The following is a 426,557-nucleotide window of genomic DNA, read 5'->3' as shown; positions in this document are numbered from 1 at the left end:
TTAAAATTAGGCAAAGAGAAAAAAGGTGGTACCAGGAATGAGCACAAAATAACCATAATGCAAGAAAAAAAAATGTCAAAGTGTCATAAGTACAAAACGAAGCACTCCTGAGTATTTCAGAAGAGAGTTTCCTTTGGACTGGGAAGATCAGGGAGGGCTGTACTGAGGCCAGGAGTCTTAGCGAATGATGCGGGCTGTCCAAGGAAACCAGCTTTGGTAGTTCTACCACATTCTTCACTTCTGCTTCAGTGCGTGATTTGCATAGCACTGGTGTTGGCTGATTGCTCCATGGTCAGGACACAGTTCCCGGTTTCAAGTGGGTTCACATGAGCACTCAGGTCGCTCTGGCCTTTGTCCACATGTCGTAACTGTGACTCTGGTCGACTCTGTTACATGGTCTACATGTGTGCTGGGAGGAGGCAGGGCAGAAGAGGATGTGAGCACAGTTAAAACAGACCTAAAACACCTGATCAAGTCACCCTCTCGCTCAGGTTGTAAGATTCCGGCCAGGAGAGCTGCCAGGCCCAGCGCATTCTTCTAGCCGCCTGCCAGCCAATCCCTGCCAAGAACCATCCACTGAAGCCACACCAGCCCACCCTCTGTTTCTGTGTTGCTGCTGAATTCCTTTAGCTTAGAATCCCTTTTGTTGTTTTCCTGGTGAAATTCCTCTTCTCTTTTCAGGGGGCAGTTCAAATGTCCCCAGAACAGTTCAAGTCAGAAGATTCCAGGGTAGAGACCTACAGATCAGAAGAGGGATTTCTCCTGCATCAGAATTCTCACAACACTGTACCCACATCCACCTACAGTTTTGCCAAATAGTATTCTAGTAAATTGCTAGAATGTTTGATTGTTTTCCTTAAGACTTTAAACATCTGGAGATTAGAGAATGTGTTTTCAACTCATCTAAATTAACTAGGTATTTATGGATCATCTGCTATGTGATAAAGACAGGGTGTGAGGGTGGAGTCACTGGAAACCAATTCCCGAACAATGAGGTAAGTGGGCAGACGTGTGCATCGGGTGTGCATCGGGACTGCATGAGGATACAAAGAAGGGGATGTTCGTGGAGCACTTTCTGTGTATCAGGGTCTATGTTTTTGCTGGAACTACAGCATTCAGTAAGGTGCACGTGTTTCCTGCTCTCATGGCACTTTTCCTAGATGGGGGGAGTCAAGAAGGCAACATGGAAGTTAGATGGGCCAAAGGGCCAAGTAGAGAACGGAGGAGGGAATATTCCGGAAGGAGCGGGAGCAAAGCTGCAGGATGTGTTTGCACAATACTTAGCCACTTATGGTTGTGAGGGATGTGTGGCCAGTGCTTTGTGATACAGGGAGGTGGTGTGGAAAGAGATGAAGATAGAAAGGTAACTTAAGTCCAGGTTGAAAAAAAAGTATTTTATGCTATGTTAGCTATGATATGGCATTTTCTAGGGTGCCAGGCACTGTGAAAGCTCCTTCAGACAGCGTTAGTGTTATTCCAGATACAGATGTTTTGCCAAAGTCTCCATGTGAGGACAAAAATACATCAAAGTGTTATATAGAATGTACTTGATTTTAAACTTTCCCTTTCAACCTTTCTTGTCTTTGATGTTAATGCTTGTTTCCTAGAAAACAGTAGTAAGCAATAAAATAACAAATGGCACTTTAATATTAAAGGCAAACATTAGAAACTGTTGATTACTGTAGCTCAACCACTTGCTTCTTTTAAAATAGTTGTAGTGAATTTTAATCTTGTAAATAAACTGGTGTAGATCGTAGTCTTATTTTCTGCTAGAAAAATTGCTTTGGGGCCAACATTTCAGGATATTATACGTGGCACACCATGACTTCCAGGTGCTTTGACTCCTCTGTAACTTTCCCTAAATAGCAGCTTCACTGAGACATAACTTACATGCCATACAATGAACCCGTTTAAAGCGTACAGTTCGATGGCTTTAGTATATTCACAGAGTCGTGCAGTCTTCTGCTGCATGAGTCAAAACCACCGACCCGGCAGCGGAGCCGCCGACGGCCCACTGCAGGGGAGCGACATAAATAGGCCGGGATGAAAAGAAGATTTCTCTCGTTACAGCAGGAAGGACAAGCTAGAAGCAGAAGTCAGTTACGTGTTTGTAGCGTCTTGGTTTCGTATTGGAAATATTAGGAATGTTGGTTCAGTCAGCTGAATAAGGCGAATAAAATTGTGTGTCTACAATGGGGAAGAAAATTTTAGTTGGGGGGCTACTTTAGTCGACAAAAATTAGAAAGAATCAGATAAGATCCCCAAAGAGCTCTGTATTTCCTCTCAGTTCTCAAAGGCCCTGGGTTAGTGATGAAGTCATTTGGTCACTGTGACGACAGTCTGGGTTCCCGCGGCACTGATCTGAGAGCGCACATTGGGTCTCAGGCACGTTAGCGCAGCAGTGATGCTGTGCGCGCATGTTTGCCACTACCACACAGGATTAAAAAGGTGTAATGAGAGGGCAGAACAGTGCAGTACCTAAGCTCGCGGCAGTGGAGCGAGGCTGCCTGCGTTTCTGTCCTGGCTTGGGGAAGATCTTTCACTTCTCAGTTTTCTTATTTTATGACGGATGTTTTTGAGAGGATCAAATGAATTAATACAGTGTCCATAGAAAATTCCTGGCACGTAGTAAATTCTCAATGAATGTTAGCTACTATCATTTTTAAACACCACTCAAAATATACAGAGCATTTATATATGCAACTATGCTGAAAGAAAACAAATCCTCTAGTTGACTAAAAAGGTGCTACAAGAACAGGATTTACTTACTAATAAAGCCAAACATTTTTTCTTATACTTCTATATAAAGAGATGTGTGTTTTTCTCATTTCAAATGAAAAAGATCTATTCAACTCTCTTCTGTGTAACAATTGTTAGCTATTATGATATGTCATTGAACAGAATGACATCTAATTGAAGTCACATAATATAAAAAATAAGCATCTCTGGTGTGGCCTGGAGCTGAAACCCAGGAAGAGGTCTGAAGGGCTGAAGCTGATGGGGAGGGGTGTGTGTGTGTGTATGTGTGTGTGTGAAGCAACCATCACTTAAGAAGTTGAACTATCTATATTTATTTAAATCTTTTTTAAAAGATTTTATTTATTTATTTTTAGAGAGAAGGAAGGGAGGAAGAAAAAGAGAGAGACATGAATGCGTGGTTGCCTCTCACGTGGCCCCCACTGGGGAACTGGCCTGCAACCCAGGCATGTGCCCTGACTGGGAATCGAATCGCAGTTGTTTGGTTCGCAGGCCTGCGCTCAATCCACTGAGCTACACCAACCAGGGCTAAATTAAAAAGTATTGATCTATTAAACTATTCTTTCTCCTTGGTGTGAAAATAGTACTTCTTGATTTCTAGTTCCCAAATTTGACTTCTCTTTTCTGCTTTTAAGACTTGGGTTTTTAAAAGGGAGCATAGCTTTATGTAAATCATACCTCAAAACAAGAAAGTGACAAGACAAATAGGAGAAAGATATTTGTCAAATTGCCTGTTGGGGCTAAAGCCAGGACTCTGTTTTGAGAGGGTCTGATTCTTCCATGCATCTGATTTCTCTTTTTGGGTAGAGTGAACATTTCCAAATCTAACAGCTATTACCAGGTATTTCTCTATAATTACGGTTTCTGAAACCATAATTGATAATCTTATAGAACTTGAAGCTTTTGTTATTATTATATTTATGTCCCTAAATAGAATTAGCTTTCCAGTGAACTCCTATCTGTTGGTGTCAATCAGGGCAGTGACATGAATGCGGTGAACAAAGTGACTTGTCACATCCCATAATGGGTCTCACTGCATAAGAGATGGGACTGGCTAAGGTAGGGCTGAGGCAAGGAGGACCTGGGCCAGAAATAGTCCCATTCCTCTAGTGGCTTGAGGAAGTCAGCTTGCCAAATCATACAAGGGTGTCTAGATCAGAGGACTTGGAGCTTCTAATTAAAACAAAATTTTAAAGTGAGCAAAATGAATATTCATCCAGCAGATGACCATAACCTTGCCTGAACTGAGGGTCCAGGGAGAACCATACTGATTTTCCTTTCTGCAAAGAGCTAGAACATATCCACTGCAACAAAAATAGCCATGCCCTTACAGTGTTTGAATGATGGCCAAGGGTTCTCCTCAGTTTCCCGCCCGGTTTGACCCTAACTGGTTATATGCTGAGTATGAAATCTCTGTGAGCCCTGATCCTGTGAGGAAAGGAGAAGCGAGGAAGGGGAAAACATACCAACAGCATTAAATTGGCCTCAGGTCATCAGGACGGACTGTGCTAAAATGTGCAATATTACCATGGAGAACAGCAAACTGGGAAAATAAGAGCAGAAGGCTGATTTTGCTTTACACTGAACCTGAATGTTTCCACAATAGAAATTTTAACTTGATTCCCAAGGAGCATCTAAACTAAGCCCTGGTTCACAGTAACATAGTGACTACCCATGGGGCCATCTTTCTATGCACTGAAGAGAGATCACAAAAGCATTGCCCTGGATTTTGGGGGCAAGATTGTTAATACTTGTCGGGAAGTCTCGGGTAAACTTTTTAAACCTGGGGGATGCTGTATACCTTTCTTTCAGGAGCAGTGAACTAAAAGTGCATCGTCTTCACAGACATTTTCCTTCTGATCTTTGTTCTTGGCCAACTATGGCCAGTCAATCAGGAAAAGATAGGGGTCAGAATTCAAGACTATGGCTACTTGTCTAGACCTTTAAATTACTTGACATTTTCAATTATCAGTGTTATTAAGATTCTATGCCCTCCCCATATAGTTCTATTAGGACAGTGGGGGGATTAAGTTAGTTGTATCTGTATTTTTATACCACAAAATATCTTGTATTTGTCTCTCAGATTCTTAGTGAAGGAAGGCATCTACATAAGGAAGCTGACTCCTAAAATATCTAATTCTGTGAACAGCCTGGGATTCTCTGAGACAAGGATTAATTCCAGGGCAAAGACAAATGTCTGTAGGCCGGAGTTCCACTAGGTACCACCTGACCATAACCCTGTGTCTCTTAGGTGTGTGTCACCTTACACTTTCTTGTGGTCTCTTGGATCCAGGTGTTTTTCTGCTAAGAGCTTTACAAGGCCACCCAGAAAAGTAGAGTGACAGAACAGTGGACAATATCACCTGGCGATCTGTACATTGTGGGCACAGGACGGCTCTTATTCTGCCATAGTTAATGCTTTTTCTCTATTGTGGTATATGGCTGACTCATATTCCATTTTAGAGGTCTTTGTGTGGTATTTTCTCGGATTCGAAACCTCTTATTCCTTTAGTCATTTTCTCTGAATTGAGAGAAGAAAATCACTATCCCTTATAAACCGAAAGCCATAGCATCTAGATACCAGCTTGGTGTCTGGTGAAGACCAAGATATGGTGGAGAATGGCTTTGAAGAAACTGAAAGTTGGTGTCCCTGTAAGGAAGCAGAGCATTTCCATGAGGAGAGGTGAAGCAGTGTTCTGTGTTGTGGGAAGGTACCATAACAAACACTCCCACTACCTGGTAGGTTTGGAAAACAAATTGCTTTGATTAGCAAATTATTCTAGTGAATAGGGATTTCTCACATATACTTTACATAATTAACAGTTGTAGCAAATTGAACTACAAATAATTATGCTAAACACAAAGTAATTTGTTTCAAAAAACCACACAAGACCCTGAGTGTTTTTTGACCTTATCATTGTGAATATCAATTATCTTTGCACTTTAGATGCACAGAAGTAAATTCAGTTGATGAAAGGTTAGGTTTTATAAATTTTACGTCTATTTTTATATTTTAAAGAATTAAAAAATATACAAATAACACATACTTATTGTAGAAAATCAGATAATAGATGAAGAAAAACAAGAAAAGCCCTAATTTCTCAACCTTAGGTAATCCCAGGTAAGATTTTGGTGTGTGTCCTTCCAGAATTTATAACAAAAATGAAACCACACTACATAATCTTTTCTAACCTATTATATTGTTTAATGTATTTATTTTTCCATTTGAATTGGGTATCATATATTGAGTTCAAGATCAAGAAAAGTTTAGGTTAGCAAGTTCAGTCTTCAGAAGACTGAAAGTGGGAGAGTTCAAGAATTTATTTGTGGGCCAGACTTTTTCTTAAATGTCACTTCCATTCTCTGCAGTCTAAGGGTTATATTCTAAATGTATTATTTTAGTTGTTTAAAAATCATTCTTTGCATTCCTTTGACTTGAAGCAATGATGTTCTTTTGTTTTTAACTAGCTTCTTTGCCTATTTTCTGGGTGCCGGCCTTTTCAGGCAGGAGCCCCTTCCTCCCGGAAACTGACTGCTTGCACCCATTCAGGGCAGAAAGACTAAAGGGAATGGCTAGTTGTGACCATCCGTCTCACATCTGTAGCTTTTCTATGTGTTTGTCAGGCAGTGGAGACATGAGACAGGTGTGAGCCAGATACGATTGCAGGCTATTTTCTATGTTTGATCACAAACTTAAAATGGGCTAGATCTATCAGTATCACTGATCTCTTTTTTATCTTTATTTTTGTGATAGCTAGGTAAAATATTTTAAAACTACTTAATCACGTAACATAAGGATGAGAAAAGAAAACTAGGAATTTAAATATTTTCTCTGATGATATAGATCCTTTACTTAAAGCATATCCTGAAGATGAAAATTGCTGTTAGTTTTATTTAAAAATATAGTAAAACTTAAGAATTAATAAATTCTAATTATTTCTATTCTATAAATTCCTTTTTAACTTTTGATTGCCTAAGTATAAACAGCATAAATGTTTTATTTTACTTTCTTTTTTATTTTTTAAAATATATTTTATTGATTATGCTATTACAGTTGTTCTATTCCCCCCTTCATTCCCCTCCACCCTGCACACCCCTCCCCCACCATCCCCCCTTTAGTTTATGACCATATGTCTCAAGTTCTTTAGATTCTATATTTCCCATACTATTCTTGCCCTCCCCCTATCTATTTTCTATCTACTGTCTATGCTACTTATTTTCTGTACTTTCTCCCCTCTTCTCCATTTCCCACTCCCCTGTTGCTAACCCTCCATGTGATCTTCATTTCTATGGTTCACTCCTGATCTAGCTGTCCTCTTAGTTTGCTTTTGTTTTAGGTGTGGTTGTTAATAACTGTGAGTTTGCAGTCCTCTCACTGTTCATCTTTTTTATCTTCTTTTTCTTAGGTAAGTTCCTTTAACATTTCATATAATAAGGGCTTGGTGACGATGAACTCCTTGAATTTGATCTTATCTGAGAAGCACTTTATCTGCCCTTCCATTCTAAATGAAAGCTTTGCTGGATAGAGCAATCTTGGATGTAGGTCTTTGCCTTTCATGACTTGGAATACTTCTTTCCAGCCCCTTCTTGTCTGTAAGGTCTGTAAGGTCTCAAACTCTCAAAAGAGTTTGAGAAATCAGCTGACGGTCTGATGGGAACTCCTTTGTAGGTGACTGTCCCCTTATCTCTTGCTGCTTCTAGGATTCTCTCCTTCATTTTAATCTTGGCTAATGTAATTATGATGTGCCTTGGTGTGTTCCTCCCTGGGTCCGACTTCTTTGGGACCCTCTGAGCTTCCTGGCTTTCCTGGAAGTCTATTGCCTTTGCCAGATTGGGGAAGTTCTCCTTTATTATTTGTTCAAATAAGGTTTCCACTTGTGGCTGTTCCTCTTCCCCTTCTGGTACCCCTATAATTTGGATGTTGGAACGTTTAAAGATGTCCTGGAGGTTCCTAAGCCTCTCCTCCTTTTTTTTTGAATTCTTGTTTCTTCATCCTTTTCTGTTTGGTCATTCTTTTCTTCCTTCTGGTCCACTCCTTTGATTTGAGTCCCAGTTTCCTTTCCATTACTATTGGTTTCCTGTGTATTTCCCTTCATTTCAATTAGTTTAGCCTTCATATGTTCCTCTAATTTGTGACTATAATCAACCAGTTCTGTAAGCATCCTGATCACCAGTGTTTTGAACTGTGTATCGAAAGTTTGACTATTTCATCGTTACTTACATTTATCGGCGCTGGGGCTCTGAGTTGTTCTTGAGCCATGTTTTGGTCTGTTCCTGCCTGTTAGGTATGAGGAGCAGAGTCTTAGTTGTTCACCAGGGCGGGGCCACCTAGGTCGCTTGGTTGTGACGCTGTAGGTGGGGGCGGGGTCAGAGAGGGACAATGGTGGTTCCCTCTGCCACTTCCTGCCGCTCGGGCCTGCGAGGTTCGTCTCACTGTTTGCTCCTTCACCAGTTTATGGTTTATCTGTGCGCAAATGTGTGACTGAGGTCAGCCCTCAGTGGGTCCGCCCACTACTCCACACCTGGGGGCCACCCACGGCTGCTGGTGCGCCTGGGTTGAGCGCCCGGGAGGGTCCGGTGGTCTTTCCTGCCCAACCCTGCTCTGCTGCTGGCTCTGCCCCTCTTACCAGTTTGGCTGAAGGGTTCATTGTTGTCAGACTTCCGTGTAGTTCAATTTTCTGTGGTTTGGCTGCATTTTTGTTGCTAAAACTTTGTTGTTTTTAAACTTGGTTGTGCGAGAAGGTAAAGTGTTTTCACCTACACCTCCATCTTGGCGGAAGTCCCTTATTTTACTTTTTACTATTTTTATTAACAGCACACTCCATATATTAAAGCACTTTTCCTCGTTTACAATTTTAATAGCTAAAAGTTATACTACTCTTTTAATATATGATAGTTTGCTTAGCTATTTCCCTACTCTTTGACATTTGGGTCCTTCCTCACCATTACAACTAGTACTAATATAAATATTTTTGTAATAGTAATCACAAGATTCTTTTATTTCTCAACTATTTTCTCAGGTGTGGTTTTATACCTTTTATTATATTCACTAGCTTGTACTTGCAAAAGATTAAGTCAAATCAAAGTGATGCCAGCAAGGATGCAAAAACTAAGAAATCTGAACAAGCTATAGGCATTAGTTAATAACAATGTATCAATGCTAGTATATTAACTGTAACAATACTATACCTATGTAAGATGTTTCTAATACAGTTGCGATTTTCCACTGGTGTGATGCAAGAATTTTTAAAGCATGCATCCCAACTATTTTAGTCAGGAACTCTGACCTCTTAGATTGTCAAATAAAAAAATGACAATAGCCAACACAGCAATAGTGATTCAATGTGAAAGAATTAAAATTACACCTATTTTTTTGTCAGAATGGCAAAAATATATTTTTGGAGTGCTTCAGATTTGTAGTAATTAGTTTATGTGTGCGATGTGATCAAAAAAGTTGAAAATCTCTGTAGTAGGGGAATCTGAGTGCAGCTGGAGTGGGAGAAGCAATATCTGACCTCTATGTATTATTTGCTCAATTTGTTTTAATAAATCTAAAGCTGTATTTAAAAAGTCTCAAGCTAGAAAGTTAAAAAATATATAACACATCATCCCTTTCTTGAACTACATCTAAGTGCCCACCAATATTTAGTATTAAAAAAAAATTAGTCTGGGCCAATGGGAGCCTTGAATGTTCTGTTACTAGGCAGAGTTCGGATTCCCTGCAACCAGGAAGGGGACTGGGCTTTTAAGGATAGCTGTGGGCTGGTTGATTCCTGGCCAGGTAAATAGAGGGGCAAGTGCCATGCAAGAAGTATATCCCAGTAGGCACTTGAGTTTTAAAAGGGTGTCTCGAACTCTGCCCCTTCTGCCAGCTGTTTTCCAAAAATCTCACCTCCCCTGTAGTCTTACCCATGGCCTACTACCCTAATCCCTCTCCCACCCACCTATTTCATACAGAAGCTATTAGGGGCTGAGAACAGGTGGAAGTGCACGCAAGCACCAACCCCTTAGGCTGAGTAAGAAAAAAGAATGAGGTAAGGAAGGGAGGTAGGAAGGAAGGAAGGAGGGAGGAAGGGAGGGAGGGAGGGAGGGAGGAAGGAAGGAAGGAAGGAAGGAAGGAAGGAAGGAAGGAAGGAAGGAAGGAAGGAAAGTTCCACAGTGTAAGGACCATGACAAGGCACCAGTCAACAAGTCTGTTGAAGCAATTTTTTCCCCTCTGTGGCTTTACTTTGTGGTTCTGACTCTTGAGGAATCATTGCCTCTTGATTACACAACTGATGGAGAAGAACTCAGGGCTGGTGACGAATGAAATTAGATTTGCTTAGAGTTAGGTAAAAGCTTCCAGCATAGATTCCCTTTTGTTCCAGCACAGACTCCAAGCAGTTGGATATGTAATATTTGGCAAGTACGGAGATTGTGATCACACGCAGTGTGTGACTGTCCCACTTTCTCCACTCTGGAATAACAACCCCCGCCAGACAGGGACACTCTCACTGCACTCTCCAAGTTTTAAGGTGATAAAATTTCATTGCTGTGCCCATGAGATATTATCATTGTTTATCCAAAGATCATGTCCAGTGACTGAATAGCAAAGGTTCTGGAAGTTAGAAGAGGACATTTAGTTTTTTAGCTTATATTCTATATCAACAGACCCATCAAAGGAGCCATTTTACAAGTGATACAGGTAACTTCTCATCTATTGTATTATTGTCCCAAGGTGACAAAGACACTCCTTCGAATTGGAAGCTGAGGCATTTTCTATTTTTCTATTTTCTGTTTTTTCCTAAGGGCAAACAAACTAATGTGAGGTACTCCGAAAGCGTCCAACTTGATCTTGCTGGGGTCAGCTGTGCTGTAGGTTGGTGTATTTTGTAGAATTTATCTTCCAGAGCAGAGCTCATTAAAACTGGCCACTTCTGAATTAGAAGTAGGTCAAGACCTTGGAAGATGATGGAAAGCATGTTTTCTCCCGCGTGGTCTATGACTCATCTATATCATTACTCTGCTTGTTAGATAAAAATGGCAGATGCCTGAACTCCTTCCCAAATTTAGTGAATCTGAGTTTCCGTGGCCAGGACTGGGGAGTCTTATTTAATCCAGAGGCTTTGGTAATTATTCTGCTCACTGAAATCTGAGGACAAACTTCTGCTCTCCCTTCTTCAGGCATTGTGTAATAAAATGGAATGCAGAAATTTTTAGATAAGAGTACCAATATTTTTGTCTTAAAAAGAGAGTTCATTTTCTCACTTTCTAAGTAAATTCTGAATTGCCAGTTGCTCTACAGCATTTCATAAAGCAGTTATAAATCTTTGTTTCTATACAACTCTCAAAGTAAAAGTTCTAAACAAAAACTCCTTCAGAGACATCCATTTCCATCGTATCAGCTTTAAAAAAAGTTCTCATGTTATTTGCTTCAATGTTTATTGTACTTTAAAAAATTATAATAGTAATAAAGTTACATTTAAAATTTAGAAAATGAAATAAGAGAAAACCCATACATGGCCCTACCATGTAAACCATACCATTGTTAGCATTTTGGTGTATTTCTTAGCATAATTTGGGGATTTCCCCTCTTTTAAGTTGTAGTCATAGTATAATACTATTTCCACTACATTATTCAGATTTTTCTTGAACATTATTTTTAATATCTGTAGGATTTATGTAGCTATTCCTCTATTACCTATTGAGGGAGCTTATAACTACTTTTAATTTTTTATAAATAAGTCTTTAGTCAATGCCTTGATGCACAAAACATTTTCTGCACTTTGAATTATTTCTTTAAAATTTTTATAAGTGAAATTGCTTGGTCCAAAAAAGTAGCAGTTATTTTTAAAACATTTGTACAAATGAATACTGTTTCCATCTAGTCATAAGAGGTGGTCCTTAAACTTTATTATTATTTTTACAGACATATTATAATTAGAACTTTCAATTTTTGTCAAACATTTAATTTATTTTTTACTGTTTTAATTTTATTTTTTAAATTGAATTTATTAGAGGGACATTACTTAATAAAAGTAATGGGTTTCAGGTGTACCCTTCTATAATACATCATCTGTTTATTGTACTGTGTGTTCACCACCCCCAGTCTCCTGTCGTCATTTACTGCCTTCACCCTTTCCTACCTCCTCTCTGCCCCAAACTTTATTCTTGAACATTTAAAAAATCAGTCACTAAAATAATTATTTATACAGATGATGTATTTTATAGAATGGTACACCTGAAACCTATATAGTTTTATTATATATACAAGATCCCGGAGAAGTAATGCCTGCTTGAGTGTGGTTAGTAGGGTAATGATATGGGTATAATAATTTATAGTTTCAATTTGAACATTTCACCTAAGATGTCATATGTATGCTTGAGTGTGATATTGTTATGTTACATAATTACATGCTTATGATTTTGTAATAAAAGGGGCATTATTTGTGCCAGAACCTATATATACATGCATATGAATAACTCACTAATTATCATTCTTCAGTGACGTGGACTTTTGTTAGTGGAAGAACCATGCCCAGTTTGAAAATCTGTGCAAGTGTTTCAAAGCCTTTGTTGCTTTAAATAGAATAAATTATGTGAGTATTCAATCCAATAGTTTCTCATTGCATGCCTCCCAGATGCCAGGCACTGTGCTAGAGAATACAATGTACATGAACATATTCCATCTTAACAGAACTCACAGGATAAGGATGCGCTGCTGGAAAGAGAGAAACAGGAAGCACAAAAGAATATGGTGAGTGCTTGGGTGATAGTTCTTTCCTACCTCAGATTTAGGGACATCAATTTCAAGTTAAATTGTCAGAGAAGGCTTCTGGCAGAAGTCATGTCTGAGTTGGGACCTAAAAGGATGAACGCATCAGGCTAAGGAATGATGCATTCAAAATATCCCAGGGGCGACTTCCGCCAAGATGGAGGCATAGGTGGATGTGCCGTGCCTTCTCACACAACCAAGATTAGAGAAAACTAAATATTAGCAACAGAAAACACAGCCAGAACACAGAAAATTAAACTTTTCGGAAGTCCGTTAACAACAAATTCTTCAGCCTGACCGGTAAGGGGCGAAACCAGCGGCTGGCGGAGCAGGGTTGCACAGGAAAACTCGGTCAGACGGGCTCAGGTGCGGAATCCAGGGGCAGGGTTGGACCCAGTGAGCAACCGCGCGAGCAACCAGGCGAGCGACCGCGGGGGAGACAGCCCGGCGGGGCTGCGAGTTGACTGAGGTCGCGCATTTGTGCGCGGGTGGACAGGCGAGGGAGTGGGCGATTGGACCGGGCCGGCAGGTCCCCACGGCAAGCGGCAGTGGAGGGCGCCGCCATTTCCCTGCTCTGACCCCACCTCCACATACAGCGTCATAACCCAGCGACTCTGAGCGGCCTGGCCCAGGTGAACCACCTAAGGCACTGCTCCTCCGCACCCAGCTGTGAGAAGCGGCAGAGGGGGTCGCCATTTCCCCGCTCGGGCCACGCCCCCACATACAGCGTCACAACCCAGCGACCCGGGAATCCAAGGCACCACTTCTTAAAGGGCCCGAACAGACCAAGAATGGCGCAGGAGGATCTCAGAGCCCCAGAAATAAATCTAAGCGATGAAGAAATAGCAAATCTCACAAACGCACAGTTTAAAACATTGGTTATCAAGATCCTCACAGAACTGGTTGATTATACGGACAAATTAGACAAATATATGAAGGCGAAACTAATTGAAATGAATGGAATTGCACAGGACACCAATAGCAATGAAAAGGAAACTGGGACTCAAATCAATGGAGTGGACCAGAAGAAAGCAAATAATGGCCAAACAGAAAAGAGTCAAGAAGCAAGAATTCAAAGAAATGAGGAGAGTCTTAGGAACCTCCAGGACATCTTTAAACGCTCCAACATCCGAATTATAGGGGTACCAGAAGGGGGAAAGGCACAGCCACCAGTGGAAAACTTATTTGAACAAATAATAAAGGAGAATTTCCCCAATCTGGCAAAGGGAAATAGACTTCCAGGAAATCCAGGAAGCTCAGAGAGTACCAAAGAAGTTGGACCCAAGAAGGAACACACCAAGGCACATCGTAATTACATTAGCCAAGATAAAAATGAAGGAGAGAATCCTAGAAGCAGCAAGAGCTAAGGGGACAGTCACCTACAAAGGAGTCCCCATCAGACTGTCAGCTGATTTCTCAAAAGAGACCTTACAGGCAAGAAGGGGCTGGAAAGAGGTATTCCAAGTCATGAAATCTAAAGACCTACAACCAAGATTGCTCTATCCAGTAAAACTTTCATTTAAAATGGAAGGACAGATAAGGTGCTTCTCAGATAAGATCAAATTCAAGGAGTTCATCATCACCAAGCCCTTATTATATGAAATGTTAAAGGGACTTATCTAAGAAAAAGAAGTTAAAGAAACATGAACAGTGAAAGGACAACAAACTCACAGTTATTAACAACCACACCTAAAACGAAAGCAAACTAAAAGGACAGCTAGATCAGGAGTGGAAACATAGAAATGAAGATCTCAAGGAGGGTTAGCAACAGGGGAGTGGGAGGAGGAGAAGGGGGGAGAAGGTACAGAAAATAAGTAGCATAGACAGTAGATAGAAAATAGATGGGGGGGGGGCAAGAATAGCATGGGGAAATATAGAATCTAAAGGACTTGAGACACATGGTCATAAACTAAAGGGGGGGTGATGGTGGGGATGGGGGTAGGGTGGAGGGGAATAAAGGGGGAATAGAACAACTGTAACAGCATAATCAATAAAAAAATTAAAAAAAAACAAAAAAAACTTTAAAAAAAGCTAAAATTCCTTTATAATACAAAAAACAAGTATCTATATATAAATAAATAAAAATCAAATTAAAAAATTAAAATGAAAGATTTTTTCCTGAAAATTTGGGCCAAAAACATGGGTTCGCATTATACATGGCAAAATATGGTAAATAATATAAAAGGTGGAATTTAGAAAGTGTGTGGAAATACAGTGTCACTAAGAATAAGGAAAAATGAACTTGGAGATGCTGAGTGAGTTCTTAGAGTCAAAGTTCTGCCTGAGGTATAAGTTGACACAATACTTTTTAAGTTTAATGCTTATCACCACAGTTACCGGTCATGGGTGACTTGTGTTCATTCTGTGAAGTGCTTCTGGATCATTGTAACTCCAGAGGACGTTTTTCTCACCTTTTGTTCTTTGTTTCTTCATCCATGCTTAGGTAATCAACTAATAGAAAGTATTTTTTATATCCTGCTCTGAATCTTGAAAATGAGAAGTATGATATTAGATAGGTATCATTTTGAAAGAGTAGATTGCATTCAGTGTCCTCATGGCAAAGTTATCAGAGGCATACCACGTTTAGTAAAAATAAAGATGGGCAAGATTATTATAAAAAATTTTAGAGGAGAAAGTTGAGGCTCAAGGGGGTACAGTTGTTGCTCCTTGGTCATGTAGAAAAAGAGAAACAGAAAAACATATATACCAAAAATGAAGACAACTGCAGAATATTGAAAAATAGAAAGAAAATAAAAAAAAATATCCCAGGGGCATAGAGAGAGAGAGAGAGAGAGAGAGGAAGAGAGAAAGGGGAAAGAAAGAGAAAGGAAGGAAGGAAAGAAAAGAAAAGAAAAGAAAAGAAAAAAGAAAGAGAGAGAAAGAAACAAAAGTAAAGAAAACATTTTGGAGAGAAAATAGTTTGGCAGTTTCTCAAAAAGTTAAATACAGAGTTACCATATGACTTAGCATTCCACTCCTAGGTATATATTTAAAAGAATTGAAAACATATGTTCACACAAAAGCCTACACACAAATATTCATAGCAGTATTATTCATGGGATAATATTATATTGACAATTTTATATATACATGCATCACAGCCACCACTCTGGACAGTGGAAGTGAAGTGGTGAACAGGACACACAACAGTGCCTGTCCTGCTGGGGCTTCTATTCTGTTGGGAGGGAGGGGGCAATAGCCAAAAAAGATAAAAAGATAGAATACACAGCGTAGTAGATTTTTCTCAGAGAAAAAGAAAGCATGGACTAGGTAGAGAGTTTAAACGACCACTAGGTGTGGTCATTTAAATTTTTCAGTAGGATGATCAGGGAAGGCCTCACTAAGAAGACTATATGTCTTTGATGCTAGGGTCACATATGTATTATATATATAGTATATTATATATATAATATATTTTTTTGTACCTCAGACTTTAGGGACATCTAATTTCAAGTTATATATATATATATATATATATATATATAGAGAGAGAGAGAGAGAGAGAGAGAGAGATGCTTTTTAAACAAGATTTTATTCATTCATCTTTAGAGGGGAAGGGAAGGAGAGAGAGAGAGACAAACATCAATGTATGGCTGCCTCTTGTGTGTCCCCTGCTGGGAACTGGCCTGCAACCCAGGCATGTGCCCTGACTAGGAATCGAACCTCGATCCCTTAGTTCGCAGGCCTGCGCTCAATCAACTGAGCTATACCAGCGAGGGCTGTCATATATAACAGTTCTTTGAACACAGAAAACATTTGACACATATAAAATTAATATTTTCATATATTGAAACCCCTTTTCTTCACACATGAATGCAAAGAATGATGGAATTTCCATAAGGGTAGAGAGATCCTTAATTGTGGAATAAACTTTGATCGTTAGTTATTGTTTTCCTCATTTTTATTTTTAAGAGTTTCATTTTAACAAATATGGTATATTTGATGTATATATTATTTGCCCAAAAGTAACTTTAGAAAGAAGCATATTTTATTTTATTTTATTTTTTAAAATATATTTTATTAATTATGCCACTACAGTTGTTCTACTCCCCCTTCATTCCCCTCCACCCTGCACACCCCTCCCCCACCATTCCCCCCCTTTAGTTTATGACCACGTGTCTCAAGTTCTTTAGATTCTATATTTCCCATATTATTCTTGCCCTCCCCCTATCTATTTTCTACCTACCGTCTATGCTACTTATTTTCTGTACTTTCTCCTCTCTTCTCCATTTCCCACTCCCCTGTTGCTAACCCTCCATGTGATCTTCATTTCTATGGTTCACTCCTGATCTAGCTGTCCTCTTAGTTTGCTTTTGTTTTAGGTGTGGTTGTTAATAACTGTGAGTTTGCAGTCCTCTCACTGTTCACCTTTTTAATCTTCTTTCTTAAGTAAGTCCCTTTAACATTTCATATAATAAGGGCTTGGTGATGATGAACTCCTTGAATTTGATCTTATCTGAGAAGCACTTTATCTGCCCTTCCATTCTAAATGAAAGCTTTGCTGGATAGAGCAATCTTGGATGTAGGTCTTTGCCTTTCATGACTTGGAATACTTCTTTCCAGCCCCTTCTTGCCTGTAAGGTCTCTTTTGAGAAATCAGCTGACAGTCTGATGGGGACTCCTTTGTAGGTGACTGTCCCCTTATCTCTTGCTGCTTCTAGGATTCTCTCCTTCATTTTAATCTTGGCTAATGTAATTATGATGTGCCTTGGTGTGTTCCTCCTTGGGTCCAACTTCTTTGGGACCCTCTGAGCTTCCTGGCTTTCCTGGAAGTCTATTGCCTTTGCCAGATTGGGGAAGTTCTCCTTTATTATTTGTTCAAATAAGGTTTCCACTTGTGGCTGTTCCTCTTCCCCTTCTGGTACCCCTATAATTTGGATGTTGGAACGTTTAAAGATGTCCTGGAGGTTCCTAAGCCTCTCCTCCTTTTTTTGAATTCTCGTTTCTTCATCCTTTTCTGTTTGGTCATTCTTTTCTTCCTTCTGGTCCACTCCCTTGATTTGAGTCCCAGTTTCCTTTCCATTACTATTGGTTTCCTGTGTATTTCCCTTCATTTCAAATAGTTTAGCTTCCATATGTTCCTCTAATTTGTGACTATAATCAACCAGTTCTGTGAGCATCCTGATCACCAGTGTTTTAAACTGTGTATCGAAAGTTTGACTATTTCATCGTCACTTACATTTATCGGCGCTGGGGCTCTGAGTTGTTCTTGAGCCATGTTTTGGTCTGTTCCTGCCTGTTAGGTATGAGGAACAGAGCCTTAGTTGTTCACCAGGGCGGGGCCACCCAGGTCGCTTGGTTGTGACGCTGTAGGTGGGGGCGGGGTCTGAGAGAGACAATGGCGGTTCTCCCTGCCGCTTCTTGCTGCTGGGGTCTGCGTGGTCTGTCTCACCGCTCGCTCCTTCACCGGTTTATCTGCGCTCGAATGTGTGACCACGGTCCGCCGTCAGTGGGTCTGCCGACTACTCCACACCTGGGGTCCGCCCACAGCTGCTGGCACACTTGGGTCTTGCGCCCAGGTAGGTCCGGTGGATCTTTCCTGCCCAACCCTGCTCTGCTGCTGGCTCTGCCCCTCTTACCAGTTTGGCTGAAGGGTTCGTTGTTGTCAGACTTCTGTGTAGTTCAATTTTCTGTGGTTTGGCTGTGTTTTTGTTGCTAAAACTTTGTTGCTTTTAAACTTGGTTGTGTGAGAAGGCGCAGTGCTTCTACCTACGCCTCCATCTTGGCGGAAGTCAGAAAGAAGCATATTTTAAAAATTAGCAGAGCAGCTCATCACACAGGTGGCTCATGTTGTTTCTCTTCTGAAACTCCATGGGGCAGTTGACGTGTCATGCCTGGAAATAAGGGAGGAACTTTTCTCAGAGATTAGTTTAGAATAAACCAGGTAAGCCACAGAAATGGGAAGATTTCCAACTCAATTTTTTCCAGTGCAAGACCCTCTAATATACTCTAATTTCTCTATGCTGTTCTTATTCTTACCTAAGCTTTCCAAGGAGAGGAGGACAATTATCAAAGAAGAGTTTGTAAAACATATCTTGCCAACATGATTTTTATCTTAGAGAACCAAAGATCTAGCTCATTTATACAATTAACAGATCATTATTAAGAGTTTCTTATGTGTGGGTCCCAACAGGGGCCAGGAGAATACAAAAGAACCACATAAAAACTATCAGCTGTCTCACTAACACTCACCCCTATCATCCAGGAGAAAGAGCAGTCCCCTCTCTTTTCATGTATCTTCACAAACAACAGTTGGCCATGGCTGCTGCCTCTCGTCTGGTGTCGTGTGGTGAGGGCCCCTGATCTCACAGTTCAAATACCTGCTTCTTGCCTTCACCTCTTTTTATTTTAATTAGAATGTTTTTGTTGAGACATAATTCACATATAGTACAATTCTTCTTTTAAAAGCATACATTCCAGTGGCTTTTAAGTACTGACAGAGTGGTGCAGCCATCACCACTCTCTAATTTCAGAACACTCTCATCATTCCCAAAAGAACCCCCTCCCCATTAGCGGTCCCTCTCCTTCCATCCCAACCTCCTCTAACCCGAGGCAGTCACCAATCTAATACTGTCAGTCTGTATGGATTTTCCTCTTCTGGAAATTCAGTATCAGTGAAATCATACAGTCTGTGGCCTTTTGAGTCTCAATTCTTACATCCATGTTGTAGCGGGTATCAGTACTTCGCTCCTTTTTATGGCTGAATAATATTCCATTGTTTGGGTGTATCAACAATTTATCCATTCATCAGTTGATAGACATTTGGGCTGTTTTTATTTTTAGCTATAATAAGAGCTGCTATGAACATCTGTGTACAAGTTTTTGTGTGAACATATGTTTTCATTCTTTTGGTTGATCCCTAGGAGTACAATGCTAGGTCATATGGTAACTCTATGTTTAACATTTTTAGGAACTCCAAATTGTTTTCCGAAGTGACTGGGCCATTTTGCATTTCCACCAGCAGCAGAGGAGAGTTGCAGTTTTTTCACATTCTTCCTCATCAACACATGTTACTATCAATCTTTTTTACTACAGCTACCCTAGTGGGTATGAAGTGTTATCTCATCATGGTTTGAATTAGCATTTCTCTAATGATTAATGATGTTGAACATTGTTTCATGTAATTTGCATATATTTTATGAAAAATACCTCTTCAAATACTTTGCCCATTTTAAAATTGGGTTATTGGGTTTTTTATTATTGTGTTGTATAAGTTCTTTATGTATTCTGAAGGCTAGTGTTCTATCAGATATATCATTTACAAATATTGTCCTCTATCCTGCGAGTTCTTTTCACTTTCTTGATAGTGTCATTTGAAGCACAAAAATTTTAAATTTTAATGAAGCACAGTTGATTTTATCTTTTGTTGCTCTGCTTTTGGTGTTGTATTTAAGAAACCATTGCACGTGAAGTTTTCCTCCTATATTTTCTTCTAAAAGTTTTATAGTTTTAGATCTTACATTTAGGTCTTTGATCAATTTTGAGTTCATTTTTGTGGATGATGTAATAGTGAATTTTGTGTGTCAATTTGACTTCATTCGTTTGCATGTGGATATCTAGTTGTCCCAGGACAGCATTTGTTGAAATGACAATTTCTTCCCCCATTGAATTGTTTTGGCATCCTTGAAGAAATCAAGTGACTCTAAATGTAATAATTTATTTCTGGACTCTCAGTTCAATTCAACTGATCTATCTATCCTTATGTTAATCCCTCACTGAATGGATTACTATAGATTTGTAGTAAGTTTTGAAATTGAAAATTATGATTCTATTCTTGCTTTTTTCCCCAAATGTTTGGGCTGCTCTGGATCTCTTACATTTCCACATGATTTTTAGGATTAGCCTACCAATTTCTGCAAAAAAGGCAGATACAATTTTCATTGAATCTATTATTGATTTGGAGAGTATTACCAAATATTAAATCTTGTCTTAATATTTAACAGTATTAAATATTAACAATATTAAACCTTTATCCATGAGCAAAAGATGTCTTTTCATTTATTTAGGTCTTCCCTGGGCATTGCACAGCCCTACCAATTTCTGTACTTCTAAGTGGCTGGGAGTATGTTGGACCTTTTTAAAGCGCCCTGTGAATGTCTGATTCCCTAGGTTTTCCCTTAAGCTTTTTGGTCTACTTCTTATTCGTCTCCATTGTTCTCATGGCCTCAGAAAGTTGTGATGTTAAACAATTGCTTTTGATTGTTTTTGACAAATGTCCCTGAGAAAAAGGCCATTCTGAGTCAGGTCAACTAAAGACAAGGCCTTAGACCAGGGTTTTGCAGGGAGCCACCAGGCATGTCAGATGATGGCAGTTCTCTGAGAATGGTGTTTGGGGAGTTCACAACTCATTCTGTCCCCTCCATTGGCTGCTCTGCTGCTGGCTGTGACTGTGAGTGCTGTTTGTTTTCTAGGCTACTGTGCTGCTGGGGAAGTGGGGTAGAAACAGGGCAAGTCAATGCCAGAAAGCTTGCTGTGCTGAGATTTAAGGGGGGGTGTTGTTTGTTTGTTTATTTTTATAAACAAAAGTTTTCATTTGGTTAATGTCCTGAGTCCTGAAAAAGTTTTGACCATTTTTGCCAGGGTTCTCATGTTTTTATGGAAGACCGGCTTTTCAGAGTTCCTTTCTCCACCGTTTTTCAGCTGTTACTGCCTCCCACCTCTGTCTTGCCATTTATTTTTGAGCAAATCACTGAATTTCTCTGAGCTTCTGTTTCTCCATTTGAAGGAAAACTGGAGATGATAATTCATTCCATTAAGACAGAATTGTAAAGATCACATTACACACAAGCACACACATACCATACATAGGCTCCCTGCGAAAGTTATGCAGGTAGGAGTGTGATGGCTCTGCCCATTTCCAGGGAGGATATAAACTCTCTACATTCTGTAGCATGCCAATCCTAGTTCTTAAACTTGCCTGGGCATATGAATTCCTCTTACTACTTTTGATTGAGGAAACCGCGTATCACCTTAGATAATATTGATTACTGATAATCTCTCTTTTACCGTAGAGTCCAGACTAGAGTGAATTGGGGAAGCTCCTTTGTCTGCCTTTTCTGTAGAAAGAGGGATAGATCAGAAATTTGAGGCAAAATGCAGTGAAGTGATTTGTCTAAGGTTACACACTGGTCCAACTGGATTGCCATTTCCATTATGTCATTTGGTCTCCCAGAAGGCTAGGAAATGGGAAAGACAGAGTTCTTTGGGTACAACTTGTTCTTTACCACATGTACTATTTTTAGAAACAGTAGGAAAAGATGTATAATCTGCCTTAAAGCCATAAAATAAGATAAATTTTTACTTTATTTAGAATTGAGGCATTATTGGCTTAGCTTAGTACATGTAAGTAAATAACTTATTTGACCTTTTAAAAATCCTGTTTAACTAGTTTATTGTAGGATGCAGGCAGGATTGTACAACCTTTACAAAGTAGAGCAGGAAATTTTTCCAGCAATCTGTAGCTACTAAGCTGAATTTCCAAGGATCATTACTACTTGGTTCCTTTCAACCTATGAAGGACAAATTATTGCCCAAGTAGCTCAGCTAATTAATGCACAGCTACCTTCTGAGCTAATGACACTTGTTTAGCCTAATGCACTAGTCTCATTGCTCATCACTACTGCTTTTCATGCCACAACTTATCCATTATTAAGTTTGCCATTTCCAGTTTGGAATAATTTTTCAGAAATTCCCTGAAGGTACACCCTTGAATAACTGAGAATGCATTTCTGTTACGTTTAGGCTTAAACAACACCTCGGATGGGCACATTTCGGACCAGAAACATTTCCCCTTCTCGGGTATAGATTTCCCACTTACCAGCGTGGCGTCCCAGCATTCCATATGTTCCAGAGCAAGGACCTGCAGAGGTCACAGAAGGGACTGCACAGAAAGCCTCAGGCCCCAGTTTAGATGCTCGAACATGTCTGAGAATATCCACTGGAGTCTTTAAAAAGTCTTCAGTGGAGTAGTGACTCTGCCCTGGAGAGTGTGGACAGATGGTTGGGAAGGAGATCAAGTTCCACAGCAACATGAATAAAGACTCACCAAATAAAATGACCCCATTTCTTGCAATTCCAGGTTCAAATGTTCCCAAAAGTACAAAGATTGGGGGCCCAGCCTCCTGCCAACAATGGAAAGGCAGGGAGGCTGGGGCCCCCTTCAGATGCACTGGCAGGTTGAGCACCAAACTCATCCCTTGCAGCAGACACTCCCAGGCCAATAAGTGCCAGAGCAATTTAACAATCCATGTTCCCTCTTATGACATAACCAGTGCATAGAGCTTAGCATGTCACACTGTAACAATAATACCAGTTAACATGTTGTAAATGCTTATATTTATTAATTCATTTAATTCTCACAATAACTGTAGGAGGTAGTAACTTATATCACTCCTATTTTACAGATGATGACACTACAGCAAAGAAAGGAGGTTACAGCCTCAGCAAGTGGCAGAGCCACAGTAAAATTGGTGAGGTCAACATCCAAGAATTTGCTTCTCTTAAAAAAAGGAAAAAAGGAATTTGCATTTTCCTGCCACACTATATTGGTAAAGCAACACTTTATTAATGCAAAATTTTAAACAGGTTTTACTATCATTTTATCTTAAAAAAGAGATTTACTGATTTTGACTATAGTGATATTGGAAATGCTTCCTGAACACATTAATGAGTACATACTTTGACTTTTGCTTTGAGATAACTGAAATACCTTTACCTGGGCCCACCTGCTTCTGCTACGTGCTATGACATCACTCTTTCCCCTTTTGTGACTAATTCTGTTACTTCTAAACACATTTCTTAAAATTACATCTGCTGTGAAGGAGTTTAGATGAGATAATCACTCAGGCTTCTTCTCTCGTGTTCTGAGACCCTGTGAGAATTGTTGTGAAAGAAAGGTGCTGTGTCTATTAAAGTCAGCAAAATAAATTGAAGTGAAAAAAACATATTGAATATGTGGAGGGGAAACAGGTGCACTCATGTATTGCATCGTGCACACGCCAAATTTGTTCTTGAGGGCAATTTGAACATGCGTGTGCATGTGCATGCATGTGTGGGCATGAAAATCTGATATTATGTTAGTCAGGAATGCTTTGGGGCATAAACTACAACAACAGCAGCAGCAACAACAACACACCGCATTAACTTACAGTGGCTTAAGGGCATAGGGATTTATGTTTCTGGCTTAGCAAGAAGTCCAAAGATAGGTGGTGAGTGGCAGGGGTTTAACAGTCCAACCCTAATCAGGATGGACCTCTGGGGTGCTCTGGGCTTTCTGGTTGGGCTACAAAAAGACTACCCGGGGCAGCCATGGAATTCCACCGCCGTGATCCCTAGCTGTGGGAGCGTGCTCTGACAGCCCCAGCTGCCTGCATCTGCCTGCATCTGCCTGCATCTGCCTGCATCTGCCCGCATCTGCCCGCATCTGCCTGCATCTGCCAGCCGCCTTCGTGCTCCCAGCCAGTGACGGACGTGACGGCTAGCCCTGGTGACAGTGCAGGTTAATTCCTTCAAGGGGCTGTCAAGGGCATTAATACAGCAAGTGGCAACATTTGAATAAAATTTGTAGATTGGACTATAGCGGTAAAACAAAGTTAATTTCTTGATTTTGATCATTGTACTATAGTTATGTCAAAAAGTGTCTTTATTTTTAGGAAGTACGCACAGAATGTTTAGGGACAAAGGAATATTATATTTACAACTTACTCTCAAATAGTTCCTCAATAGTATATCTATGGGGAGAGAATGGTAAGGTAAACATGGTAAAAATTAACATTTGGGGAATCTCGTATACAGAAATTCTTTTTTTTTTTTGGTAACTTTTATAAGTCTGAAATTGTTTCAAAATATAAAGTGAAACATGTATAAAATACTCTGAGATTTAAACTGCGTCTCACAATGGTTACTAACCTGTCGGATTTTATGATATAATAAACGGGAGGTGGGGTGGGAGATGGTACGTTGTTACTGGTTTACCCCACCTTGCACTGGATTATTTCCTTATCGCTTGAGAGTTTTTGAGCTAATTTACCTAAAGCAATAATAACTTGCTACTTTCAACATGAATTGGAAACAAAAACCAAAACCAGTTTTAAAGCCCTGCTTTTACAAGGGGAAAGCCGTAGGAAGCAGGTCATTTCGTGCACCTCTGCTGGGCGTGGGGGCTCCAAGGTGTGTGTGCCACGCCCTTTCCCTCCTCATGTCCAATCAGTGGGCTCCCCAGCCCAGCCTTAGTCCCCGTCCACTGGCCCCTTTAGTCTCAGGGCTATGTGTTCGCCCCAGGAGTAGGGCCTTGTAGCTCCTCTGCATTACACCTTAACTCAGATTGTCTCTTGGCCTGCAGTAGTAGTTCTTATTTCCTTAAGTAATGTTCCTTTGTCTAACTCTGGATCTTAGAACCCACCACTCTCTCCTGTCCCCTTGGCTCAGCAAGCTTCAGCCATTCTCCCCTTCCCTAACTAGCCAGAGATGAAAACAAAACCCATTTATTTATCACCTCAACAAATATTTACTCAGAGCCTACTAAGAACCAGGTACAGTTTAGGCCCATGGAAGAAAAACAGACCAAAACTATGCCCCAAACTATTCTAGTAGAGAGAGGCAGAAAACAAAATGTGTAGGCTGGTATATAGTTTGATAGGTGGAGATAGATTGTGATAAAGAAAACTAAAATTTGTTATGGTGTCTGTGGGTCCAAATCCAAGACACAGTATCTGGGAATAAGAGAAACCAGGAGATAGAGGTTCGCTGTGAATTCTGAGAGGTGACCAAAGAACACTTTTCTAGTAAAAGAAACAAATACCTCTTATACCAAATCAAGCTGGCACATGTGATTAAGTTCTTTCCAGGAAGGAGAATAAGCAACATGTGATTGGACCTTCTTGGAAAATAGTGTGTGATCTGATAGTAAAGATAAGTATCTCACTGAAAACGGACATCCTCATTTTCTGGTGTGTGGCCTGTGCATTGAAATGACATAAATAAGGGGATTCCAGGGACTGGCAAATTCTAGGCATAATGTTCTCTCTTCACCAAGATTGGGTCCAGCTGCAGTTTACAGAGGCATTTACAATGTCACATGGCTGTTCCAACCAGTTCTACTCAGTTAGCTACACACTCCCTGTTGGAGTTGGGACGGTAGGATTTGGGGGCATTTGGAACAAAGAGCTACCACTCAGGAGGGAGGAACAGAGCTTCTCTGTCTGTGCCCCTGCTGCCTCAGCCCGAGCCCAGCCTCACACCCTAGATATCCCAGCGCTGTCCTCATGTCCCCTCAGCCCCTCGTGGTGCTCCACCTTCTCTGTAGTAAGGACAGCAGTGCCTGCTCCAAAACTGTCTTCACTCTGTTACTTACATTTAAAAAAAAATCATTCTCTCATAGCAGGGAATCTCAGAAGCAAAACAGTCTGGTGAAACCGTCGCACTCCCGGCTGTTCTCAAAGTTAAGGATATACCTCAGTCCTCTGGGGGAGTGAAACGGTGATCCTGGACCCCAGGCCAGACCTACTTAGTCAGAATGTAAGCGGTAGGTCCTGGTAACTGATATCGTCACTGAAGTTTGAAAATCTTTGCCCTCTGCCATAGCTGGTACCTCCCAATGCCTTATAAATCAATTATCTGTGTTCTCAACTTCCCTGATGATAGACACACCTGGGACCTTGTTAAATAAACTCTTTCACAGGCCCCATCCAAACTCCTGAACCAAACTCTCTAAGACAGAGGTTTGGGAATCTGTACTTTTAATCAGCCACCCACCCACCTACCACCCATCCTTTAAAAAAAAATTATCAGAGAATTCTGAGCATGCTGCACTGGAGACCTACCTAAAGTAGGTGATTTCCATAAACAGGACAGGGAGGCCACCATGTGACTAGCAGGGGACACATGTCATAGATCAGCTATGGACGGCTACCTTCCCCCTTGGATTGAGTGTCCAGTTCCAGCTCAGTGTGCTGTGGACAGTTAGGATGGGGTCATGTGGTATAAAATATGATCACTTATACTATGGAAAGAAATGTCAGAAAGTTCTGAAATCATAACAATGACAACAAAAAGCAAAGAAGTGTCTTAACTTCTGATTAAAGGCTTGAGTGGTTTTCAATTTATTGCAAATGAAATTGGCAATTCCAATATGAGTGAAGCAAAAAAGAATGAAATACGGGGAGTTTAAGCTGGAAACTTACAGCACAAATGCACGTCACAGCCCGAGTTTTCAGCGGCAAGCCGCGGGTTCCTGTTTGCTTGCATGGATCACTGGTCTTCGCAACCAGTGGAGCTCTGCGCTTACTGGGACCATTCCCAGAAGAAAAGGAAATAGATATCTTATAGGAACTCTAATTCCATATTGCTTTCCCCATAAACTTCCTAAAGGTCTTTCTGATGAGGCAATAACCTCTGAATATGAACTTAGAGCCCACTCCCACTTCCACCCAGGGATCGTCTGGCACGTGGCAAGGTGGATTGGCCCCGAGGCACGTCCTGGGCTCCTCTAGACCACAGATTCTCCTACTTTTTGGTTTCAGAGCCTTTTATACTGTAAGAATTATTGAGAATTCCAAAAACCTGTTACTTATGAAGGTTATATTTATTCATATTTACTCTATCTGAAATTAAAACAGAAATCTTTAACATTTTAATATCATTATTAACTTTAAAATAATAATAAATGCACCTTTAACATAAATATTTTTCAAAAAATTTAGTGGTAGAGGTGTCGCTGTTTGATATTTTTGGAAGTATCTTTAATGTCTGGCTTCATAAAAGAGCTGGACTCTCACACCTGCCTCTGCGTTCAGTCAGGTTCGACATCACATACTCTGAAGGCTCTGGACAACTTGCAGCATCCTCATGAGCAAAGGAGACCGAACAAACCCTCCCTCAGAGGGTTTCAGGGCTCCCAGATGTCCCCAAATGCACTTTGAGAACCAATATTAGATATTGCAGTTAGTAGGAATACAGCCTAGTCCTGGGAAACCATAAATTATTTTTTCTTCTTGCATGTAAACAATCTCTTGCTTGGCTCTCACAATATCCTATAGTCTCCAGTTCCTTAACCCTCTCTGTCCCAGCATCGGATGCATTCTCCACTGCTGTCAGCATCTTAGACTAAAGAGGTAACATTTATTGAGCAGTTTCTATATGCCAGGTCCCAGACTAAGCGTCTTACACACATTATCTCCCATCATCTTTCTACCAACCTTTGAAATAATAGAAAAAAAATCTTTTAGTCTCTGCCCCTGTCCATGGCACAGTGCTCGTAAAAGGCCTATAAGTAACGAGAACACTAAGAGTATCTTCTGTTCTCATACTTGGTCTTTGACCCTGGTTTCTAAGTTCCTTGGAATTTCCTGGGCAATAGGAGTGCCTTTTATTCTGGAGGTGACTCTTTTTTTTTAAAGATTTCATTTATTTATCTTTAGAGAGGAAGGGAAGGAGAGAGGGAAAGAAATATTAATGTATGGTTGCCTCTCGTGCATCCCTGCTGAGAACTGGCCTGCAATCCAGGCATGTGCCCTGACTGGGAATTGAACTGTGATCCTTTGGTTTGTAGGCCTGAGCTCCATCCACTGAGCTATACCAGCCAGGCCTGGAGGTGACTCTTGATGGGGTCCTGGGTGGGATTGGTCACAAGAAAGACCAAACCATGATTAGAAGCTTGGAACTTTCTGCACCACCCTTCAGTCTCCAGGGAGGGGTGAACAACTGGTCACACCTACGTGAGGAAGCCTACACATACATCCTAAAAGCACAGGGTTAAGGGAGCTTCCGGGCTGGTGAATCATGAAGGTACTGGGAGGGTGCCATGCCCAGGCAGGGCGTGGAAGCTCTGGGCCTCTCGCCATGAACCTTGCTCCATGTATCTCTTCCACTTGCGTGTTTGTCTATATCTTTTCTTATATCCTTTTATAGTAAACTGGTAAGCAGTAGGTAAACTCTTTTCCTGAGTGCTGTGGACTACTCTAGCAATTAACTGAACCCACGAAGAGGTTCATGGGAACCTCCTGTGTGTAGCTGAGGTGTCAGAAGCACAGACTGGACCTGTGATTGGCGCTGATGTGGAGGAGCTGTCTTGTGGAACTGAACTCTTAGCCTGTGGGATCTGACGCTGTCTCTAGGTGGACAGTGCCAGAACTGAGTTAAATTGTAGGGTACACAGCTGGGGTCACAAGAATTGTTTGTTGTGGGGGAGCTCCTCTCCATTCACGTCTGGTGTCAGAAGTGCTGTGAGTGTGCTAGTGGTGTGGGAGGAGAGGAAAAACACAGGAAGAGAACTGAGGTTCTGTTTACACAACTTCAGGAGACAGGCAGTTTTATTATTACTATTTCACTGGTAAGAAAAAGGAGGCACGGTGGAGGCCAGGAATATCACAGAGCAAGTAAGTTAGGAAGCCAGGAATCTAATCCAGATGTTATGTTTTTAATGGTTTGATCTTTCTAAAGAGGAAGTAGCCCATTTCAAACTTAAACACAATTTTGAAATAAAATTTCTCATCTTGTGCATTCCATGTGGTTTTTAAATTGTTCTGTTTTTGGAAATTCAGTTCAGAAGATTACATGTCTATTGAGAACCTTACAATTGACATTTTCTATTTTCCTGTGTATTCATCCTGTTGTTCTGTATTTGGGCTTCAGAAAGCTTTGAGTCTTCGGTTGAGCATTGGTTTGGGGGGAATCTGGATAAATGAATACCCTTTGAGGCTGTTATTTCCTTTTTTCATCACTGGTGTTCTACCCATTTGTAGTGAGTTGAGTAGTCTCACCTAAAAATTTATGTCATGGAACCTCAGGATGTGACCTTGTTTGGAAATAGTCTTTGCAGATATAATTATGATTAGGCTTATAATGTGATCATATTGATTAAGGTAGGCCCCCAAACCAACAAGTGTATCATTATAAGAGACAGGGTGACATTAGAAGAAGGTCATGTGAAGACAGGGGCAGAGGTTAGAGTTGTGTTGGCACAAGACAAGGAAAACCAGGAGCCACTGGAAGCTGGATGAGACGAGGAAAGGGTACTCTCCTTTCCTTGGAGATTTTGGATTTTGGGGGGAGCTGGCACCTGGACTGCAGACTCCTGGACTCCAGAACTGTGTAGGAAATAATTTTCTGCTGTTTCAAACCATCTAGTTTGTGGCAATTTGCTACAGCAGCCCTAGGAAACCAATGTGCCATCCATCAACATGTGGCCTGAAATCTGCCTCCTCGCCATGGCCTTCCCTCACCTTAGGTAAAGCTTTCCTCCGTCCTCTGAACTCCAAGAGTACTTGCTGTTTGCACCATTACTGAGGACTCAGGTTTCGACTGTGTGTACGTCAGCTTCTCCAAGGTGACAGTTTGTTTTTGAATGCTTCCTTGAGTATTGCTCAGCTCCTAATTCAGTGGCATACATGTATTAATTGTTTAATACACGTATGGTTTCTCCAATTCTATGCTTCCTTTAATGAGTCCATTCACCAAATATTTATCGAGTGCCAATGAGGTGTCAGGCATTTTTTTTTCTTACCCATGAAGTAAATGCACAAACAAAAAAGATAAAAGTCTACTGTCATGAAGCTTACTTTCTAGTGAGAATATAAGTTCGTGTATTAAAATTCAGATGCCCCAGCCGTATGTTTTAAATTCATTATGTAGATTTCCCTGTCCCTTTATTGTCCAGAGCCCAGATTCCAGGGCTGGGACTGCTCTGGCATCTGTTCAGATCTTCCTCTTGCCTGCCAAGGCCATAGATGGGGGAGTGAAGTGCTTTGAGGGGCATCTCAGTTCACTCAGGATGGTTCTCTCTCATAAGCCATCCTGTGTCCTGAGCCCCCCTCCTCATTTAAACATGTTTGTAAGCTGTGTTGGAGTCAATTTCTAGAGATGATATTTGTAAGTCTGGATGCAGGCCGAGAAAACAGGAAGGCACATGCAAATCTGGGCACAGGGCTAGCTAGGCCCCAGTGCTTCGGTCTAGTCCCAGACAGGTGGCGGGTGCCACTGTTGCCAGGATCTGTAGCTCATTAGCTGCCAAGATAAAGGATTCTTGCTTTTTCAAGTGGGGACAAATGCCAGGCATCAAGATCCCATGTAGGGAATAGGTATGGTGTATATTTTGATAAGGAAAATGTGTGGTACAAAGAATGGTATTGTCTAGTCTCATTTTGATTTTTAGTATCTCTGTAGGTAGTTTGAGGGGGTAGGTGGTGATGGAGAAAGAATACCAGTGTGTCAATCAACCTATCCAATAGGCAAATGTGTGGTTAGAGAATGATACTTGGTTATTTTAGAGTGTTGTAAAATAGCACTCTCATGAAATGTTAGTGGGAGATAGTAAGGCAAATTAGAACAAACTTCTAGTGAGCATTTTGGCAACATGTTTCAAAAGCCTTAAAATGTTCATCCTCTTTAGCCAACTAATATTATTTCCAGGAATTCTTCCTGAGCAGATACTCTTATATTTGCACAAAAAGCTTATTCAGAAAGATCCTCTTTTAAGTGTTATTTACAATAATGAAAGACAATACAAATGTTCAACAGTACAAAATTGGTTAAATTAACAATACTACAGCTATGCATTAGAGTATAAAGTGACCATTAAAAGTTCTACTTAAAGATTGGAAAATGTCAATAATTTTAAAGTTAAGTGGGGTGTACTTGAGGGATAATCATGGTATCTTTTATACCTTGGAGAATGGTTGAAATGTGTGATAATCAAAACTAAAACTCTTGCCCTGGCTGGTTAGAGGAGGGGGGGGGAAGGCAAATACATGATGTTTCTCTCCCTCTCTCCTTCCAAGATAAATATAGTATTAAAATTTGTGTCTTAAATTTTTCTCAGAGAATGTTTACAGCTAATGGAAAGTGCTTAAAAGGTATTATCAAGTGGAAATCAGCAGACCATCAAACATTCTATGTAGATGTGTGATAAGATTCCAGGTTTGTATAACAGACAAACCTGTCTGTTCATTTTGTATATCAGAAATATATGCCTGTACACAAAATAATGTTAACTGTGGCTGTCCCAGGGTGGTACAAACATAGGAACTGTAGTTTTCTTTTTATACTTCTTCATACTTTCAAACATTTACTTTAAAAACATACATTGGTCTTATAACAGAGAAAAATAATAACTGAATATTAAAAGGAAGGAGAGTCTTTTAAAAGAAGGTGAGAGAGTCAGACAGGTCTGAGCCCTGGCACACGACGTACCAGCTGCAGCACCTGGGGCAAGTTCCTTAATCTTCCTCAGCGTCAGTTTTGTGTCTGTAAGCAGAAAAAAATTACCTACTTTATAGGGTTTATATGAAAATTAAATAAAAACAATTCAGAGAAGGGTTTATAAATGATATCTAATTGAGAGTAAGGGCTCAGTCAATGTTATTTTAATAAAAGCCAAGTCTAGCTTCTGCTTCTGCTGAGGTTGCAATAGCATAACCGATAGTTGATTAGTCTTCCTGCAACAAATACCTAGAGAGCTGGACAAAATCTATGCAACAACTGTGCTCAGACATTGAACGACAGATGTGCAGAACATTGACTCCTGGGAGATGAAGAACACATTGCGGGGGGGGGGTCTGTGTGTCCTCTGGCTTTCTGGACAATAGCATAGGGAGGGGGTTTGTACGGGGAGCATGGCAGCCTGTTGGAAATGGGGAGAACGACTTAGATCACAGTTTGGGGCTGTTGAGTCAGCTGGAATTTGTGATACAAATGATTCATGACACAGGAAGTAGGCAGGAAAAGGACTATAGGAGTTCACAGGGTCCCCTTGAACCTTTGGCCAAATACTAGACTGTACATGTGTAAGGTGAGACGCCATGGCTGGGCACATAAAACAATTTACCAGTGGAAGAAAAACTAGAAGGAACCTGCAAACTGAACAATAACTGGAGCTTGCAGAGGGTTTAGAGATGTTCTAATTCCAACCAGCCAGATGTTCAGTGGACTCCAGAAAGGGCCACACCTTAGGAGTAAGGCAAAAGTAGTCCTGAAATGAAGGTTGCTTTAGACCGTCCCAGGAAAAACTTGAAGTCTCAAAAAGACCAAGCTGATCCCCAACTAAATTACCTCCCTACAAGAACAAAGCTCAACACTTTAAAAAAGAAAACAGTAACAATCCAGACACTCAACGACATTATACAATGCCGAGAATCCAATTAAAAGATTCCCAGTTGTGTGAAAAAAACATGAAAATAAGATTCTTAACCAGGAGAAAAACCAGTCAACAGAAACAAATCCAGATACCACGAAACTAGCGACCAGGACTGTAAGAGAGCTATTGTGAATATGTTTAGGGATTTAAAGAAAACCTTAGTGAACGCAGTAGGAAACATGAAAAATTATAATAACAGAGCCAAATGTAATTTCTAGATCTAAACATCTGAAATGCATAATTCAATGGACGAGCTTAGCAGCACACTTGGAAAGACAAGATCCGTGAACTTGGAAATGTAGCACCCCCCAACCCCTGCAAAGAAAAAGGAAAAAAAAAAGAAAGAAAAAGAAAAAGATCCAGACTGAAGCACAGAAAGAAAAAAAGCTGGAAAAATAAATAGAGAAATTCCAGGGCCATGTGGGACAATATCAAGTAATCTATAGTAACATATGTAATTTGAGTCTCAAAAGGAGAGAATGTGGAAAAGATATTTGAAGAAATAATGGCTGACATTTCAAATTTGACTTTAAAAAATATTTTTACCAAGAGATGCAATAAACTCAAGAACCCCAAAACAGGATAAATACAAAGAACCCAATCAAGATACATGTTAATCAAATGGTTGAAAACCAATGATAAAGAAAATATGTTAAAAGCAGCCAAAAAAATGAAGACACATTACTTTCAAGGGAACAAAGACAAGAATGTCCACCGACTTTACATCAGAAATAATGTGAACCAGGAGGTACAGAGTAACTTAGAAAGAAAATGTTATTTTTTTTTTAGAAATTTACATGCAATAAACAGAATGTTTAAAAGCAGAGGAAAGATATTTTTAGATAAATAATAGTTGATTACTAAAAAGTAATTATTGCTTGCATAGCCAATTATTAGAAAATAATTATTGCCTATGCTGAAAGAAGTGGAAAAGGAAGTACTTTAGTCTATGAGGAAAAAAGTACTAGCTCCACACAAAGAAATGTCTTCACTGAAATTAGTAAATATGTGGGTAAAATGTTCTGATTATTGAAATTTACTTCAAAGATAGTGGAGTATTTAAAGCAAAAATAATGTCAATATATTTAGGATCGATGGCATGTGTGAGTAAAAGGCATGACAATGGAAGGGGGAGTGGAAATAAACTGTTATAAAATCTAACATTATCTATACAGCAGTACAATTTTATTTGAAAGTAAATTGTGATAAGGTAAAGATACATACTGTATACCTCAAAACAACAATTATAAAATTAAAATTAAGATGTAGAAAGCAGTGGAAGAGATTAAATGACATATTAAAAGTATTTGATCTTTAAAAAGCAGGAAATATGGAAAAATGAACAAAGAAGAGATGGGACTGCCCTGATTATTGAGGCTCAGTTCGTTGGGCATTGTCCCGCACATCAAAAGGTCGTGGGTTTGATTCCGGGTCAGGGCACGTGCCTTGGTTGTCGGTTTGATCCCAGTCAGCACGCGTATGAGAGGCAACTGATCCATGTTTCCCTCTAAAGTCAATGTTTCTCTTCCTCTCTTTCGCCCTCTCTTCCCCTCTTTCTAAAAAGAGGTAAATAAAATCTTTTTTTAAAAAAGAAGAGTTTGAGTCAAAATTTAAAAAAAATAGAAATGGGACAAATAGAAAACAAATAGCAAGATAACTGATGTAAAAACAGCAATATTAATAATTACGTTAAATACAGATGTATTAAACACTTCAATTAAAAGCAGAGATTGTCAGACTGGAAGAAAACACGATCCATATAAGTTGTCTGAAAGAAACATACTTTAATTATAAAGAGAGTTTTAAAAATGAAACTATGAAATAAAATATACTATACAAGTATTAATCGAAATAAAGTTATATTAAAGCAGACTTCAGGAAAAGGGCCATTATCAGTGGCAGAGGGACGTTTCATCATGACAAAACAGCCAGTTCATTGTGAGGACATCACAGTCCCGAGAGTGTGTGCCCTTAGTAACAGAGCTTCTGAAACATGAAAAATGGACAGAATTAAAGGGAGAAACAGACAAATCCACTGCTGTAGTTAGAAATTTGAGTACTCCTTTCTCAACCAGTGAGGACACAGACGTGAAAACCATCAACATGACCCAATTGGCACAGATAAACGCTGTGCCCAGTGGTGGCAGACTGCACATTCTTTTCAAGTACACACAGAATAGTCACAAAGAGAAACCATAAATTAAGTTATAAATCAAGTCCCAGTAAATTTAAAATGAGTATTTTTTATTATAAAGTAATTAAATGAGAAAAAATATATTTGTTAAATCTCTAAATATTTGGTAGTTAAATAAGACCTTTCTAAGTAATCCATGGGTCGGGGGAAAATTATAAGAGAAGTAATAAAATATCTCAAATAAACGATAATATATAAAATATTTTATATTTATAAAAATGTTAAATATCAAAATTTGTGGGATTCAGTTAAAGCAGTGCTTAGAGCAAAATTCATAACGTTAAATGCTTATATTAGACACAAAGAAAATTCTGAAATCAACATTTAAAAATTCTACTTTAAGAAGATAAAAAAGATCAAAATAAGCTCAAAGTAAGTAGAAGGTAGGAAATCATAAAGATAACGTCAGAAATCAATAAGATTAAAAATGGGCAAAAATAGAAAAATAGAGGGCATATCACTACAGACTTAGACCATTTGTGACAACACATTTGACAACTTACAGGAAATTCTTTAAAAATGCCAATAACAGCAACGTGGCAAGAAACGGAGCGAATATCGCAGAGCCTGAATTCTGGGGCTTGGTCGCTAGAGTTCAGATCTGTGCTCTTTTATTTATTAGTTGTGTGAATCTGGGCAAATCCCTTCACTTCTTTGTGCCTCAGTTTCCTCTTCTGTGAAATCAAGATAATAGGGATTTTGTGAAGATTAAGTGAGTTATTTTGTAAAGCTCTGTGCCTGGCACTCTATGCGTTGGCTTACATTGAGACTTATAAAGGGGTTCTGGTGGCTCAAATGATTGTTGGAGATTTTGGGGTAATGCCAGAGGGTTATTTTTTGGTTTTTTTGTGGGGGCGGTTTGGTCAGTAAGATGGACTGTTAGTGGATACAGTTACAAAGTTCATAGATACAGTTCAAAAGTCTATTGGTAGTTTGTTTAAATTCAACATGGAAAATCAATCATTCCCCTCCTTCCAAAACAAAGAAGCAAACCCTGATGAAACATCCCCTTTTGCCATGACCTTCCTAGCCCTAGTGGTATTATTAACTTGGCCACTTAATTCTGCAAAAGGGTTAAAAGGTTGGCCTCGTGGTTGGTTGGGAGTGTTATGCGTGTTCAGCACTGAAAGTGCAGCTAAAAGACGCTGTTGGAAACAGGAGGGCTCCGTGGGTCAGCTGGCAGATGCAAGGAAATGCAGCTTGTCTTCTCGTTTCCAATCAATTAGGAACAGACTTTTTAAGCCTAGTTCTGAAACACTAGAAGTTTCTTGCCCTTCCATTTTCCTTCTTTCTCTGGGCCCCCAGAGCCTTGCACTCTCGTCAGCCTGCTTGCCATCCATCCTGCTGAAAGCCCTGGTGTGAGGCTCAGGGTTCTCAGCCAGCAAGACTGGCAGGCCGTGACCGCCCTCCCCCTCCCATTCCCCGCCTGGCCAAGGCTGGCTTCTCCGGAGGGCCTCTGCCTGCTGTCTGGTGAAGCCAGGGATTGTCTCTTCACAGTGCCCTACACAGAAGGCTGTTGCTCTGGTTTAGTTTGTCAGGACTCAATTCCCACCAAACATCCGTTGGGTGGTAGTGCCTTGGGCCAAGAGGTGAGCCAAGAAATTACCCACCACAAAAGAACATGAACCCAAGCTGAATTTGAACATCTGTTTCCTATGTAACGCCCTTCAGAAAGCATGGCATTGTTTGCGTTCCAAGTCCGTTCCCAGCAATTCAGGAAATACAAAAAAAGCCATCAGAGTTTGAAGTAAGACCGAGTCTTCTCTAAGAGGGCAATAGTCCTTCCCTCTGAACCTTGGGGTCCTGAGGGATCCCCGAATTGTCAACAGTTAAAGATCACGCAGACAGGTGTCCTGGCAGAGTCTGTGACTGTTCTTTATGAGAAATCTGGAGCTTTCCAAGGAAGGGAGAGAAGTGGGTATGTGCATTAAGTCCTGGAAGAATTTGGGAAGAGGTCGAATAGCTCCTAAAGACAGAGGATAGCAGTTGGTCCAGAGTCAGATCTGCTGTTCTGGTGAACATTCTATGTCAGAGAGTCCACAACCATAAGGACCAGGGCGTGGGCTTGGCGTTACACAGACTCTGGAATTTATGAGCCATGTGACCTTTGGCAAGTAACTTCTTGGAATTTTCAATGGTCCAATGAAAATAATAATGCTTCCTTTATGGGATATTGTGTGGATTCAATGACCTAGCGCTTATGAAGCACTTGAATAGTGCTTGGCACTGAGTAGATGTTTAACGTTATTACTATTAGGCTGAAATCATCATCATCAGTCAGTTATCTGAAACACATCCTGTCTGGCACACAGAATAGAGACATTCTAGGATATATTCTATTACAGAAATGTTCAATAATATTCTGTAATATCCAGGATATAAAAATGGCACATTGTGTTTTTACAGAATTTATATCCCAGGAGATTTAATAAAATCTTACCCAAAGGATGCTGTTGTTGGTCTGTGGTGGTGAGTAGCAGATTAGGAAGGGAAAGCTTTGTAGAGGAAGCTTAAGAGTTAGGGCCTCCGTAACTACAATGATCACTACTACTTTCCAACTCCGTTCATTAATTCACTTAAATCATTTATTCATTTATTTACTCTCCAAATGTATTAACCAAATATCAGCTGAGGGCCTTTTTTATGCACCAGCCATTAACTTCCTCTATGGAAGCCCTAAGGTGTTTTGTGGTTATGGTATGGAGTACGAATGGTAGCTTCGTGTGAAATCCGAAGTAAGTCACTTTGGTCAAATAAACTTTTAGGTTCCTGTTGGTAGATAAAGGTAATCCCCAAAGAAGTTCAGAGAGAGGTAAGGATTGGCTACTTCCCCACACCTCCTTGCCAGGCTGTGGTGAAAGCAAGTGTCAGCCCAGATCCTGCCACATGTATAGACATTATTAGATGAGTGTTTCACCAGCCAGCAGCATGGTACAGTTCACACAGCTGTCCTGGGAGCTCAAGTCCTCCATCTCAGCCCTCATAGGTGCTTCCACCATACCCCACGTGGGAGGATCTTTCCAGATAGGTTTCTTTGACTTACAGTGGGCCTCCAGCCATCCCAAATCCTCAGATCAGAGGTTGTCATGAACCCGGTTTGCTGTCAAGCCTTAGGCACCATTACTGAAGATTCAGGCTCAGGCCTCGCAGGACTGTTACACCTTGTTCATGGTGTAAAAATTTCCCCTGGCCATTCTACTTGTCTGGTTCCTTTCATTTTACCACTGAAAGCCCATTTTTAATATCAGTCGTGTGTATTAAAATGTCCGGAGCTCTCTAATTAAAACCCGTCTCTGACGTTGCATGTCCTTATTGGACGCCCAGTGGTGGTTGGCTGAGGTGTGGTCATGCAGAGACCGGCTCTAAAGCAGGTGCTCGACGGTGTGATGCTGGCTGCCAGCCCTCCAGGGCACCCCCTTGATCAGTTCCAGGGTTTTGGCTTAACTTGAGAAACAAGCATGTAATGTCACATTGTAAATGCTGACATGTTTCACAATAAATTACGGACACTAGAACAAAGAGGACTTGCAGGATGAACTCAACTTCATCTGGGATTTGGCCCTCCGTTTTCTAGGAGAGAAATTTGATTTTGCCCTCACACCACAAGAGGAAAACTCAAATGCATCAAACTTAAGGTGCCTGGTGTAAAAAACCAGACAGTCAAATTATCTGTGTACAATGAGACCTCAGACTGTTATGCAGCTTGGCCGTTGATGGGATAAATGTATTTTTTCTCTGGACTCAGTGTTAAGGGGAAGTTATCACCAAGTTGCTTGTACTGAACTTTGAAATCTGAACAGGAGGCTGTGGTGGGCTGATCCGCAGTGGGCGTAGACCTGCCAGAGGTACCTGAGTCCTTCAGCCAAGGCACCTTGCCTTCCTGTCTGAGCCTAAATGCCAGGTGGGTGTTTTCCGATTTGGTGGGTTCCATGCTCCCTCTTTCTTCTGTTCACAATAGGCCGCAGTTCAGGCCACTGTATAATCCACTGTGTTTCTACTCATTAAATGATCACAATATTCTTTTCCCAACTCCCTGAAGTACCCATATTTTTCCTTTACTAAAGTTAGACCGTAATCAGATTAGTCCATCACACTTTGACAGGAAGCTTGCCGATCATCTTCACTTTGAGTGTGTAGATTATACTCATTGAAATTTTAGAGGGTTGATTAAGCAGTGTTTTTTTATTACGAAGGATGGGCACCCTAACTCAGAATTCATTGATTTATGTAATTTCAAAGTTTTTGAGAGAGAGGCTCCATCTGAGGGTCCCAACGGCGTCACTGCCCAGTCCTTTGGGTCCCTGTACTTCACGTCTGCATCATCTCCAGGTGGTCTCCTGTCAGGTGGTGGCTGCTAACAGTTCCGAGCACACGCCCTCCCAGTTTCAAGTGCAGTCAGAAAAAAAAAAAGTTTTTCTTTTTCTCAATAGTTCAGTAAAACTGCTACAGTGAAATCTCATTGGCCTGGCTGGGGTGATGTGCCCATTGCCGTGCCCACCATGGTGTCCAGGGGGTGGAATGCACGGGTTGTCTAGACCTGGGCTACCTGACCACTCTGGAGGTCTGGTTGTTGTGCATGAACTGAGAGTGAGTGTAAGATAGTGATGCTGTTACCAGAAGGTGGATGAGTTCCAGGCAGGCAAAACCAGCAGGTATCCACTGAAGAAGTAACTTGATTTTTCTAGCTCTGAGTTCTAGGGGCATTGTTTTCCTTTGTGCCATGTATGTAAAAAAAAAATAGGTAGTATGGACAACACAACACATGGCCTCTGCCATGTGGGACCTGAGTCTAGGAGGGAGAATAGGTATGTGTAGAAATGACCACAAAGAATAAACAAACAAGATGAGTATCATATAGATAGCAGAGAGAATAAATAGGAATTCTATAAGTGTGGAAGGAAGAGGAATTACTGTGGTTTGAGAAGATCAAGGAATCTTCCTTTGAGCCTTGAGGATCTAGGAATAGCTTTGACAGGTGCAGACAGAGGGGCTGGTGCTCTAGGGGGAGGGAACTGCACACTGGAAAGGGATGGAAGCTACATCTTTCCGTGTCTACCAGAATGACTTCTGACTGCGTGTGAGAGGTGCAGGAAAGATTCGTGCAGAGGTTTGAACAGAGGTTCGGGCAGCTTATGTAGGAGCAGTGCCCTCTGCAGAGGATAAAGGGGCAAGTCTCAGGAGGTGGTGGCGTTCCATAGCTTCTGTTTTAGTATTTCTGGAAGGATGGTCTGGGTTGCTTTTTCTGTCCCAAACCTGACAGAATCAGAAGATCTGAGGGAGTAGGTCCTTATGCTTTTCGCCTGGAGCTGAGCTCAACTAGATTTCACAACATCCTCCAAGCCCACATTCAGCCCTGCCTGCTATTCTTATGACAGGAACACTGGTATTCACATTGCTTAAAAAGCCCCATAGCCCTTCTAGAGCAAGATTCCTTGGCCCCACCCTGCCTTACCTTACAGCTTCAGCTGGAACCAGAGCCCAGGTATCATAGCCCCCCAGGCTGAGAAAAGCAGAGCTGAGCTCGGATCCAGTAAGGAGGCAGAGAACAGACCTCTCTTGACCTTAAGGTAGAAAGCAAGAGGCTTATCAGATCTGCAGGCTTGGCCAAGTGGTTCTTCCTGTTACTGCTCTTGATGGGTACACGGGTACAGCTCAAGAAGAGAGGGTTTCAGATTTTGTTTGGAAAAACCCAGACTGCATGACGTCTGTCAGCACTTAATCTCCAAGGGCAGTGAGTACTAACAGGCACAGGCTGCAATTCAGTGGCTTCCAGCCCTTTGTAGTGGCGGATGGGTTTACACTGCAGGTAAATAAATGCTTTCATTTAGCACACATTGCCGGTAGCTTCCATTTTCTGCCTGCCACTGGGCTCTGCACCGAAGGGCTGAACACTGTTATTCTAAAAGAAAGGCCGTTTCCTCTGAGGAAGAAGGTCAGAGCAAGCTCATGAGGTCACGGCCCTCCACTATGGCTTTTCTGAGGTCACGGTCCTTTGTACATCTTAGGAACTGTGTCAGCATTTTGGGGAATGATGAGAATGCAGGACTGTCCTGTTTATATTATTTAAGTTGAATAATTGGCTCACTTAAAACTTACAAAAGGTTTCCCGGAAATGGGAGAAATGAGCTGAAGGGCAGACAGACCCATGTGGTCCTCATCATTTTCTTCTGTGTATTAGTGTGGCTGTCTCCTGCAAAAGATCTGGCACACTGGCCTGGGGATTCCTGGCTGCTGTGCACTCTATGGTGCTCCTACCTCTCCACACCCCTCCACCTCCCTCCTCAGATGGAGTCCACTGAATTAGCAGTGCCGCCTGGATCCCCTTCCTGAACAGGGTCAGGAAGAGGGCACTAGGGCTGCAGGGCTCAGGGGAGCGGTGGCAAGTGTGCCTTCTGAACCCTGGTCTGCGCCTGCTTTGTACCCTGACCAAAGGGCACATGCCTCTTCTTAGCTCAGGGCAGGCAAATTCAGGCTCTGGCTCACAAACGACAGTGAGGGGCTCCTTCTTTAATTTGTTGGCTCCCTTCAGCCTTGGCGGCCAACTATGTTCCTTCCTGTTACTCTGCACACTTCCTTCTCCCCACTTCATTCATTTCTCCGTTTTCATCCCCTTTGGAGGAGAAATACAATTCTCATTCCTCCTGTGTGACTCCTAGCACAGTGATGACTTCTTGCTTTCAGCTTCCTGGCTCTGCTGATGTGACCTTTGGAATTTCAGGGCTCCCTGCCAGAAACCCTGGTTCTTCCCAGCATCTGTTTAAACACCGTACTTCCGGTGGCAATGCCCTTTGCCTTTCTAATCTTTTTGTCATTTGGCTCCAAGTTCCAAAGGGGATTTTACTGCCTGCCAGGTCAGTAACAGTGCTCTGTGGCTGGAAGGAAAGCCTTACTAATACATTGTTTTGGTGCACGGAGTTGCCAGTTTTGAAGATTGGGGAAAATTTCAGGGCTTCTCTTTACACATTGAAAGGGGCACAGCCTGTAGCCTGGCCTTTGATGCCCGCCTCCATGTGTGCCGGCTGCCTTCGGGCCTGTCCTCCAACTGCTGCTCCTTTCCGAAGTTTTTGCCTGTACTTTATCCAGCATCCTGGCCTCCCAGACTTTGCTTAAGCTCTACTGCCTGGATCACCTTCCCCCACCCCACTTTCTCTTTCTGTGTGGCACAATTCCTACAATATTTTAGTGCCTGTGCCCACTTCGAAAAGCTTCCCTAGATCCTTCCTCACCTCACCTAATCTCCCCCCAGCCCCTGCCCTCCCATTGAGCTTTTATTGTATTTTCTCAATTCTAACGGACACATTTTTCTTGATAACAGCTATATTGAGATATAATTCACGTACCATACAACTCACCCATTTATTTTTATTTTTAAAGCATCTTATTTATTTATTTTTAAAGAGAGGAGAGGCAGAAAGAGAGGAAGCGAAACATCCAAGTGCGAGAGAAACATCTACCAGATGCCTCTTGCACACTCCAACCCAGGCATGTGCCCTGACTAGGAATCAAACTGGCAACTTTTTGTTCCACAGGCCAGCGCTCAATCCACTGAGCCACACCATCCAGTGCCAATTCACACATCTGAAGTGTACAGTTCAGTGGCTTTTAGCATACTCAGAATTTTGCAACCATCCCTGTAATCAATTCTAGAATATTTTCATCACCCCCGACAAAAAATTCCCATACTCTTTAGCCATCACCCAGTCTCTGAACCCGAACCCCCAGCCTTCTCCAGCTCTATGCAAGCACTAATCTATTTTCTGTCTCTAAAGATTTGCCTATTCAGGATATTTCATAGAAATTGAATCATACTATTTGTGGTCTTTTGTGACTGGCTGCTTTCATTTAGCAGAATGTTTCCAAGGTCCATCCATGTTATAGCATGTATCAGAACTTCATTCAAGGGCATATTTTATAAAACCATTTTTAACATATCTGAAATAAGGATATATCTTCAAGTCAATGATGTGTATAGTTTAATTAATGATAATTTTATTTCTTAGTAATAACTTAAAATAATGATGTATCTTCTAATCAGTGGTGTCAAATTCAATGAAATATTATATTTATGTCTCCAGCTTATTTCCTGTTGCAATTTGCTTTGTGGCCAACTCATTTGTTTATGTATCTATCTCATCTCATAGACTGTAAGCTCCAGAATAATAATAGCTATGTTTTCATTGTTTTTCTGTCTTTTAAAGGACCTAGCACAGTACCTGGTTTTTAGGTGGTGCTCAGTAAATACAAAGAAAGAACTATGCTACATTCGAAGACATATTCTCCAATAATAACATGGCAGAGTAATAGAAAGGTGCAAAATCTTCATGTGCACTTGGTGAGTATGCAGTGTGCTTCTGATTGTTTGTGGTAACTGATATAGTTCATTAACTAAACATTTGAGTACCTACTGTGTGCCAGGTTTGTGTTCTAGGCAGAGGGTGTTATGAAAATGGTAAAAATATTGTCTCTTTCCAAAGGAACTCATATTTTGGAAAGACATTTATATAAATGGTTACAAGACAAGGAAAATGGATTAGAGAATGTGGCATTTGTACTTAACACATATGCATTAAGAACACGGGCTTTACAGTCTGACGGTCCTGGGTTCTGCTACTCTTCTGTGAACTTGAGCATGCTCTCAATGAATTCTCCATGTCCGTGTTTTCTCATCTGTGAAATGGACACGATAAGAATATGCATCTTTTTCAGGTGTTATTACAATCACATGAGACTATGAGCCTAAAATATCTGGCACATTATTAAGTGCTCAAATAAACAATAGTTACTCTTGAGAATTTGAGATCATTAACCCTTTGGGGGTTTTAGAAATTATTTCATTAGCCCTCCTCCCCACAGACCTAACTTTATGCTTCAGGCTCTGAAGCACCAAGTAGCTTACCCTATGGTTGGAGGAGACAGCAGTGGGCTTTCCCAGAGGGGAGATGTTTAGGGAATGAGAGATTGTTAAAATGGTCGAGAACTTTCAGCAGGTAGAATGGGCATGTTGGAGGTGAGTTTGAGGAGGCCTGTTCCTCTCGCCCAACCCAGTTACCCCTTTCCCCTGTCCCCTGGGCAACAACTTAAAAAAAACACTTAATAGAGCCTTCTTATTCACGTAGGTAAAGTATGTGCTGTATCTGAGCAGATTTTAGCAGGAAAGTCCCAGCCCAGTCTGGGTCATAAGCTCTAGTTCCTTCCTGGGTATTAGTTTTCTCTTTTCAATAAACATGTGCATTTTGTGCACTGTCAGGGGCTGAGGTTTCTGCATTTTTATTCCTCAAGTATCTAAAATGATGGGCAAAGGTGTTCTACTTCAGTGCTTTTTAAAAAACTTCTCAGTTCAAAATACTAACTAATGTGTCAAATGAATGAATGAAACAAATAAAGGAAAAAACAAATGGTTACAGATTTGGTTATAAGAGTTGGCTTCTCAAATAAATTATATTTATTTTCCAAGGAAAAATAGGATATAGGTCAAAGCTAAAAGAATTGTACTCATTTAGCAGAGAGGGGGAAAAGGTACAGAAAACAAGTAGCATAGATGGTAGGTAGAAAATAGACAGGGGAAGGGTAAGAATAGTATGGGAAATGTGGAAGCCAAGAACTTATAGGTATGACACATGGACATGAACTAAAGGGAGGGAATGTGAGTGGGAGAAGGTGTGCAGGGCAGATGGGACTAAAGGGGGGAAAATGGGACAACTGTAATAGCATAATCGATAAAATATATTTAAAAAAGAATTGTACTTATTTATTAACATTTTTTCAGTTTTATGAATAACATTTATTCATGTCATTCTTCAGTCATCGGAGTTAGAATGGTTGGCTTCATATAGTCAGCATCTTTTCCGAGAGTCACTGCACCAGGAAAACAGTGTTTTATTTTTCTGCTAAGTAAACAGACTGATAGAGTCACCGGTCCCGTGGCTATCAACCTTTGTCCAAAAGAAGAGGCTGAAAGATAACTGAGGTTAAGGAACATTTTTTGAAACTAGTCTATCTTCTCGTCTCCTTCTGGAAGGTAGAGCAAAATCCCTCCAACTGGATCGGAGCATGGGACAATGCAATCATGCAAATACCAGAAGTGGGTTCTATTCAATAGATGGCACGTGGAGACTCAGTTAACAGACAATATGACAGAAAATCCAAAGAGTGGCTTCAGCAAGGTAAAGCTTCTCTCTCCCACATAAAAGCGCTCCAGGTGAAGGTGCTCCAGGCAAGACTAGGTCCCCAGTGCAGGCTTTTCTCAGCTTACTGTACCACTGTTCCTAGGGTGTGGTCCCCCATGTCCAAGAGTTCCAGCTTTGTATCTGAGGGGACGTAAAAGGAGGCAAAAAGGTCAACTGCTTCCTTTTGAGGTTTCTGATATTGACAAACAACTCTTTAACTAAAAACCCCATTGAGCAGAATACAATCATGGCAACACCCGGCTGCAAAGGAGTCTGGGAAATGTAGACTTTATTCTAGGCGATCAGGTGCCCAGATACATTCAGTTCAGTGACGAAAGGAAGGGCATAGAGGGGAGCAAGTGGCCATCTCTGCGACAGGGTGTATGGTCCCAATTCCTGCCCCTGTGTGTTACAGGAGGTGTGTATGGGGGCTGTCAGGGCCCCCCTAGAAAGCTCTGCTGGGTCACAGGCCCATGTAAAGTGCTGTCCTGGGAGTCAGCAGCTCCCTTCCCCCATAAGAATGGTTCACGGGGCTTTTCCTCTCCTCCTGAAAGCAGCCACACTCGCCCAGCACGGCTCTGCACGCAACTGGGATGTTTTCTCCCTGTATTTCACTCCTTGACCCATTTTCCTCGGAGATTAGATTTGAAACTAGTCTTGGGTACTTGGTAAACATGTATCTTGGGCAAGTTATTGAACATCTCTGCACCTCATTTTTTATACCGCTGAAATGTGAATACTCTATACTAATAATAACACCTAATAATAACAATCAGGCCTGGCACTAAGTAGGTGCTAAATAACACTGACTTTCCCCACCAAATGGGCCACGTGAAAGTGGGCTGCTTGGCACAATTGGTGCTTTCTGGAGATTCCAGACTTAACCCACACTCTAAGTCTGGTCTTTATTCAATTCTGATTTTGTTAATAATGCTAGCATTTGTTGAGTGCACACTACGTGCCAGGCACTATTTTAAGTGTTTTGTGTGTTAACTCACTTAAACATCACAACAGCCCTATGAGCTAATCATTATTATTCCCATTTTACAGAGAAAAGTTCAATAATGTGCTGAAGGTCTCTCTCAAAACTGGGCAGTGGCAGAGCCGGGCTGTGGATCTGGAGGGCCCGGCTCCAGAGCCTGTGAGACCAACCACGGCGACAGAGCCCCCTGGATGTCCTCCGCCTGCCTTCTCATCCCGTGAAGATCTTAATCAAAGCTTTGTAAATTTAGTCGGGATCAGAACATTTTGAAGGCTCCAAACCCCTACTGGCCTCCCCATCCTTACCTTCTTAACTTTCAGCCTCTTACAAAATCCTTTTTACTAGGGTTAATGATCAATCATTCAAATATTTGTGTCAAGACTCAGTCTTTGTCTCCTAAGAGTTCATAGTCTGGTTAGTGAGATAAGAAGTTATAAGACAATTACACTGCATGATTCAGCAATTGCACTTCTGTGCGTATACCTCAAAGAATTGAAAAGATATTTGCATACCCATGTTTGCAGCAGTGTTATTCGCAGTGGAAAAAAAATGTCAGCGACAAAAAGGTCCATCAGTGGATGAATGGATAAACAAAATGTGGTCTATATATACAATAGAATATTACTCAGCCTTTCAAAAGAATGAAATTCCGATGCCTACTACAATTTGAATGAACCTTGAAGACATAATGCTACATGAAATATGCCAGACACAAAAGGATAATACTCGATGGTTCTACCTGTGAAGTACCTAGAGCAGCTAAATCCGTAAGAGACGAAGAGTAGAATGGTGGCCGCCAGGGGCTGTGGGGGAGGGGAGAATGGGGAACTAGTGTTTAATGCACACAAAGTTTGAGTTTGGGAAGATGAAAAGTTCTTCAGGTGAATGGTTGTGGTGGCTGCACAAGTATGCGAATGTATTCATCACAGAACTGCACACTTAAAAATGGCTGTCATTGCTAGGAGGCTGCGGAGAAGTGGCACATGACCATGACATTGTTGCCCCCTCACCTACTGAGTCGCTGATAGGACCTTTGCCCTTTGCCTGTCTCCTCAGCTCCGTTTCCTCATTCCTCTGTGCTAGTCTGGGGGTGGGGGAGGCGAGGTGGCTGGGGACAGCTGGGCAGAGCAGGCTGCTGCTGCGGGTGCTGTGGGATCCCGCAGGCCTTCATGGCCACCACGCAGGCCTTCATGGCCACCACGAAGCACTCCAGGGGAACGAGAAGAAGTAGAGAGAAGTGTAGGGATTTGAGAAAGGTGAACAGTGCGTAGTGACCTTCAGAAAGAGCAGTGTCAGGAAAAAGGGCACCCGAGGGAGACACCCAGGTTTCTGGTTTGGGTGATGGGGTGAATCAGAGTGCTGCTCCCGAGATGTGGAGGGACGGCGTGTTTGTTGGGCAAACAGGGGGTCCTATTTTCTATTTTTGGACATGTTGAGTTTAAGGTGATTGCAATATAGCCTAAAAGAAATATCGGTTTTAATTTTATACAAAGATGACTCAGAAGTTAAGGTTGATTTTTTTTTAAAGAAAAAAGTAGTGCTCAGAAAACTTCAGTAAGAATGTAGGACCAGATGTGCAGCTTGCTTAATTCTGGCATCTTCCTGCGCAAGTCTGATTACTGATTTATATTTTTTTTCAGCAAGTAACCCACATTCGGTTTGCCTCCTTTGGTTCTTATTAGCAAAATCACTGACTGGGATTCAGACCCAGTTATGTGGTCTTCCTGGTCGAAATCCAAGCCATCATTTTCAGTGCTTGAAAGGGTGGATTAAGACCCTTTAGTTTTGGGGGATTATAAAATGCAACCCCCTAATTTTATGTCATTGGGAATGGTTTCTTTGTTTCTAGGCTTGATTTGCCTTCCAAAGGATTTCCACTGGGGAAATATTTCCATTATTTAGTTTGCGGTGTTCACAGATTCTTTATGTTTATCTCCCATTTTACATCTATTGTCATGATGGCTACAATGTTCAGATAGTATTGGATTGGTCTTATTTTTTCTAGCCTGTCCCCTCCTTCTCATGGCCCTGCAGTGGTTGTGTCCAGTGCTTGAGGATACAACCATATAAATCATCAAGCTCATACCTGAGGCCTTCTTCCACCTGCCAACACTTGGGACATTCTCTTCACACGTTAGTCTAGTTTTGAGATCCAGTGCAGAAAACACTGAAGGAAGACTCAAGACGCTTGGGTTTTGGGCACTGTCAGTTTGTATGACAATAAAACCCCCAAAACAATGTGTTCAGGGTTTTTTTTGGTACTATGTTGCAATATACCAAGTACTTTTACATTTATCATCTTGTTATTACCTCCTGGGCCTGAGTTTCACCTGTGAAATGGAATAAATGCACCTATTCATCTTTCATACTTCACCCACTTATAAAGCTCATGGCCGATAAGAGAGAGGAGAGCCTCTGGGAATGGCCAAATCCGAGATTTAAACATGCAGGGTCCAGCACAAATAATGCCCGCTTTTTATTACAAAATCATAAACATGTAATTCTGAAATGTAACAATATCACACTCAAGCACACCATATGATATTTTAGGTGGAATGTTTGAAACTATGAATTATTTCACCCATATTATTACCCTACCAACCACACTCAAGCACGTGTTACTTCTGCCGAACCCTGAGTATACAGTGTTAAACTTACAGCCTGTGTTTCTCAAGTTCCTCAATAGTTTCTCTTCTGTTTTCTTTCTTCCAAAGCCCTGCTGGCTATTCTTTTTACATGAACACTACTGACCTATTATAATTAATATTATTTATCAAGCACTTACTAGAGTAGATAATAATTGTACAAAGAATTCCACTAGTTACCAGCCTGGAAAGCAGCTACAAATAAGCCTATTTTGTGGGTAAGAAGACAGAGGCTCGGAGAGGTTAGAATTCCCAACCCTGATTCACACAGTGAGTATATGGCAGGGACAGGATTGGATACGGGTTTGATGTGAATCTGGAGCCCAGGGTCACCGCAATTTATTGACTTGCTAGCTATCTACTTTTCAAAATCACCTCTTCTTTCCCTCCTTCTCCTCTCCCTCCTCTTTCCCTTCCCTAAAAGCATCTTTACTTCAGGCCCTGAAAAACATCTATTTTGGTAACCACAAGTAAATAAAAGAGATCTGGTTGGGTGTTCTCCACAGGTGCGGGCAAGTCATGAGTGTGGGATGGGGACCCAGGGGACGGAGCGAGGTGAGGACACTAAGTGGCCGAGGGAAATTTGACTGCGTTTGCTGCACCCCCTCGCCTTTCCCCAGACGAGAGTTCACAGATCCAGGGAGCAGCCCTCAAGCGGAGGAGACATTCCTCTTTGCGTTTCAGCTTTCCAGTCCCTGGATTCCTCCCTTTTCACAGTGATATTTTCCACCCAAAATCTTGTATGGCTTGGGGACAGGCCAGAAGAGGGAGGGACTGGGGGCCCAACTGGAGAGTGGAGTGGGAGAGGAGGAAGATTAAAAAAGGAAAAGCAGCTGGAACTCATCTCCTGGGGACTGGCCGAGGAGGAGGCCCAGCCCTGGGAAATCTGCTCGTCTCCTCTTACGCAGCCCCTCCCGGCTTCCTTTCAGACTGTGTGACTCCGGGACTGAGACCGACGGGGGCAGCTCCCAGCGGCAGGCGCTGCCGCTGTCCCAGCAGACAGGGAGACCCCCACTGGGAGAAAAGATGGACTCTCGAGCTGCAAGGAGCCAGTTGCCGAAATTTCGAGATGTCCTTCCAGGTGTCCACTTGCAACTCAGACTAAAAACGTCTGGGTGTGCATGACTCTTGTCAGCAAGGCAGTGTGGCGGGCAAATACAGCAAATCTGTGGTTTTAGTGACTGAGGGACAGTACGTGTAGGTTCTGAACTTGACAGGAGAATTTCAAACTTCCGTATTTCTGCCAGACTGTGTCCTGCAAGGAGCTCAGCAGGGATAGGAGTGCACATGGTGGGAAAGGAATCCGGAAATGAGTGTAATTGAATGAATGGGGGGGCGGGGGGGGGGGATGAGAGAATCCTCTATGGCAGGCCTTAAAGTCATTCCAGACTTCTTTTAAATTTAGAGAAAATTAGGTTATTTTGGAATCATCTTTAGGCTTTTCATGAGGTGAGGAGAAACTATTTTAGCAAACAGATCATAGTATGTCACTTTTCTGCTGAAACCAGGGGGAGCTGCTATTAGAATGAAAATAAATTCCAAACTTCTTGCTGCAGAGGGAAGACTCCATGACAGGCCCCTGCTTACACATTTCCCACCTCATGTCCCACCCAGTAGGCTCCAGCCGCACCAGCCTTCTTTAGGTGCCAGGGGCTCCAAACTCAGGGTTTTTGCACCTATTCTTTCCTTCACCTGGAAAAATGTTGTTACTGGCCTCTGCGCATGATAGTGCTTTTCAAACCTACAGGCCACGACCCATTAGTGGGTGGTGAAACCAAAGTAGTGGGTCATAACTAACTTTTTAGAAATGAGTTAAATATAATAGAAAATATTATAATGTACCATATAATAAGAATAGGTATTATTTTATGAACATTTTTATTTGTGTGTGTATTCTGGATTATCATATAACACAAAATTCTTACTAATTAGTATCAGTCCATAAACTTTGACAGTCACTGGCTTAGGAGTTGATGATGGATAATTCAGGTTTTTTCTTTTTTTCCTAACAAGGAGCTACTTTTGATTTATGAGAAGTTCTCTGATCTCTTTGTAGTGGCACTAATTTGAATGTTCAATAGAAATGAGTAGAGCCTGGCATTAAATATCATTAATCAGCTTTAAAAAGTTTTCAAATATCATGTTTTAAATTTGATTAGTAACTTACAGTCTCCATGTTGTATGCCTTTGCAGTATTAATAGGAAAATGGCTGCATGTAAAATCCACAGTTGAAAGTTCTATAGCAGATATTGCTATTTAGCCAACCCAACAGCCTTTCCCAAACTCCTAATTCCTTGCCGCATTTTGCTACAGAGGTTGGGAAAGCTAAATTGGTCATCTTCCAGACTCCCTTGCAGCTAACAATGGCCATGTGATACAGGTCTATTTAGTGAGATAGAAATGAAAGTCTGTTTGAAAGTTGCTGGGAAATTTTTTTGCTTTGCTTTTTAAAAAAAGATTTTATTTTTGTTTATTTTTGGAGAGAGAAGAGAGGGTTAGAGGGAGAGGAACAATGATGTGCAAGAGAAACATCAATTGGTTTCCTCTCACATGCCCCAGCTGAGGACATGGCCCACAACCCAGGCATGTACCCTGACCAGGAATCAAACCAGTGGTCTTTTGGTTTGCTGGATGATGTCCAATCCACTGGGCCACACCAGTCAGAGCAATTTTTTTTCTAATAAAAGAATCTCTGGTTGGCATTGCCTATACCTCTTCTTTTCTTCCTGCTTTAAATGTAAGTGTGATGCCTGTTACTGTTTTGTATCAGTGGAAGTCATATTTTGATGATGAGGGAAAGTCCTATAGAATCACACAGATGTGCCCTGACTAGTGTGGCTCAGTGGATTGAGTGCCAGCTTGCAAAGCAAGGGATTCCCAGTTCAATTTCCAGTCAGGGCACATGCCTGGGTTGCAGGCACAGTTGGGGGCACATGAGAGGCAAACACACATTGATGTTTCCCTCCCTCTCTTTCCCTCTCTCTAAAAGTAAATAATAAAATCTTTAAAAAATATTAAAAAATAAAAATCATCTTTAAGAAAGAAAATCACAGAGATGTTGGTGCTGATAACTGAGAGTTCTGTAAGCTCTGCTTGTATCATCACGTTTGCTGAGATCCCAATGGCTAAAGCCAAGCTCAGGGTCAATGTGGCAGAAGACTGCAGGGTGTGGATATCAGGAAACATGATTCACTGGAGTCATTAATGTAACAATCTATCATTCCTTTCTCTAAGAGACTTTATCTCTATCTGGTAGAAAATTATAGTATACCCATTTTATTAGCATAAGACACTTGACTGTCCCTTAGAGTTATTGCAGTAAATATGCAAATCTCTGATGTCTAGACTGTGAATGGTACCCTCTTAGAGGTGGCACTGTGGCTGTGGTGCACAGTCTGCACAACTGTACCCGGTGGCCTTCATGAGTCTCATCAACCCACTTTGATTGAGTGTAAGGGTTAGGTTCAAGCTTTATGTGTCTTTGGTGCTTCACACCTTACACCACGCCTGACATTTTATAAATACGTGTCTTCTGTCACTATCTCCCAATTCCATTTACATACCAGCAAGCTGCCAAGATTAACTTTTTAAGCAAAATAACAATAGCAACTAATATATTTGGAGCCTTTCTAATATTCCAAGTACTGTGCTAAATATCTCATTGAATCCTCACTGCAACCTTAGGAATCAAATATCCTTGTTATTCCCATTTTATAGGTAAGGAAATTGAGACTAGGGTGTATTATGTTGCCTTCCCCAAACCACACAGTACAAGGCAGAATGATACTAGAATTTAGGTCTGTTTGTCTCCAAAGTGCATGTAGGACATCCTCTGAGTAGAATTTCTTATAGGGAGATGTGCAGAGTCCTGAACCCCACCCCAGACTTACTGGACCAAGGAGAAAAGCTTGAACTTCTTAGCAAAGTTGCTCATAATTTGCCCTTTGCCTTTCCATTTAGCTTCATTTTGCCTTGGTCCCCCCTGCCCCCCGCTTCTGCCATTGTCCCTACACAAATACACACACTGCAGCCACACACACCGCAGCCACACACAGAAGTACTCCGTGTACCTGAATATGCTGGTTCTTACCCTGGATCGCACAATCCCTTCTTGCGGACTAACTCCCTTTCTCCTTCTTCCTATTTGCCTAATCTGGTGAAATTTCTTTCAAGGCTCAGTTTAAAAGCCAGCTTCTCTGAGCAGCCTTTCCTTATTGCCCTTCCCACCAGCTGCACGCTGCTGCTTCTGAGCTCTCCTTGGAACTGCACGGTTAGCACTACTCCACGCATATCAGTTAAGGCGTTCTTTGCACATCTCACTTGCTGAGAACTCAGGGGCATTTAGTAAGTCTTATTAAATGTTTTTCAATAATGTCAAATGCTTTAGAGCAATATTTCTAATGTAAAGACCATAACAATAATCTAGATCTTACATCTTATACTAAAGAAACAAGACATACAGAACCACAAAACAGGACAAAAATTTTAAAAATAAAACAGGAGAAAGGAGTAAAACATTGTTTTTTAACTCATAAAGTTCAGAATGTTTTATTCTAAATGCTCGCATTTAGAATAAATATAGATGCAAGAATATCTACTTGTTTTAATTTTATTTTTATTACAGAAAAGTCAAATATGCACAAAAGTAGAGACACTGGCACATCGATTCCTTGAGTCCTCATCCCCCAGCTCCAACAGTTACTGATATCCTGCTGTTCTTCCAAATGATGCACTTCTAAAACACTTTTATTAATTCAAAAGCAGGGAGCTAAAAATGAATGAGTTGAGTTAAAAATACCCTTGTGTGAGATGTTGCAAAACCAGCTATGAGTTAAAAAGAATGACATCAGCAGCTACCACGTAGTCACGAGTACTGAGCATCTCACTGGGGAGCAGGGTGAGGGGGCTGTCTCACAGGGCCCGGACCGAGGGGTGGGGCTGACAGCCCCTGGGAATCAAACACCCTTTGTCTTCCCAGCTCAAATCCTTCAGAAGCTTGTTAAGAGCTAGATAAGAAGAGTGATAATTGGGCCAGAAGTTTCTTCAAGGGGAAATGGATATCAGAGTTTTCAGCTGGGGCCCCAAATTCACAATGAACCTTTTATTTAGAACTTAGATAATGTCTTTGGAAACAGTTCAGTTATATTGCTTTGTGAATGTGTTAAGAATTGACTCGTTTAATGTAAACTTTTAAAATCATCTACAATTTTTATGACTTACAGCATTTATCAGTTTCTTTTTTTTTTTTTTTTTTTTTTAAGTATCTTGGGAGTGCCCTGGCTGGTGTGGCTCAGTTGGTTGGAGTGTAGTCCTGCAAACTGAAAGGTTTCGGGTTTGATTCCCAGTCAAGGCACATGCCTAGGTTGTGCTTTGATCCCTGTCAGAGAGTAGGAGAGGCAACTGATCCATGTTTCTCTCTCAAATTGATGTTTCTCTCCCTCTCTCTCCTTCCCTTCCCACTTCTCCAAAATCAATAAGCATGTCCTCTGGTGAGAATTTTAAAAAGTATCTTGGGAGCTTCAGCTACTCGGAGTGGCCTGGGGATGCCCTTGGCCTTTGAAAGACTCTAGTGGAGAGCCCTCTCTTCAGTGTTGTCCCAGGTTTTCTTCACTAGCGGCTCCTGTCTGAAGCTGACAGACATAGTGCCAAGGTTAGAATTGGGTCCAGGAGTGCTAAAAAAGGAAAAACAACTGAGAAGCTATTGAGTAAGGTAACAGGAGGTGTTTTGTTGGAGAGGCAGCAAGAAGGGAGAAATAAAAGAGATGGGGCGGACATCCTGAGATTAGACGTGTGAGAAGGGTGGGGTACGCCAGGTTCTCAGGGGTTCTCGAAAGGAAATCTGGACTTAGGGTTTTTTTGTTTGTTTTGGTTTTTAATATATTTTATTTACTATGCCATTATAGTTGTCCCATTTTCCCCCTTCATTCCCCTCCACCCTGTATCTTCCCCCCACATTCTCCCCTTTAGTTCATGTCCATGTGTCATAAGTTCTTTAGCTTCTACATTTCCCATATTATTCTTGCCCTCCCCCTGTCTATGTTCTCCCCACCATTTACGCTACTTATTCTTTGTATCTTCTCCCCCCTTCTCCTTCTCCCACTCTCCTGTTGCTAACCCTCCATATGATCTCCATTTCTATGGTTCTGCTCCTGTTTTAGTTGTTTGCGTGGTTTGCTTTTGTTTTAGATGTGGTTGTTAATAACTGTGAGTTTGCTGTCCTTTCACTGTTCATATTTTTTATCTTCTTTTTATTAGGTAAGGCCCTTTAACATTTCATATAATAAGGACTTGGTGATGATGAACTCCTTGAACTTGAACTGAGAAGTGCTTTATCTGCCCTTCCACTCTAAATGAAAGCTTTGCTGGATAGAGCAATCTTGGATGTAGGTCCTTGCCTTTCATGACTTGGAATACTTCTTTCCAGCCCCTTCTTGCCTGTAAGGTCTCTTTTGAGAAATCAGCTGACAGTCTGATGGGAACTCCTTTGTAGGTGACTGTCACCTTATCTCTTGCTGCTTCTAGGATTCTCTCCTTCATTTTCATCTTGGCTAAGATAATTATGATGTGCCTTGGTGTGTTCCTCCTGGGGTCCACCTTCTTTGGGACTCTCTGAGCTTCCTGGACTTCCTGAAAGCTTATTTCCTTTGCCAGATTGGGGAAGTTCTCCTTCATTATTTTTCAAATAAGTTTTCTACTTGTTGCTCTTCCTCTTCCCCTTCTGGTACCCCTATAATTTGGATGTTGGAATGTTTAAAGATGTCCTGGAGGTTCCTAAGCCTCTCCTCATTATTTTGAATTCTTGTTTCTTCATCCTTTTCTGTTTGGTTGTTTCTTTCTTCCTTCTGGTCCACTCCATTGATTTGAGTCCCAGTTTTCTTTTCCTTACTATTGGTTCCCTGTGCATTTCTCTTCTTTTCACTTAGCATAGCCTTCATTTCTTTCATCTAATTTGTGACTAAAATCAACCAGTTCTGTGAGCATCCTGATCACCAGTGTTTTGAACTGTCCATCTGCTAGGTAGGCTATCTCTTTATTGCTCAGTTGTATTTTTTCTGGAGCTTTGATCTGTTCTTTCATTTGGGCCATTTTCTTTGTCTTGTGCCTGTTACATTTGAGGTGCGAAGCCTAAGGTGTTCACCAGGGTGGGGCAACCATGTCACTGAGTTGTGGTACTATATGTGGGTCAGAGGGAATAATGGCGCTTGTTCAGCTCTCTCAGATTTCTGTCCCCTCTGCCACTTTCCACAAGCAAATTGGGCCCTTCTGGTGCTGGTTCCTGGGTAGGTGAGCTTGTGTACATTCTAGGACCCTGTGGGTTTCTCCAATGAACTCTCCTGTGAGGCTGGGAGTCTTTCCTGGCACCTCAATCCCTGAAAGTTTTTCAATCAGTGCTTTTAGGCTTAATATCCCAGAGCTGGGGCCCTGGGTTGCACGGTTTGTCTCACTGTCCCTTTTTTTTTGCCTGGTTTACCTGCCCACGAATGTGTGTCCGCGGTCAGCCAACTGCCTTGTGTGCCTCACTGGGTTTGCTGGTTTCCTCCCCACACTTGGGTTGCCAACCACCACCTTTTTTTGCTGGGATCCCTCTCCACTGGCCACCAACTCTGCCCTTCTTACTGGTCTGGAATAATGGTTGGTTGTTGTCGAACTTTCGTACAGTTAAATTTTCTGTCTGTTTTGGTTGTGTTTTTGTTTCTAAATCTTTGTTGTCCTTAAATTTGGTTTTGCAGAGAGGTATGCCTCCATCTTGGCCTGTGGACTTAGCTTTTATTTAACCCAAATGTTTTTGCCTTTTTTAGAAAGGGGAAACTAAGGCACCAAAGTCAGGGTCCTAATTTTTAAAAACTTGAAAGCAAATCCCAGATGTCTGCCTGCTCTAGAGACTTAGAGAATGACACTCACCACATATGGACAAGTAGGGCCTGAATTCCTGTGTCTTAAAGGAAAACAAAACCCTTGGGCTTTTCACCTCCCCCCACCCTCAGCAGCCAGCTCTGACACAGCCCTCTCAGATCCCACTATCTGCAGCTGCTCAGCTTCTGGGCTGGAGGGAACAATGAGAAGAATGAATGCAGGGTGTCCTAGTAGGCATGCGCTGACTCAGGAGGGGAATGCAGCCCTTAGCAAGCAGTAAGGATTGCTGACTGGGGTCACTCTCCCTCCCTGGGGACCCAGGGGAGGGCTTGGTCAAAGTTGTCGGAATCCTGGAGAAAGGGTGCCTTTTGTGAAAAGTGCAGGATGGGCTGGATGCTAGGAATGACTGCTCCCGACCTTTCTAAGCTCTCCTCCAGGAAGGGGACCCGCACACAACGAGAGGGTGTGAGGGCTTGCTTCCCCAGGCAGGGCAGACCTATTGACAAGTGACCACTCTGGGCAGAGAAAGAGCACTAGGGTCTAAGAGAACAGCCAATAGAGAAGGCCCCTGGGGCGGCTCCTTAAGAAATTCATCCATCCAGGCTGGTTGAATGACAGGCAACTGTGTTGCCCCAGAAGCAGTGCACACAGCTCAAGGTTGGAGAGCTAAACAATTCGCAATCTTGATGGTTTCCTCTGGGTGTGATTCACTGTGGAGGGTGTGAGGCAGAGGCGGGAGCATAGGCCGAGAGAATGCTTTTTTTTCTTTCTAGTACCAGGTGTGGAGAACATGAGCAATGACAAGATATCAGAAAGGCATTTTTCAGAACTCTAAAAATGAAGTGATTTTGTTAGATATAATTAACATTTCAAAACTGTTTTTTGACTTGCATTGTCTAATTAATTTGCTTGTTAAGCTGTGCAGGGCTCCTTGTAATGAATAGACACATTAGGCTTTTGCAGTTTATGTAACAAGCCACAACTTTTTTGATGTTTATGCATAAAGAGAAACCACAAGGAAATGTGGATGAGGCATGGAATCCCAAGATTTTAATAAATCCCCAAGACAGGAAAAAACTAAACTCCTTTTTTGGAATGAATGATGTTCCTAGCCAACTGCTTGTTAAAGCATTTTGATTCCAATACAGAGAGGAGGGAGGGAGGGAGGAAGGAAACATTTTTAGGGTGTATTCAGTAATGCATTCCTGCTTGCCACCCATGGCATCTTTTTTAGATCTGTTTCCATCTTTGTCCTCCTTATTGCCTCTTCCAACATTATTCAGCTTACAGATGGGCAAAGAGGCGTGAAGAAGGTGATGTATCCACACTGAGACAGAAAACGATCCTGGTTCTCGGATGGACTTCTGTTTACACCTCACTTACCTTTGGTACAGGCTGAACTCCCAGCGCCCGACCCCCTCCAGCCTGCTTGCTCTCCATTCCTGCACATTCGTGGCCGCAGAGTTCATCTCAGGGTGGGGGAGGAGCAGAAGGGCCATTTGGTTCTGGCCTCAAGTTCATCAGAGGCCTCACAGGTGGCCTTTTGGTGTTATCTCCAGATGAGCTTATACACATTCGCATCAGTGCATGCCTGCCAACAGCGCTGATTTATAAAAGGATCTTCAAATTAGACCACAATGAAAATTTCTGTAACTGTGTTGGCACACCTTCCTTTTAAAAGTATGTTCAGAGCTTTAAAAGGAAGTGGCCCAGAGCTCTTCCACCTTCTGAGAAGACGTGCCTGCTCTGTTATTGATCGCACACAAAGCGGAATCTTTCTGTACAGCGTCATTCCTGGTGAATTGAGGGAAGTTCTCTGCCAGAAGTGGTCAAGGAGAAGCCAACGGGAAGATGACAGAGTCTATCTTGTAGGGGCACCCTTGGTCTCCAGTAAAAAAAAAAAAAAAAAAAAAATTCTGATTTTACAGCTACCTCCTGAACTATCAGTGGAATTTGGGGGGCCGTGCGTGGTGGGAGGGGAGCAGACCCAGAAAGTCGCGCGTCCTTTTGGCCCTTGGCCTCAGCAATGTGCAGTCCTCCCAGAGCGCCCGGAACGGCGCCCAGGCGCCCTCCCCGTGCTCCTCCTGCTCCTCCTGCTCCTCCTACTCCCACAACTGATGCCTGGCAGCTGCTTATTGTTAAAAGGAGACGTAATTAACCACGAGTGTTCCCCCTTTGCGATAATTCGGGCGCCCTGGGGAGCTGGCCAATCTGGTGGGAGAATTCACTCTGGGGGCTGGGGGACGCAGGCGTGAGCAGCCGGACCTCTCAGTCCTGAGACTTTATGTAAATATAGCCAGGGGAAGAAATCTAAGCAATTAAACAGAAAACCAAGGTTCGGGACCTCGATTCATCTTTCGGATTTCTGAGAGGAAGTCGAGAGGAGAGGGGAAGGGGTCGAGCTGGGAGCCGACCATCGGCTGCTGGCTGTGGAGGGGCGCGCGGGGGAGACTGAGGCCACGCGGAGGCGAGGGAGCCTGGCGGCTCTGCGCGGCTCCGGACAGACGACCCTCTGCCCTTGGCAGCGCCGACCAGCACAGAGCTCCCTCCTGTGGTCCTCGAGGACAGTCCCCAAAAGCTGGGGCTGGAACGCCAAGGTAAGGAGCTCACAGCTGGTCTCCGCGTCAGCGGCCCGCCGGCCTGGGGGCGGAGATGGGCTTTGGGGAGAGGATGACCCAACGGAGTGGTGTCGCTAATGCAGACATTCCAGACACAGTCACAACGGGCAGTCAGACCGCAGGGACTTTAAGTCAACGTGGTGACAATTATTCGTGTTCATTATAATTTGGGGAAAGGAGTGGGGGAGGCTGTAAGCACCTGGGGGGCAGGGGCCACCTGCCTCTTTGTTCACTGCTCTATCCCTCCCACGAGAACACCTCGTGGAAGGTGTATACGGGGGTGGTCAAAAGTAGGTTTACAATGGAAATAGATACATACATAATACAACAGTTAATGCATAGTCATCCAAGATTAACTCTGTTCTGCATGCTCACAACGGTAAACCCACTTTTGCCCACCCCTGTATGAGAGCAGCAACATTGACCGAGTGTTTGTGAAATGTATATTATGTGTATCTATGATGATGCATATGTGAAGCGTATATATGCACCCCGTTTTACAAACGATGAAACTGAGGGTGGGATAATCACACAGCTTGTTCAAGGTGATGCAGTGAATCTGGGTCTGCATACAGGTGGTCTGGCGACAAACCCTATGCTATGTTTTTAATCACAGTCTTATGAGTAGATAGATAAGAAAGATTTTGGTACTGATTTATTGAGGAAAGTCTAAAGCCTTCAGAGATTGGGGAGCAGTTGATTCAGGACTTGAAGAATTGCTAGGAGCCCCCTGGGGCTTTAGAGGCGATGGGAGCATTTTTGCTTTTATTTTCACATCTGTGCGCTTCAGGCAGTTGGGAGTGGGCACCTGGAAGTCTTGCTCATGTTTTATATTCATGGAAGTTCAACAGGAGGTGGGCCCCTGCCTGAGTGCTGGGGCGAGCGGCACAGGTGCCACTGCTTACGGCGCAGCGAGGTGGTGCGTGAGCACGCAGGGGAAAACGAAATCCTGGTGTGTTTGTGCAGAACTACCGTGAACGCACGGGAATGAAAAGGGATGCGGCCGCATTCAGTGGCACAAATGTGGACAAAGTGAAGTTTATTTTGCTGCCCGGAGGTGTCTAAGTTTCACACCTAGACCGTTCTTGCCTCGTGGATACCTGGCTGTTTTCTTCTTCTCCGTCTAGATGTGTACTCAGGAAAAAGAACTGTAACGCATTCACACTCAGGTGCAAATGGCTAATAACATTTGCATCTTCGAGCTTTAATAAGCCTACCCTGCAGAAATAGGTAGATAAATAGATTGGATAGATTAGTAATTAAAACAAGAATAGTAAAATGTTAGTAGTATCAATAGAATTTAGGCAGTGAGTATATGTTTTTACTGTAAACCTCTTTTATTTTTGATTTGTAAATTTTCAAGGCCTTGATTCCTATGTGAAAAACTGAAGGAAGGAGTATGGGTTTTAAAAAAAGGACAAGACAAATCTTTGTCTTTAAAGAGCATTTAGTCATTAGAAGAGATAATGCACATATGCAGATACCAGGGTTCTAAATCTGGGATACAATTCTGAGGTCACAAAGTCAGGTCTTTTTCCTCTTTCCGTGTTTTGTTTTGTTTTTCTCTCTTGCCATTGAAGGCAAGGGACACAGCTGACTGTGGAAACTAGGAGGCTGCAACACTTTCTAGCTTTTATGCCCAGAAGTTCAAATACTTGGGAAAAAGAGATGCCCCCGGACGAACAACCCCTCTTAGCAGAGCAGAGGACGCGGGCTGCTGCTGACTCCCCGGGTCAGAAAGGGATTCTGGGAACTGAGGGGCTCTGCTGGCTCCCGTTAAGAGGAACAGGCACATCTCAGGGATATTGCGGTTTGGGTTCCAGACCAGTGTAATAAGGCCATTGTCTCAGTAAAGTGAGGCATAATCTTTTTGCTGGAGGAGGGTCTTGCCTTTTGTTTGTTAAGAATGCAACACTGGTGAAGCTCAGTAAAGCGCGGCATGCCTGCAGATTAGAAACAGCTGTGTGTGGGTTGGAGCAGGCTAACCACCCTCTTCTAATGTGTTGACCAAAGCAAGACACACATGACAGTGGCAGGGGGCACCACTGGTGATTACGCTGGGGCAGTGAGCACAAATCAGGGCTGTCCCAGGTGAACTGGGAGAAGAGGCTGCCTCAGGAAAGACTTGAATGCCCTACGCAGGGCACAGAAGCATGAAGCCACTGGGCCTGAAGGGGCCATGCAAATAGGAGAGATAGATGGGTATGTCCAATGGTAACCTGGGTGACAATTGATGGTACCTCCCTCCCCATCCCCTTATTCCAGGCCCTGGAACCCTGGCACGGCTCCAGGTGCTGCTGGGGAAGAAAGGTGGGCCTGGAAGGAATCAAGATAAAATGAGTATTACTTCTCTGTCCATTAAACCTGCAAAGGGAAAAGGAGGGATTAAACAACTAGATGGTAATAAACCTGTAAGCCTCACAAGAACAGGGATCTGTTTTGTTCAACACCTTCTAGCAGAAGCATTTCAAAGTCAAACTTAATTATCCGTTGAATAAATGAAATGCATGAGTGAATGAAATTGGTGTCCTAGGAAGACTGACAGCAATAATAACAGAAATGGAGATAGGAAGTGAAATGGGTTTAGGAGCAAAGACAGTTTTGGTTTTGAAGCCTGAGGTCGGTCAGTGCTGGGTGTGGGAGCCAGGTGCATGCTGGTCGTGAGCATCCCGGGATGAATGTGATCACTTAGGGAGAGAACAGAATAATGCCCAGGCCTGGGGTTCTTGGAAAAGAAGCCAAAGGAGAAGGAATGATCGGGCTGTCTCAATTACATTAAGGATCCAAGGTATGACTTTCTAAGGACAGAATTTCACTCAGAGAAGGTGCAGTGGGGAAAAATGGACCACCTCGGTGGGCAAGTAAACATTACCCACTGAGGCAGGCTGCGAATTGTTACCAATATCTATTTTTCTTGTTAGTAATAGAGGATCTTTGTCCGCACTGAGTTTTCCCCCCAATAATTTATTTTGAAAAATTTCAAACATGCATAAAAAATAAGAGTTTTGCAGCAAAAACACTTTTGCAGCAAGAACACCAGATGTTCTACCACTAACATTTTACTATTCCCGTATTATCACTAATCCATCACTTCCTGTCTATCCTTCTACCCACTCATTAATCCATTTTAATTTTTTTACACATTTCAAAGACAACTGCATACAACCTAATTTTTCAGCATGTTTGTTATTAACCAGAGTTAAATTTGTTTAGTTTTTTCTTTTGATGTAAAATTTAAATACAATAAAATACACAAATTTTAAAAATATATGCACTGAACTTTTTTAGACATTACATAAAAGTTTTCCAAATATAAAGCAAAGTTGGAAGAATTTTATAATAATCCCTGTATACTTACCACCTAGATTTCACCATTAACATTTTCTTTTCTTTTTGATTTTTAGAGAGACGGGAAGGGAGGGAGAAGGAGAGGGTGGGAAACATCAATCAGTTGCCTTCTGTACACATCCTAGGGGACCGAACCTGCAACCCGGGCCTGTGCCCTGACCGGGCATTGAACCAGTAACCTTTGGGTTCACGGGACGATGCGCAACCAACTGAGCCACACCAGCTGGGTCAACATTTTTTTTATTTGCTTTATCACAATTTATCCATTCATGTGTTTCTCTATTTGTTAAGCCACCTAATTTTTGAGGCATTTCAAATACTTTCCTTCTCCCCACTAGTTCAGCAAGCATATCATAAATCAGAGATAGATTTGTGTTTAGAGTTTTCTTCCTTTTGGTGGAAAATTTACATTTAGTAAAAATCTTAAGTGTACAGTCGTTGACCTTTAACAAATGTGCACCCTGGGGGGACTCAAACCCCTACTGTGATATAAAACATTACTGTCACCCCAGAAAGTTCCCTCACACTTCTTCCCACTCAATCCCTGCCCCCACTTGCCCCTAGAAATCACAGTTTTAATTTGTTCCTCTGTATATTTGATTTGCAAATAGAGTCATAGAGTAGTATTCCTTTGTGAAGGATTCTGTCGCACAGCATGGGATTTTTAAGATTCATGTATGTTGTTGTTCGTATCAGTAGCTCATGTCTATAGTCCTGAGTAGTATTCCCCTGTTTGAATATACCACATGGCTCCTGTTGGTAGATAGCCCAACTGTTTCCAGTTTGGGGATGTAATGAGTAAAGCTGGTAGGAACATTCTCATACAGGTGGTTTTTTGTCGGCATATGCTTTTATTTCTCACGGGTAAATACCTAGGTTTGGAGTTGCTGGGTCATAAGAGCAGGTAGGTTTAGTTTAGTCTGTTTAGTTTTTGGCTAGTTACTGGCCAGATGGTTTTCCTAAAACGATTGTGCTATTTCATACTTGCATCAGCAGTGTGTTAGAGGTCTAACATACTTACCAGCATTTGGAATTGTTAGTCCTAGTTTTTTAAAAAATCATTTAAAAATTTTTTAATTGAGTCGACATACAGTATTATATTAGTTTCAGGTATACAACCCAGTGATGAGACATTCTATAACTTAACTAAGTGATCATCCCGATAAATCTCATATCCACCTGGCCTCATACATTTTTATTTCTAATTCGATTTCTTCTTTGACTCATTGGTAGTTCAGGAGCATGTTGGTTAATAATCATCATAGTTGTGAATTTTCCATAGTTGTGAATTTTCCAGTTTTTTTTCCCTTGTGATTGATTTTTTGTTTCATATCATTGTGGTCAGAAAAGATGTTAATATGATTTCAGTCTTCTTCAATTTGTTAAGACTTGTTTGTGGGCTAACATCTATCCTGGAGAATGTTCCAGGTACACTTGAGAAGCATTTGTATTGTTGCTTTTAGATAGAATATTCTGTGTATTTCTGCTAAATCCAGCCAGTCTACTGCATCTTTTAAGACCAGTGTTTCCTTATTGATTTTCTCTCTGGATGATCTATCTATTGATGAAGGTGAGATATCAGATCCGTTAGTATTTGCTTTCTGCATTTAGGTGCTCCAAGTGCTGGCTGCTTAAATGTTTGATCCCCTTATCACTATGCACTGACTTCCTTTGTCTCTTATCACAGTCTTTGTCTTCAATTTTATTTTGTCTGATTTAAGTATAGTCACACTGGCTTTCCTTTCAGCTTCTATTTGCATGGAATATTTTGTATTTTATTTTTAAAAATATATTTTATTGATTATGCTATTACAGTTGTCCTATTTTTTTCCTCTTATTTCTTCCATCTCTTTGCTTTCAATCTGTATGTGTCCTTAAAGCTGAAGTGTTTCCCTTGTGGGCAGCGTATAGCTGGGTCTTGGTTTTTTCAACCCGTTCAGCTAGTCTAGGCCTTTGGATGGAGCATTTAGTCCATTTACATCTGAAGTAATTACTGACAGGTATGGACTTATTATTGGCATTTTGTTGTAATTCTGTTCCTTTCTTCTCTTGCTGTCTTCGTTAGTGATTTGATGCTCTCTGGCAGTGGTATGCTGAGATTCCTCTCTCTTTACTCACTACTGTGCTCCAGACCTCAGGAGCACATTTGTGAGCACTAGTTTGAACTCTTTGTTGGGCAAATCACTTCTCTCCATTTTATTAAGGTCTTTTTCTGGGTTTTTTTTTTTAATTTTTTAAAAGATTTTATTTATTATTTATCTTTAGAGGGAAAGGGAAGGAGAGAGGGAGAGAAATATCAATGTATGGTTGCCTCTTGTGGGTCCCCTGCTGGGAACTGGCCTGCAACCCAGGCATGTGCCCTGACTGGGAATCGAACTGCGATATTCTGGTTCACAGGTCTGCGCTCAGTCCACTGAGCTACACCAGCCAGGGCATTTTTTTCTGGGGTTTTATTATTTTTCTTTGGAACATACTGGGTGGGGCAAAGGTAGGTTTATAGTTGTGAGTCTGTGAAACACAGTTTATTCTTGTATTAGTATTTATTAATTCTTGTATTATTTTCTACACAGACAACTGTAAACGTACTTTTGCTCCGCCCTGTATTCCTTTGTTCCTTTGTTTTCTTAACTCTCTGTGTTGGTTTCCGTGCATTAAATAAAACCAGCACTTCTCCCAGTCTTGAAGGAGTGGCCTCCTGTAGGAGACCAAACTCGTGATTCAACCCTGCCCTTGCTCTTGGTTTACTCTGAAATCTTTGTGATTGTTTGAGCAACTTCCTTTGTTCTTGGTTGGCTCCCAGTAGCTGAGGGTGTGCCAAGACCCGCCAGGGTCCCAAAGGGGAGGATCTTGGTCAGCACCTGGATGCAGGCGGATTGGAAGTCGGACCCTCAGGCAGTGGCTTTTAAAGTCTAAAAATATCTCTTTGGGGGAACACAGGGAGATGGGCTTTTCTGTCTGGTTCCTCAGCACTGATCCCTGGGGTGACAGCCAGTTAAGAACTGGTTCTTGTGTGAACAGTCTCCCACGGAAACTGTGAACACAAGCCCTGCTGCCCACCAGAGCCAGGCTAGGAGGGATGTGCCCTCTGGGCAGCAGTCAGAAGAGCCAAGGTGCCCGGTGTGTGCACAGGCTCCCATCATGGAGCCCCTGGTCACCTGTGGTGGGGCGGAGGGAGACCACAAAGATGGCACCTGTTAGCCTCCTGTCTTCTGGAGAGCATTGCACTCAGCCCCCACATGTGTGTTAAGTTGGACACCTGATCCTCAGGCCACAGCTTTAAGATCTTTGAATAGAGCTCTTTCACAGAAGGGCTGGGCTTTTCTGTCTGCTGCCCGGGCCCTGGGCCCTGGTGGGGGATGGGGAATCCACAATGAGTCTTTGCAAGCCCATTAGGAAATAGTTCTTATGGGTCTTATGGATGGGTCCATTGGTTTTTAGACCTGGATGTTCTTGGGGGACCACCTCTCAGGTGGAAGTCTTAAAAGCCAGGGCACCGGATGTGTATTTCAAACCCTTCACTTCTCAGGGAGAGGTTGGGAGCTGCACATTTCCGCCCACTGGTGTGTCGCCACACCCAGGGTGGAGTTGGGTGGGGCTGTGTCCTGGCCTCTCCTACCATTCTGATGTGCTTTTTCTCTTGTTCACCTGATAATATAGGAGTAGCTCAGCTAGTTTCTCATTATTTTTCAGAGAGAATTGTTCTCTGAATTGTGTGTCCATGGGAGGAGGTAAGTGTAGAAGCCTCCTAGGTCACCCTCTTTACCTGGACTCTATTTTTTAAAAAGAATCTATTTGTTACAGCAACTTAGGCCACACCCCAACTATGATAACAACCCGTGGGAGTTGCTGTCTTCAGAAGCTCCATTAACTGGACAAAGGGTAAAAACTAGTGACTTAATGTGTCAATATCAAGTGATTGGTTTGCCCTGTTTTTCACTTTTCCTTCCCATATTTTTTTATATTGAGGTATAATTAATGATTAGTATAATGCACAGATCTTAAATGTTTGTGTTGATGAATTGTGACAATTTTGTACACCCACATAATCCCCACTGAAAGCAAGACCGAATACTTCCATCACCTCAGGAAGTTCTCTTCTGTTGCACTTCAAGCAACCAGCTTCCCTCCAACCCTAGGCCACCGCCTTCTCACTTCGACCACCGCCGATTCGTTCTGCCCGGTCTAGAACTGGATATAAACGAAATCACACAGGGTGCGCTTTTGTAACTTCTGCTTAACACACTGGTTTTCGTCCATAGTGTCACACATCAACAGTTTGTTCTTTTTTACTGATGGATAGTATCCCATTGTATTAATGTAAGGAGATTTGTTTATCTGTTAACCTGTTGATTGAGATTTGGACTATTTGCAGTTTTTTGACTATTTTGACTGAAGCTGCTGTGAACATTCTTGTGCAAGTTTGTGTGTGTGTGTGAAGATAATATTTTCCTTTCTCTAGAGTAACTACCTAAAAATGGAATTGCTAGATCATAGGGTAAATATAGGTGCAATTTTGTAAAAATCTACTAAACGCTTCTCCACGGTGAGTCATAGGCCCCCGGCAGCGCTGCAGAGCCCCGCGCCCCACGCGCTCACCACACCTGATTGTAGTTTGTCCCAGTGAGTGGGCCGTGGGGTCTAGTGTGGTTTAAATTGGCATTTTCCTGATGGTTTAAATATGTCCATCACCTTTTCATGTACTTATCAGCCATTCATCTCTCTTCCTTTGTCAAATGTCTGTTTAATTCATCTGCCAGGCTTTAAAAAACTGAGTTGCATTTTTATTGCTGATTTGTATTCATGTGTCATTTACATTTGTGTTTATGCATTATGGACGGAAATCTTCTCTCCGTTACCTCCCCACTGATTTCCGACCCACTTGCTCTGAGAACTGTGGTTCTACTTCTGTTAGCAGGCATGTCGTGTCCCTTCTCAATTAGCCGTGCCGATGCCCATATTTAAGTCCCCAGAATGATGATAACCAGGCACATTCCTGCTGTCCCTCCCAAAGACGCTGCTCTCTCATCTACCTGCGGGGCGCACTATTTAACCACACCTGGAAATTATTTTCTTAGTTCCTCATTCCTACGCAAATTATTCCTTAGCTTTTAACTGACACTTGCAAGAAGGCCTTACAATTTGTTCTTAAACCTTGTTCTATCATCTTCAAAATTTATTGTTCAAAAACAAGCCTTCAGGGAGATTTGTAGAAAAGGTCAGGGAATATTTTTTTTGAAGAAGGGAAAAATGTGGAGGAAGAAAAGGATTTGCCTTTTCAGTGTGAAAATATGTCTATTCAGAGTTTTTAATTAGATCAAAGCAATTGTTCCCTGATTTGGGGAAACTTTCATCAGTTTTAAATAATAACATCAAAACATATCTAGTGATACATTATTAAGTGGAGTGTATTATTAAACTTATTATTAAGCCTTTTGAGTAAACTAGGAACATGTCTATTTATATCACAAACTGAAGTTCATGTTCTGCTTCTCCACTTGACAGAACTGTAGTCCTAGAAGGGACATCTTCCCGCCTTTTAATAAATTTGCTTCCAAACCATTTTGTATTAGGTGGATCTGTATTGTTTTTTCTTTTAGTTACAAGGAAGAAAGATCAGTGTTTTTAAGTTCTTATTCCAAAGTCTGTGAGTCCTTTTCTGGGTTATTCTTACCAGCTCAATTCCTATCACCACAAAATTAACTCAATTCCTGTATTCTGTTCTAATTACAGAAGGGAAATACATAGCTCTCTTTTTTCCTTATGTATATTTAAACATGTTGCAAAGTCTTCCTTTAGATATTCCTCCTATTTTAGGGGTGAAATTGAATGAGGTGAAATTCTTATTTTTCCCTAAATTAAAAAAACAACAACAAAGTCTGGATGTTACAGATCTTCCCTTCTGGTCTTTATTCATTCCCAATTAATCCTTTGTGAGCCACGGCCCCCACCCCAAGAATATAAAGACTGTAATTGGAATCATCTGGGTAAGGAAGGCGCACGAAGAGGCCGCTGTAAAGGCTGAGAATGGGGAAGGCACACACGTGGAGACGCGGCAGGAGACAGAGGCCTCCGGAGGCAGAGCTAGGCGGACGGATAGATGGGCGGATGGAAAACCTACACACGCTCTTACATACGCCTCATTCTAAATCTATTGCTCTAGTTACTCTGAGGAACACGGGTGTATGAAGCACATTAAAAAACTGCTTTCCCTTTGACACCTTCTCTGAGAGATGTAAGTTGTGAGTTTGATGGGCTCTTTTTTCTTTATTGTCAGAGAAATCATTTTTACAGAATCAACAACTACAATTATTGATAACGAGAAAATAATGCTAGGGTAATAATCGAGTAGAATAAATCTGTGCCGGTTATCAATTTATTGCCTCTTACCCCCACATTCGTCCTTCATTACTTCTCCTTTATATAGTGAACATGCTAAATTTCCTCAGTAGAGGGCGCTGGAGGGGCAGGAGGAAGGAAAGGACAGTGTTGCTGTTTTGTCTGAATGGGATGGGGTAGGAGGAATCTGATGGAGTTCTGCCCTAGCACAGGTTTCCACGGTGACCTTGCAGCCTCAGCAGGAGGTAATTTTCTCCCAGGCCTGCGAAGTATTGAATAGAAACCCACACCCTGATGGACTCCTGCTTGCATCAATGCCCGGAAGGCATTCTGCCAACACCCGCTCCCCCATGCAGACCCCTGAAACTCCCAGGGTTTCCACTCAGCAGCCAGCCCCTCTCCAGGCCCCCAATACCTGTGCAGGCCCATGCCCTTGATTGCTGGCTTGCACTCTGGAGGGCTGCTTCCTGCTTGCCCAGGGACTGCGGACCAGCTCTGGCCTGGGCAAACCAGTAGACTTCTCTGCTGTCAGTCAGTGGGTTAAGTTCTCTGAGAAGGTCTGAACCCCAGCTGTGGGGAAGGGGCCCTTTCCAAGTTGGTTTTTTGTAGGGTATTCTCCTTGGACTCCAGGGTATCCTATAGAATTCCTTAGATCCTGTAGTCACTGATTTATCAGAATTTTATTCTTTATATATATTAAACTTCCCTTGTTCAACCCTCTATGTAAAGCAATGGCGAAATTGATGTTTTAGCAAGAAATGCAGCTGTTTTTCCCCTTATAGATGAGTGGAGAGAATTTAAAGAATGAAGTAGGAATAAATGAGCCAGTTTCTTTATTTGCAACTTTTTCCTTGCCTAATTTTGATTTTTGTGTTTGCAAATGGGTGATACCTCCTTTCACTTCTAGAAGTGAAATAAACACATTTTTGTTTCATGAGTGAGGCCATCAAATCCACACCAAGAGAAATCCAAGCGCATATGTAGCATGAGGCTTGTGATGAAGCAGCAAATATCTGAGTAGGGTCCCCACTGAAAAGTCAGTCGTGATTTCAGGTTAGCACAAGTATCATGGCAGAACTTCAAATCACTGACATTGTGTTGGCTCTTTTTGAGGAAAACAATTAGAGTAGGTGTAGGGTGAGCTTGAATAAGTGCTTAGCTCATTTAAATTTAAAACAGATCTGGAGAGAAGGGGAAAAAACCCATATCACATCCTTGGGGATTATATAAAAGTAGTGGGGACAGTATTAACTCATAATGATGTAGTTAATGAGAGCAAACGCAACAGGGCTTTGACGTCTGGGATTATTATTACGTGGACTCATGCTAGTCTCATTGTGACCCTAACAACAGAAACTGTACACAGGATTGGTGTCAGTGGCTCCCAACTGTTAAGATGGAGACTCCCAGCCTACTTGGTTGTGTCCAAGCAACTGGCATTGCTGTGATTCTGATACAGAGAATCTTTTCTTTTTTTTTTTTTTAAGATTTTATTTATTTTCAGAGAGGGAGGGAGGGAGAAAGAGAAGGAAACATCTATGGGCTGCCTCTCACACACCCCCAGCCGGGACTTGTCCTGAAACAGGCATGTGCCCTGACCAGGAATCTAACTGGTGACCTTTCAGTTTGCGGGACAACGCCCAAACCACTGAACCACACCAGTCAGGGCCAGAGTGTCTTCTTGCAGGCGTTTACGGAAACCATGAGTTAGTGTCTGAATGAGCTCCCATAAAAGTGAGGTTTATCTAGAATAAATAGGAAGACTTCGTATGGCCCTTTCTCATGTTAAAAATGGTCTTTATCCTTTTACCCCATGCTTTGTCTCCGAGTTGAGGCAGCAATGAGTGCCCTGTCTCCAGTAAACTTTCTGTATAAAGCGGCTGTCGTGTCCTCCTGGCCTCTTATGCATTGCTGGAGACGGAGAAGTTATTTCTGGCTGAAGTTTTTACTTTTTCTTGCCCACAGTAAGGTGAATAAAACACATGCTGTTCTCAAAAAGAAAATATAAATAATTCCAACCTAACAGAATAAAGCAAATAACATTATGGAAAATTAAAGAGAAGTAAATTTGGAACCACATAGAATAAAAAGCCAATACTTCCCTTAGTATCCAGAAAAAAAAACAAACCCCAACATCTTAGCAAAAGATGTTTGAATAAAACATAAACTTACAGGCAGAGCTCATGTGAGGAACAACCGTGATCTAACTTTTGAAATCAGACGTGATTTTAAGATCAGACATTGCTAATGGAACACCAGGAGAAGTGGGACGTCCCAGGCTGGTTTCTCCTGGTGTACGCCCCAAAGGCCCTCGGTGAGGGCCTCGCTCCTAACGGCAGAAAGCCACTGGTTCTTAAGGGTCAATCCAAACTCGCTAATCTTCACGTGAAAACTAGTTGTGCAAAATGAATCCTAAAATATTCCCCTGGAGGAAAGGAAAAGTGTTTGGTTTCAACAGCGTCTCTCGGAGGAAGTCCCACTTTGGATCCTCCCTGCATTCTTTGGGGATAAGTGGCCACAAGGAACAAAAAACAGTCTGAGGAAAGGCTGAGTCAACCAACACGTGGCAACACGCTGAGGAGCTTCCCAAGTGGCCCGGGGAGGTAGAATGCCTCCTAATTTTGTCGCAGGACATTGTCCTCTCGAGACCCCACAGGTTTCTTAATCTCAGAACTTGGGTTATTGCAAGGCCATCCTAGTCCCACCTGACTTCTGATGGGATGTGGTGTTTCTGAAACGATCACCGTCACAGGGACAAGTTACTGTGGACAAACATTCTCAATTTCATGTGTGTCTTGAAATCTTGACCAGTAACCTGCTCTGCTCCTGATCTCTCTTGATTGAGAGGGTATTATTGGGAGGAAAAAGGATGGCTTCCACTGTAGATGGCTTTTTTTTTTTTTTAAACACTGGGGAAAAAAATGCAAAATAGTAAAAGGATAAAGAATAGGCTTAATTCTTTAAGCCTGGCTGGTGTGGCTCAGTTGGCTGGAGTATTGTCCCGTTTACCAAAAGGCTGCTGGTTCCACTCCCCGTCAGGGCACATGCCTGGGTTGCAGGTTTGGTCCCTGGAAGGTGTGTGTATGAGGCTGTTTCTCTTCCTCCCTTCCCCTCTCTCTAAAAAGAAATAAAATCTTAAAAGAATTAGATTTAAAAGTTTACACTTGGTACCTCACTCTATCCACGTAACAACAGAATGCCGTCTCAGTGCAGCAAAAGGAGAGGCCACCAGGGAGGGACATAAGCTTTCAGGTGCTTGCGGGGTGCCACACAGCATCACCTGCTACACCACTACAGGGGTCACTAAGTGTGACGCATACAAAGTAGAAAAGTGATTGAAAAAGACTGCAAAATAGTCCCAATCAAATCCTTGAGAAGAATAATTTTGGAGTGTTGGGAATCAGGACCCTTAGACCCCTTTCAGCCACTGCACGAGGAGCAGCTGGAGACATTTAGTCGCTGGCTTCAGCCTGGTCTGACTGACGTAAAGAGCTGCTCGGTGTCAGCCAGACACGGCAATTATCAAGTGGGGTTGATTCAGGCTCCCATGTTGGCCTAAGTCTAATGAAATGTGTTAGATGGGTCTTCTCCACTTCAAAAGGATCATGCGGAGTGGCCCTTGAAAGCTGTCGCTGGTCCCGATTCCCTGGGAAATGGGGCCTCTGGCTGTAAGAGAGGCTTTAGAAAACATTCCTGGAAAACCAAGGTGCTGTCTTACTGGATGAGTGGAGTCGGTGTATGATCTCCAAAGATGAAAGCAAAGGCTTTGGCTGATTGCTCATAAGAAATTTCTGGGCAGCTTACTGGTTCTAGGTTCATCAAAAGACACCTGTATTGGGGACCAAAACTAGTTTTGAAATTTTAAACCAGGAGATAAATTTACTAAGGAGTAAATTTACTAAATTTAAACCAGGAGATAAAACATACTAAGGAAAATTTTACTCTCGTACAAATTTTACTCTCTAGGGCTGGCTGCTGTAGTACCTGCAGCCCAGATTAGCAGAGGTGGTCACCGCCACGGTTCAAGCACCCGTAAAACCAGCAACGACGGCACTCCAGCACAGCCTAGGATGCACCCCCTGCTCAAGGTGGGAGGGAGGCTGCTGCCGTCTTCAGCAGCTGTGGACAGGGCCTGCCTCTGGCCCGCGCCTCCTCCCACGGTTCCGTCTGTTTTCACGGGCTCCCAGCTCGGTCTCTGGAGCACCCTCCAAGACGTTATTAGAGCACGATGGTGCAAAGTCAACGTTCAGATGCTGAGGACACTGTTAAAGGTGATGGGTAGGTTTGACATTTGAAAAACCAAAATTTTAAAAAACAGCATCATTAAAAACCACCTGATAATCTCTCTCACTAAATAGGCTGTGTTTAGCCCAGATCCTCTACGGGACAGCGTGAATTTGGTTTTGAATTGTCTGGAATTCTGACCTTCCTCTTGTCCTATAGGCTGGTGAGTTGCCGTCCCTTTTTGTAAAACAGCTTCACCTCCCCAGCAGTGATGACAGGAAGCCTTAGGAAGTGATGTGGCACCCTTGTTGCCCCGGAGCCTTCTTCCTCGTGGTGCATGTGGCCCTGCGGGCTGCAGGAGTGGCGTGGGGCGGACCCGCAGCAGTGGGGAGAGGGGTCCCCCCAGGACTTGGTTTCATACAGGTGTAGGAGATCTGCTCGGATTTATAAAGATAAGTCAGACGAGAGTTTAAGAAAAAAGAAATCTCCATGCTCAATGTGACTATCTTTGGAATTCTTCATTTCATTAAGATTTTTCACAAAATACAAAGCTCAAACATAATTGTCTACATCCCCCACAAAACAGAATCAAATGAGTGGTTAGCACACAAACATAATGATCCTTTTCACTTTTAAAAATATAAATAACAACAATGTTCAGGGCTTTACAGTTTTCTTCTGTGTGTGTGTGTGTGTGTGTCTTTAAGGTTTTATGTTGCAGACCCTTCGTTAATGAGTCCTTGTACCTGTCGTCAGGACACACTGCCCACAGCAGGAAGGCCACCGTGGGCCCATTCCCGAGGGTGACACACACTGATCTCTGTTGCCTCAGCCTGCAGAAAACTAATCAAACGCCCTCCTGTCAGTTCTGTTTCGTCAATTTCCTTCCTATTACAAAGTAATAATAGAAAGGGGTAGGTTCCCAGCAGCAGTCCAGCTCTCAGGAGATCAATCATGAAGGGTGAGAAGGAAAAAAACAGGTTCTCTCCTGGATGGAATCTTTTCCTTTTATCCAGGAACCCCCGCCCCCAAACCCATAGAGTTTAAACAGTGGTTTGTGCTGAAACATTTTTCAGATTAAATAGAGTGGAAAGAAAGGGCGATCTTTTTGTTGGGTGTTTGAGAAGAGATTAAAGCGGAGAGGTTAATGCTGGGGGAATACCACGGAAAGCGCGCCCCCCCACAGGAGCAGTTTCGCTCGTGAGGTCCGGGGGCAGAGCCAGGGCCCCGGCCTTGGGAATGAAATCCGAGGGGAGACTCTCCAGCAGGCACTTGACTTGCTCCTGGCCCAGTTTGATCTTGTCGTCTAGCATCCGCTGCTCAATGAGGAGAGTTGACTTCATTTTCACAAAATGCTGGTAATCCTGGAGCTGTTCCTCTGAAAGGTAGTTGGCCAGGATGTCCAGCACCACACGTTCCCTCCGGTCCAGGTTCTCCTTGAGCTCCCGGGCGTCCTCGTGCTGCCCTGCCAGGACCTTCCTCTTCTCGTTGAGCGAGCTCTGCAGGGGCAAAACAAGCAGATCAGCCAAGGACACGGAAGGGAGGAGCCACGCTGCCTGCAAAGACACCTTTCACAGGGCTGCAAAATAGCCAAGTTTTTATTTCAGTTGTTACTGTAAAGAGAGTCAATGTTTTTGAAAAACAGTTTATTACCCTTCAGTTGCACACGTATGGTTCTCCAACTTGTAAAGGCATGTGGCAGCTTTAATTTGAGAGATTACCCTGAATTGGCTGGGGTAATGACTCAACTTTAGGCTTCTACACTTAAAAGCACAATTAATGATTCCTCTTATATCAGATTTGTAGACTAGTCAAAATCATGGAGATACAAGGTAGGAGGGTGGTGGCCAGGGCTTAGGAGATGTAGAAATAAGGAGTTATTGTTTAATGAATATAAAATTTGTTTTGCAGGATGAAAGAATTCTGAAAATGGATGCACAATAATATGAATTAAATACTACTGAATTAGGTACTTTTAAATAATTAAGAGGGCCAATTTTATGTTATGTGTAGCTTACAACAATAAGAAACCTAAAGAAAAAAGACAATCATCAAGAATTTATATTTATGTGGTTTTCCAAGTCCTGGCCAGCAGCCCCTAACTTGGGAATTAGAAATGCAAATTTTCAGGTTGTTTCACCTACTGAATCAAAAGCTGTGGGGCAAGGCCCGGAAACCTGGTGTAGCAAGCTTTCCAGGTGATTCTACCACAGCTGGAGTTTGAGGTCCTCTGTCCCGATCCACAGTCAATGACAGGAACACTGTATTTACCATTTCTAGAGAAACCAGTTTCCATTTTCCAGTTCTCTTTCACTTCTCTGAGTCTAACATGATTGGAATTCTATTTAATAACAATGGCAATCTCCTATCTGAGGGTTTCTTATATAAACCCAAAGGTAAGGTAGCGTGTTCTCTTTAGGGCTGATGTACTTTATAGAAATTTTTAATGTGTGGCGTTTCCCTACCCCCCAACATGCTGACATGTAATGAATGTCATTTTAAAAATTGTATATTTAACCATTCGGCCTTTTCAGGCCAATGTGATTGAGAAACATTAAAATGGAAATTAATCAAGAAATAGATTATTTAAATATACATCTCAATACAAATTAGCTTATGTAGAGTCATAAAGGCTCACGCGTCTTTGCCCTAACTTTCTTTGAACTGCCCCATCCTAATGTAACAATGTCTATGGGAAAAGTGCAGTGATAGGTTTATCTCACAAATCTCTCCATTTTCATAGGCTTCCTTGCCCAATCAGAAAAATATACCTAAAAAAACCAACAACCCTGATTTTGAATGAAGACACCTTTCAAGATACTGTAGAGATAGATGTAAATTAAGAAGTGAGGACCTCTTTTTCACTTTTACAAAAATTATGTGGTGATGAAGTGAGACTCGACTTGGGGTGGTGAACACACAACACGATGACTGGCTACAGAAGTGCACACCTGAAACCTACATACTTTAATTAACTAACGCCACCCCAGTAAATTCAATATTTTAAACACCAGAAATCTCTAGAGAATGATGTAATACCTGTGTACTTGTCTTTAACTGTGCTGAGTCTCAACATGAACGTTCTTTATATTTGCTTGAGATTAAAAATAAAGAAGTAGATTCAGTGGAAGCCTTCCACATACTTACCTCAGTCCCCGTCTTCCCTCTCCCTCTTCTCTTTGGTAACTGTTATCCTGAATTTGGCATTTGTTGAACCACATGTTCTTCCTTCTCTCATTCCTATTGGTACTTTTAGTTTCTTAGCAATGACTAATTATAAAAACTAATACCGATAGAGTATTTTGCAGGTGGGAAAGCACTTACTTGTGTTTGAGAGTGTATGCAAGCGTTGTGCTGAGCTGAACATGACTGTGGAGCAACTTCTCCCCCTAACTGAAAACTGCTCCCATGTTCCTGCCTCAGAAACCTGCAGCATCCAGCCGAGTGGCCAAATTCAGAATCACCTTTTGCTCCACCCTTCTTCTCCTGCAACACACTTGCTAATTCAGACTCATTTTCTGTTCTGTCCCCATGACAATTGCCCAAATTAACAGCCTGAAGCCCTTGTGCTTGTATATAGTTGTATATTCCGTGTATGCTTGTATATTCTGTTGTATAAATGTAGCACAACTGCCTGATGCAATCCCCTACTGACGGACACTTAGGTAGCTTCCATATCTTGACTATTGTAAATAATGCTGCAATGAAGACAGAGGTGCATATATCTTTTGAATTGTGTTTTGGATTTTTTTGATAAATACCCCGAAGTGGAATGTCTGGGTCATATGGTAGTTCTATTTTTTAATTTTTTGAGGAACCTCCAGATTGTTTTCCACAGCAGCTGCACCAGGTTACAATCCCACCACAGTGCACAAGCGTCCCCATTTCTCCTCATCCTTGATAACACTTGTTGTTTGTTGATTTAGTGATGACAGGCATTCTGACAGGTGAGGTGATAGCTCATTGTGGCTTTAATTTGCATTTCTCTGATGATTAGTGATGATGTCCATCTTTTTTTAATAAGCCTATTGGCCATCTGTATGTCCTCTTTGGAGAAATGTCTATGCAAGTCCTCTGGTCTGATTTTATTGGTGTTCTGAATACCCCTTTTGATTGAGCTATCAAGTAAAAAAAAAAATCAGGGGTCTACTTCCTGTCCTATCCCTACTTTTCTAATTTTTGTCTATGTCTATAATTTGCCATTTTAAAAAACAAACCAAGTAATCACTCTATGTTCTAGCCATACCAACCATATGAAAATCTGTTTCTGAAAATGTCAGGGTCTGTCTTTACTTTGCCCATGATATTTCTTCTAAACTGTGAAGCCCTTCCACTCTTCGTCCACCAACAATTGTTACATTCTTCTAGGCTCTATTAAGCGCCACTTGCATCAAGTCCCCCTCCCCTGCGAGGTGCTGCTGGGCTCTGACTTTATTGCTGTGCTGCTGCCTTTCAGATACATTTGCTGCTTCGGCACTGGATTTAGGTGGTGAGTTCCTGGAGGGCAGGGCCTGGGTTTTAGCCGGCGCTCATCCCTAGCACACACAGCACCCGCCGTGTTACAGCTTCTCACTCCTTGTTTGCTGAGTGGAAGGAGGAGGAAAGAACAACCCTGTTGAGGCAGCACGACTGGGCAGTTTCCAGAAGAGGAAGCTAAGGCTCTGCACATTCGCATGAGGAGGGCACTCACTGGGCGCAGAGCTGCAGAAAGTTTCTGGATGTACAGTCACCTTCACAAATGCTCGCCACCTGGGCTTTTCCTAATCCTTTAACAAATTTTTTGAAAGACATCTTTCCTTTTAATGCACTACTCAGGAGAAATAATTGGGGGATCCCTGAGAGCACTGAGAGAGCTGGAGTTAGGAGGAGCCAGAACAAAGGAGTGTCTTGATGGCTGGAGCACTTGTCACCTGCAGACGCATGTGTGGGTGGTGTGTGTGCGTTACGATGGCCTGTGCCGTCTGACTTCCTTGCTAAGGTAGTTCCATGGGAGCAGGGATCTGTCTGCTTTGTTCTCAGATACAGCTCGAGCGCCGGGACGAGTACGTGGCACACACTGGACACCCAGTGGAGCTGTGTCGTACAGATGAGTAGATGAAGGATGCCCTGTAGCTGTGCAGTTACGTTCATCGAGGCGAATGACACTGGGGCCTGGGGCAGGACTCCTCATACACTGGCCCTGTCACTTCCTGGTCTGTTGTGCACATTCCAAGTGTGTGAGCCTAGGGTGCCGCACACAGAGCAAGGACCTGAACTCTACCCAGTATGACCATCCTGTTACCACCTGTCCTCTTCTGTCCAGTGAGTGGCGTGGTGCAGACACTGGGTGCATCCTGACTGAGTGCCTGCGGCCCTCCAGGTGAACTGCACATTCTGGGACTTGAGCTCACACTCCTGTGCCCCCTTCTCATCCCCCCACATTCTGTTGTCCTCTCTTGTTTAAGGTCAACACCCATGAGGAAGGAAGGAAAGACACTCTGGCACCTGTGTGCTTGCTTCCCTAAGTGTCCCCGAGCCTGCAGTGTCAGCATTACATCTTGGCAGGGGACATGCCGCCTTCTCTGTTTCCCAGTTATCTACACTTTGGCCCCTCTCCCTGCCCCAAATAGATTGTGATCTTTCTGAGAGAAGGGATCTTGTCTAATCGTACTTCTCTGTGTATGTGGGCTCAGAGGGAAGACCTGAATGGAGGCGCTAGGCCACCTACCCTTTCTTCCTTACTGGCATCTTCACTGAGGCCACTAAGGACGTTCTCCACACGGGCCAGGCGCCCTGACAGGGACAGCAGCAGGTTTACCACCTTGTCCAAGTCCCCGATGAACATCTTGTATTTGTCAAACTCATTGGGCTTGCACAGCTCACTGATCAAAGCCTCCACCTCTTCTCCCAAGGCGTTGTTGAGCTTGATGTCCATTAGCAGACTCCCCTTCGCTTCTTGGAGAGTCTCAAGCTTGTGGGTGAGGCTTCCAATCAGCTCGGCCTGTAACCGAGACACATAGCAGAGGTTAGTCAACTGGAGAGGGCCCTGGAAGGAGGATTCAATTCTCCCAACCGCATCCTGTCTTTTCTTCAAGGCTCAGCTGAAGCCCCCCCATTCTATACAGACTGCCCCCCAACATTAGGCCACAGTACTCCTTCCTTTCCCCAAATGCCTACAGCTGTCTTCCTCCAAACCTATTCAGTTCTCACAGGCCAATGCTTGATTATAAATTGCCTCCTAATGTTTTCCAATTGTTTTATGCTGTGTACAGCTCTGACTCGACTGGTTTTTAAATTTTTTAAAGACACACTCTCATTTGATCCTCACAACAAAACCATGTCATAGGCAGATAGGATAAATATTATTGTTTTACAAATAATGAAGCCAAGAGCCAAAGAATTGTGGGACTTGCCCGAGATCACCAAGCTGGGTTGGATATTAATCACAGATGCCGTTTGTAGAGCAATCACACGCACTGTCAGAGAAATGACTGCATTCTGTCTTCCCAACACTTTTGAAGTAGATACTATTTTATCCACATACAACAGGTGAGAAACCAAGACTCGCTGAGGTGAAGTGAGGTCTAAGACACACGTACCAGGAAGTGGGACTGCCCTGAATGCAAACCAGCCTGACTTTAGGGGCTGCTCTGGGACAATTGTTATAGTCACACAAGACCTCATAGGAATTCAGCTCCTTGTTCTCTCCACTGCACCCACTCTTTCCACTTACCAGGGCTATGTAACTGGTCACTTTAACTTCTACACATGTAAAACAGTCACACAAATAGCCAACATATTTTAATTGAAGGAATAAAGTGAAGGTCTTAGTAGCTTTGAGCTTGACTTCATTTATATGAAGTGTCTACTACTACTTTGAGGCATGAAAAATTAAACTCCATGGCTTTTGAATCTTTTATTTTTCTCTTAGCCTAAGGTGGCTATGAAAAAAGGACATAATCATTGGGGTTAAAACCTATTGCCTTATCATTAAAAAGGTTCCAGCTCAAGTGTGTGTGGGTGCGCATGCATGTGTAACAAAGCTGTGTGGCTTTTGTTGGAAACTTGGTACAAAAGGGTCACAATTTCTATGTCAGTAAATCTTCATTTTAAAGGAAGGGAAAAAATAGAAAATCTTGACTAACAGAATTAAAGGGTACTGATGACTTTTTTGTGTTATTTCTTCAATATCAGCACCATAGAATGATAATCACAATGATGCAGGGAGATATTTATTTCTCCATGATCTGCCCATCTTGGAGCTGGGCCACCTGATGTACTTCAATCTCACGTTCTTGAAATGTCTGAGTTCTGGGTGATACCTTATTGTCTTCCCAACTTGCCTAATCCCAGAGGCTGAAAGATGATGAAAAGAATTCCTATCTGCTACACCCTCTCATCCATGGGGTATAATCTTAGATTTCCGCAAGCTGTTTGTTAAGGCGAAGTCAATGTAAAAAAAATTTTAGTAGTGGAGATACGCATGCAGATATATACGTGTGTGTGTGTGTGTGTGTGTATGTTACATTACTCAACTGAAGAGACTGAGCCCAGAATAATTCAGGTGGGAGAGAATATTGCTTAGTATTAATTGTTTAATATTCCTTATAGTTTCCTAGAAAGCTCATTGTTTCCCCCAAAATAATTCTGGCTGCCAGCACTGGTATTTGCCTACAAAGTAACCTGCTAGGTCTCTCCAGCAAAACCGGCAGCAGGATGTGGTGATTGTGCTTGGTGGTATCAGGCCCCATGATGAGAACAGCAAGGGCACTGCAGTGGGAGAATAAGCACTGTCGGCTGCCACGTCTCCCCACATTCCTGGGAGACAGGGTTGCCACGAGTCAAATGTTGTCATTCCTGTTTTTCAGAGAGACGAGAGACACTAACATGTACATAAAGTCAGGTCAGGACTTTTTAACCTGTTAGCTTGCATTTCCTAGGCTTGACACTGTAAGTGTCCCTGAATGCTACTTTGCTATAGAAAACCAGGTAACACCAAAATCCCAAGAGGCAGTTTACTGAGCAGCCATGTTTCTCTCATTCCAACCGAAGGAAAAGGTCTTCTGCTTATTCAAGGCTTTGTGATCCATCTCAACCTCACATCTTGTGCAGTAGTTTCATAAAAGCCCTTTAAAGAACTAAACAGAAGATAGCTAGCAGCTTTGTGTTTTCCTTATTCCTGCAAATACGACTCCCTCTGAAACTAACATTGTGTGTCACTTCTGGAAGGAAAACAAAACACTTAATTAATAATTCAATTAAGCCCTGACTGGGTGCCTCAGTTTGTTAAATCGTGGTTCCGTGCACCAAAAGGTTGCAGGTTCGATCCCCAGTCAGGGAGCCTATGGGAGGCAACCGATTGATGTTTCCCTCTCACATTAGTGTCTTCTTCTTTCTCTCCCTAAAATCAGTAAAAACATAGCCTTGGGTGAGCACTGAAAGAATTTAATATCATTAAGAAAACATCTCCTTATGGCTCTCAGTTACTATTATTGTAAGGGATAGTATGATGATTTTTTAAAATTCCAAATGAGCAGAAACCGGTAAGAATAAATCTGTCTTCACATGTCGGGGTGAGCAGTGAAATGAGAAAAGAACTCTTTCTCTGAGCTTCTGCTGAACTTGGCTCCTCAACTTTCTCAGGCTCTTCCAATTTGAGTAAGGTTATGATGTCCTAGAAATGTCCTAGTTCTGGCTTTAATGGTGACAGGTCAGCAGGGCCGAAAGGGCAGCCACCAAGTAAGCACAGTTCAGTGGGTGAGGAGGGGCTAAAGAAATTACTGACATAGCTGAACAGCCATCTGTGACCAGGCTTAGCAGTTCAATCTACTCAGGCCTTCCTCTGTTTCGGTCTTCCAAGACACCCCTGTCGGGCAGAACCATAAGGCATCAGTACAGGAGCTGATGTGCACTCCAGGCTCCGTGGAATGAGGAAGAACAGAATGAGATGAAAATGCCTAGGAGTGACCTCGAGGCTTCTGTGGGAAGGACCAACACACATTTTGTGGCATTTTGGTTTCTGAAAGCTATTTGCTGGGATGCAATGTGATATATCAACAGCTTGGCCGTATGTGCTAATGCAAGCATACAATAGCAGTCACTTCTGGCCCAAATATTGCATATTTGGATGGCATTTGAATTTTTTATATTACCAAGCCTTTAAAATTAAAATGCATTTGAAAGGGACTGAGTAACTGAAGGCAACAAGGGAAAGTTGGTTGTACTAAATGGCCATTTCTTTGCCAGGTAGATCTCTTCCCCCCAAAAAACTACCAACTTCTACCTGCACAATTTACTGGGGAGAGAGGAGATATTTTGGGTGGGCACTGAAAAAAAGACATATTAGTCTCTTGGGAGCTGCTTAATTTGCAAAGTTACTGACATTTATCTACTTCTCATCTGGGATAAGCTGAACTCGACCTGTGTGAGATGCTATTTATAAGGGCTGTTTCTCTACACAGTCTCGCAGCCCCTTGCTCCCACCTCACCACGTGTATGCAGTGGTCCTGCCGGGTCCTATCCCATCTCACCGGTCCAGGCCAAACACGGACCGGAGTCAGGAGGCAGGCTCTGCCAGAAAACTCACCATCAGGCAAGCCAGTTGACCTTTTGTGTCTGAGATTTCTTACCACAGCAAGGGGATAATAATACCTGCCAAAACTAATAATAATGTTTAAATACTGAGCTCCTTCTCTGTGCCAGGTGTTATTTAAGTGCATTACTATTCAATCACCACTTACAACAACCTGATCAGATAGATCCTATTATTATCCTGGTTTTACTGATGAGGAAAGTGAGGTTATTTAACTTGCCCAAGCTCATGTGGCTAGAAAGTCAGGCTTAAACCCAGATCAGCTGGCTCCCGCATTCAGGTTTCTAATCACTACATTAGAACATTATGAAGCTTGCACTGGCTGTATGGCTCAGTGGATTGGGTGCTGACCTGCGAACACTGGTTCGATTCCCAGTCAGGGCACATGCCTGGGCTGTGGGCCAGGTCCCTGTTGGGGTCATGAGAACAGCAGCTGACTGATGTTCTCTCCTTCTCTTTCTCCCTCCCTTCCTTTCCCTCTAAAAATAAAGATTATGAAGCTTAAGCAAAAAAAAAAAAAAAAAAAGCTCATACAAGTACTTTGGAAAACATAAAAGTATCATGTCTGGTTCCAGTTATTATTTTTGTGTGTGCTATCATTAAGATTAGGCAACAGTCTGAAGACCACACATTATTCCTTTTAGGTAGATGCCTCTAGGGGAATATTCGACTTCTCCCCACCCTCTAGCTTCAATTTCCCTTCTGAGAACTTGTGCCCACAGTGTTGCCGACAATGTCACTAGGAACACAGGTGGCCTCTGCCGATGGACTGTGTGCATCTCGAAAGAGTGATTCAGGACTCCTAGCCCCGTGGCCGGGTGCAGGGGCAGCGTGCAATTCTGGCCCCTGCCACGAGACACTAGGGCGGATACCGGCAGCAGCCACGGCTGTTTTCTTGGCCGACTTTTGCCCACAGGAGTCAGGGGCCATTTCTGTCCTGATGGCAGAAACTGAGCCAAACCTCTGTCTCCGGTGTCTTGACCTGATCAAAGCAGAAGGTCACGGGGCACTCGACTGCCATGTCACATATCTTCCAGCACATCCTCTGTCAAGAGTGGTTCGCGACCATTTTCTCTTGGGCAGGCTTGCAACCAGAAGTTGTCACATTTACTTAGTATGGTCTCTTGGTATCAGGAATTTTTGATACACAAGAAACAGTATTTCTTTAAATTCCACTGAGCTCACCCTACTCCCTCCCGAAATGATCTTCCTGATTTTCCTGTTTCTGTCCTGACAGGCACCCCTGGCTCTCCTCTCTCCCATGTTGCACATCCAATCTGTTACCAGTTCCATTCATTTCACCTTTTTTTAATCCACCTGTTTCTCACTGCTTCCACTACATTGCCCTTAGACTCCCGTGGTCATTCTCCTGGATGGTGTCACACCCTCCCCTCGACCTTCCCCTCCTCTTGTCTTACTCCACACGCAGCTGTTGGAGAGACTTTTCTACAAGACAGATCCACCCCTCCCCTGCTGATAAACCCAGGGAGGGACTGAGAGAGGGGGCGACCGGTGATGCTGGCCGAGATGGGTTAACCCAGCACAGCCTCTCTCTCCAGCTACCACCCTGGGTTCTGAAGGGGGCTCTGTAAGGTGAAGTGTGGCAGTGCTGCAGGGAGGGGAGCCAGACTCGAAGTGAACCCAGAGTGGGGGGTGGGTTTCTGGTTTCCCCCACCTTTTACATTCTAGCTCCTACCTGAGACTAGCCTCAAGGCAGAACCACAGACAGTATGGCGGCAAAAACTCCGAGAAAAGCTCTGCCTTCAAAAGCAGAGAACGAGAGAAAGGGGCCTCTGTGAGCCCAGGAGAGTGGGGGATTCCTGGTGTAACCCTCCCTTCTCTCTCTTCCACCCTGACACCCCATAGGTGACTCCACTTACACAGCACTGCACTGCACAGGGGTGGCTCTGACATTTCAGACCCCAAGAGAAAACTCTTCTGATCAGAGGAACTGGGGAAAGGACCCGTGGTCCAAAGGGTACGAGGGGAATCCTCAGTATCTTTTCTCTTTCGTTGAGGGCAGTCCCAGCCGTGCAGAACTGCACAGGATGCTGTAACCACAAGAACTCGTCTTTCTAGCCAGATGCTCAGGAAAAGGGGCTGCTGGGAACCAGAGAGAATGGGGAAAAGATCCCCTAATTCTGTGTATGAACTGACATAAGTCCTAGGCCCACCCTCAAGCTGTGCGTGTGTGGGACGGACTCAAAGTGGCAGAGTCTGGCTAGCAAAGGCTGAGACCCGACCGTGAAGGAAGCAATTCCCCGAGTCCCCAGACAGGAAACCCTGAACGGCTCGAGCGTGGGACACAGTGATGGACACAGTGATGCCTCTGAAAAGTGAACCGCCCCCCAGAGGGGGGGATGCAACTGGTAGTCAACATTTTCTGGCAGACTTTAAGAGAACCCAGAGTCTCAGAACATAATACTGAAAATGTATCAGAATATAATACCAAATCACCCACGATCAAAAGAACCAACGTTGAAGTTATTACCAAAACCTTTCAAGTAGTCTTTATACTTCATGATAAAAGTAAACTCTTGAAAAGACAGATGTTCTATGCAAAAAAAATAGATTCTACAAAAAAACTAACTACATAGAAATTTTGGTATAGAAAACTATAATAATTCGAAATTTAAAAAAAAAAACCTGACAGAATGGAGAGAGGCATCAGTGAACTTGAAGATAGATCAATCAGAGAAACTGACAGAAAACACTGAAAAAAAAAAAAAAAAAAACCCCTCAGAGCTTCAGGAACGTGTGGGGCAATATTAAAAGGTCTAACATTTGCATCACTGGAGACCCCAAAAGAGAAGAGACAGATCAGTGCACAAAAAACATTTGAAGACATAATGACCGAAAATTTCCTAAATTTGGCAAAAGACATACATTTACATCATCAAAAAGCTCAGCAAACCCCAAACAGGATAAACCAGAGAAAATCAGGCCCATCCATAGCATAATCAAACTGCTGAAAATTACGGAAAAACATTTTGAAAGCAGCCAAAGGAAAACAACCCACTGCTCGTAGGAGGAACTAGTATTTAAATGTGCATTTCTCACAGAGACCAAGGAAGCAAGAAGAGAGAGGAGCAACAATGATAAAGTATGGAAAGGTACAGGCAACCGAGAATTCCAGTGAAAATATCCTTAAGGAATGACAGAATTCTTAGTTGAAGAAAAACTATTGGGTTGGCCAAAAAGTCCATTTAGATTTTTTCATAACATAAAAGACACATTTTTTTATTTTCACCAGTAACTTTATTGATTTGGATATTTTGAGTATGTTGGCTATCTCCTGCTATTGGCTTCTAGTGGGTGGAGGCCAGGGGTGCTGCTAAATATCTTCCCATGCATAAGACAGACTCGTAATAAAGAATTATTTGGCCAAAATGTCAGTAGTATCAAGAAACTTCACAAACCAATTTTGACATGTTTGATCAGTCACAGCATTTCTCCATACCCTACACAAATCATTTTTTTGCATTTCAGTTGTGTTTTTACCTTTTTTGAAATAATAAAGCACAATATGCTGAAAATGTTGCATATTTCCTTCCACCTTCAGTATTAAAATGGCTGCACAAAAATTCACCACTTTCGATAAGTTTAAAAAAAATCCACACTGATAGAACAGCTGTCACAGTACAATCTAATAAAATTATGTTTAAGTCAAAGACAACTAAGCTCCACTACAGCCCTTGTAGAGAAAAAAACTAAATGAACTCTTTGGCCAACCCAATAAAAGAAATGTGTCACCATCAGAACTACTGTAAAAGAAATGCTAAAGGAAGTTTTGCAGCTGAAAGGCAGCCAGAACAGAGGGAGACCCGGGACTTCAAGGATGAAGGACAGAAAGGGGCAGCTGAGCACCATCTGAGTCACTAGTGGTCTCTCGGGGAAAGGCGGTTCTGAGGAACAACGGCCGTTCGGCCTTCTGAAATTTTCCACTGGGTCTCTAAGCCAAAGCCCTTTGCCTTCAGAACTGAGACTCATGGGCTCTGTTCACACACATTTTTGCCAGTAGATATGGCGGCGTTTAGCCAAGGAAGTGACAGGGCTGATGTTAAACTGTCTTCAGTTTTTATGTGTGTCAGAAGTTCAGACAATGAAAGTGCTTTGTATCTTAAGTAACATTTATATTTACTCGGAATATTATAATGCATCATCTAGGATACATAAATAGAAAATACGTTAAAGTGGAATTGACATAAAATGCTAGTTTCAATTTAACAGATATTAATAAGTCAGGCCTTGTTCCCAACGACCCTTAGTGTGTTTCATGCCTAGATGTGCACATTAGGGTATTAATAACTTTAAGTATTAGGCAACAAATTATTACTTTGCAAAAGCTGGTTGAGAGGCTACACTCTGCCTCAGAACAATCTCAGGGAATGAATATTGACCAAGCATTTGTTTTGAAAATCACGGTCAGAAAAGCTTGTATATCAGGAACAGAATTGCACTTTCAACTTTATACTGAACATATTAATAGATGCCTTCAACGTCATTTAAAACTCCCATATTTTTTCAAGTCAGATATGCAAATGTGAGTGACACTAACAAAAATTCCACTACACATTCATAAACGCGTAGTTCATTAAAACAAAACAAAATCGCAAAGGTTTCTCCATTGCCGCAGGAGAAAATCGGATCCCCTCAGCCTTTCACATAAAGCCCCTGTGACCTCCACGACCTCCTGGCTCCCGTGGACCCGTCCGGCCTGGTCTCTAGTGCTATGTGGCCCTTCTTGATTTCCTAAATTTGGTCATTTCTAATGTAACCATTTTGCTGTACATTCTGAAATGTCAAACTACAACGTTTTTTACACCTCTAGGTCTTTCCCACCCTGCTCCCTTTGTCCTGCCCGCCCCCACCTCCCTTGTCCTCACTTGTTCTGATCACTGCAGTACGAAGCGTGACAACGCAGGCGTCAGAGCAGAGTGTAAAATGAAGACAGTGCAGCGCTGTGAGAAAAAATGGCCATGCCAGAGCACAAGCGTGCTCAATAAATGGTACCTGAGGTTATTTCCCATAAGGATTAATCCTCTCTTCCTTCATGTTTTGTCTACAAATACTTTGTGCCACAAAATCCTCAAACAGAGAGGGTGATGAAAAAGAGGTTAAAAAAATCAAATTCAGGTGGGGAGGGCAAAACAAGTAATTTGCCACGCTGCTACTGTAAAACAGGGTGTGTCCACATAAAGAAAGTAACAACGAACACCCTGTAAAATGTTCAGTTACAGACGTCATGGCAGCTTGGTACCTGTACCGGGGTTTCTATAGCTCCCTCTTTTGTGTAAATAGAGATAGACGAGAGCAAGGTGGGTTTTCCCCTCTCCAGAGGACCCGTCAAGCTGGGGCGCTGAGCAGAACTGAGGCAAGGGTGTGGCCGGCAGTGTCTATGGAGCAGGTGTTTCAACGGGAAAACCCTGGGCTGGGAGAGTGTGTGTTACTGCAGGGGCTGCATCAGCATGTCAGCTGTGGTGCTGTGAGCCGGCGGAGCAGTAGGAGGGAGAACATCACTAATGGAAATGTTTCTAAATTTCCCCGGACTTCCTGCCCCATAATTTCCTGTGCCCAGGGTCTATATCCTGTGGCCTCATTCAAACACATAAACAAAAGGGCTCAGGACACATTCTAGGATAAATGGAATAGCATCACATAAGCAAGTTTCTCTTAGAATTGGTACCACTGAGAACCACCTACATTCCGGACTCAGCAAGAGGCCAGCCTTAACAAAGGGTCCTTTTCAGAATGCAGGCCTGAGGCAGCAGGGCTGTAAGCACAGAGGCAGGCAGCCCCTTTGGGGTGCAGGGCAAGTGGAGTGGCAAGAACTTTCTCCCCTGCGGGCACAGGCGAGCTTAGAGCTTCGTGGCATATGGGAAGACAGCAGCAGCATGATCATTTAATAAAATGCTTAGCAATTAAAATTCCTGTAAGGGTATCGAATGTGAACAACTAAATTCCAATACTGTGCTTTGAAGCTACTTACTCACTAGGGCATTGCAAAGGGAGCTGGGGAATTTCAAGATTAACATTACCTTTTCTGTAGTGTCTTGTGACCATTGGTCTCTTTCCTTACTTCCTAGATTTTCTAGTTTTCCTTTTGAACATGAAACATGAGATGACACACAGGTCACCAGCTGGTCAGCCCTGAGGACAGTGCTGGGGCCCCTGCGTTGGACTGGGAGGCAGGGGACCTCGGTTCCAGTCCCAGCTCTGAGACTCCTAGGATACAACTTATCCCCACTAACATTCCCTTTTGTCATTGATAGAAATGAAAAAGACCGGTGAGCTGTGAGAAAAGTTCAAAGTGCCACGCAAATCCAGAGCCCACTGATGGTCTGGGCGAGGTGGGTGATGCAGCAGAGCCCTGCCCTCCTGCCCCACGGGGCCCGTGACTCTGCAAGGCCCTCAGCTGTCTTTCTGTGCAGAGAACACAGGCCCCGATTCTTTACCTTCTTTTCGTTGACATCCACCTGCTCCTCTTCGTCATTCACCTCTTCCGCCATATCTTTGATTTTGTTCAGCAGTTCCGCCTTGGGAGCAGACACGCTGTAGTAGGCAGGGCAGTTGATCAGTACGCCCACTGCTTCCTTATCCTCACTCCTGGGCCACAAAGAACAAAAAGTATAGCCACACATCGCACATACCAGAAGCTTCATTTCACCATGACTCCATTCAGAGATGGGTAAAGAATCCTATTCAATTACTTCCCAGAAATGAGGATGAACTAACTAATAAATACTTACTAATGAGGGGTAACCGTATGTAGGGCTCCCAAAACCAGGCAAACTTGGGATGAAAACCACCAAAGGCAGGATGATAAATGCGGTAAATTTAAGAATGATACTGACTCCCTATTTCACAGAAAGATAATGGGGAGCCAAGTCTCAATCGGTGGGAATGTATTTTAAAGCTGTTTCACAAATCTCAGATTTTAGGTTATTTCTACCTCTTCCAGGGTTACCCATGATCCTTCTGATCCACACTATAACTGTTATTTGGACATTTATCGGTTTTTCTTCTCACATAGGCCTGCTATCCCACATATGCCTGGGAAACTGGGACTAGCTGGTTAACGAATGTAAGAAGTGAAATCCACTCATTGATTGCATAGCAGAGTTTTCAAGGCGGGAGAACACATTAGGAGTTGCTAAACCTGCTATCTACCTAGTATTCTCTGTTTTATTATGATCAAGCTGCCTTTCAAACTATACACAAAGTAAGTGACTCTAGAGAAGTGGGCTAGATTTTCTTGGAGAGGTCTTTCAACTAGTCAGTCCCGTGACATTATTTAACATCTAGACCATTGTTTTACTGTGGAATAAAAAACAACACTAAAGTCTTTTTTTTTTTTACTAGTCCCCTGCTTGATGGGACTGTTCCTTTAAGCAATATTAATTATATTTAATCCAGTTAAATATGACTATAAAAAAATAGGAAAAAGATTTTTTGATGTGTTCCCCCCAGATATATTCATTACAAGTGGGCTTCTCATACATTTATTTGATAACTAAACCTCACAATAGATATTTGCAGTCTCACGCACAACAGAACAATGTTCATTTTCACCAGAAGATGGCGCGTGCTATCCTGTGAAATTCCTCCTGCAAAAGCTACATGACCCTTTCACTTCTAAACTGACTGAGACCGTATGTTCTCAGTGATAATGCTGGGACATGCTGAGGATGTACTTGCAAATTACCTCGGTCTCTCTGCAGCGAGGGCTCAGAGAAGGGAATGAAGTGAACAGAAGCCCCGCACTTGGACCTACCACAACCACTCGTGGCGAGCTAACAGGCACACCCACAGAAATTCGTCGTTGGGCCCCTCCTGGGCCCGGCAGTTTGCCTCGCATATTGTGGGTGCTCAGTAAATGTTTGCTAACACACGACCCTGGATAAGTCAACTTCATCTCAACTCGTTTCTGACAAACATGAAACGGGATAGACAAGGTGACTGTTCAGGCCTCGTGCCAGAGGTGCGACCTCTGGCACCGATGCCGCATCAAAGAGCTTCTAAGGACAGCTCTCTACTTCCCCCACTTCCCCAATCAAACACAGTATTCTTTTTTGTTATCATCATCCTCACCCAAGGAAATTTTTATTGCTTTTAGGAGAGAGGAAGGGAAAGAGAAATATTGATGTGACAGAGAGGTATCGACTGGTTGCCTCCCATATGCACCTGGACCGGATATTGAACCCACAACCTACGCGTGTGCCCTGACCAGGAATTGAACCCAAAGCCCTTGAGTTATGGGGTGATGCCCCAACCAACTGGGTCATACTGACCAGGGCAAAACACGGTGTTCTTGTTAGTAATTTAGTTAGAATCACTTGGAAATTTCTAAAATGCAAGTCCAAGTTTAGATGGAATGCTGTTTTTATTTAGTCTGGAAGCCGCTCACTGTGGAATTCTAGTCTATCAATTCGGTTTTCAGTGGAAATGAAAAAGAAAGTAAAAGCACTCTAAATCTTTCCCATAGTAGTACTTCAAGGAAATCAAACGTGATAAAATATTGCCATAACCAGGAGAAATCAAAAGAATGCAAAGCAGACCACTCTTGGCTCCTTCACCCCCTGTGGCTGGGCATGGGGACACATGTTTCGGGACAGTAACCGTGTGGGCTCTGGGAATGTCGGGGGCGGAGGCTCACGGCTGCACAAAAACCATCAGAGTGTGGCCCCCATTCTGACCTCTCTTGACTCTCAGATATGAGCAAACCTTCACCCTAACTCTGAAAGGTGTGGGCCAGTGTAGTAAATCTGTCTCTAGGCTCTCACCCCTTTCACAAAGGAGGCCTCTGTCGTGCTCACCACTCCCGCCTGCTCCTTCCACTCTCAGCGCCGACCCCTGCGGGCTCCCTGTAAAGGTACTGTCAACTGCCGGGGAACGGGAGGTCGCGTGTTTACTGAGTTGGGGGCACTGTGTATCCTTAAGAGAACAGGCACGGTCACAGTGCCGAGTTCAGATGGAGATGCCATCACTCACGTGTTCTAGGACCTGAGGCGGGCACAGTCTTAATTTCTCTGTGCTTGTTTCCTCACGTGTAAAGTGGAGGTAAAGTTGGTAGCTAGCTCAGAAGGCTCTTGTGAAGATTAAACAAGATAATGTTTATATAAAGAAATCAATACAATCAAAAAGAACATGAACAATAGATATTAACGACAATTATCACTGTTGCTGGGCAAGTGCCTGGTAAGTCAAGGTCAGTTGGTCCCACATCGAGCATTCCACTACAGCTGACAAGGACTGTCACTCTTGAACTTTTTAAAGAACATTAAAAAAATCCTCATCCAAGGATATGTTTATTAATTTTAGAGAGGAAGGCAGAGGGGCAGGGGGCAGGTGGAGAGAGAGAGAAACATAGATCAGTTGCTTTCTATGTATGCACCCCAACCGGGGGTTGAAACAGCAACATTTTGGTGCGTGGGACAACGCTCCAACCAATGAGTCACCTGGCCAGGGCATGGGTAACGATCTTTGGAAGCAGAGAAGTTCAGGTGAGTAGCCCCAAAGTTATCACTCTGTAGGTGGGTTCATTTCTAAGTCTGTCTGGGGACAATTATCAGGGACTTACCTCTTGCCTTCCTGTCCTGGGCAGCTGACAGCTCTCTGCAAGGCCCTCCTCTTCACACTGTTTTCCTGCAGCGAGCTCACATCTCGATGAAACAAGCCTTCCATCAGGTCCATAGTTGTCTTCATTCTGGAGTCTGGATCCAAAATGTCTGCCAGAGACTTGTCTTGATGGACAATTTCCTTGGCCAGAGCCTGTGTTCTGATGTCTTCTGAGGTCTCCTGAGGACCAGAAGTGACACTCTTTTCTAAATCCTGAGCCCCATTGATTGGGTCATGGGTGGGGCCTTGGGTCAAGATGGGAGGTGGTTTCCCTGGGCTTGGCTGCCAGGCACGGGGCCCGGCATGGTGGGGCAGAGCCCCCGTGGGAGGCGGCAGGCTGGTCTCATTGGCCTCTGAACCCTGGATAGAAGTTTGGCACCTGGAAGCTAGTATTTGACTACCAACCAAATGGGCTGTACCAGACATGCGTCTTTCCTTGGCAACTGTCACATTGGCAGATTTGCTGGAGCTATTAACAGAGAGAGAGAGAAGAAAAGAGTCAATAGAAGGGTGAGACGGTGAAGACTGAGGGGCAAGTTTCCACCACCAGGGCTGTAGCTTCCCACATCAGGAGTCGAGTGACACAGTCACACTTCTGAGGTTGTTATTCCCTGCAAACTGCAGCATCCTGCCCTGACTGGTGAGGCTCATGGGTTGGGTGTTGCCCCGTAGATGGCAAGGTCACCACTTTGATTTTGAGGGCACATGCCTGGGTTGCAGGCCAGGTCCCGGGTTGGGGGAGTTCAAGAGGCAAACAATTGATGTTTCTTTCCCTCTTTCTCCCTCCCTTCCCTTTTCTCTAAAAATAAATTGCAGCATCCTAAATGGCCTTCAGCGGGGCCCGCTACAGGGTCACGGGGAGGTTGTGTGACTTTTTAAGGGGGGGTGAATCAAGTAGGAATTCAATTTTGGTGAACAGAAGGTAATGGTGAATCACTCGGATATTAGAGGGAGTTACCACAAAGGTGACGGCAGGCCACGTGGTTGGTTCTTTCTATTTGGTGGTGTGGAAGACCACTCGTCTGAGGGAGTATGTGTTGGGAAGTGCTTCCTCCCCATTTTTCTGGCTTCCAAGAAGAGGTTTTCCCTAAACATTGCTGACCTTTAACCCTCCTCTTTATTCCTTGCTATGGACGGGGGTGCCTTTGGACAGAGAAGCCAACCACAGCACACTGATGGTCCAGCTCGTCTCAGAGTAAGGCCACCTCTAGGCACACTCCCATGTTCCCTCTCTCCACGTGTACATAAAATGTACACATATATGTGCATGTGGATGTCTAGCCTGTGAATGGGCAGGTAAACCTATTTAATTTGGGGGCTCAGTGTCAGGAGGCCCACCGAACACTCAGATGGAAGCCTTATTCTCCAGTACCAGCTCTGTCAGTGATACACGTGGTATTTTTGTCTTCTGTATGCCTTCCTCTTTTCTCTCATTCCTTAACTGATTCAGAACTCGAGCAGGAATGAGGGATGCTATTTATTTGGACCCTTTGTACTTACCATGTCCTTGGAAGTTACCTTGGCCTCCTGGGTGTTGGCTGTCCCTTTCGCCACTCTCCCTCCCTGCTGCCCAGTGACTTCTAGTGTGACCACCCCCCAAGTGAAACAATGAAACAATCTGCCAGTTTCACCAGCTGAGATTGTATAAAACATGTCCACACCAGGGCTCTCCTGCAGCCAACAGGAGGAGGGCCTGGGAAGTCTGGAGCATGAAAATCTCTTATTAGCGAGAAACCCACTCCTCCTACCCAACCTGTCCACTCACCTGGTATGGAGCTCCTTGTAATCCTCGCTGTCCAGCTGTGCCTCACACAGAGCTTGGGGAGGAGGTGGAGGAAAGTCGTCTGAGCTATTCACCAGGGTTTCCTGGCTTGGTGGAGGGGGTGGGGGTGGAGGAAGAGCTTCAAATGTGGGGCTGGAAGTGGCGTGGGGATGCAAGTCCTTCACAAATACTTCGTTGTCATAGTCCTCCCGAGGCGGTGGGGAGGCCTGCAGGGCTGACTCAGATATTCGAAGGGAGATCCTCCCCGGAGTGCTTGGGACCCCAAGAGGTGTTTCTGGGTCAGAAGTGCTGCTTGAACTTGGAAGATTCTGCTGTTTCTTGTAGTGCTTCAGGTTTGCAACTTCAAGAGAGGGGGATTCCTCAGGGAGGCTGTTCTCTCTGACAGTGTGGGCCCACTTCACCCGGGGCGGGGAAGGCCGCTTCCTCATCCCGTCGTCAACCCCATGCTCCGGGCTGTGGGGCTCATGGCCTCTGGGACTGGGAGTCTGGGCCAGGCTGTGGCCATTGCTCCTGGGAGTCACTGCTGGGGCGTAGGGCCGATCGCTGGCAGCCTGTGCACAGGAGCTGGAGGGGACAGCGGAAGGGAAAGCTGAGTTGACTGGGGTCAGTAGGGATAGCCCTGGTGTCTGTGGGATGCCCTTGCAGTCCTGTGGGCAGTGGCCTGGGGCAGGACACTCTGCTGGCTTGCCTTGGATGGTCCAGCAGTCTAGAACATTCACTGGGAACTGAGGCACCCACTGCTTTGCCACCTGAACCACCCTGATGGGGGCTGGGGTGGTGTTTCAACAATAGCATCTCTTCTCCACCTCTTTCTGAACAACCGAATGATCTGGAGCAGGACGCAAGCACAAGCATTACAGCTCCAATGAAAGGGGCAAACACAGAGCCGCTGAGCCCAAGGTTCATTACACAGATGGGAAAAGCATTTGATATGGAGAAGGACCCCCAGAGAAGCTGCGCACTCTCTCTCTCCCCCACCAGCTACTCATGCAAAGCACCGAGTTTAAGTAAAATAGCAGACAGGCATAACGTCCTACAGGAAGATGTCACATGGCATTTGCTTTTATTAGCCTTCTCTCACTGCCCCTACCTCCCACCCCCACCACCTGCATAAGGTGGCTTTTCAGGTTATAAAAGGAAAGAAACAAGTAGGTACATTTCTTCAGCTTCCTTTAGGACGACTTTGGAACGAGCCCTGACTCTGGGGAAAGAGAATGAATGCTGCCTCATTCTCTCCCAGTGCAATCCTGACGCCTGCGGTGGTAGTAGTGGGGGGGGGGGGGAGGGAGGTTCTGGAGGGTCAGGGTCTGTTTGGAGAGCATCTGTGCTGGTGGCTGATTGGAAGGTTTCATTTACAACTTTTCTCTTAGCCTCCTAGGGTTATCATTTCTTACAATGGAATGTAAAAAGGAGGGTGAGAGTCTCACTCAAGGAGCTAATTAGCAGTTACCTTTGGAGAAAGAGATCGACAATAATGAACCAATAGGTAATTTAAATGAATATTCTCTATCTAGGCTCCAAGGAAAGCCTCAACAATTTCCAGTACTGTTGCTATTGTGTTCTATAGGGGAGAAAAAGAGAACAAAACAAAGAAAATAGGAGTCTATAGCATTGCCTGCCAGCCAGCCACACAAGGCTTGTACCCTGAGGAGTAAAGAGATCTCCAGCAAACCACCATCATTTAAGTTCCTGACTAGTATGCACGTGAATCTGGAGAGCAGATGGCCCTTTTTAAAAAAAAATATATTTATTTTTTTAGAGAGAGAGGAAGGGAGGGAGAAAGAAAGGGAGAGAAACATCAATGAGTGGTTGCCTTTCATGTGGCCCCCACTGGGGACCTGGCCTGCAACCCAGGCATGTGCCCTGACTGGGAATCCAACCGGAGACCTTTTGGTTCGCAGCCCACACTCAATCCACTGAGCTACACCAGCCAGGGCAGCAGATGGCACTTTTCATTTCGCAGATCCAAGTCTATGGGGAGAGTGGCTCAGTCCCAAGTCAGAGGCCCAGCACAGGCCTGCCATGAAATTGTCTAAGCAGGGACAATGTGGCACACTGAAGGGACAGGCAGCAGAGACCAAATTAGCTTTTCTTGTACAATTATTTTCCTTTATTATAAAGGCAGGCAGTTGAATCAGGGGCTCGCTCTCTCTCAGATGCAATCTCTCCTCTTCCATCACAGATCCTCTTCATCTAGAGGTGGTTCTGTTTTTTTTTTTTTTTAATTTTTTGTTTTTACCAGGACCCTCTCGATTTCTAGGACTGGCTTTGCTATTGTACTTCTGTAGGGTTCCTGATGGGTACACGAGAAGCCCAGAGGCAGGAAGTTCACTGGGGGTGCTCTGCACTCACCTAACTTGACATTGGGCACCCCGGGAACAGGGCACCCTCTTAGTAAATGTTTGTTGAACAAGGTCTCTTCTGCCCAACTGCTCTTTAATCTGTACAATATAAACTATTTCTAAACTTAGCACCCTCTAACAGGACACAGACTAAACTGGAATCTGATGTTCTAATGACTAATTCAGTTACCTTCCTCTCCTTACTCTTAAATCTTGGGGCTTGTTATGGACATCACTAAAGCATACAATAAAAGAGTATTAGCCCTTGTCCTTTCAAATCCAGCCTAGTAAACCTTCACGTTTTTAGTTTGTTTAATCTTCTTAGTTTACAGGAACAAGACTTAAATTACATACCTATGTTTAAAGGTGATATTTGAGTTAAATGCTTGCTTAGCTTGGTTGAGAATGCTTCTCCTTGGTGATTGTTTTGTATTTTTTCAAGAACAAAGAATAAGATAAAAAAGATTTTCATTGAGTCTCTTATAATAATAGATTGTGAGAGGAAAGCATCTATTGATATGTATCCAGGACCCGAATATTCCAGAATGGTGTTTGAGAGCAAGGAGTCTCATTTTTTTCCTTCGTAGCATTCTTTTTATGTGGTGAAACCCACATAACATAAAATTCACCACTTGAACCATTTTAGAGTGTTCGGTTCAGGAGCGTTAAGTATATTCACGTCATCATGAAGCAGAGCTCTGGATCTTGTTCATCTTGCAAATCCGAAACTGTGCATGTTGGGCGACTCCTCCTCTTTCCCCTCAGCCCGCGGACCACTGCTCTGCCCCGTTTCTGTAAATTTGCCTACTGTGGATACCGCGTGTAAGTGGAATCATTGAATATGTCTTTCTATGGCTGGCTTATTTCTTTTAGCCTCATATCTCCCATGTTCATCCACGTTGTAGCATGTGTCAGCATTTTCCTTCTTTTAAGGCCTAATACCGCTGATGTACATACCACATTTTATTTAGCTATTCTACCACTGATGGACATTTGGGTTGGTTGCTTCCACATCTTTGCTATTGTGAATAATGCTGCTATACACACGGGCGTGAAGACAGCGCCTCAAAATACTGCTTCCAGTTCTTTTGGATATAGAGTCAGAAGTGGTTCTGCTGGGTCATATGGCATATCTGTTTTTAATTTTTTGAGGAATCTTCATCCTGTTTTCCATAGCAGTTGTAGCATTTTACAATCCCAACAGAGCACAAATTGTCCAGTTTGTCTACCTCCTCACCAACACTTGTTTTATGTATGTGTGTGTGTGTGTATGTATGTATTTAAAATAGTAGTTATCTTAATGATCCTCGTGGGTATGAGGTGGTATCTCACTGTGGTTTTGATTTGTATTTCTCTGAAGACTAGTGACCTGGAGCATCTTTTCACATGCCTGTTGGCCATCTGACTACCATCTCTGGAGAAGGTCTATTCACGTCCTTTCTGTAATCCAGCTGTTTGACTTTTTGTGGTTGAGTTTAGTTCCCCCTTGGACTTCAGACCAGTTCTCTTTTGGCAGTGCCCTCGTTCACTCACGGTTTTCCTTGGTCTCTAGCTTTTAATTAATGCACCCAAACTAACCAAAGTCCTCAGCCTCACCCTGAATCCTTTCTCCACGTTAGGCCCAGCTACAGACGCAAGGGCATAGAACCGTGGGAGGCTGCTCTCCCGGCAGTGAGGCAGGTAACCTGACACTCACTTCCTGACCACAAGGGCTGCTTCTAAGCCACGGTGTTAGGTTGAAGTACTGAGAAGGTGGATAAAGAAAAAGAGGGAAACGATGATTGAATGAAATATAAGAAAAACAAGGGAACTGGCTTTAAAACGTGGAGGGTAGCAGGGAGGGTTTGAATGTACTTCCGTGAGTCAGCAGATTAGAGCAGACAGCCCTGTGACGCTGTGCGACAACCACACGGCGGCGGCCTGTGCTTCAGAGGAAACTCTCCTTGGAATTTCCTACTTATTCAGCTCCAAGTGAATAGTTCAAAAATGCAAATTCTAAAAAATGGCCCATTATATATTTTTCTATCTAGGAGATATGATTCTGATGCTAATTTTAAAAATTACTTCCTTATTATTTTCCATCCCTAAGTGTCTAGAAATTATGATTTTGGAGCTTATTTTTATACTTCAGGTGCTTCCTATGGGTTTGCTTCCCCATGTGAAGCTGTTCCTGAAATGTCCATTCTCCTCCGAGCACTTTGCTCAGCAGACCTGAACCTCTGCGCACAGAACTGGAAGACCAGCTACACGAGAGAGGCCCCATGTGTGAGAGCGATAAGCTTGAGAAGAGCATGCCTATGAACTATTCTGATGCTGAACTTACTAGAAGTCAAACACTGCCCTGACAGCACACATTCAAAACCTATTTTGAATATAAGTGTCATTCCTAAAGAAAGTCACCTGTAAATAAAACTGTTCCCCACAGCCTAGTGAAACACTGTCATATCACATTTCGATTTCTTGTACAGAGGCACAGAAACACTGAACTCCAGCAGCATCCTTAAGGCAGAGCGCATCAGACACACGTGCACTTACCTGGATCCAGGGCCAGCCAAGTGACATAGATCCTTCACAAGGCCAAAGCCATTGTCTTCTCCCAAAAGCATATCCTAAAACACAAGGTAAAAGCACAACATTATTACCAACAAATTTACCAAGGGAGTGGAGGCGGGAACAAGAGCAGTTACTGGGAGCCCGCTGTTCATTGCCAGGCACCACAGCGGCACTCTTCCACATTCCCCATCTCATCCCCAGCGCCCCAGGAAGTGCATCAACTGCATCGCGTGGGTGAGGAAGCAGGCCCGAGGAGGTCGGCTTCCCCCGCATCTTGGTGGCAGGGCTGGGATTTCAACCCCAGTCTGTCTCACCGGGCTCCTCTCCAAACAAGGAAATTTTATAAGCAAGAGAAATCTGATAATTATCTCCAGGGTTCAAAACAAATGCTATCCATGAAATGTAATGATGAAAATTAATTCAAAGGGCCAACCATCTGAAAGAGCAATAGGGAAATACGGGAGATGACAGGATAGTGTATGGAATTTAGCAAAAATCTCAAATGTTTTAGTTGTAATCCCAGAAGATATGAGTCTGGTGTGTAAACAAGCTGAAATATGTTCTCTCTGGGGAAGACATTTCAACCACATGTAACATCAGTATTTCTGGGCCTTTTCTGGTAGTTATAACTTGTTCCTTTTTGTTTTTAATGAGGGTAATTTTGGTTTCCTGAATGGGTCCTAGGCCAGCTTTTAACAGTATAAGTCATAAGATTTGGCCCATGTGAATAATGAATAAGTCCATGATGAAGACGATGTTGCTGCTGATGGTAAACCACTTAATTCTCTATTATTATTTATGATACTAGGAGACAGGTAGGAAACAAATTAAATACATACAGCATCTCTAAACCTCATTTCAGTGATTATTTAACCACTTCATCCTTCTAAACCTTTCTACCCTCTTTTTCTACCCTTCTTCCTCCAATCAGTGCTACAAGTACTAATAAGCAAGAGAAGAATGAACGTAGTTCACCCCTGAATATTATTAGGAGTTTCAGCAACCCCTTACTGGGAATTCACTGTGTGCCAGGCACTCTGCTAAATTCCTCACAATCCTCAAACTATGTATCTAGAGTTGAGTCAGTGGTGTTCTCACCATCACAAGGTGGAGGTTCCATATCAGACATGAAGGTCTCTGAAAACACAGTGAGAACCAGAGGAGCCTCTGACTCAGCATCTGGGGAAAAAATTCCCCACCAGGAACCTTATTTCTTCACAGGTTTATTTTTGTAGCCCATGTAATGAAGAGGTGCAAATTTCTACCTCAGAGGCAGAAATGTTTGAATACTTTTCTGCAGGAACCAGCTACTTTAAAAAGTCTCTAAAAAATAAAAAACAAAAAACAAAGTAGGAAAGAATGTGCCGTGCCCCTTGGCTCCACCATTAATACCCATTTGTTCTGCCCTGGCTGGTGTAGCTCAGCAGACTGAGCACGGGCCTGCGAACCAGAGGATTGTGGTTCAATTACCAATCAGGGCACATGCCTGGGTTGCAGGCCAGTTCCCAGCAGGAGACGCACGAAAGGCAACCATACATTGATATTTCTCTCCCTCTCTCCTTCCCTTCCCCTCTAAAGATAAATAAGTAAAATATTAAAAAAAAAACCCGTTTGTTCTACACTTACAGCATTGAAATGAACAGAAGTTAAAGGACAGGTGGTAGGAGGCTGTGTGTTTCAGAGGGGACCACCGCTGGCTGCTCAGAGGCCCAGGTCTGCTCAGTGTCAGGCCTAAGGTCACAAGGGGTGACAGCCCTGCACCGTCACAGTCTCAGGCCCAGTAATCAATGCTCATAAACAGAGCAGCTGATTTCCATGCTGACATTGTTTTGGAGGCAAAAACTGTCCTCACTTCAGAACTTTTGCAAAGGAGCTGAATCTTTGGCCAAAGCTTGTAAAATCCTGCTCTGTTGGCATCCTGGAGCCAGTAGCATTTGCTCAGGATGTCCCGGACTGAGCCAGCACCAGAAACAGACACCAGTTTTGGGCTTCACTCAGGTAGACGGTCACTACTGGCTCAGTTTCACTGAGTCCTCTAAAGCTGAGATAAGAAAATTCTTTATTTGATGCCCACTCCAAAGCTTTAGGGTAATGGTCAAGTTCCTGGATTTTTTCCAAAGAAAAAACATGGTATTTTGAAATAACCATAGTAATTCTGTGGTGAGACTAGTTGTGTTTTGCTTTTACTAGCTCTACAAATAAGGTGGATGATGGTTGTGTGAAGAAAGCGGCCTCGGTCCCAGGGCGGGCAAGGCTGCTGGGAGGAGGCGGCTCAGGAACAGCCTGGGTGCGGGTTCCAATGCGGGGGATGGGAGCCTATTCTCAGAATTCGTAGGAGCAGAGCAGCACAGAAAAAGTATTTCATTTTGAAATTTTTTCCTCCTCTGGTGTCATAGTCCCCAAATTAAATACTATCTAAATATGGTACTCTCTTTATTAACAAGGGTGTCTAAATAATGTTCTATATTGATTTGCCTTTCTAAAAAGTTTTTCAAATAATATAAAGTATGTGATTGGGTTTGGAGGAATGTATAGCATCTACATTTTAGCTCTATGTCCCAGTTTACCAGGTTTGAGAAATATTTTGTAGAGGGAAGGCAAAATCACATTTGTGTCCAGCTGATTCCCTAGGAGAATAATGACATTCAATGAGAGATATAAAACAGAAAAGGACCCATTTTTTTGCCTTAATATTTCTGCTTTCTTTATAACATGGGGAGCAAAATGAAGAACATGTTTGTTACACTATGCAGTACATAACTGAAGCCCATCAAACTAGCTGCAACTGCATATTATATATATGGATTTAAAAGTATTTTAGAGTCCTGGCCCAGTAACTTAGTTGGTTAGAGCATCGTCCTGATAATGTCAAGGTTGCAGGTTTGATTCCCACCCGTCAGGGAACGTGCAAGAAACAACCAATGAATGCATAGATAAGTGGAACAGCAAATTCTCTCTCTCTCTCTCCTCTCCTCCCTTCTCTCTCAGATCAATAAAATATAAACACACATACGTGTTTTAGTGGATAAGGAGTGGAACTGAGTTCTGTTCATTGTGAGGGGGAGGAAAATGGCTCCTGCAGTCTTATGGAGGATTGTCTCTAGATTTTTGTGTGTGCCAGAGTTTATATGGGGGAGAAAGTATTTCTGAATATTCCTGAACAGGAAATGCCTGGGAGGGCACAATATTTTCTCTCTGAAGGCTGTGGGTATGTGTATTTCAGAAGTAGTGTCACAGACAGACTGCTCAGGCAATAATGACTGAATCTTTGTCTGAAGCTGTCTCCTCCAAATAATGCCTCTCACATACAACCTCCAATCCTTTGTCAATGTCCTGCCCATTCTTTGCAGCGCAGGTCAAACCCCACTTCCCTCAAGAGAAGCTGAGATCCCCTCAGTAAGAAGTCATTGCTTTCCTCCCATAGCACATTCCTTGCTCAGCTGTGAACCCCAGAAAGGCATGAATTTACTCTCCTTTACCCCTGTAATACAGTGCTTTTCAGACTAATGTGCTCTACAAATGCTTGCTGAATGACTGACTTTGCTGCCAGGAAAAGCAGAATTTGAGAAGGGGTGAAGAGTGGGTAGTCTCTCCTGTGCTAACAGATGTGGATCCTCAGGTGGGAAGGGAACCGCGAGGGATGCCCCTGCTCTGCGGTCCACTGTGGAACATGAGGATGGACCAAGAATTAGGGAAGTTAATGGACTCCTGGGAGTCAGAGTACTCAGGTTCTGTCCTAGCTCCGCCTGGAATTTCCAGTGGAAAGCACTTCACAGCCTTTGCATACTTTGGAATCTTTATTAGAAAACCCTTTAATGTGAGAATTGAAATGTCCGTGATTCTCCTTTCTCAGGAGGACAGTGCACAGAAAGAGCTCAGACGAGAGTCGGGGAGACATGTGCTTCCTGGGGACAACACACCACTGCAGAGGGCTGCTGTGAGGGTTACCGACATCACAAATGTAATGCACACTTAGCTCCATGTCCTTTCAAAGGCAGTAATTCTGTTTTATAAATGCAAAAGTCCAACAGAAACATAGAGGGTACAAAGCTAAGACATTTAAAACTCCAAGATAGCCCCATTCCTTCAGGTAAGAAGAGAGAAAACAGCAAAGGAGAAACAAAAATAATCCCTAACTTTTCCTATCCATGCACTCCTGCACTGAGAGGTGACTTCCTAAAACGAGTAACATATAATAACATGCGTGTTATACACACACAAATATACCCACATACATACACACGGACATATATAAAGATATCTATGTAGGCTATATATATATATATCTATTTAAGACATCTATACAATGAACTACATTAATCTATATCTTTATCTCTGAAAGGCTATCAGATAGGGGCACTGAGAATGAAATATTCTCTGGAAAACAAATACTACTCTTTTGCATGTAAAAGGAAATGGAGTGGGAAGAGGGGTTAGGGGAGCAGCAACACAGCTTCCAGGGCCCAAAGGACAGGCCTAGGATCTGCCAGCAGCACTTACCTGGAGCTTCTTGTGTGTGGTGGGCGATGACCGTGACCTCACGTGGACAGGGACCGCCAGGAAATCCGAGCGCTCCAGCAGGTCCTCGGCAGACATGGACTTCCCAGCCCTCCTGGCCGCAGCCCCCCACGAGGAGGGCTCCCCGGGGGTCCTGTCCACCTTCTGGATGCCCTTTGGTCCACCGCTGTTAGCTCCACAAAGCAGCTCCCTCGGGGCTTGGTCCCCACGTCGCCTTTCTGAGAGCAGGCGGCCACCAGCGAAGGAGCTACTGCGATCTCGGGACCCACGTGGAGGGGACCCACTGCTTCCTGAAGGCAGCTGGAGGGGGGCTTCCCTGCGGGGCTGCAGGCTTGGCTCCCGCAGCGAGCAGAGGCTGGAGGCGGAGGTGAGCCCAGGGCCTTCGGGTGTGGCGGGGCCCGACTGGAGGTAGGTGCCCTGCATGCGCTCCCATGGCGGCCCCGGCTCCTGGAGGCCGCCCCCTGTGGCAGAGGCAGGCCGCTGGCCTGTCTTGCGCTGGATGTAGTCGGCCAGTGCGCTCTGCTGGAACTGCTTCAGCTCAGGGCCGGACAGGCTGAGCGTGGAGCAGGCCTTGCTTTCCCGCTCAAAGATGCGGCGCCGGTCAGCCACCGTGCTCTCCGGGAAACGCGGCCCCTTGCGCTGCGGACCCAGGGGCGCTGGCTCAGCTTCTTCTGAGACCCCCACCTCGTTCATTTTCTCAGGCTCTGAGTAGGAGCGTTTCTTCTGTTCGGGGGTCAGGCGTCGGCGGGGTCCCCTTCGGGCAACAGGGGGTGCAGGCCGGGCCAGGTCGCTCTCAGCAGGGGTCACGCTGTGCCGCTCCCGTGGTGTGTGCGGGGAGGCTGATGCTGGGGCCTCTGGGCTCCGCAGTCCCATGTGGGCCGAGGCTGGTCGTGGGCGCCAGGGCTTGGAAGCCCCAGCAACCCCGGGCTCGAGGTCTCGGCGACGGAAGGAGGTGGCCCGCAGCACGCGGGACTGTGCGTCCTTAATGTAGTTCCGGTAGGCGCGGCAGAAGGGGGCGTCCAGCACTGGCGATTCGGGGGTGTTCGGCCTGCTGTCCCTCCACTTGGCATCCTCCTCCGCCTCGCTGAAGAGCTGAAAGGTGCTCTGGCTGCGGAGCAGGCGAGTGTCCCGGCTTGGGGGCTCGCCACCTCGGAGCGGGGAGCCTCGGCTGCCCTCGGCGCTCCTCTTCAGCTGTTGACCACACGGCTGCCAGGAAAGCTCTTCCGATTTTGTCTCCCCGTTTTTGAAGTGGTGTTCCCCATTGCCTAGGGGTTCAGTGGACTCAGAAAAATGGATATTGGCTTTTGTCTCCTCAAAGTCATTCCTAGAAGTACTAGAAGTTGGGACTATCTTGCTGGGCCTGTAGTTATAGCCATGAATGGAGCTCCCCACACTTGGGGGTCTCTGGCGCCCTTGCTCTCTCTGCTCAATCTTGGAAACCTTCTCCAGCACAGAGCAGTGAGGCTTTCCGTACTGAACACCCTGCAGAGCTGAGGTGCTGCTGGAGCTGAGCCTCCTCCGGCCTAGACTGGATGTCTGCTGGTGGGGTGGGGAGGGCGGCTCTTCGTACCTTGGGTCTGGAAGGTGGAAAGAGGCCAGAGCACCGACTCTGCTCTCAGGCCTTGGATAGGAAACCGGCCTCTCCAGATGGCTCCTGTGATCTGGAACAGCTTTCCGTCCAGGGTTCTCTGTCTTGGTGCTGACTGCACAGGTGGGGCAGCCTTCCAGGTAGCCCTCCTGGATTCTCCCTCCTGGCTGCAGGCTGCTTTGCCTTCGTAGACTCTCAGGAATGTTCTGAAGAGAGGAGAAGGCTGCCTTGGTCTTGCCAAAGCAGCTCGACGGGCTCTGGGTTAGGCCTTCTCGCTCCAGCCCCCACCGGAGGTTGGCATTGTGGTCTTCTTGGAAACCACCCTCCCACGGCTCTGAGGGCCTGGAAAATCTCTTGTCTTCTCCCACTTGCCAGGCCTGAGCCTGAGGGGATTGGCGGCTGTGGTAATTGGAAGATGGTTTGTTGCTGTGGGTGTTCTTTCTCTCATCAGGATATGGGCTGTTGCCTTGGAGAGGTGTGATGTGCTTCTTCAGGGGGGTGTCCTCCTCATGTTCAGGCACAGAAGGGAAATGGACTTTGTAGGGGACACATTTGGCTGAAATTTCAGGTGTTCTCTCCACTGGGGACAAAGAGTCATGTTCTAGGGGTTGGTAGTAGGCAAACCCAGGTCTGCTAGATCCATTTTGGTTTCCATTCTCATCCAGGGTAGCCGCCTTGTCACAGGCTTCCCGAGGAGTCACATAACCACTCTCCTTGGCCAGGGCAGGGTAAAGCGTGCCGTTACTACTTGCAGAGGGCTGGGGCACCTGGGCAAAGTGTGGCTCCAAGGAAGGTACAGGGTAGATGCCCGTCGGCAGCAGAGGTTGGCCAGGCTGGGCCTTCTGGGTGTAATTATGCTTGGGCTTCACTGGGGGGCTGCTCTCTGGACTCTTCTCTAGCACAGTGTGCAGCGGTTCCTCCATGAAGGGAGATTTCAGGCAGCCAGAAGAGTTAGCCTGAGGCCGGCAGAGCCGTTTCTGGTCAAGGCTAGACCAAGAGCTGGGCCGCTCTCTGTGCCGAAAGGCTGCATAACTGTCACTCCGAGTGGGGGGCAGAGGTGCACTCACTTTAGGAGGCAAGTTGTCAGTGGCAGTCTCCAGGGAACTGGGGCACTGCTGGCTCCAGGATGGGGGTGGCACTCCCTTGCCCCGAGGAACATCATGCCCTTTATCACAGCCCTGACCGCCAGCTGAGGCCCGGGCCTCCCTCCCTTGGAGAAGCAGGGCGGAAGAGTTCACCTCATACTCTGCTGAGACTCCCCTCTGGGGATCATAGACTGTCTTGACATAGCGAATGTCCGCCTGCCTCATCCCTTCTGGGAGGCCACCTCGAGCAGAAGTGGTGTCCACGGAGCCTGAACGCTCCCGGCCCGATGTGCCAGGGGGTGGGTACTCTAGGATGCTAGAACTGGTGGAGAAGGAGCTGTACGCCGAGTCTCTCTTGTTATGGAGGTGGCCGAGCTGGTCGATGCTGCTGGTGGACTTGGCGGGGGAAAGGAGGTGGCAGGGTGGGTATCCCCCGCTGGGCTCCAGGCTCTCCATGCTCCCCTGGGAGCTGCACTGGTCAGGGCTCCGCCTCAGGTAAGCATGGTCATAGTTGGAGAGGTCACTTGTAGAGGAGCTGGAAGAAAGGAAGGCGAAGCAGTCAGCACCGCTGAGCTGTTATCATTTAGCAGGCTCAGGCACAGGGCTCAGCTTATAAATGTACTCTGGTACAAGACGTTCGGTCTTTGGAAGGGTGGGTGAAAAGAGCCATATTTGGACCTTGCTCTGCCTCCCTGTGTGCTGTCACTAGGAGTGATTGCCTAACACTGTAACCTCTGTGTGCCTCCAATTAATCACCTCGGCTTGCAAGGGGAGGAACAGAGAGTGCAGAGGAAGCCACGTGGCCTTCGGGCATAGGCAGCACACTGATGGGATTTGCTATGTGCTGGAAATGACCGTGTGTGCCAAGAAATGAAGGCGGGGAGTAAAGAAGAGACGAAGAGGAGGAAGAGTGATTGGCACTGAAATTTTGTGTCTCTTGGAGCTATTTGTGGGACAGGGAACAGCTTAGTGTCTAGGCATGTGAATGGTGAGGGAGACTGTACACGTGTATACATTTTTAGTTAATATCTTTCCTTTTTATGGAACTGAAGGCTTTACACGCTGGCAGTCTTCCTGGAACATCAACTGCACTGGAGACAACTTGTTTGTAGGGAAAAGGCTAAACAGAAAGCTGAGTGAGAGAAATCAGTCAGAAAAAGCTGATGAGAGAAGGAAGGAGGGGAAGCTTCATGAGAAGTCTAATCACAGGAGTCCGTCACCTATGGCACCTCCCCAGCCCGAGCACAGCCTCGCACACATGCGGGAGGCAGGACCTGCAGGTGGTCCTCAGAGCCTGGCTGGGGAAGGGGAATGGCGCTCAACCTGGCATTGCCTCGAAACAAAATTACTTATAATTGGCTTTAATTATAAACTCAAAATATACTTCATCCAGCATGTTGGGGGAGGATGGGCATACAGGAAGGACTAAGTGGTCCAAAACTCAAACAGCAGTCTCCATAATTCAAATGTTTGTGGCGCACTGTTCTCTAAAGAAGGGCAAATCACGAGGAGTTCTTGCCTAAGACTTTCCATTTTTCCATGAATAGGCACGTACGCACTAATTCACGGAGCTATGATTATATTTCTACATCTTGTGTAAGTAAATATGGTGTCTTGGTGGCTGAGTATGTTATGATGCTTTATGGCTGGATTGTCTCCAGAGTACATGGCAAGGGACTAGAAGAACCACATTCTGAGTCAGAATGGGCATTGGAATTCAAGGAAAAGAAGACTACATTTTTAGCAACTAACCTGAAGAATGTAACTTTTCTATATCAGAAAAAGTCAACTGAATGGAGCATCCTGCTTTGAGAGAGACAGGTATAAAGTCAAGGGAGCAAGGAAGGGAGTACCTACTGAGCCAGCCAGGTTAGTGAAATCAGCCCAGCACTCACAGCACGGTTTATGTTGATGGCGGATAAAAATGCACATGATGTGGTTCAGTAGAGGATAATCCCATTTGGACCATTTATCTCCCTTTATAGCTCCTCCAACAGAGGATTCAGAGCATCGCACTGAGGGGAAATGGAAGCAGTAGATCCCATTAGGGCTGTTTCACTCACCAATTCCATGTAGGTGGCAGACACTATTTAACTGCTGAGAATCTTAGCAGTCTTTTACTGGGAAGCTAATTCAGATGTAACTTAGGAACATGCTTAAAATTAAAAATTTAAGTGAATAAATGGATGGGTTAACTGAAACACTCACTACTGAGTGGAAAGAAATGTAGTTGCTAACACTGCTAAAAATATAGATGGCGTCTAGAAAGAATGCAATCACTGGTATACATGTCTCTAGCTAGGCAGAGCAAGGTCAGAACGGGATCCCTCCTGTAGCTAAAGGAAACTTCGGCCCCTACACACAGGTGGAAATGAGGACTAGACATGCTCTTTCCTTCTGCTCACAGAGGGCTCTGCCCTTTCAGAATTCCCATTCCCAAGCTGACTGGAGAAGTCGACCGGTGACATATGCCATGCCATCGAGTGCCCAGACACCCCCCGTAGGAGCAAGTTCTCCCACCACTTTCTGGGAGCAGCCACTTGGATTCCCAGTGTCATTCTGTTTCCAAGATGGCACTCTTGATGGTGGGTAAGAAGTTGGCAGGAAGGTCTTCAGTCCTATGGTGATACAGCCTTACGCTCCGGATGAATGCATCCAAGTCCTTACTGGGGTCTGGCTACTTTTCCGACCCCAGATTCTATTGCTTTCCGTCTTGCTCAAGGCACTCCAGCATGACAGCCTACTTACTAATGCGAATCTGTGAACTATATTCCCATCTGAGTCTCAGGGCCTTTGTGCTCGCTGTTCCCACCACACACACTGCTCTTGAACTGGCTCACTCTCTCCTTTATTTAAGTCTCTGCATCAGACAACACCTGGAACTCACTATCTAAGGAGCACCTCTCCTCTCCTTACACCTGTCGCTCTGCTTTATTTTCTTCATAGCACTCACCATACTTGACATGACATATTCCTTTGATTATATGAAAGAGGCTTCGACTGAAGCAAAAATGACAAAGTGGGAATTCTGTGGTAGATACATGCATTCTTGTAATGTTACTCTGTTTTGTGTGCTTAGAAGTTTTTTTCTAAATACTGAAAACAGCAAATTGCACCAAACAAGTGCATGAAAATATCTCCTAAAGTGTGCTTACAGAAGATTAATTCTTTAGATGGTCAACTATGCTTTGAAAATCCTGGGCTAAATAAGTTAAACAATTTTATTTACTGCAAGACTTCTGAGTCTTCAATAAACTATTGCGCATGGGACGTTCTGAAAGGAAAGTACAGAAAGAACATATTCGTATAACCCGTGGACACAGCACAACGTGGTGATGGCCAGGAGGCAGGGGGAGTGGAGGCTCGGGGGAGGCGGGCAAGGAGGGGAAAACGGGGACATTTACAGTAGTGTCAACAACAGAAGTACAGGGAAGAAAACCTATCGGACCCTACAAACTTTTTCCAGGGGGCATCTAGGGGATTAGTATTCCATGGAACGCGCCTTGGGGGACAAATGTTATAGGGTAGGGGCCTTTTATGCCTTGTTCATCTGAAACACAGTGGGTTGTCAGTACATACTTGATTGAATAAATCAATGAACAAGTACAGGTACTTGAGTATTTTGATATTGTTATTTCGTCCTCTTATGAGCGGACTGGACTACAAGACTTTTCAAGGTCTCTTGTCAACACCTGAGGCCCACTGTGTGAGATTTCTGCAGGGCAGCAGACAGACAGGGGCAGGTTTCACAGAAAGCAGCAGTTACACAATTTTGGTGAAATCCAGGCCCAGACCAGCTTGCAGACAGTTAAGTCTTCAGTTCTCTTTGTGTATCTCTCCCTTCTTTTCTCCTCGCTTCTGCTCCTCCCCCTCCCTTGAGCTCCCTCATGCTCCTGCTTCTTAATGAGAAACAGATGCATAAACTCAGGACTGAGGTTGGGTTTCCAGAACTGAAGGAAGGCTGTCGGAGGGATGCCGACAGGCCAGTTCTGCACGCCAGACCACTAGGTGCCACTGCGCTCCTCAGAAGCACACCCACAGCTCTTCTCCACCTACTGCTGCCAATGCCAGACACTCTGAGCAGCACTTCGAGTTGGGGGTGAAGCCCTCTGCCAGAGCTCGGAGCCCAAGGCATGAAGTGAACATGGAATAAACACAAAGCGTGGATGATTTTGCGTTGGGGCAGAAGAGAATCCACACATCTCTCACATTCTGGGTCGTCTGCACTTTCCTTTCTCCCTTGCACCCTACACAGTCCTTGAGTGCTGAGAGCCATTGTGTCAGGGGAAGCTATTCTGAAGCTTGGATTAGAGGGGCAGAGCTAGAGGTAAAGGCAGATCCACCTGCCTAAACCCCTCTGGAGGCCAGGATAGGGATGGGGAGGAGACAGGAGGTGGAGAAGTGCAGCCTTAAGAATATTGCACTTCTGAGGCCAAGCCCATCATTCTCCTGAGACCTCTTGGAGCGCACCAGCTTCCATAAGCAGGTATTCTGAGCGCTGATTGCAGTGGCCTTATTTCTGCCTTTGGGTCAGCATGTTTTCAGGTTGCAGTACGATTTCAAATTTAGGGCCTCCTAAGGTTAAGAGGCTCCAAAGGGCCCACTGGCATTTTATGTGTGCTGGTTTATAACATTAACCTTGAAGTTTATTACCAGGTTTCACTGTGCCTCTGATAAGCCTTTGGCCTAATTTTGATAAACTGTCATAATTTTTTAGTGCTTATTGTGTTTGAGGAACTACACTAAATGTTTTACATGTTGCTTTGTTTGCCTTCCACTATGATCCTTTGACACACATACTATTAATTTCATTTTATAGGTGAGGAAACAAAGATCCAAGAGGTGGAACGATTTACCCAGGCTCATGCAACAGGAGGTGAAGTTGAGATTTAAACCTGCATCTGACTTAAAAACCCAGGTACCTTCCCGTTACACTGTCCTTCCTTCACGCTGTTCATTCCCCGCATCTAACCTCCTCAAGGCCTTCGACACCTCCATACCCACCAAGCGGAATCACTATGTCTGCACGGGGGTGTGGGAATAGGGCCCTGCAGGGGACCTGTTCTCTGAGCACAGGTGCCTCAGTCAGAATGAATTCTTTCCGGGTTACTGCAAGGGACATGGGCAATGGAGGGGAGTTCTGTAATGAGGAGGGTGACCAGGAAATTCTCGCTTCCTACGGCCTGAAGCCTACCCTAATATGCTGGGGGCCGCGTGCCCCGGTGAGAGGTCTGAGTCTGACTCTTCAGTTGACCAGGCGTGAGTGTTCTGAGTCCTGGCCTGGCCAAACGCATCCATGGTCAGTCAGTGAAGTAACCCTCTCAGCAGCTGTCCTCGCCCCCCCCCCCACATCAGCACTTGCATCCTGTTTCTGTGCAGGACCCATATTCTCTTGACCCCCCAACCCCTGTACCATTATCCTTATTGAGTCCTTCCAAAAAGTGAAAAAGCAACAGAGCCCAACTGTCTGGGATCAGAAGCTAAATTCCAGTCTGTGTGGGTTCCGAGTCCGTAACAAACGTAGGGGAATCCTGACTTGGTTTGGCTCCCTCCCCCAGTCCCCATCACAGTTGACTAAAGCAGAAAGGACCTTAAGTACTGAGGAAAGAAGTTTGTCAATTTTTGTAGTATAGTGTTATGTATAATTGAGAAATGTCCGAGAATCAAGAGACCCAATACGTAATATCTCAAACAGCCAGCACTCAGAATAGTTCTGTCCTTGCTCCGCAGCCATCGAGCTGAGGGTCTGAAGATGAGTTGTACACACATTAAGAATTTTAAGAGGATAGGAAGGTCGTGGGTAGAAAGATTTAATACTCAGGGTGAATGGAAAAAATGTTCTCAAAATAGAAGAAAATGTTCTTTCAGGAAACAAGGACATTTGGAGGAAAGAAACCCCCGGGTGTCAGCTTTGGCCACTTACCTGGAATGGTAGCTTTGGGGCCAAGGAGTGCCAATCGTGCCCTGAGATATTTGCATCATGCTGGCATTGGGTTGGTTCTCCCCAAGTTTGGTCGAATGCCAAGAGTGAGGTCGGCCTGCAGGTTCGCTGCGCCTGGGGAGACACAACCCCCCCCCCAACATCAGCATTCTCAGCTGTCTTTTTACCAGTACGTGTATGCATTTGGAAAACGACTGCTGTATCCTTTCCCTTGGGGATTAGAAAAAAAAAAATCAAGTAAATAGTGGAAAGTAGTGCTTATTTCGCTACCTAGCCACTGATATTCTCTGCTTTATTAATGTTTTTATTTTTACAATTTCAAACTAATACAAAAATGTAGCAAACTCGATGTGCAGCATCCTGCATACACCCTTATGCACGGTTGATAAGAATGAAAATCGATGTAGCACTAGGGAAAACAGTACAGAGGTTCCTCAAAACGCTAAAATCAGAACTCGCACGTGACCCAGCAGCTCCCAATTTCTGGTTCTATGTCCAAAGAAGTTTCAGTCAGGACCTCGCAGAGATTGCCTCACTCCCGTGTTCACTGAGGCATTACTCACAGCAACCGGGATATGGAAACAACCTAAGTGTCCATCAACAGATGGATGGAACGAGGATAGTATGCTAAGTGAAATAAGCCAGAGAAAGACATATACCATAGGATATCACTTACCTGTGGAATCTTAAAAAAGGCAAACTCAGAAAACCAGGAGTTGGGTGGTAGGAGAAACAGGAAATTTTGGTCAAAGGGTACGCATTTCAAGTTAAAAGATTAACAAGTTCTGGGACCTAATGTACAGCATGGTGATTATAGCTAATAATACTGTGTCATGTCCTTGAAAGTTGCTGAGAGAATAGATCCTCAGTGTTCTCACCACAAAAAAGAAATGGTAACTACATGATGGAATGGAGGTGGCAGCTAACCCTAGGGTGGTAATCGTTTTTGCAGTTTATAAATGTATTGAATCAACACGTTGTACACCTTAAACTTTGCAACGTATCTACTGTGTCTCCATAAAGCTGGGGGAAAGAGAATTCACACACAACCTTCACCTAAATTTCCTACATGTTAACCTTTTATTATGCCTTATTAATTTAAAGCACACCAAGTTGCTTTGGTCTTTTTTTGGCCTCAGCTTAACACTATGTAAAGACAGGAACATGGAAGGAGACTGGGTGTAGGGTGGTGAACACACAAGCCAATGTATAGACGATGGATTATACAATTGTATACCTGAGACCTATATAATTTTATTAACCAAAGTCACCCCCAATCAGTTCAGTTTCAAAAACACAGGAGCAATGACTCTTTTCCACCTCCTAAGATATGGCTGGCTTCCTGGGGATTGTGAAGTCCTCCATCATAGCCTGATGCTGGATACATACTGTTATTTTAATTTCTTGGTAAGAACTACATAAAAATGAGCAGCTACCTAGTGGCAACACTGCTTGAAATTACATAAGCAGTTAAACAAGATGCTCTCCAAAGCAGTCTCTCATTTTGCAAGTCAAAGACTTCAACTTTAAAACCTCCTGCCCTTATAACACAAAGAATGGACAAAACCATCGGAAAAAAGTGGGTGTGCCTCAGACTGCAAGCCCGGAGAATGGATTTGGGAGGGGGACTGCACCTCTCTACAAGGCCAGAGTCCAGAGAAAGTGGCTGTGCTTTATTTTGGGCAGAAAGGCGAGGTGAGCTGTCAGACATTTCACGCTGCAAACTCTGGAACTACATAGGCTGCAGGGAAATTCCTCTGCAATTTCCAAACACTTGGGAGACCCGGGAATCCACTTTGCTGAGAAGATAAAGTCATTTGTATGTCCACCTATATGTTTCTGTGAAAAAATAAATTGGCTTTTGTAATGTAACTGAGAAGTCATTCCCCTGATGCCAATGCAAGTCCAAGTCCTAAGTGTATTTGAATAACAGCAGCCCCACTGTCAGGAGACTTGGGTGCTCACCTTGAATGTTACTAGCCCGCTGCGTGGCCCTGTGTAGGTCACTTCGCCACCATAAGCCTTTGTCCATCTAAAAATGAAGATATTAATCAAAGAGGCTGGATTAACCTCATTTTAATCTGAAATAATTTTTAAGATGTATTAAGAAAAACACTGAGGACTTGCCAAGAATGATAATGATTTGAAGAAAATACATATATTTCAACTCTCTGGAGAGAGGTTATGGTCATAGGAAAATTGTTTCGTGTAACACAAGGGATACAGACGCATGAGGTTTTCCAGCAGTTGGTCAATAAATATTTATTTCATTGAGGGAGCCTATACTGTTAACCACTGGAGTTTCCTCATCAGTAAAAGGCAGATTATAACAAACTATTTATGGTGTCTTTTGTGAGATTAACAGTGAGATTAACAATGAGATACTGTGCTTGGCCTATAGTAAGAGTACAGTAAATGAGTACAGTTGTCCTTAGTCATTGTGAGCTGATGAAGACGAGAGAGGCCTGGGAGACACACAGCCAGAGAGCCAAGATGTAGGACAGAAAGGGGAGAAAGCTGACTGAGAGGTGGAAGAGAGGGCACCGGGCAGGGACTGTCCATGGCGGTGAGTCACCCAGAGCTCCCCAGTGAGAAATGGAGAGGATATGATTATGTCAGAGGCTGGGCTAAGCCTGTGGTCACAGCCTGCGGGACCCTGGGCATGCCTGTGAGGCAACGGCTGTGACATCCAGTCAGGGAGGTACACACAGGCTAAGCAGGACCAGGCCTCACTTGGAAACGAGGAAAGAACTGAAGGAAGCAGGAGCACGGCCGAGCTGAAGAGAGGAAGTAGGGTGCAAAACCACGAGACTGACATCGAAAGCCAATATGTTACAATTCACCTGCCTCCTTGCCCCCATAACTCTCTAATCCTCATAGCAGGTCGCAGGTAACCCATACTTACCTCAGGTTTGGCACTGCCCCCAGGTTGAGTCCGTCCTTTTCTTGAAGGAAGAATCAGGGAGCTCTAGGTGAACCGCTTGGTGTCTTAGTGGTTTGGCGTTCTCGCTGTGAGCCTGCTCTGACCGTGGGCACCTACCTCCCCAGAAACCAGGTTCTTCAACCAGTTCCTCAAAGCCGGCCACTGCCCTCGAGCCCGGTTTCTTACTGACTTAGACTCCTGCTTTATTTCCCAGTGACTTGAAATCCTTCCTGCTGCCCCAGGCCCCGCTGGCACTGGCCCAGATCGCACAGCCCTAGTCCCAGAGTCAGGGTTCAAGCCCAACTACAATGACTTCAGGCACTCAATTAATGTTACTTATTAATTATACAGGGGGAAAAAATACCAGAATTTAATGAAAAAAGTAGTAAGTCTCTTTTTCATGAGGCAGTTGGCAACATTTCCAAATGCTCCAAATGGGTCCAAGAGGCAGAGAAAAGATGTAGGAGAAAGAACAAAGCGTCACCTTCCCGCCCCATGTTCGGCAGGACCCCTCTCTGTGGAGGATCCTCGTCCTAAGACTGGACGCTGGCCTTGAGCAGTGATGGACACAGCTGAAGAGCGAACTCCGCCTCGCACCTGCGTGGGGTGACACGGAGGTTGCCTCTTCAGAAGCTTCCTCTCCCGGGTGGGATCTGTCCACGCTGAGCTAGAAAGACTCCAAGGGAAATGAACAGGCCCTGACAGATTCCACAGGCTCCAAGAATGAAGATCCCCCCCTTTCTGTCATGGAGATGAAGGGTGAGATAATGTTACCAAACTTCGGCAGTTCTGGAGCAGCCCTCTCCTCGGAAATCTCGAAGAGATGAGGTGTCCAGAGTACAATACAGCAGCCCAGACTTCCTACTGGACTTCCTTCATGAAGGATCAGACACTTTGCTGAAAGCCCTAGTCAGTTTTTTTTTTTTTTTGAAGTGTCAAAAGAGACTGTGCACAGCACAAGGGAAGCAAATGGAGCTGTTTGGCCTAGGTTAAGTGAAGGAGATTTCTCTTTGTGCTTTGAAGAGCAAGGCTTTCTTTTACATGTAAGCTCTCCAGACCTTTCCTTCCCATTCATTCAGGGGACATCCAGACACTTTCTATAATGTCAGCCACTATGCTGGCACTGGGGATACAAAGTACCATCAGACCCCAGCAATTCACAGGGCAGTGAAAGAGACAGCCATGTAAACCACTAAAATACAAGGTGATTGGTTCCATAGTCAGGAGACTGGTTTCGTACAGAGGAGAGTAGTAGCACTGTGCAGTTAGGTCAAGAAGCCCGCGCTTTTAACTAAACGACCCACATAAGATTTCTCCAGGTGGAAGGAAGGGGGAAAAGACAGGGAAGGACATCCAGGTAGAAGAAATGGCATGACAAATGCATAGAAACCTGCAAGCACGCAGCGCATGCAACTCAAAGTAGTAAAGGGGAAGAGCAGCAGAAGGTAAAGAGGTAGGAGGGGCCAGATCTTAATGTGCCTCCAAGGGTCTGGACAGTATTCCGTGGAATTGGAAGTCACCAATAACATTAGCCAGGATGGGAATGTTCAAATTTGAGATTCGGGAAGATATTGTCAATAACAAGGAGAATAAACTTGAGAGAAAGGATTGGCAGCTATTATAGTGGCCAGGGTAAGATAATGAGGGATGGGCATGAGGGCAGTGGCAGTGAACTTGAAGAGATGATAGATCTTAAAGCTGCTGAGAAGGCAGAATGCCCACCCAGCCTAGTGACTGCATGGATGTAGGTGGTGTGGGAGAGAGTACAGTCAAGGAGGAAGGATGATCTTTGTTTCTAGGATGGCAGTGTTATTAATCCATACGAAGAACTCTTAGATGGGGCGGGTGGAGAGAGGGAGGAGGAGATGAGTGGGCGTGCAGATGTCAGGCCCTCGCGCCACGCTCGGCGGTGTGCAGTTCATAGTGAGGTCTGAAGGCTGAAGTCCGGCTGCTCATAGGAATGTAGGAGTCACAAAATGTGTGGCCTTTGAGAAAAGATGTTACTTGGGGAGAATGCATAGGGAGATGGAGGAAGTGGTTTAAGGCTGCGCCTCTGAGAGCTATCCCAATGCGGGGCAAGGGGAGTTGGGGAAGAAGCCCAAACAGGAGTGTCCAGGGAAGCACGAGGGAAACCAGAGGAGTATGGGAGTTGCACAGATTCCCAGTGGGAAGAACGAGGAGGAGGAACTGTCAACTGCTCCAACTGCTGTGGGGAGGCGAGCCCATGAGGGTAAACGCATGTCCACGGGGTCCGACAACTAGTGAGCCTCTGCATCAGAATGATGGGGCAGGAGCCTGACTATGTGTGGTAGGAAGTGAATGAAAGAGAAAGCGGGGACAGCAAGGCCATTTCCCCCACCCTCCAAAAACCTGGCTCTGAAGGAAAGAACCCGGGTAGTAGTTAGAAGACTAGAGGGGCCCGGGGAGAGAAAAGGTTTCGTTCTAGCTGTTTCGTTTTACACGGTGAGAAGTATGAGCAAGTTTATGAGGCAGAGAACGAACACACCGGTAGTTGAAGGTACAGGACAAAGAGAGGACGACACTCCGTAAGGCTCATGAGGAAGCAGGAGGCGATGGCATTCAGGAGCGCAGGTGGAGGGCACAACCTCATGTGGGGTACAGCCAGTCCCACCAAGATGAGAAGAAGGGAGCAGGGAAGCTACTGATGCTCATGGTAGGAAAGGGAGGCAAGTCCAAGGGACTTCACACCCAGGGCCCTCTGTTCTCATGACGAAGCCTAGGAGAGAGAAAAGTGAGGTGAATGACCTGGGGGGTTGGGGCTCACGAGAGCCAATGTGAATGAGGGCTAGAAGAGTAGAACTGATTAGAGACGTATAAAAGAATAATGACTAAGATACGGTCTCTGCCCTTAAGGAGCAAAGCAAAGACAGGGAACCCACCTTGAGAAGTTGGTAGCTATTTGCCCTGGGGTGGGGTGGGGTAGAGTTTAGCAGGTTTCTTCACAGGTCTAATACATTAAGAGCAGTGATTTTGAAACAAATAAAAAAGTCCTAACCACCCCCAAACCCCAACAACACCCTTTCTTTTGGCCACAGAACATGAGAAAAAGCTTCAGTGAAATCTGTTTTATAAAAGTCTTCCCAATGTACAGTTAAGTGATGAAATGACAAAAAAAACAATGAAAAAGATGACCTAGGTGTGGCCCACCAACTCTCAGACCTTGCTAGGGGGAGTATAGATGGGCACGGCCTAAATAAAGAGCAACTTTGTAGCATCTAACAAAAACTTCAAAACCAACAAAAAAGGTTGCTTCACCCTCGCCTGAGGACATTTCCCCCCATTGCTTTTCACAGGAAGAGAAGGGAGAAGGAGACGCACTGATCCGGATGCGTCCCACACATGACCAGACTGGGCGTGGCACGTGCCGGGACCAGGGAATCAAAGCCACAGCCTCTGCACGTGGTGGCACGTGGTGGACGGCTGGGTCACAGGGTGACGCTCTGACCAACTGAGCCACGCTGGCCAGGGCCCAGGAGAAAAATTTTACAGTAACACACCTATCAGTGAAAAACAACCTAAATGCTCATCAGTAGGAGATAGGTGAGTGTGGTGCATGCATACAATGGAGTATTTATGTGGCTATTCAATGTGGAATAACTCTATACAAACTGATATGGAAATATCTCCAAAACATGTGGTTGAATGACAATAATAAGGTACAGAACTGTGCGTACAGTACCCTGCAGTTCGTAGGGGGAAACATACATAATCACCCACATATTTGTTAATGTAAAGAATGTTTCTGGCCCTGGCTGGTGTGGCTCAGTGGATTGAGCATCAGCCTGTGAACCAAAAGGCTGCCAGTTCGATTCCCGGTCAGGGCACATGTGTGGGTTGTGTGCCAGGCCCCTGGTTGGGAGCGTGGGAGAGGCAACCAACCAATGTCTCTCCCACACCGATGTTTCTCGCCCCCTCCCATCCCCTTTCTCTAAAAGAAAAACACATTTCTAGAAGAATCCTTGAGAAACTAGGAACAGTGATTGGCTGTGGGGAATAAAAGTTAATTTTCCCTGTATTTCCTTTTGTAACTTTCAAAGTATGTACCATGTACGCGTATTACGCTATTAAAAAGCAAAGTATTTTTAAAATAGCCTCTCATTTTAAAAATATATTTCATGTATCTTGAGACACCCCACAAAAGGCAAGCAGCTGTTCACTGACTTTTTCAATGATGCAAATAATTTAATAAGCATTCCTGAAGAGCACAGCATGCTTTTACATTTGGGGATCACTTTGATCTTTAAGAAGATAAGGAAATATTTTCCTAAAGTGTCTTACATCATGAGCCTATCAATGAGTCAGAAGACGACTTAATTTTTAAATTGAGCAAACCACGTTTGGCCTGTGGGTGTGATTGAAACAAAGCCCTTTTGTCGCATTCCTGACCACACAGACAAGGAAGCTTTCCTGCGTGGGATGGGGAGGCGGGCGAAACTGGAACCGGCAAGTGACACAGTGTCCTTTTGCAGAGATTTTGCCCTAACACAGAGAGATTCAGGAATGCAAAGCCTATGTCTGAGAAATCGACAGTAAAACAGTTCAGGTATTTCAAGCAGTATTCACGGATCACCTACAATGTTCCTCCCACCTTGCTGAGTTACAGTTGGAGCTTTGGGAGGTCACACAGGGCCTTGAGGAGTTCATAGTCTTGTTGGGGAGTCTTGGGTGCAAGAAAAAATACCAAACAGAATTGGAATGTTATTCATGCAAAAATTATTTGAGTGCCTACTAAATACCAAGTACCATGCTAGGCACTTGACCTTTAAGCATTCATGTGATACAAGACAATTAATGAGACTATGAGGTAAGGGAGAGAGATGAAGCAACTTGTCCACAGTCACTAGAGTAGTGAGGACCTATTCAATGCAGGCATCTGTGGTCAGAGCCTGTGCTCTTCTAAGCGATGAGCAGTAGAAATAAGGTAGGGTGGGCAGAGCAGGCAATAAGCAAGGAAGCAACTAAACAGAATATTTTCACAGTTATAAGGGCTCTGAAGGAAATAAAACTGGGTAATGTGAGGGTGATTGATGTTACTACTTTGGGTCAGGGACCGCTTCTTTGAGAGTGCCTCTGAACCCCAGTGATAAGAAATGGTCAACCATGCAAAGAGCTGGGGGCCGAGAATTTAACACAGACAGGACAATGAATGCAAAAGCCTTGAGGTGGGAATGAATTTGGGGTTTTTAAGAAGCAGGACAGTGTGGCCAAAGGCTTGGGAGTAAAGGGAGGATGGCAGGACAAGCCCTCAGATGACAGTGGGCCACGCAGGCTACAGAGGCATTTCAGAGCCAGGTGTCGCGAAGCTCAGGTGCTGCTGGGGGCCGACAGTGGGGTCTGGAGCCAGCCAAAAGGCTGGGCAGTAGTGGGATTTTAGTGACCATGAAGGATTCATATGCTGTGGGTAAATGGAGAAAGGGACAACGACTCAGAGAATAAAACATTCTAAGAATTCGAGTTAATTTTTTTGTCGATGCTATTCTTTGATGAGTTGTTATGCCTGAGACTTTAGGCTGTTCTGCAAGCACTAACATTATTAAGCCATGCCGGTTATTACCTGGGCATGAGTCAAATGTGTAGGAATACATAATATACTCAACTATCAGCATTACAAAATAGAACATCATATTTCTTGATGCCCTCACAAACCCACCACCTACCTACCCATCCACTGTTGACTCAGTGCACAGTGCTGTAACAGAAGGCAAAGTCCACCCCAACAAGATCTTGGTCTAGCCCCTCCCCCCAAAGAAAGAATATACAGTGGTCAATATATTCTGTCAATTCTGTTCCTTAAGGATCATTTTGAGTGTTGCTACTATTTCCCCCTATGTTTCCTCATCCACTTTTAAAATTAGATGAATATAAAGACCATCTGTGTGATCACCAAAATGTCTCAAATCTTAATATTTTTTCCATATTTACTTCTAGTATAATTTTGATTGGTTTAATACACATACTTAAAAAAAAAGGATCAAAGCCATTGAGCATTTCCTAGCCCTTCCACCAATTTCCCCAGCTCCCTAGAGCTAATAACCACTGTGGCTAATTTCCTATGTATCTTCTTCAGTTTTTTCCTTATGCAAATGCGAGCAAATATGAACATAAAATCCACTTCACCCCTTTCACAAAAAGAACTAAGTGTGGTGTTCTACCCTTGTTTTTCCAATGTAACGATACAGACTAGAGATCATTTGTGTCGGTCCTTACAGAGCTTCCTCATGCCCGTCTTTCCTGTCAGCCGCCCCCCGGCCTTCTACTGTGTGTGTACATCATGTTCACTCAAGCAGACCCCTCTTGCAGATGCCTTCTGGTTTCCAGTCTTTTGCTATTACAAATAATGATTCAGTGAATAACCATGTCCATACCCTGTCTTCTATTCATGCTGACATATCTGCAGGCACTCCTAGGAGTGGAATTGCTGGCTCCAAGTAAAATGAACTCGCAATTTTGATAATTATTGCTAAATTGCCCCTTTCACACTTTAAAGAGGAAACAAACTCAATATTCACAATTAAAGGTCATTATAGAAGTAATTTGGGTGGGATTATAATTATATCTCCGTTAGTATAGAAGAGTAGATGATTCATATTTGAGCAAGAATGCATTTTTGGCATTTCCTGTTGACAGGAAAATAATAGGCCCTAACTAATGATAATAATATACACAACAATTTGAAAACTATGACCAAGTCAAGTTACACTGAGCTGCACTCATGAGACTGTTTCACTTACAGATCCAGAAGGAACTCTGAAATAAAAGCTGTCCTGTACTGATATATGTTTTCTATAGGTCCAGGGGAATGGAAAAGCTCTAAAGAATTTTTAAAGTTGAAAAAGCCTATCATCTTCCAAAATGAAAATAAAAAGGCAGTAATTGTCCCTTAACACACAGCTGGCAGAGGCATTGTTCTGACAAATCCTTTAGCTGTTTAGGGCATCCCTACCCTCTTGTTTCTAAGACTTCTGAGACTATACCTCAGACTTTTGGGATTCAAAGAAAAACCTAACAGGCAAACTTTTTCAAGGCTTTTATAATTGCCTCAATAACAGCTGTGTCTTTAAAAAGTGGCTCAGTGGGTAGAAAAGTATGCATTAGGTAATATAACCCCATAGCAACACCCGGTCCTTTCTGGAAAGAGCTCTTTTTAAATGTCACATCCGGATAATATGCCCTGGGGACTTTGGACTCTGACAATGGAATCAGAAGTAAGAGTGAAGTCTGCTAACAGACCTAAGACTCTAACATCTAAAATTTGCATAAAAGGTTAAAAGAAAACCCCACCTTTTCTACTCAGATACTTTACCCCATTCCTCCATACCTGTCCCAGTATTCTTTCACTATTTATCTCCTTACCATCCTCCATTCTGAAACATTTCTTAAAGATTAAATCTTATTGATAACCACACAAAACTATTACTATAAAAGAGAAGGACCAGCAACGGGAGTGGCTGTCTTGCACTAGTCACCAGAGGTTGATGATGTCAAAATGTTCTTTTTTCTCAATATTCCCCTTTCAACCCTCCTCCCCTCAACTCGGACACACACAGAGGAACATTCTCGCCCCCTTCCCACACTTCGACATTTGCATACAACTCATGGCACAAGTTGATACAAACACTGTAACATCTTCGATCTATAACAGCATTCAGCTTTGTCTTTCACTGACTTTCAAACTCAATTACAGCAGAATAGCATAGCATACACAAATAGCATAGGCTCTGTCAACAAATAACTTTGTCTTCTTAACTCTCAATGTGGAACCAGGCATTTTATTTGTTGGAGGAAAGAGGGACTGGCTTTTACTGATTTCTTCAGATATCGGATACTCTGATTTTAGAATTTTCTTCTCCCCTGTTTCTCTGTGCTGTCAAATATGCTGCTAGAGCTTTGACAGGGGAAATCACTTCCAGGCAGGCTGGTTGTCTTTCACACACAGACACATGCAGGTGCCCACAAATCTCACAGATCTCAAAAAGGTCAGATATTGCAGAGCACTAGAAATATCGTGTGTGCCCCTGAATCTCTGCCTTTTATTTTCTTAAGGAAAAGTCACTTGGGACCCTCCCAGAGGACCCCTGTCGGACACACTGGGAGCAGCTCGGCAGAGCACGGCAGGGCTCAGTGCTGTGTGCCTCTTCCCTTCTACTCAGCGAGCGGCAGGGCCGAGGGGCAGGGTACCCAGCACTGTAGCTGGAAACACGCCTCCTCAATACATAAATCCACAGCATATTGTCCGTTGAGGGTTTAAAAAAGTCCACATACCAGCCAAGATATTTTGAAATCAAGCTAATTAATTTTTATAAAACACCAAAGTATAAATTACTCACTAAGACAAAAGGGTTGTTTTTTTCCTTTGTGAGACAGCAGGCTAACCTTTATTGTAGTGATTTTCCCCCCTAAACATCACTCCATTAAACAAAACAAATAAATGCCCCAAACCTCCAAATCAGAGAAACTCAACTCTCTTTTTGAGTCACTTTGATGCATTATGTTGTTTTTCCTCTTCTCTATTTTACTTTTTCTTCATTTAGAAAGAGGCCACAAATAAAAAAAACAAAAGCAACAACAAAGGAAAGGACAGAAAGCATTACTTTCAGAAAAAATTCTTAAACAATGATCTAAAAAAATTATATTTTAAAATCACATTGGAAAAGAGCTATTCATTAAAAATAAAGCTTTCAAGTAATATCGGAACCTGAAAGAACAGTGAAGAGAAGAAGTGGAAAACTCTCAGAACACTTGCTCTAACTCATTGGTTCCTGCATACGGATATGTCCAGATTGAATTTACAGTAAGAAGTTTAACCTCCACCAATACTCACTCATAACCTGACACTGTTGGGCAGAAAATAATAAAATTCAGAAGAATGTGCTCTCTTACTTTCAAATGAAAGAATGCCAAATAAAACTTGAAAAACCAGCCCTGTGATCCCTCTTTCTATATATGTTTTATAATATAAGCAGTTCATGTTTTCTTTTTTACCCTTTATAAGGTATAATAATAAAATGAGTGCCCATAATAATAAATATTCAAGTCATCTTCAGATCAAGAACATTAATTACTATGACTGTTTTATCTACCTGTTTTTTCCATATTATATTTTCTTTTAGGTAAAAGTATCCTTAGAACCCAGCATTGGCCTTAAGCAATAACTCCAAACCAAAATTTTGAATCAATATAAGGATAAGAGCTGAACTCAAATTACTGTGAATAATGGAAAAGATAACCAAATATTTAATACTTTACTTGTAATGGAATTAAATGATGTAAAACGTGCAATCTCAATCAACACATTTCATGCAAACACCAAGTTACGTTAGAAGACAGGACCTTGCCTTTGTAACTGAGAATATATTCACAGGTTCCAATCCTTTATACAGATGTTGTCAGTGAGAACAAACAGACAACTTGGCTACCACCACGCAGGGTAAGGAGGCTTCCCCAGTGAGAAACAGGAAGAAATGCTCCGAAACTCCCCAGGGAGCAGGGGAAGCAAAACCCTGGAGTACACAACACAAAGCGACTGCTTATCTGCAGGAGCTAAAAAGCCACTCTAAATACACACATCACGGAAAATACTGCGACAGTGACGGCACCTAGCAGAGAGGATGACTGAAAATTCTCTCAGAGATACTACTAGTGCACTGACTTACACGAGGTACGCAAATAACGATTTTCATGACAATTTAGAGAAATGGGCTTAAACTTAAACACGTGGTTGGTTTTTTCTTTGTGAACAGACATAGCACAACATCAAACAGATGCCTGTGAAAGGCTTGTCAGTTGAGAATCTTGCCGTGAAAGATTCTAAACCTCATTCCGACATAACAGTGGACTTACCTTGTGGTAAACAGAAACATCCTAGACAACAACCCCCTGGCCAACTGAATGTCACAGCCAGGAGTGCGGTAAAAAGCCATTACTCCTGCTACTGCTCTTTGTGTTCCTCCCAGGGTTGCAAAGCCTTCCGGACAATTCCATGTGCCTCCAGTCAGGCAGCCTGAACCGCCCTGAACTTGCTGAGCTTAGTGCAGGTGGGAGGGACTCTGATTCCCACTCACCTCTGTAAACTGGCCAATTAAAGTTCAATTCCTGCTCTAGAAAAGGGAAGAGAGAAGGTGACTCTCTTCCCAGTAATTTTTCCTGAGAAGCACCAGCATCCAAGGAATAATAGCATGCAGCTTAGAAATGCCAGAATGCTATTCTGTGGGCAGGAAGAGGAGGGAAGCAAGGAAAATCACCTGCTGATAAAAATGCATCAAACTGAAATCAGGAAGTTTCCTTGAATGATCTTCCCTGCTAAACCCACGCCCTCCTTCACATGCAAAAATGCCACTATCTGCAAGTGTGTTCATTGCTTTAAGCTGCCCACAGTTTGGGAGGCTGTGAAGCAGGGGTCGGTTCTCTAGCAACATCCACCAAAGCCTCCTAAAGCACACTGTCCTGAGAACACTATGTCAGCATCACAGGGACAGAACTCATTGCCAAGGGAAGTGCAAAGTGCCAGCTGAACTAACCTTGCTGCTCAATTGCAAATGAATTAGGAGTCAAACCCTGAGCTTTCCACTACCCATCTTTATTTACTTTACCAAGCACAAAACACATCACCATATATGGGTAAATGCTTAATAATTAGATGAGATCATTGTTAGAATGATGGTGGTGACTGGTGGTGGAAGGTGGGGAAGGAATGAGATGTTCATGGAGGAAAGCACTGGCTCGGAAAGTCTGGAGTTTTAAGCAAGAACATTTTGTTTCCTTTACCAACTCATTGAACTACCCTAGCCTAAGGCTTCATAGATTTTTTTAGGGAGACATCTCTGCCAAGATAAGTTAAATGTAAGAGAATTCAGGAACCAAGCAGGAAAGGATGAATGAGTCTAGATGTGTGAGAATAGTAAGCCCTGGGCTACTAAGAGTCTCTCTTGAACTCAGTTGTTGGGCTGGTCCCTGTTTACACCTGGGAGAAGGGAGGCTGTTCCGTTTGCTCTTTTAAGAGAGAAATCCTTCCTCGATATCTTTTCATGAAATGGGAGCTATGTACACCTGTGGCCCATTGGATGAGAAATTGGCTCATGAGGTGACCCAAGCACTTTTAAATCCGAGACCACTGTACAGGTTTCCATGACGAGTCAGACTTGCTCAATGCCCACTGACCTCCCACCTAAACACTCATTAAACTCCTAAGAAAATAAGCCCAGCATGTCTGCTCTCTGTATGTGGAAGAACTAGACATCAGCATCTTGCCCCTTTCCAAATTTCGGATCAGGACTTAGACCAAAGCCAGCTTGAAACAGCTCCCAGTGACCAAATCTGGAGCAATGTGAGCAATAAAGTAAGAAACGGTAGTACTGGATTATAATCCACAAAATATGACTGATATATGAAGGAATCCTTACTGATCTAAATAGTTGAATAAGTAAATGAGCGGGGAAGAGAGACAGCTCTTCCTTAGAGTAGAATTCCAGAGAATAAATGTAGCAGGAAATACAGAATCATGTTTACAGCATTACAGTAATAATTGCTGCAGACAATATCTGCTGGTGAATGCTAAGTGTGGGAGAAAGTGCGAGAGGAGAAACAGGATATTTGCATAGCTTCAAAGTTATATCTCCAAAGACATTTATTAATTATAAAGAGACAAATAATAACTTTATAATGGAGAAACCTGGCAGACTTCACCTTAACCAAGTAGTCAAGGTTAATATCACCAGTAACAAAACATCGACATTGGGTAATCCCTGCAAGGACATACCACTTCTGTGGTATTCTTGCCAAAAATGCATAACCTCAATCTAATCTTTGGGCATTATCAGCCAAACCCAAACAGAAGGCATCCTACAAGAAAACTGGCCCGCACCCTTCATAATTGTCAAGGTCATAAAAGGCAAGGAAAGACTAAGGAGGTAACAGGTTAGAGGAGACTAAGAAAACATGACAAGTAAATACAACATTTATAATGTTTATAATGCAAATTCACATGTCCGCATGAAGGAATCCCCCAACTGCAGTCAGGGAAACTGGTATCAACAGCAACATTTGTTGAGTGCTTATGACGTGCTGGGCACCACCACGAGTGCTTTGCATGTGCTAGCACCAATCCTGTCAGGAACCCAGTGTCTGGGTAACAAACTCATTTTTACAGACAGGAAGCCACAAGAGCTGTGAATTCTAGGTTGTCTGATGCCACGGGCCACATCTAACTCACTATATCACACTGACCTTCATGCTGGGCACAGACTTCCATGAGAGTGATGAGACAATAACCACAGCATTACACCACCACCAAACGTATTTTACTGGGCTGGCCAAAAGGTTGGTTTGCTTTTTTCAGTACAATGGCTCTAGTAGCACTTTGTTGTCTTTAACCTGATTTGAAACAATTTTGTTAGATTGTATTGTGACAGCTATCACATCGGCATGCCATAAATTTAAAAAGAACTTACCAAATTGGGGAATTTTGGTATAGCCATTTTAATATTGAAGATGGAAGAAAACATGCAATATTTTGGGCATGTTATGCTTTATTATTTCAAGAAGGGTAAAAGCACAGCCGAAACACAAAAGAGATGTGTGCAGTATGGAGAAGGTGCTGTGACCGACTGAACCTGTCAAAAATGCTTTACAAAGTTTCATGCTGGAGATTTCTCACTGGATGATGCTCCACAGTTAGGTGAACCAGTTGAAGTTGATAGCGATCAAATCCAGACATTAATTGAGAACAATCAATGTTCTACCATGTGGAGAATAATCAACATACTCAAAATATCCAAATCAACAAAGTTATTGGTGAAAATGAAAAACATGTCTTGTATTTAACAGAAAAAAACTAAGCAGACTTTCTGGCCAACCCAATACCTACCATTAAGTTCTCATTTCCTGTGAGTGGGCTCTGTTGTAAGTGCCTTGAGTACCTTATCTCATTGAATCTCCATGGATTTCCTTTGAAGTAGGTTCTGTTATGCTGACTGTTGAGGCCATAGAGTATAGTGGCTACCAGCTTGGTCAAACTGGCTGAGTTTGAATCCACCACCTGCTAGTAGATTCCTAGTGCAAATCTCCCAGGGGTGGTGTGACAATTTGATTGACAGGCAAAGTCCTGGCATACCATCCAGCACAGAGAAGTGGCTGTAAATTTTTATTAGGCTAACTTAGTAATCTCAGGACATTCTTCAATTAGAAACAAGAAAAGTTTTAAATGAGTATCAGCTCAAAGATGAATTAATCTTGCTGCACAATTTGACACATTTGTCACTTCCAAAGTATATGACACTGGTATATTACTCTGGGTGTTTTAAATTACAGTTTTAGAAACAGTTATGGATATAATTTTTTAAGATATTTGGCTCAAATAATTTGAGGGACCCCTGGATTATCTCCCAGGAACTTTTGAGTTCTTCAGAACTTAAATTTAAAAGCTGTCATTAAGATGTTATCCTGCAGAACTCTTAAGCTTCTGGCCCCCTTGTTGGGCCCCTCCTTACTGCTCTCACTAGCCCCATCTTCACCAGCCTCGCCCCCAGTTCCCTCTTCCAGCAGCCAAGTCCCTTCCCTAAACCCCTTGGTACCGACCCCCAGGCCTCCTACCTGTGCTTCAGCCGAAGCTTAGCTCCTCCTGACCATGTCGTCTTTCTGTGCTGGGGGTCAGACGTGCGGTACTCTGAGCTGAAGGAGTCAGAGGTGTCAGTATCTGCAGGGCCTGGGTCCACACAGGCATCTCTGGCAAAGAAAAAAAAAAAGAAAACAGGAAGTTGAGCATGATGGTGTTCACGGGCAGGGGAACAAATGAATCTAACAAGAATCATGCCTGAAAATTAACCCTGGAGTTAGAGCAGTGTTCTAAGCCTGCACCCACTTAAGTTCTCTGCCCAAAAGAAAGCAAATCCGCTACTGAGGGTCCTCACCCTTTCCTATCTATGTTTCTGCAAAGTAATGAAGTGTACTTTCAATTTTAGAATATCAGATTTTCCAAACAAGGGAGAAGAAAGACACACTGTTAATGAGGCTGAAATCCCTTGTGATTCAACATCTTTGGGTAAGTGAAAAACGGGACTCGCTGAAGCAAACTGTCTGGCGAGGTGGCTCCCTGAGACCGAGTGCCTCACTTTTGAGGAAAGCGCTCAGCAAGTGGAGCAGCCCTTGCTCTGGTCAGTGGGTGGCAGCTCAGAGCACATGCCAGCTCCTGAGCCGCAGCTATTTCAGATTGTTTGGATTCCACCACGCTGCAGGCAAGCCTTCCGTGGGTCCATTTAAATCCACCCTCCCACCCCGGTCCCTTCCTCCATCCCCATAACTCGTTTCCTCCACACTCCCAGGGAGTCAGAAGAAAATGTTAAGCCCCATGTGGCCAACGCATCCTGCCATGGAAACAGGCATATTTCTTCTCCTTGGGAGAGTCTCGGCTGTGGAATTTCCAAATGCCCTGACTGCCCCCTGCACTGGACTCTGAGGTAGGTTTGCCACATTCCACTTTGCCGGGTACCAGCAGTGCTTTCAATGTGCAGATCTCTCTAAGCCTCTAAGAGCTGACTGGTTTGCCCCTCACAGGTAGGAATCTGAGAAGGTGCAAACACATGCTGTTTCTCCTCTGCATAGGCCTTGCTAAGGGAGGGGGGATTACTGAATGGTATTGATTTCTTGTCATTTCAGGATATGGAAGATGACCAGGGAGTTTCCATTTCTAGGCTAAAGTTTCATTTTTACCTTGATTATATTTAAGCACCATCACCTCCTCCTGTGCATTACTTTTCTCACCAAATTCCTGGCTTTGTATAGTTTCATTATATACCTAAACTTGGAGTCTGAAGACTTGGTTGAGGTTCTTTCACTTATGAACTGAGTAACATTGGGCAAATGCACTCTGAGCCTCAGACTCCTAGTGTGCAACGTGCAGTTAAGAGGTAGAGTGCACTATGGTTAGGAGGCTGGCTCTGGAGTCGGTCAGCCTGTCTGAGCTGTAGTCCTGGTTCTACCCACTGATCAGGTCTGTGACTTTGTCCTCTTCGTGCCTCAGTTGTCTCATCTCTGAAATGGGTGTAAAAGATTGTTGGGAAGCCGCCAATGATCCAGGTAAAACCCTTAGAATAGAGCCTGGCACATATTCAGCACTTAGCAAATTAGCCACTCCTATACCTATCTTGCAGAGTTGCTATAAAGTTTCCAGACAGTGTCAATGAATTGTCTAGCATACTGCCCACACATGGTTTGTACACTGTCTTACTACAGTACCTTCATTTTAGAGCTCCTGTCAACTAAGATGTTATGAAAAACAGACACAACTAAAAAGGCTTTAATTTATGCTGGAAATAATAGTGAGAAGAGCCTTGGCTGAAGAGTTAACTTGACAAAGACTGCAGAATTCATCTTGTGGTCTCCACTTAGGATTCCTCATAGAACCCTCAGAGCACCAACCCCAATGGCTGTCTGGCTCAAGCTGTGGCAGAAAGTAGGTTCAGAGGCATCTCACCATCAACTGCATGAACGTAAAGATTACATGAATGCAAAGAGTACACCCAAGACCTCCCACTGCTATTGTCCTTCTGACAGCAAGCGTTCCCTTCCAGCTCTCCTCTAGACCCTAATGTCTGCTGGAGGAAAACAAAGACCAGGCCTGAGCACTCAAAAAACCTTTGTGGCATTTAATAACTTCCTCATTTTTGCCTTAAACCACAACTGTTGGCTCTGTCCTTTTCACACAGTGGCTGAGCCCTTTCTCTTTCTTTGCCCACACTGTACACAGTCACAGTGAAGGGCTGGCATGAAGAGTGGACAAATGGGAGAGAGATGGAAGCATGAGGAACACAAAATCGTCTTATCTTTTTACAGACTTTCAATGCATGACTCATTTCACTCTGAGGGAAGTGGAGACCAGCACCCAAGTACTGCTCCCCATGGCCACCTGTTGTCCTGTCACCTTGCTCCTCCAGGGGACCAGCTGAGGTCAGCAGAGGGTTTGTGAAAGCCCTAGTGCTTGTTGCCGACTGCAGTCCCCGGGCTGAGTCACATGCAGCCTCCCTGCTAACCTTCCCCTCCCTCCACTCCTGCTGGGCCAGCCTACTTCTGAGCAGGCTGCCTAAATGCACCACACCTACCAGAACAGCCTGGAGCAGCGATTTTCAGTGGTGTGCCGCAAGAAGTTTTAAAATATGCAATACGGGGGAGAGGGGTGCAGGGTGGAGGGGAATGAAGGGGGGGAATAGAACAACTGTAATGGCATAATCAATAAAATAAAAAAAATAGTCAAAAAAAATGCAATACCTGTTTACTCAGGGGCACTGACCTCTTTTCCCTTAGGTTGTCAAATATAAAAATGACCAGCCAGCACAACAGCCATCTGGTGTGAATGAATCAAAATTATACCTACTTTTTTTTTTGTCAGATGGGCAGAAATTATATTTTTTGGTTGGCCACAGAATTTTAGTAATTAGTTTATGTGAGCCGTGAGATGAAAGTGGTTAAAAATCGTGGGGCTAGAGAGTGTGTGGGAAGAATCTGCAGCACCCAGAGGGTACTTTTTCTGGAATAATCTGAAAAATAAACATTTTAAAATCCATATGTTCCCATGAAAATAAATTCCACAGTGAATCTAGGTGGAAAATAGTCCCAGACTAAGTGGTGGGAAGCTTACTGTCCCAGAGACCCCCAACCAGAACCCTCACTTTTTTGTATATGCAGATACAATAATTGTCTCCCCTTGCCAACTATTGTATCTGCCTATTGAACTTGGGCAGTCTCCAAAATCACGTGATCCTACCCATCTGAAGTTACTGTTCTACCTGCTTCACAACAGACTCGAATCAACCAAGGCTGCCATGTGCTTTAATCTCATCGGAAATGGTGCTGAAGTGACTACAGCAGATCATTCCAGGTCTTTCCCATAAAAGGATATGTCTGCTTTCCCATGTGTCAGGAGTTATTCTCGTAACTTTTCTGGAAAAACTAAATTCTTTAGCCCCATTTTCCAGGTGAACAAACTGACACACGGAGAGTTTGTATATTATGGCTCAAACTACACGTGGATGCTCATTTGGGATGATTACCACTGAGAACCACCCACTCTTCTTCCTTCCAGTTTAGTCTTTTCAATTTTTTTCAGTTTATGTCACAAATTCTGTAGTTCTTGAAATTACTACCCCAGATTTGGGCATAATGGGTAAAGAATGGTGATGATGGAGCTGTTAATTTAACACGATGAGTTTATTTTTACTTCAAAGATACTCAAAGGCTACAGACAGGGTTTTACTTAAAGATACCAAAAGATACATTGTAGAAACCCTGGGATCAGTGAAACAGCTTCAAAGTGAAATGTACAGAAACAAACCTCCACCTTATGGGACTACTTCCAGATTCCCGAAAGGTACCCCTGTCTCCTGGCTTATCCACATTGTCCTTCAGGTTTCAGTTTGGACGTCGTTTTCTCTGGGTGCAGGTCAGGATGAGGCTCCCCGCTCCACGCTAGGAGAGTGGCACGTGGGCAATCAACGTGCAGTTCACACCGGCCTCCGACAGCCTGTTTGCTGGGCTCCACCACAAACTCAGAACGGCAGGGCAGGCTGGCCCGGTGCCTGGCACAGAGAGTTGCCCAATAAATGACATACTGGTAAATGTTCAACAGATTTGTAACCTTTCTTCCCTACCATCTCCTTTTAATCCATAAATTAACTCACTGACAAAACTAATGAGACATTTTGAGGGGCTCTTTTGATATGGTTTCTTGATGTTCTGCAGTTTTGATATCTTGAACTAGGAAGGATGAAATAGGAATCACAGCGGACCTGAGAAGGGTGAGCAGGGGTTTAAAAAAATATTGTGACCCACAGTCTGAGTATTGTCTTACTACCCCCAAATAGTTAAGAAACTAGAAATCTAGATCAACCACCTACATGTTTCTGCCTCCTATGATGAGTGCATTCATATTTTCTCCTCTTCCTGGCCCCTAATATTCATAAGTTGTGCTTTCCTATTTGGTATTTTAACAGTATTGTTAACTGTTTTCTGAATCAAGTTTCAGCCACCACAAGGAGAGAAAGTTCTAGATCATTCTATTCCTGTTGTTCTCTTGAACACCATGACACTGAAGGAATAGGGTAGTGAAAGACTCAAGGAGCTGGGCTTCCTGATTTCTACCGAATTTAAATAGTTTTAGTTTGTCCTTGGGTGGTGAGAAGGGGCAGGAATCCTGCCTACTTGGCACAGACAGTTACAACCTTAGGTGAGTGCTTGGTTTACCTATTAAAACCAGTGATTTCTTCCTTTCTATTGTGTTTTGTCCCACAGGGAACCGCTTCCTAAGTGGCCACTTCCACTCCTGTCCTCTAACTCAGCACATACACAGGAGACAGCATAAGCCTGTAAAAATCTAAATGGATTGTGTCCTTCTCTAATAAAGCCCAAGCATCGCTCCTGCCTGCATGGTGGGTAAGATCCAAGTTCTTTAACTTGGCCCGAGACACTCAAGTGACCTGACGCCTGCACACCCACTGGTAAATATTGCCCCTCTCACTCCACCCTGAGCTTCCCACCCCCTCCAAGCTCTTCACTTTTACACATGCTGTTCCCTCTGCCTGGAATAGTCTTCCTCCCAATTCTTCACTGGGTTGGGTCGTCCTCGGCCTTGGTCCAGGTCAAACGTCACATTGGAGAATGCCTCATCTACTGGGAATAGTCTTCTTCCCGACATCTGGTCTTTTCCCTCAATGCACTTACAGTTATGTGCAACTGGGCACTTGACCATGGTCTGCTTCCTCTGCCAGACAGAGGAAGCTCAGTGAGGTCAGGGCCCATGGCTGGCTTTTCTTCAGTTCTGTTTTTTCAAACCGTTCCACACCCAGGACCCAGCACAATGAGTGGCTTATGGTAGGTACACAATACAGATTTGTTGATTGAATTGCAGGAGATTGTCGAGGGAATAGCTGTGCAATGCATCCAAAACGTAGCTCTGTGCCTTTAAACTGTTAAAAGCATTAAATTGTTTGCGTACATGTTTTGGGGAAGGTAGAAATCAGTCTTCTTTTAGTCACTTTCTGTACAGCTTGTGAGTCAACTTCTTTGTGAAAAAAGAATTTGGCCACAACTGTTGGCCCATTTCTTTAGCAGCTGGCTTTCATGGAGTACAGAGGACCAGGGTTGGGGGACTTGGCCAAACCCTTGGACCAACAGCTGGCACTACTTGGCAGTCTTGCTGCCTTCTGTTTCAAAGCAGCCAGAATGCTTTCTGAGATTAAGCAGACAGAAGTGCATTCACAGGGGGCTACATTTGCCCTCAAACGTAGAACCTTTTGGAGAAATTCCTTTGGATTTATCTGGGTGTATGTTTGTACTTGTTTTCATAATTTGCCTTATTAAAAGATGTGTTCTTGGTTTCCTGTGTTCCCTTTTTTCTTTTTATCCTGCTCCAAGCCCATCATGCATGAAGCTGGACTTACTGTCATCTCTCCGTTCTGTTAGCAGATCTCTGGTGTCATCACCAGAGGGTCCCAGGACTTGTCCCTTCAGTCTCCCACAAGTGCAGAGGGCCTGCATCCCCAGCTTGTCCGGTGTCTGGGAGAAGACTTTAAGAGCTGACGCTGCAGGTTACAGATCTTTGTTCTGAGCCTAACATAGCTGTTCTTCATCTTCTGGTGGTTGAGCATTTATCAAAGGTTTCATATTCTTAATAAATTGCCCTTTCTTTAAAAACCCCTTGTTTCTGACATTGACCTTTTGGTACCTGTATATTAAGATTTGACCTCCGAGTCATTGTCCCTTTATTACTCGTTTTTTTTTCTTTTCAAATTATTACTGACCATCTAGAAAACTTATTTTGTATTCCCTCAGGCCTGTGTCTTATCTGGCACTCTCCATCTCGGGTGTAAAGAAACCTCTCCTGACTTTTCGCCCACCCTGGTCTGGCCTGTGTCTGGTCTCTGCTCTGTGTCTCAGGCTCACATCAACCTGCGCCGCCTGCTCCTCTCGCTGCTGCTTTGTCTCACGTAATTTCCCTTGAAATGACCCCGACGAATCCACATGTAATATTTACACCACTGGCATCCAGCATACTACTGATTCTTTCTGAAACCATAAGCTTAACCATCGCCAGATCTTAGCCAGTGACCTCTGTGTCAACCTTACACAAAGGCTGGAAAAGGGTGGGTAGAGCAAAAGCCAAATCCTTGTTTTTTATGCTCACCCAAGAATATGCGTATTGATTTTAAGAGAGGGAAGGGTGAGGGCGGTGGGGGCAGATAGAGGAAGAGAGAGAGAGAGAGAGAGTTGCCTCCTCTATGTACTCAGACCAGGGACTGAACCCACAACCTAGGTACGTGCCCTGACCAGCAATCGAACCCACTATCTTTTGATGTACAGGATGATGCTCCAACCAACTGAGCCATGTGGCCAGGGTAAAAAGTCACATCTCTCATTAATCTGCTTTATATATACTTTTGACTTCAGTCCCTCCACCCACTGAGTCTGTATCAGTGAGCCCCAGGCGAATGCACAGAAAACCAAGGGCCCTCAGGCAAGGGCTTGTAGTTAAAGTGATAACTCTAGCACACCTGGAGCCTGGCTTTAAATCAACTCTAATCAGTGGCAGGCTCCTATTCAGGCTCTCTCACCTCGTAGGTGTTTGGCCTTGGGCATGTCGCTTAACCTCTGGTGCCTCAGTTTCTTTTTCTATAAGACAGGACAACAGCACCTGCATCAAAGGGTAGTTGTGAGGCTTAAATGAATTGATATGTGTGGAGCACTCAGAACAGTGCCTGGCAGTAAATGGTAACTTCTTACCAATAGAATAGAAACTTACATTTATTAGCTACTCGGTATGTACCAGATACTGTGCTTTACAAGGTATTCAGTTGATTTTCTTATCATCTGAGACAGTGATGATCCTCATTTTACAGATAAAGTAAAATGGAAACAAGTTAAAACATATGGCCAAAGGCCGCCCTGTTCCACTTCTCCCTCATTAAATGCCTCCGAGGAGAACAGGATACTTTCTTCTTAGCCACCAGCCACATGCCAAGCCATGCATGCCTGTCATTTCTTCCACATCACCCTTTTGCTACTCGTATGGGACAAAAGGTATACATGAAAACAGAAGACCAGCAAATATACCAAAATGTTACTACTGGGTAGTAAGATTATGGATGATACTTTTCTTCTCTTTTTTTACATCTTCCAAATTGTTTACAATTAATACTTACTGTTTTGATCATCAGAAAAAGTAAATTAGCCCTATTTTTCCTAACTAGAATGACTAGAAGAGTCTAATTTCTTCATATTTTTAAAGGAAAATCTGGGTGGGAAGTGGAAGTAGAGGCACCTATCCTGGGGGCCAACGGGGGCAGTGAAAAGGCTTCACACTGTGGCAGGATTTACTCTGGAAGCTTCTGCAACCACTGAACATACTCACTGGAAAGGAAGCAGGATTTGGGGGGAATTGGCATCAGTAGAGGGACACAAAGGCTTCCTGAGAAAACTCAGGCTCTGCCTTTCTTCCCTCACCTACTCACTCTCTCTAGTGTTCCCGAAGAACCATACAAACCTCTGCCGTGAACCACTGCAGTTCCTTACTTTACTATCACACCTTTGAAAGCACTTTTTGTCCATCGTTGCATTTGGCCCTCATAATAATCCTAAAGGGCAAGTGGAACAGGTATTATTTATTCCCTGTTAGCAGATGTAGACAGCCTCACAGAGGGTCAGTTACTTGTTCAAGGTCAGGAAGTATAGGTTACATAGCTGGCACGTGAGACCAGGGTCCCTAATTTTCACTTCCATACTCTATTATACTGCCTTTGGATTCTATAATCTTGAAGGTCCACTGATACAGGTAGCAAACATTTAATACTAAAAGCTTCTTTAAAGGGAAAGCTTATTCCAAAGAAAGAGGAGTTACTGAAATTCAGACGGGACCCCTCTCTGTCCCAAACCCAACTTTCGGTCACCCCTAGATCTAGAGAAATGATGAGGCTAGCTTTTGAAGGGCTCCCCAACCTTATCCCTGCAACCCAGACTGCTTTCCTGTTCTTGATTCACAACTTCTTAACACTGGTCACACTGCTGGAATGATACAGGACATGTTTCACGCTCGAACTCAATGCCCACTTCTATACCCAGCCCAACCATCCACTCACTCAATCCACGATTATTAATGGTCAACCATGGACCATTCAATGGATTAGATATTGGGCTTGTAATACTGGCAAAATAGACACAATCCCTCCATCTAATTACAAATTAATGGGGAGCACATGCAAAACCACAGTACAAATATAAAATTACAAATCCTGATAAATGCTAGGGAGATAAAGTATATGAGACAAGAGTAGTCCACTCAGCACACCTCCCTCTCCTTTCCATCAACTTTCTTACATTGTATATACAGTGGTACCTCAGTATTCACCATTCATTTGTTCTGGTGAGTAGCAAGCAAGCCACAATCAATGAAGCATTTTCTGTTGCGGGGCAGCGTCAGGACTCATACAAGTTCTAGCAAGTGTGATGAGTGGCAAGCAAGCGCCAAGTGCTGAAACATTTTTTCCTATCAAAATGTGATGAATACCAAGTTTGATGAGTTCTGAAGCCAATGAGTCCTGAGGTACCACCAGGCATTCATTTTCCTTCAAGCATGTGCCTCACAGGCAGCAGGCATCAAAGCAGCAGGCCCAGAAGTTGTAATTACCTTACGGAGTGCTCTGAGTCAGGGGTTAAATTCTTACCTCCACAGTTTATTGTGATCTTTACAACCAATCTCTAAGGTAGGTACTTTTATGCTATTACACCCCTACTTTACAAATGAAGAAGCCGAGACTCAGAAGCAGAGGTAATTGTTCCAACTCTAGTGGAACAAGAATTTGACTCCAGATCTGGCTGGTGACAAAGCCTGTGCTCCTAACAACCGTTCAATAAAGTTGACCCTTGAACAACACAGGTTCGAATTGTACTTACATGTCTATTTTTTCAATAAATGTTTTTTCTCTTTCTTATAATTATCTTAATTACATTTTCTTTCCTCTAGCTTACTTTATTATAAGAATACAGAATATAATAAATATAACATAAAAATATGTTAATCGATTGTTATTGGTAAGGTTTCTAGGCAACAGTAGGCTATTGGTAGTCAAGTTCTGGGAGAGTCAGTGGAGGTGGGAGTGCACAGTGTGGTCTGTGGGAGCCAGTGTCTCTCTCTCCCATCTACTTGCAAATAAGTTGCTCCTGTCCTAGACCTGTCTAGAGAAGAGGGGTGGACATTAAAAATGTAAATGGAGACTGTCATTCATTGGAAGAAAATAGGTCTCTTGCTAAATCTGGCATCAGCTAAGGAATCTTAGCAAAAATGAAGTCACCCCCTCCCCTTGTTGTGAGGGAGGCCTAATCCTTACTTTGCCCAAGAGGATTATTGGGTTTTAGAAGGAAGCTCACACGCATTTTTTTAAACAGCTCGTGCCAACTGCATTTGTGTCCACAATATGAAAGATTCGTTCTGCTTTTTAGGGTGGATAATAGATAGTCCATGCTATTTAAATGCCTCCGAATCTCATACCTAAATGTTTCCAACCTTTGCTATGACCCAAAGCAGGACTCTTTCTGTCTCCCAAGCTTTCCTCCAGCTTTGCTTTATTCTTTGGAAGCAGTTTAAATGGAGAGCAAGGTACCAAAATGCAGCCCATTGGTGGAAAAGTAATTGTTTAAGGTTACAAAATACTTTTCATGGTACTTGTAATTATGGTTCCATGGACTAAATTTTCACTTATCCACATCACTTTTCCTTTCCTTTGTTACTTCAGGATTAGTGTAATATAGTCTAGAGGGGTTTATTTTGTTTGTTTTTTTAATCCTGTATGTCCCTACTCACCCCAACACAACTTTATCCTTCCAGGAGAATTCTGGACTTTCGGCCACATATAATACCAAAGTGGGACTGACAAAATCTATGTCTGAACATGGCGTTCTCAAAACACCATTTAAAATTACTACAAATTTGTCGGTCTTTACAATGTACAAAGCATTTTCACCTACCAAATTTAATCCTTGTAACAAGCCCATGCAGTACTGTCTCCCTTTCACAGAAATGGAAACTGAGGCCCAGGCAATTTAAATAAGTTGCTCAAGCTCACAAGAAAGTGGAAAAGCCAGGACCTGACACCATTATAAGGTTCCAAATGCATTTAACCCCGTCTCCAACAGTCACATCACCCAAGGCCTTAGGGACACATTTGTAGGGCTAAAAGATATTTAGAAAACAGCTTGTTGCCTTATCTCAGGAAGAACATAATTCTTTAGTATTTTCTTGCTCAGGAGTGATGATTTTTGGTGGTTTCCATTGGTAACTACTTCTTACCCTCACTACCAGGACTGCTTAATTTCCATCTGTAGTTAGAATTCCTGTGTTAACTCTGGGGCCAATTGAACTGCAGATGAGAAGGAATTTAAGCCTCCAAACAGTATTGCAGGAGACAGCTTCAAGACAAACTCTTAGCTAGTTGTGTTCACATCTTCAGCTTCAAGTCCCCATGCAATTGCCCAGCTCCCAGGACCTGCCTGGTCTTCCAGGCTGGGATGAAAACCTGCCCCTGACACCAAACTCCTTCCAGGCTGCAGCCTTTGCTTGTTAATGTCCACTAACCCATAAACACATGGTATTGGGAACAAGAGCCGAGGGGAAGGCAAGTAGAGAAGTTTTATCTATTGGGCTTCCTCCTGCACCCAACACTAACACACAGAAGGGGCGGGCACCAGGCAGGAATGTGGCAGGCGCTAGGACAGCCAGGCCAGGCCAGGCCAGGCCAGCGTAGGCAGGAAATACCGAGTTGTACATCATCCCTCGTCTCCCCTCCCACTGCAGCCTCAACACACCAGGCCTGGGAAAGGTACAGAACCCATGAGAAAGAGAAGGTGGTGGACTGTGACCTCATGTCACGAATCCAGCTGCAGATCCAGCTGCAGATCAGTGGCCTCCAGCCCCGGCTCAGTAGGGGAGGCAGCCTCCTCTCACTACGGCATTCCAGCTGCTGGTGGTAAAGAGGTAACCATGGGAACCCTCACAAAGGGCTTTAAGTTGAGGGAAAGAGGCTGGAGGCGATGGTGAAGAGGCAGAGAAGGACTTCAAGGGACAGTCCTGCAATTCTCCTGACTTTAGCCATGCACATCACTTGTGAGTCAGAGTAAGAGACTAGTGGAACTTGCACACAGCGAAGCAGCCTCAAGAGTTCGGGGACGACCACAGCTAAGATCCTGGTAGGTTTTCCCTCCAGGTTTCTTCTCTCCCCTTCAGAGAGCAGAGTCCTATAAGAATTTTGTCTGCTGGTTAATTTTGCCCTGAGATAATGGGGCTCACTTGGATGGACAGAAGTTCAAATACACACAGTAACATTCCTTCTAATACGGGGCTGCAAGAGCATTTTGCAAAGGGGGGCCTGGCTTCATTCAGCCCATTGCCTCCAGCGGCACCTCCATTGCCTTGCAGGGGGTGGGGGGGAAGGGGGTCTCTGATGTGTCTGTAAATAGACCTGGCACCACTTGGGTGGTTGAGGAAGCGTCCTGAGATTCTGGCTGTCTAGCCACAGCCGCATTGCAAAGGAGAGGCTTGGGTATCCAGAATTTAAATAAAGAGAGTCTTACTGGGATTAAGTAAAAAGGCTCAGACCTAAATAGGAAACTCACATCTGTATATTTGTTTAACTACATTTTCCCTCTGGACTCCTACACATTATTTTAATAAATTGGCCAATGTGACTTATGTCTTCATCAAATCAATAGAGTTTTCTCTACCACCTGGGATTTGTTTTTTACTTAATGTTTTTCTAGCCCAGCATTCTCCAGGATCTGGGGGTTGAGGAAATGCCAACATAAATAGGGAGTACAAACTATTCTGGGTCAATAGCTTACGCTGCCTCTATGACAAGGCTCCAGAACACATTTCTCACATATTCCTTGGCTTCCTTGTGGACACCAAGATAACATCACATCTATGTCAATCCCTAAATGGGCTTCGCCAAGTCTCGGCCAAATCCTAACAGGTGGCCTAGTTCTCCACATTTTTTTGTTCACAAATTGACTTTTTAATTGGAGTCCCTGGGTTAGAGGGTAAAGGGCAATGTCAGAGAAAGCCACTAACTGGCAGACTTTTGAGGGCTGGGGAAAGAATGTGACAAGTTCATTAACACCTCTCCTGCAATCCCCTTCTCTGCCTCCACTACCCCTCCCACCCAGCAATATGGTAGTAAGTAGACCCACAACCATTTACGAACACACTCAGGAGTCGATCAGTTCCTCCACCACCTCTGCTCACTTGCAGGCAGCCCATAAAGGAGGGGAAGGCGCTTAATGGATGTTCCTTTCTCCTTACAGTAATGAAATAATAAATAATTTTACCTAAAAGGGAAAAGTAACTGACATCTATTATGAACCTCATGAGTTCAGAGACAAGATCTTGGTAGGTTACGATCTTCACACCTCCGTGCCTGACCTGTCTGTGTCAGTTTCCTCACCCTTAAAAGGAGATAATAACAGTGCCAACCTCGCAGGGGGTGAGGAAGATACAAGAGTTTCAGACAGTTCTCCACACTTAGCAAATAATAAATATTAGAAATTAACATCCACCCGGTGCTAAGCTACTTATTTTTACGTGTATTTGGTCATTTAATCCTTATAACAAACTTAATCTGATAAGTATTAATACCTCTTTTAAGGTATTATCATCACCTTTTTTGCATATGAGGAAACTCAGGCTTAAAGAATTTAAGAATTTGACCTACATTACTAGCAGAGGAATTCAGACTCTCGCCTCAGTCATCCTGGCTCCTTATTCTAAGATCTGTACGTTACGCTAAATTGTCTTCATATATAAGATCATTTTTGTAGTCATTGTTATTTTTAGTGATAAATAACAAGAGAAAACATCAGCAAGAAACTATGAAAGAAATCGTTTTCTTCACTGGTTTAAGAAAATAATACCAGTGAAAAAGAACCAGGATTTAAAACTCTAGCATAAATAGTCTTTAAAAAGGAAAAAAAGAAAAAGAGAAAGACTAGCCTAAGACAGAGCCCTCCACTCTGGCAAATATTCCAAGAAAACTAGATATGCATTTATACTCAGTCAGGGTGTCTATGGACTCTTGAGTGTAAAATATCCTATTATTCATTATTGAATTTCAGAGGCTAATACAAAGTTCTCAGTAAATGGTGATATTTACTGAATGAATTACTTCAACCCAACAGTAAAATGACTGCTGGAGCTGGCAAAGTATATAAAAGGTCTTTTGCCAAACACTTTGTTGAACTTAAAAATAATTGAAGCTTAACAGATTAAGTAAACTCCTGTATTTTATTTACCACTCTGTCCAAGGTATTTTGCTGAAAATTCAAGTGATATAATTTGCCCCTTTAAAAAGTCAAAATATTAATTTGATACAGAGATCAAGACTTGTTTTTCAACTATGCCTTTGGAAACAGGATATAATACATAACCCTTTTACCTACATTCCCAGAGGATGCTGTGAGTCTAGGCTGGGAGTTCAGCTTCGAATAGTATCACTACATCAGTTGTCAAAAGCAGAGGGGTTTGCCGAGTGGGTATTTCCACTTTGGGGTTTACTTGTGCTGGCAAAGCAAAACCCCAGTGGTATTTTGATCAGGTAGGCTAGAACTTACTTAAATTCCCTGCAACCTCAAAAAATGACCCATTAAAAAGAAGATACATATAATGCTAAGGATATTGGTTAATATAAGATTCTTGATAATATTAAATAAGATGGATTTCATAAAAAATGCAATTAAGCCCTGGCTGGTGTAGCTCAGCAGACTGAGCATGGGTCTGCAAACCAGAGGACTGTGGTTCAATTACCAATCAGGGTACATGCCTGGGTTGCAGGCCAGTTCCCAGCAGGGGACACACACGAGAGGCAACCATACACTGATATTTCTCTCCCTCTCTCCTTCCCTTCCCCTGTAAAAATAAAATCTTTTAAAAAATGCAATTAATTTTGTACTAATACCATAACCACATGTTAAACTTATCATAGTGCAAGGAATTATTAGCTGACGTTTACTGACTTCTCTGACGAAGCTGAACACTTTTATCATCTATAATAACTTAATCCACACAATAACTCCATGAAGGAGATATTTTATTATTGTGCAATGCTTTCAGGCTCAGTAGCATTTAATAACTTGCCCAAGGTAATATACGCCTAGAGTAAGAGATGGTATTCGTACCCTTGTCTATCTCTAGAACCTAAGCTGTTGTTCTAATTGAACCAATGATTTGCATACAATAAAATGCATAGGTCTTAAGTGTTTGGCTCAATGGATTTTGATAATTGTGGACAACCATGTAATTATCACTGAAAAAAAGACACAGAACATTTTCATTGCTCCAGAAAATCTCTGCTTACATCTTTTCAGTCAATCCCCCCACACCCAGAGGCAAGCAGTAACTTCTGCTATCATATTTTTGCCCATTCTAGTCCTTCATAACCAGAATTGCTTCTGTATTCTTTTATGCCCAGCTTCTTTCAGTTTAACATGAGAGCCCCCCAGGTGGTTGTATGTATCAGGAGCTCATTCCTTTTGATTACTGAGTAGTATTCCATTGTATGGATATACCACAGTTTATCTATTCTCCTGCTGATGAACTTAGGGTTGGGTCCAGTTGTACACAGTTATGAATAAAGTTGTTATAAACATTTTTTACAAGTCACTTTGTGGACATTTGTTTTCATCTACCTTAAATGAATAGCTATTGGGTCTAGGGTTGGTGTATATTTAACTACAACAAACCTAAGTTCTTAACTCTGTACTAGATTTTTAACTCCCTCAGAAATGCCCCAATATATTAACGGGTGATTTCTTCTCTTATATGACAAGTTCCCTGAGGGCAAAGAACCTGTTTCCAATTCCTGGGCTGCCTCCCACACAGTAAATGTTTGCTGCACAAATGAATGACCATTGTTAATACTGTATTCCTCTCCCTTCTATAGCGTTACTATAGCAGAGGAAAACATTCTTGACATGTGTGGAAAAATAAGACAAACTGGAGGCTGTGAAGCGGAGGTGCTGCTCATTCATTCAAGCAAGTGAAAAACTGTCCAGCCAGGAGACTCCTGACTTCCTCATTTTCTTTTTGACATGACCTTTCCTAGAAAGTGAACCCCTCCCAGTGATCCTGCAGGAAGAAAGAGGGGTGGCTGCTCCTGATCAAGTGACACCATGGAAAGGGAGGAAGGTGTCACTGCAATTGAGGTCACACAGTGGTTAGAATTACAGGATCCTTCTGTCAACCAGGAGGGTGGAGGAAGCAGCAACCCATGAAATCCTGACCTTCTAAAAGAAGCAAGCAAAACAGCAGCACCGCTGGAGCCCAGGCAGGTGGCCTGCAACACAAGTTACAGACGTACTTGGGTTTGGCGGATGTGCCACATGGTTTCTACATTGAAAATGAAAGGTCAAGAATACATTTTGAGGAGAAAGTAAAATGTTAATGTAAAAATATAACCGGGTTTAACACATAAGATAGCATAATGAAAAGAATATTGGGTCCAAAGTGGAGAGAGGTCTCAGGGATACCATCTTCATCTCAGGGGTTAATCTCAATACACCCCTTCCTGCCTTTCAGGCAGAGCCTTTAATTCCCATTAATCTTTTCATTAACTTACTTTAAATCGCAGAATTTACACTGTCCTAGAGGTAATTTTAAATCTTTTTTTTACCAAAGAAAGAATGTTATCAAAGCAGAGCTTTGTCTCATACTAGACTCAGGTGCTTTGGGGCAATCATTATTTTCCCTTGCCCCAAGTTACTGAGGACTGAAATAAATTTAGAATTCCTCAGTTTCGGCTCTGAGAGGTGACCAAGTCTTCCTAGACCCAGGCAGTATTGCACTGAAGCCATCCTAGGCAGATGGATGTTTATCCTATTCTTAACATCTCCAGGGAAGTAGATTCTCTACAACATCCCTTGGTAACCTTCTCCAGGGTTTTATCAAGCATACGGTGAGGAAGTTCTGATGTAGAAACCAATAAAAATATTAACTCTATGAGCCTAGCTACAAGCACTGGAAAGGGGTATGTGCTTGGGCCCTTTGCCTTAAATGGTGGAGAGACGTGTTTACCAAACAGCCTATGCAAACAGAAACCATTTGTCAGAAACAGATGTGGGAAGCTGATTCAAGAGACATTGCCACAATAAATTCTCTTCCGTGAAACCATGTGAATTAAGTTATTGTAGGTTATAACATTTTTTAAAGTACCAGTTTATTTCCTTGCCAATCACTAGTTTTAGTGCCTAATAGGGTTGTTAGCAATTTTTAAAAATATCCATAGCTCAAAGTTTTCAAATGACGAGGCTTCTACAAAAAACTGGGCCTCAGCAAACAGCTCATAAACATCGTCGTTAAGGGTAACTTCACTTTTTTCTCACTCCTGTATTTCACACCTTTTCCACAATGGTCGTGTAACAGTTTTATAATCAGAAAAAAAGTTATTTTAGAAAACAAAAATAACAATCAGAATTAGTTAAATGCGAAACAACATCTGGTGAAATTATTTGGGGGAAGATTTAGCCATATACCTGACCATGCTTTTAATTGGAAATGATCATTGAACTAGCCTTTCAATATTAACAATTAGCAATACAAAAAAAACCACATACCTATCTTTAGAAGCCTCTGTGCTAAGATTTCCTGCAGTACTCTGACATCTCACAGCAATCTCTCCATGGAGATTATGTGCCTTTGGGCGATCTTTTGCTCCCAGTCCAAAAGCCTGGGTGCACAGAAGTGCACCACCACAACACTACGATTCAAAAACGAACGAACGAACGAACACAAACACCCAGTAATGCTAAAATACTTGAGGGAAAGAGACAGACACACCCCAGCCCACCCCCACAGGATGCTTGATGTCCTGAAATTTTATAAGCTACCCCCCATCCTTCAGCAAAGCACTCTTATCCTTCTGGCCAACTCAGAGTAGAGCATGTGTCAGATACACGTTCAGTTTCGTGATTTCATTGTCCCTACATGACCGTGGAACACACCTTTTAAACATTTGCCTTAAGATCTGGAACAAGTGCGGAGGGGTGGGGGGGCGACGGGCAGGCGCGCCGGCGCGCCTTTCAAACTCCATTTGGGACCTTTCCTACAGAAACGAATCCAGTCAAATGAAGAAAGTCAAGCCCTTCTAAACTCAGTAGGAGCTCTCGTAAGAAGCAATTTATCAAAATTAAAATATTTTACAGGTCATTTCTTCTGAAAAGTTTCCATGCTGTCAATGATCTACAATTATTTTCTTCTTGGAGTGGCTGTTTCTGCCAATCCAAGAAAAAAGAAAAACAAGACCCAGGAGTGTCAGGAGACCCTCGGAGCGCGCCACCTACCCTCCCCCCCCCCGCCCCCGCATCAGGCCGGCGCGGTGCTAGCCGACCCTGGGACTCACCCCCACAGACCCGGTGTCCAGTCGCCGCAGGGAGCGAAATAGACACCCTTTAGAAAGTAGGTAGCCGGGCACCCTCTCACCCTCCTTCAGGGGCAGCAGTGTGCCCCGACCGCGCCCGCCGCCGGCCAGGGGAAGCAGACCCGAGCCCCGCACTCACCGTCGGCGGACACAGGCTTCCCACCCCCCAGGGCCGCGCGCGAGACTCCGGGCAGACGCCAAGTTCAAACCTCTCTGGCGCTCGGAGGCAGCAGCGCGGGTCTTCGGCGGCGGGGTTCGGCGGAGCTCAACAATGGGAGGCTCGGGCGCGCCGGCGCCTCCGCGCCCGGGCTACGGCGGCTGCGGCGCGGCGGACTGAGGCCGCGCAGCTCCAGGGGCCCGAATCCGGGCGCCGGGACCGGGAGGGCGCTGGGGCGCCCAGGACCACGCCTCCCCGCCGTGGGGGCCGCGCCGCTCCGGAGGGGCCGGGCTCGCACGGTGCCGCCACCAGGTAATCCCACAGGAAGCCTCCGGGATTGGCCCGGGCGCTCAGGACGAGATTTGCATGTCAATGGCAGAGCAAGCTCACTGAGGTTTGAAAGCGGATTCCGGACTGCAGGAGTCGGGCTCCACTCGGGTCCTCTTGGTAATGAGGGCACCAAAGTGCACCCTGTGTCTCTCCTTCAGCAGTTCACGGTCCTAAAGGTGCCTAACTCTTCCCCCGCCCCCCATTTTGAAATAAAGACTCCAAAAGTAAAATATCAACTTTAAGAAGCGCGCGCTCGTTTTTCCGGGGGTATACGGTTAGTAATTGATCAAATGAAGCATGAATGAAGCAAGGTAAAAAGTTCACAGCTTCCAAAAAAAAAAAAGCTCACATTACAAGGAAAATAACCATCCTTTTCCCTTGACGTCCTCTTTCCAGTAGAAGTCAACAGGAGAGACTCAGGTTATTGCTAAACCTGGCAAACCTGGCGGGTTTCCCCTAAAGCTGGCGAAACCTTCCTCCCATCCCCTTTTGTTTGTTTCCATGAGCACCACCTCTAATGAGAGATAGGTGATTGTTTCAGTGGTTAGGATTGTGACCTTCTGGAAGATACTGGATTCAGCCTCGGAAACTTTTGGGTCTCAGACACATTTACATTTGTTTTGCATTTATGTATGGTCAGGGTGCCAGTTACTCTTAAGGAAGGTAGGGTGCTGTTTTCAGATTCATCTTTCTTCAAAGGCTCTTCCAGCCTGAAGTTAGGACCCGCCTCTCCCTTCAGTACCATTCTTAATTGCTTTCACATGTCAGTCCCAGACATTAAGAAGACAAACAATTTGTAAGTGGCCTTATTTTGTCTTACTCATGCAGAATCCCTGTTTTAAAAAATCTCAGGTTCTGTCTTTGATCATGGTATCTCCCGTGCCAGGTAAGTATCAGGTTCTATTTTTAAGGCAATACATGTACAAATTGACACAAAAGAAGAGAATGCCTAAATAGGTAGGAATTAGAAAACGTAGTTCTCCTACAGTTGCTACCACTTGTCTTTACTTGGCTGTGCTCCTTGTTATAACCTGGCCAAATGCAACGACAACAACTAAACAAATCTCTTTACCGATATCTTCATGCGCAGGCCCTCCCCCACCCTGTACAGTATTACCCCTGCTAAAATTACATTTTCTTTTCAATGGTATCACAAGGGTGTCGGAACACATACACACACCTGTGACACAGTCAGCGGGGTCCTGGCACACAGGGAGGCTAATGTTGATTGTCCTGTGTCCTACAGGGAACCTGGTTTTGAGAGATTGCGTTCATGGCTCCAATCTCTCAGTATTTCACTCTACCAACCCAAAATTCAGTTGAGTAAATATGATAACCCACATATGTTTAAAATCACATCAAATTAGACTATGCTGAGGATCAAGGTGATGTTCAGCACTGAAACTTTAATGAAGTGGTCAGCCCTAACAGTCTAAAGGCACATTGCACTCACTCCCTTACACGATTGTTGAGGAAATAAGCACTAGCTTGAGGACACAGGCAGGAGCTCTGGAAGCACAGCAGGTAAGGCCTCTATCCTGCTGCTCCTTTATCTTGTTTTCTAAGTGCTCAGGGGCAGGTGAAATCTCATAGGGGTGGAACAGGTCCCTCTACTCCTGTGTGGAACATCACTTTAGATCAGTTATTAAAAACACACTTGGGGTTCAGATCTAACCTCCCACGCAGCCTGTATTGTGCCAGTGAAGTCTATCACGGGGCTTGCATTGCACCACAGATTCTGAAAATTACTTTTTACTTTATCTGTAATTTAGAAGCATCATCAGACTTTTGTAGATGAAAGGAAAACAACCTTTCTCATGGGATCAAAGGTGAGACGGGAAATGAAGAAATCTCCACAGCAATACAAAATTATGCTAACATCTCTCTCCATGAGACAGGGGGACGTTCCCTCATCTGGTGCCTCAGTCCTCCTCCTGCAAAATGGTCCACTCTCCTCACAAAGCATAACTGGAAAATGGCCATGAGATAGTTACACATAGCAAACATATGTATGAATAAACTCCAAGCCAAATATGAAGACAGCCTCTGTCAGGCAGCACCGACCTTGAGTTCCTATATTAAGACGGCTCTCAGAAATGGTGCCTCATACTAGAATCCAAAAAGATCTATCTTTTAAAAATGGACATAGGCCCTGGCTGGCGTGGCTCAGTGGATTGAGCACCAGCCTACAAACCAAAGGGTCACTGGTTCGATTCCCAGTCAGGACACATGCCTGGGTTGCGGGCCAGGTCCCCGGGAGGGAGCGTGTGAGGGGCAACCACACATTGACGTTTCTCTCCCTCTCTTTCTCTCTCCCTTACCCTCTCTCTAAAGATAAGTAAATAAAATCTTTTTTAAAAAATTAAAAAAAAAATGGCCACAGATATCAAGAAGTAAAGCTTTAAACATGCTCAAACCCTTTATGAGGGTGTAACAAACAGGAAAAATGTACACGATGTGCTCTTAGAGACAAGAGCTTACATGACCAGTCTGGAACCTACCATTTGGATACTTTTTCTTTTGTTTAAAGTCATGATTATTTTAAAACACTTTTATTGAGATAATTCACACACCATGAAATTTATACTTTGAAATAGGCATATTTGCCCCCCACCCCACCCCGCGGCAGTCTTCTCTGACACTGGCGTGGGTGGTGGGAGAAAAAGACCAAAGAGACTGGACTAAGTCCCCGAAAGAGTGGGGGGCCTCAGCACCGGCCCGCACAGAGCCACGGGAGAGCAAAGTGCGGGAGGCCCACGGGGTGGCGATGGGAGAAGGGTCATGAGTCAAACACAGCAGCGGCGGCAGGACGGCCGAGGCGGCCGCTACAGGAACGTGCGCGTTCACGTCTCCAATCTCAGTATTTCACTCTACAAACCCCAAATTCAGTTGAGTAAATATGATAACCCAAATATGTTTAAAATTACATCAAATTAGACTATGCTAATTGAGAACCAAAATGGTCTGATTCATTCTATACACATATTTGGAAGCTCACTTTTCCACTACAATTGTCAGGGCTAGTTAATAAGGAGACACAAGAATGAATATATTTTTCAAACAAAAAGCTGAAGAAATTTAGGATTATTCCATATACATGAAAATTCCAGATTCAGCAATTATTCTTTGAATTGTTTTGTTTCAATTAGCCTAAAACTTTAAATTAGTTGTATCTTTAAAGAAACTATATACAGAAACCATATAATGATTTAGATTTTGAATTTATTCTCATAAATTTAGCTTCTTTTCAATATTAGGGTAGTATAGTTTTTTAATAGATATTGTACTTATAATTATTAGACTAAATTTCACTTAAAAATAGTCGACAACTGTGGTGACTGGTGTAGCTCAGTAGGTTGGTGTCCTCCTGCAAACCGAAAGTTTGTCAGTTCAATTCCTGGTCAGGGCGCATGCCTGGCTGGTAGTCAGTGTTCCAGCTGGGGGCGAACAAGAGGCAGCTGATTGATTGATGCTTCTCGTGCATAAGTGTTTTTCTCTTTCTTTCTCCAACCTTTCTCCTCTCTCTAAAAATAAATAAAATCTTTAAAAATATAGTCTACCATTATTTTTATACCAATTCAGTTTGACATTCCTTTTATTATTTTGAAGTTTTAATGTGAAAATTATAACTTTGAAACATGAGGGTCTTTGCTAAATGATAATACCAATACCAACAACAACACAATAAAAATAACAACTCTTGCCACAGCTGCACAATCAATTCCCTGGTTCATCTGTACTCTCCTTTTGGATGTGGACACGTTAGAAAAACAATGTTAGTATCTGTTGCATATCAGCAGTCTGGTCTAGGGACTGTTTAACGTTCCATATGAACAACCCACAACCAAGAAGGGATCCACTTGAAAAAAGGATCGTTGCTTTAGAGAGAAAATATTAGGCAAAACATATAGTGTACTTCCTTTTTAAATGGGTGTTTGAGTTTAATGTGAACATTATATAATTTCTTTTTTTAAAGGATTTTGTTTATTTATTTTTAGAGAGAGGGAGAAAGAGAGGGAGAGAAACATCAATGCGTGGTTGCCTCTCACATGCCCCCTACTGAGACCTGGCCTGCAACCCAGGCATGTGCCCTGATTGGGAATTGAACTGGTGACCCTTTGGTTCGCAGACCAGCACTCAATCCACTGAGCCATACCAGCCAGGGCTATAACTTCTAATATAACATGCACTTTAAATAATGTTTTAACTTTTTAAATGAATAACAGCAAAATGTAAAAAACAAGTGAATAAGCATCCTAGTGAATAATATAATAAAATGAAAATTTAAAGGAAGGAGCACATTTAAGACCATGCTAAACCGTAGTAATAATTCATTTCGTGAAGGGGTGAGTATAACAGGAATGAGAAAACACTTCTCATTTTCTTGGAGTAACACTAAGTCTTGTCTTTACATCATCAGTAGGTTCTGTGACTTTAAGCAAAATGACATATAACAAAACCAATTTTATGATAATCTCATTGATATAAACATGAGTTAAGTTCCTGTAGTGTGTCATCAACATTATGACAAAATGATGCTATTTGAGGACCTGTGGTATATAGTCTCTCATCCTCTGACACAGTCTTTTCCTGTAAATGGCTTAGCGAGCCCCTTGTCCTTTGAGCTAACACCTTCCTCACCTCTGTCTTTAAGGCATTTTCTGCAGCCCGCAACTGACTCTTATTGATAAGAGCACCTCTGTTGTCTGTTGTTCTTTTTAGCCCCAGGACTAAGGTCCCAAGCAATGGCCTTTAGGCTGCCTGGCTGTTATCCAGAATCTTACAGAGGTCAGAACCCGAGGATGAGAGAGAGCAGGACGAGGTTGGGAAATTCACTCATTCTGGGTGTCACTATAAACACACGTCAGTACAGCACTCAATTGCAATGTGCATGGCTTAGTGGATCAGGTGTAGCCTCCTGTGTCAAAACTTTATAGGACTAACAGAAGCAAAAAGGAAAAACAAAAAACAACAAAACTAGCAGAAGAAAATTCGAAGGGATAGCTTCAGAGGGTGTTGGCAAGCTTTCGTTCTCATGGAAACGTGGGAGACAATGGCCATTTTCAGCATTATGAAATGATGAAGTAACAGTCAATGACTAAGTAACAGTCACTTAGGTCGGCAGCCTCAAGTCATTAAGAAGACAAGGACTGACACATTCTGTTAGGAAGGTCTTGGCTGAAGATTAGAAATGCGTACTGGAAACTGGAAGCAACCTAAACGTTCACATAGAAAATGGTTAAATTCATTGAGAAGCAGCATTTAAAAGGAAAGATGAAGATCCATTTGCAGTGACCTGAAGAGATGTCCACATTGTTAACTGAAAAAAACCACATACACATGATTTATGATATTTATTACATGTGTTATAAAAGTCCAGAAAAGCCCTGGCTGGTGTGGCTCAGTGGATTGAGCACCAGACTGTGAAGCAAAGGGTTGCTGGTTCACCTACTAGTCAGGGCACATGCCTGGGTTGTAGGCCAGGTCCCCAGTAAGGGGCATGTGAGAGGCAACCACACACTGATGTTTCTCTCCCTTTCTTTCTCCCTCCCTTCTCCTCTCTCAAAAAATAAATAAATAAAATCTTGTTTAAAAAAGTGCAGAAAAAACATCTGGAAGGAAATACTAAACTATTCCTGGGGAATAAGACCTCAGGAAGAGAAAATCTGGGGGATAAATATAAGGTTACCTTTTGTTTTTAAATACTTCCATAGCATCTGGGCACTTTTAAAAACAGTGTTTTACTCTTTGAATTACCAGTAAAGACTTTAATAATTACAAAAGCACCCTGAGTTCTGAATTATTTCAACCAAATAAGTTAATTCTGATTAAGTGAATATTTTACGTTCTGCCCACCCTTCCCTCTCACTTGCTCATGCTGAGGCTTTGAAACACAGCAACCCAAGAAATAAGCTCCCCCCCAAAAAAAACTTAGACTAAGTTGCAACATCTCGAGGATGAATTCAGGGTCCTGAGAGCCATTGTGCTCCAAGGCTAATAATATGGAAAGGGGAAAAGGTGGAAAATGGAAAATAGAGAAGGGGAAGAAAGAGGAAAAAGAGAGGAAGAAGGATGGAGAAAAGGGGAAGAGTGAGGGAGGGTGGCTAGCAGACACAAGACAAAGAGGACGGCAGGAGAGCACATTTTTTAAGAATTGAACGTGAAGATGTAATTGAACACACATGTTAAAAGCACCAGGAAAAACATACGCTGGGTTGTTAGCAGAAGTTACCTGGAAGAGGCGGGATGGGGAAATGTTACCTTTATTGTTTGACTTTTATCGTGTGATAGTATTCGTTACAACATCCAATAATGAAAACTTAAAAAATAAAGTGCATTGCACGTAAACAATTATGAAGAAGAAAGAATATCTATTCAGCAGGCCTTCCTTTGTAACTGAGGCATGTCACAGCCTAAGACTTTTACCCTTCACCTAGATGTATATATTATCTAATAAATATGATACTTGTTATCAGAGGGACTTATATAATGTGAAAGAGCAAGAGCTTTCAGAGAAAAATTTAAGTGAAAGGTATGAAATTCCAGAAGTTAGATTAATAAGCTGCCAGCATTTTGGAGGACAATGTCTAGAAAGTAAACAAAAATCACCGAGGGCTGCGTTGGCCAATGACAACCGTCAGTGGGTCTGGTTGCCACTTTCCTGTGTGTGTGGCCCCCACTTGTAATTGCTGGCTCACCAATGATGGTGCATCTTCTTTCTTTCCTGGACACAAGTTACTAATTTCTATGCCTCCACTAATCTGACAATATAATGTAAAGAGGGTTCAGTTCTGGACATGATTTAGCTAATACTGTCAAACATATCATTCAGGATGTTTCAGGATAGCTTAAGAACATTTTCCCATTGGCCTTTTTTTCTCCTCCTCCTTCTTTTCTTTCTCCTTGCTTAACCCATTTCAATTCAGATACCCCCTACTGGGCACCTGCTAGGCTTTGGGGATGTAAAGATGGAGGAGGACCTAGCCCTAACTTCAAGGTGCTCATGATTTTACTCACAAACTTGGATATCTAAAGAAATTATTTCTATACCGAGTGATAGGGGAAGGAGAGTGTGGTTGGTGGTCAAGAGTAAGGACTGGATTCAAGATCTTGCCACCTGCGTGCAAAGTTAATTGATCTCACTATGCCTCAGTTTTTCCTCTGTAAAATAAGAATACTACTACTTTCCATAGTTTTTTGCAAAGATGATATGAGATATTCATTGAGTGTGTCTGCAGGGCAAGAGTACTAGTGAGATAGTAGCTGTTCTTACTCCCTCCATAGAATGTCCTCGAGTCCTGTTTTTCCTCCCAGGCAGTAACATTCATTCATTGACCAAGGAAGGGATGACTCAGCAGAACTCATACAATAAAAAAATCTAGGCATAAGAAATAAGATCTGGAAGAAAACTAAATTATTCAGAGCCCGTTTTTCTTCCCAACAGACATAACAGCTTTCTAGGACTAAGAAAGAAGGACAAAGGAGGGCAAAGGAGGGAAGTGAAGGGGAGTTAGAAGCTGGAGCAATTCTGAGTCCTACATGGGGCAAAATAGAAGCTCCAGATAGGCTTAGGGATTTCAGAGCAGAAAGTATGTGGGCCCTGACCCCACGCAAGAGTCTGGAGAGCTGGCTCAGGCCCAGAGTTACTGGGAGGCCAGCACAGAGTAGGAGTCAAAGAAACGTCTGTGTGTTCATCAAGGCAGGACAGAGCCTCATGCTTGCCTCCAGTCCTCCCAGCCCAGAGTGGTCCAGAACAGGCAGAAGTATCTGGTAAAGCCAAATGGTCACAGATGCCTGATGGATCTGAGGAGCCTGCAGACACAACTGTCCCTGCTCAGAAGTCACCAGACAGCAGCATGGGGAGATGGGGCGATGGGACATGGAGACCTGAGGTGCAACTTCACCTGGCCTCCCCACAACACATACACACATTAACACACATGCAACCCTGGACTCTGCCTAACCCCTTACAACTCAGCGGCAACCTCAGGAGCTGCAAGAGATGCCGAACTGGCTGGTATTAAATTTCTGTTTCCTGGCTGAATGAGGTCTTAAAACAGGAATTGTCAGATTTTTTTTTAAAGAAACAGTTACATGTCTTTCATAATTTTGTTTGTGGCTCAAGATTTGTGCCCACCAATCATGAAAAATCCTCAGTGCTTTGCCAAACACATGGTAGTTAAAAAATAGTAGCTATTTTTACTTTTACATTTGTTCTATGTCCTGATAGGGAAGGATATCAGTACAGAAGAGAGGACATCAGTACTGAAGGGTACCAAACAGAAGAGAGGATATTTATGTCAGGGAAGGGTGTAGAGAAGATGTTTGAGAGAGGTCATGAAGGACATACATGAGCTTACTGAGGTTAAGAGGACGGGAAAAGGGAAGAAAGTCTGAAGGTCCTGAAGCACCAGACATCTCCGGCCGGTTGGGGAGCCATCAGTACCATGACCAGCGAATGGATGGGCAGGTGAAAAGGAAGCAGATGGAGAGGCAGACGATGGTAGAGAGCCTTTTGAGCCATCTTTAGGATTTAGGTTTAATCTTGTAGGCAGTGAGAAATCATTAAAAGTTTACACCAGCATCACGATCAGATCTACACCTTCAAGAAGTAACCCTGAGGGCATGTGGAAGATGGATCGAGTGGGAGGGACTCATTGGTTTTGATCATAATTCCTAATGTGGAATCCCCCTCCCATGGGGCTAGCACTGCACCACAGTTAATAGTGCAGTCTCTGAGAGCGCTGTTCTTACATCCTGGCCACAGAACCTATGATGTGGCCTTGGGCTGGTCACAAACCTTATAGCTTACTCATCTGTAAAGCGAGAGCTAAAAATTGAACCTGAGTTTCAGATGTAACACTTCAAATGAAGCACTTAAAATGGAACCTGGTGTAAAGTAAGTTCTTATTGAATGTTAGCTCTTATTAATTAGGGCCCACTTAAAATCATGATTAACTTTGTATGGGAGAGAATGATGATGTCAGAATTATGGTAAATTCTGCAACTCATAGCATTCATTTAAATTTTGGCCACTGAGCGAAATTTCAGGTAAGGAAATCTACTTTATAAAGTCACTTGAACAAAAGGTACAGGTCAGTCTGAAATTCAAATAGCTAAACCACCCCAGCTTAAAAGTGATTGTAGCTGTTTGTGCTGGAAAAAGTGCTTTTCCTTTTTAGCCCTGAAGCTTAGAACAGGGTTGGTGTGCACTATGAACAGCTGCCACCTCCTGTTAGGGGCAGCAATCTTCTGGAAGAAGGTGGAGTGTGCTTGGTATGTGAAGGTCATTTGGCTCTTTGAAAAACACATGTGCTCTAGGTGACAATGAGTCCTGACAGCCAAAATCCTGAAAGGCAAAACTCTACAAGTGACAGGTCCTTAACAGCCTGGGTTCAACCGGAGTGCATTCCAACACTGGCATGTCCTTGTCACTGGGGAGAATGTGCCCAGGGAAAGTAGGGGGATGACATGGGCAAGGGCAGACAGGGCTGAGCCAGCCAACATCCTCAAACTAACCTGTGCCTGAGCGGAAGTGTGAACATTATTTTCTACCATTGGAAGTATTTTGCCTAATGGTGTCCAAGAAGTATAAGAACTAGGGATGGAAATCTTTTTTGGGACATAATCCAATATGTTCTGATGGAAGCAGTAACTGCTTTTTCCTCTTTTTAGAATAATATTCATGTTTCTGAAGATACAGATGAAGATGAATAAGAATTTGCGGGAGGCGCGAGGAAGGGGAAGCACAGAGAGGGAATTCGGTGCAATTCCTGTCACTGACCTGCAACTGGTAGTTTAACAAAAACTGCTTCTCTGAAAGCCGAGTGGAAAATGGGTGGGAAGAAAGCCATTGAGACAGTGACAGAGATAAAACATAAAAATGGAGAAAGACTGGACAGAGTAGAACTGGGATGGAAAATTCCCGGATGCCTGAAGGGCAGTTGGTGGAGGGTTTTAAAACCAAACTGAGGTAGGTGAATCAGAGAGAGTAGGACTGGAAGTGGACAGGGCTTATAAATGGGCACACAGACTGAATGAACAATCCACCTATGGAAATGTCTTAATGACTAGCAGTATCATGTTACTCCACTGCTTGCAAACCTACGACCTATTTATTACCAAGAGCTGCTTCCCTTGCTAAGAGAATTCATCAAACACACCAATAATTTCTTCATGGCAATGCACAATGTCAATAAAAACAGAATTACTTCTTGTTTTAGTGGTCATTGATTTGGCACTTCTGGTTTTTGCATTGTATCAGAATTTTAAGCCTTTCAAAAAGGACATCTAGCTAATTTTATTTATGACATGAAGGCACTTATTCTACTGGCTAGGCTTCTTCCTTAAACTGTGCATGATATCTTTACTTCATATAAATATTTAAAATATTTAAATAGCATCCACATTGCCCCACACTGCTTTCAGAACAGCCCAAGATGCTGCAGAAGTATTAACTTCCAGAGATAAAACCAAGCAAACTTGCTAGGGTAAAAATGAATTGGTATTTTTGAAATGTAAATGACTTACTTTGATGATTAACTGCTACTGAGGCTTAGATAATAGGGTATTTAATGTCTACATATTTTTCAAAAAGGGTTAAATCCTATTGGGTGCTTTAGGCTTAAAAAAAAAACCCCAACAAACCAACAACCTTATCTTCATTTGTAAACCTAATTTTGAAAATAAATTTTCCACCAGCAAGTTGGCAGTGTCATTGGTCTTGAAGTGCTAACTTCTTTGGCTCTCAAAAGAAAAACAGAGAAATTAAACGTGGCTTCTGTTTACTTTTTTGGCAGTGTCACTTTAACTATTGACTTAAAGAAGCCAGTTCACCTCCCCTTATTTTTAAAAAGCACACAAACAGTTTGCTTTAAAGAAAGATTCTGGCCACCAAGCATCATGCTAATAGTTCCTTTTCTATGATCTCTTTCATTTGCCTGAAGTGACACAGTTCTATTTTACACTTTAACATTAACATTTTTTTCTTTACTTTTCAGCTTATTTGCTTTGAAGCACAACTTTCCTTCAGCAGGTGTTCAGGAAACTTCTACTCTGAGGTGGATGTCAGTGTTATTCCACATTCTTTAGTCCTCCTGCCTAGGAACCAGCAGATAAGATGGGAGAGAAAAGTTATTTGGAAAGTTCTTATAGTGCACACCTTTGGGAGATGTCCAAAGTGCGCCTGTATCGGGCAAAGGCAAGACGATCCCAGGGTCCTGGGCAGATGCCGCAGGCTGTGGGCTGCTGTGTCTGGGGGGCAGCCCCGGAAGAGCCGGGCCACAGCCCACCAGCAATAGTAGCAGCCCCCGTTTATTTTGTGACTAGTGTTAGTCCCACACCAAGCCTTGGGCTTTGTAGACTTTATTTCTAGTTTTAACAATAACACTTCAAGGTACCTATTAGCAGTTCTACTTTATTTGGAAAGAAAATGAAGCTCAGATTTTAAGGAACTTGCTAAGTCCCAAAGGCAAAGAAAGGGCAGAATGAGGAATGAGAGGTCTGCCCGCCTCCAAAGCCCGTGCCCGGTCCTCCTTCCTACCCTGGAGGACCGAGCTGACGCTGCAGCTCGCACTACTTTCCTAAGAAGACCCGCGTTTGTGGTCTCTTAGAGGGCAGAGGAGGGCGGGCGCCCCCACTCTCCGCAGGCCACGACGTCACTGCCACTCAGAGCACCGAGAAAGAGAAAGCTCCTCGCAACCCTTTTGCCTCCTCAATCTTCTGGCGGAGGAGCGAAGCCCCAGATCTCCCCCAGAATGATTTTTCCCCCCAGTAAATGGAAGCTTGCTATCTTCTTTACTTTAAAAATTGTGTCTTTTCCCAAATGAAGGGCACTTTACCCGACGCCATCTTTATTGATTCAGCTATATGGGACAGTTTTCTAACTACATTTCAGGAGTCCAGTAGTTACGATTTTGCAAAGCATCCCCTGGTTTCCCTTCTCGGCGCTTCACTCACATGTCCCTTCGTCTGGGCTGAGATTCCTTCCTCAACCCCAGTCTCTACTAAGGAAATTCTAGCTCATCTCCTAGGACCTGAAGAATGTATTCTTTTCTTAGCACCTGTGATACACATTTTGTTCTCAAGGAAACTTCTCTGATCCTTAACCAAAAGCAGTTTTTCTCTCTTTTGAGTGCTCAGAAATATATTATTCAATCATCCAATGTAGCCCTTATCAAATTTTACCTTAAACAGAGCTATTGGCACCATTAAAACAAAAACCTCTGCTCCTAGATGGAAAGTGTTTCAGGAATAGGGACGGTGCCCCGTTCATCTCCGAGGCCCAGGTGCAGAGCCCATGTCAGTATCGAGTCAGCTACTGTTCTCAGACCATTATACACACACCCACCATCTCCCTGTTTGGGTGCCGGCTGTTCTTGTTTTTCTTTATATAAGGCCCAGTCTTTCAAGACCATTTTCCAAATGCTTTAGCCATTCCCCACCCCCAAAATTTATGAACCAAATTTTGGTGCTTATCATATATGACTGTGAAGCACTATTTCTTCTATGTCTTCCCAGTCAGGGCTACTCCTGGGTGACTGTCTGGATGATACTATCATCATTCTTGTTATTAACAACAACTTTTATTTATTGAATGCTGTGGCTCAGGCACTCTGCTGAGTGCTTCATTTACTTCGTCCTGTCCCTTAGAGGACTTTAGGCTCCCTTGACTTTGATCTTCAGCCTGTCATCAGCCCCTGGCCTTCTCTGCTGTGATATGCTCCACCTGGACGGTGAGATTCCGGAGGACAGGGAGCACATCTTTAGTGCTCACCTGGGACTCTACAGTGTCTGGTGCCATCATGCTAAAGAACAGATCCCCAGTAAACGATCCACCAGAGTTTTGGAACTTTCAACCTCACAAAACAAAAAAATGCATTAAAACCTGCTTTTAGAAATACCAGTGTAATCACATATTACTAATTATCCAGTGAGAACGCTCCCCTAATCAATATTAGAACTACCAGATTAAGGATTCTGCTAATTTTCTTTTAAAACTAGCATAAGATTCCCACTCTTCATTAAATGAATGTGTTTCAGGCAAAAGAATGAAAGCCTGTGCTAAGCATCTTTACTTTGAGCTTCCCTCCCACTCCCTGTCTGTACCCGACTTCGTGTATCTCTGGTCTATATTTCTGTTTGTGTCTGAAGGCAGCATTGGCCTCCTCTTCATGTGCTGGAATAAAAAGACCTGGTGGGAACTTAAAGTTTCCCCCAGAGGAAACTGTCTGAGCCCGTGATTTACATCCCTGGTTTTCTTATTAACCAACTGCCAGGCTTCAGAAAACTGGAGCCAACCCAAGTGGGGACCCTGGCAGCTGGTGTGAAATGTGAGACAAGAGACCAGTGTGTCCCAGTTGCTGGAGTGGGGAGAATGGGGAGGCTGGGTAGATAGGAGGAAATAGCTTCTGGAAATTTGACTTGAAAGGAGGATGGTTTTTGTGGTTAGAGAACAACTCACCTTCGATCCCCTCGTTAGGAGGTCAGTTAAGAGAGTCTGCTAAAGGTTGAAGGGACAGGATTTGTTCCGTCCTTCGCTTATCTTAGAATGTATAGAAGAGAGGAAGAGACAAGTAACATAGAGAAATGTAAACAGTGATCACTGCTCTCCGAAGACAGGTATCTTTTACCTTATATAAGAGACAGAATGTTTTCGCTTTCCTAACATGGGGTAATGAAGACATACAGAATCAGAAAAATCCACTTTTTTTTCATTCTAATTTAAAAACAACAGTAAAATAGTCATTGACTGGGAAGCTGTTCAATGGGTTTACAATTTCAGTTTTGCAAGAAGAAAAAGTTCTGGAGCTCTCTTGCATGACAATGTGATATACTTAACACAAGTAAAGGTTAAGCTGGTAAATTTTATGCTATGTGTTTTTTTTTTTTACCGCAATTGAAAATTTAAAAAAAAACCCAAAACTTAAAACATTAAAAAACAAGTGAGAACGAGAAAAAAATGGCCGAACACCTTCTGAAGAGGAAAATGCATTATTGCTCCTTTGGCTATTATCTCACTCCCTCTCTTCCCTTTTTTTTTTCCTCTTAGCAAGCTGCCTCACAATTATACATAAATATGTTTTCTATTTATGTGGACAAAAGGAAGAAAAAGAGAAAAAGGATGTAAGAGTTTGCAGAAGTAGAGAGGAAAAGTGTGAGTCTTTCTCTTTCTGAACCACTGGCCAATTGAGTATTTTAACAATTACATATATAATGGATAGGGCAAGTTCAAACAACAGGTTACAGTAAGTCCTTACTACTTGATTCTAAGTCAAAGTCTGAAAGTCATAGAACTAACAGTTGAGGACAGTCATGGCAACAGGCAAAATAAAGAACTTAACAACCCCAACCCAATTTCCTTGCTAATTCTTCTGCCTAATCCCCATCCTCATGCCATTTTTTCCTTTCTTACCCAGTTTGCAGGCTGAGCTATTTATATGGATTGATTGATTTGGGGGAAACAACTGTTTTCCATGTGGCCTAGTTTAGAGTGTTTTCTTTTGGAGATGGGTGTTTGTTGACCAAAGCAACAAATAACAAATGTTATTTTAATTTATGCTTCCTTTAGTTCCACAAAGTTAAGAGGAAGGCTTTTTTATTAGAGGTAATGAGGCAGAATCCTCTTAATGGCAAGGATATTTTCTCACCAAATTAAAACCCATGTGTGCTTAAAAAAATAATGAAATAAAGGTAGCTTTTCTCTGGGGAGTAAATAAATTTTAAAGCAGAGAACTTTTCACACAGTTTGCGCTTACTGCTCCTATCAATACAGGCTGGAGAGGGAGGTAAATCGTATTTTCTTTTCTTTGTTCCTAACTTGAAGTTTGGGGCACATGCCTAGAAGCCAGAAGTAGGTCTGCCTGGTAGGCAGGAGGACACGTGGGTATGGAAATTAGCTTCCCCAAAATGTCATCAGAGGTCCAATTTTTGAGCAGCCTGTTTCGTGTTTGATTTATTTCTCTTTAACTTTGGCTCATCACGACAGAAATCTGACCAAAGAAGAAATTCATAAAACATCACATCAAATACTCACTTTGGTTTGCATACTAATTATAATGACATCTCTTTGCTCACCTTTTGCTTTTTTAAAATTGTGATAAAATATACAAAATTTACTATCTCAATCATTTTTAAGGATACAGATCAGTGGCATTAAGCACATTCACAGTGTTGTGCAGCCATCACCACGGTCTACCTCCCGAACTCTTCCCTTGTCTCACACTGAAACGCTGTACTCACTAAACAATAACTCCTCGTTCCTCTGTTCCCCCAGCCCCTGCCAACCACTGTCCTACTTCCTGTTTCTATGGGTTTGACTACTCTAGGTGCATCATGTGGGTGGAGTCATACAGTATTTGTTCTTTTGTGACAAGCTTACTTCACTTAGCATAATGTCAAAGTTCATCCATATTGCAGTACGTGACAGAATTTCCTTTTTGAAGGCTGAACAATATTCCGTTATGTGCGTATATTACATAAGCTTATCAACACCTCTGCTGATGGATACTTGCTTGGGTGCTTTTGCTTTTGGGTGCATCGTCTGCTATGAATATGGGTGGAGAAATCTCTCTTCACATCCCTACTTTCTCAGCATTTCCTTTCAAACAATTAAAAGATATAAGAGGGGGTATATGTTTGCCATACTTTAATTCATACAAGCTGTAATACATAATCACTTGCATAGTAAGGTATCGCACAACCAGTTTAAGATCATAATTACAAATATTCATTTGTACCAAGAGAGACCAGAACTTTCTCCAGCTTTAAGAGACATTGGGTATCACTAGACTTTTCTTACATCCTAGATGTACAATGCAGCAAATTACTTTCCCCTCTTCCCCATTTTAGGGTTTTAGCAATACCAGCTTATATTAACCAACACTTCAGTCTCAAAGTCCCTAAAAACATTCATTTTTCCCCCCTGATAATCTCTAGGGTCCTAAAAGTGACCCCGCTGTGTTTGGTTTTGTGATCAAAGTGTCCAGTGGGAATTTCCTAATGCATTTAGAGGTGTCTGTAGTATGTCAGGTTGGGCGGGTTCTGCACTGATACAGCTGAATTGACCAGGGCAGCACTTATCAGAAAGAAGTTATGACATGGGGTCAGGATGTCACACCTGACAGCGGAGAGAAGAGATTAGATAGACACCAGCAAACATAAGGGAGAGGATCTGAAGGAAGGGGCGAGCAGCGTCCTCGCTGTTAACTTGCATCTGTCTCAGAAACATCGCCACTCCCCACTGAAGAACAGAGTAGGCAGCTCATGCAAAATACCAGCACAGGGATGTTTTCACTCTATCAGGATCATGAGCGACTGATAACAATTGCCAGGATTTAAATTAATAAAATCAGCAAGTTTAAATAGTTGTAAACATCAGATAACATCATGTTAATCATAAAAGATGTGGCAAAAAGCAGCCAAATCCACAGAAAAGTCCTGCATTCCTGGCAAGTCCCTGGGTCTCACCGTGGCTGGGGAAGGAAGGCCATGCCGGCCTGACCCTTAAAAGCGCCCTCCTGCTCTGAATGGCAAATTCTTCTGGAACTCTTCCAAGTTCCAGGCCCGGGGCACTAGGGGAATGCCACAACTTCCTGGAATGCCCTCCCAGGTGCCCCACCCTCAACTGTTATGGAGGGTGGGACAAAAATTAAATACAGGATATCAACTGCAGAAAGATAGGAGATCAAAAAAAAAAAAAAAAAAAAAGCAAACTGTGAATCTGAGCCAGGCTACAGCTCAGAGGCAAAGCTGCTGCACTTGTGGACTTGAGATGATTCCACTAATATGAGGCCCACGGGCAGAAGCTCATTTTTACTCAGGCCCTTGAGATCCTGTTCTACAGAATATAAGGCTACCCCACCTGTTTCTGGATAGCCCTGGCAGCTGTGGGATGCCAGCTGAGAACTGTAGAAGCCCTGGCCCCTCTTTAAGGGAGAAGATCCTTCTCTCTGAGTCAACAGTTCTCATTCCTGGCTGTATGTCTGAACCACCCGGAAATCTTTGAAAAGTGGAGGCCCAGGACAAATCCCCCCAAATTGAGTCAGAATATTGGGAAATGATCCCAGGCATTGTTATTTTTAAGGACTCTCACGGGAAGCTAAGGTTAAGAATCACAGCCAGTCTATGTGCATAAACTCAAGAAGAATGATTAATTTACAACTTACTGTATACATTTCATAAGGCTATACCAAGGTTCCTCCAAAGAAATACAATTTAAGAGGCTGTATTAGTTAGCTAGGGCTGCCATAGCCAAATACCACAAACTGGGTGACTTAAACAACAGAAATTTATTTTCTCAAAGTTTGGGAAGCTGGAGGTTCAAGATCAAGATGTGCAGTTTTGGTTTCTCCTGAGCCCTCTCCTCTTAGCTGCAGGTGGCCAACTGTTCACTGTGTCCTCATGTGCTCTTTCCTCGGTGGGTGTCCTTAGTGACTCTGTGTGTCCATTTTTTCCTCTTATAAGAACATTATTCATATTGAAGTGGTCCCACCCAAAGGCCTCCTTTGAACTTCAACGCCTCTTGAAAGGACCTATCTCCAAATACAGTCACATTCTGAGTTACCTGAGGTTAGGACTTTAACCTATGAGTTTTGGGGGGCATAATTTAGCTCATAATGTAAGTTTCCTAGATGAAAAGGTACCTTTCCTAATAAACTCTTGGACACCACAAATACCAATGTTTTATTTACCCAAAGTCCAAAGTTCCTGATTAGTAAGCTGGCCTATTAGGAAAAGAGTATTTTTTGAAATTATGCTGGGTACCTCACATGGTAATGACTGTGGGCCTATGGAGAAAATGCTCTTTTAAATGGCCAGAATTAATACCAGAAAGTAGCTCCCCTACTTTAAAAATCTGGCTCATTATCTCCAATTGCTAGGAAACGAGAGCCTGGTATGTATAGCCCAGATAAGAAAGTTTGAACAGTCAGAAAAAGCGTCTCAATACGGCAGCTTGGGTAAGGCAGGAGGAGTCGTGGCTCAAATTCCTATAGAAACCAAGAAGTTAAACGGATGAAGTGAGCCCGGGGATTGCGGCACCTGGAGTACTCATGCCCTGTCCTTGGGGCTTGTGGAAGGTGGGTACACTTTACCTGAGCTCCCAACTTCTCAGACAAATCTGGGGTTCTATGTCGAAAATTCTAGATTTTTAAATTACAATCCAGTTTTATTTGGATTGTAATTCAAATAAAAAAGTCCAGCACCATTCTGTGGGCCAAATAAAATACAGTACCATTCTGTGGGCCAAATAAAACACAGCTTCGGGAGAGATTGGGCTGGTTTGCTGCTGGCTCTTGCCTCTGGGTTCTAGTCTTGACTTGGCAAGTCATTGGACTTCACAACCACCTTCTCTGGCATTCATCTAGCAAATAAGGGGGCTTTTCAAGGGTTCCTTGAAAGTCAGGTTTACAACTCTTTTATTGTTTACTAGAGGACACGCAGAGTCCCCAAGTCCAATGATTTCAAGCACAGAATCAAGGACTCCTATGACTGTAGCAACTAAGCATGTCAACTCCACCAGCTCCTTCCCTCCCTTGGCTAGTTTTAAGCCAGCAAAAATTACTTGGAAGGAATTATCTATAGGATTTTGATTTGGCAGTAAGGAAAACACTATAATCCATGTGTGTTTTTTAGATAGCCAGAGATTTGTCACTTAAAACAACAAATCTCAAAGGCCCTTACTTGATCAGACAACTCTCTAGAAGCAAGGAAGCACTGGAGTATAGTGGAGAATTTGAGTGTATTCTAGCCCCAGAATCCAGAGACATGATGCTGGGCTCATTTCTGACTCACCAACTCTATGAATCAATTTCTTTGACCTTCAGTTGTACTACAAAGATCTTGAGACTTTTCACCCTTAAATTCTATTATTCTAGTTACCAAATGAAAATATTAGTTTTAGCCCTGGCTGGTATGGCTCAGTCAATTGAGCACCAGCCTTTGAAACAAAGGTTGGCCAGTTGGATTCCTAGTCAGGGCACATGCCTGGGATGTGGGCCAGGTCCCCAGTAGGGTGTGCATGAGAAGCAACCACACATTGATGTTTCTCTCTCTCTCTCTCTTTCTGCCTCACTTCTCCTCTGTCTAAAAATAAATAAAAAAAATATTTTTTAAAGAAAACATTGGTTTTAGATTCTGCAACCAGTTATAAGAGGCATCATGAAATGACAAAAATCAACTTGATTTTTAACCCATGTCTCAGTCTTCTAGTCTACATTGCTAGCTAGTTAACTCAGTCACGTGGGGGTGGGGCTGTCAAACTCAACGTTGGTGAAGCACTTGGATGTTTTCAAACATAAAGAGTTTTATAAATGCATAGAACACAATGGTGAGAGATAATTATTGAAACCACAGTTGGTATGATTCTTTGGAAGGAAAAAATATTTGAAATCTCAAGCTTTGTAAGCAGCTGAATGGTGAAAAGCAATGCTGGTTTTAAGGCTTCACCATGGATTGCTGTGGCAGGCAGAATTCTAAAGATGGCTCCAAGATTCCTGTCTGCTGGTTATTCAATCAAGCATTAACTTAAGAACTACTCTGAAGGAAGGCTGCAGATGCAATTGAAGTCCCAAGTCAATTGACCACAAGATAGAGAGATTATCTGGATAAGTCTGACTCAACCAGGTGAGCTTTTTTAAAAGCAGGATTTTTTTCTTTTTCTGGCTGATAGAAGAGATGGTCAGAGAATTCAGAGCATGAAGGGAATTCTATGTTTTGCAGGCTTGAAGATGGAGGAGGCCACATGGGAAGGAATGCCGGCTGCCACCAGGAGCAGAGAGCTGTCCCAGTGACAGTAAGAAAATCACAGAAACGAAATTCAGCCAAATACCTGAATAAACTTGGAAGTGGATTCTTCTCAGATCTTTAGAATATCTCCCCAGAGTTCTCACCTCTTCTCCAGAGTAATGGCCTGGTTAATTCTGCCTATGGCACTGAACCTAAGGAACCAAGACTTGAGATGTGAAGACCTATAATTTGGTGCTCATCCTCACAGTCTGGTGGAAGCTGGGCAGGTGTGATTTGTGCTTTCCTAATTTTCACAGTTGTCATGGGATTGTGGGAATTTCTTATCAATGGTATGGAAAAGCCTTTGGTAACTGCAAAACAGGTATGGTTATCAGCTTCACTTCGTGGAAAAGGCTCAGAGGTGAAGTGGTTTGCCCTGGTGTATGCACTCAATAGCATATCTGAACTCAAAACCAATGGGTTCCCCACAGCCCTATAAAATCACTGAACTGCAGAAAGAGAGAACTAGTTCCGGGGACTGCCCCACGTGGCTGCCAGGAAAGGCCCCGGGTGGGACCGATCTTAGAATATGCATCCTTGGGAGGGGTCTTGAAACCAGCCCACTCTGAAGGGAACCAGGTGCTCACCACTAGCTTTGACTTATTTGTTGAGACCAGAGACAGTGTGTTGTCTTTGCATTTCTGTATCAGGACACCCAATAGTCACAGAGCCAAGGAGTCGGTTTCCTCTATAATTAGCACAACAGGCCAATGGATGTCACTGTTGCACCATGGAAACAGAATCACAACCCCTAGGGGACCCTGAACAGTAGCACTCACTCTGGTTACTTGAACAGAACAGAGCACACCTAAAACAAAAAGGAAACTATTTTCAGTAGGTTGGTAATTAATATTCCATTTCCAATTTTTAGAGTTAGTAATTGAGCAGGCACGTTCAGGGTAAGTTAGGGCAAATCATTCAAGTTAAGACAAATAGCTTTGAACAGAGTGGGTAGCTGCAAATGAATGCGTGTCACTTATCAGGGGAAGAGATGACAAAAAATACACATTCTGATACTTAGAGTGAGACCTCTCACCCTGTCAGTGGTCCAGCATAAACATTTTGCAGTCAAATTCTTTACCCTGAGCTATACCCCTGCCATGCAGCATAAATATTTTGGTAGGAACTTCTAATCCTCAATCTAGTATAAAGATCAAAGGAATAAATGTATTTATTAAGCACCCACTATGTGCCAGGAACCATGTTAGACTCTCCACACTCTTTAAGATAAGTGTTATTTTCATTTTTGTATGGGAAATTGGGGATCAGCAACAATAAATGAGGTTTCCCATTATACAGCTGGGAAGTAACGACATGGACGCAAGTCCATGTCCACTGGCCTGCAAAGCCCCTGAACTTTCCAAAGTGCTCCAGGTTGGTTCAAGCATTCACTGTCAGCCCACTCTGTGCCCCTCACTGGAGACCCTGCAATGAATATGGTTCAATTTTCCCCAAAGAAACTCTAAGGTCTTTGACATTTACGTGACAACACAGAGTGAGGAGGGCTCTTGCCATGTGCTCCGCAACTAAGTGAGAGGTGAGAAAGAACCTCTGGAATGAGAGGTGAGAAATGAATGCAGCGTGGCAGGCAGAGGGGACCATGGAGCAGGGGTGTGTTATCTGGAGCGACCTCCAGTGCCTGGGCATGAAGTGGAGAAATGTTGCGGTTACCTGTCATTTAAACTTAAAGGAGAGTTTTTTTTTAAAGGAATACTCTGTTTCTTTTAAATTGGACTGAGTATGAACTATAATACTAATAACCTAGTACCCAGTAGTACTTCCCAAAGAGAACCATAGTACTGGGTGGGCCAAAAAGTTTGTTCTGTTTTGAAGTAAAAATAAAAGACACATTTTTCACATTCACCGGTAACTTTATTGCTTATAGCAAAATCAGGCCATGCTTTAGGAATGGTGAGATGGCTCTGGTGCCACAAATGTACAAGAAATACCTCCTAGGACTCCATTGTTGTTGGAACCCAAGTGGGAGCAAGAGGAATGAAGAATGAGGGGTGCCCCACAGGCTTTCTTGGTACTCACGCTCTGTCTGAGGCCCTGACCCTGCTCAAGACATCCTGGATTCACAGGGAAAGTACTGGCCATTGCTGAGGGCCCTGGTCTGAGTTGCAATATTGTAATTTCCCAAGTACAAAACTGTGAATGCCTCACCCTTTTCCGTTCTGGTACAAACCCTGTCGCACACAGCTCACAGACATAAGCAGACACTGGTAAGGGCAGCGCTGTGAATCTTCGGGCCTGCAGGCCCAGCCTTCTCTCGGAGCAGGGAGGAAGAAGGTGACACTGGGGGGAAATACCAGGGGCATTTCCTGCTGGTTTTTATGGGCCTTTGGAGCTGTCACAGGTCACAGGCTACAATCAGTCTTGGATTTTCTGACAATGCGAACTGTCACTGTTGTCTGACAGGCTTAGGGGGCCTTTTGGGAGACTTCCTTAAAATATAAATAAATTGGGCACCTAATCCTACACTTTATGTCTTGGTTTTTCCAAGAGCTTTGAAGTCTACATTTGGAGAAGGAAAGGCTAAGGGAGCAATCCTGGAGAGAAGTGACAGGAATTTCTTCGTGCCGACCTTAATGGCACCCGTAAGATTCGGCCTTTAGCCCAGTGACTATCTTCCCCTTTTTCTGCCCAACAGTCACCCCTGGGTCTTGGTTACATTTAACGTTCTCAGAAATCACAACAGGACAGGGGCCAGAGGTCCTCTTACTGGCCCAAAACTTAATGGGGAGGTTAAAAGATAATATAAATTACTGAGTCATTTAACAAGTATTTGTTATACCTATGTCCTGGGCTATTGTGTCCGAAGAGACAAATTGAACGTTTAAACAAAGAGGCAGAACAATGGAGTGTGGGGCCCTAAGATTTTAGTCGTAGGTGCCAGGAACCTGAACAGAGACTAACACAGCTCAGGTGGGTGATATTTACAAGTCCTACTATTTGTAAACTACTATGTTAGCTACTTCCTTTCCACTCAATATGAAAATGATATGTAAATTCTGGTATAATTTCCATTAAAATCAATCATTCCTCCATTTTGTAAATACTGAGCACCTACCAGGCATGAAAGCCAGTGGTAACCAAGTTCACTCCACTGAGTGAACTCATATTCACCAGCTGAATCCACACTTAGCTAAAGCCGTGCGGTGGGACAGGGTAGAAGTTACACAAACAGCAATCAAGCCCTGGCCTCCTACTCACCGTGTGACTTTGGGCTAACCACTTTTCACCCTCTGAGCTTCAATTTTCTCATTTGCAAAATGGGCATAAGAAGTTGATGTGGAACTATAATACAATGGTTATCTTCACTGAGAATTTCCTGCATGCTAGATACCAAGAGTGGTACCTTATAACAAGTGTGACAGGCAGTCATCCTTGAATGTGCCCCTTCTTCATCTCCCATACCCAAGAGTCACCAAGTTATGACATTTTATCCTTGAAAATGTTTCTCGCATCTCTTCCCTCCTTCCAGTGCCCTTGTTCAGGCCCTCGCTATCTCTTGGCCTCCTAAGTGGGTCTCTCTGCTTTCACCCTTAAGTCCCTTAAATCCATTCTCTACATACTAACCAAAGCAATCAGTTTAAACAAAAACATATCACATCCTCACTTAAAGCCCTTTAATGGCTCCCACCTCCTCGAATGAAGGACCAGCCAACAAGGCCAGCAAGGCCATCCTGTCTGCCTGTCCAGACTTTACCCATTTCCTGCCCAACACCCAACACACTAGGCTTGTTTTCACCTGAGTCTTGTTTCACGCGTCAGGTTGTCCATACAACCTGGAGTGTGCCTCCAACATTGAACAACATCGAATCATGCCTCCGTTCGGTGTTTCACCTCCACTTGGCTGTCTTTTAAAAGACTCAGGCCAGACTAGGCAAGTTGAAAAAACCTGCCTTGAGGCTTCCTCCTTGCAACCTGGGCTGGAAGAGGAGCTCTGTCTGCTTTTGGCCATTGTCATGTGGTCCCCAGCTCCTGGGCATATCTATGTCCCTGCTCTTGCCAAATTGGTCGGTAATATATTTATTGATGATTTCTTCTGCCTTATTGGACTCCTCCTTGAGGCAAAACCCTTATCTTATTCATCCTCACATCCCCATCACCTGGCACAGTTTCTGGCCCACAGCAAGGGCTTGGTAAATAGGGCAAGGGAAAGAATGAAGACAGCAACGTGACTCCCCAGCTCATGCTCCAGGCATACACCACACCCCTTCTCCACAATGGCATGTGTCTAGGACAGTGGTTCTCAACCACGACAATTTTGCTCGCAGCAACATTTTGCAATGTCTGGAGACATTTGCGTTGCCACATTTGGAGGCGAAGGAAGCATGCCTCTGGCATATAGTGGGTAGAGGCCGGGATGCTGCTAAGCATCCTACAGGGCTCAGAAAAGCCCCCCCCATAGCAAAGAATTATGCAGCCCAAAACATAAAAGCCAAAGTAAAAAAATCCTGATCTTGAACAGGGTCAATATAGGACTCCTAACCCTGGCAACTTAGAATCTGGTGGCAGAAGTGACCATCGTGCTTGATACAAACCACATAATTATACAGTTTACTGTTTTAAATTTACTGAGCATCTCTGCATGATATTAACTCATCTGATAGCATCAGACCTGAGGGTGTTCAGTTCTACTTTTATAGCTATATTTTGAAGAAAGCAAAAGTCCTCTTTATGATGCATGGCCCTCTCCTCTCACTTCTCTCTGAGCACATACACATATACATCGGCTCCAGGCCTGTGGCCCAGAACAACCAGCTAGAATAACCAGACAGGATGTGTAAACCTGAATTAGCTCACCAGCTCTGATAGTGAAATGTGTGTCTATGTACATATATACACACATATGTGTATAATCAAATGTATTTCTTATCCTGCTTGAACTCTTAACCCAGAATACCCTCCCTAGGAAGGCCTGGCCTACCTGGAATCATAAGAGAAATATAAAGATTAAAACTTTCAAGCTGTCAGGTGAGTTTTAATTAGCCATTTGACATAGCACAGCTGAGGCATTAGTCTCTGACATGACACTGGCTGACCCACTTCTCAGGGACCTTTGAGTCCCATCAACTATGCACAAGCTCATACCAGGCAATTCTTCCCATCTGTACATATCCAGCCACCTAACGTTTGGACATGGGGTGCATGGTGAAGGAGCCTGCTTTGAGTTATCAAAACCAGGACCTAAGTTCTAAATTCACCACCGTGACCCTCGCCTATAACTCAGCTACATGACCCCCTGTCTGAACCCTGAGGCAAATTTATGATCGGTTTCTCCTGGTTATCTTCAGCTCTTCTTTTGGTTGCCCTTCTTATCAGTCCAGATGTCTTTTGCTTTTGAGAAGAGCCATCTTTCTTGTCTTAGCAACTCCTCTTTTTCTTTATCTAGTTGGAATTATTCAACTACAAAGACTGACTGCCAATACTGGATACATTGGCCTCTGCTTAATACACACGGGGACAGAAGTGGCTATGTACTTCTTTTTGTAAGTTTAATTCATCCTGGAATATTTAACTTGTCCTAGAATTTCCAAGCTGAAGCATCCTGAGCCCTTGAGTACCAGTATAGGTAGGAATGACCCACTTTAATACAGAAAAATGTTTTCATTATTCTAAAATAATGGTTTTAGCCACCATTAAAACCACAGCCAGATTGAAGTTTATAGGTAGTGAAATTGGAGCCTGTGAAGCGTCCTTCTCCAGTGCCCTGATTTGCTAGGTAGATAACCAAAGTTAAAGAGTGATGATTTATCACAGGGGATTTCCCATGGGCTACACTGCCATTAAACATATCTTAAGGGAGTTCAAGCAAATTTGTAATGAAGAGACTTCTGCTGGTTGTGCCAAGGGTGTGGTGCTCCTTGCCTTGAGCAATTAATCCATTTACAATAGAAACAGAAAGAAAAGGCAGCACTATCCTGCTCGTAGGTTTCTGGATGCCTTGCCAGCCACCCACCCAACTATCCTCTAAATCAGAGGTCCCCAAACTTGTTGGCACCAGGGACCAGTTTCATGGAAGACAATTTTTCCATGGATGGGGTGGTAGTTTGGGAGGGAGCAAGAGGTGGAGCTCAGGTGGTAATGCCAGTGAAGCTTTGCTCACTCACCTGCCAGCAGCTCACCTCCTGCGGTGCAGTTCCTAACAAGCCATTGACCTGTGAAGTCTGAGGTCCCAGGGGGTGGGAACCTCTGCTGTAAGTGACAAAGGCATTGCCCATTGATGTGTAGCCCAAAGGAGTGAGGAAGTCTCACTCCTTTTCAAGCCCAGGAGTTCCCTGAATTCTACCTCATTACTGGATGGTATTATAGACTAAATGTTTTTGCTGTCCCCAAATGTATATGTTGCAGCCCCAACCCCCAGTGTGGCTATATTTGGAAATGGAGGCCTGTAAGAAATTAATTAAAGATAAATGAGTCATAAGTGTGGGACCCTAATCCAAAAGGATTTGTGTCCTTTTTATTAAAACCAGAAAGCTCACGTTCCCCCACTACCTTCTTTCTCTCTCCACATTTTTGCATGCACCCACAAACTGCCGCATGAGGACATAATGGGAAGATGGACACTGTAAGGCAGGCGGAGAGCTCCTACCAGAAAGTGAACCTTGATGGAACCTTGATCTTGGACTTTCTAGCCTCCAGAACTGGAAAAAAACAGGTTTCTGTTGCTTAAGCCACCAGTCCGTGGTCTACTGTGGTTATAGCAGACTGAGCAGACTAATATAAATGGTTATTATAAATTGTATTAAGAAGTGAGCAACCTAACAAGGTTATAATAATAACCATTGCAGCAATCTCCTAACAGTTGTCACTGTGTGCATCACAGATCACAAAAATGCTAGATTTTAGAAATTAGAAAAACAGTTCTGTTTACAATTGATCAAAAGAATAAAATACCTACAAATAAATTTAACAAGAGAGGTGAAAGAACTCTATACTGAAAACTGTAACACATTGATGAAAGACACTGAGGACAACACAAATAAATGTACAAATATTGGTGCTCATGGATTGGAAGGATTAAGTGTTAAAATTTTCCCCCTACCCAAAGCAATCTAGAAAATCAATGCAATCCCTATCACAATCCCAATTCCATTTTTTATGGAATTAAACTGAACAGTTCTAAAATTTGTATGGAACCACAAAATACGCTGAACAGCCAAAACAATCTTGAAAAGAACAGAGCTTAAGGTATCACAAGGCCAGATTTCAAACTATATTACAAAGCTATAGTAATCAAAACAGTATGGTATTAGCATAAAAAGACACATAAATCAATGGAACAGAATAGAGAGTCCAGAAACAAACTGAACTATATACAATCAATTAATTTCTGACAAAGGAGCACAAAATATACAATGAGAAAAGAATAGTCTCACCCTAGCTGGTGTTGCTCAGTGGATTGAGTGCGGGCCTGCGAACCAAAGGATCGCAGTTCGATTCCCAGTCAGGGCACATGCCTGGGTTGCAGGCCAATTCCCAGTAGGGGACCCACAAGAGGCAACCATACATTGATATTTCTCTCCTTCTCTCTTTCCCTTCCCCTCTAAAGATAAATAAATAAAATCTTTAAAAAAAAAAACGAAAGAAAAGGATAGTCTCTTTAATAAATGGTTTGGGGAAAACTGGGCAGCCACATGCAAAAGAATGACACTGAACCCCTATCTCACACCATACACAAAAATCAACTCAAATGAATGCAAACTTGAACATGACCCGAAACCATAAAGCTCCTAGAAGAAAACATACAGGGTAAATTTCTTGACATCAGTCTTTACAATGATTTTTTTTTTCAATTTGACTCCAAAAGTAAAGGGAAAAAAGCAAAAATAAATAAGTTGGGCTACATTAAACTAAAAGCTTCTGTGTAGCACAGCAAACCATCAGAAAAATGAAAAGCAGACCTATGGAATTAGAGAAAATATTTGCAAATCATATATCTGACAAGGGACTTATATCTAACATATAGAAAGTACTTACATAACTCAATAGCAAAAAACCTAACAATCTGGTTTTCAAATGCATGGAGGACCTAGATAGACACTTTTTCCCAGAGAAGACACAAATGACCAAGAGGCACATGAAAAAGTGCTCAGCACCACCAGTCATCAGGGAAATGCAAAGAAAGCACTGGAATATCACTTCATATCTGTTAGAATGGCTATTACCAAAAAGAGGAGAAATAACAAGTGTGGGAGAAGATGTGGAGAAAAGAGAACACTTGTGCACTGTTAATGGGGTTGTAAGTTGGTCAGTCACTATGGAAAACAATATGGAGGTTCATCAAAAATTAAAAATAGAACTATCACATAATCCAACGATTCCACTTCTGGGTGTTTATTCAAAGGAAATGAGATAACTATCTTGAAAAGATGCCTACACTCCCATGTTCACTGTGGCACCAGTTACAACAACCAATACATGGAAATAACCCGTGCCCGTCAGCAGACAAATGGGTAACGAAGATTCCACACAAACACGCCGCACTCTGGAGTACTACTTGGGCATAAAAGAGAAGAAAATCCTGCTATTTGTGACAATGCGGATGGACCACCTGAGGGCATTAGGTCAATGAAAATCCAGACATAGAAAGACAAATACTGCAGGATCTCACTTCTATGTGGATTCTAAATAACAAACAAACAAACAACAGAATGAAACGAAGCTCATAGTTACGAGAATAGACTAGTGATTGCCAGAGGCTGAGGGTGGGGAAGGGGTGGTGGCCACAGAGGTGAAGGTGACAAAAGGTACAAATGTCCAGTTATGAGACAACTGAGTTCTGGGACGCAGAGCAATGCACAGCGTGACTGTAGTTAACCACACTGTACAGTATATTTCAAAGTTGCTAAGAGAGCAAATCTTAAAAGATTTCATCGCAAAGAATTTTTTTAAGTATGGATGGTGATAGATGTTAACTAAACTTATTGTGATAATCATTTCATCATATAAACATATATCAAATCACTATGTTGTACACCTAAAACCAATACAATGCTATATGCCAAGTATATCTCAATATTTTCTTAAAGATTTATTTATTTACTTTTTAGAGAAAGGGGCAGGTAGGGAGAAAGAGAGGGAGAGAAACATTAATGTGTGGTTGCCTCTCGCGTGCCCCCTACTGGAGACCTGGCCCACACCCCAGGCCTGTGCCCTGCGGAGGAAAGGAACTGGAGACCTTTTGATTCGCTGGCTGGTGCTCAATCCACTGAGCCACACCAGCTGGGGCATGTATCTCAGTATTTTAAAATGCTAGATTTTAAGCCAGGAATTATTTTATGTCCAATGAGGAACTAATTATAAATCTGTCCTATATATACACTACTTTCCTTGTTATCCTTTCAATATCTCTGAATCATTTTATCTAATTTTCCAGAAAAACTCATTTTTTTTATCACACGATCTCAAATTTATGGAACACATTTTTTCCCCAAAAGTTCAAAGGATTTTGCTCAAAACTTCTCACTGGTTTTGATTGAAGCCCCAGGATCTAGGCTAAAGGCTGATTTCATTGCCCCATTTTTCATTAAAAATCATTTTGCTTTCTCTTAGTATTTGATGAGAGAAGCAGCTCTTTGATTTGGGGATCTTTTTAAAATTGACTTTGTTCTTTTTTAATCCCAACTGCTGCAGGCATCATTAGCTCCTTTTAATAGAAGTTTCAATTTCCTTTTATCCCTTTGAGCATGGGTTCCAATATCCTCAAAGCAGCACCTTTTAATTGGCCTGGAAAAGGTCACTTTTCTAAGAAGCAGAAACCATATCACACATTGTACCAAGTCCATGAGGGTCCTTGAGATCAGAAGGAGCCGATCGCAGGGGGTGGATTCACCCCACAGCAAAGGTTTAGGTGGCACGTGATTACATTTTCAACATAATTACTTTATAATTACATGTACTCACCCTTATCCAACACATTCTCTGCTGTAATTAGTTGGCCTTTATTTAAAATACGCTTTTAAGATTTTCACCTCCTTTTTTTATTTAGTGAGTAGCTGAGGGGCAGTATTATTTTTGACAGTAGTTTCCTTAGGTCATAATGTTCAGTGATACTCTCCTGTAGAGACTCCCCAGTTGCATGCTATTTGGGAAATGAGACAAGGACATCTAATGTATTCTCCCATCTTCATGGACCTCCACCATACACTGTGCTGCATATGCTAGCAGTAATTTCTCCAGAGAGGTCTAAGTGTAATCAAATCTTACATGTACAAGGACACAGTTTTTAATCAAAGAAATCTTTTAAAGACAAACCTACTCTATTATTCTACTACTTTACTTTCTTCTAGTGTTACAAAAACTAATCTGGATCTGGAATGGGCACCTTCATCCTTCAGTGGAGGAGGGAGGTAGTAAACCTTTCAAGGCAATCTGCAAGAATTCACAGAAACTTGACTCCATGAAGTCAGCAGTAAGGAGGAGGGTGAGGTGGGGGAGAGCTGCTGGAAAATAAAAAAGAAACCCTAGTCTTTCAGAGCTAATTATCCACTTCAAAGAATCACTTGTAAAAAGAAATCTCAATATTTTCTCTTTTATTTTTAAGACACTTTAAAGAAGCCCCAATATTTGGTACCTTGGGAGTGATTACTCAGATACTTAGGAAAAGCCAAGCGCTGCTATCTCTACACAATTCCTGCCTGACAGATAGACCATGGAGAAACATTAATATTCAAAACAGCCTATCAGAAAGAGACCGCAGGGCACCGAATGAAACATCCAGGTCTGCAGTCTCCTCTTTCCTGCAGTATTGCTTGAAGAAAAATAAGTGGTGAGCTGATTTCTTTAGGAAGTTCCCCAAATCAAGTTCCTGGTTTCCCACTTTTTTTTTTTTTTGAAGAATTGGGTACAATTCTAAGTTTAGCACACCTAATAGAAGGACAACCTCCAGAGCAAGATAAGCAACTGCCCTCATCTAGTCCTCCCTGAAGCACCGTGTTCTGCGTTGGATGTGGCCTGTTTGAGAGTGATGTGGACAATTTAGAGCACAATCAAGGAAGAAGAACCTTAGCAGCCCATGACTCTGCATTATGACATGGAAATGACAGGTGAAAGTATCAAAGACTAATCTGGAATAAAGTACGGCAGGGCAACACTAGCTGTCCTCGAAAGTTTAGAAGGTAGTAAGGTGGGAAAACCATTCTTTGTTTTCTGTTTGGTCCAAGGAAGATGAATGGATGAAATTGTGAGACAGCAGATGACAGAGTGAATATGAAGAATTATACTATGCAATTTGAAAAGCTCTCAAAATGAGATGGTCTGCTTTTGTACGAGGGAGTTCCCTTTCCTTGGCGGGGCTCGAGTGGAGGCTGGCTGGCCACTTCAGGGGACTGTGCTAATAACACATAAGATGAGAACGAAAATATTCAATTCCCTTCTAACCCTGAAGTGTTCTGAAAGTGCCTACCCTGGGGAGAAATAATTTCAAGCAACAAAATTAGATACAACCAAATAATTCAAATACCAATGGTTTTAAGGATCTTGGGCTGTAGGGGTTAACTTGTATGTCTTTGTGTAGGTTCTCCCAGAACAAAACTAAGGAAAGAGTTACTTTATTCTATTAAAAGAGGCTGTATGTTAAACTAGTCTAGTTCACTTAGACCAAAAACAAAACAAAAAGCCAAAATCCTTTAAAGGATGCTCCACTAAGACTGTTTATCTATACTCTTCAACTTCCAAAGGCTCTTCTGAACTTTCTGTGCGTGTTGTACTGAGTGCGTAGATACAGCCCTTCCGCAGCCACCGCGTTGCCCAGCTGGGATGTGAAGCACTTCACTTCACTTCACTTCTGGCCACTCTCCTTCAGGGCCTCCATCAGCAGGAGAGATACTAAATGAAGTCTGAGCCCTCACAGGCATCTTCCTGGGCCGTTGAGAGGCAGTGCGTCAAACTCCAGGCTCACTAGTAGCCTGTGGCGAGGATGTAGAGAGATACAGCAGCAAGGAAGGTACTTCATAGAAGCCTCTCCTCTTTGGCTGCTAGTGTTTGGGAGGTACGCCATAAAGAGAAGTAGCGGAGATCATTTTACTTAGTTGACTTTTGGTCTATGGTTGATGTCAATATGATCTATGGAAATCATTCACATTATCCATTCTAGGTAAAAGGCTTGTAAAAGAGATAGAGATGGGGTGGTGCTTATTATACAGGCTTTGGAGACAAAGAGCCAGGGTTCAAGTGCTGACTTTCTAGTTTCTAATGATATCCATTTGAACATGTAAGTTACTTAACTCTCTAGACCTCAGTTTTCTCATCTGTGAAATGGGGCTAGGAATAGTTGCTGGCTCATAGTGAGTACTAGGAAAATGCTTTTATTATTTTCACAGAAACAGAAAACTGATTCCCACTTGAGCTTGCTTCTCCTTGAGTGCTGTCCAAGACACAAAAAGAACAAAAGTGGCATTGAGGTAGGAATCTAGGTCACATCAAACCTGTCCCTGCAGATTGAGAAAGAACACATCCAGACTCAGCCATGCCGAAAGCAAAAGTGAACCCCATACAACTTTTAAAGGAAATAGAACTGTATGTCCCAACATGGAAAGATATCCAAAATATACTAAATGAAAAAGAATGTTATAAAACAGCATGATCACCTTAGGGAAAAAGGGTTATTAATACAAATGATGATAATATGTCAGCATATGTAAGAGAGCTGGAAAAGTTTCCACCCACCATTGGATAATGATTTGGAGGCGATTAAAATCTCATGCAACATTCACTCTATATGGGTTACTTCTGTAATATTTTTATTTTCTAATGAATATTATCAATTTTTGTGTGAGGAAAGTCAATGCTTAGAAAGAAAAAGCATATTATCCCATTACTGATTTTAAACTGGAGTAGGGCATTAACAGTGATGATGGATAAGTTAATGCAGGAAGTGTTTCCCCTGTTCTCCCCTAGAAATGATGATAACACATATCACATTTGAGAATCTCTTTCATCATACTGATGATAACACATATCACATTTGAAAATCTCTCATCACACCGTAAATCCTCCCATGAACCCACCAAGGCGGGTGTTTGTGGCTAAGACTTTGAGCTGTGCAGCCTTACCTCCTGCTTTGAATCCTGGCTCCATGTCTTACTGATAGTACGACTTTAGGCGTGTTTCTTAATCTCTGTGCCTCAATTTATTTTTCAAAGGGGCTGAATATAAGCACTTCAAAGGGGTTCGATGAGGATGAATTGAGATCCTTTTCTGTATTATGCTTAGCACAGTGACTACTCAATGGACACTAAATAAAAAGTTTAGCCATCAGTTCTAATTTTCACTTAGAGAAAACCATGGATACAAATGATACATTTATCATAAAACACAACAAAAAACCCAGAATCTAGACACTCATTCCCATTATCACCATTCTAGGACCAGAATTTCATCACTTAACTGATAGATTTTTGCTGTACGTTCCTATGAAGGCCCCCTGGTTCTGGCGCCTCATGCTCTAACCTGTCTTGCCTGCACTGTGGGACTCAGCTCTTTTGAGCCTTTCCTTTATCTCTTACAGCTTGGCTTAAATGGATTCAGTGGTTTCCCATTGTTGGAGGTTTAAATGTCAAACATTTTCATTTGTGCCTTTATACACTGGCCTCATCTTACCTTTCTTATACATGACATGATGTTTCAAACATGAACCCTCTGCTTCAGCCACACTGGTCCCCTCACAGTTCTCAATTCTGAGCACCCCCCCACCCCTCTTATGAGCCTTTTTCTCAGGTGACTGCTCACTCCCCTCTGCTAACCCCAGTGAGTAGCACTGTGTTAAAGAAAGCTGCCTGGTCACTCGAGTCCACACTCCCTGTATTTTGAATTCCTAGAGCATCTAACATCCTCACCCAAACTCTCCTTTGAGACTCGATTTCAATCACTGAGGCAGGTATCGTGTGTAAATTCAACAAGCATTCATTGACCAGGTTTCGGAGCAGCAGAAGACGAAGTCCCTGCCCTCACTGAGCTCATGTTCTGGTAGAAGAGATAGACAGCAAATGAACAGTTGCTTGGTCACGGCTGGCCGCGTGCTTTGTGACAGGCACATAGCAGGCCTCTGACACTGGTCTTTGGACCAATGATCCAAAGACAGAACCACAAAGGAAGAAAGCAGTGTTAGGGGCATTAGACGTGTGGCTTATCTTTCCCTCACCCAACCAAATTCTCTCTTCTTCTCCCTGATTAACCTATGGAGGTGGATCTGAGATATTTTAAGATCCTGTCCTACTTAAGCTCTCAAATTGACAGGCTCTGACCAGTTTCCCCTCTCCAGCATGAGCCTCTCCCCTGGTGTATATTTCCACCTTCCCTTCTACTTGGTTCTCCTCTATCTGCCTATTTATTTGTTTAAAATGTGAACCAACTGGTCAGGTACGGTAATCTAATTCTGCATTTGGTTTGAGGCCAATGCATTGAGGGCATTCAATAAATAATGGTGCCTGGCGTGCCTCTCCTAGATCCTGGCTGCATTTGTCTGGTGTGAAGCTGGGATCCTAGGAGTAAGAGACAGGGGCTGCAGAACGGTGGAGCTCTGGAGACCTCGCAGGCAAATTTGCTCTGCTTGCCTGACTCAGAAATCATCCCCCTGTGCTGGACTTGCTACAGTGAAGCCGACGACATGCAAATGTTACTCTCCTGAGTCAGTTTGGGTGTGTCCTTCTTCCTGACACGGTTTCCCCAGATTGAATCTGGGTAAAAGTATATAAGGGCTTCCTTCCTCCCTGTGGGCACGCAGGCCTGTGTTTACTTGTCTTCATTAAAGAATTCTCCTTCTTGTGAGTGGGTGGTTCTGAAAGTGGTGAGGCAAGAGTAGTCTGGGATTATATGAGGTTTTCCAGGGGAGGAATAGCAGAGAGAAGACAGGGAGTTCTTAACATGGAATTTCACGGACAAGGTGTGTCCACCTATCCATCAATCCACCCATTCATCTTAACTACCCACCATGTGATAAGCAGTGAGGGTACAAAGGTGAATATTGCAGGCTCGGGCTCATGGGAAAGTCAGTAAATATTTACTGAATTAATGATTCAAGTTGTGCATTGGCTCTACTTTGATGATCGTTTCCTACTGGAGCACATCCTGCACTTTTCACACAACGCATGTTATCTAGCACACGTCAGCCCAGTTTACAGAGGCATCATGGGCTGCACAAAAAGCATACTCCAGCATAGGCCCTATATCCTGGGACTCAGATCCCAAATTTCTTTATTTTCAACCTTTTTTCTGGCTGTCTTCTCCCAGTCTCCATTTATGTATCCACTGTTTGGCCCACTGTTCGGTCTCTCCTGCCTGCTGAGTAATAATTCAAATAGAGATTGCTCTTGGGCAACACTGGCAGCTCCAATTTAGCCTCTAGCTCTTTCTTCCACACTGCTGCGCTGGCGGACAGCAAGGTGCTGGAGAGAAGTCAAGGGAGCTGGCTCCCGGTGCTAGCTAGATCACCTGGCTTTGGGGCAATCTGGCTTGCCCAGCTGCATCTCCCATTCTCGGTCCACGGAGTGGCAATGATGCCAACTGGCCCAGAGATACAGCAAGGGATGGTGAGCTCATAGCTGGAAAGGATGAGGTATCCAAGAACAAAGCAATATTATGAGGCGAAATTCTGATTTGATGGCCCATCAGTACGAACCCTCATACTGTTCCTGGCTTTTCTGCTTCTGTGATTTTGGTGCTTCTGAGGAAGAGGCCTAAATAATCAGCATGACTTGTCCTCTCAAGCAGGGACTCCCGTATACAGAGTGGATTTGGCACAGATAAGAACACACGGTTTTAACTGGCTGCTAATCAAATACTGCCAGCAGGTGAGCAGGGCGAACACCTGGTTTGGAGAGGCGCTTCTGAGGCAGGCACTTTAAAGTGTTACTCAAAGTTGAATTCAATTAAACTACAAGTTTGCAGATAAATCATGTTACAAAAGGAGAAACTGATCTTTATGCTTAAGGATGCAGAAACTTTGCAGACTACAGCTACCAGAAAGAAAAAAAAAAAGGAGAAGAAAAAGAAAAGACATATACACATACACCTCTATAGAGAATACAAAACAAATCCTTTGAGCATGAACTGTGAAGGTCTCTCAGCAGAAAAATCACCCTTTATATCCACTGTAATAATCTGAGAGCTGACAAATACATTAGTAAAGTACACAAAACAACAGCTAAAACCCCAAACGAACATGACTCTCAGAGGCAGAACAGAAAATGGCAAATCAGTATCAAGTATGGATAACCATAACTGAACTTATATTGTAATTTTCAAACATAAGAATAAACAGATATTGTACATATTTAAAAACAAAGACAGTTGTCAGAAATAGGATTCTCTTAGAGCAAATGCTGTCTAACCCTAACAATCAGCTGCAATGCTACCAGAAGAGGCTCACCATCCATTTGGCACTTGTGTACCAGGCAAGCACTTTCTACCTACATAATGGAGGAAGTAAGAGTAATGGACACTGTTGCCTTCAATTTGCCACTTCACCCTGGAAGCCCTCCTGCAGGAACATTGGCTAATAGGAAATACAGACCAGTGCCGCCCCTACTTACGGACTCTGTTGCCTTCTTGAGCTCTGAGTCCCAAGCCTAGTCAGAATCAAGGCCAGGCAGTTGCCCTTGCTGAGCACCATATCTGAGCTGGGCCAGCAACAAGAGTGGTGTGAGAGGAGGGCAGCCCAGAGGGAAGAGGAAGAGGCTCTTACTCACCATCCACTCAGGGCTGGCACTGATTACAAAAACAACAGAACTCCCCCGTGCAGGAGCACCTCCCAGCCACCTTGCCTCATCACCAATTTGCAGTAATAGGCTCTGGCTGTAGGCAGGAAAGGGAAGGGAGCTGGACATGGGGAGAAGATCCACAGGCAGAAGACAAACGAGAGCCCCCAAGCACTCCTCAGAGAAGCATCGTTTCAGGGGGCATTTTACTGAGAAGTGTCTCAGTAAAATGCATCTCTCACGAGAGCAGGGACTGTGCAGCTAGTTACGCATGGACTTGTCAGGTACTCAGAAAATGGTGACGGCTTCTGTTCGGAGCTTTTCCGACGGTTCCTTAAACCCCCAGTACACTGCTGGTGGGAATGTAAATCGGTGCAGTAGCTATGGAAAACAGTATAGATGTTGCTCAAAAAAATGAGAATAAAGTAACCTACGGTTGACCCAGCAGTCCCTCTTCTTGGTAACTACCTGAAAAACGTGAAAACACTTATTCGTAAAAATATATGCACCCCTATGTTCATTACAGCATTATTTGCAAGAGCCAAAACATGGAAACAACCTAAACGGCCTTCAGTGGATGACTATGTAAAGAAAATGTGATAGATACACACAGTAGAATACTACTCAGCCATAAAAAGATAAAATATTGCCATTTGCAACAGTACGGATTGATCCTGAGAATATTATGTCCAGTGAAATAAGGCAGATGGAAAGGATGAAAACTATATGATTTCACTCATGTGGGATATAAACAAAAAGTAACGAACTAACAAAACAAACTCACAGATTGTTGGGAACCGCTCTGCCTGGTTTCAGGAGTTGTAACTGTCCCCCATGGTTAAGACTAAGTGAGCGACCTCCAGAATGGAGGTCTAAATTCACTAAGCAACTAAATTCACTAAGAAGACAAAGCTTGTCCCCTGCCCCCAATGCTTGGTCGGTTAGTCTATGAGGGGTATGACCTCTCAGAGGAGGGGAAACCTAAGCCAGACATGATCACTTGGGAGGCCATTATGGAAGGACTCAGTGGGGGGCTGCAACAAAGAGGGAGTGATGGACCCTTGCCCCTCGGCTATTCTGACATAGCCCGAGTCCCCATTTCCATCTGGGAGAAGTGCTTCCTGGCTCTAATCCACTTAAGCCTGAAAACCTATGATGGGGCAGGTGGTGAAGCCCTGTGCTGGAAAGGGCAGTTCCCCAGGTGATCAGGCCTAAGAAAGAATATGTAAAATCCTGTGAAACCTGCTTTGTTTAAAATGCTCTCATTTAAATGATGAGGGTCGAAGCAAGAAGTTTGTTCCTCAAAGTTTTATGGCTCTTTAGCTATCTGACCCTGACTGAGAATAAGCCCTCCCAGTTCTTTGAATGCTTTCTATTGTTTGATCCTTACCTGTGTTCTTGTGCAAAACAAACCCAATAAAAGCCCTTTGAGGAAGGGACTCTTCAAAGCCCTTCCCCTTTGAAGGACTGGCCACCTTTCCTCCCCAAGAAGATCATGTCTTGGTAGTTTTACTTTCATCTGTGGCAGATGGGGGGTACTTTGCAGGCAAAGTCGCCCCCACAGCAGATAACAAAAAAACAGAATGGTGGTTAACTGAGGGGAAGGGGGGTTGTTGGAGAATGAAGAGGGTAAGGGGGTCACCCGTATGGTGATGGAAAATTAGACTTTGGATGGTGAGCATACAATAGTGTATACAGATGTTATACTGTTGTACATCTGAAATGTATGTGTTATTAACCAACATTACCCCAATGAATTCAATTGATAAAATGTGTCCTACAACTAGAAGTAGCTGCCTGCTTAGGGTTGCCAACCAAGGGTGTCAGCAATTCTTTGGGACCCAAGTTACGGTAATTTCTGAGACCCCTCAGAGATCTTGCTTCTGGCTTCTTCAAGACTATTGCCTTACAAATATGTATGTGTGTTGATAATTCTCTCTCTCTCTCTCTCTCTCTCTCTCTCTCTCTCTCTCCACTTCCCCCACTCCAAGCCCACTTCAGTTTCTACGGAGGCAGGGCTCATAGGTCCATGAGAGTTCTGGGTTGGTCTGTGTCACTTACAACCTAATAACCCTTCCCCTTCCCAGGAAGCTAGATCATTTTTAGGGCTAGCAAAAGCTTTATGGTCTTCAGAAGTAGTAAACACACCATTTTTCTTGATCTGCTCTATGGAGGACTGATTCCCTAGGGTCAGACTGTAGGGGAAGCACAAATTTGAAGGGATCATTTCATTTGTCTTTGTGAATCTGCTTTTTTTAAAAAATCAGCTATGTGGCCCTAGCTCTGAAGGTAATTTTAAAGCTTTGCAGATGAAGACTCAGAAGAAAATTAGGGAGAGTCTTCAGGGATGACATATGTTATTTAAAGTGTTGAGCCCATTTGGCCTGGTCCCATTGCATGCTAGACAATTAACATTTAACGAGGTCTTTTCAAAGAAGATTTTGCCTAAAAATATGTTTGATTTGTTTAACATTTATACCCAGAGCATAAAGGCAACCCATGAATTGAAAATAACTAATGACCATCAACCAACCATTGTAACATATCTTTTTAGGGGTAAATATACATATACAATATCAGATAATTCATTTCTGAAGTTTCTGTATATTAGTGCTATTAAAAAATAGAATGGACAAGAGTAGTGATTGAAGTCTCCTGTTGACTCACCTAACAGGCTTGGCAAAAGCTTTCCTTGACCTCCCCAAGAGGACAGCATTTTAGGTGTTCAGCTCCCAGTCACTCCACCCAAACTCTAATCCCAGTGTGGGTTGGGTGGTGTTGCCTAGTTTCCCTCAACTATCCAGATGCCAGTCATTGCAGAGATTCAGAGTCATTAAATCCTGCCACACCTGACCCGGACACCTGGGAGGGGAAAGGCATTCTAGAAGAGGTGCTAACCCAGAATCTTGTGTACTCCCTTTCGAGGTCCAACACACACGGACTTAGCAAGGCTCTAGTCCTTTGCTTTGACTCATGATCCTAGACCTAGAGACGAGGGTTTTTTTCTAAATGCAAGTAATTGAATGAATTTTGTCTCTCTTCTCACTGAGGACAGTCCCACAACTTCTAAAGCTTGGATTCATCCTTTGAACACATAGATTGCTCATTCAGGGTAGAATTTTCTTTTCTGGTTTGTTTCTCCTTTAGCAAGTCTCTCATTGCCCAGAGGAGCCAGTGACTGAGAGGCTGCCATCGGCTTCTAAAGCTTCTGTACACTGAGCACATCCTTCTCAAAATAATATCCCATCTATTGAGGCTAAAAGGAGAAAGGAAACACTGAATTTCACACAAGAAAAAGAGAAAAGAAGCCTGAGTTACTGATAGCAGTCCCTCTTTTCTGAGGTCTGTCCTTCTCTTAAACATAACGACTCTTCTGCTGCCCTCAGTTTTCCTACTAGTTTCTGATTCCATCGTCAGGCCAAGCCCTCAAGACTTAAGTTTTCATTAAACCCACAAAAACAAATGCAAAAACAGACAGGCTTTGTCTAGTGCATCTATAAGTATCAGTATTTTGGTTTGACCCCTCCAGGTCTATCTTTCCATGACTTAGTATGCCCACTCCACACTGTGATCTTTTCACTTTTCTGAAAACTCCTGGTTACTTAAATAAAAGTGTAAGGAAAAAACTGCAATAAAGATTAAATCAAAGAAAGTTTATATATATTATAGAACTGTCTTTTCTCCCATTCAGGAATGAATTCAAAGGCTATAATTCTTGGGAAATTATAGGCAAATGGGATTGCTAGTTACACTAGGAAAAGTGACTTAAAATTAGTAGTGATTTCGGAGATGAAGAAAAAGGCTGCTTTGAGTCCCTACCTATACTTCATATGAAAGCAGACATACAGGATGTCCATGAAGTAATTACCAACTTGTTGCCCCAGGGTTCCCAATGATTGGGGTATTTTTTTAAATGGGTAGGAATGTGTGTATGTTTTTGTACTGTGAAGTCTGCCAAATTACTTTAAAATAGCTGGGTGTTCCTTCAAATATTTATCACATGGCACTTCAAACAAAGTAATGAAGAACATCTTGAAATTCCAGAATTTCTACAGAAGAAAACAAGATTATAATAAAATAAAGGGGACATCAATTATACATTCTTCCCACTTATGAAATATATTCAGGGCAAGAAGAGGTCCCAGAAATCATTTTGAAGAATTAGACTTAGAAGCATGAGAAGTGGGTAGTCCCAGCTCTTAGTTGTGAATAGTCTAGAACCAACAGACCCAGTTGAGATACCAGAAGGATATCTTCTATGTGAGACACCAGGGCCAATGCACCAGATCCTACTCAGGACACGGGACGCTATCACTGATGCTAAAACCCAGGATTGACGTGATAGTAGAAACCAACTGTCAGAAGCCTCCTTGAGGTTCTGCTTTGCATTTTTGACAACCCTGAAGATCCAGAGGCCCTCACATCTTGAGTTGCTCTTGTGGTGGAGGATCCATGGAGCTTCTCTGAGCACTTAAGGGCACTCTGCTCCCTGCTGCCCCCCCCCCCAAAAAAAAATCAGGCGTCTATGGAGGGGAAATGTTTTTGAGGAATTCCCAGTAGTAACTGATAAGTTCTAAGGCAGTGGGGGGGTACCCTTAGAAAAATAATGTTCCATATCTGCAGAGGTCTTTTATACCTGGTCTAGGATGGAAGTCTTTGGAAGAGTTCCTGGATTATAGGTCTGACTATCCCTGTATCAAGCTATAGAAATGTTTTCAAGGAATTAGATGCCACCGTTTCCTTTGTGACTAGCTCATGTCAGGTCCCCAAAAGAAGAGAAAAGCAGTAGCTCCCCTTGGTGAAGAGACTGCACTTTCTCTTATTAAAGGGAAGAGTGCAATTTCAGAAATATGGGTAATTAGTGAGTGATCCTTGAATTAGCAGAAGCTGCAGTGACTACACAGTGACCATACTGATGAGACAGTCACGGACAGGTTGGCCAAGATGGTCCTGTGAAGACCCTCTCCCACCTTTAGCTAGGCCACTTTGAAGACATTTAACTTGTAGTCTTCCAGGTTTCCTGACAGGTAATCTTGAAGACAGAAATTACTATGATAATTATCATGATTAGACTATCAACTCAGTAGGGAAGAGAATTTTATTTCTCTCGCAACGATCTGCACCCCCCCAATTTCTGCCTGCATCCTCAACAGTTACGACAGTGCCTAACACGTAGGTTCTCCATCAGTGTTTGTGGAGTGAACGTAAGGATGCTATTGCTGGAATTAATGAAGAGTGAGACTGTTCTCAGGAAGGGGTGTGGAATTGTCACAAAAAGATTTAAAGGAGATGTGGCCTATCAATTCTACCTTTATTTCAGTGTGTGCATGTATATGTGTTAACATAGTTCGATACATCTCTATCGAAGTCGCATAAACATTATTCTTGATCATATAATACACAGTTTATGTTTAAAAACTTAGAAATTAACAAAGTCAGCCTTTGAAGAACAAGTTAATGCTCACACATATAAAACATGGTTGGAGATTACCTTTAATCATTTTGGGGTTTGAGGGTGGTTCCTCTCTATGCCATACTGCAGATGAAGAGCCCAGAATTTGATATATTATCAACCTAATGAGGCTTCTAACTCCTCTAGCCAGTCATTAGCTGTCAGGAAATGATCATTGTTACTTAATTATAAGATGAAACTAAACATTGAGAAATGCTGAAAGTGATCTGATTGGCCAATATTCCATGGACTAATTCCACAGGCATGTCTTCTTACATACCAATTAAAGCTGCATCACCCCTAATAAAATGCTGCGTGCCCTTGGCTGTGTTCTGTGCTGTCATTTTCAGATCAGAAGAATAAAAACAATTCCCATCTGAGTGCTAGGCTTTTCTAACTTATAGGCTAGAGATCTGCCTTTGAGCTTATTATGCCTCAGGAAATGCCCTTATTTTCACTTTGACTACACCCAAAAATAAGAGTCACTTTTCTTTCTCCTTTTCTAAAAAATCGAATTTATGGGGGTGACATAATTAATAAAACCACACAGGTTTCAAGTGTACACAATGCGGTAACACATCATCTGCACCCTGCATTGTGCGCTCAGCATCCAGGTCAAGTCTCTTTCTTTGTCACTGTTTACGGCCCGGCTGCCCTCCCTCACCCCCTTTCCCTCTGGAAACCACCATAGTGTTGTCTGTGTCTGTTTTTTTCTTAATTCCTTCACCCTTTTCACCTAGCACCCTAACCTCCCTCCCTCTGACAGCTGTCAGTCTATTTGATGTATTTATGAGTCCATTTCTATTTTGTTTGCTAGTTTATTTTGTTCATTAGATTCCACAGACAAGTGAAATCATATGTATCTGGCTTATTGTACTGAGTGTAATACTCCCCAGGTCCACCCATACTGTCCCAAAAGGTAAAAATAAAAAAAGCAACCAACTATCTGTTTTACTAGCTGTCAGGAAGGAGAGTACCAAAAAGCTTTCCAAAAGGCAAATGCATGTGCATGGCACATTATTTTGATTTTGAGGGCAATTTGTTAGCAGGGCAAAAGTGGGTATTGGTGGGAGAATGATGAGTGACACATGGGACTGGTATTCTCTAAGTGCAGGCACTATTAGTATGCAGATTAAAAAAGACGTAAAACACCAGCAAGAAGTTTTCAGTGTATATTTTTCATTTCTAGCTCAATGCATTATCACTTTATGGAATTTTTGTACCAACACTGGTTTTAGCAACTATCATCTGCTTTTCTTTTCTGGAGTCTCCTTTGCAGGTGCCTTGAGAGAAAAGATGCTGGTTAAGCAGCAGGAGCCTGGAGCTCCCAGACTGTCTGAATTCCAATCCCTGACTGCCAGGTAAGCATGGGCTTTGGTATTTGGTGAGAAGAAAAAAAATAGAAATAAAAATTAAAATTTTGCTGTAATACAAGCATTTCCCATGTTAAGTGTAAGCTGTGTTGCAAGATTTTAATGATAAATTACCTGGATTGTAGGGAAGGCTGTGTGACCTTATGAAAAAATGAATTGTAATCATCCCTATCACCGGAGGTAAGAATTAAACGAGCAAATCACCTCTAAACAGCACACTAAGTGCTCCCACGCATGCTGGTTTTATTTATTATCTGTGCCTTTTGTGCCACCTGGGTATTGCCACAGGAAAGAAATTCCAGAAACTTGTGTCAAAGACTGATTAGGAGTAGCATGTTCTAAACATCAAGGTGACTGGACCAAAGTTTAATTCCCCCCAAGTAAACGGTAGATCGAACTTCCTAGGAATAAATATTAGTTTTAATTCACCATTCTAAAATCTAACATTGAGAGTCTTTATAGCAATACTGGTTATAGTCTTACCTTATTACTAAATCCCTAACTAAAATGGTGACAGAAACCACAAGTAGGAGTAAATTGTCAGCCCTGGCCTCCATTTGATCATCACCTGCTCTCTCTGCAACCCATGCAGCTGACTTCCATCCCCATCATTCCTTTGCAATTGCTCCTATCAAAGTCATCGTTGTTCTCTATCTTGCTAAGGCCTAGATAGTGTGTGATCATCTCTCGAAAATCCCTCAGCAGCAGCATTCATCACATCTGACTATTCTCTCCTCTAAGGAATATTTTCTTTTCTTGACTTCCACAATGCTACACCCTCCTGGGGCTTGCCTCTTTCTTTCAACTAATTACCAATTTTTTTCAGGTGCCTTTGCTGGATATATCTCCTCTCAAGATTGATGTGCCCCCAGCTTGATCTTCATATCTTTCTCTAACCACACTCTCTCTACTGAGTGATTCGTGTCCTGTGACCTTAAATACCATTTATATATTGGTGACTCTCAACTTTCTCTAGTTCTGATCTCTCCTCTGGATTCCAAATTCCTATATACAACCACCCGCCTAGATATGGGACTGGTATATCAAACATAATATGTTTGAAATAGAATTCTTGCTTCTGCTATTCCCTAGCACCCTCCACACCTACCCCTACCCTCCAGACCAGCTGGTCTCCAGTTTTCCCCATTGTAACTAATGGCTCCATTATCATCCAAACCATATGGTTCAAAGCCCAGCAGTCACCTTCATTATTCTTTCCCTTAACTCTTTTATTTAATCCATCAGCAAGTCAATTGTTGCTATCTCAGAAATCTGTCTCAAATCTCATTACTCATCTCCACACAAACCATACTAGAGCAACCTACCATCACCTCCTTGGGTTAGGACAATATTTTCCTATCTGGTTTCCCTGCTTCTATTCTTGGCCTAACACACTCTATTCCTCATGAAGGAATCTCAGTGTTATTCCAAAGAGATACATTTGATAATATTGTTCTGTTGCTTAAAATCCTTCAATGGCCTCATGCTACATGTAGATGGCAATTCGGTTCCTTACTATGGCCGAGGAGGCACTACATGACGTGGCCCTAGCCTGCCTTGCTCATTATGCTTCAGCCATACTGGCTTCCTTTCACTTCCATCAACACCCCAAAACTGTTCCCACTTCAAAGACCTTGCTCTTGATTTTCCCCTCTGCCTGGAATGCCCATACCTGCGTGTGGTAGGTATTTTATTATTTAGGTTTTCATTGAAAAGTCACCTGACCTTCTCTGCCCTTCCTACCTAAAGTAGTTTACCTAATCTCTATCTCATGACCCTGTTTTGTTTCCTCAATAGCACTTATTACTGGCTGGCATTATCTTCTTTACTTATTCGTTTACTTATTTACAGTTTGTGTGCCCCCATGAAAATGTAAGTTCTGTGAAAACAAATGCATCATCTAGTTCATTCACCACTGCATTTTCTATGTCTGCCTCATAGGGGGCGCTCCAAAAATGTCTGCTGAGTGAATGAATTATCTCTAAGTATAATAGCAGTTTGCAAATTATGTATAATGACCCCCTGAAACTCAATAGCCAGTCCAAATAATTTACCAATAGCTAAGAAAGGGCTAAAACCAGGGGCGAATTGAAGTGGAGTATGTATGTCTGACTGCAATCCAGGGTCAAATTAAAATTCTGTTCAGTTCTATGTTCCATTAGCCCTTTCTAGTCTTCTCTAACTCATCATCAAGAATCATCAAAGGCTGATGGCAGAGCTGCCCACATTCTCTTTCTTCTCCTTTCTCCTCTAATTTCAAAATCTTTCCTTCTTAAAGGAAAAGAATAGTTTATTGTGACTTGAATGGATGAAAGAAATTATTCCTTCTGCACCCCAGTTTTCTATAATCCAAAAATCATGCCCTGATTTATTTAAAACCTGGCCTGAACAACCCAGACGGTGTTGTCCAACTCTATCTTTGAGAGCAGGTCAGCTGAACTTCACTCTGTGGCTTTTCACAATAAGGGAGGCAAGTGCTGTCAAAAGTAACACATAAGAGCTCCGCTACCTAGATTTCAGCTCTGAAGGCAACAGCCAGTGGCAGAAATGGCCTTTGACTTTACCTCTTTGTTATCACCTTTCCTATTGCATCTAATAAAACTGTAAGTGCTCTAGATGGGGTAAAGGAGAGTACTGAGCTAGGTTTATGCTTAGTTTTGCTATAATGTAAATTTACTCCTAAATTTACTATATTTTTAGACAAATCACTTAACTTCTGTGAACCTTTCTTACTTAGCTGTAAAATGAGAAAATTTTAGGTGACTTCTAGCTCTAACTGTGCATGGTGTGGAAATATTTTGTGTCCAGTAAATACAAAACAATTAAACTAATTGGTGTAGCTGGTTATGATTCATGATTTCCAACTATGGTCAAAAGACAATAGAAAGCAGGGTCCGAGGACTGGAGTGAGCCCTGTGTCTCCGGTTGCAGCTTCCAACTTCCAGAGATTAATAGCTTTTCTGTGGGATATTTCACGATTTAAGTACGATATATGTCCTAAAATTTTTTAAATTCCAGATTCATGTACCCAAGAGCCTAGTCAACATCACCTGATGTCCATAGCTATCTCCAGTTTAAAATGTTTAAATCCTCTCTCCAAAGACTGTTCACCTTGTCGTCTTCTCCATCTCAGTAGATGGCAATTTTATCCATCTGGTGCTGAAACCTAAAACCTGAGTCCTTTCTTTCTCTTGTTTCACATTTAATCTTCCAGCAGCTCCTGTTGTTTCAACCTGCAAAACTGCCCCAGAACCCAGCAGCATCGCGCTGTTCCCTCTGTTATTATCCAAGTCCAATTACCATCATCTCTCTCCTGGATTAGTGCCACAGCCTTCTTTCTCCCTCTAACTGCTGCTTTCGCCCTTACCTCCCACCTCTAGTCTTTTCACAGCCAGAGTGGTTCTTTTAAAACACTAGTCAAATCATGCCAATTATCTGCCCTGAACCCAGCAATGTTTCCTCATTTCACTCAGAGTAAAATGAGTAACGGCTAAGTCCTTATGATGGTCTGCAAATTCTCCCACGATCTACTCCTTCCAACCCACCTATCGTTTCTTTGACCTGCTCTGCTACTGTTCTTTGCCTCTCAAACAGTGGCCTCCTCGCTGTTTCTCAAACACACCATGCATGCTCCTGCCTTAGGGCCTTTGCACAGGAAATTTCCCTTGCTCTGCATCTGCACAGCTGCTGCCTTCACCTCCTTCTAATGTAACTTTTGTAGTGAGGCCTGCCCTGATCTCCCTATTTAAACTGGCACCCTGCCTCCTCCTTAACCCAGAATTTCAGATCCTCTGCTTCATTTTCTTCCCAGTTATGTGTTATGTTTAATGTCTATTGCCTGTACCCCTGCCCTGAATACAATCTCAGGAAAGACAGGGATTTGGGTATGTTTTGTGTTCAGCACAGATAGACACTCAGTAAATATTTGTTGTGTAAATGAGTTTCACTATGGGCTAGAAACATCCCAATGTCTGTGCACCCACTGCATCCCCTTCCTAGAAACGCCTGTCCAAGATTCGCTGAGCACCGTCCAAATCCCTCGCTGGCTGACACAGGCCACGATCACAAATCTCGTGAGAGCTAACCTGCTCACTGAACCGTAATGGCACATAATGAAAATGATTGCTTTCTTTGATATTAAGACTATGTTCTCCATTGCACCATGGATTTCCAAAACGGGAAAACCCAGTGATCTGCAATCAATTAAATTACTAATTTTGAAAGAAGTTGCCAAATGGCATTCTAACATAAGGTCTAGGCTCACTTTTGGGGCTGCTTTTCTAAAACCAACTTTAACTCTACATTTTTTATATCTAATCTTCTAAAAATTTTAAAAGCTGTTTCTACATTTCTTTAGGGAAATTATAACTATATTTTCAGTGCTTCTTAATACAGACCTGTCAGTCTGTCCAACTACCCATAAAGCAGAATTTCTAATTCCAAATGGTGTGTCTGGTGATCCAACACAAAGAAAGTGGAATCATTTGAAAGGAGATTCCCGCCAAAGGGGAGGCTGTCGGTGTCAGATTACTTGCTCCTAATATTTACAGCTTCCACAGGTTGGAATCAACACCCCATCATCCAAATTACCATTGTTCATGGAAGGCAGTAGAGGACTTTTGCAGAACAAAAGAATATATATGCCCTTAAACTTCTGAGTCACAGGCTTTGTGAATAACCTTAGAAAGTTTGCTGATGGCAGCTGACTTTCAGAAAGCTTAAAACAGGCATTTTTCCTAAACCCTTGTCACCTTCATTACCATGAGTGGAATACAGACAGTAGAGGAAAATATTTTAAAAAACCAAAAAAGCAAAAAGAGAGCCCAACACTGGATAGACTCTCTACGCAGCAGACATGTCACTGGCACAACTTACGTGACTAAGATGGGAAACCTAGGTTTCCTACAGCCTTAGCATTAAGTCAGCCAGAAGTCTCTGGTTGTTGGCTTGTACCTTATTTTGAGAAATAAAACTGCAGCTTTGCATAAAGGGGCTATTTCACTTGTAATAATAATGTAATATGTAATATCACTGCACATAAGTTAAAGATGAACAATAGGTCATAAAGGTGAAAAATATATCATATGCTGTTATTCCCTTTAACTCAAAAAAAATTAAATCCATTACACACTACCTCAAATACTTTAGCAAATTTGTCATTTCATTGAGCTTTAATTCCAACAATGTTTTCAATATTCAGCATTATTAAATCCAAAAAAGATGAGGCATCTTTGAAATATGTAAAATTCATATTCTATATTAGCCAGATGTGCTTTTAACAAACTAATTCATCTCAGACATTTCATTCTAATTTCTGCATGGCTTTTGCAAGCATGGCTCAACTTTAAAAATAGCACAATGACCACCCTTTACCCCCCGCCAAAAAAAAAGTAACAAAGGAAGGGCTAACGGAGCTCGTTTTGACTTGTAGTGGTAACCGTCCAGGCTCAGGATTCTCATGCCCCACACCCACTCCTGGAAACCTGAATAACAAAGCAGGACTCCAGGCCTGGAGCAAATGCTGCTCATGCCTCATCTCCTGGGAAACTCACAAACTTCCCAAGAATGAAGTTACAGCAGCAAAGTAGGAGCTGAGTGAACCCTGGAGCTCTAATACACTGTCTTTTGCAGACAACAGTGCTTCAGTGTCAAAGCCACAAGGCCAAGGGCAGGCGCAGCATCCAGAAGAAAACCTCCATCAGCAAGCTCAAAACAATGATCACAGAGAGGTGGCCCCCAACAAGCCAAGGACTGAAGTGTCTGAACACAGAGCACTCTGGGAATCATTTTTCCCCTCTGGCATTTTAATGAGAAACAAAGAGGAAACGCAAAGGTTTTATGATCATTTTATTTTTGTGTTAAAAATACCAGGTTACTCTGTTAGAACACCTGTTTCTCTCCAGCATTAATAGACATTTTAAAAATATTTGGCTAGAAAAATGGAAATAAGCTAAATTTAAAATCCATGTACGTGAATCATAAATATTAACATGCTAGGATCAAAAACAAAACTAAACAGGAGTTTTGGAACCGGACTAAACTCTCTCCACTGAGTGCTTTAGAAAGAAAATGCAGGGTTCTCCATTACCCACAACAGAGTGTGCAGCCCATTTATTTGCTTTATTTCGCCCCTAAGGTCCTTATTTCACATTCCAGGAGTGTTCTTTCAGTTCCCCACTCTCAGCTCACACCACCGAAAAACACGCTTCAGTGTTTCCTGCAAATTTGAAGCTAAACAGGAAAGAGGCAAAAGATTGTGAAACATAATTAATCTTGAAAGAAAGTAGTTCTGCATCATGTTTGTCAGATATCTGGGAAAATAGGACTTCACTTACAAATTATTCAGCTGAATAATAATTTTTAAAATATCTTTCCTAAAAGAAATATTTTTACAAATTGGATGAGGAAAATACAGAATGCTCTTGCTAACTCCTTGAAAAGGTCCAGATCACCGGTTAGGCCACAGCGTAAGTGAAGGCTTCTGAGCCAGCCCAGTGCTTTCCTTGGGCCCCCCGGCAATTAGCTTTCCTGCTAGGAGTCAAGTTTTATAAACTGCTAATTGACCAGGCAGACCTGGCTCTGCGAGGTAGTTTCCAATTTGCCTCATGCTTGTGGTCTTGGAGCTGAACAGTTATTTTTAAGTGCCATAAGACATTCTGAAAGACGGTATTCTTGTTACCGAACAAGAGGCCCCAAGAAGGGGGGGGGCAGTATTTGGCCCACCTAGGGATGCCAAAAACTGCTACAGAACAACAGGAGCCCCTCCCAAGGACGGAATACTAATATCTACTGGGCTCTTCTGTCCACCGCCAATGGGAAAGACATCTCTCAATGCTAGAGATTTGTGAAAAGGAAAGGTTTATTTAGAGCTTTACAGACTTAAAAGTAGTGACCCAGTGTCCCCATTAAAGTATCAAAGTCCTTTAGGGTATACACCTACAAGCACACAGCGCTCCCTTCTCCCACTGTCCCAACTCCGGGTACCGTAAATCAGGAAAAGAGCACACATCCCTTTTTCAGGCCACTGGTACCGTCAACCATGTCAGGCAGGATCTCTAGTTAATCCAAAGTACTGTGGTACCCTCTCATGGTCCACTGGCAAGAGTTCTTTGTACCAAGTTCCAGTCAAAGTCTCTCCTGCTTTCCAGGCCACGTGGCCAAGGGGGCACCCCAAAGCCGTGTGGGCCTCTTTTACCAAAGCTGCAGGGATCTACACTCCACCAAGAGCATGTGGCTTTCTTCTTCACCTGGCTGCAGGGATCTCCATTCTGGCAAAGCCCCAAACCGCGTGGCTCTCTCCTCACCTGGGCAGTTCTCCCCTCATGTCCTGGAGCCAGTCTTTTCCAAGTTCTCACACGGGCACTCTCACTCAGGGGTGCAGCCCCTAGTTACATTCTGGGTATAAGCCACTCCCTTCTTCCTGGCTCAAAACTTGGCCACAGCTATTTAACATATCTATGAAACCAGTTAAAGGTTATAGATATGTTAAATGACCATTCTAAAGGTTAGCTGCAAAACTGTTGCTATGCAAAACAGCTCTCAATGGCCCTGCTCCATTCATCTCTTCCCCCTGGGGTGGGGCTGGGGGGTGAGGACATCTTACATGTCTCTCCAATATTCCTATACAGTTTGAATTCTGGACACCATTCCAAATCTTTTTTTGCCTCCCCGCCCCCCCCCCGGCTGCACCCTGTATCATTCTGAGTGATAAGCTTAGACATTCAGACTTTGGTGGACTTCTTGCCTTTCTGTCCACAGACTTGAGATGACAGGAGATATATGTTAAGGAAGGGAGGAAAGTAGGAAGGAAGGAAAAAAAGGTGAAAGGAAGGACAAGAAAAAAAATCACAATACATTTAAGTGCGGCAAAATAGCCACACTCAAGAGAAGAGTCATGCCCTGGCTGGCGCAGCTCAGCGGACTGAGTGCGGGCTGCAAACCAAAGTGTCACCAGTTTGATTCCCAGTCAGGGCACATGCCTGGGTTGCAGGCCAGGTCACCAGTGGGGGCCACATAAGAGGCAACCACATTTGGATGTTTCTCTCCCTCTCCTTCTCCCTCCCTTCCCCTCTCTCTAAAAGTAAATAAATAAATTAATTTAAAAAAGAGAAAAGTCATAAAAGAAGTCAAAAGTATAAAATCCATCCTATAAGATCTGTCCCCCAAATAAACAAATATATCGCTAAGAGTAAACAGAGGTGAGCTGCAAATCAAAATCTTCTGCCTAGTGCACTCCTCAAGTTTCTTTCTGAGAGCAGATGTCAGTGAGACATGAATGTTCAAGAAGCCAGACAACTCAGAGGTTAGAGAAAAGCTGACTTGAGTTATTTTCATTACTGGGATAAGACCCCCCGGCCCTCTTCAGTAGCCTTAATAGGTAATGTCCCTCTGTTGGATTCTCAAAACCATAAACTGAGAGAAAGGAAAAACCTTTGCTTTTAGCCATCACCACCCACAATTAGCAAAGATGGCACAGGAAACAATAAAAATATTCAGGACCAACAGTAAGATTTCCCATTACATCCATTATGCTTTGCTGACTTAGTTCCCCGTGGCCTCCTCGCCTCAACCAAGGGAAGAACATACCTTCTAGAGCCCATTTGCCCATTATTTTCCCATAATTTGTTCCTTCTCAAACCAAACTCCCCAGAACGTGGCCTATATCTGCTTAAAGAGGGTTCAGGAAAGTGAGAGATCCTTTCTGCCTGCAGGAAATGGTGTTAGCCGAAAACCTAGTGGAAACTTTGGTAGGAATACTATGAGGAATAGTTAAATATTTACAGCATAAGAACCAGTTCATTTGAAAACAAATGTACAAGTGCCTGGCTTCGTTCCCTGTCTCAAGAATGCTCCCTTGCTGAGAGCTGCCATTTTATCGCCACGGGAGCCGAGGGCACACAGTGCCAGCAGTTCTGCAGACAGACGGCACCCGATGAGGTAGGTTCGTTCTGAGGCAGCCGTCCTCCAGATGGCAAATTCACAAAGAAGAGATGTTTAGGGGAAAAAGCATAGAATCTGACATCAAATACAGGTGTGCCCTACGAAAACGCATCAGTCTACTCATTCCATTGCCCCAAACTAAACAGAATATTAAAAAAAAAGAAGTAAGGGAATCCAAATGATATCAGCCTTAAACAAAACACTGGACTATATTGTTTAGGCAACTGAAGCCCGCATCCCACCTAAGGAGGAAGGAAAAGGAAAGAATGAAGGATAGAAAAGAAAGCTTCACTCGGGCTGTTGGATAAATAACTCTCAAGGCTCAATGTCTCAAGTTTGCTTTAATGCCAAGGTGGTGGCTTGCAGATTAGGAAAGTGTACAAAGCAATTTTTATCAGAAACGCTCCTGTGTATCGTTGGCGTTTGCTGTATTTGGGGTAAGCCAGTTCAGCTCGTCTGAAGTGAGACTTCGGGAGCGTCAGTCTCAAGTCCTCCTGTAATTTTGCCTCTAACACTCAGGTCATCTGCATGGCACTGGTGGTTCACAACTTCCTGGTGACGGTGTTGGCCAACTGCGAGGCCCTCAGCAGTGCTGAGACTCTGCTCTTTATGGGTAGGAGGATTAAATAAAATATTTGGCAGCAAGAGGCTCTTGGAGATGGAAACAGAAAAACAAAGGAGAAAACCACAAAAATCCCACTGAAGTCGGCTTCGTTTTTCTGCGCTCCTTCTGTCTGAGGTCCTGCTTTGTGTTTCTGCACTCCCTCGTGAGGGCTGAATGCTTGAGGGTTTTGATCTGAGTCGCCCTTCAGATCACACAGTGGTGCAGATGAGGTTCTCTGGCAGAACCTCCGCCATGAGGCTAGAGGTCTGACCCAGGGAAAAGTGCCCCTTCATCCTTTCACCGGCTCCTGGGATACAAGTGACTGTTGAATGATTTAAAAGATTCATGAAAGAGACTGGAAAGGCCTCCACGCTAGGATGAAAGAGCGAGGGTTATATAGGAGGACAGATGTGGGGTCCCCCAGCCTGGTGACCCTGCACCCCATCTTCTCATTGCCTCTACAGCTGGCCCTCTCCAGTGACCCCTCTGCTCTCTCCGGTGACCCCTCTGCCCTCTCGGCCTCTTCCTCCCCCTTCACTTACATTGACTAACCCCCTCCGTCAGTTTTTGGAGTTCATGGTTATCCAAACTGCTGCCCCTCAATGGCCAGATCTGGCCGCCCCTTCTCAGGCCCCCCCCCCCCCCCCCCCGTTCAACGTTGGTATTGTTAACCATTTCTTTCCCATAAAACATTTTCTCTTGCCAGCATGCTGTTATTCTTTCATACGTTACTTGTGTTCTATTTTTTTTTCTCTAACTATTGAGGTACAAGGCCCTCCTCTCTTTGCCGCTTCTGCTCTCTTCTCAGGGATATCAGCATTGTCATCTTTAATCATCATCTCCGTGTTGGTATCTCCCAAATAATAACATTGCTTCAGATACTTTCCCCGGCTCTGTCCTGCGTTTCAACCGACTGTTGGACACCTTTGCAGCAGAGCCTGAGACCAGTTTAAGACTGAAGTTGTCCTCATTCTCCAAACAAAAAAGTCGCCTGTAAAGTATTTATTCACGTTCAAATTACTAGAGCTGGTAATTGGAGTATAGTTATGAAATAGAATATTCTCATTCTTAGGAAATACCCACTGAAGTGTTTAGAAGTAAAAGAGCCCCATGGTGACTTACCCACACGTAGTTAAAAAAAATACTACAGAGAGAAAGCACCTACGATAAAGTGGGGTAAAGAGACATCTGGCTACAGGTACATGAGTGTCTTCTCACTGTTTTTATCCTTACAACTTTTCTCTAATTTTGAAATAACTTTCAAATAAAAAGTGGACAGAATTGAAAGAGTTAAGTTCTTGACTTTGTATTCCTGATAAGCAGAGAGCCACCCTGCAGGCGGCAGAGGCCCAGAGGTACGTGAGGAGCCGGAGTGGTGGCCTGAGCCTTCTGCACCAGAGTCGCTCCTTCTGCAACGGTTATGCTCACGGTTCAACTTGCCGTGTGTTCCGACATCTGGTTCCCAAATTCAGCTGAAACCATACTAACGTGAAGATAACTGTGAGGGTAGCATAATAAAATATATATGTATACACATACATATATACTACATTCAAAATGCAATATGTGTATATACACACATGTATTTATTAGCTTTCATAGTATCGTCCTAACAATTCATATTTTGGTGCTAAAAATTTAGAGTTCTACAGGACTACCCAGGTATCCTAAATTTAGCTTATATAAATTAGGATACTATGTGTTAATTCTTGGTTAAAAAAATAGAATAAATGTGGACCAATTCCTATATCTCATAATACAGCATGAGGTAAGACTACATCTAAGAAAACTGAGTTATTTGATAATTAACAAACAAAAGACATGCAAAAGGATAAATAATTACATTCCTATAATGCAGTAAAGTAGTCAAACATATAACAAAAACTTCCTTTAATCCTTTTGTAAAATGTATTACTACTCTGAATGCCACCAGCAGGGACAGGAAAACATTCAGTTAAATTATTTATACCCCATTGTACATCAACATGACTATTATTTGAACTAAATACATTCTCAAGGGGAAAAATGTAAAGCCGAGTCTATCTGGTCCGCTCCGAAACAGAGCCTATCATTCTGCCAAATAACAACACCACCATCGGTGGCAGCAGCCAGCGCAGCTGATCTCAGACTCCAGGTCACACTCAGTTCTAAGTGCTTTCTGTGCTCTCGACCCTCTTACTCTCCCACCGATCCTATGAGGTAGGTACTACCAGTAACTCCACTGCACAGACAGTGGAACCGAGCCCCTGAAAGGTTGGGGGATTTGCTGAAGGTCTTGTTTGAGACAGAGCCAGGACTTGAACACAGGGCACCTGGCGCCAGCGTCCGTGCTCTCAACCACCGGTTGTGTTTATTTAGATAAAATCTGAACCAGCCTGACTCAGCTTTCACCTAGGAAGTAACATGATTTTTAAATACGCAGTCACTTAACTTTGACTTCTGAGATTTCCTCACATTTCCTATTGCTTATATTACCTATTTAACTTCACTATCAGTTGTATGTTAATTTCTGCAGTAGGGGAATCCAATTGGTAGACAAAACCCCCCAGATTATTGTTGGTAAAACATGATTTATAATCCAGAAAGCAGAAATGCAGGAGGGTTGAACCTTTCAGGATCCCATACCATGTTATTAGAATCACAGAATCTCAAGGTTAGATAAGAACAGAGAGAGAGAGAGAAAGAGACATCATCTTACCTCGGCCCCACGGGAGCCTGAATTTCTTGTAGAACATTGCTGCCGAGCATTGTTCAACCCTGACTCAAGGCCTCTTCTATTTTTAAACAACTCTGTTAGAAAGTTCTTCCTAATGTCATACCTGATCTCTGCCTTTACCCATTGGTCCTAATTCTGTCCTTTGGAATCTTATCCTGCTTTTACATCATGACCTTTGATATATTTAAAGGGAGACACAACTTTGAGCCTTCACTAAGATAAAATGCCTAGATGTGATGACCATGAACCTTGAGAGATAGATTAACACAAAGTTCCGTGAGGTGAAGGCCTTATCTTCCTCACTTCAGGTAGTGCTCATATTTTTTCTATTTTCTCTCATATTTGAGAGACCGGATTGTTCTTTGATCCCATCACCGGATCAAAACTCCAAATCCCAGTTAATTCTGCATTTTGTGTAGCAGTGACATTCAACTGGAACAATTATTGAAAGAAGTTCTTCCCCTCTTTCAGGACCTGGCCACGGGCACCTTTCCTGGGTCAAGTGACCTCCTGTGGACCCCTCCCCCTCACTCCTTCACCTGATGCCGACGGGCTCCTGCTACATCAACTCTAAAACTCTTAACTGTTAAACAGCCAGGAGCAGCAGGATGATGATTTACTTTCAGCCTCAAGCAGGATATGTAAACACCATGACAGGTGAGGAGCGGCCCAAAAGCTGCATTCCTCTAGCAGGTCGTTTTAAATGGAAACATGCTGCATTTCAGCATCGGCTGGCATCAATCATTCATTTCCAATCAGGACTGAACTTACCCAGCCTTCCCATCAGGCACTTTCCCATCTAATCCCCTGAAGAACACGTCAGTCAAAATTACAGGTAATTCATGAGTCACCGTGTCCCAGAGAACAAAAGAGCACTGATTGCACATTCATTAACTATGCTTTTCATTGAAGGTGGTACTTGCAAGACATGGTAAGGGACTTTTTTTAGAGAAAAGAATTTTAACACTGAAAGTCAGACATGTCTTCAAACGTGCTTGACCTTGCTGTGGTCTCCTGTGTTCCTGCTCTTTTTCTGTTTATTACGTGTTCATTTCCTCATGCTCCCATTCCCAGCTAGCTTCCTCCTTTGCACCCTGGTGAGGTCGATTGGTCTCAGGGAACAGCCAGGCGTTTGTCTAGGGGTGACACGGAGCTTAACTCAATTGGTTCTGGAGAAGGGGGAGGGATGGGTAAAGGCCAACTGCAGAAAACCATCTGGATTCACTCGCAGCCCACTCTGAAATGCCCTTACTCAGGACACAACTCATCCATGATCTTCTCAAACCTTAGACAAGCATCTGCGAACAGAATTTGGCTCACAGGCTTGTTTTGGTTGGCCTGAACTGGTGCTTTCAATTTGAACACTTAATCATTTAGGATTATTCATATAAAAAAATCCAGATTTCTGGCAACACTGGGTCTGCATTCCATCATAATAATAACCCATTAGATTTGAGAATCAGCCGCGCTCTTTAAATGGAGCGTGAGTCCACCGGTTTTCCCCAGTCCTCACCATTCCCCATTGGTGCTTGGAAAAAGGCTACGTACATTTTGTACTTTGCCCACCTCATTCATTTGAGTTTCTTCCTTGGCTCTATAGCCATTCAGTTTGCAAGTCTGGTAGGTATTCTGTCAGAGACTATTAGAACCGTTTTCCTGTTTGTAAAATCCTGGGGCTGGTCTTCCTTCATGATTATATGATTATATTCATGATTATATGATTTAGTGGGTTGCTAAGCAAAGGTGACATTGCGCTACTCTTATTCCATTTCCTCAGTAGAGAGGAGGAAGACATGCACAGGAGTGATCACCTACTCGCCCAGCCCTCCCCTTAGCTGTGCCCTTACTTGAACCAAGGTATGGCTTCCTCCTCCTTGCTATCAATAAGAGGAGCCAAATGGAAGTTGAAGGTGAAGTTTGAACAGGTAATGTCCATCAAAGTACTATGTCATTTTTCTAACTTCCATGCCAACTTGCCCATCTGTAGTATGTTCCTAGGACCATATGAAGGCATTTTATCAAAACAAGGTAACAAAATATTAATAAACCAGGTAAGATATTTCTCATGTGATGTTATTACATGACTCCTTGCTATATCACAACTCTGCTAAAACCCTAATTGTCTATGGTAAATGTGAGCTGTGTACACATGTCCATAAAACTTGACAGCATGAAGTAACAGCTTGCCTTGGCAAGGAATACAGTCAGTGGTTACGTAAGATAGAGAGCTGAGGACTCCTAGTTTCCACTTTCTAACAATTGGAGCCATGCACATAAGGAATGAGCTGGCTTGTCAGGGACGGAGCTCCTTGGCCCTGAAACAGTGCAAGGAGAGGCTGGATGAGCCTCTGTCCTCAGTTACAGAGGAGTCTCCTGCATTGGACACGGTGCCAGGGCGGAGGCCAGGGGAGTGTGGGGGGAATGTTGGATGACCTATCCCATAACACCGCCTCTCACTCCACATGATGGGAACCCTTCCTTCTCACTGTTACTGTCTTTTTTCCCTATAACTGGGAAGCCCACTGATTTACATATCAAAAGACAGCTTCACGATTGCTAGTAGTACATGGATTAGGCTCTTACTTAATTTGTATCCAAATTAAGTGTTTGTTTTAAGAACATAAATTTATAACTTTATATTTCCCATACTATTTGTGACATGTTGACTAAGTCTTTCCTGAAATAAATATTGCTTTATGCTAAATTATTCTTCAGCACAGAAAATTTAATAATAATAACAACTGGTATAAAGTCTGAAGGCTTCTAGCGCTCTGGCAAAAAGCAAACATTTTAAAGCCTGACTGTAATCCTTTTAGAGGCTACTCAGCACGTCACAAGCTGTCCGCTGCGATTCATGAGCAATTATAGGGGAAAGTGAAACTCACAGCTAATGCATTAGGTTTTCAGTTTGTCCCCACAAAGCTTTCCTCTGCCGTGAGCAGTGCTTCCATTCAGACTTTTCTTGTTTGGCTAAACAAACTAACTCTATCCAATATTATTATCTTATTTAGCCAGAGATTTAACTAGAACATCCTGCCTTAGGAGACACAAGATGTGGGAGTGGCTGCACATAGGTTAAGATTTTGCTGCTTGTTTTTGATGTGATATCCATGGACATTGTCATATCTGGAAGAAAAAAATGTCTCCAAAGCAAAATGCATATTTCCCCAGAAGGGGTTTAGAGCAGAGGAGTAAAAACGAGTGCAGTTTACAATGAACGAGGGTGGGGGTGGGGTGGCAGAGGTGAGCAGGGTGCTTGGATCAAAAAGAAATGTGTTTGAGCAAGTTTCTCTTTAGGAAAAATGCAATGAAATTGGTCCAAGATTATTTCAAGAAGCAAAGTGCATCTTATTCAACACGTGACTGATTCAGCCTGTATTGTAAAAACACACCTGCATGGCCAATCATGTAGACACGGGGTGAAGAAGGTTGTCACCCCTTTCTGTAACCCCCAGAAACTCCACAAGCTGGAATCAACGGAAGGTGAACTTGTAGGGAAGTCTTCCCAAGTCAGGCCCAGCTAGAGGCCAGGCACGCTCCGTGCATTCGTTGTGAAGTTCCTGGTATGCTGTGCACACTCAGTAAACATTGAAGAACTCCCTGTCACTGGGCTTAATGGGAACCCAAGGACACCATGACCTTAAGAAGTTCTTATTGACGGAGAGCAAATATAACAGCACTAAGGCCGTTGCTCCAAGGTACAGCCAGAAGGTTCACTAAGTAAAAACTGCGTCACAGTTCTTTGAGGGCAGCAGATGCCCCTTTAGCACCCAGAACGTATTACCAGGAATGAGTTAGTGTCACCTCAGTATGTCCTCTCTCTTGCTGTGTTGACTCATTCAAGAGGTACCTCCCTTTTGACCCTTCACCCCTGACATTACTCTTAGAAAAAAATGCAGCATTCCTGATAAGAAATAACCGAAAAAGACCATTTGAATTCCACTGAAACCAATTCATCATGTAGTGTTAAAAAAATCCTTCCCACTCTTTAAGTTAAATTATCAGGACAAGGACATAGACATTTAGAGAAAGAAAGCACAAAGTTAATGGGAATTTGCAAGCTGAGGCAAAAAGTGGCTTTTAAAAAGTTTCCCAAAGTTGTGGACATGGGTAGTGGTGGTGGTTGCACAACAATGTGAATGTACATGATGACACTTAATTGTACCCTTAAACATGATTAAAATGGACCTGGTTGGTGTAGCTCAGTGGATTGAGTGCCAGCCTGTGAACCAAAGGGTCGCTGGTTCAATTCCCAGTCAGGGCACATGCCTAGATTGTGGGCCAGGTCCCCAGTGTGGGCCACATGAGGGACAACCACACAGTGCTGTTCTCTCCCTCTCTTTGTCTCTCCCTTTCCCTCTCTCTAAAAATAAACAAAAAAACCTTTTTAAAAAGATTAAAATGGTCAATTTTATGTAGTTGTTGTAGTCTGTTCAGGTTGCTATAACAAAATACCATAGACAGGGTGGTTCATAAATAGGAATGTAATCCTCATAGCTCTGGAGGCTGGGAAGTTCAAGATCAAGGCACTGGTAGATTTGGTGCCTGGTGACAGCCCACTTTCTGGTTCGAAGATGACTCTGTGTTTGCTGTAATCTCACACAGAAGGTGTGAGGGGTCTCTCTGGAGTCTCTTTTATAAGGGCACTAATCCCATTCATGAAGGTCTCACCTCCAAATGCCAGTAGGGATTAGATTTCAACCTATGGATTTTGGGGGAAGGGGACACATATTCAGTCTACATCAGTATATTTCACCACAACTTTTTTAAAATGGGAGAAAAATTATCTTTTAGCTCCTCAAGCAATTCTTTCTGCTGTCCCCGCCCACAGTAAAAGTTTGAGGGTGCGAAACGTCACGTCACCAATCCTCAGAATCCTAGCCCAGCCTTAGCTGGATCTGGAGGGAGCTCCTCCATTAGTGAGAAGTTGCACGCGATCTCTGGCCCCCCTTTAACCCTGGGTCTCTCAGTCAACAAGGTGGAGGGTAATCTTGATGTCTGGCTTGGAGAGGAATAACACAGGGATCTTTCTGCAGGGATGTCACCAGCATTTTAAAATAAAATGTCAGAATACAGGGGGAAGGTAGAAAAGCTAGGGACAGTTCTGTGGGGATATGAGGGCATCTCACAGCGAGAAATACACATGCAAACAAGAATCACTGCAAAAGTGTATCAAGATATGTGGCTATTTGAAAAATGTATAAAGTCAACAATGGCATACAATAAGGAGTGCAGTTATTTCTGCAAAAGGGGACATTTAATCTCCAAATTTCCCATTAATACATACAATGCTAACCACTCTGCTCTTTTTTTCTTGGTGCTTCCATTTCCTCATTTTCAAAGCAGAAAAACCCTCAGAATCTACTGTCGCCTTTCCAGAAAGCCGAAGTACCAACAAGGAAAACCTGTGGTCTTGCTAAACAAAAATTTTCCACAACTGCTATAACTTAACTCATACCTTGATGGCACATCATTCAATGAGAGCAAATGGGTAAACATTTTCTGAAATGAAGGTGGTTTTCTTTGGCTAGACAACCACCACACAGCTATTTTCTGTCCTGGTTTTATAATAAAGACTGGCACTGGCTTGTTTGCTTTGGTTTGACAGTTGATGATCATGTGTAGCACTGAGATTATATCCTCATTGCCCTTTGTGAAGGAAAACAATGCACCGTCAATTTTCCTTGCAGAAAATGCTATTTCTTACTTGCCTGGGGAATTCTCAAAGTTCTTTACCCTTTGCCCTCCAAAAGATAACTAAAAATAAAGCAAAATGGGTACCAGGTGACAAGAGCTGCCTAGAACAAGTTTGAGAATCTAAACTCAAGGCTAATACTGAAAAAGTAAATCCATGCTACCTCTTCGGTTAACCTCAGGCGGAATCTAGAATGAGGTGGGTATATGATCATTCTACACACACTGTCACTGAGTGTTAGAAAGTCATGGATAGGCCCACAGGCTTACTGCTAACAGCACTCTTAACACCTATTCTCCTTCAGATGAAAAGGAAGTTTACATTATTTGGATTTTTATACATAAAAAAAGTAGAACTATGATCCTGAGGGCAATAATGTTCAGAAAAAATGTTCTAGAAATGTTCAGTATGAACTATGAGCTCCTGAGGGCGCAGAAAAATCATTACGTGGCTTCACAAGGCTGAATGTATACTCCAGAAATGAAATGACTGCCCTTCTTCATTCAACTATCAGAAAATCAGAAATATATACAAACTTTTCTAAATGTCAGATGGTCACGGAAGAGGAGTGTTCTTGTCCATTGAATATCCCAATTCACTTAGTAAGATTTTCTAAATATGACTAATTAAAAAAAATTAGAATATCAAGAAGTATACTTTAAATCAAACTATACTGAATATCAGTTATAGTTTGCTGATATGTATATAATAATGATAATTATTACTATTGTAGGGGCCACCACTTATTAAATGCTTGCTTGGCATCAGTGGTTCTCAAACTTCAGCAAGCATCAGAACTGCCTGGAGGGCTTATTAAAACTCAAATTGCTGGGCTCCACCTTTAAATAGTTTTTTAGGACTGTGGTAAAATACACATAAGATTTATCCTCTTTAACCATTTTAAGTGTACAGTTCAATAATGTTAAGTTCATTGACATTGTTGTCAACCAATCTTTAGAAGTGTTTTCATCTTGCAAAACTAAAAGTCCATACTATCAAACAACTCTGCATTCTCCCCTCCCCAAACTACGTACCTTCCATCTCTATAAGGTAAACTACTCCAGGTACCTCATATTAGTGCAAGTATTCAGTATTTATCTTTTTGTGACTGGCTCGCTTAGCAAAATGTCCTCAAGGTTCATCTATTTTGTAACATATGTCACAATTCCTTCCTTTTCAAACCTGAATAATATTCCATCACATATACAGGATAGGGCAAAAGTAGGCGTACAGTTGTTTATATGAAAAATAACGCAGTCATTAATAAATAATAATATAAGAATAAAGTCTGTTTTGTGTATTCACAACTGTAAACTTACTTTTGTCTGATCCTGTATGTTATTTATACATAGAAATAACCACATTTCTTTATTCATCATCTGTTAAAAGACACTAGATTATTTCTATACCTTGGCTATTGTGAATAGTGCTACCACAAACATGGGTGTACAAATGTTTCTTAGAGACCCTGCTTTCAATGCTTTTGGGCATGTACCCAGCAGAAAAACCACTAAATCAGATGGTAACCCCGTGTTTAATTTTTCTGAGGAACCCCCACACTGTTTCTGTAGCAGCTGTATCATTTCACATTCCCACCAACGGTGTGTAATGGTTCTAATTCCTTCACATCTTCTCTATGACCAATTTTCTGCTTTTTTTTATAGTAGCCATTCAATGGGTAAGAGACTATTACATTGTAGTTCTTATTTGCATTTCCCTAATTAAAAGTGATGTTGAACATCTTTGCATGTGTTTTTTGGACATTTGTATATCATCTTTGAAGAAATGTCTATTCAAGTCATTCTTTTAAAAGTCAAGTTGTTTTGTTGTTGTCGTTGAGTTCTAATTATTCTGGATATTACTCCCCTATTGGACATATGATTTGCCAACTTTACTCCCACATCCCTTAGTTTTTCATTTGAGACCTAAGAATGTTCATTTCTAACAAGTTCCCAGGTTACCCTGAGGGTTCAGGGCTCACTCTTTGAGAAACTGCTCCACACGGCAATACTGTTAAGCACTTTACATAAAAAATCTGTCCAGAAGATATCCAGTCATGTAATGTGAAAAACAGAGACATATATTGAAGAAGATACAAAATAGAGAAAACATTGTGCATAGGACAATGATGCCTCAGTCTCCTTCAAAGTAGGCACCTTGGGACCTCACACAGTTCTCCCAGTTGCCATCAGCTGCCCCATCATATTTTCCTGAATGCATTGATGGTCTGAAATTTCTTCCATTTCAAAAGTGATTTCAGTTTTTGGAAAAGCCAGAAGTCACAAGGCACAAAATTTGGGCTACAGGGATGCTGAGTTACGTGGGTGATTTGATGTTTTACAAAAAAATCTCTGCATGAGACGTGATACAAGTGTGGGAGTGTTGTTATGATGAAGCTGCCAATCACAGTTGCCCACGGCTGTTGGCCTTCTCAATCATCTGAACAGTTTCCATGGAGGAATGTTCAAGCTTAATGGAAAATTTTAGGCAGATTAGTTGCTCTACTCAGTCATTTTGAATGCGACAGCCACACAATACACATGCTCACTCAACAGGGTCTACTGCCCAAACTAACTAGTACAGTGAAGGCATCATTGTTCACACATGCGCATTCCAGTCCACCGTCCTTGGCTGCCAGGTTACTTTCAATGTCGCACAACTGTTCTCTTTGTATTAACAATGTTTGGACTTTTTCTAGACAGACCTATATTATCTCACCTAAGCCTCACATTGTTGTTCTTGTTTTACAGAGGAAGCAGAAGCTCAAAGAGCTAAGACTTGCACAAGGTTATTTCACTAATAAGGAGTAAAGCAGAAACTTTCACCCAGTCATTCTGACCTGGCCGTGTGCTGCACCATTTCTGCCACAATGAGTCAAATAATGATGAAGTCGACGAACCTGAGAGAACAGGCGATGCATTGTAAGCTCTCTCTCTCTCTTTCTTTAAATCAGGACTAAAATTCAGGACCCCTTTCTTTGCATGTTATGTTCTGGCTTCATTAAGATGAGCTGATAAAGCAAAGGAATCTGCTTTAAGTCAATGGGAAAAATGGTGGTGGTGGGGAGGCAGGGGCAGGAAACTCCATCAAGAACTGCTAGACAAGACCAACCTGATAAATGACCAACTCACTCAAAAGTAAAATATTTAGACTTGATAGATTAGGCAAGCATTGGGCCTTCCTCCCAAGGCTGTCTGTGTTTAGACATTCCCTGTTAGCAACAGACAGGACCTCAGCTAGACCACAGGGGCCTTTCTTCAAGTGTGTGGGGAAAGGCCCCCAGCAGGAGCTACGCAGCCAGCACCACAGTGCCTGGCCAGGCCCTCGAGGGTAGGTGGGTTTCAGCCCGTGTGCCCTTTAAATGGACACAGTGCATGGCCACCTAGAGACAGTATATTAATGTGGAAAGGGTCATTACCACTCTTGCTATAATTTAATAACCCTGATAAAGGTTACTGTTTCTGGTGGTTAAAGGGATATATATGGATACAGATAGACATGTGGATACATACATACCTACACACATACATACTTACACAGATGGATGGAAAGATAACTATCAGCTTCCTGATTACTTACTTCCATGGATAACCAAAGGCTAGTGGTAACTTAATACCCATGATGGTTTTAAGTATTGAGGATAAAAATATTTCATAGTTAGTGAATTTATCAACTTCAGATGTACTTCACCTCATCATGCCCAAATCAGTGACTTATTCTCAGTGGCTATAGAAGGCCAGCCTGTCCCATATTAGACATGAGGAGAAAAACCCGCCCCTCACAGAAAGCAAACCCAGCTGAATTCTTGCAGCAACTGGTGCTTTGTGTTGGACTCCACAGCTGCAAAGCAAAAGCATGGCGGTCCATAGCCACTTGTCCGTAGATGATGTGGAGGTCTCTGGATGCAGATGTGGGCTTTCCTCATCTCCAGATGTTGACATTTCCCAGAGCCACCACAACAAAAACAGAATTAAGGAGCAAAAGGAATTCAGAACCTTCCTTTGCTATCCCAAGCCTGGGAATCTTTCCCAATTTAAAAGACTATCTGTCAGACTGATTACAAGAAGATGCAAGGCTCCCTTTCTGTGCTCATTAGAGAACGACTTACCAGCCATAAATTCCTCAGGCAGTGGGAGTGAATAGGTCTCTACACTCTTGCCTAAGATTCCTAGCTTTGTTTATTTCCAGTTGGGCCTGTTGGTCTCCTCGACTCAGAAAGACCACAAAACACTCCTTAAATCAGTTTTAATTCCATGAGACAGACATGGATAAGATTAGGATGAGCTGTCGTAACTGATGTTCTATAGTCAACAAAACTGGGGGAAATGACAAGTAATCATTTATATCTGAGTGACATCATTTTTACCCCGGAGATGTTTTATGTTTATTAGCAGGTTACAGATCTCAGATGTTTCATACACACACAAAGATATGTATAAATATCACATGCACACACTTGACAGTTTCCCAGCATTTCTGCTGATTTTTAAATTGATGTTTAGTAAACTGACTGTGTAAAATGTACACAAACTGTGTCAGAGTCTGCGTACAATTTAACATACCCAGCCCACTACGTGCAGGCCCTACAGCGTTTATCGGACTCCTGCCAGCTACCCAGCACAATACTGTGTGTGTAGATCAGTGGGTATGACTATAACTCATAATCTGGGTAATTCTGCAGGCAGAGATTTTTACCCCCATTTTACAGAAAAGAAAACTGAAGTTTTAGAGCAGTTATCTTGCACCATACTGTTAAGCAGCAAAGTTAGGAGCAAACATGATACTTAAAAATATTTTCTCGTTTAAATATATGGTATTATTGCCAGCCCTGGCTAGTGTGGCTCAGTGGATTGAGTGTCAGCCTGTGAACCAAATGATTGTTGGTTCAGTTCCCCATCAGGGCACATGCTTGGGTTGCTGACCAGGTCCCCAGGAGGGGCCACGAGAGAGGCAACCACACATTGACGTTTCTCTCCCTTTCTCCTTCCTTCCCCTCTCTCTAAAAATAAGTAAATAGAATCTTTTTTTTTACAAATCCATGGTATTATTGTCTTTAACAAATTTTGGAAAATCTGAAATGATAAAGAATAAGTCTGTATTTCAAATTTTATTATTACAAAGAAATTTAACGGTATTTGAATTTCCACCAAATATCTATAAAGATACATTTTTGAAATAAAAAATTTTTCTGTCTATTTAAAAGCAGACGTTTGTTCTGTATTTTATTCATCTTTCCCTTCTTCGGCAATCCCAGTAGGTTCCCCACATTGGTGCCACTGGGCAGATTTTCACAGTTCTATCACTTGGACAGTTCTATTCAACCATTTCTTTATTATTTCTTCCTTTCGCTATTTTCATCTTAAACAGGATTATTAAATTTCTGCTTACTCAAGTTGGAGGGATGAGTTATACTTACTGTCTCCCGGACAGCAGACTTACAGTTTAAAGAGGTACAGAACAGCTAACAGGGCACAGAATTTGAGGCTGCAGTGCCACTGAAATCCAAGTCTAATTTATGCTGTTCATTATTTTTCCAACTTTTCTTAGGATTTTACATGGAGAACCATTCTTTCCTACTAACATGCAATCGAATGGTGTTTTAAAATCTCTCACTGGGCTGAAAGTCTCTGACACCTTGTCATTTCCTGGGTAAATCTTGGCCGTTGATCCTCTCTGCTCCTGCATTCATTCAAATTCCCTCTGACGCTGCTGTGGAGGCCATCATCGCCACTGCTGTGCCCACACCATTGGAGTCAGTGTGAACTAGGACCGGCCTATCTTCCTACAGCAACCTTTCCACACATGGCCTCACACTGATGCTCTTATCACCAGGGGGACATGACTTTCACAGTTCACGTTTGAATCGTAGGAGAGGGTATGTAATTCCCAAGCAGTTGAATGTTTGCTAGTAAGGCTGTTTTCAGCACTGAATCAAATGTGTACCTACTTTTCCCCTTGAGGAATTCAAAGCCAAAGCCACACTCAGTTGATTTTGACATGTGTTAGGGACAAAGTGTAACTTAAGTATCAAGTAGTCCACATTTTTGGTTTTAGAGATGAGTAAATCCTTAGCTTTATAGATTCAGAAAATTATTTGACTCTAACTGAATATATGCAGTTATTTATTTGAAATTCAATCTAGAATGAATAGAACATAATTCCCAGATCTCTTATTTTGAATGCAAAATCTCATCTTGTAAATGTTATACTTTTAATTTTTCTATATTCTTATTCTTCTCCTTCCCCCATACTGCTGTAGGTGGTTATGATTTTAAAAGTTTTCAGACACTATCAATTATTAACACTGATCCTTGAAAAACAATGACTTCTAATGTTTTAAAGGCATTTCTTAGATGGATGGTTCTCATTTTAACAAGAAAATTCAGACTCTTAAGAGATCATTTTGATCAAGCACCTCTATTTACTGGAATAACACAGAGGCAACTTAGATACTGTGCTACATAGAAGGTACATACTTAGATGAGTAGTTAACCTCAAAAGCAATCATGTGTCTTTACTTAGAAGAGCAAGTGAGATGTGTTTCTAGAAAAATAAACTGAAAAAAAAAAAAAAAACAAAGCTAGAAAATCATCTCTACCTATTTGTCTGCAGATTTTGATCCTATCCTACTTTAGGGACAATAACTTGGACATGTCAGCAGCGTGACATCAATACAGCCAGAAGATACTTGACACCAACATTCTTCAGAGCAGTCACCCCGCACCCCCTGGCATTACACAGGTTAGAAGAGTTGACAGCGTCCTCTTCCAAGGCAACCAGAGGCTCAAATTCTGATATATAGCTCCGGTTGCCTGAAGACTAGAATGCGGTCGACGTTTGGGAATCCAAAGTGCTGATCCCAGTATTTTATGTAGTTATGGAAGAGCATAGGAAGCCAGAAGATTTGCTTATAAATCAATAAATCTCTGTCCTGTTAGCTCCAAAGTATGTGGTTTTTTTTTTTTTTTTTTTCAAAAAGGCAACTACTTCAAGAAACACTATCAGGGGTGTCAAACTCATTTTCACCAGGGGCCACGTCAGCCTCTCGATTGTCTTCAAAGGGCTGAATGTAATGTTAGGACTGTGTAAATGTAACTTAACAGTTACATTTACTCCTTCACAGTTAAGCGAGAGTTTGGCACTGATGCCGCTGGGTAGAGACAAGCTGCTGGGCCGGAGAAAACAAGGTGGCAGACTGGACTCGGCCTGCAGTTCCTGTGTTTGCCAGCTGTGCACTAGATGATCCACACTGGCGCCTTCACACCAGTGCATTTGGGCACACGAAAGCGGCGCCATCCACCAATCTCCTGCTTTGTACAAATACAGAACAAAATACACTGCAACAATGATAATAATGACGATAAAATAATGCACACTGAGCACAGACATTAGCTCATTTAGCCCTTCCTATTCCCCTCTGAGGAAAATACTATTATTCTCACTTTGAAGATAAGAAAACTGAGACACTGAAGAAGTGACCTGTCCAAACTTGCATAGTCACAGCCAGCCAGTGACAGAGCCGTGATCTGCATCCGCGCTGTCTGGCTCTGGAGTCTCTCCTCCTGACTCCAGGTCGGATGAGCACAGTGAGTTCCACTGAAGTGTCCGGAGATGCACTGACATTCGTCATAATGAAAATCCGATTTCTTATAGGCTGGCCAGAAGAGATTCAGCTGAAAAGCCATCTCCTATCATTGATTATGTCCATTTATTGTAATTAAATTTACTTTTGTCTACTATTTACCAATATTCCTCCACTAGTAAGTTCCAGACATGGGGAACCTTTTAAAGATAAAACAAAAGCTTTCTACAGAGAACAAAATCAAGAAAATTGGTATATGGCTGCAGTAGTCATTTATCATGTGATTATATATTTTTATAGTTTTCAATAAAGACACAATTAAATGCATAGCAAAATGGAGATGAATTTTATACATTGTAAGATATAAATACATAAAATCTGGAAGAGAAGCCCCTTGTTTAACTTTTTCTTTTTGAGAGAACATGATTACCTACAGGACTTTGTGGTTTTCTTTTGCTTGTTTTTAAAATCATTTGAGATGTTTGCATGTTGAGCAGCACTTACCACAGGAGATGGATGGGTTGGAAAGTCCTCAAGTGATAGTTTGTGAAATAAAGAGACTCAAGGAAAACAGAGGAAAAAAAAACAAAAGGAAGGCTCTGTGATTGCTCCTGGGTGGCTTCACACTTGGCAAGTATTTGCAAAGCCAACTTTCCCTTTCCTTGAAGGAGAGTGTTGAAATGCGAAGGCATTTCCTCACCCAACCTTCCCCTCCACTCCTTCCTCTGTCGCCACGAACAGCTGTGTGTCCACAGAATGCTACACCAACCAGGTGAAAAGTGAACGCTTTAGTCAATCTGGTTGACATTTTTCCCACCCACGATCTCGCAAGAAAGTGGCCTGATGATGTTTTTTTTGGACAGAATTGTCTGATACTTTGAGTCTTATGTAGAAAGAAGACAGGTCAGACTAAATCTGCAAGAGGGTATACCAGCATTTTTTCCCTGTATGGACAGAGAAGAATAATTTCAATTCTCAAAGCAATGGGAAGGCTAATTCACATTGCTTAGTGAAAGAGGCAGTCCACTATTGGATAATAACCAGTTGTTGCTCTCAACAGCCTTTATTACCTCGGGATTTCTTAACCTTGACACCACTTGGGCCAGATACTTCTTTGTGGAGGGTACATCCTGTGCAGTGCAGGATATTTAGCAGCTCCCCTGACCTTTATCCACCAGATGCCAGTGACACACCCTCCATTCTGTCCCCTGTTGTGACAACAAAAAAGTGTCTTCTAGAGGACAAAATCACCTTGGTTGAGAATTACTGATTAAAAAAATTTTAATATATTTTATTGATTATGTTATTATGGTTGTCCCCTTTTTCTCCCTTCACTTCCCTCCACCCTGCACACACCCTCCCACCCACATTCCCCCCCTTTAGTTCATGTCCATGGGTCATACATATAAGTTCTTTAGCTTCTCCATTTCCCATACTATTCTTACCTTCCCCCTGTCTATTTTCTACCTACCATCTATGCTACCTATTCTCTGTATCTTTTCCCCTTCTCCTCCTTCCACTCCTCTGTTGACAATGCTCCATGTGATCTCCATTTCTGTGGTTCTGTTCCTGTTCTAGTTGCTTGCTTGGTTCGTTTTTGCTTTTGTTTTAGGTGTGGTTGTTAATAATTGTGAGTTTGCTATCATTTTATGATACATGTTTTTTATCTTCTTTTTCTTAGATAAGTCCCATATAATAAGGGCTTGGTGATGATGAACTCCTTTAACTTGGCCTTATCTCAAAAGCACTTTATCTGCCTTTCCATTCTAAATGAAAGCTTTGCTGGATAGAGCTATCTTGGATATAGGTACTTGCTTTTCATGACTCAGAATACTTTTTCCAGCCCCTTCTTGCCTGTAAGGTCTCTTTTGAGAAATCAGCTGACAGTCTGATGGGAACTCCTTTGTAGGTAACTGTCTCCTTTTGCTGCTTTTAAGATTCTCTCCTTATCTTTCATCTTGGGTAATGTAGTTATGATGTACCTTGGTGTGTTGCTCCTTGGGTCCACCTTCTTTGGGACTCTGAGCTTCCTGGAATTCCTGGAAATCTATTTCCTTTGCCGTACCGGGGAAGTTTTCCTTTATTATTTGTTCAAATAACTTTTCCACTTGTTGCTCTTCCTCTTCTCCTTCTGGTATCCCTCTAATTCAGATGTTGGAACATTTAAAGATGTCCTGGAGGTTTCTAAGCCTCTCCTCATTTTTAAAAATTATTATTTCTTCATTCTTTTCCAGATAATTATTTCTTCTTTCTGTTCCACTCCATTGATTTGAGTCCTAGTTTTCTTCCTATCACTATTGGTTGCCTATACATTTTCCTTTATTTCACTTAGCGTAGCCTTCATTTTTTCATCTAATTGTAACCAAATTTAGCTAATTCTGCGAGCATCCTGATTACCAGTGTTTTGAACTGTGCATCTGATAGGTTGGCTGTCTCTTCATTGCTTAGTTGTATTTGTTCTGGAGCTTTGATTTGTTCTTTCATTTGGGCCATTTTTTTTTGGGGGGGGGTCTGGTCATGCCTGTTACATAGTAAGGGGTGGAGCCTTAGGTGTTCACCAGGGCGGAACAAGCCAGTCACTGTGTTGTGATGCTGTATGTGGGGCAGGGGTTCGAGAGGGAACAATGGCGATTGCTCCACTTTCTGCCAGATTTCAGTTACTTGCCCTGCTTCCCCCAAGCAAACTGGGCCCTTCCAGAGCTGGTTCCCAGGTAGGTGGGCTTGTGTACCTTCTAGGACCCTGTGAGTCTCTCCAATGAACCATCCTGTGAGGCTGGGAGTCTCTCCTGGCACCTCAACCCCCACAGATGTTTTCAATTGGTGTTTTGAGACTTTATTTTCCCACGCTGGGAGACTGGGTTTCATGGTCTGTCTCGCTCCCCAGTTTCGCCTGGTTTATCTGTGCGCGAATGTGTGACCACCCAGTCCACCAGCTGCCTTGCGTGCCACCGCCTTGTTGGGTCTGCCCACTGCTGCCTTGCACGCCTGGGGTCCACCAACCACTGTTTTGCCAAAACCCCTCTCTGCCTGGCTGCCCGACTCCACCCCTCCTACTGGTCTGCATGAATGTGTCTACTTTAACTCCTTGGTTGTCAGATTTCCATACAGTTCAATTTTCTGTCAGTACTGGTTGTTTTTTGTTTCTGAATTGTTGTTGCCCTTATTTTGGTTGAGCAAGGAGGTACAGTGTATCTACCTACACCTCCATCTTGGCCAGAAGTCCCCTGATTTACATTTTTTTAAAGATTTTATTTATTTACTTTTAGAGAGTGGGGAAAGGGGAGAAAGAGAGGGAGAAAAACATCAATGTGTGGCCGCCTCCTCTACACCCCATACTGGGGGCCTAGCTCACAACCCAGGCATGTGCCCCGACCAGGAACCAAACTGGCAAACTTTGGTTCACAGGCCAGTGCTCAATCCACCGAGCTACACCAGCCAGGGCCCCTGATTTAAATTTTTAACTCACATTGAATTTTCTTCTTCTTTTTCATGGCAAAAAATTATAAATAGCTAATTTTAAATATTTTGAAATCTTATTCTTTTCTCAAAGGCATAACATATTTCAAAATAGTATAAAAAACACACTTCCACTTTTCCCAGCCTCTGACTGTCTGATTCTCATGTTGTGTGAGGAGCATTTAATATCAAAGACAATAATACTTTATGCTTAGAATGTATTTCTTATCCCAGACACTTTAACAATAATGACTTTGGAATTCTCACCGCTCCCCTTTTTACAGGTGAGAGAAAGGCACACAAGTTGTTTGCTTGCAGTTACAATACACCATAAAAACATTTTTAATTTGTGAAAGCACAATATGAGGACATTTACAAAAACATGACACTTCTGGGCAATGAAACTGGCAGGACCACCTGGGACATTCCAGGTCAGTGACCAAAGTTAGCAGTCACCTGGTGTCTTATCAAGACTGTTTCTTGATAAGAAAGTTAAGTACAGTACATTTTCTTTGGGTGTAACTGGCTACTGAAGCCTTGTGCTAGTATTTAACCATACGTATTCTGTGCTGAATTATTAAAGGTAATACCAAGGGCCACTTCAGTGGCCTATTATATCCTAGGACAATGTCTTGGTCATGTGAAAACCAAGAGTACCATACATCTCTGCCTTCTTTCCAGTGGTTTCCGTAGTCTAATGGTTTGCTTCCCTACCCCAAACATTATCAGTCCAGTATCTGAAGGCACGTCAGGAAGGAGCCGGTGTACATAGAACCTGCCCTCTGACTGGTGGCGTGCACACCTTTTCCCTGTGGCTAATCCATAAAGAAGTCAACGTGACATGTTGTCACAATCTAATGGATGCAGGCCCAAGGAATAATGACAGTGAGCAAAAGCAAACTGCATCCCTTATCAGTGTCTGAGAACCACCATTAATAACAAGAACAACAGCAATGACAAGAGCCACCTCCACCACCACCACCACTTTGTAACTAGTGTGCTGCCTGCCAGGCCCTGTGACAAACACTTGACGTTCATTGTCCCCAACAGTTCTGGGAGGTAGGTGGTGTTCCCCACATTTTACAGATGAGGGTCAGAGAGAAAAGTATCCTGCGCAATGTGCTAGAAAGTGTCTTGGAATTCAAACTCAGGACGATTCATCTCAAAAGCCTGAGCTGCTAGACCGTCATGACAAGCACTGAGAGACAGAAAGAACACTGCTGGCATGTTCTCTTTCAAAAGTAAAACAGACAAACTGCTTTCTCTAAAAGAAGGGGAAACGGGTTTGGGATACTCCAGCTTTTTATCATTTTACTCCTGAACAAAAGAATGAAGGTGACAAGCTAGCTGTTTGCAGCTGGGCATTATTATGGCTTATCTTGAAAAGACTTATTATCCACTGCAGGAGGTTTTGCTGTACTTGAAAGGGGTAGTAACAGTTTCCTTTAATACCAACTGGTCATTCTCTGAAGGGGTGCAGCTGAAGATCAGGGTGATCTCTCTGTCTCAAAAGCTACTATTGAAACCTTCCTTTTAATCTTTAACCACAATGCTTATATAAGGAATCTTTTCTGTTATTCAACAGTTAACATCTTACCACACACCATGTCAAAGTTCTTGGGTTTATCAGTCTTTGCTGGGAAGCAATAATCTTCCACTGAGTTGTTGACATTAAAAGCCTGGGAGCTCTCCTAATCACCTCCCTCCCCCTCTCCCAAAGAACCAGCCTTTCACTGAGTCTACCTAGTCTACCTTCTGGATGTCAAAGCCACCACTTCCTCAGGCCCTCCTTATTTCTCCCCTGGACCAGACCTGTCTCACTAGTTTCTTTTCCTCCAGACTTCCCATCTTTAAAATCACCTTCCCAAATGCAGCCAGAACGGTCTTTCTCAAACACAGAACTGCTTTGGTCACAGCTCTGCCTTTAAAATTCTTCATTAGCTCCTCACTAGCTACCTTTGGGGTCCTGTTAAAACCCATGAGCATCCTCACATATGCTCTCCAATCAAAGAATCCCTAGTATGTTCAGCCTACAAGACACCTTGTGCAAATTAGACCAAAGCACCTCCTTCCCCAGGTGGATGCAACTGCTCCAGGGACCAAAGCCTGGGCTGGATGTCAGCCCTGCTCCCACCCCATCTCTGCAGGTCTTTTAGTGGGTGACTCATGTGCAATCTGCACCGCAGTCCTGACTTAAGGTTCTCACCCAGCATCTCTTAGTTTTCTTTGTTTAGAATGCCTTTACCTACACACCAAATCTATCTAGCCCCTATTCATCTTTGTAAAAATCAAATCAATCATCTTCCTATAAAAAGCTTTCAACTCTTCTATGCTACCAGAAAAACTTCATCATGCCTTTTACAGATTTTCTCGTTGGTGTATTTCCCCCACCAGACGCTGCATTCTGGGAAAGCAAAGAACCTGTCTTTCAGACATGCATGCCTGTAAAGCCCAGTACAGTGCCTGGTAGAGTACAGATCAATAGTTGCTAAATGTCAAATGAATGGGAGGCTTTCTTGGTCTCGTCACCATGTAAAACCCCCAGCAATTTGGAAATTAGGCCAAGGAGGTCTGCTTTGTCAAATTACATAATCCCGATTCAGATACCAAGAATCTAGATTGCATTTGGCAGTTATTTCATTAACAACTAACTAAGAAGAACAAACACTTTGGAGTTCAACTGCCTGTCCTCTCCTGACAAGTTCGCTAATACGTCTTGTCATGAGCTATTTTGCCCTTCACTGGTCCTGAACCCTTCTTTCACCTTCCCCTTCCAGACTTGTTCCTCTTCACAAGAGCCATCCAGCTGGACGGTGAGTGTGTGGGACTTTGTGGTACTCTCTACTTTCATGAATGTTTGGATATTTCATAATAAAGAAAAATAGATACTAAAAAATAAAGAGTTATTTATCCTACTTAACCACAGACTCCACTTCTTATACGTTCACCTTCCGTGGGATTTTCCTCATTAGTCCTTCTTGGCTATCCCATTGGCCTGCCCCTGATGCCCGCACTGATTTTATTTATGACTTCACTCAGCTCTTGCAGTTACTCCCTCCTAAATCCCTCACTAATTCCCTGATACAAATCCAGAATTCTCTTCTATGTAAACCAGGCCAAAGGGAGTAGAGCTGCCAGATTTTAATTTCCTGTAAAGGCACTTGGACATCTGAAACCTAGCCATTTTACTTATGAAAAATGTACTTTTCAATGGGGCACACAGTCATTTTAGGAAGGACTGGGCAAATATCACACACTTTTAATCTGAAATAGATGTTATTATCTCCCTGCTCGCAATTATTCTAGGAGAACATGGCCCCCACCAAGCCCCTGCTGAAGGAGTGAGGCTGGACCAGCTCTTCTTTGGCTACAAGCAGAGCCTTTCAGGTTGTTGCCTGTGGCACTTGGAACTGGGGCCCAGAGACTGAGTTAATCAGGTGATGAAAACTCAGAGCTGTGAGAACCCACTGGAGTTCAAAGATGGCTTGTGGAGAGCCAGGGCTACACATGAGCGGATGTGGAAGGGTAGAAACCCAGACGTTTGGGGAAATGCATCAAACAGGATGTTGTTATTGTTGCAAATGATACAGAGATACTGAATTCACAAAGAAATTTAAGTGAAAATGGGAATTTCTTGGAAAGGCCAAGAATGGAAATGGCCTCAGGGATTGAAAAATAGTGTCAGGTGATCACTCGCCCTCTCAGGCACCATCTTTGTGTTGTGTGTGTGTGTCTGTCTGTCTGTCTGTCTCGGCCTCTGTGTCTCACTCTGCCCCAACTTTCCCCCTCTCCCCATCTTTCCTACAGCAAATAGGATTTTCCTTCAGGGTATGGGTAGAGGGGGAGTAAAACAGAAAACAGACACAGAACAGAGAACTTTATGTTTAATCTTCCCCTATCAGCCATGTCAAAAGAAAGAAAGCTCTGCCTTCTCTTAGTCTGTTTATAAAATCTCAGGGGAGGACATTGATATGCCTGGCTCAGACACATGTAAATCTGATACAGGCCCGTGTGGTTGTTTACTCAATGGTCACTTTTCCCTTCTTCCTCACAAACTTAATTCTGATCCCATTACAGTACCAGATGACTACATGCTCAGGAAGGTGGATTCTTCCTTAGCCCCAAGAGATAAGTCATTCTTGATTTACATCAGTGATGATACTCTGATACCCGTGTCAGTTACTATTCTAGGTATGAGTATAAGATACTACCCTATCTAGTGAGATCTGGCACAAAGGTAAGTTTGAAGGAGGGCTTTTGGAAAAGTGCTCCTCCTTGAAAAAATAAAACACAAAACTGGACTCCTTCCTGCCTTGGACAAAATTGTGAGGGTGTGATGGCTGGAGCTGCAGCAGCCATCTTGTAATTATGAGGAGCAAATCTGGAGATGAAAATCATCATGCTAAGAATGGTAGAATGGAAATAGATAAACCTAGACCTTGGTGACATCTCTATACTATTCAATTAACCCTAGAACCATGTTTTCTGGAGAGTCAGTCTGCAAAAAATAAAATGGAATTGAAGCCCTGGCTGGTGCAGCTCAGTGGATTGAGCACGGGCCTGCGAAGCAGACAATCGCGGTTCGATTCCCAGTCAGGGCACATTCCTGGGTTGCAGGCCAGTTCCCTGCAGGCCAATTCCCAGCAGGGGACGCACGAAAAGCAACCATACATTGATGTTTCTCTTCCTCTCTCCTTCCCTTTCCCTCTAAAAGATAAATAAATAAAATCTTTAAAAAAAAAATAAAATAAAATAAAATGGAATTGATGTTTAAAGTCAACTGAAATGAGGAACTACGTAATCTATGAGAAAGTTAATAGCTGTCTACTTGTTAAGTCATAATAAAGGCTAATGACCTCCTACCATGTGTCAGGCGGTGTTCCAAGTGCTTCATAAATATTACATCATTTAATCTACACAACAACCCAACAAGGTAGACCCTTTCATTATTCTCTACTTTTCAGATGGAAACAATGTCTGGAAACATTCATCCAGCATCACAAACTCAACAATGCCAAGGTGGGAACTCACACTCAGGCTATTGACTTCTTCTGACTTAATCATTAGGTTAAACTTCGAAGTCATTCTGGCTTCCCACAATCGGACATCACAGTGTCCCTCATCTTTTCAAAAAACCCTCTTTCATTTGAGCCGATCTGAGTGCATTTACGTGCACTGCACCCAGGTGTTGGCCCGGGCTCAGGCTTTCCTCTGCCACCCGTAGTAAATCTGTGAGTCTCAATTTCATTCAATGTGAAATGCACTGAGTCCAAACCTCACCTTAAAACCTGCATTTAGTGGAATTCATGGCACCCCAGATTGTTCTTTCCCCAATTGTCATATCGGCAGATGTTAGTTTGAGTTCTTTGGAGCCATTTTTCTAGTATGATGTGACTTATTAATTGAAATATCAATGAGCACCCAAAAGGGATGAAATTGTTGACACTGGTTCAGATAATTGCCCCTTATATCCTCAGCTCTAATTTTATCTGTTTGATAACTTTTTAGTTTTTGCATCCAGTGACACCCTGCGATCACATATGTGTCTCTGTGTCTCTGTGAGATAAGAAAGGCATTTCTATGGCCTTACTACTGTTTACTCATGTCACACCCTAACTCCCTCTCTCATTCAACAAATATTTGAGTATCTGCCATGCCCCAGGCGCCATGCTAGGCCCTGGGTATCAACAGGTTACATTCCCTGCCCTCACAGAGGGCAATAAAGTATAATGATATGCCAGGTCGCTTTCTTCCCTAAATCAACAAGAGTGCTAAACAAATGAACTAGACAAAGCATTCTGTGGGCACACCAGCGTAGGAGTTCAGAGTGCAGACCCTGCTGGCCAACTGCCTAGGTTTAAATCCCAGCTGTGACTGTGTACCTTGGGTTAGTTACTGAACCAGTACACAATTGTTTAACCTATTAAATGGGGATTAAAATTGTAGTTTTGTCATGGGGTTGTTATGAGAGCATTTCATAAGTCATGTAGAACATAGTAAGTACAATACAAGTGTTTATTCAAAAAGAAAAGTGAGTTATAGTCTACTCTACCCATTGATCATCATTAAGCAACTTTGCAGCAAGCCCTGCGATATGACCACATGCTAACTTCGGAATCTGCAGAGGGCAGGAGAGCTTTGTCAGTGTTGAGGAGGACTGGGGCTCCCGGCTCAGGACCAGGGTCACCACCACTGGAGGGTGATGCCCCTGGCTCCAAGTAACATGGAGCCTCCACAATCAGAAATGTTTTTTCTTGTTCTCAGAATCCCCATGCCAAGTGTCAGCTAAAAAGAATTTAAGGTGACTTTTCGTGTGGAATTTACCTTTCGAAAAGCACATCTGGGAAGAAACTAGAAGCACCAATTTAAAGGACATCTTAGAAGTCAAGCTGTTAAGTTAGACTGAAATGATCAATAACCTCTCTGGTGATCAGTCACCCAGCCTGTAATGGAAGTTTTCCATTGATGAGAATGAACATTGTTAGAGAGCCTATTCCTCTATTGGGTATCTCTAGCTATCATCAGGCACTTCCTTTTTTTGTTCTCAAATCACTCAAGCTGGTTCTGGAGCAAGGATAACCTCAATGCCAAATGATAGTCTTCAAACACTTAGAGAAAAGGATTTTCTCTCTTCTAGTTTCTGAGCTAGTCATCACTTGACATGAATTATGACCAAAACCCTTCCAGTTGAGAGGAGAAAATCAACAGAATCTAGACCCTCAGAGGGGTGTCCAGGACAATCATTGTGAGAGAGGGTTCTTGAAGTGCCCTGGAAAACCAGTCTTGCTTCTGGGCTCTGCAGAGATGGAAAAGGCATTGACTCCTTGTTTTTATTTTATCTGCAGTAGGCTCCTACCCAACCTGGAATCCTGTGGCTAGAGAAGGGTATCAGTATCAAAACTCAAACACGAGTACATCACGGTATCATGTGAATTCAACAGAACTTTTGTAGCTGAAATTTAAACCAAATGTATCAAATACACCTGTCTCTAGAGAGTATGGACTTAGTTATAGAAACAATGGTTTAGTTTAAACAAGGCCAGTTTTAAAAAACTAAGTTTTCCCCTCTCTATGTGAGAAGTTATAGAATGGGAACCTTCTAAGGTGATACAACTGAATAATTAAGAGGCCAAGATTGGGAGTTTAATTCTCATGAGAAGAATCAGCTTTGATCAAACCTCTCTTCCATGTGCTCTCATTGTTCCATCTTTAAATCCCATTTAGTGGTAAGAGTAAACAAATGGACAATCCCTAACAATTATGAAAGATTTTCTATATGGTAGTTCACTGAGCAAAAGACTTTACACACATTGTTTTATTTTTAACTTTATAACAGTTCCATGAATTAAGTACTTGTAGTGGTCATCAGAGTAAAAGCCAGACGCCTTCCATTGATCCAGAAGGCGCTCACCTTGGCCTCTGGCCACTGCCTCTTGGCTCTTCCACGCCACACAGTGTCATCTGCGCCCCCCGCCCAGGGCCTTTGCACTTGCTGTTCTCTCTGCTTGGAGTGCTCTTTCCCAGCTCATGTCCAGGCTCAGGCTGTCACTCCGTTCAAGCCCTCCTTCAAATATCACTGTCTTACTGGGGCCTGCTCCAGCCACCTTGGAGGAAAATCGCAATGCCCCCTTGGCCATTATATACCATATCTCCCTGTGTTGTATTTTTCAATAGCAGGTACCATTTTATAGCCTTCAACACAATTAACTTACTTGGGAGTGTTTTTTGGAGGAGGGCTCTCTTGACCAGAATATGTTCAAGGATTTTTGTCTATTTTTGTCCATGACCTAGAAACACAGCTGGCACATGATAGGCAGCCCATAAATATTTATTGGGTACATTTTATACATGAGGCAGTAGGTTCAGAGAGGATAAGTGGTCATGCCTTTTATAGAAAGAAAGACTCCATTAGGAACCCACATACCAGAAACCAAACTTAGACTATATACCCTTCTCCCAAGGGTTTAGTGGCATCACCTTTGACCATCAGGGGCAAGTGTGATCAGAGTCACACCTCATGAATAGAAATACATGCTGACGACCAAGACTACAGAGACATAGTCCTTGCATATATATCTTTAGTAACTATATATGTGTGTGCAAAATCAACTTAAGTGTTCTGCGACTCTACTGGGAAATTTTATTAGATAAGACTTGAGGGAAACTAAGAAATGTCAAACTGAAAAATGAAGAGAATATAAAAGTTCTCATGAACATATTTTCCCAGGATTGGACAATGGCAAGAATGACCGTATATAACTCTCCTTTAGAGATGTCATTCAGATTCAAGGGGCATTTCCCAGAGTTCCTCTTGTGTGTTTATATGTAACCTTCCTAACAATGCAGAAATCCAATTTGCAGAGGAGGAACTGTGCTCTAAGAGCTGTGTACCTTCGTAAAATAGCCCAGTAAGGGGTAGACATTGGAACAGAATATATTTCCTTTGTCTCTGGCTAGCATGCCTGCCCCGTACACACAGGTGCTAGTTAGGCTTCAGGTGTTGATTATTTTACAGGGTCTTGTATCTTGAGGACATAACACAATTTTTGTTCATGGCTAATTTAATACCTCACCAATTAAAAAGTTTAACACTACCAATATCACTTCCCCTCCCTCTTTTTCTAAGATCAGCTGTTACACAGATTCGAGAGATTCCTATTGGAGCCCATACGTCATCACAGTAAAATTAGTGTCTTTGTCTGAAGTTCATTTCATTAACTAAACAGCCAGGCTCAAAGCTCACATTATTACAGAGGAAAAATGCAGCTGCTGACAGGATTGCTAAGAACAACAAATACCAAGAAAATCTCAATACTCTGATTGCTTTTCCTTAACCGTATTTTTGCCAGTTATTTCTCCATAGCTTCAGAAACTTGTTTTCACCTCCGCCCTTTTCCAAAAAGTGAATTCTACCCTTTGGTGGGGTGAGGGGTGGGGCACAGAATTAAGACCTCAAAAGCAAGTACAAATTGCTCATTTAAAGAATGGGAATGAAAGATACAGGGGTGCTTTCTTCCTTAAAACCTTATCACTCTGCAGAAAGAATCCGAATCCTGTCCTAATTCTCTTTGAGCGCTGGAGCAGTTTTGGGGTTTTTTTTTGTTAGTTAATTTTAATTTAAAAAAAGCACCATTCTTGAAAAGCTGTTGCTATGAGACTTCCTGGGCCTCAACAGATGGTCACAGAACAGTCCTCAGCCCCAGCGTGGGGCTCTGAAGGCCTCCACTCAGGCATCCCATTAACATTCCTGGAATACCATGGGGACAGTTTGGGCCTGCCGCCTTCTGACTGGCTCACCCTCAGTTCCTGGGCTGGCCTCCCTTGTCAAGGGGCCCTGGCTGAAATTTGTTATAAATGAATGATCAGGCCTCTCTAGGAAAAGGCCATAGCAGAGAGGATGCTGTCTCTTTCAGTTTAGGCTTCAGGCAAACTTGACCCAGAAACCCCTGGGGTTTTGAGTTGTTCTGGAGAGCTGGCAGGCAAACGTGTGTATGCAGTCATAAAGGCCCGGCATTTGAGATTCTACTTTCTCACCAATTTCTTGGTGCTGCTGGACAAATCATTCCATTTTGTCCCTTTCACCTGTCTTCCACGCTGGGAGGACATTGTCATCATAACACTGGGGTGATGACGCTGACCTATGTGCATTCGGTAGAGGAGTGAATGAGCCGTGATTAATAAATAACTGGGAAACGACTGCTTAAATATCGGATCGGTGAGCCCGGCTTCCACTGCTCTGACCAGGGCAAAGGTCAGAGAGGAGCTTGGAGACCCACACCTCTGACTCTAATTGCTGGGACCTCAGGCCCTGAAGGGCTGGTCCAGGATGCTAAACACTGGTTTTGGTGGGAAGGGTACACTGGTAGCTTTATTTGGTCACTAAAGAGCTTTGGTAATTGGAAAAAAACAAGTAATTCTAAACAGCCATAGTGTTTCAGGGTGGGGCTCATTTAAATTCCATCCGTAGAGTTGTGGCTTCTAACCCGGGCCTGGAGTGTACAAGCAAAGTCCTACTTAAGTGTCTGATGCCAGTGCTCGCTTGGTCACTTGACAGGGCATCAGAGCAGTCCTCCCAGTCTCAGTTCACAGAGGTTCATTAAGAGCTTTTCTCCCAGTGATATCAGATGATATGCCACCATCATTTGACGTTCATTTTTTAATCTTATCTGTCCAACTAAGAAGCAAAATGAGTTGAGCCTGCTCAGGTTCCTCCTTTCCAAAATCATCCATTTGTCCTGAGATGTGAACTTTAGGATTGTTGGAGGTTTTTTGTTTAAAAAAAACAAAACAAAACAAAACAAAACAAAACCATGCCCTTGAGAAATTTAGCAGAACAAAGAATGACAACTTTTCCATATTAACCAGTGACCTTTTAGTGAAGCCATTTATAGAGTGGAGATGAGGAAACTCTTTTCCCGTGTGTCTAGGGCTAAGGGTCCCCAGCTGGCTTATCCAGTCCTTATGGCCATAGCACTTTGAGCAAATGGGAGGTTCCCCCCTCGCTGTTCGCCTCTGAGCTCACAGGGCTCTCCAGCTCAGAAAAGTCAAAGCAAAGGCTGAGATCCAGCGCTGTTTTTGAGGGAGGGAATCAGGGAGAAGGACAGTTGCCGGGAGGGAAGTGTCTGACGTGTGCAGCTTTCATTTGCATAGCTGAACCTTTCAAGCAGAGCCAATGGGACACAGTGTGTGTCTGGGAGGGGGAGGCCCAGTGCTTTCTATTGTGCCTTATTGTGCGCTACCCACAGCATCAGAGGGGACACGCACTGGTGGAGGAGCCTGGCAGACATTCCACAGCTCCAGAAGGGGGAAGAATGAATTTAAGATACTTCATCCCTCACCTCAGTCTAATTCTCTAATGATACTGTTCTTGGGGTGAACTATATTTTATTTATTAACAGTTGAGTTAAAGTACATATTTGGGGGTCCCCGCGACTCTGCAGATACGTGCAAGGGCTTTCTATACTCAATATAAAAAATGTGGTGTTTCTTCTGACTTTATTTTCTTTTTAACTAGCTATAAAGAGGTTTTACAACTAGTTTTCTCTTCCTTTCTGTACTTTTTCAAGAAATGGGGTTTTTGTTTCTTTTTTTAAATGAGTAGTGTGTTTTTTTTTTAAGATAGTGGTTAAGACTATTTATCCTTATCCATACAAAAATGACTTATGCTTAATCCAGGAAATTACCTTTGATTTATACATCTTTTGACTTATATACTCTCTAGGTGTAATTCATAAGCAAAGGTAGAATTTTGAAATTTAAATCAATGCTAAATATATATTTATTAGTTTTCCAATGTTCATTTCTCCTTTAAGTCCTTCAACATTTACACATTCACTTAGTATCTGCCTGCCAACCAATGTAATTTTTCAATTATCACCAACCATCTGTCCTATTTGCACACACATTACATTAAAAAGATTGCTGGAGATTTGTGTGATGATCACATTTCACCCCATGGGTACTGTCATTAATGATGCTTTTAATCATCAAAGTAGTCATTTTTGGTATTTATATTTAGCATTATTAACATGTTGATCTCATTATAGAAAAATATTTTCATAAAGATGAGTTAACTAACAGCTAAGAAAGATGAAAATTTCCTAATGACTACAAACATTGGAAGAAAAAGGCGTATTTCAGGATGATTAACACAGATTTTGAGTGAATGGTTTATGAATGCTCATCCCCTTTCCTGCACCTCTATCTCATCTCTCTATCACTATTTACCACTTCAATAGAGTTGTTCAGAATTGGAGAACACCTTTGTTTCGTGAAGGTGTTTATATCTTTGGAATTAATTAGGTAGGAAAAGTAGCTTCAGAACCTCTTTGGATTTACAAACGGACCTTTATTCATTTACAGAAAGTTTACATTAAAAAAATGAAAGAGAAAATCACTCCCTTCCTATCAGGACCAAACAGGCAGGACTGTGAGGAACTAGTTCTGAACCACTGGTCTTTTTACCAGCCTTGGGTTACTAAGTCCTAGAGTGACCAGGATGCTGACAGCTGTCCAAGAGGGACAGCAGGATGGTCCCTGATATATTTGTCAATCAACTTACAAGTGAAATGAAATCAGAGTAGAGCTTAAGTTTGATCCGAAATATGGCTTAATAGTCCTAAGCAGCTGCTGCTCAAATTCAAGTACTTGTATTCATCATCTGACTTTCTCTGAAACATAAGGATGAGTAAGGACCAAAGTAAGACAATCACCCCCCAGACTGAAGTGAAACTCATTCCCTGATGTTGAACAAATCTGAAAAAGAAAAACTGCTTTTCCTATCACAAGAGAAAAAGTTGAAAGTAGCTTTAAAAATGAGTGGCAATTAGAACGAGACTAGAAACCCTGGGGTTGCATGATTGGAGGGAGCCAGGATCTCCAGCCCGACTTTGTGTTACTGTACAAGCTGGCGCACAGATATTTGCTGGCCCTACTTAACAGTCACTTTTCCTATCTTCACTTGAGCTCCACATCAAATAGGGTGGTGCACGTAATGTAGCGTCAATTGCCTGCAAGGGTTACAGTAATTTGACAAGTGCCCCCTTTCAAATTCACATCCTTACTTACGCACTGGTGTCATTTTTACGAGCACACCTGACAGCAAATGACTTAGAAATTATGTAGATGGCAAAGTCGAAGGAAGAGACCTTCCTTCATGATTTCAATAAAGGCCTAAACTAAACTTCCCTGCCTCTCATCATTTACCTTTTCCACACTGGCCCTTCTGTCAAGATAAATGTAGAATATAATTTTGAGAAATATCTGGTTTAAAATGGACTTACCTTAAGGAAGTCTAAGCTAGTGTTTCCATTGTCCTCAGTTGTCTGTTGGACATCTCTGTCCAGCGTGACACTGGGCCAAGCTGGCCCAGGGAAGGGGCTCAGTGGTTTGGGAAAAGAGGCAGAGAAGCACAATTCCAGCCCGGAAAGAATCCACAGGAGCCAGGGCCAGGAAGGCGAAAGCTAAGACACAGGTGTCTGACACCAAGCAGGCACCTCTGCTCGGAACCTGCAATCAAACGGCTGCCCTGATTAGCCAAATACAAAAGGCAGTTCGGATTACTGCCCTCCTCCCAGCCAATCACGGGCCAGCCTGCCTGACAGCAGCAGGCCCCCCCGATGCAAGAGGAAGCACGCAGGGCCAGAACCTGAGAACTGGTTTCTACAGTAGCCACTGGAAGCCTGGTCCTGCGCGCACTCCCGCCCCACTGGCACTCCCGTCCCACGTGCACTCCTGCCCCACACTCGGAAGCAGCTGTTTGTCAGGCTGTTGCAAGGACAGCTGTGGTAACGGGTAAGCCACGTTCTGCCCTCTCCAAAGACTGTCGCTCTAGGTCCTTTGACTCATAAACAGCATGGTGCTCTGTGATGACAATTAAGTGAAGGTAAGAGAGAAGGAGTAGCCTTGGCAGCTTTAACCGTTGAGTGCCCCTGTCTGCTCTTCCACCCGTCCCTGGCCAGTCTCCACTCCGACTGCTTTGCAGCTGAATAACTTCAATTTTCAGTTTTCTATGGTTTTTGCAAGCAATAGTTTTTCACAGAAACTAGAAGAGAGGGAGAATCACATAAAAAGAAAAATCTTTCTGCTGTCATTGTCTCCAGCAATAAAATACAAACTTGTAAAAAATCACCTCGGACACAGAAATTTATCAAGATACTGCTTGCAAAAAAAACCCAAAAAAAACCAAACCGACAAAACACTGCATTTTAAAATTCACCGCACTGGAGCACCTGGCAGCTCACCTTTGTGGGTGGAATCATAACAGGTCCCTAAACTGCCCCCAGTTACAGGAATTTTCCTTAATTCTATCATCTGAGACCCTGAAACTGCAGCCCTTTGCAGCTGTATGGATAAGTAGAGCTTGATTTGAGTTTTGGTATTTGCCCCAGACCAAAAGCACAGGCATCAGCTGAACAGCAACCACAGACACAAAGAGAGAGGAAAGGACTAGTGCACACAGAAAGAACGCGGGACTCCGAGTCTGAGTTCATGGGTAGGAAATGCATTTTCATTACTTCACAGCTGCCTCTGTGGGGGACTGGGATCCCATCTTGCTAAACCTCCTTGTAAACCTCCTTGCTAAAAAGTCTTTAAAAGACGTGCACATTACGTTTTAGATGAAGAAAGAAAGGACAGGGAAAAGGAATGCTCATACACACTCAGGGCTGAATTCTGAACTCACAGGGGCCGATATCCTCTAAATACAGTAGTAATTTCTACAGACAACAAGGAAGGCTAAATGCCAGCCTCAAAAATGGCATTATATTCTGTGTTAATTTTGAAACAACTGTTTTATTTAAAGATTGTTCCCATATTAACTAGAGAGACTGTCTCTCCAGGATGTTATGTTCTACTTTAATTCCAGAGCTATTTATATTCCTATAGTGTGGAATCTAAGAAAACAGAATTGTGGCCAGAGTCAGATGGGAACAGCCGTTGGGGTGGGGCAGAGAGTCATCTTTCAGAAGAGAAGCCTCCCACCAGATCCTGCACCATAGATACATTCTTTCAAAAGTAGCCTTCTTTCCTTTTAGGAAGGCAAAATTCCTATCCCAGTTTTGTGTTCTCCTCCCCCTGCCCTTGCAACCTCCCCAAACACAACCGAGTTGCTTCTCCTTTCATCATAGGCTACTCCCACCAAGCCAGAGTTCAAGAGCAGCCAGGCCATGACATTAATTTTGACCGTGTCAAATTTAACCCTCTGTCACTGACCAGAAGCTCATCTCCACAGCGCAGAATGACAGCCGGTGACGCTCGCCACCTGTTTATCGCAATTAGCTGTCTAGTCTGGGAGGGCCGTCCCCTCACACACCAGAGCATTCACAGTGGTTTAAAGGAGCCAGGGCTACTCCCTCCTCATTTCACCAGAAATTTCCTCATAGTCCAGCTCTGTCCAATCGAAGCTCGCTCCAAATCTTCTTTCTACCAAGTTCCCTGTGACCGCAGCCTCAACCAATTGGAGGCTCTGGGAACTGTCCTCACGGATGCTATGTCAAATTGGAAGAGAGGACATTTCTATGTGATATTTCTATATCTCTAGAAAAGCTAAAGCAAGCAAGTTAAGGAAAAAAATTATACTGAAGCAATGAAATCATCTGTCCTTTCACAGATTAGGAGATAACTAAGGGAACCATTGTTATATTTACAAAGAACAGATGCCTATGTAGTATTAGATGGAACCTAATATTTGATAACTTTTGGTCTATTACAATAGCAATTTCATGTGATTCAACCTGTAGCTGAAGTGTAGTTAACCACCACACAACTAGTAATTAACTATGTGTCAGTAGTTACTATGTTACATTCTCTAATCATTACTACAATTCTGTAAGATAAATACTATAATTATTGTTACAACTTTACAGAGAAGAAAGGGAGACGTGGGGGGAGTGTTAAGTAAGCTGCTGAACACTTTACCTCTAGCAGGCTCCAGAGCTAGGGGTCCACACTCTGGCAATCAGACTCCAGAGCCCAGACTTTGAACTGCCACCCTGTAAGGAAGGAGAATCTGAATTCTGACTTTGGCATTCACTAGCTTTGTAACCCTGTGCCAATGACTAACTTCTGTAAGCCTCAGTTTTACTTCCTCCTGAAATGGGACTGATGATAGGACCTATCTGCTGTGGGGACGCAGGGGGTGGTGGAGGTTAAGCACTTGGCCCCGGGCCTGGCTCCTGCAGCGAGCTCCAACATGGCCCAACAGCAGGGGTGTGGGCAGGGTGACCACTCTCCCACTTTCCCCCGATCTGAAGTGAGAAAGTGAGATGGCACACTATGTGTCTCCTCTACCCTTTGGTGGTCTGGCAGCCCCTCATGGACTGAAGGACATTGGAGTCTGGGGTCTTCAAGTCTGGAAGTGACACCCTTCATGTCCTTGCATGTGACTTTGGCCTATGGGAAGCTCTCACACTGGAGAGGTACACCAGTTACCTCTCATCCACACCACACCGCCTCCCCACCCCATAAACCCTGCCCTCACCCATCTTCTCTTTCCTGCTTGCTCCACTTGGGACTTCTGCGAGAACCTGGAATGCTTGCAAAAACATCTTAGACTTCACATATATCACCTGCCTGGCTGGCTTCTTTGGCAGCCAGCTGTAGAGGGTTACAGAATCCATGCTTGAAGAAGCATTGACGATTTAATCTGGAAGCAGTGCTGCAGAACCCAGAATGCACTGGTTCTGCCACTGACCTGCTTGGTGACCTTGAGCAAGTCACTATTGTCTCTGGGCTCTAGTCCTCACTCTAATTCAGAACATCACCAAGTTTCTCCCCACTACTGGTTTCAGTGGTGAAAAGAAATAAAAGAATAGACTAGATGGGTTTTTGAAGAAATACGCTTTTAAAAAATGTTTCCTTTTTTCTAAATGTTTCCTGTTTCCTTTTTTCTAAAAGCTGGTAGTTTATTCATTCAGGCACTGCCTGTTTTCTTCTGATAACCTTTTGAAAAAACAAACTCACAGGTGGAAGAGGTTTATGGTGCTCTGTTGACAAACTGCAGGCCGAGATAGATGGCCTTGACTTCAGAACACCAGATTTCCACTGGGATTTCCCTGAGTGATTTGCACATGTCCCTGTATGGCACCGGTTTGTGATTTGAGTTGGGGGCAGGGTCTATGGAGAGAAAGCCTCCCCCCAAAATGAAGAGGATTTTTAATTTCTTTGTGCCTGTGCCTGACGCTCACACTGTTCTCTCGAGGCTCCGGGTAGGTTTGTTCATTATGGAGGGTAGATGTGGAGACCTGCATGGTGCTTCCTCACCTTGCATTTTAATGGTATGCTCCAGGAGCCCAAAGTACTTCCACAGGGAATATTTTGAAAAAGTAAAAGTTTGTCCTCAGTACTCCCAGGAGACATTGAACTTTATGAGTGGAAGAGATAAAAACAGCCTGTTGGCCTCTGGTCTCCTTTCTTGCCATGGAGTGCTCACCACCTTCTAACACACTGTATAATTTACATATCTATTGTGTTTATTTTTCATTCCTCTGCTCAGAAGAATGTCAACATGAGGACAGATGCATTTGTTTTGATCCTGGCTGAGTTCTAAGCATCTAGAACAATGACTGACTTATATTAGATTCTCAATAAATAAATTAAGTGTTGTAAAATCATGTTCATAAACGACCCAGGTAGCACTGGTGCCCTGCACATCTCACTGGTCAAAATCACAGTGTGTCCTTAGGAGGAAGACACAATGTAGAACAGATCGCACTGGTGAGCACAGTCACAATAACCCAGGTGACGATGATGTGTAAGGCAAAAAAAGTAAAAAAAAAAAAAAATTGGGAGGGGGGAGTGGTTCACAACTGCAAATTTTCATGTAGAAGTTCCACGAACTGCGTAGTGATCCTACAGAAAATCTTAATAAACTCAGTTTCCCTTTTCAAGTTCCCTTTTGATTAATTTCATGGGAAAGTGTATGTGTGGGAGAATGCCGGGTGGGCCTGCAGGGTCAGGCCCTGGAACACACTCCAAGGCAAGCGGACACACAGCACTTGAGCTGGGTTCCCTTTGCGCTCAGGTGAACATTTTTATCCCAATCTGACCACATGCTGACATCAAGATTGATGAGCGAATGCCTACAGCACTGTGAAAGGTGTCGGTTAAGTCCAGAGTATTATTGTGTAATACCTTGCCCGTATAATAACTGTAGGACTTTCAGTTCAGAATCAGATACATAATAACTGCACCACTTATGGTACAGAAACCAGAAGGCATGACATTTTTTCACTGATGGTGGTGCTGATACAAGTCACTGGCCAGAAGGTAGCAAATGAGGGCACTGAGCTCAGCCAGCCCTTCAAAGTGCCGACATCCCCAGTAGGGACCCCCAACTTACTGCTGAGCACTAAGAAGAGCAGATAGAGAGAAATTACATTTGGGTTCACATTTTACCCATAGGGGTGAAAAGAAAACTGGAGAAAGAACAATGAGGAACACAGCATTACTAATGATTCATTTCATCTCTAGGAAAATTACACAGCTAATATAAAAAATAAATAGGGTATAAAGGTGACAACAGCCAATGTCAGTTACACTCAGGAGCATACGTGTTACTTAGTAGGGTGTTTAGTACATATCAGGCAGGATACTGAGTGCTCTTTATGTATGTTTTGTTTTAACTCTTCCAACAACCCTGCTAGGGAGCTGCAGTTATTATACCCACCGTACTGCTGAACAATCTCAGGCACAGACAGATTAAAAATTTGCCCAGGATCATGAAACTAGCAGGTGGCAGCAACAGGGCTGGAATCCAGGCTGTCTGATTTCGACGTGTCTGCTTTTAAACACTACTGTCTGCGTTAGATTTGTTGTGGCTTACAAATGGGAGGTACATGGCATGTACAATATTGTGGAGCTTGGGGATTTTTCTGACTAGCAGATTCTTCTTAGGGAGAATATGCTAGCCACCCCCAGCCAGATATCAGCAGAGCTGATCAGCTGAATGGCGCCAGCCGGCAGGAACGAGAGAGGCTGTCAAAGCAATTAGCCTGATGATAATTCGGGATGATAAAACCAGCTTCAAATCATAGTTCAAACGGACAACATAAAGAACATTCTTCCCGAGCCTCTACCTTGTCCTATGGTACAAAGAAGCCGTTTGGATGAGAGGGGGACTGGCAACCTCACGGGCACTGAAGCGTGACAGGAGAGGTCCCGAGCAGGCAGTCCCTATGCTCCGTGGGGATTTTCATTCGTTCAGGAAACAGTTCAGGAGGGCGGGGCTGCGGTGGGCACTGGAGAGATCAAAGAGAAGACACACCGATTCCCAGCCCTGGCTCTGTGTCCGAAACTGTCAAACATCCTTCTACTGGAAAAGATTCAGTCTGGGCAATTAGCCGGAGATGAAAAAAGTGGCAGGCGAAAGATCACAGGAAGCGGCGGGGCCCCGAAGCCGGCCAGAGAAAGGACACGTCACCTGAGGTGGGGCCACACCACTCGAAGCCGGTGCTGCCAGGTTGTCTGATTTTCCAGAAGCCAGAAAGCCAGAGTCTTATGTAAAACTTCCAGATTTTTAACAGGGATTAAACAAATGGTTGCAGGCCAACTTATTTCTAGATCAAACAAATATCTTCAGGTCAAACATGTATGTAAGATGTAGTTTTCAAAGTCTGCAAATCAAAGAACTTGATTAAATTCATTGACAGATTTTTTTTGAGATTTTATTCATTTATTTTTAGAGAGGGGGAAAGGAAGGAGAAAGAGAGGGAGAGAAACATCAGTGTGTGGTTGCCTTTTGCACACCCCTCAACTAGGGACCTGGCCCACAACCCAGCATGTGCCCTGACTGGGAATTGAACCTGTAACCCTTTGGTTTGCAGGCTGGTGCTCAATCCACCGAGCCACACCAGCCAGGGCCATGACTGAGATTTTAAAAATAAAATTGTCTAGGTTTAATAGTAAATTTTCCTTTGAAAAAGTTTTAATCATGGTTGACAATAAATATTATCTTATATTATTATAGTTTTAGGTGTACAGCATAGTGATTAGACATTCATATAATTTACAAAGTGTTCCTCCTGATAAGTCTAGTACCCACCTGGCACCACCCATAGTTACTATAATATTACTAACTATATTCTCTATGCTGTACTTTATATTCCCATGACTATTTTGTAACTACCAATTTGTACTTCTTTTTTTTTTTTAAAGATTTTATTTTTTATTTCTTTAGAGGGGAAGGGAAGGAGAGAGGGAGAGAAACATTAATGTTTGGTTGCGTTTCGTGTGTCCCCTGCTGGGAACTGGCCTGCAGGGGACCCGCCTGCAACCCAGACATGTGCCCTGACTGGGAATCAAGCCGCGATCATGTGGTTCGCAGGCCCGCAATTTGTACTTCTTAATCCCTTCACCTAATAGTGAATTTGGTATGTGGAGACTTCTGATCCTTATGTACACACAACTCAAGTAATTTTTAATTTTTTCCTCTTTTTGTAGTTGGTTTTTTTGGTATTAGGGTTTAACACACACAGAGTATGTAAGGTGCACTAATCCTATGTAAACATTAACAAATGATCTAGACCATTTTCAGCATCCATGCAAGGTTCCTTCCAGATGTTTCCAGCGTACTTCACACTCTGCACGCCCACTTTTGACCTCCACATCCATTAGCTTTGCCCATTGTTGCCTCATTCAACTCTTAATCATGATAAATTGATGACAGGTTTAGTTGCTTCAGGTCTCAAAGAAATGAGACTGGGCTTAAATAAATAAAGGCACAAGGGAAGAGAGTCATGGCAGACCCAACAGCACGACGGAGCCCGCAAACTCAGCCAGCTGCTTCTCCACGCTCTGTTCTTGTCCCTCTCGCACACCTTTCTGATGACTGTCATTTCCAGGGTGAACACTGTATGCCAAGTATGTACTTGCCACTCTGCATAGAGTGTCTCATTTAAGCATTAAAAAAGCCTCAGAGATACACATTTGGATAAAATTTATTCCAACTGTACAGCTAAAGACAACTGGGTCTGTCGCAGGTTATGCAGCTACATCCACACAGCCAGTACATGAAAAGTGAAGGCTATTAGAAAGCCCAGGGATTTTCCACTGGACAGCATGGCCTCCCCATAGATTTTAGTGAATGGTATGTTTTTCTAACTCTTCCACAAGAATATAATAAACTTTATTTCGTAACCAGGAACATAAAGAACCCTATTCAATGTAGAGTATGATTAGAAGTTAACACTTCATGTTATAAGGATCAGTGGTGGTGTTGAAAAGTATTGAAAGCTGATGTTTATTATCTAGGTACTTTTGTTTTTAAAACAACTTAACGCACACAGTTAAAATAAATATCTCACTATTTTTTCCCTGGGACTTATGAGAACATTGTCTTATAGAGTTTTGAGACAAGAGTCAGATTTGGGTGTCCAAAGACTTTTGTCTGGAGCTACAAAGTGCAATAGAAGGAGTAAAGTTAATAATATGAGGTGGGGGCCGAAAAACTGCAATTATCTTCTGGAGGGCGGGCCCCTTGTAGTACCGGCTTCCTCTGCTACGTGAGTGTTCAAGGAGCCCATCTGTATCAGTGTACCAGCTGGTGGTGTTGTGAGAGGTTATGTTCAGCTTCAGGGAATTTTTTAAAAGACTCTTTCAACGCATTTGCCCATTTCTTGCTGGGCGATTTCCAAGTCCACCTGCCTACACTATGCTGAGTGTTCAGCAGTTTCTGACCAAAAATGGCATGATCCTTATGTCCCATCCGCTCTATTCACCTGATCTCACCCCAGGAGACTTTTTTTGTTTCCCCAGATGAAAAATGTCTGTAAAGGAAAATGTTTTGCCAATGTGGAGAAGGTGGAATGAAAAATGGCAGAAGCACTAAAAGGCATCAAAATTGATGAGTTCAAAAACTGTTTTGAGCAGTGAAAAAAATGTCTCGATAAATGTATTGCATCAAATGGAAAGTACTTTTAAGGTGACTAAAGTTTAAACAGGTAAGAATAAAAACACAATTTCTTATAAATAAATTGTTTTGGGGGGGTCCCCCGTTGAATTATAATAAATATGTATTGTCAGATGAGCATTAGATTTACCACAGGATCACTTCATAAGTTATGTAAATGCCTACACACTGTGACACACTTGAAACTAATACATTACTGTGTGTCAGCTGTAACTGAAAAATAAAAAATAAACAACAAAAAGAAGGAAAATGTTTCTATCACCTACCTGACAACATATGGCTTTGCCAAAAAAGTCAGCATTTCAAACATGCAGTCCTCAAAAATTTCCATGCCGATTATATCATAATTATAGGATTAAACACTGCAAAATGAAAAGTTGTGTAATAAAAAATCTTCTCTCTCCCCCAGGAAATGTGTGCAGCACGGAAATGGGATTGGAACAGTAGCGCAGAGGTTCCTGTAAGAGGTGCGTCCCGGTGGGTTGTGAAGGGCCGTGGGGACGTGTCCCGAAGCTGTGCTCTGAGTAGTGAGTTTTCTGGTTCTGATTAGCCTGGAGCAGTTTTCTACAGATGCTTTTATTCATTCCTTAACAAGATTGAGAGCACATGAATTGTTTGCATTAAGAATATTATTTTATTGGGTGGGCAACCAGTGCATATCACTTGGAGGTAGAGGGAGTTGTAAAGCTCCGCCACCTGACAATACTGAGACACCCAATGACTGGCAGAGTGGACCAGTGCAGGGACCTAGAAGACCTCCTATTTGGGCCCATGGACAGAGTACAATGTTGGGCCTGCCCCTGTGGCTCATCCTCCCAGCAGATGAGGAGCAGCTGATGGTGTGCCAATACTTTGATGTAAAGGATACACACCACTAGGAGTTCACTGGTGCCCAAGGCCTTTTAGCCTGAGATAGGCAAAAATTCGAGTATATTATCTTTTATCTCAATAGCCATACTGAGACCAGCTATCCTATTTAAATTCTAGAGCCAGATCTATTTGATCATCTTCTTCTTGCAATTCAGGCAATTCAGAAACTCAAGTGAGATCTAGTGAGACACCCACAGTTACTAGAAGACTTTAACTAACATCCAGAATTATACTCCGTAGATAACCAGCTGAGTTAGCCGTGTGACCTTCCCTCAAATCAATACCTGTTGCTTAAGAACTTAAGCCATTTTTTAAGGCTTAGGGAATTAATTAATTTATTTTTTATTGATTATGCCATTGCAGTTGTTCTATTCCCCCCTTTCATTCCCCTCCACCCTCACCATTACCCTCCTTTAGTTTATAACCATGTGTCTCAAGTTCTTTAGATTCTATATTTCCCATACTATTCTTGCCCCCCCCCATCTATTTTCTATCTACTGTCTATGCTACTTATTTTCTGTACCTTCTCCCCCCTTCTCCTCCTCCCACTCCCCTGTTGCTAACCCTCCTTGAGATCTTTATTTCTATGTTTCCACTCCTGATCTAGCTGTCCTTTTAGTTTGCTTTTGTTTTAGGTGTGGTTGTTAATAACTGTGAGTTTGCTGTCCTTTCACTGTTCATGTTTTTTTAACTTCTTTTTCTTAGATAAGTCCCTTTAATATTTCATATAATAAGGGCTTGGTGATGATGAACTTAAGCCATTTTTAAATTACAACTTTAATCTTTTCTTATTTTATTTTTAATTTAAAAAAATTTTAATGTGGTAAAGTACACGTAACACAATGTACTGCTCAGCCACTCTTAATTGGCAGTTCAGTGGCATTCAGCACATTCACACTCTTGTGCAAACATCACCACCATCCGTCTCAGAACTCCTCTCATCTTCCCAAACTGAAACTCTGTCCCCATACAACAGTAACTCCCGGTCACTGGCTCCCACCCCTGGCTTTGGCAGCCACCGTTCTCCTTTCTGTGCCTGTGATTTGACCACTGCAGGTACCTCACACACATGGATTTATACGGTATTTCTTTTTTTGAACACGTGTCAGAATTTCCTTCCCTTTTTGAAAAGCTGAAATTTTCTTACTTTTCTTTTTTTTTTTTTACCAAAAAATGTTTCAAGTTTATCTACCAATGTTAATCAACCAGATTGATTGGGGTGTATTTGCTTTGTTTAATAAGACATTTTCAGCTTGGAACCCATATGAGGGAGCAAGAGAAGTTGCTGAAATCTGTAAAGCCCCACATTGTGCGTCAGGATCACTTGGAGAGCCTGGTCAGCTGCCTGCGGCTGGTCCAAAGCCCCAGAGTTTCTGAGTCCTTAGTTCTAGGGCGGGGGCCTGAGAATTTGCATTTCATTCACATTCCTGGTCAGTGACCACTTTTGAGAACCATTGCAACCTACCCAGTGTTAAGCCTCTAGGATTTCAATCACCGAATTTTTCCCACAGTGCAAAGAAGATACATACCCTTCCCACCTAAGACAGGAAGCTTGCAGTTATAGAATAAGGGAAGCACAGAGCAGAGTAAGAAATAGCAAGAAAGTTCAGCCCTTACCATTCCTAGTGTTGGGGGAATGAGGGTAAAAATGGTGACAAGTCATGTGGTCAGAACCAAGTTCTGCTTTCACTTCTCTGGCCCCAGGCAGAAGAGCACAAGCTTGCAAGGTAAGTGAGGGGAAGGTCCAGGGCACTGGGGAATCTTGGTGCTGTTGCTCCATTGAGACTCTGGGAAGAAGCTCACTGTAGGGAGGGCCTGGCCCGGATCAATGTAGACAGATGTCAGATGCCAGTCAGTAGACTTTGGAATAAGGCAGCTATGATGGGGTGAGATGATCCTGAGGTGAACCCCTCGGCCAGGGGTTGCTGGGATAGAAAACTTGGCAGACACTAAGGGCCCTGAAGCCAACAGGAGCTAAGCAGAGGTGTGTCTGCCAGCGGGAGGGTGCCAGGGATCCCCAAGGGCATCACCCAGGCCAGAGCTGACCAGGAATTTAACAGCTGCAGAATTCGGTGGTGGCGGTCAGCAGTGACAGGGGAGATCACAGGCAGAGCCTAGAGACCAAGGGACACCATGCCCTAAGACCTGCACTCACTCTTACCCCAAAACCCCAGATGCTATTTTGGCGAAGCAGCTGGGCAGTTGAGATGGTGTGAAAAAGCCAATATAAGAAGGAAGCATTTAATGCTAAAGACTAATCATCACCTCCAGGGACTGTTCAAACAATCAGGCCAGGCCAGCTTCTAACTCAGCTGTGGCTACCCGTTTGTTTCCTTGCTAACCTGCAAGTACGGGTTTATGTGGAAGACAGATGTAAAGAGTTCACTTTTTTTTCCTGTACTTCTAAGTTGTTATGTGACTAGGATTTTCAGATAAAATCAGGGACATACCTTTACTAAAAAAATTAGTTGTTGTTTGTCTGAAATTCAAATATAAACTGGGCATCCTCTATGTTGATTTGCTAGACCTGGCAACACCACGCATGACCTCCCATGGCCCGCTTACATGTGGTGATAAGCTTATCAGAACGTGCCTTCATCACGCATCTGCTGCAGCCCGCAAGTCTCAGTCGCTATCGTCCCAGTTGAGAGTGGTTCATAGAGCTAAACTCCGATCGTACATCCTGGGTTTCAAACTTGTGGTAATGTTCCAGAAACAGCTGGGTGGCAGAGGAAAACCAGCCTGGGAGAAAACCCTCCCTGCAGACAGTCTAGGAAAGGGCAAGTCCAAACCTGAAACATACCAATCTGTTTCTTTTAACTATATTCAAGACGTGAATATATTCACAGTTGAATTATCATAATATGCCTGTAAGGTAATTTCCAAAAGTGTGGAATGAGCATTTCCACTTTACTTTCAGGACACCTCACAGACCCCCTAACCCCATCTCTGGGGCCTCTGTCACTGGCCACTGAGACTCCCCGCTGCCTGTGCTGGGAGGAGTCTTCACGGGAGCTGTGCAAGCCACGTGGACTGATGAGGCCAAGGTCAGCCTCATGAGCTTGAGGTCATCTTCTGCCCATGGCTCGAAGGCTCCTAATGACAAGACCCACTAACCTATCCACAGAGAGCACCACCAATCTGTCACAGAGGCAGCACCTTTGGGAAGACACTCCTTTATGTTAAGATACTGATAACCTGCAAAACTGCATTTAAAAATATGAATTATAGCTTTACTACTGCCATTTTTATCAACGTAAGACTGTATTGTTCTCAAAGGACTTCAGCTATTCTTAGCCATGTCTTTGGAGCTTAGCAAGCCATCGCCCAATGAGGCTTAAAGGGAGCGAGAAATCAAAAGGCAAGTTTGAGGAACCAGAAAAGAGACAGGTGTGGAGGAATGATTCCTAGAAGAGGAGAGATTTGAGAATGAGCAGGTGGGGTGCGCAGAGAGCCGTGAGTTCTAAAATGGAACAAAGCCAAGGGGCTTCATTAGGATGCCGGCAAAAACAGCACAAAGACACATTTCATCTCCTAAGTGGCATTGGGCTTCAGACAAGCCCATCCTGCTATGGATGAAGAATCTTCCCAGGCTATGGGTTAGTACTCACAGGTCCAACACCGAAACTCAACATCACTGTCAAGTATCTATTTGGGAAAGAAGCGATAAAATCTGTAGTGTTCTCTTGCAAAAACAATGAATGTTCCCCCATATCTGTATTAATCAGGTATATCAACCATTTAAAAATTACAGAGAAAACTGTGATTAGAATCAAGCTGTGGGGCTGTTTTTGTTTTGTTTTGTTTTGAGGGAGAGTAGAGATGATGAGCCTGTACTCATATCTTCACACCCGTACCAGCCTCTGCCTCTTCTCCCTTCTTGTCGTGTGATCCCATTTCTATTTTTATTGGCATGTGAACCTGCTCCCATCAAATGAGACAGACGAGATGGGAAGGTTAATTTATTTAAAGGAATGTGAATCAACGCTTCTGGGGAAACAAAAGGCACCAGTGTGCACTGTTTTGAAAGTAAAACAAATAAAAGCATTGGCAGAACCCAAACTGTGGTAGCCCACAGGGAAGAGCCCACGCTGGTCCGGGGGTTTGAGCAACCACAGAACACCCCTAAGTTGGAATACCTACTGACTTTAAAGTTTGGCCTTTTGTGTCAGAGAGACGGGAGTTCAAATTTGTATTTCAAAGAGGTGTCCCTTGGCCCTATTGAAGGCCTGTTTTCTCTTCTGTAAAATAGAAAAATAACCATACTCATTTTATGGGCTTGTTGTGGAAACTGAATGAGAGAAAGAAATGTCTAGAATACCCAAAGCTAACAAGTGAGAGCTTACTAGAATTATTTATTAAAGGTGACAGGCTAACTCATAAATCAAAATTGATTCCTAAATATTCTACATTTGATCCAAAATAATCTACTTCTTCAGAACCTACTATGAATCTTTTGAAAGTGAAAGCTTAGTGGTCCAGTTCGTTCACCTCCTGTATATTCAGTGCCAACTGCCTCCATTCTTTTATCCCCTTTCCTTAGTTTTAGAATGTTAATCCCGAGACATTTCAATTCTAATACCACCCACATCATCTGCATTTAGGACCATCACAGGGATACCCATGAATTATTCACACAACAAGAAAATAACTCTCACTATTGTAGGGCTATTCCAAAAAAAATCAAAGAGAAGTACGCCTGTCCTGGACATTTTATTGGAAGGTGTCAAAATTACATTTGCAATTATAGGGGGCCTTGTAAATGCACAAGTGTGCAGAGGGGAAAATGCGAGATACAAGGGTTTAAACCAAGCAAAACACAGTGGGTCTTAAATTCCTGAATAGGAGCTTATTTTTCTGTTCACTACTATCTTGTGGAGCAACTCTGAGTTTTTGACCTCTGGCCCTGACTTTGAGACAGTGATGGAAAAGGGGACCAGGAATCATGAGGCAAAGGTTGAAAGGGCCCTTAATCCAAACAGCACAGGTCTCGGCCAGGATGCCGCTAAACGTCACCTTCGAGGGCGGCAGCCCAGGTTGCGTTTTCCCAGGAATTCCCCCGGACTAACGTCAGCCAGCCCCGGGCCTCATCAAGTCAGCATTGTTGTTATGAAGGTGTCAGACGTGAAGCTGTGTAAACACAGTGAGACAGAGGCCATTCCTGCTTAGTGACCTGTACCCAAAAGGTCTATTTTTAGAAACTGCTTCGAGCAGCTATGCCCTTGGAAAGCAGGCTGCCACACACTATTGCTATTTTTGAACATTTCTGTGCATTTGGATTGTGTTCTTACATGTTTGTAAAGGAGTTCAGAGGCAATGAGAACCAATTCTGATCTCTATTTAAAGTTAAAAATCCGAATTCTGCATTTTATGTAGACATCGTGGCCAAGAAGCAGGAAGCTTGTCCTTCATTTTGAAGAATAAGCATGGAGCTGCTCTAATAGACATGTATCCCATGCTTTGGGGTCTCGTTTGGGCCACGAAGACAGGGAAAGGCCCAGAGGAAGGACCTCATGCAGCCAGAGGCAGGTAGACCTCTCAGTGCTGTAGGCTGCCTGCCTCAGGCGGCCTTGGAACCACTTGTCAAGTGTGTTAAAAAGCAGGCTTCCCCCAGAGTCTGATTTAGATTTGGCAAAGAGTACAAAGATTTGCATGTAAAACAGGCACCATAGCTGATTTTGATGCAGGTTGTCCAGAGTCACACTTTGAGGAAAAACTGTTACAGGAAAAAGATGTAAAAATCTGAAAGATGCTAAAGAATGAGAAGGGAGAATTGTCAAATAAATATATATACACACCAAATTATCAGTCCCTGCCATCAATGGCAGGGGGAAAGTCGTAAGATTAAAGCAAAGAAAAGCTCCGGCCTTAGAGCCAATCTGGATGCCCTGACATACTGACTCGCTGTTAGAAAGCCTGGCTCCTCTTTCTGATTCTGTGTTTCTCGTCCTGTGACCTAAGGCTAAGTCCTTTCATTTCTGGGGGCTTCAACTTTAACAAAGCAGACAGCAGTTCCTTCGAATGACCCCTCTGGGGGTCACAAGAGAGGCTTTGCCCATGATCTCTGACCCCCTACCCACCCCCATACAAAAATTCTTTGACATCTATAGTCACTGGCGAGTCACCTTTTCCCAATGCCTTTCTGCCCCCTTGACAAATTTGATCTCTGTCCAGTTTGGGTGTGACTTTCACTAGCAGGAAACATCGGCCCTCATCCACCTTGAATCTTGTTGTCTTGGCCACATCTTTTAGGCTTTGCTGCAGGAAAACTGGGCTACAAATAGGGATCAACACACCTTCTCTTAGTAAAGGTGGAAATGCCTCCACTTAGTGTCTGCTGAGTTCTGGTACCAGCAGCTGGCTACTAACTATTCACTGATTGAATGAAAGTGCACCAAACCCAGGGCCGAGGTTTCTTTTCTTTTCAAAGACACACATTGTCTTTATTGTTAAAACCTTCATACAAAGTAAAGATGACTGTCTTCAGCTTCCAGAGAGGGGGGGAAAAAGAAAATTGAGAGGTGAAGCCAGTTGGCCCAGACCTCGCAGTAAGGGTCAATGCTGCAAACTAATTTCTGCCAGATTCAAAGCCAGTGGTCCTACCCACAGCACAGCACTGCCCCTGGACGGGGGTGGGGGAGTGGTACCGGAAATGAAAGGCACCGGGCAGAAAGGCACCGGCAGAAAGGCACGGGAGTGAGATCAGGCAGATCTCACTCACGGGAGGGAAGAACTCTTTCAAATGAGATTTTTCTCCGGTGAAGGCTACAGGTGAATGTGGTCAGCTTAGTGATGACCGTAAGGGAACAGAAAGGGCAATGGGATGGGCCTACCCTGTTCGTCCCAATGAAATCTCAATGCAGGAAAATGTTTCTAACAGCCGCTTACTACACCAGTGAGGGAGAGATTCTTATTATACCTGCTTTTTGGATGATGACACTGTTGCAGAGGTTAAGGCACTTCACTAGCAAATGATAAAGCTGGGATTCAAAGTCAGGCAACCTGGTCAGAGCCCATGCTTCTAACCACCAGGCCACACAACTGCTACCTGGTATAGTTGTGTTTCCATTACACGAACATTCATTGAGCACCTATTAGGTGCTCATTCCATTCCAGACACTGGAGACACCACACTGAACAAAACCTAGGAGTTTGTGTTCTAATGAGAAGGAAACAATGAATGACTTTGTGAGTGTGTGTCTAACAGGCGAATAAAAAAGGGGTGTTGGGAGTATGACGGGAACGAGCTGCAATTTTCAACTGACTGTACAGGAAAGGCTGACATTCGAGCAGATGCCCAAGGGAAGTGAGGGTGCAAGTCTAAGTAATTAAGACATAAAAACACGTAGTCCAGAAGGAAAGCGAAACAATGGAATGATCCAGAACAGGACAAAACTGACAGGACCTTCAAAGCTCTGATTGCCCACTAAGGATTCTGGAGACCATTTCTCTACCTCCCACTCCCAGGAAATGAGAGGCTGGTGCTAAGCCTATCCATACACAGTGTACTTTCTAAAACTGGGGACGGACCAAGTAAATGAATATCCCATAAGGACACATAGATGTTGAGACGCTCATTCTGCTCCAGTATCTCTTGACATTGTCTTCCTGTAGTTTGTCCCATTAGATTGAATTAGTCCAATGGCATCAAGCCATGCTCTTTTTTTAATTTTTATTTTTTGTAGTTTTTTAAATATAAAGGTTTTTTTCATTTTTTAAAAGATTTTATTTACTTATTTTTAGAGATAGGGGAAGGGAGAGAGAAAGAGAGGTAGAGAAATTTCTATTTGTGGTTGCTTCTCTCGTGCCCCCCAGGGACCCGTCCTGCAACCCCAGCATGTGCCCTGACTGGGAATCAAACCAGCCACCGTTTGGTTCATAGGCCTGTGCTCAGTCCACTGAGCTGCACCAGCCAGGGCAAGCCATCTTTCTTTCATGGGGGCACCATCCACAAATAACATGTAAAGTGAACACAGCAACTGTCATATGGTGGGTGTGGTTTTAGCCCCTCAAAATGGCTGGATGGCCCCCAAACCTACTGGTGAACATGAACAACCCGATCACGGCTTAAGTCAAAGGCGGCCGTGCTGCCCACCCACAACCCCTCCCAGCCCACTCCTGTTCACTGGCAGTAACTTCACTTAATCAGCTTTTAAAAAATTACAACTCCATATAGCAGGAATGGGAAACAGAACTCACAGAAATGCAAGGGCTACGCCCCGCCCTTTGTGGACAGCCCTCTCTGGAAACTCAGCAGCTAGGGTTTGTTTTTGCACTTGGTTCCCCACTTAACAAGGCTTTGTGGCACTCCCCACCTCTCCGTTGGCTTTCTTGTTTCTCCTGCTACTTTCCTTAAATCGCCTTCTAGTCTGTGTGCATTTCGTCTACTTTTTAGCTACCTACTCCCTGTTTCTCTTTGTCACTTCAACTTACAGCTTGAACCAGTGGTTCTCACTTTGCTGCACTTTAGAATCACTGGGAAGCTTTGAAAATGTCCAATGCCAGGGTATACTTTATACCAATTAAATTAGAATGGGGGGGGCTGGGACCTGGGCATATGTTTATGTTTTTATTCATTCCCTATGTAATTCCAGTGTCTAGCCAAGTTTGAGAAGGAGCAGCTTTAAGCCATTTTGATTCAAGATACAGAATTACAAATGTTTGGTTCACATTCCAAATCAGAATCATCCAAACGTACTTGTTTTAGCTGATGCCCCACATTTAGAATCGGGGGAAAGGATTCCACCATAATTCTTGTGTGATCCCAGAGCTCAGATTTCAACCCTAAAGTCTCAGACAGATACCTGAATGCCCTTCTTTCATGGTGGGGCATGGAGGGGTGAGTCCTACTTGGAAGACATTTGTCTGCAGTAGAACCATGTTATCCCAGGAATGAAACCAGGTCTTTTACCATCAAACCTCCTTTGCTGGGAAACAATACAGCATTCCTTTGTATGTGGCTAGTGTTCAGTGCATAGCTGGTGAGCATATGTAACCCAGTGAGTAAAAATAGCAGTTATTGTTATATACTACAGCAAAAAATGTCCCTTTTCCCATTACAGCAAGGGAGTCTTATTGCATACCTCTCAGGAAACCCAATAATGTGTTACATGAATTTTCCATGGGAAGGAACAACTGGTTAGGAAATCAAATACTATACTTCTAGACGGTGATATTCAAACCTAGGACTCCAGGGAAGCCAAAAACTGCTCTTGTATGGTCCCAGCAGGATAGAAATACCTCCTCAAAGCATACTGAGCAAATTCCCATGATGCCAGGCCTCTTGGAAAAGTTTCTGGGGGTCGAAGGCCACTGCAGCTGCCTCCTTCCCCTCCTCTCAACCACTTGCTCAAGTGGAAAAAAATGTTTAAAGGGTAAGTTACCACAGTTCTCAGTTTTACCGATTTTCCCTCTGGGGAAGTCTGATCCTGGGTCCCCAGATGCAGTGTAAACTGTGCTGCAATTTGGGATCTGTATTCACATCCTGAGTACTGGCCAGTCCTTGGCTCAAATTAAGAAATGCAAAGAGTAGAAGACCTTAAGGACACATAAAGAAATGGTGGGGGCCACAAAGGGATGAGAGGGAGGCATGTGAGGTGGGAAGTATCGTGCAAGACACGGAAAGCTCCCCAAAGAATCACAAGAGTTACACGAACACCATGAGAGAGAAGATGCATGTGTGACATACCTGCCTCCTGCCCATTCACAGAGGACCAGGCCACCAGTGACACAGCAAGGCCCTTTTCAATGGCCTGACACAGGCAATTCTTGTAACTTACGCTGGGCAAGGGTCTTTCTCATTTGGTTTCTGTGCGCAGGCGAGAGGGAGGAGACCATGTGTGCCATATGCATAGGGGAGTACCTGGAGCTTCAAATGCAGTTTTCCCACTGCCAGTATGTAAACTGTGGTTGCTCCTTTTCTACTTGTCCTCAGCTCCTACTGCCTGCCCACTTGTGAGTTATCTTTCAACGTCATCATTTTCTCAAAGGCCACCTATAGTGTTGTCTAAAGAACGTTACATTTTCAAATTGCTCAGCCTGTGCCACATGTGCCTATATAACCCAACCCTTTCATTTAGTGAAGGTGCCCCAGGAAATGAAAGACAGTTGCCTAGAAAGCCTATTGCATGGATGGAGGGTCCTTTTCTGTCACTTAGTCTCTTACCAATGAACTCTGACTTGTTTCAGAATCAGAAATTTCTGCTCAAGTTGTCCAAAGAACATGGTCTTCTTTTTATAATCCTGTTTTGATCTTGAGCCTAGTTGGTACTGTCTTTTAAAACTACATTTCCTGCACTGGCTGCTGTGGCTCAATAGACTGAGTGCTGGCCTGCAAAGCAAAGGGTCACTGGTTCAATTCCTAGTCCGGGTGCATGCCTGGTTTGCATGCGAGAGGCAACCACACACTGATGTTTCTCTCCCTCTCTTTCTCCATCCCTTCCCTCTAAAAATAAAGAAATAAAATCTTGAAAAAAACACAAAAACTACATTTCCCCTTAGCAAAAAGTTTACAGCCAGAAACTTTACAACCTGTATGTTCTCCTTTGCACAAGCCAGTCAAATCATAAGAGAATACAATCAGGTAAATTTGGATGAACGATTTAATAGTTTATTACAATAAATCATTTTCATATACGCTTCCTTCTTTCATCCTTAGAGATATGCAGTAGGGAAGACATTTATTGCTGTTCTTCAAGACAGAAAACTGTACTTGAACAACAATTAAAATTTTTTTAAAAAGAATAATAATAAGAAGAAACTTAGCCTCAAGGAGAATGAATTGTGCCCAAAACGCAATGGCCAGAACACAGCAGAGCTGAGGGCGGAATCCAAATGATGTGGACTTCTCTTCCACATGCTGTTTACTGTTTCATATCTGAGCACTGGCAGCTTGGAGCAGGAACAATCTGACACAGAGATTGTTAATTTATAAGGAAAAACAGATGTTTTGTTCTAGAAAAGTTCAAGTCCCTCTTCAAACTTTGTGGTCTTAAAAATAGGGAGTTCTGTTCAATATTCTTTTTAAAGTTCTTAATGAATTAAACTGATTTAAAATAGTTAAAAGGAGACACCATGTGGTTAATCGGACTAAGTTGCTTTAAGACTAGAGGTTTTTCTAAGGGAGTTGAGTCAGTTACCGGGGGCCAGGGGAAGAGGGATGGTGAAATAGTGGGAAGAATGTAGGGAGGGGATAGTAATAATATTTCAAGAAATTCTTTTCTGTTATAAAGTGTAACCATGGGTTAGAAAAGGAAGTGATTTGCACAACCCCCCTTTTTTTATTACCAGTTGAGTTAATTTTGTATTCTTTAAGAGGGCCTTAAAAAGCATTCCATTCATTACCAGATACTTCTTTCAAGATCACTGACTTGCAAATCCTGGGTGAGTTACAGTCTCATAACTCAATCAAGATGTAAAAAAAAAGTCATAGAAATCTGACACAGAGGTAGCAAGTGTGTGAGCCACCCATTCCATTCCATTCCAATAATGTCACCTCACCCATTTATAAAAGGAACTATTCTGCCAACCCTCAAAAATGTGGGTTGGTTTTTTCCAGAGAGTGTAGGCCTGAGGGTTGTGGTGAACTTAATATCATCACCATTTTTGTTAGGGGAGAGGAAGCAGCTATAATGTAACAAATAGTTTTATTTCCAGAGGTCGATGGAGAACACCAAGTCAGCCTGGTGCACAAAGCATTGAAGTGCATTGCCTTTGAACTCCTGCAGGAAGGTGAGTGTCACTGTGAATCACCTTTTCATGGAACAGTGTTTCCTAAATGAACTAAAAGTCAATTTATTGGGGGGTTTTGGTTTTGTTTTGTGTTTGCCTTTTGTCTGTTTTTTTAAACATCACAAACATTTCTGGATGGAGAAGGCAGGGGAGTGGAAAGTGTTAATTCATTCACTGCTTGAGGTGCCAAGAGGCCCCGAGACCCATGTTCTCAGGGACCAAAGTCTTATTTTGGTACTAGCATGAGGCCTTGGCCAAGTCACCAGGGCACGTCTTTGGATACAGTTCTCTCATTTTTTACCCCTGGGCAGACCATGGGCTGAAAGTGACAAGACCTAGGTTGTCCCTCTGGCCCCACGCACAGGACGAGTCACGTGTTTTAGACAGGTGCTTATTGTTTTTTACTACTGCAGCCCCTCTTCTCCCCAATCTCTTTTTGGCCAGTAAAATGTGATCTATTCCTACTCCTCTTGCACACAAACACACACACACACTCATATTCAGTAAAAAAAAAAAGTTTCCTCCCAACATGTAAACTCATAGTATAAATGAATGGGAAGGGGAAAAGCTATGTCAAATTTGCAGATTTGATGGGAAGGTATAAGAGTAAGATTCCATTTTGAAAAGGGGGTCCCATTTGCCCACCCTCTGCCTACGGTTCGGCATCAGGCACACTGCCTCCTGCACCGGAAAACCACTTCCTCACTGCAGTCATCCCATCAACAGGGTCCCTCACTCCCATGAAGTGTTCTAGAGACTAGACCTTTCCAAGGGAACTTTCTTAGCAAATATCCATTTTATTTCTAGGACTGTTCATGCTTTAATCACCGTGTTCTATACTGTGCATATATATTTCTCATTTAATCCTCATGACCCTGTGAGGCAAGAATCAGAGATATTAAATGACTCGCTCATGGACACAGAGCTAGTATCTAATGCCATCAGAGTTCAAATCCCGGCAATGCCAAAACTGCTTCAACATCTCATAGGTCCTCTCTCTTAGAAAGAATGAACCTGACTTTCACATGGCTTACCTGAGCCATCCAAAACACGTACAAAACAGTTACCATGAAATATACCCCAAACCTTGGCTTTGCCACACAAACCAACAAACCATGAATTTAAAAAAATGAAACAAAACAAACACACACGCACATTAAAAAAACCTTTAGGAGTAGGATAGTATTTGGCGAAAATAGCACCCTGGTACAGAAGGTTGGGAGGCTGGCTTTGCCAAGAAAAGTGGGGGTTGCACTGGGTGTCAGCATCGGGACTGCAGATCCATTGGCTACAACGGCTTTCTGATTACTCCATTCAAGACGGGAATCTGAGTCTCAACTCTGGGTCAAAACATGAGTTTACATGAACATACAGCAATTAATCCCAGCAATCTGTCTGAAGGGAAATTATGGCCTCCTATTTTTTAAATTTAAATTTTGGGTTATCAGCAAACAGCAGTGAGTGTTTCCTATACTGAAAGCATCTTGTATCACCATCAGGAATATTAAATTAAACCCAAAGACCCTTCCTTTTATTAGTTTGCATTTAAGTGCTACCTGGTTCTAAGGCGTGTATTTTACACACATCTGACAAATAAAGTCTCTGTTGATTTAGAGATGGTTTGGATTATTGGCTCTTCCTGGTATGCATGTCTGTTTTCCTAACTTACTCGTTTGTCCTTTATACTGCCCTTGCATTCCATGAAGGTTTTCCTTCTTTAATTTTCCTTTAGCTGAGAGGTGTTTGTTTTCCTTCAGCAAGGTCTTTTCTTCGGCCCACTTCTTATTTTTCTCATTTCTCCTCCATTGAGTCCCCCACTCGCTGCAGACCTGCCCTCTGTGTGCCGGACAGCAGCATCCTCCCCACCCTTCACTCCCTCCCCCGAGAGGACTAAACTCTGCCTTCTTTCTGGGTCAGCGGATCTTCAAAGTCTCTGACCCACAACTCACTCGAGACTTTGCATTTCTCTTGTCATTGTAGCCTTGTAAGGCGTTTCTACTTCTGATTGTTTTTGGTCTCTGGGTAAAACACCCTCAAAACTTATATAAACACCAGGACTGTGCTCTGCATTCTTGGTGTTTTTATGATGGCTGTGGAAGCTGACCGAAAACTCACTTTAAGAGAAAATGAAGCAGGTACAGACGGAGCTGCTGATATATAATTTTCATCTCATGAAAAAAAATATTTCTCTAGGGAATAGGACCTCCAATTATGTTTCCTGGAAGCCACTTCAATCTTTTCTTTAAAGTATAGAGATCACTTTGGAAAAGAAGGAAAACTAATAGGTGAAATATCACAAGTCACCCTGTCACAAATAACTAGAAGGAAATGAAAATCTCAGGGCATGACATGTACCAAGGTATAAATAAAGGCAAGATTTTTTCAGGAAAGTGACAGCTGTACTAAACACAAAGCCAGATTAACCCAGAGCAAAGGGCCTTCTCCCCAGTTCTTTCAAAGGTCGGGGAGGAATGTCCATCCACGGCTACCAAGGCACATTCCTAATCCCCATCTCTAAGTATGTGTGAGAAGTAAAGCCAGCCTTCTTTCGTAAACTCTGAGCACTCAACTATAAAAATCAACACAGAATAGATGAGATAAGACTGATTCAAAAGGCAACTTAGACACAAAATGTTTCCCACCCGAGAAGCAGAGAGTGAAAAGACTCTTCAGTACCCTTATTGATCATATTAGCATCTCTAAAGAAAGAATGTGTCAATCAGAAAGGGGATTTGGTGTGGGTAGAAGAGATTGAGAGGAGCACTAGGCAGCGTGATCCCAATCCCCAGTAGTCCCGCGGGAACCGGTCTTGGCTCACCAGTGCACGCATCTGGGCCACCTGGCGGAGGTATCCCTGGTGGGGAGACAGGCCATCTGGCCAGCAGAACAGACGCCAGCACACTGGTGCCTCAGACCCCCTCTTTTCTGAGTCTGCAAACACTGCACACTGATGGTCAGACTTCCTAGTTAGCTCTCCTGGGAGGTAAAGTAGACTGATACTTGTTCCACTTAGAGTTGTCTTTTTCCAAAATGAGTTAATGCATTGATATTCTGGTGTATATCCTTCAATTTTCTGTGAGTTTGGAAAATGTGAATTAACATTCCTAAATTCCATGAGCTCCTGGGTACTGTCATGACAAGTTCTGTACCTTTTAGGCTGGGGACCAGCCCCCTAATGGTATTAAATCAGCAAGGGAATAAACAGGGTTGGGGGAGGAGGTGCTTCTCAGTAAGATGGAAATACTCCATTTTACCACACGCCTCTCTAACCCAGTCCAGAATGAATAGTAATGATCAAACACTGCATATCTGCTATGTACTTATACTTTATTCACTTAATTCTCATAATGTGCTTTCAGGCAGACAGTATTATTTCTGTTTTATAAGTTAGAAAATTAAGGCGTAGGGAGGCCCAAGGTCACACAATTTGTAAATGACAAGGGCAGACTTCAACCCCAGGACTGTCTCCTGTTCTGCTAAAAGAAGTACTACAGAATCTCAGATCACTATCCCCTAGGAGATGTGATCAGAAGCCAGCATGGCTGCTTTTCATGACGGAAACAGGGTGGCCCTCTTCAGAGGTTCATCTGTCACCAAGGTCCCAGCAAAACACATCAGGAGTATGGATTCCTCTGTCTGTCCTCAACAGATAAATGCCATTTGAGCTTTGGGTTCCAATGCCAAAATGAGTTCCAAACCTTCAACACTCTTCCAGACCCATGGATTGGGACTCACAGCTCTGAGCCTTCCCACCCACCCGTCTGAGAAGTCAGCTGTCCTTATGGGATGACTGCATGCTTTACTCAAACCTTGAGCCACAAGGAACAGGCATATGCCGGAAGTTGGCCAATAATAACATAAATAACACCAGCAGCATCTGTGGTTACCATAAGTATCTAATTTAATCTTTTCAATCACCTGTAAAGTGGGTTGTTAAATCCTCATTTAAAGATGAGGAAACCGAACCTTTGGTTTGGGGGTACATTTCATGTAATTTGCCCAAGGTCACACTGCTGGAGTATGACAGCCCTGGAATCTGAACCTGGACCTGATCTGACTCTGATATCTATGCTTTGAGCCACTCTGCATTGATGGCCTCCAGAGAAGCATCTGGTTAGATGGCCCTGCAGAGAAACTAGACATAGCTCAGCACACTGAGGGCAGTCAGTACAAGCTGGGGACATGGTGAGACTGTAGCCGCCACTGTGTTTTTGTGGCTGGGAGGAGCTGATGTTCCTGTAGCATCTACTGTAATATTTTGGTATGAATACAAGAGCCCACCCAGTCAACTTTGAGAAATAAATGCGTGCAAGACTGAAGGGTCCCAGAAGAGACTGTCTGTGGTGGGATGAGAAGACCAGGTAACTGTTCACACTTGAAAATGGTGTGGCTTGATTCAATGACCCCTAAAGTTCCAGGCAACTTGAACATTCTCAAATATTACAACGTTTAGTTGCCAAGCAAGGCAGCCCAAAGCTGTTTAATGAAGAAATATAAAAAAAAAAAAAGCGCAAAATGTATAGACCTAGGGCTTAATAGGTAATGCCACTCATGTGGTGTGGTGAAGTGGAATCAGGGCACCGAAACTCTTTTCTGACTCTTTCACTTATCAGCTCTTCACCTTCAGTAACCCACGTCACCTCTTGCCTTAATAACATGGGGATAGTGATAGCTCATGCTGGTTAAAGGAGCTAACATACGTAAAACACTTGGTTTGTAATGGTGATTTAAAAAAAATGACTCTCTTCCTTTTTCTGTAACAAATTCCCTTCATCAAAAGGGAATCGGTTTTCTAGGAATAGGAAACTGCCTACTTTAAGGCATTACAACCAATCACAACCCAAACTTTAGCAACAAAAGAAGCACCACTATCACAACCACAGAAACAAAACAAACAAAAGAAGTAACTTGCTTGTTTTAACGACTGCTGTGGTGTAGGGGAGTCACAGGGAATGTCACCTAAAGCTCCAGGCCGATTGCTTTCCCTAGTCCCACAGTGAGACAATGCATTGGAGTGTTCATGCCACATCTGGTATCAGGGTCTCTTTTCATCAAGCCCGGAGATGCACAAGTACGGTGAAGAAGGACTCTATCGAGCCAACACCTGCTGGGAAGCCAGTGTGTTGAAAGAGGAAGTGTCTGAAATGTCTTCACCTAGTTGCTTCTCAGATGCCACAAAATGGACAAGAAGAAAGAAGAAAGGGGGGCATAATGATCCCCATAGTGAGGTTTAAAGAGCCAGCTACCAGCCACGGGCCAGGGGTGGGGAGAGTACCGTGAACACCAGCCCCGCCTACCTGCGCACCACCAGCCGGAGCGTCTTGTAGGATCCCTTCACCAGGGAAACGGCCTCCCGTCTGGAGCTGCTCAGCACGACCTCGTTGATGTGCAGCACCTCGTCCCCCGCCTGCAGTCTGGAGCTCACGGAGTCCGCTTTGCCCCCTTCTTCAATCTGCTTGGAGAGAGGAACAAGCCACGAGTTAGCTGCCCTGGGCACTGCCCAGACTGCAGAAGCCAGCGAGCCTGCTGAGACCAGGGCCCACCTCCAGCAAGCAGGGCCTGGCTCCTGTTTCCACACCCTGCCAGCCCGCAGAGGATGCGCAGTCCAGCGTCATAGGCCAGTGGCTGCTTGTGGGATGGCAGTAATGATGAAAGGGAATAAAAAGTGAAAAAAAAAGAAATACATAAAACCTGAAAAAATATTTTCTATGTTTTCAACAATTACTCTCTGGAATTTCCCACATGTTCAAAAACCTTCCATAGATCTTAATATGTATAAAATGGATCAAATTCCCATAATGAATTTGTACATTTGGCCCTTGGTAGCTTTCAATTATTAAAATAATATATGCTAAACTCAATTGCTTTTCGGCCTTTTGGCTAAGATCAAGGGCTTATCAGTTTAAAATAATATATGCTAAACTCAGTAATTAATTTTTCTATTAATACTTTCAATTTTCTAATAAATCATTATGTAGTAATTAATTTATTATAAAGAATGAAAATAATACAGGAAGTGTGTAAGGGAAAGGCGAGAGTGAGCCTTCCTCTTGCTCTCTCATGTTACTCTCTAAAGTATTCTCTCTCACTGTTTACAGTTTCACTTATGACCTACATATATAGGCTTTTTTTTCCTTTTACAAAAATGATACCACACTATACATACCTCCTCAACCATCCTTTGGCATTTAACAGAGAGGCATTAAAGTGAGGTGGTGAAGAGCTTGGGGAAACAAACAGATAATCTGCTTAAGAGGAACTCACTTTCTCTCTGTGTTGCAGACTCATTCACAAAAATTGCTCCCACCTCACAGAGAGGCGGTGAGGAGTACTGAGGCCGGTCTATGAATGAGTAAACAATTCCTGGCTAATAGTAAGATTTAAAAGTGGTAGCTCTTGTTTTCATTTAATCACATTTTGTAAAGATATTTCTATTCATAAGCTATTCTACTGTAACATCTTGGTATGACCATAGCATGATGTATTTACCCATTCTCCACTGGTGGTCGTTTTCTCCTGCCTCATTATCCTTTTTTTCCTACCAGACTTCCCAACCAACCTTCTGTAAATTGACTCTTTTCCACACACACTGGGCACACTCTAACCTCAAGGCTACTCAGCTTTGCCTTCTGCCTGGGTTGCTACCCACCACCTGCAACACCCTTAAGCCACCTATGAAAACTGGAACCAGACTACATGGCTCTGTTGCTTACTAGCTGGGTGGTTTTGAACTTTATTGTGCCTCAGTGAACTCTTCTGTAAGATGATAGTATTTACTACAGAGATTGTTGGGAGGACTACGTGAGTTCGTGCAAGTAAAATGTTTAAACAGTGCCTGGCATATCATAGTATTCAATCTAATTACTATTCATTCTTTGAGGCCAAATTCAAATCCCTGTTCTCTAAGCCTTTCCAGGCCTCTCATTAATAGCCGCCCCACCCCCTCACCCAATCTGGCCTTTAAGAAGCAACTCCCCTTTTCCACATTTTCAGAGAATCTAATGAATAAAATAATACATAAATTGGGAAATGACATCTAAATAATTTATTATTGTCATACTACTTTAACACACTGCCTGTGGCTATCACACTCTCTTTTTTTTTTTAATCCTCACCCAAGAACATCTTTTCATAGCTTTTTGAGAGAAAAGAAGGGAGAGAGAGAAACATCGAGGTGAGAGGGAAACATGGACTGGGTGCCTCTGGTATGCGCTGGGAGTGGGGATCAAACCTGCAACCTGAGTATGTGCCCTGGCCGGGAATCGGACCTGCAGCCTGGCCTTTCAGTTACAGGGCAACGCTTCCAACAACTGAGCCACACCAGCAGGCCTGTGCCCTGTCTTTCAGGAGAGCTACTTATGCCTGCTCCCTGCCCACAGTCCCACCCCAGCCCCAGCTTGGGCTGTGAATTCTTTGAAGATAGAAGCCATGACTCCTGTTTACTTATTCCAGAATGCCTCCCCAGAGCTTTGCACAAATGGCCTTCTCAGAAAATACTGGTTTATTCATTCAACCAATATTTATTGAACATCTACTCCGTGCCAATAATGGAGCTAAAAGGTGGAGGTACAAGGAGGAACACCACAGAGCAGGTCCTGCTCAAGTCCAGTGTGTGGAATTGAATCCCGTCTGTATCATTTGCCAACATTTTCTATAAAAGGAGAATAAAGTAAGACCTAGAAAATAATAAACTTTTTACATAAAAAGGAAGCCAGGAAAGCTCATTTGTGTATCTATATTATGTCCTTCTCATGACTGATGTGATGTGAAAGCAAACATTGTAAGGAAGATGTTGTAAAGGATTTTATTGTTCACTGTTCTCATAAACCATCTGTATAATCCTTTGTATTTACAGAGTTTCTCATAATCTCTTCACTTTGCACAAAACTTTTTATGTTTAAAATACTTATTTTAAAGTGTCATCAATATAATTATTTATAAAATTTAAAAAATTTGGGGCTGGGGTGATTTTTGAAATGCTATTTGCTTATCAAACATTGGGTACCTACTACATGAGGTCTGTCTGGAAAAAGTCCAGCCATTGTTAATATAATGAGAATAGCATTGACATGACCTGGCAGTCAAGGCAAGTGGACTGGAATGTGCATGTGTGAACAATGACACCTTCACTGTACTAGTCAGTGGGGGAGGTAGACACTGTTGAGCGAGCATATGTACTGTGTGGTCATCACACTCAAAATGACTGAGGGAGTAGAGCAACAAATCTGCATCAAATTTTGCATTAAGTTTGAACATTCCTCTACAGAAACTATTCAGATGATTCAGAAGGCCACAGCTACGGGCAACTGCTGACTGGCAGCTTCATCATGGCATGCACACATGCATCACATCTCGTACAGAACTTTTTGGTGAAACATCAAATCACCCAGGTGACTCAACTCCCCCACAGGCCAGATTTGGCACTCTGAAACTTCTGGCTTTTCCCAAAACTAAAATCACCTTTGAAAGGGAAAGATTTCAGACCATTGATGGAATTCAGGAAAATACAACAGGGCGGCTGATGGAGATTGGGAGAACTGTGAGACATCTCAAGGTGCTACTTTGAAGGGGACTGCAGAGTCATTGTCCTGTGTACAGTGTTTCTTGTATCTTGTATCTTCTTCTATAAGTGTGTCTATTTTTCATATTACCTGGCTGGATACCTTCTGGACAGACCTCATATATTTTGATTCCCAAATCTCTCCATACTCTCTCAGTGGTTCATTCTGTCTTCAGGTTTTAATTATTACCTGAGGCAAATTTTAGATCTTTTCTCTAATACTGATCTTTTGCATAAGCCTCTATCCTATATTTCAGGGGTTTTTTTCCTCTTTCTCCTTTCCCCCCTAAATATCCATCCTTCATCATGAAACTTTATCAGCAGAGACTGTTTCTCTTTCTCTTCTAAATGATTTCCACCTGTCTTGAGACAAACTACAATCACTACCTTTGTCATGGGTATTTTAAAAGCTAAATTAAATTTTTTATTTTTTCAATTGACATACGGTATATTAGTTCTAGCTGTATAACATAGTGATTAGACAGTTATGTAACTTACAGAGTAACCATCCCGACAAGTCTAGTGCCTGTTGTGGATATTTCTGATCATGCTCTATCCTCACTTCTAGATTTTAAACCCACTGAGGTCAGAAGCCTAGTGAACCCGCTCATTCCTTCATCCACAGATAGTTCTGAGCGTCTACCATGCGTCAGGCATTGTTCTAGAACTGGGGAAATGGCAATGAGGGAAACTGTACTCTCTCCTTTTCTGGAGTTGACATTCTAGTAAACTTTTAATATACTCCATATCTTTGTATTAAAAACATGCATATTCACTGAGGCAGGTGAGACACCTCACACTGATAAAAGTAAGACTACATTCTTTCTGTTTGTCAGGTGCTGAAATTTATCCATATAAATAATTTTTAGAGAATCACAGGAGCCTTGGGAAGCTTGCTCTGTGCTAGGATTCACCCAGGGGCTGTACTTCAAAAGGGAGAGTCCCAGGAGCTCTTGAGTTGAGCCAGTTGGTCCTGAAATGTGGACCCCTGGTCTCACTCAGTTTGGCTCACCAGATTAAAGCCCGTGTGTCAGTTTGCGGGTTCTTAGGACCCCACGGTCCCCTCCACCCGCTTGCTGCCGCTGGCCCTGCCACTGCCTTTCTATTTGACAGAATCAGTGTCAGCGGGTAATTCTTTGTTGGCCACTCAGGTAATAAAAGAAAACTGAACCTTGTCGTTGTCTCCATTTATTGTCACCGATGATAAATTGAGATGTTAAGGTGCTTTTGCTGGTGCACTGGTAACAAAATCAATTTCAATATACCAAGGCTGGCTAAATACTTACATCTTTAGTGGATGTCAATTATTCACACAATCTATCTAAAATCATTAGTATGACTTTAAAAATATTTACAAAAGTTTTAACAATCATTCTTTCAAACTATTCATCAAAGAGGATTATACTTCTTCTAACCCCAAGTCCTGCTGATACTGTCTGTCAACAAGACTCAGTGAAAAATGCAGCTTATTATTTTAAACCTTGGGACCAGTACTTCAGCAGCTAAAGAGGTCACTGGCATTGTTTGTCCAATTTCACCTGTATAGAATTTACTTATTCCAAGAATGTGATTGTCAACAGGTTAAATGACTTCAGATAATATACCAGGTACAGCTGGGTGGGAAATCCCTAGGACAACAAACTAGGTGAGTAGACACCTGGAAAATTGGCATGCTTTTTGCCTTGCTCAGATCCTAAATGTATCCACACCTATAGGAGTATGTTGATTTTTGTTTTCGTGAGCATGTGAGGGGTTAGTTTTTGAATCATTTATAGTCATTTACACTGCTGTAAATTTAGCACTTAACATAGTATCTGCACATAATAGATTAGTAAACACCTGTTGAATGAATCTGGGGACGCTGACTTTAAAGAAATAAATACAGCACTGGGTGATATATGCAATAATAGAAATAAATTCAAAATAAGTACAGGAGCATAGGGGGGTGTAGGCCCATGTACACACACGTTCGTGTTAGCAGCTGGATGTGGCGCGCAGAGCGGCAGGAAGCCAGGCCCACCCTCATTTCTTCTTTCTTAATCCTTCTAGAGGAGTGAATCTAGAGGAGTGAAGCTACCATCTGGGGACTGGTCCCATGTTCTGCTTCTCCAGGGTCTGTGCCCTCCAAACCCAAATGCCTTGGCTTTCTGTCTCCCCAGTCCTGTTCTTCATCTTATGCCATCAGCTGCAGCATTGCCATGATCATAAGCACATCACTGGCAGCAGCCTAGTGACCATGTCACAACTTTGATCAGATCAGGCACACCCTCTGCATGACCCTCCTCCTACCCAGAGTAGAACCCAAGGGCTCCCTGTATGCCAGGTGTTCTCTGGTCTCAGCCCCTTGTACCTGATGTTTCCTCGGATTGTCATTTGCCTTTCTCCCTCACCTCCTCATCATGCTTGCTACCAGTTGTTGAGTGGCTTCTGTGCCCCAGTAACTTCACTGCATCTTTGACCCTAAAAGTCACAAAGGTGCTATAAAGTATTATAATCTGCTTTCTATATGAATGCAAATCCCAAGGCTCAGAGGAGGCCAGTGACTTGCTCAAGGTTGCAAATTAGTCAAACAGACCTGGGTCTGGAATTCAAGACTCTGACTTCAGAACCCACACTCTCCACTCTGCTGCCTCAGAGCATCCCTGGAACTCTGTTTCCAAATTAACACTTCTTCACTTGTCTGCCTAATCCTTTTAGTGCCCAAGGAACATGACACCCAAGACTTTTTAAGAATCCTGAAGGTATTCCATGCACCCTCAGTTCCACAGAGTTCCCAGCTTACACACAAGCAGAAGAGTTGGCCTGCACTGCCCCCGAGTCAGGGGAAGGACCGTGCCACCTAACACGGACTGAGCGGTGACTTCCATTGATGTGCGTTTCTATCTGGAGGCTTTTTTCTTTTTTTCTTGAGACAGGAAGAGAGGGAGAGATGGGGTGGGGGAAGACACATCGATTCAAGAGAAACATCAGTTGCCTCCCTTACACCCCTGACTGGGGACCAAACATGTAACCCAGGCACACACATACCCTGACCAGGAATTGAGCCTGTGACCTTTCAGTTTATGGGATGTTGCTCCAACCAACTGAGCCATACTGGCCAGGCCTAACTGGAGTTTTGAGTAAAATGGAACTCATTCCTCGGAAGTCCACCACACTGAATTTTACTTGCATTCTAACATGTAAACTCATGGATGATTTTCCCCCCTCTCCTGACTACTTTCATTCCTGGGTGATAACAAGGTAGGAGTGTGGACAGGAAGGGGCAATTCAATAGCCACAGTCAGTGCCGCATACTGTGTGATTGCGTGCTGCTTTGCACAGTCAGTGATTTGAGGAGAAATGTGTCCTCCCTAAGTGCAAAATCCATATTAAAACAAGAAGCAAAATATGAACGATGAAAAGTAGATAAAGACATGTATTAAGAATCGCTCAAAGTTTTAGTGTGTTGCTTTTTATTTTTTATCCACCAGGGCTTATCATTACTCACAACCTGGGCATTCTTATTTTAAATTGTATGTAAAGTGGGGACAACAAAAGAGAGTAGAATAAATAAAAGTCCCTTCCAGAAACTATATCTCGCTCTCAGGTCCTGTGAAATTAATAAGCGTTTCTGAAGCCCAGGACTAACTGCTGGACTTTAAGCGAACCTTTCTCATGAGCTGCACAGAGTGACATGACGATATGGAAGAAATGTCCCCATTCTGCACCTCCCAGTTCTCATCTAAGTGGGTGTCCACTGTTGAAAATTTATTTTTTAAATAAATGCAAGTGTTTTTTTTAAAGATTTTACTTATTTAATTTTTTAGAGTGGGGAAGGGAGGGAGAAAGAGAATGTGTGGTTGCCTCTCATGCGTCCCCTGCTGGGGGCCTGGCTTGCAACCCAGGCATGTGCCCTAGACTGGGAATCGAACCAGTGACCCTTTGATTCACAGGCCAGCACTCAACCACTGAGCCACTCCAGCCAAGGCTGAACATTTCTTTTTTAAGTCAGAAAATGATGTGTATTAGTAGATGAAAGAGCACCGGGCTGAGTCAGGAACCTTGTGCTCTAATCCTGATTTGGCCCTTATCTGCAGGGCCCCTGATGAGGTTTTTATTTTTCAAGTACAGGTAATATTGTTTGCTGTGCATTGTGATGAGTCAGTGCCTTAGAGATGGACATGCGTGTTTCTCACACTTAAAGTAACCAACAGGGAAAATTCCTTAGTTTTTTTAAAAACTGGAATACATATATGACAGTGACTATTAAAATGATATAACCAATTTATTTCATTATTTTCTAAATAGGACATATATTAATTTATTTCCAAGATTCACAGCCCGGATGGAAAGCACGGGCGCAGAGGCGTGAAGCCCGGGCGCTCTGGAGTCAGACCGGCGTGGGTCAGAGCCTCGCTGCCAGTACCGGGTGGTCCTGCGTGAAATACACATCCTCTGTGAACACCTATTTCTTTCACCTAAATCCGGGAACAAGAGGGCTGACCACAAAGAGCTGGAGTGAGGATTATATGAATTAATACACGGAAGTTTCCTTACACATAGCACAGGCTCCATAAAGGTGTGTTTTATGAATTGTGGGGTTTAGAGGTTTTATTGAATAAATTTAAACTTTTCTGACTGCTTCCATCACAAGAGTACATGTGTTAGCTACCGCAGAGACCAAGGGAAAAAATGTATTGGAAAGAGACAAGAGGTCATTTTCTTAAAGTCAAAACAGGAGTTAACTTGATTTATAAGTGAAATAGGAGATAGTCTCTCTGGTGGGGGGAGGCTTTTATTTCAGAGAGTGGTCCCAGGGCAGGAAGTTACCCGGTGACACTCCATGGACCGTCCAAATAAGCTGCAGCCCCAGAAAACAGAGGCGTGCACCTGGCTCTGGGTTTACTGCACACTGGGCAGAAGGAACCAATCTCACATGTCAGATAAAAGTCAAGCTTCATTGCAGCCACCTCGGCCTCTCAACTTCCTCACTGCCAGAAGGAACATTCACAGGCCCCAGCTTCCCCAAGATGATAGAGTAAAAGAAAAAAACAAGTTCAGGGTAATTAAAAAGTTATTCATTTCCATTTTATGTGTGTATATGTGTATGTGTATATGTGTATGCATATATATGTATATGTGTATACACACACACAATCTGTCCAGGAAAAGTCCTGCCATTGTTAATACAATAAGAACAGTTTGCATGACATTGATGTAACCTGGCAGCCAAAAAACAGTGGACTGGAATGCACATGTGTGAACAATGAAGACTTCTCTGTACTAGTCAGTGGGGGTGGTAGACACCATTGAGAAAGTATGTGCACTGTGTGACCATAACATATAAAATGACTGAGCAAGCAGAGCAATGAATTTGCATCAAATTTTGCATTAAGCTTGAACGTTCCTCTGTGGAAACTATTTGGATGATGCACAAAGCAATGAGTGCAGCACAAATACAAGTGTGGCACAAACTCTTCAAAGATGGTGCAGCAAAGTCACAGCAAGATCAAGCCTGCATTAATGTGTTTTTTGATTGAGAAGGTGTTGTGCATCATGGGTATACTACTCCAGGTAAAACAATTAATAATGAGTACCACTTCAGTGTTATTCACTGGATGAGAGATGCAATATGATGAAAATGGCCAAAAACTGCCACAGCTATGGCTTACTGGTGACTGGCAGCTTCATCATGACAATATGCCCACTCATGCATCATATCTCATACAGAGATTTTTGGTGAAATATCAAATCACCCAGGTGACTCAGCCTCCCTATATCCCAGATTTGGTGCTTTGCAACTTCTGGCTTTATCCCAAAACTAAAATCACGATTGAAAGAGAAGAGATTTCAGACTGTCGATGAGATTCAGGAAAATACAACAGCACAGCTAATGATGATTGGCAGAACTGTGTGAGGTCCCAAGGTGCCTGACTTTGAAGGGGACTAAGGCATGATTATCCTGTGTACAGTGTTTCTTGTATCTTGTATCTTATTCAATAAATGTCTTTTTTTCATAGCGCGTGGCTGAATACTTTCTGGACACACCAGAAAGTAGCATTATAGATATATACATATACCTATATATCTAGAAATATACATTATACATATGTATCTATACAGATACATTATAGATATACACATATATCTCTCTATATAAATATGTGTGTATATGTGTGTATACATATATACATACATATATGTATATATCCTGTTTCATTTTACAAAAGATTTGAGGCGGATCCTTGTAAATACACAAGAATAAAGGAAGAGCCCTGGCTAGTGTAGCTCAGTGGATTGAGCGTGGGCCTGCAAACCAGAGGATCGTGGTTTGATTCCCAGTCAGGGCACATGCCTGGGTTGCAGGCCAGTTCCCAGCAGGGGACGCATGAGAGGCAACCATACATTGATAGTTCTCTCCCTCTCTCCTTCGCTTCCTCTCTAAAGATAATAAATAAATAAATAAACAAATAAACAAACAAATAAATAAATAAAATTTAAAAAAGAATAAAGGAAGAGTTGGAGAAATCTGAACAAAAGAAAAAAGTAATAAAATAAAAAATGAGGATAAGATTAACTGCAAGAAATGCTTTCCGTACATGGGGATTTTTATGGCCTGGGTGTTCATTACCCAGGTTTCCACAGTAACAAGGCTTCATAGGGAGGCGTAGTCTACATAATTCAAAACTGCTCTCTAGGGAAGAGACCAGAAGTAAGTGAGGCTTCACTCAAACAGCCCCTGCACCGAAGTCTTTGTCAGTTCGCTTGGATGTCGGGTTGCAAATAACCAACGCAACAAGCAAACCTGATGCAAATCAGGTGCAAAGTTAACTTAGCTATCTTTCAAAAGAGGCAGGATATAAAACAAAATGCAAATCAATTGTACAGGTGCTTGGGATAGCTTTAAAAAGAAGCAGGATAGAAAACAATAAAATACTAAACTATGTTAAAATTGTGCAAGAAAATTAAGACCAAAAAAGCCAACATAATTGATTCTTCATTCTGAGGATTAGCACATGGTCGCAATTGTCACTTGCATTTGTTATAAAAGTAAGGTTGAATGAACTTATTTTCATAGTCATTTTTTTCCCAATTCTATGTTATCTAAAATCTTACATTGGTTCTTGTATTAAAATTGATTCTGTTAGGCTGACTTTTTCTAGTGCAGTTGTTTGCAGATGATAAGAACTATCTGGAGTGGAGTGGAGAGCGGTTTTGGATCTCAGCTTCTTGGTGGCAAAAGCCAAAAGAAAATATGCTTAGTTAGAAAAGTCAAAGGGGCAAAATATCAAAACAGAAAATCGTCCTGGAGCATTGGGTTAGTGTTGAAATCTATTACTGGAGAAGATGTAAGACCACTGGTGGCTAGTAAAAAGTCTAAGAAAGTGAGAGCAGACTTTCCAAATTGTTTTGTGTTTGGCTTAACAGTGACAGGTCCTAAATGCCCAATGAACACAGCAGTGGTCCTTAACACTGTTCTTAAGTATTCCTGGCTTCCCACCTTGGCTGTAGGAGAAATACTCCTCTTTCTCTAAGACCTCAGCTAGGACCTTTGCAGTTGAATGGAGCTGTGTAATTATTTCTGATCACTGTGTTTTGAGAAGAAACCTGTGTCGCCTTCAAGGAGAGGCCCTGCAGAGCTTCCTTTCCCTTTTGCCACGGTGACTACCAGTGTTCGAGGGGGTAACTGCTGTCAGCCAGGGTCCCTGAGTAACTAAAATGACTGCCACCCTTCAAACACACTGTGTGGATGTAGACTGAGCAAGAAGCAAACCTATGGTTTAAGCCACTGAAATTTGGGGGTGGGGTGTTTATTACTGCAGCTTGATAGAGTCTCTTCTGACTGATACAAGCATCATCTTGCCAGTGACAGAAAACATAAAATAAACGAGTTATGCAGAAACAAGTTGCCCATGCTTCTCAGATCTCTAAATAAAGATCCCGGCTAGCAGTGATGGGCGGTTTTGGCAAAGATAAGCCCAGGAACAAGCCTGGGTCTCTGATGCATGCTCCAGTCTTTTTTTCCTCCCTTTGTCTTGTGGCCCAAAGATATGCCCAAATACAGGGTCAGGCACAAATAATGCCCCCTTTTTTAATTACAAAATCATAAGCATGTAACTCCATAACAACATCACACTCAAGGACAACATATGAGACTTTAAGTGAAATGTTCAAATTAAAACAATATATTATTACACCCATATTATGACCCTACTGACCACACTCAAACAGGCATTACTTCTGCCGGACCCTGTATATGTGGACCTGAAAGTCCCTACTTCTTACACATGTAGTGAATAATTTTGATGCAGAGTAAGCTTTGTGAATTGGAATATCACACTGGGATGGGCTGAAAGATTATTATGAACAAGTGGATAAACAACATTGGTAAAAGTTTAGTAATCACAAAAAAGAATACAGAAGTATAGGCAAAAGAAAGAGGGCCTCTTCTGGAGAAGCTACAGCTAATAAAAGCAAGGATGGCTGCAACGAACGGATACCAGAACAAAAAGCAAAGCAAAAGAGTCGGGGAACTACGTGCAGGAAGAAGAAAGTATGTGCTGACTACCAAAGACTGGGGCCTCGGCAGAGAAATTCTGAGGTTTGAATCCATGGGTAAACTTCATTTCAGGTCCAGGATTGAAAAAGCAACATGAGAGTTCACTCTGTTTGAAACTGAGGGGTGAACCTGGGACCAGAACCCTACGCAGGAGGGTTCCCCAAGGGAACAGAGGGGAATGAGTTCTGGCCAGGCCCAGGGGAGGCGCTATTATGTGGATTAGGGCTAGGATGGGAAGCTAACCCTGGAAAATACTAAGAATTCCAGGCTTTTAAAGAGTCTTATTACTTACACTTCCTTAGCTTCATTTAAGTACAGAGATTCTGGGTCAATACCAGTGAGGCTATTTTTGTAGTATTTGCAGCTGCCTGTTGGGGAAACAAGGAGGATATCTTGAGGTGTCACAGCAACTTCCTGGCTGCTCTTTCTGATGGTCTCCTAGTCCTCGCCCCACCACTGGTCCCACTGTTGGTCCTCCACTGGCCGCTGGAGAGGCCCACCTGCAGCAAGTCTGGGTGTAGCATCTGCAGATGTAAATCCCTTCCATGGCTCTACATTTCTCATAGGATCGTCCAACTTTCTGAGCTTCACATCTAAATGCCTCACTTTCCTGCCCCTGCCTGCCTCTCCTGTCCCATTGTTGCCCACTCTCTCCCCTTTAGCCATATTGAATCTGTGTGCAGATTTGGGGTAAGCCATATTTTCATATGCCTCCAGTACTTTCCACTGCCTTCCCTCCTACCCTCAGCACTCACACAACCCTCTAACTCATCTTCTAAGATTCAGTTCAATGATTACCTTCCCTAGCGAGCTGCCCCTGAACCCCTGAGACTGGTCACGTGCCTGTGCTATGCTTTCCCACATACTAGGTCTACTTCCCGCTACCCCACTGAAAGGTTTATATGACTGTGTCTTCACTAGACTGTTCCCTGAAGGACCAGACAAAACTTACTCGCCTTGGTATCCTCTGCACCAGACATAGTGCCTGACTCAGAGCACATGTTCAACATTGGAGAATAAATGTGGTAAATGAGGAAACATCCTGGTTCCCAGGGCTCAGTGTCTGGGGAACTAGCTCACCCTGCCCCTATACCACTCCTATATTTGATGGGGAAAGAAGGTCTGCCATTCCTGGGGTGTCGGTAGTCTGTTTGGTGTTTCCCTAGGTTGTTTAGGCCCAGACCCTTTCTGGTGGAGCTGCTAAGCAGAGTGGCCTGTTCTCTGCTTCCAAGGTCAATGTTACTCTGTTCCTAGGGCTCACAGCAGCTCTGTACTGTAGGGCTAGGGCTAAGGGCTTTGGCTCCAGAGGCAAACTTGGGACCCCAGCTTTATCACCATATTAGTTTCCTATTGTTACTGTAACAAATTATTGCAAATGTAGTGGCTTAAAGAAACACAAATTATTATCTAGCAGTTTTCGAGGTAAGAAATCCAAAACGGGTCTCATGGGGCTGACACCAAGGTGTTATCAGGGCTGTGTTCTTTCTGGAGACTCTAGGGAAGAATTTTTTTTTTCCTTTTCTAGCTTCTAGAGGTTGCCAGCATTTCTTGGTTCATGAGCCTCTCCCATATTCAAAGCCAGCAGTGGCCAGTGAAGTCTCGCTCACACTGTGTCATTCTGACTCTCTGACTCTCCTGCCTCCTTCTTTCATTTATGAGGACCTGTGCTTACTTGCACCCATCAGATAATCCAGGAGAGTCTCCCCAAACTCAAGGTCAGACAATTAGTAAGCTTACTTTCATCTGAAACCTTAATTCCCCTTTGCCATGTAATATATGTACATTCACGGGTTCCGGGGATTAGGATGTAGACATCTTTGGAGAGAGTCACTATATTATCTACCGTAACCCTTTACTGGCTGTGTGACTTCGGCAAGTTATTCCTTTTCTCTAACCTCAGTTTACTTTCCTAAAAAACCAGGATGGCGATAATAACAGCACCTGCTCCTGGGGATTATTGAATGAATGAAAGGAAATTATGATAATGAATGGAAAGCTTAGCACAATACCTGCACAGTGTAAGGAACCAACAAATATCATCCTCGTGTATCATCATCATCATTTATAGAGATGCAGGAAAGGGGTTATACACATTCAGTCTTCCACCCCTCCTTGCACGCAGTAGAATCACCACCATCATAGAGGCCTCCTGCCTTTCCCCCATTTCAGGACACTGAGAGGAGAAAGCCCAGCAAACCCGCTAGACAGACAAGAGACCCCACTGTCCTCCAAGCTGAGTCCTTTGTCCTTCTGGTATTTGAACTCTCTAAGCCCATCACTGGGCACTCATGTCTTAGAAAGAGGCTTGTGAGGTAGCTCTAACTCAGACCAGTTTCTTAGAGTCTCCAGTGCCTGGAGGAGCCCTGGGCGCCCCTAGGCTGTGGCAAGGGCAAACCTCTCCAGGTCCTGGGGTGTGGGTCATATGCCTGGGCCAACATGTGCTGGACCCAGTGAAGGGGTCCAGCTGCTGAACTTCAAAGAGGGGGCAGGCTGTGCCAGTGCAGAGGCCACAGGTCGGCCTCGAGTCCCTCTTCCTGCTCCATTCAGATCAAAACTCAGGTGAGCACGTTCTTTAAAATTTAAAGGCATTTATTTATATTTTCTCTGTTCCCCAAACAATTTTAAGCATTTTCGTATGGTTTTATTCCATGTTACTAAGAAAGACCCTTTTATTTGCGCCATTCATTTATGACTAAGTCACATGTTTTCATTCATTAGACTGGTTCTACCATATTTATTTGTGGAAAAACAGTGTAGTATGTATAATATACATATATAGAGAGATCAATCAAAATGTGTACATGTATAGAGAATGAATATATAAACCACTTTACAAATAAGAGAAAGAGACTTGTTCTCAAGAACACTTCAGTGGAGAGCTTAGATCTTTGGAAAATAAATAACATCTACAAATTACATATGTATTGTATAAATATACAGAATAAGTCTACTTAATATTACTAACCAATAGGAAGAGGATCATAGGACAATAGTTAAATGTACATACATGCACACACACATAAAACATACATAACTCATCTTCTTCTAGATAACAATTTCCAATCTTTAACAAATTTATATCAAGTTTTCTGATATACTAAAATGATGAGGATTTGGTTTCAGCTTCTTTTATTTTCCCTACTCCAGGTCTTGGTATAATTCTAGTGATCAAACACTGAAGCCAATGGCTGCAAGGAGGAAAGTGATAAACCTCTAGATGTTTTGAATGCTTGCTCATCCACTCCTTAGCAAAATGCCTTAGCTGTCAGATTTCTTGCACTTGGCAAAGACACTGTAGTTCTGTTGTTCTAAGATGAGTTTCCTGAGCATCCAATGGTTCAACCTTAGGCCAGATATTCTTCTGCTTCCTAAGGAAAAGTCCACTTGAGCCAGAGAATCATTATGAAATTTATTTGAACCTCATGAACTATAGGTGACCCTGTAGTTCAAACATGGGTTTGAACTGTGCAGATTTGCTTATATACAAATTTTTTCTATAAATACCTGTGCTGGTTTTGATCCGCATTTGGGAGTACGAGGATGCAAAAGGCCAGAATGAATGCCATTCAATCTATGCCATTTTATATAGAGGATCTGAGAATCTGCAGATTTTGGTATCCTCAGGGGTCCTGAACCAATCACCTGTGGGTACTGGGGGACAACTTAAGTTTTGGGGAAGTCAAATATTATATGTAGATTTTCCACTGTGCAGGGGTCAGCATCCTTAATGCCCACACTGTTCAAGGGTCAATTGTGTTTTTTTCCTAACATTCTCCAAAGTTTTCCCTAGGTTTTAGATTTATGATATGAGACAGCTCTGGCTTGCAACAAGCAGAACTGTAATGTGACAAGGGTGGCTGTTCTCACTGCTATTGTTTTAGAGGGCCTGCCTTTTTTTTTTGTCTTTGCAACAGAATCGCAGTGGTGGCTGAGCTAGAGGGAAATCAGGTGAACAAACCAGGCTCCCCTCCAGTGAGAGATAAAACAGTGTTCTGTTAGTCCAGTGTGAACTACCAACAGTTTCAGCTGCACAATATTCCGCAGGCCAGCAATCTACCGGAGCAGCAACGGCCAAAAGGATTTCTTCACTCAGGAGTTCTGAACAACGATTTGTTTCCTTTCATTCCATCAGAATCATAAGGTAGTTAGGCTTTGGAATGAAACTGCCTGGATTCAAATCCTGCCCCCACGCTTAGAAGATACGTGACCTTCAACAAGTTATTTGACCTCTCTATGCCCAATTCCCTTACTTCGAGATAAGGATAATAACTGTGAAGATTATTGTGAGGATTAGGTTAATACCTGCCCAGTGTTTAGAAAAATGCCATTTAGTAGATATTCAGTAAACGTTAATTACTCTCAGTACCTTATTCTCCTCTGTATATTAGGAATACTAATACCTCTTTTATATGCCTTACAGGTTATTTTAAAGGTCAAATTAGAAAAATGACATACAACACTTTGAAAAGGCTAACATGGCACCCTAAAGTAAACTATTCAGTGATTCTATGGCAGCCTGGACTCAGCTTGATCATTTCAACCATCCCTAGAGGAAGGCTTCCAAGAAGACAGATGCTGACCTGCTGAAAGCTGGAAATAAAACAGTAAAAGCAATCTTAGCATAAAAGCAAAGGAATAAAAAATAGAGAGAAAAGAACATATCTGGTATGCCTACTATCTGTTAAAAGCTTGATATCCATGTCATGTAATTCTCACCAACACTTATGAGGTAGGTATTTTGTCAACAACAAGACTCACATTCAATTAAGTTGCTCAAAGTCACAAAATTATACAAAACCCAGATCTGTCCAATGCCAAAGTACAACACACGTCCTCCTACCCAACTATAAAGCAGGCACCACCCCATCCCTTCAGAAACATAAAGTTATTCACTGTGCAGTGTGACCTAAACAACAGAGGTAGACAGTATGACAAGAGCAATCAAGAAAAGGTTACACTCCAACCAGGAGAGCCCTTTGCTGGTGGGGAAGCTCACTAAACAAGGCTCATCACACAGCAGCTGGGACATGACAGCCATCCCAAGTCAGCTCTACCAAAGTTGGCTGCATCTACAGAGATGGCCAAATGAAAAGATAGTGGTGCCAGAAAATGAATAAGTATGTGTTGTATGAACGAATAAATGAATGAAGGGAAAGTATAGCAGGCCCCTAATTCTTAAGGACATTTTAAGTCCTTCACAAACACCCAAATTCCAGAACAGTCTCTCTAATCTCACCCAGCTTTGTACCCCCTGCTCCCAGAATCCCACCTGCTGGGACACTTCCTTGTTGCAGTGACCTGCAAACCTTCAGATCGCTCCTCATTCCCTGAAGATTTTTACGTCCAGGTCACTGTCAGACCTCTCACCATTACTCCTGCCCACACACTTGATGCCCATAACCTCACTGATGATCCATCAGTATTTGGGCCCCCGTCTTTCTTGACTCCCTCCCCCATGCTGTCTCAGATACTTGCTTCCACGGTCAGACCCTAGTTCCTGGCATTACCAATATACAAAGCCTCCATGATCCCAATTTCAAGCAATCCACTCTCTGACCATTTGTTTTGTTTTTAGTAACAGCTTTGTTGAGATGTAATTTATATACCTTAACTTTCATCATTTTAAAGTGTACAATTCAATGGTTTTAGTGTATTCACAGAGTTGTGCAACTATTACCATAACTAACATTAAAATATTTTAATCACATCTCCCACCCCAAACCGTATATATTAGCCTTCACTGCCCTTCCCAATCCTCCCATTGCTCCCAGTCCTAGGCAACTGTCAATCTACTTTCTGTCTCTCTGTATTGGTCTATTCTTTATATTTCAGATCATATAATACATGGCCTTTTGGGACTGGTTTCTTTCACTTATCATGATGTTTTCAAGGTTGATCTAAATTGTAGCATGTATCAAAACTCCCCTTTTATTGCCAAATAATATTCAATTGTGTAGATATCTTTCATTTATCCATTCATCAGTTGGACATTTGGGTTGTTTTCATTTTTTTGGTATTATAAATAATGCTGCAATAAACATTTGTGTACAGTTTTTAAGTGATGTGTGTTTTCATTTCTTTTGGTTCCATACATAGGAGCGGAATTGCTGGGTCATATGTTTAACTTTTTGAAACATTCCCAGTTTATTTTCCATAGTCACTGTATCATTATAACTTTATCATCTGTGAATGAAGGTTCCAATTTCTCAGCATCTTCAACACTTGTTATTATCTGACTCTCATTATAGACATTCTGGTGGGAAGAAGTGATATCCCGTTGTGGTTGTGATTTGCATTTCCCCCTCCTCTCTTTTCAATCCATGTGTTCTAATACTCTGACTCCAATAAAACATTAAGACCTACCAGTCATTGGTCCTCTACCTCTTTCACTGCTTCTCGCCCTTTTTGCGTGCACACTTTCTGCCTAACCCATCTTAATGTCCACCGACTATCATTACAATCAGCGATTTGCATAAACCCTAAGTTCCTTTGCTCTTTTCCTCTTTCTCATATTCAGTTGGCAAAACCACAGTCTTGGTTCAACCAAGCTCTCCCCCTACTCTACACAGATGAAAGTGGCTTGTCTCACTTTAAATCCATGACCTTCAACCTCGAATCAGACATTAATGCTACCTGGCAATTGTAAATTCATTCACTTGGCAATCCAAAATCCACTCATTCTTTTATTTCCCTGGTCAGTTTCATAGCTTTGTCACTCTCTTGAGGCCTTCAGTGCTTCATCACCATTTTCACTCTGACTGCTTCCTATTTTCAGCAAGAAAACAGATATAATCAAAAGACGACTCCTCAAACTCATACCACCAGGTGGACCACTATAGCTACAAATACTTTATCATCTTTTCTGTTACTAAGGATGAATCAACTATAGGATGTTCCTACTTGTGCACAAGATCCCATCCTCAATCACCTACTCAAATCCACTATCCCACAGATTGTCTCCTCTCAGGCATTACTACATTTTCCCATTCCATTGGATTATTCTTATCACTAAAAAAATTCTATTATTTCTCCCACCTTAAAAAAAGACTTCCAATCCTACATATTCATCTAGCTGTATTCCCTTTTCTCTCTATAGCTTATACTTCAGGCTCATATATTCAATTGCTTGCTGTTAAATGTTTATTTGGCATCTCGAATTTTATAAGACTAAAATTAAATTTCTGGTGTTCTACTGAACTTTCTCTTTTATGACGAACAAAATCACTCCAATTTCTCAGACCAAAAACTTTAAAGAAGTCTCTCCCACATTACACATTGAATCCATCAGCAAAGCCTAAATTGCTGTCTCCGAAACATGTTCACGATCTGACTACTTCTCACCACTGACACTGCTGACTGGCACTGACACTGCTGACTGGCACTGACACTGCTGACTGGCTCTGACACGGCGTCACCTCTCCTACCTGGATTTCCTGGTGGGGGCCCGACTGGTGTTCCCACTTCTGCCTGTGTGCTCACTCCACATCCCTACCCCATAATGTATTTTCTTTCCTTCGTTCTTCTTATTTTTTCCAGCTTTACTGAGATATTGACATGTAACATATATCAGTTTAAGGTGCCCAACAGGTGATTTAATACCTATCCTGTAATATGTTTCAGTACAGCAGCCTTTTAAAACTAAAACTAAGTCAAACACATTACTCCTCAGTGTAAGACCATCAAATGGCTTCCCAACCCACTTAGAGTAAAAGCTCAAGTCCTCCTAATGGCCTTCAGGGCCCTACACAATCACACAATTTCCCCTTTGTATCTCCTTGACCTTTGCTTCTGTCACTCTTTCTTGGGTTTACTCTGCATTAGACACCCTGGCTTCCCCGAGACTCCCTGAGCTGTTCAAGTACACGTCTACTGTGTGATCTTTACACTTGATGGGGTTTTCTGTTTGGAACACCTTTGCCCGGGTAACCACAGGGCCCACTCCCTCTCCTCCTGCAGGTCTCCTCCACTGTTCATACATTTAGCAAAAGCTGTTTCAAATTAAAAAATTGCTGGAGCAGGATTGGAAGGAAGTTGAAATAAAAGAGAAAAGAAAAATAATATTTAAACTCTGAAGTTCTCCTAAGACCAAAGTCTAATTGCTTCATTATCTGGTATAACCTGTGGGATGTGGATGGTTACACATCCATTTTACAGATGAGATTACCCAGGCATGGAGGGATTAAGTCGTAATCTCTAATAAATCTCTAGTAAATAGTGAAGCTCTGTGTCCAGTCAAAAATCTAACTCCAAAACCTATCTTTGGCCCATGGTATCACTGATTTCTAGCTTCCAATACTCTTGAGAGCAAGCTGGGAATGGATGCCTATTACAAAGCTCAAATATTTATAGAAGCAAAGGAATCAGTTCAGCTTACTTTAATAAGTTCCTCACCTTGACTCTACCCTAAATGAAACTTCTGTGTGCTCAACTGAGGGTTAATGAGATTCCAGACATTCCTGGCAATCTTTCACCTAGTCATCTGGGATCATTTTTGCCTGATAAAAATTCCATCAGGTTGCCCACTCCACACAGATGCTTGTCGGCAAATTTACTCCTTCCAGTTGCTGCTAAGGAGACATAAACAGAAGGTCCTGCCAGTGAAGGAAATGGAAGGAAAGCAATTTGTTAATGGCTTTACTCAACAGTGTCATTTCCCAAAATTCCATGCTGGGTGGCCCAAATATTTAGAAACCCATGCTCCATAGACCTTCTTTTAAGATGGGTTGTAACCCTGGGCCTTGAGCAGATGCCTGAAAAACCTCATGGTGTCTGGCTCCCTGCTTTTGTGCTGTTGAAACCCACCCCTACATCTATTATCTTTCAATTATCGGCTCGGCATTTCTTCCCCTCCTCTGGTTTATTCTTCTCCCCTGACCTCTGACTTATGTATTTGCTTTTCCCTGTCTGGAATCCTTGCCCAACCTAAGTTCAATCAGTCAAAACCTCTGTGCTGTAAGGAGGGAGATGAATGTGGGGGGAAGCGATAACCAAGTGACTCACATGGAATTGTTTGCAGCCTGCCTCCTGGCCAGCCTCTCCCCACTTGTTTTATGGTGATCGGTTATTCATTAAATGAGAAGCTGGTTTCTACTGAGGACTGGCTTTCTATAAATATTAAGTCAGCTTAATAAAATATCTAGTTTAAAATGTCTTACCAAATCTGGTTTCTACTTCCTACAGTTGAAGTTTGGAAATCAAATGGTGGTCAGGGTATTATAGTGCAGTGCTTTAAGTCCTATTAGTTGCCATCCGCACAACTATAACTTCCTGTTGGGAATGTTTCTCAGGTGCCAAGTAGTCTAAAGTCAATCGATTTATCAGAATAACCACCCTGAGACATCAATTAGTATTAGACATATTTTACAAAAGAGTGATGTGAGGAAATGTGCCCCTGAGTCCAATATAAATTCAGGGGAAGAATTGGGGATACTCAAATCCCAGAGATGCCCAAGTCCCTTAGATAAAATGGCAAGGAACAGTGTGTACAGTCAGCCTCCGCATCTGTGGACTCCAAACCATGAAATGAAATTAGTACTAAAAAATTAGACCAGAGGGGGGAGGAGAGGGAATTTCAGGGGAAAGGGGGAAGGGTTTACAGGAACAAGTATAAAGGACACATGGACAAAAAGTAAGGGGGGTGGAAATGGGAGGGAGGTGGGGAGGGCTGGGGTGTGGGCTGGGATGGGAGTAAAAGAGAGAAAACTGTACTTGAACAACAATTTAAAAAATAAAAAAAATAATAAAATAAAATGTAAAAAAAATTAGAAGTCACTGTTTCAGAATAAGTTAATGTAACCCAGCACACTGTGGGAAGGCAAGTATAATCCTTGGCAGTTTTTCCATCTGAGACTCCTGAGAAACTGGGTAGGAGGATGTCCCTCTGAGGACCAGCTGTTCAGTGACCAGCCTCCCGCCTGTGGCCACCCTTGTCTGCAGGAGGCACATGCAGACAGGGAGAAGGGCTTTTCATCTGAGTGTCACTTGTTACTCCATCCTCTCTGCTCAACGTTCCGTTTGTTTGAAGCCTGCACGGGTGTGAGAGTTAAAGATCTCGTGTCTCTGTCCTCCCCCTGAAGACAAAATCTTTCTCTAGGTTTTTCCTCATCCAAGAAATTTTTTTGATCTGGTGGTGACTGCTCCCTCACTCAGAATGTTAGATTCAATGTCTAGTGAGAAAAGTGAAAAGGCAACTAAATATACTAAAGATAACAGAACTACACACAAGTTTTGACCCTAAGAAAACCCCACCCATTGCAGTGACACTTACTCTCAGTTAAGCATCCAAGGAACCAAGACCCGGGGGGATGAAGAGTCAAGCAGAGGCTGTGAGCTGGTCATCACAGTGGCTCCTCTGAGCCTTGTTCTAGGAGAACCTCGACTTTGTAGATGCCTCTTCACCAAGGAGCCTCCCCACAGGCAAAAAATGGACATGAGGTCGCAATACCACAAACTAAACGTATTCCGCCAGACTTTACCCCATGTTCATCTAACACTCTGTTAATACGTGCCTTATATGAATAGCCCACCACTGACAGCAGAAACAGCTGTCCTTTGCTCCTAAATGCTTTCCCATTTGTCTGGGAAGCAACGGCTTTTTCAGATCAGACCCCATTTTAAATGTTAAAAATGAGAATCTCAGAAGAAAAACAGTGAATATCAGCTTTCCAAATACCACAGTTCACCTCAAGAGAATAGGACCAGGGGCCCCAGCAAAGGAGATACTGTGCCAGATGTGATCTCAGGAACAAAATCAGTAGGAAACAAAGCTTGAGCATGCCATACTATTCAGTTTGTGAGAAAGTTCTACTGGGTTGCTAAAGCTGAGGAAAATATACCCAATCACATGGTTGCAGTGGATGTGCAGGCCTAGAGCAAAACTACTAAGTTAGAGGGGGTTATGCCATAACCAAGAGATTCAAAAGAATGAAAATTATGTGGCGCTTACCCATGCCCTTCAAGTTAAACAGAAAAAATGATTTAAATAAAAGCCTTTGCTGGTAAGGAGGGAAAGCAAAAGAGAGCAAGAGAATAAGCAATTGATTAGGATGGCTAATGGAAAGTCCACACCCTGGGGGCAAAGGAGATTGGATCCTTCACTAGGGTTTGAGAGCCTTGGGGCAGGAGGATTGTATCTCCACCCACCTCAAAATCCTACAAAAAGATATTCTCACTGGGAGCCCTCTGCCAATGGGAGGGGCAATGGCCACAGGGCAGGTCCAGCTGAAAAGACCACCTGAGGTAGACCCACCACCTCCACCTCAGTGTCCTGCAGCACCAGAGAAGCACAGAAGAGCTGAGACCAGGAGAGGGTTTGACTGCGAGAAAGCCAACAGACTGGTAACGCCCTGCCCTGAAGGTGTAAGAGCCTGGAAGACAAAGGACAAGGTGAGCCACGGACCTCAGCAGTGGATGGCAGTGAGGAGAGATGCCCAAAGCTGAAGCCAGCTCAGGAGAAGCCTCCTCACAAGAGGAGCTCACAGTTGCCTACTCCTTCAATGTCAAGACTGTACATAAGAATACCAAAACCGAGATCATCCTTAGAGAGGTGGTTCAAAAACAAAGTTGGGATGGGGGGAGTGGGAAGAGGAGAAAAATCTTAAATGGGCTAAGAATTTACTCCAGAAAGACTGGGTTCCAGAGACTAGAGTCACATCCTGACACAGCTCTTGTCCTGGGGTGCTCGAGTCTTCAGAGAGAATCTGCTGGTCTTGATTCCCCAGCGGGGAATCCAGCAGTGCCCAGTCAGAAACGTGCCCTTGCTGGCTTCCAGATGGACAGGGCTGGCAGACATCTTTCCTCATACCCACCAGCCAGGTGTACAAACCCTGTCCTCTGTGCCTCTAGGGCTACACCAGCACTCTGGGAAGGAAAAGCTCTCAGGGCAGACTGTTGTGGTGAAGACCGAAGTCTTTAGCAGAAGAGCAGAGAAGATTACGAGTGTGTAGAGGGGCTTGGGGGTTATGTCCTGGTGGCCTGAAGTTACACGGAAAAAGGTATATTGAATAATAATAACAAGTGATTAACAAAAAACAAAACCAAAAAACCCCCCCCAAACCTGGGTTTTAAAACAGAAGTAATTAAATTTATCTCAAATTTAAAAGATTTGAGATAAATCTCAATCTTTGAATTTTTTATTATCAAGCAGAAATGGGGGACGGGGGTGGGTCATAAGTTAATTCAATTATAAAGAAATAAAATGACATCTCAGCTCACCTGACATTTACAACAGTAAAAAAATTACTCCCTCAACACATTTTAGTGTTAATTCACTGTTGCTATTTCAATTTTATCTCAGATTTCTGAATGAGAGGTTTAAAGCCCTCTTAAGGTTTCAGTCCTCAGTGCAGGAACTTGAAGGAACCTGTTAGGAGATGCAGCAGCGGCACTGTGGTCCATGCCCCAGTCTCTGCCCCACCCTCCCTTCACTGTCCACCCGGTGGCTACATCTCCGGGGTGAGCCCATCTCTGCTGCGGCAGGGGCTGGTTCAGGAAAGTTGGGCCTCAGCCAGTCCAGCACGTGGCATGTCCCAGACCAGAGGGGCTGGTCATGGGTGATCCAGCCAGCACTAAGGACAGGCCTCCTCTCTCTGGAGATGAAACAGGGAGCCAGCCTTAGTGTGAAATTGACACCGTAGAAAGTAAAGACATCTGGCCAGTGAATAAATCAGATGGACACAGAAACCACCGCTCCTGAACTCCCCAGTGATGAGTTCATCGGTCTCTTTTATTGTTTAACCCACTTTGAGTTGGGCTTTGTGTTACATGCAACCAAAACACCCTTAAATGTTGCGGTTGGAGAAGAGGACGTTCTCAGCGCCGACATCTCACTGTAGGAGTAATGTAGGGCCTCACAGTGGCCCTACTTGAGTACCTCGTATGTGAGTACCTCATACTTAAGTACCTTTTTTCTAGAAGAGTATTCAAAGAAATAGAAACATGTTCTATGAAGTAAAAACCTGTAAGTATTCTTATTTCCCAGATTTCATATTTATCTTCCCTCCTACCCATGATGTCATTCTCCTGGTGACTTCTGCACAATGGATCTACCTTTCTGTTCTTTCCCTCCCTCTGTTCCTGTTTTTTTCTTCCTTAAAAAGAGGAGAGGACAAGGAGGAGGAGGAGGGGGGGGAGGAGGGGGAGGAGGAGAAAGAGAGAGAAGGCAGGCAGGCATCAGCCATGGCTCTTGCCTCTGATCAGATGGATGGAACATTCCTTCTTAGCTCTTATATAAAACTAAGACTGTGTGCTCCCATTGTCCAGAGATATGGGGCGACTCCACGAGAACAATCCATTCCACAAATTCCACCGACAACTTGTGACCAGGTGATGCAAGCAGCGGAACACAATGCGTATGGATTGTTTGATCTGTCACGGATATCAAGGCTGGCGGCTACAGGATTATTGTATTTCACTCACCCAGCTTCTCTCTCACATACCACTCCTGGGCTCTTACAGTAGCCTCCCTCCCAGGTTAGAGTTCAGAACCAGCCATTGGATAGGACAATTATCAAAGTACAAACATTGACTTTACAAGTGGCATTTAAAAATAACCTACCACAGACCAACAGTGAGTCAGGGAAGGCCATTGTCCAGCGTGGTGTAAAGTGTACCCAAGGCTTCCTCTCAGAGGCCCTCTTTCCCACTTTCTTTTATTTCCTTCCTGTGGCTGCAGATTGATGATGTTCAAAGGGGGCCCCTGTCTTTAAGATATCAGATTTTCAAATTCCTGCCCTCTTTGTCCAATTCTCCTTGGTCTCCTTTGTTGGGCCTTTTTCTTTTGGCCTGCTTTTCAGGGTTTCATATCCAGCCTTCTATTTGTAACTACGTTCTTCTTTTCTATACACTCTAGCTGGGAAATCTCATTATCCATGATTTCACTCAACACCAACATATGCAAGAGTTGCCAGGCCAGGTCTGTTTCCTGGGCTTCAGGTCTCACCGAGGCCCACCACCTGGCCCTTCCAGTTCAGCGCTTCCTAACTGAGCACTGCCTGAATCCTTCTTCACCACCCTCTGTCTACAGCCCTGTCTTCTCTCCCTCCTGTATCCCTGCAGGGAAGGCAGTACCAGCTGCCCAGGCACCCGAACCACCCTCTTCCTCCCTCCTCCACACCCCTCTAACTATTCAGCAGCCATGCCCTTTCGGTTCTAGCCCCTCCATGGCTCTCACACACTCCTCTGCTCTGATGCCTCATGTTTCCTATCTGGCTTGTCCCTCCAGTCTCCCAGCTGGTTATCTCCAGGCTTCTCCACACTCAAGGTCCCCAAACAAAAAGTTGCTCAAGCTATACCCTGTCTAAAGTCCCTCCTTGTCTCCTCCTGGCCTTCATGGTGAAAGTCAGTTCTCTCAATTCCTGGTAAAGTGAGTGGTGTCCTTATAAGAAGGACATTTGGACAAAGACCCAGAGGGAGAAGAATATCATGTGAATATAGATGCAAAGATTGGAGTGAGGTAGTTACAAGTTAAAGAATGCCAAGGATTGCTGGCAACCACCCAAAGCTGGAAGAGGCAAGGAAGGGCCCTTCCTTACAGGCTTCAGAGGGTGCCTGGCCCTGCACCCCCCAATTTCACACTCTTGCCTCCAAACTGATGAGAAAATAAATTTTTTTGGTTTAAGCCAACTAGTTTGTGGTAATTTGCTAGCAGCCCTAGGAAACTAATAAAATAATCATAAATATATATGTGTGTATCTATATATCTATATAGATATACACATATCTAAACAGTATAGCTATTAAGATGTTTATTAATATAGATGATAAAATCAACTTAATATAAAATAGATTAATCGATCTATTGGTATAGATATAAAAATTTATACTGAACAATTGATTGTTCATTGAATGAATGAGAAACTATGAAGTATAGTGGTCTACACTGAAACTAATAAATTTGAAATTTTGGCAATATGTGCAACTTCTTTAAAAATTTTTTTTAAGATTTTATTTATTTATCTTTAGAGGGGAAGGGAAGGAGAGAGGGAGAGAAATATCAATGTATGGTTGCCTTTCGTGCGTTCCCTGCTGGGAACTGGCCTGCAACCCAGGCATGTGCCCTGACTCGGAATTGAACTGTGATCCTTTGGTTCACTGGCTGATGCTCAATCCACTGAGCCACACCAGCCAGGACTGCAATATGTGCAACTTCTTATTAACCACGGACATCACTGGGCACATCAGCTGTGCCATTCCCACTTCTACATGCCAATGCTCTGCACAAACGTGAAATCTATGCAGACGGGGTGCTACTGGCTTACACAGAGTTCAGCTGAAAGCTCAGAAGCTTCGGAACCTAGCTATAAGGATGGCTACACGAAACACTCAAAAGGAAAGCCAATTATGTCTTACTGACATGAACAGCATTATTTTCTTCCAAGATATTGAATTTAGGTCCCAGCAAGTAAGATGATTTTTCAGAGTTAGCTAATATGTTTGTAATAGCATCAGTATAAAATATGAATTCTGAAAACTGTCTGTTTACCTATCTTTCAACATACACAGCCTTCATATAGCTCAAAATCCCAGGGCTTATTGCCTGTTAATCAGTTTCTCTCCACCATATTTAATCACCATGAGTCAGTAGTTTTACAAAGATACTCAGCTTAATCAAACCCTTAAAGGAAACATTAGAGATTATATCATAAATGATATAACAAATAGAAGGCTTTTGTTATAAAATCAATTACTAATGAAGCTATATGACTCAGCCAGCTCTCCAAAGTGTAACAGAAACTACCAAAAGCTGCCCAAGATGCAAAGATGGAAACAATGGCCCTGATTACTGTATCAGAAGTTGTCAATTGTCACACACATGGAGAATTCTTCTATGATATGTGGTCCTTAGCTTTAGCTACCCAAATACTGGGAAAAAGCTGTGGTGATTTTCAAATTGGGCTGGTCTGAGTTAGCACCACACACTGAATGAGGCACAGGCCTGAGGACACTGGTGAAAAAAAAAAGGTGTGGCGCTCCCCTTGGCTTCAGCGTTTATGAGGCACAGCACGCAGCTAATGGAAACTTGAGTGCTGGTGACAGAAATCTACTAAGTAAAAAAATGCAGTCCGCACACAGCACCTACAGCACTGTACCCATTTCTGGATGCCATTCTAACAGAGAGGGCGACAACCCGAATCTCATCAGAGGAATGTCACCTAGGAATGGTGTTAAGGGGGAAGGAAGTCTTAGGGGCCAAACCACCTGGATCTGAAGTTAGGCTCCGTTACATACTAGCTGTATAACTTTGGGCACATTATTTAGCCTGTCTATGCCTCAGTTTCCTCATCTATAACATGGGGTTATTATGAGATTTATATGAATTAATATATATTGCTTAAAAACATAATATTTAACCAATAAATGATAGTCATTCTTACCAGTGTCATCATCACCATCATTATTAGGAACAACTAGTGAAAATAAAGCAGGGGAAAAGAAGAAAAAGACTTGTAGGGACATATGTGGTCTCTTCAAAGGCTTGAAATGCTGCCCAGAGGAAGAGAGATTAGATGATTTCCTTGTAACCCTGGGACCACATGGGTATCAAAGGGTATAAATTACAGGAATTCAGAATTGGACTCACTAGATAGGGCCCATTGTTTTAATGATCAGAGTTGTATGGAGATCAAAGGCTTGCTCTAAATAGGAGGTGCCCTATGTTACTGGGGTACTCAGTCACATCCTGGATGATTTTTGGGGATTTAAGAATTAGATGGAAGACTGAACTAAATAATCCAAAAGAATCTATACTTGTGGACTACAATCAGTTACACCCACTAAAGCATGAAGCAGAATTTGAGAGGAATGATTGAAATGTAAGAAGCTCTACACAAATAAAAACTCCTTTGTTACAATACCGTCGCACCTCACACCTCCCAAATCGGCTCATTTGCCACCCATTCATACCTGCTACCCACAAACACAGGAAAGAGGTGGAGGAAAGAGATGACATTTGAATAATATACTTAGTATAAAGGACACATGGACAAAGACTAACAGGGGTGGAAATGAGGAGGTGGGGAGCACGGGGGGGGGGCTGGGATGGGAGTAAAAGACAGAAAACTACTTGAACAATAATTAAATTTAAAAAAAGTCATGTGTACCTATCTAAAAATAAATAAATAAAAAATTTAAAAAATCATATATTTAGATGCACATACAAAAGCATAAGAAGCACCTTATCTCAGGAGTTCAATGTCTAAAGTCAGTCAGTTTATATGATAAAAATCGTATCAGGTTAAAACTGCCCCGAGGAACCTAGGAAGGGGCCGACTCTGCAATTGCCTCTTTGTAAGCCCCGCCCAGTCAGTTTCCCTCCAGCACTGGAACAAATTTCTGCCTTTTCTGGTACAACGCTAAGTAAAGGAATTGGCTTGAATTTCGATGACAAGTTCTATGAAAAATACATATATTTAAATAGCACACTCAGTCACAGGAAGTGACATTTGTGCTGTGGGAGAGGAGACCAAACGGACCGATGAGATTGATGTCACCCACTCATTCTCACTTTGGGACGTATACTCAGTGGGTGGAACGTCAAGCTAAATAGAGTGCACCATTTAATTTGCTTTTTTTCTATTTTGTCTATTTTATTTTTTCTCTCTATGCAAGTGCACAAAGTTGAAATCAGTGATGTTAATTGCATTCCACCGAACACTTAGAAGTGAACCAGGCCTTCTGGGTCAGCATCACTCTATGTTTGCTCACAGTTTCTATTACTAACTCCCTGGCCCCTGGAGGTACACTGGATTATTTATCTAAAACCTTCCCTTCTTCTGGGAATAGCACCCCTTCTTTGGGGGAACTGCCCCTCTCCCACTGCAGTCAGTGATTCTACAGTATCACCAACCATCGTGCCTCACTGGCCACATGGCTGGGCATGTGATCTAAGTAGAGCCAATCAGAAGCCTCCCCTGGGATTTCTGCACTTGCAACCAGAAAGTAGTCCTCAGCCTGTGGGTTGCAGGAAGACAACAATAGAGAAAAGCAGGATTGAGAGCTTGCTTGTCCCAGTTCTAATAATCTCTAGGGCCCAGCATGCCCCAGCCTTTCCTGTGGTGATTCAATAAATACCTTCTTTTTCCTTAATTGGGTTTTTGTCCCTTCAAATGAAAGGAATTTTAGCACAGCCCTCAAGAGTTTGATTCTCCAACCTATACCAATCTCCATATTCTCTAGGCAAATGAAAGAGTACACAGAAATAGGCTTGGATGCCTGGACTCACATTTGTAACAGCACAAGTCTGGAAATATATTCATTTTCAGGCAGACTCCATAGAGCCCTACCACCTATGAAGACTAAATCCTCTCAAATCATTCAGATTATGTAATAAGAAAGACAGAGAGAGACAGTGAGAACTGGAAAGGAAAAAAGGAAGAGAGGGCAGGAGGGAGGGAGAGAGGGAGCAAGAGAGAAGGAAAAATAAAACCCTGTCTTAATGAGAACTCACTCTGCCTTTATCCCTGTGTTTCAAAGCCCTCAGCAAAAGCTCTCCTTTAACCACAACAGTTACTGAGTGTCTGTTATGTGCCAGATGCTGATGGGGGATGGAGGAGACTGTACGAATGAATGCATGTAGTCCCTGTCTTGAGGTTTGAGCCTCCCCAAAATACCTCTGATAGGTTCAGTGTTTCTTTCTTTTGTTTGATATTTGATTTTATTCTTAAGAGTCTAGCTCTTACTCTTCACTAGGAACACACACGGACATACATAATCAAAATGATCATCTTGTAATTTCTGAAAATTATTTGTGTAGACACTTTCTTGTAACAAATAAATCATTCACTTTAAAAGCTGTCCTTCTGGATTTTAAAAAATTAACTGAATTAAGGAAACTTGCCATAAACAATTTCCAGCACTTCAAAGGAAAAAGTCTTTGCGTCCCACTCCTGTGGGGACTGTGCTCTGTTTCAGCCGCAGTGTCCCGGTGAGGCAGTTAGCAGATCATCCAGCCCTCGTCCTTTTCCAGCTGGCGCAGCTGGGGGACCTTGGTTCAGTGGGTTTCCGCAGTCACGTGGTGAGGAGTGCTGGCCCAGGTCCTACTCAGCAGACACCTGTCTTTTTCTCTCTCTGCTAGTATGCATAGGCCCTCACGGATGTGGGGATTAGCAGAACACATCCGTGGCAACTCATAATTTTTAAGAGTTTCCAAGATCACCTCAGACACTGAATGAAACCTTAATGCCCACCCCACCCCCAAAAACCACTAAGAATTCTTTAATAAATCAGAAACCCAACCAAAAGAAATGCTTAAATTTCAATTGTATGGACAAGAATCCTAAATTGTATCTCTCTACCTAGCACATTATCTGAAAAAAAAAACGACAAGTTAGCTAGACAGGAATTCTGAGAAATGACCCAGGCAGAGCTTAGACTGGCAGAGTTGAGAACAGTCCCCGGGCCTGCAGGGTTAGAAATGCTCTGTACTTGGGATGCAGATGTACTGCTGGGGATGGGGAGAGAAAGGAGTGGGCCTCTCTGGACATTGTGTCTTTCACAGTGCAGGTAACTTGCCTACACCCATTCAGTGCCCACTTTGAGTAAACTGGGGTGACTCGTCAGTTCCTGGATAGTAAAGGGTGTGGGCCCGGATGGGCAAATACACAGACTCTTTCCCACCAGTGCCCGGAGCAGGCGTTTTCCACTTATCAAAACTCAGACTCCCTTTATAACAGAGCAGACCAGGCAGTTGTCACGTAAAGGAAACCTGCTACCCCTGGAATGGACCTTTGGGCACTAAGTATCTAATTCCTTTGTAAGACTGGGGATGAGAAAGTCACCAAGCCTGTTATGTAGCACGAGTGAACCTACTGGAAGTTTTAATGGTAATGAAATGAGCAGACATTTCACAGGGTAGAAAAGCATTTTCTCAAGTGAGAACATTAAAAAGAAAAAAGAAAAAACTCATCATTGAACTCTGGATGTGATGAAAGTTTGGCTAGAAACAAAACTGTCTGTGTTGGCAAGCTCAGAAGAGGTTCAGAAGCCTCCTATAAAACTTTTTCACAGATTTCCCTCATGCTCATGGGACTGGGGCGGGGACTGGGGCAGGACCTGGAGGTGGCAGCTATAAGGCACTAAGGAACTCATGGCCAGAAACTTAGAGAAGCAGAACTGGAGACCAGACTCACGCGCACTTATTGACTAGATTTTCCCCAGGGACTGGCACTGAGAATGTTTAGTGGAATTTTGTATTTCTGTGATGTGCTTCTTGTAAAATATCTATTACTGATAGTTTTGGTTTCCTTTTTTTTTAAAAAAAATAATATTCCCTTTTTCTAATATCATGCCCAAATATCATGCTGTTGTTGGATAGTGTCGACGGACAGCCCATTCAGAGCAGGGTTATGTCCAGGTTCCCAGGTTGGGGCTCAGGTAAGGCAAAGTCTGCTAGGGAACCCCATCCTCATGCCATAAGTATCTCTGCTTATAGCATCATATGCTCTCAACACAGTTATCTAATGGGACAAAAACATGATATGGTTTGGACTTTAGAAATATTACTTACAAAATATGAAGGATGAATTGTAGGATGTGAGGGTAAGATTAGAAACTAGAGGATTTGTTGCAAAGCTATTGGCATGGACCAGGCTAGAGATTAAAAGAGACTGAGAGAAAAGATAAAGAAAAGGAAATAAATTGGAGTAATAGTAGGAGGTAAATCATCAGCCTTGGTGATTGACAGATCCTAGAAATGGAAGAGGAGGGAAGACTCTGGTGACTTCTGAGTCACAGCAGACCCCACAGCCCCGTTTAGTCTATTGCTAGTTTCTGTCATTTCTGCCAACCTCTTTCCTACCTTCTCTCATTGTCTTTCCTTCATTATGAAGTAACATTTCTGATTACTGGAAATGAGTTACATCTGATCAAATTTCACACTGGGCCCCTGTCAATAAGCTGAGGTTTCTACCCATCTGGTATTTGATAATATGTCAAGACCAATTCATGTCCAAGGCCTCAAATTTTTCACCTCAGAAAAATTTAACAGTTGGGGGGAATTGATGAGTCTATCCTAGGTCAGAAGAAAGACCAGATACTGGGCATCTCAGTATAACAGCAAAAAATAGAATTAAATGTAGCAATAGGGAACCTTTATCCAGACAAGTCTCAGCTTGAGTTTGCATCTTTTTTAGATGTCATATCTAACTCTGGTCACTTGACTGATATTGCAAACAAAGACAAATGTCATAACCTCAGTTCATTAATTCCAGGAATAAGAACCAAGCCACTGAGGAGTCTAAGGGCAAAGAGCAATCAGAAGATCTGAAAACAATGGTAAATTTGTTAATCAGAAGTTCAAAAGACAATAAGAAATGAATAATAGCAATCTGAAGACCACAGCCCAAAGGACTCTCAGAGAACAAGGAAAGAAATTTTCTATTCTATCAAAAATCATGGAATCTGCCTCCCTTTTTCTTTTTTTTTTTGGTTTTCATTTTCTTTCTTGTGCTAAGTGTCTTCTCTTTCCCCATGCTTCACTTTTTAAATAAATTTTTATTAATTATATTTTATTTATTATTCTATCATAATTGTCCTGATATTCCCCCTTTGCCTCCTTTAGGCAACCCCCGACCATTGTTCATGTCAATGGGTCACGTATACAAGTTCTTTGGCTACTCCCTTTTCTATAGTGTACTTTACATCCCCATGGCTATTCTGTAACTACCTACTTGTATTTCTTAATCCTTTTACCTCTTCACCCAACCACCTGCCCCCCAGCACCTGCCAACCATCTTGTAACTAACTTCTTTTCTCTTGCTGCTTTTAATAGTCTCTCTTTATCTTTGACTTTTGGCCTTTTAATTACAATCTGTCTTGGAGTGGGACTCTTTGCATCCATCATAATTGAGACTCTTTGTGCTTCCTGGTCTACTTCCTTTACCAGATTAGGCAAGTATACTTTCACTATTTTTTCAGATAGATTTCCAATTTCTTGCTCTTTCTCTTTTCCTTCTGGCAGCCCTATGATCCAAATGGTGGACCTCTAAGTCATCCCAGAGTTTGTTTATACTATCCTCATTTTTTTGGATTCTTTTTCCCTTTTGTTGTTCCGCATGATTCTTTTTTGCTTCCTTATGTTCCAAATCATTGATTTGATTTTTGGCTTTATCCACTCTACTATTATTTCCCCTGTAAATTGTTCTTTATTTCATTTAGCATATCCTTCGTTTCTGACTGGGTCTTTTTTATGCTACTTAGTGAGAACTGCGGTCCTCACTAAGTTCCTTAAGCATCTGTAGGGTAAATGGAATCAGTCTGGCTCCCTCCCCCAGATGTCTAGGTAACTGAGATAAGCAGTGTTCCCATAGCCTTGAGTCTGGGTCCAATAAACTGTATTCCTGTGACCTTGAGTGGGCCCGCATGGGCAGAATCACGCCGTGTTTTACAATATTTTGGCACCCTGTCAGTTTTGTGTACATCTAGTGTATAAGGGACTTGGGGCTTCCCACCGTACAACATTTGGGTTGGCTTTATTCATGTGGATCACCCACCCATGAATAAAGGCATGTCTGCCATCCCAATGGCTCCATATAGTTTCTTTCATCTGCCCAAATCCTGGGTGAACTTCCCTGGCCTTGACAGGATGCAAGATAGCATCATTATAACTAACGTTTTGAACTCTACATCTGATAGATTGCTTACATACATTTCATTTAGCTCTTTTTCTGGAGTTTTGGTCTTTTCTTTCATTTGGGCCATGTTTCTTTGTCTCCTCATTTCAGCAGCCTCCCTGTTTGTTTCTATGAATTGGGTAGAGCTGCTTTGACTTCACGTCTTGGTAGTGAGGCCTAAGGTGGTAGGTGCCTTGTAGGGTCCAGTGGCACAGCCTCCTCTATCACCCAAGCTGGATACTCAAGGTGCACACTTCGTGTGGGCTGAGTACACACTTCTCTTGTAGTTGAGCCTTGGTTGGTGTTGGCAGATCAATGGGAGGAATTTACCCAGGCCAGTCAGCTGCAAGGACTGGCTGTGACCACTGATCACCAACCTCTGCTGTCCGTGGAGAATCAGCTATGCAGGGGCAGGGTGGTGGTGCTCCAACATGGTCTGTAGTTGTCCACCGGGTGCACTGGCCCTGGGGTTTCCCTGGTGCTGCAGGCCAAGGTGAGCCCCATCTGTGTTTTGCCCAGGTCACCCTACCTGAGCTGTAAAGCAATCTGAGATGGCTGCTACTTGTGCTGGGCTTGGAGAGTCCCAGGCAAAGCCAGGCTGTGAATCTAATCTGGCTGCTGCTAGGGCTCACTGAAGCCAGGGATTGCTTGTTTGAGTTTGATAGTATTTAGGAGCTGAAACCAGCCATTCTTATGGAAAAGCAGCTTGGGCACATCCATAAATTGGGTGAGGACCTCTGGCGACCTCTAAGGCAGGTCAAACAGTATTAGCCAGGTTGTTGGAGTCTCAGATATGGTACCCACTCATTGGTTCTGTGAGAGGAGGGTTTAGCAAAGGGCCAATGACCTCTTCTCACCTTGCTGACAGATACTTCAGTTTCTCCTTATATACCACTGGTGCCTTTCAATCTGCTACCCCAGTACTGGAGCTCAGAGAGAGAGAGAGTCTGAATAGATGCCTATGTGTGGTTTCTTTAAGAGGAACTGCTTGGGGCTCTGGTATTTTCTTCCCTCAACTCAACCCTTGCTGGTATTTGTAGCCAGAAGTTCTGGGGACTTATCTTCCTGGCACTGGGATCTAGGGGGCTTTGTGTGGGTCTGGGACTCCTCGCTCCTGAGATATCCCTCCTGAATTTTTATCCACGTGAGTGTGGGGCCAGCCTGTCTAGCGTCTGCACCCCTCCTACCAGTCTGGATGGATGTGTTTTTTTTTAAAATTCCATAGTTGTCAGAATTCCATTCAGCTTGATTTCTGGTGTTTCTGAGTGATGGTTGTTCTATATTTTAGTTTTACTGTTGATCTGGTTGCACAGAGGTGAGCCATGTCTGCCTACACTCCTATCTTGCCCACAAGTGCTCCCTACTTCACTTTTAATTATAATTGGGTTATAGTTTAAATGTTTAATATAGCTATAACAAAGTTTCATGCTTCATATTCATTATAATATAATTCAATACCGTAAGTCACCCTTTTTAATTGTACAATTCAGTGGTTTTTAATATATCTACATTGCTATGCAATCCTCACCACCGTCTAATTTCAGAACATTTTTGTTACCCCAAAATAGACCCCCATCTACACTAGCAGTCATCCCTCATTCCCTATACCCAGACCCTAGCAACTACTGATCCATAGTGCTTTTCACCTCTATGAATTTGTCTATTCTGGACATTTTATATAAATGGAATCATACAACATGTGGCTTTTTGTGTCTGGCTTTTTTTCATTTAGAATATTTTTTTAAAGTTTTCTCTATGTCGTGCCATGTATCATTTCTTTTTATAGCTGAATAATATTCCATTGTATTGATATACCACATGTAGTTCATCCATCATCAGTTAATAGAAATCTGGGTTTGCCCACTTTTTAAATATTATGAATAATCTATGATTTTTCACACAGCATTTGTGTGTCTTCATTTCCCTTGGGTACACGTCTCTGAGTAGGATTCCTGGTTGTACGGTAATTCCATGTTGTACTTTTTGAGGAACTTCCCACCTGTTTTCCAAAGTGAATGCAAATGCTACTATGGTTCATATTTTTCATTTAAATATTTAATAATAAATGGTTTTTAAGAATTTTTTTAAAAAGTTAATCAAGTTGCTTCTTGCTTCCTGTTAACCTTTGGTTGATTTTTAATGTGGATTTGGTCCTCAGTAAACTCAAGGTTTCTACCCCTACCAGGAACTATAGCAGTAGAACATTTAAAGTAAGTTAATAAATGACTATATACTAGTGTATCTCTTTTTTTTAAGATGAGTGTCTGCCCAGTAAGAAAAAGCAAAGTCCCAAGTCCTCCAAATTTCCCCCTTAGCCTCAGCATTTTCTTTGTGCCTACCAGGTAAGAACAAAGATTTGCCGCTGTGGGTGTTACCTAATAGCAATGAAGTAATTTTCTTTTAAAGGCTTTACATCAGCAATTACCTAGTTTTCCTTTCTCTCCTAGAAAGCAACTACTTGTACATGTGACTAATGAGATAGAGGTATTGCTTCTCCCATAGGCAGCTTGAACAGCTTTTACTTGTGTTTACCAGGGATTTTCTCTCTTTCAGAGGCTAACACATACCTGCAAATGGCAACTAGGGAATCATGAAAAGCCCAACAGTGCAACACTTCTATGGAAGGTCCTCTGAAGTCAAGGGAGGTCCAGGATGAGTCTCTGACACTGAGTCAGCTGCTTCAGCTCCCCATGTGGGAGCTGGGAGTCCAGCATCAGCTAAGGCAAGTCAGCTCCGGGCTGGCCTGAGGGGGTGGCACACTGTCAAGCACCCAAGCATTTTACAGGACTTGTTCACACAGGTGTGGGCATGCTCAGTGGTTTGGGGGACTTTTATGAAATTGCCAAGGAAGTCAATTATGATCCAATCCACCTTCTTCCTGAATTTTAGCAAAAATATTAACCATTTTCCAGTCTAGCACTTCCATAAAGCTCTCCCCAGTTAGTCATAATTCATGTCTTCATAAGGCCCTCATGAAATTTTCTGCTAACTCTCCCTCCCTGGACACCCCTCATCAAGATGTCAGAGTGATGTGTGATTCTGTGTTCACTGGCACTCCTCCCACCCCCAGCTCCTTAGGACCACATTGGGTTTGCCATCCCCTCCCCTCCCCCACTCATCTTGGAGGCAATTTGGGTAGTGGCTTCCAAAATGGTCACCAAATTCACAGGTTAAGCCTTTTCCCTCTTCGTCCTTCAATCCTCAAGCATCTTGCAAAGGGTATGACCTCTAAATCAGGCACAAGAAGATGAAGAGTAAGGGAATTTTGAGAAAATGGCCCACATTCCAAATTTACCAGTTTCCTGATGCTGCTTTCCTTGATTATTCTGTTCTGACCACTAAGCAGGAAGAAAAGGAAAGAAGGAAGAGTATTTTCTCTGAAAGCCAAGACTCAGTTCCTGGCCTGCTCTCCTTTCTCTCCACTAGAGATGCCCTCCCTCCCGGTCAGGTCTGGAGCATCCCAAAAATGTGTATAAGTTCACAGTCAAGCATTCTTTACCATCAGGGGAGCGAATCCCAGAAAATGAGCTGAATGCCCTGAAGGGGATTATAAGCAGTCTCAAGTTTCTCAAGTCCGATGGCATGTGTTTAAACCACTAAATAACTTCTTCCTTGTATTTATTTATGTGTCAAGTTCTTTCTAGTCTACATGAACACTTTAACTAGACACATGACCCTATCTTTTTGGCTCTTTCATTCTACTTCTACCTGCATACTTCTGTCTTGAAGTCCTCAAAGTCCCTAGAGAAAGGTGACCTTTCTATTTTGGCCTCACGCCCACCACCTGTGGCCTTAGGCCCCTGGCCTCAGCTCGTAGGAATCCTCAGAAGCTCCTTCTCCAGAGTCTGAAAACAGGACTCTGACCCTGTTTCTGCCACAGCATTGCCCATCTTACTTCATGGTCTGCCTCCTGCCCAGCCACTCCCAGCCCTCCTGGCCAGGGGCCATCATCCAACCAAGGATCACAATGTCCCAACCTACAGCTCTGCCCCTCCTACTGCCATTTGTAACCAGGAGACATTTGAATAGCACAACACAAGGGTGTTTTATTTGAAATCTATTTACCAGGATGACAACTACCAGCCACACCTCAAATCTTTCTAGATCCTGGAATAAAGAAGTTGTTGTCACTAGGTAAAGCACACAGCTGCCACCTACTATGCAGCTTCCAACTTACCACAGGTGAGAACCTGGCAGATATTTCTTTGAGAAGCAGTAGCTTGGATGGAAAAGGCCTTGAGGAAGGGTGAGGTGTGTGGGGGTGGGTGGGTAGTGGGTGCTGAGTGGTGGCTCCAAACCTTCTGTGGAAATATTCGAAGAGCTGGAAAATCCTGATTATAGTGATATAAGCATTATTCTAGGGTCATTAAACCAAAGCTTCATAGAAACCACCAAGAGCAGGCTGTAATCTTATGCTATCTGCTTCCTTCATGTTAGAACATGGTATAAATTGGGGAATATCCCTGTTTACTACCGGTTGCAGCAAATGGCAGCCAGAGTCTTGTCTTCTGCTGCCACCTTGTGTTTGAGAGAAGCAAGCCTAAATTCAGAGTTGCTCTGGCCATGAGAAACCAGCATTTTAGAGCTGGAAGAGGTCTTAGAAATTCTCTAATTCAGACTTCTGCCAAGATGGAGGCATAGGTGGATGTGCCGTGCCTTCTCACACAACCAAGATTAGAGAAAACTAAATATTAGCAACAGAAAACACAGCCAGAACACAGAAAATTGAACTTTTTGGAAGTCCATTAACAACAAATTCTTCAGCCTGACCGGTAAGGGGCGAAACCAGCGGCTGGCGGAGCGGGATTGCACAGGAGGACTTGGCCAGACACACTCAGGCCGGCGGAATCCAGGCGCAGGGTCAGACCTAGTGAGCGACCCAGCGAGCAACCAGGCGAGCGACCGCGGGGGAGACAGCCGGGCCCAGGGCTGCGTGTTGACTGAGGTCGCGCATTTGTGCGAGGGTGGACAGGCGAGGGAGTGGGCGGTTGGACCGGGCCGGCAGGTCCCCACGGCAAGCGGCAGTGGAGGGCTCCGCCATTTCCCTGCTCTGACCCCACCTCCACATACAGCGTCATAACCCAGCGACTCTGCGTGGCCCGGCCCAGGTGAACCACCTAAGGCACTGCTCCTCCGCACCCAGCTGTGAGAAGCGGCAGAGGGGGTCGCCATTTCCCCGCTCAGGCCACGCCCCCACATAGAGCGTCACAACCCAGTGACCTGGGAATCCAAGGCGCCGCTTCTTAAAGGGCCCAAACAGACCAAGAATGGCGCAGGAGGATCTCAGAGCCCCAGAGCCAATAAATCTAAGCAATGAAGAAATAGCAAAACTCACAGACGCACAGTTTAAAACATTGGTGATCAGGATCCTCATAGAACTGGTTGATTATACCGACAAATTAGACAAACATATGAAGGCGAAACTAATTGAAATGAATGGAATTGCACAGGACACCAATAGCAATGAAAAGGAAACTGGGACTCAAATCAATGTAGTGGACCAGAAGAAAGCAAATAATGGCCAAACAGAAAAGAGTCAGGAAACAAGAATTCAAAGAAATGAGGAGAGTCTCTGGAACCTCCAGGACATCTTTAAACGCTCCAACATCCGAATTATAGGGGTACCAGAAGGGGGAAAGGCACAGCCACCAGTGGAAAACTTATTTGAACAAATAATAAAGGAGAATTTCCCCAATCTGGCAAAGGAAATAGACTTCCAGGAAATCCAGGAAGCTCAGAGAGTACCAAAGAAGTTGGACCCAAGAAGGAACACACCAAGGCACATCGTAATTACATTAGCCAAGATTAAAATGAAGGAGAGAATCCTAGAAGCAGCAAGAGCTAAGGGGACAGTCACCTACAAAGGAGTCCCCATCAGACTGTCAGCGGATTTCTCAAAAGAGACCTTACAGGCAAGAAGGGGCTGGAAAGAGGTATTCCAAGTCATGAAATCTAAAGACCTACAACCAAGATTGCTCTATCCAGCAAAACTTTCATTTAAAATGGAAGGACAGATAAGGTGCTTCTCAGATAAGATCAAATTCAAGGAGTTCATCATCACCAAGCCCTTATTATATGAAATGTTAAAGGGACTTATCTAAGAAAAAGAAGTTAAAGAAACATGAACAGTGAAAGGACAACAAACTCACAGTTGTTAACAACCACACCTAAAACGAAAGCAAACTAAAAGGACAGCTAGATCAGGAGTGGAAACATAGAAATGAAGATCTCAAGGAGGGTTAGCAACAGGGGAGTGGGAGGAGAAGAAGGGGGGAGAAGGTCCAGAAAATAAGTAGCATAGACAGTAGATAGGAAATAGAAGGGGGGGCAAGAATAGCATGGGAAATATAGAATCTAAAGGACTTGAGACACATGGTCATAAACTAAAGGGGGGGTGATGGTGGGGATGGGGGGTAGGGTGGAGGGGAATAAAGGGGGAATAGAACAACTGTAACAGCATAGTCAATAAAAAAAATTTAAAAAAAAAAAAAAAGAAATTCTCTAATTCAACTCCCTCCAAATCACGGACAAGGAAACCGGAACCCAAACTGGAACCAGGAGCCGTACACCCTCTCCTGTGCCACACCACTGCTTTACATTCCCAGAGTGTGCGCTTGGGTCGAGTCCTTAACACTCGGACCTCGATGTCCACGGAAGCAATTGATCCCCAATCCAAATCTAAACACGTCTCATCCTGTGCAGACATTGCCAGAGGAGTCATGTGTGATAAGGCCCCGTAAGCACCAATAAGAGCTAACGCTCACAGAGCACTCACTGCAGAGCAGGCACCGTGTTAAGCATTGAGCCTATCATCTCACTTAATTCTTCCAGTTACCCTACGAAACAACAACTATTATTATCCCCAACTTACAGTGAAGGAAACTGAGGCTTACCAGTGGTGAAGGAACTTGCCCAAAGTCACACAGCCACTCGGGCAGAGTGAAAATTCTAACTCGGATCTCTGCAATACAAAGTCTGTGCTCCTAACTTTATCATCACTCCTTACACTGACTGTACTCCATCTAACTCACATCACGTTCAAACCAGGAGAGATCACTTAAGGGTCTGTTCACTTCCTACCTTTCTTTGTCTGTATCCTGTGATGTCTCCATCAGAGACCCTGGACTGTGCTCCTCAGACCGGAAGCTTGACCCACAAACTTGTTAGAAATACACATTCTCATTGGCTTCCTAGGCACCTATAATCTAGTGTTGGGCCTGACAATCAGAGCTTTCACACGCCCTCAGGATATTTTGACAACATTCAGTTTGTGGTCCTTTGCTAGACAACATCTGAATATTTCAACAATAATTTGAAGTTAAAGAAAAAATAGATACAGTAATTTAGGTATCTGTCGAAAACAGAGAATTAGGGGAGGTCAAACACCACTCTAACTTAGCTAGTGGAAAAAAGTCTCCTGGAATTTTTGCAATTTCTTTCAAATTCCCCTTGACCTCACATCTTTTGGCTTTGAGAGAGAAAGGTCAGCCACCCACCAAGATGAGCAGAAAAGGAAGTACTCCCTCTGGGCAGAGAATGGAACCAGCAGAAGAGGAGCCAGCTGCCCCGGGGACTGCGTTCCACACCCCCATCCTAACGCCCCACCTGGGGGAGGAACGCTGGCTGCTCGCCGTATCCGTAATGCTCCCAGGACTTTCGGACAGGATTCTAAAATTCTCAAACCACCTTTTCATGACATATTTTTTTCTGGGGATAAAAGTAATCCATGGTGATAACTCTAAAAATTTAGAAAAACAAGGAAACCATCAAGTAAGTTAAAATCACCCATTCTCCTATTCCAGCCCATGTTCATGGATTGGAACTAATGCTGTTAAGATGGCAAAACCTTGCAATCCCTATCAAAATCCCATTTGGCTTCTTTGAAGAAACTGACAAACTAATTCTACAATTCATATGTAAATTTAAGGAACCCAGAATATTCAAAATAATCTTTAAAAGATCAAAATCGGAGGACTACTACTTTCTAATTCAAAACTTGCCAGAGAGTCATCAAGACAGTGTGGTGTTGACAGAAGGATAAACGTAAAGAGAACTGAACAGAACAGAGAGTTGGGAAATAAACCCTCACATTCATGGTCAATTGATTGACCTCAAGAGCCTTCAGATAATAAATGGGGAAAAAAAGAATAATCATTTCAACAAACAGTGATGGGACGACCAGATGCACACCAGCAAAAAAAGACGTTAGACATTTACCTCACACCACACACAAAGCTTGACTCAGCTGATCACAGACACGAATGCAAAAGCTGAAACCATAAAGCTTTTTAGAAAAAAATGTAGATATGAATATTTATGACCCTGAGTTAGACAATGGTTTCTTGGGTATGATAGCAAAAGCTAAAGTAAGAAAAGAAAAAAATGAATAAGTTGGGTATTGTCAATATTTAAAACTTTTGCGTTTCAAAAGTGACACCATCAAGAAAGTTCAAAGACAACCCTGAGAAGGGAAAAGGAGTTTTGTAAGTCAGTTTTCTGGTAAGGGACTTGTATCTAGAATACAGGGTGGGGAAAAGAAGGTTTACAGGTGTTCTTATGGGAAATATTACAATAAAAATACAAGAATAAACTTTGCGTTTTGTGTATTCACAGCTGTAAACTTTTGCCCCACCCTGTATAGAAGAACTCTTAGAACTTAACGATAAAAAGACACCCTATTTTTAAATGGACAAAGACTTCATACAAAGATTTCTTTGAAGAGTTATAAAAATGGCCAAGAAGCACATAAAAGGATGCATGACGTGATTAACAATCAGGAAAATGCAGATGGAAACTACAATGATGTGTGGTCTCGTACCCACTGGGATTGCTGTAATCAAAGGACGAGCGTTGGTGAGACTGTGCAGAAATTGGAGCCCACTTACCCGCCTGGCGGCGATGTGAAATGGTACAACAGCTTTAGAAAAGTCTCAGTAACCTAATGCAAGGTCAGTTTTGGCGTGTGCTGCTCACACGTGGTCACATGAGTCTATCTGGAGGCACATTTGAATTTTTCTCCATGACATTATTCAACTCTTTCACATCCTTCTTAGTTTTCCTGTTGCATCAAAGATAAACTAAACAGAGAAAACGAAAATCTCCTTTTACTTTTTCTGACCACCATTGCATAAAGCTATATGAAAGCTACTGTCATTGTAAATTGTAACCCTTTTCATTATAAATTTATCTCTTTGGCTAGCTGAGACTTAAGTTCAGTCTTGTCCAACATTAATAATGTGAACCTAGGTTTCTCTTGCTAGCATTCACCTTCTTATGCTTTTGTTCATCCTTTCAGTTATTGTGGAGAAGGAAAAAATATACAAACATATAATTGGATTGTTTTGACATAAATAGGTTTACAAATGGGAAAAAGTTATGGGAGGAGGGATTATAGAAGGAATACTAGGATAGAACTCACTTTTCATCTTCCATAGAGAAAGTCAATAGATGGTAACTATACCTGAAAAAAATCACAAAAAAGCCATAGAGGCATGTTACTAAAAATATGATTGGAAATATTTTTTTAAATAGTTAAGAGTTGAGTGGTTGCTTCAGGGAATCAGGAATGAAATAGAATGGGATGCGGAGGAGAAGGTGCCATACCATCGCTGTAGCCAAGTTGCTTTAAGATACTATATTCTTCCTACCTTTCCCTGACCTCTGAATTAACTGTTAAGATTATTAATAATATTTACTGATGCTACTGATCAAGAATCTGCTATGTGCAAGGCTAAACATTGTATGTACCTCAAGTTGGGGTGAAGCTAAGCCCTGTGAAAGGGCCGTAGTAGCATCAGGCCCTAGAGACAAAACAGAAGTGGACATCTTATAAGGTCCAGATAAAGCATTTCATACAAATCAGCATCCATTTATACTTTTAAATAAAATCTTAGAAAATTAGAAATAGAAGGGAAAAATTTTAAAGCTCCTTTAATAGTTTTGAGAACCTTATTATGGTGGGTACTACTATTATTACCATTTATCAGGTAAGGAGTATTAAGTTCACAGGGCTACTCCATGGCAATGCTCTGCCCGGCCCCATGACTTGGGGTCTCTTGACTACCAGGTTCACCTTAAATCAAAGGGACCCAGGTACACAAAGTAGTCCTTAGAATGAAAACTCAGTTATACTCTTCGTACATTCTCTCAGGCTTGCAAGAGGGCATTAGGGCTCATTTAAATTGAAATAAAATATGAATAAGACCTCTACAATGATTACTATAAATATTACTAGGCAAAATTTAAGAAGACCTAAATAAATGGAGATATCTACCACATTCTTGGATTGAAAGACTAAATAATATTAAGGGGTTAATTTTTCATGAATTAATATACAGATTCATCACAATGTTAATCAGAGTTTAAGCATTTTGGGGGAAATTAACAAGGCGATTCTAAAATATATATGAAAATGCAAAGGACCAAGAATAAGTGAGGCAATCTTGAAAAAGAACAAAGTTGGAATACTTCCACTTCCAGATGTCAAGGCTCATTCTTAAGTTATGATAATCAAGATTGTGCAGTATTGGCACAAGGAAGCTGACCAATGGAATAAAGTAGTCCAAAAATAAAACCACACATTTACAGTCACTTAGTCTATGAAAAGAGTAACATTGCGGTGAATGAAGGGAAAAGGTTCTGGGTGCACTGGATAGCCATGTGAGAAAAGGTATCAGGTTTCTACTCTCACATCACATACAAAAATCAATTCCAGATAAATTGCAGATGCAAATGTAAAAGCAATTAGAAAAAAACATAGGGAAATATCCTATGATACTGGAGCAACAAACATAGCTTTTAAAAACTATAAAAAGTAGTAAGTGTAAAAAAATGAAAATGTATAAATTAGGATAAATTAAAATTAAGAACATCTGTTTATTAAAATATATTGTAAAGAGATTGAAAAAGTGAGACTCATGGTGAGAGAAAATATTTGCAGTACATATCTTTAACAAAAGACTCATGCTCATAATATATAAATAATTTTCACAAATCAATAAGAAAAAAACAGGTAACCTAAATTATAAATGGACAAAAGACTTGGCTACTTCACCAAAGAAAATATCCATATAGTCAATGAAAACATGAAATGATGTGCAACTCCTACAGCGATCAGAGAAATGCCAAATTAAAACCAAAATGAGATACCATTATATACCCACTTGAATGGCTAAAATAAAAAAGGCAGCAGAGAATACCAAAAGTTGACGAGGATGTAGAACAACTGGAACTCTCATACACTGCTACTGGGAATATATGATAAATGAGTATAATCACTTTAGAAAACTATTTGGCAGTTATCTATTAAAGTTGAGCACATATGATTATCCTATGACCCGAAAATTCCTTTCTTCACAAAGATGAGGACAGAGTTAAAGGAGCCAGTAAGAAACAGTAAAGCACCTTGGGGTCAGCACTAGCTGGAGAAGGACTGGTTCGAAAACACAGTGGGGCCTGTAGCTGCAGGCAAGGCTGCCTACAGGAGCTATGCCCTTCTATATAGGAACGTGACCGGGCAAACCGGGCCCACTCTCCAATTTTTTTTTTGTTACTTCAACTAGAAACCAGATGGCAAGGGAGCCCGTTGATAGAATCCGTACAGCTCAGCCTCCTGGGGCCCAAAGCAGCATGAAGGGCAGAGCGTGGATCTGGGTTAGCAAAAAGAGAAAATCGAGCACGCTAATGTCAGACCCGGAGCATGCGCTCTGGAGTCAGATGACCCGGGTCTACATTCGGCTCTGCCGCACACCAGCTGTGAGGCCTTTAGGCAATACATGTAACCTCTTTATGACTCAGTTCCTTCATCTGTGCAATGGAAATGATAATAATCTACCTCATAGAGCTGTATAATATGCAAAAGAATAAATACATGAGAAGTATTTAGCATGTAACAATTATTCCATCTGTGGTAACTACTATTATTATTTTACCCATTCTCTTTTATATACTCTGTGCTCATTTAAACAGAGTTTATTAATTCTAAATATATCTTGTATTGTGCCTATGCTTAAAACAGGAATGTTTCCTGATCTCTCTTCTAGAAGCTTCAGAGAAGCCTCTCAAGCGTGACTTTCTCTACAAAGACTTCCCTGAGCCCCTCTTCTCTTCATCTAAAGAGCTGCATCCACCCATCCCTAATGCTACTTAACTACAGTCCTCACCGTGTGTACGTGTCTATTCCCATTCTTTAAAAGCAGGAACCATATAGTGCCTAACACTATACTTTATATACAAATGTTTGTTTAACTACCCTGAATTATGTACGAACTTTAGTTTATTGAATATCGTTGAAGACAAGTACACCACTGGCTGACACTTTAAAATCCTGTAGCTTTAGTGAGCATTGGTTGAGGTGGTTTTTCTGTATCATCACTGGCAGCAAAGGGGAGCTCATCGTAATTACCAGCCACAGAGCATCTACTCTGTGCCAGGACTTGACACGTTATGTTGTGAAATTCCCACAACTAGCCCACAAGGTGGGGCAGATGAAGGAAGTAAGGCTCAAAGAGAAGAATATAGTTTGCAGCTAGTAGGTGGCTGAATTATGATTCCCGCTCAGACCTCTCTGAAGCTTATGCTGTTTCTGTGATGCCACATGCTTCCCACAATCGCATAGACTGATGTCAGGTGTAAACAGGTACTTCTGGGCTTCATTTATTTTCCTCATTTGTACAATGAAGGAGGATTGGACGCTTTCTTAGATTGTTTCCAGTGTAGCTTTGTCTGTTCATATCACGTGGCTGTGGTGATCCCTGCCGGGACACTTCCTTCACAAAAATCGGTTAGAAAACACAGGTGTTCTCAGTTTCTGTCCCACAAATGCATGAGGAGGTTTGGTGAAACTGCTTCTGTCGGGCTCAAATTTCCCCTTCTTCAGTTTCATGGGTTACAGTGAAGTCAACAAGGGTGTAATTTGTGTTTGCATAAAACCAGAACACAAAAGAGAAGATCTAGGCACTACTGAGTATTCTCGTACTGAAAGGGCAAAGTTCAATTTTGTTTGCTGCTCTCATTATTCAGCACCTACGCCTCTCACTCACTGCTAATATCCCAGTGCTGGATCTCCGTGGTGTTTCTACTGCCTTTGGGAGATAAGCAGAAGCCCACTTACTATTCTGTTAAACTAGAATATATTTGATGATTAAGGGGTGGAATTAATTCAACCATACAACTTATAAACTCCATGTAATTCACAAAGAAAGAAAAAGTAAATCAGTCCTCCTTATATACTGCCCAAAAGAGAAAGATTTCTTCCTTATCTTCTTCTCTATTGTCTATCAGTCAATCAATCTCTCTTCCTTGAGCTATCCATCTATCTAAGCCTCAGTCTAGCTCAAATAAGGGAGGTATACAGCAGGTAAGTTGAAATTAGGACAAAGTGGTCACCCCTGAGTGAACTCCCTGGTGACCAAAAGTACAAACTCTCAATCTACAAACATGTAGTAATAACTTGCCCAAAGTAGTAGCCTATCTCTGACCACATAAATGTAGATTGTTCTATCTTGGAATACAGGAAAATACAAACCTGCATGACTACAGTCAAAACAAACTAGAATCACACTAAAGGAAAGGACCGAGGACTTCAAATCATGACATTTTGCTCAAAACCATTTCAAAGTTCCCATTTCATTCAGAGGAAATGGCCAAGTCCTTGAGTCGGCCAAGGGTCCCAACATGAGGTGGTTGCCCACTACCGTCCTCCTTGCCTGCTCTGCTCATGCCACTCAGGGGTCTTTCTCGATCTTCTAATACACTAGGCATACCCTGCCTTAGGGCCCTTGGACCAGCAGTACCCTCTGACTTCAATATTCTTTCTTCAAACAGCCCCATCGCCCACTGCCTTAGCTCCCTGTTTTCCTATTTCATTGGTTTTCACTCTTTATTATACTTTTTTCTGCTTACTTTGAGATATTCATTTTTAAGCCACTAAATTTGGAATTTATTTGTTACTTAGCAATAGATTACTAAAACAAAAAGGAAAATAGTTTCTCTGCAAATAATCTACTTTAAAAAGTTCCAAGAGAAGTTTTAATTAGACATGCTGTTGGGGTTAAGAGTTGTGAAGGTGCTGGGCTGATTTGCTGCACAATCAGAATCCATACAATGTTCAAATGAATAAAAATGTTTCTTCCTCACAGAGCCAAAGTGACTTGGCCAAGACCTAGAGATAGAACTGGAGTTTTCCTAACTCTCAGGTCACTGTACATTCATTGCTTTGCTCCGCAAATAGTTTCGAGCTCTATGTTTATTTGTGCCAGGAGCCAGGGATACAGAGGAGGCCTTTTCCTTGAGAGTTATTCTATCAGGTGAGACACATCCTAAGCAGTGACTTACTCGTGTTTCATTTGTAAAATTACAACTGTGATAAGTTTCAAAAGAGAATAGAGTGCTTTGAGAATATATGATGAAAGGAAAGCGTTCTGAAATAATCTGGGGAGAATGGACAGACAGTTAAACTAAACCCAAAAGAAAGATAAGAATTAACCGAATGAAGAAGAAAATAAGGAACATTCCAGATGCAAGTAAAGGCACACCTTCTTTCCACTACATTGACTGCCTCTTATAAAATGTCATGGTGTTCCTTACTCTTCAGTGCCTGCGTCAGCAAATATTATAATTAGGAGATAAGAATAGCATGTGGGAATACATAGAAGAGAGAGAGGGAGAGAGAGATCAAATTAGTGTGGAGTTCTCCTGACTGAGAGATTTCGTAGAAAGACTAGTCCAAGAGAACCTATGAAAACTGAAAGATGGGCATTATGTAAGCTGTTAACAAATGGTTTGGGTTGTACACCACCAAGAAAAAGGGTCTCACTGGGAAATCCTGTACCTCCGATTATTTGTCTGTGCTCAGTGGTTTCTTTAGGGACACCAACTGCACAAAGTCTAAGGAGCAAGTGATGGCATCTGGGGTTTGGAACAAACGAGAGCGCCATGTTCAGGGTGAACTCAGGTCAACCCCACTCCTCAGTGCTGACGAGTCCAAGGGGATGGCCCACCCAACTCCCTAATGCTGCAGTGCGGCCTTCTCAGCCCAGAAGCTTCCCCTCCACTTGACTCAGACACCTGTGTCATGGCACATCCTAGACCTGTCACTAGGCAGAAGTGCTCCGACCCTCATTCCTAAATTCTGACCTTCCAAACTCTGAACACCCCCTTGTAGCCTCCTAATCTTGCCATGTGTTCTGTGCTGTGCTCATTACACAGATTCTCTGATATTAATGATAACTCTGGTCCACTGACACCTCCATTATCTCCCAAACTACTTGTCCCTTCCTGTCTTCAGGTCCTCTCTTATCATGTTTGGTGCCTATCTTCCCATGGCATCCATCTGTCAGCACTTGCGCCATCTACTTCTGATCTTATACCCAGGCTGCAGGGTGCTGAAGAAAATGATAACCCCGTACACAATGCTGCCACAAAAGTAGGGTCAAGGGTGGGAAGCGGGGGTGGCTGGGGTGGGGGGAAAGAGGGAGGGAAAATGGGTACAACTGTACTTGAACAACAATAAAAAAAGTTAAAAAAACCCAAAAAGCAAAACTAGAGTCTCTCATCTAAGTTGACAACCAGCGCTGGCCCTATGCCCCACGTTAGCCACACACTCCTCATATCGCCCAGTTGCCAATCTTCTCAACCACCTGTGTACTGTCTTACACATCAGAGAAAATAAGAGCCCGTAGCACCAGAACCACATCAGCTTCCTGCTCCTCCACCACCACATGAGATTTCCTAGAAGTACAGCCTGTGACACGGCTTCATGTGCAAGGGATCTGATGAGAGGTGTTCTCAGGAGAAACTGTAAGGAAGTGAGGGAGGCAGGGAGGCCAAGAAGATGTGGTTCCTGCTGAAGTCAGTTCTCAGTCTGATCCCACAGGATCTCCAGAGCATGAATAGCACCGGAGTCGTCTGCTTTGGGGCAAGCAGGCCAGAATTTTAGGCTCTCTTATCAATTATTCATTGACGACAGGCCATCCCTGGGGAAGGGTTCATCATAGCAGAGGGCAACTGTCCATGGAATAGTGCAGTGGAGAGCCTTACAGCCAATACTCACAGCAGCCCAGGGTGGGGGACACCAGTCCAGTCAAGGGGACCCGAGTGTGGCACCAATAGCAGCCCTTACAACTCCCAAGCCCACAACCTTACCTACATCTCTAGTCTTCTTCTCACTGCTGAACTTCTTAGTATTGCTCCCCCACACCCTCCTAACCTAAGGTGAACTCTCACCTCACCGCTCATTACACTGTAGTTTAATTATCAGCTTAATTTATTTTAGCAGCTCCCAGATAATGGGGGGGGGCCGGCATTCATTCTTCTCGGTATGCCTGGTGCCTTTCTCTCTGTAGAAAATTTGTTCTGAATAAATGTTTGGGGCTCATTAGTGGCTTATTAGCAGGAATTTCAAGTCAGGTAGGAAGGAGTGTTTTTGTTTATCTTTTGTTTTTTTTTAAAGAGCCTTCCCCTTTGAATCAGATTGAATAGGTGACAGACTTAGGCAGCACCTTTAGAACTGGCCTTGACCAATGAACTCCATTTGCCAAATTCTGCACCTGGTATGCTGGGCACCAAAGACTACAAGATGAGGTCACAGAGAGTAACACATAGAAAGCACCACAGACAGCCCCTCCTGCTACTCAATCTCAGGATAAATAACTAAAAGCCATGGTCGCCCTGGCCAGGTGGCTCAGTTGATTGTAGTGTCGTCCCATACGCCAAAAGGTTGCAGGTGCGATACCAGTCAGGGCACATACCTAGGTTACAGATTTGCTCCCCTCATAGGGGCACATGTGGGAGACAACCGATTGATGCTTCTCTTTCACACTGATGGTCCTCTCTCTCTCTCTCACCAATACAAAAACATATCCTCAGGCGAGGATTAGAAAAATAAATTAATTTAAAAAATAGGATAAAACAAAAAGCCAGGACTTGTGCCTGCTCTCGAGCTGCCAATATTTGGGGGTTGGGGGTGAGAACATCCGCTTATCATTAGGCACCTACCTCAGCCACATCTTGCATCACGTGTGTGTTGGTATCAGCACGCTCTGTCTTTTTCTTGTTTGTTTCCTTGCTACTTCTAACATAAGGGTGTCGTGCCCTGAAATGCTTACCCTCTGGGAGAGGTCTCCTCCATTCCTCCAGCTTGGCAGTCCTCTTACACAATGGGGAAGCTCAGTTGCCCAACTCAGAGGTGTTAAGTGATCTTGTTTGGCAAACTGGAACAAACCTAGTGGTACACAATGTTGATTCTGCCTCTGAAGTGCTGCGGGCAGCTAGCCACACACCAGGCGAAAACCCACAAGCAATTTTGTCCCTCTCTTTGCTGTAAAGACTCATGCTGTCTGCTTCCTTAAAGACATGTTATGTGGGTAAAGAGTTTACAAACAACTGAATGATGAGCATAAATGAAATCTGAAGAGGCCTAGAAATTTAGAAAAGAATTTGAGAGATTTGGCAATCATTTTCCTATTAAGAAATAACTAACCCAGGGAGGGGCAGAAATCAATCTAGTTCACACACCAGCAGAAATCGATTTAATTTGAGAGGGGACAGTGAGCATGGAGAAAGAAAAATAAACAAGGGCCAAATCAGTCATTTCAAAATTCAAAATGAGAACCATAAATAATGGCAACCTATAGTAAAAACTTAATACTTTCATTTCACATTCAAGGGCAGAAAGGAAAAGGGGGGAGAAGAAACGTTCGAGGGTAAGTGAAGAATAAGAAAGGTGAGCGAGGGCTCTCTTCAGATCCAGTTTCTCATCTAGACCTCAGTTTTCTCACCCCCCTCACCTCTGGCGGAACCCCCTCAGCCCCTGCTGGGACATCAGATCCATCAAACCTACGGAAAACTCCAGCCGCTCTTGCTCTTCCCTCACTGTTCCACAAGTGACGCAGGCAGATGCCATCATCACCACTTGCTGCCCTAGAATTAGGATTGTTAGATTTAGCAAATGCATAGGATTCCCCGTTAAATTTGAATTTCACATAGATAATGAATCGTTGTTCGTATAATTATACCTCATGCAGCATTTGGGACATACTTACGCTGACAGATAAAATTCACATTTACCTAAAATTCAAATTGACTTAGGTGTCCTGTATTTTACTTGGCATCTGCACCCAGAATCCCATGATCAGAATCAGATTTTATTGAGACTGTACTCTTAGCACAATTCTTAACTGTCTCCAGGTGCGTTCTCTCAGACACGAGTGTCTGGGGGACCCACACTGTCCCCACTCTCCCTCAGAACGCTGGAATCTAGGCCACGGTAGCCAAAACTCTAAGCTCAGGGAGACAGGATCTTACACATAATTTAAGCAAACATATTCATTGACAAATATGGAATCTCCAAAAGATGAAATGATTTTCCCTGAGGGGCACTTCTTCATTAATGCAGAATCAGGTACAGAGTCTATGTATCATGGTGTTATTTTTGTTTATTTGTTTTTTCCTTTCTCTCTCACAACAGTTTTCTTACCATAAACTGGATGTGTAACAGACCAAACTTCACCAGCCAAGGTGGGTACTACATTCTAAATTAATTCTGTAAACTTAAAAAGTATAAAATGAAGACTTCAAAGAGTGAAAGTGTTGGCTTTTGTAAAATCCCATTTTGAAATTCTGCGATTACTTTTCAATCAATCAGTCATTGAGACCATCAGAAGGCCAACTTGCTGCAAGTCCAGAGCTCCACAAAGCAGGCTAATTCTTGTCAGAGCACATCCACCACTGGGCTAAACGCCTCCCTGCCAGCAGACACCAGCCAATGGAAGGAAGGTGCGAGGCAGCAAATGCAAAGAGCAGCAGTTCCAAAAGAAGAAAATGCTTCCTGTGCCTAGTCTGCATCTGGGAGCGATGGGAATGCTGGGATTCGCTAAGGAAACCTGCTGTTATTTGAAAAGCACGTTGCAGCACTGCAACCTGCCAGGGACTCTCACCAGGCAGCAAAGTGGGCCTAAGATCTGGGCCAGGCTCTTTGGCCTTTAGAGACTTTTGTTAAAGAGTCCTCTGTTTCTAGAAACAGTATCCACATTACACTCTCCTTTTTAGGAACACTGACTGTTTTGGAGGTTTCAGGGGACAGTTCTGGGGTTCACTCCCCATGTGGGGGTTTTCCAAAATTAATCTTTAAAAAATATATATATAGCCAGGCTTGGATTCCAAGATAACCTGGGGCATTCCTGAAGTCCATCAATTTGGATGTATCGAGTTGACCAAAACGGCTGTACAGTTTTTTTCCATAAAATAAAAGACATTTTCCATTTTCACCAATAATTTTATTGCTTTGGATACTTTGAGAATGTTAGCTATCTCCTGTGTGGCATAACACTGATCGTTCTCAGTTAATGTTTGGATTTGATCACTATCAACTTCAACTGGTCTACCTGACCATGGAGCTTGCTCCAGCGAGAAGTCTCCAGCATGAAACTTTGCAAACCACTTTTGACACATTTGATCAGTCACAGCACCTTCTGTATACACTGCACAATTTTTTTGTGTGTTCAGTTGTGTTTTTACCTGTTTTGAAATAATAAAGCACAATATGCAGGAAATGTTGCATCTTTTCTTCCATCTTCAATATTAAGTTGGCTGCACAAAAATTCACCAATTTTGAAATTTTTTTTAAATGCATGCTGATATGACAATTGTTACAGTACAATCTAACAAAATTGTTTCAAATGAAATTAAAGTCAGCAAAGCACTATTAGAGCCATCTTAACAGGAAAAAAACAAAGGAACACTTTTTTGCCGACCCAGTATTTATAGCTCTGACCATAAATAACAGGATATCCATCTAAAAATGACATGAGCAATGGGAGTTTGGAGTTCGTTTTTTTTCCAAGTGAGACATCAGGAGATGCACCACCGCAGGGTGGTTTCAGGAGCTCCCCAGGGTCAGGGATCTACATGAACATCCCACCTGTTTATTTGGCCTGAGCCTTAAGACTACAAGATGGCTGCAGCGGCTCCCTGTTTGATACACTTGACTTGGAAATCAAAGCAGAAAGCATTTTTCTTAGTAGATTTCTTATCACTAAAGAAAAAAATCTTTCCTAGAAACCCCCAGCAGGTATCCACTGTGTCTCGTCACCAGAGAGAAATGCAAGGGAGTCTAGGAAAGCAAGGAGCCAGAATTATTAGCTTCTATGTAGTGAGACGCTGGCTCTAACAGCAGGGAAAGAACTACCACACTTCCCCTTCTGTGGTGTATACAGTACATCCACGCCCAGCCCACATCTTGTGCTGAAAGTCTGTAAACTGCCTTTAGCTCCTGATTCCCCTGTTTCTACTTATGATGCCAGAAATCCTTCTGTCAGGACTCTGGAGACCTCAGATTCATCTCGGACTCCTTCCTTTCCTTAATGCCTATAACCAATCAGTGCCCCTGGCTCCAAATTATCTGTCCCTCCTCAGGAAGTCTTGGATCTCTCTTCTCCTTTTGGTTCTAACTCAAAATATTGATTCGGACTTTCATCACTTCACAGCCAGACTAAGGTACAAAAACCAAACCATTCTGCCTTTATCCTAGATACCGCTTTTTCATGTTTGTAATTCAGACAACTGTCAAGGATTCCCCTCGTGAACCACAGAAGATAGTTCAAAACCTTTAGCCAAATCCTTAAGGTGAGCCACAGTGGGCTGCAGTGGGTGAGAAAGAAGACTTTGTAGTTGACTTATTTGTGTGATATTTGGCTACTAACTAAACTCTCTAAGACTTAGTGCATTCTTTTACGAAATGGAGGAGGTGGTAATAGATAGTACACATGGTGTCAATAAATGGCAGTTATTATTTTTTTCTGTCATTCTTGTTATTAGGTAACAGGCACTCTACTATGTGTTAGGATATTTGGTGCCTGCTCTCAATGAGCTGATTTCAATTGGTAAATAAAATTCTACTATTCCATTGGCCGAATTCACCTCTAATCCACCACCCAATACCCATTTTATGAACAGTTTATTCGTCTTTCTCTACTTAAGAAGAGACCTAAGGGTAGAAACATTTTGGGCTATGCTCTTTTCTTCAAGGAAGCATGCGCCAAAATTCTAAAACCTCATTTTGTCCTCAAGAAGACCCTCGCTTGCTTTGAGGCCATAAGCCCTGGTTCATGTCTTGACTCACTCTCTCAAAGTGCACTATGCTTCCAGAAGCTGTTAACAGTATTTATTTATCTTCATCTGACATCTGTTCAACTTCCAAAGGCAGAAATGAAAAGCCACGTGGTAGCTGTTTGTTTTCTTGTGCTAAAGTTAGTGGTTTTCTCTACATTTTAAGTACTGGAGATGAAAGGCCACATAAGGGATTAAATGGACATAAAAATTCCATTCTTCTCACTTTGCTATGGTCTTGTGACTTTGCTTTTTCATCTTCAGTATTTGATTCCTCTTAATTTGACTCTTCTAGTTTCCACAAACCAGCTATCAGAAGACCATATTGTATTATAGAGCACTCATTCTCTGTTTTTTAAAAAATAAAAGGTATATGTTAAAGATAAGCAAGATCTATACCCTGCTGATCCATATAACTAATGCTTCCACATAACTAACGCTTCCTTTGCTCTCTGAAACTATCCAAGTAGTGAAAGGCTGAGACAATGCCTCAGTTCACCAGTTCATTTTGGCAAAGTGCCGGCAGGGAGCTGAGCCCTGTGCCCTCCCTCCTTCCTCCAGAGCTCTGGCCGGAGGCAGGCATGAGAGTTTTCCACATTTCCAATCTGCCCAGGAACACTTAGTGGTTAGGCATACTGACTCTGGAACCAGACCACCTATGTTCAAAGCATGGCTGTGTGACCTTTTACAAGTTTCTTAACTTATTTGTGTCTGAGTTCCCTCAGCTAAATTAAGGATAAAAACTGACTGACCTCATAGGATTGCCATGATAATCACACAAATCGATACATGTAACATGTGGACGGCATTACCTGACATATGACTGAGAATTATGTAAATGTAAGCTGCTGTTAGTACTAACACTCTTTCCCTTGGCTTGGCCACCTGTCAACAGTCTTGATGGCTTGCTGGAACACATCCTGAACATTCTCCCAAAGCTCCCTATTCAAAGCCTCCAGCCAGCCTGTGAATCAACCAATTTCATTCTGTGGAAGAGAGTCCATGAAGAATAAATGGGGAATGCTGGATACGGTAGGGCTAATACTTTATTGGGGTCTTAAGAAATCTGGACAATAAAAATGAAAACTCTTTTGCTTACAAGGGAGTCCATATTTTATTCTTTTCTGATGAAACAATGTTCTCCTTAAAAGTTAAGCAGCACCCCCTCACTGCCTACTCTTTATAACTTCCTTCTCAAATATACATGCCATTGAGAAAATTGGTAGAGTCGGCACAATTCAAATGGCTTTGGCTTATTAAAAATCAGACTTTTGACAAATTTATGAATCCTAGGATTTCAAATTTAAGGTAACATTCACTTTGCCAAATAATAACCACAGCATCTATGTAGAAAGTTACTCTTACGATTAAAATATGGTCAATTTACTAAAATCTTTCTGGTGGTTTTTATTCTCACTAAGTGGCCTCACTTTAAAAACATGAAACGATATAATTTATACACTTAAAACAATTTTCCTCCAATACTGCATGTTCTTTTTACCATCCTTGATAATACCTCTAATAACGCAATGCAGAAGCTAAGAATAAATGTGAAAAAGCATACTGTGACTTTTCACAGCTCCAGGAAAAACAACACAATTTACAAGGCACATAAAAACCATGACACACATATCGAAAGTCCATTTCACCCAGTGACTATAAAAATACTTTGGCTGAATGATCTGCGCTTCAGGTCTCTTAGCTCACTAAGTGGCACTAATGAAAAGCAAAAGGGCCGAAAGGAAGAAGGATGGCAAGAAACTAAGAGAGCAAAGGCCTTTGAGTAACCCGAAGTTGGCTCCATCCTTGCTCTGAGAGCCGACGAAGGGAAACAGGGAACCTCTGTTTCCACTCCACGGTTCCAGCTTGCAGTGAATGCTGTCTGTGTTCCAAGTGCAGTAGCGAAATAGTAAATCAGAGTGAATTCAATGTAAGTATGACCCCATTTGAAGAGACTGAACATTTAGTACAATTCGATTTTCTGTGGTTCACCTGCTGGTTCACAACATAGCTGGGAGTGGGGGCTGGAAGGTTGGGGTAGGACCCAGAAGTACCAGCCATGCCAGACATACACCATTAATAAGATGACTTTTAACATAATAGTTACTAATGGAGACATTTCTAAATTAAAAATTGCCTTTCTCCACAGCAATTCTACTCCTAGGTATATAATCAAGAGAACTGAAAATATATGTTCACATGGAGAATCTATACGTGAATGTTCATAAGAGTATCATTCATGATAGTCAAAAATAGATATAAGTCAGATATCCACTAACAAATGAACAGGTAAGTAAAATGTGGTATGCCCATATAATGGAATATAATTTAGTGATAAGAAGAAATGAAATACTGATTCATGCTAAACCATGGATGAAACTTGAAAACATTAGGCCAAGTAAAAAAAGCCAATCACAAAAGGCCACATAATGTATGATTCCATTTCTATAAAAGTCCAGAGTAGACAAATCTATAGGAACAGAGTGTAGATTAGTGGTTGCCAGGGGTTGGGGGAAGGGGAGAACAGGGAGTGACTGCTAATAGTTTTTCAGGAAGTATGACGAAATGTTTTACAATTGCAGTGACAGTTGCACTACTCTGCAAATATGCTAAAAATCACTGAACTATACACTTTAAATGAGTGGACTTTATATGTGAATTATAATTAAATAAACTAGTCTTTTAAAGTTGCTTTTCTCTCTTTGCTGAATAGATTATTTATTCAGTGCTCAGTACAAATGAGAGGGTTAATGGTGAAGTATATAAGATACACAGTAGACCTTTGTCCTGCACAAGGGATACTTCTGGAAACATTTCCAAATCACCACATAAATGATTACCACTAGAGCTGAGACACTGCACAACCACAGGCAGTGTCATTCACTCTGGAGTCCATGCGAATGGTGTTCCCAGGAGACACACAGAGCAAGATCTCATGGCTGTCCAGGGTGGTCCTGGCACCACTAAAATACTAGCATGTGGCTTTCTTTCCTGGAGTTTTCCCTCCCCATCACCACCACCGAAGAAGCAGTTCTTTTTTAATTGTTTTCTGTGAGAATTATTGAATATGTGTCAATGAATTGGGATACAGATAGTGGTCGGTCAGCCAGGCTACATGGGTTACCCCAGTAGGTGAGGCTCCACAAGAGAAAGTTTCATGGTCCACCCTACTGCCTTGACCCCATCTCATTCAAAGAGTTAGGGTAGAGGTCCTAATCCATCAGGTGATTATAAACAGCCAGTCTTATTTACAGGCAAATAATCTTTTCCTGTATATTTTAAATATCCTTTTCAAAGTATACTAATTGCCATCCACTGTCTGCTCCGGCTTCTTTTAACTGCCAATTAAATATACAACTTTCTGTGCTTCTGAAGTAAGTACAGTTAGCTATGCAAACACTTATGTTTACTGATCAAACTCTCTCGTGTTCACTTCCGCCCCAACCAGCTGAGATAGAAGCTGCTGATCCTTAAACAAGTGACGGCGCACACAGATGTTCTTCTCTATGTTAGAGCCACTGGGAAGCAACTAGTCACATCTGGAAACTCCTATGTGTGTTTGCTTAAGGGGAAAGAAAGCAGATGATAATTAAAATAACCAGACTGAGACCATATATAGTATCTATGCAAGTGAATCTTATGACTGTAGGACTAAGTCCCTAAAACCATGTCTTCTCTTCAGGTTTTTACTTAATTATTATGATACATTTGAGACGCATAAGGCACAAAGAATAATGAAACCTCCCTACGTCTACTACTACTGTACCTAAGCAGTGAATACTGTGGAAGCGCCTGGAAGCCCCAAATACTGTGGAAGCCACTTCATTCTGTCTTCTCTATATTTTCAAATGACTTGGGAAAGACAAAAGGTGATGCAGTTCCTGAAACTGCAGGGCAAAGCATGGGTCACAGCCAGGCCCACATTCTGCAAAGGTAGTACCGCCTTTTATAGTCTGATCTGAAGGCATTTCCTAACCAAAGCTAACTGCACTCCCCCAATCCACTCTGCCTGGATGTCTCAAATACTCACTACCGGTTCCTCTTTGATGCTAAAGCATCAAAGCCTCAGTGCCGAGATGAACAAACATAGTTAAGCCATTTATACCAGGCCGATAGATTCATGAAAACACCCTAAGTGGCTACATCCCTGGATATTTATTCCTGAAACAAAGTGCCCCCCCCCAAATTAAACATATAATTGTTTTCTCATAAGTGTTCTGTCAATTTTTCTGTTTATATTTGGAAAAATAGTTAATTAAGACTTTATCTACTTTCTATTCCTTCTTACCAACTCTAGCCAAAGAGCTTTAGGTCGTCTGTTTTACCTGGAATGAAAAAGACAGCCAGGGCCCAGGCCATTTGCAGGTGGCTGGTATCAGTGAGAGGCAGGGAGGTGAGGACATCAGGCAAGGAGAGCAAGAGATGGTTGACTGCTAATCTGACATCTCAACGGTTGAGTCCCAAGAACACACAGGACATTGACAGGAAAACAGAAAGCTGACTACTGCGGGCTTCCCATGTGATCTGAGGCGGAAATGATTTCTTCTGGTATTTAATATTTACTGTGAACTTTTTGTTTACGACATTGGGTTCCGTCTGCTAACAGAAACCTGAAGGAACAGACACGGGGAAGTTCTATTTTGGTCTGCAGAGTAGGGAGGAATGGGAGGAAGGCTGCAGTGCCTTCTCACCGTGACAGGCCTGGCGGGCAGCACGAGAACTTGGTTCCCCAGAAGGAAGTGGGGGGTGATGAAAAGGCTGGCCTGTTTGCTTTCTCAAATGTCGGGCCCACCAGCCAGGCTCCGAAGCTCAGATTGCAATCACAACCCTCATACCTTCTGCTAACAGATGTTGGGTCTCCGAGTCACCACATCCCGACCACATTTTTGCAATCTGAGTAAAATCCCTGCTATTAAAAAGAAAGTTGAAAGGCTGCTCCTGCTGAACCGAAATCAATGCTCTCAAGACCTATTTCTTGATTTGCCTTTTGTGTCATCTTTCTATATTCCCTCTAATAATGAGCTTTAGTGTTCCCTTGAAATAAAAGAAAATGCTTATTACAGGTTTTGGACAGAAAAAGAACCACCTGGCACACTTTACCGTGTATTTCTATCTTGCTTCTTTCCAAAAACAATTATAAATGAATTTAGAAGAAATATATATATGTGTGTGTGTATACTCACATATATACCAATCATACAAACCACATATGCACATATATAATAAAGTAGAAGGAAAAATTACAATGATTTAAAAAAATTTTTTTAATTAATACAGTCACTGTAACTGAGTATTATGCATGGTTTTCTGCCTCCACACAGCTCAGGCAAAAACAGAAAAAGAACAAGTTAGGCAAAGTCTTGCAGCAAGAGCAATGGTGTATTTCCCTAAGGAAGGGGTGCTGTCCTTCTCTTTTGCTAGACATCACATTAAACCAAATCTTTTTATTTTTTAAATTTTTAAAATTTTAATTGTTGTTCAAGTACAGTTTTTTGTCCTTTACTCCCATCCCAGCCCCCCCCCACAGTCCTTCCTGCTCCCTCCCATTTCCATCCCCCCCTTACTTTTTGTCCATGTGTCCTTTATACTTGTTCCTATAAACCCTTCTTCCCCTTTTCCCCTGAAATTCCCTCCCCTCTCCCTTCTGGACACTATCAGCCTGTTCTCTATTTCACTGTCTTTGGTTATATTTTGCTTGCTTGTTTGTTTTGTTGTTTAGGTTCCTGTTAAAGGTGAAATCTATGGTATTTGTCTTTCACTGCCTAGCTTATTTCACTCAGCATAATACTTTCCAGTTCCATCCATGCTGTTGCAAAGGGTAGGAGCTCCTTCTTTCTTTCTGCTGCATAGAATTTCATTGTGTAAATGTACTATAGTTTTGGGATCCATTCATTTACTGATGGGCACCTAGGTTGCTTCCAGCACTTGGCTATTGTAAATAGTGCTGCTATGAACATTGGGGCACATAAATTCTTTTGGATTGGTACATCAAACCAACTCTTATTTAGAAATGTTGCTTCCCGTCTGTCTTATTTCAGCCATATGAACTAGCGAAGATATATTTCATGAACATTCTCTTCTATCTTTAATCTTTACTCATTTCTGCAAACTCATAGATACTGCAGCCGAGCCTGTCCCATTTCACCAGCAGTCACACTCGCAGTAAAAACCTGTACCATGTTCTCAGAAGCATTATCTTAATGCACTAGGTTACACATGGGGGATTAGAAATGAAAGGAGAGATGACATGCCCTAATTCTTAATCTTCTGCTATTTCTGTTTAAGGGGAAAAAAAGGCACTCCAGTAGGGAAAAAGAAAAAAAAGCCTTATACACAGCAAATATTTAAGACAGGACAAAAGGTTATAAGGTCAGATCTTTTTAAAGCAAAGTTGATAACCACATAGGCCCCTGGATTTATTTGCAGCTCTCTTTTAACCAAGCAACAGAAATAGAAGGGCTCAGCTAAAAAAATCCAATATCTGGAGATGAATTCAATTTTGTTGCCTCTAAGCTGGTTTACAAGAAATGCAGTAATCTGATGCTAAAGGCCAAGTCTCTTTAATAATGAATGGATCAGCATTTAGAAAACTATAGAAAACAGATCCTAGGCTAGACCTTCAGTCTTCAGCAGAGGCCAGATAATTGAAGCAAATGGCTTTGGGAGCCTAGATAGAGTAGAAAGATCATCTTTCCTTGTATATGAAACACACATGCTTCTCTAACCTAACTGGTAACTGACCCTTTCAAAATAAAGAGTTTTCAAATTACTCTAAAAAATTGCTGCCTGCAGATTCAAATCCCAGAGTCCCCACCAAAGTCCCCCTCCCCATGTGCTAGTATTCAGCATATGCCTGATTTTAGAAATATTCTGCTGGCACAGCTGCCCTAGCATTTTTTCACATGACTAGGCAGTTCATCAGATTTACATCAGATAAAATACAGTTGTCCTACAGACAAGATGGTGTCATGTGACTTCTAAAATAAGCGATTTCTTTAGAACAGCACTGTTCTGTGTTGATTAAACCACACGGATACCAGGGAATATTGTAGAAAACACTAGGAGAAGTCGCTACTAAATGCTTTCTCATTCACTATAATTTTTCCCTACCATGGAATATTAAAGAAGGCTGGTGTAAACAATGAATTTGCAGTTAAAACATTTTACTGAGTGTGCCCTTCTGAAAAACTGCACTGAGAAAGTTGAGTGTTAAATACGAGTTGAAGTGATTTGCTTTGGATTCCTTAACATTCTATTTCAGCTTGTAGTTTTCAGCCCAAAGAGCCAACATCTGCTTTATAAGCTGTCAAAATGTTGGGTAGCATATACTCAAAAAGCAATGTGGGAAGGAGGTATTATACATCTTATTCAATAATATCTTATTTCACAGTACATTTATTAGAGCTTACATTTCTAAGAATGCTGTAAATAGCTAGCTTTTTCACTAAAGGGGAAATAAACTATGGTAAAATACAGACTAAAGATGTTCTCTGTCTCTGACCCAGGAGTCTTGTGTCTTCTGCCTGCGGTCCTGAGACTGGCAGGCCCACTTGCTAGCTTGTTAGTAAGGTGAACTCTCTGATCTGTCCCAGTTTTTGAGAAGTCTCATCAAATTATTACAATGTAATTGTCCTGTTGAGACCTGGACTGATACACTAATATATTTTCCCTTTTCTATATTCAAAATCAAGTATGTGTATTAGTGAACATGACAAAAACCTTGCTTCCATCTTCCATTACTTCTTTCTTATGAAAGCAAGTTATGCCTACTTCTGTAGCATTTTATATTATTATGAAGGTTTATATAATGTAATTTACCAGGCTAATATGATCAAGTGCATTGGAGGAAACTTTCTAAAATCATGTATCTCCCCTAACACAAAACTAAACTGCTAAATACAAAATACTCTCTGGTACAAAGCCCATGAAAGACGTAGAGACGGTGATGAAATGATGCTGGACTAACTTTCCTGAACCACACTCTACTCACATCTCTTACTTTCTCAATGACCTTCGATGGTTCTCCACTGCCAGCTGCCCCGCAGTGGAAGCCCCTTATAATTTGATCACAATTCATACTTTCAAATTTGTTTCCTATTCTTTTTTCATATACTCTATAATTTAATCAAATATAACATTAGAATCATGAAACCATCCCATACTTTACATTTTATTTATCTTATTGAGGTGTAATTCAAATACCATGATACTCACTGTATGAGAGCATACATGTGAGTGTTTTTTAATGCATTCACTGCGTTCTGCAACCATTACCATTATCTAATCCCACGTACTCCATTCTTTTCTGTGATTAACAATCAACTGTACAGATATGCCATGTTTGATTTAACCATCAGTTGATGAACATGGGGAGTTTTTCCCCTTTTTTTGATGATCCCAAATGGTGCAGCTGTAAACATTCATGTACAATATTTGTGTGGACATACACTCTCATTTCTCTTGGGTATATACTCAGGAGTGAAATTTCTGGATCATGTAACTCTGTGTTTAACTTATTAAGGAACTACCCAATTGTTTTCCAAGGTGGCTATGTACATCCCACCAACAATGTATGAAGGTTCCAGTTTCTCCACATCCTTGCCTCCTTATTGTCTGTCTTTTCCATTACAGCCATCTTAGTGGGTGTGGTACCTCACTATGGTTTTGCTTTGCATTTGTCTGATGACTAATGATGATGATGAGCATCTTTTCACATGCTGGTTGGCCACTTGTTAGAGAAATGTCTAGTCAAATCTTTTGCTCACTGTTAATGGGGTTATATGTCTCTTGAGTTGTTGAGATTTTTTAAATCCCTACCTGAGGACATGTCCACTGACTTGAGAGAGAGGGGAAGGGAGGGAAAGAGAGAGGGAGAGGAGCATTGATGAGAGAGAGAAGCATTTATCAGTTGCCTCTCATAGGCACCCCAGCTGGGCACTGCACCCACAACCCAGGATGCATCCCAACCGGGAATCGAACTAATCGAACTTATGCCTGTTCAGTCCATAGGACGGTGCTCCAACCCACTGAGCCACTCTGGCCAGGGCTTCATTGTTGCGTTTTAATAGTTCTTTTTCCTTGTTCTATTATTTTCAGCTTTATTGAGCTATAATTGACTAATATAATAGTTCTTTACATATTCTAAATATTACACCCTTGTCACATGTGTGATTTACAAATATTTCTCGCATTTAGTGGGTTATCTTTTCACTTTCTTGACAGTGTCCTTTGAAGCAAAAGTTTTTCACTTTAATAAAGCCAATTTGTCTATTTTCTTCCTTTGGTTTCTTGTGCTTTGGGTGCCCTAACTAAAAAATTATTCCCAATCCAAGGTCACAAATGTCCCATATTTTTTAGATATAATTCACATACCATTCTTAAAGACTTCTTAAAATAAGTATAACACATATGCCAAAAAATACAGAGAACATAAGTGCATAACTTAATAAATTTTTATAAAACCATTGCCCGGGTCAAGAAACAGAGCATTGCCACACCAAGTCTCCCTCTGTGAGTCCCAAGTATAACACCCTCTGGTCTCCATGGCAAGACTGTGGTTCTTGAAGGCAAGTCCCAAATTAGATCCATCTTTGTGGATGGATTTATTACAGTACTCTAGGGCAAATATTGAATGAATTAATAAAGAACAAAAAGTTAGTTAATTTTACTATTCAATAGTATCTCCTGTAAATTTTTAATTGGTGAAGGGGTTTAAATTATTGCACAAAGCTGTGTTTCTTAATCTCTTTTTGGTTTTTTGTTTGTCTTGCCCTAATTCACCTTAGAAATGAGACATATTTTGATCAGTTAATGGCTCGTTTTAGGTGGGAAAAGGAAAATAATAATATTAGTAGTAATAATAATATTAATAATAAAATAGCTAGTAGTTATTTATCACATGCTTTCAATAGGTCTGAAACCATGCCAAGCATTATATCGATCTTCGCAACACCTTTAATGAGCTATCTATTTTTATTTCTCTCCTCCTCCACTCCCTGCCACTCCCCATTCCTGTATTTTTACCAACACAAGCACCAAGGCTTAGCAAGCATAAGTAATGTGCCCTGGCCCACACAACTAACAAACAGCAGAGACCTGATGAAGACCAGACCACCTGACTCCAGAGCATGAAACAGCCCTCAACTCTTCCCAGGCACTTCTGGTGCCCAAAGTACCTGAGAGCTGCCCTTAGAAAAGATGTTCACTGGATTCTTTGTCTCTCTCATAGATGTTCTTTCCCCTGTACAGAGCTTTAGAACAGGAAGTGTTCAATAAATGGTGTTTATTGTAACACATTTTCTTATTTTTGGATGTTGGGCCCTGATGCATTCGTATGCCACTTTCTGACTGGGACAGCAGGCTCCATGGGCGTTGGGACTGAGTAAGGCCCCTCCCACACTGGGCAACATTCCACCATCCCTGCTGTTGGGTTTTTGACATAGGCAAAGCATGTGGCCATAAAAAAAAAAAAGAAGAAGAAACTAATACATATAAGAGATAAGTATCTTCGGGTAACCTCAGAACTCTGATTCCATAAAAAGGTTCAGTGTCACTTGGTCAAGATATAGACTGTGCCTTTTTGTTACGCAGTCAAATGCTCTACCACTGAGCTATAGGCCTGTGCCCTTTTGTTACGAAGATAAACAATGATTCATTACAAAAGTGGAGATGGGTATCACACATAGCACACACACCACCACCACCATCTACCTCTTCTTAAAAAGACACAGACCCAGCACAAGATAGGAACTTACTATCCTCGGCAAATATGTAGACCAGCACTTAATGCGAGTGTAACTAACACTCGACTGTAGAACTCTCCATTAACTCCAGCGCTTTCTGTTTGTGGCGTTACAGTGTTACTGACAAGCCATCACCTGATCATGGGCTGTTTGTCTCATTTATGGCACACAAAAGTGAATGTAGTAGATGAATTAAATTCTGCCTGAAATGTGGCATGCTAAATTGTCCGTGATTGGCTTGGTGGCAGTATGCTAACAAAATAATGAATTCATTCGGAGCCTAAAGAACACATCCTTGGCAAAAGGCGTTTTGGCATTTCCAGCCTCATTCGTTAAGTGAGGATACGTTTTCCAAGAGCTTCATTAGCTGTGGAAGGTGGGGGCAGCCTAGTAGGCTGCACAATTACCCTTTCAGAGCCAGGTCAGTCCAGTTCCAGAGGCTGTTCTGTACAAGGTGGCAATGCAATGGCAGTTTTCACTCCGTGAAAACCTCTCACACCAACAAAACAGGCCATTTTTTATTACTACTTACATTGACTGTATGCCATTTTTTCTTGTTGTCCTTGTGTTTTTCTTAATACTTATTTTGCTATCCAAAAGTGTACCTCTAATCCATGACTAATTTTTATTTAAGCCTCAACAGTAACTTGTTTTCCAAGTTCTGTATTAAAAGGACTGTTCCACAGAGTGGAGTGAATAACATTTCCTATCTTTTGAAACTGGCTTTCAAGTATCTAGTGTTTTGTGGTTTTCGAAGTACTTTCACGCACAAAATCTCACTTGATTCTCACAGAAAACCTATGAGGTAAATGGAGGGACACAGTGGAGTGAGTAACTCTGAGTCTAGGGTCAAATCACTTAGTCACTAAGTCTCTTTCTACAAATGCAAAATGGGATTTATAACAGGACCTACCTCATAGATGTGTAAGGAAAATTAAAAGGTTCATGAATATAGAACAGTATGTTGTGTATATATTGAGTTCTAGTTAACAGTTGGCTATTACTTTTGTTTTAAAAAAATGTTTTTAAATCTCTGTATCAATGAAGAGTGAAGCTTTAAATAAGATCTTTTCAGAATTTTACCAGATAGAACTTAATGGACCCATTCTTGACATTTTTCATCTTAAATCTCTTCTTTTTAATAAAGCTTCATATCTTCAACTGTCCATTGTCTTATCTCTTCAAATTAAAGCTGGCTTTATTCTTTGCCCCATTGGACTCTTTTCTGACCCCAATCTTCTGACCCAGCTAAAGTAGTGAGTTAAGAGATTAGAGAAAAGAGGGAAAGGAGATGATTAAGAATTTAAATGAGTGCCCTTGCCCTAAAGCTTATTATACACCCTCCAATCAGCAGCCTTTTACTCTCTCCCCACCTCTAATGCCCACCTTACTCTATAAAGGTTGACACTGTAAGTTCTGGAAAAAGTGAACTGTGACCTATAGTCACAACCAAAATTTCCTTTATTAAATATTAAAACACTTCTTATGGCCATATCTCTACAATGAATCAATGTAACAAAACACTGTACCACCTTAAATTAGAAATAGCTTTAATGACATAATCTTGTTTAATATAATGTGTGACTTTTTATACACATACATACATATATAGATCTGAATGAATATATATATATATAAATTATACAAACTGTACAAAAAATCCTAGTCAAGAGACAAAAAATTCTACTTTTTGTTTGTTCTTTCCAAGAATGCTACAGTGAATGTCCTACTATGCACACTGCTGTGTACATGAGTGAGTATTTCTATCAGTTCAAACCCCGGAAGTAGTGTTGCTGTGGCTTAAACAGAATGTAGAGGCTGCCAAAATGATCTCTGTGGATGTTGTATCAATTTACATTTCCAGTAGCAATGCATAGGAATATCCCATACATGTAGAATGTTTCACCCCACTCTTTTCAAATCTTGCAATAGGAGAGGTAAAAATTAATCCCAGCCTTATTACTCTGCCTGGTAGTTGAGAGCACACTCTTAGAGGAGGCTGGATATTGTCCTATAAGCTCTTAAAGTGGTCTTTTTGTTCTCCTATAAGTTAATTCAAATATTGTCTGTTGTCTGTATTTCCTCTTGTCCTACCTTCTAGAAAAAATGGATTCAACCCAAATCAAGCCCAAGCTCCTCACTTTCATTTTTTAAATTATGTGTTGGAAAGTAGGGGCACTCCTTGGAAGTCGGCCTTACAACCAAGTCATTTCTCTAAGTTCTGGATGTAACTTCCTCAAACCAGTACAAATGACAGTTCAGAATGTCTCAAGGCTAATCCAAATAAATCGAATGATGACTAGGTTTATGAAAGACTCATTTTTAGTCTTTCTGTGCTTCCCCTTTCTCTTCACTTAGTTGCTTGAAGATCACCAATTGGTAAGGTCTCTCAGACCCTGGATAGAATTAGCAAAGTCCATAGGGACAATCACCAAGTACCTTACCCTTTGCTTGCTCTAGACTGGAGCTCATTACTGGGCTGCCCCAGGTGTTCATCCCTCTTACCAGCATTTGCTCTGTCCTTTATAGTTCCATGACCATTATCTTTCATCCATAGTTTAAAGTCAGACAGACAGCCTGGGCTTCACTCCTGGAGAGGCCATGAATAGGGTATGTGAGCTTGGGTTAATTTAACTCCTCTAATCCTCACATTACTTATAAATAAAATGGAGATGACACGCTTCTCTTTCTGAGTTCTGGGGAGGATATATGTCATCCGGCACAATGGTTGGCACCAAGCACAGAGGCAACAAAGAATAATTTTCTTGTATTACTCTCTTAGCAGAGAAGGAAAATACTACTTTAGAATTTTACTTTACCTTAAGCCTCTATTGCCATTGCATCTTCAGCCCCAAACCCAGACATATTTCTTCCTTGTCTCTTATGACTGGTAAAGTGTAAAACTAAACAAACAAAAAACAGATTCTTGTATTGCTCTTAGTACTTGGTTTCTGCTGTAATTAGTTTTATTTAGTTTATTTCTTGCAAGGCCCCTGCTGATTCTGGACTTATTGTTACGAGTAGAAGCTGAATGTTTTAGAATCTCCCATGATTAAATTCACTATTAGTATTGACTGAAAGCCCAACGCATCCAGGAAACAGCAGGGCCCCTTCTTCAGCATTGGGCAAGAAATATTATGGAGTTGGCTGTGCCTCGGTGCCCACAGCTTTCAAACACTGCTCTTAGTTCCTGAGAAAGGCTGTCTGCAAGGCAGAAGACACTTGATTCATACAACTGTTTCTGCAACCCGGATCTCTCTCACTAATAACAGTAAATTGCAATGTCTTAAAAATTCACAAGGCAAGTTAGAAGAGAAGACAAAAGAGGAAGAACATGAAGAAGCAGACACCGTGGGAGAAGAGGAAAATAATTTTGCTTTTGGTTGATCTGATTAGGCGGTGATAATGCCCTCTACAGAACTGTCCATCACTGCCTCACTCAGGTCAGACAAGAGTCTGACCCGCACGCCTAGGCGACAAAGGGCAAACAATGCCAAATTCAATTTTAGCTGATCCTCAAGGGAAGGAAGAAATGCTCTTGAAGGAGCCTGTTGAGAGCACCACGCAAACCCCACGTTTTTCACTTTTGACATGTTAGATATTGTGTTAACGCTTTATGATATAAAGCAAAGTGAAGAGTAAGATAAAGAGACCACAGACATACAAATGTGTAAATGCTGCCCAGTTTCCCAGTTTCTGCTCCCAATCCCTAGAATTTAATCTCATCTCTGTTTCTACTCTAAAATTTAATTTCCAAAAAGATATTTTCCCACTTAGGGCATAGGTGTTTTTCTAGGGGAAAAATACCAACGCTATTCAGGCCTTTTATTATGATACATTTAATTAATTTAAAGAAAACCTCCAGTTATCAGGAAAATGTAAAATATGCTCCCCAAGGCCTAGGAATTTTATAATTGTCAACAATCTAATATTCAATGGACTCTGGGCTTTTTTGTATGACTAGCTGGTTTCTGGGTTAGCATAGGTCCTCTGAGAAACAAATGCCAAAGTGGAACTAGAGATACAAGACACATATTCAGGAAGGCACTTGTGCAAGACAAAGGGGTAAGGGGACAGGAACAAGAGGAGAGAGCCTTCTGACCCCAGCGCAGGTCTGACTCCAGTGAAAGGAGGGAAAAAAGGAAAGTGGACTGAATAGGCAGAGCTACGGCCTGCAGCGCAATTCTCAGAAAGTCTTGGCCAGGCTGAGGGGGAGCCCCAGAGCGAAGACTGGCTATTGTAGCGGGCACCAGGCATCAGTTGGTATATACACATATCATAGCTTAGATAAACAAGCAATGTGGATCAACTTTGCTAACAAGATTCAAGTGAAGTCCTGACCTTTTTTATCAAGGGAAATTAAAGAGCCTATAGATCTTTGAAAATTTCTAGATCTTGGTCCTGAACAGATGTTAATTTCTGGGCACCCAAAACACCACTGGAGATGAGTAGTTGAAGAGAAGACTTACAGTGTTCAGGTGACAAATGAGGTTTGGGTTCAAGTCTGTCTTCCAGGTCTCACCCTATGGTTATTTTCTTAGTTCTTGAGTGTATGAAGTGATGTAGACATGCTGGGAAACTAGTCTAATCTCCACACAGAAATGTGACAGAAGAGCTAATACTGTAGGAGAGCCAAGTGGAAGGTCATGGAGCTCCCTCTGCCCCACTCAGTCAGTAAACTAAGAACAGTACCACATCCCTAGGAGAATTGCCAAAACTGATGGAACCACCAAAGACTTAAAAGATGCAGTCGTGGCAATTTCTAACATTCTCATTTAATTTACCTGTTTGGCTCGTGCAGAAGATGTATTCATCTTGGGTAATGATTATGAATTATTGTAAACTTAATCAAGCAATGAGAATTGAGGCTTGAGAAAATTAACACACATATCTCACATCTAGTACACAACTATTGATCTAATTTTTCCCCTTCAAATGCTTCTCAAGGATTACAAGCCTTTTGCTTTCTGCTACCAGAAACAACAGTACACCCTGGGCTAAGTCAACTCTTCTGCACATCATAGTCCCCAGGGATCCTGACCATCTTGACACCCTACAGAACATCACATGTGTCTACCTCATTGATGACTTCATGCTAAATTGCTCTTCCTGAGCAGTTAGTAGTAAATATCTGCATGCTTATTCCCTGTATTAAATTTCCTCTGCCAAAATGACTAGAGTAGATTCTATTTTTCTATATGACACAATTTCAAACTTCACTTTCCAAGCCTAAAATTATAGACCAAGTATCTAAACCAAACCAAAACTTATTGCTAAATGTCTACTATTTTTCTGCAAGTCTGAGTTTCTGCATAAAAGTCAGATTATCTTTCACATGATTGATGTAAGTACCACCCACATGAGACATTCAAACAAATTTTACTGCTAGACTCAGAAATGCCTTTGACTCCTTTACACGATACTAGAGTAAATTTGGGTCCTTTGATTAATTTCTCATTGTCTATAGAGCAAAAAACATGTTATGGGCTAAATCGTATCCTCCCACCAATTTATATGTCAAACCCTAGCCCCTAGTTTCTCAGAGTATAACTTTAGAGCGGTACCCCAGTACTCGTCATTAATTCATTCCAGAACTGGAGACAAGTGCCGAAACTGATGAGTTACAAATGATGAAGCATTTTCGCTTGCAGGGCAGCATCATGACTCGCTCAAGTTCTAGCAAAGTGTAAATGAGTCCCAAGCAAGTGCCAAGTGCTGAAACACTCCTTTTTTGTCAAAATTCGAGGAGTTCAGAAGCCAACGAATACTAAGGTATGATTGTATTTGGAAATAGCATCTTTAAGGAAGTGATTGAGTTAAAATGAAGCTGTCAGAGTGGGCCCTAATCCAGACTGGTGTCATGTGGGAGGAGGACACAGGAACACACAGAGACATCAGAGATGTGCGCGCACAGAGCGAAAACCATGTGAGAATACAATGGATGTTGCCATCTGCAAACCAAGGAGAAAGTCCTCAGAACAAACCAAACTAGTCGTTGCCTTGATCTCAGACTTGTAGCCTCCAGAACTGTAAGAAAAATTTCTGTTGTTTAAGCCATCCAGAAAAATATTCAATGGTATTGCCTTATGCAGTCCTAGCAAAATAATACATAGTCTAGGATGTATAAATGCAATACCGCTTTTAAAACCTTCAGTGGTAAGAGACATCAAGGTCACAAGGGTGAAAGTGTCTGTCCTTGTGTCTGTGTTGGTGTGTTTGTGCGTCTGTGTCTCTGCCTAGATCCCTACCTCCCCTACTATCTTTTCCTCTCTTGACAACTTTCCTGTTTTGTTTTATTCGGGGAGAAGAGGTCATTTATTTGATCTCCTATTTCTCCTTCTGCCCCCAAACTCTCCTCCAATTAACTACGTAACACCAATAACACTACTAGTCAGCCACTGCTCTCAGAGATTTCTTTCTACAGCACTTACAGGGATGTCGAACCCATGGCCTGTGGGCTGCATGCAGCTCAAAACAAATCATAAATTTACTTAAAACTCTTGGCTCATTGGTTTTCATTAGTGTTTGTGTATTTAATGTGTGGCCCAAGACAACTCTTCTCCCAGTGTGGCTCAGAGATGCCAAAAATTTGGATACCCCTGCAAAACCTCACAATGATCTCATGAAGTAATTGCCACCTTTTAGCCCACTTTGGGAAATAGAGGGACAGATTGGTTAAATAAATTGTCCAAGGCACACTGTTAGCCAGTGACAGAGCTGAGGTTTGAGCCCCCAAATTCTGGTCCTAGCATTGGTGCTCTTAACCACTGTTCATGCCAGATTGTACATAAAAGAGAAGAATGTCTATGGGTATGGCCCGTCACATATAGGCTATTTTTTATTTAATTGAAGTCCAAGGGAGGGAGCCTTTTATGTCTTATACCTAAGTTAAAGTCACTTCTATATAGCTCTCAACCCTTTTCCTTGGGTAAGTAGTATTAAAATTTGTCTGTCTTGGTAATGGCTAAATCCATACACACATAATCCAGAAGAATTGTATACACACAACATCTAAATTAGAATATAAAAATTCTAACATAATAATTAGTATGCCTTGATAGTGTAACAAACAGGAGTAAACCCTATTTAATTCTCATAAGAAATTTGTGATTAGGAGCAGGTACCTTATCCATACTTTACAGGTGAGGAAATTGAGATTAGGAGAGATTGATGACAAGTGAGACGGTGAGATCATCAGAAGGACCCTCTGATGTCAACTGCAGGGCCCCCATCTTTCACACCACTGACGGCTTCTCATAGTAGAAGTCAAGTGAGCTGCATGCAATACCAACGCCAGCATTCGCTCAACTGCCGTGGCATTACTGTAGCCAAAGCACCAAGAATATGCCCTCAGAACAAGGATTTTACAATTTCCTGTGCCCTAGCCTAGACTGCATCATGACTCAGCATCATGAAAGGAAAAGTCAGTCTGTGGCACCTTGTCTGCCTGTGTCAGATTTTTCCTCCATTGATTTTTTTTCCATATACTGCTCCAAATTGATCCTGTGTAGTGAATGAGGCCCGATGGCAAACTGAAGCCTGAATAAAAAGCTCCCTGCTGAAGTGCTGTCGCAGCCGCTCAACCTAGGCTCCGGGGAACTTTGGCAAGCGGAAGAATCCTTTGTCTTCAGACTATGACAAGACTGGAAAAAAATCCCAACTATTCGGCTGTGTAGCATCATTCAAGCATGTCTTAATGGGAAAGGTCTAATGAGGAATGTAGTCTTTGAAAAATCTAGCTTTAAAAACTCCCCAAGCATTCTCACTGTACAACTCTACACAATTATAACTAATAGGATTCAAACTACAAACCAGAGATTATGTTACTATTTTACCTAGTTTGATGGCCACGGATGCTTTTTTTTTTCTTTATCGGTTATGTTCAAAGAGATCTTGGCCTGTTATTATAATCAAATGTGTAGGAGAAAACATCCCTATTCTTCCCGAATTCTATGGGGGTAGCAGGAATAAGAGAATAAAAGAAAAGCCAATTTTAAACTACCAACTGAACCGCAGCTGCTCTAAGCCCCCTTCCAATCCCCACCCCCACCCTCCACTCTTCTCCCGCTGTTGATCTGTTAATGGATTCCTGCTCTTGAGCTTAACACAATTTTTAGAGGGGAGCTGTACCTAACTAACACTTCTGTTTAACATAATACTGAAAGTGCTAACCAGAGCAATAGACAAGAAAAAGAGATAAAATTCTTCCAAACTGAAAAGAAAGAAGTAAAATTATCTCTGTTTGCAGACCATTTAGTCTTATATGCAGAAAACCCCAAGATCCCCCCCTTAAAACTATTAGAACTAATAAGTGGATTCATCAAAACTGCAGGATACAAAATCAATGCACAAAAATACTTGTGTTTCTGTATACTAACCATGAACAATCTGAAAGGATTGCAAAACATCAAAAAGAAAAAAATACTTAGGAATAAACTTAACCAAGGAGATGCAAGACATGTACATTGAAAATTACAAAATGTTGCCAAAAGATTAAGGAAGATGCAAATAAATGGTAAAAAACCCACATTCTTGGATTAGAAGACTTAATGTTGTTAAAATGTCAATACTACCCAAAGTAATCTAGAGACTCAGTGCAATTCCTATCAAAGTCCCAAGGACGTGTATCTCAGAGATAGAAAACTCCACCCTAAAATTCATATCGAGTCTCAAGGGATCCTAAATAGCCACACCAAAAAGTACCTTAACAGGAAGAACAAAGCTGTAGGTCTTACACTTCTTGATTTCAAAACTTACTACCAAGCTTTATTATCAAAAACAGTATTGTACGGGCATACAGACAAACATATAGACCAATGGAATAAAACAGAACACAGAAATGAACTCTCTCATAAAAGGTCAAGTGATTTTTCTATGAGGGTGCCAAAACCACTCAATATTGAAAAGACAGTCTTCAATACGGGGGGTGGGAAAAATGGGTTATTAATAATAATAAATAATGTAGTGATTAGTAACTGATAATACAAGAATAAACTCTGTTTTGCATACTCACAACTTTAAACCTACTTTTGCCCACCCCTATATACAGTATTGAGAAAACTGGGTATCATATGCAAAAGAATGAAGTTGAACCCTTACTTTAAATTATATACATAAATCAACTCAAAATGGATGAAAGACATAATATAAGAGCTGAAAAGTATAAAACTCCTAAAAGAAGATACAAAGGAAAAGCTTTATTACATTAACTTTAGTAATAATTTTTGCCTATGATGGCAAGCACAAGCAGCAAAGAAAAAACAATGTGCTTTATCAAAAATAAAAATTTTGTGAACCCAAGATCACTATCAGTGAAAGATCACTATGAGTGAAAAGGCAACCTACAAAACTGAAAAAAAAAAAAAAGACTTGCAAGTCATGTATCTGATCAGGAATTAATATCCAGAATGTATGAAGAACTGCAATACAACAGCAACAAATGAACAATCCAATTTTAAAATGGCATTTCTCCATTGGAAATAATACAGATGACCAAAAAGGACATGCAAAACTACTCATTATTAGGGACCTGAAATCTAAACCACATTGAGATGCTACTTTACATCAGTCAGGAGGGTTACTATTTTAAAAGGAGGCGGAGAGGAGGAGGCGAAATAGTGAGTCTTGGCAAGGATGTGGAGACACTAGAACCCTTTGCATGGTACTATATAATAGAATCTAGGTAAGGGTGGAAAATGGTGCAGCCGCTGTGGAAAACACTACGGCCGTTCCTCAAAAGTCAAACAAAAAATTATTGTCTTGGCCACAAATTCCGTGTGATTGTTTCCATAAAATAAAAGACACATTTTTCATTTTCACCAATAACTTGATTGATTTGCGTATTTGGAGGATTTTGGCTATCTCTGACCTGGTATAACATTGATTGTTCTCAACTAATGTGTCTACTTGATCACTATAAATTCAACTGGTCTACCTGACCATGGAGCATCATCCAGCAAGAAATTTCCAGCACAAAACTCTACAAATCACGTTTGACATATTTGAGCAGTCACAGCACCTTCTCCATATGCTGCACAAATCTTGTTTTTCTTTTTTTGCATTTCAATGGTGTTTTTACCTTTCTTGAAATAATAAAGCATAACATGCTGAAAGTGTTGTGTATTTTCTTCCATCTTCACAGAAGATGGCTACACAGAAATTTACCAATTTTGATAATTTTAAATACACATTGACACGACAGCTGTCACAATACAATCCAACAAAATTGTTTCAAATGAAGTTAAAGACAAGTAAGTGCTACTAGAGCCATCTTACAGGAAAAACCAAATGAACTTTTTGGCCAACACAAAACCATATGATCCAGCAACTCCACTTCTAGGCATATACAAAAAAAAACTGGAAGACAGTGTAATGGACTGGATGTTTGATTCCACCACCACCACCCCACCCTGCCCAAAATTTGTATATATGGTTATATTTGGAGTAAAGATGTAAATCAGGTTAAATGAGGTCATAATGGTGGGGGCCAGTCTAACAGGATTAGTGCCCTTATAAGAAGAGACGCCAGGGAGCACCCTCCCCAACCTCATACTACCCCGTCCTTGTCCGTGAACTAGGAACAGAGCTTTCACCAGAAATTAAATCAGCCAGAAACTTGATCTTGAACTTCTAGTCTCCAAAAACTGTAAGAAAATAAATTTAAGCTGTTTAAGCCACCTAGTATTTATCTTACGGCAGTCCAAGCAGACCAAGACAGAAGATACTTGAATAATATTTGTATATTTATGTTCATAGTAGCATTATTCACACTAGCCGAAAGGCGGAAACAACCCACATGTTCACTGATGAACAAAATACAATGGAACATTATTCTGCCTTAAAAGGGAAGGAAATTCTGACATGATACAACGTGGTGAGACCTTGAGGACATTATGCTATGTGAAATAAGTGAGTCACAGGACAAATACTGTATGATTTCACTTATATGAAGTACTTAGAGTAGTCAAAGTTGTAGAGACAGATGTAGAATTGGGGGTAGAGGTTGCCAGAGACTCGGGGGAGAGGAATGGGGAGGCCTTCAGTGGGTACAGAGTTTCAGTGTGAGGAGGTAAAAAATGCTGGACATGGTGGTGAAGGTGGTTGCAGAACTACGCAAATGTATTTAATGCCACAAAAATGTACACTTAAAAATCGTTAAAATGGTATATTGTGTTATGTCTGTATTACCATAATCAAAAAAATTGAAAAATGGGCTTGCTAAAAGAATTCATACAATACAGAAATATAGGAAGTAAATTTATTTCACTTTTTATATGTAACTCTTTAATTTATCGGCTTTATTTTGCTGTTAGGGATGATGTGGATCTAGCTTTTTTTAAAGATTTTATTTATTTACTTTTAAGGAGAGGGGAAGAGAAGGAGAAAGAGAGGGAGAGACACATCAATGTGTAAGAGAAATATCAATCAGCTGCCTCTCATAAGCCCCCAATCAGGGACCTGGCCACAACCCAGGTGTGTGACCTGACCAGGAATCAAACCAGTGACCTTTCAGTTTGCAGGGCAGAGCTCAATCCACTGAGCCACCCCAGTCGGGGCAAAGTGGATCCAGTTTTTATCTTTCCTGGTCCCGATATTATTATTAAATAATAATATCCCCAACCCTCAGTTTAAAATTCCTCTTTTATTATGTGCTAAATTCTTATCTATATAGTAGATCCATTTTTGAATGTTATATTTTATTCCAAAATGCCATTGGCTAGTCCATTTGTTCCTGCCTCACACTCTGAGATATCACACTTTAAGGTATAATTTACTTGAATTAAAATGCACAGATCCTAAAGGTGCGATTCAATGAGTTTTGACAGATGCATACGTCCAGATACCCCACACCACTATTACAGCATAAAGCACTTCCAGCATCCAGAAAGACGCTTGTGCCTCAGTCTGTCCCCAACCACCCCAGCACGGAGGCAACTGCTATACCTACTTCTTTCACAAATGATTAGTTTTGCCTGTTCTAAAAATTTATATAAGTGGGATAGTTCAGTAAGTGCTGCATTGTGTCCTGCCCTCTTCACTTAGCACAGTGTCTTTGCAGTTTATCTATGTGTTTATATGCACTAGCGACTGATTCCTTTGTTCAGGTGAGCAGTATTGCCTCCTGTGAACATGGCACAATTTCTTTACCATTTCCTACTGTCAAGGAAATGGTGAGGAAAGTTTGGAGCTATTATGAACACAATTGCAAAAACGCTCTTTTACAAGTCTTTTCGTGAACATGTGTCTCCATTTCCCTTGGAGATTCATACTTTTGAATTTCTACAGCTTTATAGGAAGTACTGTATTAATACTTACTAAAGAAATTCTTTACTTATTATTTTTATATTTTCTCAAAAGCTGACTTTCTTTTTTACATTATTCTGTCCAAACATTCCTTTGGGAAATTTTGAGATTTGATAGGTTAATCTAAGAAGAACTAGCATCTTGATATCACTTAGTCTTCCCATCCCAAAAAATATGTTTTCCGTTTTCGGTCAAGTCTTCTGGTATACCCCTCAATAAAGTTTTTCATTCTTGCCAAAAAGTTCTGCATGTTTCTATCTAAGTCTGGTGCATGTGAAAGCTACAGACTATAACAGGGGGAAAAAAAGGATTGCTATTGAATAGCTCATTGTACGACAGGTATCCATCACTTCTTTCCATTACACATTAGCAATCAAACTTGGGAACATTCACTACAGGTCCCTTGGAGCTCAGAAAGTTCTGATAGGTAAGTACTAGAATGGAAGATGACGAGGAATTCAGTAGACAGGATAGGCTCTTGTGCCCCCATCACCACCTCTTCTCCCCATGTTAAGGGACCCCATCAGAGGTCAGAGTGGACAGCCAAGGCAGACACTACGTGGTAGGCCAGCAACAGGGCAGCGTCATCAGTGGTCAAGAGGCTCCTGCCCTCTGGTAGCCTACGCTCCCCACGTGGCTTCATGACGTGGAAGATGGCCCTTGTGAAATGCTTGCTCAGCCCTCCCTCTGAAAGACTTCTTTGTCTTTGGTATAACCTGACCAGTTTAACAGCTCATTCACCTTTATAACCCCCACAGTGGTGAGAACTCCCTGCCCGAACCTCTGCAATTTCAATGAATAAAAATTCCTCTGACTTCATTAGGCAGCACACCTCCTCTTCAGCAGTGCTACCATTTTTTCCTGTTACAATGTTAAATGCCTTTGTGTCCTCAAACTCCACTGAAGAATGAAACTCTATCCTCAGTCATTTAGCAAATCTTTTGTATTCCATACAACTTGTCTTTCCCAGGACACTGCACCTTACTTTAATTTTCCAAAGACACATGGTGCAAAACACACGAGCACCATTAAACACTGAGACTGAAGATCCTGATAATGAAATCGAAGGCCTGAAGTGGGGAAGGCACTCTGCCTGTGGAGAAAACCCTGGGATTCCACTGGCCGGGTCTTCCGAATGTGGCACATTCTGTCTCACTCTCTAAGATGCTTTACATACAACTTTTTAGAGTGTCTTAAATTCCTAAATAATTAGGACTCTGCAATGTTTAGAGCTTCACTGTGGCCACCTTCCTCTACTGCTTTAAATTTCAGTTAATTAAATCAAGATTGAATGCTTAACATGATGAGTAATCGTCTTCGTGATTCTTACTTGTTTTCTCTCTTTTTTGTTGTTGTTTCTTCCACTTTTTATTACCAGAATAAAAGCGGTCTTTCTTCTTTACAATTCAATGTTTTTTAATGTAGTTGAATGTGCCCGTCCTTGCAGTCTACTCTCCGAACACTTCTGTCACCTGAGAAAGAAACTTTGGACCGGCCTGCAGTCAGCCACCCCCCCTCCCAGCCTTGGACTGTGGTTAATCAGCTCTATAGATCTGTCCCTTCTGCACAAGCCTTGTAAATGGCATTACCTGATATGTGGTGGTCTTCTGTGTCTGACTTGTTAAAGTGAGCATAACATTTTTGAGGTTAATTCATGTTTTACCATGAATGAGTACTGAGTTCCCTTTAATTGCGAAATAGTATTCTTCTATCCGGCAATATCATATTTTGTTTATCCAGCTGATGGACATTTGGGTTTTTTCAACTTTGTGGCTGTTGTGAATAATGTGGCTGTGAACACATGAGTATGTCTTTGCATAGACCTGTTTTCTCCTGGGCATATACTTAGAATTGTCAGGTGATGTGGTAATGCCATGTTTAATATTTTAAGAAACTGCCACCTATTTTTCTAAAGTGGCTACATTGTTTTACATTCCCACGAGAAATGTGTGGAAAGGTCTATTTTTAATCTCCATGAAATGATAAAATACGACAAATCAAGGAGTTCTGACTAAGAAGAATGCATCTTTCCCCCGTGTGAGAGGTGGGAAATGGGAGACCATTTGTTCTGCACTATTTTGTGAGTCTACATTCCATGCCACGGGCTCCCTGGAGCTGGCGTGGGCATAAATGTGGTCAGCAGTCATGAGGCCAAAGTGAACACTGACTTGCCAAGACCACCCTCACGATGATGAAATGCTTCTCCTGGTGCTCACACACACAGACACGATTTTGAAAATGCTTGTCAATTCCCACTAATACAAAGAAGCAAATACTTATCTTCCTTCCTTCTCTTTTTAAATAGAGTATATGTTTATTGTTCCATTATTCAGAGTTCAGACTGTTGTAAGAGTGCTTTAACTGAAAGAGGGATCATTGCCCTTTACACTGTTATAATCAAATATGTATTTAGAAAAGGGGGAGCTAGAAGCCTAGTTTCTCTTGAACTAACAAATTCATATAGCTGACAACATCAATTAAATTACATAAGATCTATTCATTACTCTATCTATTCAAGATCAAGTTGAAGTTTAAGGCAGACTAATGGCTGTCACACAAGGCTACTGTTTGTCAGTCTTCTGTGAATTCAAGCAAAAAACAAGGAAATTGGAAAAGGACAACATAGTGAGTCAAAGAATATTCACATTGTGCAGAAACAGCTCCAAAAGAAAAGAAGCCTCTTGTATTGAACTTGGCAGTGGTACAGGTTATACAAGGAAACCACATTTTAGTGTTGAAAAGTTTTTCTGTTATTTTGAGGTTGGAATGGGTTGGAAATTATGTTACATTTTATTGCTTGCTTAAGTGCCAAACTTCATACCACTGCCATGCTACACCATCAAATATTCTGGACTGGAAAACAGTATATTGTTTACTTTCTCCTTGTGCTCTATTTACAGAATGAATTGAGAAAGCAAAGAAGCAACATAAATAAAATTCTAGAAAAGAAACTATGCTCAGAGGGCCCCAAAGGGTCAGATATAATTTTCTCTATCCTGTCAGGGGTGGGGGGCACATTTTCCTTAACCACTAACCTACAGAGCAGACAGAATAAAAGAAACTATGGAACAAGAGAGAGACTGGATCCTCCTCCCAGTTCAGAGAGGAAACTCTCTGGGTACTTGACTGAGACAGAAGAAAGAAGTGATGATGAAAAGAATGTGGCTCATCAACCCATTCTTTTTCTGGAGAAAAAGAGAGAGGCAAGCTCTTCTGTGAGGGAGGAGAAGGTGAAAGGGAATTGCAAAACTTCATATCTAGGGACGAATTTCTCCTTTTCTTAGCACCTAAAAAAAATGAGGTCTGAGATACTGGGGGGTTCCCTCCGCTTGAATTCCACAGTAGAGTAGAAAGACCATACACTTTTAAAATTGATCTGCATTAGACTTTAGGTTCTGGCTTTCACTTTGCAAGTATTCCCCTAAACGGTGATTATCCTGGTTTGCCTTTCCCCAGAAGGGGACTCAGAGACAAGGATTCAAATGCAAGCAGTTTATCTGGGAACTAAAGAACACAGAGGGAAGTAGGCAAAGGAGGCAGTGAATGGAAGATAGTCCATGCAGATGCGTTACCAAGCCAACTGCAACCCTGGGCACGTGCAGCTCACTTCTGCCCAGGCTACTACTCTAGGAGCTAATGGGAAACACGCACCTCAGAGTTACCCCAACCAAAGGCTGAGTGTGCCAAGCTGTTTATCTACCAACTCCGCTTGGTCGTGGGGTGAGGGTTGCTCCCAGAGTCATTAACCAGGTGGCAAAGAGAAGGCAAAATACAGTTCGTACGTGAGGACAGAAACGCAGATGATTCCATTGGAACTCAAGCCAATGAGCGCAGAAGTGAACCGTGGGGGAATGTGGGTACAACAGCAACTGGATCGGCTTCGAGCTCTATAAAGAGAAACAGAGTGGGTGCACCCTCTTTGGGTGCAGGACCTCATTTGCCGTGTTTCCCCCATGCTGTCATACTTTAGGTATTCGAGAGATGATGGGTTGACAAATGTGTTAGTGATGCATTAAATAACTTAGCTTTAAATCCTGGCTCCATCAGTTAAGAAAAACCTCTTTTCTCATATGTAAAAACAAATCACATTCTATAAAATAATAAATAAAAGAAGCTAATATAGTGCCTGGACCACAGAAGGAAATAACTAAATGTAAATATTGGTGTTACATATCCATCTCATTCTTTCTACCACACAGTCCTCTTTTCTTTATTTTGCCTTCTCTTATTTAGAGGAAAGGTTACTGTAGCACTTTATAGGCCTGAGTTCAGAAATCTGTACCACTCCTTGGCTCACCGGAAAGGCACACATCAACCGTTTCTTCTGAAAGGTCAAATTCATTGACTTACATATAGAGGGGAAACTGTGATAGTAATTCTTTCAAGAGAGCACCAACAACTTAAATATTTAATTATAAACATTGAGCCAAGAGCACTACTATGCAGCTATGAAGAACAAGATTAATTCTTTTAACCTTCCTACTGCTTATACTTAGGTCAATGGCTGCATTGTTTTTGACTTGCTGTTCACAAGTAACTACTCAAAAGTAAGAATATGAAAAAAATCAAGGAGTAACAAGAAAGTGTCAACTATTTTTTGCCTTCTTATTTCCGAAAGTTGACTCACTCTCCTATTCTTTTAGTGTTCTATCTCAATACCTACATGCGTATTTATTTTTTGGAACCCAGCCAGATCCTGAGTCTTAATTCCAACAGCTAATTTCCCAGTTTCCATGAGACCAGGCCTCCGAAACGTGAACTTCTCAGAGAACTACACGCAAGATGACAGAAGTTTAAATTATATGTATATATGCCTTCCTCCATTAAAAATTTTAACTTTTCAAAGGAAATGAGTAAGGCGATTAGTTCTAGAAGTCTAATCTTTCTTTCTACCTGCTAGCAAATGTGTGCTCAGGATACTAGTTAACACCCAAAATGCTAGGCACTTTGTCTGACTAATCTGAAGAATGTTTATTACACTTAAAATGCCGGTATTTTGATTTCAAATTCTTGTCAGAGTTATTTTTAGATTTTGAGACATTTAGAGTTCTAGGATCTGTCGGAACCAGCCAAGAATGGCCGAGCGATGTTACCAAGCAGCAGTGGCTTTGAGGGTAACAAGTCCATGTGGATATCCCAGGACTGTGCGAAGTGAATGTGCTGCTAGGAGAGCCGGAAAGTACACCTTCCAGGGAAGGTGAGTGCCAGTGAGAGTCGTGGACCAGAGCAGACTGGTGAGCTTGGAGACAGTTAGCTGAGCAGTAGACACGTTGGACGAGCAGAGCAGATGTACTATACTATGAAGTTAGAGCTAGAAAGGGACAAACAAAATGGAACAAAATTTGGTACAATGGACACTCCTCCACAAAAGAACATCGGTTGTGGTGCTAATCTTACAACCGGGTCTCTTCACCACGTTGGGAGCATGAACTTGTGGTACCCCATAAAATCAGCACTCTGTTTGAAGCCCAAATCTGATTTCCTGTATTAACTGGATCCAGCCCCTGTTAGGTTGAAAGCATTTAATGCTCATTTAGTCAGTCAGTGTTTCTTCTCGGTAACAAGTGCAATCTGAGGGTTAAGGTTTTATCATGGCTTCACCATGAAATGCCATGTGCCCAGGTCAGGAGGTGAGCCCCAGAGTGTAGGCTTGTAGGGAGGGGAGAGTGTAAGTCAATTGAGAAGACAAGGGCATGATAGAAAAACAAAAGCAAAATTGATGACTGTGAATAAAGATGAAAACACAACAAGATGCCAGTTGAAAAACAACAAGCAGAGAGGGGGCCTGAGACCAAGGTCAGAACCTTGCAGAAGCAGAGGTAGCAGGAAGCAGGACCTGGGAAGGGAGGGAGCCCAGTTTATTTCCCCAGGTTGATGCCTCAGGCACCCCCCTCATTTCACCATGCCAGCTGCCTTCAAGTTTATCATGACATGGGGCAGAGGAGATGGAAGGATTCTTTGGAACTATAAAATGACAATGCAGTTTTTTCTTTAGAAGGCTTTTTTGGGCTTCAAATTTAAAACATCTTAGGTTAGCTCCTACCAACTTTTATGACCTTAAGCAAACTTCCAGTTTCTTCATCTATAAAATGGAAATAACAATAGGACCTATAGCTCAAGAGTTTTAGGAAGCTTACGTGAGATAGCAAGCCAGTTCCGGAGCTGGACCTCAGCAGAGTTAGTCATATTATGACAAAAGCAACCCCAGGAAATCTTGTTGGCTCAGACGCCCAGGAGAGAGTATTCTGCACAGAGGCCTGCCAAGTTAGAAAAGCCCCCTGTGCAGGCAAGAAAGAATTGTCACTTATATTCTACAGATGAAGAGTTCAAGAGTTACAGGGTACTGCAAAAGAACCTTCCCCCAACTAATGAAAAAAAGAATATTGTTTCTTTATACATCATTCCATGAATCACAACAAATTTTGACAGTTGTCTTTTTGAAGGCCCTGTTGTGTTGTAGACCCAGGAAGTGCCTGAGAAATGTATGAGGGAGAGAAGAGAAGGTGGCTTTAAGAGCCAGCCAAAAAATCCTCCAAAAACAAAACAAAACAAAAACTTCCCAGAGTTTAAATCATGCAGTTGGCTCATCCACTATAAGTAGAGGAAGACTCATGGTGTGATATGTATTCACATCCTACATTGACATCAAGTTCAAGGTCTTTCTACTACCTGCAAGGTCCCCTGTGATCTGACCCTACCAAACTTTCCATTTTTATATAATCTACCTCCCTCTTCTGCTATATGCTGAAAATGTATTCCGCCCAAATTTGTATGCTGAAACCTATTCCCCCAGTGAAATGGTATTTGGAGGTGGGGCTTTTGGGAGGTAATGAGGTCATGGGGGTAGTGCTTTCATGAATGGAAATCATGACCTTATAGAAGAGACTCCGGAGAGCTCCCTTGTCCCTTCTGCCATGTGTGGACCCAATAAGAAGACACCATCTACAGACCAGGAAGCCAGCCCTCACCAGATGCTGAATCTGCCTGCATTTTGACCTCAGACTTCCCAGCCTCCAGAACTCTGAGAAATAACTGTCTGTTGTTTATAAGCCTCCAAGTCTATGGTATTCTGTCATAGTGGTTTGAACAGATTAAGACACTTACTATATACTACAATAACACTGGCTTTCTTCTTATTTCTGAAACATTCCAAGACTTTCGTGCCTCAGCCAAAATTACAAAGCTCTTTGTAGGTCTGATTTCTCATTTCTCATCCATCAGGTCTTAGTTCAGATGTCAGCTTATGAGAAAACTCTTCTTTAATCACTCCATTTAAAGTAAATCCTTCTCTTCATACCTCCACCTCATGGACACTATCATGCTAGAACCCACCATTTTTGTTTTTATTTCTTAATAACACTGCCAACCCTAAAATTATCACGTACAAACATATTTATTGCCAGTCTCCTTCTAGTGGAATATAAGCTCCATCAGTGTTTCAGTGTGAGGGAGCAAGTCTTGGCCATGACACAGAATATCAGTCAAGTATTAGCTTTGTTATGTGAGTTGCTAACTTCTGTTTGGTACCTGCTATTTTCCCACCGACCCGTATCATCATATTATAGCTAAACTCTGGACTGCGTTTTATCATTCCAAAGCACTGTGTATAACTTAATCAATTGGATACTTATAACCACTTCATTAGGTGAGAATGTTTCATTTTTAAAAATGAGGAAACTGAAGTTCAGGAAAGCTAAGTTACTTGCCCATGGTCACGTAATCCATAAAGAATACATTTGACATGAAACTTATGTATTTTCACTCCAAGTCCTATAGTGTCTGGGATGTGTATTTGGCCATACTAGCCAGCCTTGAATAAAATGAAAAGAAAAAAAGATGACAGAGAAATTATAACCCTAGCCCTGATTGGTATGTCTCCGTTTATTGGGTGTCATCCCACAAAGCGAAAGGTCGCTGGTTTGAGTCCTGGTCCGGGCACGTGCCTGGGTTGTAGGTTCAGTCCCTGGTCAGGGCGCATGAGAAGCAACCAATTGATGTATCTCTCACACATTGATGTTTTTCTCCCTCTTTCTCCCTCTCTTCCCATCTCTCTAAAGATAAATAAAATCTTTAAAAAAAGAATTTACAACTCTAAATCAATAGAAACATAGCAAAGAACAGTTAAAAACAAGACTTGGGACAAATTACATAAATCTCTAAGATGAAATGCAGTTCAAAATGGAAGAGGATATAATGACTAGATGCCCGAGTGGCTGAGGAATGACAACGTGCAGTTGACGTAGGAGCAAATTTAGGCGCAGACACCCAGGAGAGAGGGTTCTGCACAGAGGCCTGCCGAGTTAGAACAGTCTCCTGTGAAGGCAGGAGAGCACTGTGATCCTACCACTGAAAGCACACAAGGTCTCTTGTGTGGGAAAAGTGACGAGAAGAGGGGGAGAAACAGCGCATAGATTTAGCAGAGAGTCTGCCTCCATTGGTGTCATTGAGAAGGGCCTAGAGATCAGAGTGTGAGAGTTGGATGGACTCCTGGGGCGAATCAAGCAGGAGAACAAGACTTTACAGCTCTTTGGATCAAATGTTTGCTGTTTGGAAGTACCTCAAAGGGAGAGATGTGTAAGAATCTGCCTTGAAGGTTAGTTAGTTCAGAACCAGAAAGTTTGGGGAGGTTTTGTTTTTCAAAGATTGACAGAAAGTGTCTCATTTTGTATCTCCAATCATACTGTGGCTTCGGTAAAAGGAGACAATTTTTTTTTTTAATTGTATCCCCTACATAGGGGGCAGTGCCTTGGGGAAAATTGTTAGCCTTAAGAGAAAGCAGAGTTCTTACCAATGTTAAGATCCATTTCGCATTCAGTCTCAGAATACTACTTGAGTAAAAGCTATTTCCAACAGCTTTGATAAGATCATAAGCTTAGTTTGCGTCTAAAACACTTAACACTTGAAACAATTTAAAAAGTAACTTCTAAAGGTTAATTTAAAAGATGAATTTCCTTTTCCCCCAATCTAATTCAACAGTCATTTACCAAATATTAAATGTGTACAGACATTAAACTGAAAGTCAAACTCCATCTATGTGCCTTATTTTTTTGTCTATTGAGGCATTTTAAGACTTTATTTATTTATCTTTAGAGGGGAAGGGAAGGAGGGAGGGAGAGAAATATCAATTTATGGTTGCCTTCTCATGTATCTCCTGCCGGGAACTGGCCTGCAACCCAGGCATGTGCTCTGACTGGGAATCAAACCTTGATACTCTGGATCACAGGTCCGCGCTCAATCCACTGAGCTACACCAGCCAGGCCCATTGAGGCATTTTATTTGCACATATTTATTACATCCTTAGAACAAGAATCCCAGGATCTTTCCTCCTGTGTGTTTTCATCTATCTTACTTCTTCATGGTCCATGATGCCCGTTGAGGTTGTCAGTACGATGAAACCAAAATGACGGGACAGAAGCAGGCTCTTCTGCCATTTTTCTAGGTCTTTCAGTTGTACGTCAAATCTTGGGCTGATTACTCCATGCCTGTTTAACCTGCCTGTGAGGTTCACAACAATTTTTCCAGCTTTGTGGTCATCAATCAGTTCAAAGTCGCCAACGTAATCATGCTTCATCATCACAATTAGAAATGGGGTGATGACTTTGGAGCATGGCCTAATAAGAACCTGGTGTTTGCCCTGACTGGTGTGGCTCATTGGGTTGAGCATCTTCCCACAAACTGAACAGTCACTGGTCAGGGCACATGCCTGGGTTGCAGGACCCTGGTTGGAGGCATGCAAGAGTCAACCATCAATGTTTCTCTCACACATTAATGTTTCTTTTCCTCTCTTCCTCCCCCCATTCTCCCCTCTCTAAAAGTATATAAATAAAATCTCTTTTAAAAAAGAAGCTGGTGTTTTCCTCTCTTTTTGGCATTGTTGATACTCTTGAGAGCGTCATTCAGGACATTCATGCACGCATTATGGAGGCACAGAAAGATGGCAGAAAGAGCTCGTGTTATTTTTTTAAACAGGTTTTACCAGTATCATGTTTGTACACTGTCCTCAATGTCTTTCTCACAAAGATTCTAAAGAAGATCCTTTATAATAGTTATTTATCTTCTTCATTCATTAACATATTTTTATTTTCATCATTGCTATGCATAGTTTAAGCACTGTGGATAACAGGGAAAAAAGAAGGAAGGGAGGAAGGGAAGCAAGAGGAAAGGTCCCTGGCTTCTAGAAGTTAACAGCCTAACAGGGAAGCTAGCAACCCTACAAAACTATGAATGGTGTAACTGGAGAGCAATTGTTTCCTCACTAGCTGAGCTTCTCTCTCTCTCTTTCTCTTTCTGATATACACACACACACACACACAATTTGTTTGGTGAGGCAGAAATCATCCTGGCCAATAAATGAACTTCCCTGGGTCTCAGTTTTCTCTCTGTGTAATGAGGAAGCTGGATTAGATGTTTGCTGAGATCCTTTACAGCTCTAAAATCCTGTAAGGCATTTAACATTTATCGAGCAGTTGTTGTATACAAGATGAGAAGTATTGTTCTAGGAGTTGCAGAATATACAGCTTGAATAAAACTCATTTGGCTTTAAAGAGATTATAATTTATTGGCAGGCTACCAAATGCTAACAACTACCTGTGTGAGAAGAGGGCATGAATAAAGGTGCTGGGGCAATGAGAGGAAGGGGGAATTGATGCAGATGCAGGACAGAGAGGGATGGAACAATGAAAGCACAAACAAATTAGTTTAGAGACAGTAGAGACATGAAGTTACTGGGTGTGAAGGACAAGAAACATTAAAGGAAAGAACAAGAAAGGTAAGGTGAGAACCTCAGAAAGGACTAGCTCTTGTGAAAGCCCAATACGAAGCGGATCTAGCTTGTACTTGGAAAAGATGACCTGAGGTGAATTAAATCAACCAGCCCAAGGTCTTGGGGAACTACCTAAAAATCAGTTTCACTGAACTCAAGGACCGTGCTAAAGAGTTGGTAAAATAAGCCTTGGTTTTAGTGCAGAAGAAATGGGCCAAGACAGACTGTAGAGCTGGTGCTGCTGTGTGGGAATGGAGGAGCAACAAGAGAGCGAGAAGGTTGTAAAAGTGCAGAAGCTGGACAGATGAGCAAGAATATTCAGAATTGAGGAAATCTTCACTTGTCATCCAGGCAATTTAAGGACATTTCAAATGAGGGGTTTCCTAACCAATGGAATGGTTATATTTCCAGGGCTTCTCATAGTGCAGTAAAGCCGTTCATTTCACTTTAAAATGGCAGATTGATTGGGATGTTTTGGATGATTCTGTCCAGAGGAGGAATTATGAAGGGGACTCGGGGATTAGAGCATATCAAAGAGGCTAGAAAACCCCATGAAAGAATCCGTTTTAAAATCTAAGTAGTGTCAACCAACAGGAAGCCAGGGAACATATGTTTGAGGGTGCCTCTGACTTCACACAGTAGACCTGCCAGGCACTCCCCCCATAGGTAAAGCATGGAGAGATGGAGAGGCGGTAGGTCAGAGCGCCGAGCCTTGGTAGACAAGGCTGTGATTTGGACTGATGGAAAGAGGACAATGGTGTTATAGGTGGGGAAGACATTTCCTTGAAGGAGGGGTGATGATATGGAAGATGGAACCAGCAGGATTTATACAGGAGATGGCACAGAAGAAAGTCCAGCCATAAAAAGATACTTCCCAGGGGGCAGGAATCAGGAATATGAGCTTAAGTGTCCACAATGTAAGAGGTGGGGGCAAAGGCTTACCCCAAAATCTGAAGCCTAGAAAATTTGTTTTAAACACATGCAAGAGAAAGTGTCATTTTTTCCTACAAATTACAGCAGGGACCAAGACCACAGGACCCAGGGTCCAGGAGTGGACAACCAAGACTCCCACTGCAACAGGTACTTCTGAGATGCCTTGTCATCCAACCCAGTCCTCTAACGTAACCAATTTTTTTTCTTTTACAAATGCAGTCATTTCAACAGCAGGGCCATTCAGAATCACTTTATCTGTTCAAAAGCTCTTCCAGGGGATCTGTGACTGTTTCAAGGCCCTCGCTGCTGGTGACGGCTCCTCTGTGGTTGTAGGACAGTCTGACTTCCTCCAGGTATACCAGTTCCAGTCACCAATCCTCCAGACAGGCCAGTGCATCCAAGACCGGGGGCATCGCCTGAACCTGAGTGAGTTTGCTTAGGGTTTCTCCCATGTGACTAAAAGATGCCACCTTCTTGGCAAAGGTTCAGTTGGCCACTCAGACTTCTTTTTGGTTGGGATACAAATTTTGGTCGTTTTCTTAAGGAATCTTAGGTCATGAAAGCAAATGAAGTACACGTGGAAGTTTTTTTTAAAAAATATTTTATTTATTTATTTTTGGAGAGAGGGGAAGGGAAGGGAAGGAGAAAGATCGGGAGAGAAACATCAATGTGTGGTTGCCTCTCATGTGCCCCCTACCAGGGACCTGGCCTGCAACCCAGGCATGTGCCCTGACTGGGAATCCAACCAGCAACCCTGTGCTTCACAGGCCCAAGCTCAATCCACTGAGCTACACCAGCCAGGGCCACATGGAAGTTTTAATCCATTAAAGTGCACAAAAGGTGCCTCTCCAGGTGAATACAAAACGTGAAGATACTTAACAAAAAAATGTTAAGTGGCCCTTCACTGCTATGGGTCTTGAACGACTTGAAGGGGTTCTTGAGCAGTAGCAGTACCTATTTTAGGGGACCTTGTAGAGCTAAGGTATTTTTCATTGTTTTCTTCTAATAAATTTTATAACATATATAACAAAAGACTAATCCCATACTTTATTCAGATAATAGCTCTAGAATCTAGTCAGAGGCAAAAACTTGGTAGGGAAGAGTGACTAAAAGGCACACTGTGTCAAGTGCATGGACGCTGGGGAACCGGAATGCTTGGATTCAAATTCCTACTCCATCACTTACTACTTGTGTGAGCTTCAGAATACCACTCAAATTCCATGTCTTATGTACAAGACTGGCATAATATTACCTTCCTCATGAACTTGTGGATATGAAGGCACTAACACATGTGGTCTCTTGAAATAGAGCTTGGCACATAGTCAGTTCTCAGTAAGTGCCAGCTGCAGTCGTTGTTGTTTATTGTCATACTTGCTACTTGAGTTAGGAACCCTGGGGGCAGGTGTGTCCCCACTGCAGGTGGAACCTCTTTTCTCAGCCACAATGTAGAGCAAGTCATAGTGAAATTATGCTGCCAACTTCCTGAACTATTAAATTACTTGAGGTTTTCCACATACAATCACTATTTTTTTTTAAGTTACCTTTTCTTTTTGAAGTTGGCAGGTTACACAGGCTCTTTCCCCAACCCCACCTTTCCTTTTCAGGGACACGAAATCCCAAAGAAAGTGATTTGAAAATGATTTCTTTCATTGCCACCCTTTTGTAGTCCCTTTTCCCCATTCATTCTCCTGCTTCATTTGTACCTACAGAAAAATGATACTTCATTTATTACATTGTCATCCATACCTGGCAGCTTATAACTACTTTGTATACATATACATGCCTCTCATATGTATGACGCAATGCATACTGTCCCTTCCCTCCCCTTACAATGGGGGTCACCCCAGAGTGGGGGAATAGCACACATTTGGTGAGCAGTGTATGAGGTAATGTGCGTTTTTTCACTGTCCTGGAAAGATCTGGGATGTGCGTGATCGGCCCTACATTTCACTTCAGTCTCATCCTGGTACTGTCTTAATTAGATGGACTTTCATCAGTGTTCAAACACCCTGTTGGTTGGCAAAATAATGCTGTCTCTTCCCTGAGACATCCACATTCTAAGCCCTAGAATCTGTGAACATATTAGGTTATACAGCAAAGGGGAATTAAGGCTGCAGATGGAATTGAAGTTTTCATGCAACTGATCTTAAAATAGATTATCCTGGTGGGCCCAGTCTCAAGGGTCCTTAAAATCAGAGAGGGAATCAGAAGTTAGAGATCAGAATGACGCAATGTGAGAGGGATTCAACTTGCTATTGCTAAGTTTACAGATGGACACAGTGGACCATGAGCTGGAGAACATGAACAGTGCCTGGAAGCTGGAAAGGGCAAGGAAATGAACCGTCTCCTGCAGCCTCCACAAAGGCATTCAGCCTTGCTACCACCTTGATTTTAGCCCACTGAGACCCATAGTAAGTAGCCTTATGGAACTGTGCAATAATAAATTTGTACTGCTTTAAGCAGCTAACTTCGTGGCAATTGTTATAGCAGCCAAAGGAAATGAACACACTGTGACTGGAGATTTGGCTGGCATCTCATCTCACAGGCCCTGCCTCGCTGCTTACACTGCCCACAGCTCGTTTGGTCTTTGCATATAAAAATTAGCGAGCACCTCCTCTGTGCCAGCCACGCTGCTAGATCCTGGAAATGCAACCTGAATAACACATAGCCCTCTCATTTACTCAGCAAACATTTGTGTGCCCAGGCTCTGAGTTAGACGTGGTACAAAAGAGAAAAAATGTTCCTGCCCTGAAGAGGTTCACAGACTTTTGAGAAGATAAGCAACATAAATATATCTGTATCTATACCTATATCTATATATCTATACACACACACATGAAACAATGTAAAACTGCATGTTATAGGAGCATAGAAGAGAGACTACATATCTCAGCTTGATAAAATCAGGAGAACTTCAGGGAGAGGGAGAAATGGAACTTGGATGAATATAAATTTGCCAGACAGACAGGATGAGGAGATATTCAGGAGCTTGGATGCAATGGGCACTTCAAATCAGACTACTGCATATTATGAAGAGTGTTTTAAATTGTGTTTCACTTTAGTTACTTTTAATTGAAATGGAAATAGCCACATGTGGCTGGTGGCTACCATATTGGACAGAGCAGATTATACCCTTGAAAGGAAGGAAATCGCCTTATTTTCTCTTTTTCCACTTCTTACTGAAAAGCAGGTGTTGTGGCAAATCACCTTGGACCATGAAGACGGGGCATCACCAGGGAGTGGAAGGGAGTTGGGCCCCTGACACCATGTGGCCGCGTTGCAGTTGGGCTTTGGTTCAGATTGTTTTGTGAGAAAGATATAAGTGCTTATACTGCTTAAGCTGTTATTTTGGAACTCTGTACAGCAGCCAAATATGTATACTAATAGAAATGTCTCCTAGAATAATGAAAAGCAACAATCACAATCTTCACTAAGACTTGGAGTTCCTTTCCTTTCCTTCTGTGTACCAGGCCCTGTGCCAAATGAGACATGGTCTCATTTAATCCTCACACATTCTGGTAAGGGAGATAATAGTATACCCCCATTCTTCAGATAAAATGGAGAATTAGGTCTGTCTGGTAGCGAACTGTGTTCTACCATACAGAAACATAAAATCTTACTATTAAAGGCCAGGCAAACTGAGTGTACGACCAGAGTTTTTAAATGCAGAGATGACGTTTATGTTTGTGGCAGACATTCTCTGTTGTCTACCCAGCACCCATTTATTCTTTCTGCTTGAAAACAGAACCCCAGTTTGTTCAGAAGTGGGCAGATATTCCTTGACATCAGGATGGGTAAGTTCCTGCTGCAGAATCCAGGAGAGAAATCCTAACTGGTGTGAACTAGTCATGAGCATCTCATTCCCCTTGACCAGTAAGTGCTCTGAGGATAGGTAGGTGGCACAGTTCTGATTAATGAGATGTAAGCAAAAGTCTGATGTGAAGGGTGTCCCTCTCCACACAGAAAGCCAAACTCCTGCCCTGAATGAAGATGCAATGCTGGAGGTGTGGCATCCATCATGCAACCAAAAAGACAAAAGCCAACCTTATAAGAATGGCAGAGTGGAGAGATAAGCGAAGTCTTTGTTGACATTATCGAGCTGCTGCTCCCTGCCTGCACAGCCTGCCTCCAGACTTTTTGTACTGTGAGAAAATCAAACCCCAATTTGTTTAGGTCACTTAAATTAGGTTTTCAGTTACTTAGAGCTGGAAGGCTTTGTGATACACACACACATATCTTTTGTTTTCTTTCGAAAAATAAAGAAAGGTCACACAGCTTACAGTGGTGTGGTATCCCATACACTCTTAGCTAGCTGCTAGAAATCAATTTCCACTTGCTCATCCCCAGTAAGAATCATTTCAGTTTCTCCAAAAAACCACATTTTGGAGAATATGAAAACTAACCTTAAATAGGTGACAGAGCTCAGACAAAATGTATATTTACCCCCTTTCAACCCTCAAACTAAAAATATTTTTCCCTCAACTACAAATATTTCTTGAATATTGCACATGTATGAAAAGCACTTATACTCTCCTGTTTCAGACTGTTGATATTCTGATATTTTAAAAGAAATCTGTGTGATCTTTCTTAATTGCTGTAGTTTAAGAAAAAAGCAGAAATTCTAAGCCTAAAATTTGTATACTCAATTATCCAGGATAACAAACAAGTTCTAAAATATTTTTGAATGCTAGACATTTTTCAATTGAACAAAGAAAGATCAGATTTTTTCTAGCCATATGTTAGAGGCACACATACAAAAACATTCACTGTGCCACCACCTTAACTATGTTAATCTTTAATCTGATTTATAACAGAAAAGATCATGTGGTAGCTGGTTTTATACTATTTCATTCACAAAAAGAGATTATTCATGAAGGGAGCACATTTTCCTCCGGGATTTCACAGAATAAATGAGCTAGACACATTTGCTTCCAAATACCAAGCTAGACAAACTATTTCTAGATAAAATCAGCAAGGTATGAAACAGCAAATTAAGCAATAGTCAGGCAATCTTCAGCATTTTTTTTTTGCATTTTGACAGATTCAATAGAAATTGAAAAAGCAATATGAATAAAGACAATATTGGTAAAAGAAACATACCTTAGAGATGATTAGTGGTTCTCCGTGCTCCAGGCCACCTTTCAAAGTAAAGCCCCAAGGAGCCCCTCCTTGCAAGAACGCTTCCAGATAAATGTACCTTCCCGTGGGAGTCGTGGTGGGGTTTCCGGTGCCACGAGTCTCCTCGAAGTTCTCTGTGGTTCTCATCATGCCAAGCACATGATCCTCCGAGTTAAATTGTAAATGCCTGAAGCAGAGTCAAGAAAGTAGTGCTTCTATTATCCCATCTTTCAGGGTACTCTGACCCAAAGAGCGGTTTTGAGAAATGAAGCCTTTCAGACATGAAATGTTCTTCTCAGTTTGACTCCAAGATGCTGACCCAGGAAGACTTTTCACTCCTGCAATTCTGTAAAGTCTCCTCCTGGAGCTCAGGGTTCTCCCTGAAGCTGCCACTGAGGGGTATATATCTCTTCACTCCGTTGGAGAAAACTTCTTTTAGTGTCACTCTCGAGATTGCTATTTCATGCACATACACAATAATAAAACATCCTCTGTATATCCTCCAGAGAAAACTAAGATAGTTTTACGATATAGTAAGAAAATTGCAAAACCTCAAATGAATACCTCGTGTTTGATTGATTATCAACCCTTTCTTTTCTTCGGAGTGAAATTTACCATTACAATAGCCTCCCTTCACCCCAGAAGTAGCTTTAAAAGAAAGAAAGCACTTACTATGCTTCAGCTCGCTTCGGAATTTTCAAACTTGTCCCAATGAGACACACAAGCTGTGCTAAAACTTTATGCTTATGTTTTTCAGCAATAAGTTCGCAGTGTATTTCTTGCAAAACAAACAAACAAAAAAGTTTTGCAGGATGTAGAGAACAGTGAAAAATGCCTGGTAAATTAATCCTCAGTGGACAAAATACCCCGGAGGCAGCCCAGTTCTTTCTTTGGTATTTTCAGTGGTGATCAGCCAGGGCTGCTGCTGCTGCTGCTGCTGCTGCTGCTGCTGCTGCTGCTGCTGCCACTTGTCTGCTCTGAGAGGGAGTAAGAAAGTGAGGGGGAAGCAGATGAAGGTAAATAGAGGCACTGCAACCTTTCTGCACAGTAAGCACTGCTATGCCGCATTCAGTTCAGCACAAAGGCCTGACCAATCAAAACGGGCTCACAGTTGATAAAATAACATACAGATGGCTAATTACCAGGGAGTAGAAAGTAGTTGATAGAATAGCTCCACCTTGTACCAATTAAAGCAGAATCCCTGGGGGTGAGACACAGGCCTTGGCATTCTTCAAATGCTGGGCAGTTCTGCCGTGCAGCCCGGTGTGACAAGCAGTGACCTAAGCAGTTTAAATAAGTGTCAAGGGCTCTATATTTTTCATTAGAAGAAACTTATACCAAGTATAATATATGAGCAGCCTCTCATCTTGAAATAAGATTCTCCAAATTTCTGCTTGTTTGACTCAATACAAACAGGAGGCAGCTGTTCTTCACTATTTTAATTACCTACTCCAAGACTGTTATCCATTCTTTAAATGAAAAGAAATACTTAATGCCTGGCGAGTCATAGGCACTCCAGGCTGAATATTGTCATGATTTCAGGTTATTGGAATTTTGTAATAATGTTCTATAAAATTTAACATTACTACTTTTTATTAAAAGTTTGAACAATACAAAGTAACTACATCTTTCACCCAGAAGCCTCAGTTTTAAGTTAATGGGAACAAATTAGAATTATTTCCAAAGAATATGTTTGCTAAAATTTTTCTGTTCAAAAGTATGAGATAATGTAAATTATGTTGGGAGCTGGTTAAAAATTACCATTTGATACCAGTTTAATTTTGGTTTTTGTTCTTATAATTAAGGAAAAATCAATATAATAAGAAGCAGACATAATACGCAATAAGTCTAGACAAGTGTTATTTGATTTTCAGTAGTAACTTCACCTGAGGGGCTCAAAGACAAAAAACATGTAAAATCCCATTTTGATGTAATGGGATTGTAAAATGGGATTTGATGTAACAACTACCCAGTGTGGTAGCCAGTTAGATGTGAGCGTCGCAAGGATGCCTGGCCAGGTACAGAAGGTCGCCAGGATGGAAAGCCCCAGGTGCCTACCAACTGGAAAAACAAGGACCTCGCCCCCAGGGTAGCCTTTTCTCCCGCAGCATATTGCTGGTCATACAGTTTAGATTTCTTGGCCTTTCCTATCTCTCGATGGTCGTGTGGGATGAAAGGGCCTTCCCCTGATGTTTTCTCCCCCAGCATGTCGCTAAACCCTTGGAGGAGGAACGAGAGGTCAAAGAGTGGCCTTGTGCAACTCCCATGTGGGCCCTTGCTGACACTCCCCTAAGCATTAACTTTTAGGGAAAACATCTAGGCCCCAGCTGTGTTTCAGCTGTAGACACAGGAAAGCAGCAGAACCAGGCAGGGCATGCTATAGCCAACCTCAAGACCTGTTGCTTGACCGAAGACCCCCTTCCCTGGTGCCAACAATCAGTGGAGACTGATTGTTGAATGAACACACCTGGAAATCTGGTGAATAGTCTATTAAGATTCTCACCTGGAGCCGCACCTAAAACTTCCATCCTTAAAAGCCCTTAAGATGAAGGACCCCTTCCCCCCCCTCCAAGAGCAGGCCAGCACCTTTCCTGGCTTCTTCTCTTCCCCCAGGCACATTACCTTTATTTACCCTTCTCTCTCCTCAGCTCCAGGGCCCCTTCTTTTGCCTCTATAACATGTTTCCTGAGACCATTTCTTCTACTGCTTACTTTTTCTACCTCTGTGACTTTCTAAATAAATGTTTTCTTACATTAAAGTCTTGTCTCTGAATTCTGTCCTAGCCAGAACTCAAGTGCTGATGTTGCTAAACCGAGGCCCGGCCTGACCTGCCGGTCCAATACGTAGTGCAGTTCTCACCGCCACCGACAGCAGTGTCTCAGGAAACATAAAGTGTACCAGGTGAAGGTACATTATATTTTTCAATAAATTCATAAGTAAATAAAAATATTTTCTGGAAGTTATTTTTTTGTGGCACTTATGATCTTACTCCTGGTTCACTTTGTAAAAAAATGGGATTTTACAGAATCAATATTTATCATTAAAGGTAATAAAGCTGAAAAAAGGCAAAGGAAATTAAAAAAGTTAAGCAATGAAAAAAGAACTCAGTGCTTATAGACTGATGAAACTTCTATTTTATATTATCATCGGAAATATTTGACATATAATGAAAGTTGATATGTAACCTAAAAAGAAATATGTAAAACTTCATCTGGTGGATATTCAGAGTGACCACTGACAGATCAAGGTTAGAATAACTTTTTTCCATCTTCCATTGCTCAGATTTAAAGAATATTAAAACTTTAAGGGATAAACCACTCCAACCCCATCCCTCTCCTGTGTTTGTTTTTAGATGTTAGGACGCAAAAGCCAAAAAATGTTAAATGATCTGACCAGTCATTCTACATGCAGAGTAATGGGCATAAAATTAAAATCTTATACAGTTAGAAAAGGAATCTCACTTACGACAGGTTTTCTGCATGATGTATAGCACAAAGATGACTTTCTGTGTAGACAGCATCTGTAATTCATAAAGGGAATTTTCAGTTAGGGCATGTGATTTGGATCCAAATTCTAATTAGGGAAGGCAATTGGACCCTCTCTCCTCCTCAGGGAGCGCAAACAACCCTGTTGTCACAACACACAACACACCTGTGAGAGAAAAATGAAAAAAAGCAAACTCGGTCTTACTATGATGAAAATGGTTTTGACCTTGCAGACCCAAAAGGGTCTCAGGGACTCCCCAAGTTCCCCAGACCATACTTTGAGAATTGCTGCCTAACCAGATACAGCTTCCTCTCTCGTAGCCATTCTGTGAGTCCGTAAATACCTGATTATTTTTTCCTTAAACAGTTGGAGTTGGGTATTTGCTCCTTGCAACTGAAAGAGTTCTGATTAATACACAATGAAACCCTTCATGGTTCAAGAGAACATTTAGGAAAGCTTAGTGCTCTCTCCCTGATAGTTTTGAAGCTTTCTCTCTACGGGTTTCCTCCTTCCTTTTGCCTCTAACTTAGAATGAGTACCACTTTCTTAATCTAGTTCTTTTCTTCACGACAAATTGATTGAACACAGCTCACAACTTTACTTGCTCTGTATGAAAAAAATCCCCGCTGGTGGTGATTGAGTTGTGTTGCTCTGTTACCGTGAGGATGATGCCAGGGCAGAAAGGTTTTTCCACCATATTGACACTCTCATCCGTCTGGTGTGCCTACACTACTCTTTTAAATGTTATTTGCCCAAACACTGCTTTGACTTCTTAGAAACTGTGCATCGCTTCCATTTGTCAAATGGAATCACTTAAGAAAAAGTTAATTTGCTCTTTCCAAAATTCTCACTTCTTGATTTTAATTTTTTCATAGTAAGCTGTAACAATTTTCTCTTTATCTTTACTAATGCTTTAAATAGCACTTTTAACTTACGGGATTTTTTAAATGCCTCTGAATTTAATATTTCAAAGATTGAAAATGTCACCAGATTACATCTGAAAATAAAGTCAGAGTGACATCTAGTGGATGTTTTAACTAAATAATTATTAAAGTAACTGGACAATAAATGATTAGATTAAAGGTTTGGAAGGTTATTTACAAGTAGACAGTCTCAGAACAATCCTAAATAAACAAAAATCAACTATATTTTAATTTTAAATTTTTAATTGACTTTTAGAGAAAAAGAAACAAACATCAATTTGTTATTCCACTTACTGAGGCATTCATCGGTTGATTCTTATATGTGCCCTGACTTCAACCTTGGCTCTCAGGACAATGGTCTAATCAAGTAGTTACTTGACCAGGGCTAAAAATGGAAAGAAATTTAAAGTTTGCACAGTCTCTCTAGGCAACCTTTCAGATTCAGAAAGAATAATCTTTTTATGTGTCTCTTTCTTAAGACTGAGAAAAACTTTCCCAGGAGTCCTTCACTTACCTCTAAATGCCAAGAAGCTTCCCTGAAAACAGTCTGTTGGAAGAGGGATGAAAGCACACAGATTAGTTTAAAATAATCAGGTTCAGCAGCTAAAACGTCCCCTGTGGCAATGTCATGATTCTGTGGAATGTGATGTTGAATCCTCAGACAAAACTGGAATTCTTTGAGAAAGCCAGGAGGGAACATGGGTGTTGGTATGTAATTTACAACACCTGCTTCACCAACTACCGTAAGAGTTGTCCCAAAACTATCAAACCATAGATAATTCAAATCTTTTGGGAATGATCAAAGTGTTCTGTGTCTTGAGGTGGCAGTTTCACAGGTGTTATATGTGTCAAAACTCATCAAATGGTAGTTTATTGAGTGGAAATTATAACTCAATAAAGTTAGTTTAAAAAATCAAGGACTCCATTGATGGATCAATGGATAAACAAAATGTGATCTGTACATACATCAGAATGTTATTCAACCTTAAAAAGGAAGGCAATTCTGACACATGCTTCAACACGGATGAACCTCGAGGGCATTATGCTAAGCAAAATAAGCCAGTCCCAGAAGGACAAATGATTCCACTTATATGAGGCACCTAGAGTAACCACATTCATAGAAACAAAGTAGAATGGTGTTTGTGAGGGGCTGGGGCAAGGGTTGTTGAATTCGGTCTAAGTGTTTAATGGGTGCAGAGTCTCAGTTTGGAAAAATGAACAAGTTCTGGAGATGGATGGTGGCAATGGTTGTAAAACAATGTAAGTCCACTTAATGCCATTGAACTATACACTTAAAAAATGTCAAAATGATAAATTTTATGTAATGTGTATTTAACCACAATAAAAAAGATTTTAAAAGTGTTTGTAAGAGGTAAAGAAACACTTAAAATATGACATTATAATAAATTGGCTTATTATTCATCACTTCACCATGAGGAGTGTGGTGGAGGGCAGATGTCACAAAACTGGCGGATACACAAAGAACCACATAATAGTACCTGGTAGCACGGACTAAATACTAGGTACCTTGCAGCAGTGACAACTGTTGCAGGAATAAAGTTATTTCAAGGCTGGTAGAAATATATCTGTAAACTCATTTTGCTTATTTCCTGGATGAGAAGTAAAAGATCTAATAAGAATATAGCTCATCAGAAGCCATAGCATTAACCTTAAACGACAGATGGTTACCATAACAGGCATAAGTTTTTCTTTCTGTTTGAAGGAACGGAATTGGCTTCAAAGATACTGGTGACAATGCTGTTTGGCCTCAATAGCAGAAAGAGAGTGGATGAGACAGGGCAATTTGTCTTTATTTTATTAGCTATTTGGCTTTAGGGGTGACGTCAGTCGACAGCATCGTACAGGTTTCCAGTGCACGTTTCTGTGACACTAGCTCTGTATATACCGCCCTGTGTGACGGAAGACACTCAGACTGTCTTCCGTCACCATGTATCAGGCCTCCCTCCACCCCCCGACCCCACGCCAGGTTTTTGGCTTTTCTCTCCTATTTCTATCCCTTTTGCATTCTCTGTAAAGTGTTTATCCTCAAAACACCTCAAACTTAAAAAGTCGTATGTTTAAAACCTCAACTCATGAATTTTATAATAAGTACAGTACAATGTATATCAATAAAGCATTTTTAAAACTTCAATCATCTCTAAAGAGAAGAAACATTCCTGCACTTCGGGTGTTATATGAAATTCTTGTAAATCTAGTTTCGAGAGTAACCTCAACTTAGAAGTTGCTCATGTTCTTAGCCCACCGTATCGGTAAGTCTTCCGAGAAATCTAATCACAACTGCTTGCGGAAAGCAGGCAGGCCCTTCCCCGCTCTGTTTAAATTTCTGTGTATCCCACACTCCCTCCACTTCTCCACTTCATTTGGCTCCACAGCACGTACCACCTTCTCATATGGTAACTAAGCCACAGTGATTATTTATGATCTGTCTCCCACAAATAGAATGTAAGTTCTATGAGGGCAGGGTTTGTTTTGTCTTGTTCACTGGTGTTACTGGTATATAATCAGTGTTAAGTGAATATTTGTTCAGTGAATTCTAACTCTCTTATTAAATCTATTTATTTTCTTGTGTCCTTAGTAGAGAGAAGAATGTCTGAACATGAACTATTTCCTACCCTATCCACTTGCAGAAATTATTGGAGATGGTTTATCATTTGTTTCCTCGACAACATATATTGAGTCACTTTTATGTGTCTCTTGTACCAGGAACTGGGAAAATATGGCTGTCAATTAAGATTTAAAGTAAAAAATTTTAATCCTCATAATCGGAAAGGAAAAAATGTCTATACCAAAATCCAGGATACTCTGTAACTCTGGTTTAGATTTGAAGATCTTTCAGGTCAAAGTCATGAAGAAAACACAATGGTCAAAAACCTTTTACATTATCTACTATATATAATATAATGTTTTTTCTAACTATCACTGATACAAAACTGATTGCATCAGGTGAAAAACTCTTTTAAACTAAGCAAATCATGAATTAAATGATAAGTAACTGTAGATATACATCTTGTATATGATGTCTGCAGAGATTTTTCTGATACAGATTTAATACATGTTTTGTACTAAGATTAAGCTCTATTCTTTGATTTTATAGAATCATAGTTTTTTTAATTAGAAAAAAACCTTGAGATAATTCATACACCAACCATTTTAAGATGAAAATGCTAACACTCAAGACTGTATAGATAGTGTCAAAGCTCCTACCAGACCTGGGTTCCATATTCCTGAACCATCCATGAATCAACTGATTGTTCTTAAGTCTACCTCCATACAGGCCAGCCACTTGGATTGACAACACTAAGAAAGACACTGGTTCCTTGAGTGTAGAAATGAGCTTCTTTGTATCTCCCCCAATGCCCAGCGCAAGGCCTGGTCCAGAGTAGGAATGGGATGAAGACAAATAACCACCCTGGATCCAGGCATGGACTCTTATCGAAAAGCTCTTGGTGACTTGGGCCCCCAACCTCCTCTTGTTGGTCCACTCCCCTCTGGTCTCACTGGTCGAGAGGTTCCCCAACACTTAGGAAACTCTACCCCAAACATCCTTACTACTCCTTCCCTTCAGTCCTGTAGGTTTCTGTAGATATCACTTTACCAATGAGGCTGTCTCAGACCACATTATGAAATAGAACCCTACACTCCCTAAGCTCCTTACACCGTCTCTGTAATACTCAACCCCATCTGACCAATTTGAACTCATCTCTTCATGCACTGCTCATCTTCCTCCACAGGAATGTCAGCTCCACAAGGGTAGGGACTTTATTTGGTTCATGTCTATATTTTCAACACCTATGGGTGGCATGTGGCAGATGTTCTATGACTATTTGTGAAATGACTAAATCAATGGTACTGGAACTCTGGGCCCCTTCCATTATCTCTCAATTTTTTATTTTAAAAGCTAAAAAGCTCTTTTTATTTCCACATTAAAAAATACCATGGAGTATTTTCTTGCCATTGCAAGACACTCAAAATGCAAAGAATGTTATAATAAAATTAGGCCACATAACTTGCATACATATACGTGGGTTTATATAGTATTATACTATTGTAAGTAACACAATATTTTAATTAAAGACTTCGAAAAGAAAAATAAAAAGAACTTTCTTAGTTCCTAGGGCCCAGGGTACAAACACAAACATGAGACACCAATGAAAATGTGTTTGGAAATTAAAATATTACCTTGCCGTAGGACCACATTCATGCTTTGATAGAATAAAAGATTAAAACAACATAGAGATTGTTTTCTGTCTAACCACAAAACTTAAACCATTCATCTTTCCTTTTGATACTTACGGTTTCATTCCCTGTTAAAATGCTTAAATCCATAGGCAATCTTAGATCTCTCCGTCAGTAAATATCAACAGAATAATTTAAATTATAGATATAATAACAAAAGCAATATTTAGTGGCACTTAATGCTACTTTTATTAAAGTCATAACTACATTAAGAATGTAGAATTTATTCATAATTGCAATCAATTCAATACATAAAAAGTTATTCACTGTAGGTGTCTCTATAGTGAGCCTGCTAATAGTATTGACGCCACGGGTGTCATCTATGGCACCCTCTCCATATTCCTTCCATTTGAGCACTAATTCGAGCAGCACCGAGAAGGCTGAGTGTGTAATCACATAGTCTGATAAATCTGTATCAGAGAGCAACTGAAGCACAGCAGAGGAAAGAACTCTCTGGAGGTCAGCTATCTTGACAAGAGCCCATTTGAACCTTGAAAAACATTCCAGACAGAGTCAGCATAATCAAAGGAAAAGCCGCAGAATGTGATTTTGGTTAACTTGAAACGGTCAAAGGGGAATTTAAGGGATGGGGGTGGATGAAGTGTCCGCAGGTGAGGCAGGGTGAAGCCCTGACGGGCAACGCCAAGATTGGACTTGACTCTTGGGGAACAGAGAGACAGGATCGGTGCTGGTGGGTAAGAATTTGGGTACATGCTTCGGGTAACAACCTCCAGAGGGGCCTGGGGCGTTCGGATGGAGAGCTAGAGTAGGGCAAGCAGGTGAGCAGGCTGTAGAAGTGAGAGGCCTTGAATGGCACCGAGTACAAGTGTAGGCTCGTCGGTTCCAGGGTAGGGGGTGCCAGGACTTGGGGCCAGGCTCCAGGCCTGCAGCCCGTTACTGCTCCGGGGGAAGGGGGCGGAACTGCGTTCGGTTGCCCCGGCGACGCCGTCGGAGGGCGGAATCCGGGCGGAAGCGGCTCCGGCAGGGCGACGCCGCCACCCTGCTACGTCTCTCCTACGTACCCAACGGTCGCCCGCGCGGCTGGCGCGTGGCAGGCAGCGGCTCGAACCCCTGGTCGAGCCGGAGCGGGGGTGGGCGGGGCAGCGTCCCGCGCCACCGCCCGCCGAGGAGGAGGAGCCGCCCCCGCTGCCCCACCTGCCGCCGCCGCAGCCCCGTCGACGCGGGTGCGGGGGACGCGCCCGCCGGCGACCCGCGGGGATGCGGCTGGCCCCTTAGGATGAGGTGTTAGTTGCAGGTACAGAGGCGGGGCTTGGCCCGGGGACCGGGTGAGGGCGGGTCCTCCGAAGGACCAGGAGCAGCGCTTCTTTGACCCTGGAACCTCCCAGACCTTTGCCTTTGTTTCTTTATTGGAATGAACTAATGTTGTTTTCGGGGATCGCAAGACTTTAGGGACACTGCCTGTAACTGGGACCACAGGGCCCTGTGCAAAAACATTCGATTGGGGGGTAATAACCGCGGATCGCGTCCCAGCGTTGCTGCCAACTCCTGTCACTACCCGGCTTCCGGCGGACAGGGGTAAAGGGTAGGGAAGACGTGGAGATGTAGAGGAATGTCTAGCCTTGGACAGTCACCAACCTCTGGTCCAAAATGAGGTTGTATTAAATGCTGTGCAAGGGCGCTTTCTGCTGAAGCGCTTCCCGTAAGTGGCATTAAGAGGCTGGCTCTGCCCTATTATCAGCATCAGTCAGAAATGAGTTCTCAAATGAACCCATCCCTTTCAACAGAACTCTGCTCCAAAGTCCTCCCTCAGGCTGTTCCAGGTTTTGTTGGTGTACCTTAGGTCAGGGGAAAGTAGAAGAGGAGTGAGATGGGCTATTTCTCACTTGACTTGGAAGAGAGGAGGGTTTTTTCTTAGTGGCAACAACATCTTGCTTTCTGTCTCAGCAGCTGAGTCCGGAAAGAGCCAGCACCTTCCACGTGTCCCAGAGACCAGTTAGGCATGACTCTTCCTGTGTAAAGGCATGGTGTGGGAGTGGAGAGTGGTGAGGTGGGGGCATGGTCCTCACATCTGTGTACCACACTGTTTTTAATCTTATACAATTATCTGTGTTGTGGATGAAATGATTTTAATGCCCTGGTAATATTATTATACTCCCAACATAAAATGAGGGCAGAAATTGACAATTTATTCTGTATGCACAAAGCCGTTACTGTTTCACAAGAGTCAATGTCGTCCAGTATGTTAGGGTCACTCACTTTAAAACTCCACAATTTATTAAATAGGGCCTCCTATGAACTACTGTTCCCAGATGAGATGGCCTCAAGCTATATGGTATAGTAGGCTGAATAAGGGCCAAAAACATCAGGTCCTAAATCCTGGAACCTATAAATGTTGTAAGGGAAAGAGGTCTTTGCCTATATGATTAACTCAAAGCTCTTGAAGTGGATGAGATTATCCTGGATTATCTGGATGGGCTCAAAATGCAAACACAAGTTTTCTTATAAGAGAGGGCAGAGGGAATTTTGATAGACAGAAGAGGAAAATACACTGTGACCACAGAGGCAGAGATTGGAGTGATGAGGCCACAAGTCAAGCAATGCCAGCAGCCAACAGAAGCTGGAAGAGACAAGAAGTGCATTTCCTGCTCCTCTAGAGGGATTGCAGCCCTGCCAACACCTTGATTTCAGCCCTGTGAGACTGACTTTGGACTTCTGGCCTTAAGCCACCAAGTACACATGGTCATGCTAATCTATAGAACCAGTCCTGTTTTGATGAGTATTTTAAAGCTCTCCTGCTGAGACAGTGGCAGGTTCAGTAGTGAAGAGCACTAAATATTTTCCTAACCCTGTAAATACTAAGGGAAAAAAACTTGAACAAGGTTGGTAAGAGAAAATAAGTGTTTAGAAAAGAGGTGGTCTAGTACTTTTTTTAAAAAAGTAAATTTTTAAACGTGTAAATGTATTTATTAATATATCACTGTATTTGCTCTGGTTTAGAGAATAAAGGTAAAGAGTGACTTAGGCTTGGTCCTTAGCTAAGACATTGGAAGCTATCACATCAAGAGTTGCAGATACCTCGGAATTGAGTTTAGGTCTGGAGAAAAGTCAAAGCTGAAGTGCTTCCCATTTAGGGGATGTTAAAATATGGCTAAAAGCAAGCTCTAGTCATCTTGAAATGAAGACACTTTGGAGCTTTCAGGGTGCAGGATAAAAAACAGTTTTAATTTAATTGTTGGTATCTGGGACCCAGGCAGCTAATGTGCAGCTCCACTCTGGCCCCACAGAACACGAACAGTGGCCAGTTCACTTCCTTTTAGACCTGCTTTTTTGAGGTATACTTACATACCATAAAATTCACCAATTTTAAGTATAAAATTCAATAATTTTTAGTAAATTTACAGTTGTACAATCATCACAACAATGTAGTTTTAGGACATTTCATCATCCAGAAGAGTCCCTCATACGTACCCTTTTGCAGTCGATCCCTGTCTCCAACCCCCAGCTCCAACACACTTCTGATCACTGACTTCCTTTAGGGTTAGGTTTCAATCTCTGCTGGGCCGCTCTAGTGGCCTCATAACTGGTCTCCTCTACTCAGTTTATTGTCCACCCTGCTGCTGGAGGATTATATGCCCCTGATTAAAATCCTAAACTCCAAAGTCCTTAGTATGGATTTTTTTAATGCCCCACAAACTCTACTTCTATTAATCTCACCATCAACTTCCCAGAATGATTTAGGAAAGGAAGTGAAATACACATAGCGCTGCTTTGCGCCTGGCACACAGTTGGTCATCTGTAAGCAAGCCTCTCATTCTCCCTGGACTACTTGTAGCCTCACTGGCCTCCTTCCTCATTAGCCAGTGAGCAATGAGCCCTTTTCATCTCAGGGCCTTTGCAATGCTCTTTCCTTTTAGGATCTTTCCCAGTCCATGTGAGGCTGACTCCATTTGGTCGTTCTGTTCAAATGTCACCTCTTCATAAAGTCCTTCCCTGACCTACCCTGATAACTAAGTAGCTTTGACTTCGTCTCTCTGTATACTGTTACCCTGTGTTATTCTTACCATTGCACTTAGCCATTCCCCCAAATTATATTTTGATTTGTTTCTTTTATGTCTCTTTCCTCATTAGACTGTAAGATTCATGAGGGTAGGAACTTGATTGGTCTTCATTTCAGACAGCTCTGTCTCCAGTATTCACAGAAGCATTAGTCATAGCAGTGAAGCACTATAAACCATCAAAATGCCAACAACAGTAATTAATAATTATTGAATGCTTACTCTGTGCCAGGCCCTGTGCCAAATAGCGTATATAATGAAAGATTTAATTGAAGTTTACTACTTTTGATGTGGGAAGAGTAAGGGGAGCATGTCCTCCAAATGTAAATTACTATATTATTTTTTTCAGAAGCATTGGACAGTTTGCATTATACTATTATTAGAATGTTGATTTTAAAAACTGGATCAGTGTACATTGCCACCTGTGATATAGTATTGAACCTCTTTTTCCACATTCCTAAGAACTGAACTGTAGAGGTTTTTGCTAGGAAGGAAATGAGGAATGAAAAGAGTATCAATAAAAGCAGAATCCTAAAGGAGCAGGACAGGCTCAGGCACAGCAAGTACATCTGGACTGGGGCACAGAATGTGTTGGGAGTGGAAGTGAAGCTGGGAAGTTGGTTAAGCCTTGATCATAAAGGGTTTTGAGTGCTGGTCTTCGCTCAAATCTTATCTTTGACCTGGATAGGACAGCATGGCTCTGATTTCAAAGGAAACTCTTAAAGATTGTGAGAAAGATCATTTTGAGGTGTTTTGTAGTAGGCCTGGCAAGAGTTGGTTAAAGCATGAAAGACTACAACAGGACCAAAATTAACTAAATTACACATTCAAGGATTATTCTTTATGACTTATGATCACAATGAAGTCTTCTTTGCTGAGTTAAATGCTATTATGGAGCTAGATCAGCAGAAAGTGGCTACTAATTGCATGTGGAGTTTGGGGAGAGATCAATAGATGGAGACACGGAAATGACTGGCTGGGGAAGTTGGGTCAATGGCATCACCTGAGAAGGCCCCGAAAAGCAGTTTCGTTGAGAACGTGAAGAGACCAGATTTGGTATCTGCTGAATTTAAGATGACTGTAAACATATGTGCAGAGGTGTTAAAGGAACATACATTCATTAAAATATTTTAGAACCAGTTTATTTTTAACAAAAAAGCATGAAACTTAATGGGATTGTCCCTATCTGGCTTTTCTGTTCACTGAAATCTCCTGTGAGAAGTCATCGTATTTTCTGGTCATCTTTTTCTAAATGCTTTTCTCAGTACATTACAGAATGTCCAAGTTAAGGCAGATTTAGAGTTCTTGTAGTCCAACGTTCTGCCCAAGAGAGGACAGCCAGCCACAGCTGTCATCTCAACAAATGCTCATCCACCCTCAGCTCGAACACCTCACAAGGAAGCCCACCATGTATATATTCAAGTGCACTAGTTTGCAGAAAGTCCATCTTTATCCTGAACTAGACTCTGCCTTCCTTTACTTATAATCATTTGTCCTAATTCTGCATATTATCCCTCATTTTTCTAATGTGGCAACTGCTCGTTTAAATTCCCCTGAGATATTCCAACAATCATCATTGTTTATCGTCTCGGTCCCACTGCTTAAAATGTATAGACCTATTCCTAACCCATTCACAGAAGTCCCTCTACCTAACAACCTTTCTAACAGGAGCTGTTGCCTGGTCAAAGCATCTCCACGCAATGGGAAGCAGTGTAAAGGGTCAGGAGACATTCAGGTGGTCTATTTAAGTCGGTTTGGACTGTACCCAGAGAAGGTCAGATCTGGGAATGTAGACTGGGGAAGGGGGCCATGTACCTGTAGATTACTTGCTGCATTATCTTGATAATGCCAGTAAGATCTGTACTAACAAAATTAACATTGGACCAACAGGAACCATATAATTGAACATGTTCTGTTGCAAAAACATAGCCTAGATAATCCCATACAAATAAACTTTCATGTACAAGATAAGTCCAAAGGAAAAAAATGTGAAAGTTTTTGTCTTTGTTGTATACATGTGCTTTAGGTGTTGTCAAGATCGTAAGCGATGAAAATGAACTTGTGAATTGAAATTTTTGAAATAATAAATTTCAGATAATGAAGTATTATATAGTAATAAGAAGATTTTAAAATATTTTATTTTTCAGGTGTTAATAGAAGTGAAAATAAGAATATCCAGATATTAAGGTATCTCATTTTATATTTATATGTAAGAATTCTGAACATACGGAACTGATACACTAATTTATTATATCTATATCTAATCTATTTTAGAAACTGCTGCCTTGAACTTGATGAATGCCTAGGCTGCAGTATCTAAGATAAAGCTATTAGGGCTTTCTCTGTGGTTTTCGAATTCTGCTGAGTGGAGCCTTCTGTATTCCAACTCAGGGACTGTGCAGCAGAGAGGAGGGTGTGTAGTTGGAGCTCTGAGGGCTTAAAGAAAGGTGTTCCACTGTTTCAAAACAGTTTGGAAAACACAAGTGTAATCTCAGTTAGTAATGGTGAAAACTGAGGCTCAGTTATGTGAAGAGATTTGCCCATACTCTTGCAAGTAACCAATGTCAGAATTAAGGTTTCCTGATTCGAAGTTCTGGGCTTCTTCCATTCTGCCTCCCTATGAGATGCTATTTTGTACTGGTGAAAAGTATGGTCTTAAATAGCTTAATTCTATATTACATCATAATAGTCCCCATGTTTACTCAATGCCGTCTAAATCCAGTTTCTTTCCTGTTAGCAGACCTCTACAGACTTGTATCTTTCTAAATAAATAGATAGCCATTTATTATGGAAATGAATTAGTATACATGCTTATTATAAAAAGTATTGTTATTCATGTTTTACTGTCGTATTAGATTGAAGCAAGGATCATATATTAAGGCTGTTCCTGAGTTACCTGAGTTAACTCATTCTTTTGAGTTACACACTCTGTATCGCCATCTTATAGTCTTAATAGAGGTTAAATATTGTTTTCAAGGTCACGTAGCTAATGAATCACAGAGCTAGGATTTGAATTCTAGTAGTCAGTGACAACATCTAGAAAGAATGTGATTGAGAAAGCAGACCCTTAAAACGATGTGAGGTTAACAAGCAGTTAAGAGTAACGCAAGCAGTGAAGTGCTGTTCATTAACTCTTCCTGTGTTTCTGAGACTACACTAGCCCACATACATTGTACTGGGATAGTCTTGGGGGGGCCTTAGAATTTCCTAAGGAAAAGACACCTGTGGACTGGTTCTATGAGAGTATGGATCCATTCTATAAAATCCCCAGTCTCAGGCTTCTGTGGAAGATAGAAGTGTTCGGCATCCTAGGGGCTTGAGTCATTAATTGATTAATATAACATACGTTACAAGTAATCTGTGGCAATCAAAATAGAGCATAGGTTCTATTTTGCTACGGGGGCGGTCCTATTCTATCACAGTCCTGGGAGAGGTCCACCCTATGCAGCCATAAGAAAAGAAACCAGGGTGAGGACTGTGCACATCAGGGAAGGTACAGTGTATCCGCACAGCCACCTTGTCTTTTGGAAACTGAGGAAAAGGGGTAAGAACCTAGAAAATCTCTAGGTTCAAGAACTTGAAATCTCTTTAGCTCCCCTGTATAACAGAAACTAAGGCCTCCATACCATTTTCCTTTGAAAGTCCTCTCTTTGTGGTCTGTGGTTTCTAAGACCTTTTCTGCAACATTCCAATCAAATAACCAGGGTAGAATCTTTACCTGCCTATTGTAAAAAATGTAAGGCTTCTTTCCATGTGAGTCTGTTCATATTTTGAATCAGTCAAAATTGTTCATAATATATCTTGGGCATACCAGAAAAGGCCAAGATCTCACCTTTATACTTTACTTAGAGATTTAAATCAAACACATGTAAATTTACATTATGATTCCCATATCAACAAAGTGCAGCATTTTAAAATTTATGACTTACTGAGGCAAAACTTCCTCTTACCAAAAATTCTTAATTATTTAATAAGCTTTATGTCTGCAAATGGGAATAATGTTCCAATTCTTAAAGTATCGTGAAAGTAGAGGAACAGTGAATGATTTGACCAAGTTGAAGATATGGTCAACTAAAATAGTGACATTTTTAATTCAAGTACTTTTTAAAAGGCAGATTGTGTTATTGTAAAGTTCATAAAATAAGGAGCAGCATTGGCGAGTAGAAGTACTAAGCATCTTCTTTCAAATAAATGGTGGTTTTAAAATTCTTGTTGAAGTCACTAACCCTATGCTGTCATCTTTAAATTATTAATTTTCTAAGAAAAAATTTCCCTCTCAAGGCCTTCTACTCTTCAGTAGCCTGCTACCTATCAGCAGATACTGAATTAATGAGTTTATTATATTCATCATTTTATGCCAAAGTAAAAAAATGCGGCTTCTTTCTTTTTTTTAATATTTTATTTATTTATTTTTAGAGAGAGGGGAAGGGAAGGAGAGAGAGAGAGAAACATCAATGTGTGGTTGTCTCTTACGTATTCCCCACTGGGGACCTGGCCTGAAACCCAGGCATGTGCCCTGACTGGGAATCAAACTAGCGACCTTTTGATTCACAGGCCCGCGCTCAATTCACTGAGCTACACCAGCCAGGGCAATGCCAAAAAAAAAGTGGTTTCTGTATAAGGATATTCTAAAGTCAAACCTTCTTTCTTCTTTTCTCTCTTTTCCAACTTATAGTTCAAGTTCTGCTTATCTTGCTCGTAGGTTCTGTTTCATGCCTGGTACCAAAAACTTTGGTATTAAGCAGAGTGGATTAGTATATGATTAGTAAATGATTGCCCAACACTGGGGCTGTATGATTCTGCCCGTCCTGCTCATTGCTTCATGTAATTTGTGACAATAACATTGCTCAGTAATTTGGATTGTTTTAGTGTCTTTCATCATCCTGAAGAATCCCCAAATATATCATGATAGTGTATAAGTTAAATTATACAACGTGCATTCATCGTAAAACTTCTTTAAATTAGGGTTTTTTCCCTAAATAGCAATCTCTTCTCTTTAGAACATTTAAATTGCTTAGCAATCTTGACTAACATTCCATTTCTTATAATTCTTTATGGAATGTCTCCATACCTATCACTGGCACTTATTTTCCAAAATATTTGTGCTTTATTATAGCACAAAACTTATTGAGGTAGAATTTATCTGATTGTAGTTTTGACAGATGGCACCTCAGTGATCAAAAGGGAGAAACTGTAAATGAAATAAAAACCAATTCTGTTAACCAGCTAACCAGTTTTTAAAAAAAACCAACACTATGCTTATAATCATGAATTAATGTGAAAATGATAAGCAGTGTGTTATATATAATGTTCCTCCTTCTGTCACTTTGATGGTTCATGCATATATATACACACATTTATATATAGTTTTTTAAAGAGTCAGGATTTTGATTCATTAATTTGATCTGTTTTTCCGTTTTCTGCTTCACTAAATTCTGCCTTATCTTCATTATTTCCTACCAGGTGCTTTCTTTTGTTTTACTTTTTAGCTATCTATTTGTGTTAGAAATTTAAATCACTTATTTTCATTGTTTTATTTTTATTGAAATACAAGTTTAAGGCTAGGAACTTATTTCTTTTCACTGCTTTAATGTATCTCAGCTTCTGATGTGTAGTGTTTTCATTGGCATTATTTTTCAGAAATTCTTTAATTTCTGTTATTATCACACAATATTATGTTTTAGCTAAGTGGTTGTGTTATATGATACAGAGAATTGGAAGTAATATTTGTAGGGCACAATGTGGCTTCTGACTTTAAGTGCCCTTTGTCTTATGCAATACTTTTTGGCTTGAGGACTTGTTGGTTTGGTACCAGGATTTGAATCCATGCTTTCTTATTGTTTTCATTTGTCTGTAAATCTCTACCTATCACTCTATTTGTATTAGTGCCTTTTAAGTTTCCTCTTGTGTACTATATAGAGTTACATTTTTTAAAAAGCCAATTTGAAAATTATTTTCTTGAATTGGCAGCTTAAGTCTCTTCACGTTTATTGACATGACTGTTATGTTTGGTCTAAATTCTGTCCCATTATTATTACATTATTATCCTGTGGTGTAATTACTATATGTGTTATTTGGGGGGTTTATTTTGTGTTTCTTCTTTACTTTTTCTTTAAAAAAATTTTTAATTCACATTTTCTTACATTTTGTAGCAGTTTTATGTGGATGTGGTCTGCTTTTGTCTCTTCCAGTTCCTTTAGTGAAAAGGATTCCGAGTGTGAGAGCGCCCCCTTCCGGGCAGTTTCTTTCATGGACAGTGGCGGTGTTGGAGTGGAAAGCGTAGGAGAATTGGCCCATCTTCTTTGTGTTTCTGCTGGTTCCTGAATTTTCCCTCCATTTCCTGCTTTCCCTTTCTATCTCCAGCGGAGATCACTACTTCTCTTCATACCTGATTCTCCCCAAGAAACACTGCTTCTTTGAGGCTACTACCTCCAGTCCCTGCACACTTTTGAGTCCTTAAGACATAGCCAGGGCTGTGGGCTCTCAAGTTGCAGCTTGTGCTCAGCAGCTCAGCTTTCACTGTTCACTTCTGGGGTGAGTTTGTCTGTGCTTCCCCAGACCCCTGCTCCCCTCTGCTCCTTTTGCTCCTCTCCTCTCCCATTCCATATGTCTTCAGGCATACAGTGCTAGTAGGTAGTCTGAGGGAGAGTTTTGAAAAAAATGTTGGCTCTGCTTACAGATAACTTGAAGGTTGTGGTATTCTCTGTCTTCTAGAGATGCCAGAGGTGGAAGGTGGTGAGTCCATGTGGTTTTATTCATTTGTTCCCTTTGTTGATTTTATGGTTGATTTCAGAAGGTAAGAGGGCGATTGGAATCAGACCACCCCCATTGCTTTCCAAACCCACATGTTCCCTCTCGGGCTAATCTGAAATCATGAGCACCATTTGATATGAAAGAAGTTTTTCAACTTCCGCCAAGATGGAGGCATAGGTGGAAGCACTTCGCCTTCTCACACAACCAAGTTTAAAAACAACAAAGTTTTAGCAACTAAAACACAGCCAAACCACAGAAAATTTCGCTACACAGAAGTCTGACAACAACGAACCCTTCAGCCAAACCGGTAAGAGGGGCAGAGCCAGCAGCAGAGCGGGGTCGGGCAGGAAAGATCCACTGGACCAACTGGGGCTCGTGACCCAGGTGTGCCAGCAGTTGTGGGCGGATCCCAGGTGTGGAGAAGCAGGCAGACCCACTGAGGGCAGACTGTGGTCACACATTCACGTGCAAATAAATTGGTGAAGGAGCTAGTGGTGGTGAGACGGACCATGCAGGCCCCAGCAGTGGAAAGTGGCAGAGAGAATCGCCATTGTCCCTCTCTGACCCCGCCCCCACATACAGCGTCACAAACCAGCGACCCGGGTGGCCCCGCCCAGGTGAACACCTCCTCATACGTAACAGGCACAAACAGATCAAAACATGGCTCAAGAACAACTCAGAGCCCCAGAGCCGATAAATCTAAGCGAGGAAGAAATAGTCAAACTTTCAGATGCACAGTTCAAAACACTGGTGATCAGGATGCTCACAGAACTGGCTGATTTTAGTCACAAATTAGAGGAGCATATGGAAGCTAAACTAATTGAAATGAATGGTAATGCACAGGAAACCAATAGTAATGGAAAGGAAACTGGGACTCAAATCAAAGGAGTGGACCAGAAAGAGGAAAAAAATGACCAAACAGAAAAGGATGAAGAAACAAGAATTCAAAAAAATGAGGAGAGGCTTAGGAACCTCCAGGACATCTTTAAACACTCCAACATCCAAATTATAGGGGTACCAGAGGGGAAGAGGATCAGCCACAAGTGGAAAACTTATTTGAACAAATAAAGGAAAACTTTCTCAATCTGGCAAAGGAAATAGACTTTTGGGAAATCCAGGAAGCTCAGAAAGTCCCAAAGAAGTTGGACCCAAGAAGGAACACACCAAGGCACATCATCATTATATTGGCCAAGATTAAAATGAAGGAGAGAATCCTAGAAGCAGCAAGAGATAAGGGGACAGTCACCTACAAAGGAGTTCTCATCAGACTGTCAGCGGATTTCTCAAAAGAGACCTTAAAGGCAAGAAGGGGCTGGAAAGAAGTATTCCAAGTCATGAAAGGCAAGGACCTACAACCAAGATTGCTCTATCCAGCAAAGCTTTCATTTAGAATGGAAGGGCAGATAAAGTGCTTCTCAGATAAGATCAAATTCAAGGAGTTCATCATCACCAAGCCCTTATTACATGAAATGTTAAAGGGACTTACCTAAGAAAAAGAAGATTAAAAAGATGAATAGTGAGAGGACAGCAAACTCACAGTTATTAAGAACCACCCCTAAAACAAAAGCAAACTAAGAGGACAGCTAGATCAGGAGCAGAACCATAGAAATGAAGATCACATGGAGGATTAGCAACAGGGGAGTGGGAGAAGAAGGGGGGAGAAGGTACAGAAAATAGGTAGCATAGATGGTAGGTAGAAAATACATAGGGGGGAGGGCAAGAATAGTATGGGAAATATAGAATCTAAAGAACTTGAGACACGTGGTCATAAACTAAAGGGGGGAATGGTGGGGGAGGGATGTGCAGGGTGGAGGGGAATGAAGGGGGGAAACAGAACAACTATAATGGCATAATTAATAAAATGTATTTTTTAAAAAAGTTTTTCAGTCCCTGTTAGTGGTTTCTAATTTTCTGATTTGCGATTTACTTTTTTTTACTAATTTGTGATTTTTTTACTAAAGATATATTTTCTTCCATCATTTGACAATGTAACTATGAAAGAGACTTAAGGAAAGAAAAAACTATTTCCAATTAGACTGTTAACTATAACAAAAATTAAAGTATTAGGCTTTTATTTTCAGGTTGTCTTTAATAAAAGAGTTGGCCATCAAAATCAACAATTTTTACAATGATATTCTTTTCACTTATTAATTTTATATAATACATTTTTGTATAAATATTTTCCTGGTGAAAAATTATTACTAAATTTCAAACAAGAGCAGTCAGTTTCTCTTCAATGAATTTTTTCTCATAAGATCCTGTTAATAAATATTGGATTCCTGTCTTTTATAGATAAGAACTAAAAGAACCAAACAGGGAAGCATTCATATTTCAAGATCTCTAAGAAGAGTTAGCAATATTTAATATGGAACAAAAACCTTGTGAATCAAATAATGAAGATCTTTTACCAAGTAGTAGTATGACATCCAATGGAGGTATGTGTTCTTTATAAAACAAAATGGGGAGAAGAGTTAAGCAGTCTTCCTAATATTCATTCAAACTGTTGTTTTTTAGTATGTTTTGTTTTTAACTGTTCAGGGGGCAGACCTTGGCCACGAATGCTTACTATATTGTTTATAAGCCTACTTTTTGAGAAATAAATTGTTTAGTCTTTTAAAAATAGCATATTTGTTTTCTTTAGCATATATTGACATTACTCTTGTGGCTTCAAAATTGTTTCCATGTGGAGGCACTTCAACACCTTCCATGTTTCTCTAAACACCCTCTCGTTCACCTACTTTAAGCCAGAATTCTGTATCATCTTGACATCTTTTCTCTTAGCCCCCTCACATCCAGTGAGGCATCTGTCCTATTCTCAGAAATGCCTTTAGAATCCATTTTTCCCTCTCCATCCCCATTACTATAGGGTTGGTCAAAAAGTTTGTATTTTTCTGTAAAATAGCTCTAGTAGAGCTTAATTGTCTTTAACTTCATTAGAAACAATTATGTTGATTGTATTGTGAAGCTGTCATGTCAGCATGCATTAAAAAAAGACTTATCCAAATTGGTGAATTTTTGTGTAGCCTTTTAATATTGAAGATGGAAGAAAATATGCAACATTTTCAGCATATTATGCTTTATTAAAGAAAGATAAAAATGCCACTGAAACGCAAAAAAGAGATTTTTGCAGTGTATGGGGAAGGTTCTGTGACTGATCGAATGTGGCAAAAGTGGTTTGTGAAGTTGAATGCTGGAGATCTCTCACTGGATGATGCTCCTCGGTCAGATAGACCACTGAAGTTGATAGCAATCAAATTGAGCTATTAATTGAGAACAATCACTGTCCTACCATGCAGGAATAGCTGACATACTCAAAATTTCCAAATCAGTAAAGTTATTGGTGAAAATGAAAAATGTGTCTTTTACTTTATGGAAAAAAACATATGGACTTTTTGGCCAACCCAATACTGTCCTAGTTCAAGCCCCCATCACCTCTGACTGAAATTATCTGAATCAAAAGATAGAAGTCTGGAAAATAGCAATGGGTGGAGTAAACAGGTGAAACTTAATACAGGGAATTGGTAACAAGGGTAATGAAAGAGCTGAGAAGCCTATCATGATGGGATAATCCAGAGATTAGTAACTGCAGGAAGCTATTACCAGTCTTTGGGCTAGAAGGACCCGAGACAAGGAAGTCTTGTCAGTGCAGGGAAGCAGGAGCTAGATGCTCAGAGAGGGCTCCTGCAGGGAGCTGAAGCCACCACTAACTGCCAGAAGCCCATTGTAAGCTGGGGAGGGGGAAGCAATACTTCAGCTTGTCTCCTCCTCCTCCCACCTGATGTATGGTCTTTCTGCCAGCACCTCTCATTGTGAACCTAACCAGGAAAGGAGCTGGGAATGGACCCTGGGAGAAGCAGTTTCCACAACACACAGCAAAATAGAGAAAGGACCCAGGCCGTCTGGCAAATGGCTTGCACAGTCCCAACTGCTTTCTCTGTCTTGTCTCTCTCGTCTAAAAGAAAGCATCCAGAGTTCATTCTCAATTACAAGCATATCTCATTTTGTGCTTTGTAGATGTTGCGTTTTTAATTTTTTTTACAAATGAAAGATTATGGCAATCCTGAGTTGAGTAAGTCTACCAGTGCCATTTTTCCAACAGGTTCAGGTGATGGTTAGCATTTTTAGCAATAAGGTATTTTTAAATTAAGATATGTACATTTCTTAGACATACTGTGACTGCACACATAATAGACTACAGTATAGTGTAAGTATAATCTTTATATTCCCTGGGAAACCAAAAACCTCGTGCGACTCTATTGCAATATTTACTTTATTGTGGCGGTCTGGAACCAAACCTGCAAATATCTCTGAGGTATGCCTGTACAGGTCTGTTGTTTCACTGACCTGTGTAAAAACCATTATTTTAGCACCCTATTTTGTAAAAGCTTCTGCTTCTTAGTATGCTCATGCCATGTAAGGCACCATTGTCACCTCTACTGTACTATACCCATCAAGCCTGTCCGCTGTCCCACCTCTTCACTGACACAATACCTGTCATACCAGGCATGAGCACTGGCACTTGGCTCGCAGATTGTCTCTTCCTCTTTAGGCACATCATCCTGCCATCACACAATTGTCCTCATGGATGACCCATCTAAGATCTTAGACTCACATCTTCTTGACCTTTCTTGTTCAAGAGGTTTTGACCTTTATTCTAGCCACCCACTTCCCTATCTTGCTCTTGGATCTTATTACCAAGAACTGTTGGATTTCTGATACCCAGCCTCCTATCCTGTGGCTCTGTCTGTCACTCCTTATTCCTGCAACACCTGTCTTTCTGCCTCATGAAGAGAGTGGTTCTCAACTATGGCCCCATGTCAAAATCACCATTTGAAAATTTTAAACATTTAAATGGCTTAGATCCAGTCGGTCCGGAATGGGGCTTGGGCACCACGCTTTGTTGTTGTTTTAAAGCTCCCCAGGTGATCCTGATTTACAACTGCTCTAGATTCTGCCATTTTCTACTAAATTACTAACCTCTTCTACCCTGATTTTTCTGATATCATTCAACATTCCAGCCAATCACTTGCCAATATCCTCAACTTTTTTCTCTGTTGCACTCTTTTTATAGGGAAACCCCAATCTTTAACAGGCAGACTTTCTCCTCCAATTTCATACTGGGCTGCTGGAAGGTTCTGCTAGAGAAAATACGCAGATGTGGATTCCCCACCAATTTGCCACTTCAGAGTAATAGTCTCCCATTTAATATGGGTCCTTGATGCTACTGGGTTTTTTTTTCCCATGATCTTGGCCAGTTCTCTCTTCATTTTCCTCCAATACTTATTTCAAATGATACCATTCTCAGGTTCCCTACCCTACCACCTTCTTTTTCACTTTCAGATAACATTATTTCCTAACTGCTGGAGAAAAATAAAGCCATTAGGCTGGTACATTCTTAGCTTCTCATATCCCGCCTCTGAGATACACTGTGTTTCACAATCCATGCCTCTTCCTTTCATAGCTCAGTGGAGGCAACAGCTTCTTAATTTGCTACTTATGCTTTAATTCCATCTCCACTATCACCACCTCATCCTCAGAGATGTGGCTGCAAAATCTTTGGCCTCAGTCACTCTGATACTCTCAGTCTCTCAGTATAGACATGCTAAATCTCTGCCAATCTAAGGATACTAACAAGTAAATAAATAAAATAAAGTAAAATAAAACCTTTTGCTCAACTTATATCTTCTTTTCCCCATAGCTATGCCTTCTGAAAGAGAAGTGTGTATTTACTGTCTTCATCATCCATTCACTCTGTAAGCTACTGACTTACGTCTTTTGAACCCAGTATTCAATGAAATCACCCTGTCCAGCTTGACTAGATTTTCCCTTCTTGCTAAATCCAGTGAACTCTTTTCCCCCAACATTTTATTTTTTTAGGATGGTAGAAAAATTGAAAAAATAGTGCAACAAATATCTTACATAACCTTTACCTGGATGCACCAGTTGTCAACATTTTGTTATATTTGTTTATCTCTATACCTACAATTTATATTTCATTTTGGTGTTATTGAAGGCATCATGATTTTGCCTCGACACTTGAACATGTATCTCCTTAGAATAAGGATGATTTCCTGCATCATTACTTTATGGTGTCTAAGTCACAAATTATTTGCATTTCTCTCACATGCAGAATACATTTTCTCTCTTCCAAGAAGGCTCCTAACAGTCTGATCCCATGATAGTACCTGCTCAAAGGCCAGAGTCTCTTTATCTAAATGGGATTCAAGTATGGATGAAGCTCCTCAATTTTCATTCATCAAATATAGCTCCTTGAATGGAGTTCCTCTTAATCTGAAGACCCGGATACCCAACATTCAGTGGTGGGCAGGCACAGGATACCCACTACCCACAATCCTATTCCAAGAGGGGAAAACATGACGCACTTGTCTATTGCAATTCTGAAATCCAGCTCCTTGATGAGAACAGAGGCCTAGGAATAATTCTCTGTGGTTCTCAACTCCATCTTCTGGACTCTTGAGTGACTCTGAATCCTTTCTTTTGCATTAAAAGTACCACATATTTTCATTTAAGCACTTTTGTCAGCCTGCTTAGGGAAAGGTCTCTTTGTCTCACACTGCCTCTGTTTCAGTGCAACCCAGTGATGTGTCTTGAATATAATTCTCTAAACCCTTTGTGGGTCTTTCGTAAATCTTCCTGGGTTTTACTTTTTTGTCTTCCATTTAAATGTTGGTATTTCCTCAGAGTACTCTTCTGGATCCTCTTCTCTTTTCCTGGCATAGACTGCCCCCAGACGATCCCATTGACTCCAAGGATTCACTAGAACTCTTCTGATAATTCCCAAATCCTGTTCTCTTAAAGCAAAGATGCTCTCCTGAACTTCAGGTCCATGTACAGTATTTGCAAATCAAAGAGCCTTACTTGGGTGTTGCTGAAGCCCAAACCCAAGAGAAATATTTGCCACCTCCCTCTCTTTTACTTTCCACATGGATTTCTCAAATCCATGCCTATGTGTCTGTCACCACTGACTCTGCTTCTGGGCACACCCTTGCTGTTTCTTGTCTGCATCAATGAAAGCCTTCTCCTACCTTCAGTTTTATCCCTATCAATGCATTCTCCATACCAAAGCCAGAGAGCTTTTTCAAAACACAGACCTACTTATAGCAATCCCCTACATTCAGAGCTTTCAAAACGAAATCCAAACTCTTTGGCATGACCACAAGGAACTTCATGATCCATCCTACATTTTCATTCTCATATCTGGTCACTACTTTCCTTTCACCCAGAATAAGCCATGCCATTTTAAGTCTCCTCATCAATAATTACGCTGCTCCCACTGCCCAGAATGCCCATCTTCTCTTGTCCTCCGGACTCATTAAGTCTTAGATTCTTCAACTTTTATTCAACTCATGTATCATTTGATTACTGTCAGGTGAAGCTCCCTCCTTCATGCTAATCTGCTCCTCCTTTTTAGGGTGTGCTCTTCTTTCTCAGAGATACTTTTCCTCAACTCTTTGCCTCCTGAGACCTTGAGCTCCTTCATGATTCAATAAGAGAATCACCTAGGATAATGTTTGCCACAGAGTTATTTTAGCGGTAAGTTAATTAATTAATTCTTTAATATTTAGGTTCTACAAGTCCCTTTTTTGTGTCATCTATTCGTGGTACAATAATTGAAAACACATCTTCATCTGGGATGTTGACACAAATTCCTTTTCCCCCTAAACATGAAGTAGAACTTGATTCTCACAAGAAAGTCATCCCTTACCCTGGAAAAGAACACATCGAGCGTGTTTTGGAAGAATATTCACATCAAGTCAAAGATTTGCAGAAAAGACTAAATGAAGTGAGTTGCATTCTATTCTCTCTGTACCTTAAGCCCTTTTGGGAAGACAGTGAGCCACCATGCCTTGGAATAGAACCTAAAACTTTCTAGAAGAAAACCGTAACAATGGATTTATCGGTTAGTCTTGTTAATTAGGCCAGTGCCTTCTATTTCAGTATTAAAAATTGGGCTGATGAAAAGTGTACATATCTATTTTCTTTTGGTAATAATTAGTCACAATGTCTTACTTAAATGGTATATTTTTCCAGTTTTATTCTGATATAATTGACATTACAGTATTGTATAAGGTGTGTAGCATAATGATTTGATTAGATAGACCATGAAATGATTACCACAGTAACTTTAGTTAACATCCATCATCTCATATAGATACAAAAGAAAAAGAACAAAATATTTTCCTTGTGATGAGAACTCTTAGGATTTATTCTCTTAATAAGTTCCGTATGTATAACAGCAGTGTTAACTGTAGTTTTTATTGTCTTATAACCTGAAGTTTGTACCTTTTGACCACCTTCATCTAATTCTTTCTCCCTGTCCCCTGCCTCTGGTAACCACAAAGCCGACGTTGGGTTTGTTGTTGTGGTTTCTTTTTTTGCATTCCACATATAAGTGAGGTCATACAGTGTTTGTTTCTCTGACTTATCTTATTTAGCATAATGCCCTCAGGGTTCTTCCATGTAGTCACAAATGCCAGGGTTCCCTCCTTTTCAGAGCTGAATGATATGCCATTGTTTGTGTGTGCACCACAGCCTGATTATTTATTATCTGTCGTGCACACTTAGGTTGTTTCCATGTTTGGGCTCTTGTAAATAATGCTGCTGTGAACATGCAAATGCAGGGATCTCTTCGATTTTGTATTTTTATTTCTTTGGTACATATTGCCGGAAGTGGGATTGCTGGATTGAATGGCAGCTCTATTTTTAATTTTTTGAGGAATCTCCACACTGTCTTCCATACTGGCTGTACCAATTTACATTCTCACCAACAGTGTGCAAAGGTTTCCTTCTCTTCACACCCTGGAAAGGGTTCCTGCAGGCTCCTAGATGTGTGTTGAATTAGATGCCTATATCTCAGGCTGACACTTTAATATAAGCAGGTGAGTCTCCTTCATTCTAAGTCTGGGCACGATTGGCTGCCTCTGAGCTGGGCCCTGGGGTGCATGTGTTTGAGCACAGTACCCCTTTAGAGATTTCTCAGATGCTACAGTCTTGAGGTCTCAGGACTCAAGCCTTATTGTTTTTCCAAGTCAGATGTTTTAGGGACTTACCTCTCAAATGTATGTCTTAAAAGTTGGGCTGCCTGATGTGGAGGCTGAACCTTTCATTCCTCAGGGAGAAGCTCTGGGTTCTGAGTTCCCTTCCAATGTGGGACACTGTGCTGAGAGTGAGGTTTATGACGAGGCTGTACCCCAGCCTCTTCTACCCACTTCAGTGTCGTTTTCTTCTTGTTTGCCCAATTTGTAGTCTTCACTCAGCAAGCCTTTAAGTTTTCCTAGAGAGGAAATTGTTTTATATGTAGCTGTAAACTCAGTGTGTTTGTGGGAGGGAGTGAGGTCAGGATCTTTCTGCATCACAGTATTGACCTGGAACCTGTACTCGCCTGTCTTTTTGATGATACAGCATTTAACAGGTCGGAGGTGATATCTCATTGGGGTTTCCATTTGCTTTTCCCTAATGGTTAGTAATGAGCATCTTTTTATGCATCTACCATCTGTATGTATTCTTTGAAAAAAATGTACTTTGCCCATTTTTAAATTGGACTATTTATTTTCTGCTAGTGAGTTATACGTGTTGTTTGTATATTTTGTATATTAACCCTTCAATACATGATGTACAAATATTTTTCTCATTCCATATATTGTCTTCTCCTTTTGTCTTTTGATGTGCTAATGGTTTAATTTTAATGAAACTTGAATTGCACAAAATATTATAATTAATGATATTCATTGATGATTATAATTAATAATTGGTTCAGGCCTGCTGCTCTGCTATCATGACACCTGCTTTTTCTTTACAAAGCAGTGGGAGGGGGTAAGTTTTTGATGTATGTGTACACATGATAGCTGAACATTCTCTACACATGTAGAGAACATTTTTTGTAAAATCTTCAAGTGGACCTGAGAAGAATCAAGCTGATTTTGGTTAGCTTTACAATTGCACATTGGGTCCCGGTAGTCTATAGCCTGAAAGTCAAACTTACCAGTTTATATGAAAGCCTTTGTGGTCTAACCTCTCCCTGTCCATTTTAGTCTCCTCTGTGCCTGCTCATCATATGTAGCCTCTATTCCAGCAATGTCAAAGTACTTTCTCTTCCCAGGATGTACTGTACTGTTGTAGCCCTCATGCTTTTCCCCAGGTGATTTCCTCTCCTCTACCTTGTCTACCTGGCAAATTTTTATTATCTATTAATACTTAGCTTAGGCATTTCCTTCTCTGAAGCCTTTCGTCTAGACAGCAGTAGAGGAGAAGAGCCTTCTGTATTGAGCCAGAAGTCAGATTTGTTTTAGAAACAGTGTTTTGGTGTAGAGAATGGATTGAAAGGGGGCAAGCTTGAGACAATGAGATTAGTAAAGGTGTTACAGTAGTCTAGGTGAAAAATGATTAATTAGGCCTGAACAGTGGTGAAAGGAGAAGGAAGTACACATGAAAGTAAATTAATAATATAGAGTTTTCAGAAATTATAGCTATAAAGAAATGTGTTCCTTTAATGGAGATTAATTTGCATGGCATTTCATTTTTCAGAGCAATGAATTGCATGAGAAACAGAAGTTTTACTTACGGCAGTCAGTCATCGATTTGCAAACAAAGCTGCAAGAGATGCAAATGGAGAGAGATGCTATGGCGGACATCAGGTTGGGATCTGTGACCAAGGTTATTTTAGAGCTTTACTCTTCATAGCATAAAACTACTTGTATGATTATGAGTTTTATTAATGTTGGTTTTTTTCTTTTGCTTATTTCATAGGCGAAGGGAGAGTCAGTCCCAGGAGGACTTAAGAAATCAGCTTCAAAATACAGTTCATGAACTTGAAGCTGCCAGATGCCTGAAGGAAAACATGCTGAAAGATAGCAATACGCAGATAGAGCAGCTGAGGAAGATAATGCTTAGTCATGAGGGAGTGCTTCAGGAAATTCGATCAATCCTAGTTGACTTTGAACAAACCTCAGGCAAGAAAATACATGAACACGACAGTGTGTCTACTATCCACTTCCGCAACATGGGCTCAGCTGTTAGTAAAACCCTAAGAGAATTAGACACAGAGATTTCATATCTGAAAGGGAGGATATTTCCAGTAAGTGGTGAGAACACAACTTCAATTTTATATTACATTTTATTAAGACAATAGTATTAGGTATATAATGTTTTTAAACTCTTAAAAATAAGTTCTCATTTTTTTACTCTAAAATAACAGAAGTTGCTTCCACAATGTTCTCTCTTAATAAAGGGAATTTGCTTGATTGACTTGTACAGCTTCATGAGAATATGTAACCAGAAAAGACACCGGTGTTCGGGCTGCTTATCACTACCAAATCCAATAAGCAATGACAGCGATTGAATCTTTTATGGGCGCTTTATTCAGATGGCCGGCGATACGAGAAGATGGCGGGTTCATACCATAACAAACCATCTTCTCTTCTCTTTTCTGGCCAGACCTTTTATAAGGGAGGTGGGGGAGGACAAACAAGGTGCGGTGAGGGCTTTGAGATTCAGAAGCTGCAATACTCCTGTCCTCAGCAGTCAGCTGTTCCCAAGGTGGGTAGTCGTCTGCTCCCCTGGAACACAAAAGGCCCGGATGCCTCCAACTTGTCCCCATGTGGTAATCTCTAGCCAGTTCCCCAGGAGATCAGCCGTTTTTCCCAGGAGCCAGGATGGGCCTTTTCTGTACTTTCTAAAACAAAAGCTTTAACATACACATTACTTGCTAGACATATAACTTTTTACTTTAAGCTAAAATTTTCTAAGTCTTGAGTCCCCCATCAAATATAGCCAAAGTAAAAGATCTAATAAAATACAGTATTAGAATGTATCCAATTGAAGCATTACTTCTGTTTGCATCTTTCTAAAGCATTCTTTGAGTTGGAAAATCTCTAAATTTTATGAGCTTTGATTAACTAGTTTCTAAATCAACAAGTTTCTAAATCTTTTTAATAACCAGGTTGAGAGTCAGCTTGAAGCACTGAAATCTGAATCACAGAACAAAATAGAACTACTTCTTCAACAGCATCAAGACAGGTAGGTGCCTGCCTGAGGTCGAAAATCACAGTGATGCTGTCCAGCAAGTCTCCAGTCCCTCCCCAGCAATTCCAAAATCTAAAAAGCTCTGAAACACAGAAGTTTTTTGTTTCATAGGTTTGTGGCAAACTCTTAAAAGAAAAAAAATTAGTCTGGTACTTGTGAAACAGTAGCGAAGATTTTATTCAAAATTACTGACACAGGAGTTTGCATTAGAGCAGGGGTGTCAAACTCATTTTCACCAGGGGCCACATCAGCCTCACGGTTGCCTTCAAAGGGCCGAATGTAATTTTAGGACTATATTAATGTAACTACTTCTTGACAGTTTAGCGAGAGCTCAGCACTGCTGCTGGGTAGAAACAAGGTGCTGGGCCATATAAAACAAGGTGGAGGCCTACGGGTTTGTGTTTGCCACCTGTGCATTAGAGAGCTCAGGCTCAACTCCTAGTACACAGACAAGCCAGGATTCATAGCCAGATGCAGGGTGAGGGGATCATTGGATGGAAAATTACCAAGAGGATACATGAAGGGTAAGAGGATTCTCACTAAACTGACTTAGCAAGATTCTTACTAAGCGCAGACTTATTAAGGGGATGGAGGAATGGGAGGGGTGAGGCACCAAGGGCAAGGCCTCGCTGAGAAGGCAACTCAGAGGAGCCTGACTGAAGTTTGGTCAGGGAGAAAGCCTTTGTCACTCATTTGTTGGCAAAACCTGACCTGTACTGATTCAAAGCTTTTTATAGTCTTTGTGATTTAGTGAATACTTTAAAACCTTTTGTTGCCTTATTAATATGTTTGGCTTTTGGACACTTCCCTAAATCTCCCTGGGGATGTCATATAATATATAGTACCTATAACTTATTAGCATTGTAAATTTTTTTAAAACCATGAATTCCAAAACCTAGCTGGTCCCCAAAGGATTTAGACAGAGAACTCTGTACCTAACTTTGACACTTGTCATTTAAAAAAGCAGCATATTCAAAGCTAAAACTAAATTTTAATATTGAAAATCATTAATTTTTAAAATAATGTATAGGCTAAATCTTTAGTCAAATAACAATCACCACATTTTTTTAAATAGGATTGAGCAGTTGATAAATGAACATGAAGTTGAAGTAGCAGGACTTACGGAGAAAGCTAGCAGTGCTCGAAGCCAAGCCAACAGCGTCCAGAGTCAGCTGGACATCATTCAGTACGTGTGTCCGGTGGTTGGCATTGGTAGTCTTTCACCTTCATTTGGTTTTTATCTTCTGTTTTAAGATCTTTTTAAAATTGCTTAATAATTGATTTCACAAGAGAGTAAAACTTTCCTAACATTCAAATGAATAGAAAGATTACTTAACATGCAGATACTATTATATGACCATATCAGAAGTGTTATTGTAAGTATTCGGACCTTTTCAGATTGAATGTTTTAAATATTGTTCAACTGACAGGATAAAACAAACACATATACATTGTCTAAATATGTATATAAATCATGTATATATGTATATAAATAATTTTATAGTGTGATTTTTGTGTGTTGAAACCTCTTTATGGATGTTTTCAAACATACATAAAAGTAAATAGTGTAAGGAACTCCCACATACACATTGCATAGCTTTAACAGTTCACATTTTTGAACTTTTAAGAAGCAGTTTTGGAAAATAAAAGATGATTGGCCTAATAGTGCCATATAAAACAACTAGTGGGAGTATCTAAAAGCTAGAGCACACTAGGAGTCACACTTATTCTTAGTTTGCTGTTTTATTTTATTCCCCCTTTAAACCCTTCCTAGAGAGCAAGCAAGAAACCAAAATTCAATGTACATGCGCCAACTCAGTGAACTGGAATCTACTGTTTCTCAGCTACGTTCTGAATTAAGGGAAGCCAAAAGGATGTATGAAGACAAGGTGAGTTTAGATTTTGTTGCTATGCTTCCAGAGACTGTTATACACGGACTCAATCATGAGGTTTTTATTAGTTTATTTGAAAATGAGGAATCAAAGTAATCATTTCAAGGTAAAAGTAATGTATAAGATGGATGCCAAATAATTTTTATTTAAATTGTTTGCTCACATTAATTCATTCTTAGGAAAAAAAAAGTTCCTGCCTACTTTTAAGTAAGTTTCTAAAAAATAAAGAATAAGGTCCTTTTAATAACTTTGACAAGCTTTAGCAAATACCGCAGCACCGGCCGCTGTCCTCCCACCACTCAGTACCTTAGGGGCTGCCTGCTCTCTTACTTCAACCCCTGCTTATTCACCACTGTGCTGCTGGAAAACTGAATTAGGAAGCTGAATCTTCGTGTCTCATCACACAATTGCTTTTAAAACCGGATGCTCATTAATAGTTTATATTCTGTTTTCTCTCACATTACTTAGCTCAGAAGAAATATTCATTATCATTACCAACCATTTTTCCAGATCTTAGGCTTTTGTTAGTTTCAAGCATTTGTAAAACTGTAGAGACCCTACAAAACAAGCAAAGGGCTACCATTCAGAGGAGCTTGTATTCTTTTTGCCTGTGGGAATTTACACTTGCTATCCCAGTCCCCTGTGAATTCCACCTTTATCTGCAAAGTGTCCCAGATCGGAAGATAAATTTCATACATAATCATCCTACTTAGGAGAACCTACAGTTCTAACCATCACTTTTAGCCAATTTCTCACACCCTAGCTTATTGGCGGGGAGGAATAGAATATAAGGAAAATGCCAGCTTTCCTTTATAAAATTACCCAATTCCACAGGATAACAGTACAAGAAAAAAAGCTCCTTATGGGAAAAGGCAACTTAGTATTGTAGCACTGACTGAATATTCCACCGTCTGACCTCTTTTGAGCGCATTTAATTATCGCTGGCCACAGGGAGGCGCTGTTTCTCCTAGGTTCTCTGGTTCAAGTGTGTAATATGAGATCTTGACCTTAAGTCCCTCTGGTACAGCTAAAATAAGAATGGAAAATTTGGCCATGCCTTTATTAAAGTCTCAACAATAAAGAGTAACATGAAACTATATAATTTCGGTTATGAGATGTGGATCCTCTACAGCCGTGGCTTTCACATATTTTGATCACTACCCACAGTAAGAAATGTAGTTGAACTTACGATCTAGTACACTCAGCTGAAGCAATTTCACAAAACAACATCTGCCTCCTTACATATGCTGCTGGCTCTCTTCCATTCTCTTCAGATGCTGATTTGATGCTCCCTAAATTAATTTACTGATTCACCGGTGGGTTCCACTGAGAATAACACTGCTCTACGGAATCGCTTCGTTTTGCTCTTCACCTAAATTCTTGTGTCAAAGTCATTTCAGCCCCTGCCACCTACCAGCAGCCTTAAGGATACTTAGACTGCTTAAGGTTAAACCCAAGAAACAAAAGCCCCGAGAGAAACCCTTGTTCTTTTCTGCCTCTCTTATGCCTGCTTTTTGTGTTCTAGTTTCTTCTCTCAGGATGAGCTTTTCCCTTGAAGATTGATAGCAGGAATGTCTACCCCATTCTGAGCAGACCAAACCTACATAAAAGGTCTTAATCTCAGCCAGCAGGATGGTCCTGATTTCAGCACAGCGTGGGGTGGAAGCATGCTTTATTGCTCAGATCTCGAGGAGGTTGGCAGGGTGGCAGAATGAAGTGCTGACAGTCTGACAGCCAGACAGGAAGTAGGATAGTTGTGTTATTATCCAGTACAGTGACTGGTATTCATCACAATAAAATCATCTTGAAAAAGATTAAATATTCATTGTTTATTGGCAAATGGAACTCTCTGAAAAGTCATGAAGTATAAAAAACTAATCTGTTTCTCTTATATGATTTGAGGTTGCTATAGCTTTCCATTGTAATGTTTCTTGGAGAAATTATCCCTTCATAAGCTATCACCCATTGTTTGCTAATTTGCATATGGTCTGATATTATAGCATTGTGCTGATGAACTCCAAATTGGCCATGGTGCTCCAAATTTGAGCAAAAACTGAAATATACACCTAAATAATACAGAAATAGTTTTTGAGTTTTTACAAGCATCTCTGGCATTACAGAAGCATAAGCATCCAGACGAATGACTGCAAACTTTCTGAATGAGTTGTTTGAGGTCACCTAGATACAAATATAATATTAGAATTATTATCTTGTTTTGCTCTAATGTAAACAGTGCACCTTAAACAGTCAACATTTAATAGAAATAAGGGGGGCATATCTAATTAATTTTAATTCAGATCACTGAGATTTATAATATAGCCTATTGAACCTAATTGAGTTGGCACCTAACTGATGGGTAGTTAGGATCTCACAATACAGTAACTCCCTTTAGTCAGGAAGCACTGAGAGATGATCATGCTGCTGTGTTCACTGAGGTTGGAATGTATTCTGGCCTGAAAGGCATTAATACATGGCATAACTGAGCGAGGCAGATCGAGCAATTTAGCAATAGAAAGGCATCTGGATTCATGAAAAATTCTATTGCTATAAACTGTTTTTGTTGTAGTGACTTGAATATAGAATCTTTAAAAATGCAGATTCTTCTATTTTCATGGACCTTGACTTCACATTCCAAAACCTATTAAAACTTTAAAATTAATTTTGTTTTCCACTGCTTCGGTGCACATGTTGGTATATACTGTATTAGTAACAATAAAGAAAAAAGCATCAAAGAAAATAACACATAAAATCTGTGATTGAAAGATTTGTCAGAAAAGAAACTTAGGGGTGTCGATATTACTTACCAACATGCTTTATGAGAGGCAGTATTAGTACTTTTCCCTGAGGCCATATTTGTTCAGGAAAAAAGTGTTTATTATTTAAAAAAATTGATGACATGACAGGTCTGAACAAAACTTTTCTAACTAGCATGGATTAATTATGAGAAAACATTTAGGAGGGCAGTGTTTCTTTCAGATTCACAAAAGTGTTTAATAAAAGTTGAAGTTGTGTTTTGAAGAAAATTTTAGGTACAGCTTTTGTAGCTCACACAAATGTCTTACTGTAATGCTTCTTTCTATTCTTCTCTTTCCATTTTAGGAGAACCTCCAGAATTCCCCTTTACGAATTTGGACCAGTAGAAGCTGTCACTATTGGCTCTGTAGATTTGGCTTTACTCTTAACTTTCGCTTTTTGACAACAAAAATATCTCATGATCCTTATTATTAGTTGATTTTACCTACCTTGAGACAATTTGGGGCTGAATTTCATATTCAAACAGCGAAGATTTAGTAGCACTGGCTGGAGCTACATACTGTGCAGGAAGAATCTGTGCGAACCTCTGTGCACAGCTCTGCCAACGCACCTGGTGCTGGTCTGCAGCGTCCCTTACTATCCCGTTTCTGTGTCTTTTTGAGCACAGAAAACAAAAGATCCAATTTGGTGTGATTGGTAATGTCTCTAAAATTACTATAAGATCAGAATGAGATCTCAGTACTTATTTGTCTGGTGATCCAAAACAAAAAGATTCATAGGTGGTGAAAGGGAAAACCCATGCTGCTATTTAAAGAAAAGAAAAGAAATAAGAAAACCTTTGGTACATCTTGGATGTCAGTATCTATTATGGACATTTTAAAAGGCTTTTCTTTATAGTGTTTTTTACAGCTGCTTGTATCAGCTCAGCTGCTACTTCAATGGTTTTCCCTTTCACTCTCCATTTATCTTTCTGATTGATTGATTGATTGATTGATTGATACAAATACTTTTACTCTAAAAGTGAAAGGTAAAAGCAGAGCTATAGCAGCTGAGTCAGTACTGACAACTACCAAACGAATGTTCCTGCAGGGTCTGGAGGGACCCCTGCCACTCACACTTAGATGGGAGGATGGGGCTGGACTCTTTGCATTTTGCCTTTTTAAACATTTGGTCTCAGAGATCTTACCATCAAGTTTGATTTTATCAAATGGTCATCTAGAATGTTTTTAAAAATGAAAACATAAATAGCAAGTCTTAATTTAAGTTTTTAAGGCATTTATACAAATATTTGCTCAGTGATAGAAATGGTTTGATGCCAGGCTAGCTAAGAGAGGATAATGTTTTAGTCATATGAGTACCTTTTCAAATTGCAAGTGTTCTTATAAAATTTATAGCTCAAAATATGGTTTCTTTGATTATATTTTATTTCCAAAGACAGGTAGAAAATACAGAATTTCAGCTTTATCAATACTGCTCTTCTCCTGTTTAAAAAAGTACTTAGAAGTATAATTGAAAGGCATTTGAACAATCATCGAGTATCTTTTCACATTATAGATGAAAAAATCAAGACTCAACAAGGTTGTATGATACAACCTAGATCAGAACTTAAGATGTTTGCCTCGGCCCTGACTGGTGTAGCTCAGCGGATTGAGCGTGGGCCTGTGAATCAAAGGATCGTGGTTCGATTCCCAGTCAGTGCACATGCCTGGGTTGCAGGCCAGTTCCCATCAGGGATCCCACACATGAGAGGCAACCATACACTGATATTTCTCTCCCTCTCTCCTTCTCTTCCCCTCTAAAGATAAATAAATGAAAATTTTTAAAAAAGATGTTTGCCTCTTAGCCTGATCAGATTGGCTTTCCAATCACCTTTCTCTACCCAAAGTAAAAGTCGGTGGTTTTCCCCTAAGTGTTCTTGATGTCATTACTAAGTGCTGGCTTAGTCTTTCCCAGTAATAACAGAACCAAAGAGATTATATTAAAATGGTATGCTTCATGCATTTTCCTTAGGAAGCCATTTGTACTTCAGAAGTTGAGCTGTGGGGCTTTTTTCTCTCTGTGCCCCGAAGGAGCACATGGACGACAGTACTGTGTGGGACTGTTAGAGCCTGTGGACACATTGCTGTCAGTAACCTGATGTTTTATGTGTAGCTAGTTCTTGTGAAATGCATTTTTATATGTAGCAAGCAATCAAAGTCAAAACAAAGTCAGTTTTAAAATATATCTAATGGAAATGTTAAAATTTATATTCCAACCCCTGAAGGCTATGATACTACTCTCTAGGTAAATGTGAAACTATTTGATGGTCCTGTATTAGTATTTTTTAAATATTAGGTGTATATATAGATAGAGATATATACAACTTTTTTCTATTCATACTTATTTATCAAAGACATAGTTGCATTATGTGTGTATATAATATGATTAATAAGCATTTGTGGAATTAATAAATGAAGATCTTAAATAAGCCTAGACTCAGTAAAAAGAGTCATTAAGAAAAAGTTAGTCTTGTTCATGCATTCTATAAGAAGATTTAAACATAGCTCATCATCCAAACCAATCAGTAAGTTTTATTTTTGACAGAAATTTTGGAAGCCAGTTGGGTAGATTTAGAAGTAAGAAGGAATATGTAGTATTAGTGCACACATGAAAGATGTCATATTATTGGAAAGCAGATGATGAAATAGTATAGGTATCACATTAAAGATTGGGTAACAATACATAACACTAAGTAGCAACATGTTCTCATAGTTTGATATCTCAGTACCTAGATAGTGAATTTCTGTGGCTCAGCTGAAATCTAAACCAAATCTCCCTCCTCTGAGATCTTAACCTCTGAGCCTACACTGCACCTACCGCGATGGGCCTTCTGGCAGGTCAGAAAGGTGCAGAGAAATGCATGGCTCAGACTGCCCTGTCTGCGAGGGAAAAATGCATCTATAACAACCCTTTAAAGCTGATGCTTGTCCCATTTTATAAAGAAAATGAGGAATGGAATATGTGTATGTAAATATGTTAATATATGTATATAATATACAAAGTCACCTGTTCAACATAAAGTCACTATAAAATAATGATAGTAACTAAAAATGTGTTGCCATTCATTCTTTTATATTCAAAACCTTTTATTATGGAACTCCTGTTATTCTGAATCGAAATAGTTCTAGGTATAATGCATTTCATTTGTGCAGGCTCTGCAGAATGCATTTATGCCGCTTCAGGCTTCCGTAAATTCCAAACTATAGAACACATACTCACAGAAGCTAAATCTTGAATATTTCGTTTGGCTAAGTTCTCCATAGATCGATCTTAAGTTTAGAAAACTTTGCAAAACATATCACAATAAAGTTTTATTTTTGCCCCCAAATAATATTTGTTTTCAAAGACTATTTATTTTACATTACCCACGACATAGACTGTTTGACTTGTGCCTCCCTTTTAGATAGAAGAGCTGGAGAAGCAGTTAGTTCTCGCCAACTCGGAGCTCACGGAAGCACGGACAGAGCGTGACCAGTTCAGTCAGGAATCTGGAAATTTGGACGATCAACTGCAAAAGCTGTTGGTAAGATTGTATTTTAAAATATGAATGACATTAATTCTGGGCAGTTTTTTACGAAAACATTTCACAAAACTGGTTTCATTTGTATTTTGTACATATATACATAGTAGAATGTCCTAGACATTATTCAGGTTTTGGATATAAAATATAATAGTCTATACTTTACCTGCTTTTTTCTCTTAATTAGAACTGATACTGCTTAAAAGTGAGGTGAAGCTAATCTTCAAAAAGCCATAGCCTTTGAACTAGGTACTATATTCCCATAATTTGAAGTAAGGTTGAGTGTTCATTTCAAATCAAAATGACATTTAAAACATATACAAGTTATGTATATAGAAAATTTAAGAAATAAAGAACACAGAAGAAAAAAGAAAAATCAGAGTAAAGGTTAAAAAAATTTTAGGTTCAATTTTTTTAAAGAAAGAAAATACAATTCTGACCATCATGAGCCAGCCTCTGCCCTCTAACCTCTGTTAGAGGTTGAGACATTTAGAAAAGGAACTTTTTGGTGCCCCTTTGTGTGATACCTCAGTGGTAGAGTAGAATAAATTCCTCTCCCCCTGACAAGCCCATTCTAGGGCACAGTGCTTTTTGCCGGTAGCATCATTCTTTATAGGCTGACAAGGGGCTTGAGGAGCATCACCAAAAAGGATGAGCTGGCTTCCATGTGTGCGAAGCTCTAGACTTGGTGATAATTTTTCACTTCTTTCCCTCCTACTGTGTGTTTCCTGGTGTCCTCATATCTAATTTCAAAATCTTGGAGATTAAATGTCTAAATTTCCTGAAATCCATCCCCTCCTTTTCATTTGTACCACCCCTCTCCCCTTCATCCCAAAGCCTCTCATCACATCTGGAACTTGCCAATGAATGTCTCCTTACTGGGGTTCCTCACTCCAGTTTCTCCCCTCTTAGGCCAGCCTAGAAATGCTACCATAGTCGTCCGTCTGAAACACGGCTGTAATTGGGTCGCTCTTTGACTCAAAAATTACTTTCCCTGTAAAGTCCGACTCCCTGCATGTCAAGGCTGTTCATGATCCAATCTCATGCCTACATATACCCAGAGCTCTAAACAGGCCACACATGCCCCTTTCCAGTCCCTTCTTCCTAACCTCTGCATCTCAGACTGTTCCAAGGTCTTCTTGAAACATTGTGATCTCCTTAGTGATTTCTCTCTGCTAGTTCTTAGGACTGTCTTTAATGAAAAACCATTTCCAGTTTTTGGGTTTCTCTTATCTTTCTCTTTGGGTGATAAGTCCTTTAGGATCTTTGAGTCTTTCTTTCTTCCACTCTGTTGAGTTTCTGCTAACAGTAGATATGCACTACAGGATGTATTTTTTTAGTGACTGAAGAGGGAGGTAATTCAATTCACAGTCCATCTGCTACTCTAATCTCAGTACCAGACACTACTGTGCATTTCTGAATCAGTAAACCAAACTACTGCTGCGATTCCTTCATCCTTTTGAGCATTTCTTTAATAGGAGCACACCTGATGTGAAACATAGCATCTTTGTTAGAAAATTCAAAACTAAAAATAGATGACTTTAAAAATCTACTGTATTTTCATTTTCATTATGTATTATTTGGGGTAAGGTCCATTGAGATTTACTTGAAATGCTAAAAGTTACAAGCAAGTAAGATGTTAACTTACTTTTCTAGGAGGTGTTCGTAAGCCATTAAAAAGGAACCAAATCACATAAAAACTCCAAAGATGACATAAGGAGCATAGTTTTAATAATTTAATACTAAGGGGAGGACATCCCTCACTTGTTGCAGGCTGACCTACACAAGAGAGAGAAGGAGCTGAGTCTGGAGAAGGAGCAGAATAAGCGTCTGTGGGACCGGGACACGGGCAACAGCATCACCATTGACCACCTGCGGCGAGAGCTGGACGACAGGAACATGGAGGTGCAGCGCCTGGAGGCCCTCCTCAAGGCCATGAAGAGCGAGTGTCAGGGCCAGATGGAGCGGCAGGTCAGGCGGGCACGTTCGGCTTCCCCAAGTGGCCTCTTGCTGGTGGGGAAGGGGAATGTATTTTATGTCTTGTTGGTAAAGCTGTTTAAAAAAAGTAAAATAAAAAACATCTATGGGCCTAAAATAGTTCTTTTATTCTATGAGCAAGTTATAAAAACCTATACTTCAATATTTTTGACCACTTACTAAATTGCAGATGTTATGCTTTTTCTCATTTTTGTACATTGTTAACTAATGAAACCCGCCCGATTGCCTTTGCATTTTCACCCAGAAATTGACACCCTAATAACTGCTTATTTCAGAAAAGCATCACACCCCAGGGAGATCTTAAGAACAGCCAGTCGAAGGTTTTTAAGCATTGTTTCTTTGCTTCGTTTTTACTTCACTTGCACAGAGTGAGACCGATCCTACACGGGGTGGGTGCCCTTGGCTTCAGTGCTCCAGCAGGGAAACGTGCGGTTCGCTGTTCACAGCAGTGTCCCTTCAGCACTGGAAGGACATGGTTCCATTGCCACTCACTGCCACACAGAGACATAAAAAGCATCCCGCAAAAGAGAAAGCTTCCCAAATTGGAAAGCAAACCAGAGGGAGCCGTTTGGAGGAGCACTATTATTTAAATAAGGCCTCCTCACCTTGGTCACCATGGCAGCCTGTTGTCTACATGGAGTTCTGACAGCAAAAACTATTTGAGTTGGTCTAAGTAGATGTTATCTGATGAGCACTTTTATGTTTTTGAGCTAATTTGTTATATCTCTTGAGGTTGCCTCTACCTGTCTGCCCAAATCCATGAAATTCTTTTTTTCTTTAACAATCAGATGGCAGCAATTCAGGGAAAGAATGAAAGCCTAGAAAAAGTGTCCTCTTTGACGGCTCAGCTCGAATCCACCAAAGAGATGCTCCGCAAGGTAGTAGAAGAGTTGACAGCCAAGAAAATGACCCTGGAGAGCTCGGAGAGGACTGTATCGGACTTGACAGCTTCCCTCCAGGAAAAAGAGAGAGCCATCGAGGCCACCAATGCAGAGATCACGAAGCTGCGCTCCCGAGTGGACTTGAAATTGCAGGAGCTGCAGCACCTCAAAAATGAAGGGGATCACCTGAGAAATGTTCAGACAGAATGTGATGCCCTCAAGCTACAGATGGCCGAAAAGGACAAGGTGATCGAGATTTTGCGACAGCAGATTGAGAACATGACACAGCTGGTAGGCCAGCATGGACGGACGGCTGGTGCTATGCAAGTAGAAAAAGCTCAGCTTGAGAAGGAGATTAATGACAGGAGACTGGAACTACAGGAATTTAAGGTCTGTAGAGTTTTGTTTTGGGGTGTGTGTGTGTGTGTGTTTCAGCTTCTGAAATATATTTTCCTCATAAATCAGAACAGCCTAATTTACTGACGGGGTTTTGTAAAGATGATCTTTGGACACCCTGAAATTATTTGAGAGTATTTGTGTCTGCGAAAAGATCCATACTTTCATTAGGTTCCGGAAGGAGTGGACCAACAATGGTTCAGAACAACCCTTATAAAAGGTAAAAAAAAAAAACCCAGAAAATCCACTGGTCCTTCACGAAGCCTTTCCTGATCCCACAGTTTGAAGTATTTTCTCCCTCCTCAGACAGACCTACATTTGAACCACGTCTCTCACCACTCAGTAACTGAAAAACACTGGACTGTTCGCTGAATCTCAGTCCTTTAACTGTAAAACAGACCAGAAACAAAGACAGAAACTCATAACAATCTTACTGGGTTTTTCAAGGCTTAACTTAGAAATTTTATATCAAACACTAAGTTTAGTTCCTGGCCTGTAGAAGATATTTAGAAAATATTAGCTCCCTTCCTCCATTCTATTATCCATCTAAATTGTACCTCACTTTATTTGTACCCATTACAACCTGGATCACATTCCATATTGCATTGTGTGTGTGTGTGTGTGTGTGTGTGTGTGTGTGTGTGTAAGTAGCCAGGTCTCCTCTTCCCTGTAAGACTGCAGACTTCTTCAATCAGTGTATGCATCCTCTTCATCTCGGTACCCCTGCCCCATTTCTTCGTGTCTTTCACCTAGCACATGCTCAGTACATAGCTATCAATTTTTTTAAAGAATTTATTTATTTGTTTATAGAGAGAGGGCAACGGAGGGAGAAAGAGAAGGAGAGAAACATCAATGTGTGGTTGCCTCTCGAATGTCCTCCACTGGGGACCTGGCCTGCAACCCAGTCACGTGCCCTAAGTGAGAATCAAACTGGTAACCCCTTGGCTCTCAGGCCGGCGCTCAATCCACTGAGCCCCACCAACCAGGGCTAGTTATCAAAATTTAAAACTATTGAATGAATTTTTTTAAAGCTTTGATTTCCTAAGCTCTATGTCACCTGTATCTCTGCCTTGATAACTAAAAGGAGACAAATCACATACAATTGTTTTTTCTTTCAGTGTTATCATGATGTAATTGACATATAACACTATATAAATTTAAGGTCTACAACATAATGACTTGACTTACATATATTGCAATGATTATTAAAATCAATTCAGTTAACATTTATCATTTCATATAGATACACAAAAAAGAAACAATGTTTTTCTTTTTGTGCTGAGAATTTTTAGGACCTACTCTCTTAGCAACTTTCAGATACACTGTACAGCAGCATTAACTATAGTTATCATGGTGTCCATTATATCCCCAGTACTTGTTTCTCTTCTAACTGGAAGTGTATACTTTGGGGCCACTTTTACTCAATTCTGCCCCCCATCCCTTGCCTCTGATAACCACAAAGCTCTCATAAACTTTAGATGCTTGTGTTTCCTCACTCTAAAAATAGGGCCAACTGTAGATTATTACTTCTCCTATAGAGATATACAAGTTTATTGAATTAAAAGCTAAAATTATCTAGTGTTACATTTTTATTTAATTATAAGAATTTTTAATGGCCAAATTCACCATGAAAAAGACTTTTAAAGGCATTGTAATGGCCAGCCCTTACAATGAATACCTTAGAATAGATTTGTGAAACATATTAGAGGAGAAAGATGATTGTTCCACTTTCTTATTAAAAAAAGGGATGGATTTCTGATATTGTTAATAGTGCAAACAAATGGAAGAATCCTATTGAGTATTACATTCTAAAAACTAAATCAGTTTAATCTTCACAGAAATTTTATGATGTGGGTACAATATTATCCCATTATAAAACTGAGACATGGAGACTTTTTTAAATTTTATTTTTAATTGTTTATGCTGTTTGTTACAGTTGTTCTCACTTTCTCCCCTTTTTTCCCCTCTACCCAGCCCAATCCACTCCCCTACCTGGGCCAGTCCCCATAATGTTGTCCATGTCCATGGGTTGTGCGTAAATGTTCTCTGGTTAATCCCTTCCCCATTCTTCATCCGGTCCCCACCACCTCCTTTCCAGTAGCTGTCAGTTTGTTTTATGTATCTAAACTTCTGTTACTATTTCGTTCATTAGTTTGTTGTGTTAATTAGATTCCACTCATTGAGATCACATAGTATTTTTCTTTTACTGGCTGGCTTAATTCACTCAGCATAATTTTCTCCAGGTCCATCCATGCTGTTGCAAAATGTTAAGAGGTTCTTATTTTTTACTGCTATACAATATTCCATTTAGTAAATGTGCCACAGCTTTTTATCCACTCATCTGTTAATGGACATTTAGGCTGTTTCCAAATCTTTATTGTAAATAGTGCTGCTATAAACATAGGGGTACATGGATTTTTTGTTTGGTGTTTTGAAATTCTTGGGGTGTATCCCAGAAGTAGACTTACTGGGTCAGAAGGAAGTTCCATTTTAATTTTTAAAGATCCTCCAAATTGTTTTTCACAGTGACTGCACCAGTCTGCATTCCCACTGACAGTGCACTGGGGTTTCCTTTTCTCCACATTCTTGTCAGCATTTATTTGTTGATTTATTGATGGTAACCATTCTGACAAGTGTAAGGTGATATCTGAGCTTTTAATTTGCATTTCTCTGATAATTAGTGATGTTGAGCATTTTTTCATATGTTTACAGGCCCTCTGTATGTCCTCTTTGGAGAACTATTTATTCAGACCTTATGCCCATTTCTTAAGTGGGTTACTTGTCTTCCTGGCATTGAGTTGCATTAGTTCTTTGTGTATTTTTTTTGGAGAATGAATCCTTGTCAAATGCATCATTGGGAAAATGTTCTCCCATACAGTGGGCTCCCTAGTTGTCTTGCTGATGGTTTCTTAAGCTGTACAGAAGCTTTTCAATTAGATGTAGTCCCATTTATTTTCTCCTTTGTTTCCATGCCCTGGGGGATGTAACAGCAAACATATTTTCATGTTGAATATCTGAGAATTTACTACCTATGTTTTCTTCTACGATTTTTATGGTTTCACAACTTACATTTAAGCCTTTTATCCATCTTTTTTTTTGGTATGGTGTAAATTGGTGGTCTAGTTTCATTTTTTTTTTTGCATGTACCTGTCCAGTTTTCCTACCATTTATTGAAGAGACTCTTTGATCTGTTGTGTATGCTCTTGCCACCTTTGTCAAATATCATAGACATTTGATATTTGACATTGCTCATAGAGATAGAGGTATGAGACATGGAGACTTTAAATAACTTGCTGATGAACAGCATTGCCTTGGGATTGGATTGTGGGCAGGACATGAGTGAATGTTACAGGCACACCACAGAGATATCATGGGTTTGGTTCTAGACCACCACAGTGAAAAAGCACAATGAAGCAAGTTGTAATCTTTTTGCTGATGGAGGGTCTTGTCTTCAATTTGTAAAAAACACAATGTCTATGAAGCACAATAAAGCAAAGTGCAGTAAAGATGAGGTATGCCTGATTATATTTAAGGCCAGTAGGCCTTAATTTATGGGGAACAATCCGATGACCAAAACATAAGTTAAAAAAATTTAAGTATAAGCACAGAAAAAAATACACCTATGCTTTTATGTCTATACCTATGTCAGTATTTAGAGAAACACACACCAAACAGTAGAAATTCTTTTGGAAAAATAAAGCTTTTTTCAAATGTCATTTGTTTGGAAGCATCTAGTCTGCCTTTGTCCACTCGAAGTATAATGTGAACCATGTGTACAATTTTAAAATTTCTTGTAGAAACATGAGAAGAAACTGGTGAAATTCATAACACGTTTTGTTTGATTCATATCTAAAATATAAAATCAATACAACAAATTGAGATATTTTGCATTTTTTGAATGGAAAACTTTTGAAATCAGGTGTATTCTACGCTTACAGTATGTCTCCACTTAGATCAGCCACACGCCAAGTACACAGAAACCGCATGTGGCTGACGCCACTACATGTGCTGAATGGACGTTTACATGTAAGATTTTAAAAAAGGTAAAATATTGCTTTTAGTCTCCCACTTACTTTGCTGATGCTTTATCATAAAATACAAATTTAATATCCTGGGAGATAGTGAACAGACCTTTATATAGATATAGATAAAATATTAAGACAACGTGGTATAAATATATATACATATGTATTTTTTATGTCTTTATCCATGATATTTATCACTATATTTAGATTTTAAAAGATAAAAAAGATGCAAAGATACGAGAGCTCGAGGCCAGAGTGAGTGACCTGGAGCTGGAAAAGGTGAAGCTGGTGAACGCAGGCTCGGAGCGGCTCCGGGCCGTGAAGGACATCAAACAGGAGAGGGACCAGTTGTTAAGTGAGGTGAAAACTAGTAGGAATGAGTTAAACAGTCTTACAGGTATGTCACTTCAGTTCGGATTCTGCTAAAAAAATAGCTCTATCAGCGAAGTCCAGTGTAGATACTTGTGAAAGAATACTTCTTCGTCCATGTGACAAGTGTGGATTAACTGCTGCCCGGTGGAGCTGTTCCATTGCCCAACAATGCTTCTTTCTGAGGAGCTCTCAGATCTTGCACTTATTTAGTGTTTGTTGACTCAGTTCTCAGGGTCCAGGAAGTTCTTTCCTGAGTTTCCAAGGAAAGGGTGAGGGAAGTGGAAAACTTGAGTCCTTTAAGTCAAATATCTCGATTAGAGCGCTAATGATGAAGTAACATGTGTCAACAGACTTACGCAAATTTCTTGGAAGGACAAATTCAGAGCCATAAATTTAAAAACGAAACAATTACTGTTTACAATTAGTACGGCACAGGCTTCAGCTGTGTCTCAGATGCAGACACAGTCACCGGGTCCTGAGCACTGACTCAGCCAGGTGCTGAGCTGGGCCCCAGAAACACAGCCACAAAGTTCCAGGCGGGTGGTAGCCAGACTGCACAGGACGGGTTACAGCCCAGGGGTGAGGCACAGTGGGTGTGTGCCAGGCGCAGAAGAAGGAGAGGGTGGAGAATCAGCCTCCTACAGCAGGCGTCCTCTGTACTCAGTTTGAAGGGGAAAAGGAATTTGGCAGGTGAAAAAATAGGTGGAAGGGCTATCTAGACAGAGAGAACACTGTAGGCAAAACCAGGAAGGCATGAAATAATGTAACGTGACCTCAGGAGTATTTGTTGGAGTAACAGTGTGAAGGAATGAGGACTAAGAAATGAGGCAGAATAGATCGGCAGAACCAGACAACCTGGAGCCAGCAAAAGACACTAAGTAAGAGATTGTTGTCATCAAACTTACATTTTAGGAGAACAGTGTCAGCAAGTAAAGAGAGAAAGGCAAGACTAAAGGGACAGAGACCAACCCATTAAAGAGGATTTTTCAGGGTCTGGGGAAATGTGATGAGAACTTGAACTAAGGCAGTGGCAGTAAGAATGAGAGAAGGAAGAATTCAGAATGTTTTTGGAAATTGAATTGACAGTACTTAGTGATTGGAGGGCTGTGTCTGGGTTTTGGGTTGTAAGTTTGAATTGTTGGGAAAACAAGGATACCAAAAACAGAGAGGGAAATGGCAAGGAGGGGCAGTTTGAGGGCAAGAGGGTGAGATGCAGTCAGTATGAGGTAGTTGGTCTGGGAAGCAGCAGGGCATCCACGTGGAAATGTCTGGATAGACAGAGACCTTAGCAAAGAGGTCTTGGCCCTGTCTGCTTCCTGTATGTGTAAATCTGTCATAGATAAGGATGGATAAATAGATAGATGGTGGTTAAATCTATGGTAGTGGATATGATAACCCAAGAAAAAGATTTAAGATGAAATAGATGTAAGTCAGTTACACAGGCTGGAAAAAAGCAATATTGGAGGACCCACCCGAGCAGATTTTTTTAGAGTCAGATCCCTGATAATGTATATGTACACACATCTACGTTCTGTAACAAATGACAGTGTAACTAAATGCACTCTCTTCTCGCTCTAAAATTCTGTGATCATTAATTACTAATAAAATACATTTCATAACAATGGGATGGAAAAAGTAACTCTTATTAATTATCATGTTGTACAGAAGACTATGAAGTCTTAAAAAGGAATTTCCGAAACAAAAGCGAAGAAATGGAAACTACTACAAATAAGCTAAAAATGCAATTAAAATCTGCACAGTCTGAACTAGAACAAACAAAAAATACATTAAAGTCGATGGAAGGATCTGATGGTCATGGTATGCTGTATTAGATTTTTTTCTTTTGTTTTTAATTCCATTGATCTAGTTTTATTAAAGCACAGACCTGGATACATTGCCTCCATCTCTCCACAGTGCCATATGATGTGAAAGAGATACAGCAATAGGTCATCAGTGATGGGTGTTGTGTAGCAGTAGTTCTGCTTGGGTTTTGGGGGGGATGGTGGGAAGGGCCATGTGCTTAATCCCTCAAGTATCTAAATTTTCTTTCCCTATGGTTATTTCAACAATTTCTAACAGACTTTCATGTCTGTAAATGTCAGTTGATTATTTGTAAGGATATGTTGATATAAATACAAGTCATTGCTAATTTTTATTCAAACCCTTATTTTTCACATGTTCATTATCTATATGAACCATATATCTGTGGCTAATTGGCAGTTCCTGGGGAGGGGACCTGGAAACTAAACTTCTAGAATCAGGGGTCTCTTCCTGCCTCTTTCACCTGTTCCCTTTTTGCCTTGCTGCCTATATTAATTTGGAGAGAGAAGGTTACTGACATTTTCATATTCATGCTTTTGGTATGGCTGTATTAGCTGCCTATAGGAATAAATATCTGAGTAAATATTTTTCCATTTCTCAATATTTTGTAATATCAAAAGATTTATTTTTGTGCTTGCTTCAGCAGTACATATACTAAAATCAGAACTATACGGAGATTATCATGGCACCGGCACAAAGATGACACACAAATTTTTGAATTGTTCCATATTTTGTGTGGTTCTCCGGGGGTTCCACTCTTTCCTTGCTGGGTCGCACTAAGACAGTGGTAGGAGGTCACTCACTCAGGGGGCCCAGTTGGGGCCTGTCCCCTCCCCACAGACAGAGTCCCTTTCTCATTGCCCTCCTGGCATCTCCCCAACTACCATTACAATTCCCAAACCAACTAGGTGATCTCGTATTGGCATTCAGATGCTTATTTTTCACCAGTTAAATTATTTCAATATATAAAAGATTACATAAGAAAATTACCTTTGAAGGCCAACCATGATCTACTTAATCAGACTAGAATTCTTCAGAATGACAAACAAGTGATGTCAGACTTTGTATCTACCAATATATCATGTACTGTGCTTCCCTTAGCCCTGTTTTTGACAGTTTAGCTATAGGAACTATGTCTGGTTAGCAAGTTAGTTTTTAAAGAATGGTACTTTTCTTTTTAACCTCTAAGCTATAATTGGACCTGACTCAAGCAGTAGCATTTCAAAACTCTTTCCTCAGCTGATTATAAGCAACAACATAGGTTCTTTGACTTTGAATTTCCAAGCAAGGAGGAACTGGTATATATTTTCAATGGCCTGCCATGTCTTAAGTATGTAGTGTCTGCTGCCTGTACAGAACATTCTCATCCTGTCAGGAGTTATACTAAAATGATCACATATATGCTTATGATGCTAATTTAACTATTGAAAGAGTAGTGAATTGTAAGCACATGGCAATAACCATAAAAACAAAAATGGAATGGTTTGTGATATCACTGGACTCTTTTAAGAAATCACTAATAGTAATGTCTTACATGGTATTTTAAAAATCAGTTTCCAGAAAAGTAATTTTATTAAAAATACTATATGTGGCACATTTATTATGACTGTTTTTATGTATATATTTCCTACATGTGTGAGTATTCATTTGGTCATCATTATTTATTACCATTGGAGACATGGTAAATTGCAGTAGTCAATGAAAATAATCCCAGTAACAAGCAAATCACAAAACATTATCATATGTATAGTTTAAAACCTCCAATTACTTGCTGAAAATTGTTATATCCCAATATTGTGAAATCCAAAGACCTTTTATCGTGCTCATTCACTTGAAACTGTTCAGGTGCCTTGAAGAATCTTACTTGTCACGTCATAATGTTTAACCATCACATCATAGTAGCCTTTCAAAATTCAGGAACTCATAAATTAAGGAGCAGTTTACTTTATTTTTTTTTCAGCTATGAAAGTGGCAATGGGGATGCAAAAACAAATCACAGCCAAAAGAGGTCAGATAGATGCCCTTCAAAGCAAGATACAATTTTTGGAAGAGGCAATGACTAATGCGAATAAGGTAAGTCCCTGTCCCCAGGCTGAGGGAAGGCGATGTGTCCCTGTATTAATATGCTACAAAACAGAGTAAGGCAGAGCAGAGATTAAAAAGTACAGCAGAGAAAAGATAAGTTATTTCTGACTGAGACAATGAGGGTAAAGTTCCTGAGAGAACATTTGAGCAGGATCTCAAAAGAACTAGTTAAATGCAGGATGGGCAAAAAAATGTTCTTCGTAGAATCAGGGAGTGATTATATGCAAAACACAATTTAACTATAATGCGTTCTTAAGATTACTGTGCAATACAAAAGTGTAAAATAAAAACCACAGGGCTCACAGAAACAATGGGATGAGTAGCACCACACTAACACATTTTGTCAGCAACACACACAAAAATAGAAACAATAAAAATGGTAGCACAGTTTATACATGTTCAGTGGTTCAGTAATACATAAATACTAAAGCCAATATGAATATGGCCCCTTACCTTAAAAAAAATACCAGAAGTTTCCTTGTGGAAGTGTGCATCAAAGGGCTGCAGCTTGTGAGTCACTACGAAGGGGTGGAAGGTAGGTTTAACACTGCACATGCTTGGATGTGGCTCATAACACGAGGTAAACTGAGGTGGCTGACAGTTAGTTGTTTGAACAGTGTGTATATGCTTTTTCTATATTCCTTTGCAGCTTCATTTAGCTGGATGTGGTTTCTCATAAGTGAAACTTTGCATAAATAAATGTGACATTTGTGTTATGCTTAAATGTTTCCTTATAATAATTTTGGAACAAATTTGCATTTTTAACAGAAGAGTTAGAACTTACTGTAGTGGAGATGAGAACATAAAGAGCATAAGTAGAAAGTAATAAGTATAACTCAAGTGATTGCTTTTTCCCCACCCAAAATGAACTGCTAAAGTACTTTTTTAGAATGAGGCTAAATATTAACAAATATGTATATATTTCTTTGTTCTTTACCAATTTTTCTTTTCCTCCTGTTTTCTTACCCTAAATCTTTTCTTTCTTCATCTGTTATTTGCCTGTTTGGAGCCTAAAACAGTGCTTACGCTCACCCTCCCTGAGGGTGTGTAGGGAATTGAGGTGCTGCCTGTCCCACTACAGGAAAGTATTCATCAAAGCTGAATGACATTCCCGTCAAAGGCAAGGAGGCAGTTTGGAAAATAAATCCCCCTCTCCTTCTGAAACCTCTTCTGCCTAACTAATGAGAAAAGGAAAAATTATTTGCATCCAAAATGTATATTGCAGTGGTGATACCATCTACCTTGTTTACATTAAACATTTTCTCTATGAAAAACATATTTAAAGAAATATAGATTCAATAAGTTGAGGTGTGTGTGTTAATAACTTGGCTACTATGTATTTTTTGTCTATTCCATGATGTCTTTTTAAAGGTTTGAACTAATTTTAATGAAATTTTGTTGAATACCAAAGACTCTCCATAAGTGTATCAGCAAGCTCATTCTCAGCACTGGACCACAAATGACTTGAGGGCAGACACTGTGTGTTCCATTTCTTTTTATGTGATTTGTGAAATGAATATTTATCCTTGAAACAAAATAAAAACCCATAAGCTTTCAAATAAATGCATCTTCTTTATACCTCTGTCATTTTAAACAAGTTTCAGTAAAATTTGATGTGATTACTCAATCACAAGTCACCACCGTACACTGTTTCTTTTTATGACAGCATAATTATTACATATTTTGCACATTTTATCAAGGACTTATTAAGCATAGAAAAAAATAATAATACTAGTATTGATAAAATGAGAGAATACGTGGTAACATAATTCTAGCAGCTTTCAACTCCAACTCAGAAGCAGTTAAATATCATATGAATTAAACTCTAGCTCAGGTCTTTATATAACAGTTTTATATTTTCATCATAATTTTTGGTGTTTTTCTGCTGTATAATTGTAGGAAAAGCATTTTCTAAATGAAGAAAAGAATAAATTAAGCCAGGAGTTGAGTACGGTTGTAACAGAGAAAAGCAAGATGGCTGGAGAACTAGAAGTCCTGAGATCTCAGGAACGTCGTTTGAAAGAAAAGGTTGCAAATATGGAAATTGCTCTTGATAAGGTAGTTATTAACAAAACTTATAAAGTGGTCATCTACTAAATAGCTATTAACTAAGTAGAATTGTTCTAGATGAAAGCTCCATGTTGACAAGAACCAAGTCTGTGTTATAGCCCAATCACCCAGCACACTGAAAAAACACATCCTGTAGAGAAGACTCTTCTGACCTTTAAGAATACAGTCATAGAGTGACTAGGTGATCCCCCCTGAAGACACACTTATTGTGGGGCCAGTGCACCAACCACTAGTTACTACATTTCATGGACAAGCTAAATTGGCATTCAAGAGCAATGCTCCTTGCCTTCAAATTCAGGGTGGTGGAATGGGAAGATCCTGAGCTTACCTTTTCTTGTTGACACCGAAACTACAACTACATATAGAACAGCCATCTCCGAGAATGACCTGAAGACTGATAGAATGGATTTTCTACACTTACGGATATAAAGAAAAAGCAACGTTGAAATGGGTAGAAGAAGGGGTGGAGACTAAGTCTAGCCAGGACCTATCTTACCCTCCACTCCCCGTGTACTGACTCACAAGTGGGAGAGATATCACGACCGTGGAGGTCATCCCCGAAGAGCAGGGGTCCAAGCGCTAGCCTGGGGCTCTTGCACTAGGAACAGGAGCCCTGTAACATCTGGCTTTGAAAACAAGCAAGACTTACATCTTGGAGAGCCAGAGGGCTTTAGGAAATCCAACTTGCAGTCTGAGTCCCAGCACAGAGGCAGCAGTTTTAAAAGCACCTACATCATATGAAGATGATACATTGTCTAATTTTTGGGTGTGTGCTGGAGGGACAGATCTGTAGGAACCTTCTCCTGAGTCAGAGGGACTAGCAGGAGCCATTTCCCCCCCTTTCTTCAACCTAGCTGGTCTGACACAGGAAGGCTTCAGTTCTTATACTCTCCATTGGCCCTGCTAACACTGTTCACCCCACCCTGGTGTTTCCTTAAGGACCCACCCAGGCCAGCACCTCTCTAAAATGACTCCTGCTCTGCCACACCCAGTAGGAGGCCTCAGTCAGCATTAGCACACATTAGTGTGTCTGCAACAGCATGGCTGAACCTCACAGCCAGCACACCAAAGGCTTGCCCTGCATACCAGTGAGCCCACAACAGTTGTGGCCAAGCTGCACAGCCAGTGGGCTGGGGACCAGCTTCACCTGCCAGTGTGTCCATAGAAGTTGTGGCCCAGCCACAATAGGAGGCCACACTAGTCCACTCCCTGGAGCACCTGGCTCTAGTGACAAGGTTGATTCTACCACTGGCCCCACGGGACACATTCTAAATAAAGCTGTTTTTTCAAGACCAGGAGATGTAGGTGACCTACCCAATACACAGAAACAAAAAGGCAAAATGAGGAGAAAAAGAATATGTTCCCAACAACAAAAACAGGACAAAAAATCAGAAAAAGAACTAAATGAAACTGAGGTAAGCTGTCTACTAAATAAAGAGTTCAAAGTAATAGTCATAAAGTTGCTCATCAAACTCTGCAGACAAGTGGATAAATGCAGTAAGAACTTCAATGAAGAGATAAAAAGTATTTAAAAAGTACTCATCAGAACTAAAACATAAAACAACTGAAATGAAAAAAATACACTGGAGCAAATCAGTAGCAGATCAGATGATGCATAGGAATGGATCAGTGATCAGGAAGGTAGGATAGTGAAAATCACCCAGTCCAAATATCAAAAAGAAAAAAAAAATGAGGATAGTATAAGGGGCCCTTGGGACAACATCAGATGTACTAACATTTGAGTCATTGAGGTTCCAGAAGGAGGCCAGAGAGAAAGGAACAGAAAACCTATTTGAAGAAATAAGGGCTGAACTTCCCTAACCTGGCAAAGGAAACATACATCCAAGTCCAGGAAGCACAGAGTCCCAAACAAGATGAACCCAAAGAGACCCACACCAAGACACATTATTAAATTGTTAGAAGTTAAAGATAAAGAGACAACCTTAAAAGCAGCAAGAGTAAAACAACTAGTTACATACAATGGAATGCCCATAAGATTATCAGTTGACTTTTCAACAGAAACTCTGCATGCCAGAAGGGAGTGACATGGTATATTCAACATGATGAAAGGGAAAACCTACAACTAAGAATACTCTACCCAGCAAGGTTTCACTTAGAATTGAACACAAGATCAAAATCTTCCCAGACAAGCAAAAACCAAAGGAGTTCATCACTACTAAACTGGCATTACAAGAAATGTTAATGGAAATTCTTCAAGTAGAAAAAAGGGCCAAAACTAGACATAAGTAAATATATTAAAGAAAAAATATCACTGGTAAAACAAAAAAAATATATAGTAAAGATGGGAGACCACTTATTCTTCTAATATGAAAAAATGCCGATAAGTAAAACCCATCAATAATTACTTTAAATGTAAAATGACTAAGTGCTCCATTGAAGAACATGGTAACTGAATTGATTTTTAAAAATGACCCTTACATATGCTACCTACATGTGACTTCAGACTGAAAGATGCATACAGACTGAAAGTAAAAAGGGTAGAAAAAGCTATTTCATGAAAATTGAAACAAACAAGAAAAAAGAAGCCAGACTAGCCATTCTTACATGAAACAAAACAGACTTCAAAACAAAGACTATAATAAGAAACAAAGAAGGACCCAGAAGTTCCACTTCTGGGTACTTATCTGAAGAAAACAAAACACTAATTCAAAAGATATATGCACCCCTGTGTTCACTGCAGCATTATTTACAATAGCCAAGATATGGAAGCAACCTAGGTGCGTATCACTAGGTGAATGGATAAAAAAGAAGTAGATATATACATAATATTCCACACATACTAGAATATTACTCATCCATGAAAAAGAATGAAATTTTGCCATTATGACAACATGGGTAGGCATAGAGGGTATTATGCTAGGTGAAATAAGTCAGAGAAAGACAAATACTGTATCATTCCACTTATGTGTGGAATCTAAAAAACTAAACAAATGAACAAACAAAACAGACTCATGGATAAAAAAACTGATAAGGCCAGAGGGTTGGGCAGTGGGGGAATGGGCAAAAAGGTGAAGGGGATTAAAAGGTACAAACTTACAACATAAATAAGTCATGAGAATGTGAAGTCCAGCATAGGCGATGCAGGCAATAATATCACAATAACTCTGTATGGTGACCGATTGGTAGTAAACTTTTTGTGGTGATCACCTTGTAAGGTACATAGATGTGACATCTATGTTGTATACCTGAAACTAATATAATATTGTATGTCAACTATACATGAATTTAAAAGAGCTTTACCTTTCAGGAAAGGAGAGAATACAGTTGTAACATGTACTCTTTACAAAATTATCTTTTTCAGACTAATACAGGCTCAGGAGAAGTAAGATATAAGATATAAGATGCTCCTGGTGTCCTTAGTGGACTGAATAAATAAAAAATCCCAATCTAACCACCAAAGAATGACTTGAACACTAGGTAGATAGTCTGTTAATAATACTAATGAAATTATAAAGAAATGCTAATATCTGGCACTTTATGGGGTCTGGAAGATGAGGATAGAAAACACAGCTTAAATAATGAGAAGGACCAATGACACTATATTTGTCACTGCCATTTATTATAGAGGAATATAGTAACTTTCCAGTCACCTGAAAACTCTGGAAGACTAAAAATTGACCCAAACCAGTCTTTGATTCTTAAGAAGTCAGAGTCTTCATGGCTAGATAAAATGATGTGCAATCTTTTTTTATCTATTCCAACTTTGATCCTAAAACATGATTCAGTGAATTTTTGTTGTGGCTATTTTTATGAAAAATTTAAATATTTTAAATTTATTTTTAGAGAAGGGAGGGGAAGGAGAAAGAGAGAGAGAGAGAAACATCAATGTGTGGTTGCCTCTCATATGTCCCCTGCTGAGGACCTGGCCTGTAACCCAGGCATGTGCCCTGACTGGGAATCGAACTGGCGACCCTTTGCTTCACAGGCCCATGCTCAATCCACTGAGCTACACCAGCCAGGGCTCTATGAAATTTTTTACATTGCTAAAGTTGTTTGCTCATTTTATCCTTAGCACATTCATTCTCTGAGTGCCCTCCACATACTAAATGTTGTAACGTGCTGAGGAGACAGAGGGTAAAGACGTGGCCCCTAGTCGTTCTCCGTTAACTGTATAAAACATATAAATACAGTGTGCTGGCAGTGCGGAAGTTTCCTTGAAGAGATGGTAACTCTCTGTTTATAGGTGAATACATGAAATTGTATGAAATGGAGGGTAAACCATATGTGGTTGCTTGATTGTAGGCGTCTTTGCAGTTTGCAGAATGTCAAGATATAATACAACGTCAGGAACAAGAATCTGTGCGCCTGAAACTTCAACACACTTTGGATGTAAAAGTAAGCTTTTTTTTTTTTCATTGTAAATAGTGTAGGCAAAATAGTGCCTTCACTTGATATCCTTATATCTTGTTTATTACCTTAGTAATAAACAAGTATACAAGTGTACTTTCAGCATTATCCAATACCAACAATTATAAAATCTGCAAATCTGTTACATGCATGCTATACCTACCCTTTTCATGTACAGTAACAAATTGAAGCACCATGCTTGATGTTAAGTTCTTAGTAAGTGGGAGAGACACGAAAGTGCCTGCCTTGGGGATACCTGAGGGAAGAGGTTGCATACAGAAGGGCCACACAAGTGTGAAAGCCCAAAGTGCAGGTGGTTTTGGCCTCTTTGGAGAATAGCAAAATGATGTACTCTGCATGCCAAGCACATGTGTTCTTTAAAAGCTGTACATTTTCCACTGAAAGGTATGCCTGTTTTCCAAGTGTACTGAAAGTTGCAGACGTACTTTAAAGTCTCAGCAGTGGATCCTTTCATAGCCAGAGCACCACTGTTGTAGATCTTTCTCAGTAGGATGCCAGCACCAGTGTGGAGTCTCTGCCGAAGGTTAGGAGCCAGTGTAGTGCTGTGCCATGCTGCGTGTGGTTGCCTGTCTAGCATGCTTTGACCAATCAGAAGTGTGAGGCATCGTCCCTTAGAAGCACATGCTTAGTCTTCAAAGGGTAACTTAAAAGAATCATCTTGCTTAAGACAGTACTTTGGTTTATAACTTCGTAGAAATTCATCATGGGAGACTGAAATTATGTTTGCAAAAATGCATTTTGATTTCACAATACAAATTGTAGGTTGACAGTTACTTTGCTCACATCCATGTTGTTTTCCAGGAACTTCAGGGCCCTGGTTACACCTCAAATGCTTCTGTGAAACCGCGCCTTCTGCAGTCGTCATCCGCTGCCCGTTCCCACTCCAACCTGCCGTCTTCCCAGTCCACGGGCAGCTTCCTGTCTCATGTAAGGAGCTGGTCCTACAATCCCTGACACAAATGACATAATATATAAAGAATTTTAAATTGAGAAGAATTTTATTTAAAAATGTATCTATAGTTATGACAGTTTTAATTACTAGATTTAGATTTATGTAGACCAGATGAACAAAATATTGAGTGTGATTAATGTTAGCAATGATTGTTAAAGTAAATTATTTAATAGGCTTATGTTTAATTCTTTCCATCACAAGCATTTCCAGACTACAAAGCAAATGCTGAGATAGCTAAAATAAGCATCACTTCAAATGCCAGTGGCAAGTTAGTGTTCTGTTTAATACTCTACCAAGATGAAAATGATTTGCTGTGTATTGTTTCTTCATGAACTATATGTGAACTTACTTATAATCATAAAATGTTTTATTCCTTTTAGTTAAAATATTAGAAGATTTGGAAATATTTTAGTATAACTTTGTATAATTTTAAAGCTCAGGAAAAAATCTGTCCAATGTGAAACTTAGGTATATTTTTTCTTACAAATATATTTATGGCCCTGATCATGTGGCTCAGTTGGTTGGAGCACTGTCCCACACACCAAAAGATTGCAGGTTCAACTCCTGGTCAGGGCACACACCTAGACTGCGGGTTTGATCCCCTGTCAGGTTGCATTTAGAAGTCAAATAACCAATGTTTCTCTCTGATGTTCATGTTTCTATCTATTGATCTATCTCCCCCTTCCTCGCTAAAATCAATAAGCACATCCTCAGGTGAGGATTAAAATGTAAATAAATAAATCTATCTATCTATCTATCTATCTATCTATCTATCTATCTATCTATCTATCTATTTATTTATCCCCAGCTGGTGTGGCTCAATTGGTTGGAGTACCATCTGTAGCAAAAAAGGTCACAGATTCAGTTCCCCGTCAGGACACATACTCAGGTTGTGGGTTCAATCCTGTTGGGAGTGTACAAGGAGGCAACCAATCAATGTTTCTCACTTCACTGTCAATGTTTCTCTCCCTCCTCTCTCTAAAAGCAATGAAAAAATGTCCTTGAGTGAAGAAAAAATTATAATTTATATATATTTATGGAACAACTAACCCCTACAACCAGTATTCTGCTCCATTGTAAAGCAATGAGACTTACTTCATAAGTCACACATGAAAATCAGTTTCACTGATGCACAGTCTTATTGTAAGTATAGCAGCAGGGTGGCCAGTGACCTGCCAGTTAGTCTACCTGTGCCGTTTAAATGCGCACACAGACTGTGAAATGGCTGGAAGTTGCAGTGGATTCCTCTTCTTACAGTACACTTAAGTGTACTGAAAAATAAGCAGTCACACAACAAATAATAGAACAGTCTATCAAACAATAGAATAATAATATTAATATTAGATTTAAGCATGTTATTTTATCTGGAGACTAAACTTGGGGATGGTAGAGCCAGGACTACTGCCTTATGTTTTAAGTGTTATAAAATTATTTTACCTTTAAAACTCTGTTCATATAGTACTGATAAAAATTAACTACTAAGTTAATTAACTACTTAGTTAATTTTTATCAGTATTTCAAAACCCCACAAATGAAACAACAGCAACAAAGAACATTTGACTAGGAGTCGTTGGCACTCAACATGTGTGTCTACAGTTTTGCTCATAGTGTAAACATTTGATTTTCTGAGATTTAATTGGAGCCAGTAGAAAATTTTGATCACTGCTGAATCCCATTTTATCCTGTTTCTAATATGTCCTCACATGGCTCACTTACACTTACCTTACTGAAATAACTACAGATAGAAAGAATTACCTTGTAGGCTCATGGTAGGTTAACTTCTAGAGTCATCATCTAACCCTTATCGGAATGTCAGTGTTGAAGGCATTGTGCAAAAACATGCAGGTAAATGCTTCCCTCCTAGCAGACTTCCAGAGAAAAGGGTAAGATGTTGAACGTACAAGAAGCTGTTCAAAAACTATTTGGAAACAAGAAGGAAATAAGTTTCTGACTGTGTTAATGCATTTTTCCCCTGAAGCTTAAAAAAAAAAAGGTAAAAGAAAGATAATATTTGTACTTATATCCAAAGGAGCAGAATAGCTAGAATACACAATTAACTCTGTAACTCCTTCTTGGCGGCTCTACCCTGGCACTAACACAGTATGCTTCAAGTCATAGTACCTCTGGCAAGTCCAGATCTGTAAGTATGAACCATGTAAAATACTTCATATATTTTTGTACTAAGGAAAAATAAGGTAGAAAACGGTCTTTCTTGAATACTTACTATGCACATGTCAAGTACTTCTCACTTCTTATATGATCCTAACAAAGTAAGAGTTATCTTCCTCTTTTTAGATGAAGAAATGGAGATAAAAATAAGCATTTCACTTGTATAGTGAAATTATCTGTTTTTGCAGAACGGACACAAACGTATTGATAAGGAAAACAAACGGATGGTTGCTAGGTGGGAGGCGGATTGGGATGCACAGTGAAAAAGGCGAAGGGATGGAGCAGCTCAGACTGGCAGTCACAGAAGAGTCAATTTACCAGTTGAAATAATTTTATAGTAAGAAACAATAGCATACAAATCTGAAGAAAATGTATGTCTTTGTTTTGTAAATTGTTTCATTTCAGCACTCTATGAAACCTAACACACCGAAGGAAGACCCAACCAGAGATCTGAAACAGCTTCTGCAGGAGCTGAGAAGTGTGATCAACGAGGAGCCAGCTATGCCCCTGGGCAAGGCCGAGGAGGACGGGAGGACGCCGGCTCTGGGGGTCCCCTACGTGGCTGTGTAAGGCTGTGTGTGCTGCGGAGGGGAGAGCTGCTCCCGTCAGTGCTTCGCCGTCACAGGGTCTGCGTGGTACCCTCTAGGACAGCGATTTTCACCCGCTGTGCCGCAAGAATTTTTAAAACATGCAGTACCTGTTTAGTGAGGGGCGCTGACCTCTTTCCCCTTAGACTGTCACATAAAAAATTACCATGTCCAATGCAATAATAGCCATTCATCTTGAATGAATCAAAATTATACCTGTTTTTTGTCAGGTTGACAAAAAATATAATGCATATTTTTGGTGTGCTGCAGAATTTTAGTAATTAGTTATGTGTGTCATGAGATTTAAAAATGATTGAAAATCGCTGCTGTAGGAGGTCGAGGTGTAAGAAAGTTTGAAGTGTCTGATGCTACCAGGGCAGCAATATGAAAATGAAGGAGTTACGCAGAAGTAAACTAACTTGGCGTCAAGAGAAAATATATTCTATTTAGAAAGTAATCGCGCAAGTTGTTACCCAAAGTTATAGTTCTGTATAAATGTATAGTTTCTAACAGATTTTTCATCCATAATCTTATTTGATTATCACAACAATTTGAGACAAGACAAGGCAGGACTTATATACACCATTTTACACATGAGAAAAACACGAGTTTCCAGAGTTGACTTACCTGCAGCCGCATAGGTGAAGCTAAAATCAGGACCTTGAGAACTACATCACTCTGCAGGGGTCAGCCAACAGGAAAGGCCTTGGTTCCTTAGGCATCCATGCCAATGACTTCTAATCAGATTAATACATGTTCGGATCCAAAAAGGATTCAACCAGTTTATGAGCTCCTCCTTATCCATACTTACAGAAATCAGTGAGATTTTCACATTCTTTTCAAATAGTGTTTTAAAATTTTATTGAGTATTATTATTAGATTAACTTGAAAGATTTAAGATGGTATATGCTATATTTTTAGTATAATAGTAATTGTATACTAGCTGTATACAATTACTGTAACAACACTGCTGTAATATCACTTTCTGGTTATATGGCAAATACACTAATATGTTCAATTAGTATATATTGACCTGAGGTAGCAAATTATTATCTGGATTTGCGTGATTTTTATTAATACTATTATTGGTAGTAATAGTAAAATGGTAGTAGTAGCAGCCCAGTTACCTAGGATACCATTGTGTCCTCTGAATCACGTGTCAGAAATATTCTGTCGGCCACTCCGTCAAAGAATACTGACATGTGCGGGGCACTTGTACTTTTTTATAACTCTTCGATGTGCTTCTAAGCCAGGGCAGTGTTATGACACTTGTTTAACAGGTGACTACTTTCAGGCACAGACTGAGTTGCTTCCTCCCGGGAAGCAAAGGGCAAAGCTAGAAGTAAAAGTAAGAGTCCCTGGCGCAGGAATGACCAGTCTTAGTGGTATTGAGCATGAATGTATTTGGTCTTTGCCTTTAAAGAATTTATGTTACTTTGCTGTAATCCTACAAATGACCTTTTCACCAAAGCTTTTGCTGTATCTAAAGCTTTGAAGAGTCCATGGAACAGAAAGGCATTTCTGAGTTGAAGAGGCCTGAAATCTACTCCTGTGCCTTAGAGAAGAGTTAAATACATATAAGAGTTGTTTATTCTAAAAATGCATGGAATCTGGAAATTATTCTTTGTGTAATTAACTGAGAGTTACATTTATCTCTGCAGAGATGACAGAGCAAGAGACTGCACTACGGAGTCAAGCTTGAGATTGGAGACATGCTATAGGTAAAAAGGATCTGAGGTCCTTGAATCTAAATAATTGTCCACGAATTTTGTATGTGACTAGGTAATTTGGAAAGTCTGTTTGGATAGTTTGCATGGGAATTTGGGGCTCACTGAAAGAAAGCTGTTACATCCTGGTTGTTGTAGCTCAGTGGATTGAGTGCCAGCCTGGGAACCAAAGAGTCAGTGGTTTGATTCCCAGTCAGGGCACATGCCTGGGTTGCAGGCCAGGTCCCCAGTTGGGAGCGCACAAGAGGCAAGCACATATTGATGTCTCTCTTCCTCTCTTTCTCCCTCCCTTCCATTTTCTCTAAAAATAAATTTGAAAATCTTTTTAAAAAGAAAGAAAGCTGTTACATTTTAAAAACTGAAACTAAAATAAGAATTTCAATGAAATATATTGAAGATATTTACTTTCTAGAAATCATTTAATAAGCATTTTTTGCTTATTTTAAGTTTGCTGCTATATACCCACATGATTGTGTCCATGCTGTGTGCCGTGCCAAACACAGAAGACTTTTCTTACAGTTACACAGATTTACAGTGGCTACATCACATTGGAAAGGAAGGTAGTCTAGAAGGAAATGATAACCTCTAACAATCCTATTTGCATCAGTAATTGAAGCACTGAATCTTTTCATGAAATCATGAAAAGAACATAAAGAAATGAAATCCATAACCCCCAAAGACAGCTTCTGAGAAATGACTTTAGCCATAGAAGAAAAAAGGCAAAAATTAATTTGCCATTCACTTTAGACACAGAGGCCGTCGCTCACAGATGTTCAGGAGCTCCTCACTGTCTGCTGCATCAAGTACATGTCCCCGCAGGCCAGCCCTCAGAATCGCCCGGACTTGTCGCCAGCCCGCCTCTCTCCCACGTTCTGCTCTGACCTACACAGACTCGCCCTGATTCCCGTGTCTTCTTGTCGTCAAGCTTTTCTCTGTACTGTTTCTTCCGCCTGGAAGAGCCGGTGCCCCAGTCTCACTCCTTTGAATCTGTGTTTGTCTAAAAGCAACATTCAGAGGAACAATTTTGTTTTGTCACTAAGTTAAAATAACATTGTGTAGTCTTTAATTTCCTGCATCCCTCTACCAACAGAAGCAGCAACTCATTAAGGGACTCCACCGAAGGCAGTAAATCAAGTGAAACTTTCAGCAGGTAAGAAAGATCTTACCAGCCCGGACTTTCAGACTGTCCCCTTCACTACTGTTCGTTCATTAATTCAACAGACCGTGTCCTCCCCGCCCCCCGCCACATTGTGCCAGGCCCTTAGGATGTTACATGGTGAGCGAGGTGGACTTGGGCCCTGTTGCATACAGTCGAAGATCTGCTTATTGACTGACTGCTGGAAAAAATGCTTATTTTTTTCTTTTCTATTTTCACCACACAAAAAATAGAGATATCAGAGCCCTTTTTAAATCATAAAATATGAAAATGAATTATACTGTTTAAATCCCAGTTAGGCAGAGGCTTATTCATTGTCATATCCTCTCAAATTCATTGTGGCATAACACTCCTGCCACAGAGTAGCAATTCAGTAAATCTTTGTTTAGTGAATGAATTAAGCCAGTATTGTAAATATTTTCTTACTGTCCTTGCTACTCAATTAATATGCAACAAGCTTGAATCTTTCTTAATATATCTTTCTCTCAACCTAAAGGAAATGAGATCTGATTTTCTCCCCTGGGTGTGTAACACTGCATTGTTCCTATTAATAATAACTGTAACAATCTACTGTACATTTTTGTTTTTCTATTTTCTGGGTGTTTTAGACTGACAACCTTCAGTCTACCTAATCTGTAATGCAGGCATTATTACTCTCATGCGTAGGTTGGTAATGAAGACCCAGGTTGCATAAGACCCAAGGTATGACCTTGGCAAGTTTCTTGCCAAAGGGGGTTGGATTTGAACTCGGGACTCCACTGCACTCCCGAACAGCAGTGAGGACTCCGAAGAGCTTTTGCTTATCTGGGTCATTTCTATTGCCACTTTAAATATTAGAAAATAAATTTTAATATTAAGCATTTAAAAATTTTAGGACACTGGTATTTATTTTAAAATAACAGTATATTAGATGTGACTATAATCTATTTTATTATGAAAATAGCTATATTTTCAAACAAACAATTATTAAGAAGGCATTGTTTTATAATTTAGTGCATGGCTTGATAAAAGCTGGATTCTCTTATGTGCACCTGCACGTAATCTGTTGTCAGATATCACGCAGCCTCTGGAAACTCCACTGTACACATGTAAGCCACTAAGAGTTAAAAAGCAGATGATATTTTAGTATCCTGGTAAAAGTAGTGTTGACCTCACAACCCCCCTGCACGGGAACCACCTGGAGAACGGCTGCTGTAATATTCTCATCCCAGAACCCAATGCACAGACCATGTGGTTTCTTTCAAGTCACTGGTTTAAATAAGTCTGATAGTTGTGTGGAGCGATACTACTATTGCTATGAGAGGTTTCCTTCCTTTTTCCTTTGGTTTTTTCATTTTTACAAAAGTCATTAAGATCTTATCTCAGAATTCATGAGAAAAATGGTTGGGTTTTATTGCTACTAGTACACAAAAATGAATTTTCTAAGTACACAGGAATGAATTTTCTAACTAAGATTACATATTATTAAATTTTCATTCTGCAGAATGTTCACAGGCACGGAATACATAAATATAATGCAGCTTTGGATCTCCCTCATTGGATATTTTAGGGTTTCTGCAGTTTAGGGTTAGGATTGCCACCTTGAGTTTATATTTTAAGCCATCACTTTGCCTGCACTAGCTCGCTTCTGTCCATAAAAACTAACACTGTGTTTTTGAAATGCACTGTTCTCATGACCATTCTTGTGCTTCCAGAGAGCCGGTCACGTTGCATGCAGGAGAGCTGGAAGATCCCTCGAGCTGCTTTACATTCACATCTGCAGGTAAGTGTTCAGTGAAAGCACAGAAGTGGGGCCAGCTTGAAACCTTACAGCGGCTTCCTATTTCCGTGAGAATGACAGCTAATGCTGTTACAATAGCCTACGAGTCCCCATTAATTCTGTGGTCTCATTCCTCCTGTTCCCACTGTATTCACTCTGCTTCATCAATCCTTGAATTGTTCTTGAACAGTCCAGGCAGCTTCTGTATCAGGATGTTTCCACCTACTGTGCCCTCCACATTGCTAACGCCATCACCTCCTTTAGAGTGTTTGCTCATTGCTTGTCACAGTGAGACTTCCTCTTACAACCTTATTTAAAATTGTAATCCTTCCACAGCCCTAGTTCCTTTTGCCTCTTTCTCTTTTTTAAATTACACTTATCTTTTGCCATGGCTAGTGTGGCTCAGTGTATTATTGAGCACCAGCCTGCAAACTGAAGGGTCACTTGTTCAATTCCCAGTCAGGGCACATGCCTGGGTTGCAGGCCAGGTCCCCAGTAGGGGGCGTGTGAGACACAAGCACACTTTGAGGTCTCTCCTCCCCTCTTTCTCCCTCCCTTCCCCTCTCTCTAAAAAATAAATAAATAAAATCTTTTTTTAAAAAACATAATATTCTTAAATATTAAGCTCTTAAAAAAAGTTCTTAATTTTTAAATAGTCTTTAACTTGTGAGAAATCTTTTAAAAACTAATATTTGAAGAAAAGAGCATTTATTTGAAATTTAACAATTCCTTCAGGTATACTTCACTTTATGTTTTTTATTGTTGTTTTATTCAAGAGAATACAAGATATATCCTTGCTTTCTTAGATTAATATAAATGAGTGCTTTATCTATTCTCATACATTGTGAGTACCTTAGAATACATTAAATCTATTCACTATCCTTCCAACTTACATACAATTATTGTCATTTATTTTAATTATAAATATAAATACTGCAGGGGATAATTTACATTGTTTTGTACAGTTGATATTCACTTTAATATAAGCACATATTTATGCTTTATCTTCTAACTGATATCATTTACTTATACTTTTAACATTTCCTTTAATGTAAGTCTGCTAGGGACACATTTTCTGTTTCTGTTTTTCTGAACTTGTCATTATTTTATGCCAATTTTTGAAGAATATTTTTTGCTGAGTATAGAATTTTAGAGTTGACATTCTTTCACTTTGAAAATACTCCACTGTTTTCTGGCTTCTGCTGTCTCTACTAAGAAGTCAGCTCTAAGTTTAATTGTTGCTCATTTACCACTAACTCGTCTTTTTTGCCCTTCTGGCCACTTTAGGACTGGTTTTGTTTTTGGCTTGGTTTGGTTGGTGGTTAGCAGGTTTTAACTGCTGTGTCCAGGTGTGACCTCCGTTATAGAAGAAGAACCCATGTGGGTTCGCAGTCGTGCTGTTCGGGTGTGTCATAGTCTGTGCCTCCGTTGTCCAGACCTCGGGGGTCCATAACTGTCACCTATATATTTTCTTGGTTTTCCATCATGCGATTTTGTCTCCTCCTGCATCTGGTTGTTTTGAGTGTATGACAAACATGTATGAAAGTCATCCAAATGGTTCGGTGCTTAGGATGTGGTTACCTTCCTCAGGAGAGCGCATTCGTGCTCTCTCATAGTAGACAACTGAGGACACCAGCACTCACAGATTGATTTAATCCATTGAGGAATTTAAGAAGATTTGAAGCAGGCCCCAGACCCCCAAGGGCGGGTCTTGTTCCTGTAGACCTTTGTTTCTAAGACAGCCCTTTCCCCGAGCAGAGTACCCTGGAGTCCCACCCAGAACCGTGGGTCTTCAATAGAACAGTCCTTTGCTGCCCCGCAGGCATTGGGAACATTGTCTTGTGAGTTTGACTTTTTGAGAGGTGTGGTGTGCTATTTTTAATTAAATCTCTTCTTTTACTTTTGTTCTTGCAAAATTTTAGTTAGTCCATCTCTGAAAATTTCAACTTCTCGTTCATTCCACTCTTCTCCTAAGAAGTCTCCAGTTCACTCACTCCTAACTAGTTCAGCCGAAGATTCAATAGGCTCCACATCACAGTATAGATCCAGCAAATCTGTTCATTCACCGGACTCTGTTAAAGGTAAGAATGATCTCATAGCAATAATAAGATTAATTGCCTTTAAAGTTCTGGTAAACTGAAAGTTCCCTTCTGTAATCAGAATAAGATATTATGTGGTGTTCTTATATGCAAGTTCTGATAGCTACCTGTGTAACTAAGTGGGTCTGATTTAAATAGAATAGCTATTATCTGTGTGTGTGTGTATGTCTCCTTCTCTCTCTATATATATATATAGACACACACACCCCGTAATAAATATACATAGAAATTATATGTAAATATTCTCTTTCCTTCTCTGTCAATAGAACTCTTTTCTATTATGAGATTTTGTGCATTCTTTTAAATGCTGTGACTTCTCTTATTTACAATCTCTAAAATATGGCTGTCTGTGCTTTCATAAATGCAAATATCTGTCATACAAACTTATTAAAATGTCTTCATTTTTTAATTCTAAGTTCTTTTTTTTGGGTAAGGCAGATAAGAAAAAAGGTTTGATTTAGAGTATGTTCCTGATAAATCAGTGACATTAAATATGTAGATGTTGACTTGAACTTGATATGTTTTTCATCGTGTTTGACAGTGACTCAGAGAGCCCCAGTGCTCTAGGGCATCATTCCCCTTGATGAGGGCTAACCTAGGCCAGTTGCTGCATCAAAGACTAAGGTCAAATTAAAATCTTGAGATTGCCCATTGAGAATTTCTCAGAGGCTGACAAAACTTAGCACACCGACGAGAGAGTAGTTTGCGTGTTGTCTATTCCCTCCTCGGTTGCTCCCTCCACATTCATGCTCAGTTCACCACAGCCATGTCCGCACCCAGGCCCCCCTCTTCCATCCTGCAGCACCTTCCTCACCCAGGCGACGGTGGCTGAAATGGGGACGTGGCCTCACACACCTTCGAGAATGTTGCCAGTGTCAATATTAAATCTTGTTCTTCCAAATCCTAAGTTCATGGAACTCCAAGGTTTGGTGTGGAAAGCTGTCATTGATAATATAGAATGTAGTATTAAAGTCTTCCTCTCACTCATCCCATTTAATGCGATGTAGTTAAATAAGAGTAAATCAGACTGATTTTGAAACAAAATCAAGTAAGTTAATATTGCAATATTTAGAAAATACTCTTCTTTATTTTAAAATAGTGTTTTAAGGTTTTCATTATTTTAAAGGGAAGATTATTTAACCTGTAATTGGAAGACTTCTAAAATATATATTAAATAGGCTTTTAATATCACATCTAAGCAATTTTCTAATAGCTTCACAGTCTCAGCCAATAGAAACCACAGGAAAAACGTGCAGGAAGCTTCAGAACAGACTGGAAAGCTTGCAAACTCTGGTAGAAGACTTACAAATGAAGAACCAAGGTACAGTGTACGTTTGGTGAAATCTTCCTTTTTCAAAAGCATACTGCCCTTCCATTTAAGCCTCCTATCTATTGACCTAACTGCACGGGATCTTGAATAAGCAACCTTAGTCAAAATACAAGGGACTTAACTATGACTAAGCCCTGGATTCATTGTGTGACCTGAGGCAGGTCACTTTCACCCTCCCCTCTAGATAAGTGTTTGTGTGGAGGTAGCCAGGATACAATTGCAGTCAGTAGCCAGAAAACAAACAAACAGTATTTAGCCTTATAATGGATTTTAATTGGCATGGGCTATAAGACATTATGCCACATAATGAATCACTAAATAAAAAGATAAACTACTTACAAATAAACTAAAGCTATTTGGATGAGAAATTATTGTACTCTGCAGATAATAGGAAACTCTTGGGCGTAAGTTCCAGGTGGACCTTCCCATAGATATGGGAGGATATGGACGTGTTCCCATGGGCTTGGGGGGCTATCACAGTTATGCTTTTTTGACATAAATTCATGAGTCCCGGAGCCTTTTTTGAAAGGGAGATTAATTTTGAAGTATGCATGTTATTCCATCTTTTCAGCTCTGGAGAAGTGAGTTGCAGATGAATGATAATAAATATTTTTCTAAGAACAAATCCTTATAAAATAAATTTAAACTTATTACTGATAATATCTGCTAGTAGCATTTACTGAGCCAGCTACGTGCCGGCTCTGTGCTCGGAGCTTCACTTGCGATTTTTCTGTGTGGACCTCACAGCAGCCCTGGGAGGTGGGCACTAGTCTCCTGTCCTTTGAAAATGAGGAACTGGAGGTAGACCCAGTCAGTCAGTAAGTCCTAAGCCACGTGAGTAGTGGAGCTGGGACTTGATCTCTGTGATTTCTAATTGCAAAATCCACAGTTTTTAACATACTAATGCTATACCAAATTGTTATAAAAGAAAATTTCAAATCTCTTAGGATAACCCCAGATCCTTGTGTATATAAACATCAGGAGAAATGTTTGATTTTAAGTTTCTTGTGAGTTTTTAAAAGCCGATGCATTATGTTCTTGGCCCCATTTTTATCACATGTGGACTTACGTCTCTGAGTTTATCTGAGTGATGCCACCTCGTAAAAGTCCACATGGGGGACGTGTTGTATCTGTTCAAGAAATAAAAAGACCATTATATTACGCACGTTGTCTGGGTGGACTGTCTCTTGGAAATTATGAAACAAATATTTTGGAGAAAATTTTGGGCGCATTTATCAAAACTTAAAGTGCACAGATGCCTTGACCCAGAAATTCCACTTCTAACAATTTATTCTATAAGAAATAATTGCACAAGTTTCTTATTTCTATAAGAAATAAGTGCACAAAAGTTTGTTTATAGAAGTATTTTCTATAAGACTGTGTATAAAGAAACCTAAGAAAGCCACTTTTGAAACTGTATTTGCTAACACATTGGTGGGTCGCTCTGACGGAGCACAGTGCCACCCCAACAAAACAGGAGCTGACCTGTGGCGATGCGGACATCCTGTTAAGTGAATAAAGTAAGCTGCAGGACAACTTATAAAACAAAAAATCTCAAAAAGGAACAATTTATGCTACATTTACATTTCTGTAAAGAAGAAGACTCGTGTGTTGGGGGCGTGTGCATGTAGGTGGAGATACTCACCAGGCCGTTTCCAGTGAGCACCTCTGAGAGGGGGTTCGGCAGCGGACGGGACGGAAACACTTTCCTCTCTCTATACCCGTCCGAGGCGTGCACATTATTTACACTAGTACGTGTCGCTTCTGTGAAATGATTACCATGCCCACTTAAAATAACTGAAAGAGCAAAGATTGATTCTTAGTTCCATGTCTTTTCAAAAATATGCTATTTGGCAATTTTTAAGAACTTCTTGAGCTCAGAATGTATGTATTCCACAGTAGCAAGCTGCCCTTTTCAAAAGCACATAATAGAACAAAAGCCTCAGTAAATGTTGCTGTTCTAACTTTGTTTTATCAACATTTTCAGCAATGTCTTCAATGATCAGAAATCAAGAGAAAAGGATACAGAAAGTCAAGGACCAGGAAAAAATGTTACTAAAATAATACATTGCTTGCCTAACCTTTACAGAGAGATGATGCCCAATTAATTGTGGTGTTACTTGTAATTAGTGCCCCGTGAACTTTTTTCTTTTAATGAGAAAATTTAATAAAAGTTACCCTGTCCTGTAAACTCTATTTTGAAATAAAATATTCTTGAATACTCTCCCAGTAAAACTTCAAGCAGTATTAGCTAGTTGTGAAAGTATTCATAACATATAAGGTGTCGATTTGTACTAATGTGTTGGCATAATTATGTATTTTTTAGTATTTGTACTGGTGCTGAGGCAATGGTTATTTTTTTTAACTGAACAGACAACTTTCACAGGAAAGTGGAAGATGTGGGGTGATGCCCAGAACAGCACCAACACCCCACACTGACGGGTTCCTTCTGTGACCCCAAACTCGCCGTGTGTTCTGTCTGTGTTGGTGAGTGTGAGCCGGTAACAAAACACTGGGACCCCTAATAGAAACTTTGAAGAGAGTGTCTCTTCCATGTATTAAGAACTCTAAAGAAATAAAGAAGACGTGTTATTCTTCAGTCAGTGGGTAGCTTCTTCAGAGTGAATGTATTCTGTCTGCCTTAATCAGATTTTAATAAATCAGGGGGTTTTGAGTGTGGAGAGTTTCCCAGCACGAATAACCGATTCTCTGTGGACACCAGCTAGCTAGCTGGCTGTCCCACACGTCAGTTCAGTTCTGACACTATACGGAGTTAATGCCAGATTCTACTGATTTGAGGGCTCAATCTCAAGACTGCTCCCACTTCAGATGCCAATCAGAAGTCCCAGACCAGCGGTACTTTTTGACTAACAGATTGTAAATTGGGGGCTCCTACAACCTATTCCTGAGTCTCAGTAACTTGCTACAATGGGTCATGGAACTTAGTACTTTAGTTACTGTTATTGGTTTGTTATCAAGGATACAACTCAGGAACAGCAAAGTGTAAGAGATGGATAGGGCGAGGTTTGGGGATCTGGAGCATGAGGCTCCCCTGCCCCTTCAGGGCCCCTTCAGGTGTGCTGCCCTCTCAGCACCTTGCCGTGTTCGCCACCCCGAAGCTCATTAAATCCCCTCACGGTCAGGAGCTGCTTAACAACAAGGACGTGTTCTGAGAAACGTGCTGTTAGAGGATTTCGTCACTGTG

At 41.9% G+C, this 426,557-nt stretch overlaps 3 protein-coding genes, 4 long non-coding RNA genes and 2 other non-coding genes across 15 annotated transcripts; 7 read left to right on the top strand and 2 right to left on the bottom strand.

Moving 5' to 3' along the window:
• Positions 1–43,052: 43,052 nt before the first annotated feature.
• LOC128625899 (uncharacterized) lies at positions 43,053–46,295 on the top strand. The gene is made up of 3 exons (XR_008389791.1): positions 43,053–43,165; positions 44,852–44,996; positions 46,050–46,295. It is a non-coding gene; the product is annotated as an uncharacterized LOC128625899 (long non-coding RNA).
• Positions 46,296–58,932: 12,637 nt separating this feature from the next.
• Positions 58,933–118,720, top strand: LOC119050636 (uncharacterized). Its single transcript, XR_005082786.2, has 3 exons — positions 58,933–59,078; positions 110,885–110,983; positions 118,244–118,720. It is a non-coding gene; the product is annotated as an uncharacterized LOC119050636 (long non-coding RNA).
• Positions 73,501–354,746, bottom strand: SHROOM3 (shroom family member 3). Of its 6 annotated transcripts, none has more exons than XM_037147043.2 (11): positions 353,837–354,746; positions 258,483–258,640; positions 128,538–128,669; positions 111,989–112,120; positions 103,375–106,600; positions 98,857–98,930; positions 93,962–94,543; positions 92,159–92,665; positions 89,034–89,184; positions 78,715–78,987; positions 73,501–74,506 (listed from the first exon to the last, which is right to left on the bottom strand). In XM_037147043.2, the coding sequence occupies exons 1-11, from the start codon at positions 354,002–354,004 to the stop codon at positions 74,138–74,140; spliced, it is 5,772 nt and encodes a 1,923-aa protein (XP_037002938.2). In that variant the 5' UTR covers positions 354,005–354,746; the 3' UTR covers positions 73,501–74,137. The 6 variants fall into 6 exon arrangements, with proteins under 6 accessions (XP_037002938.2, XP_037002939.2, XP_037002940.2 ...); XM_037147044.2 differs by having other exon boundaries at positions 258,483–258,637; XM_037147045.2 differs by lacking the exon at positions 353,837–354,746 and adding an exon at positions 318,322–318,416 and having other exon boundaries at positions 258,483–258,637.
• Positions 128,910–134,671, top strand: LOC119050635 (uncharacterized). Of its 2 annotated transcripts, XR_008389789.1 has the most exons (5): positions 128,910–128,985; positions 129,266–129,400; positions 130,776–130,889; positions 133,227–133,432; positions 134,397–134,671. It is a non-coding gene; the product is annotated as an uncharacterized LOC119050635 (long non-coding RNA). The 2 variants fall into 2 exon arrangements; XR_005082785.2 differs by lacking the exon at positions 128,910–128,985 and having other exon boundaries at positions 129,104–129,400.
• On the top strand, positions 232,360–241,196 carry LOC128625898 (uncharacterized). Its single transcript, XR_008389790.1, has 3 exons — positions 232,360–232,472; positions 240,432–240,616; positions 240,995–241,196. It is a non-coding gene; the product is annotated as an uncharacterized LOC128625898 (long non-coding RNA).
• On the top strand, positions 281,919–282,038 carry LOC119050661 (small nucleolar RNA SNORA3/SNORA45 family). The gene has a single exon (XR_005082797.2). It is a non-coding gene; the product is annotated as a small nucleolar RNA SNORA3/SNORA45 family (small nucleolar RNA).
• LOC119050634 (40S ribosomal protein S15a-like) lies at positions 346,382–346,950 on the bottom strand. Its single transcript, XM_037147051.2, has 2 exons — positions 346,901–346,950; positions 346,382–346,676 (listed from the first exon to the last, which is right to left on the bottom strand). Exons 1-2 carry the CDS (start codon positions 346,948–346,950, stop codon positions 346,382–346,384), a joined length of 345 nt encoding a protein of 114 aa, XP_037002946.2.
• Positions 354,747–363,686: 8,940 nt separating the features above from the next.
• On the top strand, positions 363,687–425,686 carry CCDC158 (coiled-coil domain containing 158). Its single transcript, XM_053655672.1, has 25 exons — positions 363,687–363,775; positions 368,684–368,723; positions 375,582–375,724; positions 380,876–381,093; positions 383,835–383,944; positions 384,057–384,384; positions 385,249–385,325; positions 386,407–386,517; positions 387,106–387,220; positions 393,420–393,539; positions 395,310–395,507; positions 396,323–396,805; positions 401,044–401,233; positions 402,874–403,026; positions 404,990–405,102; positions 407,014–407,172; positions 411,448–411,540; positions 412,375–412,500; positions 415,100–415,260; positions 416,943–417,002; positions 418,099–418,158; positions 419,859–419,926; positions 421,846–422,004; positions 423,236–423,343; positions 425,340–425,686. The coding sequence occupies exons 3-25, from the start codon at positions 375,655–375,657 to the stop codon at positions 425,414–425,416; spliced, it is 3,357 nt and encodes a 1,118-aa protein (XP_053511647.1). The 5' UTR covers positions 363,687–363,775; positions 368,684–368,723; positions 375,582–375,654; the 3' UTR covers positions 425,417–425,686.
• LOC119050660 (U6 spliceosomal RNA) lies at positions 403,660–403,763 on the top strand. The gene has a single exon (XR_005082796.1). It is a non-coding gene; the product is annotated as a U6 spliceosomal RNA (small nuclear RNA).
• Positions 425,687–426,557: the final 871 nt, after the last annotated feature.

The sequence above is a fragment of the Artibeus jamaicensis genome, unplaced genomic scaffold, assembly GCF_021234435.1.
Source record: "Artibeus jamaicensis isolate MK-2021 breed Jamaican fruit bat unplaced genomic scaffold, CSHL_Jam_final scaffold_1031, whole genome shotgun sequence".
Taxonomy (NCBI): Eukaryota; Metazoa; Chordata; class Mammalia; order Chiroptera; family Phyllostomidae; genus Artibeus; species Artibeus jamaicensis.
This window is presented reverse-complemented; position numbering and strand designations above follow the sequence as displayed.

Coding starts and splice junctions, on each gene's coding strand:
- LOC119050634 (XM_037147051.2), bottom strand. CDS start 346,950: ATGAATGTCCTGAATGACGCTCTCAAGAGTATCAACAATGCCAAAAAG. Junction 346,677..346,900: donor ATCAACAATGCCAAAAAGAG/AGGAAAACACCA, acceptor CCACACCAGTCA/GGGCAAACACCAGGTTCTTA.
- SHROOM3 (XM_037147043.2), bottom strand. CDS start 354,004: ATGATGAGAACCACAGAGAACTTCGAGGAGACTCGTGGCACCGGAAAC. Junction 128,670..258,482: donor CTCCGGCTGGTGGTGCGCAG/GTAGGCGGGGCT, acceptor TTTCTTTGCCAG/AGATGCCTGTGTGGACCCAG. Junction 106,601..111,988: donor CCCCAAAGCTACCATTCCAG/GTAAGTGGCCAA, acceptor CCTTTCTTCCAG/CTCCTCTACAAGTGACCTCT.
- CCDC158 (XM_053655672.1), top strand. CDS start 375,655: ATGGAACAAAAACCTTGTGAATCAAATAATGAAGATCTTTTACCAAGT. Junction 407,173..411,447: donor TGGAAATTGCTCTTGATAAG/GTAGTTATTAAC, acceptor GCTTGATTGTAG/GCGTCTTTGCAGTTTGCAGA. Junction 412,501..415,099: donor CGGGCAGCTTCCTGTCTCAT/GTAAGGAGCTGG, acceptor GTTTCATTTCAG/CACTCTATGAAACCTAACAC.